The sequence below is a fragment of the Dermacentor variabilis genome, chromosome 3, assembly GCF_050947875.1.
Source record: "Dermacentor variabilis isolate Ectoservices chromosome 3, ASM5094787v1, whole genome shotgun sequence".
NCBI lineage: Eukaryota > Metazoa > Arthropoda > Arachnida > Ixodida > Ixodidae > Dermacentor > Dermacentor variabilis.
The window spans coordinates 241,269,355-241,816,202 of NC_134570.1; the positions used below are offsets into that span (position 1 = coordinate 241,269,355).

General features: G+C 47.5%; 2 protein-coding genes, 1 non-coding gene and 2 pseudogenes across 3 annotated transcripts; 3 read left to right on the forward strand and 2 right to left on the reverse strand.

Moving 5' to 3' along the window:
• The first annotated feature begins 42,646 nt into the window (after nt 1-42,646).
• Nucleotides 42,647-42,719, forward strand: TRNAF-GAA (transfer RNA phenylalanine (anticodon GAA)). Its single transcript has one exon. It is a non-coding gene; the product is annotated as a tRNA-Phe (tRNA).
• A 13,615-nt stretch (nt 42,720-56,334) lies between these two features.
• On the forward strand, nt 56,335-56,943 carry LOC142575066 (uncharacterized). Its single transcript, XM_075684028.1, has one exon. The coding sequence runs from the start codon at nt 56,335-56,337 to the stop codon at nt 56,941-56,943; it is 609 nt and encodes a 202-aa protein (XP_075540143.1).
• A 10,999-nt stretch (nt 56,944-67,942) lies between these two features.
• LOC142576750 (putative ATP-dependent DNA helicase HFM1) lies at nt 67,943-363,074 on the reverse strand. Its single transcript, XM_075687030.1, has 18 exons — nt 363,002-363,074; nt 318,962-319,009; nt 311,720-311,909; nt 281,735-281,782; nt 273,176-273,259; nt 224,028-224,119; nt 221,498-221,604; nt 213,005-213,052; nt 210,377-210,474; nt 206,672-206,809; nt 203,145-203,230; nt 191,117-191,200; nt 168,978-169,135; nt 168,454-168,551; nt 123,604-123,695; nt 123,052-123,112; nt 120,641-120,704; nt 67,943-68,231 (listed from the first exon to the last, which is right to left on the reverse strand). The coding sequence occupies exons 2-18, from the start codon at nt 318,980-318,982 to the stop codon at nt 68,105-68,107; spliced, it is 1,596 nt and encodes a 531-aa protein (XP_075543145.1). The 5' UTR covers nt 318,983-319,009; nt 363,002-363,074; the 3' UTR covers nt 67,943-68,104.
• Nucleotides 283,597-284,504, forward strand: LOC142576752 (uncharacterized; annotated as a pseudogene).
• LOC142576751 (uncharacterized) lies at nt 283,852-295,540 on the reverse strand (annotated as a pseudogene).
• Nucleotides 363,075-546,848: the final 183,774 nt, after the last annotated feature.

Sequence of the window (546,848 nt, forward strand, 5' to 3'; positions counted from 1 at the left end):
TTCACGACATCTTCACGCACACTGAGTTCTGCAGAGCATTGGATCTGCATTGTTCTACTGCTGAAGAATTAGAGCCCCATTATGAGACGAAAATATATGATTTGTCCATACAGAATAACGCTGAACCCCCCCCCCCCCCGAAAAAAAAGAAAATACACTGAACCACTGGCACATGCACCAACAGCGAACACAGCAAACACTCTGAAGTATTTTTTTCACACAAGCCAGCACACTAAGATTCTCAATGCATTTTCATTTTGCCATAAATGCATAGGCACAACAGGCTTGGCGCGACATCCACATCTCGCACTGCAACGAATTGTGCAATGACTTGCTGTTTCATAGTGCGGCCGATACATGACGCATGACCAAAATTCAGAATTATGCATACTAAATAATTTGTGCTACGTACTAAGTAATCTCATAAAAAACCCCCAAGTTCATTGTGAGATTAGCATTCACAGGGTAGTTCACACAATTTGTGATATCCATTTATCTATTTATACTTCATTAACCTCCTTCCCCAAAAAGTGAGCCATATGGAAGGCACCCTGATAGACAAGTAGAACAATCGGTAAAATGTCAGCAACCAGCGAAAAAGTCAGTATCATAGGCTGCCGCATGTGTGACGTCGGTAACACAAAATTTAAGTCGGCTACACAGAAGTGACAAATTTGGCAATATGGTGCGTCTAGACATTGCTTCAATGCTAATCACAGTAACGCTGACATTGAAGGCACCTTAATTCCTACGTACGTTCCGTCGACATACCCGACTACGTTCGTAATGTTTCCGCGAAGTAAGAAGCGTTCTTTTATAAATGCCCGCTCATCCGCAGTCTTCGGGAAAGCCAGCCACAGCTTCAGCACTGCCGCATCAATAAGCGCATCAGACATCGCTGACACAGAGGCTCACAGTAGTTTGATGACGTCCAATGTAACGCTCGGCGCCGACGCTTCCCTGAAAACTCCCAGTCCCGTAGAAACGGAGGGCGCAGAGGACTTGCTCTTCAACGGTGAGCGAATGAAGCCCGCCACGCTGTCTCCACAGACGAGGGTCTTCGCCTAGCTCGTCACACAGCCAGCACACTGATGTCTTCGACAGGCCGAAATGACGCTGACACTCCACGGCGGTAATGTACGCGAACGGGTCCAGACGGTCATACTGACGCTTGCTGCCGCTGGCTGCAATAACACAGGCTGCTGCTGCCGCCGCCATGTTCCCGAGTTGAACTCGGAGGGGGTTTCGCGATGTACGAGTTTAGCACGAGTTCGCCTGTCAATCAAAGCCAGAGGTCACGCCCCGCGCGAGGCACGTAACTCTTGTGCGCGCACCCACCACGGTTGGGCCAAGCCCAACTTATCTTTCGGCAACAGCGACGCGGTGCCGAGCTGAGAGGCAGCAACAATATTCACCACCGACACAAAACACGCACAACACACTGTCATCGGTGATGTACTGCGCACTACTATCAAAAACAAAGCGTTGACTGTCGCTGGCTCATGCATATATCTTCTCGGGCTGAGAGGGCCCCACAGCACGGTTTCATTGCCTGCATTGTGGCGACGTAGCGCACAGTAACCAATTATCGGCACGTCACTGTAGCTGCTTGCAAGGCGTCGATGTGCCGAGGGTGACGACGATGCTGAGGAGTGCGTGTCGCAGCAGACGTTTGAGATGGCTACTCTGTCATCGGTGATGTATCGGAGCCACAACGTCGTAAACACGATCAGCGTCCGAGAATCGCTCGCTCTTCTAGACCCAGTGCAATGGCATTTCTTCATCACAAGCACTGCGCACTCAACAGTTCCAACACCTTCCTCAATTCGAAGTCTCATTTCATAACCGCACACAAGAGCCCTCACCCGCCAAAATGCGATTGCTGCGGTGTCGTTACGATATCCTTCTGCGATCGCTGCTGGCTGCAGCATAAGTAATCCGCAAGCACCTTGGTGCGCACAAAACACTCAACTACTGCGTACATGCGCTCAGAGGCACTTTCACTGGGCAAGCGATGACAAGCGATGAATTGTGTCGATGGGAAGCACGCACTTCTTTGCAATGCATCGCCGAGGCCTCGCGCACAAAGATAAACTGGTACATTTTCACCAACGCCTCCTTTACTAGATGCCAGCCGCGTTGCTCGCTTTCCCATTGCGGCGGCGGTTCCCTTAGTTGAAGTTAGTTCAGCATAAATTCCGTGAGGTGGCGCTCGTTGCCTTTTCAACTTCCGGCGGATGTGGCAGCGGCGGCTGAATGCTCCGCCGGCGCTTTATATGCGCGGGCGTCTGTTAGCGAGCGTTATCGCGGGCCTCCGAGATGGAAACAGACGCCATGGTAATCTCAGAGGCCGCAGCACGTGATCTAGGTTGCAGACGTCCGCCACAAGTGGCGCTCGTTGCCTTTTCGCGGAGGAGAGAAAAGGGAGAGGGCCAGGAACAGAGTTTACGGACAACGCGGCTGGCATCTAGTAAAGGAGGCATTGTTTTCACTAAACTGCGTCACTACGGGCACTACGGACCACCATTTTGCATCGACAGCCGTTGCTCCCGCATTTATGACTAGTATGTCGTGTTTAGTTGGTAAAGTGGAGGCCTTAAGGCGCCTGCGATGAACAGCCGTACCATGGCGCTGCGTTTCTATTCCCCTAATAGAGAAAGAGCGGTGATAACTGACATTGTTGAGAATAGCACTGTAGCGCCCCTAGGCGACTTCTCACCGTATGAACAGCCTCGTGCGTGCGACCCGCTTCAATGTATCCGCTTCTAAGCTTTCGCCTCACTGTCGCCACTCGCGGCAAGAAGTGCAAACTTTAATAATTTGCTCGATCTCCGTTTGTCATCACAAATTTCTAGCATTCAAAACGAAAAACAGACACTTAAAGAAATAAAAATGTTCGTTATTTTATTTGTTGTATTTTAACGTATTCGTTTGAGCGAAAGCGTAGGTGCAAGAATGCGCCGCATGTACCCTGTTCGCATTCGATCGAGGATAGAAAGATAGTCGCCGAAAGAGGAGGCACGCCCTTGACGCGCCCGGGAAAGGCGTGGCAAGCGGCTCACGGCAAGTGTGCAGACAGGCAGCGGCACAGTCACAGTATTGCTAAGTTGCGATAATCCGCTGATAACAATACACGGCGCTGGCGCGCTTCGTCGTGCAGCCTTCTGCGCTTGAAACGTGGAAGCAGCGTGCCGCGCAGGGTGCGCTCATGTTGTCATACGCGGCTTTTTGTCTACATAATTTCTTGCCTGTAGCTATTGCGCGCTCCGCGCTATCTCCGTTCACTGACTGCGGTCAAGCAAACTCGGGTGAACGAGAAAATCGGCGCATCCTGCATAGCACCCCTGCACTCGTAACTTTATTATTATTATTATTATTACTATTATTATTATTACTATTATTATTATTACTATTATTACTATTATTACTATTATTACTATTATATTCAGTCGGTGGCGAAGCTGTCACCGAATACTCATCGCCACGTTTGTCTTGGCAGGTGGGCCATTAATTTTAAGAGCATAGTTGTTTGCCAGTGCTGCCGACTGCTGTCTAGTTATGTTGAACCTTGTGCTGATGCTATAAGTATGTTGTGCTTTATTGTGTTGAACATTGTGCTGATGTGATAGGTATTTAGCGAACAGTATATTCAGCCTTGTCAATTTTTTTTTTGTGTGTGTGTGACCATGCCTGACCGAACCAAATGTCAATCGTGCTCGGAGAAGCTGCCAGGTGATAGCAGATTCCTAACATGCTTAGATTGCAAACTGGGCTATCACCTTGGCAAAAACTGTTCGGGTGTGGCTGAAAATACGTTTGCGTCAATGGGCGTGGCAAAAAGAGAGGCCTGGAAATGTAAGCAATGCAGAACACCTGCAAGCGATAACAGCTTATTGACAGCCGCTAATTTTCCAGTAACTGCAGTGACTGATGATCCTGGCTCATTCGGAAAAGAATTAAATGCTTTCAGAGAAGAACTAAAGGGTATTAAGGACATGATGATTGTTCTTTTGCCTCTCCGAGAAAAGCTCGACGAGCTCCTAGCTCTCAAACCAAAAATAGATGAAGTGCTATCAGTGAAAGAGACTGTAGTTGAGCTGCAAAATTCTGTACAGTTTCTGTCTTCGGCCTATGACACTGTTGCGATACAGACAAAGTCTGATTCGGCCTTGAAAAGCCTTGAAACTCAAGTTCTGTCGCTGACGGAAACGGTGAATACCCAATCCACTGAGATGGTTCAGTTGCGGGCTGATATTTATGGCTGTGAGCAGTATAACAGACTATCGAACCTTGAGCTACACGGGCTTCCGTTTTCATCGGGAGAAAACTTGCGCACTGCTATCGCGGATCTCGCACAGAAGCTAGAAATATTAGATTTTGAACCCCGCGATATAGTTGCGATCTACCGTTTACCTGCCAGAAAAGATAAAACGCCTATCGTGCTCATTAGATTCTCGTCCCCATTTTTGCGGGACACTTGGCTTGCTGCTCGTGGCAAACTTCGTGTTTTGGCACAGACAAAAAATGTACCTGCTCTGTATCTCAATGAAAACCTCACCCAAGCTACTAAGGAACTTTTTTGGAAAGCTCGGTCTAAAGGCAAAGAAAACGGCTATAAGTTTGTCTGGGTAAGAAATGCAAAGATCTTTGCACGAAAGGAAGACGGAGGCACTGTCATCAGGATTGCCTCGGTCACAGATATCGATAAGATGCTATAAGCTCATGGCGATAAACTACATTTCTCTCCCGGACTTCGCTTCATTGGGATCTATTTTCGAAAATTGTGGCAAGCTCTCTTTTTCAGTCGTTCACATAAATATAAGAAGCATAAGAAAATACTGGGATCAGTTTCTTGTCGGTGTTGCTGACGTCATGCCCTTAGTGGATGCATTTGTACTCTCGGAGATAAATGTTCAAGATAATATGTTGTCGCAGTTTCATCTACCGAATTACCAAGAATACTTTTTTACGAGAACGGCCAGGAGAGGTGGTGGTATTGCAGTATTCATTAAGTCTAAATGGGTAACTACAACTACGACGTTTACTTTTACGGGGGCGGAATGCCTCGCCTTCCGCTTGGAAAATTCTAATGTGGCTTTGTTGTTAGCTGCGATTTATCGTCCCCCTCCGAACATGTGCAAACATTTTTGAATGAACTAAAGCAAAATCTCGGTTGTCTACCTCCTAATTCGAACGTTTGTCTCGTTGGAGACATTAACATAGACATTTTAAACTCGGAGAAAGCCATGGTTACCAATTACTTGAACATCCTAGCTGACTATGGCATTGAGTCGGCTGTTAACGAGGCTACACGAGAGGAGCTTCTTTTGTCTCGTGTTGTGACTTCCTGTATTGACCACGTGATGGTCCGTTCAATAGATTTTTCAAATATCAGTTCCGTCCGCGTGACGAAAAAGCTGGCAGACCACTATTTTATAGGATGCCAGCTTTCATTCCCCAGTTCCCAGCAATTCCAAAGTAAAGAATCCCAATATATTGAAATATTTGATCGCTCTAATTTCGACCGACTAGTTTCCCACTATGACTGGAACGCAATGCTAACAAATAGCTGTCCGAACAGTGTATATAATAATTTTATAACGGTGATTTCCGATTTAAAGAAGGCATGTAGAAAAACAGTCTTGGTTCGAAAACGAAGACCACACCTATACTGGCTGAGCAATCGCATAATAACAGCTACTGAAGAAAAGGAAAACTTGTGGAAGCGGTGTCGACAGCACCCTGATGACGCAACACTAAAATGTCTCTATCGAGCAGCCCGGAACAAAGTTACAGCACTGATACGCTGTTCTAAGAGGAACTACTATCGTAATAAATTTTTTTCCTCGCGTCATAAACCCGCTGAAATGTGGTCCGTGGTAAATGAGCTTAGAGGCTCTTATCCAGGTACGTATTTGCATCCGATAACAAAAAAATTTGGATCTATCAATCAAAATCTGGCGGACAGCTTCAATGATTTCTTTTCTTCGATTTGCGCTGATAATGATGGACCCAATGATCCTGTTGGTCTCAATGGGGGTCTTAGTTCATTACTAGATTCGGCATTTCTTCCACCAATAAATAAAGAAGACTTGTATCGATTTTTGCATCGATCTAGAAAAAGCCGTGCTGTGGGACTTGATGGCATAACAGCAGAAGACATATGTCGCAACATCGGAGTTCTGGCTGATCCGCTTCTTTTTATCTTTAATAGAATCCTTGATACTTGCATAATACCAGATGCACTAAAGAGAGCACGTGTGATACCGATATTCAAAGGCGGAGATGCCTCGAAGCTAGAGAACTATCGCCCCATCTCTGTTCTTCCCTTCTTAGCGCAACTGTTGGAAAGACACGTGCTTGAAGCGATTGAGGGGTTCGTTTTAAAACATACCATCTTATCACCCTCCCAGTATGGCTTCATTTCTGGTAGAAGCACGCATGCGCTTTTCGAAGAACTGTCGGATCTTCTATATCAAACATTTGAACTTAACCAGGTAGCCTGTGGCCTTTTTTAGATATATCAAAGGCTTTCGATTCGGTAAGCCACAGCATTCTATGTGCTAAACTACATAATTACGGTTTTCGGGGGCATTTTCATACATTTATACAAAAGTACCTGTTAAAGCGGTCCCAGATCGTATGTATTGGCGACCAAAAGAGTTCTTTGCGGTTTCTTAACGCAGGGGTTCCGCAGGGTTCCGTTTTGTCTCCGCTTCTTTTTAATTTGTACGTTTGTGACTTGGCACAGGTAACAACTTCATGTACTATTTTCCAGTATGCAGATGATACGTTGCTTGTATCTAAACACATGCAGTACGAAGCAGCTGTCGCTTTACTTCAAAGCGACATAAAAAATGTGATGAACTGGTTTAAAAAAAACCGTATAAAAGTCAGTGCTAAGAAAACTCGATTAGTATGTTTTAGAAATCCGTTAAAGGCTCTTGTAACAAATCAACATGTTTTCCTTCACGGTTCTGATTGCTTAGACTGTGTTTGTGCCCCAATACAATATGCGGACAGTGTCAAGTACCTTGGAGTATACTTTGAGGCTCACTTATGGAATATTCAAATGGCTCGAATATGTGCGCGATTACGTAATGTTGCGTGTGTCCTTTACCGTATAAGGAGTTATGCACCTACCAAGATTAAAAAAGTGATAGTGCATGCTTTAGGCTACTCACATATAAGGTACGGCATTCCCTGTTTTTTTAATTGCAGCGGATTTTGGAAACGTAAAATTGACAACCTATTAAAAAGCATACTAAAAAGTGTTGCGTACAACCAAACCACAGATAACTTATTTCGAGATTTAGAAATGCCCGATTTCGAGTCTCTGTTTCGTTCAACAATTGTGATGCGTTATTTCTGGTGCAATGATTTCCGAGAACCTGTCCATAAAAGTGTTGCTTTGCGTAGTCATCCCAGATATGTAGTTCCTCGGACAAGAACTCGTTATGGAAAAGGACAAAGAAGGTACTACATCCCCCACCTGTTTAATAACCTTCCCAGTGCTGTACTGAATCAGACAACTTTGTCGGGATTAAAAAAGGCCCTCAAGGCAATGATAGAATAGTTCACACTTGTATAAAGTCCCTTTTGTTGTGTGATCTTTACCAAAATGAATGTCAGACTGTTTCCGCTGTTTTCAAATTTTTTTTTTCTTTTTTCGTTCTAGATAGGTTGTGACTTTGTTTACATATTGTGCCATGTTTACTCAATTGTAATGGTTGTTGAGTGCTACGTGTTTTCATTTGAACATTAAGTGTTGTTTCCTGGGCATGTTTACCAGAAAAACCTGTGAAACGGTCTTTCTTATTTTTTTTTTTTAGTTTGACATTTAGTTTGTCTGTAATAGGGTTCATAATGCATCGCCCTGACTGCCAGGCTTCTGCCATACAAGCCCACAGAAGGCTTCGGCAGACCTAGCAAAATCATATGTACAATTTCATTATTTGTAAGAAAGATTATTATTATTATTACTATTATTACTATTACTATTATTACTATTACTATCACTATTATTACTATTACTATTACTATTATTACTATCACTATTATTACTATTACTACTATTATTACTACTATTACTATTACTAATAATAATAATGTCTTTATTTGTGTTCCGTAAAAGTACACGACACAGGAGACGTGCAGTAAAAGCTATGCCATGTTGTCTATGCCATTCCACTTTCGTGCGGAAGAACGTATGTTGGCCAAACCGGCAGGTGCACCAATGAGATATTAAAAGAGCATCAATATAACGTCACTAGGGTAATCTCGGGTCGTTTGGGTATTCATTGCCCAGATTGTTCCTGCATACCCAGGTTTGAAAGTACTTCCATTCTGTAGAGGGCTCAAAGCATGATGACAAGGGAGATAGTGGAAGCTTGCGAAATTGCAAAATTACAGGAAAGGTGCGTGAGCAAGCCTTCAGTGTCGCTATCTGAAAAGGAGATACGGTTCCTCGGTTTATGTTTGTAACCACTGAAGCATATGTTTTCACCATGCCTTGCACACGGGTATGCACACGATATGCACCACTGAATGTTTTTCCTGTCACGTTTGTTTCCGCTCGTACGGCATATTATACATCGATGGGTGCGAAAATAAAATCTATAGTTGAAAGTAAAGCGCTGTCTCTTTGTTTCTGTTTCTTGCTACGTCCTCCTTAAGTCGCGCTTACACACTCTATCATGGATTCTAACCAACTTGCCCGCCAACCTGTTTGAACCTTGTGTAAGTGATTATACGCAGCACTTTTTACTGTACTAGTAGATAGAATATGTTTGAATGCAGAGCACCTACATGGGGAGGCCACAGGGACCGGTTATCAACGTTGTCTTTGTCTTTAGTTTGGCATGCACAAGAATATCTTTAAAATTATTGTTGCATCTGTAGGCTACTCTGGGTGGGTCGGGAAAAACCTTATTAAGTTTCTGGTTGCTGGTGAGAATTGGGTAGCATTTAGTGAGGATGTTCTTCACGTTTCGGAGTGCGTTTGAGAATTTCGTTGTAAGAATTAAGAGACGTTGTTCTTGTGATCCTCCGGCGGGGCTTGAAGACCTCGGCTCGATCAAGTTTGGTTGTAGCGGTGTAGGCTTTTTGAAGGTCACCGTTTGGGTGGTCATGGTTTGATAGGGTTTCTTTAAGGTGATCGAGTCTATCAAGGTACTCTTGGTTTTCAACGCAAATGCGACGTAGTCGTGTGGCTTGACCTTTAAAGATACCTTGTTCGCAACATCTGAGATAGCGGCTCGCATATTTTAGGTACTGTTGCTTGTCGAAAGGTTTCCTATACAGCGTTGTCTTTAGTGACCCATTGTCAATGAATATTTTTGTCTCCAGAAAGGTTATGCACTCAGTTGAAAATTCTTATATGAATTTTATAGTTGGGTGAAAAGAATTTAGAAGTGAGACATATTTATGCAGACTGTCTTGACCATGTCCCCATATTATGAATATGTCGTCTATGTATCATAGGTGTGTGTGGGGCTTGTCAGTGCAGCGCTATGGGAAATCTGTTTTTAGAATGCCTTGAACTGTAGGGGTGCAGAGGCTCTGTCAGGCATTTTGTCTTTACTTCTGCCCCCTACACGGAGAGAATCCGTGAAACAAACAATAAAGAATCCCCATAAATATGTTCACGTAGGTTTGTGCAAAAGGCGTACCCATGCTTGTCCCGTGTATTTGTAGGTAGTAACTCGCCTCAAATTCGTAGTTATTTGTTAGAACTAATTCAAGAATGACAAGTAGACTTCAACAGAGTGTTGTGCATTGTGTTTAGACAGCGTTTGTTTTATCGAAAATAAGCCATCGGGGATACAAATGTTGGTGTACAGGGCCGTGACGTCTAGTGTTGCGAGAATTATGTTGTGGGGGACAGTGTGCCTTTAGCATTAATGTCCTCTATAATTCTTAGCATGTAGGACGTATCTTGTACAAATGAGGGAAGTGCTTTTGGCAAGTCACCAAGAAAGTGGTTACGGAATGTGAAGATGCTCTTTCTCGGGGTGTTGTTTGATACTATCGGGCGACGTGGGATAATAGCGGTACATAGTTCAGTGGATGAAATTTTATGAATTTTGGAAGGAGGTAGAAGCGCCCGGCAGCTTTGTTTGGTTGATGAAACTTGTATTCTGGCGGTGTTATCAATTATTCAGCCAAAAGAGATTTCAGCCTGTTGGTAATTGTCACTGTGTAGGACAATGTCGGATGGTCATCTGGCTTACGGCAATGTTGTGGGTTGTTTACTTGTCTGTAAGCCTCGTGCTTGTACTTTCCTACAGAAAGTCCTTGTGAAGCTCGAATTCATTTATTGTGTTGTTTGTGGGACAAAAGTTTAGGCTCTTGCCGAGCACGCCTATTTCTTTCTCACTTAATGTTTTTGAAATTTGTACAACATTGAACTGGTTTAATTTTGTGGAAGTTTCCGTCCCGTCTGGTATTTGTATAAATGAATTCGAGCTTCCCAATGACCTTTCATAGTTTTCCCGTCGAATGCTTATCACACACTTTTTCGCTTACAACAACACACCATACACCGGGACGACAGCCTTTAGAGGCCAATCCGCTTGGACGCCCAGACAAGAACAAGCTATACAACTTGACATATACCTTAAAACGGTCAGTAAAGAAATGATAAGCCAATCTAAGCGACCTAAAAACATCCCTGCGTCGGAGAGTCGTATGTCGTCGGAGCGTCAAATGTTAGTGGCCGGAATGGCATTGCTATTAAGGAAGCAGATAAGAGTGAAAGTATAGTTATTTGGCCAGTAGAAATATAGAAGCACAAGGCTTACCGACAACTAAACAACCCAGAACATTACCGTAAGCTAGATAACGATCCGACATTATCCAACACAGTGACAATTACCAGCAGGCTGAAATCACTTTTGGCTGATGAATAGATAACACCGCCAGAATACAAATTTCATAAACCAAACAAAACTGCCGCGCGCTTCTACGTCCTTCCAAAAATTCATAACATTTCATCCACTGAACTATGCACTGCTATCATCCCACGTCGCCCTATAGTATCAATCAACAACACCCCGACAGACAGCATCTTTACATTCCTTAACCACTTTCTTGGTGACTTGCCAAAAGCACTTCCCTCATTTGTACAAGATACGCCCTACGTGCTAAGAATTATGGAGGACATTAATACTAAAGGCACATTACCCCACAACATAATTCTCGCAATACTAGACGTTACGGCCCTGTACACCAACATTCCTATCCTCGATGGTTTATCTTCGATAAAAAACGCTGTCTAAGCAGAATGCACAACACTATTGATGTCTACTTGTCATCCTCGAATTAGTTCTAACAAATAACTACTTCGAATTTGAGCACAGTTACTACCTACAAATACGAGACAAGCATGGGTACGCCTTTTGCACCAACCTACGCGAACATATTTATGGGGCTTCTAGAAACAAATTTCCCATCGCGCTGCGCTGACAAGCGCCACACATACCTACAATACATAGACGACATATTTGTAATATAGGGACATGGTCAAGACAGTCTAGATAAATATGTAGCACTTCCAAATTCTTTTGACCCAACGATAAAATTCACATTAGAATCTTCAGTTGAGCGCATAAACTTTCCAGACACAAAAATATACATTGACAATGGGGCACAAAAGACAACGTTGTATAGGAAACCTTTCGACAAACAACAGTACGTAGAATATACGAGCCACCATCCCAGATGTTGCAAACAAGGCATCTTTAAAGGTCAAGTCATACGACTACGTCGCATTTCGAAATTTTTTTTCCAGCCTACTACTCAATTTAATATACTCTTTCATGTTTTCACGTTTATATCCCCTTTACGACTTCCCTTTTCCCAAGTACACCTGCTCCTCCCGCTTCTGCGGACGTCAACCTCCTATGTGTTATTTCGGTTCCGCTTCCTTGTTTTTTTTGTCTGTTTTTTATTATATACTTCTTTGAAACACCCTCACCAACACATCCCAATGTCTCAGACGCCAGGATGCCCTTTTCGGCGCCTTATCCACACAGGGTATCGCCGCTTCTGTATACCGCCATAATGACACCTACGTTGAGCTACTGGGGCTAACGTCTCTTGAAAGACCATGCCGCTCCTAGACTCATTGTCGCCATCTTAACTCCTTCAAAATTACTCGACGCATTGCTGCGGCGCTACAAAAGTCTTTGTTTCAACTGATGTCTTTTTAGGTCTTTTTTTTTTATTCGTGCACTGACCGCCTGACCGGCTCTTCTAAAGCCACAAAAACACGCCGCCAATGACACTCCAGAATGCTCCCTAACCTCTTGCTTCTCAAACACCCTCCCATGTCCTTTTTCTTTTCTTGTTCGTTTTTTCCCTCTTGGCGTCTTTTTTCTCTCCTTTCTTTCGTTTCTTTTCTCCCCGCCTTCCCCCTCTCCCTCTCTCGTCCACTCGTCTTAGGAACCACGCTCACAGACTTCAGGTGACAGCGCTCATTCTCTTTGAAGTCTCTGTTTACAACCAGCCGCCACCGACAACAACCGCACGTGACGTCATTGTACCAGCCCTTTAAAGCTAGCATGCCGAGGATGACGAGGCCGCCTTTTACTAAGATAGGTCCTCCTATCGAAACGTTGGCCAGCCTTTCTGAGGTACCTTATTCCTATTTATAATCTTTATAAAATAATCAGAAAGTGGTTTTGCGACGTAAAACCCCACAATTTTGTTAAAAACTGAGTTCTTCAGTGGTGCGGTTAGCCACGAAAATTAGCCAAAATATGCGAAATTTCTTGTATATTCTTCACCGTGGCAACTCGACGGCCAACTTTCATAGGGGCGAGTGCGCCGAGGCGCAGAGAAGAATAAAAAAAATATATAAAAGGGCCCGAACGGTGCTCAACCAATTCGGACACACAGGCATGCTCTCCTGACTCCTCGCATGCTCCTCGCAGTAGCGGCGGGGGCAAAATAAAAGTATGTTGCTACCTTTGGTTTTATTCGGGGGCTTAAAGGAACACCATAAGTTGACGTTATCTGTTTAAATAACATTCCAGAGGCCTCGCAACGCTTGTTTCGTGTCAAGAAAACACTTAATTTACGAGAAAATTGCATCTGAAGGGTCCAAATACCTTGTTCAAAATGCAAATTTCCCGCCACCAAACCGGACGAGCAGTGGCGTTGCATACGCCATCAGCGACATTTTGCTACCATAGAGCTTCTCACTATAACACCTAGAGGGTAATCTGGCGCCACCGTCTATGGGAGTTTCTCAAGGGGGCACCGTGCCGTCATGGGAATGACGGTATGTGTGTCTGCGAGGCTCGTGTTGGCTGATGTTGTAAGAGGCTTCGTCTAAAACGTGGATATGGCTACGCAAATAACGCGTTCTCAAAGTAAAATCTTTATAAAATGTTTCCATTCACGCATATTACATCTTTACTCACCCACGATGCATGACCAAGCGAAGAAAAGCAAGAACAGACGACCAACTGTTTCAAAGCGAGCGCGAACCTTGTCGTCTGTCCTCCAACTGCTGATACTTTTTACGTAACATGTAGTCGTACACACAATAACAAGTTCTCATAGTTAAACAAAACATGTTTTGGAGTAATAATAAAGCTAAAACATCTTTTCGCGTGCTGTTTTAGTAGAAATTGAATCATTGTGACAGACGGAACGGTATTTGCCAAGCGCGTCTTCAAGGTGTCCTGTCTTTACGAGAACGATGCCAATCCGAATCGAGAACATACCGGCATTCCCATGCATACCACAGCGCAGCAGCGCCAGATTTCCCTCTAGGTAATGTAGTGTGAAACTATGTTTGCTACCATCAGTGAGTAAAGCGGTGTCCGACAGATGGCGGCTCCGGTTCAAGGTAGAGGTGTGGATTCGCCGCTGCAGCTGCTTTTCGGTCAAGTGGCGTAGACGGTTCGGGTATCTCGCGGCATAACATGGAAGTTGAATTGTCTGCTGCTTGCAGTTTGAGCGAGTTTCGCGAGCCAGCAAAACCAGCGCAGCACGACGCGATAAAGAAACTCCTAAAACGCGAAAACGTGGGTGGCGCGGAGTATAGCGAAAACGAAACCTTTCGACCGGCCTCGTCATTTTCAAGGGTAATTTCAATTAGTTATATTTTCGAAAAATGAAATAGAACTGGTTGCATTTTATGTTGTCTTCTAACACAATACATGATGTTTTTTGCAACGAGTGGTTGAGTACTAGTGACAGAATATAACTGAGGAGTGCTTTTGTCATTGGGCAAGTGCTTGAATGTCCCGGGGGAGTCTCTAGTGTCCTGCATTTACCTCAGTTTCTCGATTATTAAGGCCCTGATCGCGATAATATTGACGCCTTGCAGATTCCCATGCACTAATTTATAACTTTAGCTTGACTTAATATTTGCCTTTAGTGTCCCTTTAAGGATTTGGGCTCCGACGAAATGGGAGCGGACCAAGCAGAGCACGCGCCGAAGGAGGGGTATAGGAGCTGGTGTTTCACCGGCGCGCGCCCCTTCGCCCCGTGGATTACGCGCTGCGCGAGCGGCAGCGCCGTCGTCGCGCAAATCCCGAGCTTCGAGAACGAGAAGCGCAAGCAAAGCGCCAGTGGAGTAAAGCCGCTACCGCCGACGATAGAGAACAGGAAGCGCAAGACAAGCGCCGGTGGAGGCGAGCCAACCCCCACTTTCAAGAGAACGCAACCCCAGCCAAGAACCAGCAGAGGCAAGCTAACCCTCCACTTCGAGAGTAGGAGGCCGGGCGGAGACATCGACGCAGAGAAATTCCTCCCACAGAGGGTGCCGATGGACGGTTCAAGAGAGGATCCCTTGACCGTTAGTGCGGCCACAGCTGCAAGGTGTGTCATAGACTGGTTTGATCGCAACCTCACGCAATGGAAGAGTGTGCGCAATACGGAACCGAAGCTAGAAACTAGCAAAACGACGACAACGAGACAAAATACTTTAACGATAATCGCGCTAAACACGAGTTCAAGCTTGAGAAAACAACCACCAGCTTCGATGTTTTGACAGCATTCACTGCATGGAGCTGGCTTTACTTTTTTTTTTTAATAGCTTGCCCACGTCAACTATGACGCCCTGTAAATATCGCTACTTTGCCATTCGTATAACTATGAAACCAACATGGACAAAACACATATCGTAGGTTGCAGCAGTCACGTCAGCTTAGCACTTATGGGTAAATCGGTCGTAAATTTAGTAGTTGCATGACACACTTTGTCCCTCCCGCCCGCACTCCTCATTTCCTTTTGAATTACGTGAGCGTTCAGCGGTCGTCACAGTGCTCTTATAGTCGGATACAACTTAAGTCTGCAGTGAAGCCCCACCCACACCCTCATAACCGCCAGCCACTGTTCCACCGCGAGGCTGCAAATAGGTCGCACTTCAAGCTTTCCCTGTTACCTAAATTAGGCGGTAATCACAAAAATAAACGTATAATCGGGTAATTTTGTAAGCTTTCGCTCGTCTATTATAGCGTAATGGTGAAAGTCTAATTCTTTATTGAACTGCCAATGGAAACTGACTCTGTCAACCTTTCATTGCCAAACTCTGTCGAGTGAGGTTAGCTTAGCAGTGCTGTTCTAGGAACTATCAGACATTGTTTGGGATATCATCAGCCTTAGTGAGATTAGAAGAACTGGTGAGGCTTATACGTTGCTGAATAACAGCCATGTCCTCTGCTATAGAGGTCTCCCTGATAACAAGCAAGTGGGAATAGGATTCTTAACCCACAATGACATAGCGGGCAACACTGATGAATTATACAGCATTAATGAGAGGGTAGCCGTAGTAGTAATCAAACTTAATAAGAAGTATACATTAAAGGTAGTACAAGCCTACGCTCCAACCGATGATGAGGAAGTAGATCAGTTTTATGAAGACGTTGAATTAGCGATGAGAAAAGTGCAAACTCGGTATACAGTAGCAATGGGTGACTGCAATGCAAAAGTGGGGGAAAAGCAGGCGGGTGAACAGGCAATTGGTAACTACGGCGTCGGTTCTAGAAACGCTAGAGGGGAGGCGCTGGTAGAATTCGCAGAAAGGAATAAGCTGAGAATAATGAACAGCTTTTTTAGGAAGCGTAGGAACAGAAAGTGGACCTGGAGAAGCCCTAATGGTGAAACAAGGAATGAAATTGATTTCATACTTTCTGCCGATCCCACCATAGTGCAGGATGTAGAAGTGATAGGTAGGGTAAAGTGCAGTGATCATAGGTTAGTGAGAGCTAGGATTCACCACAATTTGAAGAAAGAAAGAGGATAATTGGTCAAGAAGGAACAGCTTAACTTAGAGGCAGTAAGGGTAAGAGCAAACAGCTTTAGGCTGGTACTTGTAAACAAATTTGCAGCCTTAGAACAGAGAGACGATGATGATGACAAAGAGGTAATTAATGAAACCGTAACGAGGCTGGCTTCAGAGGCAGCGATTGAGGAGGCAAGGTACCAAGGCAACCAGTCTGAACATATTCAGAAGGAGCAAAATCCACAATTCGTCGCAGTTTTGTACAAAATTGCAAATACTGTAACGGTTTACAATAAAGGTTTATATCCATTTATTATTATTATCCTTTACTGTGCTATAACAGAAGCTTGACACCAAGAAAGGCTGCAGTCCAGACAATGTCAACAATGTGTTCCTTCATCGTTATGTGCCTTGGACGTGTCAATACCTCACATTAATTTTTGAGAAATCAGTATCTACTTGTACAGTTCCTTGGTCACGGAAACGCGCTAGAGTCATTCCATTGTTCAAATCTGGGAAGAAACAATCTCTTCTAAATTACAGACCCATTTCTTTAACTTCACATGCATGCAAACTCCTTGAACACACACAGTTTTTGAGAATGGTGCGAACTCTGGCAAATGAACATTAACTTAAATAAAAGAGTGGCCATGTCCTTTCAGAAGCATGCTAATTGCTCATATTTCAATTACTCCTATTAATCCACTTTTTTGCAGCGCGCATATGAATATAAGTATTTAGGCCTCCTTTTCACTCCAAGGTTATCCTGGTCAGAACATATTCTAACAACTTGCAACAAAGAACTAAAAAACCTGGTTACCTAATCCGAACCCTACGTGCTGCCCCCAGAGAAACTGAACTCATCACATACAAAACACTTGTAAGACCTATTCTTGAATATGCGGCTATCATATGGAACCCTTACAAAATTTCGGACATCAACAAAATTTAACATGTTCAGAAAAAGGCAGTTTGTTTCATATACCGCCGTTATGACAGAATGTTTTCACCGTCATCTCATCTGGATATGCTCGGTTTAACCCCTCTTTCCCACCGTCGTCATATTAATTCTTTGAAACTTCCACACTCTATTTTACTCTCCACATTATGCTTCCCCTATTACATATCTTACCCGTGCAAAGCCCCTAATCACGGGAAACAGCAATGACATAAACTTATCTATCTTTCTTGCTCGCACCAACACATTTAAATACAGTTTTTTTCTAAGACAATTGAATTCTAGAATGACCTGCCTGTTTCCATCCGTTCTTAACCACATAGAGTATTTGGGGATGCTATTGAGTGCTCCCCTTAGCCATGTTACTCACATATGCTTCTTTTGTATAGTGATTTGTTGTTTCTTCCGCATTTTGTATTCACCCACTCCTGCAATAGCCCTTCCGGGCTGCAGTATTTGTAAGTAAATAAAATAAATAAACATATTCTGATCTAATGTTGACCGCCTGCTCGAAGAGGCTTTTAAACGGGACAGCACTTTAAACATTTTAAATGTTTTTAGATACCTCGACGACTTTTTAATCCTTTTTAACAGACAAGGCTCATTGAAGCGCTGCGATGATACTTTAAACATTTTTAGGGACAATGGTAAAGGGCTTTCGTTTACGCACGAAGTGCCGCAGCTTAACACCCTGCAATTTTTGGATTTAAGATTAACCTTGCATGATGGACAAGCTTGTTTGCAATATTTCCCACGTGCCAAGAAAGGGTTGCTGCCGTATAATTAATGCCATCCCAAAATTGTGAAGCGTGAAATTGCTATGCTCTGCCTGGAGTCCGCCCTCGATAAAGCGTGTACACACACGATGCAGGCCTCGTTCAATAATCAGTTTAAGCGACTGAGAGAAGCACGGTTCCCTGACTCGTTGGTGACCTCAGTCAGCGAAAGCCTTTTACGGAAGGTTAAAGGTATCAGCGCCACAAGGGAGGAAGAAAGAGCCAGAACCGTAAGACCTGCAGTGATTCCTTATGTTCATAAGGTTTGCCATAACCTCAAGAAGGTGGTAGGCCCGTATGGTGCACCCATTGCCTTTTCTGCCCCCGTCAAACTGGGTCGACTCTGTTCGAAAACCACACGCGAGGCGACCGGTTCGTAAGGCTGTGGCAAGAACCATATTACGTCCTACGGGAGATGCGCTGCAGGCGTGGTGTACGAAATTCCCCTTGAGTGCGGCAAGTCCTAGATAGGACAGACTGGACGCTGCATAAATGAACGAGCCAGGGAACACGAACTAAATCTAATGAAAGATGGCGTGGCACATTTGCCTGCGCACTGCAAGGCCTGCATGTGCAAACCTTGGTTTTCTGAGATTAGGATTCTTGGCAGAAGTAGATTTCAAACAGCATGTGAGTTGATGGAAGCCTACTATATAAAAAAGAAAGGTACAAATTGCATTAGTGATACATCTATCGTGCTCTATAAGTCGGAAACTAGAATGTTTGACCGCTGGGTAACGTGCACCTGTGAACAGCCAGCGCATGCGTGTATATATATATATATATATATATATATATATATATATATATATTTCTTGGGTCACAGCCCAAAATAAATCAGTTGGAAGTGCCGCCCGTGTAGTCTTTCTGTGTCTTCCTTTTGTGGGTGTTCAATTGCGGCAAAAAACATGTCTTTTAGCAAGAACCAACTAGGCCAACAAGCAGTTCTGCCACTGTGAAGGTACTCGATCCACTTGCTCAAGCCACAACAGAGCTATCTAGGGACAAATATCCCACGTTGTCCCAACTTATTCCATTGCAGGAGTGCACTGGAATTGTAATTGCTCGAGACGCAGCTCAATCAGATGAGTCATCAGCAATTGCTTCGAGTACGGAACGCAGCATCAAGGCAAGGTTTCCTGGTGTCAAGACACCTGAGGATACAGCCCTAGCGATGTTGATGGACCCAAGATTTAAGGATGCCTGCTATACGGAAAGGGCAGAGAAAAAGTGGGCCTGCGCTGTTCTCACCATAGCAGCAGAGGGGACACTGCCAGTTGTATGCTGTGAAACATCAAGTGAGAGTGGTACAGGTTTAGATAGCTCCCAAGATGCTTCTGTGTGTATTTCTGTGTGTGTGTGTGTGGGGGGGGGGGGGGGGGGGCTTTGCAAGCTTTGCATCAGATGGTACTTCGAAGTCTGGTCCTTCCATCAAAGATGATGTTGAGAGCTACCCGAGACCTCCTCTCCTTCCTTGCTGTGAGGACCCGCTCGAATGGTGGATGAGCAAAGGCTGCCACCTTCACCCGTCCCTTGTAAGGGTAGCCCGCATGTACCTTTCAGTGGCAGCAACCCAAACAACAAGCGAAACGAAGCCGGTGCCATTGTAACCAGCAGACGGGAACACCTACTTCCCCAGCATGTGGAGCAACTAGTTTTTCTGCATGAGAATTGTTGAGTTTCATTTTATTAACTGTAGAAAGGAACACCTTTTACTTGCATGTAGAGCTGTGATTTTTTCAGATTTTTTTTTTCTTTGTTGTAGCCTTGTAAGAAGTAGAAGGGAGTGCGTTCTTCACTGCAGGTGGAGCTGCTAGTCTTTATACCATGATTTTTTTTACTTGAAATATGTTACCAAATGATTTTCGGTGATGTTTTATGCATGTGTTGTAGGCTGTTATCTGCGTGGACGGGAGCACCTTCTTCTATAACTAGTCTATATACAGGATTTTTTTTTACTGGTTAAGATATGTTATCACAGGATTCTCTGTGATGCCATTGAATGTTGTAACCTCAGAAATAAAGAATTTTTGCGTAGAAAAACTTTAAACTTTAGTTTTGTTCTTCGGACACCTGACATCTATCTACATTGCCTTCGAAAGTATTCGACCCCAAGGACTATTCACTTTGATTTCGCTTCGAACTAAAATATTACTATTCCCATAAGCCTACCCCGTTCGTCTCTGCAGATGCACACTGTGCCGTCAGTGGCAGCTCTGCGGCCACTCTTCAGTGCTGTGGGTGATGAAACTGGTGGAGGGCACAGTGTGCCTCTTTTCAGTGATGTGCTAAGTTCTGTATTACTTAGCGAGACTGGGCTACTGGTATCATCTCTGGAACGATCATTTCTGTTAAGTTCATTCGCGATTATAAAAAGGGAGACTTCGCCCGTATCAACTCAGAGATTGAGAATCTTTTTTTCATTTCAGGCAATCCGCATCTAATAGGTCTGTCGAAGAAAACTGGCTAGCCTTAAAAATAAACTTTCATAACTGGTCGAAACCTATGTTCCGCTGATATGCATTCGCGGCGACTCCAACATGTCCTGGTACTCTAGCTCCTTAAGGAGGCTTTCTCAAAAGAAAAAGCGTCTTTTTCGTGAAGCTAAAGGAACTGCGCTGGCTTATAAATGGAAGAAATATTTGGCGTGCTTACAGTAGTACATGCGTCTCCTAAGGTGTACAAACAGAAAGTTTTTCCAGCATGATCTGCATAGCATTCTACAAGCAAACCCAAAGAAATTCTGGTGGATGTTATCAACCAAATCAAGCAACCCTCATTGCAATACCCTTTTATATCCGGATGGTTCACAGGTGCCTCCAGAACTTCGATCTGACGTCGTGAACTCGTATTTTAGATGAGTCTTCACACATGAGCCTGCCTGGAATACACCACACCAAAAATTTTTTTAGCTTTCCTGCGATGGCGCCTATCAATTTTTTTATTTATAAATACTGCGATCTTAAACAAGATCTTAGCAGCGTGGTACACGAGTAAGTTCACGAAACAATATAAATACAAAAATGGGGAATTGCACTCAAAAATTCATCAAACAAGCGCTTCACACAAGCGCCTCACACAAGCGCAAAAAAGAGGCGCAAGAAACACAGGCGCAATAACAAGCGCTTCAACGTTACATCAGCGATCTTTCCCAATCATGCAGTAAAACAGTGGTATCACTCACAATCTCGGCAAGTGCAAAAAAAAAGTTAAAGATATGTTTCGAAAAGTGATAATGAGTCCTGTGTTACAGTTTTATCGGCCAGCTTATTCCAATCTACTATAGTTCTCGGAAAAAAGGAATACTTGAAGCAGTTGACACGTGTTGTAAATGGAGTTACAGCTAGTGAGTGTCGCTGTTTGGTAGCGTAACCTGTTGCATAGGTGATAATGCGAGACGTGTCGATGTTGTAGTGACCATTAATTATTTCGAAAAAGAATTTTAAACGACATGCACGATTTCTGTCACTTATAGAAGGCAAGCCACTCCGAGATAAAAGGTTAGTATTAGAACTACGCCCATATGTATTGTAGATGAATCGAACTGCTTTTTTCTGTAAGCTTTCTAGCTTTCCAATATCACTTTTAGTGAACGGGTCCCATATAACTATAGCATATTCTAAAACGGGGCGGACTAGTGTTTTGTATGCCAATAGACGTACTGTTGGTGTGGAGTATTTTAATACGCGTCTTAGAAAAAACAACTTGCGGCGACAATTTGCTATTACTGTGTCAAGGTGCTTTGACCGGGAAAGATCCTTTGTTATGTACAAGCCAAGGTACTTATATTGCGCTACCTCTGACAAAAAAGAGTTTTCTGTGCCATAGCGATATACCAGTGGCTTCTTTTTTAATGTTATCCGCATATATACCGTGTTTTCGAAATTAATGCTCATTTGCCATTGTCTACACCACTCAACTACCTTATTAAAGTCCCTGTTTAACCTAAGTTGGTCTTCTTCCGTTGTTATTTCATCGTACAGAACGCAGTCGTCAGCGTAAAGCCTGATTTTAACAGAGAGGTTAGTGACAATATCGTTTATATATAACAAAAAGAAAAGGGGGGCCAAGAACGGATCCCTGTGGGACACCAGAATTCACAGCAGCTATATCAGAGGTTGTTTTATTTACAGTAACAAACTGATGGCGGTTTGTAAGGTAAGCTTTAATCCATGCTAGTATTTTATCATTTTTAAGCACAGCTCCTAGCTTATGAAGCAATTTAACATGAGACACTATCGAATGCCTTGCTGAAATCCATGAATATCGCGTGTGTTTGTTTGCCTTTGTTTACAGTGTTAGCAAAGTCATGTATGATTTCAACTAGTTGAGTAGTCGTCGAAAGGCCACTTCTAAAACTATGCTGCATGTTTGTGAAAACGTTATGTTCGTCTAGAAAACCTGTTATATGTTTATGAATTATATGTTCTAAGAACTTACAAGATGTTGATGTTAATGAAATCGGTCTGTAATTATTGATGAGAGATTTATCCCCCGATTTATGTAAAGGTTTTATTCTAGCAATTTTCCAGTCTTCCGGTAGTGATCCTTCGTTAATTGACTTCGCAAATAGAATGTGCAGATATTTTGCACACCATTCAGCATAACGCTTTAGAAAACAGTTCGGAATATCATCTGGTCCTGGAGATTTTTTAATGTCAAGCTTTAACAATAAATTTAGAATACCCCGTTCCGAAATAACAATGTCGGGAAGGGAAGGCAGTTCAGCAGAAAAGCATGGTAAACAGCCATCATCACTTGTGAATGCACTCTTAAAATGCTTATTAAAAGCAGAACACACAGTTTTCTCATCCCGCACACTTTCGCAGTTTATAAAAAAGGTGTCGGAAGACGAAGAGGCGGGCGTCGCAACCCTCCAGAATTTCTCGGGAGATGATCTGATAAAGTCTGGTAGTAACGTGCTGTGATAATACTCTTTGTCTTTGACAGTCTTTTCGTGAAGTTTTTCGGACAAGTTATCAATACCGGCTTTCAGTTCTTCTCCGTCCTTCATTAGGGCGCGTTTCTTTTTTAATCGCTTAAGTTTCCGCCTCATCTGTAACGTCTCCTGCGTATTCCATGGATTGCGGCGCTCCGACTTCTTCACTATTTTAGGAACGAAGCGTTCCACACAATCAAAAATGAGGTCTTTATAAAAAAGCCAGAGGTCGTTTACACTACAATCAAGGCCTTGAAAGTGATCGTAGTTAAAAGCTAGCGCATCTATTATAGAGTCATCCTGTGCTCTTGAAAATTTTGGAAAAATATTGAACGTGATTGGTTCTATTGATTAAAGCACTTTTCAACGTGAGGACAACTGCTTTGTGATCAGAAATACCGGATGTTACTGTATATGAGATGCAGTTTTTAATGGTGCCACTTACAAAAAACGAATCAAGAATGGACCTTGAATCATTTTGAATTCTTGTGAAATCCTGCACAATTTGTAGTAGATCAAAAGTAAAAGCTATCAGTCACAACACCTTCCGCACTTTGAATTGGATGCGAAGAAAAAGTTTCCCCAATTGATATTTGGCAGGTTGAAATCACCGGTTAATATTAATTTATCTTCTCGCGTTACATATGAATGCATATAAGTTGACAAGCGCTCCAAGTTATCAACAGTGGAGTTAGGAGGTCTGTACAAACCTGCAAGGATAGATCTAAAATTATTGGCGTATAATTTACAAAATATGCTTTCTACATCCGGGACATCAGACATTGTCTGCAGCATAATGGAAGATTTATACAGTATAGCAATACCTCCCCCTCTTCTATCCCGGTCCCTACGTAACACTTTATAATTCTTTGGTACGAATTCACTGTCAAATATATCATCGCTTAACCAAGTTTCGGTTAGTACGGCCACGTCGGGTTCTAGTGAAAAAAGCATGCTCTCAAGCTGGACAGTCTTATTCACGACACTGCGGCAATTCATGTTAAGAATTGTGAAAGGCCTGCTGTTTATCTTCTCAATTCATTGCTCTTTAGTAAGTTTAAAGCGCTTATCTTTAGCTTCGTCCCAGCCAAACATTACGCCGTCCACGCTTAACTTATCAAAGAACAACTTCACCTTAGGATTATTTTCTTTTTCCTGTTTCGCACTTAGCCACAATTTTTTTCACATTTGACGCACTCTGAATGAAAAGTGTTCTGTTACGGAAAGGTTTGTACCTTTTAACTTTGAACAAGACTTGAGAATTGTTAGTTTCTCACGATAATCCAAGAATTTAATTATCACTGGGCGGCCTTTTCTGCTCTTTTTGCCGAGTCTTTGACATCTCTCCATGCCGCTAACACTTAGTCCCAGCTTATCTTTGAAAAGATCGTCTTGTATTATTGTTGTTAGGCGATCCGTTGTTTCATTGTCACGTTCCTGTATCCCGTAAATGATCAGGTTGTTCCGTCTACCTCTATTTTCTTGGTCATCTAACCTATTCTGTATATATGACACCTGTGTTTGCAAAGTAGCGACAGATGACTGCATGTTTTTAAATTCTTGTTCTAAAGATTGCAGAACAGACAATTTAGCCTCTAAACAGCGTAGTCTTTCCTTCATATCTGTTATATCTAATTTCATTCTATTTTGATTCGATAATAGACTATTCATGGTGGCCATCATGTTATTCTGCCCATCAAGTAGCTTCATCAAGACTTCCTTCTCAGTCGGACCTGGGTTCGCATCAATATCGCCACATGATAAAAGATTCAACACAAACGGAAACATATCAGACAACAGCAATGGGCATGGCAGCAGCATCAGGAAACGCTTGTCACTACGATAGCACTGCGTAGGTAAGTAAGAACTAACCTGCACCGAGAAGCAGAGCGGATGTTGAAGCAACATTCCCGAAGCGCTGCTGCCGAGCCCACAGGAGGCAACTTGCAGTGAGACCCGTTTTAAAGGCGCTGGAAGTCCCACGTGATGTGACGTCACAGATGAAGGCGCAAGTGCAGATGTCAGGAGGAAAGGCGGGATGTTCTCGCTGATCTCGCACATGTCACCATCCACTGATACTTCGATGACGCTGTCATCAAGATTGTGGCAATGAAGTCCGTCCGATGCACAAGCACGGTGCGGTGACCATACTGTGATTGGGGTAGCGAGAACCTGCACCGAGAAGCAGAGCGGATTTTGAAGCAACATTCCCGAAGCGCTGCTGCCGAGCCCACAGGAGGCAACTTGCAGTGCGACCCGTTTTAAAGGTGCTGGAAGTCCCACGTGATGTGACGTCACAGATGAAGGCGCAAGCGCAGATCTCAGGAGGAAAGGCGGGATGTTCTCGCTGATCTCGCACATGTCACCATCCACTGATACCTCGATGACGCTGTCATCAAGATTGTGGCAATGAAGTCCGTCCGATGCACAAGCACGGTGCGGTGACCATACTGTGATTAGGGTAGCGAGAACCTGCACCGAGAAGCAGAGCGGATTTTGAAGCAACATTGCCGAAGCGCTGCTGCCGAGCCCACCTCACTCCCTATCAACATCACTACTGCTGGCCCCCATTTGTGCTCTGATAGACAAACTAAACATGTAAAGTGCCGCCGGGCCAGATACCACTGCGAAGATATTAAAACCTACAAAAAATGCATCCTCTCATTTTCTAAAAGTAATCTTTGATCAATCTCTTGCGAACAGTTCTATACCTAGTGACTGGAAAATTAACAAAGTTGTTCCTGTGTTCCAGGCTGGCAGCCGGAGCGACCGTCAAATTATCGTCCTATTTCATTAACTTGCATACCGTGTAAATTTCTTGAGCATATTATATACCCGCATATTGCATCCCACCTGAATTCCAACTCCTTCTTTAAAAATCAGTATGACTTTCGTCATGGCTATTCATGCGAATCACAGTTTATTTATTTATTCATTTTACCCTCAGGGCAAAGCATCACAGAGGGGAGTGCGTAATACATAATAACACTGAAAATACAAGCAACAGCAGAGAACAATAAATTACCAAGACATAGATATGTTTGAATAAGTGATCAACACAATATATCATTCAATAGAAGCGGTCACAGCAGTCCGAAACAATACAGGGTCAGGAATTGTGGCAATTGAGGAAGGAAAGTGGTTCCAGTCATATAACGTGCGAGGAATAAAAGAATCCGAGAAAGTTTTAGTTTTGCATGTAGAAATGCCTACCTTATGTATGTGATCTGTGCGGCGTGAAATATATGAAGGCCGAAGAAGTAACTCGTAGCAAATAGACTCCTGGTGAAATATTTTGTGAAAAAGGCACAGGCGTGCAATTTTGCGTCGTGGTGCAAGTGAAGTTAGGCCCAGGGTAGTCTTCATAGTGGTTACGCTTGATGTACGCCGAAAGTCAGAGAGAATAAACCGTGCTGATTTGTGCTGTACCATCTCCAGTAGGTCGATCCAACTCTTAACACCAGGGTCCCAGATTGATGAAGCATATTCTAGTTGTGAACGTACGAGTGTGGAATAGAGTAGAAGTTTGATGCTAGTTGGGGCTGCGTGAAAGTTACATCTCAGATATCCGAGCATGCGATTAGCTTTGTTAGTGATGTGCTCAATGTGTGCATGCCAGCTAAGGTTAGACGTAATATGAATTCCGAGGTACTTATATCTTGTAACAGAATCAAGTAACACACCATTAACAGTACATACTGGCAATTCACTATTAACACGAGAGATGCGCATATGTTTAGACTTTTCAGCATTTGAAGCCATATTCCAAGTTTTGCACCATGTTGAGATAGCGTTAAGGCCAGGCCGAATCATATGTTTGTCACTATCATTTGTTATTTCCCGAAAAAGGACGCAGTCATCGGCAAAAAGATGTACAGAAGAAGAAAGGTTACTGGTTAAGTCGTTGATAAATATAAGAAAAAGCAGGGGCCTCAAGACGGTGCCTTGGGGCACACCGGAAAGAACAGGGTGAACTGTGGAATTAACATTGTTGACGGCAACAAATTGCTGACGATGGGTAAGGAACACTTCAATACATTTTAGAATGTTAGTGTCTAATCCTGCCATGCGCATCTTTAGTAACAAAAGATGATACGAAACCTTATCAAATGCATTCGCGAAATCTAGAAAGATGCATTCGGCGATCGAGCGGCAGTCTAAAATTGCGTGAAGTTTGTGCGTGAATAAGAGCAGCTGTGTTTCGCATAAATAAGACTTCCTAAAACGGTGCTGAGAAGGATGAAAAAACGGGTTTGATTCAAGGAAAGTGACAATATGGGAAAAGAGTATGTGCTATAAGATTTTGCATGGGATGCTGGTAATAGATATGGGCCGGTGGGTAAAAGGCGAGTGTTTATTATCGGATTTATGCACAGGAACCGCCTTGCCTATCTTCCGATCGGCCGGTAGTTCACCGTTTTCCAATAATTGCTGAAATGCTTTAGTTAAGGCAAGCGATGAATATATTTTAGTACTTTTCAGGAACTTTGTAGTAATGCAATCGACACCAGCACAGGAAGATATCTTAAGATTATCAATTATTTTAGCTATACCATCAGGATGGATGACTATAGGGTACATTGGGAGGAAGTTGTTATGAGCCAGTTGAGGGAAATCCGTAGATTCACCACTTGAAAAAAAGCTCGAAAAAACATTTTTCACTACATTTGCACAGGCATTATCAGATATAGGTTCGTCACTTGGAATCGTCAGTATTGTTCTAGACGTTTCAGAGGGGTTAGTGACGCTCCAAAATTTTCTTGGGTTATTAAGCAACATACCCGGTAGAGTGCTATTCTGGTAATTTGCTTTAGCGTTCATGACCGCAGAATTGTACGTGTAAGCTGCAGAGCGATAACGGGACCAATGATGTTCAGTGCGTGATTCTTTAGCTGAACGGAAGAAGCGTTTCTTACGGTTAGACAAGCGCTTAAGATGCGCGTTATACCATGACGCATGCAGGTGATAAGATAGTACGCGAGTGGGTATGAAACGGCTGGTGAGATCTAAGCTTTTGTTCTTGAATAAGAGCCAGTTTGCGTTCACCGATCGCGAGTCGAATTTGTCGAAAACGGTGGCCCGGAAAGAGCCTAGTTCATTATTTACTTTGTTGAAATCAGCGCGATGATACAAGCGTATTATTTTAGTGTAATTAGCAGATTTTTATATGGGAATGTTCACAGAAAAATTTAACAAAGAATGGTCGCTTAACTGGGGCATGTAGGTTATTTCTGAACACAGTTCTGGGCATTTTGTTAGTACGAGGTCTAATGTACTTGTTGTAACTTCAGTCATTCTTGTAGGCTGAGTAACAATTTGGATTAGATTGAACAGTGAACATAAATTAGTGAATTGCTTGCATAACGCCGAAGAGGAGGATGGTTGCACCGAGGACCAATTGATGCGCTGAAAGTTAAAATCATCGAAAAGAAAGATAGATGACGAAGGGTAACGCGTTACTATGACATTAATGGTATCATGAAGCTCTGCAACAAATGTAGGAGAGGCATTAGGCGGTCGATAGCATGCGCCTAGGATTATTCTGTGGTAGCCTAGTTGAAGAGATACACATATAATTTCGATGCTTGACGTTATGTCACGAGAATATGACCCTATTTTTTTACTGACGGCTGTTAGTGCGCCACCACCTTGCCGATCTTTCCTGTCACAATAGAAGTGGAACTGATTGGATGAATCGAATATCTCAGAATCACTTATGTATTCATGCAGCCAAGTTTCAGTTAGGACGACGATGTCAGCGGAGCACGCACTTATGGCATAGGAGAGTTCAGTACGTCTTTTGATGACACTTCGGGTATTGGGATACTGGTGTTGAACTTGCTGTCGATGACCATGCCGCAGCTCTGGAGTGAAATAGACTGTTCACAAATCTTGCGGGCGCCGCCTGATGAACGAACGGAGGCAATCGAGAGGAGGCAAACCGAGTCACTTGGTGCAAAGAAGCACTGTCACGGGCAGGGTGGCAGATGCTGTGCGCCACGAGTGGAAGCAGTTCCTGGATGGCAAACAAAGGCGCTCTGTTAGTCATTGTCGCTGCGACGCTGCTCACGTGCCCACACAGTTATTTGAGTTTACCATGGACCTTCACTTAAACCTGGATTCTTTATTTCAAACCGATGTCATCTGTCTTGATTTTTCCAAAGCATTCAACCGTGTCCCACATCAACGTCTTATGTCCAAAATTTCAGGTCTTCACCTTCACCCACTTGTTTTAGACTGGATTCACAACTTTCTCACAGTTCGCTCTCAGTTCACCGTACTAGGCGGACTTCCTTCAAGATCACCTTGCGTCACCTCCGGAGTACCACAGGGTCCTGTGTTGGGCCCGCTTCTCTTCTTAATTTTTATTAACGACCTCCCACTCAACATCTAATCCACCATCCGCCTTTTCGCATTATCTACCGGCATATAAATACTAAAGACGATCAAGCTGCCCTCCAGAACGATCTGAAGCTTATTGAAAATTGGTGCACATTGTGGATGATGGAACTAAATACTTGGAAGTGCAGTTTTACGCAAATTTCTCGGAAGCGCTCTAATTTAACTTATCCTTACTCTTTAATTTCTGAGGACCTATTGCAGGTAGAATCTTATCGTTACCTTGGCATCACAATCAACAGCAAATTAACTTGGGTTGTCACGTTGCAAAAATCACGGCCGACGCTTCACGTATACTTGGTTTTATCAGAAGATCACTTCCCACTTCCCCCGCTAACATACGAAAACTCGCAAATGAAACTTTTGTCCACAGTAGGCTTGAATACGCATCCGCGATCTGGAGTCCTCATCAGTCCTACCTAATTAACACGCTTGAATCAGTCCAGAACCGTGCAGCACGCTTCATATCGTCGACATACGACTTTCATTCCAGCGTAAGCTCCATTAAATCATCACTTGGCCTCACTTCCTTAGCTCTCAGACAAAAAGTTGCACCCCTGTGTTTATTCCATAAGTTATATTTCAAGTTCCCCGTAGCTGCGTGGTTACCTTATATCTGCTCCCATTGGTACATGACTTCATGGATCCACTAATGCTTTTAACAAGTCTTTCTTCCCGACCGCAATTGAAGAATTGAACCTGCTGCCCGATTCACTAACTAATGAGCACGACGCGACAAGTTTAAAGCGATGTTGTTAAATCATCTGGGTTGGCATGTTCTTTTGGCTCCGATTTGTGTTCATATGAAATTTTATCGTTTTCCCTGTATTGAGTTTTTTGTTCCTTCCCCTGTAACCATTGTGTACTCGCGCTGCTGCCCTAACCATTCGCCGACATGTGTACCACTTGTGGCATAAAGGCAATATTGACAAGCACCGTTTTAACTATCGCGTTCTTTGGTTCTTTTTATGTCCCTGTGTTGCATTGTCGTATTTTTATGACCTTTGTTTTTATTATCTACCTTGTATACGCTCCCCCCTTATGTAATGCCCCGACAGGGACCTTTAAGGGACAATAAATGATGATGGTGAAATGGTGATGAGAGAGCTCCTTACCGAATCACTCACTATGTTCTTGCTGAGGACGTCAACTCAATGTCATATCCAGAAAGCAGAGTCAGGCGGAACCATTGCCCGCAAAGCTGGTTCAAGGACAACGCTAAAAGAAGTCTTTTTCTCTGTTTTTCGAAAATAGATTATGCATGCCATTGTCTTGTTGAACGAGAAAAGTGCTATAGAATGTAATTGTAAGGAATTACCTTTCTTTACAAAGTGTATGGCGTAATGTAAAAATGGGCAAAAGAATATTCTTTTTCCATTGTAGTGCATAATGTGGAGGTATGGGAAAGGGTACGTTACTCCTACTCACGTTACTTGTCACTGAAATGTCCAAACAACTTTTTACTCAAAACACCATAAAGTGCTCATTAGTTACACCTTCTCATTTCACGTGCGATGCTCTACCAATTGAGCTACCGCGGCGCCGTTCCTCCATCCACTTTCTTGGGTATTTATGTCTCCTAGTAGAACCCTGTGAGTGTTAGCCAGCGCCACCACTCCCAGACCTTGGCGGCGGACATCGAATGTCCTTTGTGCCGCAGGCGTCACGAGAGCGTGATCTTCTTGAGTGAAAGCAACTGGTCAATAAACCCACACATGCTATTTGAAGGCATCAATGTTGCCGGATTCGAGACCCTCGTTGTGTAATAAACGAGAAGAAACGGGGTTAACCGAGGTGTCCAAATTTTATTAGTCATATCATAAGAAGCCAACAAACACTGACACCAAGGACAACATAGGGGAAATTACTTGTGCTTAATAAATAAAACAAAGAAACGATAAATTAATGGAAATGAAAGTAAATGAAAAAACAACATGCCGCGGGTGGGGAACGATCCCACAACCTTCGCATTTCGCGTGCTGCTGTAATGTTGCATGCTGCAATGCTACATCCGGTCTAAATAAACAGCTTACACAGGGCACTGACCTGAATCTATCTTGAATGTGCGATGAGACGTGTGTTGCTCATTAGCTTGCTCATTCTGCACTGCAATAGGGCTTGCGAGTACCTGCATAAAAAAACAAAATGATACTAAGACGCTGCATGTTATTAATGGAAATATTTCCCTCGTATGAATAAACCATTTTACTTGTGACAGTACTGCACGCAGTGCTCTGCTGTGCATTCAACATTGTGTTCAAAGGCTGCAGCACTCTGCCATCAGCCTTTTGGACATCCCTTAGTGTCGCAGCTCTCTTGCAACGTCGCTGGTGCCGGAAATAAAATGTAAAGCCTCCATGTGAAAATGTTTGCGTTGTAGTCATTAGCACTACTTGCATTGATGATTGTACCTCGGTAACTGCTTGCTATTTGCCATATTGCTGGCGCCAGTTCTCACAATTTTGTCTTCTCTTGGAAACTGAAACCAGCCTGCTCGCTGCTGATACAAGTAATTTCAATACAATGCAAACGACTTCAGAGTATCATTACTTGATGACTATGTAACTAGTACTACGTAACTGTTCAGTTGTGTTGCAGTGTTTTGTTGTATGTTAAAAGCAACCCAATTAACAAAAATATGGCTTTTAATAAATGTAATGCAAGACTATGTGCCTGTCTCTTGATGGGATTTCTATAGCCGCGGGTGCAACGTAAAACATTGATGCTGCATAAACACCGCGTCCACCAGCATTTCTTAGGTCTTAGTGCTATTTTCCTTCTGTACAATGGCATTCAGTGTTACCTCGCAGTTTCAAAATCTGAGTTTGTTATGCACTGCCAGAAAGAGCCCATATGAACATACCTTTGTTCAGATAGAATTGTTGACTTTGTGCCATACCCTAGGCGCAATCTTGGCGCCCAGGCTGGGTCCGTCAGATTCATTAACTAGGATGGCCTTCCTGCAAGTATGAAGGAGACTGCGCTTGCACAACAACCCAAATTCGTAGCATACTAGTGCACTTCCAACATGAGCCATTGGTTGCAGCAGCAAGAAGCCTCACTATTACTTGGAGACACAACTACAGAACGAGCAGCTTTTACGGAAATAAATCAGCCATTGTACTAAGGGATACGGGGCAAAATAATTTGAAACAGCAGGAGATCGGCAGTACAACAGGCTTCACACGTTTCCGAAACAATTGCAGCGGCTTCATAAACGCCAACATGCATGATGTTGTCTTGGCATTAGTTTCTTGTGGGGTTTTTGCATGCCAATTAAGACCACGTTGAAGCACGCTGCAGTGGGGGACTCTGAACTGATATTGACCACCTTAACGTGCACGGAACGCACGGCACGCGGACGTTCTTGCGTCTCATTCCCGTCTCGTCAAAATGTTGCCGCCGTGGCCGGGATATGATAGCGCGAACTCGCGCTTAGCAGTGCAACGCCCTAACCACTAAGCCACAACGGCGGGTGTCGTGGCATTAGTGCAACTCAGTTTGAGTGAAATGAGAAAAAAAAACGTGAACAGGGTAGCACTCAGCAGCTCGCCTTTTGCTGCCCATTCGCACTACACGCACTATTACCGAGTTGCGATAATGCCAACATATAATTCAGTACCAACTAGCCCAATCTGCCACCCTTAACAGGTAGGCTACACAGCACAGTAGGATACATTCACTAAGTCAGTGACTTGAGAATTAGATTTTGGTGACGAAGTCACGACACATCTAATCATGACGCACAGCGACGCAGGCGTCAGCACAAAGAGAAAGAGCAATGAGCACAGCGAAATATGTTTCCGCTGTTTGATTTTGGTCACGCGTCCTTTTTCAAAATAATGATGTTTAGAGAACTAGCTTTGAATTCGCTACCTAAAGCAAGCCTCCAAACGTTATGCTAACAACATACTCCACAGCACTACAAGCGTTGACCACATGCAAGCCCTATCCTTGAAATTCGTATTGCGTAATATGTACCAGAACGACAAACAAGCACTCACCAGAAAAGAAGTACTCGCTACAGACCTTGTAGTGAGTAGCGTTTGCATCAATGTCACCCCGCTGGAAGCGACGAAATCATTCCGCTCGACGCTTCGTTGAGATCTCGAGGGTCTGGCTGCACTGCCACCGAACAACATTCGGCCCAGAAAAAAAGCTGAGCTCCTTCGTGTTCTTACTAGAGTCAGTATTCCGCCGCGACTCGCTGTTGTATCCAGACGCAGCGTAATAAACCATGTTCTGAATGCTTGCGGAGGTCCTTGTGATTGTACTGCCCGGGCAGCGCTGTGCTGCTACACTTCACAACACCACGAACAGAAAGCATGCCCCCAAAGATATGGTGGCAGGAAGCAGAAGGCTCGCCGCGGTGGCCTGAGCCCTTCACGTCATGCCGCACGGGCTCGAAGGGTTGCTTATGCCTGAATACCTCCTATAGGGCCTTTAACTGCTTGTTTTGGCGTATTGTCATAGCGGAACGGAATTAACAGCCACAATTAATCATCGCTGAACCTGACACAGAGAAAAAAAATTCATTTATTATGAGTACACTTGCTAAACCACTCTCACTCATTTGCTTTTTGTTTACCGGTTCGAAGTGCCGCGTCGCATGTTTAGTGAAACGTCCAACAACCATTATATTGTTACAAGCCATCCCCGCATGTTAGACAAGGCGCCAGCATGGAAATGAAGAAAGCGATCAACGAAGTGACGATTTGTTGTTGTTCCGCCATCTTGGCAATATCCCACTGTGCGTATGCGCCACAACCAATCAGGTTAACGACATCATCTTGGGTGTAGGTTCAATGTGTATGTATTTTGTAAATACATTTTGCTTCGCCTGCTCTTATCCCCGCCACTCTTATCCCCATCCGCTCAAGTTCGGAACGACGCCAGTGCACGCGCCATTGTCACCCATGAAGCAAAATTCGGCTAGAAGCGTTCCAGACTCGGTTGACCCAGCGTGGCCCGGCTAGTGCTAAGTTAAGCTCGAAATTAGACGTCTTCTGTACAGCTTATAGCAAATGTCTTCGAGACTTCTGCTGTAAGATCTGGTGGAGCCGTAAAGGCTCTAGTACGTTTTTAAAGTTGATCTTCAAGTCTCACAAGCAAAATTTACGCGTATTTCCTTTACCTCCGGCTTGCAACGATTCGTTCGACAACACCATCAGTGGAATGATTTCATCGGTATGTTATCGTCATATAAAAGCGCTCCGCAAAATAATCAACCAGTGTACTGCAACGATTACGCACGAGACGATTTCGCAAAGACCGCCGTCGGTGACAGCGCACGTATCAATGTCTGCCAATTTAAACTTACGGTGTCTTCCGAAACTAAAGCCAGGCCACAATGCAACAAGAACTTTCAACAAAATGTGAAATGTTGTTATTGAATTAGTATAGGTTTTAATAACATATTTTAATTAAGTTTCGCTAGCTAATACAGCATGGCATGGCGCAACAATAGGTAGGGTAGTGTGGCTTGGCCACTTCCAACACTGGCACTCTCTTGACATGCGTGCTCCCGTGCTGCGTGCATTGCATCCGCTTGACTACCGCGCTTTTTAACGTGTTCAAACGATATGTTCCGTGCGCGCATCGCCTGCTCTGTGTCTTTCTACGTTGAAGGAGCAGCTTCATTTGGGTAAGTGATCGAACTTTTTACCTCATTTGAAAGCTCTGTTGCACGATTTTAGCACTAGGACCAACTTGGTTTATTGTTTCGAATTTCCTTGCGGCATGTCCAATGTTGCGGACACAACTTAATAAACTGGTTTAGTTGAGATTACATTTTGGCTGGCGTTGGAGCACTCGATGCCATAAGTATCGATCGAAAAGTGTTACATCACCGACCGATTCTCGCCGATTCCCCGCGTAGTTTCTTCGTTGTCTAAGATTGCCTACTTTTTAAGCTATTGCTGTACTAATATAGACGCGAGCTGTACCGTTTATTGACACGTATTACTTCATTGACAATCTGAAAACTGCATCACGATGCGAATAATAGATCTGCGTCCCTCCAACTAATTAATTTTCATCGACACGTAAGCACGTACGTTGACGGTGTCCACTCGTTCATTTTCTTTAATTGTCACTTCGACCTGCACATTACAGAAAACTTCGCAACACTTGCTTGGTGATATAGCCTGGCTGGCTAGTAACGGGACCAATTGTTCGACGTACCTATATAATTTGGCAAGTAATTACAACAGTGCGAAAAGGAAAACAAAACTAAGTATAGAGATTAGGAACCGCAGAGGGGGAACAAAAACATGGCGCACCACAACAAAGTGTGACTTCGTGCGAGCGCTGTTGTTGCCCGCTGTATAAAATACAATTTCATGAATTTTTTTAAGCACGCGTGGCCTTGGAACAGCAAAAGTTTGACACCCTGCCCAATACAAGTACTCCTCCGGATCAGGGCTGCCCGGTGCAGTGAGGCAAGCGTTACAGAGAAGAATACGAACAACAGTGAGCCAACAGTGAGCCGAACCTTGAGCCAGGTTGCACCAATGATGAGACTAGTTCCCAAGAGCTTGGGACACCGGTATCGAACCTGCACAGCTGTATAGGAGATATAGTTATGACCCGCCGTGGTTGCCTAATGGCTATAGTGTTGGGCTGCTAAGCACGAGGTCGCGGGATCGAATCCCAGCCACGGCGGCCACATTTCGGTGGGCGCGAAATGCGAAAACACCTGTGTACTTAGATTTATGTGCATGTTAAAGAACCCCAGGTGGTCCAAACTTCCGGAGTCCCCTACAACGGCGTGCCTCATAATCAGATAATGGTTTCGGCACTTAAAGCCCCGCAATTTAGGAGTATAGTTATGCATGCTGAGGATGCGGCATGTTATTTGCTACCGTCCAAGCTGTCAAAATGTTAATGACTCCTGTGTCTTTTGTTAGTGCTTTCATAGATTTGCATACTATTCAAAGACATGGGAAGATTGTAAGAAATCAAGATAAAATGCTTCTAACAGCTTCCAGTGCTCCGAACGAAACTGGCACAATGACCATGGCCGATTACAAGATGATTACTAGTAAAATGGGGCAGCATTAGAATCCAGGTTGAGCTCTGATCCTGCTTTTCGATACCACCTTGTGAGCAAAAGCTTTATGAATTTACAATACGAGCACGTATTTATAACTTGTGCTAGGTGTAACTAAAATATTACACCTGGCGCGAGTTATAAGAATGTGGTATTCACGTTAAAGGGATTTGATTATTTTTTTATTAAGAAGAAAGCGAACTGAAAGGCCGGATTTATTAATCGTAATAAGCCAACAAACAGACATCAAGGACAAAACAGGAGAAATTTCTTGTATCACCAAATGAATGAAACAAATTATAAATTAATGGAAATGAAAATGAACGAACGAACAATTGGCCACAGGCGGGGAACGATCCCATGTCTTCGCATAACGCGTGCGATGCTTTTGCCAAATGAGCTACCACGGCGCCGTCTGCCCATCTATTTCTGGGCTATTTATGTTTTACTACACTCTAAGAAAAGTTCACACCCTTTGGAGTGCCCCTTCTGTAACACAATAATCGTCATCTGCCTTGATGCGTTTCTTTTCTTTAACTCTGCGAGCCCGGTATATTCCAGTAACGAACGGCATGCGCGTTATCAGCATGACAGTATTCCCGACAGGGGCGCGATCGGAGATATTTTGTTCGATACGCGTTCTGTTCAGTTGCTGCAACGTCACAGAGTTGCAGTATGCAAAATTTGTGACACCGGGGCGGAGAGAGCAGCCAATCAGGAAGCGGTGACCTCCCCGGAAGTTTACTTGCGTCGTTTGTCGTCTGCTTGCAAACAGTGTACTACAAAACCAAATGTTTCTCGTCTTCCAAGTGAATTAAATCTTTATCTAAAGAAATGTACTTTTTTCTTCTCAAGCACAAACACGTTTTCAAATAGTAGTACGTGTGACTACTGCAATTTATAACTATTAGGTTCTTTGCGTCGTCCCTAGGTGGTGTCGCGCACAGCGAGAAGGAAAAAGAAAAAAAAACGACGGGAAGAGTGGCGCACTTTTCAAGAGGCAGCGACAACATCCCAGTGGCTCGCTGGCACCGATGAACTTGTCGATTTCTCTGTACAACCAACGAATTATTTGTTTCGAGAAACAAAAACGACGCCGGAATTCACTTTCTGCCATCTCTTCAAACGCGTTTCGCACCGCCACCCGCTCTCCTCCTTCCTCTAGAAAAGCCAGCGCAACAACCTAAGTTTCCAACGGAAGCGCCATTTTCTAGAATTAAACTATGAATTGGATTCAAACCTGCCATTTCGCAGCCGAAAAGGCCGCCTGCTGGATCCAATCCAATCCACCAGACGCGCCATGCGAAGCCGTATGATCGCTCCAAACTTCTCAACTCCCGTCGCGTTCGGACGAAATGCTCGGTGGGCGGATGATTGACAGGAGCGTGTCGTCATTTTGACGTCACCAAAAACGGGGCGGCGCCCCGCGGCTGGCGACGTCGGCGCGGAGTAGGCCAATCGCGCGCGCCGGTAACCGAACGAACGCGCCGAACAACCATCTCCGATCGCACCCCAGGAAAGTAGTGGGCGCGGCGTGTTCAAGAAAGGAAACGCATCAAGGAAGATGACGATTATTGTTGCGTGGCAGAAGGGCCACTCCAAAGGAAGTAAACTTTTCTTAGAGTGTACTAGAACTAACCCTGGGAGTGTTAGCCAGCGCCACTACTTGCAAGCCTTGTTAGAATATGTGGAACATCCTTTCTGCAGCAGGCGTCATGAGATCCTGATCTTTTTGAGTGAAGGCAATTGGTCAACAAACCCATACATGCTACCCTGAAGGCAATATTTGAGATTTCATGGCTTCATGTTTTTGAGTTGTATACATTTTTATGCTATGTACATATTGCAGTTTGTGTGCGTAAATGTTGCTACAATAATAATTTATCGGTAATGCATAATCATCTAATGTCATTTCCTGTACTGCCTTACGTTTTCTGAGGCTTTCATTCCTGCCTTGATGCAGCCATTGTAAGAGCCAGATTGTGTATGTTAGTGTTTTTAGCTTTGAATTCTTTTTGCTGACATGTCTTTTGTTTATTTTTTTCCAGACATGCTTCACTGCAGGCACCGTACCCAGTATTTTCAGAGAGCTTGGTTGGAAACCAACACTCAAGCCCAGTGGAAGAAAATAAGCCTCGGACCTGCACGTCTACAGCGTCATTCAAGGTAACTTTAGTCAAACCTAGTCAGCCGACTAGGTTTGACTAGGCCTAAGTGCAGCGATTCTTGTTCCCAAATTTCATGGTGTTCGGAATGAAAAAACATTCATGGACACATTTTAAACAGAAAATTGTCATGCGCCCAGTGTAGCTACAGTTAGGTGAATGGCAATATTTATATAAAACTCCATCCCCCTTGCACTTCCACTGAACTGAGTTTCCACAAATTTATTAACTGCAGAACTGTTCGTATCTGATAATCCTTCGGATATAAGTCGAAACTGCTGTTACTTGCATTGTTTGACTAGATGGCTTGGTATTACAGAAGCTATTCGAAGCTATTCCACATGGGAAAATGCGACGGCCCGTGCCATTTGCCAAGCAGCAGTTGCCCTCTTGATGAAATGCACTTTGCGAGCGGCTAAGAAGTTGCTCTACCTCTACGCCACAGCTTGCAGCGGTGGCGTAGAGGTAGAGCATCCGCCTCGCGTGCAAGAGGACCGTGGTTCGAATTTCGGTGCCGCGCATTTTCCCATCGGATAAAAAAAAAGAAAATCCGCGTGTTGATAAAATTTCATAAACAGGCCTGTAGTGTGGCCTGATCCCAGTGACCAGAACCGGTAACGCACTCCCTCCCCAGAGCAGGATTGCCACCCTGGTGCAGTATTGACTACAACGTCCTATAATAATACAACAATCAAACCCCGGCCCTCAGTCCTCAGCAGCTGCGAAGCAACTGACCACGGCGGTGGTCAGACCTGTGACGCAGCAGAGGGTGCCAACAATCGCTGGATCCGGACAGGCCGCCATTGGAATCTGAACCTGGCAACGTTTAACGCTAGAGCGTTATCTAGTGAGGCAAGTCTAGCAGTGCTATTGGAGGAAATAGAGGGCAGTAACTGGGATATAATAGTGCGCAGTGAAGTTAGGAGGACAAAAGAAGCATATACAATGCTAAAAAGCGGGCACTGTGTTACTGGGGCTTAGCGGAGAAACAAGAACTAGCCTTGGGAGCTATGCAAAGGCAAAAGGCAGCTGGGAAGGGTCAGGTAACAGCAGATTTATTGAACGATGGTGCGCAGATTGTTCTAGAAAAACCCACCCTATACGCAATGCCTCATGACCTCGAGCGTACCGGAATCTTCGAAGAACGCTAACATAATCCTAATCCATAAGAAAGGGGACGCCAAAGACTTGAATAATTATAGAGAGATCAGCTTACTGTCCGTTGCCTACAAAGTATTTATTAAGGTAATGGTAAATAGAATAAGGAACGCCTTAGACTTCTGTCAACCAAAGGACCAGGCGGGATTCCGTAAAGTCTACTTAACAATAGACGACATTCGCACTATGAATCAGGTGATATAAAAATGTGCGGATTATGAGAAACCCTTATATATAGCTTTCACTGATTACGAGAAAGCGTTTGATTCAGTCGAAACCTCAGCAGTCATGGAGGCATTACGGAATCAGGGTGTAGACGAGCCGTATGTAAAAATACTGAAAGATATCTATAGCGGCTCGACAGCCACCGTAGTCCAACATAAAGAAAGCAACAAAATCTCAATAAAGAAAGGCGTCAGGCAAGAAGATACGATCCTTCCAATGCTATTCACAGCGTGTTTACACGAGGTATTCAAAGACCTGGATTGGGAAGAATTGGGGATAAAAGTAATGGAGAATACCTTAGTAACTTGCGATTCGATGATGATATTGCCTTGGTTAGTAACTCAGGGGACCAATTGCAATGCACGCTCACTGATCTGGAGAGACAAAGCAGAAGGATGAGTCTAAAAATTAATCTGCAGAAAACTAAAGTAATCTTTAACAGTCTCGGAAGAGAACAGCAGTTTACGATAGGTAGCGAGACACTGGAAGTGGTAAGGGAATACATCTACTTAGGGCACGTAGTGACGGCGGATCCGTATCATGAGCCTGAAGTAATCAGAAGAATAAGAATGGGCTGGGGGTGCATTTGGCAGGCATTCTCAGATCATGAACAGCAGGTTGCCATTATCCCTCAAGAGGAAAGTGTATAACAGCTGTGTCTTACCAGTACCCACCTACGTTGCAGAAACCTGGAGGCTTACGAAAAGGGTTCTACTTAAATTGAGGACCACGCAACGAGCTATGGAAAGAAGAATGATGGGTGTAACGTTAAGGGACAAGAAAAGAGCAGATTGGGTGAGGCAACGAGCGCGTGTTAAAGACATCTTAGTTGAAATCAAGAAAAATGAATGGCCATGGGTAGGACATGTAATGAGGAGGGAAGATAACCGATGGTCATTAAGGGTTACGGACTGGATTCCAAGGGAAGGGAAGGGAAGCGAAGCAGGGGATGGCAGAAAGTAAGGTGGGTGGATGAGATTAAGAAGTTTGCAGGGACAATATGGCCACAATTAGTACAGGTCCGGGCTAGTTGGAGAAGTATGGGAGAGGCCTTTGCCCAGCGGTGGGCGCTACCAGGCTGATGATGATGATGAATAAGTTGGCATGTTATGTTATGCTTATTGGTCAGTTAGTCTTTATTCAGAAATTTAAACTACACTAATGGTATTGACTAAGTCAGCATTGTGTAGCATGTTTACATTCCAATAAAATTGACTTGCTTCTACATGATAATTTCTTGCATGGTACATGAATAATATTTCGTCTCGGGATTCTAAACGCTACTTACATCAACTGTCACAGGTGGTCTTCAAATACGAATTGGCAGTGGCCAGCTAACGTCCAAGGGCCATCTATGTTTATGCATGCTGTTGTGACATCATGTTTACTGTGGTCATACGGAAACGTGTATGTATTATGATATATTCTACTTTAGACTTAATAAAATTTGGGAACACCAAGTAGCGCAAAACATCAGTTATTGCAGTTGTAATTGGTGTTCAGGGCTGCTTGCTATCAAGATGCAAAGTAAAAGAAAAATATAATAAACTCGAAGCAGCAAAATAACATGGAGCTGCTTTGGATGGACCTCAATAGGCATATTATACTATAGAGTAAATTATACTGGTCTTCTGGCATTATGCTATGCCTTCACTTTTATATTCTTATTCCCTTAATTATGCTGCTTGTTATTATTGTATTTGTTCTTATGCCCCTGTTCAGTCTTGTGACGACAGCCACCGAGAAGCGAGGCTTAAAACAAGGCACTAACAATACCTAATAAAGAAACGACAAAGAATGAAAGTGTCCAACGTAAGGGATAAGATAGAATTCTCGTAACTGCCAAAACTGACCAACAAGGCAAAAATAAGTGATATTCGAAACTATAACGTGAGAAAGACTGAAGAAGCCGTAAAAAATGGACGCAACCTGAAATCAGTGAGAAGAAAACTTGGCATAACAAGCAAGATGTATGCACTGAAAGATAAGGAGGGTAATATCACCAGCAATTCCGAAGGTATAGTAAAAGCAGCGGAAGTATTGTATGCTGACCTGTACAGTACTCAGATGAGCCGGTAGTACTCCATTCGAAACAATAATGAATAGGATACAAAAACGCCTCATATAACCAGCGATGGGATCAGAAGGGCCTTGCAAGACATAAAACGAGGAAGTGCGGCAGGAGAAGATGGAATAACAGTCGGTTTAATCAAAGATAGAAGAGACATATTGCTTGGAAAACTGGCGGCTCTATATGCGAACTGTCTGTCGATTGCAAGGCACCTATAAAACTGGAAGAATGCAAATGTTAGACTAATTCACAAGAAGGGAGACGTTAAAGAATTGAAAAATTATAGGCCCACTAGCTTACTCCCAGTATTCTATAAAATATTCACTAATATAATCTCCAATAGAATGGAGGCAACGCTGGACTTTAGTAAACCAAGGGAACAGGCTGGCTTCAGGAAGGGATATTCTGCAATGGATCACATCCATGTCATTAATCAGGTTATTGAGAAATCCGAAGAGTACAATGAGTCTCTCCATATGGCTTTCATACATTACGGAAACGCATTTCATTCAGCAGAGACACCAGCAGTCATAGAGGCATTAAGTCATAGAGACCTTGGCGGCGGACATCCGCCGCCAAGGTCTATGAGTGGTGGCGCTGGCTAACTCTCCCAGGGTTCTACTAGGAAAACATAAATACCCAAGAATGTGGATGGGGAAACGGCGCCGCGGTAGCTCAATTGGTAGAGCATTGCACTGAAAATGCGAAGGTTGTGGGTTCGGTCCCCACCTGCGGCAAGTTGTTTTTTCATCCACTTTCATTTCCATTAATTTATCGTTTCTTTATTTCATTTATTAAGCACAAGTAATTTCCCCTATGTTGTCCTTGGTGTCAGTGTTTGTTGGCTTCTTATGATATGAATAAATAACGATATGTGGCGTAAAGCAATTAGCCTAAAACTTGATTAGTCAATATTTGCTAATTAGCCTATTATGCGTTTAAAATTCTGCAAGTAATGCCAGCTTCTTCAAGTAGCCTGGTTCACGCTACTATAGTTGTGCTATCTGCTCTAGGAAATTAAAAAAAAAGTTTGAAATTGTTCGCTGAAACACCCGATATTTTCTCGGGCAAGCAAAATAAGCCTTTATACATGAGTTCTACACATAGTCTAACGAAAAGCTTGCCAAGACTTCCCCAAGAAGAATACAGAGGGAGTATTAGCTTGGCTTCAGGAATGCTAGTGGAGATCTGGCTTGTGCTCACCTTGCACAAGCCAGATTGTACACAACCTTTTGGCTCGAACAAGCACACATATATATTTCTTCTAGATGAGTTCTTGCTACCTGGGCACTGTCGTCGCCCGGCGGCAACAATGAAAATGCCGTGTCATGGCCTGCGTTAGCCGTGTCTCCAACTCAGAGCGCAAGTTTGTGCTACCTGGGCACTGTCGAGATCAACCCGAATCTTCCTCGTCCTAGTTTGGGTAATACCATAATTTTGACCGTACTTGTGTGGCCGCCCCTTTTAGGTCATCATGGACTACCATGCACTATACTGGTTGACCCCCTGAAAGACCTGACTGGAGCGATTCACGTTGGACATTGAAGCTTCAGGAGTACAGCTTTAACGTAATTTACAAGTCTGGTCGAATGCGTCAGGATGCAGATTGCGCTTCCCGTCATCCTGTTTATCCTCCCGACTCCGCTGCGAATTATTCCTACGCCCTCACCATGTCTGAATCGTGCGATAGACGCTACGAACAGCTCAGTGATGCCATCTTGCGGTCCATTATCAGCCGTTTACACACTCACCGTCCGTCGACCTGTTCGTGATCCATGATGGCATCGTCTACCGACCCAAAAGTAACTCCGACGGCCCCAGAACTTCTGCTTGTACACCCTACAACTCTCCGCTCCACTGTTCTCCAACAGCTCCACGTTTCTCCAACTGCTGCACAGCTCGGTGTATCCCGCACATAGGACCGAGTGCGGCGTCGGTTCTTCTGGCGAGGGCTTTGCCATTCTGTGCGCCGGTACGCTGCTGCTTGCCAATCCGTGCCAGCGGTGGAAGCGTTCTTCCTGTTGCCTGCAGGCCCACTTATCGACATCCCAACTGTCCCGCCCTACCGCGTCGGCCTCGATCTCATTTGGTCACTTCCGACGTTCTTTGCGGGGAACAAATGGATTAACATAGCCACTGACTACGCAACACGATATGCCATCATGCGGACATTGCCTACACGCTGTGTCCGCTGTGTTGCGGACTTGCTGCTTCACGACCTCATTCTCTACCATGGCGCTCTACGACAGCTGCTCGCCGACCATGGTGGTCATTCATTTTTTTCAAAAGTCTTTGACGACATTCTTCGCTCGTGCACTACACAACACAAGTTTACTGCCTACCATCCGCAAACAAATGGACTAAGTTACGAGCGTCTCAACACACGCAGATTATGGTTTTATCCACGTACGTTCCAGCAGATCACCTTGACTTGGACAGCACTTTGCTTTATGTGACATTCGCACAGAACTCGACCCGCCAAGGCACTGCCGGCTACTTTCCCTTCTCCCTCTTGTTTCCCCGTCACTGACTCTGCTGTCACCAGCTACTTACACCCCTACGGAATACGCCCGCAACACTGCTGTTATGGCTCAAACATCTCGCTAGATTGCACGGAACTGTCCTTCCGCCTCGCGGCTGTCTCAAAAGGCCCACTGCGACAGCCACCACCGAAACGTTGAGTTCACACTTTGGTCCACCTCTGGACGACTTGCCGCAACCTTGGCCTGTTTTCGAAGCTTGTCTTGCTACACCGGGCCTTACAATTTTCTACGCCAGCTCACTGAGTTCACATACGAGATCGCCCCGTTGGACGGTAGCTCGTCATCTTCCGTGCCCTCTAGGGATGGGCAAGTCTCCCGCCTTAAATTCTACCTCGCCGTCAGCCTTTCCTGAGCGCTGAGACGGCCATCCCACCGGCGGGGGTCGTATGTTACAAGTCATTCCCACCTGTTGAAGGAGGCCCCAGCAAGACCATCAACGAAGCGCTCGCGTCATTGCTGTGCGGCCATCTTGGCTGCAGCTTCTGGGTAGGCAAAGGAAAATTTTGTAAATATATTTTCCTTTGCCTGCTCTTATCCCCGTCACATGTTGAAAAAAAGATGATTAATTCGAATATGTTCACACAAGCTGTCGCTGGCTGACAATCTGCGATGATCTGTCTGTCTGTCTGTCTGTCTGTCTGTCTGTCTGTCTGTCTGTCTGTCTGTCCGTCCGTCTGTCTGTCTGTCTGTCTGTCTGTCTAGTACCTCATAACGTTTCGTCACAGCATATTGACACGTGTACTAGTCTTTATCGGGTGACACGTTTCACCAACTAACAAATGTTATCGCACGGCGCAGGACGCGCCTGCATGTATCGGAAGTTTCTGGAATGTTATCGATGGTCCCATCCGCTGTCTGCGACCGAACCTTGTGAAAACTGATTGCATGCGTTGGCGACGCGAATAATGTAGAACTTTGTGGAATACATGCGGGTCTCAGCGATTAGTCTGCAGCATTCGAGGATTGATGTATCAAAGCCGACGCACACGACCCGTTGATCAGATTTTCGACGATCGCCGACTGTGTTCGCCGCTCTCGTTGTGCTTTAAGTGTAGCCTGTTTTGTGGGCACAGGTTCGCCCCAGAAAAGCTAGTTTTGTCTTTCGCAGTATTGCTACTATGTTCTTTGACGTCACGACCACGTGACATCTGGTGGAGGTGCTTTGCGTTCATGCACCATGGACGCCCCCACAAAGCCGTGGCCCAAGCCCGCACGCGGAAGACAACACCAACGTCGCCAAGAACCAGTGAGGTAGCCGCAGGCTGCAAGGACTGCCCCCGGAGCACGGACTTTTGCCTGAGACGACCAGGAAGATTGCCACCAAGTCCACCCCAATGGCAGCCCCAGAGTCCCCCGTTGTGCTGCAGCAGCCCAGGGAGCCTCAGATGTTCCGCGGTGCAACGTTCGAGGACCCGGAAAGCTGGCTTGAGACGTATGAGAGAGTCGCTACATTTAACAACTGGAACAGCGACGACAAACTGTGACATGTCTTTTTCGCATTCGAAGACACGGCGAGGAGGTGGTTCGAGAACCGAGAAGCCAGCTTGACGACCTGGGAGCTGCTCCGAAGCGGCTTCCTGCAGACATTCGCAAGCGTCGTACGCCGAGAACGAGTCCAAGCGCTATTAGAAACCCGGGTGCAGCTACCTAATGAGTCAACCGCGATCATCACGGAGGAAATGAGCCGTCTCTCGAGATGCCAAAGACACTCGAGATGCCAAACCGGCAATTCGACCGCCGCACGAACTCGACAAACTACGCCGGAGTTCAGTCACTGGCCACCGACGACCTACGCGAGACTATCCGAGCGGTCGTGCAGGAGGAGCTACAGAAGCTGTTCCCATCATCACAGCCTCAAGTGGCTTCGATTGCCGACGCCGTACAGCCGCCCTGATTTTTAATAATATAGCGCGAGCGTCGACTGAACTGCTGGTGAGCGCCTTATAACGGCGATAAGCGTGCAACAAGAGCGTGCAACAAGGCGAGTGCAACAAGGCAACAAGGCTCGTGCGCGAACTCTCGCCTTGTTGCACGCTTATCGCCGTTATAAGGCGCTCACCAGCAGTTGAGTCGACGCTCGCGCTATATTATTAAGAATCAGGGCGGCTGTACGTGAGCAGCTCCAACAACAATTCGCAGTAGCCCCTGAATCGCCGCAGCCTCAGCCGCAAGCGATGACCTACGCCGTCGTCACCCGCCGTCAAGGTCCCCCTCCACGACCGCGCCAGGGCCCCGTAACGCCGCAATTCCGTCGACCACCACCGCCGCCGCCAGCACGCCCACCCGTCGCCCAGCGCAGCTACCCGAGGAAGACAGACGTTTGGCGCGGTCCTGACGATCGCCCGCTCTGCTACCACTGCGGTGAAGCGGGTCACGTCTACCCACGATACCCATACCGAGAGATGGGACTGCGAGGTTTCGCCGTCAACACTCCGCGCTCGCAGCAAGGTGAACGCCCTCGCGATATCACCGACTACCTCGCCGCTACTCAGTGGAGCTCTCGACGACCGTCGCGTTCGCCATCACCAGGCCGCTACCTGTCGCCGCAGCGCCGACCATACACTGGCCCAGCCCGGGGCCGTTCAGCGACCCCATATCCGGACAAGTAAAAGCAGCAACCGATGGAGGTGCAGTTGCTGTTCGTCGAACTGACGAAGATCCTCCGCTGCCTACGAAGACGCCTAAGAAACTACCGCGACGACATAAAGACACGCCGCCGTCCCGACGAAGGCTGGAAGCAAAGAATACGACGACGAAAGACAACCTGACGACGCGACGTTCCAGCTTCAGTTCAACACGACGCAGCCGTGATCCGACGCCAAGACCTAACTGCAACGCCAGACAAAGAACCACCGACCTCGACGTGCTTCTCGACGGCCACGCAGTTACCGCCTTAGTGGACACAGCGGCCGATTACTCCATAATGAGTGTACACATTGCCGCTCAGTTGAAGAAAGTTTGTGGGGAGCACCCGCCTCCATTTCCTCCCGCGTACCCGCGTCGTCCCGTTCGGGTCCGCGTCCGGCGAGTGAAGCGATCGGACGCATGTCACCTCGGCTCCGTCATTTTTCGACAGGAGCCACGGACCAATTCGTCGCACCCTGCCAATTTTGCATCCATCGGACGCGGCAAGTTGCCCGGCACACAGGGACATCACTTTCATCCAGGTGGGCCAAATTTTTTGCCAATTTAGAGGGGACTTTCACTCGTGCTTGGCGGCGCCGCCGCTAAGCCTAACGGCTGCACCGGCACCCGCGTCGAAGAAGCCGCTCTCCGCACCAACATGGCGAACTCCCCACCTCAACGCGGCTACGACCCGGAGGCCATGGCCTGGTCGACGATTCCTCAAGCCAAGGAGCCCAATTCGGCAACATCGGACCAGCTCCGGAACGAAAATCTCCTGCGTCTCGTTGAGAGCCGCTCGCAGCGCCGGAACGCCAAAATGACGGCAGACACCACAACGACAACCGGCAAGTCGACCTCACCTCAGCACGGTCCCGTCTCGCGTGTCGCCAAGGACCGCCAACTTAAATCAACATGGAGGCCCAAACCTCTCCCCAAGTTCCAACCCGACGATTTCGTCGTGATCATCAAGCCCCGAGCCGCTGTGGCCATCGGGAGTGCCTTCCAATATGGTGAGCTGGGCCTGGCCTTGCGTGCCTACCTCGGCGCGCAAATGGCGGCGGAACTCAGCTTCGTCTTTTCCCGCGAGCAAAATCTATTCATTGCGAGCACTAAGAACGCCTACGTGGCGGACCGCCTGCTTGGTGATTTCGTGATCAAATCGGCTCAGGGAGACGTGCCACCGCGGGGCCATCTCAAGCAAAATGGCGAAGAAATTTGCTACGGCGTCATCACTGTGGCAAATCAAGAAACAGGGGAAACTCTGAAAGACGGTATCCAGTGGAGGCATGGCACCATCTTAGAAATTCGTAAATTTGGAACCTCCAATAAGGCTCGCCTGACTTTTGCCGGAAAAGTGAGGCCCCGGACAGTGAACTACAACTCGGAGATTGTCCAAGTGCAGCCCTACCTACGCACTATCCCTGCCTGTGGTGTGTGTGGCACCGTGGGCCATAGAGCAGACTCATGCCCATATCCAATGCAAGACAAGTGCGGCCTAAGTGGACTGCAAGCTTTTTTCGTGGAAGGGCTGCGGGCCCCTCATGAGTGCAATCCCAAATGTGCTGTTTGTGGTGGCGGCCATGCCACAAACTCCAGAGACTGTACCGCCAAGTACCGCCTCGACACCAAGATGGCCGCCCAAAAGGGCGGAAAACCTGGCGCTACGAGGAAGAAGCCACGTCAGCAGCATCGCGCTACCGGCGGTGACTCAGCTCCCCGCGGTGTCGTCACCAACTCCAAGAAGCAAGCGCCCCCAAGCAGGCGTGACGCTAAGGGCGGCAAAGCGCCACCACCGCCCCCACACGGCGGATCGGGGAAGCAAGCTCACTACCAAGGCGAGACCGATGCCTGGGCAACTGCGGTCAAAAAGGGAAAACAGGTGAGCGGCTCGGGCAGAGATGCCTCCTCCTCCCAACCACGTTCTCCTTCCCCTAGCTCGGCGACCGACGCCGAGCTTCACAACTTGGTAGCATCTCTCCGGGTCCAAAACGAGATGCTACTTGCCAAAATTGAAGCGTTAGAAGCTAAAACCGCTGCTCCCCCCCAATCTGCACTCCTAGCAGAAGCCATGGAGAGCGACGCGGCGGCGCCGGTGACGTCGGACGCCTTTGTGGCCAATGTTGAAGCCCGTCTTAACGCCAAATTCGAGACCATTATCGGGACGGCAATGGAAAGCATCATTGCCAAGGTCATGGAGGCCCTTCCTACCATGATTGCCCAACATGTCGCGAATCTCCCCCGCACGTCTCGCCGGGCCGGTCCTCTTAAAGATGTCCTCTTAAAGATACTGCAAATATGGTCGACTTAGACCTCCGCCGTGAGTTTTACAATGTAATGGTGACTCTCCTCCCATTCCGCAAACAGGACTCACCATTGCACAGTCTAAATGTCTACTGCACACCCAAATTGCCGAATGTATCATTCTCCAACCTTTTTAGCCGTGCGCTAAGAGTTGCGGGTCGGGACCCCCTCTTGATTGTTGGCAATTTCAACGCCCCCAGTCGAGTCTGGGGGTACCGGCGTGAAGAGAAACGGGGACGCAAGTTGGCGGAGCTTGCGTCAACGTTGGGCCTCGCTCTTCACACGGACCCCGTCCACACAACCCGTATAGGCAATTCCGTGACACGGGATACGTGTCCGGATTTGACCTTTGCTCGCAACATTCTGTATGCAGACAGGGTCAACACAGAGGAAACCCTCGGTAGCGACCACTGCATCCTAAACACTACAATTCGGACCAAGCCATTAGCAAAACCCACAACACAAGCCCGACTCCCAGATTGGTCCAAGTTTAGGCAAAATTACAACACAGCGACATCTATACTCGAGTAAGGCTACCAGTCATGGTACCAACAATTGGTTTCTAGCCTTCGCTCCACCGAAACCAAAATTCAGCGTTCCGAGGCGGTATCGGACGTGGATAACCACCTCCTCCACCTCTGGGAAGCGCGGCATTGCCTCGTCCGCCGGTGGCGCCGACAAAAGCATAACCGCAAACTTAAGGCTCGAATTGCCGAGCTCACCCAGCGGGCGGCCGAGTATGCGGCCCAGCTCGCAGACGCCAACTGGGTGGATCGTTGCAACACGGCGGCGCGGCACATGTCCAGCAGGAATACCTGGCGGCTCTTCTGCGCCCTTATCGACCCAACGCAGACACGCATAGAAACTCATAAACATCTACAACGTGTCATACACAGTTTTCACGGCAATACAACTCAGCTAGCGCACAAGTTACGGTACCAATACTTGTGCACTACCCAGGACCCCTGCGGATTGGCGTACTCTTATGCAGGTTCGGAGAACGCTGAGCTGGATCAGCCGTTACAGCTCCACGATTTGCGGGCAGCCCTGGCGAAAATGAAACGTGGCACAGCCCCGGGTCGGGACAAAATTACAGTCAAATTACTCGCTAACTAACCCGACCCGGCCTACCAGTCCTTATTGGATTACATCAATTCAATCTGGCTCGGGGACGCGCCTCTCCCCAACGATTGGAAAACCGCTCTGGTCACTTTCATTCCCAAACCTGGCAAGGCCATCAACACGGACAACCTTCGCCCCATCTCTCTCACCTCGTGTGTGGGCAAACTAATGGAGACGATGGTGCGTGACAGGTTGTCCGAGTTCATGGAAAATCAACACATCTTCGCAGACTCCATGTGCGGATTTCGCCCGCACAGGTCCGCACAGGATGTTCTGCTACAACTCAATCTGGACATCCTTGACCCGGTCGAATGCCCCCACAACGATAAGGTCGTACTCGCCTTAGACTTGAAGGGGGCCTTCGACAACGTTACTCACGAGGTAATACTCACCCATCTTTCACAAACCGGCTGCGGACGCAACGCGTTCAGATACATTCGGCAATTTTTGACAGATCGTGACTACTACATTAAAATCCAGGACACTGAACACGGTCCCTTCCGACTATTCAATCTGGCTATGATGCAACTGCCGGCCCAATTGGGTGCTGTCGCTGGTGTGCAGCATGCGCTGTATGCCGACGACATCACCCTGTGGGCCACGCAGGGCTCACTAGGAGACATTGAGGCTAACCTGCAACAAGCGGCGACCATAGTGGACCGTTATGCTCGCCACTGTGGCCTGCAATGCTCCCCTCAAAAGTCTGAATTTGTACACATACGCCCCTCACCAAAGTGTACAGCCAAAATTGAGCTCTTTCTGGAGACAGGACCAATTCCTGAACACACAGAAGTCCGGGTACTGGGGCTTTTCGTTCATCAACATAGACGGTCAAACACTACCCTGGCCTAGCTCCGTAAGGTGGGGGACCGCATGGTCCACCGGGTTTCCAACAAACGCGGGGGGTTGTGGTGCAAAGACGCCTTGCGGCTGGCGCATGCATTCGTGGCCAGTCGAATCTTATATTCGACTCCTTACCTCCACCTTCGGAAAAAAGACGAGGATGCACTCGAAGTCATCCTCCGCAAAATTATTAAGAGAGCACTCGATCTCCCCGTGAACACCTCCAACCAGCGACTCCTGGGTCTAGGCATGGTGAACACGTTCCGGGAGCTCTGAGAGGCTCACTTAACTAACCAATACACACGCCTCTCTAAGACACTTTCGGGTCGCCGCCTCCTTGCCCGACTACACATCCAACACACCACCCTTATGGAAGAGCGAGTGCGACTCCCTTTCGAGTGGAGATGCGCCCTCCACGTACGCCCTCTTCCTAACAACATGACACGTGAGGACCATAATGGTCGGCGCCTGGCGCGGGCGGAAGCCCTGGGCCGCCATTATGGGTCGAAACCCGGCACTCATTACGTGGACGCCTCCGGGCCCCACCATGGGGGATGGTACACGGCCGCAGTCGACCACCAGTCCAAAACAGTTAACGGGCTTACATTTCGCGCCCGCGACATAACTCATGCGGAGGAGGTCGCAATTTCACTTGCAGCTACCCACTCTGATTCCAAAACAATTATCTCCGACACGCGAGGGTCCTGTCGGAACGTCGAGCAAGGTTGGGCTCCATACTTAGCCTACCGACTACTTCAAAGTTGCACCTACACCGGGGACCCCGCTCACCGGAACATAGTATGGGCTCCTGCTCATATGGGTCTCGAGGGGAATGAGGCAGCCGATGCCGCCGCCCGCGCGCTCTCTCTCCGGGCTTCCTTTCTCGACCCCCTAGATCAGGATCTTGAATTCAGTCCCGCGTATTCTTTTAAAGACATTGTCCTGCATTATCAATCTGACCATAGCCTTTACCCTCGCCCGAGTAAAGACGGAGGAGCGGCTTTTACTCTGTCTGTATACCAACACGCTGCTGTGCCCGGCAGCACTCAAACATTTTGATCGTTCTTTCACGGGCAGCAGTCCGCACTGTGCGGGGAAGTCTTCGGACATCTACCACATGGTGTGGGCCTGCACATCTAACCCAGCTATTGCCCCTCACCCCAACCCCACTCGGGAGGACTGGGAGGTGACCCTGCTAGGCTGCTATGACCTGCAGGCCCAAAGGGCCTTGGTCGAGCGCGCCCGGGCAGCGGCCGACGCCACTGGGTTCCCGTACTAGGGATTCCACCCAGTATATTAAGGCCCGGGCCCTTAAGGACCAGCCCATGTGCGTGCCTCTATGTGCTTCTCGTCTGAGAGCAACAAAAGTTTTTCACCACCACCATCCCGTTCGCACGTGGCGGACGGGTCGGGCCGGCGTAGACAAGGGAGAGAGGCACTACGTGCCCTCCCTTTCTCCGTCGCTCTTGTGACGCGCGTACCCCTATCCCCCCACGCGGCTCACGGGAAAGGGAAACGTATCCGGCGGGCGAGGAGGACTTCCCCTCGCAAACAGGTAAAAAGGCATAAAAGCGCGCCACCGGGGCAGACGCTCTCTCTCTTGGGACGCCGACACCTGGACCGCCTGGACGAAAACACCTGCAGTATCCCGTGAGTGACCTCGTTTGTCTGACCCACCCACACAACGAGGCAGGCCTATTTACTACTATTACTGAGAGGACGTCCCTCTGCGAGTGTTCGCTATTGCTAATAGCAATAAACGTTATTACCGTTGACACCACTGGTTTCCTTATTCGTTCGAACCCCGCGTAGCCGCGATTCACGCGCTACGATTCACGCGCTACCCCCACATTTGGCGCTACCAACGTGGATCGAATTCGGCAACACGGCGAGTCTTCTGGTGTGCGTTGGCGCTAGGACTACCCACGTTTCAGGGAACAATGGAGGCTGGCTTGTCTGACCTCTCAGATGTGTTCATGTTGTCAAATGTAGCGACGCAAAGTCAGCAGCCTATTGCTAACGCGGCGGCAGCTGCTAAACAAACCAGCAGCTTTGGTTTTGAGTGTTTCACGCGGAACAGTCAGGCTGGCGCAAATGCCACGTGGGCAGAGGTTAACCCCAGTACGCGGTTAACCAGTACGAGGTTAACCCCAGTCGAGCCCCTCGCCGCATCGCGACGCGGACACAGAGGCACACATGCCACTAAATAACTCAACCCCGACGGCGGAGGCATGCCTACCTACAGTGGGTACCACGAGCGCAAGTGAGTACCTCGACCGTCTGCTGTATTACCAGAGACGCCGAACTAGTCGCGCGCGTGATCCCGGTTTCACTGACCGGCCAGGCGGCTCGATGGTTCCGACTGACCGGACACCGATGCCGCACACTAGAAGAGTTCCGCGCGAACTTCCGCGAAGAATTTCTCCCGGCCAATTACGAGTGGCGTTTGAGGAGAGAGCTGGAGCTTCGTACCCAGCATCCGGACGAGTCCCTGCAGGAATATGTTCGAGCGATGGACGAACTTTATCGTCTCGCGAACCCTCTCGCCACCGATGAAGAGAAAGTTGAGCGCGTCACATGGCAGGCGCACCCCACTTTCGCGGCCTATTTCAGAGGGCGTAGGTTTAGAGACCTAGACGAACTCGCCGCCGAGGCGAAGCGCATCCAGGGAGACATTCTCGCGGCGCGAGCATACCACCGGCCTCCACCCGCGGCGCTGTCACTCGAGCCTCGCTGCGCGTGGAACGGCGGCGCGATCACTTTCCACTCGTCTAGAGTCGACGCGTCGGCATCGTTCGCGGAGCAGCAGGTCCAGCGTAGTTGGGAGTTATCAGACCGCGCTTTGGACCCGTACGCCTACGCGCTGAGAACAGCACCGACTAATGCCGCACTCAGCGCGCCGCGACAGGAACGAGAGGCCGATGCGAGACTGGAGGAGCGGCACACGCCGAAAGCAGTTCAAGGAAGCTACGGCGGGCCGGAATGGAGCGACGGCCGCCCAGGCCACCGAGGCTTCAGCGGCCGCTGCTTCCAATGCGGCCGATCAGGGCACATCGCCCGTGACTGCGGCCGCACGCCGTGCCGAGGCCGAGCGCGTGGCTCGGGAAACGGGCGAGGCCGCCGGTGATCCACCTTGGGGCCCGCGCGGCGATGTCGAACATAGCCGGTGGTATCGAGTTACTTGCGCCTTCGGCTTGTCGCGTAGGAGGTGTTGCGGACTCGCAGGCGCCGTTCATCGAGCTAACGATAGCCCGAAAGAAATTCGCTGCATTATTGGATACCGGAGCAAGCGCTTCATTATTTGATGACGAGGTGTTGCATCATCTCCGCGAGAACAATATCCGCTTGAGAGATAATGCCACCACCTTCCGACTTGCTTCCGGCATAGCACAATCGAGCGTGCAGCTAGGTTAGTGATCCGTTGGGAGAAACGCGTCGGACGACAACGCCTCGTACATCTCCCAGGTTTATCAGTGCCTGTTATTTTGGGTCGAGACTTTCTCGTCAAATCTGGCATTGTAATAGACATCGGCAACAGAGGTTACCGAGAGAACGGAACGGGCGCTTTAAAGCTTTTCGCAAAAGCGCCCGTGGCAGCGGAGACACGCCAGTCTGCGGGCGCGGCGCGAGTGGGCCACACCCGGCCACAGCCAAGCGAGCGAACCGTAATCGGCGCAGGCGAGGAGAGAGACACGGTGGCACAACAGTGCGCCACTGTTCTGCGAGGAGTAACGCACCCGCTTTTGTCAGAGGTCAATACGCCGGAGAGAGAACGGGCACGACTGTCGTCGCTGTTGTACGAATACGACGTCGTCGCTGTTGTACGAATACGACGCGATTTTCACTGACCGTCCGGGCCGCACTACGCTAGTCAGGCACAAGATATACACGGGTGACGCTGCGCCATGGAAATGTAATCCTCGACCGATTAGCTTGACTAAGCGGAAAGCACTTGATAGCGCCTTAGATGAACTCATCGACACAGGCGTGGTGGAAAGGTCGAACAGCCCATGGGGCTTCCCGGTAGTTCTAGTCCCGAAGAAGGACGATACCTATCGCCTTTGTGTAGACTACCGCAGGCTGAATGAGGTTACGAAGAAGGATGCGTACCCTCAACCCTCCATTTCCTCTTTAGTGTCTAACCTAGGCGGGGCGAAGTACTTTACGACACTCGATGCTAGTCATGGATACTTTCAGGTCGAAATGGACGAGCGTGACAAAGAGAAAACGGCTTTCACTTGTCACCGGGGGCTCTTTCAATTTAAGAGAATGTGTTTTGGTTTAGTCGGAGCTCCCGCTACTTATCAAAGGTTGACGGACGGAGTGCTAGGAGACGCGAAGTGGCCCTCGCATATCTGGACGACATAGTGGTTTATTCGAAAACATTCGAGGAGCACTTGCGCCACTTGAGAGACGTCCTAGACAGGCTGAGGTCCGCGGGTATCACGCTGAACCCGAACAAAGCTCAGATAGCTGCGAGCAGAATTGCGCTTTTGGGATTCACGCTGGACAACGGCCGCATCCTGCCGAGTGAGGATAAGCTCGAGGCTATACTGAGGTACCCGTCGCCGAAAGATATCGGCGAACTGAGGCGCTTTCTGGGATTGGTGAACTTTTATCGCCAATTCATTCCAGACTGCGCGGCAGTGCAAGCGCCTTTGACGAAGCTCTTGAGGAAAGACGAACGGTGGACTTGTGGTCAGGAGCAGGAGGCGGCACTGCGTGGCCTCACGAAGGTGCTCGCTGACACGGCCGAATTGCAGCTGCCCGATTTGAATAGGGAGTTTGTGATTCAAACAGACGCAAGCGACCTAGGCTTAGGTGCAATTTTGCTTCAGGAGCACGGAGGCACTCACCGACCGGTTGCGTTCGCGAGTCGTTCGTTGACGCCGTGGCATTCAAGATTGAGACTGACCACATGGCTCTCACTTGGTTGAGGCGCTTGAGCGAGCCGAGTGGCCGCGTGGCGCGTTGGGCACTGCTCCTGCAGCGTTACGACCTCACCGTGCGCTACCGCAAAGGAAAAAGCAATGCCGCATCTGACGCACTTTCGCGAGCGCCAGTCCGAGGCGATAGAGAGGCCCAAGTAAGGGACGCGGAACAACCGTCGATCCTGGGCGAGAGCGTGAACCACGTAGATGTCAGTTCCGCAGGAGTCGTCTTCAGCAGAGAGGAGCTGTTCGAGGCTCAGCAGAAGGGCCCGTTTTGTCGAAAAGTGCTCGACGAGCTCCGGGAGCAGGGTGGCGCGGCCGCCGCACACATGGAGACAGCTGGTATTGCTGACGGTGCTAAGCGCTCGGGAACAGTTGGTAATGCTGTGAGCGCGCTGGATTCTTATCTGCTGAATTCCGACGGCGTCCTGCTGAGGTATATTCGCACCGAGGACGACACAAGTGAGGCGTTTAAGGTGGTGATACCGCGCGTGTTGCTAGGAGCACTGCTGCGCTACTTTCACGACTCATGTATCGCTGGGCACGCGAGCAGCCCCAAGACTTACGTTAAGTTGTGTCGACCTGGCCAGGCATGAACGGGGACGTGATGCTCTACGCCCGCTCATGTCATGTGTGCCAAAGCGTGAAGCCCCGAGGTGGACGACCACCCGGCCTCATGCAGCCTATCGACAGCCAGACTCCCTGGCAAATCTTGGCGTGTGACGTCATGGGACCGTATTCCACCACACCGAGCAGGAACAAATTCTTGCTTGTAATCACAGATCACTTCAGTAAATGGGTCGAACTTTTCCCCTTGCGGAAACTGACGGCACGAGTGATCATGGATAAGTTGACCGAGGTTTTCACTAGATTTGGCTTTCCGGAGCAGTCGATAACGGACAATGCGTCCTACTTCACCGCGAAGGTTTTCGTCGACTCGTACGCTGCACTTAGCATTAAGCACAAGAAAACGACAACTTACCATGCTGAGTCGAACCTCACTGAACGGGTCAGTCGCAACATCAAGCACATGCTTCTCGCGTTCTCTGAAAGACATAAGGACTGGGATACCTACCTTCCAGAGATCGGGTTTGCATTACGATCGACAGTGAACCGCTCGACTTGGTATGCGCCTTCTTCTCTCAACCTGGGGAGAGAGCTGCCGAATCCGATGGATAGAGTTCTCGCTGATCGCAGCGGAATATCGGTCGCGCCGGCAGCACGAGCTGAATACGCGACGCACCTACGTGACAAGATGACAGAAGCTTTACACAAAGCACGCCGTAATCTTCGCACTGCTAGCGCGCAACAGAGGGCGCAGTACGACCGCTCGCATCGGAACGTCCGCTACGAAGTGGGCGATCTGGTGCTTCGACGCCAGCACGTTCTCAGCGATTCTAGCAAACAGTTCGCTGCCTCGCTGGCGCCGAAGTGTACTGGGCCGTATCAATTGCGAGAGAAGGTTTCCTCGCCCGTTTACCGGCTCGAGAACATGAAAGGAAAGCCGATCGACGGGCCGGTACATGTATGCGATCTGAAACGCTACGTGCCGCGTGATGAGCAGTGGGATGAAAACCAGACCCTCCTTCAACGACGGTCGGTGAGAGAGAGCAGCCAGAACCGAACGACGAGCCCGCCGTCGCGCTATAACTTGCGTAGCAAGAGGAAACCCTCCGGCACTGCCGGGCCCGTTTGAGGTTTCCGGCGAAGTATAAGGCGTTACGCGCAATGCGAGTGTTAACCTTATCTGTGCCGACTTCCACCGAGCAGATGGACCACGACGCCAACTCTAAGCGCCGCCGAGACGACTCGGCGGCGGGACGCCCACCATTTCAGGTGTCCCCTCGAGGGCCCTCGACCCACCAGGGGCGTCGCCAGGCCTCACTCCGGACACCCGCAGGGCCAGCCCATCGCGGACGACGTCACCGTTTCCTCGGGGACCCATCACCTCGCCGCCTGACCTCTCCGTCCAAGGCCCAGTCAGGGCCACCAAGGGAACCCGGCGCAACGAACCCCAGGCAACCAAGCCGCGGCACCCGGGACGTGGCTACCTGGACGTCACAGGATGGCATTGACCCGCCAGCCGCATACGTATCCGACCGACCCTGGCGCCGGCAGGAGAGGGCCCGAATCGCAACGCCTCCGGAACGGCCGTTCAGGCTCTTCCAGGGCCGGACTCTACGCGATGACGGCCGGAGGCCGCCTGCCTGCCCCTACCGGCGGGTACAAGGCTGTGCGGCTGTGGCGCGGTCCGCATCCACAAGAGCCACGACCGAGGGGCCCTGCACCGGCTCCGGACGAGAGGAACCAGTACGCCACCGCTGCAGCCACGACCACCAAACGGAGCGGTCCAGGCCATGCTGGCCCTAGCGGCCCGCGAGAACGAATTCGCGGAATGGCTGCTCCACGTGGCGACCGGACACCCAGGCACCGCTGTTGGGACGGCAAATCAGCCAGCAGCGGAGCCGCCAGCGGCGGAACCACCAGCAGCGGAGCAGCCAGCCGCGAAGACGATGGCTGGCACAGCGAGCGAAGATGCTGCGGCGGTGGCCGACAGCGACAACAGGGAGGCGACGGAGGAGCCCCAGGAGATGGAGACCAGCTTCTGGGCCATTCTTGAGGAATAAAGCGGCGTCCGACTCTTTACGTCCGAGGGCCTTCTTAAGGGGAGGAGGATGTGCGGAGCACCCGCCTCCATTTCCTCCCGCGCACCCGCGTCGTCTCGTTCGCACGTGGCGGACGGGTCGGGCCGGAGTAGACAAGGGAGAGAGGCACTACTCGCCCTCCCTTTCTCCGTCGCTCTTGTGACGCGCGTACCCCTATCCCCCCACGGGGTCACGGGAAAGGGAAACGTATCTGGCGGGCGAGGAGGACTTCCCCTCGCAAAAAGGTAAAAAGACATAAAAGCGCGCCACCGGGGGAGACGCTCTCTCTTGGGACGCCGACACCTGGACCGCCTGGACGAAAGCACCTGCCGCATCCCGTGAGTGACCTCGTTTGTCTGACCCACCCAAACAACGAGGCAAGCCTATTTACCACTATTACTGAGAGGACGTCCCTCTGCGAGTGTTCGCTATTGCTAATAGCAATAAATGTTTTACCGTTGACACCGCTGGTTGCCTTATTCGTTCGAAGCCGGCGTAGCCGCGATTCCGGCGCTACGGGTTCGGAGTACCACGACGCGACTGCGTGGGGCTAGATCCGGAGCTCGCCTTCAGCCCTAGCCGCACGCAGACTGGATCCTCCATACGTTAAAACTGCGTGGGAAGGCCCTCAAATTCGCACCGCTGGAGTAAACCTTGTTACGCCGACTGGAATCTGCACAGCAAGAATAACCGTTCATGACCGGACTTACCCTGCCACCTTCGTTATCCTCCTACAGTGTTCACGAGACGTCATTCTCGGCATGGACTTCCTGAACCAACGCGGCGCAATCATAGACCTCATGTGAAAATCGATAACGCTGTCGGAAGATCAAGCGATACCGCCGGAGTGCTCTCGTAGTCACCACGCTTTGAGTGTTCTCGAAGATCAAGTGAGCATCCCGCCTCGCTTGAGCATTGTTATTTCAGTCGGCACCGAAATACAAGCTAAGCTGACGTAGAAGGCGTCATCGAAGGCGACCAAAGTCTACTGCTCGACCGTGAAATTTGCGTCGCTAGAGGAATTGCTCGACTGCACGGAGACAACATGAAAGCGTTGCTGACAAACTTCAGCCAGGAGTTCAAGCACATCAACAAGGGCACAACGATCCCGTACATCGAGGAAATTCTGGAAACCAGTAATGCGTTTGTCCTCTCGGATTCCGCCGCATCTACCCGGACGACGATGGTTCCCGAACCAGACAACGACATTAATCCAAATCTCCCCGTGATTAAGCAACAGCAGCTCAGAAGTCGGCTCCGACGATACAAAGGCTGCTTTTTGACGTCATCGAGGATTCGACAAACACCAGTCGCCAAGCATCGCATAATCACCGAGGAGTGCGCTCGACTACTCCGCCAGAGCCCTTATCGAGTTTCTACGCGAGAACGTCAGGCTATAAGGCACCAAGTCGACGAAATGCTGCGCGACGACATCATCCAGCCGTCCAAAAGCCCGTGGGAATCTGTAGTCTTGGTGAAGAAAAACGACGGAACCCTACGTTTCTGCGTCGATTATCGTCGTCTGAACAAGCTCACGAAGAAGGACTTTTACCCCTACCACGTATAGACGACGCATTGGATCGGCTCTGCAACGCTAAATACTTCTCGTCGATGGATCTCAAGCCTGGCTACTGGCAAATAGAAGTCGACGAGAGAGATCGCGAAAAGACCGCCTTCATCACGCCGGACGGCCTCTACGAGTTTGAAGGTCATGCCATTCGGACTGTGCTCGGCGCCTGCAACGTTCCAGTGCGTCATGGACACGGTGTTCGCAGTATTGAAGTGGCAGACCTGTCTTGTTTACTTAGATGACGTCATCGTTTTCGCCGGAAATTTCGACTTAGGCGGCTTGCGACAGTACTAGAGGTCATCAAGTCATCAGGGCTCACTCTGAAGCCGAAAAAATGCCGCTTCGCTTACGATGAGCCTAGGCCACGGAAAAGGCAAATCTGGTGTCCGTCCAGACCCGCGAAAGACATCTGCCATCGCACAGTTCCCGCAACCCATCGACAAGAAGGCAGTGCGTAGATTCCTTGGCATGTGTGCCTACTACAGGCGCTTTGTCAAGGACTTTTCACGCATCGCTGAGCCGTTGACACAGCTAACTAAATGTGATGTTGAGTTGAAGTGGGAAACGCCGCAAGCCGACGCATTTGAAGAACTCAAACGACGCATGCAGTCGTCGCCGGTACTTGCGCACTTCGACGAGAACGCCGATACAGAAATCCATACTGACGCCAGTAGCCTAGGCTTCTATGCCGTTCTAGTCCAGAGGAGAAACGGAGTCGGACAGGTGATAGCTTACGCTAGCCGGTCGCTAGCAAAGGCGGAAGGCAACTATTCTACGACCGAAAACGAATGCCTCGCCAGCGTTTGGGCTGCAGCTAAATTTCGCCCTTATCTTTATGGCAGGCCATTCAAAGTCGTCAGCGACCATCACGCGTTGTGTTGGCTAGCGAATATAAAGGATCCTTAAGGACGAATGGCGCGGTGGAGCCTCAGACTACAAGAATACAACATCACTGTAACTTACAAGTCCTGACGAAAACACTCCGATGCCGATTGCCTATCACGCGCCCCCATTGACCCGCCGCCGCAAGATGAAGAGAATAACGACGCCTTCCTTGGAATGATAAACGCGGAAGACTTCGCTGAACGGCAACAAGCAAACCCCGTGGCCTCGTGGAGTGGTCTTCCTCGTGGAGTATTTGAAAGGGCACACTGACGTTGTCCCTGGGGCATTTAAGCGAAGATTGTCTTCATTCTCACTTCAAAACAACCTACTAGTACCGAAGAAATTCTAACGAGTCCGCGCCAACTATCTGCTTGTTCCGTCGGCGCTGCGTCCAGAAATACTGCGCGCCCTACATGACGATCCAACCGCTGGGCACCTCGGCTTCTCCCGCACGCTATCGAGGATACAAGAAAGGTATTACTGGACGCGCCTAACCGCCGACGTTGCCCGTTACGTCAAGACACGCCGAGACTGTCAGCGACGCAAGACACCACGCACAAGGCCAGCCGGATTACTACAGCCGATCAAGCCTCCTTGACGACCTTTTCAGCAGATCGGGATGGACTTGTTGGGACCGTTTCCGACGTCAACGTCCGGAAATAAGTGGATCGTCGTGGCGACGGACTACCTCACCCGCTTCGCTGAAACTAAAGCTCTGCGGAAAGGCAGCGTAGCTGAAGTGGCAAAATTTTTCGTCGAAAGCATTTTGCTGCGACATGCGCCCCAGAAGTCCTCATCACCGACAGAGGAACGGCCTTTACAGCGGAGCTCACCCAATCCATTCTTCAGTACAGTCAGACAAGGCACAGGAGGACAACTGCCTACCACCCACAGACGAATTGTATTACAGAGCGCCTGAATAAAACCCTCGCCGACATGCTAGCAATGTACGTCGACGTCGAACGCAAGACCTGGGAAGCCGTCCTGCCGTAAGTAACCTTCGCTTATAACACGGCGTGGCAAGAAACAACACAGATAACACCGTTTAAGCTGGTTTACGACAGGAACCCGACGACGAAGCTCGACGCCATGCTGCCGCACGTCACTGAGGAGGAGAACCTTGACATCGCGACCTATCTCGAGCGCGCTGAAGAAGTCCGACAGCTCGCCCGCCAATGGATCAAGAACCAGCAGCGTACCGACTGCCGACACTACAACCTCCGACGACGCTTCGTCGATTACCAGCCTGGTGACCGTGTTTGGGTTTGGACCCCAATACGTCGACGAGGACTCAGTGAGAAAGTATTGCGACGTTGTTTCGGACCCTACAAGATCATCCGACGTGTTGGCAAACTGGACTATGGCGTCGTGCCAGACAGCATTTCGCAGTCACAGCGGCGCCGGGCACGATCTGAAGTGGTCCACGTAGTGCATCCGAAGCCCTTTTACGCACGCTGACGAACTTCCTCATTTTGTTGTTTTCTTTGCTACAAATGCTTTTCTTTAAGACTTTCGTTTGTTTGCAGCATCGGGTCGATGCTCTTTAAGAGGGGGGTATTGACACGTGTACTTGTCTTTATGAGGCGACACGTTTCACCGCCTAACAAATGTTATCGCACGGCGCAGGACGCGGCTGCATGTGTCGGAAGTTTCTGGAATGTTATCGATGGTTCCGTCCGCTGTCTGTGACCGAATCTTGTGAAAACTGATTGCATGCGTGCGCGACGCGAATAATGTAGAACTTTGTGGAAGACACGCGGGTCCCAGCGATTAGTCTGGAGCATTCGACGATTGATGTATAAAAGCCGACGCGCATGACCCGTCGATCAGATTTTCGACGATTGCCGACTGTGTTCGCCGCTCTCGTTGTGCTTTAAGCGTAGCCTGTTTTGTGGGCACAGGTTCGCCAAATAAAAGCTAGTTTTGTCTTTCGCAGTGTTGCTACTATGTTCTTTGACGTCACGACCACGTGAAAATATTCAGAACAGCATAGTTGAGGTTTCATCATCATCATCATCATCAGCATATTTCAGCACGAAGGCCTCTCCCTGCGAACTCCAATTACCCCAGTCCTACGACAACCGAATCTAACTAGCATTCGAAAATTTCGTAATTTCGACGCACCACCCAGTCTTCTACCCTCCTATACTGCGCTTCCCTTCTCTTGGTACCAATTCTGTCACCCTAATGGTCCAACGGTTATCTAACCTGTGCATTACATGACCTGCCCTGCTCCATTTTTTTTTTCTCCTAATGTCAATTAGAATATCGTGTATACTCGTCTACTCTCTGATCCAAACAACTCTCTATCTGTCTCTTCACGTTATGCCTAAAATTCTTCGTTTCATCGCTCTTTGCGCGGTCCTTAACTTGTTCTCAAGCTTCTTTGTCAGTCTCCAAGTCTCTGCCCCATTTGTCAGCACCGGTAAAATGCACTGATTGTATACCTTCCTTTTCAATGATAACGGTAAGCTCCCAGTCAGGAACTCCGGATGTCTGCCGTATGCGATCCAACCCATTTTATTCTGTGAATTTCCTTCTCATGGTTAGGGTTCCCTGTGATTAGTTGACCTAGGTAAACGTACTCCTTCACAGACTCCAGAGGCTGACTTGCGATCCTGAGCTCTTGTTTCTTTGCCCGGTTATTCATCATTATCTTTGTATTCTGCATATTAATCTTCAACCCCACTCTTACACTCTCCCTTTTAAAGTCCTCAGCCATTTTTTGTAACTCGTCTGCAGTGTTGCTGAATAGAACAATGTCATCGGCAAGCCGAAGGTTGCTGAGGCGTTCACCCTTGATCCTTAGTCGTAAACCTTCCCAGTTTAATAGCTTGAATACTTCTCCCAAGCACGCAGTGAATGGCAGTGGAGAGATTGTGTCTCCTTGTCTGACCACTTTCTTTATAGGTATCTTCCTACTTTTCTTGTGTAGAAGTAAGATGGCTGTGGAAGCTCTAATATTTTCCAGGGTATTTACGTAAGTGGTCTGTACTCCTTGATTACGGAGCGCCCTTATGACGGCTGGTATCGCTACTGAATCTAATGATTTCTCGTAATCTATGAAAGCCATATAGCGAGGGTTATTGCACTCTGTGGATTTCATGATAACCTGATTATTGACATGGATGTGATCCATTGTAGAGTATCCCTTCCTGAAGCCAGCCTGTTATCTTGGTTGACTAAAGCCCAGTGTTACCCTTATTTTTTGGTGATTATATTGGTAAATCTTCGATATAATACTGGGAGTAAGCTAATTGGCCTATACTATTTTAGTTCTTTAACGTCTCCCTTTTTGTGCATTAGTATAGTGTTTCACAAGGTTCGGTCCGGACATGCCGCCATTGGAATGTGAACCTGGCAACGTTTAACGCTAGAAGGTTATCTAGCGTAGCGAGTCTAGCAGTGCTAGTGGAGGAATTAGAGGGCAGTAAATAGGATATAATAGGGCTCAGTGAAGCTAGGACAAAAGAAGCATATACAGTGCTAAAAAGCGGGCACGTCCTGTGCTACCGGGGCTTAGTGGAGAGACGAGAACTAGGAGTCGGATTCCTGATTACTAAGAATATAGCTGGTAACATACAGGAATTCTATAGCATTAATGAGAGTGTGCCAGGTCTTGTTGTGAAACTTAAGAGGTACAAAATGAAGGTTGTACAGGTCAACGCCCCTACATCCAATCATGATGACCAGGAAGTAGAAAGCTTCCATGAAGAAGTGGAATCGGCGATGGGTAGAGATAAAACAAAATACACTATACTCATGGGCGACTTCAATGCCAAGGTAGGCAAGAAGCAGGCTGGAGACAAGGCAGTGGGGGAATATGGCATAGGCACTAGCAATAGCAGGGGAGAGTTATTAGTAGAGTTTGCGGAACAGAATAATATGCGGGTAATGAATACCTTCTTCCGCAAGCGGGATAGGCGAAAGTGGACGTGGAGGAGCCCGAATGGCGAGACTAGAAATGAGATAGACTTCATACTCTGCGCTAACCCTGGCATCATACAAGGTATGGACGTACTCAGCAAGGTGCGCTGCAGTGACTATAGGATGGTAAGAACTCGAATTACCGTAGACCCGAGGAGGGAACGGAAGAAACTGGTACATAAGAAGCCGATCAATGAGTTAGCGGTAAGAGGGAAAATAGAAAATTTCAGATCAAGCTACAGAACAGAGAACAGATATTCGGCTTTAACTCAGGAACAGGATTTTAGTGTTGAAGCAATGAACGACAAAATTGTGGGCATCATTAAGGAGTGTGCAATAGAAGTCGGTGGTAACTCCGTTTGACAGGATGCCAGTAAGCTATTGCAGCAGACGAAAGATCTGATCAAGAAACACCAATGTATGAAAGCCTCCAACCCTACAGCTAGAATAGAACTGGCAGAACTTTCGAAGTTAATCAACAAGCGTAAGGCAGCTGACATAAGGAAGTATAATATGGATTGAATTGAACATGCTCTCAGGAACGGAGGAAGCCTAAAAGCCGTGAAGAAGAAACTAGGAATAGGCAAGAATCACATGTATGCGGTGAGAGACAAAAACGGCAATATCATTACTAATGTGGATGAGATAGTTCAAGTGGCTGAGGAGCTCTATAGAGATTTATACAGTACCAGTTGAACCCACGACGATAATGGAAGAGAAAATAGTCTAGAGGAATTCGACATCCCACAAGTAACGCCGGAAGAAGTAAAGAAAGCCTTGGGAGCTATGAAAAGGAAGAAGGCAGCTGGGGAGATTCAGGTAACGGCACATTTGTTGAAGGATGGTGCGCAGATTGTTCGAGAAAAGCTGGCCACCCTGTATACAGAATGCGTAATGACCTCGAGCGTACCGGAATCTTGGAAGAACGCTAACATAATCCTAATCCATAAGAAAGGGGACGCCAAAGACTTGAAAAATTATAGACCGATCAGCTTACTGTCAGTTGCCTACAAAATATTTACTAAGATAATCGCAAATAGAATCAGGAACACCTGAGACTTCTGTCAAGCAAAGGACCAGGCAGGATTTCATAAACGCTACGCAAGAATAGACCATATTCACACTATCAATCAGGTGATAGAGAAATGTGCGGAATATAACCAACCCTTATATATAGCTTTCATTGATTACGAGAAAGCGTTTGATTCTGTCGAAACGTACGCAGTCATGGGGGCATTACGGAATCAGGGTGTAGACTAGCCTTATGTAAAAATACTGAAAGATATCTATAGCGGCTCCACAGCCACCGTAGTCCTCTATAAAGAAAGCAACAAAATCCAAATAAAGAAAGGCGTCAGGCAAGGAGATACGATCCTTCCAATGCTATTCACAGCGTGTTTACAGGAGGTATTCAAAGACCTGGATTGGGAAGAATTGGGGATAAAAGTTAATGGAGAATACCTTAGTAACTTGAGATTCGATGATGATATTGCCTTGCTTAGTAACTCAGGGGACCAATTGCAATGCACGCTCACTTATCTGGAGAGGCAAAGCAGAAGAGTGGGTGTAAAAATGAATCTGCAGAAAACTAAAGTAATGTTTAACAGTCTCGGAAGAGAACAGCCATTTACAATAGGTAGTGAGGCACTGGAAGTGGTAAGGGAATACATCTACTTAGGGCAGGTAGTGGCGGCGGTTCCGGATATGAGACGGAAATAATCAGAAGAAAAAGAATGGGCTGGGGTGCGTTTGGCAGGCATTCTCAGATCATGAACAGCAGGTTGCCATTATCCCTCAAGAGTAAAGTGTATAATAGCTGTGTCTTACCAGTACTCACCTACGGGGCAGAAACCTGGAGGCTTACGAAAACGGGTTCTACTTAAATTGAGGACGACGCAGTGAGCTATGGAAAGAAGAATGATGGGTGTAACGTTAAGAGATAAAAAAGAGAAGATTGGGTGAGGGAACAAACTCGAGTTAATGACATCTTATTTGAAATCAAGAAATAGAAATAGGCATGGGCAGGACATGTAATGAGGAGGGAAGATAACCGATGATCATGAAGGGTTACCGACTGGATTCCAAGGGAAGGGAAGCGTAGCAGGGGGCGGCAGAAAGTTAGGTGGGCGGATGAGATTAAGAAGTTTGCAGGGACGACATGACCACAATTAGAACATGACCGGGGTTGTTGGAGAAGTATGGGAGAGGCCTTTGCCCTGCAGTGGGCGTAACCAGGCTGATGATGATGATGATGTCGGCATTGAGGTTTGGTTGCAGGTTAATCGGGGTCAGGAACTGCACATGTTAGACATGTGCAGAAAAAGACTGGTTTGTGCTAGACAATGAGTACACGTGAAGTGCTCGCGTGCCATTTATTGTAACTTAAGAGAGGTTATAACGACCTTGGAACACCAACAACGAGCTCTTGCCAGATGCGCAGGTAGTGTCTACATGATTAAACTAACGCAATACTATTCAGATTACTTTTTAAACTCAGCATCAATTTAATCACGTCACAGCGTATCACTCCAGGCGGTTTTCTTCAAGTATCTTTAGGTCATTCGTCAGTTGAGTATGAGAAAAGAAATTTATTGAAGTATCAACATCAATAACTGCAGCACACGACCGCCACACTGCGGTTTATACACAGTGTGAGAAACTGCCAGCGGTGGTAACTGCGCTCGCGGTAGTGCGAGCTCCATGCCAGCCGGTGCACAACTAGGCGCTTCTTCACAAAGGTAGCAGGTGAGGGAAGTAGCGATGAGCCAGCTCGGCGACGGCGGCATCCAGATCGTCCGCCTGGCTTTTCCACTGGTCGGCAGTGTCCGCATGCTGCTCCGCGACACTCTCCGGGCACCTGCGCGCGAGCACACCGGTCGTTCAGGTCAGTTTCGACCGGAATTAGGCGCCACCACCCGTTGTATTCCTAATTGGTTGCAACGTTTCTGAAGACAATGTGTTCTTTGGCCACTTCACGCGGTTTGGCGTACGTGGGATCTGGACTAGCGGTAAAAGAAACCACCCTTTTCTGCCTCTAGAGGGTTGTAGTGAGCCACAAAATGTGGGTCTCTACGAGACAAGGTGCGAAAACTAGTCACAGACTAGCTAGATTATTTGTACGAGTCTTATTAACGCCAATATAATAGGACAAATAACGGTACGGGTGCCATTATAGTCAACATTCAACTGCATTGAGTTATAGACGGCACTCCTTCGGGGATCCGCCCACCTGACCTCTCTAGCGAATATAGAAAGGCGTGCAAACGAAAGTCGATGCGAAAGAAGACAACGTTTATCTACACGCGTGCAAAAAAAGCGAATGTAGAAACTGGACATGAATAAAACAAATAGGTGTCTGGAAAAAAAAAGAAAGATCTTACAACAGAACGAAGAAAATATAGCACACAGTGCAAACGGATAACGCAATTATGCACCACTGAATTATCTTTAATGCCCTCAATTTCAGTACATATAAATGCAAATACCATGTACGTTGACATTGTCTTCTTTCTGGTCGACCTTGGTTGACACGTGTTTTTATATTAATGCGTCACCATTCGAACTCCCATGAGAACGAAAACTCGGCTGCGTCCATCGCCTACCTCGTGGCGTGGCAGAGGAGGAAGAAATTTTGTTATGCCACTACAGTAGGATACAACTTCAAAGAACAACAGTTGCAAACCAAGGTACACGGGCCGCTCGAGGTTGTTAATCCGCCAGCCAATCACAGAAGCAGATAAAGTCATCATGTAAGCATTGAAAACTGCATCGTACTTGATACCTCCGGAAAGTCTGCTGTTTTTGAAGAGTCTTTTAATCGGCGGAAGCGATGAGGTGTGCAGTCGACATGGACAAAGCGTATGGAGTCTGATCATTTCCCTCTTCAAAAGTTCGCGGTACACTTCATTTCACTGTTGACCCCGTTTTACTCATGAAACTTCACTTCCAACTAAAATGAAACTTGGGAATAAATAGTTTGCAGCACAGCAAGCGTTTTATTTCAGTTCAATAAAGAATTAGGCTTTCACCGTATCACCACACTAGACGAGCGAAAACGTACAAAATTGCGCGCTTATAATTTTATTCTTGTAGTTACCGCCTTGTTTAGGTGACATGGACAGTTTGATGTAAGGACTATTTGCAGCCCCGCGGCGGAACAGTGGCTGGCGGTTAGCGGGGCGGGGCTTCACTGCACACTTCAGGCGTATCCGACCTTTTCATCGGGCGAGGAGCAAAGCGTGCGTGGTGACGCCTTCCTCCTCTCTGGCTTGTGCGATCCAGTGCGGCGCTGCTTGAAAGCATTGCTGTCGAGTGCTGCGGAAAGATTTCGAGATTCTTTAGATCGTACTTTGTGAAGTTTACGCAATGTCAGTTCATATAAGGTCGTCAGGGAAGCCGTTCGGTGCATGGGTAACTACAGTACGTAGTTACCGATGCGTGTCGCGTGTTTAGTACGTACATAGTTTAGTACGTAGTAGTACGTACGTACGTACGTACGTACGTAGGTTAGTACGTACGTAGTACGTAATTACCGTCGCGTGTTTGCGCCCCCCTTGGGGGCACAAACACGCGGCGCGCATTATCAGTCGCGGCGTGTCTATGTGTTCTGAACTATTTTGCGTAGATCGGTTTTAATTCAACGAATCGAACCGGCGTCTCAGTATTACCAGCATGAAATGGTAAATCTGCTCACTATCTGATCGCTTGGGCTAAAACATAAGAGCGCATGCTCGTGTATGGCCAAGCTAAAGCAACCACGAAACATCTAAGCGACAGGCGCTATAAAATATTTGTGACACACCGACATCCTGACGCATTTCAAGTCTAGTAGGCTTGAAATCACTATATTTCCTCGCTAACCTCCTGCGTGAAGCCGATGGCGCTGCTCAACACAGCGATCACTGTGGTTGGTGAACCAGCATGATACATATATATTAAGCTGTGGGCTTCGGCATTGCCTTCTTGCCCTGTAGAGCCTTAATATCCGAGAGGGACCGCATAAAAAGAATGCGATGGCTATCCTGAGGACAAAATTTCCGTAATACGTGTGAGTGCGTCGTAGAGAGCGGAACGAACACAACCGAAAGAAAAAGTTCGGTTATCATCCTCTTTCACGAAAAAGAAAGAGGAAACGGGCTAAGGCCGCAGTACGACTTCGCATAGTCGCGCCGCACAACCTTTATAGATCTACAAACGGTGATGCCGCATGCTTGAACCAAGCGCTATATAGAACAAAGACATTGACACGTGTACTTGTATATCTCTATCGAGTGACCACATTTCACCGCCTGATAAATGTTATCGCACAGCGCAGGACGCGCATGCACGTATCGGAAGTTTCTCGAAAGTTATCGATGGTTCTATCCGCTGTCTGTTTTTACCGAGCCTTGTGTTATCTGATTTCATCGCGTGACGCGAATGGGGCAGAACTTAGTGGAAGACAGGCGGGTCCCAGCGATTAGTCCGGAACATTCGACGACTGATGTATAAAAGCCGACACGCTTGACCCGCTGATCAGATTTTGACGGTCACCGACTGTATTCGCCGTTGTTGCCATTCTATAAGTGTAGCCCGTTCTCGTGGGCATAGGTTCGCTCAATAAAAGTTAGTTTCGTCTTTCACAATATTGCTACTGTGTTCTTTATACGTCACTACCACGTGACATCTGGTGGAGGTGCTTTGCGTTCATATACCGGACGCCTGCACAAAGCCGGGACCCAAGCCCGAACGCGGAAGACAACACCAATGTCGCCAAGAACCAGCAGCGTACTGGCAGCCGACACTACAACCTCCGGCGGCGCTACGTCGAGTACCATCCCGGTGACCGCGTTAGGGTTTGGACCCCTATTAGCCCCGAGAACGACCTAGAGGGGCGCTTGGAGCGCCGCTCGCGTGACGTCAGGGCACGGACTCGCGCCTGTCGTCTGCTGCAGTTCGGGCGGTGTCCGCATGTATTCTGCAGTGTTTCCGTTTGTTCGCTCTCATTCCCAATACTTGTATACTTATGACGGGCCTCTGAAATATATATTTTACGATGTCTTCGTTCGCGAAAATGTAATCAAGGAGCTTATTTCCTAGACGACAATATATTTCTCGAAGGCAAAGCTTTAGTGCCGCCTGAGGGAGCTCAGACCAGCCCATTACAGGTTTTTCATGCCCGGACCTACACTTTCCAGTGGAAGCTCACGTGAACAACAAAAGCATAGACTTAATCAAAATTTATGAACAGACAGTGCGCATATATGCATTGTAAGACAAGTTGACCCCTTCAGCGCTACATAGCTTGCGATATCCAAGCCGCAAATTTTCATGACTCACGCGGTTTCAAAGAAGAAAGTGTGGTCCCACGCATGGCAACAGAAATAATCCGAAATAATCTTCTGTAGCTACGGTTCAAGCCATCAATATTCCTAGCGCGCACCAAGAAAACGAGCGCGGGCGGCAGCCGAGCCAGCCGGAGCGAGCGGCGCCCTGGCCGTGACGTCACTCGCGAGAGGGCGCCACTCCGAATTCTCACCGCTAATATGCCGACGAGGACTCGGTGAGAAACTATTGCGACGCTATTTCGGACCCTACAAGGTCATCCGACGTACTATGAGGTGGTGCCGGAGGGCATTTCGCATTCACAGCGGCGCTGCGCACGACCTGAAGTGGTCCACGTGCTGCGTCTTAAGCCCTTTTACGCACGCTGATGAACATACTTTTTTGTTGTTTCTCTGCTAGGGGTGTTTTTGTTTATTACTTTTGTTTGTTTCCAGCCTCGGGTCGATGCTTTTTAAGAGGGGGGTATTGACACGTGTACTTGTATATCTCTTTCGGGCGACCGCGTTTCACCGCCTTATGTCCCAACCACTGGCACGCGTCGGCAAGATTCGGCGCGCGCCGACAAGCGAACGCTTCGCTTCGCGTTGGTCGGAAGAGGGCACGCAACCACTGGACAGAAGCGCGCTCCTCGGCTGCGGCGCACTGTTGCTGGACTATTCCGTCTTCATTCGTCAAAGTCCGGCCTAAAACAGCCTGCTGTAAACTAAGCTTTAAACAATAAGTTAGTGATCTGTATGCGCTCTTAGATATAAAAAACACGTTTGAATAATGAATACACGCCTGCGTAAAAGCTTGTTTTTATTTTTGAAGTAACAATAGTGCACAAAATATCGACATCAGCGCTCGCGCGTCGTCTGCGTGCTAGATCGCTTTGCAAACACCTGCACGACGATGCCATATCATATCAAAAACTTATGTACCATTTCATTTTTTGGTAGCTCATTGCGCAGCCAACTATGTAAGAATTAGGCATGCAAAGTATCACTGAAAAAATCTGTGTTATAAATATTGTCACGTAGTAGTGACGGTAAATAAATAGTGCAGACTCAATCGCAACTATAGCGGCGAGCAATGTCGGCAATCGTCGAAAATCTCATCTGCGGGTCAAGCGCGTCGGTTTGCATACATCAGTCGTCGAAAGTTACAGCCTATTCGCTGGTGCCCGCGCGCCTTCCAGAAACTACTACACAATTCGTGTAGCGTATGTAATCAGGTTAACAGGGTCCGTCGACAACAGACAGAACCATCGACAAGATTCGCGAAACTTTGATACGTTCAGGCGCATCATGCACCGAGCGATAACGTTTAACATTTTTTAGCCGTTGAAATACGGTAACCAGATAAAGATAAAGCATCCATGTCAGTATAATTATGCTTGTTGGTGTATGAGAGAAACGTGAGAAAGTGGGTTCGGAGAAAATCAGCAAGAAAAGATTCCGCAGTTGTTCCGCCTTTGGACGGCAGCGGCCGTCCAAAGGCGGAACAATTGGAGTGACGATAGTTCACTGGCGAAGTCTGTTCCCGAACAATGTGGGTCCCGATAAAACGGGACTGAAATTTCTCGCACAATCCAGGAGCGCGAACTGGGGTCCACAGTAACACTTTGTCCCTAGTATGGAAGGAAACGACACGGTGAGATGCATCAAAGCGAATTTTGCGGTCTTGTTGACCGGCGTCGGTGTTGAGGCGGGCACGTTGGCGACACCCGGCAATGCGCGAAACGAACTGTTCACACACTGATGTGGACGAAGGCACGGGGACACTGAAGAAAGAAACGTCGATGATAGTGAGCGGTTGGCGACCATACAGAAGGAAAAAGGGCGAGTACCCCGTAGTGCGTTGGACGGCCGCGTTGTATGCGAAAGTGACGAATGGTAGAATGACATCCCAATTGGTGTGGTCAGGGTTGATGTACATAGATATTATGTCGAACAGCGTGCGATGAAAGCACTCTGTGAGACCATTAGTTTGAGGGTGGTAGCTGGAAGTCGTTTCCTGGATGGTATTGGACGCACGGAGAACATCGTCGAGAAGTTTAGAGAGAAAGGTCCTGCCGCGGTCACTCAAAAGGACACGTGGGGCTCCGTACCGTAAAAAGATGGCTTCCAAGAAAAAGGCTGCAACCTCCTCCGCGGATCCCGAAGATAGTGCGGCTGTTTCAACGTACCGTGTCAAGTAGTCTACAGCTGTGATGATCAATCGTTTACTGCCAGTGGTTAAGCGTAGCGCTCCATAGAGGTCGATACCAACGACTGCGAAAGGAGCTTCAGGACACGGGACAGGTTGGAGCAGTCCAGCCGGAGGTGCGGTCAGTCGTTTGCGGTGTTGGCAGAGAGAACAGGAAGCCACGTATTTCGCTCCGCTGGTTGCAAGTCCAGGCCAAGAGAAGCGGCTGCGAATTCGCTCATAGGTTGTATGCAAACCAAAGTGGCCGGCAGTGGGATCGTCGTGAAAGGTCTCCAATATCTGCGCCCGAAGTGATCGGGGAACGACAGGAACCCAACGGTGTCCTTCAGGCTGAAACACGTACTGGTATAATATCGAATTTTCAATCTTGAAGTTCTGCAACTGCCGACGGAGCTGAGCGTAAGGTGTGCGAGATGATCCGCGAATACGTTCCATAACCGAGTGGCAGTAGGAGTCATTACGTTGGCTAGAGGCAAACGTATGAGAATGGCTGGATGGGAGCCGGTCGAGAGACGCGAGCGAAGGGAATGCAGGCGACGCGCCCTGCGGTTTGCTCACGAAAGGTGGTAAGCAAGCAGCGTTTGAAGACGGTGGTAGGGGACAACGAGAGAGAACATCGGCGTCTTGGTGTTTCTTTCTAGACTTGTAGGTGACGTCGAAGTCGTATTCTTGTAAACGAAGTATTTAACGGCCGAGACGTCCCGTTACATTCTTTAGTGTCGCCAACCAGCACAACGCGTGGTGGTCAGTAACGACCGTAAAGTGGCGGCCGTGCATATAAGGCCGAAATTTCTGGACGGACTAAACGACGGCGAGACACTCTGGCTCGGTAATCGTATAATTTTCTCTGCAGCTGTTAGCGTGCGACTTGCGTATGCAACCACACGTTCTTCAGAATTTTGCTGACGTTGCAAAAGAACAGCGCCGATACCGTGTCCGCTGGCGTCAGTATGTAGAAGAGTGGGTACGGCGTTGTCGAAATGGCAAAGCACAGGTTCGCACTTGAGGGCACGCTAGAGGGCATCAAAATCAGTTTGGCATTCGTCGGACCATACGTAGGGAGCTCTGGAAGGAAGGAGTTGAAGGAGCGGCGCCGCAATGGTGGCAAAGTTACGTATGACGCGCCGGAAATGCGAAGCTAGGCCAAGGAAGCTACGCGAGTCTTTGGCGCGTTTAGGCCTGGGGAAGCGTAGGACAGCGGTAATCTTATCGGGGTCGGGTCGAAGGCCCTCCTTGCTGACAAGGTGTCCGAGCACTTTAATGGTTTTGCTGGCGAAGTGGCACCTTTTTGTATTCAGCTGAAGGCCAGCAGCTGAGAGGCATGTCAGGACTCCGTCGAGGCGCTGCAAGTGCTGATGGAAGGTCGACGAAAATATGATGATGTCGTCAAGGTAGCATAAGTAAGTCTTCCACTTTACGCCCCGTAGTACGGTGTCAATCATCCGCTCAAATGTGGCGGGAGCATTACACAGGCCGAACGGCTATACATTAAATTCATAAAGTCCATCGGGGGTGGCAAAGGCGGTTTTCTCCTTGTCTGTTTCGTGCATGGGTATCTGCCAGTATCCGGAGCGTAGATCAAGGCTGGAGAAATTCTCCGCGCCTTGTAATGAATCTAACGCATCATCGATTCGGGGCAGTGTATATACATCTTTGCGGGTTATTTTGTTCAAGGCACGGTAGTCTAGGCAAAATCGCACTGAGCCGTTTTTGCACACGAATGCGCTGGTTATCTCTGGAAGCATTCCATGCGCAGGCCTCGCAAGGAAGCTCGATCACAGCTCGCCCCTGTGCGGGCGGCCGTGGTTTTCGCCGTCGACAGCACGACGACGCGAACGTGCTTCGAGTGCCCGTATAATTGTTACTCCAATAAAGACGCTTCCTAACACGCATCGAGCTCTCAACTGTACATTTATTTTTTTTTATTTATTTATTTGTTTATTTATACAATATTGCAGGCCATAATGGGGGCAGAAGCAGGAGGGGCAGTATACATAAGTATTTACATATGCACGTATATATATGCATACACACATGAAAAGGAAATACAAAAGCAATGCAACATATGTAAATATAAGAAAAAAACAAAAAAATTGGCAGAGGCTTAGCTTGGCAAAAGCCTAGTGGATTGCGAGAGCAATCTTCTGTTCAGGTTGTAGAGTTCCATACTGCTCATCGAACATGTAGATGCAGTCTCGTCGCCATTTAAAGCATCCATAAGGCTTGCGGTCGAACGATCAGGTGTCGCCAAAGTCGCGTCAGCACTGAGAGCATTCATGATACCTGTAGATGCACCCAGATCAAGAGATGTTGAACGCATTCGCTTGGCTGCATGTTATGCACACCGTTTAGCTAAACGTTGTTCCCGCTCTTCATCCGTTTCTTCCGCACGCCGCCGCTTCTTAGCTGCAGCACATCTTTGCAGCTTCACCTTATACACATCATCCGACATACCGTGGAGGATGGAATGAGGTCACGTACAGCGAGCGCCCCTCGCGGCAGCGGCGCGCAGCTGCAGCATGGAGGATTCGCTGGGACGATCGCGACGAGCCGAGTTGGGGCCCCGCTTTTCCACAGCTGGTATGACGTCACACATAGGTCACGCTAAAGGTCAATGGTAGATTCTCTGGGACGACGGCCAAGAGCGGAAACCTCGAGCAGTATTGCTTTCGCAATAAAATGAAAGCGACGACTAATAAGATTAAGAGAAGGTACACTGAAGGAAGACAACTTGACAAACAGAGCAGTGTCACACGCATATATGAGCACTTGCAACCACTATCGAGAGAGGGAAAGAAAAAAAAAACACGTACCAGAAGTTGAACGAGCGACCGTTGCGAAATACTGAAAATAATAGAATAAGGAAGATGTGGAAAGTATCAAACAAAATTCACGTGCCGCAGAGAGCTCTCCACTTGCCAGTTACGAGCCCCCTCATGAGGTATCCTTCCAAGCGCCTCATCGCTAAAGCCCCTAAGCATTACTCATCGCATCCCCATTAGAAGAGCGCCAGCAACGCCTCGCGCATGGCGCTACAGCGCGTGTCTCCCGTGCCCGCGCACACGCAAAGGTGGCTTTGGCACACGGCAGCGCCCGAGTCTCCCGTCCAATGAGAAGCGACGGCGTGGCTCCTGGCCTTCGGGGCGCGTGAGAAGTGCGTTCGGCATATTGACGCGGTTGACTGTGGTATAGGCTTCTGTTAACTCTTCTTTTAAATTGTGTGAACGCTTAATATTGAGTTTCCGGGCAGAAGTTCGCCTACAATAAACCAGTTTGTTTAGTGTGCTTCATTGAAGAGTGCTACATTTCTGGTGGAGGTGCGGGATATGATTGGAAGTATCCACTTCGTAAGAGAACGAGCCCTGACCCTCAGCGATTGAAATCCAGGGAACTGACTCCAGTACACCAGTGCGCAAGCCGCCGCATCCTAGGAGAGCCGCCCGAGTTCGGGCCACTTCCTGTTGCTATAGCAGTGCACGCAACAGTTACCAGCGACGGTGCAACCATGACCAGCCCCGTGGCATTGTCCCAGCTCATCCTGTACCCACCACACACGCCCGAGTCCTTCCACGGCGATACGTACGAAGATGTGATCCACTGGTTAGAGCACTTCGAGCGAGTGGCAGATTTCAACGGCTGGGACGAGGCACGGAAGCTTCGCACCGTGTAAGCGAGGACGTGGTACGTCAATCACGAAGCGACGCTATCTTCATGGCAAGAATTTCAGCGACAGCTGCTTGCCACGTATGCCAGGACCGATCGGCGAGAGAAGGCAGAGCACGCTCTACAAGCCAGAAACCAGCGCACTGACGAGAGTGTCGGCATGTATATCGAGGACATGTCCTGTCTCTTCAAACGCGCGGATCCAAACATGACCGAAGAGAAGAAATTACGCCATCTGATGCGTTGCGTTAAGCAGGAGCCGTTTGCAGGACTCGTCCGCAACCCAACACACAGTGTTGCTGAGTTTCACACCGAAGCGACGACCATAGAGAAGGAGCTGCAGCAGCGCGCCCATCCCTACAATCATCATGTCATCAGCGCACCAGCCGATCTCCTGTCAGCAGGCCCACGCAGTAACATTGAAGCACTAAGAGAACTGGTGCGATCAATCGTAAAGGAGGAGTTTCGAAAGCTGCAGCTACCGGAAGCCCGCCGACAGTTTCAACTCTCGCCGCCGTCATTCAAGATGAAGTTCGCCACGCTATTGTGCAGCCAGGACGTAATGAACCGCCTGTGCATCATGAACAACCACCACCGGTACGTCGCCTGCCGACGTACGCTTATGTGTTATGCCAACCGACCGGGCATAGTGCTCCATTCGCGACCCCCAGCAGCCGCCAGCCGACTGCGCAGTGGTCCCCTCCTAGCAGAGCTAAGGCCACGAAAAAGCGACGTGTGGCGTGAGCCTACCAGACGCCACTCTGCACTGCGGAGAAGCTGGACACCTTTACAGAATGTACCCATATCGCAGAGCAAGTATTCGCGGCTTTACGATAAATGCCCCTTGTCCCTGCAATGGCGAAACACCGATCGAAATTCAGGACTACTTGACCGGACAACAGGACCCGGCTGCTAGATACCAACACCAGTCACGATCATCAGCGTCTACACGCTACCGATCACCGAGTCCACGGCCATCCTCGATTTCACCAAGGCGTCGTTCCCTGAGCCCACGTCAGGAAAACTGAAGAGAGCGGCCTGTGGAGGCGAGGCCGCTGAAGTTCCAAAAAGCCAAGATCCTCCGTCAAGTTTACCCAGCAGCCACGACGAACAGAAGCGGATGGATAAGATAAGTGAACAGAGAATTTCTTCAGACTTGCGCATTATGACAGACGGTCAGGAATTGAGTGCATTAGTTGACACAGGTGCTGATTATTCCGTCGTAAGATATGCACTCACCAAGGAACTGAAACAATTAGGGGTACGACTCCGCGAAATAGAGGCACGACGCCGCTGAAAGGATGGGACGCTACCGTTGCTGTTTTTCCAGATTACGTTCCTGGATGTCTTATCTCCGTGGGTTCTCGAACCTTGGCCGCGCTGGGCTGATCAAGCATTTGTGTCCCGGTTTGCAAAAGTGCAAGGATGGCCAAGTTTGGTTCCTTCTTCTACTGGTGGCTGACAACATGGTTCTTTCACTGACGCCCTCGCAAACTATGAAGCGGGATATAAAGGCCAGCAAGGCACCACTTCGATTGGGCACGACGCCGCTGAAAGGATGGGACGCTTACCGCTGCTGTTTTTCCAGCTTACGTTCCTCGGTGCCTTATCTCCACGGGTTCTCGAACCTTGGCCGCGCTGGCTGATCAAGCATTTGTCTCCCGGTTTGCAAAAGTGCAAGGATGGCCAAGTTTGGTTCCTTCTTCTACTGGTGGCTGGCAACATGGTTCCTTCACTGACGCTCTCGCAAGCTATGAAGCGGGATATAAAGGCCAGCGAGGCACCACTTCGGTTGGGCACGACGCCGCTGAAAGGATGGGACGCTTACCGCTGCTGTTTTTCCAGATTACGTTCCTCGGTGCCTTATCTCCGTGGGTTCTCGAACCTTGGCCGCGCTGGGCTGATCAAGCATTTCTGTCCCGGTTTCGAAAAGTGCAAGGATAGCCAAGTTTGGAACCTTCTACTGGGGGCTGGCAACATGGTTCCTTCACTGAAGCCCTCGCAAGCTATGAAGCGGGATATAAAGGCCAGAAAGCACCACTTCGGTTGGGCACGACGCCGCTGAAAGGATGGGACGACTGTTGCTGTTTTTCCAAATTACGTTCCTCGGGTGCTTTATCTCCGTGGGTTCTCGAACCTTGGCTGCGCTGGGCTGATCAAGCATTTCTCTCCTGGTTTCCAAAAGTGCAAGGATGGCCAAGTTTGGTTCCTTCTTCTACTGGTGGCTGACAACATGGTTCCTTCACTGACGCCCTCGCAAACTATGAAGCGGGATATAAAGGCCAGCAAGGCACCACTTCGGTTGGGCACGACGCCGCTGAAAGGATGGGATGCTTACCGCTGCTGTTTTTCCAGATTACGTTCCTCGGTGCCTTATCTCCGCGGGTTCTCGAACCTTGGCTGCGCTGGGCTGCTCATGCATTTCTGTCCCGGTTTCCAAAAGTGCAAGGATGGCCAAGTTTGGTTCCTTCTTCTACTGGTGGCTGACAACATGGTTCCTTCACTGACGCCCTCGCAAACTATGAAGCGGGATATAAAGGCCAGCAAGGCACCACTTCGGTTGGGCACGACGCCGCTGAAAGGACGGGACGCTTACCGCTGCTGTTTTTCCAGATTACGTTCCTCGGTGCATTATCTCCGCGGGTTCTCGAACCTTGGCTGCGCTGGGCTGCTCATGCATTTCTGTCCCGGTTTCCAAAAGTGCAAGGATGGCCAAGTTTGGTTCCTTCTTCTACTGGTGGCTGACAACATGGTTCCTTCACTGACGCCCTCGCAAACTATGAAGCGGGATATAAAGGCCATCAAGGCACCACTTCGGTTGGGCACGACGCCGCTGAAAGGATGGGACGCTTACCGCTGCTGTTTTTCCAGATTACGTTCCTCGGTGCCTTATCTCCGTGGGTTCTCGAACCTTGGCCGCGCTGGGCTGATCAAGCATTTCTGTCCCGGTTTCCAAAAGTGCAAGGATGGCCAAGTTTGGTTCCTTCTTCTACTAGTGGCTGGCAACATGGTTCCTTCACTGACGCCCTCGCAAACTATGAAGCGGGATATAAAGGCCAGCAAGGCACCACTTCGGTTGGGCACGACGCCGCTGAAAGGATGGGACGCTTACCGCTGCTGTTTTTCCAGATTACGTTCCTCGGTGCCTTATCTCCGCGGGTTCTCGAACCTTAGCCGCGCTGGGCTGCTCATGCATTTCTGTCCCGGTTTCCAAAAGTGCAAGGATGGCCAAGTTTGGTTCCTTCTTCTACTAGTGGCTGGCAACATGGTTCCTTCACTGACGCCCTCGCAAGCTATGAAGCGGGATATAAAGGCCAGCAAGGCACCACTTCGGTTGGGCACGACGCCGCTGAAAGGATGGGACGCTTACCGTTGCTGTTTTTGCAGATTACGTTCCTCGGTGCCTTATCTCCGTGGGTTCTCGAACCTTGGCCGCGCTGGGCTGATCAAGCATTTCTGTCCCGGTTTCCAAAAGTGCAAGGATGGCCAAGTTTGGTTCCTTCTTCTACTAGTGGCTGGCAACATGGTTCCTTCACTGGCGCCCTCGCAAGCTATGAAGCGGGATATAAAGGCCAGCGAGGCACCACTTCGCTTGGGCACGACGCCGCTGAAAGGACGGGACGCTTACCGTTGCTGTTTTTCCAGATTACGTTCCTCGGTGCCTTATCTCCGTGGGTTCTCGAACCTTGGCCGCGCTGGGCTGATCAAGCATTTCTGTCCCGGTTTCCAAAAGTGCAAGGATGGCCAAGTTTGGTTCCTTCTTCTACTAGTGGCTGGCAACATGGTTCCTTCACTGACGCCCTCGCAAGCTATGAAGCGGGATATAAAGGCCAGCAAGGCACCACTTCGGTTGGGCACGACGCCGCTGAAAGGATGGCACGCTTACCGTTGCTGTTTTTGCAGATTACGTTCCTCGGTGCCTTATCTCCGTGGGTTCTTGAACCTTGGCCGCGCTGGGCTGATCAAGCATTTCTGTCCCGGTTTCCAAAAGTGCAAGGATGGCCAAGTTTGGTTCCTTCTTCTACTAGTGGCTGGCAACATGGTTCCTTCACTGGCGCCCTCGCAAGCTATGAAGCGGTTTATAAAGGCCAGCAAGGCACCACTTCGGTTGGGCACGACGCCGCTGAAAGGATGGGACGCTTACCGCTGCTGTTTTTCCAGATTACGTTCCTCGGTGCCTTATCTCCGTGGGTTCTCGAACCTTGGCCGCGCTGGGCTGATCAAGCATTTCTGTCCCGGTTTCCAAAAGTGCAAGGATGGCCAAGTTTGGTTCCTTCTTCTACTAGTGGCTGGCAACATGGTTCCTTCACTGGCGCCCTCGCAAGCTATGAAGCGGGATATAAAGGCCAGCAAGGCACCACTTCGGGTTGGCACGACGCCGCTGAAAGGACGGGACGCTTACCGTTGCTGTTTTTCCAGATTACGTTCCTCGGTGCCTTATCTCCGCGGGTTCTCGAACCTTAGCCGCGCTGGGCTGCTCATGCATTTCTGTCCCGGTTTCCAAAAGTGCAAGGATGGCCAAGTTTGGTTCCTTCTTCTACTAGTGGCTGGCAACATGGTTCCTTCACTGGCGCCCTCGCAAGCTATGAAGCGGGATATGAAGGCCAGCAAGGCACCACTTCGGTTGGGCACGACGTCGCTGAAAGGATGGGACGCTTACCGTTGCTGTTTTTCCAGGTTAGTTACTTCAAAGATGCATCCTGTATAAAATGTAGCCATTACTGCCTTGTTGCAGTGTCGTGCCCGACCGAATTGTACGATAAGACGCGGCGTTTGCTGCTGTTCTTTTCATTCTTGCGCAAGAATTCTGTCTGTCTGCTGTTGTTGCTTTCGGGTGATATTGAATCAAATGACGGCCCTACCGCCAAACAAACACTTGAAATTGTCCTTGAAACTGTGCGTAGGTTAGAAGTGGGTCAGAATACTTTAATCAGTGAAATTAAGAGGCTGCGCGAAAAGCAAGATGCTACCGATTAAAAAATTAAAAGCTTGACCGAGAGAGTGGACTCTTTGAGGCAAAGCTTGTTTCACATACCACCTCGCTGTCTAACAGCTCTGATCATGCTACTGGCAGTAATGTCAAGGTGTGACGAAGCTGAGAACAGAATGCGACGGTGAAATCTGTTGTTCTTTGGAATTCCCGACGAGGATAAAGAGTTTACGTCAGATTTACATTATGGCAAGAATTACAGCAAAATTATTGATTGCATCTTTCTCGACTATGCAAAAGCCTTTGACATAGTTGCTCACTGTCGTGTAATAGCTAAATTAACTGCTCTTAGAACTGACTCATTAGCATTATCTTGGCTTCGCAATTTCTTATCTAATCGGCACCAGTTCGTATCTGTGAATAACTTTAGCTCCTCCACGTCTGTTGTAACGTCAGGTGTACCCCAGGGTAGTGTGCTAGGCACTCTTCTTTTCCTATTTTTTATAAATGATTTACCGAGCAACATTTCCTCCTGCATACGACTTTTTGTGGATGATTGCGTCATTTACAGAACAATTAACTGTCATGATGATCACCTAACTTTGCAAAATGACCTTCAGTTTCAGTTAATCAGTGGTGCGACCGTTGGCAAATGACACTTAACACATCGAAGTGCTGCGTTCTTTCCTTCACTCGTACGAAATCATATCCCAAGTTTCCTTACAAAATCTGCTCGCCGGAAGTTCCCCGTGACTACTTACAAATATCTTGGCGTTTATTTTTGTACTAACCTAGCCTGGGAGCTTTCACATCGAGAGGATATGCCCTAAAGCTAACAGAACTTTAGGGTTTTTACGTCGTCATCTGCACCTCTCGCCATCTACCATCCGTCAACAGGCCTACCAAACTTTTATACGCCCTCATCTTGAATATGCTTCATACCTAATAGATCAATTGGAATCCATCCAAAATCGTGCTGCCGGCTTTATAACTTGTAACTACAGTCGTCAATCTAGCATTATCCTAATTAAACGCGATGTTCCCCTGCCGGACTTGGATTCCCGCCGCTGTGTTGCTCTCCTATGCCTCTTTCATAAATACTACTATAACTCAAGGTCCAGCTGCTTGTCGCCTGAAACTCCTTCTCGCACATCTACTCGACTTCATAATCACCTCAGTTTCAGGCGCATTTTTGGCCGCACACAGTCATTCAATAACTCTGCATTACCGCGCGTCATCGCACTATGGAATAGACTTCCAAATAACATCGTCTCAAAAAAAGATCCTGCCAAATTTCGTGAACATTTGGAGCATCACATGTTCGCTTGACTTTGTTGTAGGACTTTGTATTGTTTTTGGACTTTGTTTTCCATTGTATTTCCTTGAATTTGTATGTATTTTTTCCAATGTTTAATAGTGTTCACGTACGGCTGGTGGGCACCTCATTACGCCCCTGGGTAGATAGATATACAGCGAGAATCGGAATTCAGCGTGTTTCTTACGTCACTGATTTTGTCGTGCTACCAGAATGTTCTAAGGATGTGATACTCGGAATGCACTTTCTACTAACAAATGGTGCCGATTCGGCATGGCGGCACCGCAGTGAACGTGTCGAGTAACCCTTCCGTCTTCCTGATCCAGGCGCTCGGTCTCCTAGTTTCCTGTGACTCTTTTGGGAGCGGCAGCCGGACGCCCAACCGCACCGCATCAGCACTGACTGCTCCGCTGAATGCCGAGTGTTGCAAAGCACCACTGGCCGAGCTGGGTTGCGACGCCTTTCCTAGACAGCTGGACCGACTGGCCTACGCCCCCTTCAGAAGCGTATCGGCCACCCCAACGCTATCGACACCATACACCTATAAACAGCGCGACGCGCCTGACAACGGAATTGGGCATGGCGGTACCGTAGTGAACTTGTCGAGTAACCTTTTCGTCTTCCTGATCCAGGTGAGAAAACACTTTGGCAAATGTCACAAAAATAACATCTTCCTTGTGGTGCTGCCTTGCCCAGGCAAGGTGTATGAAACTGGCGTCCTTGAGGTACTTACTGATGCTTGCTGGGGATGTAGAAAGTAACCCCGGCCCTACCGATCAGGAAGTCTTGACCGAAATTTGCAGGGTGGCTGCTGGCATTACTGATTTGAAGAATGACAACAAAGCTTTAACTTAATCTCTGGAAGCCATCCATGTGAAGTTAGATACCTTGGCAGACCTCGAGGGCAGAATAGCAGGCGTTGAGGATAAAATAGCGACCCTTGAAAATACCATAAGTAGTCTTTCACTCCAGGTTTATGATATCAAAAATAGAAGCAGAAGATCAAACTTAATCTTTTATGGCATTCTGGAAGTAGAAAATGAGAAACCTGACGACCTTAAAAGAACAATCTCTGATAAGATCATCAAGGGTACCATCGGTGTCACGGTCTAGGAAATCGAGAGAATGCACCGCCTAGGTACTAAAGCAGAAAATAAAACGCGACCTGTTATCCTCAAGTTGCAATGTTTCGAGGACAAGGCGAACATAATGAAGAACTACTCCAAGATAAAGAATTCCAACATATCTTTCGGTGAAGATTTTTCTATCCGTGTGCGTAACAACCGAAAAGATCTTTGGAACAGCAGCAAGAGCAAGGAAAAGTTACACATGTGTACGACAAGATTAAAACCAATGGCCAAGTTTACGTCTGGGACGACCATAAAGGAGCCCGAGTGCCCGTGGGAAAAATACCTGCCGTCCGAAAGAAAAAAAAAACTCGCTAAACATGAAACGCCCTCCAGTTTAGTGATAGTGAACATAAGTGCCAGAAGTTTTGTGAACAAAAGCACAGAACTTGAGGCATTTATTATAGAACATAGGCCAGATATTTCAACAATAACCGAAACATGGCTTTCTCCTGATGTTTCAAGCAGCGATATCTTCCCTCCGCGTTATACTGTCATGCGCAAAGATAGGTCCTCTCGTGGTGGTGGCGTAGCAATTCTGATAAGGGAAAATATTACCATCACACCTATGCCGGAAATGGTTGATGCTGAAGCACTTTAGTGCAAAATCATGACAGATAAATCCTCCCTTTTTTTAGGCACCGTGTACCGGCCCCCTAATACTTCCCATGATATGCTACACGTGCTAGCAAATTATATGGAAAATCTTTTTACACATACTACAAAGCTAATCCTTACGGGGTATTTCAACCTTGCTAGTATTGCATGGGACTTCCTTGATAACATTGCTGATACAACTCACGCAGAGGTACTGCTTGACCTATGTTTTGATCTTGGCCTTAGACAAATCATACGAGAGCCAACACGTGTTACTGCAAAAACCAGGAATGTACTCGATTTGACGTTTGGGAGTGATGCTATCGCAGAAGACAGTGTTTCATGGGAAGTTGTCGACGGCGTATCGGACCACAAAGCTACTAAATGTTCCTTACTGTTAGGCGCACCTCCGCCTACCTAAAAAGGAAGTACATGAATTTTCGACTGGGTGAATGCCGACGACGTCAGCGTTCTTGATTATCTAGATCACTCTTACTCCACATTTAGATCGTTCTCGAATGATCATACAGTTTCAGTAGATGGATTATGATCAACATTTGAAGGAATCATTCAGCATTGCTTATGAAAATATATTCCCACAAAGATCAAACCAGTACGTAAGACAAAGCCTTGGATAACAAGAAACATAACACAATGTTTGAACGAATGAGAATGAACTTTATGAATGAAGTTCAGTTGTTAGTCCAGCCACCTTCCTGTCTCTTTGTCTATGCCTGCCTCCTGATTTTTTCTACTCTCAAGTTTGCTGGCACTCTCCTTATAACCATGTACCAATTAGCCCAACAAGACACTCATAATACAAATAAGACGAAAAATTGCCAGATTAAGGAAACTGAGAAATAAACTACCGCTACCAGGCTACACTACTAAAATACGCGAAAACTCCCTGGCACCAGAAAATGAAAGGACTCTGCGGGCACTAAAGTCAGCCGTAAAAAAAAGGAAAAGGATGAATACAAGAATGTCACCTTAAAGGGACCCTGACACGATTATGGCGATTTTCTACAAACGTACCGAGTCGTTATAGTAGGTCCTTCTGATCATTAATTGACGCATCTAAGTGCTCCGCGTAAGTGTGTAATTTATTATGAGGTTTTAAAAATGCACATCGCTGCCAATCGCAGCACACTGCGCGGCGGAATTTTATGCCGGCCCCACCCATATGACGCAAATCACCCGTATGACGTCAGTGAGGCGAGCTATCCGATTGGCTGACCAGGGCGCGTGATCGATTATTTTTCCGACTTTATGGTTAACAAGTGATGTTCGTAAGAGTTGGAATGTCGGTTAATTTGTTTCTATAAAAAGAAAGTAACAAAGGGAATGCACAAGGACAGTTTTTCAGTACACTTAAGCACTTCCGGCACACAGCAAGTGTCGTCTGCTTGTGTTACAACGTGCTCAGTCTTTGACGAGAGCTCCGCCGCAGTGTCGGTCTGTCTTGTCGCGAGCGCTATGATTCGACTTTGTTGCGTTGTGGACTGCAAACGTAGCAACTAGCAACATGTCAAGCTGCGACATCGTGTACCTCTGCAAGCCAGTGCACGAGCGGACTGGCTGCAGCGCATCGGACTGCCCTATCCGATCGGCGCCAGGATTTGCGCGATCATGGCCATCACTTTACACCGGAAGATTAGTAACGCAATAGCGTTTCGCGAGTCCGGTATTAGGGTAAACGCAAGCGCAAGGGGACAGGGACTGGCCGTGTCCCCTTGCGTGTCATTTGATGAGATGAACAAAAGCGCAAATGTGAATGGTCTGCACGGTGCAGCCACCTGGTGGCATAGAGCTCAACCAGATACAGTAGCAGTAACAAAATGTATTGTTTGCTGCTGGTGTAAATTTTTCACCGGAGTGTAATCGTTAACACGTTGTTTTTGTAAATGTTTAAAATGTTTTACACTTGGTTAGAGCAATATTAGCTCTTTCTTTGGCTGGTTAAGCTCTGCGCCAACGGGTGGCTGGACCGTGGAGACCGACCAGGAAGCTCACGTACGTCTACGCTAAAGTTCCTTCATCAGCTTGAGTTTACGCTTCCACCTTTGTGTCGAAACGTTCCGCTAGTGTGTGGTTAACGGAATACCAGACACGTTCGGCGCTGCGACAGAATGCTCGCAACGCACGCTGCTTCGACAGCTCTCGCTTGGGGTCGACAGCCAAGCGGCTAGCGGCGAGGTTTCGCGCGGGCGGGGGCGGGCTCCAACACAACCGGAAGTGGACGATGTGATGTCGCATCATGACGCAGAACCAGTGAAGTCGGAGCTTAGCCTTGATCGCTCGGCGAAAGAGTTGAGGACGAAAAGCATGGCTAGGGAGGAGGGCAACTTGTAATCGCTTGTAGCTCCATTAATACGTAACGCTTCACTTAAATTGTGGTGCGAATGCTCTACTTAAGCTGTACCCTACGCGTCTACAAAATTTGTCCGAACCGTTTCAGAGGCCCTTTAAGTAATTTTATCAAAACATGTTAGTTAGTTAGTTAATTCGGGTTTAATGGCGCAAAAGCGACTAAGGCCATGCTGCGCCAGTCACAGGACAGTGTAAGATCTAATGTTAAGGTAGTTATAGCTGTGTTACCTTAAAGTCGATGTAGATAATTGGTTTCATCTAAAAACTGGAACAGGTTGGTGAATGGCACTAGTGGATCATCGCCTAATATTAAAGCAGGGTGCAGAGGTATATGTAAGTGATACAAATTTTTGAAATGTTTCCGTCTCTGTGTTTCAGTGTGTGGGCATGATATAATGATGTGGGTTACTGTGAGTGTTTCGTGACATTTCTCGCATGTTGGTGGACTTTCGTTTCGAAGTAAAAAATTGTGTGTTAGATGCGTGTGTCCAATTCGAAGTCGACATAACATTACCTCATAGAATCGTTCTTGGTGAGTGCATGATTTCCACTCGCGAAGCAGGGGTTTAGTTATATGTAATTTGTTATTTACGCACGAGTTCCATTCTTGTTGCCATTTTGATGCTAGGGCCTTACGAACCGCTCTGATGCTGTCTTTGTATGGAAGTGTTATGTGTGTGATGCTTTTGTGCGCTGCCATGGATGCGCTTCTATCTGCAGCTTCATTCCCTGCTATCCCAACATGGCTTGGGACCCAGCAGAATCGTATGGTTCCTTCGTATTTCTTGTTAAACACTATGTTTAAGATATCCCCAAGCAGGGGTTCAGACGCGGAGTTTAAGTTAAGGGCTCTTAGGGCACTTAACGAGTCGGTATAAATAACAGCATTCTTCTGCTTGTCGGAGGTAATTTTTTTTACTGCCATCCATATCGCATAAACTTCGGCAGTAAAGACTGAAGAAAAATTATTTATGCGAATGCTATTTTCCCAGTGTTTTGTTACGATCCCGACACCTACGTATTCTTGTGTTTTAGAGCCGTCAGTGTAAAATTCTGTGTAATTTTTATATTTTTCTTGGATAGCTCGGAACTCCTGTATTATATGCTCTTGTGGAATGTCTTTTTTCTTTATATGTGTTAACGTCCAGTCACACAGCTGTGTAAAATTGCACCACGGGGGCAATCTTGGTGGCCTTTTGGCAACCTGCAGGGCTTCGGGAGGAACATCATAGGTCTGACAATATTGTTCGTGTCTTAAGATGAGTGGCCGAATTATGTTTGGTTTATTTGTGTAGTGTATTCGTGATTGGCACTGTGTTACGATGTTGTAGCATATATGTTGTGGTGATGACCGAATTCTTAGTACATAGCAAAGTGTAAGTTGTGCTCTGCGGTGCTGTAATGAAGGCTCATTAGCGTCAACGTATAAACTTTGTACAGGCGATGTCCTGTAGGCACCGCTCGCCAGTCGTAGGCCAAGATTGTGAACTGGATCAAGTCGCTTAATGTAGGACTGCCTAGCTGCACCATAAACTACACTGCCGTAGTCGAGGATGCTACGTACGAGGGATCGGTATATACGTAGTAGACATGTTCGGTCAGATCCCCAGTGCTTATGTGATAAAACCTTTAGGATATTTAGCGCTTTGTTTGCTTTAATTTTGGTTGCGTTAATGTGGGCCAAGAAGTTCAGTTTAGTGTCAAACGTTACGCCTAGAAATTTATAGTGTTCTTTGACCGGTAGCGTTGTACCATGCAATGTGAGACCTGGAGTACACTGTAACCCTCGCTTCTGGGAAAAGAGAACTGTAACAGTTTTGTGTGTTGAGAACCGGAAACCATTTTTGTTGGCCCAATATGTAAGATTATTTATTGTTATTTGTAGTTGTCGTTCACAGGTGGGTAAGCTTGAGGCGCGGCAAGCCATTTGCAAATCGTCGACATATATTGAGTGCATAACAGATGATGGGATGATCTTATTTACCGAGTTCATTTTGACTATGAAGAGCGTCGTGCTCAGAATGCAACCTTGTGGAACGCCATTTTCTTGTGTAAATGTGTGCGAGAGTGTTGTGCCGAGACGTACTTGAAATGTCCGGTTTGACATGAAATCGCATAGACAATTTAGCATTCTTCCGCGAATTCCCATGTCAGCCAGGTCTCTCAAAATTCCGTATCGCCATGTGGTATCATATGCCTTTTCAAAATCAAAGAAAACCGCGAGGCAGTATTGCTTGTGAAGAAACGTGTCACGGATTTCTTGCTCTAGTCGCACGAGATGGTCAGTGGTGGAACAGCCCTTTTTGTATCCGCACTGGTGTTTGTCTATTAGGTTTCTTGTTTCTAGGATGAATGTGAGTCTTATGTTTATAATGCTCTCATAAGATTTGGCTAGGCAACTTGTTAGTGCAATGGGTCTATAGCTGCTAGGGGATGTAGCGGGTTTACCAGGTTTTAGAAAAGGAACTACCACTGCTTTTTTCCAATCTGTGGGCATTACTCCAGACTCCCATATCTTATTGAAAAATTTAAGAAGTGCCCCTACCGATGCTTGGGATAGGTGTGCCAGCATTGTGTAGTGCACACGGTCAGGACCTGTTGCCGTTTTTTTACCAGCAGAGAGGACTCTGTTCAATTCGTGTATTGTGAGGGGTTTATTGTACATTTCAGCTGAAGCCCCAGTGTAAGGCAGCCTCTCTTTCTCAGCCGATTCTTTATATTTTAAAAATGTATTTGAATAGTTTGCTGAGCTGGATATGTTATGAAAGTGTTCACCTAATAAGTTGGCCTGGTCCTGTAGTGTTGTTTGTGTGCCTGGACATGTAAGTAGTGGTATAGTGTATGATGAGTACTCTCCTCTAAATTTCCTCACCTGGTCCCACATTCGTTTTGATGTGACTGTACTATTGATTGAAGATATGTATTTTTGCCATGATAATTTTTCTGCATTTCTTCGAATATATCGTGCTCTGGCTTTGGCTTGTTTGAAATTTAGAAGATTCTTATAAGTGGGGTACCTTCGTAGGATTCCCCAGGCCTTATTTTGTTCTTTTTTGGCTTTAGTACATTCGCTTGTCCACCAAGGATTTAGCTTTTTGCGCACAATACCGGAAGACTGCGGTGTCGCCTTTTCTGCCGCTGTGATTATGACTTCAGTGATTTTTTTATTAAGTTCATCAATACTGAGCTCTGATGAAAAGACATTTTCCAGTTTCGCGTTCTGCATAAAAACCCGCCAGTCCGCGAGCTGTAATTTCCATCGGCGTGGTCTAGTTACTAGGGTTTGTGGTGATGATGGGTGTTTGATGAGTGCGGGTAAATGGTCGCTACCATATGATGTGTCGAGAGCTTCCCATTTAAAATCAGTGAAAAGAGAGGGTGAACAAAAAGCTAAATCTAAACAACTAAAAGTGCGGGAAGTCGGTGAGAAATAAGTTGGCGCACCTGAGTTTAAAAGACAGATATCGTTTGACAGAATAAAATCTTCAACGAGTTGCCCTCTTTGGTCAGTTTTGACACTGCCCCAAAGAGTACAATGAGCATTAAAATCGCCTACTAAAACAAATGGTTCCGGTAATTGTTCTGTTAAATTTTCTAACTGTTTAGTAGTGAAGTGGGTGTGAGGTGGAATATACAGTGAACAAATGGTGATGGTTTTATAAGATAGAATGGTGACAGCTACGGCTTCTAAAGATGTATTCAATTGGACATTTCGGGTAGGAGTGCCGCCCTGCACGACTATAGCCACTCCGCCTGACAAACGGGTGGAACATTCGCGGTCCCTTCGGACAACGGTGAAACCTTTGAGAATTTGACTATTTTTCGCGCCGAGATTCGTTTCCTGAAGACATACAGCAACTGGTGAAAAGATGTTGATGATGTCTTTGATGTCACCTAAATTGTGTATGAGACCTCTACAATTCCAATGGATAATAAAGGCCATTTTGAAATTGAAAGGTAAGAATTGGCACTATGGAATGAATAAGAGGTGAGATGTTAGGTGACATGGAATTTAAAAGACTTATACAAATGAGCGATAACCTTTAGGTTATCGCTTTCTTAATCTGAGTTGTTATTGGGATTTTGTCCCGCTTACCGCGCTCAAGAGAGCGCTTGTCCTTTGGTGTCAATGACACCGGGGTTTTTGCGTCGACCTCCATCGCTCTCTCTGAGGCGCTGGAGGATCGAGAGTTAGGCGCCGAGACACGTGTCTCGGGCCTTGGGGTTCGCTTGATCTTAGGGCCCTGCGGGACTGGTGTCTGCAGGGCGTTTGAAGAGGATGGAGCAGCGTCGGCTGCTTCCACCACGGGGGCGGGAGGGGTCACTGCGGGACCACTGCGCGTGGGCTCGGAGGACTCCTGAGGCCTCTGTGACGCTGCCCCCATCTGCGTCACATCGGCGTAACTTCTTCGCGGAAGGTACGACAGCCGCTTTCTAGCTTCATAGAACGAGATTTTTTCTTTGACTGTTAAACCAATTACTTCTTTTTCTTTTTTCCAGCAAGGGCAGGACCGCGAATAAGCGGGACGATCTCCCTTGCAGTTGACACAAAGTGGAGAAGAGGTGCAATTGTCAGTTTGGTGATCGTTCGAACTGCATTTAGCACAAGTATTTCGTCCTCGACATGCATGCGAAGCATGTCCAAACCTTTGGCATTTGAAACATCGTCTGGGGTTCGGAATATATGGTCTAACATTTACCTTTACATAACCTGCATCCAGCGAGGTAGGCATTACACTCGTTCCAAAGGTGAGTATTACATGTTTTGTGGGGATTTCTTGGTCGTTCCTGCGGATGACAATTCTTTGGACTTTGGTAACATTTTGTTCCTGGAAACCTTCCAGCAGTTCTTCGTCGCTTAAGCCAATAAAATCTTCCTCTGATATTACACCCCTGCTTGTATTTAATGTTCTGTGCGGTGAAATTGTCACTGTTGCGTTACCAATACTGGTAAGTTCTGTGAGCTTTTGCGCTTGGTCTTTGTCATTGAGTTCTAGGAGGAGGTCCCCGCTAGACATTTTTGAAGCTTTGTATGTAGGTCCAATTTTTTCTTTTAGACACTTGGCCACTAGGAATGGAGAGAGCTTTCTCACTGGTACGTTGTTTTCGCTGTGCAGTACATAGAACTTAGGAAATGATGGAACATTGCTCCGAAAAGAGAACTGGAACGTTGCTTCGGTGCGGCATCTTTTCAGACGCCGATCATAAAGAATAGAGGTTTGCGCTGCCATGAGAAAATTGTGTATGTTCGGCAACAGCGCCGACCGCCCACCACGGAGCCCAACGAGGGGACGCGGCAGAGCTTGTGTACAAGCCTGCACGACGCCAGCCGTACGCTGTCACTATAACCCAATATGGTGTACCCAAGGTAGGATATCCACACAAGGTTAACCCTTGCCGCCGTGGAGAAAGGAAGTAAATGGAAGAGAGAAGAAGACAGGAAAGATAAAAAAGTGAGAGATAAAGACTAAGCTTTGGGGAGAAAGAGACAGGAAGAGGCGACTACCGATTTCCCCCGGGTGGGTCAGTCCGGGGGTGCCGTCTACGTGAAGCCGAGGCCAAAGGGGTGTGTTGCCGCCGCCAAGGGGCCGTAAAGGTCCAAACACCCGGCGTTGGCTCAACCCCCAGGATCCCCTTTTCCCCGGACACGGCTAAGCCGCGCACGGCTACACGCGGGAGGGTCCAACCCTCGTGTGCTCGGGTACGTGGTGTCGCAACACACCAAACGCCTGCTTACGCAGACGCCCCTGCGGGGTATCAAAACATCTACGTCTAAGTTTTGGCGATACCTTAAAGAGAAGCTGAAGAGTCTTCCAGAAAAAAATGAGTGAGGAGCTGTACGTAATGGTTTTCAACCCTCCGAATTCAAATATTGCATCGAAATTGAGCGAAAGAAAGCGCTAACGATTTTATTTCGACGAAAAGTGCAGCAGCAGAATCGGGCAGTTCGCGCGCCTCGTTTTCGCCTGTGATTAGTCGGGCGCCTCGTGACGTCAACATTGGTGTTCTTCCGGACCGGCCGCTGTCGCCACACATGAAGCACGGTGCAAAGTGGTTTGGCGCTGTGGTTTGGTGAGACGTTAATGGTAAATTTCGAGAGCTTCTGAGGAGTTCGGCGTTGCTCCCTACATGTATATATAGCCGGCCTCTCCAAGAAGCAAAAGATGCTGGTAGCAGTACTTTCGACGCGAACGAAAGCGAAGTGTTAGCATCTCCTCGTGTTAGATATGTTCTTTGGTGAGTATTGAAGCGGTATGAGCCTTTGAATAGAAGATGAAGAAGCGCGGGAACCGGGGGGACAGAGGAAGAGAAGAGAGAAGGGAGAAATAAATGTAGACGAGATGGACGCCAGTTCAACAGCAATGCTTTACGTCTACTGTGTCCTTTAACTAGGAACGCTACAATATTTTGGCGCAGCCGACAACTGACTCCAACATGTGGGTGACATATTTCCTCGAGGAGACCTCCGCAGGGATCATCTTTTCGAGATACCAAGCTCAAGACGAACCAGCGGTGGCGCTAACTCGAGAACTCAACTCGGCAGAACTCGTGAACCTGGTTTTAGAGAAGGCTTCTATAGACATTGCTGAACTACGTCGGAAGGGTGCGGTGAAAGTGAACTTGCGTCTGGCGATCTTCGACGAATTAGTCCTTCAACCGATGCGTCAAAAGGACTGTGGATCACGGTCTTCGACAGAAGAGGTGAGCCTTGTTTTGAAAGCTCTTCAGCTACAACAAGAACAGATGGCGGAACAAAACCAACTGGTGACGTCACTTATAAGCTCTCTAAACGCTGAGAAGCCGGCGACTAATTTTGTAGAACCCGATGCGTTCGACGGCATGTCTTCAAGCTCAGAAAGTTGGCTTGAATTCTATGAATATGCTGCTGGGAAGAACAAATGGCACTCTAATGAGGACAGATTACCAACATGCGTAGTTATTTAAGAGGTGTTGCACGGAAGTGGTACGATCTGCACATTATTGAAGATGCTGGCAACTCTTGATACCAGTGGAAGGAAAAATTCTTGACGACATTCCGAAGCAACCCAGTGCAAAGATGGGACGCCGCGCTTAATTTCAAATTCAAGCAGGGCTCCCCCGTCGAGTATTTCTTTGAAAGACGCCGCCTTTCAAAGCTGGCCGAGCCTATGCTTCCTCCTGCCATAGTAAGACTAATGGAGAGGTTTATAATAGGGGCCCCAATGGTTTGAGGCCCAAAAAAGCTTTGCGGGTGTCAGCGTTGGGGCACGTAGGAGTGAAGAGTTTTAGAATAGGGTTTTACGTTTGCGGATAGCGTCTTGCGCTGACAGCGCCACTATACGGCGTCTAAGAAAAGCTATTAGAAATAATTAAATAAAATATACCATTTTATGATAGGAATAATAATTTTGACTTGCGTGTATTAGCATTTAATTACAATTTAGAGCTTATTCTGTAAGCAGCAAACAATTAGTTCCGCTTAGTTTTGAGCAAACGAACTTTACTAGCCTTCACCAGCCAAGCTTAGCCGTGTTAGGCCTACGAGCCATAAAATCCACAATCGAATGCAAAATCAGCGGCGTCTAATGAGTCATTCTTCATAACACACTCTGGTTGAGAGAAAGCGATAACCGCAGTCACTTCTAGCTTGCGAACTTCACGCGTTACCGCGAATCGAACCCAGTTTTGTGCTAGGTTAGATCCATCGCTTCGATGGGTGCCGCCATGTTTGCCGACGCAAAGTTTTTGGGGCCGCTATTTGGGCTCTCGCTAAATCGGTGAAATAGCGTTCCCAACGCAAAACCCAAACACAATTTGCGCCTTGCGCATGCGCAGTGGCTTCGACGCTATTTCTTTGGGGTCCCAAAACGTTTGGGGCCCCTATTCTAAAACTCTAAAACGGATTGCCTGCGGAAGTCCTGAAGCTAGTGCAAGCACGATCACCTAAAACTATAGACAGGCTACTGGAGTGTCTTGACGACATACCAGCTACTTCAGAAGAAAATATAACCGCTGGCTCAAGCAGTCGCTTCAGACGGACCGGCGCGGATTGGTCAAGCCGTAATCCGCGAGAACCAAGCCGCCTTGCAGGCAGTACAGAGAACTTGGGGTGGCGTGCTCCCAGAGGTCGAGTGAATAACGTCGACAACGACCCTGTGCCCCTACTTTCAGACGCTCGAGAGTCTCCGACGACAAAAAACTAATAAACAAGGGTGATCAGTCCGACCCGATGACCACAACTGAGACTGTTTATTTAACTTGCTCTAGCCTACTTCACATTCCTGTCAAAGTGGGAAATAGACATATGATGGCTTTGGTTGACAGCGGTACTTGTGTGTCAAAGAAATGCCGAGCTGGTAGATTCAAGTCACCTGCATAGTGGAAGAGTACTACGGGTGCAAGGGTACGATGGAAAAGTGACAATGCATATTCAGTGGGCCTCAGTAGACATCGAGTTCCAAGGTCACGAAATCGAGAGTGAAGTACTGGTGATAGCGAGGGTGACGTACGACTTTCTGCTATCCAGACCAGATATAAAGAAACTAAAAATCAACGTATACTGGGACGATGCAGTTTTAGTGGAAGGACTATCAAGGGAAGAGACACAGCAAGATAGAAAAGATAACCTGCGAATTGTCAAGTGCGCGGAGGATATTGCAACGACCTACCCTAAACTGGTATGCACAGGAAGCTATCCACAAGCGATGAAGTCGCACAAGGTACATTTCGAACTGACAAGACCGTCATCCGAAAATCACCTTATAACTTGTCAAGCGAACGCAAGATATGGTTGAAGGAATTGCAGGAGATGCTAGACGCCGATATTATCCGGCCTTCAGTGTCACCCTTCGCTTCTCCCATAACCATTGCTCCGAAGGAAGATGGAACTTTCAGACTGTGCACAGATTAGAGGGTTCTCAATCGCCAGACAGAACTTATACCATTTCCCATGCCGAACATAGACACGATTATAGATGAGACAGGTGGTTGCCGGAGTTTTTCACGCATTGACTTGTGCAAAGGTTTCTGGCAGGTCCCGCTAACCGAAGAAACAAAAATGTACACTGCTTTTATCACGCCCTTCGATCTGTACGAGTATAACCGGCTCCCTTTCGGCTGGAAAAACTCAACAGCATGGTCCCAGAAGATTATGAACGAAGTCCTGAAGCCTTTCCTAGGTGTCTTTTGTAACGTGTACATAGACAATATTATCGTCTTCTCCAAAACAGAGGCGGAACATCAGGAACACCTGTCCCAGGTATTAAATTCCTTGAGCTCGGCACACCTCAAGGTTAATTTTAAGGAAATAAGTGCGTTCTTTCAAAGAAAAGTTGTGTTTCTTGGACGAGTCTTTGATGGGACTACCAAAAGCACGAAACAAGAGTCCGTCGAGAGGATATCCCAACTGGTGAAACCATATGACGTCCACTCATTGCGTGTGTTTTGGGGATTAGCAGGACATTTCAGACCTTTCATAAAAGACTTTGCTATAAAAACAATATGCCTCACGCGCCTAACGCAGAAAGAAGTTCCATTTGAGTGGGATGAGGATGTGAGAGAGTCTACCGTGATCTGGTGCACAGAATCTCTGCTGACCCTATTCTACGCATACCAGATTTCACTTTACCCTTTGAACTGAATACCGACGCCTCACATTATGGAACAGGTGCAGTCTTGTACCAGAAATGTCCAGAAGCATCCGGCCGAGAAAAGAGACATGTAGTAGGCTACTACAGCTACATTCTCAAGCCACCTGAAGTCAACTATACCACTACTGAAAAGGAAGCTCTTGCTGTCCTTAAAGCAATTCAGTACTTCCGTACGTACCTAGAAGGTGCGAAGTTTACTTTGTTCACGGATCACCAGGCACTCACTCATCTTTTGAATATGACCCAACCTAACGGACGTATCGCCAGATGGGTGAACTACTTGCAGCAGTTTGATTTCACCATCTCCCACAGACCTGGACCCCTTTTGACTGATGCAGATGCATTGTCTAGACTGATCATACAGGCCAACAAAGAACAATCGGAAGAAATCAATGAAGTAAAATTGTGGGAAGGCACTGAACAATTAATTTTTATGGCAGGTCGCTATCAAGTCCCACCAACGCTGATTCCCAGGGTGCTTTATTTGTACCACGATAGCCCACAATCTGGAGGACACGACGGATTTTGGCGCACCTACAACAAACTAGTCAAGAGATTTACGTGGCCTCACATGAAAGAAGACGTCAATCAATACGTTCGTTCATGCCACATTTGTCAAGTCAACAAAGTGAAATATAATCAGCCTACGGACGCCATGATCATACCTTGCCACTCGAACGTGTCTTTTGAAGTCATACACTTGGGTTTTGCCGAGCTAAATAAGAAACGAGAAGGAGTCCGAAAAACGCAAGCTTTTCTTCTGGCCATAGATGAGTGCACCAGGATGGTCGCGGCACGAGCAGGAAAAGAAGATACGAATATTGTCATCGCCCTCATCCAAAGGGATATGTTTAGAACAACCAGGAAGCTCGTATGTGACAACGGTCCAGCGTTCAAGAGTCAAAAACTAGCAAGATGGGCTCGAGACCACAATATATCAATCTTAGCACACATTGTTTAGCACACATTGTTTCTTTCTTTTTTTTTTTGCTGCTTGTCACAATATATGTATGTCGATCTGCTTGTTTTCTTTACTCTGTGATATTTTTTTTATAATTAGAGACAATTTAGATTATTCAATGATTATCTTATGCCTGCTTATGCCTGCTTGCTGAACTGTATCTCGGAGCAAAAGCCTCTCTCAGGCTGTATAGCATTTTCCTTTTGCTTCGATTTCTGCTGATGTACAGAAAGAAATCAATAAATAAACCTCAAACCTCAAATTCTGTGCGCCATACCATCCCGCTGCGAATGGGCTTGCAGAGCGTGCTATACGAGATGTGAAACAATACATCAGGATGTACGATAGTTTCCCTGGTGGGTGGAAATGCTCTTTAGAAGCAGCTGTAAGACATCACAATCGCTCCTACACGAGTGGCTTGGGATGCAGCCCGCAGTTCGCTTCTTCAGGAGAGACCCCTATTCTTCAGGCGGACCGTGAACTGGGGCTGTTAGAAAATCTCAAGATGGTCGAGGAGAGGAAACAAAAATCACAGGAGGAGAGGTACCGTAAACGAATGAAAAAAATTTTGACAAGAGATATTGCTCTGATATCCCAGACATTCAAGTCACCGACCTCATTCTAGTTAGGAAAGGAGTAAGAGAATCCAGTGCAAAACTTTATCGTCTTTACTCTGTGACAAAGACAGCCACTCAGAAAGGCATATTGAAGACTGTGTGGTAAATTGGTGAACGGTGCTCAGTTGAATGTGCTTCGATTGGAAACGTTTTCAAGTATTACCCCAGGAGGGGTTAGCAAAAGAAACCTCGAAGGGTGAAGCGGTATGAGCCTTCGTATAGAAGATGAAGAAGCGCGGGAACCGGGGGGACAGAGGAAGAGAAGAGGGAAGGGAGAAATAAATGTAAACGAGATGGACGCCAGTTCCACAGCAATGCTTTACGTCTACTGTGTCCTTTAACTAGGAACGCTACAAGTATGTTTTTTGCAAAGCTGTATTCAGCGATCCAGTGAGTTCGTTTCCGGGCGAACAACTGTATTGTTATGTTCCTGCATGCCTCCTCGTGGAACGTAAGGAGGTATGCGATTGTCGGCATTTGTGCGCTGCCCCGAAGCTGTCGGCGATCTACACAGACGGTTTACATGCGGGAAAAGCTTTCCTGCTCTTGAAGCAGGTGTAGTGGTCTTCATCAGCGCGCCATCCGCACACTACTCGTAACTGGAGCCATAAAGGCGGCGAATTCCGTCGGCTACGTGAGACAGCCGGTTTCTCTCTGTGCGCGAGGGGGAGCGCAGCGTCCTGGCGTGCGCGGGCTTTCAAACACATAAAAACTTTACACTCGCACTGCATTATGGTAGCTGCATGTTGGCTATTTCACAACACACGTGCGAATAGAAAATTAACGGCGGTTTGCGACGAAACATGCGTCAAGGGTGGGAGATGAACATGTACCTTCCGTTCAGCGTGCTAACATGAAGGACCTAGCAATAAATCAAAATCCAGGTTTGGACAAGTTCGTGTATTCATAAGGTCTCCCAAGACCAGTTACCATCCGTCCGCCCGCACCCGTTTCGCCTTTGTGCGTTCGTTGACCCGAACTGTTCGCGCTGCGTTTAGACAGCCTGCTAGCAGAAAGTCGTACTCTCACTCATTCACGCATTAATGATAAACTCTGGTAGTAATCGTCGTCACGGAAGTGGTTAGAGCACAGCACTGTTGTTCTTGAGCGCTTGAACTTCTTTCTATTCACAGCAACCTCCCACTTAGCTGCAAGCTTCTTGTCTTGCGGGAAGTAATGGAACATCGTCGCGGCCGCTGGTGTTCGTGCAACCGTAGGCTGCACAAAATGCCGGCATGATCGGCCCACCACTTCAATTCATGCCGCGCACGTGAACTACCACTCTACATACACACAAACAAAGGAATGCAGGCTCGAGCGAGGCAGATTATGACGGCACGCGCGGCGCTCGACGGGAGGCGGAGCGACAGCGCAATTTTAACCGCCAATTACGTCGTTCCTAAGAGAAAAATCTCGCCCTAAATTTTACGTGCTGGTTTATAAGGTTCCCGCATCCATAAATGAGCGTCTTATTGAATTCGACAGACTCTTCAGCTTCCCTTTAATTCGAAGTCACGTTACACCAGTAATGCATCACGAACTGAAGCTATGGCAAAGGCTACAGAGTTCAATGAATGCTTTATTTCAGTATTTACACAAGACAACGGTAAACAACCCAACCTTCAAACTCTTCCTAGCTACTCAGCAAAACGATACGACTTAATCTTAACGGAATCGGGGATTTTTTCCCTCTTACTTGAAATAGACCCAAAAGAATCCTGTGGTCCTGACAACATACCAAATCATTGCAATCATTGCAAATGGCCGAGGTTCCGGTGAAATGGAAAACTGCTAAGATTATCCCTATACATAAATCCGGTGACCTTACCAGCATAGCAGAGTACCGACCAATCTCGCTTACTTGTACGGCCGGCAAAATCCTTGAACGTATAACCCTAAAACCCATAGTGTCATTCATGGAAAAAAATAATTTAATTGTCCCTAATCAGCATGGCTCTAGAAAAGGATTGTCTACGACTACTCGATTGATTGAGACAATCCACAACTTAACGCTTACAACGAACAAATGCAGTCAAACCGATATGATATTCCTAGATCTATCTAAAGCATTCGATCGAGTTTCCCATCCAAAGTTACCTTCAGAAACTTTTCCACTACCTCGGTGATAACATCACCAAGTGGATAAAAAGTTATCTTGCAGGTCGACGTCAATAAGTATGCTTCAAAGACTACTCTTCGGATGTCGGCGATGTGCTATCTGGCGTCCCACAAGGAGCCGTTTTAGCTACTATCCTCTTTCTTACTTTTATCAATGATTTACACATTAATACTAACGTCGCAGTAAGAATGTTTGCAGATGACTGTGTTATCTACAAGGAAATAACCTGTCGTGATGACTAGATAACCTTGAACAGTTCACTTGAAGATATAACACAATGGTGCCAAACGTGGCCAGATGGTGATTAACTCAGAAAAAACAGTTTGTATGACAGTGTCGAATAAAAGAGCGCCCGTATTATTATAAGAGCACCCGTATTATTTACAAGGACAGATGTTAAAGTAGAAGAGTATAAATATTTAGGCGTCATAATTTCATCAGATCTTAAATGGGACAAGCAGGTAACATATATTGTTAATAAATCACTGGTAGTTCTATACTCGTTAAGACGATCGCTTAGATCCGCTTCAATAGATACTAAACGCTTAGCATACCTGTAACTAGTTCGCTCTATACTAGAATATGGAATAGTATGTTGGTTTCCCTTCCGTAAGCAGTACATAGCAAAATTGGAGAGCGTACAAGGAAAAGCGATTAGATTTATTTTTAATAGGTATCGCCATCTTGACTCCCCCACAGAACTATAAAGCAAGCTGAACTTCCCACTATACAAAATCGAGCTCGACTACTTCGTCTTAAGTTTCTTTTCCTTCTTCTTAATGGCAGTATGAAAATCAATGAGTGACTACTTGCTATAGACCGATACTCGTAGTTCTCGAGCAAAACACACCAAGCACTTAACAGAATACAGATTTCACAACGACATATTCAGGTACTCCTTTTTTCCACATGCAATCCGTGAATGGAACATGTTGCCTGATGACGTTGTCACCTGCACATCACTCGGAACTTTTATCGCCAAGTTATCAAAGAATGCTCTATAGCTACGATCTGCACGTAGGCGAGCTGCGTCGTACAATGGCATTCTGATTCATTTCTAAGTGTCTTGTATTCTGCCCTGATATAAATACCTGCTGAATCTTGTCTCTTGCGCATTGCACATCCAAAATATTTATTTTCTTTCTTTGTTCTTCTGTGTGCTAAACCTTCCAACATGGCGTTTACTACCAATTTTCCCCGCTACTGTTATAGAAATTGTATAATGATTATAGAGTGCATATGTACTGACTTGTTGGCACAAACTTATCTATGTTCGCGCCTACTTGAACTGTGTTCTCTTGAATATGTATCCTGCCCCTTTCCTGCAACAGCCTCAAATGTGAGGCTAGCAGTATGCTCAAATGAGTAAATAAATAAAGAAATAATCAACCTGCAGAATTAAAGTGTGTCATTTTCTACGAAGCAGGCTATAGACATACAAGAGTCGGAGTAGCTAGAACAAGTTGCCTCGCGGGTTACTGACGATGACATAACCGTGACACCACGATGCAGCATTCTGGTTCGAGTAAGAAACGAAGCATTCGACGACTCGGAAGGTATAGCGGACGCCAACGTCCAGCTACTGTTGAAGAAAGGTATGTGCGTAGCACGGGGAACTGTTCAACTACCCAATGGGCGTGCTGATGTATTGCTGACGAACTTCGGAAGTGAATTTCAGCACGTCGCGAAGAACACAGCCATCGCCTTCCTGCACAGCGCTAATGCAGTCACAAATGTATGCAGCTTAGCATCAAGGCCGCCTGCAGTCCAAACTACGCATGACGCCGTAACATCAGTTGCGATCAACCAAAGTCTGTCGCCAGCCCAGAAGGAAATGATGGTGGACCTTATAAATCACTTCGCAGAAGGTTTCTCTCATCAAGGGCACGGCGCACACCAATAGTTAAACACCGTATAATAACAGAAGCGACCAGACCAGTATACCAACATCCGTACCGAGTGTCACCGGTTGAATGAGAGGTCATAAAGAGTCGGCTGCAAGAGATGCTTGAGGACGATGTCATTCAGCCATCAAACAGCCCGTGGGCGTCGCCCGTAATCCTTGTGAGAAAAAAGGACAATACATTGAGATTCTGTGTTGATTACCGGAAATTGAAGAGTGACGAAGCGTGATGTATACCCCCTTCCCCGCATTGATGACACGTTGTATCGCCTACGACATGCAACATATTTCTTTTCATTAGATCTCAAGAGTATATTGGCAAATTGAAGTAGATGAAAGAGACCGTGAAAAAACTGCTTTTGTAACCCATGACGGCTTGCATGAGTTCAAAATGCTTCCATTCGGCTTTTGCTGTGCGCCGGCGACATTACAGCGCATGATGGACAGTGTCCTCTCGGGTCTCCAATGGCAGTCATGCTTAGTTTACCTAGACGACGTAGTGGTATTTTCCCGATCATTCGACTAGCATGTCCAGGGGCTACGTTTAGAGCTCCAAGCCATCCGCTCGGCAGGCCTAACCATTAAACCGGAAAAGTGCCAGTCTGGATTCCAAGAACTTCGTTTCCTAGGTCACGTAATTAGCGCGCAAAGTATTGATCCGCATTCCGACAAGACTGCTGCTGTTGCATGATTTCCAAAGCCGACAAACAAGAAGACAATACGGCGATTTTTGGGACTATGCGCTTATTACAGGCGATTTGTAGAAAACTTCTCGAAAATTGCCGAACCTCTAATGAAGCTTACTAAAGAAGACGTACCCTTCATGTGGCATACTGAACAAGAGGTTGCATTCAATGAATTAAAGGAACTATTGCAAGCCCCACCGATACTCGCCAACTTCGACGAGACAACGGACACAGAAGTTCACACAGATGCAAGCAACCTCGGTCTCGGCGCGGTTTTATTTCAGTGGCAAAATGGGGAAGAGAAAGTCATAGCGTCTGCTAGCCGCACTCTCTCGAAAGCTGAAACAAATTACTCTGCGACGGAAAAGGAGTGTTTGGCTGTCATATGGGCCATCAGCAAGTTCCGACCATACCTTTACGGCAGGCCGTTCCGTGCAGTCAGCGATCACCATTCTCTTTGCTGGCTGGCAAACCTAAGAGACCCATCTGGACGACTTGCGAGATGGAGCCTCAGGCTCCAAGAATACGACATTACTGTCGTGTACAGGTCTGGAAGAAAACATAATGCTGACTGCTTGTCCCGCTCACCAGTGGAGTCGACTCCTTCAGAAGAAGATTTCCCGTTTCTCACAGCGATGACAGCTTCGGAAATCGCCGAGCGTCAACGGGCCGACACAGAATTGCTCCCACTCATCAAACACCTCGAAGGATACGACGTCCAAGTCCCACGCATGTTTATGAGAGGTTTATCGTCATTTTGCCTCCGAGATAATGCACTCTACAAGAGAAACTTTGAACGCAACCAGGAAAAATTCTTACTCGTAGTACCGTCAGCCATGCGACCAGAAATTTTGGAAGCTTGCCATGATGAACCATCGTCGGGTCACTTAGGGGTCAGCCGGACGTTCGCCAGAATTCGTCTCAGATACTTCTGGCCTAAATTGTTAGCGTCGGTGCAGCATTACGTGAAGACATGTCGCGAATGTCAAAGGCGCAAAACACCACCCGTGAAACCGGCCGGACTTCTTCAGCCCATAGATCCACCAAAGACTCCATTTCAACAAGTTGGAATGGATCTTCTTGGCCCGTTCCCAACATCATCGTCAGGGAAGAGATGGATCGTAGTAGCGACGGACTATTTAACACGACATGCTGAAACTGGCTGCCTTGAGCGAAGAATGGCAGTTGAAGTTGCAAATTTCTTCGTTTGTAACATAGTACTGGGACATGGTGCACCAATGGTCGTGATTACCGATCGAGGAGCGGCCTTCACAGCTGATTTGATGCAATGTTTGATGAAGATGACTCACACCAGTCACAGAAAAAGCACTGCATACCATCCCCAAAGAAACGGCCTGACGGAACGTCTAAACCGAACCCTGGCCGATATGCTGTCCATGTATGTTGACCTCGAACATAAGACATGGGAGGCAATCTTGGCTTATGCAACTTTCGCCTATAATACGGCAGTACTGGAGACTACTCAGGTCTCTCCATTTCAACTGGTGTATGGCCGCACAGTAACAGCCACACTGGATGCTATGTTGCCAGTAGATGATGACAACAACCCGTACGATGTCGACGACTTCCTACAACGAGCTGATGAAGCCCGGCAGTTGGCAGGGTTCCGCATACGCCAGCAACAACGTAGGGACGCCAGCTACTGCAACCTGCGCCGCAGAGAAGTTCAGTACCACTTAGGCGCCAAAGTGTAGGTGTGGACACCAGTGCGTCCGTCGCGGTCTATATAAAAACTCCTTCGCCCATACTTTCGACCTTACGAAGTTATTCGCCGAGTAGGTGACCTGAATTACGAAGTCCTCTCTCATGAACAAGAGTGATCAAAGCGGCACAACCATGCGGAGGTCGTAGTCCGCATATAGCCTTACTACGACAGGCAATGAAAACACATCTATAGATAAATTTGTTTCATACGCATCGGGACGATGCGTTTTCGGATGGAGACTAATGCCGCAGAGAGCTCTCCACATGCCAGTTACGAGCCCCCTCGTGAGGTATCCTTCCAAATGCCTCATCGCTCAAGCCCCTAGGCATTACTCATCGCATCGACATTAGAAGAGCGCCAGCAACGCCTCGCGCATGGCGCGACAGCGCGTGTCTCCCGTGCCCGCGCACACGCAAAGGTGGCTTTGGCACACGGCAGCGCCCGAGTCTCCCGTCCAATGAGAAGCCACGGCGCGGCTCCTGGCCTTCGGGGCGCGTGAGAAGTGCGTTCGGCGTAGTGACGCAGTTGACTGTGGTATAGGCTCCTGTTAACTCTTCCTTTAAATTGTGTCAACGCTTAATCTTGAGTTTCCGGGCACAAGTTCGCCCACAATAAACCAGTTTGTTTAGTGTGCTTCATTGAAGAGTGCTACAATATCCATACTCACGTGAAAAGGAAATACAAAAGCATTGCAACATATGTAAAAATAAGAAGAAAAAAATGAAAGCGGCGACTAATAAGATTAAGAGATGGCACACTAAAGGAAGACAACTTGACAAACTTTAGAACAGTATCACACGCATATATGAGCACTTGCAACGACTATCGAGAGAGGGAAAAAAAAGAACAAGTGCCAGAAATTGAACGATTAACTATTGCAAAATACTGAAAATAGAATAAAGAAGATGTGGAAAGTATCAAACAAAATTCACGTGTAAAAAAGAAAAAGAAAACAGTAACAAGGCTTGCCGATATGGCAATACCCCTAGTATTAAAGACACATGCGTTCAATCATCAACATGATCAGCCTGGTTACACCCACTGCAGGGCAAAGGCCTCTCCCATACTTCTCCAACTACCCCAGTCATGTACTAATTGTGTCCATGTTATCCATGCAAACTTCTTAACCTTATCCCCCCCCTAACTTTCTGCCACCACCTGCTACGCTTCCCTTCCCTTGGAATCCAGTCCGTAACCCTTAATGACCAGTGGTTATCGTTACTCCTCACTACATGTCCTGCCCATGCCCCCCCCCTCCATTTCTTTTTCTTGATTTCAACTAAGATGTCACTAATTCGCGTTTGTTCCCTCACCCAATCTGCTCTTTTCTTATCTCTTAACGTTACAGCCATCATTCTTCTTTCTATAGCTCGTTGCGTCGTCCTCAATTTGAGTAGAACCCTTTTCGTAAGCCTCCAGGTTTCTGCCCCGTACGTGTGTACGGGCCAGAAACGGTGTTTAACAATCGGTGTTTATCAATCGGTGTCAGAATCGGTGTTTATCAATTGTGATAATGACAGGCTGTTCCAATCTGTTACAGTGCACGGGAAGAAGGAAAACTTAAAGAGGTTAGTTCAGGTGTTATAAGGTGTTAAAGAATTAGCGTAACGCTGCCGTGTTCGGCGCGCTGTAAGTGGTTTAACATAAGCCTGTGGGTGGAGGGACAAAGTTGTTTTTAAGCAAGAAAAGAAATTTCAGTCATTATATTTTCCTGCTTAGCTGTAGCGTTTGAATATCATGTTGATCCATTAGGCTAGTAGGAGAGTCACTCAGCCTATATTTAGAAAAAAAGAAACCTGACAGCTTTACGTTGGACCATCTCTAAAGCGTTAATGCTAATTTTCTGATAGGGATCCCACACAATGCATGCATATTCTAGTCTCGGTCGGATGAGTGAAGTGTAAGCCAGTACCAAACGGAACGTGCTTTAGTTTGTGCCTGAGACATTGTTGCAGGGACGTGAGTTCGATCACCTGTGACGGTGGAAAATGTGGCACCAGTGTTGCCACAGGTCATAGAACTGGTAGTGGTCGTTTGCGTGAAAAATTTGTAGCAATCAGTAGATTTTTTGTGCTGGCAAAAAAGTATCTTGCACCAAGTTGCGGCCGGCATGGCTAAAGTGTTTATTGTAAGTTCTACGAAGCGCCATTTGCGAGGCACGATGACCTCCGAAATTCTTGGCGCGGTGCGAGGCATGAATAATCCCACGGTGCACGGAAAATTTCAAACGTGCTAATTATTTCAAAAATCACTCTGTTCAAATCATCCAACAAGTTTTTGAAGAGCCTCATATCGTTCATATCACTCGTTGCTTGTTCGCAGAAACTTTTGATCGCGTTGTATAAGCCATTTTTAGAAAGTGAAGTATATTTAGTAGAAATTAGTAGAAAAGGTTGATGTTTTCTACCAGAAAAGGAAATTTTTTCCCGAAAAGGGGACAAAAGTGAGTAGATTTTGCAGCTTTATTGCTGAATTATCACCAACTTGAAAACAAAATCTGTAGAACTAGCGATATACCAGTGGCAACAATGAGAGGTGTCGGCGCTCACAACCTGTCTGGAAACTGAGTTGTTCAATTTCTCACAAGTCTGCCGATTTCTTTTTTTTAAGGCAACTTTCAGATAAGCAAACGTTGCATTTTTAAGTGGGAAATCGATTTCCACGATAGGACACATTTGGCTTGTCTGCTTAGACCAAATAGTGCGCACCTGATCAGCACGCGTTAAAAGCGAAGTTTAGCTTCACCTCCATCCTTGCGAGTTTGACATTCGGCTGTTGCAGTGCGACGCATAGAGCCGGACTGCGCAAGACATACGGACTCATATGTCATGCCATATGAGTCATTCGCTCTCTGTTGTCCCTGCTGTTTCGCCCGTGACAATATAAACAGTATAAACACATAATGCATCCTGAACTAGCCTCAATACGCTCAGGTGAAAATACGTTCCCTCGCGGCTGGATCTTGATTTGGCAATCAGTTCAGCTGACAAAAATATCACACGCGGGCGCCTTAGTGGGCGATCTACCATCTTTGTATTTCGTAAGAATGCGGAAAATGACCCAGTGCAAGAAAAAAAAAAAGACACCCGTCTTGCGGTACAAATTCAAGTGTCTCGTCTCGGCATGACATCGTTGGTGACAGGCCATTGGGAAGACAAGCGCTGGCTTTATTCTCAGCAAACGAACTAGCACTTTGCAAAAGAGAACGTGAGCAGTGACTCCCATTTCCACGAGCCTAAATTGTCCAGTGCAGTTCATGTCATTAGAGATCAGTCCGCGCGATATTTAGACACGCAGGGCAAAGCAAGCGCATACTACCGAGTGATCTAGCGTAAAACGAGAAGGCAAACAGAGGGACTCGGTGTTTTCTTATCATAAGCATATGAAGCCAACCGACAATGGGGCCGAGCAAAGCGTAAGAGAAATTGGCAGCGATGTTATTACAAATGTATAAATAGTAAGGAAAATGGAAATTAAGGTTAAGCATTATCTAATTATGGAGAATTGATATATATATATATATACTAGAAACAATTAGAGCGAAGAGCTCCTACACTTTCTACAGAACTCTAATACATCTTCTTGTCGCGGAGTTATGGAGTTATAGAAATTCCATGCTTTATATTCCTCATTTACCCGTTTTTGGTTCATCATGTAAAAAATTGATTCCCCGAATAAAAATTTTACTTTCGACAGTCTGTACAGATACATTTCTATCTTAAAGGGTCCCTGAAACGGTTTGATCAAATTTTGTGGACGCGTAGGGTACAGCTGCAGTAAAACGTTAACGCCAGAATTTAAGTGGAGCGTCTCATATTAAGAAATCCACGGACGATTACATGTTACCCCCCTCCCTAGCCGTGCTTTTTCTCTTCAAATCGTTCGCCGAGTGATCGGGGCTAATCTCGGCCTTGACTGTCTCTGCCTCATGATGTGATGTCGTCAACTTCCGGTTGTCTTGGAGCGAGCGCGCGAAGCGCCTGCAACCTTCCCGCTAGCCGTCAATCGCCCGCTGTGTCCAAGCAGTTTGCACTGCGACGTACTATCGCACCGCAGAGCGTGTCCGGTAACCGCAGGCTAGCTGGGCGCGTTGACTGACGGACGGAGGCCTGAAGTCCCCCCCACGCTACTACCGCTGTGAAAATGGGCTTCATCGTAAACGTGAGCGGCCTGCACATGCAGCCACCTAGTGGCGCAGGGCTTAACCAGCCAAACACAGATCCGCCATTGCTGTAACCAAGTGTAAAACACTGTAAACAAGACCACGTGTTCACAAGTGCGTTCCTTCTCAAAATTTACACCAGCAGCACATGCCGTAGAAAACACTTGGTTACTGCTATATATAGCTCTGCCTGCTTGTCTGGTTGAGCTATGTGCCACCAGGTGGCTACGTCATGCCAGCCGTTCACGTTTTCGCCACCGCTCATCCGGTAAAACGCCCAGTCAGCTTGCGCTTGTGTTTACGTGAATACCGGACACACGAAAACTTCCTATTGTGTGAGTAATCCTTCAGCGTAAATTGACGGCCGCAAGCGCGTATAGGTGCTGGTGCCCATCAGATACCGGCAGCCCAGTGCGCCGCTTGGCTCGCACGCCTGCTGCCACGAAGCTGGGACACGCACACGTCGCCGATCGCCACGTTTGCAGGCCACAACGCAGGGAGGGCCAACTATGGTGCTCGCGAGAAGAAAGCTCGAGACCAACACTGAGAGGCTAGCTCGTGCCAACACGGAGGGCGTTGTGACACAAGCAGACGACACTTGCAGTGTGCAGGAAGTGCTTGAGTGTAGTGATAAACTGTCCTTGTGTATTCCCTTTCTGTTACTTTTCTTTAAAGAAACAAGCTAACCAACATTCAGACTATTACGCACAGCATTTGTTCGCCATGAAGTTGGAAAAAATTATCGATGACGCCACCTGGGTAGCCAGTCGGGAAGCTCGTTCAACTGACGTCAATCGAGCTAACTATGTCCATTGGGATGGGCCGGCTGAAAACTCAGGGAAGCGGCACCACTGCACTTCGTAGCGATGCACATATTTAAAACCTGATATTAAATTACACGCTTTAAGGCTGTTTCACATGCTGCGACTGCAACGACGAAAATCGGTGCTGTCGCACGCGTCGCAATGCGATTTTTAGAGGGCTCATTTCACATGATTGCGATTTCAACAATGCGACTGGTGCGACGCCCAGGGTTGCTTACAGCCAGGTTTCGCGGCACACGCTGCATAATTACTTTATTGTAGTGAATAAAACGTTTACACTATAATATTATTGACTTAGCTTGATTAGAAGCAAATAATATGTACGTTTACTAATTTAAAACCGTTAGTTAAGATTTGTCTTGGAGTGCGTGACGGCGGTTTCTGTAGTTCAGTGCAACATCGCGCACGTAAACAGCTGTTCGCAGGTGGTTCAGCAATTCTTTATTCTATGGTTCAGCGCTGTGTGTTGTCTTATCTACCTTCTATGACCGTTTCGTTTTGCCTGCGCTACAACAATCTACAAGATGGCCTACCGACAAGTTCATATAGCTGCCCTCACCGTATATGCAGTATTCGGAGTTCGGCTGCACGAAGTTGTCGTGTCAGCCCAACAAGATCCTCGCGCTACCCGTGCTCGGCGTCAGCTTTTGGAGAAATGATGCGTGTACAATGCCCGTCATTGCGCATATGTGGTGCCTGCTCCTAGCCATATTCTTACGCCAAACGCATCAAGAAGCACCAACCCGAACGCCCGCGTGTGCCCCTGAACGAAGCCTCAAACGATCTGTGTGATTACGACGTGGAATGAAAATTGTGTTGTGAAATTCAACCTTAGCGCTAGCCTGGTTCGTCCATCGCCGTGCTTGCGCTGCGAATATATATATGGGAGCCCTCTATAAATATTTCTAAAGGCGCAAAAGCCGACGAATCAAATGTTTCGAGCAGTTACCGTCACTTTTGTAGAAACCTGTACGTTGTAACATAGCATTCTAAAAGACACACTTCTCGTCCACTTTGTTGTCCCGTGTCTCGCGCTGGTAGTATACTCGGAACTTCTAACAAGAAGACCATATCAATACCCGCTATCCATAATGCAGGATCGTGGGCCCACGGCAGGCGCACTTGCCGTAGAATTTTTCAGCTTTCTGCTCAGCCTCGCACGCCTCTCACGGTTAGCCTGTTCTGTGGAAATAAATATTATTATCAATGTTATTAGATATTATAGTTTCTTCACTGTAATTTATAGCAATCTTCCAGATTTCTTAAGATAGTCATGCATTTAACCTGTATTAGATCAACATTGTTACGACATGCTTATGGGAGTCATTTCAAACTAGATTGCTCAGCCAGAGAAAGTACAAATGCAAGCCTCCATGTTTATTCCAATTTGGTATTCCTAAACAGATTATATTGGCAGAATTTTGTGTCTGCTTGCATTTCCTGCAATTCGATGTTCAGAGCTGGAAAAACTGATTCCTTTTCTTGCTGTCGAAAGGCTGCTTCAATGTCGATAGCAAGCTATAATTATTCATTTCGAAAGTGTTAAGCAATGACTATATGTCTAAGCTTATCAATGCATTTTTGTTCCACGAACACAATCAAGTTTTCTCTCTCCGTCTCATTGACAGCCATGGAATGAAACCGTTCACTTTCATAAGTATCAGGATGCAAACATTCTGGAGTTTGTCCTGAGCATTTGTCTGCATCCTATAGTGTGCATGTTTGTATCAAGTTATGGTGTTACAATCTATAGTAATTAACTATAGTGCAACAGAAATACGATGGACAGGAACGAAGTGAACACACAGAGCACTTCGTTCTTGTCTGTTGTCAATCTGTTGCACTTTAGTTAATAATGATTACACACAAAGTCATCTAGTTTTCAGTTAATATGTCGGGCTTATAAGCCTGCTTGTGTCCTGGAATATCTGCACGGTGATGTATCCTGTAATTTAATTTCTGGCCATGTGCTTGCAAGTCGCGTGTCAATCTCCTGATTTTCCTGACAATCTTGCGTGATGTGCAGGCCCAAATAGTTTCTAGTGAATCCATGCAGGGTGTTGTGCAGGGTGTAATCTGCACTACAAGTGCTGCTTTGATTGCTTTCAGTTCAGCTTTTCTAGGTGTAGGATGACCTGGAATGGTACTCACTTATATAGGGTTTAGCTTTATGTAGTGTCATACTACTGTTACACTGCTATTGCCATGCCATATGTGCCTTATGTTTGCTTGCATCTTCATGATTAGCAACCTCCTCTGTGTGTTTGGCAGTTGCATATAGTCTCCTGGCTTAATTGTTTGCCCCCATATTCCACGGTATGGGCCTGTTGTGTTTCAAGTTCAGGCACTCCCGAGGTTGTGTTTCTGAAGGGAGGGGTAGTCGTCTTTGCATCTCATATGCTAGCTGGCATAGTATCTTGGGACGAGGTTCTGAGCTCTTGAGACAAAGAATTTGTGCTGCAGGCTGCAACTCTACTGTCTAGGTGCTTGTTCGTTAGCTCTTTCTCTTAGAGGTCTTCAAGCATGGTAAAGTTGGAAAGACCTGTTATTACTACCCGATGCCTGTATTCGACGAGTTGTCCTTTTTGTGTGCTGCTGGTAATTCATACCGTACCATACCTTGGACACAAGCACAGCATCTGCGATTTTCTATAGTATCCACTTGTCCACCCCCATTATTTCGAGATTATTCTTTTCACCAGGTGTGGAAGTTGCGTCCAGGCATTGCATAATTGTTTCACCCACGTGCTGGCTCTGCCGTCATGGGCTTACACTGGCTGAGGATTTGTGGATGTTGTCTTGTGGGCATACTTGTCCAGCTATGTGGATCACAATGTGCAATCTGGGGCAGTTCTTGATTCTAGTCTTTCTTTTTTTTTCGACGTTGATATGAGCTGACTTATCAGAAAGCGAGAGGCCAGACCGGCCAAGAAAGTCTGAAGTGTTGTCGAGGGCTTGTTGCATCATTCTTGATTTCTGCATAAGATAGCTTTCCCATGGACTGCAATACACCATAGGCTGTAGTGTTTCTTGTAGTATGCCCGTGTTGTTGGTATGTGTGGGCCAAATGTACCTCCAACTCTCACCTGGAATTTTCTGCCTTTCAGAAAGTTACTGTTTAAGTGCTCTACCAAAAATGTTTTTGCTCATCGTTCCTCTTATTAGAGCAGCATGAGGTACTCCTGTTAAAAGCCTCTTAACTCTCTTCATTCTTTCATAAGCGGTATTACACAATGTCCTGCAATAAAGTTCCTGCTGCTTATGGCCCACTCATATCTGCCAGAAGGGACAACTCTTGAAAAAGGTTTTCTTTGTGCTATGTGTGCGACGTATATGTAGTATGAGCATTCATGCCTTGAAAATTATACATCTGTAGAACCAGCTTCCTGACAGAGTACTTGCTATACCTGATCATGCTTATTTGTGCAGTGCTGTTGAACAATACATATTGATGCAATGAATATTTACACACTCGAATTATCACGAAACATGGTTGTTTTACAATTCTGCCCTTTGCTTTCTATTGGTGTTAGATTTTGCATAAGCATGCCCCCCTATGCAATAGTATATTGAAGTGTAAGGGTTCAATAAAAGGTGAACTAAATCTAAGTGCAAGAGCTTTTTTTTTCACCTATGACTCCCATTGAAATGCGACTTCCATGGCTGGCAAAACAACCCCTCGCCTTGTGTTAGCAGCAGAATGCTATAGCCACAGTGGCAGGTGAACAAATTGAAGAACAATATTTCTGTCTATAATTTTTTTTCTTGCCTGTATGTAAGTAAAGTTTGGAATAAGTTTGTCATTGCAAAAAAGCCCAGTTTGTGTTATTTTATTGAATAAACCACATATTGTGTATAGTTGAAATGCAGAAATTTGTTCTAAACTCCTCGGGTGATATATGTTCTTGCAAGTAGCATGGTATTTCATTATTTATAAAGATAGTAATCGCAGCGGATATCGTTATATGGTTTTACACACTAATATATGTGATCACAAACTTATTAGAAACTTACTAGAAACATGTAAGGCATGAATGTTTCTGCACACTTGATCAGCCGTGAACGTGCAAGAACTGCTTGTACTGGCTGACTTCACTGCACAGTTTTGATTTACTTTTCTTCAGCGTGTCGTTTTATACTGTTTTATCCCCACAAGAACAGGCCATTTGCCTGCTTTTCGCATTGTTGCACGAGTTCTACATAATTGTGCAGGAGGGTACGTTGTCACTGTGCCATTATAGCAAGCAATTTACTTAATCTACTAGCTGTACAGTTAAGTACCTTGCAGAGCATGTGTTCATACAGATGCAGTAAGGATACAAAGTACGCAACATAGTCAATGTTTATTGGTTTCTGTGCAAGAAAAAAAAAATATCCAGAGAAGAGGTGCAACTTAACGTGCATGTAATGTTTTATTCAAGCCACGGATTTAATGCTATCGTAGCAAATTCATTACGATAGCCTACACTTTCGCTCTGTCAAATTTAATAAGAGGCAAGATAAGCTTTCAAGATGCATCGGGAAATTCATGCTGGAAAACCGACAAGAAAATGCAACTGAACGGTACCGCGTTCAGCGCAACGTTGAAACTTCGGGTACTTTGCTGTCTTGTCATTTGCCCTTGCCAAGTTTGAAGTAATTCAAGCTGCTTTGTAAGCGCGATTTCTGCGTGCTACTCAGCAAAAGAAAATTGTGACGACCTCTTCGTCTGCTGGGGTTCGAACACCTCCTAGCACTGAGAACTCGCAAAGGCGTACGAAGCAAACGTGAAAATGCACTTCATTTGCTGTGTAGCGTGTCAACAAACGCATAGCAATCGGAGAATGCAATCTGCGGTACAAGTTTTTTTATTCTCCCTTCGCGTACGTACCGAATTCGACGATCCACCTCTCCGCGCATTGCACTTGTCGTGCGAGACGCCATTTTCCAAAACAAACCGGCGCAATAGCTCCGTTGACAGCTCTCCGCGCAATTTCGACGGAAAATCGCAGCGATCGGTGCGACGGTGCGACTGTGCGACCAACCGGTTGGTCGCAGCCGAAAATCGGGGGGTCGGCACTGCGACTGCGATTTTCATCGCGAACGACGGAAATCGCACTTCCGGTGCGACGAAAATCGCATCATGTGAAACAGGCTTTACGCGGGACGATGAGCAAAACGTCAACAAGGTGAATGCACGTTTTGCTCATCGTCTTGAATTGCCATCTCCCGCATTCCCCGTCTTTTCTCACGCTTTACGCGGGGCGCTTAAATGCGTAATTCAGTGATCAGAAAGGTCTTGAGGGTCCCTTTGCGCACAACAAATTACAAATCAGTACGGTGATTCCCTCATGAGCAATTCCGCGTTTCACATGCACTTGAAAAAAAAAAACAGCAGACTTGTTCGACCATGCACAGTCACAATGCACTTTCAGCGAAGCTTTTCCTTTCGAGCCGCCGCAACAAGAACTTCATTTGTCTGTAATTAAGCGACACACTTTAAAACGTTACTCGACTACCCTTTTGAAACGTTGCCCGGATGTAGCGCTTTCGAGCACGTGTTAAGGAATGTAAAGAAATCCAGTTAACTCATCTACAAACATTTCACTTCGCGCGAACATTGGCGATAACGCACACACACATTTTCGCCAAGTTTGATCTCGGGAGTGCGTGTTAAATTCTGGGTTGTTCGTAAAACAGACTTCATCATCATCATCATCATCATCCTGGTTACGCCCACTGCAGGGCAAAGGCCTCTCCCATACTTCTCCAACAACCCCGGTCATGTACTAATTGTGGCCATGCCGTCCCTGCAAACTTCTTAATCTCATCCGCCCACCTAACTTTCTGCCGCCCCCTACTACGCTTCCCTTCCCTTGGGATCCAGTCCGTAACCCTTAATGACCATCGGTTATCTTTCCTCCTCATTACATGTCCTGCCCATGCCCATTTCTTTTTCTTGATTTCAACTAAGATGTCATTAACTCGCGTTTGTTCCCTCACCCAATCTGCTCTTTTCTTATCCCTTAACGTTACATCTATCATTCTTCTTTCCATAGCTCGTTGTGTCGTCCTCAATTTGAGTAGAACCCTTTTAGTAAGCCTCCAGGTTTCTTCCCCGTAGGTGAGTACTGGTAAGACACAGCTATTATATACTTTTCTCTTGAGGGATAATGGCAACCTGCTGTTCATGATCTGAGAATGCCTGCCAAACGCACCCCAGCCCATTCTTATTCTTCTGATTATTTCCGTCTCATGATCCGGATCCGCCGTCACTACCTGCCCTAAGTAGATGTATTCCTTTACGACTTCCAGTGCCTCGCTGCCTATTGTAAATTGCTGTTCTATTCCGAGACTGTTAAGCATTACTTTAGTTTTCTGCAGATTAATTTTTAGACCCACTCTTCTGCTTTGCCTCTCCAGGTCAGTGAGCAAGCATTGCAATTGGTCCCCTGAGTTACTAAGCAAGGCAATATCATCAGCGAATCGCAAGTTACTAAGGTATTCTCCATTAACTTTTATCCCCAATTCTTCCCAATCCAGGTCTCTGAATACCTCCTGTAAACACGCTGTGAATAGCATTGGAGATATCGTATCTCCCTGCCTGGCGCCTTTCTTTATTGGGATTTTGTTGCTTGCTTTATGGAGGACTACGGTGGCTGTGGAGCCGCTATAGATATCTTCCAGTATTTTTACATATGACTCGTCTACACCCTGATTCCGTAATGCCTCCATGACTGCTGAGACAGACTTATAACGCTCCGGATCGCGTGCATACGTAATTTACTATAGAGACCCTAATTACTGCACACACTTATTTCCCCTGCACATTACCCCCAACATACTCCTCCTTTAAAAGAAATATGAAGAAAGGCCTTGTTAAATTTACAAAGGACACAAGGGCAACCTATTACGAACCTCGTAAAACGCATAAAAATAAAGAGTTCAGTAATTATTTGCCACGCTCCTAATTAGGTCAGAAACATGACTTTCGTCGCAGATTACATTTAACAAGACCCACATTTCGATTAAATATAAACTTGGCTTGACGTAAAGTTGATAACATATAGTTGATAACAGCCGTATGGAACTTTCAAACACTTCCTTTACTTATATATATATATATATATATTTTCTGGAAACACTCTATTTGGTCCACGCGCGTACAACTTCGCAAACTTAATTTACATTCTGCTCTCCATTTCTGTTAAGCATGATTTTGGGCCCGTTTGTAGCTATGCCAGGGCAACGTGCTAAATTTCGCCCCGCTCGTTAAACTCACAACTCTCCGGAGCACTTGCACACGTAATTCACTGCAAAAGCCTAAAATTAGAACATAATTTGTACGCACATTACCCCAAACTTTCACCTTATATTTTCGCCATCTATAGACGAGGTTCCTCGTCCAATCCACCAAGGACGACACTATGCAAACCAAGTATGAACCTTCTACACCCACGTAAAAACAAAAAAGAAAGAAAAGAAAAACGCGAAGGCTCAGTAATTTTTGCGATGCTTCTAATTAAGCCAGAACGTGCAAGTTTTCACACAATACACCTTTATTAATCGCCTTATGTTCTGCAAATTTAAGTTTTGTGCATCTTACAGTCATTTGAGGACTCGGAAAGGAAACGTTGCGGATAACTGCAGTATGACACTGTGGAACGCTTGCATAAGCAACTTTCCACTAAAGCTGTGGTTAACCTAAACAGAACAAACAATTATCGTACAAAACTCGCAGTACGCTCGCAACTTGAACGAAATATAAACACCATGCTCTGCATGGTTCACCGAGCAAACAGGGAAAGCCCACTACACGTCCCGTATAATGCATGAAAATTGGGAAGAAACTAGCGTTCAGTAATTACTAATTCGAAAGCAACGAATTGAGCGAAATAGCCGGCGTCTGTAGCAGAGAAACGGCCCCTGAATCGCCGTTCTTTTTCGACGCCACGTCACGAGTCCGCGTTGACGTCGGTGGCCTTGGCTTGCTGCACTTGAAGAATTCGAAGGACCGGTGTTCAAGTGGGGATGAATACTTCCGCGTTCACAAGTCGCTTAGGTGTCCTTGGATTTTTTTCCATAGCACATCATTAACTTGCATGCTCACACTATCGGCACCCATTTCCTCTCAGTATGAAATTGCTGCCGTATTTGGTCCTCCCCAGTGAGCGGATACATTTTGTAAGCACGCCTCTAAACAGGCCTGAAACAAGGGTCTGCTAATTTCATTTAACTCCTCCTTAACTCGCACACTTGGAAATTTTGTTCCCATATCACATCTACAATTTCTCACATTTCGCAAAGATATAAACTTCGCGAGTAATCTAGTTTCTTTTTTATTCATATAACCGCGAAAACAGGCAGATTTAAATTTTTTTAGAGGCCATCTAGTCGTACTAACAGCTTTGCCGTAAAAGACGTCGACTACAGATCGGCGGCAGTCGCTATGCTCGGTCCCACCCGCGAGCGACAGGACGTGGCCCGCATTTAAAAGGAAGCTCTAGTTCGCGCGCTCCCATCCGAATGCATGTAAAAGGAGAAGTCGTTTTCCTCGGCAACCACAGCGCCAAATTTGACGAGCTTTGTCAAATTTAAAAGAAAAACTTAAGATAGGGAGATTGTTCGTTTCGCATTTTTGATGTAAGTCGTCAATTTTTTATTAAACATGGGCAAAATCTCAAATTTTCAATAAACGAAACTATCAAGTTCAAGACTGCGTAACTCAGCAATAAAAAATCCTATCACAGTTATGTGAATGGCATGTGATAGTACAAGTAAAGCGGACAAAATTCCTGTGTTACATATGAATCTAAAAGAATTCGATGATATGGAAGTACAGCTTTTGCAAAGCCCTTGTACACAACGTAACAAATTCACGTAAGGTATAAAATGACACATGGAACTTGTCCGCTTTCAATGATCTAGTGTATGCCGTTTACAGATCCGCGATATCTGTCCTAGATGCAGAGCTATTGATTTCTAGACTTGGTGCTTATATTTCTTTCAATCTTTCGAATGTCTGAAAATATTTTTGTACAAAATTCAGGCCCTAAATCGAAATTCCGCTTCCAACAGTCACTAGAATTTACCTTTCTCTTTCAAATGCTAGAAATTTCATTAAAATCGGTCCAGGGGTTACCTCAGCTAAACGTTTTTGCGTTTTACACGTATTTGAGTCGGCCGCGTCGGAGTTGGGCCCGAGATTCCTCGGAAACAGCCCGAGCGCGTCGGTTCGTGCCCCCCCCCCCCCCCCACCGCACACGCGTCGCTCCCCTCCTCGCCGGAGGGCGGGGCGTCGTCGCACTGCAGCTCGTCCGCCGCGTGGCTCGGCCGCAAGACGTGCTGCGTGCACTGTGCCGCCTCTGCATACGGCCATCTTGTGCTCGTTGGCTTCAACGAATGGTGGCCACAAGCGCCGACGCAGCTGTCGCACTTCAAGCGACGGCTTCGGTTGCTCGACCTATAACACCTTTAGAAACGAGTTACACACATTCATTGCTCGTCGACCTAACGGTGCCTAATGTTATACACATCGCCTGAAGAACTAGAGAATTACGCCGCTGACTCATTCGCAGGGTTGTCTAGCGGGGCTCATTCCATAGCAGGTTAGAACAGACGTAGAACACGACCGGGTTCAAATTTCACTTGTCGCGGCGCTGTTGGACAGCTGCCCACCTGGTAAGCGTGCACGAAGCGCTATGAGACTCATTTGTCGCGGCGCAAAGAAGAGCGACATTAGTATGACGTACGAAGATTTAAATGCGCTACGGGCCATCCATTCGATCGCATTGCCGATCATTGGCTTTACCAGGTTTCCGGGGGTCTCCAAATAAAGGCTTTTCTCGATTCGGTTGCTGCCATCGCGACTGCCTGCTGTGCTCGCAGCCAAGTGGCGATACGAAGTGCGCGAGAGAAATGCGCCTGCACGCGCATCACCCTCGCAGCCACACGGGCCGAGGTACACGTGCACGCGATGCGACGTAATCCAAGTGACGTCAGCGACGGGCTTGCGACCGAGAGAAATGAGCGTTCACAAATGGTTGCTCATAAAAATGCCAAGTAACCCCTGGCAGCCACTGCACTATACGTGCCTGGACTTGGCACGTATAGTGGCGATCCACTGGCACAGAGAGGACCGACTCACTCGTTTCCAGCTGTCGGTGGCCCGTCGCTGGAAGGCAGCACGACGCTCGCATTCCTCGCCTTGCCTGAAAAGAAACGTGAGCGGGTGCAGACGTCTGCCAGCTCGGGAAGCGGCGGCGCTGCCTTCTTCGCTTCGGCGATTCCAGAGCCCCGCAGCGCCGCCGCAACGGTTCGCGGTGGCAGTGGCATCGCAGCGACCGGACGCCGGGCCTAAAATTTCGTTTAGACACTGCGCGAGATCTCTTTATATGTAAGTGCATTTCAATGAAAACGTTTTCGTCCTTGTAACATACAAATTCCAATTGTATTTAAAAATTCTGGTTTATGCGCATATTTTACAAGACTTCGCCAGATTCGTATAACTCAGATTCCACTGCACATTGTTACATAATAAGAGAAATGGTTGTCATCAAACGAATGAGCTACATTTGTAGTTGTGAGAAGCAAATAAACTCTCCGGCAATTCGCAAAATGAAAAAAAAAATCAGAAAGAAAAAAATAATGACAGGCAATAGCTTGTCATCACCTAATAGGAGCACGAAACTTTCATTTGTAGCTTCGGCTGATTTCAGGTGAAAGCAGCGATTATTTGTAGGGATTTCATCGACTGAGTGACCGAATGATATCACCAGTGGAATTTCTCTTCTTATAATCTTTTCTTCCCCTTGTCCGTTTCCCCAGTGTAGGGTAGCCAACCGCGCTCAATCCTGGTTAACCTCCCTGCCTTTAATTTGTCTCTAAAAAGTATATCTGCACACACACACAGACACACACATTATTTATATATATATATATATATATATATATATATATATATATATATACTCTTTATAACAAATACGCCTTGTATACGGATTCACCGTAAACGTACGTCTGAACACACATTCATGGTGCCGCAGCTAATTTCAGGCAAACGCTGTGGAAGGATGCGACTAAAAAGTATGGTGTCGGCCAATCTATGGAGAGGAGCCATAACTTCTGCATTCTCATTGTTTGACTAATTATTGGAGAAAAATTAAACAGCAGCACAATTCGGTAATTCAGAGAAGAAAAAAATCCCACAAGGAAATTGTTCAGCGTTCAAGGACAGGTTTCAATGAGTAGCATTTCAATGCGCACCCAATACGCTCTCCTCGCAAAGGAATCCTGGGAGAACATTTCCGCGCGATCTGTGCGCCGCGATGGCAGTGAATGAACCGCGTTGTCAAGCAAGTGTGCTGTCCTGGAGAAGGTGACAGGGCGGCGACGAGCTGGGATTCTTTGCTTGCGCGAACCTGCTCCCGTCGACAGCGCATGAAAGCCAACGTCCACGTGACCTTCCTTTCGTGATTTGAGAGCACGCGTTTGCGGCGGGCAAGTGCGTAGTCGCGGTTGCAATACCTCGCGGGCTTCGTGAGTCGAAAAAAAGTAATCACACACAATAGGCACAAATTGGAGTACTGCTGGATGGGACTACAGCACTCTGCAATTTTCTGATTAGAAGTTGGTCTCAAAAATTCGTCTTCACTAATTGCGCAACTTGACGGAATGCATAAATATAGCGTCATTTTTCCATAATGTGGCCAATAACGTGCTTTTAATCGCGTCCTTCTATAGCGCCCTCGCACATAACGTTCGTTATAACGCTGGCCGGCCCGCATAAATCAAACGATAGCAAGAAGCACTTGACAAGAAAGAGAACAATGCGCGTTTATACACGCAGAAAGGTGCAAGTAAAATACCTACAACTTATATATACTACGCACACGTATGTTAAATTATATCAAGTTACGTGTGACCTAAGTGGAGAGTTTCGGGTATTAATCAGGGACACAACATCGTTCGCCATGCCACGCGGATAGTGCGGCCACGAGAATGGGTGTCTGGCTAAGCCGGACGCGCTTCAAGAATGAGCCAGCATCGCATTTCGACAGCTGTTAGCAGTCATCCCCAAGTATGCGGTCTTTTGGCGAAAAGAGCTCTAGTATGCGTGTTCGAAACGACGCTTGTTTCGCACGACCCCAATCCCTCCGAATGGGTGTTACTTCCAAAACGCCGCGATCAGTACATGCAATCTCAACTGCGGAAGAGAACAAAGCGCGATATTCACTCGCGCTACATCAACCGCATTCTTCCGCCTCAAGTGCAGACGAACGACGTGCGCATTCGTGCTCAGTGTACGATTGAGGTTTTCACGGGTGTCCCCGCAATCATCTTGCGCGGTCCTGAGACGATGTTGTCGGGCAATGCAAGGAAAGTATCTAAGTACTTTCTGTGCTTGATTCATTAGCGATTACACTATTCCTCGGTCTGTGCTTTGAGTGGGTGGCAAATTCAAGTGTCGTCTATGCTGCAGGGTGGACGGCAACGTTTTGCAAGTTCGTTAAAGGTAACCAACAGCAGGTGAGACATGCGACGCCCGAAGGGACTCACCAGTGCTGGCGACGCGAGACGGACGGCTGACGGTCGGCTTTGGCGGGGCGTTGCCGGCCACCTGCGGTCGAAAGTGCGCCCAGCATCACGTGCCTCGACGAACAAAGAAGACGTGCTCAACAACGACACTGGCCGCCATTAACCCGCGCACTGCAATTCGTACGATCCACGCAAAGGTAGAAAGGGCGTTGACCGAGGGGCCCGATTCTTATAGATTCTATTACTTATTCATCAATGAGTAACTACCAGTAATTTCCCCTGTCTTCCCCTTTGTGTCTTTGCTCGCTTCTCACGACACGCAAAGGTGTACCGGTTTAGAGACCTGCGGTGCCCATTGGACGAAAAGTTATCTTGGACGCGCTCAAATAGCGCGTTGGCCGCTGTGTGCACATAGGCAGACCCATCAGATTTTCGACTCGCTCTCGCTTGCACGCCACTTCCAACAACGCTCACCGGGCGCATCTCTATGCGCATGCGCCAGCGTAAGGGGACAGGTCGGAAGGATCGAATGCGGCGTCCTGAACAAAAGTGACGAAAAATGGTGCCACTCACAGTGTCTTCGACCTTCCCAATCCAGGAAGAGCGCAGCGTGATCTTGTCACTGGCGTAGCAAGGGGTGAAGTTGCGCCTCACATCCACGCCCACTGCACAGAAGACCGCGCACTGTAACGTACACCTGCGTCAGCCGCAGTGGCAGCAGTGCTGCAGGTATCGTGCTGGTTTTCATCTAATCTCCAGGGCCAGCATACTGAAAAGCTTATTTCGATAACATTATTCGTAAGCGAAAATTTCAGCAAATCCTGACGATTAGCGAAGGCGGCCGCAAAGAATCTTTACGAACAAAAAACGCACGCAGCACAGTCAGAACTGGACTCCATCGCAGCTCGTGCAGCACGCACATGAGCGCATTCGCGGCGAAGTCGTTCTCGCGAACTCGCGCTGCGTTCGGCTGAGCCCGGTTGCAGCCGCGCGCGCGTCGCTTCTCGAGCAGCCGTGGATGCGAGACTGCGCGGTGCGCGTATCAAACCCCTTGGCAAATGGCACAACAAGGTAAATGTATACCTGGTAGCGAAGCTTCCATAGGAGCCCATACGTTCAAAACATGACGGTCCATCGGCGGTCCATGGGGCTTAGCGCCATCTGTATGTGGTGGGAACACTTCCGGCGGAAGAAACAATAATGTGACCCCATGCCCGTTAAACGCAGAAGTGACGTCATTTTGTTTTCGAAGGCGCGAAATTTGTTTCGTTGTTCTTCCTTTGGAGCTATATATTCAAATGCCCCGCCATTCGACTTGACGGGCGTTTCGAGCTTTCAGCGTGGAAAGCGATGCAGGAAAAGGCCAGCCGTACGGTTGTCGAAATCGCATCCCTGCACAGAACATACTTTCTTTGGAGGCCGACGAAAGCTTTAGGTGTAGAGTGCTGATCCTATTGTTGGATGCCAAGCCCGTCGGCCAGCACGGTCGCACGAAGACAACTACACAATTATCTGGCGGTCTTAACTTACTACATTTGACTGAACAGATTAAAAAGCAATGAAGCTACCCGCGTCACCAAATTCAGACAAACTTTGACAAGCAAGAAAGCACAAGCTGTGAGGGGGGGCGTATTTCAACAGGTGTACGAGTGCGCCTTTCTGCCCATTTCAAGACGTGCATTGCATTGCGAGTGATAGTGGCGTCAACGCCCCCTGTAGCGATGGGCGCTTAAAAGAAATGCATTTATTAATAATAATAAAATTAAACTTGTATTTTCTTAACTCGTCAAGAATGTATAAAACTGTCTAGGAATTTTATTTTCGTTGAATGAATCTAACTGTGTCTCGTTTGAATTAAAAAACGCGTCTTTCTTTCCCAATGTTTGTTCCCTCCAAACATAGTCGCGCTTCAATCGCAGCTCCCATAACCCCCCATGCTGATGTCGGTGACAATCTGTACTGAACCGCTTTTCGCCCGAAGCTTCGCGACCTATTTGGATCGACCTTGGGCACGATGCAACGTGCCGTGACATCTGGCGGCCACCACAACGCCACTGCAGTACATATCGACGCTGTACGCGGCGCGCATCGCGTCCACTGATCGCGTGACAAGTGGCACGATGCGATGCTGATGATCGTGGTTTATTCGCATCACATCTGAAACGGGGCTGCGACGAACGGTCGTCCAGCCTGCTTGACAGAATCAGATATGCCACACGTGTCTTTTTCTTCATTCTAGCATTTTATAACATCTCCTTAGTCTTCTTCTTTTCTTGCTCAAAACTTGTGTTTCTCCCTTGCACAGGCTTCAGTGATTCCGTATGTGCACGGCCTTTCACACAGACTTAAAAAGCTGGCTGGTAGTTATGCAGTAAAAGTGGTATTTTCGGCAAAAAACAAAATAGGCAGTGTGTGTTCTAAGGTTGAAAAGAAGTTCGAAAGTAAGGATGATGTAAAGAAAGAATGTAGTGTTAAACATCCGCGCAAGAACCAATTTGTTGATTGCGCGAAGAACGTTGTTTACCAGATTCCTATGACGTGTGGTCATGCGTACGTAGGGCAGACTGCAAGATGCATTAAGACGAGGTTAAGGGAGCACTTGTCTAGTCTGAAAGGTCGCCCTAGTATGCATTTGGCAATGCATTGCCAAGAACATGATTGCTCACCTTGTCTTAGTAGCACAGACATTTTGTATAGGCATAGGAATCAAACCGCTAGGGAAATTGTGGAAGCACACTGGATTGAAAAACAAAAAGAAATATGCATCAGCCATCCTTCTGTTTCATTGTTAGATAAAGAAAATTCGCTTCTATCATCAAATCTTCAACGCATTTTATTGTAAGCGGTTGTTTTATGCACCTTGCTGTTTTTAGGTTGACCGGGTGGCTTTTGTCCACGTCTTTTTTTTATCACAAGTGTTACATGACTTGATCGCGCAGATCTGGGGGTACTTAAGCAGGTAGTTCTTCAAAAATACAACCAGTTGTTAGAAAGCGCTCGTCCTTGTGTTGCCCCTATTCTTCGTCCCTGTTTGTTTGCGCACAATAAGTTTTAAGATAGAAAATGAAAGCAGTTTTTTTGTACTCGTTCGCGAAGCCGGAGCGCGGTAACAGCGCTTCGTTCGGGCTAAAACAAGTGCATCGTTTTTTTCAGTCAGTCACTCACCACCAATAACATTTCACCGTGCTCGTCCGTTCACGAAGTGACGTACTATCGAGCTGCGCTAAGGTGCATGCATTCAGGACAGTTGCGCGCTCGCTCCGAAATAAGATTTGCGAGACTTCAGTCAGTGCCGCCTGGAGGAGGCGCTGCTTCAATGGAGGGATGACCGCGCAAAGAATTGCCGCGCTATGACGCGGCGGAAATTGCGGCAAGTGAAATGATGCAGTCGCTCATATTGAGGCACGTTTGCCTCAGAGCGGCGCCTCCTGTATTTTTTTTCTGTGCCTGCTGCATCGCGCCCATTTCCACTGGTGTCCCATCGTCGCTCTGTTGCTCCGATTGACCGCACGGCGGCACCGCGCTATTACCCCGCGGTGGCGGATGTGGCGCAATGCAGCCGTTGCCAACCCGCGCGTTGTTTTTATTTATTTTTATGGTTATTGTTATTATTGAATCTTATTTTTTTATAGCCTTCCGTGTTTACGAGGCCTCGATATTACCGCATGAGAGCATTGTGCGGAAAGAAGCGTTCCAGAAATCTGTCGCATTCTTTCGGAGCAACTCAAGTGCTCTGCTGATGGCGAGAGCCCGAGTTAAGAATAAATCGAATTCACAGGAATAAGTAGAAAGCAAATGAACAAGTTAATAATATTGTGGCAAGAGACTTGTGTGAAACAAACATGTATGAACCACTAAAACTCAACAAACATGGACATGGATCAGTCCATGTGTCGAAGATAGCGCACAAGCGACAAGTGCGTTGTCGTTTAGCCATCAAAGCTTTAGGTACTTGCGAGACAGTGGCTTGTTTTCATAAAGCCTGGCTACTGCTTTCTTGTCAGTGAAGTCAACGGCATAGTTTGTGAAAAGCGGCTTCGTGATTTTCTTACATACAAGTTCTGTTCGTTTGTGCCTTTCTGTTTTGTGACAACGGTCACAAAAGAATACTGGCAAGGCAACAATAACGTCAACGCTGTGCATTAAACACGTTTCCGAGCGCTTCTGCAGGAATGTGCGCTCCACAAACCTCTTCGGGGCGTGCAGAACTCGCACCAGTTCCGGACCTCCTGGTGCGCGCAACGTCAAACCGCTTTTGTGCTCGCGACCCGCAGGACTCACGCTCGCTTTTCTCGCGCACAGCGCGGGATCTCGTGACGAGGGAAGCCGCTGCCGTGTGTGGCGTCGGAAGAAAAGCTTTCGATGCGCAGGGTCTGCTGCACTAGTTTCACAGCTGTGGGCGCGTTTCTTGCTGACGTGCTGGCTATCTCGCTGCTGCTAATAATGTTGCGCGAGGAAAAGAATGAGCTTACTGGTACGCGAAGCGTCTTTCGCGTCTTCAGCATCTTCCCAAGTGACGTCCAGCATTTCATTGCACCCAGCACTGCGCCGAAGGGTCCCGCTTCTATGGGGCCGCCCGGAAATTTACGCGTCAGATCAAACTTGAATCCTCTCTCCAATGAAAACATATAGTGCACTGAACGTGAGACACAGTTGTGAATACCAGGGCGTGGTACGTCAGGAAGGTCTGCGGTTCGCTTGCCAATTTCACGTCTTCAACGTATTCTAAGAAAACAAGCCAGAGCCAGCCAAGTCTCGAGTCCTGCGAATCAGAGAACTGCTTGGGGTCAGAGTGATTCTGGTGAATATGTTGCTGGCAATTGCTGATATCCATAAGGACAAACTATTTGCACATGTTCTTCATCAACTCCACAGTTGGTCCGACGCTGGCAAACTTTGCATCGAAAGTGTGCCCTGCACGATCCTTCATGAAGGACAAAGCCGCTGTCACGGCAGGTGAAAACAACTGGACGGCAGGCTTCACTCCCATTTTTTTCTATATTTGATGGAAGGAAGTTCTTTCTCGTCAGAAAACGGACTGGCTTTAGAATCGAGCCCGGTTGCATTTTGCAGAGGTCCTTTATGTAAGTTGAAGAAACTTCACCATTTTTTCCTAACTCTTTTGCCAGAAACTGTGATCGCATGTTTTTTATTGTGGATCTGATCGAATGCCAGGAACAAACTTCGGCTTGGATCGGCGAGATGAGATACTCGGGTTTGCAGTTGCCCACGCGATAATACTTCCATGCTGCGACGTTTATTTTGTCATTTATGTCTTTTTTGTTATGTTTTTCTGTCAGTCACAACCCGAACGATTTCAAATCCTAGTTCTTCGGTCTTTCTGATGACGTGCTCCGTGGTTTCCGCAAGTAGATCACCAGTGCAGGCCCTCGTGAAGAAGTATCCTGCCAGGATCCTGAACCTCGCAGCACGCCACAGAGCTAAAATCACAAGAGCGAGTTCGCCCTTTTCTTCTTTTTAGACGCCGACAAAAGGCTGTTCAGAGCTTCCATGTCAACATCTCCCAGGAAAACATCTCTTCGTTTGTTGTACTCGAGCCTACGCTTGATCCGCAGTTCATCTATGACGAGGCTGCACATTCTGGCTTGTTCCATCCCGAGGCATTCCATCTCGGTGTTCAGCCTTTTTTTCACGAGATCACTTGAAACTTACTTCACCTGCAGTACTTCCTAGGTGCTTTTGAAGTGTCGTTCTGCATGGGAGTGCGAAGAACTCTGTACTCAGGTATTCATATGACTTTGTGGAAAGGTTGCGCAAAATTATGTACCGCCGTACAGTGGTTTCGAACCACATTGTTTTATTTTCGTTTCTTTGCCTTGTAGTTCAGCACTTGATAGATAATTAATCTGGCTTTCGTGCAGCCCTGATTTGAGTCGGCGACTTGAAGAAATTGGTTGACATTGCGCTCTTCCTGTAGGCGTTGTAGCTCCTTTTTGTAAGCGTAGGCGGTTGCCTGCATCCTCTGATTCCGTGCCTTCCGTGACCTTTCTTTTTCGCGCCACCTATTTCGTTCTAGGAAGGCTGAAGCGGAGCTTCTTCATTCCGCTTGAGCGCCAACTGATCTCAAGGCATGGGTGCCTGCCCCGTCTACTGATTGCGCGTGGGTTGGGAAAATGAGGTTCGTGCATTTCCCGCTTGTTGATGCCAAAGGAGCAGTATCAGGCATTGTCATCGCTGTAGACTGCAGACACACTTTCTGATGTGACCTGATAACTGGGCCATCTGTGCTCGGGCGCTTGAGAGGGCACGTTCACACAAACTTCGAGTGTATCTGACGACGATGCAGCGCACGAATGCACTTCCTCAGCAGATGTATAGGCAGGCTAGCTGGCGTGGCCTCTACGGCCACACCGGCTTTCTTTTCTGTGTAACGCTAGAACTCCTCACTTTCGGCTGCTCCTTATTTGTGTAGGACGGATAGTGAGTAAAAACACTGGGCACTGCTCCTTGCTTGAGCATACGCCTCTTCGTGCCCTGGCGAAAGTCGCTTTCCAAAAAATGAAGGCTGCATACAGCCGGATAATTTGAATTCGGACTCGGCTCCCAGTTCTTTCTTGCGGTAACTTGCAGCCATCGTTCCCGTAGCTCTTTGTCCGCTGGTATGTCGTGAAAGGAACTCCAGCGTCTTTCTTTCGCTGGCTCGACACACAAAACTGTGTGCAACAGCAACGCATACTGACATGAAAAAGATCACAGGAACATCACCGTTGCAGCAAACAGACGTCTACCAGAAACCTACGGGTTAAGTGTCGTCCGCAAGTTGACGGAGGCGAGTATTGTGGCCCCGGTAAGACCCATAATAATAATTTTTTTCGACCTCATCTTTTATTGCGTGCAGAGATCCCTTCTTTAATTGTCCTTGTGAAAACACTTAATAACGTTTGTAGTTATTACTTGCAGACGACATAAGCGCGCCGCGAAATGTCCGCAAACTGCCGGCGCGCGGGCGGGGGAACAACGTCGTCTGCAATACGGTGGAGCCGCCAAGCGGCACCTCGGGACAAAATCGAGAGAGGGGGCATGGCGGCAGGCACAGCAAAAAAAGAAACGCAAGACACTTTGTCGAGAATAAAGTGTGAAACGGCGGAAGCCTGACACCATTTCCCATGGCGGTTTGTTGCGTCGTAAACATCAAGGAGGCACACAAATCGTACACTGTTATGTGAATGTTTGTTTGTTTATTAAATGTCTGCAACGTCGTTCTGGACGAAGTGTCTATTAAAGTACTTCGTGGCCGCCTGGAACTGTTGCAGTGCCGTTTGCGCATCAGAAGGAGACGCGTCTTCCATGGCGGTGTCGGGGTGTAGTTGACCATCTTCATCATCCACATGGCTCGATTGACTTGTACTTGCTCGGCTTGCCCCGGCAAGATGGCGGTCACGACGCTTCCGAGCTTCATTTGCCTTGGTACCCGGAGATGCAGCGAGTCGCTTCAAACGCATTGCCTCTCTTGCGTTGGCCCGTTGCGTCCATAGACTGTGGTGTCGGACGCGTCTCGCCGCCATGATGCATGCGACGTATGCACTAAGCCTCTCTTGAGCGCCCCTTGCGTTCAGCGGCTGCCGCACGTCGCGTGTTGGGAGACACTGGTTTGGCGAGACGAGGCATCCTTCCCACACGATACCGTAAAGTAAACTGCCGCCACCGCCGCCGCCACACCACACGCATGCAGACGGTCGCCACGCGCGCCTCGCGACAGTGACGTCAGGCCACACAGCGCCCAATCGGGAGGTCACCTCAAGCGCCTGACGACAGTGGCGTCAGGGCGCACCGTCGAACACACGGCCATCACGCGTCCCCATGTGATGAGTCATCAAGCGCGGCGCCGAACCACCCCGACACCCGCACTTGACGACAGTGACGTCACGCACGCGAGCCAATCAGGAGGCGCACACCTGTGCCTAGTGACAGTGACGTCACAACACAGAGGAAACCAATCAGGAGGCCGGAAAGCTGGGACAGTTTCTGCTAACGGCAGATGACTTTGACAATGAGCCATTAAAGGCTTCCGCCTTAATAGAAAGGAGACACTGCTCAGAGACATATGGTCGGACGAACTCATAAGCGAACGACTAAACGGGACAACGACTGCCAATAAACATGCGGGCGATGCACGTTTTCTTTGCGAGTACTACATCACTGCATCTTAACCTACACACACTTAAAAGCTTACACGAATAAACACGTGCGTCCCAAAGACTTATGATGATGTCGTTCGGCGATGAACGCGGTTTCGGGAGCGCATGCACACTTTTCGTTTGTATCGCAAATCCACCTGGCGACCGCCAAAGACGAACACGAACAAAAAAGGCAAACAAAGCTATTCGCTCTAAAGAAGGCTATAGTTCGTAACTACTAAATGCAGAGAGTTGCTTTCCTAAGATGAGCTTTCACGATCGAACCTCAAATTTCGTCAATATGAATGCGCTGAATCCTAAAGGCTTCGTAATCACGTTTTCGCACGCAACCTCGCGTGCCCGTGAATTCAAGCCTGATGGCGTAGAATACGATTAAGCGCACCACATACGACCACGTATTACTTATATAAACAAAGTACACAACGCGTAAAAACCATGTGGAAGAGTGCAGACAAATGGCAACATCCTCAGTGAACTGCGAAATATCTACTACGCTATGACCCGCAACAAATTACGCGAACCTGACACATACTATACTATGAGAGACTCGCAACTACCTCGCATGTGGAGAATGTTGGTCTGAAGTTCTCCCTCCCTATTCGACGAATCCGTGTCTTTCTTCTCAACCCGTAGCGCTTACCGGATGCATCTAGAAGAGCTTGTTGTCTTTGCTGAAACTATTTTGGCATACGAACGCGCAGCAGGTTATGGTGATAGAAAATACCGTGAAGCGAAGTCGCACTTGCCACAAAACTTTGTTCAAGGTGTTCGCAAATCAAAACAAAAGAGAAGAGCAACGGCGCCAACATGCACTCCTCGCCACTCCATAGACGCTTCTCAAGCGAAAATGGCGCTGCAGCGCGACTGTAAACAAACGAAGCCGGCGCGAGGGCCCACGTGATGCCATTAGGCCAACGGCGACGCGGCGTCGGCCAGAGCGAGCGAGGAGGAGGCGGCATTCTTCAAAGCGTGGTGCTTCTACACTAAGTTCAAGGGGGTTTGATCGGTCGACGCTCACGCGCGCGGCCACGCGTGACGTCATGGAAATGTACGGCGCTCCCTCGTGCTTAGTGGGCTGTACGTCGTGCGTGGTTCTCGAAAGCAGCACAGAGGCAACGCTACGGTTCCGACGCAGAGGCATATTTCCGCGGGTCTCGGCTTCTAAACGTGCTAATCTCGTCGGAGACACCAAAGACACTTACTATACTAGTTTCACTACGGACCACCAAACGGTATTTGTACAAGTCTGCAGTGCTTCTCCTGTGTCCAACCCTATGTGCATTATACGCCCAGTGTGCATGGCTATGCGTATCGTATGTGCAACAAAAAAAAACTCTTCAAGGAACCCCTCACCAGTTCTGGCCATTTTGAGCTGACAAGCGCAGAGCATACATTGCGCGATAGCAATCGCGTCTGCAAAGTATTACATGGCTACGCGAACGAACGCCGTTTCGCTCTTCACTCACAGACGCCGCGCTCCAAGCCGGACGGTGACGTAATCGTGCCCCTGCGCCTACGTAATCATATCCGCATGTGACGTCGCTCGTGGTGACACGTGACTTCGAAAATCATTCAAGACATCTCTTATCTGTGTGATCTGTTGCTTGAATTGCCGAATTGAAGTTTAGAGAAATGATAAAACACACAAACGGAATGTCTGCGTGTGTTTTTTTACTTCGGACTAAAGCAAGAGATGTACTTCCGCTTCGTCTGCTTGTTCCCACGGTCGTGCTGTCACGTGCGCAGGTACCGAAACTATGCCATTTTCAACCGTGCCAGCGAGTGATCACGCTGTGCGATCTGCTTGTTCTGCCTCAGTATTCGTCTAGGCCTCAATTATACCGCTAGTCATGTTTTCTTGTACACAGCGCGCAAAATCGTGCGCTGCGCGAACCAGACAACAGCTTGGGCGCGACGCTGTTGGCGAAAGCGCGTAGCGCCGAAAAAAAAATGAGGTGTAAAAAAAACATGAAGGCGGGGCCTGTGACGTATGCGTCACGCGATCCTCGAGGTACGGTATGAAAGAACGCAGGGAAGGAATTTCGCTTGCGTAGGCTAGACGGGGCGAGTGGAGAGAGCGTCTTGTTTGGCACTGGAGCCCGCCTGCTGAAATCATGTGTTCGCGGAACTCAAATTTCCATCTCGGCTATTAATGAGCCGATTTGAAAACTTCTTGAGGCAGAACGCTCCCTGAGGAGACGTAACAACTTGCAGCGTATAACCAAAGTTTGCTAAGGGGCCTGGTGAGGGGCCCTTTAGCAACGACATCGCGACTGCAAATAATTTAATTAGCGAACGCTCAAACAACGGCCTAGCAATGCCTAAACTTGGCGTAGGAGAAGGAGGAAAGAGAGAAGGCAGGGACGTTAACCGGAAATGCGTCCGGTTGCCCGCCCTACTCTGGGGGACGGGAAAGAGGGAGTAGAAAGATGAGATAGAGAGAGGGGGAGAGGGAAAGCCGCGTTTAGCTCGCGCACGCACCCGGAGGGCCTGAGCGAGTCAGAGGAGCTCACTTAGACCAGTCGCCCTCAAGAAAGATAAGAGAGACTTCACACGAGAGAATGACTAATTTGGTCAAAGAAAATGTGCTTTCGCACGATATTAAGGCGAAAGCCTTAAGTGGCTCGTTGCAGTGGCTTATACTCGAAAAAAGTGGCGTCTAGTCCAGTGACACAAAAATATCATCATCAAGAATGTCTCAGACCCCCGTAATCTATGAATATGAATCTATGAATATGAATGATGAAACGAAAGAAATAAAGAAAGAACGAAAGAACTTTTAGGTAGTGCATTAGGTGCTGGCATGGTCTACCTACAGCGTGATACGTTTATTTCACACTGTGGTTCGTTATGTATTGCAAGAAGGCTGACCTCTCCGATCGTGTAACTTAATGCATTACCACGTGTGCAGCCGGCTTTCACTTTCACGTGTTACCGGAGCGTAGCATGCTGCCGAACTTGTTCCGCTGCGCCCGTCTGTCGCTCTCCTTCTTGGCGACGGACACCGGCGGCGGATAGCGTCGCCAACAGTGGTTGGAATGAACCCGTGGCATCGTGTGCTGTAAAATCTTTGTGTATTGTATTTGGCCCGAGATTCGCACTTAGCGTAGTTGAATAGAAAGCTTGAATAATAAAATGAGTTAATATTTTCCCTCATCCCACGCCACGCCACTCACCATGGCGAGGACATTGCAGGCTTTGGTAAAACAGCCATATTCGTAGTTTCTCTTGACGCGTACCTCCCATTAACCGCCGCGGTAGCTTAGCGGATATGGTGCTGCGGTGCTAAGCACGAGGTCACGGGATCGAATCCCGGCAGCGGCGGCCTCATTTCCATGGGGGCGAAATGCAGACGCCCGTGTCCGTTGTAATGGGGGCACGTTAAAGAACCCCAACTTGTCAAAGTTACTCCGGAGTCCGTCACGACGGCGTGCCTAATAATCATATCATGGTTTGATATGACGTGTGCACGTGTGACGTCTTCTTTCCTTACCTGCCTAGACTCTGCCATCAGACTCATCATCATCTGCTGTCGGACTCATCCTCCCCCGCCCAAATTACCATCACGGTAAATAAAAGTCGAATGGGAGGTACTGTTGGGTACTGCAGCACATCCTTTCTGTGAGAAGGACAGCGACGGAACTATTTGAGAGTTGGAAGGTGGCGTGGTGGTGACGAGGGGCAAGGGGGAGTAAGGTCCTCATCCCCCATTACATGTTTCAGGCGTTTCCCCCTTTCCCCTCCTCTCCAGACAGCACTGAACAGACGGACTGACAGGAATCCACGAAAACTTTTCCAAGCAGACGCACCTCGCTTCGTAAGAAAGAGGGCCCCGCCGAGGTGGCGGGGGATTCGTTTTTGCAGCTCGACAAGCTCTCCCCAAATGATCGGGCTGAACGCATGCTGCTACATTAGGCGGGGGGTGCCGTCAGCTCGTTTTCTCACTTCATACATGTCGCTCGAAGTTCCGTTGCCCATGGTTCCATATAGGTTAGAATTAATGGGCCCCCTTCTCCTACTGTCCGAGGCGAGGCCCTGGGCTGCAGCCCCCACAGCCCTCCCCCCATCCTTAATCTAGCGCTGTCAGAAACAGACGGCAGATTTCGCGGAAGAGACAAACAGAATCTATTGAAGAGCTAATGGCAAGCTCTCCAGAGGTACTACAAACCTCGCCATAAACAGACTCGTCAATAAGCAGGTAACTATAAGGCGGACAGCAAGAGAGGTCGCAAACGGCCTCGCACACATGTACGTGCCACTTAAAGATGAATATCAGAACGAAGAAATAAGTGAACCTTACTCCGGCATATCGCAACCGTACTTGGACAGTGCCTTCCCTGCAGCTGAGATAAGGCACGTACTCTTTAATTTAAATGGCAGATCTGCCCCGGGTCCAGATGGCATCACAAGTAAGATTTTGCGAAACCTGGAAGGTGATGCCATATACATAATCACGGTTAAAATTAAGTCACTGGAGATCCGGCACGGTCCCACCGGAATGGAGGGAGGCCAAGGTGACGTTTATACTGAAACCCGGCAAATAACTAACAAAGGGGAAACTCGGGACCATATCACTTAAATCCTGTATTGGCAAGGTACCTGAATATGCTATTAATAACAGGATAGTAGCACACAGAAAACCAGGAGCTTTTCAGGCACAATCTCATAGGTTTTCGGAAGGCATTATCCACACAGGACGACATGCTCATGATCAAACGTGCTATTATTGATGGCCTAGCAGGGACGTAAAGGGCCTCCTGGGTCTGGAAATTATCAAAACATTTGATACGTGGCGCATAAACATATCCTACATGAAATATCAACCTTGAACCTTGGAAGCAATTTTTACAAATATGTGAGGTCCTTTGTAGATAATCGGACAGCTCGGGTCAAACTCGGAATAGTCACAGGCGGTCCATACAATTTAGGCAACAGCGGCGCACCACAAAGCTTGGTATTGTTCCCACTCCTCTTCAACATTGCCATGCACAGGCTCTCGGAAGATTTGTCTAAAATCCCCAGCTTGGGGCACCTCATATACTCTGATGATATCACAGCGTGGGTCCCCAGGGGGTCACTGGCAGCACTAGAGCAGACACTACAGGCCGCCGTAGACGCCACAGAATCCTTCCTTAAGAACATCGGAATCAGGCTATCACCTAGTAAATCTGAGCTGCGGCTCTTTAGACACGGGAGACAGGGTGTTAGGAACCTTGCGCCTTTAGAAACTCTACCAATTAAAATCGCAGACAACACAGGACGGGTCGTACCCAGAGTAGACAGAATTACAATTCTGGGTCTTGTCATTGACACAAGGAGCTGTAATGCTAAGGCCATAAACCGTCTCAGAGGGCAGGGCAACAGGACTTTAAGGCTCCTGGGCAGGGTCTCAAATGGAAATGCAGGCCTCAAGGCGGACAATCTCATCAGAGCATATCAGGCATGTCACGTGCATTGCATCATATCTGATCTGGGGGAAAGGAGAGCAGGCTAAGCTAAAAACACTTATACGCGCCGGCTTCAAAAGGGCTCTCGGTCTCCCGCACGGAACGAGTACCGAACTCCTCAACAAGTTAGGACTTCATAACACTGTAGATGAGCTCATTGAGGCGCATTCGATGTCACAAATTGCAAGACTCTCCAAGACTAAGCCAGGGTAGAAAATTCTAGATGAAGATGGAATACTGCCTCGAGGAGGAGACGTCTCTAAGTTCAAAATATCCAAGGAAGTGGAGACACAATTACATGTGGACCCCGTTACTTGGAAATATTCATCCTGTCCACAACAAGGGCAGAAGAGACGCCAGGGCCAAATGCATTCTGGGTAAACTGCACCAACAACAAAGCTCAGCTATTTTTGTCGATGCAACTAGTTATGGATCGGGCGACCATTACGCTATTGCCGTGGTTGATGAGAACGGTAAATTAATAAGCGTGGCGTTACTGAGAACGAGCTCAATTCATGCAGCCACAGCAAGCATAGCACTTGCAATTGCAATGAGCAGATGCTCCACGATTTTCTCCGATTCCCGTACAGCTATTAGGAACTACTCAGCCGGCTTCGCCTCAATGGAAGCAAAGAAGTTACTTATACACATTCTTAATACTCATAATTACGAGCAACTGGATAGCTCACACCAAGTCTGATTTCTGGCTCATCAGGGTCACTCGGTTAGCCCCAATGACTGCAATCCTAACGAGCAAGCTCACTCTGCTGTGCGAGACCACACATGCCGCGCATCAGATTAGGAACTGCTCCAGGATGACTGCGGCTCCTACAAAGACCCACTTAGTATTTTTCACGAGATCACCTCACACTACAGGGACGGCAGGAGGTTTTTTCCTCCCCCCCCCCCCATCAGAAGCTCAACCGAGCTCAGGCAGTCACATTAAGGATGATTCAAACTAAATCTTATCCCACACCTTCCGCGCTTAACAAAATTGACCAGGATTTTCCCGCGGAATGTAAAAGTTGTGGACACACTCCGTGTCTATTTGATATGTTCTGGCTGTGCCCCAACCAAAGGGCTTCGGATATCATGATCTTGGTTTGTAGCGCGAATTGAACACGGACACAGAAAGGAGCAGACAGGACTAGCGCTCGTCCTGTCTGCTCCTTTCCGTGTCCGTATTCAATTCGCGCTACAAGCCAAGGTCATGTTACCGTACCAACTCCCCCAACTGTCCATCCTTTTTCTTCGGATATTAACAGTGAGGAGAACTGGAGCCGGCGCATATCCAGGGAAATCCTCCAGGATCAACTCCTGGCCGTCCGGAGAGCTCACGACATCGGAACGACATCGATGGCTCCGCCCACGTAGGTGGGCGGAGCCATCGACTTAGCCTGAGGGCTTTTGCCCTCGTGCCCTAGTTTCTCTGTGCCAAAATAAAGCTCTTGCCATGCCATGCCTTCTCTCGCCAATAATGTATACGTTATGTACACGATGTTTATATACATGCCGGAGCTTTGTTTGAGTGTTATGTCGTCCACTGCATGCCACTGTACTCGTAGGCAAGAACGCTGTCGCGGCTTGCACAGATGAAACCGCTTCCCGAGTTATTTTTTTCTATTGCATTGATCAGATTCTTTATTTGGCTCTCTAAAGACAATTGCCCTGCGTGAAAGGGCTGCGACGAACGTTTCGCCGGTACATGCCAACGGCGATGCGCTCGCGTGTGTGCAGCACCATATGTAGCTGCCGACTCAACAACTCGGATGCGTTCGCACTGCTCAGAGTGCATGTGCCCAATCGACTGCCGTGTGTCCGGCTTGTACAGCTGCGCAATTTCATCGTCTTAGTACCCTGATGACCTAACGCAAGGTGCGTGACATATTCGCCTGAATAACGCGAGCGTCGTGTAGAAACATGCACGGTCAACGCGGAGCATCTCAGCTATTCTCGCCGTTTCGTCATGACACTGGCATTTATTTATGCAGGGAAACTTGTCCTACGCTTTTATGAGAAACTGGTGCAGTTGGCTCTGAAGCGCAAACATCACAGTGGAACCTGTACTTCATTTGTGAACAAAGCGTATGCAAGGACGAAATGTACACATAGAAATGGTTTCCATCAATGAGCACTTTTCCCCATTACGCAGTTCCAAGTCAATATGAGCTGTGAAGAAGAAGACGCGCCTCGCGGCACAGCCGCATCGCCAACGCGCGGCTCGGCTCCGCTCGCGCTGTTGATTACTGTCGCCTTTTTGGACAGTGCTTCGGGCTGTCTCGCCGTTCCCGGTCACTGCGCTTTTGCATTAGGAGCCGCCAATAAACCCCTTCTCAATTGGTGGAGGTGCTGGGACTCAAACCCCGTCGCTTGAAACCCTGAAGCTGCGATCAAGAACGCTATCACCCGCCATGACCGACAGCTCATCCCAAACGGCGCCGTCGCCACAGTCTGTCACTTGCACCGGCGTTCCACGACAACGGGACCCCAAGATCTTAAGCGGTGCAGACGACGAAGACTGGTTGGCGTCGTATGAATGAGTGAGCGCGCACAAGTGGGATGATCCACCGAATTTAACCCACGTCATCTTTTATCTGGCTGGTGTTGCCCAACACTGGTTTCACAACCACGAAAGTGACCTACCCACATGGTCAATCTTCAAGACAACCTTTACGGAAGTGTTCGGCCGACCCGCTGTTCGCAAGCTGCGCGCTGAACAACGCTTGCGCGCCTGAGCACAGCAGACGGCAAAAACGTTCACGAGCGACATTGAAGACGTCGTGGACCTGTGTAAACGAGTCAACGCCGCAATGCCCGAAGCTGAGCGAATTCACCATATACTGAAGGGCATCAATGACGGCGCTTTCCAGATGCTCCTAGCCAGGAATCCGCGCACTGTGTCCGAAGTCGTCAGCCTATGCCAAAGTTATGATGAGGAAGCAACACGCTTCGACTCGGCGTGCTCTGGGCAGCGACGACTTGGTGGCAAGCCTTGACAGCATGTACGACCCATGCTCATTATTTCAACGGGTCAAGGAGTTCGTGCGTGAGGAAGTTGCCCGCCAACTTTCTTTAGTCCCCTTCACTCAGGAGCCCACCTCCCGTCTTCCAAACACGCTCCGCACTCTCATTTCCGAAGAGGTCGCTCAAGTTGTCCCTTCCGCACACCATCAGCCGCCTGCAGCCGCGAATCTCAACTCTGCGCTGGCAGTGCAGCCTGTCGCCACGCCTCTCACCTATGCGCAGCCAGTCCTGCCTGTGGACGCGCCTCTTACGTACGTGCAGGCTGTACGCAGGCCTCCGCCGGCGCCTTTCGCGACCCATTTCCAACCGGTGCCACCGGAAGCCCATGCTGCATCTTGGACCGCACCGAGAGCTAATCCTTGGAGGACGCCTGACAATCGTCCCATCTGTTATTCTTGCTGTACTCCCGGACACGTCGCCCGATATTGCCGCTGTCGGCCTCAAGCGTTCGACGACGCCTCTCGGCCCGTACAGTACGGCAGCCAGCCCTTTCGCCAATACGCCACTCCTTCCCCCAACCGTATGCTCATGCTGACCTTCCAGAATTTCCTTCGCGTCGCTCGCCATTCCCTCGCCGACGCTCGCTCTCCCCAATGCGTCGGACACCCGCACCACCTGACCAGGAAAACTGAACGTCGCAGTTCACGAGGCAAGAACTGCGCCCCATTCGAACGGCCTAAGTCCTCGCGCCTGTCCTGCTAACTGGTCGAAATTTGTGTCGAAGGTGTTCCTGCATTCGCTCTTGTGGATACCGGTGCAGCCGTTTCTGTGATAGCCGCCAAACTGTGCCGTTCACTGCGCAAGGTGACCACGCCGTTTTCTGGACTGTCGCTTCGTACGGCAAGCGCGCAGCAGGTCACTCCGCAAGCAGCCTGTACTGTACGTGTGCTGATTCACGGCACTGTTTACATAGTCGAGTGTATTATTCTTCCCACCTGCTCGCATGACGTCATCCTCGGATGGGACTTCCTATCCCGTCATAAAGCCGTGATCGACTGCGCACGCGCCGAAGTTGAATTATCCCTTTGTGACGCACCCTCGCAGGAAGATTGTGACCGCCCTTCTAAACTTACCGTGCGCGAGGACACAGATAATCCACCTGGATCCTTTGCTCTCGTACCCGTCTCTTGCGATGCGATCACTAATGCAACGGTCCTCTTCACACCGTCCGACGTCTTCATGAGCCGTAAATCCCTCACACTACCCTTCGCAACACTTGACATGGCCGGCGGCTGCAGCAATATATACTTTTGCAATCCCCTCTGTGCGCCTATTACATTGCTCGTTGGTGAATTTTCAACCCGCCGTGGTTGCTCAGTGGCTATGGTGTTAGACTGCTGAGCACGAGGTCGCGGGATCGAATCCCGGCCACGGCGGCCGCATTTCGATGGGGGCGAAAGGCGAGAACACCCGTGTACTTAGATTTAGGTGCACGTTAAAGAACCCCAGGTGGTCAAAATTTCCGGAGTCCTCCACTACGGCGTGCCTCATAATCAGAAAGTGGTTTTGGCACGTAAAACCCCAAATATTATTATTATTATTCGTTGGTGAATTCCTTAGCTTCGTGGAACTGCTCGACTCTTCGTCTTTGGTTGACGTCCCCGGAGACTCTTTTGATGTCGACTACGGCCAGTCATCTTTGATTACCGCGCTTGAGGAGACGTCCAGGGATGCATTCTCGAGTGCCATCGCCGATACCCTCACACCTGCCGAACGCGCCGACCTTCTTGATCTCCTGCGCCACTTTAAAAGTTCATTCGACGTTTCACAACCTCACTTGTGCCGCACGTCGGAAGTGCAGCACTACATTGACACCAGTTCGCATCAGCTGTTACGTCAACGACCGTACCGCGTCTCTGCCGAAGAGCGTCGTGTCATTACCACCCAAGTCGAGGATATGCTGCGCCGTGACGTTATTCAACCTTCGCACAGTCCCTGGTCATCGCCTGTCGTTCTCGTTCGCAAGAAGGACGGGTCTATTCGCTTTTGCGTCGACTACCGTCGGCTAAATAAGGTAACGCGCAAAGACGTCTATCCTTTCCCGCGCATCGACGACGCCCTCGAAAGTCTTCAGGGCGCAGAATTCTCGTCCCTTGACTTGCGTTCAGGGTACTGACAGGTACCGATGGCTGCAGCCGATCGCCAGAAAACCGCATTCATTACGCCTGACGGCTTATATGAATTTAACGTAATGCCGTTCGGGCTTTGTAACGCACCTGCCACCTTTGAACGACTCATGGACAACACGCTGCGTGGCCTCAAGTGGTCCATATGTCTGTGTTACCTCGACGATGTCGTGGTTTTCTCGCCTGATTTTCCGACTCACCTGCTCCGCCTCAGCCTTGTTTTGACCTGTCTAACGAACGCTGGCCTCCAACTCAACCTCAAGAAGTGCCGCTTCGCCGCGCGAGAGCTCACCATTTTAGGCCACGTTGTGTCCAAGCACGGCGTTCTACCTGATCCTGCAAAACTTCGAGCAGTCGCTGAGTTTCCGAAGCCTCAGACCATCAAAGAACTTCGAAGCTTTGTGGGCCTATGCTCATATTTCCAGCGCTTTGCTCGGAATTTAGCATCGATCATGGCGCCATTGACTCAGCTTCTGCGCGGTGACACCACCCTCTCCTCCTGGTCCCCTGCATGTGACTCCGCCTTTGCTACGCTGCGTCGTCTTCTCACCTCCCCACCTATTCTTCGCCATTTCGACCCGTCAGCTGCAACTGAGGTACACACAGATGCCAGCGGGGTCGGTCTCGGCGCCGTCCTCACCCAACGAAAGCCCGGCTACCCCGAATACGTAGTCTCCTATGCGAGTCGCACGCTGACGAAGCCTGAGGCCAATTACAACGTGACCGAAAAAAGAGTGCCTGGCCTTAGTATGGGCACTTGGCAAGTTCCGACCATACCTGTACGGGTGCCCATTCGACTTGGTCACAGATCACCACGCGCTTTGTTGTCTTGCCAACTTGAAAGATACCACTGGCCGCCTAGCCCGTTGGGCATTACGCATCCAGGAATACGATATTCGCGTCGTATACCGCAGTGGACAAACACACTCCGACGCAGACGCCCTGTCTCGTTCACCTTTACCTTCAGACTGGGCCTGCGGAACAACTTCCTCACACTCCATGTCATCTCTCGACACGGACTCCTTTGCCACCGCACAACGTCGTGACTCATGGATCGCTTCTCTTTTCGACTATCTATCTGGATCATCGACCATCCCTGTATCCCGAACCCTCCGGCGCCAAGCAGTTCATTTTGCCATTCGTGACCAGCTGCTCCACCGACGCAATTACTCTCCTGAAGGCCGTCGGTGGCTTCTGGTGATTCCCCGCAGCTTAAGGTCACAAATATGTGCCGCTTTCCACAACGATCCACAGTGTGGCCACGCCGGAGTCTTTAAGACGTACGAACGAATTTGCCACCGCTACTGCTGGCGCGGCATGTACAATTTTGCACAAAAGTTTGTTCGGTGCTGTCTTGACTGTCAACGTCGCAAATCGCCGCCTTTATATATACTCCCGTCTGGTGCCTTGCAGCCGCTCCCGTGCCCTGCCACACCCTTCGATCGCGTCGGCATCGTCCTATACGGCCCGCTTCCTATGACGCCAAACGGCAATCGGTGGATCGTAGTTGCTGTTGACCACTTGACACGCTACGCCGAAACTGCTGCTTTACCGAGTGCTACAGCGCGGGATGTAGCCTTTTTCGTCCTACATCGCTTCGTGCTTCGACACGGCGCACCTCGAGAACTCAGCGATCGAGGTCGCGCCTTCCTCTCCCAAGTCGTCGAAAGTTTGCTCTCAAAATGCCGTATTATTCATCGGACAAGTACGGCATACCGTCCCCAGACTAACGGGCTCACAGAGCGATTTAACCGCACACTTGGTAACATGCTGTCGATGTACGTGGCATCCGATCATGGTAACTGGGACCGCATCCTTCCATTCATCACGTTCGCGTACAAAACCGCGATCCAGGCCACCACGGGATTTTCGCCTTTCTTCCTCCTGTATGGCCGCGAGCCTACGCATACCAACGACACGCTCCTTCCACACCGTTGTGACGCCTCCGAGTGTCTACCTGTGTCCGACGTCGCCCGACAAGCCGAAGAATGCACAAAAAACATTTTAACACCCTTAAGGGTGTAAATCAGTTTGTCGCCAGGCGAATACCCTAAGGGTGCTGATTGTCTACACCCTACAGTTGCGGTGCAATTATGCACCCTAGAGGAAGGGTGTCCAGCAATATAAATTTAGGGTGTAAGGGTGCAAGTCCACATTAACATCCTTCTATGTGGGTGTTGGAAGGGTGTACACCCTTTTATTTCTAGTGTGTATGGAAGGCAGGTTCGGCAGTACACGCCTTCAATTACTACTATGTACAGCGATCCACGTGTAAATCTCGCGTGTGCCAGAAGGTTCAAGTTCGGCTACCAAACGCACCGTCGAACAGCCGGCCTTGAAGTTTCGATGGGCATACACACCTATACATGTGGATCACATTACATATTAGTAATTCATGGTGTATATTGCAAAACCTGTCTTCATTGCACAAATACAACCTAGCAAATGACGCTTTTGAGCATGTATATCAACACCAACAGTTATCACGATTTCCACATCCATATAACATGCAAAACAGACTGGTAGGATATATGCTGCATTTTCAAGAAAAATGTAAATATATTTATTGCATGCTGCAATACAGAGTACAAGATATACATAAATCACATGAAATATAAACATGCACAATCACCAAACACATCGGTAAGTGCAAGAACATGCACATTTCCCACAAAGGTATATAAAATATATGTATTGATCAAATCTGTTCTTATTAGAGAAGAAACTATGTATAGCGGCACCGAAAGAGCCTGAGTTGACCTCGCAGTGTTTTGAGCCACATACAGAAATAAATGTTCAGTATTAAGCTCCAATGAACGAAAATTCAAGTTCTTGCCTTGAAAAAAAGAAGGGATATTGCAAAGGTGAATTAGGGAAGTAAATGAAATGCAGAGCAAACGCACAAGATACCTGTTATTTTGTACACTAATGTAGTCGCGAAACATTCTGAAAAGTTTGGAAAGTCGATGTAAAGCATAACTGGCCAACATTTTTCAGACTGAAATACTTCCCAAGCATAGACGTGCTTTAAGTAAGGTTTAAGCTAGGAGCATTATTGCTGATTTTCTCTTTCCAAGATTACTTGAGCACGAAAAATATGTAGAATTTTTTAGTACCTACATAGTTTTTCCTCTTTTGTGAAACGAGAGTTCTCTGGGCTAAAGGTGCTGTGTAGCAGATTTCCTAACTACAATCCCACTTTCTATTAATTTTTGTTTTGTAACCCGAAGGCACTGGTGTGTTATACAATATGTACTTTGAAAATGGGTTCTTTTCTTACTATAATTCAAGACTGAATATTCCACTGTTACTACTGTTTGGCTGCAATATACAGTAGGAGGCCTGACAAAAGAAAACCACTGTTGATTAAACGATTTTGCTGAGCACAAAAGGTGGACAGTGTTTTAAGATACATAGTAAATTTCAAAATTATTTGCACTTAGATGCGTAATACAAGATTAGGGCTGCTGCAGCATGAGTATGCAAATTATCAAATATTGTTTATTAAATCAGCCATACTCTGGTTACTAAAACAACACAGCATAGGCAGCCATGCATAAGTTCAAGCTAAATATGACACTTAACATTTGTCAGCAAGAAATGGTCGTATCAAACATTATAAATATACTGAACAAGGGTGGTTTCTTGGGGTAGTTGGCAATTGATGATAAAAAATGACGTACAGCGCGAAGGACTGCGAGAGACGACATACACTGCTCTGACTTCCAACAATAGTTTATTCCGTTGCCACATTGTGTGCATATATGTATATACAAGAGCGGGCATGCGCAGAAAATGGAACGGAGTCACAAGGGGTGTCTAACAGCAATTCATTGTACTAAGAACATCGTCACATGAAAAAAAAAGACATTACGATTTCTATCTGTTGAGACAGAGGACTTGACTAGGGGTTAGCGCAATAGAGGGGGCACTAACGCCCACACTATTAAGTTTTCTAGTGAAATCAGCTTTTATAATTTCCCGGATGTGCTGCGTCTCGCTAAAGCTTCCGTTTCTTCGAAGAGGGGCACGCAGCCACAGTCCCGGCAATGAACACCCAAGTTGCCTTGAACAGTGTTATGGACATTGTTGTAGTCCTCTCTTAAACGATCGTTTAAGCACCTGTCTCTCCAACAAATTTACTGCTGCAAAACCGGGGAATTTGGTAAACCACATTCGTTGCGCATGTCACAAAACGTTGTCTGTGCCCGACAGAGCAACAACTCTGACGCGATTTAGGCGTGATTACACGCTTGCAGAGCCTTGCCTGCTTTTCTGTCACTGAGAAAACGACTGTGATTCCTGCATGTTGCCCAATCTTTTTTGGTCTATGGGAGACATCATGCACATAAGGTAGAACTGCAAGCCTTTGTCTTTCAACCGGCTGGTTAATCGACTGAGCGGGCTCATCACGTTTTGTGCACCTCAGAAGCTGTTCCGCTATCGCTAAAATTAAGGCCGAAGGGTAGCCAGCCCAAGAAAGGCGGTCAACCTGTGCAGTAAGACTACGTTGCATCTCGTGTGAGCAAGATTTATTGAAGATGTTAACGAGGCAACACATTTAATACCTCATTTAACGAGCTTTGGGTGTGAGGAGTTAAAGGGCAAGAGTGACATCTTACTTCTCGGTTCGGAGCACCAGCACAGATGTTTGTTTGCAAGGCACAGCCTGATATCTAGAAAGCGCAAGGAATCGTCAATAGGGACCTCATTCGTTAGTTCTAGAGGCTGCAGCTCTTTCTTAAAGATCGCCAAGACTCCCAAAGCAGCAGGCTCGAAAGCGTGATAAGTGCAATCAATAAATACCAGGTAGTCGTCCACAAACCTGCACACTTTGACAACAGGAGACACATCTAGGTGACCTTGAATATTGCGATCATGATGAGCTAGATATATATCACTTAGTGGCGGCTCCAGGCATCATCCTATACAAACACCACTCCTTTGTATGTTGTATAGGATCATGCCTGGCGCCGCCACTAAGTATTATTTATCTAGCTCATCATGATTGCAATATTCAAGGTCACCTAGAGGCATCTCCCGTTGTCAGTGTGCAGGTTTGTGGACGACTATCTGGCATTTATTGATTGCACTGATTACGCTTTTAGCCTGCTCATTCGGGGTCTTGGAGATACTTAAGAAAGATGCAGCGTCTAGAACTAACACATGAGGTCCCCATTGATGATTCCTTGTGCTTTCTAGATCTCAGGCTGTGCCTTGCAAACAAACATGTGAGCTGGTGCTCCAAACCAAGAAGTCACTCTTGCCCTTTAACTCTGCACATTCAAAGGTCGTTAAACGAGGTACTGTAAAGTTTTGCCTCGTTAACAGCCTCAATAAATCTTGCTCACGCGAGATGCAACATAATCTTGCTGCAGTTTGATCACTTTTCTTGGGTTGGCTACCCTTTGGCCTTAATTTCAGCCATAGCGGAACAGCTTTTGAAGCGCACAAAATGTCATGAGCCTACTCAGTCGAGGAACCAGATGGTTGAAAGACAGGTTTGCAGTACTACCGTACATGCGTGATATCTCTCATACGCTAAAAAAGATTGGGCAACGTGCAGGAATCAGTCCTTTGCTCAGCCCCGAAAAAGCTGGCAAGGCTCTGTAAGTGTGTAAACGCGCCTAAATCACGCCAGGGTTGTTGCTCTGTCGGGCACAGAAAACGTTTTGTGGTATGCGCAATGCGGTTTGCCAAATTCCCGTTTTGAGGCAGTAAATATGTTGGACAGACAGGCAGGTGCCTAAATAACGTTTTAAGAAAGCACTATAACAATGTCCATAACACTGTTCAAGGCCACTCGGGCATCCATTGCCGGGACTGTGGCTGCATGCCCCTCTTTGAAGATACGGAAGTTTTAGCAAGACAGCTCACCCAGTAAATTATTGAAGCTGAATTCACCAGAAAACTGGGTAGCGTGTGCATTAGTGCCGACTCTATCACGCTGACCCCTAATGAAGTCTTGTATCTCATAAGATAGAAATTGTGATATTTTTCTTCAAGTGACCATGTTCTTAGTGCAAATTTCTGTTAGAACACCCCTTATGACAGCCTTTCATTTTCTGCGCATGGCCCTTCTTGCATATATACACACGATGTGGCAACGGAGTATTGTTGGAAGTCAGCGCAGTCAGTTATGTCGTCTCTCGCAGTCCTTCTCCTTCGTGCTGTACGTCATTTTTTTATCATACTGAACAGTGTATGCTGTTGTGCCATTACCACCAGCCCGGATTCCGAATCTACAAGATGCAGAATTTATCCTGCGAACGCCCTTTGGACAAACCCGGGGCTGCGCCGAAAGGCACAGCGCCCAGACTCTCCCTTGACAAGTAAAGATGCTGAGCCGTCAGGCAGCGGCGTCCTGAGGAGAAGCATCGGTAAGCGACATGTCCAAACGTGCAAAAAAGTGCTAGACAGCCCGGCGCCGTTTTTCTTTTCCTGGAGGTCACCGCGCGCGGCAACATTGAACCGGGTGGCCAGCGCGGTCGCTGGTTGGACCTCTCGGACGACCATCGAGTGCTGGCTTTGTATTGGGCCGTTTGAGTGACAATCGTTTCTCGGGGCTTTATAAGCCCCGACGCCGCCGCCGGGAGAACCGGATCCACCGACCCACCGGGAGCCGAGTGCCGCTCTCCAGTGGAGTGAGGTGTGTCACGCGTGGGAGTCTCAACGGACGTCGCCGAGCGGGAACAGTCGCGTTTGCTGTTAGCTCTCGGCCCCCGTGCCGATCCGATCTTGTCCTGTATAATGACCTGTATATAGTGTATAAAGTCCCTTTCGTTATTCTCATCGACGCCTGACTCGGAGTCTTCGCTACCAACGCTCTGTCACGAAACGGGTGACGGGCGCTACGCGACCACCTCAAAGTCGTAACAATACTAATTGATTCAAAATTAGAAAAAATAAAGTACATATTTGAGCTGCGAAAATGTAATCTATGAACCAAATGGCTTTTAGCATTCAAAAAGAAAAAGAATGCTGTTCGCGGTTAACCATGAGATGCAAGGACTCCATTCTCTGAGCATCTTGATCAATAAGTGCAGCGCATGGCATCGCTGGAATCTTGCATCCTGCATTAGCAAAATAAGAGAATCATGAGAGTTCAGTCTGTGCAATTACGCATGCACATTGCGGAAAATTTAAAAGGCAACAAGCTCCTGAAAGTAGCAAACTTAATTAATGTGACGGCACAATACACAGCTCAGGCAACTGGGCAAGACAAGTGAAAGGCAGGAGAAATTTCTATTTTGCAAATTTAGGGATTGCGTGTTACTGTGAACGCTAAACCACTACGTCATTGTGAATACAACATGGCACATACAGCAGCAAAAGCAAATTAATGTACAGTAGCCTTTTCACCATAGGAAATAAGAGTGAAAGAAATTTAAAGAACTACCAATGACATCTCTCAACAACATACATTTGTCCAAGAGTGTGTATGTGACGTTAATATAAAATTGACATTACAAAATCTGCAATATATCTGTGCATTACACTTTATAAGTACTGCAGCTGGCAACCTTACAGGATATAGCACATTTCGACTGAGATGCACAAGACATGAAACATAACTGTTTTTACACATTACACTAGGAGACAAAGCGTACTGTTTTACAGAGTGCACACAAAATGAAAATGAGGAAACCTCCACTGGCATTCTCATTTGCCCCGCAATACATGCATCCAACCCAACGATCGCCAACTCTCTAATGCAGTGTATTAGACCCTTTCTGTATCTTAAAATTTATTGTGTATTTCTTATTTATTAATTTAGTAAGAATTGGCATGTCGGCATACCTTTCTGGAAAATTTAGCACGTGTTGTCAACTATTTTCCTTAGAGCACGCCCCCTCCTTTCAGTGGGTTAGCTTGGCAATACGCTCACAAGTAGTATTCCCTTATTTAAACTTATGATCCTTCCTCATGCTCCCAATTTCTACTTCATGCTCTAAACTGTGATGCCCCTGCTATGCAGTTTATGTTAATCTTTGACTATTTACATGGTCCTTCTTTCTGTAGCCTGAAATTTGTTGTCTCCTAAAACAATCATCTTTACCGCCCGAAACATATTGCACGGTTACCCCTCACAGGGGGGGGGGAGGGGGATTGTATACAAGTGTTCACATATTCAATGAACCTCAGAGCCACAACCATTTTTCATCCTGTGTCGCCACTACCCACGTGAGTTGCAATGGTTGTAAATTGGCTACTAGCTACCCGCCCTCTCGCTTAAAAGTACATTTTTCCCGATGGAAAATGACCACAAGCATTGCATTTGCTTAAATGAGTGCTCCTGTGCATGTTTTTTTTCTTCTCTTTCGTAATGGCTAGGTTCAACATGGTCAAGTTGTCTGAAAACTGTCAAGCCCCAACCAATACATAGTTTCAAAATTATGAAACATTCATTTTTCAAGACTTTTCCCAAATTAAGCATTCGACAAATTTTCATGATGCAAAGGAGGAAAGGTTGTACTTAAAGACAATGATAGGCCTGCTATATCCATGCAAAACTGTGTGAAATGAAAGATGCTTGCAATTTTAATTAAAAAATTAAATTATGGGGTTTTACGTGCCGAAACCGGAAATTTCGACCACCTGGGGTTCTTTAACGTGCGCCTAAATTTAAGTACATGGGTGTTTTCGCATTTCACCCCCATCGAAATGCGGCCGCCATGGCCGGGATTCGATCCCGCGACCTCGTGCTCAGCAGTCTAACACCATAGCCACTGAGCAACCACGGCGGGTGCTTGCAATTTTCATGAGCAGCTAGCTCAGTACAAGAAATAGGTGCATTGCATGCGGAAATATTTTTTAACGCCCACGAGAGGTCCTGGTTTTTTGTAATTTTTTCAAATCCTTTGCAGTCTAGATTGCAATCCGGCACATTTTGGTTTTGATATTATGAATTCAAAATAAAAACAGCTCAACTTTTATGGTTTTGAGAATTATATGGGAATGAATTAAAGGTAGAAGATTGTACCGCAATGAGCAAATAAGCTCATTGCAGAGAGTAAACAAATATTCTTTTCCTGCAAATAAAGTGGTAGCAGGAAGGTCATACGAAATTAGCACTGAATGCACAATAAAGAATATGATGCTGCAATGCCCCATTCTGTGAATATTGTTGCACAAAGAAAATCCTCATTATTACAGGCCATCAAGAAAATGCAAGTGTATATTTTGGATCAGCAGTCATACCTGCAGTATGCAATGTACCATCGGCAATATTTAAAACCCACACAACTGCACATGATATCAAGCTTAGGCCGCCAAGGAGCCTCAGAATTTTAAATTATAACTTGACCTATTATATTACACTATACACCTATATCTACTTACAATGTTGTCTTCCAAACTGCTTCCAAGAAGACATCAACCGTCTGTCTGAAGGCGAATGCAAGTGGCTTGCTCCTGATGGAGGGCACCAATGCTGGGCATTGTGAAACTTCTGCTATCACAGGCATGACCTGCGAGAAACGAAGCTCTAAGTTCAAGATAAGCAAATGCTATTAGAACAAAAGACAAGATCACTGGCAATGAGGCTCGTTTTGGTTTGCATGAGAAAAGCCAAAAATATGGACTTTGTGCTGCTTACTGAAAAAGAAGCAAACGTCCTTCCATATGTTGCAGTCATGCATTAAGATTGTCAAACAGCTGCATGCCTGTATGCTCATATGCTGCTGTTGCTACTGTGCCAGCATGCTTTGCATAGATTATTATTTCAAGTTATATTGATTATTGTGTTTTCTTGTCAATTTTTGGCAAACAGCGCCAACAAAGTAGCTCATTTACACACATACTCCCTTGTGAGGAGCGAATTCACACACACGCACGCATGCACGCACGCACACACACACAAGCGCGCACACACACAAGCCTCTACCACATGGGCAGCTTCCCACGCTTGACACTGCACTTTTTATCCTTTGACACTCCTACTGCTAAGGCATTAAAGAGCCTTTGTGTGACCAACCCCAAACTCCTCAACCTACACTTCCAGCTTAAACACTTTCTCGACAGCCAGGACAAGCCTTCTAGCTTCCCCAGTGCTCCAAACTGTAGTTGCGAATTTCAATAGGGCTATAGGCGACGGCTGTCGAAGCTGGCAAACTACCTGGAGAGACCTGAAGTTTTAATATAATACCTCTAAAGCACAACAACACTTCAAATTTTCAAAACACATTAAAGCTCCAGAAGACAATTGCTATATACGTAGAACGTCTCGAATAACCTGCCATTAACAATTTCAGCGGTTGTCTGCATCAACGGAAATGTGGGCTAATGGGAAATCCACGTCTTTAAGATCAGAATTAGTGTGATGGCGAAACACACTACCAGATTTCTTAATCATTTATTTATGCTCTGGAGGAGGAGGAATAAACTTTTATTGTAGAACCAGCACTTTATGATGGCCGGGCCTAAGCCTCCCACGAAGGGACGTCGAGGGCTTGCCTCGCCGCCGCCTCGCGGGCGTGCTGGGTCGCCCAGGTTTGGTCGTCGAGGGCGGAGCTCCGCAGAGCCTCATGCAACCTCGACGAGAGAGTCGTGGTGTTAGTCTGGGTGTACTGTGCTGGGCACTCCCATAGCATATGCGGAAGCGTAGCCGGGTGAATTCCACAGCACCGGCAGTTGGGGGTAGTGTAGACGTCCGGAAATATAAGGTGGAGGCGGGCGGGTGAAGGGTACGTGTTTGTTTGTAGTAGACGCAGGGTGGTAGCCTGCGCCCGGCTGAACTTTGGGTGAGGCGGGGGTAAGATTCGGCGACTGAGGTGAAATGCCTTAACGAGATCGTTATAAGTTGTCAGACTGTCCCTGGTGTCCAACTCATCTCCAGTGACTCCGGCGCGGTTGACTAGACCTCGCGCAATGGAGTGGGTGACCTCGTTGAGATTGGGGAGGTGTGGGTGGACAGGGCCCGCATGGGCCGGGATCCATGTTAGGGAGATTACGCTGTCTTTAGAGTGTGGTGCCTGGCAGAGGATGCGAAGAGCTTGGGGAGAAATACGGCCTTTGCTGAAGTTAGTAACGGCTGAGCGAGAGTCACACACTATGGTGTGACAGGTGGGATCCAAAGTGGCCAGGGCGATGGCCACTTCTTCAGCCGTCTCGGAAGTGGGGGTAGTGACGCTGCAGGCGTGGTGTAGGGCTCCATCGCGTGTGGCGACGGCCACAAATCGTGTGCCATGGGAGTATTGGGCTGCATCAACAAATGTGACGCCAGGTACGTGGGCAAGGGCGTTTATGATAGCTCCGGCCCGAGCTTGGCGCCGGGCCCTGTTATATTCAGGGTGCATATTTCTAGGGATAGGGTCTATGTAGATCCAGCTACGGATGTCGGTCGGGATCGGTTGTTTGGGGCCCTGTTGCTGATGGTAGGTGAAGCCAAGCGTGGACAGAATAAAGCGCCCCGTTTCAGTAAGGGTGAGCCGTTCAAGCTGAGAGCGTTGTTGGGCTTCAATGAGTTCGGAGAGGTTGTTGTGAACTCCCAGTTGGTTGAAGAGTTCAGTGCTGGTGCAATGCGGGAGCCCAAGTGCTTGCTTGTAGACCCCTCGTATGAGGGTGTCGAGCTTGTTTTGCTCAGCCCGGTACCAGTTGAGGTACGCAGCAACGTACGTAATGTGGCATATGACAAAGGATTGGACGTGTCGGAGAAGGCTTTCTTCTTTGAGTCCTCCTCGTCGGTTAGATATACGTTTAAGAAGTCGTAGGGTGTTTTGCGATTGGGCACAGATCTTGTTGAGAGCCAAGGCGTTAGAGCCGTTGGTAGAGATGGTGAGACCGAGAACCCGGATACTAGGGACGTGTGGGATAGGACTGCCATCTTGAAGGCGTAGGGTGATGGCGTCACAGGGTCGGTGATCAGATTGGTGTTTGGGAGGGCGACCCCGCTGAACGGGCTTGTATAACAGAAGCTCCGATTTAGCCGGCGAACAGCGCAGTCCGGTCCCTTGGAGATAGGCTTCAACCGTGTCAATCGCCGTTTGGAGGGCTGATTCCACTTGACCATCACTGCCTCGGTACGACCAGATGGTGATGTCGTCGGCATAGATGGTATGGCTGATATTGTCGACTTGCTGTAGGTGCTTGGCAAGGCCAATCATGACTAAGTTAAATAGCATGGGAGAGATAACTGAACCTTGCGGGGTGCCTTTGCTGCCAAGGGGAAGCTGGTCTGATCGTAAATCCCCGGCCGAGAGGGTAGCCGTGCGATTGGAGAGAAAGTCACGGATGTAATTGTATGCTCGCTCTCCCAGGTGGAGGTTGGAGACCTGGTCAAGGATAGCTGCATGGGAAATGTTATCAAAGGCTTGAGTGAGGTCGAGTCCGAGGATGGCTTTCATGTTACGGGAACGATCGTTTAGCACTTGATGCTTGAGCTGCAACATAGCGTCTTGATAGAAAGGTGAGGGCGAAATCCAATGATGGTGTGGGGATAGAGAGAGTTGTCCTCGAGGTGACTGTTGATGCGTGCTAAGAAGGCGTGTTCCATCACCTTGCCTACGCATGAAGTGAGGGAGATGGGCCTTAAGTTATTGAGGCTAGATGGTTTGCCAGGCTTTGGGATTAGGATAACGTTGGCAGTCTTCCAGGCGGCTGGAAGGGCACCACTGCGCCAGCAATCGTTGGTGTAGGCAGTCAGATGGGACACGGACTCGTCATCGAGATTGCGAAGGCTTTTGTTAGTGACCCCGTCTGGCCCTGGAGCAGAACGACCGTTAAGCTTGCGTAGAGCGGCATGTATTTCAGATACGCTGAAATCGGCGTCTAGTGTAGGGTTGGGGCTACCAATGTAATTGCTGTGTGGACTGACTTGTCCCCTGGAGATATATCTGGTGCAGAGGTAGTCAAGCACCTGTTGTGGACCTTGCTTAAGGGTCTCCGTATAAAGGAGCTTCTGCAGCCGATCCTGTTGGGTGGTGCGGGTGGTGGTATTATCAAGCAGATGTTTGAGGAGTTTCCACGAGGAAGGGCGATGAAGTTGTCCATCCACCGTGTTACACAGCTCAGTCCATTGTTGCCGGCTGAGGGTTTGACAATGCTCCGCGATGGCTGTGTTCAGTTTGGAGATCTTAGTTCGAAGGCGACGGTTTAGGCGCTGCCCCTTCCATCGAGCTAGGATAGAGGCTTTAGCCTCCAGAAGATGGGCGAGGCGGCTATCCATGCGTTCAACTGAGGCATCTGTAGTTACCACCCGAGTGGCCGTTTGAACATCAGTGCGTATGCTCTGGATGTAACGTTCTTTTTACAATAACAATCAAGGATATCGATTCATCAGGGCGTGGGAGGGAAAAAGGACGAAGCGTGTACCTGACGCCTTCCCATTGGTCCTCCCGAGAAACGGCGCCTCATACAGCAGTTGTCCAGGGTGGCTTGAAACCAAACCCGGCTTTCAGGCGGGAACACTCGCTGCACCAAATTGGAAGAGGTTATTGCGAGTAAAACTCTACCGGCCTCATGCAATACACACGCACGCACACAAAACGCACTCGCACGCACACACAAATATACGCACTCTCAAAGCGCAGACACAAAAGCGCGCACGCACACACAGCGACTCACAGAAACACACTCACAATACGTACGCACTAGTCACACGCAAACACGCCGGCCCATACAAACAGGCATGCACGCGCGCGCGCGCACACACACACGGCGAGCCGAGCGCACGGACGCGCGCGCACACACACACAAAGCGAGCTTAGCCGAGCGCACGCACGCACGCACACGCACACACACAAATCGATCCGAGCGCGAGCACGCACACACGCAGACAAAGCGAGCCGGAAACATGCTGAAGTCGTCCGGCAAGCAGCAATAGCAAGACGCGACCGCATCAGGGAGAACCAATACCGCGCCGGTTCTTTCGAAAGGTGGCAAAGCCAGTCGTCCGTTTTCTACGGGACGCAAAAGTGGTTGACCACATTTAACTGAAGTGCGAACGACGGTATTACAAGAAGCCGCGTTCAACGCAGAAGAGAATCACATCTATGAACGTTCAAGCGCAGAGAAACAAAGCGTAACTATGCAGGCGCACCACACCCGATGTAGGTTTGACAAACATTAGTCACACGGGGCGCGATCAAGGTAGTTAACTTGCTCTACTAGGAATGCAGCTGCTCTTGCTCTTACATTAGTGAATTATGCTACGAGATTACAGTGAGATATTTCTAGAGCGAACAAATCAAATACCAAATAAACGGCCACTTGCCTGAAATTTCCATTATGCCAGTACTACCGACCGGGCACGTTGCAACTTCTCGTTTCAGCCTTCGTGGATCCGTCTTCCATTGCGTACGAGCGCCTTCCTTTGAAGTGGGACACGAGTAATACACAAAGCACGCGCCACGTCATTTTCTACACCGCGCACAAAACTAATCACACGTTTAAAATTATTTCGCGCAGGGAGAGACGCGAACACAGGCAGCAACACAATGCGATGGCGCAGCTTCCGGCTTCCCGTCCTGCCGCGCGCCGAAGTGACGGTACACTCTACCTTCCACAGTGCTACGGAAATAAGCATAGCGGTGGCGTCGTGAACTAAAGGATGCGACCACAGGTGGCGCTGTACAACAGGAAACGGAAACGGGGTTTTGCAAAGAATGGCCGCTTTACCAGGTGTTCTGTGGCTTTACTGGGTTTCTGGCTGCTGCGCCTCGATCATGCTTCTGCCAGTTTAATTGCTGTGTGGCAAACGTAGCGCCTACATATATATGTAGGCGCTACGTTTGCCACAAAGCAACCAAACTGGCGGGAGCACGATCGAGGCGCAGCAGAATACATGTAGCTCTGAGTCATATCGAGTTGAGGCACACTCTGAACTGACTTTTAAGGGCATCCCGAGCGGGTTTTCGTTTATTACGCCGCCGTTACCCCGAGTTGTGCCGCCGCGCTCCAGCTGTTGCATTTCGTGTAGGGCTACTGACAGAATGCGGTTTCCAGGTGGCACGATGGCCTCGGCTGGAATAAACGCGCACGACACCAAAGATTTAGTAAGCCTGAAAATATTTTATTTGCATTTTACAAGTACAACAAAAAGCACACGTCTACGCATCCACACAAACGCGGTTACATAGTCAAGAACATAGTCAAGAAATGGCTCATTAATAAGGGTAGCACAAACGCACAAGAAAGAAGACCTAAGCTACAAAACGGACGGTCGGCTGCTAAGTATAATAATTTCCCTGTCACCGCGTGTCACTTTTATACAGCATTTTTACAGCACTACCAGGCCGGGTAGTTTGACGGAAAAAACGCAACAGCTTACGGCCGTCAGCTGCCTCTTCCTTACGGGCGTCATAATTATCCTAATCTCCGCATCGACGTCGTGCAAGTCTGCATACAGGTATCTGTATCTGAACCATATGTGCCAGCTTAATACATGTGTAGTGAAATTATGATAACCACTGCGTCTTATCAAACGTATTGGTCTTGCAAATGCGCATTACAGCTGACGGAACGACATACTCTAAGTGAAGCACAAGAGAACAAGAACAAAGGGAGAATACAACACTTGAAGAAGAAATGAAGAATTAGTAGGCGTACAGCAAACAAGCGATGACTGAGAACAGACAATGATGCATCGGGTGTTCTGTGACATCGGTTTGCGTACTTACGGTGTTATGGAGATCAACAGCATAAAAACTCACCTTCAAGCGTACTCCCTCAACCTCCGCCGCATTCATTATGATAATCAACGCCTAAACAAAATGAGGCACTATTTTTTGCCAAGAGTACACCTCTTTACAGCAAGTCTATGTAATGGCTCACAGACGAAACCAGCATGCTTTCGAAAATGTTTTACCGCCGTAGAATTCGAACGCCAGCGGCCAGGAAACACATCGATACCAATACGCTGTCGGCTGTCGGTGGTTAACCAAGTACAAAAACCTTGACGCTATGACTAAAAAGCAGCTTCAACAATCAAATTAAAAAAAATCAACTGCCTATTTGCCTGAGGTAAAAAAAAAACATCCTTAGACACCTCGATCGTTTATGTCAATGGTTTGTGTAAAGTAAAAAATTCAGCATGTTTAGCGCCCCTAGCAGAAAAAGCACAAACTAAAGTATGCGGCCAAATTACAGTAGCTCCACTTACGCGCTTACGCTCAAACACGCCCCGATTGATTTTTCGCCCTCTGTGGCCATTTGTTGAACTTGAGAGTGTGCGGGGCCTGGTACAGCGTCGTCCCGTCACTTCCGGTCGCTTTTCATTGGGGAGGGGGCAGCGCGCAAATTGAACGTTTATTCTGACAGGTTTGCTTGCTCGCATGGCCGCCTGTTTGCTGCTGCTTCGTTGTGGTCTCTAACTAGAGCGGTGAGGCGGGTAGTTGCTACTAGGTTTCGTGCCGAGCATTTCTTTTTTTTTTTCTGGGGGGGGGGGGCGCAGTCTGTGCTGCATCACTGAGGGTACAGTACACAAATCGGGACCGTAAGCGAGACAATCGGCGCTCTTCTGCTGGTGCGATTAGATTATTCGCTACGTCCGAACGAAGCAACCTTGCGAGGTCACGGCGTAGTTTCAGCGACATCCTGGCTCGCTAAAGACGCTCACATCTTGGCCGTAAACATTCATGAGGAGTAAACGCGTAAACATTCATGAGGAGACTGAAGACTGCGTTTGCAAGAGCTTATGCTGTGGATAAGAAATTACAGCTTTGACGACACCAGCCCTTAATATATAGGCTGAGCCTTACAAACTGGGTCTGAGGATGCGCTTAGAAAGCAGATCAGTAGCTTAGTAAACCTCTGAATAAATTAGGCAAGGTACGTGGAAATTTGGGTTTGAGAACTTACAACGTGATCACGCCTATATGAATGTCTTCATGCAAATTGTACGTTGATGCCATTGTACAGCAGAGCCTCGTCTAACAGCACGTCCCTGTTTGTTCAGCAATGTGTCCAAACAGCTTCTTCCCTTTCGCCACTTTTTGTTGGGCTATTAAGGGCACCGAAATCGTGCAGAATTGTGCAAGTTGCTCGCGTGTTTTCCCGGTCGCTGCGCTTTTGCATTAGGAGCCGCCAATAAACCTCTTCTCAGAGCCAACAAACTCGTGCACCACTTCATCCTGCCTAGACGGCGAAGTGAAGAAAGCCTACTCACAAGAGTCAAAATCATTTGCACTGGTAGTAAACAATCTGTCCTCGCAAACTATATTTCCAGCGTCTAAGAAAGGCATGGACCGACAAAGCTACGCACTCTCAGTACTACAGCAATAACACGTGTTACGCATCTAGCACGATATATGACAGAACATAGCCTACGCACTTCATAGATTCATACACCTGTTGACGATAGCGCGATCAGGAAAACAAATCTGAACGAGCACCGGGAATAGCACCGGTGCATAAGCTTACCCATGCCTGAGCTCCGTAACCCGTCAACAAGGCGAAAAAGCTCCGTTCGTACACGCTTGCACCTATAGTACTCTTAAAGTCAATCCTTAAGAAAAACCAAAAACTGGGTTCTTCAGTGACGCCGGTTAGCCACGAAATTTAGCCAAATTTAACCACCACGAAATTGCGAGAGCCTCGCCGCGGAAAGTCGACGACCAACTGTCATGGCGGCGAGTGTGCTGAGACCCGGGAAAGAAGGAAAAAAATTGAAAGGGCGCTAAGAATGCCACGTGACGGCACTCAACCAATTGGAAGACGCAGGCCTCCTCTCCTGTCTCCTTTCATGCTCCTGCCATCTAGGCGGCGGTAAGATAAAAGCATGTCGCCGCCATTAAGTTTTGCTTAGGGAACTTCAACGCAGCGCTCGTGGCATCGACGCGATCGTCTATAGGAAACGTGACGAGGTCGGGCGATGCCACGAGCGACCCGGGAGCTCAGTTGGGGGCTGGATTAATAAAAAAATCATCCGTTGAGATTACGCTACGCCGCTGGAACAACGTCTCGTTGTCTCTCTCTCTCATGTGATCTAGGTATTTATACATACTGCGGCCTAACCCTTTGCCCAAGCTAGAGGACCGAAGAAAGCACTAAAGAAATGGCAACATAAAAATGATGTGGTACACTACAACACTTAACGTTGAAGAACTAATGCTGCGATTATTAGTGCTTAGCCTTTACTTCTTAGTTAGCCTCTTCTTTTTTAGTTTCTATGTGTCGAATTTACTTCAAACTTCCTTTTAAACCAGCATCGTATATATATATATATATATATATTAATCATATCATAAGAAGCGAACAAACACTGACACCAAGGACAACATAGGGGAAATTACTTGTGCTTAATAAGTGAAATAAAGAAACGATAAATTAAGGGAAATTACAGTGGATGAAAAAACAATTTGCCGCAGGTGGGTACCGAACCCACAACCTTCGCATTTAGCGTGCGATGCTCTATCAATTGAGCTACCACGGCGCCGTTTTCCCATCCACTTTCTTGGGTATTTATGTGTCTTAGTATAACCCTGGGAGTGTTAGCCAGCGCCACCACTCACAGACCTTGGCGGCGGACGCGGAACGTCTTTTTCGCCCCAGGCGTCACGAGAACGTAACGCCTGCGGTGAAAAGTTCACGTTCTAACCTAAATCTAAGTACCACGGGTGTTTTCGCATTTCGCCCCCATCGAAATGCGGCCGCCGTGGCCGGGATTTTCCGATTAATTATTTAAAGCTTTAATAGTGACTATTCTTTTATCGTGGTTAATCGGGCAGTTCGTTGGGCAATGGGGCAAACCCTTCCTCGCACAACGGCAAGGAAGGGTTTCCCACTGTACCGCCACGGTTGCTGTGGCGTTGCCTTCTAGGCCCGACGTCGCGGGTTAAATCTCTGGCCGTGGAAGCTTCGATGATGGCCGTTAAGTAACCCCAGGTGGTGGAAATTAATCCCGAGTGTAATCGGATCGCGGTTTTCACATGGACTGAGGCACGTCGTAGTGGAGGCTTTCGGGATCAATAGCGCATACTCGTAAACAAGTAAGACGCCAGAAGTTAATTTAATTGTTAAGTTGTGACTGTGCCCACACATTGCCGCTGCACTTGCGACGTCTGTCTCCTAGTTTTCCTATTCCTCTTTGTAATAAATTATAAGAAAGGGGGGTTAACCGATGAGCCCTATTTTTATTAGTCATATCGTAAGAAGCCAACAAACACTGACACCAATGACAACATAGGGGAAGTTACTTGTGCTTAATAAATGAAATAAATAAGCGATGAATTAAGGGAAATGAAAGTGGATGGAAGAAGAACTTGCCGCAGGTGGGGAATGATCCCACAACCTTCGCATTACGCGTGCGATGCTGTACCAATTGACCTACCGCGGCGCGGTCTCCCAATCCACTTTCTTGGGTATTTATGTTTCCTAGAACCCTGGGAGTGTTAGCCAGCGCCACCAGTCACAGACCTTGGCGGCGAAACATCATTTCTGCCGCAGGCGTCCCGAGAACGTGGTCTGTAGCGCACGTGTGTGAAACATTGTTTTTTTTTTTTTCTTAGCGACGAAAAAGGGGAAGACAGCCAGACGCACGTTGCTTTCCTTCGGCGCTTGAACAAGGGAGGAGGCGTTCAAGTAATAATAAAGGCAATTGCCGATACGAATAGCGCAATTTTCTTTTTCTGTGCCAAAGTGCATGTTGTATTGTGACAATTTTAGAGGTTGGATTGTGCAACGTTTTGACGAGACACACAGAAGATAAACCCACACCACAGAGCGCTCTGTGGTGTGCGTTTCTCTTATGTGTGTCTGGTGAAAATCCAACCTCTAATATGCTATACCAACACGCCCAGTCGTCAACTATGGTGACAAATCACCGGCTATGATTTTTTTTTCTCACTTACGCACGTAAGTGCAAAAACCGGATTAATCGATTAATAAATCAAACAAACGGTACCAATTGAATCAGACTTTCTAACCGACGCCCAGTTGTGGTCGAAAGCGCGTGGTAAGGATGACAGCGCACGCGTACGTGAAGTGGGTGGCGCACGAGTCCGTCGCCCGCGGGCGCTGCCGTCTCGCTCCAGTCGCGGGCTGAGTTGCCGGGGCCCGAAAGCCATGACGCTGTGGCCACGTTAGGCAAGCGGCCACTCGACGAACACCTACGGCCTTGCAGAGCTTAACGAGGGATCAAGTACTTTTCGGGCTATTAACGCCACCGTAGTGTAATATACGAGACGACCCAAAATGCCCGATCAGCAGCCTACGGTGAGCAGCAAGAATATACTGGCACATGTTTTTTTTTTTTGTTGTTTACTGCGACGTTGCTCTTGGTGTCTCAACGTTTCGATAATTAACACTTTCACCCTATTGCTTAGCGTGGCTGAATAAAGCTGGTGAAACCCACAACTAGAGGGAAGTGCCCCGACAGAGCACGACCATAGAATAAGAAATCAGTTGCATAACTTGGAGGTTGGCTCGTATTAGCCCTTGCTATTTACTTTTGAGGGTACTATCGTGAGCAATATGAGCAGGAACACGCGAGCGCGTGGGAAATAGCCTCGAAACCGACGTGGGGCGATGCGTTGCGGCCGCTGTAGGAAACAAAGTGGAAAGGGCGCCGCAGTTCCGCCAACTGTCGGCACTCCCGCCTCGCTAGCGTTGCTGCGTAACGGCACCGGATTGCATGTCACCGGGCGCTAGCTATGATAAGGCGGTTAGGGCATGCAGAGCGTGGACCGCGCTGTCTGTAGTTCAGCGCAAAATACCGCTGTTAACCTTTTTTGTTCCTTTTTTCTTTGTCTGAGTGTGCGTATGTGGAGCGGTCAGACCCGACTCTTAGATATTTGCAAGCATGCGACAGGGAATATTTTCTGGCCGACTTCTTAAAAGGTCTATCGTAAGGCCAGTCGCACCTTTCATGGAAACGTTCGAATCTTTGATGAACAAGAAAAGAAGTAAAAACGCTACGTCACGGCCGACGCGCATCTTTAATTTCTTTTTCGTGGCAAATGCTTATAAGGGAGACCACGACTGCCCGCGGTTAGAAATGCGTTTCAGCGTCCTGCGATGTCTCGAGTGCCGTTGAATAAGCGGGAAGAAGTCGTTGAGTTGTGGAAGAAAGCTTACTCGCAGCGAAACATTGCTGCCTTGACGGGCTGCCGGTTGAACACAGTCAACAGGATAGTGCAGGCGTACCGAGGTGAAGGACGCATTAAGGATGCGCCGCACGAGAGGCGACCTCGCGCCACGTCGGCGGATCAATACCTACAAATTGTTGCTGCAGTCAACGAGAAGCCATTTCTAAATGCGAAGGAGGTGCGCAGTACTCTTGCCCTGGAACATGTAAGCGACAGCACGGTGCGGCGAAGGCTAAGGGAAGCCGCCCTCCGTAGTCGTATCGCTGCTCAGAAGCCCCTTCTCACAGTTGCCAACAAGACTGCTCGCCTAAAGTTCGCTGTCGATCAGCGCAGCTGGAAGGTCGAGGATTGGAAATATGTCATCTTCTCTGATGAATCTACGTTCTCAAGCCGCTGGGACCAGCAGAGAAGAGTGTGGCGCATGGAGAATACGCGCTTCTCTCCGCAGAACGTCAAGCAGGTGGCCGCAAGTGGACGCACGTCAGTAAACGTGTGGGCGGCGATGTCGCGGGATGGCCTAAGTCCCATTGTAAGAATCCCTGGGAGATTTACGAGTTCTGCATATTGCACATTGCTGGAGCACGAGATGATCCCCTATGCACTGAATGGCCCACACCCGGATGGGTATTATCTATTCCAACAGGAGTTGTCTCCCGTTCACACAGCAAAGGTCGTGGCACGTCTTTTAGGCGAACTAGGGGTAAGGAGCTTGGAGTGGTGTGCGAAGGGTGCAGACATGAACATCATAGAACATGTTTGGGCACGTATGAAGGCTAACCTTTCAAGACTCTCCTTGGACTCGACGACCAGTGATGAACTGTGGGAAGCCATAAAGCGCGAGTGGAAACATCTTCAAGATGACAAAGCCTTCATCGAGGCTCTCTACGTGTCTCTGCCAAAAAGAATGGAGGCCGTCATTCAAGCAGGCGGAGCCATGACCCGTTATTAACGCATGAAGCCTGCAAGGAAAGGTCAAGCTGTAACACTGATGTATTGGGATACTTTTTGTGTGGATGAAAATTTTGTTACCATTAAGCAATCGTCTAATAAAACCTTTAAATTCACTGCTGCGTACAACTTTTCTTTGTTCACAATAACCGAGACATAGAAAAACACGCATAACAAAACAACCCTGCTTTTTCCTGCGTGCGAGCGCTATTACAGGCGCCACAGTATCACGCCGGTATCATTGCGATACGTTCCGCAAGTATGATAAAAAGAGAGCTAGAGATATTTTGCGCTCAACTACAGACAGCACGGTCCACGCTCTGCATGACATAACCGCCTTATCATCGCTAGCGCCCGGTGACACGCAATCAGCTGCCATTACGCAGCAACGCTAGTGAGGCGGGAGTGCCGACAGTTGGCGGAACCGCGGCGCCCTTTCCACTTTGTTTCCTACAGCGGCCGCAACGCATCGCCCCACGTCGGTTTCGAGGCTATTTCCCACGCGCTCGCGTGTTCCTGCTCATATTGCTCACGATAGTACATACAGTGCCTGCGGTGACATTGTCGATTACACGGACATGCTGCATGTAAAGCGAGACCTAGGGGAGGGCCGAATATTCAAAACGTTCGAATTTTGACCGGAACAGTGGCCATTCGCAAGCACGAACATTTTTCGAATGATACTGGAGAAGGACAAGCGTGCGCAGCAAGCGTAAAACTGCAACAAAAGCACGATCCCCACCGGCACACAGTGCAGGCGTGAAAACGCGAGCAAGCTACGTTGCTCGGACAGCCAGGCTTTACCGGCGATCATTAATACTCTGCAAAGAGTCCTGTGGATGGGAACAAACTCCTTATTACTTGCTAATGTGTAATTTGTGCGCTTAATAAATAAGGCTCCAAGTCGTGCAATGTAATGGCAGGAACGTTGAACGTCATAAATGTACTAGGCTGTCGAGATCGTTTCATATTAATTACGAAAACGGCGCCTCAATATAAGAAAGCTATTCCATATTGGATTCGCTTCAGGCCCTATTCTATTCGTGTTGCTCTCGGATAAGTTGGGGAGTTGCCGCGATCGTGTAGCACAAGCAGGCGCGTTTCTCCTTCTGCCGCTCGCCGTCGCTTTCCTCTCGGCCGTCGTCGACGTCCGCGCTTTGATGCGCGCCGAGGGAGGCGCTCTCGCTCGTTCAGCGCGCGGAGCAGCACCGAGGGGCTTTATTATTTTTTTTTCGTCATGGCGCACTTTCGCTCTTGGCGGTCAAGGGTGCCGCCAACACAAGAAACCCTAATGGCCCGACCACTGGCACGCGTCGGAAAGCTTCGGCACGCGCCGAAGCGTCAAATGCGTCAAAAGCGTCGGTCGGGAACACGGCGAAGCGTGACGACGAGCAGTGATTATGTCTACTGCCGATGCTAGAAGTTTGCCGACGCGAGGCGAAGCTGCGCAGGCGTGCACCAATGAGAGGCTGCGACGCGTCGCAGCCTTCAACCAATCGGAGGCTGCGAAGCCTCCGGTTTTTATGCCTATGATGGCCGCCCATGCGAAGGCGCCGGTACCAACGATCGTCCGAGTTCTTTGGACGCACGATGCGCGCGACAGTGTTCCTGAGAGACAGTGTTGTAATAGTAGGCCGACAACGACACGACCGACCGACCGACGATCGTGGGTTGTGGCAGTGCGACGTGGATCCGAAGCAACTTCGAATGACGCCGACTAATCCAACCTGTCGACTGGGTTCCGCCGGGCTCAGTACGATCGTCCGCTAAAACAGCCAACCGAATCACGATTGCCGCAACGTCTGTGCTTGTTGTATGTGTATTTTATTGTGGTCAAAACGAATGGAAACTTGTTTACGAACTACGAAATCTCGATAATCAGCACTCCCCTATCGCCGATGTTGTTTACGTTACGCGTAGGCCTAGCGCGTTCATCGAGTTTCGTAACTGGCGAGTGAACGAACCCAGCTGAGAAACTCTGTCGAAGGAAATTAATTTTCAGGTCCGTTTGGAGCTGCAGTGATTTAAAATATGGCACTCCTGACTTCGTGTGATGTGTGATGTGGTGAATGAACCGTGTGGAAGTTGAGTTGGTCAACCGCGCCGTGTTTCGTGTGGTGTCGGGAGACTCAAGTTTAAGGGGCAAGTTCTGCGCTGTTTCCAGTGGCAAAGATAACTTTCGAAAGCGAAAGACACTAGTAGCCGAACTGTGGGAAGTACTTACATTATCAGCCGTGCCGCCTGTTTCAGCTGACACTGCGCTCTTCTATTCGGCATGTGAATCCAGTTCAGTACAAGTTCACTGTACTTCTTCACTCACTTCTTTCAAGTGCATCAGTCTTTTGGGCTAGTTGGGGATAAATCGCTCGTGTAGCAATCAAGAACACTGACGCATTGAAGCATACGTGACAACGCAGTCATGTTTGAGTCAGTGTGTCCTTATACTTGAGCACTGCAAAAAGAAATGATCTGTTTGCAACGTGTGCCCCGTGTGCAGTGCATAGCAAGACCTGCATCATGCAAGATGCATGTAGCAGCGTATAACATGATTGCTTCGATGCCTGCTTCAGAAGCAGCAAGTACTGAGTCAATGAAACGGTAATTTATTTTTTTATCTCACTTTTTGCTTATGGAAAGTGTTGATGGTGTGAGCGCATTGTGGGGAAGGTGAAAAGATGTCATCAGTGCTTTGTGCAATGTGTATGCTTAAACGGCTCGAATCCCTTGAGCTTCTACTAAAATCTTTCTTGCTGCGATACTATAAATTGTAGTCAAGGCAAAGGTCTACTCAAAACCAAGTTAATGATGCATCTGCACAGAATGTGTTTGATTAACAAGTTAGCACTTCCACAACAACAATATGCTGATGCACAGCATATGTGCTTATAATAAATACATTCCGTAAAGGTGAACAACTGGGCCTACATTATCAAACTTTGTAGTAGCACCGTAAAAAGTGCTGCCATGCGTATCGGCCACAACGAAACTGCTGCACGTCCAACCTTCTTCCTTGGAGGCACCTCTATAAAGACTGTTTGGGCCCTTCCCATTCTGGGTGTAACATTTAGCTCTTCTCTCAACTTTCCCGCATATGTCACCAGCACTGTACGTAAGCACCGGCCAATTCTTGGGTTTGTGTCCCGTGTCTCCCTTCCCTGATGACCTAAGGTTTTCCGAGCGCTCTACACTTCTATAATTCTGTCACGAGTTGTGTACTGCTCATCAGTATAATTCCCGTACCAAACTCGCGACGCTAACAAACTTAAGCTTGTTCAGCGCCGGACACCACGCACCTTTTACTCCCGTCTTTTCGGTTGTCGCAAGCTCATGCCAGCCTACGAGGATTGCCTCAAACCCGTCAAGTAGGACACCCTGCAATACCAGCGCAACATTGCACTAGTCTATACTGCAGGGTGCTTGACGGCTCTCTGAACAGCATTAATCTTTCTTCAGTTCGACTGAACAAGTGGTCAGCACAGCCTGAGCCCTCATCGCACCTCTATGGCCCGACATCACAACTCCATGATTATATCTGGCATACAGAGCTTTCTCTCAACCTACCCCCCCCTGGCCATTTGGATTCTCCTTCGTTGGAACCAGGCTGATTTGGCACTCCTGTGCGTTGTGCATCCGTCGAATATGTGCGTGTGTGCCGTGCTGTGTTATTGAGCAAGTGTGTGTGTGTACGTGGAGGGTAAGGAGGTGTCTTCTGCATCCTGCAAATTCCTGCTCTAGATGGCTGGTTATCAGACGCTCTAACATATAGGCATCAGCCTTTATTTATTCTATTATTATCATCATCATCGTCATTATTATTATTATTATTATTATTATTATTATTATTATTATTATCATTATTATTATTATTATTATTATTATTATTATTATTATTATTATTATTATTATTATTATTATTATTATTATTATTAGAATCATCACTACGACCACATTGATTGTGTTGAAGCCAGCATGCCACATAATTCAAAATATTTCTGGAGCTTGTGTTATATGTGTTGAACGAAAAAACCAGTCAAAAACACAAAGGACAAGAGGAGAGGTTCACACCGCAACGACAGTCGTTGTGGTGTGAACCTCTCCTCTTGTCCTTTGTGTTTTTGACTGGTTTTTTCGTTCAAGTATGTACCAACTGGCCCACATTTCAACCCTTATATGTGTTATTCTGCCTACTCTGGTATCTCCATTTTACTATTTCAACGCTTTATTTTGCAATAACTACGCGCCTATTGTCTCAATTTCGAATACCTGATACTCTTACGCGGAACGATGCATTGTTATTTATTTATTTATCTGTGTTTCCTGGTTTTTTCTTTTGTATTCTTGTATGTATTTACTTGCTTAGCCCTGCTGTGTTTCAACTAAATCAAATTTATTCGGCATCATCTGACACAGTGTCAACTATATATAAGGGTCCCGGCAAAAAACCGCAAGAGAGCGGCTTGACCGGAGATATGCGCTCACATGGCATCAACAGCCTTCGGCCTATTTACCCACATCGAAGCACACTTAAATAAATATCAAACAGTCCAAAATTCAGCGCATCTTTCTATAACAGGAACTGCAATATAAAAAAAGAACAATTACGAAGGACGAGTTCTTTTATCGGCCTTTCCAGCTCCTTGCGTTGCCAGTAATTTGAATTGCCAGTGATGCTTGGTACTGCAAGCGTCTAGCTCACCATGCTTGCTGCTGACCAGGCAGATGGCGAGGCTGTCCCCGGAGCCGGCCCGACGCAGAGCTATGCGCCGAGCCCAACCGGCCGCCATGTGGGACGGCCTGGACAGAAAGACACCTCAGGCAGGGCATGCTCGAGGAAGCGTTTCTGAGTCTACAGTGCTTAGCGCAAATGTGTGCTATTTCAAGTACATTGCTACAGTTACATTCAGCTGCTGAGGTCGTGAGTTCGTGTTCCACAGGTGACACGTTGTCTCTTATTCCACTATTTTCACTCTGTCCAACACAGACACGAACCAAAAAAGTTGACGCCACTCACCCTCGGGCGTACATAAATAGACAAGCTACCGTGCCTCCCTTCTTTTCTCCAATAAACGTTAGCGAACAAGTGCCTCCATTTCGCCTTGTTGTCCTACTAAACCGAATCCTCCTTTCGGCACGATTTTGAACCCCAAGCCCGCCAGCTCACGCAGACAGAGACGCTCTGTGTGAGGCATGCCCGCGGACTTATCGATGGGTGTTGCTCACAGTATCCGCTGGTAGAACAGCAGTCGGTCGTCGGCGTCACCGATGACCAGGTGCGCGGCAGCAAGGTCCAGCGAAGGGCTCTCGCGTGCGCGGCCTTCCACGAGAGGGCGCAGTTGCACCAGCAGAGACAGCGTCACTTGGTCCCCTCGGCACGATTCCTGCGATGTGCGGCGCCAGGACGCTGTGACGCCCTCGTAGCACACGTATGCGCTAGCCGGCAGTAAATAAGGACAGACCCAAGAGCGCTCAACCTCGATAGCTCAACGCCGCAGGCAATACTAGGTGTCGCAGAAAATCCGGCCTCGGTCTTCGGTGTCCACCGGAAAAAAAAACATCCCGAACCACAACTACGCAGGCCGTCCGCGTGACAGAAAGGTGTTACTGAATCAATTGAATTTCTCAAAGTAAAATGTGTCAGAAAATTTGCAACGTGTGACTTACACACAACTTACAGGCGTGACAGCGTCAGATTGTAATTTGAATACACGAGAAAACATAATTCTGTTACGCGGAAACTCAAGGCCAAACTCCTTTATCCTTGCTTACGGGGGTATGAGCCTTTAATGAGAGAGAAAATAAACATGTGTATTACATATTTTCACGACTAAAAGCTAGCAACAGAAGAAAACGAATTGAAGGACACGAGCCGTGACCACGCTCCTTTTGAAAGAACACCAAGTCGGCGCGTCGGCTTTGCCGGTCTTAAAATACTAGAGCTGGTTTTTGTTTCTATCATCCTAATCCTGCGTCCTGTTTCTTCTTTTTTTTTTTGACGTCATGACACTGGTGGAGGTGCTGGACTTCAACACCTGATGATCAGGACTCCTCTGCGGAACGGCACTTCCAGTCCGAACCCACAACCAGCTCCGGCTGCGGATACTCCTGTGCACCGCTACAGTCGCCGACGGCGACGCTTCTTGGAACTCCCCCAGCCAAGCAATCCTCCGTCTCAAGAAATGGCAATGGCAGGCGCTTCACTTGGTGACTGTTGAGCACCCTCGTATTCCCGAGACCTTCCATGGTGATGCTTTTGAGGACGTCGAGGATTGGCTCGAACAGTATGAGAGAGTCGCCAAGGCGAATCGATTGACCTCGCAACAGAAACTCTCGCACGTGTACTTCGCGCTGGCGGACAGCGTTCGTACATGGCCCGGGAACCGGGAAGGCACACTGCCTTCCTGGGATGAATTTCGGCAGCAACCTTCGGATACCTTCGTTAACAATGATCGCCGCGATTCGGCGCACCAGCTAATCGAATCGCGTATACAAAAACAGAAGGAGAGCGTCGCCATGTTTGCGGAGGACCTGACCCGCCTCTTTCGACGGGCTGACTCCGCGATGCCTGTGAAAAAAATCGACATTTGATGCGACGCTTGAAGGAGCAACTGTTCGCAGGTCTTCTTCGCAACCCGCCGGCAACTGTTGCGGAGTTCATCAGGGAAGCTACTACGATCGAGCGAGCACTTGAACGACGGCGGCGCCGACCGAGCAACGCCTCGGTCGGCGCTTCTGCGCTGACCGCCGGCAGCGAGTATTCCCTGCGCATCCGCGAGGTCGTTCGGGAGGAGCTTCGCAACCTTGTGGTGACTCCACAAGAACCTGTGGTGGCTTCTGTCGCAGAGGTTGTACGGTAGAAAACCAGGCAAGCGTTTTCTTTGCCCGAATCGCTCCCAGACCAGCGGTCTATAAACTACGCATCGGCCGCCCGTCATCCAACCTCAGCGCGGCACAGCTCGCTGTCCCTGCCTCGTCCTTAAACGAATCGTTAACCCCTCCGTACCAACCGTCGCCGCAGCCTACTGCGCCCGTGGAAACGCCGTCCTACTGCCGTGCGCCGACTACTCCAACGTTGTCGCAAAGGCCGCCGGTCAGTCGACCACTCGTTCGCAAGACGACTTGTGGCGCTCCGTCGACCGGCGTCCACTTTGCTTCCATTGCGGGGAAGCCGGCCATATTTACCGTTTTCACCCGTATCGTGACCCTGGATAACAGACCTTCGCAAACACCTTCCCTCGCGCTCATTGGGACAACCGACGCGACACCAGCACGCCAGTACAGCCCTTCGGCCCACCCTCGACCCCGATCTCCGTCACCTGCACTGAGCACTCCACCGTCCCGTCGCAGTTACGCCGATGTAGTCCGGGGCAGGTCCCCTAGTCCTCGTCGGGGAAACTAAAAGCAGCGACCTCTGGGGGCAAGGTTCCCGCCCATCGAGATGCTACAACACCCCCAACGCGATCAGTACGGCCGGACGATACGACGTCGCCGACTCCAGTAGAACATGTTAGCGCCGTTCTCGCTGTTTACATAGACGGACGCCCAGTGGCAGCGAGTAGATACTGGCGCGGATTTCTGTATTATAAGTAAATAACTCGCCGATTTCCTTAAGAAAGTCAAGACTTCGTGTTCGGGTACCCGCATAAGAACTGCAGGAGGCCAGTTGATGACGCCTACAGGCAAAGCTACCGCTATAATTAATATCGGTGCCTCGGCCTTCGTTGCTACTTTTGTCGTTTTGCCGGAGGGCTGCAGACCTGATCTTGGGAATGGATTCTCTGCGTGAATATACAGTGCCGTTATAAACATTTCGGACAGGTCGATCACGTTTAGCGTGGGCCCAGGTTCAGTTGTACTCTGTACAGAGCAGCGACGTCGACCTCTACGCGTCGCCGATGACGACGTGACCATCCATCCCATCGCGCTCATGCTCCATTCTGTCGGTGACATGCGACATACCGAGCGACTACGACGCTGTCGCCGAACTAATTCCGGCGCTGCTATTCAGCCATGGCATATATTGCAAGAGGCGTCGTCAGCATTAACCGTCGACGCACAGAAGTTCTCGTAACAAACTTCAGCCATGAGCGCCGGCATCTTACAAGAGGTATGACATTCGCGTACGTCGAAGAGTTCAGTCAGGTCACAGACTGCTTGACTGTAGAGCAAGGTAGTTCCAGCCTGCCTCCCGTGCCTTCCGATCTATCTATCGATGTTGGCCCAAGCTTACTGCCTGCGCAGAAACAAAACCTCCTGGAGCTTGTACATCAGTTATCAGGCAGTGCACGCTGTCTACAGACGAGCAGCCGCGTCGAAAACCAGCCATTACCTCTGGATAGGCGTTGTAAAATTCCAAGTACCATTCTAACCGTGTAATGACTATTCTCTCCATTACCCTGCCCACACAGCTGGCCAGTGTTATTGGACGGTAAGATGACAATTCCAACGGGGATTTGCCAGCCTTGAGGAGTGGAACAAGCCGACTTGATTTCCAGGTTGTAGGGACCAGGCCGTCACGCCATGATCCGTTGTATAGGCCAAGAAGGGCATCTCTGGCCTCTTGACCAAGGTTTACAAGCGCAGAGTATTTGATGCCATCGTGTCCTGGTGACGAAGATCGCCTGTACCCAGCAAGTGCGGCCTCGAGTTCTTCGATGGAGAAAGGAGCGACCATACGAGGGTCTCTGGAGCAAGGGGGGACAATGGGAATTGGTGCGCAAGGTGGATACGTGAACGCCGGACCCGCGATCCTTGAGCAGTAATCTTCGGCTACCTCGACTTCTCGGCGTCCTTGATGTAGAGGTGGAGACCTAAATGGACGACGCTGTCCACGGATTGAACTCCACGGATTGTTCTCCAGACAACCGACAGAGGTTTACGCGGGTCGAGATGCCCAAAAAACGATTTCTAGCGTTGATATTGCAGTACAGCAAGGCGACGCTGAATTTTATTTTGAATGCGTCTGGCCTCTCTAATACATAGACGCTCCATCTCGATGCAATATAAAATGGTTCCATCAGCTCTGTGGCACTGTAATTCTCGATTCTCCTCAGAATCCCGATCCTCCAAAGCCGCAGAGCGTAGATGCAAAATACACAATGCGCAGGCAAATGCGCAATACCGTTGTTTCTTATGGAAAGTTCATGTTCCCATGCATGATCAATAAAGCAGCGGCTAGTTTGCCTGTTATGCGACTTGCCCTGCTTTCTACGTGGTCCACTGGCGTTTTTCTTTAGGAGGCACATTTCGGTGAAGGCGAAGTGCAAAAATGGCCGTGTATCATGCATGGAGTTGACATGGGTGAACCACAGGTGGTTCCACAGGTGGTCGCAGCTTGCAAACATATTTCTGGTTCCTGCGCACTGTGTCTGTGATCAGTTCGTTAGTTTTCAAAAGATGTTGTTCAATCTCAACAAGTCGTAGAGCACTAAAAACCGACAAGGCAAAAATTCCTTTATTTCGGGCCAAAGAAAGCCAACTAGTAACCCATATTGGAAAATTCGTACGAAAGCCGGTCCAGTAATTCCCGCCTTGTTGAACGGCAGTGCCATTATTGTTTACTGACTGTGTAATGTGGGCCAACGTTGGATCTCCATCAGAATGGCACAGCCAATATAGTTTACTGACTGTAATGTGAGCCAACGTTGGGTCTCTATCAGAATGGCACAGCCAATATTCGCGCCACGCTGTTAATCTTAGGCCATCATTGGGCCAGGAGTGAGAATGGCACTGCCAATATTGGAAATGCGCTGTTAATCTTCGGCCGTCATTAGGCCAGGAAATGCCAGTACGTTTACAACGTTGGCCCGACTTGACGTGCCGCCTGGGGTATGTCTGTGGCCTGTGCAGAGGTGAGGTCAGGTGCAATCATTTTCGCGAAGTCATTAGTTAAAGGGAATCTGTAACACTTTTCGAAAAAAATGAGTTCTCTGCGGCAATCTACAGTTTTGAGTCCCCTGAACACGAATATCTGGTTCAAAAATGGCGGAAGCAAACGCAAGCGGCTGTTTTTTTCAAGAAAACGCGCACCAGCGCCTCAGGGCATCGCGCGAACGCCGCTGTTGCCCGTGATTGGTCGGGGCCGCTGTGACACCATTCGCGGCAGTCACCGGTCGGCGCCGCCGTTTCAGAGCTTAGCACGCTGTTGTGTTCTGGCTTCATAGCTGAGTTGTAAGCATTATGGAATGTTCTCGCTGTCTCGGACAGCTTTTATTTTCGCCGTACATGTTCGAACCGACAGCCGATACGGAAAACGATGGCGGCAACGGCGGCAACGACGATGTTGAGTGTGCCAACAGCGACAGCGATGTGTGCACCTTCTCGCGCGTTGGAAATCTTAGCTGGTACGTATGTTGTTTTTTCCATGTAGCTACACGTTCCAATGACGGGAGAAAAAATGCGCTAAAGTGTCACTGGGAACTTGCTGCTGGAAGAATGCCGAAGCACTAACTTCTTATTAGATTGTAAACACGGGTGCAATTCCGCGATGTCAAGGACCTTGCCGCTGCTTGTCTAAAGTCCCGTGGTTTTTTTAGTGTTGGTACACGATCGCGAACATAAGTGCCGCGTTTCAAAGCGCGCACATGCAGTGCTGCGAGGTACAGTCATCGAAGTTGCTTATCATACACATCCATAGATGGCCAGAGGTATTATATGTGCAATATTCATACTATGATTCGACGACTTTGCGATTGTGGCTCGATCAAGAATCTGTATGAGTGCTCCATGCTAGTGTTGACATAAAGATATTATGCAGTTTTAGCATCACCTTGTGGTAAACACGATAACTGCAACCGTACGTCGAACGTCACTAGGCAAGCCTATACTCCATTTCATACCTCAGCTGCAACGCTGTGGAAGCTACGCACGAAGTCCTGTAACCAAAATTTATTACTGCGCGTTTCCGTCTATGCTTCGCAGCGTGCCAGCGGCGTTTGCTCGCGCGAGCATGCACGTGAAGCTGCGGCGACGGGCTGCAATTAAAGAATGCCGAAAAGAAAATTGATTTAAAAGAACGTGTTAGCAGCCGTATAAGTACACGGATTGTTTTTATGGGCAAATTCTTTTTTTTTCATTCAGAACTGAGCTTATATATTGGAAAATTTTCTCAAAAATCGGGTCAAGAAACACCGAACTTTTTCTAAGTGCGAACGCAGCCACTGCAAGAAGTATCTCAAGCCTCCACAGCGTTGCACCTGATGTATGAAACGGAGTATAGTAACGCTAGCAACAACGCGTTTCCGCATTTGTCATAAGGCTATCCAGCTATCACGGAAATGGTCCGAGCACAGCACAGTTGATTTCGTGGGCGCGAACTTATCTCTCCTCACCGCACGGACCCACTGCGCTGCAAGCTTCTTGTCCTTCGGGAACCTGTGAAACACCACATCGTCTCGCCCGCCTGTGTTCGCGCAGCCGAATGCTGCACAGAACGAGGGCATGTTGGGCCCCCTTGGCTGTACGCACTCACGCAGCACAGAAGGAAAGAACAGTTTACGAAAATCGCAAAAGAAAACAAACGTGAGCGGCGGCGGCGGCGGCGGCAGATCTCGTAGCGTCGTTCAGTAAAGCGCAGGACGGAAAGAGGCATGCCAGCACATGCCAGCACGCCGGTCCGGCAGCTCGGTCCCCGCGAATGACGTCACTCTCGCCGGTTCTCTCCTCTGGCAACCACCTCACCCGGCGCTCCGGGAAGTGATGGGGGCGTGTCCGCGGGGGTGATTTAGAAAGCGATTTCCGGCCCTTATATCAACAAAACGAACAAAAAAATTTCGGAACCGTAAGTTATTAGGTTTGTTCTTCCCAATCCCAGCAATTCATGGAAATTGAAAACCGTTTCAGATTCCCTTTAAAGAACCAGAGCTGTGAGCTGCAACTGGCACTAACAAACCACTCTCCACATTCAGACTCTCAATGTCAAATTACGAACCACTAGAAACGCTGGCCAAGAACGTGCCGGCCGGAATCACTTGAGGGCACATGCTGAAATTCAGCAGTGGTAGAACAACGTCGTTATTAGTAACCCTGACTAGCGTATGCGGAACCGCAACGTTCCCATTTAAAAGCACGTCGATGATGGGGCGAAGCACATATTCACCGTCAGGAACCTATGGCTGGGCGGTCAAAGTGATGTAACTGCCTCGGGTGACAGACGCATATCGTGAAGCAATCACAAGTGTGGTGGGTGGTCCTCGGAGCATCGGCGAGTCGAGGCAGTTCTAACTGAAACATTCTAACATTCTGCTCTCGCGCAGTCGCTGAGAGCAGAATGAGTGGATAAAAGATCCAATCCAAGGATACCGTCGTGAGGGTAGTTGTCGATCATAGCAAAGAGAACAGAACTAGGGCGGCCGGCTATACTTATACGCGCAGTATACATTCCAAGTACAACCAGCTCGCCGCTGTCGGCCACACGAAGAACTCGGACAGCTGCTGGGGGGAGGACCTGCTTTAAACGTCTACGTCGGCTAGCACTCATCACAGATACGTGGGCTCCAGTGTCGACGAGTGGTTGGACAGGTACGCCGTCTATTTTGACGTCAATTACATTTCTCCTTGTGGGCACAGACAGAGGATTTGCTGCAGTAGCAGGCATGCAGCACCACCTCCGAGGGCTACATTTCTTAGTTTTCCGAAAGAGTGCGGTCAAAAGCCACAGGGGACGAAAGGCGACGTGGCTGCGGCGAACGGGAAGATGGACTACGCGTTTGCGGTGAACGAGACTGGTGTCCGCGCGACGATGGTGAGCGACTGTACCACGTGTTCCAAGCAGAGTTGCCGGCGTCGTTAGACTCGACGGTGGCCGAAACATTGCGGGCATTTCCATCAAAACGGCTCAAGTTGGTAGACGTGCGAGGTGTTGAGGGCCGCGAGTTGCGACAGTATCGCGCGACATGACCAATGCGGCGGCAGCTGAAACATATGGGCTGGTCGTCCGCAGTTCTCCACTAAGTCGGGTTGCGGTAACGCGGAGACAACCGTCGGGGTTGGGAGAAAATACTAGAAGGGCGTTCGTTAGCTCTGGTATTGGGGACAGCACACACAGACTGTAAACCAATGTTTTCAAGTTCCTGGAGAACGATGGCTTGTACGAGGGGAAGTGAAAACGTGGTAGCATCGGGGCTACACCAACAGAAAGCTGCGGGTGTCATCGCATCAGTTCACGTAGAACGATTCGCATCACGTCCTCTGAGGGCGACGCATGCGGCTATGCGGGCTGATCTTCACAAATAGACGTTGTGGCAGTAATAATAATAATAATATATGGGGTTTTACGTGCCAAAACCACTTTCTGATTATGAGGCACGCCGTAGTGGAGGACTCCGGAAATTTAGACCACCTGGGGTTTTTTAACGTGCACCTAAATCTAAGTACACGGGTGTTTTCGCATTTCGCCCCCATCGAAATGCGGCCGCCGTGGCCGGGATTCGATCCCGCGACCTCGTGCTCAGCAGCCTAACACCATAGCCACTGAGCAACCACGGCGGGTGCGTTGTGGCAGCATTGGGAAGTCTGGCGAATGGGTGCAGGACGCGTGGGCTTTTGGCCTGCTCGAATTGTCGGCACTCTTTAATGATAGCATCAACTGTAGAGCAGCTTTTGCACATGATCAGATTAAAGGCGTCGTCAGCAATGCCCTTAAGCACGTGCCCGACCTTCTCAGCTTCTGTCATGTCCTGATCAGCTTTACGCCAAAGTTCTAGCACGACCTAGGCGTACGAGACATAGGACTCCGTGGAGGATTGGGCACGGGAGGCCAGTTCCTGCTTTGCGGCAATTTTACGGCTGGCTGGTTTGCCAAACAACTCTGTCAACTTCTCTTTGCGTCGGTCCCAGCTGGTTAGCTCCTCTTCGCGGTTTTCATACCACACCTTCGCCGTGCCTCTTAGGTAGAACAACAGGTTAGCTGACATAAGCGTAAGCATCTGTTGATTCCACTCACACGTTCGCACATAGCCACCTATTTTTCAACGTCGGCGCCATCGGTCCCAGAGAGAGTTCCAGGATCCTTGCGTTGCACAACCACAACCGAAGGGGACAGCGACATAGCGGGTGATGGTGAAGTTGGAGGCGGCAACGACGTTGATCCTGCGTGCTCGCCGTTATTCATGGCGCGGGTGGTGATGCGAATGTCCATTGCGGAGCTCTGTTTCTAGCCGTGGTACCCCGCACCTCCGCCAATATGTCACGAGGATATTGAGAGTATAGAAAGACTGTATTTACAATATATACATACAAGATGAGTCAGAGTAGTTAAGATGCCTGACCACCACCGACGTGCAACAGCCATCGTCTCGCGAGCTTTTTCTTCCTCCCTCTTCTTTCATCCTTCTATTAGAATATCTCAAATTGTGTTACTCACGAATATACAGGTTGCCGAGGTTTTTTAGCGCACGAAAATGGACGAGAGACAGTGGCAAGACGCGGACACAGCGCTAACTTCCAACAATTGTTTTATTCCACGAAGCCGTACACATATAGTGGGCACGGCGCGGGCATCGTGAACATGCGTCTGAAACACCCGCTTCTGTTTCTTGTGCAGGCCGTTCTTTTCGTCAAAGGCGCCTCGACGTCAACTGAACCACGTGTCAATGATTCCGTGGTGGGAGTGATGGAGCAGCAGATGCATTGGCTCAACGTTTCCTTGACAAGATCAACTCCGGAAATGGTCATGCGCGACGGTGCTACTGACGTCGACAGATTTTCAGCGCCACCATCGGCAACGTTGCCTTGCGACAACGCTATAAAAGAAGAAGCATCACGGATGTTCGCCAGTGGGCACGGCGCGGGCATCGTGAACATGCGTCTGAAACACCCGCTTCTGTTTCTTGTGCAGGTGAGAAACGATCGCCCCGTTCATTGTTATAGAAGTAACAATGTATGTCTGCTCCTTGTGCCGTGCCCACGGCGAGTGTTTTCGCTGTTTGCCGCCCCATACCACCACTGTATCGGGGTGCTTCCATGCCTAGAAGCCTTGTTAATGCCTTTGTGTGAACTACTGCTGTTGATATGCGGCGATGTCGAACGGAATCCGGGTCCCATGAATGATCAACTTACGGAGATGCACAAATTAATGAAGGACATGCATGAACGTTCAATTCGCATTGAAGCTGCACAGATGACGATGTCAAGCGACATCTTAGAGCTTAAGAGTCAGCAACAATCACTTACTAAAGATATTTCTACCATAGTTACGCGCCTAGAATCTGTCGAAAAGCGGACATCTATTTTAGATGATGTACAGTGCGAATTAGCAACAACGCGTAACCTAACTGAGCAGCTGGAAAGCGAGGCACTTACGCTACGCGTGCGTCTTGATGAAGCAGAAGATCGCTCTCGGAGGGACAGTTTAGTATTTTTTGGTATCGTTGATAACGCTTCTGAAACGGCGCAGCAGACAGAAGATAATGTTTTAAGTTTTAATCTCTCGAAATAACCTTATCTCCCGATAACATTGCGCACGCGCACAGGATCGGGCGATTTTCTACCAACAAAGTTCGACCTAATATAGTAGTTTTCCACCTACAAAACAAAATAAACGATTTTTTCGAAGCGTCACATGCTCAAAGGAAGCAGCGTGGTCATGCGCGAAGATTTTTCAGCCAACACTCGTCGTATTAGAGAGAAACTAACTAATTATGCCAAAGAACTGAACTGCCCTTTCAAACTGCGCTATAACAAATTAATTGCTAATGACACATGCTACGGCGATGATTGCAGTACTGACGCAGTATATCAAATAGGACCATCCAGACGCGCAACCAATGTCGTCAACTGCTCCCCGCGGCACCTTCGTTCTGGTCGCGCACTGGCTTCCTCGGGAAGCGAGGAGAAAGCCAGGGGAGTCGGCGCTTCCGCTAACAATAGCCGCCTGATTGTGCTCTCTACTAACGTTCGCAGCTTTTTTTCGAAGAAAGATGAAATGTTTGCATTGACCAACGATTCTAACGCTGATATTGTCGCGTTAACCGAAACTTGGCTTTCTGATAAAATACCAAACGAAGAGCTGTTTTGCTGTGAAAGAAAATACAAAATATTTCGATGTGATAGGTCTAATCGATGTGGCGGTGGCGTTCTTCTTGCTGTAAACATGGAAGTTGAAAGCTACGCTGTTGATATAAAGACTAGTTTGGAGGCAACATGGTGTTGCCTCAACCTGGCTTTTAAAAAAATTGTCATTGGTGTATGCTACCGCCCTCCTTCTGGGTGTACCAATTTTCATGACGACCTTCATGATTGCCTGAATCACGTTAGCATTTTGTTTCCCGGAGCGCCAGTCATTCTGCTAGGTGATTTCAATTTTCCTAACATTATGTGGTCAAATTCGTACTCATATTCATCGCCTAAATCAGCTGAAGCAGATCATTTCCTTCACATCTGCTCTGATTTCGGTTTGACACAGCTGGTTCAATTTCCTACACGCGTTACAAATAATACATCTTCAATTCTTGACCTTGTTTTGACATCAAAGCCGGAAATTGTATCTTGTGTGTCTAACACGCCTGGTATTAGCGATCATGTAATTATACAGGCAAATATTTCACTGCCTTTCTCACGCGCCCGAAAGAATCTCAAAACAATACGCGACTACAAAAAAAGCGGATTTCGATGCAATTAACAATGAATTATGCTCCTTTTCAAATGATTTTTTGTCCGATTACCTTGAACGATCTGTGCAAAGCAACTGGGACTTATTTAAAACGAAAATTTCAGAACTAACCTTTACATACATTCCTACCAAGAAAGTTTTTTCGAATACGAGAGCGCCGTGGTACAACAGATATATAAACCGTCTTTCTAACCGTAAGAAAAGGCTCTATCGCGCTGCTATCAAATCTCGGTCGGATAAACGTTGGTCAGCCTATAAATCTGCCACCACAACTTACTTATCTGAAATGAAACGATCTAAATTCTTGTTTTTTAATCGCACCCTTCCAGAGATGCTAAAGAATAACTCTAGACAATTTTGGAGTGTCATACGGGGCAATGAGCGCAGTGCAATAGCTTTACTAACAACGGAAGGACATCCAGTGCTTGACGTAGAATGCGCGTCCGTATTAAATGATACATTTGTAAAGGCTTTTTCTCACCCAGTAGTTACCAATGCACAACATACCTTGCCATTACGTCATTACTTGCCCATGGACGCCATCTTTATTACTTCTGAGGGTATTCGTACAATCATTAAGAAACTGAAAAACTCATCATCATGTGGCGTCGACAGCATCAGTACAAAATTCTTGAAAAATACTATTGAATACTCCTCTATCATATTGGCATGCATTTTTTCACAGTCCCTGCAGCTATCTAGCGTTCCGGAAGACTGGCTGATAGGTAAGGTTGTGCCAGTTCAGAAGTCTGGGGTAACACACAATCCGTCAAATTTCCGTCCAATTTCACTCACATCTGTTCCATGTAAAGTTTTTGAACACATTATCTTCACTCACCTTGTCAATTTTCTTGAGTCATACCAGTTTTTTACACCCTCACATGGCTTCCGCAAAAATTTTTCTTGTGAAACACAGCTTCTAGTCTTTACTAAAGACCTGCATCATTTACTTGATTCTGGATTCACAATAGACTGTATTTTTTTAGATTACTCCAAAGCATTTGACAAGGTTAGTCATCATTTACTACTCTTTAAGCTCGGTCAGTTAAATCTAGATCCCAATGTTCTAAACTGGATTCGAGCTTTCCTTTTTAACCGTACTCAGTTTGTTTCCGCAAATAATGTTGATTCCCCAGTCCAGCCAGTGCTATCGGGAGTTCCCCAGGGGTCTGTATTGGGACCATTACTTTTTTTAATTTTCATGAATGACTTACCCGATAACATTTCATCAAAGATTTGCCTATTTGCGGATGACTGTGTAATTTATCGGAAAATAACTAACCAAGACGATGTTGCCTTACTTCAGACCGACTTAAATACTATACATTCCTGGTGTCAAACGTGGAACATGGAATTGAACATTTCGAAATGCAAATCAATGCGCGTATCCCGCACCTTATTAGCATCACCACACTATCATCTTGATAATACGCCTCTTGAGTCTGTTTCATCTTACAAATATCTCGGTGTTAACGTTTGTAGTAACCTATCATAGAACCATCATGTGAGGCACGTCGTCACCAAAGCTAACTGATCACTTGGATACTTTCGAAGAAACTTCTATATGGCACCCCCATCACTTAAAAAGCTTCTCTACACAACTCACATTCGTCCGTCACTTGAATACGCATAATCTATCTGGGATCCCGCTGGTACTACACTGATAAAGGAACTTGAAAGAGTGCAGAATCGTTCCGTTCGCTTCATCTTATCCAATTATGACCGCACAGCCAGTGTTACCATGATGAAGTCACTACTTAACCTTCCAGAACTTGCAATTCGGCGTAAAATAGCCCGGATCGCTCTTTTTTCATAAAATTTACTATCACAACAATCATCTCCGCAATCAGTTCATTAAATCCCCTCCTTTCATTTCATCTCGAATTGACCACCTCCAAAAAGTTGATGTTCCTCGTTGTAGAACTGTAACCTATTCACATGCATTTTTACCTAGAACCACCTCCGAATGGAATCAGCTGCCACGAGTAGCTACAGCTATCATGGATACAACAAGCTTTAAGGATTTCTTGAATAACATGCTTAATATTGCTTAATTATTTGTATTGAATTTGTCCTTCTGTTTTTTGCTTATTGTTGTTTTAGTTTTAGATGTTCAAATTACTCTGCTTTATCTTGAATGCGACTGTTTCAGTTCATTTTTGTATTAAGCTGGTGATTGTTCATGCTTCTTATTGTGATTGTATCAACTGTTTTTCCAATTTTCGTCTGTAATATGCCCCTCCCCTCTGTAATGTGCAAACCCTGAGGGTAAAATAAATAATTTAATAATTAATTAATTAATTGTAATTAATTAATTAATTAATTAAATAAATAAATAAATAAATAATTAAATAAATAATTAATTAAATAAATAATTAATTAATTAAATAAATAAATAATTAAATAAATAATTAGATAATTAAATAAATAATTAAATAAATAAATACACACCACCGTACGCATGCTCATATGTACTGATTTCTAATCAAATGAGACAGCAACGAGACATGTGTAATGGAAAGTTCAGATAATATCAAATATGAAAAAACGACAATGCATAGCCAAAAACATTTTTTTCTAATTCCAAGATTAGTCTCATATCCATCAGGCCACCCTCTGTGTCACGTTTAAAAAATCTAATTGTTTTTTTGAAAGATGGATTGAAGGCGTGCTAACACAAGCGCTCCCCAAACTAGCGATCTTCGCCGCTTCAATAATCTCACATGCTGTTTGCGTTGGGCTTCTTCCTATCACCGTGCGCTGTTTATAAAGGGGACTGCACCCATACTTTCTGCAGTGAAAAGCCAGATGCCCCACTCCTCCAGTTCGCGCATTATTTGCGTGTTCACGCAACTTATCATTTACGCACCTTCCCGTTTGGCCGATGTATTTTTTGCCGCACGACAGGGGCAGTTCATACACGATATTGTTCTCACGAAGAACGTACCGTTTCTTGTGATTTGTCCGGCAACTGGGCTTCTCAGAACCACAGTAGCTGGCCTTGCACAAGTTGGACAGCTTGATTGGCGCTGCAAAGATGACGCTTACATTTGCATTATTGCCAATCTTCTTGAGTCTGTGCGAGATATCGTGGATGTACGGTATTGCGCGTTTCTGCTTCACTCGTGCATTTTCCGGTGAAGTAAACTGCTCATCCTGTCGCCCGCGTTTTGCGGTCTTAAGGACACCTTCGGCCACAGCTGTGATGATATGCTGCGGAAAACCGGCCTGTTTCAGGCGATCCACTTGCGCCATAATACTGGACAAACACTTGTGAGGACATGAGCGACGAAGCGCATTCATTAGGGTTGACTTTGCGATGCCCCTCCTAACCAACTTAGAGTGGCTTGATGAAAATCGCAGTAGCGGCTTCTTCGCCCTTGGTTCATATGGCCAGCACACCTGGTGTCCCTCAAAAAACATTCTTATATCGAGGAATCGCAAAGTACCATTCTGTGGCGTTTCAAGCGTAACATTTAGCGGTTATAAACACTAGTTGAAAATATCTAGCACTTCGTGACATCCAGACAAACCTCCCCGCTAGGACTTGGATCGAAAAGCGCAAGGTAGTGTCCGCGTCATGCCACTGTCTCTCGTCCATTTTCGTGCGCTAAAAAACCTCAGTTATGGAATACCAGCACGCCCTAACCTACGCTCTTTCAAGTTACATTTCTAGTACATCGGGCTCTGTTTTGTGTTCTACGTTGCATGCTTCCGTACTCATCACCGTCATCTCATCTTGCAGGGCACGCATGCTCTCGCACTGTGTACGGCTCGACCAGATGCCGCCGGACGTGCAACGCTTCTGCGGGGACCCTGAACCCTCGAGAGGACATGGACGAAGAATTTGCAAGATTCTGAGGTCAGAATGCCTCAGGCAAGCTCGGCTTTACAGGGACTTGCTACATGCAAGAGTGTTCCTTCAGGCAAATCAACCTGCAACAAAAAGGAAGAAGTGGCGAGAGTACTCAACAAGAATTGACGACAAAGTGGAAGCCCTCTGGAGACCTCTGCTCAGGCTGCTACGAGCAAAACAGAATCAACAGAAAAAGAATCAAGGGAACCGGAACAATGTAGTCCACATCGAGGGAGGCATACAATTACCTGGGTATGTGAGAGACACACTGAAGCTGGGACCAAAATTTGCTGTTGAACCTAAACTGTCTGCTCCTGAACTCTTAACCTTGGATAGAGACGTTTCAAAATGCGCTGAGGGAAATGAAGTAGGAATGTGTATCTCAGCAGGGGTGGATGTTGTGTCGCGAGCCAAGCCATCCAAGCCAGACGTGCCCTTAAAACGTGTGAAACATTTCCTTCGCGAAAATAGCTTGGCACTGCTTCCTGCAGATTAAGAAGGTGGTTTTGTGGTCATCCCACATAACTCGTTGAAAAAGAAGGCAGATGAGGCTTTGGATTCCGTTTTTCATAGCAGGAAACATGTCTCACTTGCGAAAGTGAAATCAGAAGCTCAGAAGCTTTGTCAGAAATTAAACCTGAGTAAACTGGTCCGCGAAATCGAAAGCAAAAAAATCTTGGTGCCTGGAAATGTTTTTCTCGATCAAAACTTATAAACCAGAATAGGAAGGAACAGCGCCAACTAAGACGATCACAAGTGGGGAGAACGACACAGGACAACCGCCACCTTCATCTGTCTTTATTCACCGAAAAATCAGCAAATATAAGGAAAATCACAGACATGCGCACAATGACCATAATGCATCATCTGGCAAACCGTTCTAGATAGGACATTTCGCTTTTGAAGAGGGTCACGGAAGTATCACTAACACAGTTTTTTTTCTCTTTCCTTAATATGGAATGCTTCCAAAACCTCATGTGCCTTTGTGTCCCTGCTTCTGCCAAGAATCTTTATCTCTCCGAACCGTGGTTCACACTTCTTGCTGTTCCTTCCTATTCAAGTATGCACCATCTAGCCCAAATGAATGTTGTCCTGAACTTATAAACCAGAATGGCCACTGCGTATTATAGTGTCTGAAGATGGAACTTATTGGCAAAAGTGCGTAGGCCTTTTTCTTCAACGCAAGTTGAAATTGCTAGCAGTGAAGGGGGGGGGATCCTTTTTCTGACCAAGAACTCAGAAGAAGTAATAGGTTTCCTGAAGATGCATGTAGGCAGTAATTTGAAAGCTTTCTCTATAGATGTAAAAGATCTAAATTATTCACTGTCACTTGATGAGTTATTAGTATGTGTTCAAGAGGCTATTGATGCTTACGATGAACTTAAGTTTGTAAACACCATTTGCATATCTACACAGGGTTTTCTTGAACTATTGTCCATGTATCTGCGCTCGACGTTCTCCAAGTGGGATGAAAGTGTTTATCTTCAAAAACAAGGAATTTGCATTGGTTCCTGTATTGCGCCAATATTAAGTAACCTCTATCTTACTCGTGTAAACAGGATACTGGATGCCAAATTAGAAAACTCAAATGTAAAAAAAGGTGTATAGGTACGTTGACGACTACCTTGTGCTTCTCGATCCAAGTCCTAGAGGGGAGGTTTGTCTTGATGTCACGCAAGTGCTAGATCTTTTTAACAAGTGTTTACAACCGCTAAATGTTACGCATGAAACGCCAAAGAATGGTACTTTGCGATTCCTCGACATAAGAATGTTTTTTGAGGGACACCAGGTGTGCTGGCCACATGAACCAACGGCGAACAAGCCGCTACTGCCATTTTCATCGAGCCACTCTAAGTTCGTTAGAAGGGGCATCGCAAAGTCAGCCCTAATGAATGCGCTTCGCCGCTCATGTCCTCACAAGTGTTTGTCCAGTATTATGGCGCAAGTGGATCGCCTGAAACAGGCCGGTTTTCCGCAGCATATCGTCACAGCTGTGGCCGAAGGTCTCCTTAAGACCGCAAAACGCGGGCGACAGGATGAGCCGGAAAATGCGCGAGTGAAGCAGAAATGCGCAATCATACCGTACATTCACGATATCTCGCACAGACTCAAGAAGATTGGCAATAACGCAAATGTAAGCGTCATCTTTTCAGAGCCAATCAAGCTGTCCAACTTGTGCAAGGCCAGCTACTGTGGTTCTGAGAAGTCCAGTTGCCGGACAAATCACAAGGAACGCTACGTTCTTTGTGAGAACAATATCGTGTATGAACTGCCCCTGTCGTGCGGCAAAGATACATCGGCCAAACGGGAAGGTGCGTAAATGATAGGCTGCGTGAACATGCAAATAATGCGCGAACTGGAGAAGCGGGGCATGTGCCTTTTCACTGCAGAAAGTATGGGTGCAGTCCCATTTATAAACAGTGCGGGGTGATAGGAAGAAGCCCAACACAAACAGCACGTGAGATTATTGAAGCGGCGAAGATCGCTAGTTTGGGAAGCGCTTGTGTTAGCGCGCCTTCAGTCGATCTTTCAAAAAAACAATTCGATTTTTTAAACGTGACACAGAGGGTGGCCTTATGGAGATCACTTTTAATCCTGCAATTACAAAAAATGTTTTTGGCTATGCATGGTCGTTTTTTCACCTTCGATATCATTTAAATTTCCATTACACAAGTCTCGTTGCTGTCTCATTTGATTAGAAATCAGTACATATGCGCATGCGTACGGTGGTGTGTATTACGTATATATATGTCTACCGCTTCGTGGAATAAAACAATTGTTGGAAGTTAGCCCTATGTGCGCGTCTTGCCACTGTCTCTCGTCCATTTTCGTGCGCTAAAAACCTTCATTATGGAATATCAACACGCTCTAACCTACGCTCTTTCAAGTTACAGGTTGCTCATAACTGAGTTTTGAATAGCGACGCGTGGACAACTGCTACGGTGTCTTAGTGTGAGAAATAAGATTCTAGAATTCTTTGACTCGCAGCATGCACTTTGCTTTCGATAGGTAGGCTCCTGTCTCACTTCTCGTCAACATAGAAATTACAGCACTGCCATTTGTTGGAGGAGTTGGTAAACTGACTAGGAAAGCACATTTAGCGCCAGCAAACAAGGGCAGAAGGGAAACGCACTGTGGTGCAGTGTGGTGTCGTCTCCCTTCCGTGCTAGTTTGCTGGCGCTAAATATACTTTCCAAGTAGAGATTACCTGTCCGATTATGGGATTTTCACCAGTCTTAGTAATGCCGATTGTCTACCGAACAGGACACTCGAGCATGCACATTTCGCTCGTGCTCACTAGGCAGTGCTTTTTTAATGGTGTAGTGGTGGCGTAGAGGTAGTGTATCCGGCTCGCGTGCAAGAGGACCGTGGTTCGAATCCCGGTGCCGTGCAATTTTCCAACGTAAAAAGAAATCCGCGTGTAGATCAAATTGCACAAACAGGCCTGAAGTGCGGCTTGATCCCGGTGACCAGAACCGGTAACGCACTCTCTTACCAGAGCAGGATTGGCCACCCTGGTGCAGTACTTTGCCACAACCTCCTATATGAATACAACATTCAACCCCCGGCCCTCAGTCCCCAGCAGCTGCGAAGCAACTGACCGCGGCGGCGGTCAGACCTGTAACGCAGCAGAGGGTGCTCAGAATCCCTGGATCCGTACAGGCCGCCATTGGAATCTGAAGCTGGCAACGTTTAACGCTAGAACGTTATCTAGTGAGGGGAGACAAGCAGTTCTATTGGAGGAAGTAGAGGGCAGTAAATGGGATATAATAGGGCTCAGTGAAGTTAGGACAAATTAAGCATATACAGTGCTAAAAAGCGGGCACGTCCTGGCCTACTGGGGCTTAGCGGAAAGGCGAGAACTAGGAGTCGTATTCCTGATTAATAAGAATATAGCTGGTAACATACAGGAATTCTATAGCATTACCGAGAGGGTGGCAAGTGTTGTCGTGAAACTTAATAAGAGGTGCAAACTGAAGGTCGTACAGGTCTACGCCTCTACATCCAGTCATGATGACCAGGAAGTCGAAAGCTTCTATGAAGACGTGGAATCGACGAGGAGTAAAGTCAAAACAAAATAGACTATTCTGATCGACGACTTCAATGCCAACGTAGGCAAGAAGCAGGCTAGAGGCAAGTCAGTAGGGGAATGTGGCCTAGGCACTAGGAATAGCAGGGGAGAGTTATTAGTCGGCTTTGCCGAACACAATAATATGCAGATAATGACAAGGAAATTCAAGGATTCCGACGCGTAGCCTTCCTCGCAATCTTTGGAACAAACTGTTGCATACAGTTAAATATAGTGCTTTTAAATGAAAGCCACAGATCATTCATGCTGGCAGTGTTATCTTTAAGTTGGTCTAGATGAAATGCCAGTGTGTCAATTACAGACGCGCCATCTGCACGAGAAAATTTCGGGTAATACTGAATCTGATCATTTTTACTGCGAGGGGAACATTGCAACGACAATACTACTGCTTGATGATCTGAAATGCCGTCCGTGACCATACATGAGAGATCATGTTGTATGTTTCCACGTACAAAAAATAGATCGAGAACTGCATTTGAGTCATTGTGGGTTCTAGTGAAATCCTTAACTACCTCTAATAAGTCGAAATTAAAAGCAATATCAATAATTACACTATCAATATTTATGGTGTTGCGAGACGTGAATGTGCTCCAGTCGTCATTTGACAGGATAAAATCACCGGTTAAGATTAGTTTATCTGCTTGTTTTACATGGGTTTACATGTATTCTCTTAAGCATTCCAAGTTCGCCACAGGCGAGTTAGGGGGCCTGTCTACGGCACCAAGAATGTATTTGACGTTGTTAATACAAAAGTTGCAGAAGACGCTTTCTACTGCCGAGGTGTCCGGCATTCTTAAAATTTGAAGGGCATGTTTAGAAAGAATGGCTACGCCCCCTCCTCTTCTGTCGCGGTCTTTGAGCATTATTCAGTAGTTTATCGGTACAAATTCGCTATCACATATATCTTCATTTAACCAAGTTTCCGTCGATACGGCAATATCGGGGTCAAGCGCGCGAAGGATGCCTTCAAGCTGTTCTACTTTGTTTACAACGCTGCGGCAGTTGAGGTTTAAGATGGTGAATGGCGATTGGCAACGGTTATCGTGTCATTTGCTCCTTCTTTTTAGCTTACAGCGCTTGTCCTTTTCCACATCCTACACAAACACTTCACCATCTATGCTGCATTTATCAAAAACTAGTTTAACTTTGGAGCCCTGATCACGTTCTTCTTTTGAGCTTTGCCACAATTTTTTTTCTTATCTCCCGAACTTTCAAAGAACAGTCCTCTGTTATAGAAAGTCCTCTTGTCCCTTTAAGCTTATTGCACTCTTTCAGCACTGAACCTTTATCGCGATAGTCCAAGAACTCTGAAATCACAAGGCGGGTTCTTTCTTTTTTCTTTTCTAGCCTGTGACACCTTTCTACGTTATTACTAATAAGTCCAAGCCTTTCCTTGAAACCATCTTTTTTGATACCATTCAAGAGACTGTCGTTTGTCTCCCCGTCTTGTTCACTGAGGCCATACCCGATCAAATTGTTTCTTCTACCTCTGTTTTCTAGTTCATCGACTTTACATAGCAAACTGGAGAAGTTATATTCCAAATCAGTTACTGTTTTCTTGACACTAATAACATCAGTTTGTAATAAACGTAAAGTACTCAGTTGAGCTTCCAGGCTGAGCATGCGCTCTTTTAAGTTAGCGATATCTGTTTCAATTCTACTCTGTTTAGTCAGCACATCATTGATGGAGGCAGTCATGCTACTTATATAAAAGTAGCATGAAAAGTAGCAAAAGTAGATAAAAGTTGCGACAATTCCTTTTCCAGTGGGCCAGGGTTTGACTCAACATCACCACATGCCAAAAGACTCATTTTGAACGGTAACAAAGCTGTCAAAGCACTTTTTAAAGTCGTCAGTCTAATACGTGGTTTGCTGCGTGCGCTCGTTGTTTCATCCTCTGGTAGAGTAGCGGCTTGTAACAGCAGCGACGCGATTCCGTCAAGGCGGCGTGCTACGTTGTAGGAACAGCTGTGTCGCTATCTCCCTGAAACCAAAGCGGGTCCCTCGGAAGGAAGTAGCTGCGCCACTTTCTGAGATAGCGCGCCTGCAACAACGACACGGGAAAAGTATGCTGCAACAAAACGGAGGTTCACAGCTGTATAGTTGGGTTTAGGTTTCAGTACATGTTTAATCACAACTACGAGCGTGACACACTTCCGAAGCACAAAAGGCGCATTCCTTGTACATTTTCTTTTCGCAGGCCAAATACTGCTGCCTGTCAAGTGCACGAGTGAATTGCTGTGCCCGCCTCGCGTGATAGCCTCGCTCAGTGCAATCACAGGCAAGGCTTGGTGTGTCGTCTTCTCTCACGTCCGTGTCGTTTTTTAGTTTCGCGCAATATCATTTAAGCAAGGAAATACGTCGGCCGATGACGGACTGCGCTGATTTATGTCCGGTTTGGTCATGCGTAGGCAGCACGTGATTATTTAAAAAAGAAATCTTTAAAACAGTGACGCGAATCAAATAATGCACGAACTAACTAGTTAAGTTATGCGAAAGGTCCATTGCTCGCATTACAGTGACACGCTTGTGCCATTTCTTAAAGTTTTTTTGCGGAAAACCAAGCGATGCTACAGAACCAGATACGGGAAAATTTATTTGCATAACATTGGCTTCCACAGTTTGGGGACATACAATATTTCTTTTTTCGACCTCTTGCCGTGAATTGCGCTCTTCTCATTATTATGCTAAATAATATTCGACTGGTTGGACCTGCTTTTTAATCCAAGCCGATGCGGCCAGCAGCTAGGAAGCGTGGCTCACCTGCAGATTTACTGCCGGCACAACCACCTACGAGCAATGCTGACCTGCTCGACGTGCAGCTCGTAGGCCGGTATGCGCCGGGCTGCGAGCACCACGCGCGACCCGAACGGCGGCCGGCGGTTCGCCACCTGCGGCGCGTGGACACGTGGTGCGATGCCATCCGTTCAGGAGCCCGGCCGGTTTTATTGCGACGATTGGAAAGATTGCAGTGTGTTAACATACAGAATTAGGCGTCCAAGTCACAAAAGTTGAACATGATAAAGCACACATTACAGCAGTTGCAACAGATCGTGAACAAGCAACAATTACAGGTCTTCACCAAAAATAGCATAATTAGAGAGTTGAATGCGCATCAATGAGAAGCATATAAAAACAATGTAGTGTGATCTCGCCAAACAGCAATAAATTAACAGTACCAATGACATGACGTATACAGCATAATTGGCGAACTCGAATACATGTGCATGACAAGGACATCATAATAGTAATATAATAATAATAATGTACCTTTAATCATGAAAACAAGTGGTACAAACTGCCAAGGCATTAGGAAAAAAGTTGCTACATAAGCAACTTGACTGGCCCTAATAACCAGGAGGTCCAAAAGGCAGCAGACAGCAAGGAGCGAGAAAAAAAAAATGAAAGGAAAGAGGAACAACGAAAATGGAGAAAGGAATAAGTAATGGCATGTAGTACATAGATCCCACTTAAACAATTTGCTTCACACATGAAACAGCTCGGGAAAAACAAACAATAGAGATACATATATACACAAAACTCTTAAAAAGAAAAACATTAGGTACATGGTTAAACCCAATTCTTGGGGCAATGAAATTATACAAGTCTCTGCCAGAACAATTAAACAAGAACCTGATGGAAAGACAATAAAAACTAAATGAAGGCGCACTGAAAGAATGCTTTCGTTATATGAACTAAGTACCAGTATTCAACAGAAGATACAATTCATGTAACCCTTTTAATTGTTACATGAATTCGTGAACTTTAAGCGTTTTTATATTGAATGACATTGTGTCCAGGAGGGCCTAGGGGGAGGGGCGCCCCCTCCTCCCTAGATTAATCGGCACATCCCCCTTCCCCGCTCACGCCACCACTCCTCACAAAAATTCCTAAAGCGCTGCCAAATCAATTTTGAGACTTGACAGCCATTCGGCGGTCAACATTTTTCTGCCTTTTTCACTCCCTTTGGATGGCGGCAGTTATCGGCGTCTGCTGGGATGTGAAGGCCAGTTTTCCCATCGATTCGGAGCCCGCGCGTTAATTCGGGATGCGTTCTGTTATCACGATGTATACAACGGTCACGCGCATCGCTGTTGCTTCTTTAGTTCAACCTTCTTTTTTTCGACTGATCTGGGGACCAGGAAAGAAATTCGGTTCGTAGTCAGCTGGTCTGCATTCTCGTGAAACGAGCTGCGGCCGGAGAAAATGCCAGTTGCGTGTAACTTTTAATTTTACTTCATTATTTCCTCGAGTGGCGGCTCGCCGCGACGCTGGCCGATCCTCGTAACCACATACCCGCGATATGGGTTAGATAAGGTGGAAAATGAAATAACGCGAAACAGGGTCCATCATCAACAAGGGGAGTACGGTAGTGCGATTGAAAGACGGGACAAAAGAAAACACATAGGGACACACGCAGCGCTGTGTGTGTGTCCCTATGTGTCTTCTTTTGTCCCGTCTTTCAATCGCGCAACCGCACTCCCCTTGAAGATGCATTACCAACAAGCCCACATTGCAACCCTCGTGTCCATCATCAAACCCCGCAATAATCGGTAAACACATAAGCAACATGATTGTAATCCGTTACCTTGTCTCGTTTTTTCCTAATTGTACAGAACTTTTCGTGCAACATTGGCAGCTGGAAACGAGAGTGGGAAGGAATTGAGAAATTAGGCGATCTACTAAGGTAAAGAGCAGATCGAGGCAACAGCCAAACAGTTATGAAAGGCGAGAATGAACAAATTTAACCGTTGTTTGTGAAAATATTTATGGATCAACATCTGCCTATTTAAAAAGGAAGTAGAGAAAACGGCGCTGGAAGTGGAGAGCAATTCTGCGTATATTAAATGACGCTTATGCAGTTATCAATCTAGCCGCCTGACGTAGCCACTTCTGTGCTGTGCTTATGTAGGTGTTTTTGTAAACTTCCGCGGTGGGCGCAGTGCGTTTAGAACCGCAGCGTCCTGCGCTCTACGCGGGTATACGGGACTGCAGCGGCCACGCATCGTTACGCAACTGCCCAAATAACAATGCGAGTCGGTTTTGGCACTTTAGAGTAGGCTTTCGTTCGGGCCAACCTTCGACTCGGCTTATTCAAATACATGTAAAACGCAAAAACATTTTCTTTAGATAACCCGTGAACCGACCTTAATGAAATTTGTTGCATTTGAGACAGAAAGCTAAATTCTAGTGACTGTTGAAAGCGGAATTTCGATTTATGTCCTGAATTTTCTTAAAAGGATTACCAAAAAATTCGAAAGTTCGAAAAATATAAAACACGAAGTTTACACATTCATAGCTTTGCCTCAAGAACAGATATCGCGGTTATGTAAAAGGCATCCGTTAGACCAATGAAAGCGGACAAATGTGATATGTCATTCTATATCTTACGTGCATTTATTACGTTGTTTTCAAGGGTTCTGCAAAAGCTGCAGTTCCATATTACTAATTTTTTTTCTAGAATCATGTGTGACATATCAATTTTGTCCGCTTTAGATGTACTATTAGACGCAATCCACAGAATTGTATTATCATTTTGAGTTACTGAGTTACAGAGCTGTACACTTCATAGTGTCATTTCCTCAGAAGTTTCGATTTTGGTTAGCTTTTAATAAAAATTGACGACTTAATTCGAAAATTTGAAACAAACAGTCACTAGGTTTTAAGTTTTTCTTTTAAATGCAACAAACCTGGTGAAATTTGCTGCAGTGGATGCAGAGAAAAACGAATTCTTCTTTTACATGTATTTAGATAGGAGCACCCGAGCTAAAGCTTCCTCTTAACTTGGTAGAGCACTAAACAAGGGATAAAAAAAATTGATTATGGAGTTTTACGTGCCAAAACGACTTTCTGATTATGAGGCACGTCGTAGTGGGGGACTCTGGAAATTTCGACCACCTGGGGTTCTTTAACAGGCACCTAAATGTAAGTGCACGGGTGTTTTTGCATTTCGCCCCCATCAAAATGCGGCCGCCGTGGGCGGGATTCGATCCCGTGACCTCGTGCTTAGCAGCCCAATACCATAGCGACTAAGAAACCACGGCGGGTGGGTCCAAAAGAACTGTCATTGTTCCGCAAATATATATTCCTCTACAATTCTTCTCGAGTTAATTCAAAAAATGCTACTAGAAATCTTTATTGTACGCTTTCGCTTGTTTACTTGTTCTTGGCAGTGTTCTTCTTGCGCTTCTTTCCTGCGCGAGTCCATTTGATGTGGTTCCTTGTTTGTCAAGTAAAGGATAGGTGTATCTCACGGGCGTACCTCACTTATTTCATTTTTATTTTGCGGATTTACACGTCTTTATAGCTAATGGTAGGCATTATTAACATTTCTACTAGTAAAGGTGCCCCCCTCCCCTCCTTTGCATAAAATAGTTGCCTTGTGCTGCCCCCCCCCAAAAAAAAAATCCTGAGTACGTGCCTGATTGTGTCCCAGAATGTCTCCAGATTTCATAGCCGCAGCACCCCATCCAATCTCTGGTCGCTTTTGACAGGGTTTTATTTCTTTTTCAATTGCAAGTAGGACCTAGGCCTTACTTTTGTATTTCATCTGATGACGATCGAAAAAAAAAAGACAGGTAAACGCCTTGCTTCAGATTTATTTACGTTCAAGACGTTTTAGCTTTTAGCATGAGTAAGAAATTCAGCACTGCTTCGCTTGCCCTGCTTCCTTTGTGCTTCTGGAACCTGTTCGTTTCTGTCCAGGGGCATCGTCGCTTGTGCTTGTTACCACTTCTTTTTTTCTCGCGCTACACTGAGGAAATGGACAGACAGAGAGACAAAAAGGGAAGGAAAGACAGGGAGGTTGGCCAGTGTGAACGCCGGCTGGTTACCCTGTGCTGGGGAAAGTGGTAAAGGGAATAAAAGGAGAAAGAATAGAGAAAGATCGAGAAAAATTCACGCAGTAACGCGATGCTACGGGCAACAACAGCCAAAGGCGGCTGCATAATTCACAGGCCCTTAAAAACATCAGCGAAGCCCTTAATGGCTTGAGTGCCGAAGCCCGCCTGGACCAGTGTCGCAGAACTTTCTATTCTGTGAAGGGGCGATTGTGCAGCTTTTCGAGCGCGGTCACGAGCACAAGAAAAGTGCTCGTGGCAAATTGTAACGTGGACAGTCACAGAGGAGGTGCGCAATCGTCTCCTCGTAGCCGCAGGTGTCGCAAACAGGGCTGTCGGACATTCCAATGCGGAAGGAACAGGAGTTCGCGAATGCCACGCTAAGCCATAGGCAGCACAGAAGTGTTGTTTCCGCTCGTGGTAACGCTGGTGGAAGACGGAGTTGCAGACGTGTATACAATCTGCGGAGATGTGCGTTTGTGAATTCACTGGTGTTCCAAAGAGTTTGCATAAGCTCGCGTGCGAGGGAGCAAAGACTTGTGGCGGCATCTGTTCTTGACGTTGGTACGGGTATAATATGGGCACCATCGTGGACCGACTGGGCAGCGTCATCCACACTGTGACTTCCCAAAATTGGGCAATCACTCGGTATCCATTGGTAGATGTTGTGCCCCTTGTCGATTGCTTGATGGTGGAGTAGTCGGATGTCTGCGACTAATTGCACATTAGGTCCGTGGTTGAAAGGGGACAGCAGACACCGGAGAGCTGCCTCCTAATCACAAAAGATTGACCATGAATGTGGTGATTTGGGACCAATAAACTCCAGAGCAGCACAGATAACTGCGAATTCTGCAGCTGTCGATGATGTAACGTGAGACGTCCTGAATTTGATGGTGACAGATTGAGCGGGAATTACCACTACACCAGCTGAACATTTAGAGGACACAGAACCGTCCATATAAACGTGGGTGTGTTCGTTGTGCTTGCCATGTAGGAATGAAAGCACGGTTTGTTTGAGGGCGAAAGATGACATCTCCGTTTTCTTTTTGATGCGGCAATGACATGAAGGGCCTGGAGTGGATGTAGGCATCACAGCGCGGTAGAGATGGTCGTGCTGCAGGTGTGAAGTATGACGGTAAAGTTCCATGGTTGGCTTCAATTATTCTACTAAACGCTGAACGAGGTCGAGCGGCAGGAAGGGAGGCGAGATGATGCGATGGAAGTCGGCCGAAGTGCTTGATGTGCATTCGTAAAAAGTCGGCATGAATATAATGTATTGATGGGGTAGTCATGCGCGATGACTATTGTTGCTACTGTGGACGCACACCTGGTAAGCTTGCAATGACTGGAAGCTCGGAGTTTGGTCTTACCGGTCCCACCCAGTACAGGTAAACTGTAGCGTAGGAGACCAAGAAACAGTGCGTTATAGAGTTGGAGCATCGCGCTCACAGACGCACCCCATGACTTTCCTGCAAGAAACCTGAGCACGTGCGTTATCATGACTAGTTTCCTTTTTAGGAAGGAGACATGAGGACTCGAGGAGAAGTCTTGAGCTATTATCACTCCTAGAAAGCGGTGCGTCTTCTCGTAGGCACTAGTCTGTTCATTATTTCTAACAGCCTACGGTTTCATTGGTTTGCGAGTGAAAGCGACCGTAGAGCACTTCTCGGAGGACACCTCCAGACCTCCAGATAACTTGATGTTAGTGTGGCCGCTTTTTGGAGTCTGGCGCGCACCTGTGGACGCGTCGCTCCTGATGACCAAATGCATATATCATCTGCATATATCAACACATGGACGGATTGTGGAAAGGTATGAACCAGGTCGATGAGCACGAGGATAAATAGAGTGGGGCTTAAGACTCCGGCTTGTGGTACGCCACACTAGGTGTTGTGTTGCGACCACGCACCATCCTCTGTTTGCACAAAGAATGACCTGTCCTTCAAGTAGCTGAATATCCATCGAAACACAAGGCCACCTAGGCCGGCATCGCCCAAGGCGTCCAGAATGGCTCGATGGGTTATGTTGTCATAAGCGCCTTTAACGTCCAGGAACATCGTCGCTCACAGTCTCCTTAGGATTTTTTCGTGCTGAACAGACGAGACAAGATCTATGATGGGGTCTACAGAAGAGCGTCTGTGTCGGAAGCCTGCCATAGCGTCAGGGTATATCTTGTAGTGTTCTAGCTACCACTATAGACGCGTCAGCACCATCCTCTCCATCACCTTTCCTAGACAAATGGCCAGAGCAATGGGACGATAAGACGCCACGTCTAGGGGTGATTCACCAAGTTTGAGCAGAGACTTCCATGCAGCAGGAACCACTGCTTCACGCCATAAATTGTTGTTCACCTCTAGAAGAGCATGCCGGGCTGTTCGATCGAGGTTGCCAAGAGGTGCGTATGTCAACCGGTCAGGCCCAGGCGATGAGGAACGTCTGCAACGCCGCTTGGAACTCCTCGATGGAAAACAGATTGTCCATACGAGAATCCAGCGAGATTGGAACGTCCAAGGGGGTCATGTATGGGAACGAGGACGGTAGACAAGCAACCTTCAAACAGAAATCCTCCGCTACGTCGATCTCTCGACGACCGTGACAGAGAGCCAGAGATTTGAAGGGGTAGCGTTGTTACCCCATATCCATATATATACCATATCTCCTAGTATATAAGCGCGTTCTTTAACAATATTAAACAGTTGGTAGTTTGCGCTGCGTCCGTCCACGTCCTGTCCTTCCTTAATATCGTGTTTGTAAAACTGAGCGCAATATAACCATGGATGTTCGAAGACCGCGCACCGTTCTCCACGTATGTGATAAGGGTTTATGTGGATCAACGGAATCACAAAATGACTTCCATCTTAGCGACTGCAGGGAGTTGATCCGACGCTGGATCTTCTTCTGTATGCGTCTCGCCTCCCTTAGGTCGTAGATGGACTTGGTGCGCCTGTACCTTGCTTTCGCGCGACGGCGAATTGCTCGAAGCCGCTCCAATTCTGCTTCGAATTCAGAAAATTTAGGAATAGGCCTAGAAACTCTTGTGGCCTCTCGAGCAGTATCGTTAATGAGCTCCTCAATGTTGCCAGGTGGACAGTGCTGGATCTTCTGGCAATTCTTCTCCTTGAGCAACGTATATTTAGGCCAGTCTATGCTTTGAAGAACTGTGGTAGAGTTTGAATTGCGTATGCCGTCGATTTTACCATATGTTGGGACGTGGCCACTACCATGCGCTTCATTGTCCGGAAACCATTTCACACTGGCACTGAGTCATGTTGAAACAAAAATTAAGTCCAGCCAGCTGCTCCATGGCAATCCCCGCAGAAAGGTGGGACTGCCATCATTTAGGCAGCAGAGTTCATCGTCCGACGCGAAGGATAGTACACGTCTTCCTCGACAATCCATCTTCAAGCTTCCCCATAGCGGGTGATGCGCATTGAAATCACCAGTAAGAATCCAAGTCCAATTGTCGCTTTTTAAACTGCGCTTGTCTTGTGCTGTCAAATCGACTCAAAGGTGAAATGTAGGCACCTACGGGCGTGAATGAAACGTTCTTGCATTTTATAGTCAAACATACGTAGTGACGGCGTCATCAGGTGCCACTGGGTGTAAAACATATAGATAAGTGAAACTGCACCCGATGTAAACGATGACTTTGCTGCGGTCGCTACCGGTGGCAGACATGAAAGCTTCATATCCTGATAGGCGGATGGCGCTCTTAATGTTTGGCTCACAAATGGCAATGATTGGAAATTTGTGCTTAACAACAAACGGACGAAAGTCCAAAATGCGGGATTTAAGGCCTCTGGTATTCCACTGGAAGATGAACGTTTCCTTGACTTCTTTAAGGAAGGAGTGCTGAGGAGCAGCCATGTTGCTTCTCAAGACTGGACAGTGCCGAATTCAGGGCATTCAGTATTTGAAGACAACTCGAGCCGCCGGAGTGCCTGTGGCAGTCAGTACCACTCATAGCGTGTTCGTAAGGGCCTGTGTCATGGTGACGACTTGTTTGCCGTCGTCTGGGCTGCTGTCAGAAAGTGGAGCATAATTTGGTGAGCGTGCTACATCTTGCCGCTCCACGGGTTGGTCTAGCCGTGGCAACGGCGGCCACTCCTCGTATGATGCAACAATACTGGAGACTTTCTGCTGAGAAATCTCCTTCCTAGTATTGCTAGTTGTCTACGGAAGTTTGTGGACTGTCAGTGGACACGGTGCGTCCTTAGCAATAGCAGTGCGTTTCCTAGACCTCCGGCGATGTGAACGCCGACGTCGCACCTTAGCGGCAGCCTCCCTCTGCGACGAACCATCCCTGACCATTTGCCTCAAGACTTTAAGCTCATTTTTCACATGTGGGCAATTCTTTGAACATGCATCGTGAGAGCCTTGACAATTGGCGCACTTCTGGTTTTCTGCACGACAGGCGTCGGAGCTGTGCGACCCAGAGCGTCGTGAGCACAAGGCAGCATTTGTGCAAACCACACTAACGTGCTCCATCTTTTGACACTTCCGACACTGAAGCGGCTTTGGCAGAAAAGGCCGTACTACGTGTCGGAAGTGCCCGACCTTGACGTGTGACGGTAGGCTATCTCCTTTCAAAGTTAGCATCACACAGTGCGAATTCCCCAGGCGACGGGCTTGCAATATGTCAACTCCCTCTGTCACTCGCTTAATGAGTATGTGCAGGTCAGCATCGCTTATGGAATTATCTACGTCATACATCACACCAGCCGTAGAGCCATGATCGTCTTGTTTATAGCAGCGTACGTTGACGCTATCCAGGACCTTAAGGTTACTTGCTGTGGTTGCTGTACTTGCTGACCTTGCTGCGGTTTGTAACATCTATAGCAAGAATGTTCTTTCGGGTGTTGATTCTTACGTACTTGATCTGATCCGGAACAAGGGCCTCAAGCGACACCGATGTGGCTTGGCGGTTGAGCCGGTTTAGATTGTCGCTAGCAGCCACAGACACAAATAAAATTCTGCGGTCCGGTGACTTTCGCGTTGGGTCCACAGTTGTCTTACTTGTGGAAGGAGACGTCCTGACGAGTGTTCCCTTTGCTTTGTGCATTGGTACGGGCACGAAGTCGTGCACTGTCATTCTAGGTTTCATCACTGGCCGCTGAATAGATCACAGTATCCTCGCTCTCGGTGTCGTTCGGGCGACGAGACCGCTTTCTCGGAGCGGCCGCTGTTTACGTGGAAGAACCCGGCACCCTTCCGACTGAAAACACGTCCATCTCCGCAGTTAAGGGAGCGGCGTCTCCCCCAAAGTAGCTTGAAATTCGCAGAGACAAAAAATCTCTCATCTCTACAATCAAAGTTGCAGCTGCATACGCCTGAACGCAACCACACGATCACGATCTTATGTAGCATTGCTGTACATGCCCGTATGCAACTCAAATCCACCGCCCGTGCAATGTTCTTTTCTCTGTAGAACAGCAGCAGTGCGAGATCGCACGGGCATTGTGAAACAACGTATAACGCTGTGTCCACCTCCCCGGTACCTGTCCGGCTAGCAAGCATTGTGAGGGAGCAGTTTGTTCGCGGTAAGTGCAATCTCTTTTTTTCCTTCTTTCTTTTTAACGTGGCACACAAGGAGATGTTGGCACCAACATATAGTGCCGGCTGCACCTTTTCACATCATCATCATCATCATCATCATCAGCCTGGTTACGCCCACTGCAAGGCAAAGGCCTCTCCCATATTTCTCCAACAACCCCGGTCATGTACTAATTGTGGCCATGCCGTCCCTGCAAACTTCTTAATCTCATCCGCCCACCTAACTTTCTGCCGCCCCCTGCTACGCTTCCCTTCCCTTGGGATCCAGTCCGTAACCCTTAATGACCATCGGTTATCTTCCCTCCTCATTACATGTCCTGCTCATGCCCATTTCTTTTTCTTGATTTCAACTAAGATGTCATTAACTCGCGTTTGTTCCCTCACCCAATCTGCTCTTTTCTTATCGCTTAACGTTACACCTATCATTCTTCTTTCCATAGCTCGTTGTGTCGTCCTCAATGTGAGCAGAACCCTTTTCGTAAGCCTCCAGGTTTCTGCCCCGTAGGTAAGTACTGGTAAGACACAGCTATTATATACTTTTTCTCTTGAGGGATAACGGCAACCTGCTGTTCATGATTTGGGAATGCCTGCCAAACGCACTCCAGCCCATTCTTATTCTTCTGATTATTTCCGTCTCATGATCCGGATCCGCCGTCACTACCTGCCCTAAGTAGATGTATTCCCTTACGACTTCCAGTGCCTCGCTGCCTATTGTAAATTGCTGTTCTCTCCCGAGACTGTTAAGCATTACTTTAGTTTTCTGCATATTAATTTTTAGACTCACCCTTCTGCTTTGCCTCTCCAGGTCAGTGAGCATGCATTGCAATTGGTCCCCTGAGTTACTAAGCAAATATCATCAGCGAATAGCAAGTTACTAAGGTATTCTCCATTAACTTTTATCCCCAATTCTTCCCAATCCAGGTCTCTGAATACCTCCTGTAAACACGCTGTGAATAGCATTGGAGATATCGTATCTCCCTGCCTGACGCCTTTCTTTATAGGGATTTTGTTGCTTGCTTTATGGAGGACTACGGTGGCTGTGGAGCCGCTATAGATATCTTCCAGTATTTTTACATATGGCTCATCTACACCCTGATTCCGTAATGCCTCCATGACTGCTGAGGTTTCGACTGAATCAAACGCTTTCTCGTAATCAATGAATGCTATATATAACACATTTCTCTATCACTTGATTGATAGTGTGAATATGGTCTATTGTTGAGTAGCCTTTACGGAATCCTGCCTGGTCCTTTGGTTGACAGAAGTCTAAGGTGTTCCTGATTCTATTTGCAATTACCTTAGTAAATACTTTGTAGGCAACAGACAGTAAGCTGATCGGTCTATAATTTTTCAAGTCTTTGGCGTTACCTTTCTTATGGATTAGGATTACGTAACCTTTTCACATAGGTTACATAAAAATTAATTATCACATGTTATAACAACTACAACGCACAATTAACATAACATCAGAAAGGTAAATAAAATACATTATAAGATGACGCATTATAATTTGACTCGTTATAAGTCTACAGATTTTGTGTAAAGATACACAAAACATTAGTGCGTGGTAAAATGGCACATTAGAAATGTTCCGACAAACAGGGGCAACGATGATATAGAAAACGTCACATAAGAGATCGTGAGGCTTATGGCGCGTGAAAAAGACAAGGACGAAAGGGAGACGTGACACACAAAGGCGCTGTGTGTGCCACGTCTCCCTTTCGTCCTTGTCTTTTTCAAGCGCTATAAGCCTCACGATGTCGTACCAACAAGCCCAAATCACTACTTTACACATAAGAGAAAAATTAACACAGTATGTGTATATACGCTGCGCACAGTTTTATTTTCACCAGGCGAAAATTCCGTTTATGCTTTATCGTAGTATTTTGCCGAGATATGAGCGGCCTCCAAAAACTCTTTAACAGTAGTTAGTACGCGCTTACGGTGAGTACCTGGTGGCCACGGTCCCAGCATCTTGTTTAGGCTCGTTATTCTTTGATCGAGTCTCATAGAATTTGTCTCCGGTAGGTTTGTTGGCTCAAAGTATTTCGTTGGGCCACGGTCGGCTACAATGTGGGCTCGTTGGTGCATGCATGTGGAAAAGTCCATTGTAGCACAATGGTGCAAGGAGACGAGGAGGCACGATGCGCATCGCTGCCAGGTGTGCTGCTATGCCAAGTGTGTACGCAATATATCGTGTCTGTATGTTTGCATGCGTATTATTATGTGCTATAAGAACTGCATTGAGTTCATAATCGAGTCCATATTCTGCGTCGTATGTCGGTGCTTTGTGAACCGTCAGGCTTTGTTCGGCTTCAGTTGTGAATATTGTATTGATTCCGTTCGTAAAAAAAAAATAAACTAAAATTGGATATTGATATCGATCACAACACGCGTGCAGTCATACTTCCGACGACAGCCGCTATAGTTCGCTCTTACATACCAGCTCCAGTTCTCGGGGATTCGCATTGGCCAGCTTGTCCAGGCTAGTGACACCAGCGCGGACCAGGCTGCTGGACAGCGCCGGACCTGCCAAATGCGGGAGACAATGTATGAAGCTAATTGACAGTCGTGAAAATCATGTTAAACCAAACAGCACCACATACTATTGCCTAGAAGGATGTCAATCATTTTTCTATAGTAAAGTTCAGGCGAAAGAAAATAGAAAATAATAGAGAGTTTTAGAAAAGGGGCCCGAAATGTTTTGGGGCCCCAAAGAAATAGCGTCGAAGCCACTACGCATGCGCGAGACGCAAACTACGTTTGGGTTTTGCGTTGGGAACGCTATTTCACCTATTTAGCGGAAGGCCAAATAGCGGCCCCAAAAACTTTGCGTCAGCAAACATGGCGGCACCCATCGAAGCGACGGCTCTAACTTAGCACCAAACTGGGTTCGATTCGTGGTAACGCGCGAATTCCGCAAGCTAGGAGAAGTGACGGCAGTTATCGCTTTCTCTCAACTAGCGTGTGTTATGAAGATTGATTCATTAGACGGTGCTGATACCGAATTCGATTGTGGATTTTATGGCTCGCAGGCCTAACACGGCTAAGCTTGACTGGTGAAGGTACGTAAAGTTGGTTTGCTCAAAGCTAAGCGCAACTAATTGTTTGCTGCTTACAGAATAACCTCTAAATTGTAATAAAACGCGAATACACGCAAGTCAAGATTACTATTCCTATCATAAAATGGTATAGTTTATTTAATTATTTGTAATAGTTTTTCTTTGACGCCGTAGTGTCAGCGCAAGACGCTATCCGCAAACGCAAAACCCTATTCTAAAGCTCTTAACTCCTGCGTGCCCCAACGATAACACCCGCAAAGCTCTTTGGGGCCCCAAACTAGGGCCCCTATTCTAAAGCTCTCTAATATGCCATATGGGGGTTACCATGTCCGTAGCAAGCAAAGGCAAACTCGGCTTGTTTTGAACGTCGTGGAATATTCGGGATGATTTCTGCTGTTGTTTATAAATTGCTTCGCATTTCGGCTACATTGTGATGTGTTACGCTTTAGTCGATTCTGCTGGATCCCTTAATGGCTGCCACAATGTCCCGGGCGTTTTCGTCATCATCAGCCTATTTACACCTACTGCAGGACGACGACCATTGAACTCCAATTACATGCACGCGGTATGCAAGCGATGACTCTGCGACACTTCCATCTCGACTTCATGAAATAATAGACCAGGTCGTTAATGGAAAATTCGGCAATAACGGTCAACTGGTGAGCTAATCCAGCTAACCTTTTCAAACGAGTCGTTGCCAACAGGAACAGCCGAAAGATGGAATGACCCTTTATTGGTAACTATTGATTAGGATTAACGAGACGAGGCGACACAGGCGATATCACAGGCGCAGTAGTGCAGAAATTGGAATGAATATTGGTGGCCAACAGGCATTTTTTAACGCGGACACGAAGCACGGTTTACGCGAGCGTCTTTCAGTCACTCCAGTATCGGAACATGGCCGCCTTGGGCGGGAACTTAATCCGAATCCTCGCCGTGCCCACGCCATAATCAGCGACCCACTGCAGTGGAGTAATTGTCATTAGTTCAGGCTAAGTCGGCCCGCACACTTTCCGGGCACATCATAATACGCCTAGCCACTGTTGTCGAAAATGCTGGAGACATCGCAATCCCAGATTAACCGACAGCTATCTGCCGGTAAGAAATCTTGCGGGCCTACAATTAGCGCTCTTGCGAGATTTTCGCTGCTTGCAGCCTGTAGCTCAGTGGCCCTCGCTTCTCCTGCCGTGAGGAGCTTGTTTTCGATACGCCATGCGCATAATTCGAATCCTGTATACTTACGCTGCAGCACGCTAGCACGAGCACCTACCCCACGGCGCTGTTTCATTACACTCACCTGAACGCCACGTTCGCTCTAATACTTCGGGGGGAGCTGTTCCAACGATACGAAAACGCCAGGTTTTCGGATGCGGAAATTCGTTTAATAAGAGATAACTGAAGTGTTTGGGAAGCTATGCACCATTGATGTGTACCCAAAGGTCTGGCGCTTCACTGTCCTCTTTTTTCTGTCCCTTCTCGCGAAGTGTATTTTGCGCCACATTCAAGTATACCTAGGAAATCTTGACCCCAATCTGCCCAAGCAGAAGAGCTTCTGAAACTTTGCTAAATTCAGCCAATTTGTTCTCAACTTGGCAGCCTCATTAATTGTGGGCAATATTTTGTGCTCACAAAGGTTCGAGCAAGCGGATTGCCCCGTCACGAGAACGTTCTGCGAGGGTTGCTTTCTCCCGTGGATGTATCAGTCAACACCCTGGGCCTCCGGATAGCGCGTTTTCAGCTATATGAAACACCGGAAAACGCTATAGAACGGTGACTGGCTACGGGTGACTATGTATTTCCAGTCCCGAAAAATGGACTTGATCGTTGGTCTCACTGCAACGTATCGTGCATGCATTCCGTATTCCAGCAGTTTAAATCACACGCAGCCGTCCTCGATAATATGCCAACGCGACGATGGCGTTCGTGAGCTATTTTAATAACTGGAGTAAATGCAAACCTTGAACTTTGCAATGTGCGCAGTACTTATTTTTTTCTTTCTTTCTCTGATTTTGTACTCAGACGCGATACGGTACAATAATGTTTCTGCATGTTGCAACGCTAGTTGGACAAAACGGGCGGAAATAGAAGAACGATATGACAAGAAAATGGAGACTGCGTAATGCGAGTAAGAGAGATTAGACAACTTGCAATTTATTCTCATTTAGCGACATGCGTTACAAGTCGACAGTTAGACAACATATTGCCTGGTCGGCAAGTGAATTCATATTTTAGAAAGCCATAATAGATAACGTTACTCAATACGATGACGTCAAAGGATGAAGAAATACGTTTCGGTTTTCACACGGAACCGTTGTTCAGTCTGAAAGATTCCGCGCGAAATTAGGAAACCCTACTTTTCAATCCTCGAGCTCTACAGTTGGCGCTAAGTTTTAGATACTTCACTGGCGTGAGGTCTCTTCAATTTGTCCACCCGGACTGTCCGACGTGTTGCTTTGAGCCAATGAGCGTTGGTGTACGCCGCGCGTCGGGCAGTCCGGAACGACAAATGTAAGACGCCTACGGCGCGTGCTACGATTTGGGCTCACTTGGCGTGGGGCGGCGTGCGCATCTGTGCAAGCATCAAAGGGACCAGGAGGAAGCGTGACGTCCGACAGGTAGCCTCCGGAGCCCATGCCTAGACGCCTTTACACGTGGCAAACAGGCCCTGCACGTTCACCGGACCTTTCGGGACATTGTTGGGTTCGTGGTAGTTACGCCCTCGTCACGATAGACTCTCGCCACGTTGTCACTGTCGGCTCCCACAGCCTCCTAGAAATTTCCGCTTGGCAATCACGTTGCCTTTTTAGCACAATTCTTCTACGACCACGGTTCAGAAGAGTCAGGCGACGCTCCCCGCCATTTTCCTTCCTCCCTGCTCCACGGAGGAAGTGTTGCGCGCGCCGCTCACCGATGTGCTCGACCTGGCGGGCCACGTGCGGCGAGTCCTCCCACAGGCGGGCCTGCAGGCACTTGTGCAGGGTGATCGCGTGCAGCAGCGCCGAGAAGCCACACGCGGGACTGCGGAGCACCAGCAACGACACCAGCGCTGCCAAACAACACGAATTAGTGGTGCCGAACAGTCTGTCTCGAGCAGCGTTATTGAAAAACAACGCGCCCTTGCTGCTTAGATGGCTGCGCAGCTTTTGCTCGGTTCAAATCCTCTTCTGGAAGCAGAGCAGAATGCACTGTTTTCACATGAGGCGATGCATGCTTCAGTGTTGCAGCGATTATGTCGCACCAAAATAAACGAACACTTGGTTACGAGCGTATAGGAAAACGAGCATTTCGTGCTAAACAACTGCGCAGCCATTATGTCTGAACAGGTAGCGGACGTCCTTTTTCCGACAGTTTTCGAGCCGTCGCAGCGAGCTATGGCCGTACAGTGGAGGCGCCTCGAGGAAACCTGCGGGTGCGGTGGCCTTCTTCAGAAAGGTTCCCCGCGTTTGCTTACGGCACGAAAATATGAGGCACGGCTGCTCCTCCGGTAATGAAATCTTACGCATGCGGGTTGAACAGTATTCTCACAGTTAGCCGTAGGCTCGACGCGATCGAGCGAGGGCTGAACTAGAGATGTCGCTGGCGCCAATGCTTCGACAAGTGCCTTCGTCGGGCCGAAGACTACTCAGTTTGCCGAAACATCGTGCGGCATCTCTTATCCGAGTAAGACTGCCGAGCCATTTAAGCATCATTGGTACGACGTCGTCAAACTCTTACAAACACCGCGCGCTGTGAAACGGCGTCGCAAAGCGATCGTTAAAGACTTGTCAGGAGCTGAGACGGCCGTCCATACGGAAAGGAACAGCACCGGCAAGACGGTATCTGGAAAGAAAATTATAGAAAGACCCGTAATAAATGTATAGCATGCGTTCTTTCAAACACTGCATTAACGCTACTTCAAGAGCCATTGAAGGGAATTTGTTAGCAATATTGATAGAGTCTACTTAAAGGGACAGACAACCAATTTTAAGGACCTTGTTTTTTTATGGTGGGCGCCAAGCTTAAGCTCGGTAGTGTTTACACCTGCAGCGGCTACTTCCAAAAGCGCATCGATATTTTGTAAGCAGAATTTTTCAATCTGAACAGCCTCTAAAGAAAGTAAAAAAAAAGTCCCTCCTCCCGCAACGCTGAGAAGTGAGAGCGATCTCGATGCCTCGCAAATTGTGAAAGCCGGCCGTCATTCCGTTTTCCCAGGAGTGACTGCAGCTGCGGTGAACCACCCACCATTTCGACCTTTTCAACTACTTTTCAAGATGGAAAGTTGGTGCAATAACTTTGCGTTGTTGTACACACATTTCTTATATTTGCGCCGCGTTTTTCCTCAAGTACACGGCTTTGTCATGGCTGGCTGGCCCCCGTTGTCGTTGTTCTGTCGATAGACGAGCCAGGCCAACACATCGAAAACGAAGGCGAAGGCAGCGCCACTTTTATTTAAATTATGGGGTTTTACGTTCCCAAACCACTTTCTGATTATGAGGCACGCCGTAGGGGAGGACTCCGGAAATTTCGACCACCTGGGGTTCTTTAACGTGCACCTAAAGCTAAGTACACGGTGTTTTCGCATTTCGCCCCCATCGAAATGCGGCCGCCGTGGCCGGGATTCGATGCCGTGACCTCGTGCTCAGCAGCCCAACACCATAGCCACTGAGCAAGCACGGCGGGTGAGCGCTTTTCTGCTCCCCACAAACGAAGGCTTATCAGTACATTGTAAGTCAGGAAAAACTTATAATAATAAAAAAAGTATACTGCATTTCAATACTGATAAAAAGACCAGGAACCGCGTACGCCAGTGGAAGGTCACGTGGTGGACCTCTTATGCAGCTTCGTGTTTTTGCCGCGTGGGGCGCCAAAGGTCATTTTTCGCGACATTTAGTGATGAATTAAAGATATAAATCCACGTTTAATGAGAAAACATGGTTGGTTTTAGCCACTACGATAGAGAATCGTTCTATCAGCGGGGTTATCTCGATTCACGTTCTAACGAGCAGCATAAGTATACCGCTCTCACAGTGCGGGAATACTTTCACTGAATCCATATTTTGGTTCAGCTTTGCTTGGTTTAGGGTGCATTGCAATGCGTACGAGAGAGCCCCGAAACACAGGATGTCATACTGATGTCACGGCTGCGGGGACTCGGTCGCTGAGAGAGAGATAACCTTAGCTTTCATATTCAAAGAGAAGCTTCCTTTCCGAGCTCTCCCGGCCATTGTTGAGTGTGGCTGCTGCTGGTGTCTGGCGTGATAGGTCAAACTGATAAAAATTTGCACATCCAAAGCGAAATCTATGTGAAGCCGCGGTTAATTAGATGCTATGTAAGCCTGCCAATGCTCTGCACCGCGCTTTGCACCCTAGCGATCACGTGCTCGCATGCCAGGCAAGACGTGGAGGCTCCCGCCACGCGACCCATGCGAACGTGGACTGCAGTCTCCAGCCCACTTTAGCCCGTGTGCGCGCCAGTTCCCACTAGGACAGAGATGCGGCTGAAGCGAGTGAACCTTTCTTTCGCTGCCGCACTTCTCTCTCCCCCGCACCTCCTCTCACCATTCCTCCCTTGACATTCCCGCGTCCTCGTGACATTTCGCTGCTCCGGCGTCTCACAGTGTGCTTGCAGGCTCACCGTGATGGCTTAATTAGCGGCTATGCGGGAGGCCGCATTTCGATGGCGGGGAAATGCAGGGACGCCCGTGCACCACGTGCACGCTGCCCCAGGTGTTCAAAACTAGTGCCTCCCACTACGGTGCGCCTCGTAATCAAATCACGGTTTCTGCACGTAAGGCCTATAGCTTAACCAGTTTGTTAACTGCTGCTAAAATTTCGGCGTAGCTGGAGATTGGTGCACAGTGCGTCAGCAGTGCATGGGATTACGACCTACACAAGATGACGACTTGTAGGTATTGCATTTAATTTACCCTTTCAGGAACGCTTCGCTTGACACAAATTGCAACATGCCCGTTGAATCTGCACGACGTTTTTTTCTTAATAATCAGAACATTTATATACAAACGCCAATAACATTTGAAAGAGTATTCTACTAATGCAAAGTTGTATATTGTCGCTCTTTAATACCGTGTTTAAGAATAGTCTACTTTAGTCACTGTTTCTACCATGAACGAAGGTCCCAGACTCTTGCCAAGGTTCCAGTTTGATTTAGGACAATGGTCACCGAAATGGACAGCAACTTCTATTTTTACGCTACTGAAAATGCTGGCTGACTACATTTGTCTTTATGCGATTTACACAAGATAAAAAATTGGAGACTTGGCATTATCGTGCTCGAGAGCTGCAGATTCAGCCGGGGGCCGCTGACTTTACACAGTATGACTTTTTTTTTCCCGGTACTCCCACTACAGGCGTCACCGCTCCTCAATTAATCCGCGCCCCTGACTTGGCGTCGCCTAAAGAGACAGGCCGGCGTCTGTGTGTTTCATAACTTTCTAGTCGCACTCTCGACAGCAGACACACGCGCTGTCACGTGGCAGCGGCGGGCAGAGGCACACCACCGCATGGACCAGACCAGGAAAGACGAGAGCCGATGCTGGAGGCGGAAAGCGAGGCTCGCCAAGGCCGTCCATGGCACCTGGGTGCCACCCCGTCGCATGCTTAGCGCAGCACTCACCTCTGGCGAGCCTCAGCGCCACGACCACGATGCGCGGGATGTCCTGAGCCAGCGACGAGTCCACCACGGCCATGCAGCCCAGCATGGCCTGCAGGAGGCTGGAGGGCGATGTGAGATGACGCATGTAGGATTTTGAGAAAGCCAGGACGCCGTTAATCTCCAAAGGCGGGCCACGAAAGCTTAAAGAGGTACACCCCCGATGGCACGATGCTGCTTCTATACGCTCGACGCGTCCCTAATTAGAGGGCGAACAAAGCTGCCCCGAGAATGGCTTAGAATTTGGCAGTACTACCGATGCTTAGGCTATAGTTGGTACATGGCTTGATTTAAAAGAATTTTGCTTTAAAATGAAAAATGTATCCACAATTGCTCAACGCTGATGTCTACTGCATATTCTCGACCAGGCAACTCGGCGGCCCCCTCTTGGCGCTCACAGTCACTGAGCGCCTGAGTGCCACCAATGAAGAGAAGCAGGAGGACGGCGGGAAGAGGAGCAAAGTCCACGAGAAGCCATGCCCCACTTGATGACGGCACATTGTCATTTATTCTTATAAGTTATTGCAACCCACTAACGTAAATATTCCACCGCAGTTCGGATAGCACGCATGCGGCCGCTGAGATCCGGCGACTTTCTATGGCCCGAGATCTGCTTTAAGATCGCTATCATGACTAAATCAGGTATGCACATCGCCCAACTGCATTCTAAGTAAGCCTCGATGAGCAAGCATGCGTTGCACTTGCAGTAAACAACGGGTGTAACGAATTACAGTAACCGTATGGTGCGTCAAATGCATTTAGCATAATATTGTCAGTTGCTCCACCGTGCGAACTTCCGCTGAATTAGCACATACATCGTCAGTGTATTGGGCTACAGCCCTGTATTTATCTGTCCGGTAACTTTTCGTGCTGCCGCAGATGTGGTTACAACGGCGCTGCATCCTGTCCTCCATCTTTCGAGCGAGTAGCGCCTACATATAGATGGCTCCTAAGTGAAGGTCCAGTAGCTTGTCGATGTCATCCAGGGACGCCAACGTTTGCGCCGTGGACCAATGGGACGGCGAAAAGACGACGCGCGCCGCCCTTACCATGTCAGCGCCCTTTCTTATGGAGTGAGTGGCACACGGCTCCCTGCAGCTTTCGAGGCCCCTCTGTTGAAGTGAATGAACATCGTAAAAGCCTACAGACATCACCTACTGGGCCATTGTACACGACTAAACTCAATAATGCCACAAGCACTAAGGTTAAGACAAACTCATGTATATTACTACCCGTCATTGCCGTGATTACGAACAATCTCAGCAAAGCAGTTCTCTGGAAGTTAGAAAAAAACTTTGTTGTGTAGTCTGTTTATTTATGCGTTCACCATATTTTTCTTCGGTGCTTCTTTAATGCGCACAGGAGGCTGCAAATGTATTTTTACCACAGGGTGTGGTCCAGAAGTCTCACCATTGGGTCGACGTGCCCATCTGTGGTTTGTGATACTACTCGATCGCAAGCTGTGACCATCAAGATGTTGCTTTAACCGACAAAGCCATGCTCGAATCGGTGCGGGTTTCGAAGTGATCGCGTTACAGATCATACGTTCTTCTTGCGCTATTTCTTTCGTGTGCGTATGTGTTTTGAATATGTTTAAAAAATAAATTCTACAAATACACGGTCATGGTCAAGGTTAAAACCATAACCTTTTGCAACTTTTCTTGGTGCATTCTTAGTGCAAGTAACTGCAGTAAGTCGCGTGCTTCAGCGCATTCTGGGACTTAAAGAAGAGGTGCTGTTGTGACCAGCTGGGGTCAGACGTGCGCCCTTTCCATTTCGACTCCACGGAAATGCGGCCGCCACGGTCGGCACTCGCCGCTAGAAGTGGCGATGCTCCGACGCTGACAGGCAGCATCGACAGCCGCTGGGCGAGAATCCCAGCAGCCAACTCGATTTTTCGGCAAAATACGAGCGCACCAGAACGGTACAGTCGAGAGAGCCGAGCGAATACGAAACAACCGCGGTGTGCCGATCACGCGGGCATCGAGGCACCTTTCAACTGTCCTGGGACCCGACCGAAGAATTCGGAAGTTTTCATGTAATGGTTTCAGCTGCCATGTGAGTGGTCATTCGTTCATTTCGCGAACGTCTGATTACCTTGCATTTCCACCGACAGCCGCCAATGCTCTTCCGCCAAGTGGAGCACAGCGTCTCAACTCGACTAAAGAGGGCTCAGTGATTTCTACGTTGACGAATCGCTCGAGCAACAAACGCCCAGAAGTGCCTGCCTGCAAAACTCGGGAATCGAGTAGTCACGACGCCGAGACGCGGCGCTGCCGGTCATCCACTTTCTCGAGTCGATGCGCAGTACATCGATTGAAGGAAATGTCTAGACACAAGTCAGAAAGGCGAATGCGCGGCTCGGAATCCTCAGTGAAGCACAGGTGAGCGGACTATAGGCGGCTGACCTTCGTAAGAGAGAACTCATGGTCGCGTCGTTATCGCCAAGAGAGGAATACGGCGTTACGCTTAGTGGTGCTGTTGTTGTCCCCAACAAAAGTGAGAATAATTTTGCATATTGAATGACAGCAATTATAACGCGACATATCCACTCGAAGCCGGAAATCCTTACGCTACTTTCCGCATACCCACCAGTTGACCTTCATCTCGGTAGTCTTGATCCTGCCAGTCATCGGGAACCTGGAGGGATAATCAGGAGTCAGCTCAGGTCAGTTTCATGGGCACGATAATTTTGATAGGTCTCATCTAGAGAGAGAAATGACTCTTGAACATAGTGGACAAAGAGCGCGCCAATAACGGAAGCCTGGAGTCGGCGTTTCTCCCTGACCAAAACAAGTCCTCTTCTAAGGGTCAGATTTGGCCAAATAACTATATCAGCAATATCATCGTCACGCTCATAATCAGCATTTCCACCTTTGGTTCTTTCTTCAGACAGCCACTTCAATTTCACACACACACTGGCGAATAAAGGAACATAAAGGAATACGTTTTTTGAAAGAAAACAGAAACCTCATTGTCCGGCCGTAGTTATGATTTTTCTTTAATTCGTCGATGATTACAATACTCCCAATTGCAAAATATGAGCGCTAGTTCACACGTCTTTTCATTTCGCGATATATTGAGGCAAATAACTTGAGGGGGACATGTAGCAGAGCCGGCAATCATCGAAAATCAGATCTGCGGGTCAAGCGCGTCGTATTTTATAGATGACTCGTCGAACGTTCCAGTGTAGTCACTGGTGCCGCGTGGCTTACAGAAAGCACTACACAATTCGCGTCGCTCATACAATCAGATTACAAAACAATCGCAAACGATAACAATCGAAACAAACAAGCGCAAATAATACCAAACCAACAAAACCAAACAAGTGAGAGAGAGAGAGAGCTGACGCGAGCAGACAATAGTACGGAGCGAGCGGTCCGGCTGAGACCAGTTTCGAGTACGCATTAAGCGGTTGGGCTAAAACCCCTTAAACTTCGTAAAGTAGTGCCACGCTTTGAAGAACGCAGACTCCTCCTCCAGCACTCTGGCCGAAGCCGACGCCGCGTCGCTATTGGCCTAATGGCATCACGTGGCCCCTTGCGCCGGCTTCGTTTGTTTACAGTCGCGCTTCAGTGCCATCTTTGCTCGAGAAGCGGCGCTTGTTGGTGGCATTCCTTCCGTTCCTATTCTGTGTTGTTTTGATCTTGTGAACGCCTCGAAGGATGTTTTGTGGCAAGTGCGACGTCGCTTCACGTCATTTTCTGTTACCACGACCTGCTGCGCGTTTGGATGCCAATATAGTTTTAGCAAAGGTAAGAATATGTTCGCGATACCTTCCGTAAGCGCAACGCGTTAAGAAGGAAGACATGGCTTCACCGAATCGGGAGGGAGAACTTCCGACCAACTTCCTCCGCGCGACTATGTGATGTAAGTTGTGGCTCTCTCAGAGTATTGTATGTACCAGGCTTGCGTATTGTGCTGCGGGCAATAACGTAGTAGATATTGCACAGTTCACTGTGCATGTTGTCATTTGTACACACGCTTTAACATGATTTTTACGCAACGTCTGCTTTGCTTATATGCGCACTACGTGGTCGTGTTAGTCATATTTGGTGCGCTTAATCGTTTCGAACGCCAACCGGCTTGAGTTCGCGGGAACGCGAGGTTGCGTGCGATAACGTGATTACGAAATTATTAAGATTCAGCGCAGTCCTTTTGATAAAATTTCAGTCTCGATCATGAAAGCGCCTCAGGAGAGCAACTCTCTGCCTTTTGTGGTTACTTACTAGCCGTCTTTAGGTAGACTAGCTTTGTCTGCCAGATTTGTTCGTGTTCCTCGTTGGCGGTCGCCCGGTGGATTTGCGATACAGAGGCACCGATGAAAAGCGTGCGTGCTCTCCCGAAACCGTGTTACGCGGTGCGTTCGTCGTCGAGCGACCGCATCATAGGTAATTGAGACGTATGTGCTAATTCGCGTGAGCTTTAAAGTGTGCGAAGCTTAAGAACGTGCGGTCGCCCGCCCGTTCCCTGGCTGGTTTAGTCGTCGTTCGTGCTTAGTCGTTAGCTCGTTCGTTCGCACGCTCGTTTAGTCGTTTGCTCGCTCGTTTAGTTCGCGCGCTCATATAGTCGTTCGCTTGCTCGTCTATGCCACTATTAGTTTCAACAGTCATTATGCCTAATTGAGACGCGCTTGCTGTAGGACTCTTAGGCTGGTGCGTTTATTTACGCAATGAGATAATAAATGGTGCACACGGACTTGTGACTGCAAAGGCAAATCTGTAATGCATCTATGTGAAAATAAACTGTTAACTTGCAACTCGAATGCCGTTTCATATCATTTTAACCTATGGATAAAACATCATTTCACTTGCCGCAATTTCGGCCGCGCCATGGCGGGGAGATTCTTTGCGCGATCATGACTTCACTAATGAAGTCGTGTCTCGCAAATGTTACTTCGAAGGGAGTGCAACGGTCCTGAATGCATGCACCTCAGTGCAACTCGGTTCGCGACAAGTACGTCACTTAGTGAACGGACGAACCAACGCACGATGAAGTGTTATTCGTGACAAGTCATTAACCTGAAAAAAATTACTGAAGGCCACAGTGGTCTTGTTTGAGATTGAGTCAAGCATTGTTATCGCGCTCCCGCTTCGCGCACGAATGCTAAAAACTCATTTTATTTTCTTGTGTACGCACAGTCCCGACTCGATGATCGGCCGCGGTATTTCTGTCGGCGTTGAGACACGAGAAACACAATAGCACCAGCGCCCACCTCTGAGGCTTTGCGCGCGCTTAGATTGGCAAGCACGCACGTTGGCGGCACTGTAGCTTGTAATACACTTTCGAACCTCCAGAGCAGTGATCTCCGTCAGCCGTTGTAGGTCATAGCTCATACGCGCCGCGAATTCGCATGGTAAGGGCGGCGCGGATTCTTTAGGCTGAGGGCTTGCTGGAAGCGAAGAGGTTGTCATTAGATGGTAAACGTGTTATATACAACCATTCGCAACAATATCTTGCGACACGCCCTTGACAAATGTTGCGTACCTAATTGTAGGGCACGCGATACATTTGCAGTCGTCAACGCACAGCGTTAACACTCCTTCAGATACTTTTTTAAGAAATAGTTATCAAAAATTGAAACAAAAGCTGCCGTTACCGAATTTGTACAAGCATCCGACTAGAAATTCTATGCTGTACACGAAGTTACGCGGAGCTGGAAAGCCAACGTGAACGCCTAAAGAGCACTGCCTTGCTATGCGTGCATTCACTCTGCGAAAGGTCGTTTGCTGCGCTCGAGCATCGTAGGCGGCGCCATGGTCGAGGAGGGAGCGTCAAAGAGAGGAGAAACAAGGAGGAGTGAAGGCGGAGGATGAGAGTGGCACTACTTTACGAAGTTTCAGGGGCTTCAGGTTGGGCGGGTCCGCATGACATCAGTTTCCCACGTTCACGTTTTTGAAGGAGCCGCTCTCATTGGTCTCGGCCGCGGCACGGGTCTTTCATATCCCGCTCTAACTTCGCTCTTTCATCTTTCGCTGTGCTCGTTCGCTCGGTCACGCCGCCAACGCTCACCGCAGGAAGGGGCGCCTAATGCCACACGTACGCTTGCGGCGCAAGCTCGCGTCTATACGCGCCTGCCGCGCCTCGCGAGGAATGGTGGTTTGAATCCACAAAGACGCGCCCCCATGCGCGCGACAGCACGCGTTCACTGGGCTCACTCATAGATGCCTTGGAAGACGCCACTTCGCACTTTGTTATTGACAATGTTTCAAGATGCTTCGATATCTATAAAATAATTGATATATTTTTAGAGCCGTTAAATCAGCGCAAAAAGCAAAGATTAAGCACTTTCTGGCATCATATAAATCTGCTTCACTGAGAGTTGAATGCACGCGAGCTTGCGCACGTCCGCAATCGTACGTGTGGTGTATGAGCTGCGCTATAAAATAAAACGCGCGCTTTCATGACTGATCAGTTCGACGACGACGAAATGATGCCAGCAGCATAGGGTTCATGGCTGGGCGTACGATAGACGAACGCAAGAGTTCAGTCGACTTCAGTCAGCACTTTGCGCGCCTTCCTTTCCGTGCCACGAGCCGAATGACCACACTTTTGAGACAAACGTTGAAAGTGACCGCTGCGCTAAGAGCCACCCTTTCAGGCGACCGAGTTTCATTCGACCAAACGCGCCCGATTCCGTGCCTTATGTAACAATTGCGGCTACGCTAATTATTCAACTATCTTGCAATTTTCGCAAACCTTCGGTTCACTGGCTTTCGCCAACCTTTATTTCGATACACTCCTAACCTGAGAACGATTTAAAGCATGTAGTTGCTCAGTGGCTATGGTGTTGGGCTGATGAGCACGAGGTCGCAGGATCGAATCCCGGCCACGGCGGCCGCATTTCGATGGGGGCGGAAACACCCGTGTACTTAGATTTAGCTGCACGTTAAAAAACCAGGTGGTCGAAATTTTTGGATCCCCCACTACAGCCTGCCTCATAATCAAAAGGTAGTTTTGGCACATAAAACCCCATAATTTAATTTTAATGCATCGCGCTTGACATTTTCAATCTCTGTTCCCTTGTGTGTTATTGCCATAGGAGTACAATGTCAGGCAAGAAGGCGCAGTCATACATAATATGAGTGGTGCGATAATACAAATGTAAGGAATGCTTTGTAGATCCCACGAACTGTGGGAATCGATGTTATGCGAAGTGATTTGCAGGTAGCTAGCTGTCTAGCATGGTTGGGTGTTGGAAAACGTTAGCAGATGAAACAACGTGTTTGTATAAAGTCGAGCAATTGTGTGTTAGACAACAGTGGCAAGAAGACGGCGCCGTCATCATTTTTTTTCACTTGGGTGAATAAATTGTACAACTTCCAACTGATATGTTTTCAGAATAATACTGACCATATTGCTACTCGTACATATAATATATTCCTACTATATCACATAGAGAAGCCATATTCTTGTTCTTCGTGACATGCACTGTCGCTTCACACGCGTCGGCTTGGATTGATTGTTATAATGAAATTGGTGTTCTGTCATGTCTAACGATAGCATTCAGCGATTATTTCATTCCCTGAACATTATTTGACTGGAACCAGGTTCCCGGATCTGTAGTAATCCTCACCGATCATGAGCAGTTTGGTTCCGCACCAGCTAGCATTGTTATTGGAGCGATCCAACTTACAGGTTCTCCTTATATATACGCGTCTATTCATTTTTACAGTATTGTAGTTAGCTAACATTGTATGTGCTATTAAAATGATGTAAACAATTGCCTCTAATGCCTCTTGCCCGGAGGGTATTACTAGAATGACATCAATAAAATATACAGCTCTGCTGCACATGCGCAAGGGGCCCAATCAAAAGCGATCTCCCAGAAAGGTTTGTTAATCATGGTGGATTGCAACAGATTGTTCACATACACGTCAATCGCCTTTCATATTTCTTTTTAAATAGGCATCAGCCAACTGACGCGCTACTGTATGAGGACTTGGTTCTATAATTTGAATGCCTGATTCATTTTTAAACAAACTTTTTGAGCGCAAAACAAACAGGCTCAAGGAAAAGGAGCAACACAAAGACGAGCGCTGTCTAACAACCGGTTTTATTTTCGGAGAACCGCCCGCTTAAATACTCGCAGATCTACGCGATCCAGTAAACAGAACACGCTAATAGCGCAATAACAACACTTGTGATAATATTCCTCGGATCAGCGCTACCCTGTCGACATAAAAACAGCAAAGCGCATAAAACGAGCACTTAAGATGAAAATGCGTTAAAGATATGATGGCAGGAGCAAATTCTCTTTATGTAGCAATGAAACAGAAGGATGACTGATGCATTTTTCCTTCAGTTTCGGAATCCAGTCAGCTTCTATAATTTGTCTCGTGGTTTGATTTCTATGCCAAAACAATATTTCTGTGTTTGTAAGACAAGGTGAGCAACCATGTTCTTGACAATGCATTACCAAATGCGTACTAGGGCGACCTTTCAGACTAGCCAAGTGTTCCCTTAACCTCGTGTTAATTCATCTCACAGTTTGCCCTAAGTACACATGACCACACGTCATAGCAATCTGATAAATGACCTTCTTCGCGCAATCAACAAATTGGTTCTTGCGCGGATGTTTAATACTGTATTGTTTCTCGGCAGCATCCTTACTTTCGAACTTACTTTTTACCCTAGAACACACACTACCTATCTGTGGGTATTTGAGGAGGTGGTTCTTCGAAAATAAAACCAGTTCTTAGAAAGCGCTCGCCCTTGTGTTGCTCCTTTTCTTTGTCCCTGTTTGTTTTGCGCTCAAGAACTTTCTTCAAAAATGAGTCTGTTCCAACTAGGCCGACTCGCAGTTATGCTTCGAGCACCTGATAGTGAGAGTTGACAGGTGGAAGTTCCGTTCCTCAAGGAGAGTGCGGTAGTACCGCTGCACCACTTGGGCCCATCCAGAAGGGGGCACGCAAAGCACCCACGTAGCTCTTATGCGAAGAAAGGCTTTGAAATCTGAGCCGATCCCAAAAGCGGTGTGTTCGAGCACAGCTTCTCGAGATGACACGATGGCAGTGACGCCCTCGCTTTTTATGCATACAAGCAACGACAACTGCTACGCGGGCAACTTGTTGGCGCGCATACGTGCACTCCTCCCACGTTCTGTGCGACGTGCCGGACGCCTCCGTCGTCTCGAGTACACGTAGTCGACGTTGGCGCGACAAACGCATGTGTGGCTCAATGGTTAGAGATTAGGGTGCCTGAGTGCTTACCCGGTGGTTGTTTCGGCGCGAACGTCAAAATCAAGGTGCCATCTCGCCAGCAGACTAGTGTTGTTCTCATATAGAAGGCTTACTCACACGTTAATCCGCTTTCCAAATTGATCAAACAGCCATCAGGCAACTCACGCGCGAGTGCGTGAGGTATTATTATATTTATTATTTGTGGATTATTAGTAAGTAAAGCTATTAAATTAAAGTCATTAAAATTTTTGGGTTTTACACGCCAAAACCACCGCCTGATCATGAGGTAGGTGGTAGTGAGGGACCCCGAAATAGTTTTGCCAACATTGGGCTGCATCTAAATGTGAGTACACCACCGTTCCTACATTATACACTCCCATCGAAATGCGGCGGCCGCGAATCGAACCCGCGACCTCGATATCATCAGCGCAACGCCCTCGCTTGGTTTCGGGTGGCTCGAAACGAGGCGGCACAGGAACCTACTTGCACCACAGTGCCGGGGGTGTCTTTAGCGCACGTGCCACAACGGTCCGGTCACGAGAGACGACGCCACGACACGCGCACGACGGTCCACCGCGAGCAGTGCGTGACCGGCGCAATCTGAGCGTGCTCGGCTGAAGGACGTCATTCGTGGACGCCAGGCCGCAGCGTCTCTCTGGTTTTTCTTCTGGCGACTGCGGTCATCGCCCCGGGTGCCTCAGCCGCAAGGAGCCGCGCTGTCCTGCTTCCCGATCAAGTACTGCCGCCACTAACCCGCGATACCGAGGTCTCGTTCTCAAGCTCCCAGACCTCTGGTCGTCGGACTCGGAACTTTGGTTCATTGCCATCAAATCGTTGTTCCGTCGCCACCGCGTCAGTTCGCAGTTCGACAACGTCCTTGGAGCGCTTCCACCTGATTACTGCGATTGTTCGCGATGTTCTACGCTCCCCACCCGTCGACCACCGCTGAAACGGAGCAGCGTCGATTACAGCAACTTCTTACATTGGAGGAGCTCGGTGACCCCAAGCCTACCGACTTACTGCGTCGTACAGTCGCGATCAATTTGAAGTAGATCGCGCGAGCATCGACCGGCGGGCCTTCCAAGCAGCATAGCGGCCGATTTCGGAACTGCGAAATAAAAATTGCGCTGCCTTTTTCCTCTATTATGCTCTTCCAGGCTGCAGCCATCACCCCAAGACCAACTCGCCACATTTTTGCGTTTGTTTCCCTTTCATGCCAATTATTTATGTGCGTCTCTTCCTCATGCATATCTTGGCTAACAATGACGCCTCCGTGCAAAGGCTCATAACGCAATCGAAATGAATTCGCAGGTTATGCCGTGAACGGTGACGGGAGAGACAGCTTTTCAGGGAACGTCAAAAGAGAGAGAGGGGAGCTATCTGATGTTTCCCTCTCGACCGACGGTGATGACGTAACGTGGCGCTACTCCTAGTTTTGGTCGCCGCTCGAGCGATCACCTTCAAATTGATCGCGACTGTACGCAAGCCGTGGCCGGACACCTGGCTCCTTCGACTGACTGCCACCGCAGGTGCGCATGATCCTGACCGCGTCTTCGTTCTCGACGTCGGAATCTCTGGCCCAGTTTCCCGACAAGATTGTGGCCGCAGTTCATCGCGCTCCGTCCCACGGCGCAGCTGCTGGCTCGAAGCGAGCTCGCACTGAGGTCGCTGCCATCCGCCGGCCGCGTTCACGGCCCGGTCACTGCGGAGGACCCGCCACGCAAACCAGTGCCCTACGCGGGAAACGGTTCGGACGAACACTGACCGCAAGTCGGAGGGCGAAATCGGTGCTCGAGCAAACCACGCCTGCGAATGCGTGCGGACGTCGGTGTACTCAGTGCGAGCGACGTTCGCGCCAAAGGAACCGCCGGGGACTGTGAGCGTGGCTGTGCTGGGCACTCACCGTATTCCAGGCTTTCGGCGGCTCCCGTTGAGTGCGTTCAGTGCCGCCTTCTCGTGGTTGCGCAGCTGGACGTCGGCGAACTCCGAGCAGCAGCTCAGCGACCACAGCTGCGAGGCCGCCGGTTACGACCGCTTTAGGTGTGACGAGCGAGCGCTCCGATCACAATCAACTTCCGTTCGCGTTTGAAAGTGATAGGACAGAGGTGACCGTAAAACGCTGATGCCTGCGTATGTACAGCCGCCCTGATTTTTAATAATATAGCGCGAGCGTCGACTGAACTGCTGGTGAGCGCCTTATAACGGCGATAAGCGTGCAACAAGGCGAGAGTTCGCGCACGAGCCTTGTTGCCTTGCTTGTTGCACGCTCTTGTTGCACGCTTATCGCCGTTATAAGGCGCTCACCAGCAGTTCAGTCGACGCTCGCGCTATATTATTAAAAATCAGGGCGGCTGTACATGCCGTATATATACAGGGTGCCCCAACTATAATGCACCAAGGTTTAAGAGCGCGCAAATGCCGCGTAGCTGGTCAGAACCAAGCTAATGTTGTTTGCCGTCGTTTGGAGATACTCAAACTGTCTTTCCCTTCCGCCTAATGAGATAATTAGTCTTACTGAATTAATTATTTTTCAAAATAATATTAGAAGAAATCCGTCAATGATAAAATAGTAGAACAACACCAAGAACTCCCGATACATCTTTCTGTTGCTCAATACGTGGTACAAAAAAGTTCTTTTTTTTTTTTCGAGCGTAAAGCAGCCCGCAAATGCACACAAAATTGTCGCGCGTCTGGCCGCTCTAGGCACTTTGCGTGCATTTTCGGACTTCTGTCGCGCTCGGAAAAACACTTTTATGTAGCACGTATTGAGCAACAGAAAGCTGTATCGGGGGTTCTTCATGTTGCTCTACAATATTATCATTGACGCTTTTAAAATAATCATAATGTTTCATAAGCTGGTTAATTCATGAAGATTAATCATCTAATTAGGCGAAACGCAAAAGATAAACTGGGTATCTCCGAGCAACGGAGAACAACGTGACCTTGGTTCTGTCCACCTACGTGGCATTAGCATATGTTTAGACTCTCGCTAAAGCTAGCCGGGACACCCTGTATGCTGCGCGGCGGCAACTGTTACCGACGTGCATGCAGCTCATGCCGCGTGGTGGCGAGGCCCATTGCATCAGAACGCGCTGTTTCGCTGAATACGGGCACCAATTTACTGCTGAGTTTTAAAACTGCGCTTGCTCGAGACAGCGGGGACGCATGGTCTGCGGGATTAAAAGTGCTGAGGAGACAAAATGTAAATGATTGTGGTGGTTTTGAGACTTATCAGTGCTGCGCCTTACTATCTTCAATGCATTTAAGCACAAAACACCTCAAATGCAGTTGTCCGTCGCCCCTGTGATTTACTAAATGTCTTACTACTTTAGGTTATCATTTAGAAAGAACGTAGGTACAGGTTAAGCTATCGATTGGCACTTGGCCCCCGTTGCAAGTGCATTCGATGAACTGCCGCTGAACTGGTCGAAGCATGCTCGTGCCTGAAGCGTGGTTCGTATTCCGCGCCGTGCGCAGGTGCAGAACGCCGCGGTCGTTCGGAACCGCCGCGTTCAGCTCCGACAGCGGCGCACTTGGAGTGAGCGGCGCCGGTGGCGAGAAATGTGGACGTGAGCTGCTTCCATTTTGCCCCCGTTCCGTCCTCCCAGAATAGCGCGTCTCGCCACCGAGAACGGAAAAAGCCCGCAGATCCCCGGGGGAACCGATGTTATGCGAGGCAACGTGCGGGGAGTTCACCACGAAAGCACCAAGACGTGTGTAGTCGGTTGTTTCATGGCCTGCATGTCACGCATGTGATGACATTCATGCCATGGCTTATGATTTATGTTCTTCATGCACTCTCGTCATACGATGTCACCAAGACGTATATAGGCGGTTGTTTCATGGCCTACACGACACGCGTGTCGCGATATTCAGGTCATGATAGTTCGTTTATGTTCGTCATAGAGTTTCGTCATGTGATGCCAATTTTGGTACATACTAACTAAACGACCACGAGAGCTCCAAGACGAAGACGGCTAGATAGATACTGTCAAAGTGGCAAATCTTCGCCAAGATATGCTTCGCATTAAACAAAAAGAAACAGAAACATCGTGGCTTAGAATGCACCTCTTATCATCGTGCTTCTTTCTTTGAGCATTGTACACGATGCATCGCGTGGTCCCAGTCTCGAATTACGGTTCTCGTGGGCCACAACGAGACCACCCGTGGCGAACCTGCCAATGGTACGAGGTGTGCATGTCTTGTTGCCGCAGCCAAATATCGCCGAGGCACTGAACTGGAAAGGACGTCGATTACACGGATGATGCCGCACTGTCGTGCCGTCGGCAGATGTGTCCCGCTAGTGAGCGCGTGGCCACGATGAAAATTGAAGAAGCGTTCGTCTCTCTGCACGTCTCGCACTATTCGCAATGGTTTTGGCTGGTCGGCACCGATGGGGCTCGTTTCTTCCACGCACCGTGCGGGCCACTCACCAGGTCGGCGATCGACAGCTTCCCGCCGAGCTCCGAGAAGCGCCGCATGGTGGCCAGCGAGATGCACTGCCGCACCATCAGGCAGCCGGCGCCTGCGGGAAAAGAACGCGCCGGGGGCAATTCTGTGCCATCTGGTGTGGCGCTTACTCTCTCGGGCTTCCCTACTAAAGGGAAGGCAAATATTAAGTCAAGCTAGAGTGATAGATTAGTGCTCGAGAATCTCTGAGAATTATCGCGAACAGAGCCTTAATAATCGAGAAATTAAGATAAATGCAGGACATGATTAGAGACTCTCCCGGGACATTCAAGTACTTGCCCCATGACGAAAGCGCTCCTCAGTTAAAATCTGTCAGTGGTACTCAGCCATTCCTTGCAAAAAAAAAAAAATACTTTCACTGTATTATAAGAGGGAATAAAATTCTACTTGTCCAGTTCTCTTTCATTTTCAGAAAAATTACCGACGATTACGTTACTTCCTAATGCGAAATGTGAGCGCAGCAAATAAGCTGTTTCACCTTTTGGATAGATTGAGGCAAAGAAATCGAGCAACACATGTATGCGCTATCACATAATTTTTTTTTTATTTTTCACACGTATTCCTTTAACAAAGACTCCACTAACAGTTCTTGACAGTCATGAAGGAAGCTTTGTGGTCGGAGAAATAGACTGATATATGTTCGACTTGGTACACCAATGCTTGATTCTCAAAGACGAGATCTATACAAGTGCCTCGCGAGGTTGTCACAGCCGTGGGGGAAGCAGAGGCTAAGCGCCGCCGCCGAGAAGACCCTGCCGTTCGCGCCGCCGAAGCGGAGGCTCATCGCCGCCGTCGAGAGCAACCAGCAGTAAGCGAGGCTGAAGCAGAAGCTCATCGCCGCCGCCGAGAAGACCCTGCAGTTCGCGCCGCCGAAGCGGAGGCTCATCGCCGCCGTCGAGAGCAACCAGCAGTAAGCGGAAGCGGAGGGGGGCGGCGTGTACACCCAGCGGCAAACGATGGGGGCAGAAGCGCGCGCAGCAAGCGGACAACACGATAAAGGGAGGAGGGAAGAGATAGCAGCGACTGACTGATGCCGCTGACGGCGATAGTGAGTCAACCCCAGCTATCCGCCACACAAGAACAGGGGGGGGGGGACCCTTTCCTCCTCTTTCTGCATGGCGGCGACGGTGTTCTATGCAGTCACGTTATCTTGACTCTCTAGCGGCGTCAGCGGCATCCAGCGGTATCAGTCGGTCGCTGCTAGCGCTGGGGGGATGAAAGGGGGGCGGAGCTGGTTACGAGGCCGACGACGACGTCGACGACGACGACGACGCCGACGACGACGCGAAACCCAGGAACGGACGCCAAAGAGCTGCGCTCTAAAAAGAACTAATTGAAATTGCGAAAGGTTTCGCTTTCGCCCGTTTCAGCGCCGCCCACACTTTCGCATTTCAGCAGTTTCGTTATCGTGTAGCGCTGCGCTGGTTTTGCTGGCTCGGGAAACGCGCACAAACTTCACGTAGCGGAGAATTCCATGTGATGTCGCGGGATGCCCGAACGCTCCACTGCACTCGCTCCACCCCACGCCCTCTGTCGGGTGCCGTTTTACTCACCGACGGCAGCAAAGGGTGGTGATGGCGCATGCAACGTCACGATTCCCCCTGTTGGGTGGCGGGAGATTTCACTTTCGAAAAAGGTATTTGGACCCTTGAGATGCAATTTCTCCTAAACTAAGTCTTTCCTTGGCACAAAAGAAGCATTGCGATGTCTCTGAAATGGTATTTAAACAGTTCACGTCGACTTATGCCTTTAATGTCCCCATTAAACACCCCTCAATGATTAACAGCAGCGCCATCTCCGCGCTAGTTCGCACGCTCTCGCCTCATGATGGTGGGCCCCCTTGTCCGTTGCAGCATAGCAGACGACGCCACGCGTTCATGCGAGCGGGGCGATAGTTTGGCGATTTTGTTTTAGCTCCTATTTATTTCCTGTCTCACTGAAGTTACATCCGAGAGCTTTATTTCAACCCTGAGATGAAAAGGCGGTACGAACGAAATTTTAGGGGAGCAAAATGTAAAAAAAAAAAGTATTTGCTCAGGAGTCACGACGAGAATAGCGTGGCCGTACACGTTCCCGTCTCTACGTACGCGTCTTCGCTCAATGCGGTTTGCGAATCGTCGCAAGTAGCCGTGAAGCATGGCTGCCCCAAAGTATTATTCAGAAATAGACGGTACAAACATGTTTTCAGACACAGCCGACTGCTCACTTATACAGCTACATCTTTAAAGCGAACGGAAGCGGTGATTGAAGCAGTCATTCGGGCATGATGGCTTCGCCTAGGGCGTTGCAACAAACATTAAATTTTATTACGTTGGAAATGACTGTGCGATAACGTTGAAGCATTCGGCAGCGTTCGCGCACGTTTTCGCTCAGTTGCTACATTATTTATTTATTTATTTCGTTTAGCCTCAGAATTAGAAGTCCTTCCTATTTTGGTTAGCCAGACCACGAACGGGGCTCATATACGTGAGGGCCGGCAGCGTGATTTACACTAACATTGTCTGAACACCTTTGTACACTTGTACCGTCCGATTATTTCTTCAGAAGGCAACTGTTCTTTTGCAGACCTTAGCACTGAGCTCGCGCATGGTGAAGTTATATCCAACGAAAGCACACCATCAGCGCACTAATGCGGTCCGCCAAGGACTGTCCCCTGCAATCAAACGCTTAAAGTGGTCCTCTGAAAAATGATCTTAAACATTCAACAAAAGACCAAAAATGTCCTACATACATTAATTTTAGGTTTAACGCTAAAAGACGGGAAGAGAGCTGTATGGGTCAGAAAGAAAACAGGGATTGCCGATATTCGAACTGGCATCAAGAGAAGAAAACGGAACTGGGCGAGCCGTGTAATAGATAACCGGTGGACCATAAGAGTTACAGAATGGATGCCAAGGGAAGGGTAGCACAGTCGAGGACGGCAGATAACTACGTGGGGCGATGAAATTAGGAAATTTGCAGGCGCAAGTTGGTATCGGTTGGCGCAGGACAAGAGTAATTGGAAATCGCAGGGAGAGGCCTTCGTCCTGTAGTGCACATCAAAATAGGCTGGTGATGACCATCATATATTAATCATGACATTCCCCGAAAACTATTTATTGGGACAACCAATAATGAAAAATCTCAGTAAGGAGATGGTCAATTGTTATCGAATGAGCATTCTTTTCCCACAGAATTGCCGAAGCTAAAACATTTTTTTTTCCGAAGTACCATCGCGTGCCAGTATAATTTGTTTCTTGGTTATTCCAACAGTTTAATTAACGCTGCACACTGTATACATTTCCATGGCAAAACGCACGAGCTTAAAAACGGAAATTTAGTCTTTAAGTATCACCCCGTTTTTTCTTATAAATAAAAATGTGCGCAATATTGCACGAGGAAGATAAACTGCGTCGACATGGTGCGCAACAAAGGAGCGCACGACATCAGCGGTAGCATAGCGCGGTGTGAAAGCTTGGGAATAAATACCTCGGGTGTTATTTATAGAAGCCCCCCACTTGCCTCGCAAAGGCCCGTTGAAGTGAGCGCAACCAATCCGGTGAATCCGTAGGTTTCTTCGCTACACATCGCGCTTGCCCGACGGCAGCGTAAAAAAACAAAAGAAACTTTTTATTTCGCCTTCGCTGAAGCGGCAACCGAAGGCGCAGCAACTCGTGACGAAGAGTCGCAACAGCGCCGAGGAGGCGCCCTGCTCTTAACGCGCGCTGACGACGGAGGCTACCGTCACCACGCGGGTTATTTGCAAAGAAAATGGCACCGGAGAGACTTTCGAAAGAACAACAAAATGGAAAAGCGCGCGCTTTCGCGTGACGTCATGAATCCAATCGGAAAGGGGCGGCGAAGGGCGCGGGAGAAAAGCCCGTACATGGTCAATGCGCCCGTCCGTCCCGCCCTTGTCCGCCCGCGTGCGGACACCCGTGTCGTGCGTGACACGGCGGGTGGTGTCCGGTGCACGCTCAATCCGAGCGAGCGGATCGCACGCGCACTCCTATTGGGCGACGCGGCCTGTTGACAGCTGGCAACCGTTCGGCGGAGCAAAGGTGCTCAAGGTTGCCAACTACATTTGACAGCGTACTGCAGCAGACAACGCTGGCACATTTTTGCATATGTGATTTCAAGCTTTCACGTGAGTGTGAAAATTCGACTCTAGGCTGCCACATTTTGTTCTGCAGCCGCATGTGTTGCACTGGCACCGCCATCCTTCTTCGAAACACTGCACAGACATCTTATCTGAGCCACCCTTTAAATATGTATTGCAATCTCATCATATCGGCAACATGCGGCATATTCTCGGACGATTACATTGAGTGCGCGCTGCCTTCGCTGGTTGAGCAAAATCTCTCGAGTTACCCAACGTGCTGCGTTCTACGCCACACGAAAGTGGCAGTGTCGCCGGAAGCGATTCGTCCGAAATGCCCGTGTTCGGCGCGATGGCGCAGTTTCTGTACAGCTAGTTACAACTTGCAAGAATACGAAACACACGCACATCTGTCGCGGAATACAGCTGCACAGGTCGCCAAGACACCCCTCTTTACCATTGAGCACGCGTTTGGGCCTCCGAGTACAGCTAGCTGACATGCTTACATTTGCTTGCTCATGCCTTTGTTTTTCACTCTGCCAATTTTAAGAGAGTGCTAAAAGCACTTGGATGCATGAAATGCCCTTTGCTTTTTTTTACATACATAATGCCACCAAAGATGAGGCATCAAACATGCAGATTAAAAATGTAATACTTGCTGCTTATAAACTTTCCAAACAAAATATAACCTTAAATGATGTGCTCAGCGATGAATGAAGTTCTCACTGTGTGCAATAAAGCTGTGCATAAGTGGTTAACTTTATGCAACAAGGAAATGAAGGTTAAGCAGTGAGTGTACAATTCATTATGACTGGCATAAAATCAATATGTATGTATAGCGGTGACCTTATGCAGATATATACTCACGACATGTTTCCAAAGAGAGTATTTATTTGAAAGCAAATAATTTATATTGCTGACAAGAGAACTTATTTTGAGTGAAATCAAACATTTGTATTTTTTCTTGCCAGCCTGGGTGGCCAATCTGTTGCCACATTACTACTTAGACATACGTAATTTAACATTTCTACAATGTACAAAACATTACCAAAGTGCACAAAATTAAGCAGCATCATGACAGGCGTGCTCCCTCTCTCAACCATGGCAGCAAACAAGGATGTTCGACTTGGGACTGTTTGATACTGTCAGCATCATACAAGCATGTTCTATTTTGATTGCTCTACATGTAAAAAATAAGCACACACAGGATGCACATCATACATGAACTATTGTAAGCTCTAGTCACGTTATTTGAGTTAGTTGGGCATGAGCTGCATGTTGTTTATGTATTTATGCAGTAACAACCTAGCTAGCTGATGCACAGCCGTATTTTAGGAAAATGAAAATATGCATATATAACATAAGCAGCTGGCCACTACCTGCATTTATTTGAAAGCAAACCGAGATTATCAAGTGACTTAGCTTAGCAGTAAGTCCAGTGACCTCTCGTGGTGTGAAAAGGTTGATGTAGTTAGTAGTTTTGTGTTTGTTTTTCTTAATTAGTCGCTGCTTTAACATGCACATGACAATGAAATGAAGGCTCATATGGCGGAAGACAGGGCCACACAAGAAGTTAGGAAACATTCATTGCCATTTTTTTTATTGCATAACAAACCAGCGAATAGTTCCTGAGGTTCAGTTTCGTGAATAAAGCACGAGGTGTTCTGCATAAAACTGGAAGATTGTTGTGCTCCGTTATCTATTCCACTATTCGGGTAGCCAAATGAATGACACCCCCATTAACACTGTGATAGCACAGAAATTTGCAGTCAAGAGGCCGAATGGCTCAGCCTCTGTGCCAAATGTAAAATTGTTCCTGAAGAAAACACATACTGGTGAATTGGGTATGCATTCACATCTACTATTCAAATCCACACATCACAAGTAATCTTTCATTCCTTGGCGCATTGATCACCATTGTACAGACTGTTTCAGCACTGTGTGTGTGCAGTAATATAACTTGGCAAATCAAAGCTGTGGTTATTCAGTACACTGAAATCAGCTTTTCATGTGGGTTAGATAATATAATGCTCCTACATATGGGTCAGCTTCGTATTATCAGCCGCTTTGTTTACTAGTTGTTCACTGTTACGCGTGGACTATACGTTGCCACTGGATAATGCTGTATTCCTGCATGCACGCTAGAACAGCTTGGCTATGCACAAACAACGCTTTACATCGCGCTTAAATTAAGGTGGCGTAGATTTGCTGTCAGAATGTGCTTATAAGCATAACTGCTGAGCATTAAAACATCGTTTCAAATGTAAGGATGGATGCGCAGCTTTGCAGGTGTGATATCTTACATTTATAGTGCAAGGACACATTGATGGACAGGAAGGATAGCACACAAATCCTCGTGTTGTGACTTCGCAGCCACAATGCAAGTAGTTTTCTGTGGTTTCTAGCTATAAACATGTGAAGGCATCTGTAAATTCAAAACTCTATTAACTAAACGGAGACACCATGAAAAGCAACATAACACTAAGGTGTACACATTTTTTTGTCCCATCAGCTCTTTGTGGTGCAGGTCGAATATGTATACGCACTATTAGTAGCTGAAAAGAGCATGCATTTCACATTTAGAGCTCAGAATTGTGAATGTTAAAGATTTTGAATGTGTGAGGCATACATATGATACCTTGTCCAATGCTTTGCACACAGATAGCTATGTTTGGCACAACTTATGTAGAACATTCATAGTGGACTACTGCATACAAAATCCGTTTTGCACCTCTCCTTTGATATTCTACCCTCCAACACAGTAGTAGAGCGTGGAATTTTTCTTTGTCAATATTCAAAAGGGAAACAGGTTTTCGGCATCACACATCTCAATCTTCCACACATGGCATTTATTGCATGTTCTGAATGTGCACTCATTGCCTGTAGTACATCTTCGAATGTGAAAATAGTTTGTTTGACATAGTTTTGCCTGTATATTTTTAACTTACCCATAAGTTCTCTGCTTTACTTGTATATACCTCCTTCAGTACTGGTACCTGTGCTGTGCTTTCATTAGCGTAGTAAATGTTTTGAAAGCTGTTAATTCAAAAAATAGGAAGGCTATCCAATATAAACAAGAATCTTGTAGGCAGCAGTAAGCTTACAGATAGATGAAAGTGCACCAGAAAAACATTCAATGGGCGTATCTTGCAGGCCCAAGTCAGTTTAATGCACATTATTTGCTAATGACTGTTGGCAGAATGAACACGAATTTAGAGAATAAAGAACTTATCAGGCACATAATGCTTGCACTTGTGCTATTGTTCGCTTTAAACTGAAGGCTCGTGCCAAAACAGGTGACACGAACCTGAAAATCAAATAGGCCGGATATACAAAGTAACGGCAAAATTTCGTTTACCAAATTCTGCCTGCATTAGTAACACGACCATAGCTAGCCAGTGAGGAAGAACTCTAGGCAAAATTTCTTTCACGCAGTTCTGCTGGCTGCCAGCAGACTATCATATATCACCATACCTGTGACACTCAGTTGTTATTACTTGTCTTATGGGTTCATTTTTGCATTCGTATTTCTGAGGAGGAAGAGAAAGAAGTGCCCAGAGCTCACTGGTGCTCTGGCCCTCTGGCTGTCATGCAATTTTTTACGTTCTTGCCATTTTCGTGAGCGTCATTTTATCAAGGATGAGCAATAATAATAATAATATTTGGGGTTTTACGTGCCAAAACCACTTTGTGATTATGAGGCACGCCGTAGTGGAGGACTCCGGAAATTTTGACCGCCTGGGGTTCTTTAACGTGCACCTAAATCTAAGCACACGGGTGTTTTCTCATTTCGCCCCCATCGAAATGCGGCCGCCGTGGCCGGGATTCGATCCCGCGACCTCGTGCTCAGCAGCCCAACACCATAGCCACTGAGCAACCACGGCGGGTAAGGATGAGCAAGATGATGTTTCCACGACCAGCTGAACAAGGTCAGTCGTCTACTCTATCGCTAATTTTCGGACAACGTGCCTTTGGAAGCTCGGACCAGCTCGATTCCTGGGAGAGCTCAACGCCAGAAGCCATGGACTCTGACAGTGAGTACAGCGTAGTCATGGGCCGTCATATGAAGAAGATGCGCCGTATGTCGACTGAGGTGCCTTCATCGAATCAGAGTGAGCAAGAATCCTTCATGGCCTCTTACGTGCCGCTCTCACCGTCACACAGCATGAACTCCTGGCAATTTCTAATAGAATGTTTTGAAAATGTGGCCCCTAGGCAAATAAAAGAAATCAGGATCAACGCTCGCAAGAACATCCTGACAATAGATGTGAATATTTCCGCAATACTTGAGAAGTTAAAGACCATTCCACAGTTAGGCGCAATCCCCGTCCGCTTCTTTATTACTTACGGGAAGGAGACAACAACTGGAGTGATTTCCGACGTGGAGCTTGAAATCAAGCATGCGGGCCTCAAGAGTCTTTTGAGGTCATCGGTGCGCATTCTTGAGATTCACCGCTTGGGGCACTCCCGATGCATCAAGTTAATATTTGCTTCTTCGACATTAGCAGCGTCTGTCAAAGTGGGCTACGTGATACACCGAGTACGACCATTCATTCCGAGGCTTATTCAGTGCCGGAAATGTCACAAGATAGGACACGTGAGCACCATTTGTAGAAGCAAGGCCAGCTACTCGCGTTGCGGTGGAGAGCATGATACCACCTACTGTGAGGCGTTCTCATTTAAATGTCCCAACTGTATTGGCTCTCCCGAAGCGACTTCGAAGGAGTGCCCGAAGATGAAACAAGAAGTTCGTATTCTTCGAAAAATGGCAAGAGACCAATCTTCACGTAAAGAGGCTGCTCAATCTGTTAGCCACAGTGACAACGCTCGCGACAGAAGCATCACAAAACCATTTCAGAAGAACTACATAGCGTGGCACAGGCACTACGACCACCTCTGCTTGTGCTTGCATCGAGGATGGTAACGGCGCCTACTGATAATTCAAGGTCGACGACAGCACGCGGCAAACATTCACCTCCACCGGCTGATACAGACACGGAATGGTCGTTGCTGCCCTCTAGACCTACGGCCATGCCAGCAGACCCTAGTGGTCCTCTGCGCCATGAAGCCAAGAATTATAGGGCCTATGAAACCGGCGACACTACGGGCAAGGAAGGAGATGAACACAATGAGAAGGAGAGTGTACAGAAACTGTTAAAGCACCTGGTAGAATCAATGCGCGTGATTCTCGGTGGTCTCGAAAATCCGGCCGCTAAATGTGCCCTGCAAGTGCTTGCCGTGCTGGAGCCGCTTATCGCAGCTCTTTATATTGTCACGTGGTAGTGACTGAGAAGAAAGCAGCCAAACTGAAAAACACGAAACTAGCGTTTTATTGGGCAAACTTGCGCCCTCAAAAACAGGCTACACTCAAAGAACGGCGACAGCGGCGAACACAGTCGGCGATCGTCGAAAATCTGATCAGCGGGCAAAGCGCGTCGGCTTTATAGATCAGCCGTCGAACGTTCCAGAGTAACCGCTGGGACCCGCGTGTCTTCCGAAAAGTTCTACATTTTTCGCGCCGCGCACACATGCGATCAGATTACACAAGGTTCGGCCACAGACAGCGGATGGAAGCATCGATAACTTTCCAGAAACTTCCAATACATGCAGGCGTGTCCTGCGCTGTGCGATAACATTTGTTAAGCGGTGAAACGTGTCGCTCGATAAAGACAAACAAGTACACGTGTCAATACCCCCCCCCCTCTTACAGAGCATCTTACCCGATGCTACAAACGAAAGTAATAAATGAAAACACCCGTAGCGAAGAAAACAACAAAATAGGGAAGGTCGTCAGCGTCCGTAAAATGGTTTAAGTGGACCACCACGTGGACCACTTCAGATCGTGCGCGGCGCCGCTGTGAATGCGAAATGCCGTCTGGCACGACCTCATAGTCCAGTGCGCCAATACGTCGAATGACCTTGTAGGGTCCCAAACAGCGTCACAATAGTTTCTCACTCAGCCCTCGTCGGCGTATCGGGTCCAAACACAAACACGGTCGCCGGTGTTGCAAATGGGTCGCAAGCCCCAAGGGTAGCGTTGGCCTGGCGGCCTGGGGCACAGCTGGAAGCTTCCGAAGGTCCTGGCAAAGGATGAGTCGACTGCTAACAGAACAACTTGTTTATTCTAGCATCGCAAAAGAGCGGCCGGTCAGGTCGACCGAAGTGGAGAAACGGGAGACCACGTTACTCGACTGAATAAATCGAAGCTTCTCTCTTGGCGTCCGGGGGCAGCTGCTTTTATACTCTCGGAGTCGAGGGCAAGAAGGAACGGCTCGGAAGAGGCGCACGTGACGGCGGCGCACGGACACGTTGTGACAAGTGACAAGTATCCGCCGGGCCGGCGCCGCTCAGACCTCCTCGCTTCACAGTTGGGGAGCTCCTCTCCCCGGCTGCCGCGCTTTGACAAGCGTGGGTACCAACATGCACACACACACGAAGACACGCGGCATTGAAACATGCCTGTACGCGCTTAGCAGGAGGTGTTGGGGCAGCGCTGAACTGGCCAAAATGTCCGCCGCTGTGAACGAAGCCCCGGCGTCCGTTGCATCCGCGCCGGCTATATCGCACGTCGGAGGCGAAACGTAACAGACCGCCCCGCCGGGAGAAGGGGATCCCGATGGTCAGGGGACTGCCTCCGCTGTCCGTAGGGATGTCACTCGATGATGCTCATAACCGAAGTCGGTCGTCCCTCGGCGTTTCTTGGGCGCAGCGCACCGAGAAGGCCTCGTTCTCACGTTCAGGTTCACACAGGACACTGCAAAGTGACTTCGGGAGAGTTGCCTTTTTTTTCTCGTTCCCAGCAAGCGTTAGAACTACGCCGAAACTCAACCGCTCAGTCAGCAAGCACGACACAACCCTCACTAAGCCATGCCAGGCTCTTGTCCTTGTCTCCTCCCAGACGACTGTTTGGGGCTCTGTTTTTCTTAGAGCATCCGTCAGGGGAGCCGCGATATCAGAGTACCTGGGGATGTACCTCTGATAGTAGCCGGCGACACCTAAGAACGACCGAATATCGGTCTTCGTGCGCGGTTGCGGGAAGTCTCGCACAGCGGCCACCTTTATTTCAGAGGGGCGGCGACGACCCCGTCCAATCACGTGACCGAGGTAGACAACCTCGGCCTGTGCTAACTGGCACTTGGGAGCCTTGACTGTCAAGCCCGCTTCGCGCAGGCGGGTTAGCACTGCCCTCAAGTGTGCAGTATGCTCAGACCAGGATGCGGAGAATATCGCTACGTCGTCTAAATACGGTAACGCGAATTCTTCCTGTCCCCGCAACACTTTGTCCATGAGGCTTGAAAATCAGTATGGCACGTTCTTCAAACCAAAACTCAAAACTTTAGGACCGGATGTTTCCATTGGTGAAATGAACGCCGCATACCTACTAGCCTCTTCTGTGAGTGGAACCTGCCAATAATTCCTGACAAGATCTAGGGTGGAAATAAACTAAGCGCTACTAACTTTCTCAAGGCGCTCCTCGATGTTAGGGAACGGATAAATTTGATCCTTAGTGATGGAATTAAGCCTGCGGTAGTCGACGCAAGGACGAGGTTCCTTGCCCGGTACCTCAACTAAAATCAAAGGGGAGGTATAATCACTCTCACCCGCCTCAATAACACCGAGCTGTAGCATTTTCTTCACCTCAGCCTCCATAATATCGCGCTGGCGGGGTGGCACCAGGCACGCCTTGGATGGTACTAGCTCTGGGGAGGTAAGTTCTATTTCATGAGCAAGGACAGAAGTCCTACCAGGCCTCTCAGAGAACTGACCTTGAAACTCGATTTTCTGCTCTGGCGACAGCGCTGCTTTACTGATTAAGTCACTAATGACTTGATCGGTGTCTTCCCTGTTCGTCACTGAGCCTAGTCCCGGAAGCTCGACCGGAAGCTCTTCGGGAACGTTTACCATCATACACACCACTGCTTCCCGTTGTCTATAGGGTTTGAGCAGATTACAGTGGTAAACTTGCTGTGCTTTCCGCTTTTCTGGCAGACTCACCACGTAGTTAACGTCCGACAGTTTTTGAACAACCCGTGCGGGGCCTTCCCACTGCACGTCGAGTTTGTTTTTTAGCGATGTGCGCAATATTGTTACGTAAGAAGACGCAGATGAAAAGCTATATACAAGTATACTTACAACGTGATACGCCGCGCTTGGCCAAGAGGCAACATCCCGCGCTAGCCTCTAATCGTCGTCGTCGTCTTCTTACTGCTCGCCTCTTCGTCATTGGTAATACTATTCCGTAGCACTACCCCCGGCGGCAAAAGCGCCGTCCCGGAGCGACTAAAGGCTGGATTCGGAAGCAGTGTAGTAGGCCTTGAGCCTACTGACGTCCACATCACTAGATGCCAGAGTAGATGACGAGGTTGAGCTCACAGGAGCAATTTCGTACGTCACAGGCGTCACCTGGCGCAGCACGCGGTAGGGCCCTGTGTATCGCGAAAGGAGCTTTTCTGAAAGTCCGACGTGACGAGAGGGCGACCACACGAGCACGAGCGCACCAGGCGAAAACTGTACGTCACGGTGGCGGGCGTTGTAGTGACGCTGCTGAGTGGTTTGCGAGTCCGTCAGTCGAGCACGGGCAAGCTGGCGTGCATGGTCGGCGAGGGCGATGGCGTCGCGCGCATACTCGCTTGTTGAGATAGAACCAGGAGGAAGTGCCGTGTCAAGGGGCAAGGTCGGTTCGCGACCGTAGAGTAGATAAAAGGGAGAAAATCCGGCGGTGCCGTGCCGGGAAGAATTATAAGCAAATGTGACGTAAGGAAGGGCAATGTCCCAGTCGTGGTGGTCCTTGGAAACGTGCTTGGACAGCATATCGGTAAGAGTACGGTTTAACCGCTCTGTGAGGCCATTGGTTTGAGGACGGTATGAGGTAATGATTGTGTGTGGTGTTTTGTGGCGCAAGGGCCAGGTTTAACCAAAGAGTGCCATGACAAGTGGTAATGTTAATGTATTATGGAAGATGTGACTTGGCTGTAAAGTGGCCTAAAGATAGTCGCAGTAAAGTGCGTAAAATCTACGTGCTATAATATTATGGCGATGGCTAATAACGAATACTATGAACACTAGAATGCATTGGGAAAATGATGCAATGTACAAAATATGTGAGATGCTAAAATTTTCTAAGAGCACTACTGCCTCGCCAGAGCCCTTGAACCCAAGGGACGAGAGGCATGCGCTATGCGAAACAACTATCACAGCGCTATCCTCTATAGAGAGGAGGCGCTACGAACGTATGGACTAATTACATGTAATACAACATCTTTCAGGAAACCTAGGACTGCGCTGGTATCAAAGAGCGTTTCTGCACCGAGTAACATAACAGGATGAAGGGGGATGTGCTGCCGGTATGCTAAGGGAAAATGTTTCTTTCTGTCATATTCGGCTTCCCGACACTCCAGGAGGACGTGGAGGACGGTCAGCCTCTCCCTGCATCTACCACAGGTTGGAGGCTCATTTCCAGTGAGTAAAAAGTTATGCGTGCCAAAAGTGTGTCCTATTCTTAGACGACAGAATAGGACATCTGTACGGCGTGATTTTGTTACAGGAGGCCAGAAACCTAATTGTGGCTTTATTACATGCAGCTTATTATTTGTTTCCAGGTCCCACAAGCGTTGCCAGTAGTTTCGAAGTTTCCTTCTTAAGAAAGGTTTCAGGTCTGTGACAGGGACTGCAGCGGTAGAATTAACAGTGTGTGATGCAATTGATGTAGCCATCTGGTCTGCTAGAACGTTACCCTGGATGCCCCTATGGCTAGGCACCCAGCATATAATCACATGCTGGTTAGATACATATGCTTTACATAAGACGGAATAGAGTTCAATTATTACAGGATTTTTGTGCTTACAGAACGACATCAAAGACTTCACAACACTAAGGGAGTCCGTATATATAACTGATTTTTTTGAGTTTTGATTTCCTTATATGCTTCACGGTCGACAATATTGCGTAGGCCTCAGCCGTGAAGATACTAGTTTCCGGATGCAGTAAATCGGATTCCGAGAAGGATGGACCGACGGCTGCATATGACACCCCCTCGCGTGACTTCGATTCGTCTGTGTAAAACTCTGTGCAGGAGTGTTTGTATTGCAGTTCCCGGAAATGCATCTGGATTTCAATCTCTGGGGCGTGTTTTGTAACCTGCATGAAAGATATATCGCATTGTATCATCTGCCACTCATCTGCCACGAGAAAACTGCGTCCGCGTCTACCAAAAGATGCATGCGCATGCTTAAAACGCGTTTTGGCACAAATCCATGTGCGGGTGCTAAAAAGAGCAGCATCGGCATGCTTTTCACGTCGTTTGGTAGAAATCCACGCGCGCGTTCTGCCAAAAGCACCATTTGCATGCATATCGTGTGGTTTTGCAGAAAACTGCGTCCGCGTCTACCAAAAGATGCATGCGCATGCTTAAAACGCGTTTTGGCACAAATCCATGTGCGGGTGCTAAAAAGAGCAGCATCGGCATGCTTTTCACGTCGTTTGGTAGAAATCCACGCGCGCGTTCTGCCAAAAGCACCATTTGCATGCATATCGTGTGGTTTTGCAGAAAACTGCGTCCGCGTCTACCAAAAGATGCATGCGCATGCTTAAAACGCGTTTTGGCACAAATCCATGTGCGGGTGCTAAAAAGAGCAGCATCGGCATGCTTTTCACGTCGTTTGGTAGAAATCCACGCTCGAGATGGATGGATGGTAGATGGATGGATGGTAGATGGAGCTCGAGGAGTGGGACATGCATTTCATCACTAAGCTCCCTCACACGCAGCGAGAAAGGCTGTCCTACGGAGGGACGATTGCGAAAAAGTATAGCATATGTCATGTCATTAACGGTAATAAAACACGGATGTTGAGGATTTGAGTGGACTTTCAGAAAATATGCTTGGCTGATGTATGTTCTCTGCAGATGAAGTGACCACTCATTTGATTCTACATATAAGCTTTGTATGGGACTCGTTCTGAAAGCGTCAGTGGCCAGTCGGATTCCTAGATGGTGCACTGGGTCTAGCATCTTTAGTGCGCTCGGGGCGGCAGAGTGATAAATCACGGCACCATAGTCTAATCGCGATCGAATGAGGCTTTTATAGAGATTCATTAAACACTTCCTGTCACTAGCCCATGTAGTCTGGGATAGAAGTTTCATTATGTTCATTGTTTTCAGACTTTTTTCTTTAAGATGTTTAACGTGGGGGACGAAAGTGAGTCTGTAGTCAAGTATAACACCTAGAAACTTGTGCTCTTTGTTTACAGGTATTTGTTGTCCACCCAGTTCTAAGCAAGGATCTGGGATCATTCCTCTCTTTCTTTTAAAAAGGACACTGGAGCTTTTGTTAGGATTGATCTTAAATCCATTCCTGTCTGCCAACATTGACACTTTGTTCAGGCCATGCTGTACCTGTCTCTCGCATATAGCGAGGTTACAGGATTTGAAAGCTGTTTTTATGTCGTCCACGTAAACAGAATAAAATATTGCCGGTGGTAATGAAGCGCGAAGCGTGCTCATCTTCACGATGAAGAGTGTGCAGCTGAGCACGCCTCCTTGGCGTACACCCGTTTCTTGCGTAAAAGGACGCGAAAGTACATTGCCGACTTTTACCCGGAAGGTACGACTGGACAGATAGATTTCTATGAGGTTTAGCATATTCCCATGGATGCCCATTTCTGACAGGTCCCTTAAGATTCCGTAACGCCACGTTGTATCGTACGCCTTCTCCATATCGAGGAATATGGATAAGAAAAACTGCTTGTGTACAAATGCGTCTCGGATATTTGCTTCTACACGTACAAGATGGCCAGTTGTGGAACGCCCTTCTCGGAAGCCACACTGATAAGGATCAAGCATTTTGGTCTGTTCAAGGAAATGAATGAGTCGCCGATTAATCATTTTTTCAAATACCTTACAAAGGCAACTTGTCAGGGCTATTGGGCGGTAACTTGCCACTGAGGAAGGATCTTTGCCTTGTTTCAAAACCGGGATCACAATGGCTTCTTTCCCTGCAACCGGGAGGTATCCTGCAGCCCAAATTGTATTGAAAATTGTGACTAGTGTAACTTGGGTGTCTTTATGTAAGTTTTGGATCATTTCATACATGATTCTGTGAGATCCCGGTGCAGAGCTCTTGCATGCGCTCAAGGCAGCTCTCAACTCGGCAATACTAAAAGGACAGTTGTATGGTTCATTCTGTTGACATTTTCTAATGAGTGGCTTACATTCTTCTAATTGTTTATATTTCAGAAAGGAGTGCGAGTAATAGTTGGCACTTGACACGCTCTCAAAGTGCTCCCCAAGTGAGTCCGCCTGATCTTGTAGGGTATCGCCTTCTGTGTTTACCAAAGGGAGTGCATATGTTTGTCGCCCTCTTATCCTATTGACCCTGTTCCAGGCTTTTGCCTCATCTCTGAACGAGTTAATACTCGCTAGAAACTTCTGCCAACTTTCTCGTCTGGCCTGTCGGCGAGTTCGCCTGCCTTGGGATTTTACTTTTTTAATGTTGCTAAGATTCTCCGCAGTGGAAGAAGCGCGTAGCAACCCCCACGCCCTGCTCTGTTTTTCACAAGCGATCCTACAATCGTCGTTCCACCACGGGACACGCCGTTTGCAGGCCAAGCCTTTTGCTTCTGATATGCATTTAGATGCGACATCTATTATGAATGCTGTAAAGAACTCGACTGCAGCATCAATTCCTAACGAAGACAGGTCAGCCCATGAGATACTCGTAAGAGATCGAAATTTCTCCCAATCAGCTGTCTCTATCTTCCACCTTGGAGCGTGTGGTGGATATTCGTTTTCTTTAGGTGACCTTAGCAGTATAGGGAAGTGGTCACTGCCGTAAGGGTTGTCGGTAACTTCCCATTCAAGTTCAGGCGGTACAGACGGGGAGACTATGCTAAGATCTATTGAAGAATAGGTTCTGTTTGCAAGAGAGTAGTATGTGTGTTCCTTCTTATTCAACAGGCACGCACCAGAAGAAAAAAGGAACTGTTCAACAAGACGTCCTCGCGCATATATACGAGGGTCGCCCCACAGGAAGTTATGTGCATTGAAATCGCCAAGAACAACATGTGGTTCTGGCAATTCATCTATAAAGGACTGAAATTCATGTTTGCTTAGTTTGTAGTGTGGGGGTATATAAAGCGACCAAATAGTGATAAGTTTGTTTAGCAGAACAACTCGAACCGCCACTGCCTCTAGAGCAGTTCGTAGTTGCAAACGTTGACAGGCTATGCTTTTTTGAATTACAATTGCAACACCGCCCGATGATGCGACAGCATCATCGCGATCTTTGCGAAAAGTAACATACTGTCGAAGAAAGTTTCTGTATTTTGATTTTAAGTGTGTTTCCTGTAAACACAGCACTTTTGGATTGTGTTTATGGATAAGTTCTTGCACATCATCGAGATTCCTAAGAAGACCTCTGACATTCCATTGAATGATTTGTGCATCCATATTTAAAGAAAAATTGGTGCTGTGTTTACGGAAACGGAGGTGATGCCTTTGGTTACAGAGCTCTTTCGAGGCCCTGTAACGGGGGTTCTACCCTTTCTGGAGCGTTCGAGGGAGCCTCGCCGCTCCTTAGGCGCTTGGTGCGCCTTGAGAATAGGTGTAGTGTCCATTGCCTCTTGTGAGGCGCCGGACACCTGCTCTTGCGAGCGAGATGTTTCCCGAGAGAGTGCCGCCTTGGAGGGCAAGACCCCTGCGCCCACCAGCCCGGAGGTCGATGGGGCTCCCTGAGGGATCTGGCTGCGCCGGCTGTTGCCAGCGCTGGAAGGGGCCGGGGATGTTGGGGCAGCCTCAGCAGCGCCGACCTTCGGGGTCGATGGTCCGCTCTGCTGTGTTGACGGAGCAGCGCTAGCTGCAGCCGCCGCGGGGGCAGATGGCGTAACTGCCGACTCACTGCCTGTGGGTCGGACAGCCGCCGGAGGCCGTTGTGAGGCTTCCCCCTTCCGCGCCACATCGGCAAAGCTGCTCTTAGACAGGTATGACACCCGCCTACGTGCCTCTATGAAAGATATGTTTTCTTTGACTTTGATTGTCACAATCTCTTTTTCTCTTTTCCAGGACGGGCAGGACCGCGAGTATGCGGCATGCTCGCCCTCACAGTTGACACAATGTGGAGTGTTCTGGCACGTTTCGGAAGAATGTTCTTTGTCACTGCACTTGGCACATGTCAGCCGGCCTCGACAGTTCTGTGAACTGTGGCCGAACCTTTGGCACTTAAACCATCTAAGAGGATTGGGCACGTATGTCCGGACACGAAGTTTGATATAACCGGCCTCGATGGACTCGGGGAGGACACTTGAACCTAAAGTGAGTATCAGGTGTTTAGTCTTGATCTCTTTACCATCTCGCCTCATCTTAATTCGCTTAACATATATGACATTCTGTTCACTGAAGCCCTCCAAGAGTTCAGCTTCAGTGAGCTCTAGCATGTAATCGTCCGAGACAACGCCGCGGGTGGTGTTCATGGTACGGCGCGTGGTTACTGTTATTTGAGTCTCCCCAAATGAGACAAGTTTCGGCAGTTTCTCGTACTGCTTCTTATCGTGGAGCTCCAAGAGAAGATCACCACTTGTCATTCTCGACGCCTTATATCCTGTTCCAAAAACTTCAGTTAAAGACTTCGAAACAAGGAACGGTGAAATGTTACGCACTAGTTTGTCTGGGTTTTCTGAGTGAATCACATGATATCTAGGAAAGTTCTGCACTTGTCGTCCGAAAAACTGAAAGAGATCTTCGGTGCGCCCTCGTTTGTGAGGGCGATCAGGGAGTTTAGGAAAAGCGTTTTCCATAAGTACAGTAGGGTTTTCGGCCGCGATGCCGACCACCCACCATGGAGCCCAACAGGGGGACGTGACAGGAGTTCCTGCAAGAGAAACCCTGCCAACGCCAGCCGTACATCGCTGCTATAACCAAATACAGCATAACCAAGGCTGGCTAGCTACACAAGGTTAACCCTTGCCGCCGGGAAACTAGGAAGTGAGGAGAAGTGATGAGAGGACAGGAAAGATGAAAAAGGCGAGAGAGAAAGACAAAGATTGGAGAGGAGGACAGGAAAAGGCGACTGCCGATGTCCCCCGGGTGGTTCAGTCCGAGGGTGCCGTCTACGTGAAGCAGAGGCCAAAGAGGTGTGTTGCCTCCGCCGGGGGGCCTTAAAGGTCTGAACACCCGGCATCGGCTCAACCTCCAGGATCCCCCTTTCCCCGGACACGGCTAAGCCGCGCACGGCTTCACGCGGGAGGGTGCAATCCTCGTGTGCTCGGGTACGTGGTGTCGTAACACACCAAACGCCTGCAGACGCAGACGCCCCTGCGGGGATGGTATGAGGTAGTCAGCTTGTGTTGATTGGATCAGGAACGTACAATGTCGGCGATAACTTTCGAGAGGAAGTTACGACCACGGTCAGTGAGCAGCTGTTGCGGGGCGCCATGAAGTAAGATAATGTCACGCAAGAGAAAGTCCGCGACGTCAGTGGCGCAACTGGTAGGGAGAGCCCGCGTGATAGCGTACCGGGTGGCGTAGTCAGTTGCGACGGCTACCCATTTGTTCCCAGAGGACGACGTCGGAAAGGGACCGAGGAGGTCTAATCCAACACGAAAGAACGGTTCCACAGGGACGGTGATGGGCTGGAGATGAACGGAAGGTAGCACCTGAGGTGTTTTCTGACGCTGGCAGGGATCACAGGCAGCAACATAGCGTCGGACGGAGCGAGCGAGACCAGGCCAATAGAAGCGGCGGCGGACGCGGTCGTACGTGGGGGTTACGCCAAGATGCCCTGCAGTAGGTGCGTCATGCATCTCACTGTCGTAGATGTTTTGGCACGACAAGAAGAAGATCAGATCCGTCAGGGAGGAAGTTCCTTCGGTACAGAATGCCGCCCTGGAGGACATATCGGCGAACGGACGCGTCGGTAGGTGTAGAGTGCAGACGCTCGATGAGTGCTCGCAGCGGTAGGTCTCGGTACTGCTCATCGGCGATGTATGGAGAAGGCAGACACAGAGAAAATGCCGTTGGCGGTACTACTGTCGGCGTCGTCAGGCTCGTCTACCGGGTAACGAGACAGGCAGTCAGCGTCCTTGTGTAGTCGGCCAGATTTGTAGGTGACAGTATATGAATATTCTTGGAGGCGTAAGGCCCAGCGACCAAGTCTTCCTTTAGGATCTTTCAGTGAGCATAACCAGCAAAGCGCGTGATGGTCTGTGATAACAGAAAAGGGTCGGCCATATAAGTATGGGCGGAACTTCGCAACCGCCCAAACTAGGGTCAGACACTCACGCTCAGTGATGGAATAGTTGCGCTCGGAGGGTGAGAGGAGCCTGCTGGCGTAAGCGATAACACGGTCGTTGCCGCGCTGGCGTTGTGTCAGTACTGCGCCAGGTGACGCCTGTGACGTACGAAATTGCTCCTGTGAGCTCAACCTCGTCATCTACTCTGGCATCTAGTGATTTCGTGCACGTCAGTAGGCTCAAAGCCTACTACACTGCTTCCGAGTCCGGCCTTTAGTCGCTCCGGGACGGCGCTTTTGCCGCCGGGGGTAGTGCTACAGAATAGTATTACCAATGACGAAGAGGTGAGCAGTAAGAAGACGACGACGACGATTAGAGGCTAGCGCGGGCTGTTGCCTCTTGGCCAAGTGCAATATTATTACCTCATCGCCCACCTCAAAACGACGGGCCCTGGCTGTCCCATCATAATAAACCTTGGCCCTCTGCTGGGCCTTTGCCATTGCTTCACCTGACAACTCCTGTGCCCTTCTTAAGCGTTCGAGGAGCCTAAGCACGTACCCCACCACGACTGGGTCGTCGCCCCTGCCTTCCCGCGAGTCTCGAAGCATGCGAAGCGGAGACCGCAGCGAGCGACCGTACACTAGCTCAGCTGGCGAAAACCCCGTAGCCGCATGCGGCGCGGTCCTTAATGCAAACATCACCCCAGGCAGACACAGCTCCCAGTCAGTTTGTTGTTCAAAACACAATTCTCTCAACACGCGCTTCATGACGGAGTAGAGCTTCTCAGCGGAATTCGACTGTGGGTGGTACACTGAGCTGTGTAACAGTTTTACCCCACACTTTTCGAGAAAGGCTGTCGTCAAAGCGCTAGTAAACACTGTGCCCTGATCTGACTTGATTTCCGCAGGAAAACCAACTCGCGCAAATATGGACAGAAGTGCATTGACTATCTCAACTGAGCTGAGTTATTTAAGTGGCACTACTTCAGGGAACTTTGTCGCTGGGCAGATCACAGTCAAAATGTGTCTGTACCCCGTGGTTGTTACCGGCAGAGGTCCCACTGTATCAATAACGAGCCGTCTAAAAGGCTCCGTAGTGATAGGTACTGTGATAGGAGTTTGGACTGTTTTAATGTCGCGGCTGAATGCGCATGGTTGCTGTGCGGCGCCAACGGACGAAGAGGAAGAGAAGGACCGGTGTCTGGGCGGAGACGGCAGCCATGCGAATTGCCTGAGCTGCCTGGGCTGGCCTTCCGAACGAGCCGAGCAGTTCGTATACTCAAGGCCGGTGTTCCTGGGTGTGCTGGCAGAACAGGCCGGGCTGTCCTCGGGCTTCAACCGGCCTGCTCCACTGCTGGGCGAGCATCCGACGCCGACATGTTCCGGTGCAGCTAAGCCTTCCGAACGGTCTACCCTGTGGCGGGCAGACGTCCCGACCCAGCTGTCGCGCGAGTGGCTCGTCGTGTGCCGGGCATCCGCCCCGGCCTCCAGCCTGCGCCACTCGCCCCTCCGGATTCATCTTTACGCCTGTTCGTGCCGTGAGTGTGTGATACCGACGCACTATCGGACGCCTTCCTATATTGACGCTGAGCTTGACTATACATGACAGACACTCATGTAGGGAACTGTGTGTGTGTGTGTTATCGTGTATGTTATCCTAGTCCCGTCCCCGTGTTATTAAAGCCTCTCTGTGTTCATTGTGCCATCCCTGTGTGTTTGAAGCCTGGGCCCACATTTTCCTTATCACAAATTTTGGCGAGCCTGCCAGGATTTTCAAACGCACAGGAGGAGCGATGGAGATCGAGAGATTTTACGTCATAGGGAAAGAGCTAGGAATGACAGGAGCGGAGTTAAAGCGTTGGATTGATACAGAAATCGTGAGGGAACGCGACCAGCACGCCCAACATCGGGAAGACGCGAAAGCGCATGCAGAACAAGAGCGTCTACGATTAGAAGCGGAATAACGAGTGCTAAAGCTCAAGATAGAGCTCCAGGAAAAGACTGCTGGCGCACAAAGCGCACAGAGTGACAGCACTACGGAACGGTCGGTTACTAGGACGGCTCCTGAGCTATTCAGTCCTCGTAAGTTGATCCCGCCGTTTAACGAAGCCCGGGATGATTTAGACGCCTACTTGCAACGTTTCGAGCGAGTGACAACAAGTCAGGAATGGCCCCGCGCAACATGGGCACTCTCCCTTAGCCTATGCCTGACAGGAGAAGCGTTGACGGTCATAGGACGGCTTGATTCTAATGCAGCCCTAGACTACGACCAGCTGAAAGCTACTCTCCTTCAACGCTTTCGGTGCGTTGCTGAGGGATACCGAGAAATGTTTCGAAACGCGAGGCCCGAAGACAATGAGGCTGGCCTACAATATGCAGGTAGAATATCGGGCTACTTTGACCACTGGCTTGAAATGTCCCATATTGAGAGGACCTCCGACTCCCTCAGGGACACCATGATTGCTGAACAATTTTTGAAAAGATGTTCTGCGTCTCTGCGAGCGTTCTTGAAAGAAAGGAATTTTAAGACCCTCGGTAGGTTGTCAAAGAATGCTGATTGTTTTATAGAGGAACAAAACCTGACCAATCTAGGTAGAGAAATGTTATCCAAGGAGGTCGTGTTAGACTGCTCGCAAGACTGAACCTCCAACAGCGATGCCGCGTGCAACTAATCGGTGCTTCCTTTGTGATGAAACAGGACATCGAGCTTCGGTGTGCTGGTCCCGGACTAAAGAGAACTCTACAGGTCGCGGATGGTCCGGCAGAAAGAGACAAGGAGGTGAAGCCAGTCAAGAAGGGAAAATCAAGGACAAGCTTCGTGTACTCTGGCTCCGTCGCAAGCCGAAAAGCCGAGAGAAGAGAGTGGCGGATACGTAGTGCTTCAAGGTGGCGAAACGGTCCCAATAGTCAACATGACGTTAATGCGACAAGGTCCCAGATGTGACAGTGGAAATCTGCCAGTGGGAAGAGGCTTTCTCGAATCACAACCGGTGTCTGTCTTACGAGTCACTGGCTGCAATACCATGGTCGTGCGACTCTTTGGTACCTGAGGACAAAATGGCAGGAACAAAAAGCGCAGTGTTCTTGCTGGACCGCACAATTCACTACTTACCGGAAGCGATAGCACACTTAGACAATCCATTCTTTACAGGCGTCGCGCGAGTTAAATGTATGCGAGACCCCCTGTATGATGTGGTATTGGGAAACATTGAAGGTGCCCGTCCCGGCCAATGACCCGGCCAATTCATGGTCTCCGCTGAAACATAACAGCGACAAGACGAGTTACCCTGCCAACAGGATGTCATCCACCGCTCATGGAGAGCTACCAGACGTAGAGGGCCAAACGTTGTCCACAGCTAAAGACGCAGCCGCCTCCTCGAGACATACAGAAGACTGCGGATCTGGTACCGAGCTCGTTGCTGTGACAAAAGAAACGAAGATACGGCCCCTGCCTACACAGACTGTCCCGCAACCCGCAGTCACTGGAATAGAGCAAGGCAAATTAAAAGCTTTACAGAGGGACGATGGGTCTCTGAGAAGATGCTTCAAAAAGGTCGGCAAGATGATGGTCGCGGATGGCCGCGCAAGCGAATATTACTTACAGGATGACCTTTTCTACAGGAAGCACACAGTGTCAGGTGGGAAAATACTAGATAAGCTAGTGGTGCCAAAAGATCTCAGGGGGGTGGTGATGAAGTTGGCTCATGAAGGGATCCTCGCCGGTCACCAGGGTGTGACGAGAACGGTGGATCGAATTGTTGCTGAATTTTACTGGCCAGGGGTCCAGTCGGAGACGAAACGGTTTGTTAAATCGTGCGACGTTTGTCAACGAACGGTGCCACGCCATTCAGTCGGACGCGCCCCGCTGGGTACGATGCCTGTAATTGACACTCCCTTTGCTCGCGTAGGCATCGATATTATCGGTCCTTTATCCCCAACTTCAGATAAAGGCAACCGTTACATCCTCACTATGGTTGACTTCGCCACCAGATACCCTGACGCTGTCGCCCTGCCATCTACCGAGTCGAGAACTGTTGCGGAAGGACTCGTCGAAATGTTTTCCCGAGTGGGCTTACCGCGGGAGATTGTCAGCGACCGCGGGTCCTATTTCATGTCAGCTGTGATGAAGGAGTTCAGTCATCTTCTGTCAATTAAGCAATTGCCCACCACGCCGTACCACCCCATGGCAAATGGACTAGTGGAAGGATTTAACGGCACGCGCGCTCTAGGACGGATGTGCCAAGAGCGACCTAAATGTTGGGACCGCAACCTCGGCCCGCTACTCTTCGCGTACCGAGAAGTGCCACAGAGCAGCATCGGTTGCGCGCCATTTGAACTGTTGTATGGGCGGTATGTCCGTGGTCCGATGGCTGTGCTAAAGTAATTGCGGACAAATCCCCGTTTAGATAACGACACGAAATCTTATGAATACATCATCGAACTGCGTCAACGGCTAGAGCGTACGTGCGCCATCGCCACGCAAGAGCTCACGAAAGCGAAACAGCAGCAGAAAACGCATAATGACAGAAAAGCCAGGATGCGAGAGCTTAATCCTGGAGACAAAGTACTTGTTCTACTGCCTGGTGAAAGGAATAAGCTGATATTTATGTGGAAGGGACCTTTCATCGTTGTAGAAAGGGAAAGTCCGTTGGACTATGTTGTTGACCTTGGGCGCAGAACAACGGTATTTCACATGAATATGTTGAAAAAATATGAAGAGCGACCCAACAGCGAATTGCATCAGGTAACAGTGACAACGGCAGGTCTAGAGCTTGAAGAGACAACGCCGCCTTACTCATCACTCGTCCTAACGCAGACATCAAAAGACGTCGCCATTTCGAACCAACTGACTATGGATCAGGGACTCAAAGTTGAAGTCGAGAAGTCTCGTAGCAGTTCTTTTGCAAGAACACGACGGGCGTTTGCATCCCGTTTTCTACGCTAGCCGGAAGCTTCTGCCACGTGAAGCTGCCTACTCCACAATTGAGAGGGAGTGCCTCGCCATAGTGTGGACAGTACAGAAATTTCATGTGTACCTTTACGGTAAACCGTTGATCCTGCAGTCCGACCACCAACCACTGCGATACCTAAATTCGGCGACGCACGTCAACAGTCGCGTACTACGTTGGAATTTACTCCTTATGGATTATGACTTTCATATGTGGAGTATATTGGTGGATGTGATAACGTTGGTGCAGACTGTCTAAGTAGAATAGCTACGGACCCGGACTAATGTGCCATGAGAGTAGTAGTTTGAACTGTGTGACTTGTGATACTCCGTAGTGCTACCCTCCTCGACTTCTTGAACTTGGGGGAAATGTGATAGGAGTTTGGACTGTTTGAATGTCGCGGCCGAATGCGCTTGATTGCTGTGCGGCGGCGACGGACGAAGTGGAAGAGAAGGACCGGTGTCTGTGCGGAGACGGCAGCCATGCGAATTGCCTGAGCTGCCTGGGCTGGCCTTCCGAACGAGCCGAGCAATTCGTCTACCCAAGGCCGGTGTTCCTGTGTGTGCTGGCAGAACAGTCCGGGCTGTCCTCGGGCTTCAACCGGCCTGCTCCACTGCCGGGCGAGCATCCGACGCCGACAAGTTCCTGTGCAGCTAAGCCTTCCGAACGGTCTACCCTGTGGCGGGCAGACGTCCCGACCCAGCTGTCGCGCGAGTGGCTCGTCGTGTGCCGGGCATCCGCCCCGGCCTCCAGCCTGCGCCACAAGCCGCGCCGGATTCATCTTTGCGCCTCTTCGTGCCGTGAGTGTGTGATACCGACGCACTATCGGACGCCTTCCTATATTGACGCTGAGCTTGACTATACATGACAGACACTCATGTAGGGAACTGTGTGTGTGTGTGTTATCGTGTATGTTATCCTAGTCCCGTCCCCGTGTTATTAAAGCCTCTCTGTGTTCATTGTGCCATCCCTGTGTGTTTGAAGCCTGGGCCCACATTTTCCTTATCACAGTACCAACTTCAACGGCGCCCTCGATTTGTCCCCTGGTTTGCCTACCCGCTGACAGGTGCCACATGTCCTCACAAAGTGCTCTGCGTCACGAAAACACCCTGGCCAATAGTACTCTTGCAAGAGACGCTCCTTAGTCTTCTTAACTCCTAGGTGTCCGGACCACGAACCTCCATGCGACAAGCGCAACAGATCATGACGGTAACACTGAGGCACGGTCAGCTGATCGAACTCCACTCCCCTATGGTCTAGATACTTCCGGTACAGGACCGCACTTCTTTTCACAAAACGAGCATTTTTCTTCGCGATACCTTCCTTGACATTGCAGCGCATGTTTTCTAGGCTGCCATCCTTTTTTTGCTCGGCTATCAAAGCCGACCGGCTGGCTGACTTTTAGCAACCTATAAAGTCCATCTGACGTAGGCGCGATGAGCAAATCTGCAGATAGCTCTTCTAACTTTCCCCTGTCAGGCATTTCCTCTCCAGTATCTGGTGCCTTCAACGCTACAGGCTCAATTTTATTCAGTTTGCTCAGCTTGCTGCGCTTCCGACCACTTTTCATGGTTCGACAACGTCGGGCCCGCAACTACCACCTTTGCAGCAAGCTCTCGAACTCTCGATCTGGCTAAGGCCTGAATGCTAGCCTCACCAAACAAAAGCCCCTTCTCGCGCAGGAGGTGATCGGACCTGTTCACAAATAGGTACGGGTACTGGGGGGGGGGGGCAGCATAGATGACACTGCGGCCTCCGTCTCAAGTGCTCCGAAAGGTCCTTCAATAAGCACTTTTGCTACGGGCAGACACAGGCTATGAGCCTTCACGGCTTGCTTCATCCATGCGCACCCGCCCGTGAACATATCGGGTTCTACGTAAGAGGGGTGAACTACATCCATTGTAGCTGCGGAATCAAGAAGCACTCGGCACGCTTTCCCGTTCACGAGGAGGTCTCTATGAAAGGCTCGAGAAGCTTCATGTTCTCGTTAGTGCTGCATAATGACAAAAACACGACTTTTGTTTTTGTTTCTGGACACTGCGCCGAAAAGTGACCCGGCTTCTGGCACGTATAACACACGCGCGCTTGCCTCGTCTCGAACCGCTTTCTACGTTCGGCTTCGGCAGCCGCCGTCTCCTTACCTTCAGTCGGACTGCTTTCACTCGCATCCGCACTACGTGTGTCCCCCCTTGCTCTCATGGGTGTGAACTTCGGCCTCTCAAACTTGGAGCCAAATTCACCCTTTTGACCGTCCTTAGCTCCGCGAGCCCGACGCGTCACAAACTCCTCGGCTAGCTCGGCGGCTTTAGCCACCGTACTAACGTCTGGCCTATCCAAGACCCAGTACCGCACATTCTCAGGTAACCGACTATAAAACTGTTCCAGCCCGAAACACTACAGAACTTTCTCGTGGTCACCAAACGCTTTCTCTTCTTTGAGCCACTCCTGCATGTTTGACATAAGCCTGTAGGCAAACTCTCTATATGACTCACTTCTGCCTTTCTCATTTTCCCGAAACTTCCGACGGAATGCCTCCGCTGACAGCCTGTACTTTTTTAGCAGACTTGATTTCACTTGGTCGAAATCCTCTGCCTCCTCTCTTTTCAAGCGAGCGATTACGTCGGCCGCCTCGCCGGGTAACAAAGTGAGCAAGCGCTGTGGCCACGTTTCCCGAGAGAACCCCTGCTTCTCGCAGGTTCGCTCAAATTTAACAAGGAACAAACCAATGTCCTCTCAAAGCTTAAACGGCCGCACCAGGTCAGTCATTTTGAACGGAACTCGTTCTCCTGCACCGTGTGCCTGACTTCCAATTAGCGCGTTCCATCTCTACCTCGAGACGCTTCATTTCCAAAGCGTGTTGACGGTCGCGCTCCTCTTTCTCTTTTTGCTCTTTACGTTCGCGCTCCTGTCTTTTTGCCGACTCGCTCTCCTCAATGGCCTCAAGTCATTCCGACAGCTCGTCATCCTCAGCTTCTAACTCAAGAATAGCCCTTAGCAGTTCTGGTTTTCTGAGTTTCTCTGAGACATCCAGACCTAACTCTCTTGCAAGCTCCAGCAATTTCGGTTTGCGCAACGATTTCAAATCCATGGCTGCTCTGAATGCTGCTTTCTCTACTGCCTACAATTGTCTTGCCGCAAACTAACTCGGCAGCAACGACAACCACAATTACCAGCTCTGTTTCTGACACTAACAAAAGCCTGGCAAAGCTCAGAAGAAGAAAGTCCCGCACTCACCAAACCTCGCAGCCAAGAATTCAGCGCAGTCGTTCCGCTGCAGGCAACCAGTCATCGCACAGGGCTCATTGCACTGCTCCCGGATGGTCATTGTGCTGCTCACCATACAGTCGACCGCATATCTTCGCTGCTGGCCTCCGTTGTCCCGATCTCACCGCTGGCAACCAGTTGTTGCAAATGGGTCGTAAGCCCCAACGGTAGCGTTGGCCTGGCGCCCTGGGGCACAGCTGGAAGCTTCCGAAGGTCCTGGCAAAGGATGAGTCGACTGCTAACAGAACAACTTGTTTATTCTAGCATTGCAAAAGAGCGGCCGGTCAGGTCGACCGAAGTGGAGAAACGGGAGACCACGTTACTCGACTGAATAAATCGAAGCTTCTCTCTTGGCGTCCGGGGGCAGCTGCTTTTATACTCTCGGAGTCGAGGGCAAGAAGGAACGGCTCGGAAGAGGCGCACGTGACGGCGGCGCACGGACACGTTGTGACAAGTGACAAGTATCCGCCGGGCCGGCGCCGCTCAGACCTCCTCGCTTCACAGTTGGGGAGCTCCTCTCCCCGGCTGCCGCGCTTTGACAAGCGTGGGCACCAACATGCACACACACACACGAGCACACGTGGCATTGAAACATGCCTGTACGCGCTTAGCAGGAGGTGTTGGGGCAGCGCTGAACTGGCCAAAATGTCCGCCGGTGTGAACGAAGCCCCGGCGTCCGTTGCATCCGCGCCGGCTATGCCGCACGTCGGAGGCGAAACGTAACACCGGGCTGGTACTCGACGAAGCGTCGTCGGAGGTTGTAGTGTCGGCTGTCAGTACGTTGCTGGTTCTTGATCCGTAGACGGGCGAGCTGTCGGGCTTCTTCGGCGCGCTGTAGATAAGTAGCGACGTCAAGATTATCTTCGTCAGTGACGTGCGGCAGCATGGCGTCGAGCGTCGTCGTCGGGTTCCTGCCGTAAACCAGCTTAAACGGCGTGATCTGTGTTGTTTCCTGCACCACCATGTTGTAAGCGAATGTTAAATATGGCAGGACGGCATCTCAGGCCTTGTGTTCGACGTCCACGTGCATTGCTAGCATGTCGGCGAGCGTTTTGTTCAGGCGCTCCGTTAGACCATTCGTCTGTGGGTGGTAGGCAGTTGTCCTCCTGTGGCTTGTCTGACTGTACTGCAGAATGGCTTGGGTGAGCTCCGCTGTAAAAGCCGTTCCTCGGTCGGTGATGAGGACTTCTGGGGCGCCATGTCGCAGGAGGATGTTCTCAACAAAGAATTTCGCCACTTCGGCTGCGCTACCTTTCGGCAGTGCTTTCGTTTCAGCAAACCGGGTGAGGTAGTCCATCGCCACGACGATCCACTTATTTCCGGTTGTTGACGTCGGAAAGGGTCCCAACAAGTACATCCCGATCTGCTGAAACGGTCGGCAAGGAGGCTCGATTAGTAATCTCGCTGTAGTAAGCCCGCTGGCCTTGTCGGTGGTGTCTTGCGTCACTGACAGTCTCGGCATGCTCTTACATAACGGGCGACGTCGGCGGTCAGGCGCGGCCAATGATACCTTTCCTGTATCCTCAAGAGAATCCTTCAGGAGAATCCGAGGTGTCCAGCGGTCGGATTGTCATGCAGGGCGTGCAATACATCTGGACGCAGCCCTGAGGGTACAACAAGAAGGTAGTTGGCGCGGACTGGTGAGAACTTCTTTACGAGTAGGTTGTTTTGAAGCGAGAACGAAGACAATTCTCGCCTAAATGCCCTAGGGACAACGTCGGTGTGCCCTTCCAAATACTCGACAAGGTTTTTCAGCTCCGGGTCTACTCGTTGCTGTTCAGCGAAGTCTTCTGCGCTTAATATGCCAAGGAAGGCGTCGTCATCCTCGTCATCTTGCGGCGGCGAGTCAATGGGGGCCCGTGATAGGCAATCGGCATCACAGTGTTTTCGTCAGGACTTGTAGGTTACAGTGATATCGTATTCTTGCAGTCTTAGGCTGCACCGCGCCAGCCGTCCTGAAGGGTACTTTAAGTTCGCTGACCAACACAAGGCATGATGGTCGCTTACCACTTAGAACGGCCTGCCATATAGGTAAGGCCGAAATTTCGCTGTAGCCCAAATGAGGGCGAATCATTCCTTTTCGGTTGTAGAATAATTGCCTTCCGCTTTTGACAACGACCGGCTAGCGTAAGCTAGCGCGCGTTCAAGTCCGTCTTTTCTCTGGACTAGGACGGCACCGAGGCCTAGGCTACTGGCGTCAGTGTGGATTTCGGTGCGTTTTATTGGGTGAACTTGTGCCCTCAAAAACAGGCTACACTCAAAGAATGGCGACAGCGGCGAACACAGTCGGCGATCGTCGAACATCTGATCAGCGGGTCAAGCGCGTCGGCTTTTATAGATCAGTCGTCGAATGTTCCAGAGTAACCGCTGGGACCCGCATGCCTTCCACAAAGTTCTACATTATTCGCATCGCACACACATGCGATCAGAATACATAAGGTTCCGTCACAGAAGCGGATGGAAGCATCGATAACATTCCAGAAACTTCCAATACATGCAGGCGTGTCCTGCGCTGTGCGATAACATTTGCTAGGCGGTGAAACGTGTTGCCCGATAAAGACAAACAAGTACACGTGTCAATATGCTATAAAGCTTTCGTTTGGCGCTTGTGCTCATCACGCAGAGGAGGCCCATACACCAGCTTCGTCCTAGCGCCTTTATTTTTATGTTCACGAATTGGTGACTACAGACTTGATACGGAACCTGATAGTAGCTTCATGGATGAGATTTGTGAATGTTTATCATCAGAGTGTTAAACTTGCTTTCATCGTTGCGCATCCATCTTTCTATGTCATCATCATCCCTCATGACACCTTTATGTCCCCATTTCCCCTCCCCCTGTGTAGAGTAGCAGGCTAGAGCGCCTTAGCTCAGGCCGACCTTGCTGCCTTCTTTGAATTAAATTATCTCTCTCTCTCTTTCACATTTCTTTTTGTCAGCAAACATAAAATTTGTACTTAATGAGAAGGAAGTATCCAGTTCTTACCTATAACATATTAATCTACCATGCCACTGCTGTCTTCACAGACTCTGTGCTTAGTCACCAGCCAGAAACAAGCAATTAGGATTTTTGGGTGCGTAAGGCGCTCGCATCACAAAATATAAAGCAATTTACTTTATGAAATCTAGAAATCTTGCTATTCACACCAATGTCCACATGATAAAAAGCAAGGCTGCCCGAAATTTTCATTCATGACATTAGTGCTATCAGGCGTGTCTACATTTCAGGACAGCGCTGTATGTCTTGACGCACGTAACTATTACGATGTTCCCTAAACTCCATTACAATAGAACCACCTTCAAAAGTGCAGTAACTTCTGAAACAAACGATACATGCACGAAGCAGAAAAGGCCGGTGTGACAGGGCTTATCTATAAGCCCTATCTTTACATAACATATGAAAACGCGATCGGCAACACTTCTGAGCACACGCACATCGCGTAGAACGAGCACTTCTACACCCACCAACGCTGCGACACATCGCACATATATATCACGATTTGTAGCTTGCGAACACACCAGAACACACTTCATAACAGCAAGAACGCAGCTCGAACGTCGCGGTCACCACGGCGCATCGCAGCCGGCGAAACGGCTCACACGCTGCATAGCACACGCGGAATGGCAGCGATAACGAAGCAATAAAAACTTATCGCTTCGGATCGTATCATTACTTCTCATAGTCGCGAAGGGGCTGGAGTTGACCACTCGGCGGCAGTGAACCGCATGCATAGAACAGATACTAATCGCGTACGCTGGGTGCGACGATCGGACACTACTTATTTCGCCCCACACTGAACATGCGTCCTGCTCAGAATGCACGTATATGTGATGGACTTCTCATTTGCGATGCGCACGCGATGCATGAAACAAAAAGTCACGAAGTCAACGGCTTCAAATATTGCTTCCGACGCTCTCGTAAACACAACACACTTCCTGCGCTCCGTCAGTTTCTGTCGGCGATCGCACGCACTGACAACACCTCGAAGGGTGAACCGGCTTGCTGCCTTCGGTGGCTATCTTTGTGGGTGCCAAATAACTCTAGTAAAAATCATAAGAAGGAGAAAAATAGACTGTTTATGACGCGGCTGTAGTTTAGGCCTTGCGTCCCCGCTTCGCTTCGAGCAAGCGCCATGTTTGCTGTGACGACACCCCACACCGTCCGCCTTGGGCCAACCAATGAGGGACGAGCAGGCGTGCGGACGGGAAAGTAGCGACCGCTCGTCGCTCTCCACTAGAGAGCCATCAGCACGCGGGCGGACGAGGGCGGAACGGACGGGCGGATGGACCATGTTTGGGCCCTAAAAAGGATCGTGCTACTTTTCAACATTGAGGGGCTTTATACCCCACTATATGCTCCACCCGGGAAGGTCCGGCGTTACGTTCCAGCTATGCAGCGAAGCCACTCTTCGGGCGCGCAGGAGGCAAATGCCGCGCCATTCGCTTTTTTGTCTGCTGGTCGCGAGCTACATGCAGCAATTGTTCGCACGTGCTGAGCAAGATCCCAACTTTTTATACAGGCTATACACCATTGGCGTAGCCAGAGGGGGTAGGGTTCCAGCCCCCAGAAATATTTAGTTTGTGCGTAAATATATATATATATATATATATATATATTTATATATATATATATATATATATAGTTCCATCCTAGTTCCATCCCCCAAAATAACATTCTGACTACACCCGTGGCTCGAACAGCTCAAAAGTTCGCGTGCAAACAACTTGCAACAAACAGCAGTGCAACGTTTTTAAGCATGCATATGAGAAAGAAAACATTTATTTGGACCATCGAGGTCGTTGCTCTTGAGGTCGAGTGGGTGATGTCCTCATTCCAGGACTACACTGGTCATGGCTGCTCGACGTACTTGCTGGACGAGAGCTTCTTGTCCCGCCAGGGTATCGCCGGTCAGCTGCACCTCCCACCGCTGAAATGACATGCTAGTCGTCTTTAAGTGTTCCAGTTTGCCCCCGCACCCCCACGAGATGTGAAAGATGGCGTGTGTCGCCGCACCAGGGGCAGATGCCGCGATATGTATGTGGGTACATTTTGCTGTGTCTGTGTAGGTTTGGCAATGTGTTGGTCTGAATAAGTCTGAGCACTACTGCCTCTCAGTACTGATCTTACTGTGAGGGCGAGGATAAATCCTGCGGTTGAGTGGCTGGATCCCGAGTCGGTCGCAGTAATTGGATGGCAGGGGTACGAAGGTAAAGGTTGGGATTGATGAGACGATTGGTTTTGCCCCGCTCAGTTGATTAGCGCTTGAGCTAAGGCACTAAGAAGTAAAGAAAGCCTTAGGAGATATGCAAAGGGGGAAGGCAGCTGGGGAGGATCAGGTAACAGCAGATTTGTTGAAGGATGGTGGACAGATTGTTCTAGAGAAACTGGCCACCCTGTATACGCAATGCCTCATGACCTCAAGCGTACCGGAATCTTGGAAGAACACTAACATAATCCTAATCCATAAGAAAGGGGACGCCAAAGACTTGAAAAATTATAGACCGATCAGCTTACTGTCCGTTGCCTACAAAGTATTTACTAAGGTAATTGCAAATAGAATCAGGAACACCTTAGACTTCTGTCAACCAAAGGACCAGGCAGGATTCCGTAAAGGCTACTCAACAATAGACCATATTCACACTATCAATCAAGTGATAGAGAAATGCGCAGAATATAACCAACCCTTATATATAGCTTTCATTGATTACGAGAAAGCGTTTGATTCAGTCGAAACCTCAGCAGTCATGGAGGCATTACGGAATCAGGGTGTAGATGAGCCATATGTAAAAATACTGGAAGATATCTATAGCGGCTCCACAGCCACCGTAGTCCTCCATAAAGCAAGCAACAAAATTCCAATAAAGAAAGGCGTCAGGCAGGGAGATACGATATCTCCAATGCTATTCACAGCGTGTTTACAAGAGGTATTCAGAGACCTGGATTGGGAAGAATTGGGGATAAAAGTTAATGGAGAATACCTTAGTAACTTGCGATTCGCTGATGATATTGCCTTGCTTAGTAACTCAGGGGACCAATTGCAATGCATGCTCACTGACCTGGAGAGGCAAAGCAGAAGAGTGGGTCTAAAAATTAATCTGCAGAAAACTAAAGTAATGCTTAACAGTCTCGGGAGAGAACAGCAATTTACAATAGGCAGCGAGGCACTGGAAGTCGTAAGGGAATACATCTACTTAGGGCAGGTAGTGACGGCGGATCCGGATCATGAGACGGAAATAATCAGAAGAATAAGAATGGGCTGGGGTGCGTTTGGCAGGCATTCTCAAATCATGAACAGCAGGTTGCCATTATCCCTCAAGAGAAAAGTATATAGTAGCTGTGTCTTACCAGTACTCACCTACGGGGCAGAAACCTGGAGGCTTACGAAAAGGGTTCTACTCAAATTGAGGACGACACAACGAGCTATGGAAAGAAGAATGATAGGTGTAACGTTAAGGGATAAGAAAAGAGCAGATTGGGTGAGGGAACAAACGCGAGTTAATGACATCTTAGTTGAAATCAAGAAAAAGAAATGGGCATGGGCAGGACACGTAATGAGGAGGGAAGATAACCGATGGTCACGAAGGGTTACGGACTGGATCCCAAGGGAAGGGAAGCGTAGCAGGGGGCGGCAGAAAGTTAGGTGGGCGGATGAGATTAAGAAGTTTGCAGGGACGGCATGGCCACAATTAGTACATGACCGGGGTTGTTGGAGAAGCATGGGAGAGGCCTTTGCCCTGCAGTGGGCGCAACCAGGCTGCTGATGATGATGATGAGCTAAGGCGTGCACCCTTTCGTTCCCCTCCAGTCCCGCATGGCCCGGCGTCCTCGTGATTTCATGGGATTCTTGCAGCCTCGGGTCTAGAATCTGAGCCGCCAGCAGCGGTGTTCGTCGGTTGGTAAAGTTACGGCAGGCCTGTTGGGAGTCGGTAACGACATGAACTTCCCTGCCTACCCTGTCTTGTTGCTTTATTACTAGCGCTGCGGCTATGGTCTCAACCGCAGCTGGGGTCTCTGCACTGACAGAGGCAGCGAGGTCAAGGATTTGTCTCTGCCGTTCACGGCGGCTACCGCGAAGAGGCCCCCTAAAGGGTACGCCGCCACGTCCACGTACGTTACGTACGGGTCACCCTTGAATTTTCGGCGCTGTCTGTCGACGCGAACCTTGCGTCGTCCTTCATGGAGTTCATGACTCATGTGCTTCAGTATGGGGTTCGCCTTGATCTTGCCTCTGACCTCAGGCGGCAGTGATCGTTGCCCATCGAGGGAAAGGAGCTCCGTTGCCGTTCCTGTCCGGTGGAGGATGGCTCTGCCCGCCGCCGTGTTCTGTAGTCTGGCTTTTTGCGAAGCCATAACCGTGTACGACAGCTCAGCGAATGTGTTGTGGATCCCGTGGGCTGCTAATTGCTCATTTGAGGTGGTGACAGCGAGACCCAGGGCCGCTTTGTACGCGCCTCCGATGATGCCATCGACTTGTTCTTGGTCGCGTTTCTTTAGCGAGTGGTAGTGATATACGGCATGCTATACGTTACTCTGCTGATCACTAGAGCTTGGACAAGGTTTTCTCGCAGAGGCGGTAACGCAAGAAATGTTTTATTTGATGTGTAAAGAAAGCTTCAAACACGTAAAATTGACAATTACGTGAGCGCATTCTGGCTACCGAAACCAGGCGATTAATGATCGTTGCCAAGAGAACTATTGTGCCTGCAGTTATGTCAGGGACCGTTAACAGAGCGTCATTTATCACTAACCATCGTTCAAAGCAGCTGCACTTTTCGATATATTCGATGCAGACACGTAGATTTAAACGCATTTCAAATGTTCACATGTGCACATATTATGCAATGCTTATTTTTATGATTCATTCATACCGCAGAGATAAAACGGCTGCTTCGTAGGAGCAAATCTGAAAGTGGAAAAACATTCAACATGCAGGAGCTTCTAAATGCAATTTATTTCGCACAGAGGAATGGATAACCAATGGCTGCTGGCAGCGGGGCAAGAATGCTGGCTTTTGGAGCCTTGGGGGACAGAATTGAAAGCAACTGGAAACGCAACAAGCTATTAAGAGTGACAACAGGTTATTTTTATTGCACTGATCACATCAAGATGGCAAACTTGTAAATTATTCACACATTGCAGACTGTAATATGAGAAAACATTTTTTCCTTCATCTTCTCATACTACTCGGGTCGATTTACTATAACATAGCGCTTATTAAAGACACAAGCAGAGTTTTACATTCCTCATGTAGACTAAAGCCGATCTAACAAGCAAGATATTGCGGGCGGTAAATGTTGAAGCTATCACAACTGTCTCATAAGCGGGAGCACGCGAGGTTTTCGCTTGCTACAAAAGAATGAACACTAGCACATCAACCAACGTTACATGAAAATTAGAACGCCGAGAAAAAGTATAATAAAGAACAAAGGAGAGAAAAACCAGGGTGCCATGGGGAAAATTGTATCTGCTAGCATTTACTCTGTTTTGAACAGAGTAAATGCTAAAGACCCGCATAGTCAGAACAATCACACAAGCAACACAGCGAATTGGGTCAGTTAACATTCTTGGCGTATACATGCAGCGCGACACACATATGTCATTTATTCTTTGTCCCGCGTCTGTGTCGCGCTTTCCATATACGCCAAAAATCGTACAAGTGAACAACCTTTCATGCCACCCGTACGCATCTCAGCGTTAACAGGGGTGTTACTCGATGTTGCTTTAGTGAAAACAAGGCGAACGCACCTCGCGTATGTCCTGGTCCCTTTCGGAGCCGGCCGGTCTCGGCCGACACACAGCAGCCATACCAGTCGCCGGTGCACATCTGTCCGTCCGCACGGCTCCGCGTAAAAATCTTTGCCACCTTCCGTGTGGTTTGTGTAGTTTCGTGCGCCGCACCCCGTCATACTTGAATACAAGCGTCAATGTGATGTGGTTCGTATTATTTCAGCAAGGTCCTTCACTTAATATCGTCGAATATCGTACTTGCAACCCGGAGCCCTCGAATGCAACGCACGCTCGACGGTCCACTGATTGCAATGTCGGTGGCACTGAGGGAAACGACGAGTCGGCGTGGTGCCCGTAAAGTTGGCTTCGCAGCGGCGCAGTTGAACATTTGACGTCAGTCTGCGCCGCGTGATAACACTCGGCGAATAGCGGTGCGAGCGGCGCCGGTAAAGTCAACTCTGCTCCCTGCGGGAGCATATTATTACCATATCATCGAGCGATGCCGAAGGGACGAGCCGCTGCGAGAACGAGGACGAAGTGGGTCTGTGCCTTTGGCGCAAGCGAGTGTGGGACTGGCGATCTGGCTCCAGTGTAAATAACCTGTCCTGTATATAGCCTCTTTAATCTGTGTCTTTCCACACGTAACATTCTGGTGGAGGTCGGCGATCTCCGTCCTCACCACGGAACTCCGGAGTGGTCGGTACATCGAGCTTGTCACCATGCCTCCCGTTGACGAGACCGCCTCTGCAACGGCTTCGGCTTGTCCGACTGCTCCAATTATCACGGTTCCCCAACATCGCGCGACCCTGGTGTGTTCTCTGGCCGATTGCGCTTATTCAGGCCGTCGTCAGAAAGGAATTTGAGAGCATGGGTCTCGACTCCGTGTGTTCATCGTCTACACCCACGGTTCCCCAGTTCTCTAGCAGCCCTCCTCGTCCCCGGCAGTCCTTCTCTCTCACACCTCGCCGCAACCCGTCCGAATGGCGTACCCCCGATGACAGGCCGATCTGCTTTCACTGCTGTCGCATTGGCCACGTCGCTCGTCACTGCGGCAACCGATGGCCACCACCTCCTCGGACATACCCCGCCGCTCATTCCCGCCCCTTTGGATCTTCTGTTCCCTATGCCACCCGCCATGAACCCATTGCCGCTGATGCTCCTGCCCCGAACCTTCGCTACAGCCGCTCGCCCTCACCTCGACGCCATCAGTCTCGTTCGCCCCAACCCCGTCGCTTCTCTCCGTCGCCTATCGCCTCCCGGATCCAGCCGGAAAACTAGGCACTGCAGCTTCTGGAGGTGAAGCTGCGTTGTCCACTCTGCCCTCAAATCCTCTGCTGACGTTACACACGAACCAAAACCTTCTTGACGTTGACGTTGATGGCTATCCTGTCCCGGCACTCATCGATACAGGTGCACATCTTTCTATTATGAGTGCTCCCTTCCGACGACGACTGAACAAGCTCCTCACCCCAGCGTCGGCACGCGTCGTCCGCGTTGCGGACTTCCTCCTGCATGATATCATTTTGATTCATGGTGCCCCGCGTCAATTGCTAACAGACCGTGGCCGTACGTTCTTAGCCAAAGTCATTGACGACATCATGCGTGCCTGCTCAATACAGCATAAATTTACCCCCTCCTACCACCCTCAAACGAACGGCCTCACTGAGCGTTTGAACCGCACCCTTACAGACATGCTATCCAAATACGTTTCAGACGACCACCGTGACTGGGACCAGGCTCTCCCTTACATTACATTTGCGTATAAGTCTTGCCGTCTCGAAACTGCTGGTTTTTCGCCTTTTTACCTATTGTATGGCCGTGAACCGACGCTACCACTAGACACTGTGCTTCCGTCCACCACAGCTTCAACTGGCGCTTATGCCCGTGATGCTATCGCGCATGCTGACCATGCTCGCCAACTTGCGCGCACTCGTCTACAAGTCTCTCAAGGCAAACAAAAGCAACGCTACGACCTCCGTCACCGTGATGTCCATTTTGTGCCCGGCACCCTCGTGTTGCTTTGGTCACCATCACGTAAAGTTGGGCTTTGTGAAAAATACTGTCCTGCTACACAGGCCCATATCGCGTGCTTCGCCAAGTAACCGATGTCACCCTACGAAATCGCTCTAGCCACGCCCACTACGTCCTTCACTGTGGCAACCAGTGACACTGCCCACGTCGCCCGACTCAAACCCTACAACTCTCCTCACGCCTTGGATATTTAACAGCACCGTGACGGCGCTTTTGCCGCCGGGGGTAGTATTACGAAATCATCGAGCGATGCCGAAGGGACGAGCCGCTGCGAGAACGACGACGAAGTGGGTCTGTGCCTTTGGCGCAAGCGAGTGTGGGACTGGTGATCTGGCTCCAGTGTAAATAACCTGTCCTGTATATAGCCTCTTTAATCTGTGTCTTTCCACACGTAACAATATGTAGGAACACTTTTCCCTACGAACACACGGCGACACCTAGGGGCGCCTCCGTGAACCCTGCGCGTAGCCTCCGAGAAGCACGACGCGCTGCATGCGCTGGCATCATGCGGCAGCCGGGTTCCTCTCACGCTGCAGCAGCTACCAAGGCTGCCGAGAACATGTCTTCCTGCGCGCCGTTGCGTGCGAATGCTGCGAGTTGTTCCCTCTCCGGGCGCACAACCAAACGCACATGGTGACCCAAGTTGTCGAGAGGCTCATTGAAGAGCGTGACATACCCAGTGCATCCATGGTGCAGCTCAACAAAGCGTTGGAGTGAAAGACGTTCATTGAAAAGGGGCGCCCGCATTTGTGGCGCAGCTCCCTGAAGCGTCGGGCTGCTGTCCTTGGGAAAAACGTGTCAAGTGAATTCGATTCCTCCCAGCCCGGGATAAATTCCAAAGGTTCTCTAATGGAGCATTCGGCTTGTCAAAATCGCCATCGCGAAATCAGTTGGTCGAAATGCAGCCGAGCTGCTGTCGCACTGCGCCACCCCGTGGGTCATTTGAAAGTAGCGACGCCCCCGGCGCTTTCCTCCTCCTCACGATGCGCACCGCCCGCTTCTTGCCCTTGGCTCCCGCGGACGGGCCGCAGTACTAGGCGTAGAATTTTGGGCCAGTTGCGTGCGCCACTTGTGTAGAAAATTTTCAAATATGGGGATAATAGCATCGGCAATGCTGAACGTATCGTTTATGAGGACGTTGGTTACTTCTTAAAGCCGTATGAAAGAACACACCAATGTAAAAGAAGCTTTGGGGCGAGTTCTATACTCCAGACATTTGTTTCTGCCACGTGACAATAAGATGGTTTACTTTGTGTATCTGATCTAATGTTGCTTGTGGCACATCCCTCTGCGTTTGGATTTTTCTTGCCTTTGCGCATGCATGTGCTTCGCAGGTATTTTATTCAGCGTGCCGTCATATAATTAATTAGTCGCGAGTCCGACGCCCATGCATGTGTTTGTCTTGTCAATGTGAAAGTAGCTTTCACACTTTGGTCTCAAAATTGCATAGAATGGTTGCGCAATTTCAGTGCGCGCAAGCCAGCGGGGTCATGAGAGTACCCCCTGCACGTTGCCTGTATCTGTGAGAAAACCAAATAATCGTCACTAACTCATGCGCGCGTGGCAGCCCAATTCAAAGCGAATTGAAGAACTGAAAGATATCTATAGCGGCTCCACAGCCACCGTAGTCCTCCATAAAGCAAGCAACAAAATCCCAATAAAGAAAGGCGTCAGGCAGGGAGATACGATATCTCTAATGCTATTCACAGCGTGTTTACAGGAGGTATTCAGAGACCTGGATTGGGAAGAATTGGGGATAAAAGTTAATGGAGAATACCTTAGTAACTTGCGATTCGCTGATGATATTGCCTTGCTTAGTAACTCAGGGGACCAATTCCAATGCATGCTCACTGACCTGGAGAGGCAAAGCAGAAGAGTGGGTCTAAAAATTAATCTGCAGGAAACTAAAGTAATGCTTAACAGTCTCGGAAGAGAACAGCAATTTACAATAGGCAGCGAGGCACTGGAAGTCGTAAGGGAATACATCTACTTAGGGCAGGTAGTGACGGCGGATCCGTATCATGAGCCTGAAGTAATCAGAAGAATAAGAATGGGCTCGGGGTGCATTTGGCAGGCATTCTCAGATCATGAACAGCAGGTTGCCATTATCCCTCAAGAGAAAAGTATATAATAGCTGTGTCTTAGCAGTACTCACCTACGGGGCAGAAACCTGGAGACTTACGAAAAGGGTTCTACTTAAATTGAGGACGACGCAACGAGCTATGGAAAGAAGAATGATAGGTGTAACGTTAAGGGATAAGAAAAGAGCAGATTGGGTGAGGGAACAAACGCGAGTTAATGACATCTTAGTTGAAATCAAGAAAAAGAAATGGGCATGGGCAGGACATGTAATGAGGAGGGAAGATAACCGATGGTCATTAAGGGTTACGGACTGGATCCCAAGGGAAGGGAAGCGTAGCAGGGGGCGGCAGGAAGTTAGGTGGGCGGATGAGATTAAGAAGATTGCAGGCATGGCATGGCCACAATTAGTACATGACCGGGGTTGTTGGAGAAGTATGGGAGAGGCCTTTGCCCTGCAGTGGGCGTAACCAGGCTGATGATGATGATGGTGATGGTGAAGAACTGAAAAACAATGCAAAAACGAGACTGAAGTTGTCTAAATATGCGTAAGCACACCGCAAATCTCAAGTTGGCCCACGTCCAAATTTCAAATTGCCTCCCCCCCCCCCGAAATTTGAAGTTGGCCCACTCCTAGGTTTCAACTTAGCATATCCCCAAGTTTAACTTGGCCAACCCCCAAATTTCAGTTGACTCAACCCCGAATTTTTGTTCACCCACCCATAATATAAGCTTGCCCATGCATTTTCTGAGGAGCCTTATGTATCTCAATATGTATTCTCTTTTCATTAATTGTTGTGGTGGTAAATTGTCCTTATCGCTTGTAGTTAACGCTACCAATAACCAAATTGACACTATTAAAATGATTAAATGTCTTAAGCTTGCAAATTATGCGTTTTTGTACACATACAGGGCATTACACTTGTGGCAGAACGGGGCTGGGGTACTGGGGTACGCAATGCTACGGATATACATACCGTTATTCTTTTTCAGGGCTGCATTCATTGTATATAAGTGAATGATGCACATGTCGAAGTAAGCTGGAAAGAACGCTACTGCACAAGCCGCTATTCCGATTTTCAGTTAAACAAGCAATGGATACTGTTACGGGGATGTTGGGAGTATAAGACTGTGTGTAAAATGTATATACAAGCAGAGCGAATGGTGTTAAAATGGCTGACTAGTAACAACACGCATAAGTCAGCGTCTCGCGATCTTCTTGTTCCTCTCTCTCTTCCTTCAGCCTTCCATAACAATACTAATAATCAAGAAAAGTGCGATCGAGAAGCTGTATCTTGCATAATTGTTCATAACGGAAAGTAGAACATATAGTGCTGCATTTCCGACTGAAGAGCAGTTGACGACATGCGAGGTGATGGAGTCCTAGCAGAATGCTCCGCATACTGAGGACACCGCCATATTTATGCAACGTACAAATTGTCGGAGCAAAAACGCTGATGAGCTGGCCGGAAGAATTTGAAAGATGAAGCATTAGGGGATGCTTTGATACGAGCAATAAGAACCGCGCCTTATAGCACAAACACTGTTCTTTGTCGGAACAAAGCTCTGTCAGCGAATGTGTTGCAGCCCTGCATCTAGCGCAAGCCGTTACGCTTTTCTTGCGGTATCATAAAAACTGTATAACCACCGTCAGGCTTCTTGCTGCAGTAATATGCGCTACAGCAAGACCTAGCGCTGGCACAACACCGCAGGAAAGACAGCGCGCAACGTCTGCTGCGCCGAGTCAGCCGAGCTAAGGAGAAAAGTGGCGCCAACAAAAAAGAAAAACACAAGCAAAACGCAAGGTCCGCGCGTTTCCAAGGGCAACGGCAGAGAGACCAATCGTCGTGCAGAAAAATGAGCGCAAGATGATGGATTCCCGCACAGGGGACTCGCAAGGGGCGAGGAGGAGGTGAAAAGGTCGCGCGGCAGCGTTCAAACAGTGGCGGTACTTTCAAATTATCAAGGGACTATTACTGATATTGCACACGGTACGCCATCTATCCGCAACGCGGTAAAGTCTGCTCTCACCTCGTGTTTGATCCCGGAGCACCGGTAAAATTAGAATGGTCTTTTTCGTCCTTGTAGGACATCTCTCGCACAGTCCCAGTAGCAATTACCTTGTTACCGAAATTGGCGTCGACGACATTCATTGAAGAGCGGCACGCGTCTGCTGGCACGTACCCACTGGCCCGAGTTAGTATTCATGAGGATCATGGAACAGCAGCACATACACAGTGCTTCAAGTCAGCGTGAAAGAGATTCATTAGAGTGGTACATCATCATCATCAGCCTATTTTTATGTGCACTACAGGACGAAGACTTCTCCCTGCGATCTCCAATTACACCTGTCTTGCGCTAGCTCATTTCCAACTTGCGCCTGCAAATTTCCTACTTTCATAACCCGACCATGTTTATGCCGTCCTCGTCTGCGTTTCCCTTCCCCTGGCACCCATTCCGAAACTTTAATGGTCCATCGTTTATATACACTACGCATTACATGACCTGTCCAGCTCCATTTTCCAAATGCGTAAGCATTTCTATGCCTACTAAACAAGAAAACCCGTTCGTCCGTAACGTGAAGATCACCTTAAAGATAGAGCCCCCAGTAGAGAGCGAATTTACCTTAGTGCTACATCTCGCTTCAACGCGGTCTAGGAAGCGAGACGCCGACGAAGCTATCATCATTCATTTTTTTTTTCATTTATTATACCCCTCAGGGCCAAGGGCATTACAGAGGGGGAGTGGTAAATACAAAAATACAAAGACAGTTGGTTACATGAATGTTTAAATGGTACCTGTGTATGCAATATTAGCTAAGGCTTCACGGAACTGTTCATAATTAATAAGGCCTACAACTTCGGCGGGAAGATGGTTCCAGTCACGCGAGGTTAGCGGCAGGAATGATTGTGAAAAACTTTTGGTGTTGCATGACAAAATACCAACTTTGTACTGATGATCAATGCGACGGGATACATAAATTGGATGGGGGATGAGGTGATCTCGTAGAGTATGGTGATGGTACAACTTGTGGAAGAAGGCAATACGAGACACTTTTTTGCGAGATGCCAGCGATGGGAGGCAAAGATTAGATTTCATGTTATTTATACTCGCTGTGGGGTTGTAGTTAGCAAGAATAAAACGTACAGAGTTATTTTGAACCATCTCGAGGTCAGTGATTAGGTTTTCATGAGCAGGGTCCCATACCGGAGTCGCGTATTCGAGTTTGGGTCGTATTAATATTTTATATAACAAAAGTTTCAAATTAGTAGGTACGTTGAAAAAGTTGCGACGTAGGTAGCCAAGCATGCGATTAGCGTTTTTCATTATGTTTTCAGTATGAAGAGACCAGTGTAGGTTAGAAGTGATGTAAACACCAAGATATTTATATGAAGAAACTGATTCCAACGACATGTTGTTAATGTAGTACGACGGTATTGTAGATGTTTTCCTAGAAACACGCATGACTTTGCATTTGTTAGTATTGAGCTCCATTAACCAATCAGCGAATAGATGGATATGGGAGTTGATAAGCGAGGGAAGATCATTAATGTAAATTAGGAACAGTAGGGGTCCAAGGACGGAACCCTGTGGGACACCTGAACGGGCCTCTGTAAAACCGGAGTTAATGCCGTTAGCACAAACAAATTGCAAGCGGTTGAGAAGAAAACATTCAATCCATTTCAAAAGGTTACCGTCTATGTTAAGTTGCTTTAGTTTATGAAGTAATAGTTTGTGACACACCTTGTCGAATGCTTTTGAAAAATCTAAGAATATACAATCAGCTAGTGATGATTTGTCAAGAATATGGTGTAGTGCATGTGTAAATGATATTAATTGGGTTTCACAGGAGTAAGATTTCCGAAAACCGTGCTGTGCTGACGTAAAAAATGAGTTCAATTCAAGGAAATTAACCAGGTTAGTAAAAATAATATGTTCGAGCATTTTACAGCATGTACTGGTGAGAGAGATGGGACGATAATTATTAGGGGATGCTTTGCTGCCGGATTTATACACTGGAATCACTTTGCCTATTTTCCACTCATTAGGTAGCGCACAATGGTCAAGGGATTGCTGGAAAAGTTTGGATAGTATAATGGAAGAATAATATGAAGTGTTTTTTAAGAATTTCGAGTTAATACAGTCGTATCCGGGAGCAGAATGAATGCTTAGTCCATCAATAAGCTTCACGACACCGGATGGAGCAACAATTATGGAGGGCATGTTAACATAGTTACGGTGCTGTGTACTTGGCATATGTGTGCTGGATGTGGCTGTGAAATTTTCTGAAAATGTATGGTTTAGTATGGTGGCAGAAAGGTCAGAAGGAATTGGAACACCGGAAGAGTCTGTTAAGGCAAGGCTGTTGTCAGTCGAAGGAATAATTGCTCGCCAAAATTTTTTAACATTAGTGGTAAGCATTGAAGGGAGGACCTGTGATTCGAAGTGCTTTTTGGCGTCTTTGAGCGCTTGCACATATGTGTTTGACGCCGCAGTATATGCCCAGCGTTCAATTGTGGGTGAAAGCTTTGCAGTGCGGTAGAGACGCTTCTCTTTATTTGATAAACGCTTAATGTAATTATTGTACCAGGGAGAGTTTGTGTGAGTTGTAATGGTGCGTTGAGGAATGTACTGTTCAGTTAGATGGTTGACGATAGCTGTGAACATGTTCCAATTAGTTTGTACACTACGGTGTTCAAAGCCATTAAGGAAAATGCCAATAAACGAAGATAGTGCATTATTTATGGCCTGATAATTTGCTCTGTTGTAGTCTCGTATTATCTTTTTCTTCTTTTTAGTTTTCGGACGGTCTAGTTTAATATCGAACTGTAGAAGTAAGTGGTCGCTAATTCCTGGCAGGTACGTTACAGGCGATACTATATCGGGTTGATTAGTGAAGACTAAGTCTAGTGTATTCGCCGTGGTAGCTGTTATTCTAGTTGCCTGAACGCAGATCTGCACGAGTGAGAATACTGAACACACATCCAAAAAATCACGAGCGTGAGGTGAGGGTGGGGATATTAAAGGGGGGTCGGTATTAAATGTGATGTTTGGTAAATTTAAATCGCGAAGTAGGAACAGCGGTGATGAAGGAAAGCGTGTTGCAACGGTGTTAACAGCGTCATAAAGTTCGTTACTAAAGCTTGTTGATGACGAAGGTGGACGGTAGCATACCCCTATTACAACTTTTTGATGATTAAGTGTTATTGCTTACCATACTAATTCTAGTTCAGTCTGCACGTGTATGCATGATGATGGTATATCATTGGAAATTGCGAGAAGCACACCGCCGCCTCTCTGCGTGCTACGATCACAGCGATAGAATGAGAAGCGGCGAGCATTGACGAAGATATCAGCGTCGCAGAGATGCGCAGTGAGCCATGTTTCGGTTAGCGCGATTATTTTAGCAGAGCATGTACTATGTCCACATCGCAGATAGGGCCTGCACGACCGCCCCATACGCAGCCGCAATACGGTTGGTCGCGGTTGCTAATGGTTCAACGCGGAGGGACGCTCAAGGGCGATAACGGCTCATAATAATGTAAAGCTCATAAACGCACCTGGTGCACCGCCGCCCGCAGTAGTTTGCTTGCGTCATCAATTCACCTTGCGCCACCGTCTGCACCAGTTCGTGCCGCCGTTGCGCGTTCAGTTATACTGGTCGGATCAAATTGCATAATATTGATAATAACACCGGTCTGCGTGGAGATGAGCAAGTGGCACAATGCTTACGCATATATAGGTAACTCTCAGAGGAGTTTTTGCGTTAATTTTTTTTCTAAAATAAATGAAGTAGAATATCGGTTATCGGTTTGCCATCCGGTCCACAACGCTCTATTCCTGTCTCTTAGCTTTATGCCTAACATCTCTTGTTCCATTGCTCTTTGCGCGGTCCTTAACTTGTTCTTGAGCTTTGTTAACTTCCAAGTTCGTGCTCCATACGTTAGCACCGGTAGAAATGAATGATTCTGCACTTTTCAACAACAGTGTTAAGCTCACAGACAGCATTTGGTAATGCCTGCAGTATGCACTTCAACCCATTTTTATTCTGTAAATTTCCTTCTCCTGATGAAGGTCCCCTGTGAGTAATTGACCTAGATAAACGTACTCCTATACGAACTCAATATGTTAATAATAATATTTGGGGTTTTACGTGCCAAAACCACTTTCTGATTATGAGGCACGCCGTAGTGGAGGACTCCGGAAATTTTGACCACCTGGGGTTCTTTAACGTGCACCTAAATCTAAGCACACGGGTGTTTTCGCATTTCGCCCCCATCGAAATGCGGCCGCCGTGGCCGGGATTCGATCCCGCGACCTCGTGCTCAGCAGCCCAACACCATAGCCACTGAGCAACCACGGCGGGTAACTCAATATGTTGACTGGTGCTTCCGGATTCTTGTTCCCTTGCAGGCTATTGAACATTATCTTTGTCTTCTGTATATTAATCCTCAGCCCCACTCTTACACTTTCTCAGTTAAGGTCCTGAATCATTTGTCGTAATTCGTTCCCAGTGTTGCTGCACAAGACAATGTCATATGAAAACCGAATGGTGCTGAGATTTTCGCCGTGGATCCTAACTCTTAAGTATTTCCAGTCTTATAGCCTGAATACTTTTTCTAAGCATGCAATGAATAGCATTGGAGACATTGTGTCTCCTTGACTGACCCCGTTCTTGATAGGCAACTTTTCTTGTGGAGAACCAAGGTAGCTGTGGAATCTTTGTAAATATTTCCCAAGCTATTCACGTATACCTGCTGTACTCCTTGATTACTCAATGCCTCTTGGAGTGCTCGTATCTCCACTCAATCAAACGCATTTTCAGAATCTATGAAAGCCACATAGAGAGATTGATTGCACTCCGATGATTTCTCGATTATCTGATCGATGACATGAATGTGACCCATTGTAGAATATCCCTTCCTGAAGCCAGCCTGTTCTTTCGGTTGATTGAAGTTAAGTGTTGCTCTGATTGTATGCCCCTGCCACATAACCAGTCACGCATCCCGAGTGAGCCATGTTTTTTTTTTTTTTACGACCATAGACGAAGTTTATTGAATACTTATTGCAGATACAAAAATATTGATATTTAGTACAGAAAAAGGTCCCATAGTGTAAACACTGTAGGGGGACCTTTTATAATGTTAAAAAAACACTAATACTACTTGTCATCAAAGAGGTTCGTGGAAAAGCTGCACATTGATAAACATTGCCACATATCTAAAATCTAGGTTTGTTCAACGGTTGGTTTCTAACCCTGTTCTTTGAAGACTGCGATCCGAGGCGCTGCCCATTCGAGCACGAACTACCCAAGCGCGACTGCCTCGCTAATCGGCAGATCGAGAGAAGCAGCGCGTAGAAGGGCGATTCACACCAGCCGCCGCTGACAGACCTTCGCTGCCATCGGTGAACAGATGACCACGCTGACGGCACGCTACTCTGGCGCCAAAACGTAGCGGTTGACGCAGCAGAGCCCCTCTTGCGCGGCACTATACTTTTCTTCTCACGCTTTCGCCATACTCTCCTCCTCCGTTTTCCTCCTCGCGCTCTCTTTGCTATCGCCGTCTTTCATCCTCCGCTGCGCTCCACGTTCGCTCCTCCATCCTTCGCTGCCTCGTTCGCACGGTTATGCCTAGGGAGGACGCGGAAGCACGACGCCGACGCGAAACGCAGTAACGGGTGCCTAAAAGCTGCGCTTTAAAAGAAGCACTTGGTACATGTCGAGTATATGAAGAGACGGAGACACAGGAAAGGGCACTCACCGTTGGGTCGCAGACAGCCGGTGTCGCGATCGACGTTGACCAGGCCTGCTGCCGAGAGCGCCTCGATAGCTTGCCGGCACAGTCCTGCGCATGCGCAGAGAGCGGCCGTCACATGCAAGCTCCTTTCGTTAATCAGAGTGCCACGGTGGTGGTCATCTTGTGACTTATATGCTGCGAGGCCTCAATATGCAAGACCAAACATGCCTTCACCACATCAGATTCAACGTGGGCTACACGAACTACTTCAACTGCAAGATTCAACTGACAGGCTTGTCAATGTGCTCTGTGTGTAACACCACTGAAAGCCTGAAGAAAGGGAGTTAACCGAGGTACCCGATTTTTATTAGTCATATCATAAGGAGCCAACATTCTTTATTTACTTCTTTATTCCTTATTCTTCTTATCTTATTTCTATTCTTCAACTTCTTTACATCATTTATTGAGTACAAGTAATTTCCCGTATGTTGTCTTTGGTGTCACTGTTTGTTGGCTTCGTATGATACCACTGAAAACCTGCAACATGTGCTGTGCAACTGCTACCGCTACTCGTCAGAGAGATTCCTTGAAGGCGGCACTACACCTGGAACGTGACTCGAGCTTGGAACTGCGGCACATTGTCGGCCCGTGGCACAGCACCATCTGCGCTTTACGTGCCATGAAAGCACTAGTGTTCTTAATGGAAAGAGCGCTACGAAGACGCGGACTAAAAGAGCAATATGTACGACGGACAAGGCGCTACTTCCAACTAAATGTTTTTTTTTTTTGAAGAAACAGGACTTTAAATAGATGCAACCAAGAATGGCCCATCGTGACATCAAGACCTCCCTATCTCATTAGAAAAGATGTCTCTTTTTCGGTAAGCGTCACTGAAGGGCAACTAATGCACGTGCCCTCGGCCTTTGCAATGTAAAAAGCTTCTAATATCTCCCGCTCTAGTCTATCTCTAGACCGTGCCAGAAACCTGGTGTCGCGAACATATGGACGGCAATTGTGACATGCTCTAAGAAACATGCAGCGCAGTACACTGCTTGCAAAAGTAATATCGTATATGAGATACCCCTAAGTTGCCAACAGGTTTATATCGGCCAAACCGGACGGTGTTCTAATAAAAGGGCGCGTGAGCACAATTGGGCCGTAAATAAGAATGCGGGGGGCCATCTCGCCATCTCGCAGAACACTGTAAACGTCACAATTGCCGTCCGTATCTTCGCGACACCAGGTTTCTGGCACGGTCTAGAGATAGACTAGAGCGGGAGATATTAGAAGCTTTTTACATTGCAAAGGCCGAGGGCACGTGCATTAGTTGCCCTTCAGCGACGCTTACCGAAAAAGAGACAACTTTTCTAATGAGATAGGGAGGTCGTGATGTCACGATGGGCCATTCTTGGTTGCATCTATTTAAAGTCCTGTTTCTTCAAAGAAAAAACATTTAGTTGGAAGTAGCGCTCTGTCCGTCGTACATGTTGTTCTTTTAGTCCGCGTCTTCGTAGCGCTCTTTTCATTAAGTATGCAAAACCAACTCGCCCACATCAAGCTTCTGCTGCACTAATGTTGTTCTTCCGGGTTAAAATATAGGGGGCGTTAAAGAGTCCCAGGTGGTCAAAGCTGATTCGGTGTCCCGCCCCACTACGCCGTGCAACAGAATCAGATTGCGGTTTTGGCTCGAAATCCTCAGAATTTAATCAATTGCACTTTCTTCTTATTCAATCTTTTACGCAACAAAGTAAATGATTCCCGCGTATTTCTCTGTAGAGTGTCCTTGTATTTATGTTCCAAGTTGCCGTGTTCTCGCGCCAGGGCTCGTATTCAAGAAATGCGCTTACGTTCGTAAGAGAAAAATTTCAGTCAATCCTGATGTTCGACGCATTAGCAAAGGCGGCTGGCCCGTGGAAAGAACACTAAAGAACAAGAAGCTACGCTCGTAATATCCGTGAGAAAGGTGGTTGCCTTGGCGATGACAAGAACCCTGGTCGTAACATTGACTCCAGCTCGAGACATTCATTGCTCCACCAGGTGCTTGCCCGCCGCAAGAAACTTTGCCGGCACAGTGTGCGTTGTTAAGAACGGCCCGCTGAGGTGCAAGTTTTGCCAGCCAGGTGTGAGAGTGGCGTCAACGTTTCCTGGAAAGCCACCGCAACCCTTTAGCCACGGCGTCACTAAGTCGACTGTGTGCGGAGAACCATACGCGCGTCCTCGACTCTCCGTCGCAGGAGCCGAGATGAGTTCGACGAACCAGGCTTTGTGACGGAACACACCACCGCCGATCCGGTCTGCTGTGATCAAGGGAGTCTCCCATGGAACGTAGTTGGAGGCCTCTTCCCACGCACCGTTCCTAACGTCAGCCCCGAGTTCCGCGAAGACCGTCTGACCTCGGTTGGGGACCGTGAACCTGTGCGGAAGTGTGTTTGTGAGTAAGCCCTCGCGCAAAGAGGGCTTACTACGACGACTGGTCGAATGGTTCTCTCACCTAGGGATCGAGGGAGGACCGAATGTTTATAAATCGCTGTTGTGCGGCTGCTCAGTGTACTTTCTCTCGCAGTCATGCTAGACTGATGAACTGCAACGTCCCTATGTAGATACTGTAAATATGTAGATATGTAGATACTGTAAATAAACCCATATTCCTCGTTCTCGATGAGAAGCAGTCCTTCCCTTCAACAACGTCTTCAGCGTGGATAAGTTGGACGACGGCATGGGCCAGCTACCATCTAATTCATGCCCGACTCCAATCTTGACAACTGGCTACGAACGGTGGGATTGACCTCCCAATCCTCACAGCGTACACCACGCGCACGTGGACACGTCTACAGCCGTATTGCGCACGAGTTCCCGTAGTGGCCGCCGAACACGTGCGTCTGTAGCGACCGTCCGTCACTACCTTGACCCCGCCTCGCCGTGGGGGCCCTGCTTTTTCTTGGAATCGAGTTGTTCCAATATATGCCCCCGCAGGGAGGAGAGTTGCGCATGACTTTTCCGGCGCCGCTCGCACCGCTATTCGCCGAACGCTATCACGTGGTGCAAAATGACGTCAAATGTTCGACTGCACCGCTGCGAAGCCAACTTTACGAGCGGCACGACGACTTGTCGTTTCCTTCAGTGCCATCGACATTGAAATCAGTGGACAGTCAAGCGTACGTTTCATTCGTCGGCTCAAGCTGTAGCTGCGGTACTCGACGATGGTAAATCAAGGACCTTGGTGATGTGATACGAAACAAACCATATTGACACTTGTACTGGTGACTTGGCAGCTGAGCTCGCGGCAACGCAACAGTCGGTTGATCGTTTTCCGTCACCTATGCAGGTTCCTACAGATGCGGCGCAGTATTTCCGCGAACCAGCGTCACCAGTGCATCGACAATCATTAATCAAAGCGCAGGTGCCTTACATGAAGATACGACAGGACTGGCCGTGTCAGCAGAACGTCACGTGCCACCTGTGACGAACGTCACCTGTCCATCTCCCCAGGAACCATCGGCATCTGGAAGCTACATAAACTGGAATCACCGCAAAATTCATCACTTGGCAACTGAGCTCGCGGCAGCGCAACATTCTGTCGATCGTTTTCCGTCACCTACGCAGGTTGGTTGCATTTGGGTCACTGCATAGGAATTTCTTCTCACATTTTTCTTGCCGCACCCACTGCTGCCAAATCATATGCCAACGCGTGCTGAGCTATCTAGAGACATGGATTCATTACAAAAAGAAGTTGAGCAATTGCGTAACAGCATCGCCCTCTTTAACAAAATCTTTGAAACAATGAAGACTAAGCAGCAAGGTCTGGTGAAAGAAAATAAGGAGCTCTTGCGAACGAATGAGCAGCTAGCAAAACAGGTTGCTGAATTGCAGCAATACTCCCGCATGAACAATGTGGAAAGTGCCGGAAACAAAGGACGAAAGCTGTGAAGCAATTCTGCAACATATCGCAGAAAAAATTGGTTGTCCTGTGAATGCTGCAGAGATTGATGTTGTGCACAGGGTCCCTGCTAAAGGGGGCCCGAACATTATTGCGCGTTTTTGTTCTCGTCAAAAGAAGACTGAATTCGCTACAAAAGCTATGAAGGCGCGTCTGTCAACCAGGTCCATTCGCATAACGAATCAGGATAAGCCCATAATGGTCAACGATGGTCTAATTTCGGAGAACAAGCAGCTGTTTGCTCAAGCATTGGCTCTTAAAGCAGTGGCAGTTCCTTTGCGTCGACAACTGCCGCATCAAAACAAGAAAGTCTACAGACAGTCGGGTGTACCGCATCCCTGGAGTCGATGACCTAACCATTTTTGCTTGAAAAGCACTATTCGAGTGCCTTGATGACTGTGAACCACCATGGCGTCACACTCTGTTCATGAGCTGAAGCAACTTCTTAGTTCTTCGTCCACTTCTCATATTTCTATCATACATTTTAATATCCGAAGCTTACCCAAAAACTTTGATATGGTTAACTTTCTTACTTTAACCTATCATCGCTTTTCGCTCATATGTCTATAGGAAACATGGCCATCTGCAGCTGACGACATATTATTTTTCATACCGGGCTATCATTCAGAATTTTTTCATCGTCTGGCTGATTGCCACAGTGGATCGGGAATATTTATATCCAACACATTATCCTATAAACCGCTTGCAGATATTGCATTTCCCATGGCCCAATGCGAATCAGCTTGGCTTGAACTTGACAATGACTTTCTGCCAACCAGCAAAAGAACTATCATTCATTTAATTTACCGTTCGCCATCATCACCTTACAATGATTTTCATGGTGAACTTGATACTTCATTAAACTCGTTCATTACCAAAAATTATAATGTAATCGTTGTAGGCGACATTAACAATAACATTAAAAATAATAATGCTAGTTCTTGTGTCCAATACTCGAAGTGCTTCACTGGACCATGGTTTGAAACCTTCACTATATTCTCCAACACGATGTGCTCCTTCCGGCCGAAATACGTTTATCGACCATATACTCAGTAATGTCATGACTAATCAAAAAGCTGGTGTGGTAAATTTTAACCTGATAGACAATTATCCAATTTTTCTCTTACTAAATACTCAAACTACATATAAAAATAAAATGGTTATTAAGAGTTCTTTCGATTCATCAAAATTTGTGGACATGGTATCCGGCTCTGACTGGGGCCTATTATCCGAGCAATCTTGTGTTAACAAAGCATTCAACACTTTGAGTGAGAAACTAGCAGATATTATAAATACTTGTACGTCCGCATCCTCCACATCGCGTTGGTACTCCAACTCCAGGCACCCGTGAATCACTAGAGGATTACTGCGCTCTATAAATAAAAAAGGTAACCTCTACTAAAAATTAAAACACCAGCCATTTAACCTCGCCCTTAGGAATCGTTTCAAATTGTATTCACAAACTCTCAGCGCCTTACATAAACAGGCTAAATGAACCTACTATCAAAATAATATGCTCGAAAATTGGAATGACTGTAGAAAGAATTGGAAAGTAATTAAATAATTTTTTAAATCTTTATCAACAGGATGCGCTTGTGACAGAGTTTATGAACGGCACCATCACTCTAACTAATCCTATAGCTGTTGCCAATTCATTTAATGAATCATTCTTCAAGAGTTCTGCAGCCGGTGTCACTAACTTACCTAAGTTGTCCCGCTTGCCTCACTTCTTTTTCTTAAAACCCGCTTCGCCAAATGAAGTTCATCACACTATAATAGGTCTAAAAACCACAGGCTGTGGCCTAGATTCAATTCATTCATCTAAAATCAAAGTTGTTGCTCGTGAGCTATCTTTTCTCCTCTCTGACATTATTAATGCTGCAATTTGTACCGGCGTTGTTCCAACGAGTCTCAAATAAGGAAAAGTAACTCCACTATTTAAAAACGGTGATCGAAAAATCTTTTTTAATTATCGCCCTATACCGATACTCTCATTTTTTAGTAAAGGGATAGAGAAGCTCCTTGTTAATCGCCTAACGGACCACCTAACAAGATTTAACCTTTTGACACCTAAGCAGTTTGGTTTTCGTGCTAACTTATCAACCGAATTAGCACTGGTAAAACTAACTGACAACATAAAGCAGTTTATCGGCAATGGGCTATGGGCGGGGGCGGTATTTGTTGATTAAACTAAAGCTTTTGACACTATTAACCACTCCATTTTGTATGCTAAACGTGAATCATTTGAAATTTGTGGACCTGCTTTAGCTCTTTTGCAACGCTACCTCACTAACAGAACCCAGGTTGTTAGACATGGAAGCGTTTTATCCTCTCTAATAATGACCAACCAGGGCGCTCCACAAGGAACAATTTTGGGTCCTCTGTTATTCATCATTTAAATTAAAGACTTACCATCATCGCTTAACTGTTCTGAGTGCTGATGATACCACGGTTCAACTTGTGAGGCACCATCACCTGGAAAGACATCTCATGCAAGCGGCACCCACTTATGCCGCCGGCATGCTGTTAGATACGGGGCCTTTTCCTGGCATCCTTCGAGTTCCTCCGACCACATCGAATCGCCATCGCGCCTAATTAGGCTGCGCACGTATGCCGCGTTCCCCGAGGCGCAGCACGCCCAGACAAGTCCCTCCTCGTGACGCGGAGCTATTGTCCCACTGCTTGACTCGCTCCGAAAATCAGCCTGCCACGATTCGAACCTGGGTCCCGAGCGAAGCTGTTTTGTGGCTCTGAAAAGTCGCTCGAGAACAACCCGCCTCCCCCCGCTGAGCGCTTGCAAAGCCGGAGGGAACGACGGCTGCGATTCACCATGAAGCCCTGGGAGCAACCCCCCATCCGTCTATCGTGACGGGAGTTGCCGATCAGGAAGGCAATACCGGAGGCATCCCTCGGACAGTGATGTCCATGGAGCGACCCCCTGAGCCGAATGCACTCGCACCTACTATTGGCCGCAGATGACGACACCTGAGCGGGTTCGACGACTGGCCGAACAGGACGTGACCTCGAGACACCGAAGGGGTTAAAAGCCAGAGACCGGGAGCACAGAAAAGCGAGCAGGCATTCCTTCATTCATCTTTTTCGGGCTTCTTGCCACGGGCCGCAGCGTCCGACTTGCTGCCGGCCACCAATGACTTTATTACTGTTAATTTCTTTGCATCCTTAATATAAATAATGTAAATATGCCTCAAATTTTCATCCCAAAGTCCTCCACAGTGACGGCCAACTCCCGCACTCAACGGCAAGATCCAATATCCGGGAGACAGCGGTGGGATCGTCCTCCAGATGCAACAACGCTCACATTTGTCGACTAGGACGAGCACAGCGAACGGCTGCGTGTAGGCTATAATTGGTTTTCGATCGTGCACGTGAATTTGCGCTGCACAGTTCTCACAGCACCCACACGAAGAACGCGTGCGATCACACACACGCAAGATGACGGGCAAAACTAAAAAACAGTTTTTTAAACAGCTTCAAGGGGAGTACGGTAGCGCGATTCAAAGACGGGACAAAAGAAGGCACAAAGGGACACACAGCGCTGTGTGTGTCCCTATGTGTCTTCTTTTGTCCCGTCTTTCAATCGCGCTACCATTCTCCCCTTGAAGATGCATTACCAACAAGCCCACATTGCAACCCTCGTGAAATTTACGCAGCGGTTAATTTCCGTAGAACTGTTCTTATAGTTCGCGCATCATCTTGTGTGTGATCGTGTTTTAGTAGTACGACCTGCTCACACATACGTGTGCAGCACATTGTCATTTATCATGCTTTACATCTTTTTTTCTCAGTTATTTGAACGTCTGTAAGATATCTAGATCGTGTATTACACCGTAAAACAGATGACTGAGTCGTTTCCTCGTTATAAGTAGATAATCGGATTGCAAGCTGTATGTGTCGTCCAGTGTTTTCTTTCATGGCGCTATTTACTTATTCTATAAGTCGAGAATGCTGTATTTACCCCTTTCGCGCATCTACTGTTGAAATTAGGTTGCTTAAGGTGTATCTGTTCTATTCATTTTCTTGTTTTCATCTGCACGCCGTACTGGTAATTTTCTTAGGCGGTGCAACGTGCTGCACATATATATATATATATATATATATATATATATATATATATATATATATATATATATATATATATATATATATATGTTCAGCATTTACATTATGAACGTCGTATTCGTCATCTGTACTTAACCATCACCATCGCTCCCAACAGCTTCGTTGTCGGCCGGCTAGCTCATGCTTTTGGATGAAAAGCGTCGCATAAAACCGTGGCTTCTCAATGTATATGAACAAGAACTGCTGCCGGCGTGCTTGGTCTGTGAATAGACTGTACACTGTGTTCTAAAAAGCATGAATCAAAATGAATAAGACTTCGGATACACAGACACAACATTGGATGTAACCATTTTCGAGAACTAGTGCAGCGAGTCAGCTAACTCCACACGAGTGGAGTTGTCCTTTCGTATATCTCAGCATTATGTGGGCCGACCGAGCTTCCCAACGGGCATCACTAGACAAACGCTTGGGCCAGAATTGTCACGGTTGTCATGTTAACTGTCATGGTCAGAACTGCACGGTTAGACGTGAAAGGCGCCATCGGGAGAGCATATTGACTGGCTCACCATGCAGCGCCTCCTCCCCGCCCGATCTGGAAAGTCCTGGAGGGAAACCTGCACAAACGAATCGTCGCCGTACCTTCACAAACGCCAGCAACCCCGACATTTGCTGTGCACTATAAGAACGCCGAAATGCAATCGGTACATTGAAATTCGCGGGAGGCCACGCGTTGGTACAATTATTCGATCACTCAGTCAGTCAATGAACGGCTCCACAGGACTTGACCGACAACTAATCAGTCTAATGGCTATATGGCCAATGACATTTAGTGTACGCGACATGTTTTAGCGCAGAATCGTTTTTCTTTCTCGCCGTCTCCCGCAGACTTGAGTTTCACGGAAACTATACGTCATTTCCCGACACGGCTCGACACAGGACAGCACACACAGTGTCTTCGTATCTGCATCACTGCTACACATGCGCCGGTCATCGGCTCTGTTCTGGATGGATGTTATGACCTTTGGAACGGGGCGGTGGGTTGCGCCACCAAGCTCTTGCTATTATACTACCTAATGTACTACCTAGGTTAAACAATAAAAAAAGAAAAAAACACGATGAACTCCCACAACCAAATTTTCCGATCCCCTATACACTCCGTGCGCGACATATAGGGGGCGCCTTGAAAGCCGCACGCAGCGCCACTTGCGGCGCTACTCGCGTGCAATATTGAGAATCGTAGCAGACAGTAGTGGCTCCTTGCGTAAGAAGCTATGGCGGTGCAAGTGCCCGTGGCGGGCGCATTAGTCCTTCGAGCTGGCTTTAAAGATATTATAATGGGATCGTTCTTCCGCGATGCCACTACGAAGAAAGGCGAGAAACTGCATCAAAGCGGGCATGTTTTCGACGTGCACGAACGGTTTGCTACGGTGATGTCGTGCTTGAAGGCCAAGTGCGTGCGCGAGGCGTGCGTCTCGCAAGAGGCTTACTCCATAACGATCGAGGTAAGTTATCATTCTTTCACGCTTAGAAAATGTTTGATGCGTACCCACGAACCGTGTACTTGCAAAATATTGACACTATTCAGAATTATCGATGGCTTAGATAAAATCACGGCCACTGGCTAGACGGCATTCCTTTGTTGCGACCGCGGCTTCGGGTCATGACTATTCGCAGCCATGTCGCCGCGTCTTGCGCAGTGTTTCGCTTAAATTTGCCGCTCGGTGTAACGACCCGTTTTTTTTTTTTGGTTATGTTGCCTTCCAAAAAAAGAAAAATTTTGTAAAGCGCTAACAAGGGACACGGCAGAGAAGGCCAAACACAGGACAGGTACTACTTTCAACTGTTTATTCCACAATGTCGTCGTAAAGTATATACGAGAAATGCACAGAAGCGTGTATGTTTATGCACTTCTGTCATCACAAGGCCCGCACAGCTTACTTACGCGGGCCTGAAAGCCGCACTTTGTTTTTCCTGCAGACCCTAGTTTTGGTATCCTAGCTACTCTTCGTCCTAGCTTGATTCTACAGAGTAGTCGTAGTGGTGCCGTGCCACTAGGTGTGTTTACATTAATATGCTAGGCAACTCGGTTCACTGCTTCATGTTTCTAACAAATAAATAATTCGTGCACAGCTCTAGCTGTCCTCGCATTACATTCCCAAATTTTGTGAAAGGTAGATGGGGAGCTAATAAGGTTTATTAAATTGTTCCCTCAATTTTCTGCAGTATTAAAATTCATTGCATACGTTTCTTTTCTCATCAGCTGGATGCCAGAAGGAACATCACACAAGCTCACTGCACCTGTAGAGGTGGTGTCTCAGGGCAGCGCAAGCATTCACCAGCAGTAATTACATATGCCAATCAAGAGGACACATCAACGAAGACGTCCATAGCAAATGTGTGGAAACGGCCATCGGCGAAGCAGCTTGAGATGTATAACAAGGGAGTATTGTTTTTGGAAATGTACCCACCTAAGCATCCAGATGGCATGCTGGTGAAGCAACCTGTGCCCAGAGCCATCATCAACTCAAACTGCCTCTTGAGCATAATGCTCCGCCACAAGGAGCAAGTAAAGAAAAATCTAGCAAGCTTGGACAGACTGCTCGGGCGCCTGGGTCAGCCCAAGGAAATATTCGGAGCAGAGAGCACTCCAATTGAAGAAGTGAGTGACGACTTCCTTCTTGAGGTGGTGACAGAGTACGAACGCAACAACATTGCAAGACAAACGATTCTACAAAGTGGACGCCCACAGTGGCATTCTGAGAGGGCACTGAAAATTTCAGTGAGTTCCAAGGCTCAAAGGATAAGGACACGTCAAGCAGACTTTGAAAGCTTGGGGAAACAACTAGCAACGCCACACTCCTTTAAAAGCGCTGCATGTATATACGGTGTGGCAACAGAGCCAGTCGCACGGCACGAGTACATATCCAAAGAGGGGCGCAAGGTGATTCAAGTGGGACTTGTCATCAGCATTGCGCAGCCATGGTTGCCCGGATGGTTCGGTGGACGGAAAGCAAAGAATCTGCTTGCTGGAGATCAAGGCCTCTTCCAGATGCGAGACACCGCCCGTTGTTAATGAGAGCATAAATGTGGACTATCTCCACTGTGAAGAACAAAAGGTGCAACTACGGGAAAGTCACGTGTACTACACACAAGTTCAAATAAGCATGTATGTTGTAGGTGCGAGCATATGTGACTTTTACGTGTACTCGCCAAACGGGTCGAAATGTGTAGAAATAAGAAGGAACGACTCCTTTCTGAGAAAAAGTTGTGGTAAAATTGGAGTTGTTTCTTAGGCATCACTTCCCAGCTGTGCTGAGGCGCCGAAATCTGTATTAAACTTTAGCAGTGTTTACTCTTGAAGCATGTTGTTCTTTTATTGAACGAAATGTGAGCACGGTTGCACAATACAGCAAAAATAAAAAGAGCTGTCGAAACATTTGCTTCTGTTCAAAGCACTCGCACAGTCTTGATGAAAGGACCTTGTAGGTTAGCCAGCACGCTGCACACATGCACTACCTTTTCGACGTGATACCTGAGTTCTGGGGTTAGCCTTTCGTTCAAGATCGCAAAACTCTTGATGCGTTGAATGCACCGCTCCACATGAATGCGGTGAGATGCAACCTTATCTTCCATCTCCGCCTTGGTAAACTGCTCGCTGGCCTTTGAAAATGGTGGCATGACAAGTGTGACGTCCTTACTTTCCAAGTCGCACTTTGCATGGGGAAAACCTTTGTCCGCCATCACCATATCCCCCAGTTCCAGCAGGTAAATCAATCCACAGTTGGCGATGATGTACGTGTCGCTCGACCTGCCACCAAACACATTCGAAATGAAGGTTATGTAACCGGATGGCGTGATCCCAAATAGAAATTTCAGTGTAAAGTCGCTCTTGAAGTTGCTTCAGCAGTTTACCCTATCTGCAACTTTGCCTGGCTTCTCATTTCTGATTTCCGAACAGTCTACAATAACCCTACAATTGGGATGGTTCAGGCGGAAAGAGGAAGGCATCGATGCCTGTACCACATCCCTCGAAAACCACTTGATCCACCCTCCGGCGCTGATGGACAGGACATCCACAGCGGCATAGAAAATGCGCGACGCGCTAGTTCGATGTACGCCGAACAAAATGCCTAATGCAGAGAATGTGAGGCCATGCTTCATCTTCATGAGAACAAGCAAAAGCTTGCTGTCCACCGCCAGGTCCAAGTATCTCTCGCCCCGCACCTGTAACATGAGAGGCATTCTGTGAGCACATTTACAGTAGTGATAAAACCAACTTTCAAAGCTTTTTTTTGTTCTTACTAATTCAGAAACTTCCACAATTTCGCAAAGAATGTCCAGCTGATTTAGTGCTTTAGGTGCATGAATGGTTTCTTCAAAGCGTCCAATGCCTGAACACAAGCAGGCGGTATTTTGGTGCCGGTAGATATCCCTCCCAAGTTCAAGCTCCTCTGGCCTCTGCATCTGGCACATTGATGCAAACACTCCTGTGTAGTGCTGTTTTGTGTCTCACACCAACTCTTATCTGAATGTCGCAGTTGACGATGTTCAGGTTCGTCCCCCTGGTGCCTAGTGCAACCGCATTGTCAAATGCAAGCTTGAAATCACCAGAGTATCAATTTAGACATATGTTTCTCATTCGTTCTCAAACCGCATAGTGCAACATTGGCAATCCTGATGCAGTTGTTGGTCTTGCCCACTGTCAAAATCTTGTTAGACTTGAGAATACCAGGTGGACTTGCTCTCCTGGTTTATTGGATCCCAAACCATTTGACACGCCTGAGATTCAGTCGCTTTGCAAAGCTTTTCTGAGATCCGTATTTGGAACTCAAAATCTGTCTTCATACATAAATTATCACACTGATGTTCGAGGGCCATGCTACGGGTAAAAACGAGCTAGTTGCCCATTGAAGTACATTGCGAAAGGATTAAAAGATGCACCTGATCTCACTGCACCACCATCTCCTTCATCAAAAGAACAGGAAGTCACTTGTTTGTTTTAGTTGTGATCGATATGTCACTCAGCTTGCACTGAGGTAGCTGAAATCTCGTTAGCAGATACACTGTCTGCTAGCGCACACGAAAACAAGGAGAAATACCACCATGCTGCAGTACTATATGCTGCGACAAATTCCACGGCACGTTAAAATGGAAAGAAAGGCCTAGTACATCAGATATCTTGTACGCATCTGTGCGGTTCATTATCCATAACGAGAAAAAACTGTGTGAGGTGGTTGTCCAATTCCCAAGGGACAACATGAAATATAAAAAAGACTGCACCTTTAGAAGAACGTGCATGACATCAGCATATCTATTTTTCAGTTCAATTTAAATTGGGCAACTTGTGAATATGCTCTCGTTGGTGTCATTTGGAAGCTGATCTAACATTTACCTGTGGCAAGAGGCTCAACAGGGCGAGAAACACCGTAACTGTCACCCCAGTCAGGTCTCTGAGGGAATCGTCGTTTTCCTTGTCCACCAAGGCCTGGTAGCCCTTTGGTTGGTGATCCTCCAAACACAATGCAGTAACACTTGCGTCGGCCGTTGCAGGCTCTTCAGGCGCAAAGAATTCAACCTGGGGGGATGCCTCGCATTGCACCGGCGAACAGGGTGCAGGCAATCATCAGGACTCATTTGCTGTGGCGGTGTCTCTAGCGTCTGAGCTGAGACCTGCATAAAATTGATGGCATGCTAAAATTTTCAGACAACAAGGTGTTTCCTAGCTTTATCTTACTCTAGAATACCGATTGTATGCCACGTCGAGAAGCGCTAACCACGCACACCAAGACACAAAAGCCCATGCAAGGCTCACCACAGTGCCCCTGGGAAACTAGGTTAAAATGAATTCCCTTCTTGAAACTGGTTCGCTTCTTGTTCATTGTGATGAACAAGAAGGGAACTACCATCGCAGGTTTTTAATAGGGATAAGAACTGCAAGGATTGGATCCTACAGGATTGTTCGTTGCTCGGGGAACTCGAACTATGAAGTGGCGGCTGACAAAACCCAGCTTTTTTCATGCAGCCATTTGCGACCCGAGGGGGTTCACATTATTCTTCTCAAGCCATTCTACACTCGATAAGACTGTGCACGTTTCGTGTTCCAGGTTCCTCTTCAGTGTACCGTTATTTTGTTTTGTGTTGCATCAGGGTGATGTGCTTTTAACGGAGGGAGTAAAGGCTGCCTTTCGTTTGTTTCTGGTACAAGTTCACCACAATAAATGTTCAGTTGTTTCTTATTCACTGCTGCATTGTTTGTCATTTATGGCAATATGTCTGTTCTGACTTTTAGCTTTCAAACACAAGAAGCACCCAGCCTGGATTCCTTTTTTTATAACCTGCAAATTTTGAGTGCGCACTTACTCGGTACCTTATGGTAGTACAGCAGAACCTACCTCAACTCCTTGCAGTTGTTGGGTTCGTTATTCCCATCAAAGCATTCAGGTTCCTCCAGTGGTAGTGTGACTGCTGGTGCTGGAGAAGCTGGCACATCCATGGTGGCAGTAGGTGGTCCATCTTGCAGCACCTTTGGCAAAGATGCTAAGGAGTGGGCGAGATCTGCAGCAGTGGCTACGGCTGTTCTCCGCTTCTTAATTCTAAGAAATATGCACACAGTAACTTATCTAGATAATTGCAATGCAGGCTGGCATTGAACGAGAAAATGTCTGTCTAATTAAGGCGGGGTCACTGCTACTGTAAGTTTTGAACAGTTGCAATCAGCAATGTTTGGCTCACACTGATATAGCACACACGGACTGAGGTGCTGCAGTAGAACTGCTTTAGATTGGAGCAATCTCATTTACAGCCAACAGGTCCATATCATGAATCTGCTCCCCCTTCTCTCCCTGTCAGGCAATGGTGAAAGACCAAAACAAACAAACTAAAACCAACGACTGCCAGATCTCTTAATACTAGAATATACAGACTCGATTTTTGTTCCGCATGCAAATTTGTCCCCATGCATGCTGCACGCTTTGCGCGTTTGATCACCCCCGGAATGACTGCATGCACTGCTGTGTACTCCTAAGTATGACGTAGTACTTCTGCGGAAACCCGCATAGTGAAGAGAAGTGATGAATAAAGGAAAAATCGGACATCCACCCGTTCGTAGCAATTGCTACAAAGGAAACCCATACGGGTGCTACAAAGGAAACCCATACCCGTATGGGTTTCCTTTGTAGCAATTGCTACGAACGGGTGGATGTCTGATTTTCCCTTTATTCACTCCTAAGTATGCACCACTCTAAGTGCGTGCGCACTTGGCCATCTCGTCTGTGTGAAGTCACTGCGCTTTTCTTTTTTGCGGGAATTATGGTGTAAGCCAAGCTATGCTCTAGCGACCTCTCAAAGTTTCCGAGTGTCATGTGGCTACCGCACCGTACAATTTCTGCTTTAATTAAGGGAGCTCTTCGAGGAGCCGCGACCACATCGTCCCGCGACCTCTAGGAGAGGGGAGTTTCGACCCCAAGTTTGCGCACCTCTGCTTTAGCGGCTGCGCCTTTGCCAGCACTAGAGTGAAATCGGTCACAGGAACCATCGAGCACACCTACTGACGAAATCTCGGCTCGGGTGTCACGTAGACATTATAGCATCTAAAAATGTCTACACATGACAGCTCGCTTAAAAAGAAAGTGCCTATTTCGCGGAGTTCTCACCTTTCATAGCATCCCGCCTTATCTTCCGGAAGCACGGACCGCTTGCGGTACTCGTCACGAAATATCGTTGGCACGTGCGACTGGGATGACACATCTTTGGACGGCGCACCGCCAACGAAATGGACGCTGCATGTGTTCGTGCGCCGAGAGCTAGGGCTCCTAGTTTGCTCTGTCGGCACTGAAATGTGCAGATATAAGTGGCACAAGAAAAACAAAAACGCAGAACGCGAGACGGCCGAGAGAGAAGACACGGTCACGGGAACCAAACTTACTTTTTTCGTCGCACAGCCGTGATCCGCTGTTGCCGCTGCCCGACAAAGCGCGGACGAGTTGAGAAACCGTGAAACGTCGTCCCCGCTGGGCACGACGTGTACCTGTTGGTACAGCCGACTACGCAGCGATTCATTATTCGAAAAAAAAAATACGCGTTAACGACGCGGTCATGGCGTACGCGTATCCACGGCGGTATGGATTCGTATTCCGGCGGCAGCACGGAGACCACGCGGAGACGTTTCCTTCAACTCGGGTTCTCAACGAGTGTCTTCTCTGACAGCCGCACTGTGGTGTCCTTCCAGGCAGGCAGGAACCAGGCAGTTGCAGGGAAAGTACGCAAAAGGAATTTCTTTATTCCATGGACAAGGTGACTGGCGAGCGCCAGCACAGCTGGGCCGCCGTCTGTGATAAGCTGGGAAGAAGAGCGCGGGCTACGCACGGTGCCGCGGTATATAAGCCCTTATAAAAGGGGCGTGTCGCAGTAGCGCACGTGTCGGTTATCGGCAGACGTGCAGCTGCTACACGCACGGTGGCGCTCCAGTCGCAGCGCACGCAGTGCATTGCGAACTGTGCTTTTCTACGTCTCTTTTTTTGCGTTTCCCTACTTTTCTTCCCCCAATCCTCCAAACGCCTCTTACTAATCCCTATTGCGGACATGGTTAATTTTCCACTGCTCTCGCTGAACCCAAGGGCTTCAAGGAGGTCAATGGTGCCTAAATCGACCGCTGGGTTGACGTCTTCACACTATAATGAAACATGCTACATCGTTTCCCTAACTTTACCGCAGCAACCACATGCTTATACCTCGCTTTTAGGTGCGTGTTCTAATGCATCCCGATCTCGCTTCGAGAAGTAATGAGCTTCCCTTTGAGTTATGAATAGCTTGCTTCCTGATTTCGTTTCTTTTTCCTCTTAAGTAGTTACTCATGGCAGGTTTCTTTTCCATTGCCGCCACCAATGAGATTATTCCGGCCTCTCTGATTTTCCGCTTGACGTTCTTTGTTGCTTTGTTTCCCACCCGACAGCTTGTCCTCAGCGAAACATCAAGAGCCACCTCGCCCTCAAGAGAATCAATACGCCGAGTTGATTTATCCCACTGTTCCTACCGTTTCAAAGTTTTCCTCGGCCTCTTACTTTCCCACTCCTCCGTTAATGGTGCAACCGATTGGCGGGGCGCGCTCGTCGTCGAGCTCTTTGATGATGATGATGATGATGATGATGATGATGATGACGAAAAACGTTTATTTGCTATATTTTGCGGTGATTTTTGCGGCTTCAGATGGAGTCTTCCATCTTCTCTTAAGGGTCGGTTCCCCTAGTCCAGGGCTCCGCTGAGGGTAGCTGCCCTGCGTGCACGCCTTACTAGTCCTTGTTGGACTTTCAGGATGTCGCTGGATAGCATCCTCTCCCACTGTTCCGCACTCGGGTTTTTTATTATGGCTCGCCCATCTGTTTTCTGGCAAGCCCATGTGGTATGGTATAGGGTTGGTTTGTCTCCACACCATGGGCACTTGCTCTCGTACTGCGTGGGGTAGATCTTGCTTAGCATGTTTAGGCACGGGAATGTTCCCATTTGTAGCTGTCGCCATGCTATGGCGTCTTCTCTATTTAGTTGTTTGTGAGGGGGCGGGTATTTTTGTCTGCCTCTGTAGTAGTTTAGTATCTCTGAATAGCTTTGGGCTACCGGCTCGGGTTCCTCAGCGGGGTCGGGATTGTTGGATGCTCGGTTTGTTGCGTGCCCTCGAGCTATCCTATCCGCCTCCTGATTTCCCGTAATGTCGGTATGTCCCGGCACCCAAACTATCGTGTGTTTGGCCTGGTTGGTGACTGTTTTGCCACTTGAGCGGAGGATGCGGAGCGCGCTGTGGCTGATTCAGCCGTTTAGATAGTTGCGGCATGCTGCTTGTGAGCCTGTGAGTATGGTTAAGGACCTGTTGGATCGGTAGCTCTCCGCTGCCGCTAGAGCCACGGCTGCCTCTTCGGCCTCAACTACCGTACAGTTCCGAATTGATGCGCTGGTGATTTCTTTTAGGTCCTAGTTGATCACCGTTGCGACTTTGCTTTTCTTGTGGTTTCTGTCCTCAGTGTAGGTAGCAGCGTCTTCTACGTACACTGTGTCGCGTCCAGTTGCCAGTGTTCTTTGTACATACTATGCTCTCGTGCCATGTGTAGGTTCGGGTCCATATTGCTGGGTATCGGTGCTACTTTGATGGTGTTTATGTATTCGTCCGGTATCGTCTCCGTGCTTTGTGTCTCCCTTATGGTAGCTTCACCGCCGTATCTGCTCAGGAGTCTTCTGCCCGTTGCCGATAGCTTTAGTCTTTGCATTTGCGCGACTATCTGCGCTTCTTGGAGCTCCTCGAGAATGTTGTGCAGCCCCAGGGCCAGGAATTTGTCGGTCGATGTTGACTGCGGTAGGTGGAGCGCCGTCTTGAGGGCTTTCCTCAGGATTGCGTCCGCTTGTTGCATTTCGTGCTTCGTACAGTGGTTGTACGGAAGGCTGTACGTCACTCTACTGAACAACAGGCTTCTGACCAGTTTGAGTGTGTCTGCTTCCTTCATGCCGTGTCTTTTCCGCGAGACCCGCGTTATCATGCGGGCCACTTGGTTGGCTGCTGTTTTAAGTAGTGTTAGGGTGTGGGTACATCGTTGGTTCGATTGTATCCACATTCCTAATATCCTGATGAGCGTCTTCTCAGGGATTGGCTGTCCCTCGAGGTGGATGTTCAACTTCATGTTTACTTGCTCTGGGACGGTTCGGTTCTTCTTGCCTCGCCATACTCTTAGGAGCTCGGACTTCTCCGTTGAGCAGGCTAGACCTCTTGCCTTGACATATTCCTCTACGCATGCCGCAGCTTCTTGTAATCTTTCTTCCTTTTCCTTGAGTGAGCCTTTGGTGACCCATACAGTGATATCGTCGGCGTACATGGCGTGGCGTACGCCGTCGATTTGGTCTAGTTGTTGGGCCAGTCCAATCATGGCAACATTGAACAGGATGGGTGAGATGACCGATCCTTGCGGTGTGCCTTTGTTTGGAGTGTTGAACTTTTCGGATCTCAGCTCGCCAGGCCGATTGTTGCTGTTCTGTTGGACAAAAATGCCTTGACGTAGCTGTGTATTTTCATGCCGCAATTTAGGTTGTCAAGTCCTGTCAGGATGGCTTCGTGGCTTACGTTGTCAAAGGCGCCTTTGACGTCCATTGCCGTGATGATGTACTCTCCGTTGAGCGGGATATTGCTCAGTACCTCTTCTCTGATTTGCAGGAGTACATCTTGGGTCGAGAGCCTGGCTCTGAAACCAAACATGCTGGGGGGGTACAGCTCGTTTTCTTCCATATGATTTTGTAGCCTCCTCGTAACCACTCTCTCATAGATCTTGCCTAGGCTTGATGTAAGGGAGATTGGTCAGAGGTTTTCCACTTGAAGTTTCTTGCCGGGTTTCGGGATCATGATGACTTCCGCGTGTTTCCATTCTTCTGGTACTGTTCCCGCTTGCCAGTGTCCATTGAGGTATTCGGTTAGCTTTTCAACTAGCTCGTCTCCGAGGTTGCGGATGAGCGCGTTTTTGATCTTGTCCGCACCTGCGGCTGTGTTCTTTGTTGCACTTCTTATCGCCGCGTACGCCTCTTCCCGGGTGATGGGTCTATCCAGCCTTCCATTTTCTTCTCCTTTGTAGCGCTTTGTGTAGGCTGCTGGGTCGCCGTCACCGTAGCACTTTTTGCGTATTTTGACTAATAGTTCCGAGTCTGCTCCCTCGTACTGGTGCACCAGTCGGTATATGACTTTGTTGTTTTCGGTCTTTGATTTTGCCGGATCTAGGAGTGCCTTGAGTATGCGCCATGTCTTTGCAGTGCTCAAAGTTGCGTTTAGAGAGTCACTAAATTGTTGCCAATTTTGCTTCGCTAGCTGCGCCGCGTACTTATCTGCCTTTTTCGTGATTTCCGCGATCTTAAGCTTGAGCTTTTTGTTCTATTTCTGTCTTTTCCACCTTTTTGTGAGCCCCCTTCTGGCTTCCCATAGTCTGAGAAGTCTAGAGTCCACGTCCGGCGTCTGCGGCGTACGCTCAATTTTTTTGGTGAATTTGCGTTGTGTTTCTTTGAGCATGTTCCCCCAGTTTTTTATAGATTCGATGCTTTTTATTGTATCGCCACATGCTTCTCTGAACGCTTTCCGGTCCGTTATGTTTGCTTTCCCTATCTGCCGTCTAATTTTGCCTGCTATTCTGATTTGCGTCTTTAGCATATAGTGGTCGCTACCTAGGCTTTCCATTAGGTTGTCCCACTCCGCTTGCCTTGTTCTTTTGACGAACGTGAGATCGGGGCAGGTGTCCTTGTTCACGCTGTTCCCGATTCTCGTAGGGGTATCGGCTTCCGTGATGAGTTCACACTCGATATTGTCAGCTGCCTCGGTTACTGCTCTTCCCTTTTGATCCGTTCTCGTGTATCCCCAGCTCTCCTCTCTGGCGTTGAAATCTCCCAGTACGACTAGTGCATTTCATTTAGCCAGCTTGTCTGCTCCCTTGAACAGCGCGTCGAATTTCGCCCTACTTTGTCTCGGGGGGCTGTATATATATTTACGATGAATATGCTTCCTCCCTTCCTTTTCTTTACCCACCGTGGTTGCTCAGTGGCTATGGTGTTAGGCTACTGAGCACGAGGTCGCGGGATCGAATCCCGGACACGGCGGCCGCATTTCGATGGGGGCGAAATGCGAAAACACCCGTGTACCTAGATTTAGGTGCACGTTAAAGAACCCCAGGTGGTCGAAATTTCTGGAGTCCTCCACTACGGCGTGCCTCATAATCAGAAAGTGGTTTTGGCACGTAAAACCCCATAATTTAATTTTCTTTTTTGGTATGATCTCGACTATTACGTGCTCTACGTCTGTGTCGGCTATCCTGTCATGGCTTATGGCGATGAGGGTTTTGTTGACTAGGATTGCCGTTCTTCTCCCTTCCTCCGGATTCTCGTAGCACGTGTAGCCCTGTAGTGTTGGGGTAATCCCTGTTTCTTGTAGAGCTATTACGTCGGTTGGAGTAAGTTGTGCGTTGATGTACTGTTGTAGTAGTGCTTGTTTTCTTCTATATCCTCTGCAGTTCCACTGCCATATTTCTAGTTTTTCTTCTTTTTAGTTCTTTTGGATGTACTGTTCATGCGTAAATTTCGGGGTCGTCGTCACTCGTACTGTAGTTTTCTAACGCCGGGCGTCTCTGGTTGAACGCGTCTTTGACGCGTTCGGTAATTATCTGTTTTCGTAGGGCGCGGATTTCTGTTCCCTGCATGGTTATCTGCTGTTCCATTATTTGCATAGCTTGCTGTATTTCTGCTATAAACTTGGTGAGGTTGGCCTGAGTCATTTCGGTAGATTGACTTTGCGGGGGTGTTGATGGCGGCCTCGGAGTGCTACCTGACCTGAGGTCCTGTGCTTCCTGCATTAGTCCATTGATTTTTGCGTCCTGCTCTTCTCGCGCTCTACGGCTAATTTCTAGCTCTCGCCTGAGTGCCCTGTTTTCTTTCTCTAGCTGTTTCTCTCTATTGTTCTGGAGTACCCGAGTGCGGAAACAAATTTTTTGGGGGGAGGCCTGCTTCCCAGCTCACCTTCGTGCCACCCTTGGGCTTCTTTTTCTGCTGCTGCTGGCCCTCGATGGCCGGGGGCGGCAGGGGTGGGATGGACCGGGACCGGCTCCGTGAACGGCTCCGTGACTGGCTCCGTGACCCGTTCTGTGACCGGCTCCGGAATCGGCTCCGCTCGCCCTCCGAGCTGAACCGTCTCGGATGGCGTTGCCTCCGTTCTTTCTCCCTGCTGCTGCGCTGTTGCTGCTGCGACTGGTGCTGTCGACCTAGCAGTTTCTTTAGGCGATCCTTGCAGCCCCTGGATCCGGTGGCGTGGTCGCTTCCACACATCAGGCACTTGGTTTGGCATTGGTGATTTTCCGGCGGATTCTGCACTCCTCATTGCCTGCACGTCTTGGCGTTTGGCGTCGGGCAGACGTCGGAGCGGTGGCCCTGTTGGCAGCAAATGTAGCACACCTGCCTCGTCGGCCGGTATGGGTAGCATCTAAACTCTGCGCCTGCAAATATCACGTATTTGGGTATGATGGAGGCGTCAAAGGTGATGACCGCCGTTTCCGATTTTCCTAGCATTCTTGCGGTGAGCACCACAACCCCTTGGGTGCGGACTCGTAGCTTTGCCTTGAGCATTTCCGTCGGCGTTCCCGCGGGGACTCCGTGTATTACGGCTCGCTTCACGGCCTCCGGCAATGCCACGTATCTGTTGACCTCGCAGGCTTGGCCTCTGACTCGTAGGTTGGTTATTCCGAGCATCATCTTCGCTGCTTCCTCGTTCGAAGTACTTGCTATGATGATGTTCGATCCTGTCCTTAGCCTGACTATAAAGTCTTCATCCTTGAATTTGTTGTTGCATGCCTCCATGATGGCTTGCACGATTTCTATCGCCTTCAGTGCTTTGATTGGTAGGCCATTCTTTGGTCTGATAATAATTTTGGCATCGCCCTTTGGGAGCGGTGGCAGCCTTTGTCTCGGCTGTCATTGTTCTTCGTGAGCAGCTGGTGCGCCAGCTGTCCTTCCGCTCACGCCACCTGATGCCGAGGCGGCCGGCGCCATCTTGCTATTGTTCTCTCCGCTCCGGGTCTCGTACGAGTTCAAAATGGCAGCGTTCCGCGATCCGCTCCTCTGCTGTTTTTTCTGGCGTTTTGAAGTATAAATCTGCCATTGCTCGGCGGTATCGTACGTGCTTGACGCACCTGGTTGGCCATGCTGCACGGCGGCACCCTCGAGCTCTCCGGTGGCTTCGGTGTCGGAGTAGCCGCGGTAGCGGTCGTCGTCCATGTCTTGCGTTTCGGGCGGATCGTTGGTGGGTCCGCTCATGAGGGTCTTGAAGTTCGGTGGGTTCGAGCAGCGGAGGTTCATCTCAGGCCGCGTCGAAGTCGTCGACGCTGCCCGTCGCCCTCGAGCGCCGTGCTCGTGCTAGGCCTCGTGTGCTTACAGGGAAGGTGGTTCGCAGCGATGAGCGGGCACCGGCTTGACACCTTCTTCCTCTTCGTCGTCTCAGGACACACCTCGAGCTCTTTGAGAGACGCGCACGGCATCCGAAGGCCCCGCTTCGTGGTGGTGGCGACGCCTACGAGTGACGGCTGCTACACGCTCTGGCGGCGTTGCTTGAATGCGTGCCACCATGGGGGAAAGACGTGCCCCGAAACTGAGACGCGCGGAGGTCAGCGACCCCAACAATTTTCTTAGAACAGCGGCCCAGCGATAAGATGGGACGCGTTAGGAGGTGTGAGCGCGCACGTAGGAGTTTTGCGGTGATGTTTGCGACGGACGGACGTGTTTCTTCCTTTTTTTGCAGGGAAAAACAAATTCTTTGTGCATGCTTTGAGCTTCCTTCTGTTTCTTTTTTTTAATTGCTGATTTTTTTTTGCCTTTAGACAGTAATTGGCTAGTTTTCTTTTGTTTGTGTGTGTGTGCGCCGGTGTGTTTTGTGTATATTTGGTTTTGCAGGGTGGTCAGAGCGTCCTTTCGCGAAACGTGTTTCTGCAGGTGCAACCGTGCGGAACGTCGTCTTTATAGCGTTTAAATAGTAGTTTGGAAGTCGCAAAACTATTAGCGATTAGTGGTTCCAGTGTGTGTGCTTTGGTATCGGGAATATTGCTTTGATAGGAAAGTGAGAGCGCGGCCGTGGGGTTCAACACGCGCGAACTCGTGTCATACCTTAAGTCAGTGCGACATTTATTGCTTCTAAATCATTGGTGATAATTGGTTTGCAGCATTTTAAGGACTTAAATTCTGTGCGTACGTATCACAGTTTACTAGAGGCACGTGCTCTGAAAGCTTCGGCGTTTGTATTACAAAATACCGAGCGCAACACGTGGCAAGAAAGACGGTCGTCCCGTGCACGGGGGGTCCCTCAAGGCACACGAGGCTACGGTTGAGAATGGAGAGGCAATCGGGTCAATCAACAGACACTGCGATATCGATGCTAGGCTGAGGAAAATGGAGGGTTTCCAGGATGAGCTTGTAAAACAGGTCCAAGAGCTCAAAAATGAGCTAAATATGGAGCGTGGCGCACGGAAGGTGGTGGAAAAAAAGGCTTCAAGAAGCTGAGGAAAAGCTGAACAGGGCCGCCATCGTGAACGAGAATGGTCGTGACAATGGAACGCAGTCGCCCGATGTCACAGGAGAAGGAGTGTCAGCAAAGCGCGTGGACTGCGCGCAACGTGGGGACGGGGTAACGGGAAAGCGCTGCACCTACCTTGAGGCCACCACAAAAGAAAAGCAGGGGTCAATGCTCCTTGCCAAGTGACAGTGATTTACCGTTTCTTTATTTCATTTAGTAAGCACAAGTAATTTCCCCTATGTTGTCACTGGTGTCGGTGTTTGTTGGCTTCTTATGACATGACTAATAAAAAATCGGGCTCCTCGGTTAACCCTTTTTCTTCTCGTTTGTCAAGTGCAAATCGCACAGAAAAGGATAACAAAGGGAAGCCTCAGCAGCAGCAGAGAGTGAAAGGGTGATTAGCGCCGGCGACTCAAACCTGGCTATGTGCTCAGAGACAATAGTGGAGAGGGTTAAAGGTGACAAAAGAGTGGCGGCGGGTGACAGCCATTAGGCGCTGTCATGGAGTGAGAAAGAGCAAAGCTCGCGGAAAAGGCCTATGGATGCAACCTTGTCGTACTATCAGGTGGGCTAAGTAACGTCCTAAACAAAAAGGAGACAGGACTAGCCCAGCGCTCGCCGAAGGCGGAAGACGACTTGCGCGAGCTGTCCCGTCAGGTGCAGATCGTGGTGTGCACGGTGCCCAGGTGCCTGTACGTGGCAGTAACGTACAAAAAGCCGTAGTGGCTGCTAATGCGGCTATATTAACATTGAGCCAAGAGGAAGGACTCGACGTTATGGAAGTAAACAGGGAAGGGAGAAGGTGTGGTGGGTTCTAACGAGACAGGATCCACTTCAATCACAAGCTTGGACGAGAAGTGAGCAGGCGACTTGCTGGTCGCGCGTTTGCTTTTTTAGGGGGGCCACGTACGCTCAGGAACCCAGAGTAGGTAGTAATGAAGAAGGTCCCCTAGGGGAACCTCGGAATAGCATTGCCGTCAATAAGAGAAAAATGAGGAAAACAAGAGAGCTCGCCAAGCAATAGGCTGCATAAACATGCAGGGGGGCAGAAGGAAGGAAAAGTAGGTACAGAATAAAGAGCAGTTAAATAGAGAACAAATACGGGTGTGTGCGGTTAGAAAAACACACCTTAGAGACTGCCACCAGGGATTGAAAACTATATTTGGGAAGGGTGCAACAGAACTAAATCGGAAAGAAAGGGAGGGGGGGTCGGAATGCTCGTCTATCTGGGAGCCAAATAGAAAAGAGTAAATTCAAAATGTCAAGAGCATCTTTGGTTATCATATACAATGAGTGGAAAGAAAACTTGGCAGGGCGTAACGTATTTGTGGACCGGAAATAATTACAGAGAGGAGAATCAACAGCTAGTGGAATGTCTAAGTGTCGATATTAAGGGTTTCGGGAATGGTGCCGAAATTATCCTATTAGGTGACATGAATGCCCACATACAGGATCTAGATGGCTAGACCGACAAAAACGGGAAGTCAATGCTAGATCTTTGTGAGCAACATGACCTCGTTATCCTGACAGGGCCCAAGTGTGACAGGCAGACCACAAGTGGGAAATCGGCAATCGATTTTTTGTTACTGCCTGATGACAGAAGGAATTCATGATAAGTTAAGAGAAATCGTATTTGATGAGGAAGGGTATAGCAGCATTTAAAATGGGATATGTAATTGTGAAAGGCAGCAAGGAGCACTAAACGGCCAGTCCAAATTTGTAGGCTCAACAAATAACAAATATAGTCACAAGAGTCGAGGAAGAACTTTGCAAATGGCGAAGCAGAGGTGAGCTTCTAAATGTAATAACGACAAAAATACGGAAAGAGAAGCAACGTGTTCGTTCGAAATGAAAAAAAAGAACCGAAAAGCTGCAGGAACAGGGAGATATTAGAAGCGATCGCCGAACGACAGAAGGCATCCTGAGGGCACATGCAGGCAAAAAGAAAGCGCAGTTGCCGCAGGATGATGTAGCCAGAAAATGGGAAATGTGCCGGGAGGAAAAAATCTATGGTTCAAATACTGGTGCAAGCAAAGATAAAAGGTGAAAGTGAACGTTGGTTGTCCGAAATACGTGATAAAAGGAAGGCCACGCCAAGGATATTTTTGAACCACATAAAATTATTAGGCAGAAAGTTAACAACAATACAACAACAAATCCTAGGCGAAGATGTATACAAAGTGGAAGGGGAAGTGGCATTAAATTACATCCGCAAAATATCAGCCGATGTTTCCAAAGCAATGACGAGCTTGTACTTGAGGAAAAAAAATGGCTGACGATTACGTTGCTTGGTAATGCGATCTTTGAGCGCAGCTGCTGCCTTATTTCAACAACAAGCAACCGTTTACAGAACATGCATTGCCGAAAGGAGGCGGTTCTGCGGATTGTGCAGTACACACCACGATCCGCCGCTATCGAGCCAGCGCTAAAGACAAGACGTTCATTTGAGGGATCGCTAGCCGTTTCTGCTCAGGTGCGAGTAAGAGCGAGAGAGAAAATTTAGCGCCTTTTGCTCCTTGAATATGCCTAGGCACTACGGAGGAGGTTTCTTAGCGCGTGTTGCGTGCGTTTGTCCCCTAGACATGCCGGCATTGCAGAGTGCGGTCGAGTTTACGCTCCGCCGCTGGCTGCCCGCGCGATGAGGCAGTGGGCATGGACGCCCCATTTGGTGATCGCTGTGCCTGTAGGGGCAAGTTTCTGACTAGTGTTGTATAAGTCGCGGGTTTCTTTTTCGTCGCAATGATAGGTCGTATTTTGTACAAGCACTGCTCCAGGAGGGCACGTGTAAACGCAGGCCTCAGGAGAGCACCTGAGGTTATAGCAAAGCAAGCAGCGCAGGATCTCCAGGGCACCCATGCAAGGGCTAGCGGGTGCACCAAAGCTGGAAGCAGGGCGGCACGTGGGTTAGGGTCGCGGAATCCGAAGGGTGCTCGCAAAAGAAATTACCTGTCCGCGAGAGCGGACAGCCGATCTTATACACGCCTGGCATGCGCAGGCCTCGCCGAGCCCCAACCCACGGACCAGTCCGGGTTCTAGCTTTGGTGTCCCCGTTGCCGCTTTGGTTTCCTGGAGGCGCCGCCAATAATGCGAAAAAAATGACACGTTGTTGCAATTAGTGAAAAACACGATTGAATAAATATAATTACGTCCAGCTGCCGAATTGTGACGCTAAGTTTAGCACTACCACGCCCCGCGACTTCTGCAACACCAGTCAGAACTTTGTCTGTGAAAGTACGTCGGACAGACTTTCCTGGCGCTAGTACTAGGTCAGTCATCGTCACCGGTGGCCTTTCAGCCACTTACGTTCAAGCGCGGTTGCGAAGGCCGCTCTGCCGTCTAGATATTCAATATATGTGGCCCGGGCTCCACTGCGGTCGTTACTGCTCCCACAGAAACATCTGTGATGTTATTTACAAGGTACGTCACCGTAAGGCGCGAGAAAGCTACGATCCGCCACGACTTAGCTCGTTGCTTCACCTACTTTACCGCGCCGGCAGCCAGCGTCAGAGCGTAGGCCGTAGCTGGTCAGAACCACCTAGACTAGTCTAGGTGGTTCTGGACTGGTGCCACCCAGACGAACTCGACTCCACTCCGCAATGGCGGCACGCCTAGGGACACACGCTAAGAAACCGCCTCCGTAGTACCTAGGCAGGGTCATATATTCAAAGAGCAAAAGCCCCCATATTTTCTCTCTCGCGCCCGCTCTTACATGCGCCTGCGCACGAACGGCTGGCGATCCCTCAAATGAACGTATCGTGCGCTAAAACCCCTTGAACTTCCTGCGCTCCTGCCACGCGTCGTCGTGTAGTGGGTCACCGCCACGGAGAGGGGGGGGGGGGGGGGAAGATTAGCAATGTTTCTTCCGAGGCGGGATGAGGAAACGGGTGTATTGAGTAGAGGTCACACACTCATTCCCTCACAGACAGCCCTCAATGTGGCCGCAGAGGGAAGTAGAAGTAAGGGGGCGAAACGCTATAACTGTCTTTCGAGTCACAGCAACGGCACTGCGCCAGGTAAAGGCAGGTGTAGGGCCAGAGTAGAGGCGGTAGAAGGACAGCCAGAAGGAAGCACTGCCAGAGGCGACAAGTGTTACTGAGGAACGCGCCCCCCAAACGGGGAAGCGAGAGACACGGCTGAGAGCCGTACAGCCACGCGACGCGGAGATGGAGGAGCGGAGATCCGTGGAACACGCGCGAGGCGGCAATGCATAGAATAAAGAACGAACTTTAGAGAAGGGAAACTGTACCTTCTGCAGCGGTACGAAAATTAACAGGGCGGACGCCAGATGGCGTTGCTCAACCAGGAAGCGGAAGTGCAGTTTTTGTTTTAGATAAAAATCCAATATGGACATTTTCCGGTGGCATGCGCTGGTACGCGCCGTGCTCGCCCTGCTGCCTACGCGGCATGCCTCATTGCCTAGGCTGCCGCGTAGCTGGCGCGTCCTAATTGTCAGGAGACCAAAGAGCCTCTACTGATGCCCATACAAACAAGCCACAAGTGAGTGAACAGGACGTGTGACTTTATTGGCAGAAGAAAAGCAGTGCACCTTCTCGTACAAGAGCAGAAATAAAATTTGCATCTCGAGATGTGCTGAGAAGCTCACTACGTCGTCGCACATGCTGGTCTGGTAACGAGCGACAATCAGCAGTGCAAATTGGACAGTGCCCCACCTGTTTGCATCGACAGTCGCCGTAACTTGCATTGCGCAGCAATCCGGTGACGCAGGCATCTGCTGCCGCAGCCACAACAGCGCGACATGGGATACCTGGCATCTAAGCGTTACCTCCTTTCCAACCTGCAAGTTTCTTTTTGTTCTTTGGCGTGCCGCTAATGTGTAACTCACACTTGGTGCCCCACATTCTCAATCTGGGCATGGTCGGTGTTGTGGGCATCACTATTTTGCAGCCACTTTTGCAGGCCTTTCCGCCCTTGTGGCTATCAACTTCATGCTCTTCCGATCGTGTAATCACGTATGCTGGTCTCTATTCACGCCACATCACAGCCGATGAATTCCCACAAGCATAATTTGCCCACTGCTGCAGCATGAAAGGTCCAACGGGGAGCACCAATTATGGTGTTTGTAAATTGGGAGTCATTGTGCTGTGCGGACTGCAGGAGCAGATGAGGTACCCCGTGATACTGTTGCCCAATGCAGCTTACTAGGTCGTCAAGAAACATAACACGGCGACCATTATCAAATGAGACTCGGCATTGAATCACTACATAAGATTGAGACAATACACTGTACATTGGCTAAGATCCACAAGAAGATCCACATGATTACAGTGGGCATTCGCGCACTACAGATCACTTACAGCACATTTAGCTATCTGACTTCAGGCACAGTGCTTGCCTACGTCACACATGGCGGTCTAGTAACAAGTGAAAACCAGCAGCGCAAGCAGATTGGACAGTGCCCCACCTGTCTGCATTGACAGTCGCCGTAACTTGCACTGCGAATCAATCGGGTGATGCACGCGTTTGCTGCCATAGCCTATACAGCGATATGAACTGCCCGGCATTTTAGCGTTGCCTCCTTTCCAACCTGCACGTTTCTTTTTGTTCTTTCGATGGCCTCTAATGTGTCACTCACACTTGGTGCCCCACCTTCTCTCAATATGGACATGATCCCTTTTGTGGGAATCATCATTTTGCAGGCACTTTTGCAGGCCTTTCCACCCATGTGGACATCAACCTCATACACTTCGGACCATACAATCGAGTATGATAGTCTCCGTTGACGCCAAATCATGGCCGAGTAAGGCCACAAGCAAAATTTGCACATTGGTGCAGCAGGACGGGACGGAATGGGGAGCACCAATCACGATGCGTGTAAACAGAGAGTGTATGTCGCTGTGCGGACTGCAGGAGCAGGCGCTTACCTTGAGAGGCTGTTGCCCAATGCAACTGACCAGGCCGCCACATACGAGAAATGTAACACGGCAACCATGACCAAGTGGTACAGCACTGAAATGTGACTATGCAATCAAATCACTTCAGCGTACCTCTAACATAGCGCATTGGCACTATAAACTATACATTGGCTACGATCCACATGACAACAGTGAGCATACACGCACACGGGTCACTTACAGCCCATTCAACCGTCCGACTGCAGGCATACTGCTTGTCTTCGTCCCACATGGTGGTCTGGTAACAAGCGACAACCAGTAGCACAAGCAGATTGAACAGTATGTCCTACCTGTTTGCACTGACAGTCGCCATTGAAGATGAGCAACTTGCATTGCAAGGCAATCGGGTCACGCAAGCATCTGCTGCCGCAGCCAACATAGCGACATGGAGTAGCCGGCATTTCAGCATTACCTCCTTTCCAACCTGCACATTTCTTTTTGTTCCTTTGCGTGCCGCTGATGTGCAACTCACACTTGGTGCTCCACATTCTCTAAATATAGGCATGGTCGGTTTTGTGGGCATCACCATTTTGCAGCCAGTTTTGCAGGCCTTTCCACCCAGGTGGATATCAACTTCATGCACTTCGGACCATGTAATCCCGTATGATAGTCTCCGGTGACGCAAATTCATGGCCGAGGAAGGCCACAAGTGAACTTTGCACATGGCAGCAGCAGGAGAGGACGGACGGGGTGCATCAATCACGGTGCGTGTAAATTCGCAGTCTACGCGGCTGTGCGGACTGCAGGAGCAGGTGCTTGCCTCGAGAGACTGTTTCCCACTGCAACTAACCAGGCTCCCACATTCGAGAAACATAGCACAGTGACGAGTACGAAGTCGGACAGCAGCGAAACCAGATTCTGCAGTCAATCACTTCAATGTAGCTTGCGCGAAAACAGGCTGTCGAGCAAGAATAACAATCCTGAACGAGACTAGGAATTAAATATGGGAATAAGAAAGCTTGCATTCAAGAAAGAAGCCAGTATACCTTGCAAGCACCGAAAGCTAAAGCCAAAAACATTAAGAAAAGTTTAGTGCTACATAGCACACGGTGCAAAGGCCAATGCAAGACACACGCCAATGCCGCATCAGCTATTTCAGGAGAGGAATTGCACATGGCAACGTACACTAGAAAATACTGCTACAGACATGTTATGCTACTACACAGTGACTGGTATTAAGTATGAGCAAAAAATCGGTTGACCATTTTTCTTTGGATGAGGAAGAGGAATGATCTCTAACAAAAATATGTAATGAAAAAGCTTCGCAAGGAATGCTAAGGCAAGGAAGAGAGAAGCTGTAACTCTGCGCAATAAGGCAGCTGTTTCCTTGTAAATAGCTGCATGAATGTTTTATATCCCGTTTCTATACTTACTTGATTTGTTGTAAATTATTGGACTGCGATAATTAGTGCGTCGAAAGCGAAATTCTAAATTATTGGACTGCGATAATTAGTGCGTCGAAAGCGAAATTATTCGTTTAAGCATAATTTAGATTGGAATAAGTACATGTGTCCCCAATAAAACTGTTCGTACGCAATTGTGAAGTTAATAGAGTGTGTTACATTCATCATTGCCGTGGCATAAAAACCATACGTACAAAAATACGGAAAGAAAAGGTTTTATGGATTGTATTTATTTGAAGTAGTAGGTATGAAGTATGGGGTTAATAAATAATAATAACAATTATAATGCACAAGAAGCGTACGTTGCAAAGATGACAAAGCGCGACGCTATAAAAAGCTGCTGGCATCAATACCTGCACAAGCTCCACAAAGCTGTTTTGTACCTGTGCCTCTAAATGAATGCTTTGTAAGGTGTCAGCTGCTCAACCCGCAGTTTCGACTGAAGAAAAAGTGTGGAGTGGTCAATAAAAGCATACCGCTGCTAGGAGAACCGAGCCGCGATCCCTTCATTCAACCCGTATCCCCGAACGTGCCGCCGGCCTCTTCTCCGTGACGTCATTCGCCGAGCACTCAGGCCTTCTTGTCTAGGAGGTGCTGGCGCTGCGCGCAGGAGGGTGCAAGAGGATAGGCGAGAACACGTGATCCGGCTTTGGACGACAAGGGGAGAGCAAGACTCGCGCCACGCGCGAAAGATGGCAGCAGGAGCGCACACAGCTAGAGCAGCGTGCGGATGATTACCTTGGTTACGGTGAGGTCGACGATGATGGTCAAAGAGCTGCGCTTTAAAGAAGAGCATGAAAGATACCCAGATGGAAAAGGAGCTGGTGCTGACATGTTTCAACTAAACGAAAGCCAAAGAGAAAATTCCGAAACGCATAGCCACAGGGCTAGACGAGGTTCCCGTTAGGCTTATTGATGAACTAAGACCAAAAAGTAAAGGAGCCCTGTTGAAAGCAGTAGAAAAAAGTTTAAAAGATAGGCGAATACCAGACAGTTGGCGACAATGTGAAACGAAGAGAGAGAGACAGAAGAAAGGGGAAACGCAGGGAGGTTAACCAGATGGGAAAATCCGGTTTGCTACCCTTCGCTGGGGAGAGAGGGCAGTGGGAGGTAAAGTGATAGCACAGTAGAGATAAAGAAAGAAAGCAACATAGACATACAAGCACAGTCGGTCACTGTCGCGGCAAACCGTCAACGCACAGCACAGTAGCACTTGCAGCACTATAAACATCTGTTCAGGCTACAGCCGCTTATGCAATTCTGTTGCCCTTTAAAACTGCAACAGTGCCCGCGCCGCCCTCCGCTGCGATGGCTCGTGATGTCGCCATTCTAAAATAAGTTCCTCTGTTAGAGGTCTTTGGTAAAAGCGCGCTATCGCGATTGCGATCGAGCGATCGTCTCTGTAAATTGTAGCGAGGACAGCCACAGAGAAGGTGTTGAAGAATCTCTTCGCTACCACAGTCATCACACGAGGCATTAATAATAATATTTGGGGTTTTACGTGCCAAAACCACTTTCTGATTATGAGGCACGCCGTAGTGGAGGACTCCGGAAATTTTGACCACCTGGGGTTCTTTAACGTGCACCTAAATCTAGGTACACGGGTGTTTTCGCATTTCGCCCCCATCGAAATGCGGCCGCCATGGCCGGGATTCGATCCCGCGACCTCGTGCTCAGCAGCCCAACACCATAGCCACTGAGCAACCACGGCGGGTACATGAGGCATTGTCGGCCCTTCCGATTCGGTATGCAAAAAACTTAGTGAAGGCCAGCCCGAGCCATATTCGACAAAGCAGGATAGTTTCGCGACGGTGGAGTCCCGCTGGAATGCAGAGGCGTAGATGGGAGTCTAGAACTGAGGTCAAACAGCGCGAAAAAGACAAGGACACAAGGAAATAAATACCACAGGCAAGCGCTTGTTTGTGGTATTTGTTTTCTTGTGTCCTTGTCTTTTTCGTGCTGTTTAACTTCAGTTCTAAGTATTAACCAACTAGCCCTCATCAAGACCTTACTAATGAGAGTCTAGCTTGTGCAGCCGGTTGTTTTGAAAACTTCCTTTGTTCCACAAGGAGAACATGACATCACGGGTGAGCATTCGAATTTTTCTGGCGGCATCTGTCCTTGATAACGGTATCGGCTCCTCTTTATCGCCTTGAAGAGCCAACCGAGCAGCGTTATCGGTGTGTTCGTTCCCTATGACGCCGCACTGACTTGAAAGCCACTGAAATGTCACGTGGTGTCCTTTCTAAGTCAATGTATGGATTAGTTCCCTAATCTCAAATACCAGTTATTCGTGTGGTCCAAGCCGCAGGGCTGATAGCAAAGACTCCAGTGCTGCCTTCGAGTCACTGAATACTGACCATCTTCGAGGTTGTTCTTGGCTGACGAGACGAAGTGCAGCGCGAAGAGCTGCAAGTTCCGCAGCCATCGGTGTCGTTGGGTGACACGTCTTGAAACTGATGGTGGTGGCTTTCGTTGGGAAAGCCACGGCTCCAGAGGAACACTGGAGAGTTGCCGATCCATCAGTATAAATATGTACGTGGTCGGCGTGCCTCTCGTGCAAAAGGAGCAGAGTTGGTTGTTTAAGAGCAGGTGATGACAGGTCAGATGTTTTCCTGATACGGGGAGGTGCACTGCAGGTCGAACCAAACACCATGGAGGAATCGGTGGCTTAGTTGCGGGAGGGAAGCCTGATGGAAGGTTCAGTAAAGTGTAAAGTAAAGCAGCGAGTGTAGTCATTTCTCTTCACCCTGTCCGTGACAGTGCGCTGCTTCACCAGCAAGGTCTGCTAATGGAAGGCGGGTGTAATAATCCTAAATCGTAGTACAAGATGATGCCTGTGGCCTTTCTGACGGTAGTGTTGCCAGATGATGGGAACGGGCACGGGCAAAGTGCCTAATGTGCACTCTCAACACTTCCACCGCAATGTGTGTTTGTATGGGTTGGTCCGGGGCGATTGCAATAGCCGCCACTGTCGATGTGCATTTTGGCAAACCAAGACAAATTTTGAGAGCCCGAGCTTGAATAGAATGAATAGAAGTGGAATAAATTTAATTTATAAAGGAAAGGGAGAGAAAGATATAATTCACTCATACAAACCATTGATCATTACATCCGTAACATACAGGTTAGCAATGCAGGCAAATACAAATGCAAGCATGGGCAGACAATAATGGCATTTTGGGAGAACTTCAGGGTAGCTTTAGAATAGGTACGCGTCTGGATAATAACTTATTGGTCCTTACTCATTCTATTGAAATATCCAGTGTAGAAAGGAGACCGTTACATGTGGCCTTTTTAGACACTACAGGAGCGTATGACAACGTAGACAGCAACATTTTGTGGGATATTCTGGAAGGGAAAGGTTTGGGCGATGCTTGTATACAGCTTTTTAGAGAGATTTATCTAGAAAATGCCGTTTGCGTTGACTGGGAAAGGATTAGGAGCGGGAAGATAGTAGATATCAACAAGGAACTGAGGCAGGGGTGCCCTAATTACCCCCACTGCCGCTCATTAAGTGCATGGTGAGGATGTAAAGGGCGCTACAGGAAAGTAGCACCGCATTTAATCTCTCATACAAACAGGCGGGTACAGTAGTGGAGCAGCAGCTTCCAGGTTGGCTTGTTGCTTGCTAACAAGCGAAGTGATATGCAATGTCTGGTTAACATCTGTGGAGAGGAAAGCGATAATTTAGGTCTGAAGTTTAGCGTCAAGACATAATGTGTTATGGTATTCGATGAAAACAGTTGGCAAACAGTGTCTATCCATGGCCAGGAAATACCTCGGGTGAAAGAATATTAATACCTTGGCATATGGATAAACGAAGTCGATAGATAGCTGCAAACGCAAGAAAAACAATAACAGCAAAGAGAAAGAGAAATGCGGCCATAATGAAACACAGAGCACTATTAGGATACAATTGGTACGCGGTGCTCCAGGGTAAATGTAAAGGTGTAATGGTTCCAGGACTTACTTTTGGAAATGCGGTTGTTTGCTTTCAGGGGTACAATCGGGACTCGATGGGAACCAAAGGTCAGTGGGACGCCTCTCATTGGGCGCTCACGGGAAGACTGCAAATGAAGCTGTGTAGGGTGATTTGGGCTGAACTAGTTTTGGAGTGAACGAAGCTCGCAGTAAAATTGATTATGAAGAAGGACTGAGGAATATGGAAGAAAGTAAATGGGCTGGGAGAGTTTTCAGGTATTTATACAGGAAAAACATTGAGTCACAGTGGAGGAAAAGAACTAGGAAGCTTACCAGCAAGTATGCGACCTCATGGGTGGCGACAATGGAAAAGAAATCTGCCATGAGTGACTACTTAAGAGGAAAAAAAACAAAATTGGGAAATAAACAACTTATGATAATTCAAACGCAAGCTCATAGCTTTTCGAAGCGAGATCGGGATGCCTTAGAATTCGCACCTATAAAGCGAGATATAAAAAGGAAGAAGAAGCATGTGCTTGCTGCGGTAAAGCTAGGGAAACGATGGAGCATGTTTTACTAGAATGTGAAGATATATGCCCAGCGGTCTATTTAAGAACCACTGGCCTCCTTGAAGCCCTTGGGTTCAGTGAGAGCAGGGGGAAAATAAACATGTCCGCAGTAGGGATTAGTGGATGAAAAGTAGGGAAACTACAAGCAACGGAGGCGTGCAAAAAAAATTTAATTAAAGGGGTTCAGAAAGTTTGATTAAGAGAGTTCACCGTGGGAATTTCTTTCTTTTCTTTTTTTCTTCTTTTCAGCATAGGTAGGACATTAGGCAATATAATAACAAGAGCTTGATGGGAATGTGCTTCAAGCTGTCCCATCTAGAATGGACCTTAAAGGTCGGGCTCTGTGTGTAAGCGCCACGTGAGAGATACATTCAGGCCCTCCGAGAACTAAACAAATAAGTAAACGGGCCAACGACGTATCGTCCGCTTCTGAATAAACGGGAGACCAGCGCACGCGACGCGCACGCAAGGCAAGACGTGGACGGGACGAGCGTTTGACTCTTCGTGGAAACAGAAAGAGAACTACGCATGCGCAACACCGCTTGGGGCAGAAAAGAGCGAAAACGGCATCATGTTGGAGGGATGTCAATGTAATTACATTATTCTGTTAAAATCAACGATGAGGTTCGCGCTCACACATCTTCCAATGTGATGTGCTTCTACAGTCTCCTGCCTAGGCATGCACCATTTCCGGAAATATTAAGCGGCAGAAAAAAAACTTGTTTGCTCACATATTTATTCTATGATAGTTAAAGAATTTCGAGGAAAATTGAAACTCCTGGAAATATAGCTGAGATTTCTTATTCCAGCCATGAAATAAAATAATAATCTTTAGATACACGGCATAATTACGCAGAGAACGCGAACGCCTTGTTCTACGAAAGACTGCTAATCCGGTGAGTGGCATAAACGTCCCTCAGTGCCTACAAGTCACTCTCTCTCTCTGGGCGCGCTTGCAATTGAAAGCGGTCGCGGCTGCTTCCACGTTCAAGTTGTTCAATGTGTGAACCCTCACGTTCAATGTTCAGTGCGAACCCTCAGCCATTTTTCGCGTCGGGATCATTCTTGCAAAGTCAAATGCATAATGTGTCATTCCCTCGCAATTGGTCAGTCATTTATACCTCGCACCGCGAAAGAGTGGAATAATCTGCCATCGCACGTTGTCACCGAAACAAATGCCTTGCTCTACGCAGTACCGTGCATACCTAATATATCACGTTTCGCTCTCTGATTTGTAAACAAATTTTTTTAATGTGCCGATAATCAAAGCCTCCACGACAGTGTCATAGTTTGTACGAATCATTTAGAGTTGCTGTACAGATAACTATCACTTTTTATTTTATTTCTTTTGTGTTTGTACGTTGATGCACTGTAATTAATTTTGTCCCGGTTTCGTTTTTTCCATTGTATTTACATTTACGCACTGTTTACCTCACCGATGCAATTAGCCTATGTAATACCCTCCCTAGAGGGCCTTTAGGGTTATTGTCAAATAAGTGAATAAATAAATAAATTAGATTGTGCGCAGACGAGTTTCCGAACACGTGTGAGTCTGTTCGGAAGCTGGTTGACGAGCATCTCCAAACAAAGACCAGTTTCGCTCGCGAGTGGCAAATGGCGACGGTCGTCTGCCGCAGCCTAGAAGCTGCAGAATGTCAGCGGCTGATTAGTGCAAAGGCCTCGCCACCGGGTTGGCGGTTCCACGTGACTCGCCGATCCCCAGGCGCCAGTGCTGGACGTTCCTACATTCCGCCATACGTATGGAAGCTACGCTGCGTTTTCCAAACAGTAGTTGAAGAGAAACTGGCTGAGGTGGTGGTAATTCATGTTTTGGAAAGCGCTAAACGGACAGAGACTTCTGCGAAGAAGAACGCGACACGGGCGCTGAGTCGCAATAGAAGTCTATTTCGAGGAATATAGCATTTAAAACGACTTCGGTTGTGAGTCGATGCCCGTGTCGTGTTCTTGGTTGCCTACGTCCTTGTCCGTTTAGCGCTGTTACATTGCAAAGCATGAAGTTTTCAAAACAAAACTGAAAGCATATAATGAAAGCACTTGAAAGGTGTATCTGCCGCCTTCATATCGTCGTCATCGCTTATACAATTGTAAACAGAAAGTAGCAATTATAACTGCGTTGGAAATTTTGATGGTTTCGTACCACTTTCTCTGTGTTGGAAAAAACTGTGAAAATAGTTTTCTTTTCCAAACCCTTTCGTTAATTTGTTCCCGGCCCTTACAGTTCGTGCTGCGTTGTTCCTTCTCCGGCGGAGCTAATTGAGATTAAGGAACGTGGGAAAGCAAGCGCACTCTCTACGTTGCAGCGCCCAATGTCCCACTGTGCCCGCCGGGGTCAGTTTCATATGCTCGCGCAAGCTGTCATTAATACAACGACCCGTCTGAACTTTTATATGCAGAAAAATCATGTCACTGAAATTGCCTCACCTTGACAACGGTTTCAGTCTGTCCCAAGCGGCGTTGCGCGCGCTGTATTATTATTTTTTTTTCTGTGGAAGTTTCTTAAAGCATAGACTTAGTCGTGAGTCCCGTCCCTTGCTGTAGGCGTAAGTTATTCAGAAGTCTGCACCAACTCGCCTGGCGAGAAACTACCTCCAACCCCGAGCTCGTTTTCCGCGGTTTCACAATCGGTCCACCGACGGGGCGAGACCGGGCAGCCGATACGTACCGTAGTGCTCGGGGTTCTCGAGCAGGCGCACGTGGAGGAACGTCTCCCTGGCCCAGGCGAGGCAACCGCTCAGGTCCGGGCGCGGCAGCGAGCCCAGCACGAGCTCGGCGTTCAGGTGCTCGGCCAGGCCAGCACGCAGCAGGCTGCTCTCGAGCACGGCGCCCCCCTGGCACTGCGCCTCGTACCCGGCCTGCGAGGGCGCCGCTGCTGCGTGCACAGGCGCCGCCGCTCGATGCCGCGTGCATCGCAGGCGCGGTTGATCTTTGCGATTCGTACTGCTCGCTGCTGCGCTAGTCGGTTCGACGTATGTGGAAAATAATGACGTGGACAGCTTTCTCTGGCGTAGAAGGGCACATGTCGCACTGCTGCGCCGCCCGGGAGGGTTCGACAGCGCTTTTCCTCTTCGGAACAGTTACTGAACCGGCGTAACTTCCACGTGCGACACTCTCGCATTGGCCCAAACGCGGAAGGAAAATGAGAAAAATAGGTCGAATTTAGCACTCGGCGGTGTACGTTTAATATTTTGGTGTTGTAAATGCTTGTGTTTTGCCTTCCCCATATTAAACTAAGGCGTGCGAGAAAGTGAAAATTTTATTCGGGAGCGCTCTGCCATGTGCGTGCTTTGCCACCTCTTCCCCTTCGATACCGCAGAAATTTGTCCGCGAGTACGCTGCAGTTGCGCCGCATTGACCATTGTTTCAGTGTTGGAATTACCAACTGCCGTATTATGATTCCAATTTATATCCTGTGCCATTTATCCCCAACTACAACCGCGTTCGCGCCTCCGCCACTCTGAGCCCAGACGTTGTCACCTTTTACAATACCATTATACTGTTACTACATAATTATAATAATTATAATTACAATGTGCATGAACCTTCAGTAAAGTGTAAGTCCAGTTAGTTGAGATCATCATCAAAGACCTACTTTTCACGTCCCGTGCAGTACGAGAGCCTCTCCCAGCGATCTCCAATTATCCCTGTCTTGCGTTAGCTGATTTCAACCTGCAAATTTTCTTATTTCAATCCCCACCAAATATTATGCCATCCTCGCCTGCGCTTCCCTTCCCTTGGCGCCCATGCTGTAAATGTAATGATCCACCGGTTGTCTGTCCTAAGCATCACATCCCAGCGCCATTCTTTTTTTAAATCTTCAGCTATCGGCTATCCCCGCTTGCTCTCTGATTCGCATGCCGCTCTCTTCCCATCTCTTTGCGTTAAGCCTAATATTTCTCACTCTAACACTCTATGCGCGGTCCTTAGCTTTATTGTTCGCCTCCAAGTTTCTACCCCGTATGTTGGCAAAGGTAGACAAACCCTGATTGTACAGCGAGAGTGGTATGGCATTGCATGATGACTGCAAGTAAATAGTTACCGCTGCGTCCCAGCAGCAATCGCAGTATTTGCGCCGTGTAGGCACCTAATTGTAAGTAGCAAAATGTAGTATTGTTATGTATAATGTTGTGATCTATGTGATGTAATATGTATCTTGTAAGTTGTAGTATGTAGTATCGTGATGCATTCTTCGGCTATGCATTGCTGCTTTATGTTTCACATGACGGTTGTTAGGTCAGATTTTGTATTATATTTATGTAGAATCGCACGCTGGGGGGGGGGGGGTGACTTGTAAATCTATGTATTAGCTATACAGTGCTGCTTTATGTCAGCAATGATGGGTTTTGTGCCATATTTGTACCCCGCCCCTGTAATGGCCCAACCGGCCAACAGCACCTGCAAATAAATGAAATAAAAAAAAAAATAAAGATTGCTCTGCCAGGGCAGTCTTCATCTTAAACATGCACCGAAGCGCATCACTAGCTATCCTTTCATTGCAAAGACAGGGCCGGAGGGCATTCGAAAGGCTAAAGGGAAGAAAAAAAAAGCATCAGACTCGTATGGTACAGATACTTCCATGACTTTATAGAGCGAAGTTAACGCGTTAACACATAGTCATAGCTGTCTGGTACTTCGGGCTCAAATCATTGTTCCGTAGTTAGTCATATCATAAGAAGCCAACAAACACTGACATCAAGGACAATATAAGGGAAATTACTTGTGCTTAATAAATATAAATAAAGAAACAATAAATTAATGCAAATGAAACTGCATGAAAGAACAACTTGCCACAAGTGGGGAACGATGCCACAATCTTCGAATTTCGCCTGCGATGCTCTGCCAATTCAGCTACCGCGTTTCCCCGCCCACTACTGCCTTGGGTATTGTTATTTCCTAGTAAAACCTTGGGAGTGCTAGCCAGCGCCACGACTGGCCGACCTTCGCAGCGCATCCTCTCTGCCGCAGGCATCACGAGGACGGGACCAGTTGAGCTTCCGCGGTTCATTATTCATGCGGTCCCTTATTCAATTGAGCTACCAAGTGCTCCCATATTCATGCAGCTGTTTCTGGCCTGCCTTTGGCTCCGATCGCCGTCAACTGTTCGCTACGTTAACTTCGGACACGTGAGCTTCGGCTGCGTAGAGCATCGCACGCGAAATGCGAAGGCTGTGGGATCGTTCCCCGCCTGCGGCAAGTTGTTTTTTCATCCACTTCCATTAATTTATCGTTCCTTCATTTAATTTATTAAGCACAAGTAATTTCCCCTATGTTGTCCTTGGTGTCAGTGTTTGTCGGCTTCTTATGATATGACTAACAAAAATCGAGCCCCTCGGTTAACTCCCTTTCTATTGTGTAACGTGGGTCTCGAATCCGGCATCATTGATGCCTTCAGGCACCATGTGTGGCCTTAATGACTGGTAGCCTTCACTCAAAAAGATCGCGTTCTCGTGAGGTCTGTGGCAGAAAGGATGTTCCACGTCCACCGCCAAGGTCTGTGAGTGGTAGCACTGGCTAACAGTCCCAGGGTTCTACAAGGAAACATGAATACCCCAGAAAGTGGATGGGGAAAGGGCGCCGCAGTAGCATCGCACGCGGAATGCGAAGATTGTGGGATCGTTCCCCACCTGCGGCAAGTTGTTCTTTTTTTCCATCCACTTTCATGTCCATTAATTTAGCGTTTCCTTATTTATTTATTTATTTATTATTTATTTCATAATACTGTGAGCCTGTCTCAGGCTCTGACAGGAGTGGAATGTACAATAGGTGGTACAACAGGTTTGGTGTTGCGGAACACGAATGAAAAGATACATAACGTATATAAAGAATAGAATCAAAAAGTGTGCAGAGTTGTAGAAACATACAATTCATGACTCCTAATCAAGAAGGCTATGGCTACAACACATTTACGAAAGCATTTTCAAAGAAAGATTCAACATTCGCAACAAAAACATCAACTGACACATCATTCACAATATGGCGGGGCAGGCTATTCCATAGTTCTATGGATCGAGGAAAAAAAGAAAATTTGAATAAATTACATCTAGCAGCAAATGGCCGTATGCACAAGTCGTGATGGGTTCTTTTGGAGTGGTGGTGAGGTTGCTTTAGGTAGACGTCTTTAGTTATGTTGATGCAATCATGATATAACAGAAAAAGAAATTTCATGCATGCAGTTAGTCGTCGGCATTCTAACGTCGAGATGCTAGCCCTTTTACGGAGAAGTGTCACGCTATCGTAGCGGGAGTAACGGGAATAAATAAAACGGAGTGCTAGGCTTTGAATTCTTTCAAGTTTCGTTTTCAGGTAAGACTGATGGGGGTTCCAAACTATAGCGCTGTACTCCAGGATGGGTCTTACTAGAGTCATATAGGCGTTTAGTTTTACATGCGCTGGTGCAGCTGACAATTTTCGTCGGATAAATGCAAGTTGTCGGTATGCTTTTGTACATATGTTATCTACATGGGATTCCCAACTCAATTTTTCAGTAAACGTTACCCCCAAGTACTTTACTTCATTATTACGCGTCACAGCAGATCCTGATAAATGGTAAGTAAAATAGATGGGAGTTTTTTTCCTTGTTATGGTGACAGATGACGTTTTGCTTACATTTATTTTCATATCCCAAGTTTTACACCAAGAATCAATGTTAGTTAGTGTTAAGTGCAGATTATTTTGGTCATCTTGTGAACGAACGGTAGTGTACACAACGCAGTCGTCTGCAAATAATCTCAGTACAACATCTGGAGTGACACAGGAAAAAATGTCATTTATATAGATTAAAAAAAGTGTAGGTCCCAATACTGATCCCTGTGGAACACCAGAGCAAACGTCTAGGCTAATTGATTTGGCATTTTTTATTTCGACGTATTGAGTACGGCCCGAGAGGTAAGCTTCAATCCAGGAAACTATGTTTGAATTAATACCAATCATTTTAAGCTTCTCTATTAATTTACAATGTGGGACAGAATCAAAAGCCTTTGCAAAGTCTACGAACACTGCATCCACTTGCAAACCAGAGTTAATAGCAGCCGCGAAGTCATGTGTAATTTCAAGTAATTGCGTGACTGTTGATAGCCCCTTCCTAAAGCCGTGCTGGTTTACATATAAAAGCTTGTTGCTTTCCAGGTAAGTTATGACTGCTTTGTTAATTACATGCTCCATTAATTTGCAGCAAGAGCTAGTTAGTGATATAGGCCTGTACGTGCTTACCAAGAGCCTATTCCCATTTTTTTTTAACACTGGGACCACTTTCGCACAAAGCCAGTCGGTGGGCACGGTTGCTGTTGCCATGGATGCGGAAAAAATTTTTTGAAGAAGGGGAGACAGCTGTTGCGCGTATCGTTTTAGAAAAGCATTGGGCAATCCGTCGGGCCCAGGCGATTTCTTTTCATCAAGCTGTAGCAGTAAGTCGAGAATGCCGCATTCTGTTATGACAAGGTCAGGCATGCGGGAGTGGTATTCCGCTTGATTGAGCTCTGATGTAGAAGCACGGGTGACTGGAAATAGTGATTCAAGGCGTTCGCAATGCAGTTTGCGTTATCCGTAATGGCTCCGTCCATTTCCATTTGGTCGATAGACGCCCCCGGTTTTGCCAGGTAACGCCAGAACTTTCTTGGCTCGTGTGTCATAAAATTGGTCAGCGTATTTGTGAAGAAATTGCTTCTTGCTGAAGAAATTTCTGCTCTGAGCATTTGCGAAAGAGCATTTATAGCATCGACGTTGGTTTTCTTTTTACGCATTCTTTGTAACTTTCTTTTGAGGTGCATAATACTGCGTGTAATCCAAGGTGTCTTCCTGTTTACTCGTTTTTTTATTGATGGGATAAATTTTTCTTCACAGTACGCTACTATTCGTTTCAGCTTTAACCATAAGTCATTCGCGTTTTCAAATCCAGACTGTAAAAGATTATCTAGCATTATTTCAATGTAATCAATAATACTGACATCGTCTGCCCTGCTGTAATCCTTGACAGATATACGAGATATACTGGTGATTTGGTTGGGACTGAAACTTAGGTTATCAAAAGTAAGGAAAAGCATTTTGTGGTCTGAGATTCCATTTTCGATACTGATATCAGGGTTTAGCGTCTTGGAAACGAAAGCAAGATCAAGAATGGAGCTTGCTTGCCCTTGTATACGCGTTGGCTCCCTAACAAGCTGAGTTAAAGAAAAACTAAACATAATATTCAGAAGCATTTAACTTATTAATTTAAGCACAAGTAATTTCCCCTACGTTGTCCTTGGTGTCAGTGTTTTTGGCTTCTTATGATATGACTGATAAAAATTGGGTCACTCCCTTTCTTCTCGTTTCTTCCGTAATTAGCGTCCTTTGCCGGTGTTCCGAGTTACAAGATGTTATTTGTATAAGCAAAGAAAAACGCGTTTTTTGCGCCACTTTAGGCGGTTATCTGCTTCCTTCCTCTAGCGTCCGCACAGTCTATATTCCGTCAGCGGTGGTGAAATTTTCAGTGAGGAAAACATGAAGCCCTTTTTCCAGAAGGGGGCGTTGAGAGGCAGATGTCGTCTTCCTGCGCAGAATGCATCTAGCACAGACCGGGGGCCTCTCTCGGCCTCTCCCTCTACTTCAGTCACAAACCTTGTGGCTATGTCACCAAGTGCTCCCTTATTCTTGACCTGCCTTTGGTTCCTGCCGCCGCCAACCGTTCGCTGCGTTAGCTTCGCACATGTCACCTGAGCAGCGTTCATTGCGTGCGCACGATCCTTGTGCATCTACGGCGCAGAGGCTGCGCCACGTGAGTCAACACTACGGCGCGCTTGGCTTGGGCGCCTGAATGTCATCGCGTCGTTGTGGTACCGTCCGTGTTACAGCTACGAAGGCCTCCCTGCTTACGTTCGGAATCTGCGGACGCGGCAACACCGTCGCGACTATGTCACCGATTGCTCCCTTAAGCCTGCAAGCCAGCGACAAGTAACACGGTTTTCAGAGCGACAACGCTTTTATGGTCGTGCTGCTGTGTCCACACGTACACTTATATTTTTTAGGCTCTGTCAGTGATTGTTTTGCTGTGGATAGTCGTTTACTTGTTCTTTCAATGGACGTGGTAACAAATGCAGGTCCTAGCACTAAACAATTAATCGGTGAAATAATTCCTTGCAACAATAAGTTATCTTGTTGAAAGTGAAGAAAGATCAATTGCGGATTTATTTATTTATTTATTTATTTATTTATTTATTTATTTATTTATTTATTTATTTATTGTTGCGTAGTTGTGACGATGCCCAAGCAAGTTAGCAGGCAGAGAGGCATTCGATTAGTAAAGTGCACGTCGAAGACTCAATAATAGAATGAGCTCTCTAACAAAAAATGTAACTCAGCAGTGGCGATAGCAACAAGTAGAGTCGAGGATTGTCTCATCAGAATGACAACGCTTGCGCCTGGCCCCTTTGAATACAAGCGCCATTGCATCATCCGCACGTGCGCTCGGGGGGACCAGATTATGTGCCCCAAATACAGGTGCGCGTGTCAAAAGTGGCGTGTGTGCGACCACTTTCTTTTTCTTTAGAAAAGTCTGTTGTTTTTGAAATGTGCGATCGACAGAATATTGGCAGCGCAGCTTGCACGACAGCGGAACTCCGATAGCAGCGACTGCACGAAAAGAAAAGCGCGACATAATGCGGCATAAAGTCAGAGTTAATAGCAGGTGAGCCATCAGTTTCCCTCACATCTGCTTCAGCTGACTCGATCAGCCAATCCACGTGCTCCGAGTAATACCCTTCGGAGTGACCAATGGTCAAGCTGTGAAGGAAAACGGCCCTGCCGTGCCACTCGATCCCCTCACTCTGCCGAGGCGCCAGCATAGCGGCCACGAAGAATGGCCGTCCGAGCGAGTTGCCCGGGATTACGATTCAAAGCATGCGCTCTCACTCACGAGTGAAACGACGCTTACCTTGAGCGACGACTTGGTCATGATGACGGCCGTGCCACAGGTGTCGTACTGCGCGCGGTGCAGAAACGGAAGCGAGTAAGTGACAGCTGACTGCTCTGAACGCAAGGCGCGCGTGCCTAAAATGCAGGCGGCACAGCCTCGTGGCCGTCTCGCTGCGTCCCTAACTGTGCAGCCCGAGGCACGAAGACTGCGTTCTCGGCAAGCACCGTTCGCCATTCGGGGCACCGCCGCTGGAATAACCTGGTCACCAGCGCATGCTGCCCGACGAGCGATCGGGCAATAATCGGGATAAGGTGACTTTCTTTTTTGTAAGAATATAAAGGCGCAGTTTCTCCCGGAAGGCGTAACATTTGTTGCGATAGCAATGCAATAGACCATTCCACGAGGCAATGTTTGTGGCTTTATCGGTCGTGTAAACTGCTGTAAGCACTCGCTTACTAATTAAATAATTAGCGAGCATGGTGTCACGCGCGCACATACAAACAAGAGCAGACCTCACTCAATGTCCGCAAACACTCGCTGTCACAACGCTTGACGGGCGCCTAGTGGACGCTTCTGCCGCCTTCGGTGCGTCTCCGAAAGTTGACACTGCGCGAAGACAGCCTACACTCTCTCGGCTCGCCCGACTTCGCAGCCGCCAGAGGATGGCATTTCGTGCCCATGGGAACGTCGCGGGCGGGGACTGCTCGGTAGCCGAACGATGCCATCGCGGCAAGTGCACCGTTAAACGATGGCTCTCGCTGGAATTACACGCCATTGGTTTTCAACGCGTCTGACGATCGCCGAACATTGTTCGGAAGTGCGCAACACTAGTCACTTCAAGGCAGCAATCAGGTTGCCAGGAGACCAATTCCAAGTCACATCCCGACTGCCACACAAACATGCGAATAAATTTTGCATATTTCGTACTTCGGCTTATTGTCCTGTGTTCGCTGATCTTGCGGTGACCTTTTAGCTCCGTCTGTCTCACAGTGTCGATAGTTTAAACTCCGAGTGAACACTGTAATACTTCAAGTTCACAAACAAATGCACGTGGTACATTTATAGGAAGAGGCTTGGTTTCTTTTTGTCCCGAGATAATGTTTTTGTTATCGTGCGTGTTTTCTTTGTTTGTGCTGTTATCCCACACGCGTGGGATTTAATATATAAGGCCAATGACTGTAAAAAAAAATTCAGTACGTCGTAAATGACCGTATTTTTACTATTTACTCCCCTATTTACTTTCCAAGTTATTATTTCTTTTTTTTACGTGCTAGCACATACCGCTTACGCAAGAGTGGGTTATACGAGACAATGATAAACATAGTATATATTGAATGAGCCGTTTGAGTTATTCTGAAATAAATAATTGAGTCACCAGATAAACACTACCCAACAAAAAGATGGCCTGTCTTTGACTTATCAGGCTCAACATGCGATGTGTTCAAACCTTGCAGACAGCAAAAACAAAGTGTACACGTTTTCTTTTGTTGTTTTCTTTCTCTCTTCGCTCTCCTTTTTTTTTTTATCTGCAAAAGGTCCTTCAATTGAGCCCGAAAGATGTGTCCTCCCTCACCGCCAGTTGAAGAGCTTAACAGAGCGCACAACGATTCTTTGTTCCGCAACCACCAGTATACTGCAATGATCAGACATTATTGCAGAAATCTGGGCTAGTTGAAACGCAGACATTCACGGGAAGAAACACCGTAAACGAAGAGAAAAAGGAGCTTCACTGCCTCATAAATCCCACCCTGAAGAGCATGCGGCGACGTGGCGTTGCCCCGGTGACCGGCCGCATTGCGATGGGAGCGAAATGCGCGCGCATTGGGGGCACGGCAGCGAACCCTGCAGGTGGCTGAAATTATTCCCCAGTGTTGTTCCCCACTACGGCGTGCCTCATAATCATACCGTGTCTTTGCCGCGTGAAATACAACCCTAGCATTTGTTTTTAGTCCCCGAAGACCTTCTTGTCCTGCTGTGTTTTTTCTTTTCGTTCACAATATTTCTTATTTCATCTTGGAAATTACTTTGGCCCGTGTGAAAGCGCGGCTTTCACGATGTCTCGCGCATGCTTCACTTTCGAATATTCTGAATGCTCCTATATTTTCGTTGGCATAAAATGTGTAACCGCGCAAACACATGCGACCACAAAGTAACAAGGACGAGACGAGATACTTTATGTTTGCACGTGTTTGCGCTGTTACATGTCAAGTATGCACCAACTCGCCCAGAAAGAAGTTTCAGTGAAATTTTCACTGCGCTGAGAACGCCGTCCTGTAATTTGGCGTCTGATAGTAACATAATCTTACTCAGTTGGTCGATATCATATTAGAACCCTGCAGGCCACCGCAGTGTGGTAATTCTTGAAACCCACTTGTGCAGCTTGGTTTCTCTGCAAGTAATGTTGAATTCGGACAATCAAATGACCATATATTGCTGCACTGCCAAGTTTAGCTGTGATAACTGAAATTTGGAAGAATCCGTGCTTGGAGCGGAAGCGCAGAAAACGAGGACGGAAGGACAAAAACCAGACAGGACGGGCGCAATGAGCTGTCTTACTTTATTTCTAAAATAAAAAGGGGAAGAGCACATTTTGCAATGTCGGTTACATTTTGGCAATTTGCAGGAGTCAAGGAAGTGCTTTTCTAGTAAAGACAGAGAACCCTCTGTCTGGTACTTACAGAGAACGCAGAGAACGATCTCAGAACGCACTGAGATCGTATCATTCAGGCCTCCATTTTGCAAGCGTATTTCCGCCTATCATCGTGCAATTTTAATTTTCTACAGCCATCGTCACACCCTTTCGCGGCTCTAAAGCAAGCAAGTAGAATGTTTCAAAAACTTATTTTATCTTTCTTTTTTGAAGTAGACGCTTACCTCCGTTTGCACGAATAAAGACCATTTCACGTATTTCAAAAGACAGGTGTATTACACGTAGGCGCTTGCGCTATGAGGCATCCCGATTGTACCAGCGCCATCGATTAGATTCACGGGGCACTTATTTTTCCCTACGTGGATGAATGCGGAAGCATCGCGACTACCGCGTGATGCCACAACATTATGCCACAACGCAAGGTCCTGGGTTCGTCTCCCACCGGCGGTCGAGCGCTCGACGCCCAACAAAGGTCGTGGGTTCGAGGGCCCTAATAAACTGTACCTTAAATGACACCAAAGGTCGTAGGTTCGATTACCTTTTCCACCATCCGTGGTCACGCCAACACCGACAACTATGGCGGGTTTTCCGCCTCGTACGTGAGCCGCATTCGCATTATACTTCGCAAAATCGACAGTGTTATTGTATATATGGGTCATGCCACGAAAAGTGTCCCAACCTTGGCGCTCGACCACCAGCGATTTCTTTGAAAACAATTTGGGACTATCTATTTAAAGCAAGTTTTTCTGTAAAACATTTTTGCGAAAAAGAAATTTTCAGCACCGCTAGGAACCCGTGAAGTTTTTTTAGTAAGTTCGAAAGTATGAGTCATAAAACGCATTGTCAAAAAATTTTCTGTTCTTAAATTAGGCGAGCACGCGATTCTCCCTTGAGAATGAAAATAGGGTTTTGACTTGAAAAAGGTTTTATCGATCTTTACGTTTACGTGAGTTTTTATACGGCACTAAATATCCAATAAACTGCACAAGAGTAAGCATTTGGGCAGGATGGTTCATGATTACGAGCAACAAAAAACAGCGCTAAACAACTGAACGAGTGAAGAGGCACAGACAACAGCGCTGACTAACAACCAAAGTTTCTCTATTCTTTCAGTCAACATATATATACTCCGCCGCTATCTCAAGCCGCAGAATCAACAGAATTGGGCATACGCAGGGGGATTGCAATTGACGCGATAGGAAGGCAATCTCCTTTGGACGGAGAGAAATAGAGGGAAGGCTTACACATGCTTCGCAGCTAACATGAATGTGGAAAGCTTCGGAAATAAGGCATTCGCGGTCATCGCGGTATTTTGATAGGTAGGTCACATCTTTGAAAGACGGCTTCCAGCCGCATTCATTGCAATGCAGTGATAACTGACTATCTTTAGCTCGTTTTTGAACTTTGTTTGAGTGCTCGCGCATGCGGTCATTGATGCACCGCCCCGTTTGGTCGATATAAAAACGCTTGCATGAAAGGGGAATCTTATACACCACACAGTCACAACAGTCACCAACAAACCTCTGCCTGTGCTGCTTTTTACAACTTTTTTTGGTTGTTCTTGGTTACCCGATTGAGGGCGACATAAAGAGAACGTGCCGAAGTTTGCGCTCGAAAGCATTTCGACAGGTACGTTTCTACACCGACTGCTTGCAGGTTGTGAACCAGAACGAGCTGCATTTCCACAGTGCTCAGAAGAAGTTTCTTCAAGATTTGCGATTGGCGTCTCAGGCAGCCGACTTCCTGTGGGGCAACTTGGTGGTTCGACTGCCTAAGAGAGGACGTAGGACGAAGGCCAAAAGGTAACGACATTCGGGGATGCCTCAATTCCGAACAATGTTGCCGATCTACTCCAGCTTGGTCCTAAATTTTGTGAGCATCCTACTCTGGACAAGACGGATCTGCTCAGCCTCGTCAGGACAGCTGCTGATAGAGCAAGAACAGATGAAGCTGACAGAGGCATCAGAGAAGGTGTTGACTGCCTGCCCCAGCAGGTTTAAAACGGCAGCACAGTTCGGCTCCGCATTGCAGTGACCGTTCTTCGGAATACGGGGCTCCAGCTCCTCCTATCAAAGAAGGTGGTTTTGTCGTGATGCCTGGTGGCTTGTACAAGAGCAAAGCAGATTCGGCCATTCTAGGCCATTCAAGGAAGTGCATGGGGTGGCTCCTGCGAAAGGTGGAAACAAGGGCTGTTCAACATTGCGAAAAAGCCGCACTCTCCAAGCTGACCTCCTCCATAAAGGCCTGCAATGGAACCAGTCTTTCTGTGTTTTTCAGCGCCAAGACGCACAAGGAACTGTGCCCGTTTCGGGCCATTGTTTCTGAGCGCGGAACCTCGCGACGACAAGTGGGAGTGTTCCTGTAAAGGTTTTTGTGCCTCCTCGACATCGATGACCCCTTCCTCATAAAGACGCCAGGTCCTCTCTCCACATTTCTCCGTGAGGAGTGTCCAAAGGCTGCCCGAGCCTTTTCCGTGAACATCAAGGACTTATATTACTATTTGCCTCAAGAAGATGTATGCATTGAAGTCGGCCATTGCATTGAAAAATATGGTGTTCTTAGGTTTCAGAATGCATGTGGTATCAATGTCGACAAGTTTTTAGAGCTTTTAAGGTTTTACATGCTTTCCACTTTCGTTTCCATGGAGGATAACTTTTTATACAGAAGAAAGGTGTGTGCATCGGTTCATGTAGAACCCCTGTTCTTAGTGACATTTTATTAGCCAGCTATGACCGCAATCTTGGAACTAAGCTCAGCCAGACAAGCACTGTAAAGGTGATGCGATACGTCGATGAGTTTTTAATTTTTATAATACTAACAGTACTGACGTGCAGCCTGCTGCTGCTATAATATTTGACCTGTTCCGCATAGTTTTAGATTCCTTTGAATTGACCACGGAGCATCCGTCAGACAACAAGCTCCGTTTCGTAGACTTGGAGCTATCGTTCTCAAGCAATCATGTATGTTGGGGTTATGCTGCTCGGTATAAGAGCCTTCTACCCCTTTCGTCCGCACACTCAAAGATAGCCAAGCGCGGTATTGCAAGATCTTGCGTGAAGACAATCCTCATCAGGGTCTTGTGACCACAAAGTGGATGTAAGCTTCGAAAAGCAAGTAGCCAGGCTGAAGCTCCCAGGTTTCCCGGTACCGCTTTTGACCAGCATCGCTGAAAGCCTCCCAACAAGCCTTAAAGGAAAGCAGTCGGCAACTGCTCAATTTGAGAATCGATCACGGCAAATGGTTGCGGTTATACCATATGTGCACCAGGTTGCGCATAATCTCGGAAAGGTTGTCAGCAGGACAGGCGTCAGGTTGCTATTCACTGCCAAAAATAAGTTAGGTAGCCTGTGCCATCAAGTCAATCGGGTAACCAATAACAACCAAAAAAAGTTGTAAAAAGCAGCACAGGCAGAGGTTTGTTGGTGACTGTTGTGACTGTGTGGTGTATAAGATTCCCCTTTCATGCAAGCGTTCTTATATCGGCCAAACGGGGCGGTGCATCAATGACCGCATGCGCGAGCACTCAAACAAAGTTCAGAAACGAGCTAAAGACAGTCAGCTATCACTGCATTGCAATGAATGCGGCTGCAAGCCGTCTTTCAAAGATGTGACCTACCTATCAAAATAGCGCGATGACCGCGAACGCCTTATTTACCAAGCTTTCCACATGCGTGTTAGCGGCGAAGCATGTGTAAGCCTTCCCTCTATTTCTCTCCTTCCGAAGGAGGTTGCTTTTCTATTGCGTTAATTGCAATCCCCCCTGCGCATGCCCAATTCTGTTGATTGTGCGGTTTGAGATAGCGGTGGAGTATATATATGTTGACTGAAAGAACAGAGACACTTTGGTTGTTAGTAGTGCTGTTGTCTGTGTCCATTCACTCGTCCTGTTGTTTAGCGCTCTTTTTTATCGCTCGTAAATATCCGTATATGGTGCATATTGGAAACTGTTTTGCAGAAAGATAACTGTTTCCGAAAGGTTATATTTCATAGTAACCAATTGCCAGCAAAATGGGCATCGGCAGGAAGGGCATGTAATGAGATGTGAAGATAAGCGATGGACATTAAGGTTTGCGGACTGGATTCCAAGAGAAAGGAAGCGTAGCAGGGGGCGGCAGGAAGTTACGTGGGCGGATAAAATGAAGAAGTTTGCAGGGACGACAGGGCCACAATTAGTACATGACCGGGGTAGTTGGAGAAGTATGGGGGAGGCCTTTGCCGTGTAGTGGGCGTAACCAGGATGATGATTATGATGATGATGATGGTGCATTACGAGAAGGATGTACTGTAGTTGAAAAATAATTTGGGACGAATATAACATGAAATAGCCTGTACAGCTGGCGACAAAGTAGCAAAAAAATTAGTTTTAGCCTATGTTTAGTCGTAAATTTCGCATTGAGGTGGTCGGGGGAAAATACGCAAAATATTGTAATCATTAAAACATCCATTGTATAGAAACTGAGAAACTTTTATCAAATTTTTGTTTTAAGCAAGAAAAAAAAATTTTTTTTGAATTTGTGTTATAGCGGTCTCTGTGCTGGCACGTGTTACCCCTTCGTAGGAAAGCGTCTTAGCGGCAACTTGCCTGGACGCAAGATTTCCCGAGTCGATGGAGGAACAATATAATCAGCTCCTCAAGTTTTCGCTTGAGTGCTGTATTAGAAATTATTAACCTAGCCAATAAAAAACGCGAGCACCAATAGAGCACATTTAACCGGATGTCGCCGTACACCGACGGCCTGCATACCGTCGTCACGCAGCATCGGAAAGTTACGCCGGTGGGTAGAGTGCGGTTACGTACACTAAGATTTAGAAATGAGCGAAAACTTTGTGATTTAGAAAATAATCTGTTGCTTTATTACGGCAAATATGTAGCAAATGTCAGCCAACACAATCGTGTTTACGCGACCATGTTGGCAATGATGTTAGAGGAATGATGTCGACTCGTCATTAAATGTCTTGGCATGCTTAAGTTCAAATTACTGCATTTAAAAAGATGATGGAAATAAAGAAATACGTTTAGCTGCTCGCCATCTGTCTTTCTTGTTGTTAAATTTTAAATTCAGACCGAATGAGGCAGTCCGCTGACCTTTGTGAAGCGCAGGATTTAACATCCAGTATGCGATGATGAAGAAAAGAAATGGGAAGGCTGGTTCCAGCTATCGACTGTAAAAAGGTTGCGGCTATACTCCTAAAACATGCCCTGATGCTCCTCAGATGAATTATATTTTTTCACACAAAACCTAGTATGTTTAAATGCGTGCGCTTCCTCTGGTAGTCTTCTTGCAGCATTGTTCTGAATAAGGTAAGAATGACGTCTCTCAGGCATTAACAGGCCAGAATAATTGCGTTAAATAAAAGAAGGGAGACTTCAAGTGCAAATATTTCCGGTACCTCCAGCTACAATGTAGTGGCTCTAGCAAGAAATCAGAAATTTTATTGCTGATATCTGCCAGAGAAGTGAGACGATATATGCTGAAGCCTGGAAAGACTCATCCAAATCCGCCTAGAGGATTACAGTTTTGACTGTGCCACTTTTGTGTTTTAGAATAAGAAGGGCATCAGATACCTTCTTTGCGGTTGTGCTTAATATAGTCTTTTTGTATATGCGTGTTTAGATGTTTAGAGTAGTCGCACCCATTCTTTCAGCGTTTGGTTTCTGCGTCGTAATCTGAAATCTGCATCGCCCGCTATGAAAAAACTTGCATATCAGACATACGTTCGGCCTAAACTGGAGTACGCATCATCTATCTGGCACCCCTCACAAGCACATGTCACCTACGAATTTGAAGCCATTCAGAAACGCTTTATCAAGTCAAACTACACAAGTAAAACCAGCATAACTGAACTAAAACGCACACTCGATCTTCCCAGTCTCCAATCACGTCGTATCATCTCGTGTCTCTGCATGCTTCACTCTTTCTGCTATCACCCAATGGCCGGACACCCCCGACGCGCACATTCGGTGCCACACGTCTTCGATGAAGGATTGTTTTTTGTTTTTCGAAATGCAATAGCGCTGTGGAACACTCTTCCCGACTGTGTTGTTTCTTCCGCAACCACACGACTTTCTGTGGGAAACTAACAATCCACCTCACCAAGGATGTTTTGTTAAAAATGCGTTTGCTATTTGACCGTTATGTAATTACTTGTTAGTGATTCATTCTTATGCATAGTGTGTATTTAGTAGTATTTATGTAGTTTGTATTTTGTTGTATTTAGTAGTTTTATTTTGCTTTTTTACACAGTGATTTTGATGATAGTTCCGCTTGCTCGGTTCCCTCCTGAGCATTGTTGTTGTTGTTGTCCTGAGTGGCCGTGGCACATACCCACAGTGGGGGATTGGCCAAGAATCGGGCGGTTTAATTAGGTGCCTAAAAATAATAATGATAACAAGGGAGTTAACAATTTGGGCGTGTGAGATTAAAAATAAACGTTTTGTGTGTGGAGAAAAAAAGGAAATAATCAGATGAAAACCGGGTATAAGATAATAATAATAATATTAATAACAATAATAATTAATAATAGATAAGAAATAAAAGAAAGCTATGGTTGGGAGGGAGAACGATCAATCTAACATGGAAATCGATTGGTTTCAATTAGGTAATTTTGGATCGCCAAGCAAACATTTCTGTGGCTGAACCCAACAATGGAGGCTCCAAAAGATAGGATCACAGGCACTGATAAAGTTAGACCAATAGAGCGAAGCGGGATTTCGAGTATTCGTTTTCTTATAATAGAAAAACGTCTGCAAGACAACAAGAAATGGTCGATTGTCTCCGCTTCGCCACAGAATGAGCATAATGGTGAGGGGACCAGACCAGACCTGTGGAGGTAGAAGTTCAATGCAGGTATACGGCAGCGCAGCTTTGTGATGGACACTTCAATTTTCCGTGTTCGGCAAAAATCTCTGTTCCAAGGGTGCAGTAGATGGCCGTAATCCACAGAGTTAGTAATTGCGGAGCCTGATACTGACTGTATAATGATACTCCTGCGAAATCTAGCTGCAGTAACATAAGCAGTCAAAGGGCAGCAAGGAAGAATCGGGCCACTTATTGATGCCTTGGCTAGAGAGTCTGCAATTTCATTAATGATTAGTCCTTTATGGCCAGGCACCCAAATCAAACGCACGCTTCTCAAGTAACCAGGTACCAATGATTGAAATGTCCTCATTACGCGAGAATCACTAGAAGCAGTAAGGGATGAGCACAATGATAAAGAATCAGTGACTATCACGGCTGACGTAATTGATGGTCCTAATTTGCGTAATGCCAGCACCACGGCCATGAATTCGGCTAAAAAAATCGGTATGAAATCTGGCAGCCGAAGAGAAAATGTCCAATCGAGAATCGGGGAAAATATTCCTACACTTGACTTTTCTTCACATTGTGAAGCATCTGTAGCAATTACAACGTTTGTTTGAAGGTTTTTCAGGTGATCTTGTAATATACCGTCTAGAATACGGTGTGGAAGTAATTTTGCATTATTAGGAAAGATGTCATCAAATTGAATATCCGTGGCAACAGCTCTGTCGGTAATAGGAAGAACATCGCATATGCGCACGCCCAAACAGTCAAGTAATTTTTGCACGAATATAATTTGCGGATTATGTAGTCGCGGCCAGATGACACCGAAAAACAACGCAGGTTGTGAAATAAAGCTTATTTGGGGATGACGCAGTGGTGATTCGTAAATCCTTAAGAACGTCTGCACCGTCAAAAGCCGGAACCTGCACGAAAGTGGCGGCACACGGGATTCTAGATAAAGAATAGAATTTGCCACAAATTTAGGAAGAGCTAAACACAGACGTAATGCTTCTCTTTCTAAGAGGACTAGAGGACGGGACATGTAGGCTGGAGCTCCAGAGAAGAGCACGCAACCAAATTCTAATACAGGGCGAACGTACATACGATATATCATTAGGAGTGTATCTCTTCTCAATCCCATGCGACGACTGCTCAGCCTACGCAATATGCCAATTGCACGGGTACCTTTCCCAGTCAAATGATCTATGTGAGAGCGCCAGTTGGGAGAGGCGTTATAAATAATTCCGAGGTATTTAACAGATTCCACCTGTGGTATGTCTTGAAGGTGGTAAGACAATGAAATGTGCACTATGTCACGTATCGGAAAAACGAGAACAGCACATTTGCTGGCATTGAGTGTGAAGTGACTAGCATCTAACCACCTCTCCAGATCATAAAGGTAAGTTTGCAGTCGTTGGTATAGCGTGTGGATGTCGTTTGCAGATGCAAAAAACGCAATATCGTCTGCATAAACATAAGTAGTTATTTCTTGATGACAAGGTAGTGTGCTCATGAGAATATTAAAAAGTACCGGCGAAAGAACTGAGCCTTGTCGTACGCCTCCCGTTTGTTTGCGTTTAGAAGAAGAAACGCCGCTTCCGTAGCAATAGAATTCTCTTTCACCTAAGAATGACTGAATCCACGCTACTATATACCCAGGAACACCACAGGAAGTTAACCGATTGATCAATGAAGTGTGCTCCACAGTGTCGTATGCTTTAGCGATATCGAGCGTCACTAAGGCAGCGTATTGCTTATGACGTCGAGCGAGTTGTATTCGGCTTTCTAAGTCGACGTGGGCATGCCAGATAGAGCAGCCGGCCCTGAAACCAATCTGACAGGGACTAAGAATGGAATTATCATTAATAAATTTCATGATGCGACGGTGAAGAAGCCTCTCAATGAATTTTACTACGTTTGATGTAAGCGCAGTGGGCCTAATGTTCTCCAATACATACCTTCCTTCTTGTTTCTTAAGCGTTAATATTACCTTGGCAAGCTTCCATTGCAGCGGAATCCAAGCATATTTAATTGAATAATTCACCAGGTCTAAAAGAACGTTAGGCGATTCCTGTAACAATATCTTTAACATTGCATTTGTGACGCCATCAGGGCCAGGGGCTGAATTCGGTAAGTCTCACTTAGTTCAGCTAAGGAAATTGGAGTAAAGCCATCCCAAGGATCTAATGTAGAATGAATAGCCGGAAGTCTGGCCGTAAATCGATTTTCTAAGCCTTTGGCAATCTCTTCTAGGGAGGCGCTCAGTTCCTGCGGGGTCAAAACAATTGAATCTAATGTTAAGGCTGTTGGTAGCACCTTCCTAGCACGAAGGAATGCAAATAAAGCACGCTTATTTTTTTGAATTGGATAGATAATTGTAATGTCTAATATCGTATTCCTCTTTGGCTCGATTAACAGTACGCTTAAATACACCAGCATGAAACTGATAATTTTTCCAATTTGTCGGGCACTGATTATGCAGAAGAATTTTCCAGGGGCCTTTCTTTCTCTATAGTCCCGCGTACACTCATTATTCCACCAACGACAAGCGGTGCCTTTAGCCGAAGGGATGACAAATTCAACTTGCTTCCGGGAATCCTCTAGAATTGAGCAAATGGTTGAAGCGATTTCCTTATCATTGGCATTGGCAAGTTTCGAAACGGCAGAACGCAAGAAAGTCTTAAATTTCGTATGGTCCATAAATGTGCATGCCTGGTATTTTAAAGATGTTATTTCACAATTGATTTCAAATGACACAGGAAGATGATCGCTGTTGGTTGCTGAGTCAACCGCTACCCACGACAAAGCCTTGATGCCAGCGCTACAAAATGTCAAATCTATCACTGAACGGAAGGGTCCTCTAACAAACGTTACTTGTCCTGTGTTCTGACATGAAATGTGACTATCAATAGTCCACTCCCAAAGTCACTTACCACACAAATCTGTTTTTTGCCCCCACGACACGTGATGCGAGTTAAAATCCCCTACAAACAAAATTTCTTTTCTACAGGCAGCCACAGCCCTATCAAGTTGACGTGTACTTTGCACACCGCTGGGGAAATAAGCATTTATAATTGAAAATGGATGGCATCCTGGGAGACATAAATCTATGGCCAAAATTTCATAGTCGCAGTCCATGATTTGAAAAGAAATTTTTGCCTTGTGAAAAATTTTACTGGAAACAAGTATCATTAATCCTCCACCTCGCGAGTCTCTATCTAATCGGAAGGACCGAAAACCTTTTAAATGAAAATTTTTCTCTGGTGAAAGCCACGTTTCTTGAAGAAGTAAGATATCTGGATTGAATTGAATAGATAGGCAAGATAAATCTGTTGAAGCTGAAAATATAGAACGACAGTTCCACTGCAGCACTTTCAGCTGTCCAATGGTGTTGAACGCACCATTATTTCCTTTTGAACGCGTTGTTTCCTTTTCTGTTCTCCGTCTATCTTTTCTTTTCCCTCCCTTCCGTGATGAAGAGTTCCTCACACTTTGTTTGCCCCCGCCTTGTGTAATGCCTCTGGGCCTTTAAGGCTTCAATAAATGAAACGAAAAATATAACCGGGAGTCAGCCTAGTTGGAACAGATTCATTTTTTTTAAACTTCTTGTGCGCAAACAAACAGGGACAAAGAAGAAGAGCAACACAAGGACAAGCGCTTTCTGACAACTGGCTTTATTTTCGAAGAACTTCCTGCTTAAGTACCCGCAGATCTGCGCGGTCTGGTCCGGTATTTAAGCAGAAAGTTCTTCGAAAATAAAACCAGTTGTTAGAAAGCGTTCGTCCTTGTGTTGATCCTCTTCTTTGTCCCTGTTTGTTTGCGCACAAAAAGTTTTTTTAATTGAATGCAAAATATGTCGGAATGCAGGAATAAAAAACGCATGCTATTGATTTCGCACACGTTTATTGCATCCGACATGGAGGAAGGAAAACCAGGAGAGGCCCTAACCAGCACTAACGTATTGAGGAGAGAGTGGCGGAAGTCACGTGCTGTTTTTCGCAAAGGAGCACTAGGACGGGTCCCCCAAAATGTCAACATTGCCATAGCAACCGCGCTCCCGAAGCTTTCGCTGCTGCTCTCGGTCTCTGAAAAGTGAGATAAGATTTTTCCGCCGGTGTATTTTTCGCAGAACATTTTGTTCGCGAAAAAAAAAACTGACTTTGGAGTGTGGTGTGTAAGCTTGAAAGTTGTGTTTGGGTCTGTGAGGGTGAGTGTCAGCTCGCTACATATACACTCAAGCAATCACGGCGCGGGTCTTCGTCGTCTTCTTCAACGTGCCATTGAAAAAACAGGAGCGCGTCTGCTTCCCTTAAACTGCTACGCAAGTTTCGTAGGCTTTGTTTTTTACGCGCGTCGGCAGCAGACACTTACGGCGGTTCGCAACAATGCAAGTTCAAACTTCGCGCCCATCTGCTCCGGCGAGCTGCAGAACCGCTGATTGGAGGCGCAAAAGAAGATAGCACACCAACATGGCTGTTTTTCCGGCTTCAAAAACGTGACGTCAGGGCAACTCCTGTTTTGTTTCTTTCCTCCATGGCATCCGAGGTCTTGCAATAACAAATGCACCTCCCAGGGTGGACAACTTCTCTCATGTAGAAAAGAGAGCACAGAAAGAAAACAAACTGGCCTGCCGCATGCAGCGCATTTAAGAGCAATAAGTGCGACAACGTACTCAGGTGATTGTGCACTGCTTTTGTTTATGGCGAAATGCTGGTTTTGCAAACACGCTGAAACCACCGTGTGTGGATTACGAACAATTCAAGCAGTTGGATTGTGCCTGGAGATAATGATTTCCTTCCGTTTTGGGCATGAATCCAGACCAACTTGAAGAGCATGCTTTGAGGAGGGCTTGAAGTGGTGGTACTTGCGAGTATTCTTGGCAGAAATCACATGCTTGTACCTTCCGGCGAGGAGCAGCTCTGTTGTAACGATAGAGTTTTTTGGTACCCATATTGCCTTGATGCTGAAAATATTATTTTGTGTCCACGTGAAGAGCTGGCGTGGTTTCAAGATGTGATCTTCATACGGTCCTTGTAGGCTTGCTTTCGCTGCTAAACGTTTCACTGTTCCTCCTGCGCCGTCACAAGCACTCTTCCCGTGTGACGTTGCGAAAAAGTTCCACTCGGCTGAAATTTCAAAATCTGCTTTGTGGTGGCAAAGCTTGATGAATTTCTTTCTGCTATTGCATCGAGAAGCAGCCTCATCGGAAAAATACTGAATGTGTGTGATTGTAAGAAAATCGTGTCTATCTTTAGTATTGCTTCTTGCAACGCAAAGACGGCAATGGTGTCGTACGTGATCGAGACAGTCAGAAATCACAACAAAGGACATGACGGAAACTGGATCACAACTGCATTCAGTGGCTCGATAATAAATAACTACTGGATGCAATGATGCCTGCATATTGACCCAGTGAAACTGCTGTGGCGCATCCTGTACTACAAAATGATAATTTTTGGCAAAGTTCATTAACACAACTGCTTCACTGTTGCTTAGGTTTGCTTTCACCTCTCTGAAATAGTGTGCTTGTTACTTGTTAACAAAATGGCGACCTTTGAGTTTCTTCGGCGTCCACCTTTCAAAGAACTCGTCGAGTGAAGGCAGGAGTGGCCCGAGACGGCAGCACGTGCCGCCCGCTGCCCGACCGCTTTCGTTCTCTTCGGCGTCGAGCTGCTCCTCGACAGCTGCTCGCAGTAGTCGGAGATGTCCGGTTGGCACGGCGCGGTTCCCAGTAGCTCCTCTGGTCTCTCTCAATCCAGAAGCGTGGATCGCAAGCTTAAAATTTTGATGCTGCATACAGACGCATACGGTGTGTGTGTGCGACATCCTCCTGCTAGCGCGCAATGTGCAGGTCGAAGGCTGACAAACGTATAAAAACCACAAGTCAATGTTCAAGTTTCTTTCCAATTCTTGAACATTTCTTTTAAATTCATCGACAGCAAACACTTTTGACAATCATGCAACGCATCCTTTTTTTCCCGGAAGGCAGTGGGACTCTGAGTCATCCTCATAAAATTGTTGGATCGAACAAGTAAATTCTTTGCTTAGAGGCAGACCTTTCGTCGGTGTCGACACGCTCAGGACTCCGAAATCGGACTTGAGTTTCAATTCTTCACGTACCTGTCGCTCAGCCGCGCCAAAGAAGCTCATAATTTTATTTCGCGACCAGGACTGCGGAGCCTGTGTTAGAATCTGGATTTTATTTTGGTGGGGGCCATCTTGCATGAATTTGTTTTGTAGTTCATTCATTAATGACACGTAGTCATCGAGAAGGCTGTGTTGTTCCGTTTCCTTCACTGCTGTGGATGTCTTGCTCAGGCCAAGATAGGTGCGCATTGTTTCCTTCAAGTTTATCTGTAGTGTTTCTTTTTTTTTTTTTTTGCTTTGTTCTGCACCTAAAATTCTCTGCGCCTCCGTGCCCGCTTTCTTCTAAGAGGGCTCGCACCTACGGCTACGAGAGCCTCGTTGACGGCATCTGGAATTTTCGCCTGTAGGTCATCCGCTGAAGACTCTGCTGCCTGATCTTGCATATCAAGCCCCAGCGATTGTTGCTCTGGGGTTTCCCTTGGTCTCGAGTGGTAACAACGATGGAGACAGCGCTGACAGAGCCTCTCTCCTGGAATTATTCCCAAGGACGGTTGCATGTTTACAAAAGACATTGTGATCACTGAAATTAAGCCCCCGAAAATTCATTGTATGCTCCAGAAATGGATTTGAGCACCATTTCGATGCTATAATCGACGTGTACTTCTTTAAGTACACCATGAAATGATGACCACAAACTGTGTCGATGCCTTGCTTCTACTTTGCTTGAAGAGTAAGTAAGCGGCGCTGAGGCTCGGTGAGGTCCTGAGCATTGACTAAGCACTTCTGCTTAGTCTAAGTTATTTTATGGCATCCATTAGGTCTGAGGGAACACGGTGGAAGCGAAACACCTGTGAAAAGGAACAGTGACGTGTATAATTTTTATGATATATTTATCTACTCACTCTTGTTATTCAGCGAATACGAGAGAAAGTTATAATTGCCTTTGACTTCAGTAGCACGCGAAGTCTTGTGACAGGACCTAAGGAGTCATCTTTGTTCATTCTGCTGAAAACTTGCTAAAAGGCATCGCTACATGCAGAAACAACGACTTGATTGTGGGGCGTGTGGTAGGGGCACTGCTGAATAATTTTGACCAACTGCACGAGTGCTCTATGCGTATTAATTGCCTTCATTGAAATGCGGCCTCTACAACAGCGGGTCGTAACCAAGACCTTCATTGAGCTCAACTGGGCAATGTCATAAACACTAGGCTGCGTCCCTCCGCTACGGATACAAGTGCAATATAACTACTCAGTTCAAGTCATTCACATATACATTGAATGCTATAATGTTTAACACCTTGTTTCAGAAAGGTACTCTTAGACGAGTGCACGTCTTCATTCGCAGGCATTCGGTCAGTCGCCACTCGAGATAGCAGTTTAAACGATAGCGAGTACACCGTTACGGTGATGCTACTAATTACAGATTCTAGCAATACATCTAATTGGGCTAGTTGTGCATCCGTTCATACTAAGAGGTGGGCCACGCAAAAAGACGGTATGCAAATGCGTGTAGTGTACTCCTTCTACTCTGCGTTTTCCGTTCATGCAATGCACTGCTTCTCGTAATATGAACTAATCACGAATGGCTGCGTGAGTACTTACATGTGCAACTACAGGTAATTATGTGTATAGACTAGTGTACAGAATGAAACAAAAGTTCCATCTGTTTTCGTAACAAAATAGGCGCGTGTGGATGCAGAACTTTCTGAAAAAATAAACTATACAATAAATGCCATAGTGGCCATAGTGCAGAAAATTTAGATGAAGATGCCAATAAGCCTGGTTCCTAAAAGAAACCATGATTATTTGAAGATTAACTTTTGACTATATGTTTTCAGGCTTCCACTTTTTCTCATTGGTCCACTACTATGCCAGTCATAGTTACTATTATTTAGCGTAACTAGGTGATCAATACACAACATACTTCACTAATTACAGTTGAATGACTTCATTTCATGTCACTCCATTAACATGATGCTTTCATTTATTTAAAATGTCATTAGTGGACTCATGAAAACAAGAACAAGCTATCCATATAAAGTACGTATTCAGTGTCTCGTCGCTTTAGGCCTTTAGGTCATTCTGGGTTTTATATGCTGGTTTCACAATGTAATACATACACGAATGCTAAAAAAAATGAAACCTCGACGCTCGACATAGACCACTTCAAACAATTAGCAATTGTTTAGGTGCTATTAAACGAAAGTCATCGCAACGCTATGAAGTCCCCTCGAAAACCAGAGATTAAGCATAAATTCATGTGCTCAATAGTGTAGGTTTCAACGAAAGAAAAAACATGCCTTCATGGGCGCCCTCGTGGCATGGCAGAGCAGGCAGGCGACGGGCACGAACCCTCCGAATGGCACAACTGCTCGCCGACCGCCTTTCCTTTGTGTGCAAACCACACATGTTTACGAAACTTCACAGACTTGCTTTGGAATGATCCAAGCACGTCTGCTAGGACGTCTGCCTGCTAGGGCATCCTTGACTTTCGTCTGCTACTTGTTTTTCGCAGAGGAAACATGGTCGCCTAAACACGATTGTATTGGCTGATATTTGCTACATATTAGCCGTAATAAAGCAACAGATTCTTTTCTTAATCACCAAGTTTCCCCCATTTCGAAATCTTAGTGTATATGACCGCACTCTGTACCCACCGGTGTAACTTTCCGATGCCGCGCGACGACGGTATGAAGACCGTCGGTGTACGGCGACGTCCGGTTAAATGCGCTCTATTGGGGCTCGCGTTTCTTATTGGCTTGGCTAATAATATACCGCCCGTGTTGTGTTTGTGTGTTCTCTTCTGGTGTCCCCTTCTTTATTTGCGGCCAATATGACATGTAGGCTAATAATTTCTAGTACAGCACTCAACTAAAATCTTGAGGAGCTGATTATCTTGTCTAGGTGTTCCTCCATCGACTCAGGAAATTTTGCGTCCGGGGAAGTTCTATTTGCCGCTAGGACGCTTTCCTACGAAGGACAAACACGTGCAAGCAAGAGACCGGTATAACACAAACTCAAAAATTTTAGAGCGCAGCTCTTTGGCGTCCGTTCCTGGGTTTCGCGTCGTCGTCGTCGTCGGCGTCGTCGTCGGCGTCGTCGTCGGCCTCGTAACCAGCTCCGCCCCCCTTTCATCCCCCCAGCGCTAGCAGCGACCGACTGATACCGCTGGATGCCGCTGACGCCGCTAGAGAGTCAAGATAACGTGACTGCATAGAACACCGTCGCCGCCATGCAGAAAGAGGAGGAAAGGGTCCCCCCCCCCTGTTCTTGTGTGGCGGATAGCTGGGGTTGACTCACTATCGCCGTCAGCGGCATCAGTCAGTCGCTGCTATCTCTTCCCTCCTCCCTTTATCGTGTTGTCCGCTTGCTGCGCGCGCTTCTGCCCCCATCGTTTGCCGCTGGGTGTACACGCCGCCCCCCTCCGCTTCCGCTTACTGCTGGTTGCTCTCGACGGCGGCGATGAGCCTCCGCTTCGGCGGCGCGAACTGCAGGGTCTTCTCGGCGGCGGCGATGAGCTTCTGCTTCAGCCTCGCTTACTGCTGGTTGCTCTCGACGGCGGCGATGAGCCTCCGCTTCGGCGGCGCGAACGGCAGGGTCTTCTCGGCGGCGGCGCTTAGCCTCTGCTTCCCCCACGGCTGTGACAACCTCGCGAGGCACTTGTATAGATCTCGTCTTTGAGAATCAAGCATTGGTGTACCAAGTCGAACATATATCAGTCTATTTCTCCGACCACAAAGCTTCCTTCATGACTGTCAAGAACTGTTAGTGGAGTCTTTGTTAAAGGAATACGTGTGAAAAATAAAAAAAATTATGTGATAGCGCATACATGTGTTGCTCGATTTCTTTGCCTCAATCTATCCAAAAGGTGAAACAGCTTATTTGCTGCGCTCAAATTTCGCATTAGGAAGTAACGTAATCGTCGGTAATTTTTTTTTCTTGCTTAAAACAAAAAGTAATTTGATAAATATTTCTCAGTTTGTATACAATTAATGGTTGTAATAAATACAATATTTAGCGTATTTTTAACTCGATCACCTCAATGCGAAATTTACGACTAAACATAGGCTAAAACGAACTTCCTTGCAACTTTGTCGCCAGCTGCACAGGCTATTTCACGTTATATTCGTACCAAATTATTTTTCAATTACAGTACAACTTGCTGGCAATTATTTACTATGAAATATAACCTTTCCGTAAAAGTTATCTGTCTGCAAAGACATTCCCAATATGCACCAAATGTTGCCTATTTAGTGCCGTATAAGAAACTCACGGAAACGTAAAGATCGATAAAACCTTTTTCAATTGAAAACCATATCGTCATTCTCAAGGGAAAATCGTGCGCTCGCCTAAATTAAGAAGAAAAAAATTTTTGACAATGCGTTTTACGACTTATACATTCGAGCTTTCTAAAAAACTTGACACGTTCTGAGCGGTGCTGAAAATTTTTTTTCGCAAAAATGTGTTACAGAAAGACTTCTTCATTTATATAGTCCTAATATTTTTTTTCAAGGAAATCGCTGATGGTCGAGCGCCAAGGTTGCGACAGTTGTCGAATGACCCCATTTATATATATATATATATATATATATATATATATACAGTCACATCATAAGAAGCCAACAAACACTGATACGAAGGACAACATAGGGGAACTTACTTGTGCTTAATAAATGAAATAAAGAAAGGATAAATTAATGGAAATTTATGCGGATGAAAAAACAACTTGCGGCAGGTGGGAACCGAACCCACAACCTTCGCATTTCGCATGCGATGCTCTACCAATTGAGCTACCGCGGCGCTGTTGTCCCATCCACTTTCTTGGGTATTTATGTGTCCTAGTAGAACCCTGGGAGTGTTAGCCAGCGCCACCACTCACAGACCTTGGCGGCGGACGTGGAACGTCCTTCTTGCCGCAGGCGTCACGAGAACACTCCCAGGGTTCTACTAGGACACATAAATACCCAAGAAAGTGGATGGGAAAACAGCGCCGCGTTAACTCAATTGGTAGAGCATCGCACGCGAAATGCGAAGGTTGTGGGTTCGGTTCCCACCTGCCGCTAGTTGTTTTTTCATCCACAGTATATTTCCATTAATTTATCCTTTCTTTACTTCATTTATTAAGCACAAGTAATTTCCCCTATGTTGTCCTTGATGTCAGTGTTTGTTGGCTTCTTATGATATGACTAATAAACATCGGGCCCCTCGGTTAACCCCCTTTCTTTTCCTATATATATATATATATATATATATATATATTGTGACGTTATATATATTCGGCGCTGCGCGTGGCCTTTACACAACCAATAGCGGCACAGAAGTATACAGCTTGTGGCACACACAGCGATGCATTATTTTTCGTGCGAGCTCATTTGTTCATTGCCGAGCAACATTACAGGTCTGTCACTGATACGAGCTTTCACATTCCGTGCGATACAGAGAGCTTCCAGGGTTGCCAGATTGGGCTACAATAGCCTTTTTTTTTTCAAAATTGGCGTCAGAATTTTTCTTTTGGCTATGTGGCTATTTTTGGGCTACATCTCTTTCTTGCGTAAAAACAAAGTAAAGATAGTTGAGCACAAATGAAAAGCACGCTGGAATCAAAATGCAGATGACAGCAGGTTAAAGAAATTGAGCGCGTCTGTTGCAAAATCAAAATTTCCAAGTTCTACGTGAGAGAACATGTACGCATGTCCAAAGGTCAAGGATCGCGTCCTCTTGATAATTTTAATTAAAGCTGGCCTCAGGAAACACGTCTCCAGCCGCGAACTAACGCTACCCACTCGCGCGCGCCAGCGAACATAAACTGTTGCTAGCTGTCTCCACATGTGAGCTTTCGCAGTCCTGTGTTTTAAGCATGAGATTCTTTTAGCGCCCGTTGGCGGTGCGCTGCGCCTGACCTCGGTGCGAGAACGGAGGGTGAACACCGAGCTGAACCGAAATTTGCAGAATTTTCTGCCTGCCGAATGGCGCCTACGTGGCAATTCACTCGGACTCTTCCTGACCAAATTGCCCCTGCTCCAGCGCCAACGTAGAACATATTGTTACGGTGAAGGGAGCGAAGAAGTTGAATTAGACTAGACGAAGACGAAGTCTGGCAGTTCCCTGAACACCATATACGCCAGTTGTAAATATACGTTATTTTACACTCGTGGGCCTGCTTTCTCCCTGCAACATTTTGGTGGAGGTGCAGGGTACAATCACGGAACTTCGCAGTGGACGTCATCTACCTGCCGCCACAATGGCGAGTCAACCGACGCAAGCGACAACGCCTCAGCAGCCCGTGCCAACGGTCGTCCTCACTCATGCGCGGGACCCAGGGACATTTTGTGGCACAGACAACGCCGACGTCGAGGACTGGCTTACGATGTACGAACGAGTGTGCGACAACAACAGGTGGGATCCAACAATGATGCTAGCAAACGTGATATTTTACCTAAGAGGACTGCGAGGCAATGGTACGACACACACACGAAGCTGACCTAACGAGCTGGGATGTCTGCAAAGAAAAAATGTGAGGCCTGTTGGGCAGACCTGTCGGTCGTCAGTTGGCGGCAAAAAAAAGAACGTGCGTGTCGCGCTCAAACGTCTACAGAATCATATGTCGTCTACATACAAGATGTGCTGGCCCTCTGTCCCAAGGCTGATAACAACATGACCGAGGCAGACAAGATTGGTCACATATTGAAAGGTATTGCAGACGATGCCTTCAATCTCCTGATGTGCAAGGATTGTGCCACTGTGAATGCAATTATAAAGGAGTGCCGGCGCTTCGAACAAGCGAAGTACCGCCGCGTCGCTCAAACTTTCGACCGGCTGCCCAATACCACCGCGACATGTTCTTGCGAAGACCCGCCGCGCTTCGTTCAGCCCACAGGACCGGAAGAAATCACAAGCATCGTTCGCCGTGAGCTTGAGGCCATGGCTCCCGCTCCAGTTCGTTCTGACTGTCGGGAAAACGTGCCCGCTATCTCCCTTATACAAGCGGTCGTTCGGGAGGAAATAGCAAGTTTGGGCATTCCATCTCTCTGCTCGGTCCGCCATACAAACACCTACCAGATTTCTCCGGCCACTCGCTCCCAGACGCAAAGCTTTCCGCCTCCTCGTTGCAACCCAGCTGACTGGCGCACAGCGGATGATAAACCTATCTGTTTTAATTGTTCCGGTATTGGACACATCGCCCGTCATTGCCGCAACCATTGGTCGTCGCCTCGTCGGTGATCGTCTCCGAGTCACTACCGCCAAGTACCAGACAATCGTACTTTCTCGCCCTATACGCCGACTAGGAAAAACAACGCCGACAGTGCTCCACCAAGATCCAGCCGCTCCCCGTCCCCGCAAGGTCGTGGGTCCCGTTCGCCCCTCGTCCACCGCTCTTCGTCCCCTTCTGCAACCGGTCGCTTCGCTTCGGGAAACCGGGCGGTGCAGCTCCCGGAGGTGAAGCTGCAACTCCGACCCGGCCCGCAAATCCTCTGTTGACCCTGCCTACATGTGGAGACCTACTGGACATTGAAGTTGATGGCGTTCCTGTTAGATCTCTCGTTGACACAGGAGCGCAGCTTTCAGTTATGAGCGCTGCTCTCCGCCGAAGGCTCAAAAAGGTTCTGACGCCCGCCGCACCGCGCACTGTGGGAGTCGCCGATGGGAGAACGCCACCGGTCCTTGGAATGTGCACAGCACGTGTGACCATTGGGGGCCATTACACCGTTGTTCTATTTATCGTCCTTGAACACTGTCCACACGACCTAATTCTCGGCCTCGACTTCCTTTCCAAACACTCTGCCCAAATTGACTGCTCCGCAGGTGTTGTACAGTTGGATCTGCCGCTTCCTACCGACGCAACAACTTGCGCTTCACACCGCTTATGTTCTGCTGAGTTTGCAAGGCTGACTCCACAGGCGGCTACAAATGTCCTCCTGACGCCCTGTCCTCCCGTACCTGATGGCGAGTACGTCGTGTCGCCGCTTACCGACGTGGTTTTCTCGCGCAATATTGCCCTACCGAGCACCTTAATCAGGATCCGCGAAAACTGCACTCGCGTGCCCATCCTCAATTTTGGATTTTCGTCGCATGTGCTGCCACACGGTATCGCCATAGCGCATATCAGTCCGTTGGAAGAGTTTGAGATTTCTTCTTTGACCTATGAATCCTTCGTCAGTACCAACGCACCTTTGTCACCCACTCCTCCGTACTCGACGCCTGCGGACGATGTTTCTATGATGATCGCCCCTGACCTTCCTTCCGAGCAAACAACAACTCTTCGTCACCTCCTGTCATCTTTTCGGGACATCTTTGATTTGGACAACCGTCCACTTGGCCAGACATCTGTTGTCACGCATCGCATCAACACCGGTGACGCCAGCCCCATTCATAGGCGGCCCATATCGTGTCTCCGCAACAGAAAGGGCCATCATACAGAAAGAAGTAGACAGGATGACGGACAAGGACATCATTGAACCTTCCAGTAGCCCGTGGGCATCACCGGTTGTCTTAGTAAAGAAAAAAGACAACTCGTGGCGCTTCTGCGTTGACTACCGTCACCTCAACAGGATAACAAAGAAGGCTGTCTATCCCCTGCCGCGCATTGATGATGCTATTGACTGCCTTCACGGATCCCAATACTTTTCATCAATTGACCTCCGCTCCGGCTATTGGCAGATAGTGTCGATGAGATGGACCGCGAGAAAACCGCCTTCGTCACACCGGACGGTCTGTACCAATTTAAAGTCATGCCGTTTGGATTATGCAATGCGCCAGCTACATTCGTGCGCATGATGGACTCTCTCTTGCGCGGCTTGAAGTGGTCTACATGCCTCTGTTACCTCGACGATGTGATTGTGTTTTCGCCGAACTTTGAGAGCCACCTGCGGCGCCTCACAGCCATACTCTCCGTGTTTCGCAGGGCTGGCCTTCAGATAAACTCCTCCAAGTGCCATTTCGGTCGCCGTGAAATTAACATGCTCGGCCATCTCGTAAACGCCGCCGGAATCCAATCTGATCCACAGAAAGTTCACGCCATGCGAAATTTTCCTGTACCCTGTTCAACAAACGATGTCCGTAGTTTTCTGGGCATATGCTCTTACTTCCGGCGATTAGTGAAAATTTTTGCCGACATCGCTCACCCTCTCACTGACCTTCTTAAGAAAGACGTCTCTTTCTCTTCGGGACCACTGCAGGAGAAAGCCTTCTCTACCCTGATTGAGCGGCTTACAACTTCCCCAATTCTGTTACACTTCGACCCTTGTGCGCCCACTGAAGTACGAACTGACGCGAGTGGTCATGGCATTGGCACTGTCCTCGCTCAGCGTCAGCAGGGCCAAGACCGTGTCATCGCTTACGCTAGCCGCCTTCTTTCCGCGGCCGAGCGAAATTACTCCATTACTGCGAGAGAATGTCTCGCGCTCGTATGGGCGGTCGCGAAATTCCGGCCGTAGCTTTTCGGTCGGGGCTTCTGCGTCGTAACCGATCATCATGCCCTCTGCTGGCTCTCCTCTTTCAAGGACCCAACTGGACGACTTGCACGTTGGGCATTGCGTCTACAGGAACATACATTTTCTATTTATTTATTTATTTATTTCAAGTACCTGCAGCGCCCGAAGGCATTATTGCAGGGGGGAATGTACAGTGTACATAAGCTAGACAAAATACAGAACTGGTCAACCAAAAAATAACACAACAATATAAAAATTCACGCCACTAAATGCTCAGCAGAAATGCTCTGAACGATGCTTCAGTGTGACAATCAGAAATTTCCTGCGGTAGCTGATTCCACTGTGATATTGTGTGTGGAAAAAATGAATGCTTGAAGACGTTTGTTCTACAAATGAGTTCTCTTATTTTTAAATAGTGGTCACTTCTGTGAGATAAGAAATGAGGAGGTAAAAGGTAAGTTTCTCTATCTATTTTAACCAGGCCGAAATAAATTTTAAGATGCATTTCCAACCTCATGTTTTTTCTGCGTGTGCTTGATAATTCCCAGCCCAAGCTATCCTTAAGTGCTGTAATACTAGAAGTAAAGTCATAGTTATTGCAGACAAAACGGGCTGCGCGGTTTTGTACATGCTCGAGCATATTAGACAGAGTTTTGGTTTGCGGGTCCCAGGCCATACAGGCATACTCTAATATGGGTCTTACGTTCGAAAAATAAAGTAGTTCTTTAATTTTGGGAGGAGCTAGCCGGAAGTTGCGTTTAACAAAATTTAGCATTTTACATGCTTTCGCTGTAACATATTCAGCGTGCTTAGTCGAAGTTAAATTCGATGAGAAATAAACGCCAAGATACTTATACTGAGTTACTCGCAATAGCTGGACATTGTCTACTGTATAATGAAATAGATGTGGATTTTGTTTACGTGTAAAGGACACGTACTGACACTTACAGGGGTTTAAAGACATTTGCCACCTAACACACCAGCGTGTTATACAGTCCAAATCGCGTTGCAAACACTCGTGGTCAGTGGCAGACCTAATGCAGTGATAAATCACACAATCATCCGCATACAGACGCACTTTGTATGACACAACCTGAGCAATGTCATTGATGTAGGCCAAAAACAACAATGGCCCTAAAACAGATCCCTGGGGAACTCCCGATGTAACATCAACATAATCAGATTGTGAGCCATTAACTACAACACGTTGCATGCGTTCTTGTAGACAACATTTCATCCAATCAAGCAATGAAGGAGAGATACCGAGGGATGATAGCTTATACAACAGTAAAACATGGGGAACAGAATCAAATGCCTTTTTAAAATCTAGAAATATACAGTCAGTCTGTATACCGAGATCGAATGAATGAAAAAGATCGTGGCTGAATTCTAGGAGCTGGGTCGAACAAGAACGACCAGACCTAAAACCGTGCTGATATTTGCTAAAAAAATTATTGTTTTCTAGATGTTTTATTAGGGAACTGTATACGATGTGCTCCAGTGTTTTACTACACACACTAGTTAGAGAAATTGGCCTGTAGTTGGAGACAATATTTTTTGGGCCACTTTTATGGATTGGTACCACGTTTGCAACTTTCCACTCCTTAGGTAAACAAGAAGTACTTAACGATTTCTCAAAAATAATAACCAGATAGTGGGCGATTGTCTCAGAACAAGTCTTTAACACATAAGAAGGTATACCATCAGGACCACTTGCAGAAGAGACATTTATATTGCCAAGTAACTTAAGTATACCACCATGTGTCACGACCAGTTCCGGCATAGGTTCAAACACATTGTCGGGAATAGGCGGTAATTCATTCTGGCAGGGAGTTGTGAACGATGATTGGAAATAAAGATTGAAGCAAGAAGCTTTATCGACATCATTAGTAAGAAGTACACTACCGTTTTTTAAGTTCGGGATGCCAACTGATTATTTGCTAATCGTTTTTAAACACTTCCACATTTCTTTCGGGTTATTTTGTAACTTTGGGCCCAATGCTAAAAAGTATTCTTCCTTAGCAACCTTGTTTTTTTACTTTTATATCTTTTCCAAGGGTTTTTAGCAATACAAATACAGAAGGGTTACGCTGCTTTCTATAAGCATTCAGGAGGCGATGTCTCTTTTTAATCAATTGCTTGACTTTGTGTCTATTGCTCTATTGCTGGCTATTGCTCTATTTGTGGCTTGCTCTATTGTGTATTAGTCAGGGCGCCTGCATAAAGACGCTGACTGCCTGTCCCGCAATCTCGTGGATCAACCGGACGATACCAATGCAGACTCGGACGTCAGTGTTCTATCCATCTCCGGCTTCCTCCATATTGGCGACGAGCAGCGCAAAGATCCTGTTATTCGAACACTTATGGAACGCCTAAGCTCCTCGCCCAATGACCCGTCCCTCCGTATGTTCACCTTGCGCGATGGAACTTTATACCGTCGTATCGTTCGTCCTGACGGCCCGGAGCTCCTCCTAGTCGTTCCCAAGCACCTTCGCCTATCCGTGCTCCAGCAACTTCACGACGCTCCTACTGATGGACATCTGGGCATCACTCGTACATACGACCGCCTGCGGCGCCGCTTCTTCTGGCCCGGCATTTATCGCTCTGTGCGCCGTTATGTCGCTTCATGCGACCTGTGTCAGCGCCGGAAGACGCCTGCTACGCCTCCTGCTGGTCTGCTTCAACCAATTGATATCCCCACAGAGCCTTTCTTTCATGTGGACCTAGACCTCCTTGGCACCTTTCCAATTTCTATCAAAGGCAACAAATGGATTGCTGTAGCAACCGATTATGCCACGAGATATGCCATCGCACGAGCGCTACCAACCAGCTGCGCTACAGATGTCGCCGACTTCTTACTATACGACGTCATCCTGCACCACGGCGCCCCTCGCCAGTTGCTGGCGGATCGCGCTACTTTTTATCGAAGGTCGTCGATGACCTGCTCCGCTCCTGCGCAACAGAACACCAGATTGCTACCGCGTACCACCCTCAAACGAACGGCCTCACCGAGCGACTCAACCGCACGCTGACTGAAATGCTGGCCATGTACGTTTTCGACGATCACCGTGACTGGGTCGTCGCTTTACCGCACATCACTTTCGCATACAACTCGTCCCGTCACGACAATGCCGGATTTTCACCATATTACCTTTTGTATGGCCGCGACTCCACCTTGCCCATTGACACGTTGCTACCTTCCGCAGTACAACCACCCAGCACTGGTTACGCTCGCGATACTATTGACTTAGCCGCCCAGGCCCGAGATGTCGCCCGTCATCGCCTCACAGTCTAATAATAATAATAATAATATTTGGGGTTTTACGTGCCAAAACCACTTTCTGATTATGAGGCACGCCGTAGTGGAGGACTCCGGAAATTTTGACCACCTGGGGTTCTTTAACGTGCACCTAAATCTAAGCACACGGGTGTTTCCCATTTCGCCCCCATCGAAATGCGGCCGCCGTGGCCGGGATTCGATCCCGCGACCTCGTGCTCAACAGTCCAACACCATAGCCACTGAGCAACCACGGCGGGTTGCCTCACAGTCTAGCAAGCTTCTCAAAAGCGACGCTATGACCTTCGGCACCGAGACTCCCATTTTTCACCTGGTTCCCTTGTCCTTCTCTGGACGCCTTCACGTCGCGTCGGCTTGTCGGAAAAACTACTTTCCCGGTATTCTGGTCCGTACCATATCTTACGCCAACTGTCCGACGTGACATACGAGATCGCCCCAGTCGGTCAGCCTTCAGTGCATCGCAACGTCACCAGCGATGTTGTTCAGGTCGCCAGGCTTAAGCCCTATGTCCCCCCATTAAGTGAGGCTCTATAACTTGCACCGGGAAGGAGCTACTCCACCGGGAGGGTGATGTTACGGAGAAGGAAACGAAGAAGTTGAATTGGACTAGACGAAGACCAAGTCTGGCAGTTGCCTGAACGCCATATACGGCAGTTGTAAATATACGTTATTTTACACTCATAGGCCTGCTTTCTTCCTGCAACAATATGGACTTGGAAGCACCGAACGAGTACGGATGCTGATCAAATTTTTTCTGATCGCACAGATCGTGCTGGTCGAGGACCGGATTCGTCAACGCAGGGTCTGAGCATGCGCTGCATCAGGCCTATCTGCTGCTACCTCAGGCTGTCTGCCGGAGGTAGGAAGTGTTTCCACCTTCTTATCGGCTCATACGGAAAGACAGAGAATCATGGGGGGAGGGGGGGAGAGGGGAGGCGTAGCTGTTGCCATTAAATCTAACATAAAATTCGCAGTTTTAAACAGCATACCTGACCATGAAAGCGTATGGTGTAAACGTATATTTAATGGAAAAAGCATATTTCTGGGTGGTGTATAACGTCCTCCGAATGCGCCCCTTGAATATCTAGACGTTATGTACGATTACATTGCACCGCACACTAACTCACGTGTCAATATAATCATCACAGGTGATTTCAATTTACCAGGAATCAATCGGACTAATCTTTCGCACAACAGCTCTGGCGCGAAATGTGCTGAATCACTATTGTTTATGTCATTTACTTTCTCTCTAGACCAGCTAGTTTCCGAACCGACTAGAATAGCTGGCCCGTCGTGTTCTGATCCGATGTTCGTAAGCAGCCTATTTCAAAATAACATATTAAACGTTGAAAATGGCATTTCGGACCATAAAATGATTGTATTCTCCTGCCCCATTTTAGAAAACCGTGTACGCGTTAGGCCACCGATTGCTGTTATCAGGGATTACTCAAGAGCGGACGACAATGCTATCTCAGAATACTTGAACGCCTGCTTTCTGCAGTTTTCATTACTTCATGACGTAAATGAATTATGGTTACGTTGTAGGAATATTGTACATTTTTGCGAAGAAAACTATATTCCCTCCAGAAAGGAAGGAGTGAACAGAGAACATCCTTGGGTATCGCGCGAAGTAATACATTGAAAATGAAAAATTAAAAGGAAGCGCAGGAAGAAAACCACACGTGACCTTTAAGATCTCGTACGTTTGCTACAAAATAAGATCCAAACGGCCAAGGTACGTATTTTCGCTGTTACTCTGCCTTCTTACATGACGAATAAACCCCAAAAATTCCGGCCCAACCTATCGAGGGAGCGGCACACCGTATCGCAGATTACTGCCTCAAACGAGACTGTTGTTCAGCCTGACGTCATAGCAAGCAAATTTAATGAATTTTTTCAATCTTTATTTAACAGGACTACCTTTAACGGCCCCTCTCCACGGTATCAGTTCGACAATCCAATGCCTGAAGTAGATATCGACCAAGAAGGAATTTTTCAACTCTTGCAAAAACTGGATGTAAAGAAACCCTGTGGCCCTGGTCTTACATCAAACGCATTTTTGCAAGAACATGCAGTTTGGACGTCAAAATACTCATACGTAATTTGCAGGCGATCTTTGTAAACTTCAGTGATACCTGACGACTGGCGAATGGCCTAAGTAATACCTGTGCACAAATCTGGCTCTAAACTCGACGTACGTAGTAACTATAGACCTGTTTCATTATATTGTGCATCCAGTAAATTGCTCGAACATATTATTTATAAGGTCATAATATTGCACTTAGAAAATAATAGCCTACTATACAGCCGGCAACATGGATTCCGTTCAGGTCTAAGTACTATTACTCATTTAGCTGAGATAACCCATAATATAGCTACCGCAATAAATAACAGAAGCCAAATAGATGTCATTTTCTGAGATTTTTCAAAGGCCTTTGATTTTATTCCTCATCTAGATTTTATTGCTAAACTAATCGCCATTGGTATATACGAGAAAACAGTATCATGGATCGAGAACTAGCTCGAAAACCGAATGCAATACGTAGCTATGAATGATATTATGTCTGATTACATCAACGTTTTTTCTGGTGTACCACAACGCTAGGTTCTTGCGCCCCTCCTATTTCTGATCTACATGAATGATATTCGTTCATGCGTTCAGCCGCCTGTTCAAATGCGCCTATACGCCGATGATGGCGTAGTGTACACAGCAGTGAATACCACAGAGGATCAGGTAAACGATTCGTTAGCTGCAATACAAAATTGGGCCAAGAAATGGGGGATGAAACTGAATGCGACAAAAACTACCAGTATCTCTTTCACACACAAGAAAAATGCGCTTCAGTTTACATACACAATAAACAATATACCACTACGAAAATTCGATGAGGTCACATATCTCGGAGTCACTCTTACAACGAGATTAAATTGGGAAGCTCCTATATATAACATATATGACAAGGCGCTAGGAAAACTAATAATTTCTTGAGAAGAAAACTTAGAAACGCACCTCCTAGTGTTAAATTAAATGCATACAGAACCCTCATTAGACCCGCTTTAGAGTATTCTGACATTATTTGGGCCCCGCACCAGAAGTATTTAGCCGACAAACTAGAACGCATACAGAACTTAGCATTGAGATTTATTATTCACAATATTCCCGTCAAACGAGCATTACGAACCTGCGCATCAAGTGTAACGTTCAACCACTGGCTCGACGTAGAATGATTTCTAGATTAAAATGTCTATACTTGCTTTATCACGGCTCCTATCGAACACCACAAGCAACATACATTCAACCGCCATTCAGACTTTCTGTCCGAACGAATCATAATAAATCGATACGGCACCATCCCAGCCATAATAACACTCACAAGTACTCTTTATTTCCGCACGCAATTTCCCATTGGAACATGCTGCCCTCTAGAGCCGTAAACTGCCCATCTGCCAACGCATTTATCGACAGCATTGAGAATCTGGAATTTGAATGATGATGAGTAACTGCAGTTACCTGTATTTCATATGCAGCCTCTCGTCGATGCATGCTTATGGTAAACGTTGTTTTTTCCTGCTTCACGAATCGCTCATTTAAGCAGAGTGTATGTATTCATTGAGTATGTTCATTTTTGTGCGTGCTAAGCTTTTTGTATTGGATACAGTAGTTTCACTTTTTTCTCTTTTATTTTGTACTGTATTCCACGTTGGGGGGGGGGGGGGTTAACCACTCCTGCATGGACCCGACGAGGGCCTGCATTATTGTGAAATCGCATTATTGTGTATTCGCATCTAAAGAGCTACAAACACTCGAAACAAATGTAAACCATTATCTGTCAGTTCTTTCATGCTGGCTGAGGGTCAATCGAATGTAATTAAATACAAAAAAAGACGACATACATCATATTTCATGCAGTTCATACAATTATAAACAAAGAGTGGAAAATTACATTTGACGGAGTCTATTAATAAGAGTCCAAACACAAAAATGTCTTGGTATAATATTTGAAGAACACCTATCCTGGAATGTTCATATCAATAGTCTAGCAGTAGAGCTTGTGAAGTGTGTGGGGTGTTTTTACAAAGCGGCCGCTTTCGTTCCTTGGTGGCTAATGAAATCTATGTATTACGCACTGTTTTACTCCAAACTATGTTATGGAAATTTAGTATGGGCAACGACAACACGTGGTAACTACGATAAATTACTGGTATTACAAAAACGAGTACCACGCTGCTACGGACGTTATAAAAGGAACCCACGGGACCTCAGAACACCACCTTTATTTTTTAAACATGATATGTTAAGAGCTGACCAAATATTGTACTACAATTTGTGCATCATGAAAAATTATACATAAATAGCGACATTGACAAATCATCTTACTACTTTAGAGAACAACAGCGACGCATCCCAATAACACGGACTTACTATGGAAAACAATCCATGATATATCAAATAACATCGCTTCTTAATACACTGGAAAGAGATCTGGACTTGGAAGTTAGTCGAAACGTCTTTAAGAAACAGCTAAAGAAAGTAATAATAATCAATGCATCCACTGTTACTTTATCCAATTAAACAAAAAATTTCCTTGTATATTAGGTATTTTTGTTTATATTGTCTGCAACACATATTGCTAAGTTGATTATAACACTGTGCATACGAAGCTCTCGTAGTTATATTGTTAGGAAGCGTACATATTTTCAAGAGGGAATTGTGAACATAAAATATTTTTGTTGTTGCTGTAAAAATGAAAATTGACACATGCTGCGAACTTTTTTTGCTATGTATGTATTATGTTTATGTGTAACCGGTACAGAGGCCTCTGTCAGGTATTGCCATACCTTTAGCTTCTGTTCCTTTCTTGAAGAAACAAATTGAAATAATTGAAGTATCTGAATCTGAAATAAATAAATACATAAATAAATAAATAGATAAATAAATATCGTCTTCCACTGCCCCACAGCCACCACAGCCATCCGTTCCCTACACAACTCCAAACCCTCCTCCCGTGTTTGCTATCCGTATCAAATGCCGCCGTCGAACGAGTGTTCAGCCAGGTCTCGCGCATTAAAACAGAACTTCGAGGCAGAATGTCGAACGAGACATTGGTAGCGCTCTTCCACGTGATGTTTGGCCTGGCCAGGAACGGAGGCTGCTGCAAGGATTTTAAGCCGGGCCTGGAATTTTTGTCCCGTTTCAGCTCTGACATTTTGCACGGACCCAGCAGTTCCACTTGGCAAAAAGCTCGTGATGCTCAATCACAGTACACTTTTTTACGTCTATATAGCGTACTCTATTTTGTACCAACCGCCACCTATTGTGCTATACTTTGTCTTGCATATTTTTTTGTAGTTTTTCTTTTAGTGTGTTGTGTGGTGTTAAGCGAAATTATCGCGAACTGCAAGTAATATTACCGAACGCCTGAATGCATACCATTGCTTAGCATGTTTAGTGCGCGGTGCTATTTGTGTGTCGTTCTCTTGGTAATTTTTTAGTATTTGGGAAAACGTAAAACAATGCCTTTGCAATGAAGACCGCATTTGCCTTGTCATGAATTTGCCTGCGTGCCTGCACTTCTCGCGCTCGTGCAGCATGCGTTTTCCGTGACGATGCACGCGGAGGTCATGCGTGGAAAAACTGGCGTGTAGGTATTCTTGCCGAAAATTAATTCGGTATACTTGAGAAGTTACTTTACGAAAAGGCTTCTCAGCTGCTTCTGGGCTACCCAGAGGCATCGCTCTTGGACACCCAGTGTGCCTACCCGTGGTTGGAGCGATCTTGCAGCCCCTCGCCCGACACGCACCTGCGGCCGGCCGGCCCTGCCGACCATCTGCTCGAGCACCAGGTCCGGGTACGGCTGGCCCCCGTGCGTGGTGGTGCCGCGCACCACGACCAGCCGCGCGGGCAGGTTGACCCCCGCGGCCAGCGTGCTCGTGCTCACCAGCGCGCGCAGGGCGCCGGCGCGGAACAGCGACTCGAGCGCCGCCCGGTCGGAGGCCTCGAGGCCCGCGTGGTGCCAGCCCACGGCCGAACGCTGGACCAGCGCTGCGCGGGGGGGGGGGGGGGGGGGGAAGCTTTGACTCCGGCCGCTTCGTCGCGCTGAACGATACGTGTGATCTAGTCGCTTCGTTACCACCTAAAATTCCGGCATATTTTGGTTGACAAATGCAACGTCCGTCGATATAATTCAATCGTCAATGTCATGTGTGTCTGTTAGACTTTTTTGTGCTTTACTGTCAAGTTTTCTTTGGTGTGCACTGTACAAATAAGTGCACTTGCTTTCAAAGTCACTTAATTCTTCTGTATCCCTGTTGTTTACTGTAATTCTTGTATGGCCACGCTGACGACGATGATGACTTGTTGACACCCCCTTTGAGATGGGGCGGCGACAAAGGGGTCACCGAGCCTGCCTGAGTCACTTGGGTGTGCTACTCACGCTTTTCATTCTAGCATAAGTACATTTAACCTTTCTTATCTTCCTCAAAACTTGTGTATCTAATTTTTACCGCTGCGTACCCCTGTAACGCATCTGGGCGTATCAATCTCTTCCTGCCTTCTTTTTTTTTTCACCAATACTTCCTTATCTCGACTGCTGACTGGTTGATGCTTTCGCCCACTTTAAATCCAAGCACATCTGTAAGGCCTCGCTGGGTGAACCCCTTCGCATGCCATTAGGATGTGCTCGGTGGTCTCCGCATTTTCGCTGCAGCATCCGCATGCCTCATCTAACTGCGGTGTGTTCTTGTATTTAGGCAACCAGCTCGCACCTCAAATAGAACGGCACATTCCACGGTGTTATTGCACAAATTTCCCTTCTCGTTTCTTCTCATTTTGTGAATCTCCATGTATTTCTTTTCTATCCATTCTTTGCGTCCAATTCACTGTCTCTGTTTATCTCACTTTCTTCTTGATGACTACTGGATGTTAATTTGCACTCTTAATTACCCTGCACTTGGTTGCCAACTTTAATGACTTCTTCCTTTGTTCTGTGTCCGCGTTTTTCATGCACAGAGACTTGTGCACTTTAGCCGCCCATTTATGTTGATCCATGTTCCTGGGTCTTTCTTCAAAAATAAGAATAAAAAAAAATTCCCCCAGCGGTTCTATGACTTCAAACGAGCCATGCCACCCTACACTGCCTCGTTGGTGCTTTTATCGTGAGCTCCCGAAGCCAGCCGGCCCACCGATCTTCGGGTAACTTCAAACGCCGACAACAAATCTCATTTTCAGCACAGAATGGCATCTTCAAATGTTAGTGCTCGCACCACTGCTCCTTTCCAGATTCCAGGTACCACCTCATACTTATTGTGACCCTAAAGTGCTCTATGTTCCGTTATTGCTCCATTCCGCTTCCCCTATATTTTCAGATTATCTTTATGGGCGCTCGATAAGTCTTTCCTTCGTTAAGTATACGCCGAGGTATCTACATCGCTGGACTATGGGTATGACTTGCTGTATCAGCACCACGTAGCTACTCGTTTCTTCAATAAAGATAACAATTCCCGATTTCTCTGTGCTAAATTTAAGGCCTATATTTGCCGTTCCATTACCACACATATTGGCTAGTGCCCGTAAATACCGTGCATCACTTGTCCACTAGTAGTACTATGTTATCCGCATATACCAGTCCAGGGACCTTCTGCTGCACCAGTTGTTCATTCCGCGTATATGATAAATCAAACCCTGATTTACTGCTTTGCACCCGTCGTTTTATGCCCTTAGAACAAAGCGTGAACAACAATGGGGTTAGAGGATATGCTTGCTTCATTCATTGGTGAACTTCCACCCCTTCATTAGATTTTGGGCCTTCCCATAAATAATTTCTCTCGTCGTATTCGAGTGCTGATTACCGTGTTATAGTTTCTTAACGAAGCTTTCCCTCAAGTCTAAATATTTTAAGGCAGTTTGTCGTGTGCGTATCATGGCCACGCACGCTTATATCGCCTTCCGTTTCTCTACCACGGTTGCGCTTTAAAACCACGGCGCTGCAATTTTGCTTCAGATACTTTCCTTTCCTTCCTTCTTCTCCGCCTTTAAACTGCCTCTCTTAACTACTACACGCAGAGACAAAGCAACAGCGCGCGCAGTAAATCCCATAGATGAGAAGAATATTTACAATTATTATTACGGTTATAATTATATTTGAGTGCTGATTGCTGTGCTATCGTCTGTTAACGAAGCTTTCCCTCAAGTCTAAGTATTTTAAGGCAGTTTGTCGTGTGCGCATCATGGCCAAGCACGCTTATATCGCCTTCCGTTTCTCTACCACGGTTGCGCTTTAAAACCACGGCGCTGCAATTTTGCTTCAGATACTTTCCTTTCCTTCCTTCTTCTCCGCCTTTAAACTGCCTCTCTTAACTACTACACGCAGAGACAAAGCAACAGCGCGCGCAGTAAATCCCATAGATGAGAAGAATATTTACAATTATTATTACGGTTATAATTATATTTGAGTGCTGATTGCTGTGCTATCGTTTGTTAACGAAGCTTTCCCTCAAGTCTAAATATTTCAAGGCAGTTTGTCGTGTGCGTATCATGGCCAAGCACGCTTATATCGCCTTCCGTTTCTCTACCACGGGTGCGTTTTAAAACCACGGCGCTGCAATTTTGCTTTTCTTTCCTTCCTTCTTCTCCGCCCTTAAACTGGCTCTGTTAACTACTACACGCAGAGACAAAGCAACAACGCGCGCATTAGATCCCATAGATGAGATGAATTTACAATTATTATTAGGCTTATAATTAGATTCGAGTGCTGATTGCCGTGCTATCGTTTGTTAACGAAGCTTTCCCTCAAGTCTAAATATTTTAAGGCAGTTTTCCTAGTCTCTAATGCCGCTCGAGTTCGCTCTTCTCCTCGGGCGGCCATTTTTCCAAGAAAGTATGCCTTCCAACCACTTCCAACCAATCGACTATCGCGGACAACATCAGTCCCTTTCCACGTAAGTATGAGGCTCGGAGCAGGAGCTATGGCGCTTGAAAGTAACCTGGGGCCTGACGAACCAACCGACTGAGCTATCTTTCCGGCCAACATCCAAGGGTCACGAGTTCAAATGACCTGTTATGTTCCTTTCCCCCTCCCCCTTTTTTTCTTTCTTTTTTTCTTTCCTTTTAATGTCTTTTCCTTTATTTTATCGCTGTACGGGAACCCTCCTAAAAAAATTATATATATCCTCAATTATGTATGGCCACACATGTGCAGGTCATAAATACCTGGTTCTCTAGCCGAGTGCCATCCGTGCGGTATAACCGAGCTCAGAATGGTCCACCTTGACTGATCAAATAGGGCACCACTGTAGGTTAAATGAGGCGTACAACTCCTGCGGGACCCGCCGTGGTTGCTCAGTGGCTATGGTGTTAGTCTGCTGAGCACGAGGTCGCGGGATCGGATCCCGGCCACGGCGGCTGCATTTCGATGGGGGCGAAATGCGAAAACACCCGTGTACTTAGAATTAGGTGCAAGTTAAAGAACCCCAGGTGGTCGAAATTTCCGGAGTCCTCCACTACGGCGTGCCTCATAATCAGAAAGTGGTTTTGTCACGTAAAACCCCAGAATTTAATTTTTTAATTTAACTCCTGCGGGGACGGTAGAGTATCCGGCTCCCGTGCAAGAGGACCGTGGTTAAAATCCCGGTGCCGCGCAATTCTCCATTGCAAAATACAAAAAAAAACCGTGTGTTGAGAAAATTGCACAAACAGGCCTGGAGTGCGGCCTGATCCCGGTGAACAGAACCGGTAACGCACTCTCTCACCAGAGCAGGATTGGCCACCCTGGTGCAGCACTTGGCCACAACCTCCTATATGACCACGGCAGCGGTCAGATCTGTGACGCAGCAGAGGGTGCTGAGAATACCTGGCTCCAGACAGGCCGCCATTGGAATCTGAACCTGGCAACGTTTAACGTTAGAACGTTATCTAGTGAGGCGAGTCTAGCAGTGTTATTGGAGGAATTAGAGGGTAGTAAATGGGATATAATAGGGCTCAGTGAGGTTAGGAGGACAAAAGAAGCATATACAGTGCTAAAAAGCGGGCACGTACTGTGCTACCGGGGCTTAGCGGAGAAACGAGAACTAGGAGACGGATTCCTGATTAATAAAGAAATAGCTCGCAACATACAGGAATTCTATAGCATTAACGAGAGGGTGGCAGGTCTTGTTGTGAAACTTAATAAGAGGTACAAATTGAAGGTGGTACAAGTCTATGCCCCCACATGCAGTCATGATGACCAGGAAGTCGAAAGCTTTTATGAAGACGTGGAATCGGCGATGGGTAAAGTTAAAACAAAATACACTATACTGATGGGCGACTTCAATGCCAGGGTAGGGCTGGAGACAAGTCAGTGGGGGAATATGGCATAGGCTCTAGGAATAGCAGAGGAGAGTTATTAGTAGAGTTTGCAAAACAGAATAATATGCGGATAATGAATACCTTTTTCCGCAAGCGGGTTAGCCGAAAGTGGACGTGGAGGAGCCCGAATGGTGAAACTAGAAATGAAATCGACTTCATACTCTACGCGAACCCTGGCATCATACAAGATGTAGACGTGCTCGGCAAGGTACGCTGTAGTTACCATAGGATGGTAAGAACTCGAATTAGCCTAGACTTGAGGAGGGAGCGGAAGAAACTGGTACACAAGAAGCCAATCAATGAGTTAACGGTAAGAGGGAAACTAGAGGAATTCCGGGACAAGCTACAGAACAGGTATTCGGCTTTAACTCAGGAAGAGGACCTTAGTGTTGAAGCAATGAACGACAATCTCATGGGCATCATTAATGAGTGCGCAATAGAAGTCGGTGGTAACGCCGTTAGACAGGAAACCAGTAAGCTATTGCAGGAGACGAAAGATCTGAACAAGAAACGCCAATGTATGAAAGCCTCTAACCCTACAGCTAGAATAGAACTGGCAGAACTTTCTAAGTTAATCAACAAGCGTAAGACAGCGGACATCAGGAACTATAATATGGATAGAATTGAACAGGCTCTCAGGAACGGGGGAAGCCTAAAAACAGTGAAGAAACTAGGAATAGGCAAGAATCAGATGTGTGAATTAAGAGACAAAGCCGGCAATATCGTTAGTAATATGGATGAGATAGTTTAAGTGGCTGAGGAGTTCTATAGAGATTTATACAGTACCAGTGGCACCCACGACGATAGTGGAAGAGAGAATAGCCTAGAGGAATTCGAAATCCCACAGGTAACGCCAGAAGAAGTAAAGAAAGCCTTAGGAGCTATGCAAAGGGGGAACGCAGCTGGGGAGGATCAGGTAACAGCAGATTTGTTGAAGGATGGTGGTCAGATTGTTCTAGAGAAACTGGCCACCCTGTATACGCAATGCCTCATAACCTCGAGCGTACCGGAATCTTGGAAGAACGCTAACAAGGTAATGGCAAATAGAATCAGGAACACCTTAGACTTCTGTCAACCAAAGGACCAGGCAGGATTCCGTAAAGGCTACTCAACAATAGACCATATTCACACTATCAATCAAGTGATAGAGAAATGTGCAGAATATAACCAACCCTTATATATAGCTTTCATTGATTACGAGAAAGCGTTTGATTCAGTCGAAACCTCAGCAGTCATGGAGGCATTACGGAATCAGGGTGTAGATGAGCCATATGTGAAAATACTGGAAGATATCTATAGCGGCTCCACAGCCACCGTAGTCCTCCACAAAGAAAGCAACAAAATCCTAATAAAGAAAGGTGTCAGACAGGGAGATACGATCTCTCCAACGCTATTCACAGCATGTCTACAGGAGGTGTTCAGAGACCTGGAGTGGGAAAAAATGGGGATAAAAGCTGATGGAGAATACCTTAGCAACTTGCGATTCGCTGATGATATTGCCTTGCTTAGTAACTCAGGGGACCAATTGCAATGCATGCTCACTGACCTGGAGAGGCAAAGCAGAAAGGTGGGTCTGAAAATTAATCTGCAGAAAACTAAAGTAATGTTTAACAGTCTCGGAAGAGAACAGCAGTTTACGATAGGTAGCGAGGCACTGGAAGTGGTAAGGGAATACATCTATTTAGGGCAGGTAGTGACCACGGATCCGGATCATGAGACTGAAATAACCAGAAGAATAAGAATGGGCTGGGGTGCGCTTGGCAGGCATTCTCAAATCATGAACGGCAGGTTGCCATTATCCCTCAAAAGAAAAGTGTATAACAGCTGTTTGTTACCAGTACTCACATATGGGCCAGAAACCTGGAGGCTTACGAAAAGGGTTCTGCTGAAATTGAGGACGACGCAACGAGCTATGGAAAGAAGAATGATGGGTGTAACGTTAAGGGATAAGAAAAGAGCAGATTGGGTGAGGCAACAAACGCGGGTAAAGACATCTTAGTTGAAATCAAGAAAAAGAAATGGGCATGGGCCGGACATGTAATGCGGAGGGAAGATAACCGATGGTCATTAAGGGTTACGGACTGGATTCCAAGGGAAGGGAAGCGTAGCAGGGGGCGGCAGAAAGTTAGGTGGGCGGATGACATTAAGACGTTTGCAGGGACAACATGGCCACAATTAGTACATGATCGGGGTAGTTGGAGAAGTATGGGACAGGCCTTTGCCCTGCAGTGGGCGTAACTAGGCTGATGGTGATGATGATGGTGATGATGATGGTGATGATGATGATGATGATGATACAATTGGTGCTCGGTAGTCTCTATATATCTACTTCAGCAGCTCTACAAAATCGTCATCTGAGCCTTCGTGCTTAAGAGTATCCCATAACGATTCCCTATCTACGTTGCCGTAGGCCCCCCTGATAGCTAGAAATGCTATCGATAAAGGTCTATTCTGAGCTATTGAAATCCTTATGTACTGAGTCAGTGCAAGCATATTATACTCTAAGCGTCTGCCTGGTCTGAACCCATTTTGTAGTTCCCTCAGTACATCTCCGTCCACTTGGACAGTTCTAATGTTATGGCTTGCATTGCCTCTCGATATATCGCCGACGTTAATGTAACTGTTTCGCACGAGCTCGTCCTAACCTTATCACATTTCCCTTTGCAGATGAGCTTCGTCTTATTGCTTTCGCACCATCCAACCGGAATTTCCTTCCTTCTAATAACCTTCTCTACGGCACTAGCCTGTAGTGCCTTGCTCTTTGGACCCATGTATTTAATTTACTCTACTGAAATTTCATCGAATCCTACGGCCGTGTTATTAACATTTTCTTCAGTCCTTTTTCCAGTAAAGTTTTATATGCCAAATTCTGATTTCGCGGGCTTCTCTGTTGTTGCTGGATCTGTCCGAGTCTGAGCTACGCTTTCTTCCGTGCCGGAGTTTTCCATAATGACGTCTCAGGTGCCGCAGCGCATCGTGTCATTCGAAGATGTTACCTTTACAGCTTCAGAAGAACTTCACTTTGGCCTAGTTGGCCTGATTGGCCTAGTTGGTGTTAGCCTAGTTGGCCTAGTTGGTGTTGGCCTAGTTGGTCAATATGATATCCCTTACAGCTGTTTGCGAACTTGCAGCTCCGAGTGCTCTTACGTGGTTGCAGAATATTTTCGGTGCCCTTCTGCCTCTTTTGCGAATGTTATACACCGAGCGTTCACTTGCGCATTTAATTTTCTCTTGCTCACTCGCCACCCTTTTCTCGGTATTTGTCTCATCTGTGGGGCACCTCGTGTAATCCCGACATTTCGGCTCCCTAGACGCGTGCTTACGCCCTTCTGTAGCTTGCTCTTTTCCTTGTCCCGCCACTTACGTGGTTTCCTCTTTCCAATCCAATAGTCCTTTTTTTTCAACAATTTTTTTCACTTGTATCTGTTACCTCCTTCTGCATAAAGTCTACCAATTCCGTATATTCCCAGGCTGTTGTAGGAAACACCTCCAGTTTCTTCTCTGTGTTTTTTAGATCTCTGTTATTTGCTTTTCATTCGTTTTTAGAAATTCTGATGCTATTGGTTCAGGTTTCGCGTGAGCTTCTTTTGCAGATCTTACGGTTAGATCTGAGGTTAAACAGCGCGAAAAAAGACGAGGATACAAGGAAACAAATACCAGAGACAAGCGCTGACTGCCAACTGCAAGTTTATTTGAAATTCACCGGACATTTATACCTTTTTCAGCATAGGCATGCGTACAGCAGTCGCAAAAACATCTGCAAATCAGCAACATTATAATCTTTCTTCCAAAAATGTTGTTTCTTTTCCCGACAACGCAAGCGAGGGAGTGCTTACACATTTATCTCCTTCCTTTCTAATGTGAGCATGAGTGCGATCAAAGTTCTTAAAATCAGATAGCGCGATTACAGAACGCAGGCTTTCCCAGTTCTATGATCACTTCAGTATGCGAAGCCATTGTGCTGAAAGAGAAAAGAAGTTGAGAAACTTCCCTGAAAGAAAAGAAAGACAAAAGACAAGCGCACGTGGTGCCATACTTACACAAGTTGTCACACAATCTAAAGAAAGCCTCCAATAGCCATAATATTAATTTGGTTATCAGTGCCCCGTGTAAGCTGTCCTCGATATATAATCGCATGAACAAGCGCGAAAGGCACCTGTGCCCCACAAATCATAAAACTCGTGTCACTGAGTGGAGGCGCAACGTTATCTGTCAGATACCCCTCAGCTGTGGGAAATACTATATAGGTAAAACGGGACAGTGCTTCAAGAAAAGAGCTCGTCAGCACAGCAGTAACCTAAGGAATGGCTATGGGAGTCATTTAGCCGGACACAGAAGTTTCACTGCACCCCCATATTTGAAAAGACAAAATTCATAGGGAAAGGAAAAGGTAAGAGGGAAAGGGAAATAGTAGAGGCTTTTCACATTAGAAAGGAAGGAGGTAAATGTGTAAGCACTCCCTCTCGTGCGTTGTCGGGAAAAGAAATAACATTTTTGGAAGAAAGATTATAATGTTGCTGATTTGCAGGTGTTTTTGCGAGTGGTGTCCGCATGCCTATGCTGAAAAAGATATAAATGTCCGGTGAATTTCAAATAATCTTCCAGTTGGCAGCCAGCGCTTGTCTGTGGTATTTGTTTCCTTGTGCCCTCGTCTTTTTCGCACTGTTTAACCTCAGTTACAAGTATGAACCAACTAGCCCTCTTCAAGATCTTATTAACGTTAGATATTTGTGATCGCTACCCAGGCTATCTTTTCCATGGTCATTTGTCAACATTTGGTCTAGTCGTTCGCAGACACTTTCTGAGACGAAGGCGCAATCGAGACATGACTGCCTATTTCCGAATCGTCGCGTTACCTGTTCGTGACAGTTCTTCTTCCTCCTAATTATGCTAAATGGTTCTGTTCATCGCACAGATCCAGCCTTAGAGAACCATTGTAATCAGTATATCCGTATAAATACTCTATGTACTCATTCATATCTCCTACTAAAACGGCCTGAACCAATTCCTTGAACTCATTAACATCGCTTGTAATGCAATCGGTCATTTCTTTGTATTTACCACTGCCTCCATAGGCAAGCTACCCCAAGCCACGGCGGTTTGCCTTCCCGTGTGCCGCTGTTCCATGAATGCTCCCTAGGCGTCTCTTTTACCCTTTTCCACTTCATACGTGGCCTAACTAGCATGCCTGCGCATCCGCCTTTTCTTGTCATTACGTTGCACCCGTTCCATCAGTTATCCCAAGCACACCATATATACTCAAGAACTCGGATAACTGCGTTAGGTGTTCGTCAATTGCACTGTCCGCTGAGGACATGTCAGAATGATTAGCGTTGCTGTCTACCTCGTCTATTTGCGCATGCCTGATTTGAGGGAGGACTGTTTGGCGCCTAGGCAGAAACAATGGCCGCCTGCTTCTTCTCCATAGCGCACACATCCTCTCACCGCGCAGTTTGGCGTCCCTGATGGCGAGCAGCTCCTCCTCCGCGGAACTCCTGCGAACCGGGCCCAGGGCAGAGGCCAGCACGGTGGCCGCCTGCACCGCCCCCTTGCGAGTGGAGCAGAACTGCAAGGCGAGGCGGCTACGTGAAGATGTGGACGTTCTCTGCCTGCTTAAGATGCGTCACGTGAAACGCACAGAGCTTCCCCGCGGCCTCGAACGGTGACAGTAGCTTCATACTGAGAATGCATCATCAAAGGAGACGCGTATCGCAAGTACCTCTAGCTTAATCACGCGCTTTCTACGTAGTCACTGAATACTATTTCTATTTTAACGCCTTATACGAGGCGCATACGCAGTTCATTTTCCCGGTCTTCTCGGCTGACTAAACAGGGCTGGTTGCTTCTATTTCGTTTAAATGGGAAGCGCATTATGAGTGATGTACGAAACAAAGCCCCAACTGGAAATTACTAACACCGACGTTGCGGAGATTTACAAGTACATTTTACGAACCACGTAGGAATTTCGCTTGCTGACGTTTAGAGGGAATGCATCTCACGGGTGATGTGTGGGCAAAGTTTCTCAGAAGCGTCAGTTAACTGTGGTCACTGCAAAGTATGCTTTCAGCAACGGCTCGAAAGCGTTATATGACCGTTATCTGCAATGCTTTCCAAAGGCTTAGGAGACCTCTACGTCATAGCGAGGACATAAGGGCACGTAAGTGATGTGTGGCAAAAGCCAAGTGCAGCAGGGCTCGTGTACCGTGCTTTGGGTAAACTTTAAGAATATCCGAATTGTCAAAATTAATCCGTAGCCCACGGTGCAGATAAATCACATAAAGTTATTTGAAAATTCTTAGCTTTCGTCGAAATTTCGAAAAATTCGTTAGTTTTCTTTTTTTGAAAAAGATTAATCGTCACCTCTTTCTTCCTTCTAATCGGCTTCTGTTAATCCTAACAAATTTTGCGTAGCACCAGGGTATAACCTACAGTAATGCTAACATTCGACGAACGTTCGGCTCTCCGCTGGCGATCGAGTATTCGATCACAAAATTCGTCCAACGGCAGATTGGCTTGCGCTTAAATAGGACCTCTATCACGTAAATGGTGGTCGCGCTAGCAAATGCTATATTTGGCTGATAAATGCAAACTAATGACCTTCTCCAACAAGAGGTCCCTTTCAATTTTTTAAATACTCGCTTCAAGGCCAAATGTAGCGAAACTTCACATTGGCTAAATTAGTCACGATGAGAATTTTATTGGCTAACCGCAAAGCTGGCGATTGCGTTGTATTGCCAGCCTTTAAACAGCCCCTAAGCAGACACCGCGGGCATGTGGCGGTTAGCGTATGTGACGCAAGCTTCAGCACGTCTCCTCCGAGATTTTTCGGCGCGCCGAATGTCAGAGGCCATGCTGACTAATCACGTGTTCTCGGTCATGCATCACTTCTGGTGAGCAGTAATGGGCGCGTTTTTTTTTTTCTTTTTCCGATTTCACCATCAATAATGTCCTTTTTTTGAGAGTTTTTCATGACGCATCTACTCGTACTTCAAACGTAAAATTTCGTACTTGGGCTGCTCTATGTGTATCTACATTAACTTAAGCTAGGCTATTTAGGAAGTTGGAAATTTCGTGGCTTGGTGCTGCGGAGCTCGAGGTTGCGGGTTCGATCACAGGCATGCATGGCAGGGACGCCGTGACGACGCACTTACGGCTATCCTTTTTTTCGACTTTAGTAATATAAACTCACAATTTGCGCTCACGCATGTCCAAGGTACGCACGGTAGCGAAGCTGCCACATACGCCTACCATGAAAGATCGATCCAAATAGGTCGCGAAGCTTCGGGCGAAAAGCGGTTCTCAACAAATCGTCACCGATATCAGCAAGGGTGGTTATGGGAGCAGCGATTGAAGCGCGAATATACGTGAGGAGGGAAGAAACGTGGGAAGTTAAAACAAAGCCTTTTTTTTATATAAACGACACAGTTTGATTCATTCAACGAAAATAAAATTCCTAATCAACTTTATGTACGAGTGGTGAAGAAAGAAAAGTCAACTCTACTTTACTTTATCACTATCAATAAATTCCTTTTTTTAGCGCCAACTATAAGACGTATTGACGCCGCTATCACTTGCAATGCCATGTAGCTCCCGAAGTGCGCAGAAAGGCGCACTCGTAAAGTTCACCTGTTGTGCTGTTGAGTTGTAAAGTTCAAAGTTGTGCTCTTTGCTTGTCGACGTTTGCCTGAATTTGATGGTGCGGTTAGTTTAATCGCTCCTTAAGCTGTTCAGTTAACACTAGTGACTGCCAAATAATTGTTTACTTTAGATGTTTTCGTGCGGCTGCGCTGGCCGACGGGCTTGGCATCCGACGGTGGGACCAACACCCTACCCAAAACTTTCGTCTGCCTCCAAAGAAAGTATGTTCTGCGCAGGGGTGCGATTTCGACACCCGTACGGCTGGCGCTTTGCTGCATATGAACTGGCATTTCCGCGAGCGAGAAACGTGAAGGCGGAACCGCATGGCGCGATTTTAGGCGCGATTGACGCGCGGACGGTGGGACGCGCGCGTCGTTTTCACGCGTGCCCCGCGCGACCGTCCGTCGCGAAAGCCCGCCGCCGCGTGCTGCTGCTCGGAGTAGAAAAAAAAAACGCGTCGCGCGGCGCGTCCGCCAATCAGAGTTCAGGTAATTCACGTGGCATTTTGGTTTTTGGTTTTGCCACCAGATGGTCCCGCTCTCTGCGCATCTCTAAAGCCCCTGAAACTTCGTAAAGTAGTGCCACTCTCATCCTCCGCCTTCACTCCTCCTTGTTTCTCCTCTCTTTGACGCTCCCTCCTCGACCATGGCGCCGCCTACGATGCTCGAGCGCAGCAGACGACCTTTCGCAGAGTGAATGCACGCATAGCAAGGCAGTGCTCTTTAGGCGTTCACGTTGGCTTTCCAGCTCCGCGTAACTTCGTGTACAGCATAGAATTTCTAGTCGGATGCTTGTACAAATTCGGTAACGGCAGCTTTTGTTTCAATTTTTGATAACTACTTAAAAAATTATCTCAAGGAGCGTTAACGCTGTGCGTTGACGACTGCGAATGTATCGCGTGCCCTACAATTTGGTACGCAACATTTGTCAAGGGCGTGTCGCAAGACCTTGTTGCGAATGGTTGTAAATAACATGTTTACCATCGAATGACAACCTCTTGGCTTCCAGCAAGCCCTCAGCCTAAAGAATCCGCGCCGCCCTTACCATGTGAATTCGCGGCGCGTATGAGCTATGGCCTACAACGGCTGACGAAGATCACTGCTCTGGAGGTTCGAAAGTGTATTACAAGCTACAGTGCCGCCAACGTGCGTGCTTGCCAATCTAAGCGCGCGCAAAGCCTCAGAGGTGGGCGCTGGTGCTATTGTGTTTCTCGTGTCTCAACGCCGACAGAAATACCGCGGCCGATCATCGAGTCGGGACTGTGCGTACACAAGAAAATAAAATGAGTTTTTAGCATTCGTGCGCGAAGCGGGAGCGCGATAACAATGCTTGACTCAATCTCAAACAAGACCACTGTGGCCTTCAGTAATTTTTTCAGGTTAATGACTTATGACGAATAACACTTCATCGTGCGTTGGTTCGTCCGTTCACTAAGTGACGTGCTTGTCGCGAACAGAGTTGCACTGAGGTGCATGCATTCAGGACGGTTTCACTCCCTTCGAAGTAACATTTGCGAGACATGACTTTATTAGTGAAGTCATGATCGCGCAAAGAATCCCCCCGCCATGACGCGGCCGAAATCGCGGCAAGTGAAATGATGTTTTATCCATAGGTTAAAATGATATGAAACAAAATTCGAGTTGCAAGTTAACAGTTTATTTTCACATAGATGCATTACAGATTTGCCTTTGCAGTCACAAGTCCGTGTGCACCATTTATTATCTCATTGCGTAAATAAACGCACCAGCCTAAGAGTCCTACAGCAAGCGCGTCTCAATTAGGCATAATGACTGTTGAAACTAATAGTGGCATAGACGAGCAAGCGAACGACTATATGAGCGCGCGAACTAAACGAGCGAGCAAACGACTAAACGAGCGTGCGAACGAAGGAGCTAACTAAGCACGAACGACGACTAAACCAGCCAGGGAACGGGCGGGCGACCGCACGTTTTCTTTGCGAGGGCTCCACCGCCGCATCTTAAGCTTCGCACACTTTAAAGCTCACGCGAATTAGCACATACGTCTCAATTACCTATGATCCGGTCGCTCGACGACGAACGCACCGCGTAACATAGTTTCGGGAGAGCACGCACGCTTTTCATCGGTGCCTCTGTATCGCAAATCCACCGGGCGACCGCCAACGAGGAACACGAACAAATCTGACAGACAAAGCTAGTCTACCTAAAGACGGCTAGTAAGTAACCACAAAAGGCAGATAGTTGCTCTCCTGAGGCGCTTTCATGATCGAGACTGAAATTTTATCAAAAGGACTGCGCTGAATCTTAATAATTTCGTAATCACGTTATCGCACGCAACCTCGCGTTCCCGCGAACTCAAGCCGGTTGGCGTTCAAAACGATTAAGCGCACCAAATATGACTAACACGACCACGTAGTGCGCATATAAGCAAAGCAGACGTTGCGTAAAAATCATGTTAAAGCGTGCGTACAAATGACAACATGCACAGTGAACTGTGCAATATCTACTACGTTATTGCCCGCAGCACAATAAGCCTGGCACAAACAATACTCTGAGAGAGCCACAACTTACATCACATAGTCGCGCGGAGGAAGTTGGTCGGAAGTTCTCCCTCCCGATTCGGTGAAGCCATGTCTTCCTTCTTAACGCGTTGCGCTTACGGAAGGTATCGCGAACATATTCTTGCCTTTGCTAAAACTATATTGGTATCCAAACGCGCAGCAGGTCATGGTAACAGAAAATGACGTGAAGCGACGTCGCACTTGCCACAAAACATCCTTCGAGGCGTTCACAAGATCAAAACAACACAGAATAGGAACGGAAGGAATGCCGCCAACAAGCGCCGCTTCTCGAGCAAAGATGGCACTGAAGCGCGACTGTAAACAAACGAAGGCGGCGCAAGGGGCCACGTGATGCCATTAGGCCAAGAGCGACGCGGCGTCGGCGAGAGCGCTGGAGGAGGCGGCGGCGTTCTTCAGAGCGTGGCACTACTTTACGAAGTTTAAGGGGCTTTACGCATCTCGACGGAACCTCTCTACCGCATTTTTTTTTTCTCGGCAGAACTGGCGCGTGCGTCAAAGAAAACACGTGCTGCCGTGATTTCGTTCGCGCATCGTGTTCACCTAAAATGGAGGCTAAGCACCAAGAGCGCGATTTTGTGCTCTACAGCGACGAGCGACGGATCGGGCCGTCGCTTGCACAGATCACTCGGTCTTGACGCGCGATCGCTTGGTTTTGCAAATCTAGAATTCATCGCTCTTCGCCCGGAAGTGCTATGAACGACTAGCCAATAGTAGGCAGCCGAAACAGGATGTACATTAGTGACATACTACCGGTTTGCTCACGTGCGCGCTTCTCAGTATACAAACGGAACGAGCAAACTACGAAATTTTGATATGTAAACAAAATAAACCTATTGCAAGACCTTCAGAAGTCTTTATGTTGCTTTGTACAGCCAAACAAATTAACTTAAACAATTATAGCAAGTGCCACGCCAGGTTTGGCGCTAACTCGATCCCCTAATACCGGCAACACTGGGTAGCTGTCGCGCGAAGCGGACGCTACGCTCCGCACACTCTCAAGTTCAACAAATGGCCACAGAGGGCGAAAAAACCGACCGCGGTTGCTGCTAAGAAAACCAGCATAGTAGAATCACTTCGGGATGCTTACGTTAGTCTGAACATTTTCCGCCAGAGGCACCAAAATAAGCGCAATTTTATCTTACAAACTGTCTCTTACAATTACCGAAGCATTTTTATTACATAAAAAGGGCGAAATTATCATTGCTAATTAGATATTGTACTTTTTGTAAGAATGTTTATTGTTTCTTTGTCACTACAAACGCAAATAGCGTTCAGCATCATCGATCTTTCACGTGACCTCTGGCCTGGATTTAAAATTTTTATCGGTATTTTCGAGTGCATGCCGGCACGGATTCATTCGTTCGTGCACTCAGACTGGTTGCTTCTTTTTTGCTAAAACTAGTTTATGGCGCTTTGGTGTCTCGCGTTATTTAACCTAGGTTGAAGTGACGTGTTTACAACCGGACATGTAAGCCCGAAAGTTGGGTATCTGTCGTGAGCCATTCGGAACACGCCTGCATCAAAACGGGAGCTGGATTCTGGTGCGGCTGACAACGGCAATAACGTTAACACCGCTTCTTGAATCGTTATATAATGTTCGTTTCATTAACTTACAGGCGGAGAAAAGTTAACGAACTAGATCCTGCACAACATATGGCAGTCGGGATCCTCCGTTGCTGTTTCCTAAATAAACCGTTACTTGCGAGGCTGTCGTTATACACACAACCAGGAAAGAAAGAGCGATATCGGAACGCGCGTCTCATTTTTCATCTTATTGTAGCCGTGGCCATAGGTGACTGGGTAGCCTTAACAACATACATATAAAACTTTTTTTCGAGTCCACCGGCAACTTCTTTCATCCGCAAAACCGAATAATCCTTTGGTAAAATGATGTGAAAGTACAAAATTTAATGTACTACACAGTTGCAAGCGTGATAATTCACTCATATTTCGTATTTGTTAGTTCCAAATGTTCTTGCTGCTCAGTTTGGTTTACCGTAGGGCATTTATTTTTGCAGTAGTGAAGCAGTGCATCACGTTCGTGCAGAAAAATAATGCATCAGTTCTAATAGCTTCATGGCTTTCGTGCATTTGCTTGTGGAACCAGCAGTTTGATCTCTTCGAGCGTATAAATGAACGCACAAATGTTCTCGTTTGTGATCTTAATAATACTTAATCTGTTTACATGTATTCTATAGTTAGGCAGACATAAATTTATGGACAATAGCAATATTTATTTAACGTGCTGCTTAAGCACCCTGGAACAGACAGGGTACATTTGCATGTGTTCTGTAGTCGCAAACCATCACAATATATATATATATATATATATATATATATATATATATATATACATATATACATCGCGCCTTTTTGCATTTCATATTGCAAAATTGTGCTTTTTCCATTTCTGATTCAGTCAAAATTTCTGTTCCAGACATGCAGTAATGAGGATGGCACCAGTATAAAGCAACACACTCCACACACTAAACAGAAGCTGCTGCCTGCTACAACAAGGTCATTGTGTGGACATTGGCTGCTACTACAAGGTAGAAAACATGTGGTTCAGAAATAAATATGCCTGACATATGCTGTATTGGCTTGCTAGTCTTGAGTTCAGGATTGCCAGTCAGCCCCTAGAGTCTGTGAAGGGGTACGTTTACCTAGGCCAATTACTCGCAGGGGACCCTGATCATAAGGAGAAAATATACAGAAGAACAAAAAGAGTTTGGATCGCATACGCCAGACATTGTCAGCTCCTGACTGGAAGCTTACCAGTAACATTGAAAAGGAAGGTAGGTGTACAATCAGTGCATTTTACCGGAGCTGACATATGGAGTACAGCAGCTTGCTGGGCGAGTCGGTACATCTTCATAACTATTACACACAGCGCGCACTAAAAAACACGGACGAAGAACAGACAAATACGAGCGCTGACTGTTTTTTTTAGTGCGCGCTGTGTGTTGAAGGCCCCTAGCCTTCGCTCAGGGGGTCCGCGAGCCGCGACCAGCACGACAAAGGACCAAAGGCGCAAGGAACAAAAACCGCTTTAATTTACGATAGAATGTAACGCTCAAAATTACCTCAGCCTCGCGGCCAATAGCAGAAAAGAACAAGGCAAAGAAGCAAGTAGCAAAGAAGCAAAGCAGCAAAAAGCAGCAAAAGCAAAGAAGCAAGCAGCAAAACAGCGGGGCAACAAAATATACAGGCCAAAGGGAGCGACGAAAGAACGGCCGCTACAAACCATCAACCAACACAATCTTTCGGGCGATAACAGAATGCATAAAGCGCAGAAAGCAAGCAAGCACTGAACCAGGCGCGCAGATAGTGCCAAAAGCGAACAACAAGAGCACTCTTTCATGCAGACACAATACAAAGACGCTTTTCCCCTGCCCTGCAGCACGCTCGGAAAGAAGCCTAGACGGGCCACGCCCCACCAGCGCCTCCCCAGGCCCGCGCCCCGCAAAAAGCCCCGAGTGCCGTCTTCGCTGCCTTCTTATCGGGCAGCTCCCTTCCCGGCACTCCCCGCGCGAGTTCTTACGATAACGCTATCGGTGCGCATGCTCCATGCGACGAGTGCCGTTGTGGCGCGCGTTTCAAAGGCTTCCCCCGTGCGCGCTACAGAGAGGGCCTAAGGGCCCGACAGTGTAATATCTGACATATGGGGCATAGACTTCGAGATCGACAAAGAAGCTTGACAACAAGTTAAGGACCGCAGAAAGAGCGATGGAACGAAGAATGCTAGGCATAACATTAAGAGACGGGGAAAAAAGCGGTTTGAATCAGAGAGCACATAGGTATATCACATATTCTTATTCGCATTAAGAGAAAAGGATGGAGCTAGGGAGGTCATCTAATGCGCAGGTTAGATAACCGTTGGACCATTAGTGTTTCAGAATGGGTACCAATGGGAATGGGAATAGTTGCGTTTTCTAAAGATACTGATCTAAGTAAACCTCTGTTTCAATTGCTTCGTGTTCTGCCGTTCAGTGAGGCGTATAAAGTAAATGTTGCTCTGGCAGCTAATGCAGTTAATACGTTATAATAATCCGCTACCTATTACAATATCTAACTGCATTAAACTTACCACCATGTCACAATGCATATAGACAGAGACTCGTGCAGTTCAACGGCGCTCAAATATGGAACGCACTCCTACTCAGTGTTAAGACCAGCCAAAACTTTGTGCAATGCTTAAAAAAACTTCTTTCATGAATGCTTACATGGTCTTTCTATTTGTAGGCCCTGCTGGCATAACACAGTCTTTTGCTTATTGTATACTTTCCATGTAAAAATGCTTCAGTAACGCGTGTTTAAGTTGTCTCGTACAATAAGTACGCTGTTTTTCACATGTCTATATTGTTATTGGACCCCAAACTAGCCGACAAGGCTATGGGTCCAAACAGTATTGTGCATTGTGTGTATGCAATGGATTATATAAATAAACAAGTAAAAGAAAGGAAGCGCGATCGAGGACGCCAGAAGACTAGGTGGGGCGATGAAATTAGGGGTTGCCCTAGTTGGAATCGGTTGGCGCAGGATAGGGGTCATTGAAGATGAGAGGCCTTCGTCTTGCAGGGGACATAAAATGGCCGGATGAGCACGCGCCGCCACGGGCAAACATCAGGGGAAGCCAGCGATCGTTTCGCATTCGCAATTATTGTCGCATGGAAGAAGTGATTTCCCGTTTTCCTATTCTAATGACGTTGTACTTTTTCAAATGTTTCAATTGCTGACATATTGGATGCGTAATTTTCATAAATTCGTGTTTCGTGCCGCGAGTTGTAGTCGTGCTGCAATCACACGGCCATAATTGATGCCGCAGCCCGTTGGTTCGGGACCGCATTTCAGCCTCGCCTTGGCGACCGCGCGAACGGCCAGCGCGCGCGGGCCTCGCACAGAGGTCCCACGCGTTCTCCCGCCGGGCTGCCGCTCATCGCTCCATCGTCGACGTAACGTGCAGGCCGCGCAAGGGGCCATTCAATGTTTTACGCGACGGGCAGATATAATTTTGAAGCAATTTAATTTTGACGAATCGCAAGCGGCAATGTCGCGCGAACCGCGCCACCGACCTATCTCGAGAACACAAGCGACAATGGCGAACTGCGGGCATGCCGTCACTGACGTCGTTCTCTCCGTCACATCCGAACGTGTGTGCAACCTCATTAAGAAACACAAAGACGCCAATCGTCAAACCAATCCAACCAGTCGTCAAAAGGATTGCAGCGCCCGCATCTCCAGTGGTGGGCGCCCAATGTACGGGTATTTGGATTGGGGGTTCTGCACATTCGATCCCAGCTGCAACTGTGCGAAGACCACCATTAGTGCGCCGAGGAAGAAGCTGCCTACCGCGAGCGCCGGCGAGGCTTGGCTCGTGAATGGACTCGTCGTCGTCTCACGCGCAAGAGAAAAACACTGGGAAAAGAACCGCGAAATAGCACTTCCAAGGCGTGCTCACAACGCACGCAAAAGCGAAAATGAGGTGAAAGAATGATGAAACAAACGATTTACAATATGGACTGCTTGCGAAGTCTGACTTGCATGGTGTAACACTCGCTGTAACTAACACAGCTTCGCTGTTCAACCATCTTCACGCCCTGGAAGGGGCGTTGATATTTTGGTATTTTTGGCCGGCTGCCGACCCTCACGGCAGCGTGCGCGACACCAGTGCGGACCTCGAAGTGATCGGTCTGGAGAATTTAAAGATAAAACGTCGGGCGCACCCATAACGCGTACCCCTACATCAACAGCTTGAAGACCGGTATCTTCAAAAAAGGCTTTGCCAATTGGATTTTCACGAAATGAGAACCAGACTTCCTGAAGCGCGTGCTGTGGACGGACGAAGCAAATTTCTCCAGAAGCGCACGAGTTAATATTCACAACGCGCACTACTGAAATGCTAAGGCACAGACACGACGCCAATACGAATGCTAATTTAATGTTGACGACTACATCGTCGGACGCATCTCTTTTTGAAGTCATGCTAACGACGCAACTCTACGGGAAAGACACCCTCGAACGGCGCACCTTCGGCGCATGTGGTTGCAACACGTTGGTGCTCCCGCGCATAGTGGGGACAGTGGCGCAGCAAAGGGCCCCGGGTGCAAGGGGCCAGTGGTAGGGGGTGTCATATACGTCTGAAGACACCCCTCTTTCCGCCGGCTTGACTGGGCGCAAATGGCAAAGAATGCTCCGGTATCCGGTAGCCCGAGCTCATGTACCCGATGCGCAGCAGAATTGTCGGCTGCAGCTCTATCAGCACCCCACGAAATAATTGTACGAATGTGCGGGCTAAAAAAATTTCGCAAGATGGTCGCTGAACAACTCGCCTTAGCGGAACGTTTCACGTGGGGTGCGCTCCTGCCGTGCATGCTGGGAGCAGGCGTCGCTAAACCTACAGTCAGGCGTTGTAAGGCGTCCTGGGTCCCTCGCCCGTTCAGAACGCGCAGCGAAGACGAACAAAGACAGCAGCAAGAGGGCGTTCAACGAGAAGCGCGCCCGGCGCTGGCGTTTACGGCGCAGCGTTCGTTGAGAGCGACGTTGCGCGGCCGTCAAAAGTCGCGAATGGGATTCTCTGGATTGTCTTCAGACTCGGTGCGGCCGAAGAGTTTGGTGGCGTATGACTCGACAGGAGTCGCGGGCGCCGCGATGTTCGGCTCGCTTTTACTTCCCCTCTCCCGCTCGCTCCGAGAAGCCGCTGCGAAACCTGCCGTTATGTTTCACGCTTTCCTTCCTACCCTCGAAAGTTGCTACCCTCGAATTGATAATTAAAACTTTATGAAGATATTTTTTGTTACTTGTGACGTGAGCCATATTTTCCACGATGCCGCATTTGTATTGGCTGCCAAGCCTTACTGTCTGACAGAAGATGTGCACACGCGCTTATCACAGCACCATGTGTTATTTGGCGCAGGAAAAGCAGCGTGTATGCATTCGCGATAAGAACGCGAAGGAGAGGGGGACCCGCGGGACGCGCGCGGTGCTGAAGCCCGGAAATGGTCGATGCCCTCGCCTTCCTCGACCGGGGCGTGGGGCGTGACAGAAGATCTATGGGACCCGGGTGCCAGACGGCGTAGCTACGCCACTGAGTGGGGGTCAGACTGGAGCGTGTCGCGACAAGAGTCTTTCCCGGACAGTGGATTGGCCAGCGCGGACCCGTGCACGGGGCTGCGAGGTCGCCCGGCACTGGTCTTCTTCTTGTGGGGTGACGTATAGAACCGCGTGTGCAGCAACGAGACAGCCACAGCGGACGAGTCTGCCGCCAGTTCCCAACGTCAGCGATCAAGGCTGCAATAGCTCAAATGTTGCAAAGAAGCCAGTGCTATACCTCTTCAGACGCTGATCTGTTTGAGCTATAAGTGGCATGCAGTGGAAAATTCACCGTTCACAATTTGTGTAAAATGTGGCTGTCTAGCGCACTTTAATGATGTCACCCTATCCTCAGATCAACAAGCTTGCGACGAAGATAGAAGTAGGGAAAGAAAACGGCTTCGTTTTGCGTATTGTCCGGAATTCACGAGAAAGAAAGGGGAAATGCCGAGCCCAGTTGCACCTGTGGATGTTTCGTCGATAGCAGCTAAGGCTAAAGTCCCTTGATAATTTGAAAGTAACGACACTCTTTGGAACTCTGCCGCCGCCGCGCGACTTCCTCGCCTCCTCCTCGCCCCTTGCGTGTACCCCCCACCCCCGCGGTAACCAGTTTTGCCCCAGTTTTTCTGCACGCCGATTGGTCTCCCTGCCGTTGCCCTTGGAAACGTGCGGATCTTGAGTTTTGCTTGTGTTTTTCCTTTTCGTTCGCGCCATTTTCCTCCTGAGCACGGCTGGCTCGGCGCTTTGGCTCGGCGTAGCGAACGTTGTACGCCGTGTTTCCTGCTCTCTGTGCTAGCGCTACGCCGGGCTGTTGCGCATATAACTGCAGCAAGAAGCCTCAAGATGGTTATGCCGTTTTTATGATACCACAAGGAAAGCGTGACGGCTTGCGCAGGAAGCAGTGGCTGCGTGACATATACCGAAACAACTTTGTTCCGACAAAGAACAGCGTTGTTTGCGAGCTGAGTCGTCTTTCTTATAGCTGTAGCAAAGCATCCGGTAACGCTGCATTCTTTTTTTCATTCTTCCGGCCTGCTCACTTTTCATTCTTCCGGCCTGCTCACCAGCGCTTTTGTTGCGGTTGTCCTCAGTATGCTTAATATTCCCCTCGCACGTCGCTAACTGTTGTTATTCAGTCGGAAGTGCAGCATTATAGATTCTGCTTTGCGCCCTGAAAAAATTAGCGGCAAATATACCCGTATATTGCAGGTGATAAGCGTTAGCTTATCATTGAGTTTTTTTAGTTTTTTTTAGTTTTTAGCCGAAAGCCTTTAGATCTCTATGTTTCAAGGTCGCGTTGTAAACTGGAAGTATCACGTGACCCAAGGAAGGCCAGAGGTGACCCAAATCATGTCCACCCCTGTATAAGAGAATGATTACCCAAGTTAATTAATGAATTATTAGTGATTGACATAAGGTTGATTAGGGAGGATTAATGTTGATTGGAGTGTATTAAAGAAGATTAAGGTGGATTAGAGTGCGTTAAGAAGGATTAAGATGCATGAATAAAGGTTAAGGTGGGTGGAGGAGGATTAAGGCGGATTATGGTGGATGATGGTGAAGGGTTGATGAAAGGGGATTAGGACCGATTAGGGTGGAATAGGGTGCATGAACTAGGATTAGCGGGATCAAGGTGGATAAAGTAAGATTAAGGTCCATTAATGTGAATCAAGTTGAATTAGGGTTGATAAAGGAGGATTAAGACCGATTAGGATGGATTAGTGTAGATTAAGGTGGATTAGGGACCATGGTGCTGGATTAAGCTTGATAGAGGTGGATTAGGGTGTATTAAGGTAGATTGGGACTATTAGGCAAGATGACGTTGGATTAAGGTGTATGAATAAGGATTAAGGTGGATGGAGGATTAAGGCGGATTATGATGGATGCGGATTGATAAAGGAGAATTAAGACCGTATATGGTAGGCTAAGGTGCATTAGGGGCGATGTACGTTGATTAGGTTGTATTAAGGTGGATTGGGAGTACTAAGCTGGATTAAGGTGGATGAAGGAGCATTAAGGCGGATTAGGGTGGACTAAGGTGAATTAGGGTTCATTGAGTATTAAGACCGATTAGACTACCATAATCCTCCTAATGCACATTAATCCACCGAATCCACATTCATCGACCTTAATCCTCCTTCATTCACTTTAAGTCACCATAATCCACGACAGTCCTCCTTAATGCACCCTAATCCACCTTCATCGACCTTAATCTACTCTAACCCTCTTTATTCCACTTTAATCCTTTTTAATCAACCCTACTGCTTCCTCATTCACCTTAATCCACCCTAATCCACTATAATCGCCCTTAATTCACCTTAATCCACAATCATCTACCTTAGTCCACCCTAATCCTCCTTCATTCACTGTAATTCACTTTAGCCCACCATAATCTTCCTTAATGCACCTTAATCCTTCTTAATCCACCCTCATCCTCCTTCATGCACTTTAATACACCCTAATCCACTATAATCGTCCTTAATGCACCTCAACGCACCTCCATCCACCCTAATCCACCTTCATCGACCTTAGTCCAACCTTGTCCTCCTTTATGCACCTTAATCCACTTTCATCGGCCTTAATCCAACCTTGTCCTCCTTTATGCACGTTGATCCACTTTCATCAACTTTAATCCACCTTAACGCTCCTTAATACACCCGAATTCATCTTAATCAAATCACTAATCAATAATTACTTTGCTAATCATTAATCATCTCCTATGCGCTGCTGCACATGCTTTGGTTCGCTTCCCGCCTTCCTTCGGTCACGTGACATTTTCTGTAGCTCACAACGGGACCTGGAAACCGAGGTCTAAGGCTTTCGCTTAATAAACCACGCACAAAGGGATGTGTACTAAGCAATACTAGATCAGACGCACGAAGTAAAGCATCTGATCATGTGGCAGAAAAATTGTCTGGAGTATAGAACTCGCCCCAAAGCTCCCTTTACATCGGTATACCCCGTTCATACGGCTTCAAGAAAAAACCAAGCTCCTCATAAACGTTGCATTCAGCATTATCGATGCTGATATCAGCATTTCTCAAAATTTTGAACCCCAGTGGGGCGCGCAACTGGCCCAAAAGAATACGCCCGTCTGCGGGAGCCCAGGAGGAAAAGCGTGCCGTGCGCAGCCGGCGGCTGAGGAGAATCGAGGAGGAAAGCGCCGTGAGGAGGAGAGTGTCGCCACTTTCAAATTATCAAGGGGTTTTAGCTAAGGCGCCTCTCCCGCTTTTCTTGTTGTTGTTGTTGTTGCTGTTGTTTACTTTCTTGCGGAAATAAACTCCTGTGTAGCCCTTTTCCGTTTTTCAGAGAGCTGCCTTTTGTCTTTTGCGCACCGTTTCTTTTTGCCCAAATTTATTTTGCATTTTCTTTTCACGATGTTCGGAGCGTAAAGCTATGCTGAGTGTCGCACGAGCACAGCATTGCTGCGTCACCGCCAGTTAGGTCGCGAAACCCTCCCTACGCGGCGATAAATGTGGGCAGCCCGTCTGAGTTCGCTCGGGAGCGCTTGAGTATAGCGGTGGGCTAGCGCAAAAACAGCCAGGCAAATATTAGCATGAACAAATGCTTTAATCCGAGGTTATTTGAAACGCTCTAGAACTTCATATTTCACATGTTACTTGGCATTCATATTGATACGCGCATATTGCGTGTTTCTGGTGGACGATGCACACGGGCGCCCCGACGAAGATGGCGAACGCTCTCTGGCTCTCGAGCTGTCGGCTGGACTGGCCAGCGCTGCAGTTATCTTTTGTAAATATACCTTGTAAATAGTCTCCTGTTGTTAATCTTTCGTTCGCGTAACATTTTGGTGGAGGGTGCCGTTCCCCGTCCTCGCCACGAAGCTGCGCGCAGCGGCCGCACCGTCCTGCTTTCCGCCATGGCTCCCCGTGACACCTCGTCTGCTTCTACTCCTGCGGCCCCGACTACAACGTAAGTTACTGTTACCAATCCCTGTGATCCTGGCATATTCTCCGGCCAAGGTAATGTCGACATTGAGGGCTGGCTCCGCCTGTATGAGCGTGTTAGACCAAACAACCACTGGGAACCGACCATTATGCTAGCCAATGTCCTATGCTACTTGGGCGGAACTCCTCATGTCTGCTTCCGGACACACGAGGACGAGATCTCTAGCTGGGATACTTTCCAGGAGAAGCTCAGTGACCTCTTTGGAAATCCCACCAGTCAGCAGCTGGCTGCTAGAAAGCTTGCCACCCGAGTTCAGTCTTCTACTGAGTCTCGTACATACAAGACGTGCTCGCTCTTTGCCGGAAAATCGACGAAAAAATAGCCGCGGTTGACAAAGTCGGCCACGTACTCAAAGGGATCGCGGACGACGCGTTCAACTTGTTGGTCTTCAACAATCTGTCCACCATCGGCGTCAATGTCAAGGAACGCCGCCGCTTCGAGCTCGCCAAAAGCCGCCGCCTCGGCTTCTCCCGGCTCCCTAACACCGCTGCGACGTCGTCTTGCGTAAATCTTACCGCTTCACCACCCTCAAATGAGCATGTCACACGTATTGTTCGCCGCGAGCTCGAGATTACAAGTCCTGCACCGTTCCATCCACGCCCATTGACTCCACCATTGACCAACCAGCCCCAGCGATCTCTCTCATTCAGGCAGTTGTGCGGAAAGAATTTGCAAACTTACGTTTTCCTGCTGCCTGCTCCGTCTCCCGACCTGACGCCCGACCGGAGCCCACTTCTACGCCTCACACCGATCTGTATTCCCCTCCCAGATACCGCGACCCTACGGAGGGGAGAATTGCGCACGACAAGCCCATTTGCTTCCGTTGCCTCCGCATTGGCCACGTCGCTCGCCAGCCCCCTGAACGTCGCCGTATTCGAGCTCCCTGTCTCCTCGCCCATATGCCGACACGGGCCGTTACTCGCCTCGCCGTAGGCCTCCCACCCCTGACGCGTCCCGCGATGACAGTCGCTCGCCCCCACCTCAGACCGTCGGTCCCCGTCGCCCCAGCCACGCCGGTATTCGTTGCTGACCAATTATGGACCCTTCAGGCCGGAAAACTGGACCATGCAGCTCCTGGAGGTAGTGCTGCATTGTCTTCCTCATGTCGAAATCTTTCATTGACGCTCCCAACGAACCAGAACTTACTTGATGTTCACGTCGACGGTGTCCCTTTGACGGCGTTAATAGATACTAGAGCCCAGGTCTCCATGACTTCTAACCTCCGTCGTCGACTGAGGAAGGTCCTCACGCCTGCTACAACACGAGCTGTACGCGTGACCGACGGCAGTATTGTTGACGGCGCTGGAATGTGTACTTCCTGTATAAGTATCGCCGACCGCCACGTTCCTGTTCTTTACAGCGCTGACCAATTGTCCCCATGACGTAATCTTCGGACTCGACTTTCTTACGGCGCATTCAGCTTTCATCGACTGTTCTGCCGGTACCCTTAACCCCCTCGAACTTCCTCTACTTTATTCTACTCTACTATATTTAGTGATAAAAAATTACTGGTTGTAGCCACACACGACTACTTCTAATATGTATTTGGTAAGTTTTGCTTCTTTTTTTTTTTACAGCGAAAGCTGTATATGACTAACCTTCCGTGGCTTTTTTTTATTTTTGGCATCCGGCAACAGAAACGGACTGAGCGATTTCTAAGAAAGCCATACGGGTGCATTGCGGCGGCGCAGATGTCAAAATTAGGACCAGATTTAGAACGCTCGCCGTGAACAATAGCGTGGCGTCAACGTTATCGCAGTATATAATCAGGGGGGGAATAGGCGCTAAAAGGAGCATTATTGATGGGGCGGAGACTATAGTTCGTACACCCGAAGAAAAACATGCGTACGAGGAGCACCGGAGGGAACAGCAACAAAAACGTAAACCGCGCCGGCGCGAAACCACCCCCGACGATGATGTTCCCGCGATGCTGAACGAAAACTACAATCGCGAGCCCGGGTACCGCCGAACGAGCAACGACGCCAGACTCGCAACGTCAGCGAAAGTTGACGACAGTCAAAGCTCTCACACGAAAAGCAAAGTGCTTTCACTGCCACTCCATCTTCAGAGTGGAATGGTTGTAACATTTTTTTTTTATCTTCGTCCAAGTTAGCTGAGACACCCGGCAGATAAAGATCCGCAGGAGGTCAAAATTAGTCCGGAGTGCCCTACCACGGCCTCCATCAAAGGTCGTGGTGCGTAAACACCATAGCTTTTTTAGTGGCACGGACATCGAGAGACACTCTTGTTTCTCGCGAAACACTTCCGGTTCACCTCCTGGGACGAGCGGGGACGAATTTCAAAATAAATCATAAAAAAAATGCTGCAGTACCAAATTCATGGGTTTCATTATAGACATGATATTAGAGCATAAGTTTAGTTACAAGTTGAGTTACTGAAGTGCCTGGAATAATAAGAATTAAAAACATAGTTTCGTCAGCCTCAAAAAGACTATTGTTACTTCGGCAACGTCTGAAGCACTGTACGAGCAAGAGAAAACTAGTTGGTTATACTTCCCTGGTGCGTCCTCTACTTGAATATGGTGATGTCGTTTGGGACCCGCACACTACGACTGATACAGATAAGCTGGAAAAAGTACAAGAAAGAGCACCCAGGTTTAGTTTTAATGCCTAGGAAGACAAGTGTCACTATCTGATCTCCGTTCAAGGTCTGGTCTTCCAACACTGGAGAAACACCATAAGCTACACCGTCTGAAGATGCCTTACACGATAGTCAACGGCCGAACTACAAAGAATTTTGACAAATACTTACAGTTTAACACGTATAGAAGTACCCGCGGAAAGCACGAACTTACGCTTATTGTACCCCAGGCTAGAACTATCGCTTATCAATTTTCAGTTTTTCCTAGAACGACAAGAGAATGGAACAGGCCTCCACAAGAGGGAACGAACAAGCGTACTGTCAAGTCTTTCTTATCGGCTATTTCTCAATTGTGAGCGAAGCACGCAATTCCTTTCGTACCAAATTTTTATTAACTCGTGTCTTTAGTTTTAGAGATATTGTTCTGCGCAGTAGCGTACAAGTATGGTCTGTGTTGCACTGTGTATGAGCTTGCTGTGTTCGAATTTTATTTCGACATTTTTTTTTTTTGCTTGTACAGTATCCCTCTTTATTTTCTATCTACCACTCCTGCTTTGGCTGCCAAAAAGCAGCTGACAGTATTTTTAAATAAAAATAAATAAAAATAATTAGAAATCACTGATTACCGCACGCCAAAACGCAGAATCGTAAACTTTACAGACCAGCCACGTGAGCGCGACTTTGGCAAAATTCCTGGAAACCCGGAAGTAGAAAGCTGAAGTATTTACGTCACTAATAACGTCACACACAAAACGTGACATGATATTTAACAGGCTAATTAATGGAAACAGTTGCCTGGCATAGACTGAACATCTGCACAGCAGCACGGCTCTGACGTCAATCCCACCTCTTTCGCTTCTCCTCTTCCGCTCGCTCGCTTGCTCGTCACAGCTGCGCACGCACGCTCGTTACAGGCTCTGACGTCAGCACCGGCGTGCGCCGCTCGCTAGGGGTCTACGCCCCACCAGATGGCGCGCTTCCTTCTAGCCCTTCCTCGCTCCTCGCCCGCATATCGGGCCAAGGGAAAGCTCGCTTAACCGAAAGAACACCAACGCCGACGTGCGAGTGCCACTAAGAAGTCAAAGATTAGGATCGCGTACCTTATCTCTATTTTTTTCGTTGCTGTTGGCCTCTAATAACGTCCACAGAACTCGCATGTCGTCTTACATATACCTTGGCGCGCATCTATCCCCCCTATTTTGATTCAGGAATAATAAAAATACCATTGCAGCTCGTGCATTCCCCACAATCGACTACCTTAAAAGGCAACCTTCATGATCCCCCTGCTCTCCTTCGACCCGACTACTCACTTATCTAACATTTCTTTATCGTAAACTTGAATATGCGTCACCCATTAGTTCAACAGCCAGTATTATCTGATAACGGCCCTGAATCTTCTCAGAATACTGCCACTTGCTTTATTGCCAGTGATTACAGCCCTCAGCTAAGGTCCCTCTATAATAAGGTAGCGACATCTGCCGCGCGCGCCATTTAGGAAGTTCCTGTAGCAGACGGTGCCCAAGCTAAACTGCGGCGCCGCGGCATTCGTGAGGTGAAAAAATATCTGCACATGCGGGAAAATAAAACGCTGCTATTGCCTGAATGTGGTGAAAAACAAAAGAACGACCCCAACTGCTAGATCTAGTCCTTTAATTTCAAATTAGCGCTGAAAGAAAAACGCTCAAGATAGCGAGCGGAATGAGTGCTTGATCGCCACGATTCCGCATGTTTCCCTTTCGTTCATTTGCGCTCAATCACCGTGCGAGCCTTGGTGATTGCTTGCGCTTAATCGCGTTTGCTCTGTGAATTTTTTTGCTTGTAAGTGTGCTGGGTACACATAGCGGTTACTTTGAACAAATAATTCTTGTATAAAAGGCTGACAGTCGCTTGGACCGAAAAACTTTCGACATAACGTCGCTGAAACGTGCGACCCTCGCGGCGACTAAACAACATCCTGTGTGTGGCTGGAAACGAGTGCGCCAACAGCCTTCTTTCCGCTGAGTGTGTCTGTCGTGTAGCGATTACACGACGACTGTTGTGTTTTGTGGCTCAGCGACGAGCCAGGGCATCTGTCCTGACATTCTGAAGCGGCGGTATGGATCGTGTCAGCGAGTCTCCTCGATCGTGTTCGGGCTGCCAGCGCGATCTAATCTCGCGGCACACCAACATCGAGCGTAGTGTGTGCGCGTGTGTGAATGCGGTTGACTGTTCTCGTGAACCGTGCGACGTTTCCACGTAAACTTGAATCATTAGGCGCATCCTTGTGTTTATGGCTTTTCGCCTCCGTGCACCGCTAAAGCCCCGTAAGAATTAGGGCGCCGTTGTACGAAACGCACGCGGATTGGCCCAGCTATTACTGCACTGTGTTTTGCTGGCAATCCGTGTATCGCTTGTGGCGTTTTTCTTATGTTAATTTGCAGTCGTGTGTTTTTCATCAGTAAAATGGCATCGCTGATTACTGAAACACCTTCGAGTGTAAGGGAAACTTGGAAGGAACGAGCTCGCAACTGTATGTAATGTACTTTGACATATAGTATTATATTTTATTATTGGATGGCTCGTAGCAGTGGTTATGCAGTATTTGTTTTTAAAACCAGAGTAATGCAGGCACTTAGGAATATATTTATTTACATATGCAATGCACATAATACGATTAGGATATGCAGAGTTGGAAATGACTTTTCGACATCTTGTAAAGCGCAGTTAACAACGCGCGCACAAACACAGCAAAGTGTAAAAGTAGAATTCGCTGCTGAAATTTGTGATTTTTTATCGCACGTAACACAATGCGGATGATTGTCAGCGAGTTAATGCGCTTCTACCTCACTATTTACTTGCATGCCAGGTCATATATAGTGCACTTGCTAAGTCAACGGGCTTATAATGCACTAAAATCAATAATCTCCACATGCTTCGGCCGTCAACATTCATGTGCGCGAATGAAATACTATCGCAGCTCTGCACACAATCTCCACAAACTTCGGCCGTCAACATTCATGCGCGCGAATGAAATACTATCGCAGCTTTGCACACACACATGTGTATACTTTCTCTCGCACCTTCGTATCGCTCTACGTTACTTTCCTCGCATAGTCGTGCAGTTACCGACGGTTCAAGTTCCTTCCGTCCCCCCCCCACCCCCCCCCAATTCTGTGCAACCATACTTTTCTTCTGGTTAGGTTCTGGTTGCCGCGCGAGATGCAAAATAACTTCTTGCCATCCTTCGTCCCGTTTCGGCACCCAACCGTAGAGCAACAAGGCATTTCAGCCCTCCCGGAACGAAATTATCGCAGCAATGTGAATAGCACAACAGGCGAAACGCGCGCACTTCGCCCGGCGCGCAGGAACTTTCATGGCGGCAAAGGGGCGGAGCAAGGTCACATGTCACCGATCAGCCTATCGCTGGCGTCGTCGGCTGGACGAAAGCCTTTCTCGACTTTGAAAATATTGAGGGACTTTACCCTCAGCGACTGTGATAACGTATTAAACACTAAATCATCACATTACAACCATCAATGGATTCCCTCAAGAAGATTGCTATTCTCTGCCTACTTTACAAGATATCACCCAGTCATCATTGCTATCTTCCAACACCGCTATCTCTTTGCCAACCACTGCGAACAAGGAAGAAAGAACAGTCTAGAGGAATTTGAAATCCCACAAGTAACGCCGGAAGAAGTAAAGAAAGCTTTGGGGGCTATGCAAAGGGGGAAGGCAGCTGGGGAGGATCAGGTAACAGAAGATTTGTTGAAGGATGGCGGGCAGATTGTTCTAGAAAAACTGCCACCCTGTATACGCAATGCCTCATGACCTCGAGCTTACCGGAATCTTGGAAGAACGCTAACATAATCCTAATTCATAAGACAGGGGACGCCAAAAACTTGAAAAATTATAGACCAATCAGCTTACTGTCCGTTGCCTACAAAGTATTTACTAAAGTAATCGCAAATAGAATCAGGAACACCTTAGACTTTGTCAACCAAAGGACCAGGCAGGATTCCGTAAAGGCTACTCAGCAATGCACCATATTCACACTATCAATCAGGTGATAGAGAAATGTGCGGAATATAACTATCCCTTATATATAGCATTCATTGATTACAAGAAAGCGTTTGATTCAGTAGAAATCTCAGCAGTGATAGAGGCATTACGGAATCAGGGTGTAGACGAGCCGTATGTAAAAATACTGAAAGATATCTATAGCGGCTCCACATCCGCCGTAGTCCTCCATAAAGAAAGCAACAAAATCCAAATAAAGAAAGGTGTCAGGCAGGGAGATACGATCTCTCCAATGCTATTCACAGCGTGTTTACAGGAGGTATTCAGAGACCTGGATTGGGAAGAATTGGGGATAAGAGTTAATGGAGGATACCTTAGTAACTTGCGATTGGCTGATGATGCCTTCATGATGGCGTCGTCTGTCGACAAGTTTCTAAAGACCAGACGATTGAATGCATCGTCCGTGATGCCTTTGATAATGTGTCCAAGCTTGTCCGCCTCTGGCATGGACGTGTCGATTTTATGAGAGGGCTATAGGCCGTCCTGAATGTAGGAGACTTACGTCTCGGTAGCATTTCGGGCGCGTGTGGCGAGTTGTTTCTTGGCGACTAGTTGTCGACCGGCCGGATTGCCAAAAACGTCGGACAGCTTTTCTTTGGACAAGTCCCAGCTGGTTAGCTCTTCCTCGTGTGTGTAAAACCATGTTAGCGGTGTTCCGTCGAGGTAGAACACGACATTGGTAAGCATTATGGTCGGATCCCTCCTACTCCCCTTGCTGACCCGCTCACACACCTTCAACCATTCTTCTACGTCAACACCATCCAGGCCAGTGAACTTGCCAGTGTCTTGTGGGTGAGGCAAAGCAACGCACTGGTTACGCGTAGTCGGCATTGCAGCTACAGAGGCGGTGCCTTCCACTGGAAGCATGGTCCCAGGATGGGTGAGACGTCCGCTGCGGAGTTCCGTGGCGAGGATGCATACCCCGCACGTCCACCAAAATGTCACGGGTATAAAACTATTTACAAGATGTATTTACAAGGCGCATATAAACAGCAGCCGAGAACCCCGAGAGGCTGTTGCCACTTCGTCGCCTTCACCATCGACGACCTTGTCCTCTTTTTCCCAACGTAACAATATTGCCTTGCTCAGTAACTCAGGGGACCAGTTGCAATGCATGCTCACTGATCTGGAGAGGCAAAGCAGAAGAGTGAGTCTAAAGATTAATCTGCAGAAAAGTAAAGTAATGTTTAACAGTCTCGGAAGAGAACAGCAGTTTACGATAGGTAGCGAGGCATTGGAAGTGGGAAGGGAATACATATACTTAGGGCAGGTAGTGACCGCGGATCCGGATCGTGAGACTGAAATAATCAGAAGAATAAGAACGGGCTAGGGTGCGCTTGGCAGGCATTCTCAGATCATGAACAGGAGGTTGCCATTGTCCCTCTTGAGAAAAGTGTATAATAGCTGTGTCTTACCAGTACTCACCTACGGGGCAGAAACCTTACGAAACGGGTTCTACTTAAATTGAGGACGACGCAACGAGATATGGAAAGAAGAATTATAGGTGTAACGTTAAAGGATAAGAAAACAGCAGATTGGGTGAGGGAACAAACGCGAGTTAATGACATCTTTAATGACATCTTAGTTGAAATCAAGAAAAAGAAATGGGCATGGGCAGGGCATGTAATGTGGAGTGAAGATAATGGATGGACATTAAGGGTTGCGGACTGGATTCCAAGAGAAAGGAAGCGTAGCAGGGGGCGGCAGAAAATTAGGTGGGCGGATAAGATTAAGAAGTTTGCAGGGACGACATGGCCACAATTAGTACATGACCGGGGTAGTTGGAGAAGTATGGGAGAGGCTTTTGCCCTGCAGTGGGCATAACCAGGCTGATAATGATGATGACGAACGCCTGACCGTCTCCCCATAAATCGTAGTTTCCGGTACACTTTAGAAGCACCAACGCTTTCCAACTATAAGGCCTTCCTCGCGCCTTTGAACCGATGATTGGTCTTCTTGACAATGTGGCTAAAATCCGAGCCTTTGCAAGTTGTCTACGTGAGTAAAGTGCCTTTTCTATAGGCATTTGTCTTCATTGTTGTTTTCTACGTACTAACTTATACCTAAGCAACTCCTGTATAACTTGGGCGTGTTTCAGCACTTGCATGTACCTTTTGTTTGCCAGTGTGCGCGTGTGTGTGCGTTCTTTTACAATTGTTTTTCACTCGTTAACTAAAGCATATAACTTTGCCTAATTCCAAAATGCATTTCATACCGTTTTGCTTATGCAGGTTTCGTTGCACTGTGTCTGCACCACGCTTCCACTGTTATGTCGTTTACCCGTCCTCTCCTCCCGATTTCCTCCTTCACGTCCAGCATGCATGCGAAGCTCGGGAGTAAATCGCGACGAACCGTAACGTTCGTCATTTTGCCATTGGCGCACAAAGGCCGCACCATTTCGATCAGTCTTGTGTCGGTAGCATGAGATGTTTGTTCAGATACGGTGCCTGTTCTTCAATGGTCGTTGTTCCTACAGGTGACTATTTACATGAGACGGCGCATAAGCCGGTCGTATATTGTAACGGTTGAGGCTAATTGGCACGCAGGAAGTGTGAAAACAGTGTATGTCCCACTATGTGCAAAAAACGTGACGGCTGACGAACAACACGCGCACAAGTTGGACCAGCGGTCGTGTTCCTCCCGCGCGCCTTCTTGGTCACCGTGCCGCATTGCTTCGTATAACAGGACACCCGGTTGCACCGTCGCGACAGCTGCAGTCCGTGGCGACGGTTCGACGACGCCTTTGCAAAGCCACCCTCTGTCGGATCTGCCGTTGGACATGCAACAACGGCACTGATCGGCCGCCCTCACCACGAGCGCTGGCTTTCCGGCCGAGTGCGCGCTGACGACCGCCGCCAGCTTGTAGGAGAGCGCCATGTCGAAGCGGAAGTCGCCGCCGCCGCCGCACGGGTAGCCCAGCACCACGCGCCGCAGGGGCACCGGGCGGGCGCTGGCCGGGAACCTGCTGGGAGGGGTGGCGGCTCGGTCGGTTCGCCTCCCGTCTTGGAGGTCAACGACAGATAGGGACGGGGAACGTGTACGTAAAACGACGCTTCGATGAAGGTGACCGGGAAGTGGGGCCTATAGCCCTTATGCGCTATGCCCGGCGCTGTGCTGCATAACAACTTCCTGCAGAAATTCTCTGCATAAAATGTATACGCTCATCTCTAAGGAACAGTGGTGCTTTAATAGGATGATGAATACCGCAGATTCTTTCATGTACGTTACGTTACGGTGCGTGGCGCTGGCGGTTCTTGGCCACCGTGTGCGGCACAAGCGGTACAACGTTGCGTGTCTTGCTTTCCTGCGCGCACACGTGTCACCACTCGACAAGCATCGTCAGTCGACTTCGTCCTCGTGACACGCACTGCGATATAGCCGCCTCTCACTGTGTATCCGCCTGATTTGGTGCTTGCATTTCGGCATAGCTTCTGAGCAATGTTGTGCACCGACGCACAAATTGCGTCAAGTTGGGGCGTTTGAGCTGGGTAAACATAAACATTTCATGAAATTACACGTGACCTATGGCATGGAACAAAATTGTACGCATTGCGGTTACTTGCAAAACATTTTATTAACCGCTTCAATAAGCTTCGCTTCAAATAGATTGCGACGCGCCCGTTGGATCTGCGCGTATTTGTTTGTCTTTCTTCAAAAGCAGTCTTGCTCTGCGCTCCTCTGCCTTCTAAACAGGCCATGTCACCCGGCATTACCTCATTTGCAGTTTTACCGTGCGCCTCCAGCACCTATCGAACCACCAACTTTACCGCCCCAACAAGACCTCTGATTTTAAACACATAATGGTATCTGCAAACGTTAGCGCTGGCACCATTACACTTTCCCAGATTCGTCGTATTTAGGCCCAATAGCGAATACATAGATGCATGGATACTAGAAGCGTCCCCTCTGAAACGGGGCGGTGGGCAGCGCAGCTTAAGCTCTTGTTATTATTTTGTCTAATGACCTACATATATTTTTTTCCAAAAATACAGCTTCCCAGCATCAAATTTGCTGAACCACTATTAGAAACGCTGTTTTTGCACGCTTTTGTTTTTTGTCGTTCCCCTACTTTTCTTCCACCAATCTTCCAATCGCCTCTTACTAACCTCTATTGCGGACATGTTTAATTTTCCCCCTGCTCTCGCTGAACACAACGGCTTCAAAAAGGCAGGTGGTGCCTAAATCGACCGCTGGGCAGACGTCTTCACATTCTAATAAAACTTCCTCCACAGATTCCCTAGCTTTACCGCAGCAAGCATATGCTTCTTCTTCCTTCTTATATCTCGATTTTAGGTGCGTGTTCTAAGGCATGCTGATCTCCCTTCGAAAAGTAGTGAGCTTCCCTTTGAGTTATCATAAATGGTTTCTTTCCTGAAGTCGTTTTTTCCTCTTAAGTAGTTACTCATGGCAGGTTTCCTTTGCATTGCCGCCACCCATGAGATTATTTCAGTCTCTCTGACTTTCCGCTTGACGTTCTTTGTTGCTGTGTTGCTCACCCTACAGGCCGCATACTTGCTAGTAAGCTTCTTAGTGCTTTTCCTCCACCGTGTATCAATGTTTTTCCTGTACAGATACCTCAACACTCTCACTGACCACTTACTTTCCTCCACATTCCTCAGCCGTTCTTCGGGATCAATCTCACTGCGAGCTTCTCCTACACTTCTAAAGCTTGTCCAGCCCACCCTGCGCAGCTTAGTTCGCAGTCTTTCCGTGAGCGCCCAAAGCGATGTGTCCCACTGACCTTTGGTTGCCATCGAGTCCTGACTGTACGCCTGGCTTGAAGCAAACAATAAACGTAACTCTTGGAACACCTTTGGAGAATATCCGCAACCAGCGCCCCTCGCGGCCATGAGCTGCAAACGTGCGTGTTTTCCCGAAGCGTCTTTCGTGAATCGCGCAGGCGCTGACGAGGCGCACGTCGCGGAATTGGTGTCACTCTCCTGTCGTCGCCTTCCTCTTTTTTGGGAAACTTCGGGCGGGCGAGCACGTTGTCTCTGTTCCGCCAGCTCTAGTCAAAGATCGCAACGCGCGCAAGACGAGCCGTAACGAACTCACGAGTAGTGCTTGGCGTCCGGTCCCAACCAGGCGGCAAGCTGCGAGTACATGAAAACAAAATGTGTGAAGCGACGTTTGCATGCGTTTCACAACGCGCGTCCCTCTTCGTGGCAGCCATTTAATTATGCTGAGGCACGAACGCAAAGAATGCAGCCACTCAAGTGCACTTAACGCAGCTTCAAGATGGAGGCCGACAGATGGAAATACACTGTGGAATAAAATTTACATCAACAGGGGTGCCTCAGATTTTAGTCGAATAGGCGGCCTTTTCATCCTCGCCGGGTATCATCTGACGGGTTAGTTCGGTGACCTCACAGAGTGTCGGTCACGGCTATCTGCAGATGGAATAATAGTAGAATTATTAACTTACATGGCGCCACTGTCGGTGACAGCAAATAGCAGCCTAACAGTAACGTTATTATTGTGACGCCACCTGGTGTCGCTGTCGGCGGCAGCTATTTGCATATATGAGCGACGGCGACACCACGTGACGTGACTACGGACTCATTAAAATTAACCCGCCGAGGAGTCCGCCTTTGATAAAGATAGGTCCGCCTATCGAAGCCAGCCAGTATGAGGCACTTTATGCCCGTTATACAACATTTAACACAGCTTGAATTCGCACGCCCCTCGTTCACGGCTTGCTCACCGACAAACGAAGCGACGGGATCCCATCAGGCAGCACAGCGTCGCTCATCCCTCCGCCATGGTGACCCAATCATAGGCGCCCACAACGGCGGGGGCTCCGCCCGCGTGGGGCTGAGCCCCCCCCCCCCTCCACACGCACTTAACGTGTAATTTCCAGAGTTTTGTCACCCACATAATTTGAGGTTTCTTTTGACTTGCCTCGACCTTTTCACTTAATATTTTATTTTGGCTAATAGCTTACTGCATCAGTGTCGGCGTGGACGTACACGGATTTTAATTATTACTTTGCTTTATCTCTGCAAATCCTCACAATAGAAGAACAAGCGCATTAGAAGCACCAGCGGCGTTTGCCTCATTCGTATTTGCTTACTTGAACATTGTTTTAAATTTCCACTGTAAAGACCATGCACATGCGCAGTATATTTAAATACTTACACAGGACAAAGTTTATTATATTTTTCAAGAGAAGGAGGTAGCTGATTAACAATTATGTTTAAAGGTATGGATAGCTTATGCCTAGAGAATGAATATGTTGCTGTGTACTCACCTCCCTTCAAAATACATTGCGTGCTTTTTTGAGCCTGAAAATCACCTGTAGACTTTAATGACCTCTTCGGCAGGTGTAATCAACGGCGTGTGAAATGCACATGAATGATATGTCTCAAGATCGATTCTCTTTCCAGTAAGCAAAGCTAAAGAGTCATTAAAAACAAAACACTTCTAATAATTTACAACATTTATTAGGGATAGAAACATCGTCACTTGCATGCAGAGGTCATAATTATACGCAGGGCGTCCCAATTAACTATCATGCACCAATATATTAAAAAAGGAATGCGTTACTCGAAGATCTAGTGCATATTGTTTGCAGTACAGTGGAGTAGCTGCCAGTAATTTTTATTCCTGAGCTTTAATTAGGCAATTGTAATTAATTATGAAACTTGAGACGTAGTATTATAGTTATCATAGTGTCAACGAGGCATTTGAATGCACAGCCAAGGGACATCTAACTGCGGTATTTTCAGCGACGTACTAATAGCGTACATATTTTTTTCGACTGATAAATAAACTCTGCGAATTATGGCAAATACCACGTGACTGCGCTCCCACCCGCATCATAAAGCAGCGCCCTCGAACAGGCTCCTTCTGAGATGGCCAGAACAAAATGAAGGGAATAAAGAAAAAAATCGCCTCCCAAGCACCCCGTACAGATGGCTAACCAGTGAAGCTGAAACGTGCAGCCCCGGTGTTTATCACTGGATTAATCCCGACGGTTCATTAAACGACGGCTTGGTAGGCTGCCGGATCTTCGGTACGCAGTTGCTACTTGCGCTCGGCTGCACGAGCTTGTTCTTGTGCCCGGGCTGCAGCATCGGGACGGCGTAGACGAGCTCGTTCCCGGTTCTGCTCGCGGCCTTGCTGATCGAAAGCTGCCTGCTCCTCAAGAGTGCATATGACGCGTGGCCTACACCTGTCGGAACCTGAGAGAAACTGCTGCGCACCCGCTCGGCTGCAACGGAGAGCAACGACGTCGCTGCTGGTGCAGCCAATCACGTGCTTCTCTTTCACTTTTTCTTCGTGCACTCGCGTGGGGTTGCGCCGGAGGTGTTCTCGGCGTACAGGCAACAGACGGACGGACGAATCGGCAACCCATGTACAGCTTCGCTGTAAAGCATCGCTATCCAGTTAGTGCCTCATCTGCCGCGCCTCGGCCGAAGCAACACGTCGCGTTTGGTTTTAGTTGGAAACAAGCACAGATAGCTGTTTTCTTAGCGTCGATAAAGTTCACGGATGCTTCTTTCTTTTGCCGCAACACCTATCACCACAAAAGTCAATTGACAACGTCAGTGCAAATGTTTAAAGGTGCGTTTTGTTTCGTCCCAGTCGCCATGCCATTCTATAATTAGCAGAAGGTAAAAATGATCCTTGCCTTGGGAGCTGCAAGGATCAAGGATCAAGGGATGTGTAGCTGCAGAAGGAAACCTATCCGAACACATCCTCTGGGCAGCAGCTTAGGCAGCAGTGTTTAACGGCGCTTACGAATTCATAGATTCTTGTTGTCATCAACAAGAAGAACGCCCCAAATATACATCAGTCATGGAAGTGTGGCGGTAGACCAAACGTATCGACTATCATCAGAAATGACGAAAAGCGGAGACAAAACAGCAGCTTCAAGAAATAGCGGCGTAGGACTCCATCTTTGAGTCCTAGCACGGATGTTCTAGCATTTATTGGCCCACAATCTCATGCCAGCGTGCGGGACGTGGCCGCCCAGGTAGCAATTTCCAGGTCAACAATTTGGTGGGTTCTAAATGACGGCCTTTCACCCGTACCACCTTAACCAGCACCATTTCTTGGAAGATAGGGTCATGTATATCGTCCAAAAAAAAAAAAAGAAAGCCGATGAATCACCGGGCTCTTTGAACAACAGCATGTGCGCAGATGAAGTCAATTTTCACAGAAACGCCCAGGTAAATTTGCGTAATGCATACTGTTGGAGTGACTACAATGCACAATGGATAAATTGCAATCGGCACCAGTACCAGTGGTCGTTCAGTGTGTGGTGCGGAATTTACACCGGCGCTATATTCAGTGCCACCTTCTTCGATCACACACTGATTGGACAGCGTCACGCGGACGAAATCCTTGAAGGAGTGGTGGATGAGTTTTTCAGCGAAGTCCCGCTTTCATTTCTTACACTTCGATGGTATCAGCAAGATGGAGCACCATGCACACAGCTGCAGCCGAGCACGAAACTGGCTAGATGCGACTTTTCATGTGCAACAAATTTGAATGCATGGGCCTGTAAATTGGCCTGCGAGGCCACCTGACATCTCTCCACTCAGTTTCTTTCTTTGGGGTTTTGTAAAAGAACCTGCTTACACGATCGAGACGGACGTCAGATTAGCTCAAGACAAGGATAACAATTGTCTGCCGTAGAATTCGAGTGTCAGTCATCAAGAAATCCACTGAAGATGTGATAAAGCGGACTCAGTACTGTGTAGCTGCAGAAGGAAACCTATCCGAACACATCCTCTGGGCAGCAGCTTAGGCAGCAGTGTTTAACGGCGCTTACGAATTCATAGATAATAAGGGCACACTGAAATTTGATGTATATTTTCTTGTTTTTTGTGTAGGCGTCCCTATTGCCGACTCGGCTCATTTAAAAGTGGTCATTTTCTTTCTTGGACGCATCGCTTTAGCCTTTTCTCATCACGTGCATAGGTCGTTACCCGGTCTGCTTATTTCGCTTTTATTTTATGCCATGAACCTATATTTGCAGCGCGTATAAACTGTCATGAAAACTAAAACCGTCACTTCAATTTGGGTTTGGTCCGAAGCAAGTTTCTGGCGCGAAATATAGCTTCGCGCACACTATGTCGATGCAGTGCGAGCAAAGCCGGCATTTTGAGTCATCACGTTGCTTTTCGCGTTTCGTGCGTGGTCAGAGCGACGCTTCGTTTGCGTTATCAAGGGTTTTTGTTATCAATGTGATCAGTCGTCCTTGATAGACGGCTAATATGTGTAGAGAGGAAGGAATAGCTGCAAAGCCGCGAAACCTGCTGTTGGTGCTCTTTCCATGCCATTGTCAAGCGTTGTCTCTTCGGGTTTGCGAAAGGCCATTGCAGTGGCGTTCAGTCAGCTTATTTAAGGGCGCTGCTTAATGATGCGGATGGGAACGCACTCACGCGGTATTTTTCATATTTCGTGGAGCTTGTTTGCCAGTCGGAAAAAAATTGCGCGCAATTAGTACGTCGCCGAAAACACAGCAGGTAGATGTCACTTGGAGGTACCGGGGGGTGCCTACAAATGCCTCATCAGCACTTCGATAACTAGGGCAATACTCCTCAACTTATATAATTAATTGCAATTGTCGAATTAACCATCATGAAGTAATGAATTACTGGCGGCTACTCCACTTTAAGGGAAACAATATCCTCTAGGTTTTCTTCGAATAACGCAACTGCTTCTTTTTGAGTCTTGGTGCGTGATAGCCGGGCTACCCTGTATAATTCACTCAGTAACCGAAATGAGGCCAAGCCGGATTCACTCAAAATCAGAATCAACAGCACTCATGCGCAGGAGCGCTTATACTCGAACTCACAGAAAAACAAAAACAAAAGACAGAGAGAGGCTGCAGTTTCGTTCGCCGGAAAGGCGAAGCAGTATCAGTGATAGCCATGTATGCGACAATTACGCGAAGGAAGGTAACACCACTGAGAGTTCGAGGGACTCGGGCTGTGAAATTGAACTGTCTCCTACTATGAGGTGTTGTAAATTGTCACATAAGGCCGTCACCTCAGTGAACAATTGTTCGAAGTCACACGAACATTCTTCAAGTACGAGGAAATAAATTATATATATATATATATATATATATATATATATATATATATATATATATATATATATATATATATATATATATATATATATATATATATATATATACTAGACTAACTCTATACTAGACTTTGACAAAGGCTGGCCCACCAGCCGAAATATGAGGGAAATATACTGTGCTAATTGAACGTACGTCGTACTGGTTCTGGTTTTCTGCATATATATATACATATATATATGCATATATATATATATATATGGGGTGTTCGGAAAGCTGTTCGGGTCCCAGCCCCCCTCCGCCCCCAGAAAACTTCCCGCCTATAAACCTAATTGCACGCAATGCCGAGCCACATTTGAGGACCGACGAAAAATAAAGCAAAAGTTAAAAATATTCTTGCTTGATCACTTTGCGACATACTACCAATGTTTTCAATTGTTTTCGTATTACGAGATCCGATGTTTTTTGTAAGGTTGCCCTCGTTACTTTTTCGTTTACACTTGGGTTTTGTATGAAAGAACGTATCATAATATAGATGCGCTCCGCGTTTGTGTTGCATTGCTGTGTTAAAGCAAACGCTTCCTAATTAAATGAAGAAAAATGGGAACGTAGGACTGTTTAGTGCTGGCTACACCAACATGCCAAGTATTAAAATAATAAAACGATATAGGGAGCAGGAAACATACGCTACGCCAACACAAGTAACAAAAACATAAGTAGTGTCGCTACGGGTATCAACTACGGAGGCACGGTCTTGGAGTATGTCACATTGAGAGTGACGCACAACTCTCGTCAAATAACGTCGAAACTTACAAGCAGGCCTAATAAGCGAACCGTACAAAACACCGACTGGAACTGCCGCGTTCCAGTGGAGCGCTGCCGCGTTCCACTGGAACGCGGCAGCGCTCCGTTCGTGCGGCTGCAGCGACCGCGTTGGCGCGTGGCCTCGGACGCCTTCGTTCGTCGCGTCGCCGGCCGAGGGGAGCTCAGACCTTTCTACCGCGCGACGCGCTCTGTCCGAGCTGCACAAGTGGCTCACGTCTGCCGCGTTGCCGACGCATCCGCAGACGCCGACGATGCGCAGCCGCCGCAGCTTGGCGCGGGTCAGCACCGCCTCGATCACAGCGCCCCGGTCAGCCTCCGACACGGTCTGCATCTGCGTGCAACGAGCGCTGGAAGCTAGTTTTCCCATAGCAGGCAAGCAATCAAGTTTGTTTTCGCGGGAAGATATACTGAGCAACGAACACAGGTGGCTTAGAGGACGAAAACTGGCAGCTTGACAATGCTCCAGCCACCTGTGCAACAGCAGAGACAGGTCGCACAACGACTGTCTACTAAACAGGTCGCTCAACATCATTTACGTCTAGTAAACGGTATCAGCTACCGTATTGAACATTTCGTAACGAAAGAGGAAGATATACCAAACCTGATAAACGCAGGAGTAAGTGCATATAGAAAAAAGATAGCAAACAACTGCAGCTGCCATCCACCCGAATTGTAGAACAAAGCTAAAAAGGAAACTCCTACGGGCTTCTCGCATAGCGTCTCGAAGAGCACTGACTATGTTCACGTCGCTTATAGATGACTTCAAGAAAGCGTTAGATAATGTACCCCAGTCTCGCTTACTCATGAAACTTAGCCGGCCAAGCATACATGCTAAAATTTTTAATTGGATCTCAATTTTTTTAACCAATCGCTACCAGTTTGCTTCTGTAAATGATCAGTTTTCCACTTTAGCACATGTTAAATCTGGCTATTCCCGGGGCTCCGGACTTGGAGCAATCTTATGCTTAATTTACATTAATGACATCAGTAACAACCTGACTTCAACAGTTCGGTTGTTTGCAGATGACTCCGTGCTTTACAGACAATTTAACACCTCTGAAGATACTAATATTTTACAGGCCGACCTAAACAAAATTTCACTTTGGTGCGAGCAATGGCAAGTGGAAATAAATGTTTCCAAAACAAAAACAATGACATTTACCAGAGCCAGTAACGTTCACTTAAGTTCATATTTTATGAAGAACACGTGCATAGAGAATATGTCTACGTTAAAATATTTGGGCGTCCATTTCACTTCAAACCTTACATGGAATGATCACATTGATGAAATAATTTCGAAAGCAAATAAAACACTTGGATTCATTTGGCGAAATTTGTATTTAGCAAATCAGTCAACTAAACTATTAGCTTACACAGCTCCAGTCCGTTCAAAGATGGAATACGCTTCCATAATGTGGAATCCAAATCAGGCATACCTAATAAACAAGCTTGAATCTTTACAATATAACGCAGCACGCTTCATCACTAAAACCTACTCTAGAACATCCAGCATCACGGCTACCAAAGAGTCCCTCCAATTGCCCTCTCTAGAAAAGCCACGACTGTTAGCACTGCTTTCCCATTTCCACCGATTGTACCGTCATCCTCTACAGCATCCCATATCAAACCCCCGCAAAGAATATTCCCCCGCCTCGACCATCCCTTCAATGTGCGTCCCATGTTTGCGCGTATCAATCTCCAGGGCCGGATTAAGAAACATGGGGGCCCTGGGCGCATGCAGGCCCCCTGTCCCTATACTGTCGCCTGCTACGCTACTGGAAATAGGCCATGTTTCATTTTAATTCCACCAAATAAAAAGAACGAAGTACAATCAACGGGATTATTATTACTGTTATTTTAAGGAAAACAACAAAACTTGCTTGAAACGCGTGCTGTTGGAAACACCAACACATATGTTCACTTTGTGATTATTCTGCATTCTGTTTCCAGCAAAAGCTAGGCTTTAAGGAAAAGTTTAGTGCACTCAAGACGAACAAGAACGTAGAAAAGACAACACAGCTCAGATGTCGATCCTTCTGAAGCTAGGCTTTGTTTGCATCACTAAGTTTAATCCAGTGAGGAGACGCATGGTTGTATCCAAAACATGCTTTATTAAAATTCAAGCATCGGACTGCAGTAATCGTTATACACGTTACTCTATAGATATGCAATAGATATATACAATACTTAAGGCAATACAAACACCATAAAAATGCACTAGAATACGGATGAAAATTACCAACTGTAATTACAAAATATTATTTGAAAAATATTTTCGTTAAAGGTAAGACAAGCGAGGACGACGCCAAATAAACGTGGCACTATCCAAAACAACAAAAATACAGTTCTTTATAAGCACGCTAAATACCACAAGAAGAACAAACAAGGAACGAACAACGAAAATTTTGCATATCTTGAATTACACTGCTCACAGTTTCATTGGCAACGCGGAGGCTGGGAGGTGACGCGACGAACTTATTGGAACTGTTCATGTATAGCGCAAACAGTCCTCTTCTAAAATGGCATCTTTCGCGCCTTCGCTTTGGCGGAATCAGATATAGTCTGTTCGAAAGATACATCGCGGAGGCGGTCACTTTCAACGGACATGATATCAAGCGAGTTCATCTTGTCGTCAAGGAGTTATCAGTGACAACTTGGAAAACGATCGTTCTGTCTCACAGTTTGTCACGGGTATGCTTAAGTACATTCGCAAAGCAACAGAAAGGTTTGGAAACACATTAATGAGCTTTCTTTCGTGCAGCAACTTCATTATTCCCGGGGAACTCGTGTCCTGGCACACAGAGTTGGGCAGAAAGTTCGCAAACTGAACGATTTCAGCGGAAAATGCTGGCTCCAAATCATCTTTGTAGGTTTTCACCAACTTCTCAGCCTGCTGTGCCAGAGAGGCCTCGCTCCCAACTTCTGTCAGCAATTTTAATAATCCGAACCTTTCGCAGAGTTCAGTGTAGGCAGCCTTTCGCACTCGCAAAGCAGAGCCTAGACTGTCAAGTACAACATTGTAGGTCTCTACGATAAACTTTTTTCTACCTTGTAGCGCACTACCGCTTTTTCCGTCCGGGTGCTTACTCAAAACGATGCGTTTGCCCTCATCCTAATAACATTGATTGGTACTTAGCGTGAGTGCTCTCTCTTCGAAGGTATCAAAGAGAGGTCGCAAACAATTAACAAAGCCTTCTAGAGAGCTCAGCAGGTCGACAGCAGTTGAAATGTCTAGGCCTGGTTCCTGAAGTGCTATGCTCGTTTTGTCAAAGCGCTCCAAGATTTCACTCCGGAGAATCGCCATGAATGCAGTCTCTAGTTTTGTCAATTTCTTGAAGAGAGAGTGCGCTTCGTTCCTAGTGCCACCGTTTTCTTCGTCGTTCTTCGATAAAACTGCAAGGCAACACAAGACTACATTGACATTTTTCAGAGTGGCCTTACATGATTCAGCGTGTCTTGACCACCTGGTCTCAGAGAGACTTTTCGAAACAAGCTGCCGGCCCGTTCCGCCCATGCTGTCCAAAAGATACCTCCATCGCTTAGGTGAGGCAGCAAAGAACACATACAGTTTCTGAATTAGAGTGATTAAGTTGAGTGCATCAAGGCAGTCAACTTAATCAACTGTCAACGCTACTTAATCAACTGTCAACGCTACACTCGCCAACTAAGTTCAGTGAATGACCAGCACACGGGACGTAGACTGCCAATTCGTTCAGGTGTTTGATTCGAGCTTGCAGTCCTTTGTATTTTTCTGACATATTACTCGCATTATCATAAGCTTGGCCCCTACAATCATCAACTGAGATGTCATCGGTCGTCAAGAGGGACATCACGGTATCGAAAAGATACAAGCCGGTATGCGATTCAATTAGAACAAATCCAAGAAAGCGTTCGTACACTTTCCCATTTAAATAGTATCGTAAAACAACTGACAGCTGATCAACGTGAGTAAGGTCTGGAGTCGAATCAACAATTAAAGAGAAGTATTTTGCGCGTTTCACTTCGTCAACGAGACGTTCCTTGGCAGCCTTTGCCATATGCTCGATAAGTCCATCACAAATGGTTTTTCACAGATACGATGGGTGACCTTTTCCTTTGTTCCCGTAGCATTTGATGTGCTCCTCTAGAAAGGAATCAAACTTGGCAATGGCATCCTATGGCACTCCCATATAATTGCCATTTCTCGGTGAACCAAAATCCCCTCACTGCCCCTAAACGCTAGGTTGCGCTCAGCTAGAAGCTTAACTACAACGACTACGCGCTTCAACACCACTGTCCAGTAAGCGGTCGCAGTGACAAGATGCTTAACCAGCTCCTTGTCAATTGTGCTGCTCGAGTTAGAGCGGGCGAGCCATACTGCCACGTAGTTCCGGGGCTCGACGCTATTTTCATGTGCGCAAACCTTTTCTTCTGCTCTGTTGGTGTTTCCCCCTTGTCCCTCCTCTCCAGACAGCACTGGACAGACGGACTGACAGGAAAGCACGAAAACTCTTCCAAGCAGACGCACCTCGCTTCGTAAGAAAGAGGGCCCCGCCTGTGTGGCGGGGCATTCCTGTTTTTGCAGCTCGACAAGCTCTCCCCAGATGAGCGGGCTGAACGCATGCTGTTACATTAGGCGGCGGGCCCCATCTGCTCGCTCTGGTTTTCTCGCTTGATACATGTCGCTCGAAGATCCGTTGCTTATGGTTTCATATACTAAGCAGGTATATGACCTTCGCCTGCTATATCACCTTCCCCTATTGTCCGAGGTGAGGCCCTGGGCTGCAGCCCCCTTAGCCCCCCCCCCTTAATCCAGCGCTGCAATCTCCTTCGACAATCACCGCTACTTCTTGCTATTTATCACTGGAACAAACTACCAAAATAAATTGCTTCTATACGTGATCATGACTCATCTGTAAGTGATTTGAAGCGCAGTTTAAATACGCATGTCGAGTAAAAACAGAATGTTGTGCCTTTGACGTATTGTAAGTGTGTTTACATGCTTTGTAGCGAGTTTTTTTTTCATCATGTATACATTTCTTTCTTTCTATTTCTTTTTTATTTTCTTGTTGTATTTCTTGTTGAACACCGTAGCTGTGCTGCGGTGTTCTGTAGCGCCTTTCCCCCCAAATTGTGTTTCAAATATCTTGTTGTTAACACCCCCCCCCCCCCGCCCTATAATGCCAGTAAGGGCCTTTAGGGTATCTGAATAAAAAGCGTGTCGGGGAGATTTCACCGGCAACGCCGACGACACCATCGCAGAAGCAATCAAAGCGGCCAAGTGTCTATTATCAATGTCGTCAAACCGTACGGATTTCGACATTGAACTTCAGAGACTTCGTGCGATTCGACGGCGTGCAGAGCGACGATACAGACGCACTAAATCAATTTGTGTGGCTCGGTGGCACCGCAAGGCGCAAGTGGGCTCGGTGGCACCGCAAGGCGCACGATGCTAACTTTCGTGCTCTACTGTGTACAGGTATTCCTGGGACCCGGTTTGCTCGGTGATGCCTCCTTTCCGGCTCCCTTCGGACACACTGCGTCTGTGACATCGACAGCATCGTATCAAGTTGGCCTGGCCCCTGTTGCAACCATATCGCTCTTGCGGTTTGACTCGGCAACGCCCAACGTGATCCATCTTGATAAATTTTTGGGCAATTCAGTGACTCCAGCGACCTCCGAGGAACTGCATAAATTGGGACAACGCCTGCTACCACCCTTTAGTGGGCTCGGTGGCACCGCAAGGCGCACGATGCTAACTTTCGTGCTCTACTGTGTACAGGTTGGTGAAAAATATCGTCTTACGAGGTGTTTTAGAACCAGCTGTGCATGCCTGGTGGTGTTGCCGAGCCCTTCCTGTTTGTGGTCATGTTGTATGAATGTGTCTCGCATGGTTCACTTATTCCTAATTATGTGTGGCGACATAGAGGAAAACCCAGGTCCTGATTCTGATGCAAAGGATAATCTTGATCCTGATTCTGATGTTCTGCAACAGATTTTACATACCGTCACAGAAATTAAGGCTTCCCAAACTGAACTTCAAATCGGTATGCGGGGCGTCCAAACACGGCTGTCTCTCATTGAGAACACGCTTGCAACACTCAAAGACTGCAAAGAAAAAGTTGAAAAGTGTGAAACAACTGTTAGTGCAGTTCAAAAGCAAGTCGCACATTTATACAGTAAAATGGACGACTTCGAGAATAGAAGCCGCCGGAACAATATTGTGATATATGGCATTCGAGAAAGTAGCGATGAAGGCCCCGCATCTTTGAAGAAATACGTCGAGAACGAAATCTTCAGCAATTTGCTGAAAGTGAAAGACTGTGGAGCGCGTCCATCGCGTTGGCAAAAGATCGGCTAATCCACGTCGACCCGTCGTGTTGCGGTTTTTTGATTTTGCCGAAAAAATGACAGTTCTGCGTAACTGTTCAAAGCTCAAAGGCACAGACTTATCGGTGTCGGAGGATTTTTCGTTTGCAGTTCGTGAAACGCGCAGAAAGTTATGGGAGTCCTCAAAACCAAACCGAGCATGCCGTGATAAAGTTGTGCTTCTTTTCGATAAGCTGAAAATAAATGACACGCTGTACGCATGGGATAAGCACGTGGAAAAAAGGATACCTCTTAAACAAGCGCGTTGTGAGATAGTGAGATGACTGGTCGTGAGGGTAATAGTTCAAATGCATGATGCCAAGAAAGAACACCGTCGTTTTCTTTATTGTGTTTCAACGCTCGAAGCATAGTGAACAAAACAGATAAACTAGAGGAGATTTTATTGGCTTACGAACCTGATGCTTTATTGATTACCGAGACATGGCTTCATCCCTCTATCTACGACTCAGAAATAATTCCAGAAGACTATAGCCTAATTCGCAGAGATCGTGATAGCCGTGGAGGCGGAGTGGCCATCGCTATAAAGAATGGTCTAAAGTTCCAAGAGGAACAAGGTATACCTAACCACGAGAGTCTCTGGTGCACTGTAACATTTCAAACCACACCTCTACTAATAGGTGGAGTATACAGACAGCCTGGGGCACCTGAAACTTACCTCACGGAATTGCACAACTACCTCCTCGAGAAAATGCATGATCGGATGGAGCTAGTACTTGTTGGCGACTTCAACTTGGCAGAAATTGACCGGGATAACCTGACCGCCAGCAATAGGGAAGTAAACAGCTGCGAACGACTTTTTGATACCATGTTAAGTTTTTCTTTATCCCAACGCGTAACGCAACCGACACGCGTCCAAGGGCTTGTTTCTAATATTTTAGACCTTGCTTTGATTTCCTGCACAGTAGACACTGAAGTTAAGGTGGAAGATGGAATATCTGACCATAAATTGATTCTAATTCATTTTCCTAATCTTAGCCTGGCAAAAAGTAACACTGAAAATTCACATATAGTTATTAAAGATTATTGCAGAGCAAACGATGAAAGCATTATTGATTACCTGGAAGTTAACTTAGACGATTTTTACACTGAACCTTCCGATGATGTCGAGAACTTATGGCTAAAATTTAAAGCGGCAATTTTTCACTGTGAGAAAACTTATATACCTTCGAAACGTAAGAGGACAAGGCGAAGAAATCCTTGGCTAACGCGAGAAATTATTCATATGAAACGGAGGCTGAAAAGGATCCGGAAGCTTAAATGCGATCCAACAGTAATAACTAAATATTGCCACGAATTTAAAAGCTTGTTACGGCAAGCAAGAAATAACTTTTTTTCACACACTTTAACAGATTTCATGACAAAGCAACCAAAAAAATTTTGGCGTTACCTTGCTAAGCCGCACAGCCCAATCCGTAAGATGGAAATCAACAGCATCATTACTGAAAATACGCACACAATAGTTAACTCATTCAATTATTTTTTCCAGTCCATATTCACCCAAGCATGCCCAGTCCAAGTACCGCTAGTTCAATGTGACTCGGCTATGCCGGAAATCGAGATAACCGAACGAGGTATCTTGAACCTGCTTCTACAACTAGATGTTAAAAAATCCCCGGGCCCAGATAAAATCTCAAATGCGTTTCTTAAGCGTTATGCAGAACAACTTACCCCCTTTTTGCATAAAATATTTACGCTTTCACTGAAAAATGGTGCAGTTCCGACAGACTGGCTTCGCGCTAGAATAACCCCAATCCATAAAAGTGGTAACAAACTCTCTGTGGAAACGTATCGACCCATATCACTAACTACTTGTTGTTGCAAATTGATGGAGCATATTCTCAACAAAGCCATCATGGACTACCTAGAGTCTAAGAATAAACTGTACCCTAAACAGCACGGCTTCCGTAGAGGGCTGTCCACGGTAACGCAACTCGCGGAAATAACTCATGACTTCGCTGGCACAATTGATTCTAAACTTGAAACTGACGCAATACTCATAGACTTTGCGAAAGCATTCGATCGCGTACCTCATTCTAAATTAATAGCCAAGCTTGAATCGATTGGCATTAATAGCAAAGTAATAGGATGGATTTCGGCTTACCTTACAAATCGTACCCAGTATGTAAGTTTAAACAATGTAGATTCTGACTGCCTAAGCGTTTTGTCCGGTGTACCCCAAGGGTCTGTTTTAGGGCCAACATTGTTTCTTATATACGTTAATGACATCTCTTCTTGCGCAGAACCAGGTGTAACATTGCGACTTTCCGCAGATGATTGTGTCATTTATACTGCAATTCGTAGTACTGACGACCAACTAAAGCTTAATTCTTCTTTAGAAAACATTGCCCAATGGTGCAATACGTGGGGGATGGAAATAAATATCTCTAAAACAGCGTTCATCAGCCTAACCAAGAAAAAACGACCTTTATCATTTACGTACAATCTTAAAGGCTTGAATATTACACAAGTTGACAAAGTAAAATACTTGGGTGTCACATTCTCGCAAGACTTAAAATGGGATAAGCACATCACCGATACATGCGCCAAGGCATTCAAGCAATTAGGATTTCTACGCAGAAGACTGAGTAAAGCACCTCAGGCCGTAAAATTAACCGCCTATAAAACTCTGGTCCGACCTATTTTGGAATACGGAAGCATAGTGTGGGACCCTCATCAAAAGTACCTTCGCGATAAACTTGAAAGATTACAGAATAGGGCTCTTAGCTTTATCTATTCAAAGTATTCTTGGCACGACAGTGTAATGGACATGCGCAATCAAGCGCATTTGGCAACTCTTTCCTGCCGGCGTCATGTTGCATCTATGAAGCTTTTTTATCTCCTCTTTAGCGGACACATCAAAATCGGAAATGGCGACTATATTCATCCGCCTGGCCGTCGGTCTAGTGGGACAAACCACGATAAGTGCGTCCGGCCATTTAATACGCATTGCAATACGTTTCAGTTTTCCTACTTCCCTCGCGCTGTGAACGCTTGGAATGCGCTACCAAGCGAAGCTGTAAATAATCCAAATTTAGATCAGTTTTGTTCTCTAGTGGAGCAGCTAATGAACCCTGTATAACTACTTTTCCTGTTGTAAAACGCCAGAAAGTATCTTGTAGTGCAGTATTATTTTCGTGTGTACATTTTTCTCGTGTATAGCATGCGATTCATAATGCTAGATTTTCTGTTTTCGTGTTCGCGAAGCGTAACCATGTAGGTAATATAATATCGATGCACTTGTTGTTGAAAAGTGTTCTCAGCTACCTCATGTTTACCTCTTGTCTTTTTGAGAACTTGTTGTATCTTATTACATGCCTATGACGATGTAAGCCCGCTCCCTGTATGGGTCTGCAGAAGACCTACAGTATAGATAAATAAATAAATAAATAAATAAATACATTTACGATCTCAGAGACCCATTCAGAAGAAAATCAAGCGCCGCACAGGCAAACTATAGAGTCAGCGAGGGAAGAGATTCTGTGAATCTCGGAAGCTGCTTTCACATATCTGGAGGACAGTCCGCGGTCTTCGTTCATCGCCGCAACAGCGACAGCCATTCGCAGCTTTGGCCCTTCATCTTGGCCAAACTGAGCTTGGCGAGGCGGATGAATTCTGTGCGAGAGTCACTGGCGAGCCTGTCAACACCGACATTGATGTGATTGACCTCCCTGCGGTTTGGGTACCAAAAATGGACGTGTCCTTAACCATGGAAGAACTCGAAGCTGCCCTGACTATTTAGAAACGATCATACTCTCCAGGCCCTGACGACGTCACCTATGCTGCCCTGGGACACCTTGGACAAGAGCGCTTCTGAGCAGTTTCAACAATTCGTGGCATAGAGGTACAGTTCCCGGGCAATAGAAGTTAAGTCGACTAGTACCTTTGCTAAAGCCGGAAAATCTCCGTTGGATTTGGCGGCATGTAGCCAGCTGCATCGGAAAGGTGATGGAAAGGATTATCCTTGCACGTCTAGAATGGTACCTGGAGCGTTACAATAGCTACCCAGCTTCCATGGCAGGCTTTCGTCGGGGTCGTTCCTCAATTGATAGCGTCATTGACCTGACAACGTTTTTGCAACAGGAGAAAAGCCGTAAGAGCATATCAGTTGCGCTCTTTCTCGACGTGAAAGGCGCATATGACAACGTTGCACATGACGCGGTCATCAACTCCCTGGAGACTATTGGAATTGGCGGCCGCATGCTTCGTTGGTTATCCGACTATATAACTTTTCGTACAAACAGAAGATGACCCCACAGCTGAATATTAGACTTACTGCGGCGAGCCTCAAGGAGGAGTATTCAGCCCCACGTTGTTCAATGTGACTAGCCCAAGTTTTACCTAAAACATCTTACCTCTCTATGCACGCCTTTAGACGTCTGCGGTCACTCGCCTTCGGATTCGCGCGCGATTGCAGCGGGCAGCAACTTTAACATCAGCAAACACAAGGCTTGACTGCATTGACCGAGAAATGTGCACTGATTGCATTCACACCTATGAGACCATACCCAATCTCCATTAATGGATACACAATGGAAGGAACCATCGATTCTTGGGTCTAATAATCGATTGAAATCTTGCCTGGAGCCCCCATTGCACATACCTGAAGAAAAAACTGTTGTCGATTGCTCAGGTACTGAGATTAATGTGCGAAGTGTCTTCTTGTCAGAACGCTTGTTTCTGTGCTCTGAATTTTTGGTGAAATCTTCGCCTTTCGAGGTGTCTCACCTCCCCGTCTTGCGGCCATGGACGCGGAGCGTGCCAGAGGCCCACCTGGCCAGAAGTCATCACGGCTGTCAACCGCAAGGAAGTGAGTTGGCTCCACCAGCGACACCGAGGACACCGAGCTGTACTCTATGTTGGAAGATGACTCATCCGACGACGGCTTCATACCCGTCCGGAGTTAGAGGGCGAAGAGAAAGATCGCCAACACAGCGCCGTCAACTCCTGCGAGCACTACGACTATGAAGTCAAGGCCTGCGCGCTGGCCACACGTCATCATCTTTATGCCGGAAGAACCGTCAAGCAACCTACGGTTGCTGAACAGGCAAGCCCTATCCATTTTTCTGGAACGTGCGGTGCCGGATCAAATTAAAGACATCAGAATAAACCCACGCAAGAATATACTCGCCATAGACGTGTACAATGCGAGTGCGCTTGGAACACTTCAAGAAATCACGGAGCTAGGCGGAATCAAAATGCGCCCCTTCATCACGATCGACGACAAATCGATAGCTCGTGTAATTTACGACATTGACATTGCCATTCCCAATGATGATTTACCTAGCCTCATCAAGCCGGCAAACGAGGGCACGATCATCACGCAAGTGCGCCGTCTTGGGAATATGCGCTGCGTAAAAGTAATTTTCAAGGGGGATTGCATACCATCCCACGTTAAAGTCGGACGTTTTCGACATCCGGTTCGACCATTCATCCGGAAGCCGCTTCAATGCCATCAGTGTTTCAGGCTAGGGCACGTCAAGGGCGTGTGTCCCAACTCGCTACTGTGTCCCCGTTGCGCTGAACCTCATGCAGAAGAGACCTGTGGTGCCACAGTTCTGAAGTGCGCCAACTGTAGCGGCCCTCACGTAGCCTCGCCGAAAGACTGTCTCCGTATCAAGAGGGAGCGCGCGGTTCTGAAGCAAATGGCCAGAGACAATTCGGCCCACAGGGAGGCAGCCGAAGTAGTCCGGCGTCGGCGTCGACGTCGACACCGTCGTACGTCTTCAAAGAAGGCGCATGCGCGAAGCGATAGTACCCGCTCCACTACGGTACCACTTACTCGCGCCGCGAAAGGGCCCACCACTTCCACGAGGAAATCAGATAAGACTCCTTCTTTAGAGGAATGGCCTACGCTACCGAGCCGCTCCCTTGCTAAGGAACCTCAGCAGGTCACGGTCCCACCGGAGCCTTCTCCGGCCATTGATGATTCGCCTAAACCAGATGGTCAAGTCATCTCGGTGCTACGTTCCCTCATGGAGGCCATCCGAACAATTTTAGTTGAGATGGGGACACCGTCTGCTCGAAGCGCACTTAAAGTGCTGGACGCCTTAAGCCCCGTGCTTGAATCCCTCAACTATAAAGATGGCTACCCATACCCCATCCTTCCGAAAAGAAGTCAAGGCGGCGTCCGTCATGCAGTGGAACGCCAGAGGGCTAAAATCACGAATTTCAGATTTCCGTCAGTATGTGTACACCAATGTGTTTCCACTCATCATCATTTGTGAGCCCAACTTGTCGAAACCAATCAGACTGTCAGGGTACGAATGTTTCATGTCATCAACAAATAGTGCATGCAGCAAAATCATCGTTTTTGTTCGTCGTGAACTCCCCTATGTTTTGCAACCAATTGCGCCCCACGACGACAATCAGCATATTTGCATCACAGTTAAAAAGAACAAACTCTTGTTTACTCTCATAGGCGTGTATATATCGCCTTCCAGCAATTTCGACACTAAAAGATTAGCGGATATTTTGAGTGTTTGCCCGGCCCCATGGGTCATCATAGGAGATTTCAATGCACACCATCCAGCATGGGGAAGTACAAAGACAAATGGAAGAAGACGAAGATTATCAAGCATCGCCTACAAGTATGGCCTTACTCTCTTGAACGATGGTAGCCCCACCTTTCTTCGAGGCGTGACATACGGCAGCTGCCTCGACCTTGCTTTCGTCTCCAACTCTCTCGCCAGATGTGTGAAGTGGTTTCCAGATATTGAGACACATGGGAGTGATCACATTCCCACCTATCTGAACATCAAAGGCTTGTCGTCTAGATCTGGCCCACGGAATACCATTCGGACGATTCAATGGGCCAACTTCAAATCTGATATGCAAGATGCCTGCAGCGAGGGCCTACCCTCTGGGTTAGAACAAACAATTAAAGATACGATGCGAAACGCCACTCGCATGCTGACGATCTCTTACACGCGAAACGACTTCGACATAGAATTAGAGCGACTTCGCGCACTTCGTCGCCGGGCGGAACGTCGATATCGGCGTACAGAATCAATCCATGACCTTAGGACAGCCAGGAGGATACAAAAGAAGATTCAGCGTCGAATGGATAGATTAGCGTCTGAACGTTGGGCAACGTTTTGCCAGACACTCGACCCCCGCAAGCCGCTGTCTCACATTTGGAAAACGGTGCAAGGTCTGCGTTGCCTTCCGGAACAGCGTTTTCCATTCAAGGCGCTCACGCTTTTCCAAGGGCGGCAAGACATCGATGTCGCAGAAGACTTTTGTGCGCGGATGGCAGACCAAGCGACACGTCCAGACCCTCCAGCCCGAGATGACGTCCCCCATTCCCGTGATTGCCGCATGGACCTTCCTTTTTTAATGGAGGATCTCGAGGCGGCACTAGCTCTCTGCAGGCGCTCATCATCTCCGGGCCCAGATGGTATATCATACCGAGCCTTGTGCTATCTCGGAGAATCCGCACGGATAGCACTATTGAGTCTCTACAACACCTCATGGCAGGAGGGAAATGTTCCTGACGAATGGAAAGTGAGCCGCCTGGTGCCAATCTTGAAGCAGGGCAAATCCCCGCTAGAGCTCACCTCTTACCGCCCAATAGCGTTTGCCAGCTGTGTAGGAAAGATAATGGAACGGATGATCGTTGGCCGCCTGGAATGGTACCTTGAATACTACAAGATTTATCCGAATTCCATGGCTGGTTTCCGACGTGACCGCTCTTCCATCGACAATGTAGTTGATCTCGTTTCATATGTCCAGCACGAAAGGTCCCGTAAACGTTTATCTGCAGCTTTATTCTTGGATGTGAAAGGAGCATACGATAACGTATTACATGAGGCGATTCTCGACGCTCTTGTGACGGTTGGCCTAGGTGGTCGAGTATTTTTGTGGATTGCAGGTTACCTTTCTGCAAGATCATTCTATGTGTTAACTGACGATGGCCCAACTACGCGACGCTATACCAGCAGGGGCGTTCCTCAAGACGGTGTTCTCAGCCCGACGCTATTCAACCTCGCTCTTATTGGGCTTGCTGAACACTTGCCAACTACCACCAAAATTTCAATATACGCAGATGACATCTGTGTCTGGACTTCGGCAGTCACACGTCCTCAGATACGTGCACGGCTTCAAAGAGCGGCTACTTTGACAGCGAGCTACTTGTGTGAACAAGGTGTGAGCATATCACCAGAAAAATGCGCCCTAGTGGCATTTACTCGCAAACCAATGACGCCTTATGTCATCTCAATCAATGGGCGGACCATTTCCTATGTCAGAACCCACAAATTTCTAGGCGTAATTATCGACCGAGACCTCAGTTGGAGCCCGCACGTGGCCTACGTGAAACGGCGCCTGACAGCAACCTCCCAGTTGTTTAAATACTTGACAGGAAAGACGTGGGGGATGTCAGTAGACGCAATGCTGAGACTCTACAGAGCTCTCTTTCTCGGTTTTTTAAGATACAGTCTACCTGTACTGAACAACACCTGCAAGACAAATATTCGTGTTCTGCAGGCAGCACAAGCTCAAGCACTCCGAGTTTGTCTTGGTTTGCCCAGATGCACGTCAACTGAGGCAACTATTGCGATTGCTCGGGACCATCCAATGCAAACTCACATCACGGTGGAAGCCCTCAGAACGCATATCAGACATTTTGCACGTGCCCCCTATCACCACCTTGCAACACTACCTTCCGACAGGCACCAAGCATTGTCAAGTACAACGACAAACTTCCCTCGGGCTTCACCGCTGCATCTAAACCATCGATACCCCCTTGGTGCCTTGTCAGCCCCACAGTCCATCTCAGCGTACCAGGAATCGGGAAAAAGTCTGATTTGCCGTCGCCTGTGCTGAAACAACTGTCTCTGCTTCTTCTGCACGAGAGGTACGCGGACAGTGCACATATTTATACAGACGGTTCCACAAACATCCAGTGTTCGTCCGGTGCTGTGGTCGTCCCGGCAAGAGGCATTACCATCAGCTTTAGGACTGACCACCCAACGACATCTACATCTGCGGGACTAGCTGCTCTTCGCGCTGCACTTTGTTTCGTCAATCGGGAACCACCTCGACAATGGTCAATTTTCAGTTACTCAAAGGTAGCCCTACAATCTGTGCTATCAGCTCTGCATCGTGGGCCATTCGAACAGCTCGTGCTCGATATTAGATGCCTACTTCATACATCACATGAGAAAGGACATCACGTGACGTTTCAGTGGCTGCCAAGTCAATGCGGCGTCATAGGAAATGAAGACGCCGATAAAGCCGCTCGGACAGCTCTTGAAGACACAATGGAAGAGGCCATACCACTTTGACGGTCCGACGCAGCCAGAAGCCTTCAAGTGCTTGCACGGGAGATCACGCTCTCTCTATGGTGCACACCAAGCAGCCAGACCAACCGCAGCAATCATCAACAAGACCTGCCCTCATTGATACATCTGTGTATGCCAACTGGACTCCGCCGAAGTGAGGCCACCCTGCTTTATCGCTTATGGCTAGGGGTGGCCTTCACGAAATCGTACTCGTTTCGCATTGGAATGGCCGACAACGCTCTCTGCAATGCCTGTCTTTGCGAGGAGACGCTGGAACACATTCTGTGCGACTGTCCTGAATATAATGTTCCGAGACAGTCCATGGCGTCCGTTCTAGCGCACCTGGACAATAGACCATTGTCAGTTGCAACCATTTTCACATATCGCCGACAGAAGACATCGCAGCTGAAGGCGACGAAAGGACTACTAAGGTTTATGAAGGATACGGGCTTGGACAAGCGGCTGTGACAGTGATGTCGCGTACCGCGCAAGAGTGACGGACTGTAACTGACGATGTGTTTGCTTTGTTATGTGCTCTCTCTCTCTCCTTCCATCTTTCATCCCGCCCATCCCGCTCCCATGTGTAGGGTAGCAAACCGATTAGGCTACACTGTTTAACCTCCATGCCTTCTTTCTCCACTTTTTCCTTTTCCTTGTACGCTCCATGTTTCAGTTGTACAGCGCTCTATTCCTAGGCTATTTACACTACACTCTTCCAGTGTTATCTAGCACGTGCAATTCAAATATTCGCTCACTGGAGAGCTTACAGGGCCCAGCATTGCGCGCGTGTTTAGGGCTTCCTCGCTGTGCGTCAACAGCTGCAACAATCGTGCTCGCCAAAGATCATTCCATCCAAACATACGTTGCTGTGGATTGTCTCAGGACGCATATCCGTCACCTTTTCCGCGTCCTCGATCATCACTTGGCGTTTTTGCCATCGCAGAGACCGCGCGCAACGTTTTCTGAAGTTATAATCACCCATACAGATTGTCTTCCATTAGGATACATACCAACGGCAAGGCATTCGTTGCCCTTGTGGCGTCGCCAACAGCCTCAAGTGCGCCTAAGTATTCCGGGTGTAACGCCCAACAATAGCGCTGAAACAGATGATGCTGCTGTTAATCAAGGAAACCTACGGGGACCGAATACACGTCTATACTGACGGTTCGGTCTCACCTACCAGCTCTTCAGGTGCCGTTGTCATTCCGGCTACGAAAACCACGATCCAAAAACCACGACATTTCCAAATTCAAATTTTCCCACATGACAACGTCAACGGTGGCAGAGCTTGTTGCCCTGCGTGCTGCTGTCAAATATCTCCTGCAAGAGGTGCCTCAGAAATGGGTCATTTTTTGCGACTCTAAGGCCATAGTATGCATTTTGCCATATATCATAGGACTGATGAGCAGCTGACATTGAAATAAGAGAAGTTCACCATCAAGTTATCGCTAAAGGGCATGAAATTATATTCCAGTGACTACCTGGACAAACCCGTATTGCTGGTAATGACCTCGCCGACGAAGCCGCCCGGTCTGCCCATCTGCATGCCCGACCAGTTCCAATCCCCTTTAAAGAACTGACGCTGCAAGACAGCTTCATATTGTGGCTAAACCTATGACCCACAAATACTAGCCTTCTCCCAATGCCCCGAAGTGTCATCTGCATAGGCTTGATCCATCCTTAAAGCTACAAGTGCCATCAAAGATTTCCCACTCTGAGGTGACAGTATTGTGCCGCCGGTGGCTCGGGGTGGCATTTACGAAGGCCTACTCGTTCCGCATTGGAATGGGAAATACGCCCATGTGAGACTATTACGGAACCACAGAAACGATTGACCACATTCTATGTATCTGTTCCCAATACGACGTCGAGCGCGAAGTTCTCTGAACAGCACTGAACCAGCTGGACTCCAGAGCATTTTCCATAGGGAAGATCCTTGAACCCTGGCCGCTCGAGTCGATGGGACAGAAGGTCACGAAAGCGCTCTTGAAGTACCTCAAGTCGACAAGTTTTGGGAACCGTGTGTAGACTCGGTGCAAACCTTCCACTGTGCGCGAAACTGTGCTCTCTCTCTCTCCTCTCTCTCTCTTCATCCCCATGCCCCCTTTCCCCAGTGCAGGGTAGCAAACACGACCGGCGTCTGAATAACCTCCCTTCCTTTCCTGTCTTCTATTTCTCTCTCTCTCATACGGATTTCTCAGAAAGAAAGCCTCGCAATTAAACAAAATTTCGCCATGGACAGGGATCCCCGACAAATTTTCTTTAAACTGCGAGGCTTTCTCTGAGAAACCAGCATGAGTTCCCTTTGTAGCTTCGTGCTACAATGCGGGTGGATGGCAGTTTTTCCCTTTCATATGCTTTTCTTGGCCCATAGAGCCTTGCTAACTTTCATGCAGAAAACTGATTTGGCCTCCCGTTTATACACATTTCTTTCGTGTTCCTAGTTTTTTTTTGTCCGTTTATCTGTCATTTTTTTATTTCCTATTTCTTTGTTTCCCTATCTTCTACTCTTCTTCTCTTTCGATTCCCTCCTACCGAAAGAGTAGGCAGGCGTTATGCCCCTCTCGGTGGCAGTTGTCAGCTTGCTCCCTCCTTGTTTCCTTTGTGTGCTTGTATGTTTCCATAAATAATAATAATAATAATAATAATAATAATAATAATAATAATAATAATAATAATAATAATAATAATAATAATAATAATAATAATAATAATAATAATAATAATAATAATAACACTTTCCTCCACCTTCCTCGTTTCCGCAGGTGGAAAAAATATACGAAACACCCTGGATGACCCATCAGGGAGGGATAATATCCTGCTGGTCTTCACACTTACACTAACAGCCAGCCAGCCTCTGCATTGCCATCATCCAGGTCATTTTTGTGGATAGTATCTGTGTCATCATCATCATCATCATCAGGCTGGCTATGCCCACTGCAGGGCAAAGACCTCTCCCATAGTTCTCAAACTACCCCGTTCATATGCTAATTGTGGCCATGTTGTCCCTGCAAACTTCTAAATCGCATCCGCCCACCTAACTTTCTGCCGCCCCCTGCTACGCTTCCTTTCGCTTGGAATCCAGTCCGTAACCCTTAATGTCCATCGGTTATCTTCACTCCTCATTACATGCCCTGCCCATGCCCATTTCTTTTTCTTGATTTCAACTAAGATGTCATTAACTCGCGTTTGTTCCCTCACCCAATCTGCTCTTTTCTTATCCCTTAACGTTACACCTATCATTCTTCTTTCCATAGCTCGTTGCGTCGTCCTCAATTTAAGTAGAACCCTTTTCGTAAGCCTCCAGGTTTCTGCCCCGTACGTAAGACCCAGCTGTTATACACTTTTCTCAAGAGGAATAATGGCAACCTCCTGTTCACGATCTGAGAACGCCTGCCAAGCGCACCCTAGCCCATTCATATTCTTCTGATTATTTCAGTCTCACGATCCGGGTCCGCGGTCACTACCTGCCCTAAGTATATGTATTCCCTTCCCACTTCCAATGCCTCGCTACCTATCGTAAACTGCTGTTCTCTTCCGAGACTGTTAAACATTACTTTACTTTTCTGCAGATTAATCTTTAGACTCACTCTTCTGCTTTGCCTCTCCAGATCAGTGAGCATGCATTGCAACTGGTCCCCTGAGTTACTGAGCAAGGCAATATTATTACGGTGAGAAAAGAGGACAAGGTCGTCGATGGTGAAGACGACGAAGTGGCAACTGCGGGACTTTCCAAAAAATAGGATCACTAAAAGTGCTTCAGTGGAACTGCCGCTCTTTGCATTCTGCATCAGTAGATTTAACTTGTTTAACTTCTCAACTTAATCCTGATTTAATTATGTTACAAGAAACGTGGCTAAAACATGAGAAATCTTTTCAACTGAAATTCTACAGGTCATTTCGATTAGACCGCCCTACAAGAGGTGGCGGGTTACTTACACTTATCTCATCTAAAATTTGCCATAAGGCTAAAATTTCATTTCAAGTTTCTACTCCAGAGTGTGAAATCCTAGCTATAAAATTGGCTCTCCCGGGATGTTGTCCTTTCACCGTAGTTAATGCATATTTTCCATCTGGCGTACAGGACACTAGCACACTGGATATTGTTATTAACTCTTGTGGACGTGACATTGTAATCTCAGGTGATTTCAATTCTCACCATATCTCATGGGGTTTAAGAACAGATTTATGCGGCACCCGATTGTGCAACTGGTCGTTGGACAATCGCCTCACGTGTGTAAACTCCGGATCTCTTACGTTTGTTAGAGGCCGATCTTACTCTTCACTAGATCTTACATTCTCTGGCCCGAGTCTCTCCGTAACTTCTTGGTCGACTATTGATTGTTCGACAAGCAGTGATCGCCTTCCAATAGTATTTGACGTTGCACGTCCGGTAACCTTTATAAGTGTTCAGGTTCGAACCGACATAAATTACAACATTTTTAAAAAATGCTTACGAAATGTTCTTTCATCTCTGTCTGATGCACCTACAGAACAAAAAACCACGATTATCTGTTCCGCTTTGAAAAGTTCTCAAAAAAAGGCTCAATTTGAGATTGGATTGAATAAAAGAAATTCTTACAGTCCTTGGTGGAATGAAGAATGCACCCGAGACTACAGAAAGAGAAAAGCTGCTTGGAAAAAATTATTGCATAACCAGAGTCCCCAAAATTGGAGTGACTATAAATTTTTTCGAGCTGTCTTTAAACATACAGTTTCTAAAGCCAAAGATGAATTCGACTGTAAGCATTTTGATTTCTTATCTAAAAATAAAAATAAGCGTGCATTGCTCCGTTTTCTCCGCGGTAGAAAAATTCTTCCGCGTCAAATTAATATTGAATCCATAATCTTAAGTAGCGATGAAATGAAACAATCACTAGAAGAAATCGCGAAGGGATTAGAAATAAGATTTTCTTCTGTCTTGCCAAGTGGTTCTCGCTTACGAAGGGCATCAGATGATTTTACAGAAATCTCCATGTTAGAATTGGCTGAAATCGTGGGGCGACTTCCAGATTCAGCTCCCGGTGTAGATGGGGTAACATCTACTATGATCAGAATTTTATTTAGGGAAGCTCCTGATGACCTTTTAGCTATTGTAAATTACTCAATTCGCTTCTCATGGATTCCATCTGCGTGGAAAATTGCTAAAATCATCCCTATTCTTAAAAATCATGGGGAAGGATATACAATAGATAACATTAGGCCAATTGCGCTAACTTCAAATTTGGTTAAATTAATTGAAAGAATTCTATATGCCCGCATGATTAAATTTATACAGAACAAGGACTTGCTTAGCCCCTGCCAAATTGGATTCCGACCATCATGTTCAATTTGGCATGCTCACGTGGACCTAGAAAGTAGAATAAAATTAGCACGGCGACAGAGGCAAATAGGTGCTCTTGTGACATTAGACATTTCCAAAGCCTACGACAGTGTAGAACACTTAATTTTATTAGATATATTGCGACATTTAGAGATTACAAATTATTTTTCAAACTGGATTGGTGAATTTTTAAATGGAAGAACATTTTACTGCAGTCTGAGAGGCGTTTCCTCGAGTATATATAATCAATCACGAGGTGTTCCTCAAGGAGCTGTCACTTCACCATTACTATTTAATATTCTGATGTGTTCCATTCCTCTTCATCAAGATGTACAAACATACGTATACGCGGATGACATTGCTTTCTTCGCATCAGACAGTGATATTCACTCTCTATATTATCGACTACAAAACTACCTCAACGCCATAGACACCTGGTTAAACAAAATTCGCCTTTCACTTAACGTTAGAAAATCCTCGATATTGGTTTTCCCTCTTAACAATCCCGTTAATATATCGATATCCTATCGCCTCGAGACTATACCTCAAGTGGAGTCGGTGAAATACTTAGGTGTAGTATATGACGGTTCCCTCAACTGGCTCGGCCATATTGACCATATAGTTAAAAAAGGAGTACGAGCAGTTGGTATGCTACGTAAGCTGTGCAATAGTCGGTCCGGAATGCGGAGAGATCCACTTTTAATGATATACAAAATGTATGTGCGGCCCATTTTAGAATTTGGATGTGTTTTATTTTCTGGTGCCCCAGCTTATAAATTACGTCCCCTTGTTCTACTTGAGTGGGAAGCCCCACGACTGTGTTGCGGATTACCGAAATGTGTTGCCAATAACATATTACACCAAGAACTCAGGTTGCCCTCAATATTGTGTAGTTTTCGGTTACTGACGGTGCAAACAGTCTTGAAATTGTATGAATCCCCTATTACAAGACTGAAATACATATTCATTTCCCAGCCTGCACTATTCTTTGGAGTACACTGGCATCGTTTTCATACACCACAGGTGGTCTTCGTACAAACATTGATAAATCCCTTAAATGTACGTCTCTGGGAGGTACCGCCTTTTTGTGATGTGCGAGAGAACCTACAAATTATATATGATGACATCTACCCAAATAATGCAAAACATCTCTCTTATATTAAACGGCCTATTACAGGACCATTTATTGAGTTTATCTATAAGTGCGGTCATTGCGACAGACGCCTCACAGTGTGAAGAAAAATCTGGAATTGGCATTTTCTCTCCCGCTCTAAACTGGTCATTTGCAATCAGGATTCCGGACTTTTATTGCGTATTTTTGGCTGAATTTCTAGCTGTGGTCCTAGCCTTGCGCAAACTAAATTTGTCAACATCGGCGGTAGTAATTATAACAGATTCTTTATCCTTATGTTCCTCGCTCACAGCAAATGATGTCACTAACCTTTTACGTACATTTCATTTTCTAGTGCCTGCCCACATAAATTTAATTAGATTGCTTTGGGTGCCTGGGCATAAAGGCTTAGTCATGAACGAAATGGCTGACAGTCTCGCAAGAGCGGCCCTCAGTGGCCCTCTATTACCATTACTTCCTACAATAGCTTACCTGACGACTACTAGATTCAGGAGATATACAATTATTCAAGACTTTTTGAACCCAGCTGTAGCAAATTTTTCAGAATATCGACACCTCCTATTCCCTTGAAATAAAAATTCTTTTCACACCAGAACAACTGAAGTCATCTTTACCCGATTACGTTGTCGAATACCAAACTTAAACTTCTATCGTCACAGGGCTGGTCTGGTGCCCTCCCCTCTGTGCCCAGTCTGTGGAGAAGATGAAACAATAGATCATTTTTTCTTATTCTGCCGCCGTTTCAATTCTTTAAGAAAAAATCTAGAATCAAGATTTAGACAGCTTGGTTGGAGCTTTTCAATTATAAATATCCTTTCTCTAGGAGCCTCCTCTCTTGGACAGTGCCACAGGGATATTTGCTCAACCGCGGAGGATTTTATAATTGCTACAAAGAGATTGTCTTGAATTCTTAAACATTTTATTTTTGTTCATTTCCTCCAGTTTGCTTTACCATTTTCAGTTTTTAATAAAGATAGCCTAATTTCATCCAAATCTTGGCCAATCCCCCACAGTGGGTGTGCGCCATCGCATAAGGAATACCATACCTCTCGGGGTTCTCGGCTGCTGTTTATATGCGCCTTGTAAATACATCTTGTAAATAGTTTTATACCCGTGACATTTTGGTGGACGTGCGGGGTATGCATCCTCGCCACGGAACTCCGCAGCGGACGTCTCACCCATCCTGGGACCATGCTTCCAGTGGAAGGCACCGCCTCTGTAGCTGCAATGCCGACTACGCGTAACCAGTGCGTTGCTTTGCCTCACCCACAAGACACTGGCAAGTTCACTGGCCTGGATGGTGTTGACGTAGAAGAATGGTTGAAGGTGTGTGAGCGGGTCAGCAAGGGGAGTAGGAGGGATCCGACCATAATGCTTACCAATGTCGTGTTCTACCTCGACGGAACACCGCTAACATGGTTTTACACACACGAGGAAGAGCTAACCAGCTGGGACTTGTCCAAAGAAAAGCTGTCCGACGTTTTTGGCAATCCGGCCGGTCGACAACTAGTCGCCAAGAAACAACTCGCCACACGCGCCCGAAATGCTACCGAGACGTAAGTCTCCTACATTCAGGACGGCCTATAGCCCTCTCATAAAATCGACACGTCCATGCCAGAGGCGGACAAGCTTGGACACATTATCAAAGGCATCACGGACGATGCATTCAATCGTCTGGTCTTTAGAAACTTGTCGACAGACGACGCCATCATGAAGGAATGCCACCGTTTCGAGCAGCCGAAGAGTCGCCGTATATACACTCAGTTTACACGGCTTTTGAATACTGCAACGACCTCTTCCTGTACCGGCCCCACCGGCCATTCTAACTCGCCACGACCAAGCGAAAATGTATTTCGCTAGAATAGCAGCTTGGGCTTGTTGGTTTTCCATCCTGTTAGTAACAGCGCAAAATATAGACAAGGGACGAGAGAAGAAGACACCACAAGCGCTGACTTTCAACAACGTTTATTCTGAAAGAAACACGGCTTCTTATAAACATTTCCCTCACGTGTCGCAGTCACGTGATCTCACATCATGTGAAACAAGCACTTTTTTTTTCCTTCTTTTCTTTTATACACTCAAGATAGCGGTTGCACGTGCAAAAGCTCAAGTTCTTTTTTTGTCAGTAACAAGGACGGCGTGCTAACGCATTGGTCACGAAGTCTGGTAATCTCGGCCGCCTCAATTATCTCCCGGACCAGCTGGTCATTGTGCTTCTTCAGCACTTTACAGCGTCTAAATTCTGCGGCGCAATCTTTTGAGGGGCAATCACTGATATGTATGCCTAGATTCCTATTAGCCTGCTCGACGCTAAGTTTGTGTTCCTTCAGTCTCTCATTTGTGCATCTAGAAGTTTGCCCTACATACCTTTTTCCACATTTCAGAGGTATTGAATACACAACGGCTTCCGTGCACTCCACAAAACGATTCTGGTGATTAGTCGTGCACCCTTCCTGGTTTTTCGGCTCTTCAGCATTGACGCGTCGGCAGAGGCTTTTTAGTTTTTTCGGGGCAGTAAGCACTACATTGACACCAGCTTTGCGCCCAATCTTTTTCAGGCGGTGAGATACGTTGTGCACGTATGGCAGGGCCACGGTCCGTCGTTTTTCTTTTGGCTTCTCGCTACCTGGCTCGCCATGGGCACGCTTGAGTTTTAGGTTCTTGCTCATTTTTTCCGCAACGGACACAAGAAGGTGCGACGGGTAACCAGCCCTAGTAAGCCGGTCAACCTGCCGTCGAAAACTTTGTTCCATTGCGTGGATGCACGATTTTTTGAGCGCATTTGCTAGACAAAGGTTTGCAATTGCTCTCTTCACTATTTTTGAATGCGCTGATTCGAATGGCAGTGGCGCCTTGTCGCCTCTGGGTTCATAGGCCCAGCAGACCTTCCCTTTGGAGAGGCAAACTTCTAGATGCACAAATGAGAGACTGAAGGAACACAAACTTAGCGTCGAGCAGGCTAATAGGAATCTAGGCATACATATAAGGGATTGCCCCTCAAAAGATTGCGCCGCAGAATTTAGACGCTGTAAAGTGCTGAAGAAGCACAATGACCAGCTGGTCCGGGAGATAATTGAGGCGGCCGAGATTACCAGACTTCGTGACCAATGCGTTAGCACGCCGTCCTTGTTACTGACAAAAAAAGAACTTGAGCTTTTGCACGTGCAACCGCTATCTTGAGTGTATAAAAGAAAAGAAGGAAAAAAAAAGTGCTTGTTTCACATGATGTGAGATCACGTGACTGCGACACGTGAGGGCAATGTTTATAAGAAGCCGTGTTTCTTTCAGAATAAACGTTGTTGAAAGTCAGTGCTTGTGGTGTCTTCTTCTCTCGTCCCTTGTCTATATTTTGCGCTGTTACTAGCAGCAAGCGAAAATGTGACCCGAATTGTACGCCGCGAACTCGAAGCAGCGTTTCCTGCCTCGCCTCAACCGACGTCGTGGAACGACACTGCTGAGACGATATCGCTCATTCAGTCCGTGGTTCGCCAGGAAATCGCTAATATGGGTAATCCCAGCGCCTGCTTCTTGAGTCGCCCTGAAACCCGCCCTACTCCGATGCCTCGGTCCTATCGCAGTTCACCTCACAGTGTCCGTTATCCCTACACTACCAGGGATCCATCGGACTGGCGTACACCTGACGACAGGCCGATCTGTTTCTGCTGCGACCGAATCGGTCACGTTTCCCATCACTGGCGGAGCCGTTGGCCGCCCCTCCTTGAAACACCTTCCGAAATTCAAGTTCGCCCCGATGTTCCTCACCCCATCGCTTCTACGACGCTTCCGACGCCACTACCTTGACTCGCCGCTATGCTCGCCCGCCCTCGCCTCAACCTCGCCAGCCACGTCCACCTCGGTCAAAAGCGTGGCAGTTTGGGCGAATTGGGATGTCATAACTGTTTAAGGCTAGTAGCGCCGCTCAGGACGAGCAAAAAAGGACAGAGGAAGGGGTAATCAAAGGGAGCGGAAAACAGTTTACACGGCTTTTGAATACTGCAACGACCTCTTAATGCTCTGAAAAAGTCGTGCCACCATAGTGTTTCGTCTAGCTTTGCCTCTCAGTGCGAACGGCTTTCGCAGGCTGGTTATCCCGTGTCCCTACAAGTGTCAATAGCAGAACGAATTCTTAGACAGTGTAGAAAAGACAACCAGCACGCAGATAATCCTGTAACTACTCGGGGTAGAACTAGCGTCATCCCTTATATTCACACCGTCTCACATAATCTTAAGAAAATCGCCCAGCGAGTGAACGTTCGTGTAGTATTTTCTGCCCCCAATAAGCTCATGAGGATTTGCAAACTCACTAATTCGAATAAGGTAGCTCCTCTTTCCTGCGACAAGAACCACAAAAATAAGTTTGTTAATTGCGCACATTGTGTTGTTTATTCTTTTCCACTCAAATGCGGAAAACGTTACGTTGGACAAACGGGCCGATGCTTGAATGACAGGCTGCGCGAGCATGGTTACAATGCCAAGAATTGTATTACAGTTGGGAGGTTTCTCGCGCAGCACTGCAAAACGTGTGGTTGCGAACCTATCTTAGAGGAATGCGTCATTCTTGGTCGCAGTCGTAATCAGCTCACAAGAGAAATCATCGAAGCAAAGGCTATCATTGGTCTGGGCCATGCATGTGTTAGCTCACCCTCATTATCATTATCAAGAAGTGAATTGGCGTATCTCCGTCTTCAGCCACAGGCTGTATGAATGTGTTGCCACCTGGTTGCTATCGGTTTTCTTGCTTGGTTTTCTTTGTTGATGTCACATGGTTTGCGAATGTATAAGTAGTCTTGTGTCACGAAATAAACATCAGTTGGAAGTTAGCGCTCACCCTGTTTTCCGCTCCCTTTGATTACCCCTACCTCTGTCCTTTTTTGCTCGTCCACCTCGGCTTCACCGCTCGGCGTCGCCGACCTACCGCGGACTGCATCAGCAGGAAAACTAGGCAATGCGGCACCTCGAGGTAGTGCTCTAATGTCGATTCGCCGCAAAATCCTCCTTTGACGCTGTTTACGAGACATAACCTTCTTGACGTCCAAGTTGATGGAACACCCGTCGCAGCCCTCACAGATACCGGAACACACATAGATTATGACCAGCCGCCTACGCCGCCATTTAAAGAAAATTGTTACGCCTGCCGTTACTCGGTTTGTACAAACCGCCGACAGTAGCACGGTGACCGTGGTCGTAATGGGTAGTGCAAGTGTGAGAATTTCCGGCCGCCATACTGTCGTCCTTTTCGCTGTGCTTGACCAATGGCCCCATAACCTCATGCTAGGCCTAGACTTCCTCTTCGCCCTTTCAGCGCTCATCGATTGTTCCCCAAGTACTGTGCATCTTGACCTGCCTCTACTGGACGTTCCTCCAACACCACATGGTATTCGCCTAAGACCAATTGATTTTGTTCCCGTTCCACCAGAGGTTTTGCCTTGCATCGAAATGTAGCCTTCTGTGCCAGTTCCTGGTGGTGATTACATTTCCGCTCCCATAACTGCCATCGTTCTCACCCACAGCATTACTGTCCGCATACAATACTGAGGGCCCCAGACAATCGCACGTACCTCCCTGTGGTGAATTTCGGGCTCGCTAAGCACATTCTGCCTAAAGATCGCTATCATCCTGGCTACAATCCCTGCTTTAGAAGTTAGGTGCGTTGAGACTTTTGCCGTCGACGCCTCCTGTGAGCCTTTCGAGTCTGCCATATGTACTGACAACGACATTAGGAAAATGATCGCCCCAAATCTCCCTCCTGCCGAAACTGAACAGCTGTACAGCCTATTGCTTTCCTGCAAGGATATATTCGACATGAACAACCGACCCTTAGGCGAAACGTCACTTGTCAAACACCGTATACATACAGGCGATAATCCACCCATCCATCGGCGACCCTACCGAGTTTCAGTTTCGAAGCGTCCCGTCATCAAAACTGAAGCCGACAAGATGCTAGCGAAAGACATCATAGAGCCATCGTCAAGTACCTGGGCGTCTCCTGTCGTGCTGGTCAAAAAGAAGGACGGCTCATGGAGATTCTGCTTCGATAACCGCCACCTCAACCGCATCACGAAGGACGTCTGCCCACTACCTCGTATTGATGACGCCTCGATTGCCTATACGGGGCAAAGTATTTTTCGTCCATCGAACTACGGTACGGATATTGGCAAATCGCTGTCAATGATCTAGATCGTGAAAAGACCGCCTTTAATTATAACGCCAGATGGTCTTTACCACTTCAAAGTTATGCCTTTTGGGCTATGCAACGCTCCGGCTACCTTTGAGCGTATGATGGACTCATTACTCCAAGGATTCAAGGGGTCAACTTGACTCTGCTACCTAGATGACGTTATTGTGTTCTCACCCTCACTCAGCCCACACATTGAGCGCCTTTCAGCTGTACTTCCCGTTTTTCCCAAGGCCGGTCTACAGCTCAACTCCAAGAAATGAAACTTCGGCCACAGTGAGATTACTGTTCTTGGACATGCCGTCAATGCGACTGGCATCCAACCGGACCCAGAGAAAATCCGCGCCGTGAAAGAGTTCATCTCAAAACTTTTTTTCCGCAAACAAACAGGGACGAAGAATAGGGGCAACACAAGGACGAGCGCTTTCTAACAACTGGTTTTATTTTTGAAGAACCACCTGCTTAAATACCCGCAGATCTGCGCGATCTAGTCAACAGAGCACGCCTATAGCGCATATGATACCCGCAGATCTGCGCGATCAAGACAAGAGAGCACGTTAAAAGAAAGAGTTCCCTGTTCCCAGGTCCGCAAAAGATGTCCGAAGTTTCGCAGGCCTTTGCTCTTACTTCCGCGGCTTTGTTAAAAATTTTGCCGCCATAGCACGCCCTCTCACATATCTCCCGAAGAAAAGTGTGCCGTTTTCATGGGGATCCTCTCAGGCCACCGCCTTGCTCGCCTTACCGCCATGCTCACCACCTCATCGATTCTAGGACACTTCGCTACTTCAGCCCCTACAGAGCTGCTCACCAATGCCAGTGGCCACGGAATCGGTGCCGTCTTGGCACCAGTTCAAAACGGCCATGAACGTGTCATCGCGTACTCTAGCCGTCTTTTGTCGCCTGCGGAGCGGAAGTACTCTATTCCCGAGTGCGAATGTTTGGCCGTTGCGTGGTCAGTGGCGAAATTCCCCCCCTATTTATACGGCATGCCCTTTTCCATGGATGGATGGATGCTATGAGCGTCCCCTTTGGAACGGGGCGGTGGGTTGCGCCACCAAACTCTTGCTTTTATACTGTCTAATGTCCTACCTAGGTTAAACACAAACAATAAAAAAACACTATGAACTCCCACAAATAAATTGTCTGATCTCCCATTATAACGGGCCACCACGCCCTCTGTTCGCTTTCGTCCTTCAAAGATCTCATGGGACGATGGGCCTTGCGGCTAGAAGAGTATTCCTATTCGGTGGTGTATAGGTCTGGTCGCCTACACAAGGACATCGACTGTTTGTCCCGTTACCCTGTACACACGCCCGCCAATGCCGACATGGATGCTTCCGCAAGTCTTTCCATTTCCCAGCTTTTGGACATGGCCAATGGGCAACGCCATGACGCTATCTCTGAGGACCCTCACTGACCGAATGGAATCTGCTCCTACTGATCCATCGTTACGGTGGTTCGCTCTCAAAGACGGGATATTGTACCGACGCAGTTTTCATCCTAACGGTCCTGCCCTTCTCCTTGTCGTTCCTCAACACCTCCACTCAACCGTACTTCAGGAGCTGCATGACGCCCCAACTGGCGGGAACCTTGGCTTTGCTCGCACTTACGACATCGTGCGCCGCCGCTTCTACTGGCCCGGCCTCGCACGCTCCGTACGGCGCTATGTAGCTGCTTGCAAGCCCTGTCAACATAGCAAAAAGCCAGCAACGCTTCCTGCCGGGTACTTACAGCCGATCGAAATTCCGCCTGAGCCGTTCTTTCACGTGGGTTTTGGATCTCCTTGGTCCTTTACCCCGTCCAGCTCCGGCAAGAGGTGGATCGCTGTCGCTACTGATTACGCAACGCGCTATACCATTACTCGGGCACTTCCCACGAGCGGCGCAACCAACGTCGCAGATTTCCTACTCCGGGGTATTATTTTAGTACATGGCGCCCCGCGACAGCTCCTTACTGACCGAGGCCGCACTTTCTTCTCCCAAGTCATCGCCGATATCCTGCCCTCATTTTCTACGATGCACAAACTGGCTACCTCCTATCATCCCAAGACCAACGGCCTTACTGAGCGACTTATCGGACCCTTACCGACATGCTATCTAAATACGTTTCACCCGACCACCAGGACTGGGATGTGGCTCTCCCTTATGTCACGTTTGTGTATACTTCATCCCGCCACGATATTTCTGGGTATTCCCCATTTTACTTACTCTTCGGTCGTGACCATGTATTACCATTGGACGCTTCATTCCCCTCGATACAGGATTCGAGGACCGAGTATGCCCGCGACGCCATCGCCCGCGCTGACCATGCGCGCCAGCTTGCCCATACTCGTCTGTTGGCGTCGCAGGAATCTCAACGGCACGCCTAATATCGCCGCCATCGTGACATATATTTTTCACCAGACTCTCTCGTGCTACTTTGGTCCCCTTGCCGCCGAGTGGGCCTCTCCGAGAAACTCCTTCCGTGCTACGAAGGCCCTAACCGCGTTCTACGTTAAGTGACCAATGTCACTTATGAGGTAATCCCCGAGACCTGCGTCATGCCACCCGGTTTCCCAACACCTCACGTCGTACACGTCTCTCGCCTTAAGCCTTACTATGCCCTTACCGACGACCCCGTCTGAAGCACCGGGACGGTGCCTTTTCTGTCGGGGTCGTGTTACGGTGGCAAAAGAGGACAAGGTCGTCGATGGTGAAGACGACGAAGTGGCAACAGCCTCTCGGTATTCTCGGCTGCTGTTTATGTACGCCTTGTAAATACATCTTGTAAATAGTTTTATACCCGTGACAATATCATCAGCGAATCGCAAGTCGCTAAGGTATTCTCCATTAACTCTAATCTCCAATTTTTCCCGGTCCAGGTCTGAATACCTCCAGTAAACAAGCTGTGAATAGCATTGTAGAGATGTTGAACTATCTCATCCATATTAGTAATGATATTGCCGGCTTTGTCTCTTACCGCATACATCTGATTCTTGCCTATTCCTAGTTTCTTCTTCTTGGCTTTTAGGCTTCCTCCGTTCCTGAGAGCAGGCTCAATTCTATCCATATTATACTTCCTTATGTCAGCTTACCTTACGCTTGTTGATAAGCTTGGAAAGTTCTACCAGTTCTATTATAGCTGTAGGGGTAGAGGCTTTCATACATTGGCGTTTCTTAATCAGATCTTTCGTCTCCTGCTATAGTTTACCGGTATCCTGTCTAACGAAGTTACCACTGACTTCTATTGCACACCCCTTAATGATGTCCATAAGATTGTCATTCATTGCTTGTACATGGTTAGCCCAGGGAGTGCCAGCCTAGGCCAGAGCGACACTCCCAAAGTACACAAATATTACTCAGAAAAGTGGACGAGGGCATGGCGCCGCGGGGGCTCAATTGCTAAGGCACCGCATGCGTAATGTGGAACACGTGGGCTCGGCTTCCACTTGCGGCAAGTTACCTTTTTTGTCCACTGTCATTTTACTTTATACCTTGTTTCCACATATCATTTAAACGTAGAATTTCATCTTCGCAGTTGGTTCCTTCGCACGACTGTGACTTTGCATGATGGAGAAATAACTCAACGTTTTATTCTTGCTAATGACAACCACACAGCGAGTCTAACTAACATGAAATCTAACCTTTGCCTCCCATTGCTGCCATCTCGCAGAAAAGTGTTTCGTTTTTCCCTCTTCCACAAGTTGTACCATCATCATACTCTACGATATCACCGCATCCCCCATCCAATTTATGTATCCCGTCACATTGATCATCAGTACAAAGGGGGAATTTTGTCACGCAACACTAAAAGTTTCTCAGAATCATTCCTGCCGCGAACCTCACGTGACTGAAACCATCTTCCCGCTGAAGTCGCAGGCCTTGCTAATTATGACCAGTTCCGCGTAGCCTTGGCTAATATTGTATATACAGGTGCCTTTTAAACCTTCACGTAATCAAGTGTATTTATCTTTTGTATTTAGCACTCCCACTCTGCAATGCCCTTGGCCCTGAGGGGTATAATAAATGATATAAAAATTCGGTGCCGTCTCTGGCATACGCGTGGTTCGGATCGCGGATTCTGACATCATCACAATGTACTCATACTGAATAGTCTTGTGCGCTGACTAACTACATCGGGGAGCTACACTAGGGAGACCAACAACGGAGTATTTAGTGACGATGACATATGCGCCGTATACGGAGTTGACTTTGTCACGTGGTAGTCGCGTCACACGATGGAACCACTTGTATCCGCAAAAGGAGGGTACTTTGAGGCGTCCAACGTAAGGGTGCTTCAGACACGCATTACGATCGTTGTCGCCTGCTCAAGCAGTGCTTTTACGAAACATGGTTTGTCACTGCGCCACCCGGCACAGTGACTCTGGTATCGAAGCGCCCTATACATACGCCCGTCGGTGCTGTCAGCGCCGAACTGGTCGGAAGAGGGCAAGCCCATAAGGCCTAAAGAGGCGTACGTTTCGGGTCCCTCGTTCGTGAGGAGCGGGGCCGTTACTTAGGCGTTAGGCGGCGAAGAGTGCGCGTATCTCGGGAGGATTACGCCGGTTAATATCGTGTTTTGTCGACTGAGTGTATATATAGATACTCTAAGAGCGACAGTGAATTCACACGCTTCTCTGCCGTGATCGCAGAATCCCAATCAATGATGTGAGATAAATGAGATGCGAACGGCGGTTTACTGGATGTCCCGTTGGCTACCCTGCGCTGGAAACGGGGTAAAACAAAAAGCCGAGAGAGGTTAAACAAAGTGGCCGGCAGCCCGGTTGCCGCCCACCTCGTCGACGAGCACCAGGTCCGGCCGGATGGCTTCGGGCCAGCGCCGGGTGCAGCCGTCCCATTTCTCCTGCACCACGTGAGAGAGCAACGGGTAGCACGACTGCGCTCGTATTTTGAGGACACTTGGTATATTTTTTTTTTCTTGAGGTGGATGCAAAATTTTGAGAGCAAGCTTTAGCTCTGGGGCACCTATCTAAATACATTTGAACGATGACATCGTTTTTCTCGGCAACCACGGCATAGAATTTTACGAGGTTTGCTACATTTAAAATAAAAGGTTAAAATCTAGTTACTGCTGAAGCGAAATGTTGATTTAGGCCGGCAGTATTTTAACAGAAATTGTTGAACATTGGAAATTTTCAGGAAATGAAACCATCAAGTTGAGATCTCTGTACATCACCCTACGAAAAACGATATAACAATATTGAAAACTGCATTCCATACGACATCTAAAGTGGGAGAAAAGTGGCGTATTACAAATGGCTCTCAAAAAAGTATGAGGTTTTACGTGCCAAAAGCACTTTCTGATTATGAGGCACGCCGTAGTGGGGGACTCTGGAAATTTCGACCACCTGGGGTTCTTAAACGTGCACCTAAATCTAAGTACCACGGGTGTTTTCGCATTTCGCCCCTATCGAAATACGGCCGCCGTAGTCGGGGTTCCATTCCGCGACCTCGTGCTTTGCAGCCCAACAGCATAGCGACAAAGCAAGCACAGCGGGTTGCTCTATAATACAACACTAATATTTGAGTAGGGCTTCTGCAAGACCCTGGAAGGCATTGTAATAAATTCATTTTTGTAAAAGAATTCGGAACCTAAAAAAATTTCTGCTCGCTATCATTACTAGAATTTAACTTTCTCTTTTCAATTAATATTTTTTTCTCTTGAATTCAATATTTCATTTGCGTTTTCACATGATATAACTAATGTCCGGCAATAAATTACTTGGTTTTCCATAGTAACTAATTACAAATATGTCCAGCAGAACGAATTAAGTTCGTTCTGCGAGGCACCCCTCTCTCTGCGTGACAAATGCTATGCACATAATTCCCGTGCATGCCTTCCGCAAACTTTCTTTAAAACGCTCGCGCGCTGTGCGTGCACCTACTAAAACGTACCTCTCACTCGTATACGTACATTCCGAAGACAAGCGTGCGTGCAATAAAGGCATCGAGAGGAGTTGCATCCTCGCTTTTATGATGTATAGAATTCTATGTTCGCCAAGAGCACATCCTTTTTTCTTAATTGTGCATTGTCAAATATTCCAGACAAATACGGATCCCAACAGTTCGCAATATTTTCCTCTTTCCTGCAGATCAAAGAATGAGTTTCTCAGGGTTCAAACATTCTTCTTTGAGCCATCCATTGTTTAACAATCGGCGCTTTGGTGTGCTGTATGTGGACAAAGTTTCGAAGCCTACGGAGATGGTAACACCTTCCACATGCCCGAGTACGTCTAAGTCTTGGCGCAGACACTTATACTCCCTGTACCACTGTATATCACTGTATTGCGGTACAAAATTAAAAATATATATATATTCTGAGGTTTTACGTGCCAAAAGCACGAACTGATTATGAGGCACGCCGTAGTGGGTGACTCCGGATCAATTTCGACCACCTGGGGTTCCTTAACGTGCACCTAAATCTAAGTACAAGGGTGTTCTCACATTTCGCCCCCATCGAATTGCAGCCGCTGTGGCCGGAATTCCATCCCGCGACCCCGTGCTTAGCAGCCCAACAGCACAGCGACTAAGCAACTACGGCGCATTGTATTGTGGTGCATACAAAACATCGGCACACACATTTATTGCTGTTCCCTTCGTCTAAATATTTAATAAAGAAAGCTCTTGGACAAAAGCCGGTATGATAACACGGCCTTTCTCCACACCCGAGGAAGGAAGGAAGGAAGGAAGGAAAAGAAGAGGTGGAAGGCAGCGAGGGGAACCATATCAAGTGTCCGGTTGGCTACTCTGCACAGAGGGATTGTTACCTGGCATATATACGTGCAAATTGTAGCAGCAAAAAAGTCATGCAAGAGTTCTGCCCAAGCGTACTTGGCAAACGGCCCGTTTTTGTTTCGTTTGTTTTCTTGTCTTTGAGAAAGAAAATGTGATTGATCTACTGGCGTTAGCCCAGCTGAGCCCACCGTTGCGTACTCCAAGGCGCAAGTTAAAGTGACTAACTTGGAAAGCATACTTAGCGCCAGCGAACAAGGACAGAAGGGAGACGACACCACAATGCGCCATTCGATGTACTAGAAATAAATTTCAGCATTGCCATTCGTTAGGCGTGTTGATAAACTGACTTGAAAAGCATCGTCTCCGTTCTGTCCTTGTCCGCTGGCGCTGAACATGCGTTCCAAGTCCAATACGCCCAACAAATGGCAATGCTTAAAGTGACTAAGTTAGTCTTCACACGACGAACACAAAACCCAATGGATCTTTCTTATGTTAAGCTTAGAGCACCGCAGCAGCTGGAGGACGTACGCAGCTTACCAAAGAAACAAGCCGCACACAGTGCCTAGCTATCGCAAACGTGGACCGACTTCACTCGTCCCACCCGTATGCTGTACCGCACAGTTGTCGAATTTCAGTTCGGCCGTATGGGTGCTCACTGTGCTTATAATGCGCCAGCAGAGATCTCGACCATATGGCACGAGCTTTGACAAAGTTCGTGTTAGTTTAGTGGACAAATTTCCATTAAGCCTCGTTCCCTTCATTTATGTAGTACGTGGAGCCTGTTGAAAGTGCCCTTGTTTGGAACACCTTTAAGCTAGAACGCAATAGTGTCGCTGAGGGAAAATGCTTGCATAGCATGATGGAAGCTTGAACCACGTTGATAAAAAAATTGCTTGATTTGTTTGACATGCCAAGCATTTTTTTAAATATATTTGTACGCACAAGTATGATATATGACCAGTCCAGCTCACATGGCCATGAAAATGAATTCCCAAGGACTTCGAAACTACACTGGAAATTCTTTTGTGACTTGAGTGGTATCTTTAACATTACGAAATCTACCCAGACGCCATGGCTGGTTTTCGACGTCACCGATGTTCTATCGACAACGTTATCGATCTGGTAACCTATGTTCAACACCAAAAGACGTGTAAGAGGTTATCTGTCGCAATGTTCTTAGATATAAAGGGAGCCTACGACAACGTTCTTCATGATGCCATACTTGAAGCATTAGAATCGCTGGGCCTAGGCGGTCCATTATATCGTTGGACTCGCAGTTATTTACATCGGCGGTTTCTATTTCTTAACACCGAAGCTGGCCCAACCTCGCAATATTATACGCACCATGGAGTTTCACAAGGCGATGTCTTAAGTCCCACGCTTTTCAACCTTGTACTCATTGATCTCGTGGAACGACTTCCGAACACAGTTAAAATATCAATGTATGCCGATGATATCTGCGTCTGGGCATCTGGTGTGGCACGGCCGCAAGTACGCGCCAGGCTTCAAAAAGCTGCCACGTCAACATCGGCGTACTTAAATGAACAAGGCCTCAAGATCTCGCCAGAAAAATGCGCATTGGTCGCGTTTAGCCGAAAGCCAATGAGATCGTACGATGTCTCTATCGACGGTCAAAACATACCGATTCTTAGGCGTAATCATTGATCGCGACCTCTGCTGGAGTCCTCATGTGGCCTACCTAAAGAAGCGTCTGACGGATATCTCTAATGTGTTTAAGTTTCTTGGAGGAAATGTCTGGGGTACTACAGTACATGCAATGATGCAACTGTACAGGAGGCTCTTTCTTGGTTATTTGCGATACAGCTTGCCTGTGCTGACCAACACCTGCAGAAGTAATATCCGTACACTCGAAAGCATCCAGGCCCAGGCACTTAGAGTATGTCTTGGATTGCCGAGGTGTTCGTCAACGGCTGAAACCATTGCCATTGCACACGATTTCCCAGCCAAGACCCATATAGTCATGGAAGCGCTCAGAGCACACGTAAGACACCTTGCTCGAGCCCCTGCCCATCATCTAGCCTCACTGCCAGAGGATCGACCACGTGCTTCCTTTTGGGAAACAGTCCTGCCCTATCGGGCATACCTTCCATCAGGTTATACAGCTCCAGCGAAAGTTCCGTTTCCACCATGGTGCTTGGCTCAAGCAAAGATTCGACTTATAGTACCAGGAATACGAACAAAAGCCCAACTCTCGTCTCCACAACTCAAGCAGCTTTCACTGCTCTTGCTGTACGATACGTACAACGAGCATCATCATCTGTATACTGACGCTTCAACCACGGTGGAGGTCTGCAGGATCGGTGATCTTTCCTGCAAAACCTTCCACCATAAAGATTCGACTCTCTCACCAGACTACATCGACTGCCGCGGAGCTTGCTGCTATTCGTTGTGCACTTCGTGTAATTTCTGAAGAACTACCTAAGAAATGGAGCGTGTTCACTGACTCCAAGGCTGCTCTTCATTGTTTGGTTTCTGCATTATGCCGAGGACCCCACGAACAACTAGTTCTAGAAATCAGACTGCTGCTTCACCACCTCGTCGAGCAAGGACACGACATCACGTTGCAGTGGATTCCAAGCCACTGTGGCATAATGGGTAATGAACATGCCGACGCAGCAGCACGATCTGCACATGAGGAAGGCTTGCAAGACTCCATTCCATTCTCATGAACAGACGCTGCAACGAAAATTCGTGGGCTTGCAAATGAAGTCATCAAAACTTTATGGAACACACCAAGCTTAAAGCATACGCGTCTACACCGACTGGATCCATCCCTTCGACTTCGACCCCCATCTGGACTCTCTCGACTCGAAACAGCAGTATTTTGCCGACTGTGGCTTGGTGTCGCCTACACAAGATCCTTCGCCTTCCGAGTCGGTATGGACGACAGCGCGGCTTGCAGACACTGCGGCGGCGAGGAGACCATCGAACACGTGCTTTGCTACTGTCCTCAATACAGCGCGCACCGGCTGTCACTAGCGACCGCGTTGGCACGCCTTGACGACAGGCCACTTTCAGAACAGTCAGTCTTCGAATGCCGACGTGAACTGTCGTCGCAGCAAAAGTCGGTCAAGGCTTTGTTGACTTTTCAACGTGACAGTGGCCTATTAGAAAGACTATAATGTCCCCTTTTCATCCCTTTTCATATTTTTTCTCATGCTTCTATTTTTGTCACGCTCTTCTTTCCGTCTTTACTTCCCCTTTCCCTTCCCCTAGTGCAGGGTAGCAAACCGGAGGTTTTAGGTCTGGTTAACCTCCCTGCCTTTCTCTCATTTGTATCTCTCTCTCTCTCTTTTGTCGGGAGAAGCCAATTAATAATTAGATATCAGTGTTAGTTTATTTCTCTCAAATACCATATTCATTACGTGCTAGGAACTACTGAATGCTGCCTTATGATCTGCAAAGCCACCATAATTCTCGATACTGCTCTCAAATCGAGCGATCGGTTTCGCACTGACGTGAAGCCACACGTTTGATATGGTTTTATTAATTGAGCGGCATTGGTTATGGACAACTCGTACGGAAGACTGAACAGCGGAGCCAGTGACTTTTCATATCAGCAGTATTGTGCTTCAGATGCGTATGATCAGAATTAGTTTTGATCTGACCCGTTCTTCTTTTTTAATGTTGATCTTCGCCTCCTTTTATTACCTTTGGTGCGGCTGAATGGCTTGTGCGCGCCTGATCGCTTGTAAGGGAGGAGGAGGAGGAATAAACTTTTATTGTAGAACCAGCACTTTATGATGGCCGGTGTTTGAATCCCACCGATAGCAACGGTTGTTGTGGTCGCACCGATGGTACGACCTGTTGGGAACTCGGCGCTGACGCCCGATGTTGTACCTGGGTCGCAAGCCCCAAGGGTAGCGTTGGCCTGGCGGCCTGGGGTACAACTGGAAGCATCCGAAGGTCCCGGCAAAGCATGAGTCGACTGGTAACAACAAAACAACTTGTTTATTTTAACATCGCAAAGAGTTGGCGGTCAGGTTGACCGAAATAGAGAGACGGGAGAGCACTTTACTCAACAGAAGAAATCGGAGCCCTCGTTTTGGCGTCCGGGGGCAGCTGTTTTTATACTCTCGCAGTTGAGGACAAGAAGGAACCCCTCAATAGACGAGCACGTGATTGTACAATGGGATAAGGTGACGCATACTGTCGTAGCGCCGCCGGTCGGGCACAAAGACTGGGTGGAGAAGGTAACTCCTACTGTCGTATCGCCTCCGGACGGGCACAATGGCTGGGAGGAGAAGGTGACTTCTACTGTCGTAGCGCCTCTGGTCGGGCACAATGGCTGGGAGGAGAAGGTGACTTCTACTCTCGTAGCGCCTCCGGTCGGGCACAATGGCTGGGAGGAGAAGGTGACTTCTACTCTCGTAGCGCCTCCGGTCGGGCACAATGGCACATACACTCACACACGCACATGAAGGCACGTGGCATCGGAACATGCCTGGACGCGCTTGGCGGGGAGCGTAGCGGCGACGCCGAACGGGCCAAAATGTCTGCCGCTTTGTTGCAGTCGCGCCGGCTAAACCGCGCGTCGTAGGCGAAACGTAACAGACCGCCCCGCCGGGGGAAGGAGATCCCGATGGACAGGGGACTGCATCCGCTGTCCGGAGGGATGTCGCTCGATGATGCTCATAACCGAAGTCGGGCGTCCCTCGACGTTTCTTGAGCGCAGCGCACAGAGAAGGCCTCGTTCTCTCGTTCAGGTTCGCACGGGACACTGCAAACTGACTTCGGGAGAGTTCACATTTTTGTTCTCGTTCCCGGCAAGCGTTAGAACTACGCTGAAACTCAACCGCTCAGTCAGCAAGCACGGCACAATCCTCACCAAGCCCTGCCAGGCTCTTTCCCCTTTTATACCACTGCCTAGTTCCTTACAGTAGTCTAGCATCACTCAGAACGCGTCCACAAATTGGAAAATTGCACTAGAAAGCATGTCATCACTTTGAAACACTAAACAAAAGCAATATGTTAAAAAAATCCTGCCTCAGGAAGAAAAACATCAGTAACAAACAATTTTGAGGCTGATTCCTACGTTAGGGGCTTCGACTTAAGCCATCGGCGTTACCGTTGAGACTCCCCTTTTTGTAACGCACCTCAAAGGAATATTGTTGCAAAGCGAGGCTCCAGCGCAGGAGGCGGCCATTTTTGGGAGAGATGGTCTGCAGCCATTGGAGAGGGCAGTGATCCGTCTCAATGATAAACCTCGAGCCGGCTAGATAGCATGACAATTTCTGAACGGCCCACACGAGACATGCACACTCTTTCTCGGTGGCGCTATACGCCTGCTCACGACTGGTCAGCTTACGACTAGCATACAGGACGGGGTGTTCTACTTCTCCATTTTCCCGTTGGCACAGTACAACGCCCATGCCTCGCTCACTAGCATCGCACTGAACAACGAACCCTTTTGTATAGTCTGGCGATCGTAGCACAGGCTGGCTTGTTAGGGCACTCTTTAGGGCGCTAAAAGCTCTTTCCTTTGTCTCGTCCCAGACGACTGTTTGAGGCTCTGTCTTTCGTAGAGCATCCGTCAGGGGAGCCGCGATATCAGAGTACCTGGGGATGTACCTCTGATAGTAGCCGGCGACACCTAAGAACGACCGAATATCGGTCTTCGTGCGCGGTTGCGGGAAGTCTCGCACAGCGGCCACCTTTATTTCAGAGGGGCGGCGACGACCCTGACCAATCACGTGACCGAGGTAGACAACCTCGGCCTGTGCTAACTGGCACTTAGGAGCCTTGACTGTCAAGCCCGCTTCGCGCAGGCGGGTTAGCACTGCCCGCAAGTGTGCCATATGCTCAGACCAGGATGCGGAGAATATCGCTACGTCGTCTAGATACGGTAAAGCGAATTCTTGCTGTCCCCGCAACGCTTTATCCATGAGGCTTGAAAAGCAGTATGGCGCGTTCTTCAAACCAAAACTCAACACTTTAGGACGGAATGTTCCCATTGGGGAAATGAACGCCGCATACCTACTAGCCTCTTCTGTAAGTGGAACCTGCCAATAACCCCTGACAAGATCTAGGGTGGAAATAAACTGAGCGCTACTAACTTTCTCAAGGCGCTCCTCGATGTTAGGGATCGGATAAATTTGATCCTTAGTGATGGAATTAAGCCTGCGGTAGTCGACGCAAGGACGAGGTTCCTTGCCCGGTACCTCAACTAAAATCAAAGGGGAGGTATAATCACTCTCACCTGCCTCAATAACACCGAGCTGTAGCATTTTCTTTACCTCAGCCTCCATAATATCGCTCTGGCGGGGTGACACCCGATACGCCTTGGATCGTACTGGCTCTGGGGAGGTAAGTTCTATATCATGAGTAAGTACAGAAGTCCTACCAGGCCTCTCAGAGAACAGACCTTGAAACTCTTGTAAGAGCTGGTGTAGTTCGGTTTTCTGCTCACGCGACAGCGATGCTCCACTGACTAAGTCACTAATGACTTGACCGGTGTCTTCCCTGTTCGTCGCTGAGCCTAGTCCCGGAAGCTCGACCGGAAGCTCTTCAGGAACGTTTACCATCATGCACACCACTGCTTCCCGTTGTTTATAGGGTTTGAGCAGATTACAGTGGTAAACTTGCTGTGCTTTCCGCTTTCCTGGCAGACTCACCACGTAGTTAACGTCCGACAGTTTCTGAACAATTCGTGCTGGGCCCTCCCACTGCACGTCTAGTTTGTTGTTTAGCGATGTGCGCAATATCATGACCTCATCGCCCACCTCAAAACGACGGGCCCTGGCGGTCCGATCATAATAAACCTTGGCCCTCTGCTGGGCCTTTGCCATTGCTTCACCTGACAACTCCTGTGCCCTTCTTAAGCGTTCGAGGAGCTTAAGCACGTACTCCACCACGACTGGGTCGTCGCCCCTGCCTTCCCACGATTCTCGAAGCATGCGAAGCGGAGACCGAAGCGAGCGACCGTACACCAGCTCAGCTGGCGAAAACCCCGTAGCTGCATGCGGCGCGGTCCTTAATGCAAACATCACCCCAGGCAGACACAGCTCCCAGTCAGTTCGATATTCAAAACACAATGCTCTCAACACGCGCTTCATGACGGAGTGGAGCTTCTCAACGGAATTCGACTGTGGGTGGTACACTGAGCTGTGTAGCAGCTTTACCTCACACCTTTCGAGAAAAGTTGTCGTCAAAGCGCTAGTAAACACTGTGCCCTGATCTGATTGGATTTCCGCAGGAAAACCAACTCGCGCAAATATGGACAGTAGTGCATTGACTATCTCCACTGAGCTGAGTTCTTTAAGCGGCACTGCTTCAGGGAACTTTGTCGCTGGGCAGATCACAGTCAAAATGTGTCTGTACCCCGTGGCTGTTACCGGCAGAGGTCCCACTGTATCAATAACGAGCCGTCTAAAAGGCTCCGTAATGATAGGTACCAATCTCAACGGCGCCCTCGATTTGTCCCCTGGTTTGCCCACCCGCTGACAGGTGTCACATGACCTTACGAAATGGTCTGCGTCCCGAAAACACCCTGGCCAATAGTACTCTTGCAAGAGACGGTCCTTAGTTTTCTTAACTCCTAGGTGTCCGGACCACGAACCCCCATGCGTCAAGCGCAACAGATCCTGACGATAGCATTGTGGAACGATCAGCTGATCGAACTCCACTCCTCTGCGGTCTAGATACTTCCGGTACAGGACTCCACCTCTTTCCACAAAACGCGCATTTTTCCTGGCGATACCTTCCTTGACATTGCAGCGTATGTTTTCTAGGCTACCATCCTTCTTTTGCTCGGCTATCAAAGCCGACCGGCTGACTTTTAGCAACCTATTAAGTCCGTCTGACGTAGGCGCGATGAGCAAATCTGCAGATAGCTCTTCTAACTTTCCCGCATCGGCAATTTCCTCTCCGGTATCTGGTGCCTTTAACGTTACAGACTCAATTTTATTCAGTTCAGGCGTGCTCTGAATATCGGCTTGCTGCGCCTCTGACCCTTTCTCATTGTTTGATAACGTCGGCCCCGCAACTACCGCCTTCGCAGCGAGCTCCCGAACCTTCGACCTGGTTAAGGCCTGAACGCTAGCCTCACCAAACAAAAGCCCCTTCTCGCGCAGGAGGTGATAGGACCTGTTTGAAAATAGGTACGGGTACTGGGGGGGCAGCATAGATGACACTGCCACCTCCGTCTCAAGCGCTCCGAAAGGTCCTTCAATAAGCACTTTTGCTACCGGCAGACACACGCTATGAGCTTCCACGGCTTGCTTGATCCATGCGCACTCGCCCGTGAACATATCGGGTTCTACGTAGGACGGGTGAACTACATCCATCGTAGCTGCGGAATCGCGAAGCACTCGGCACTCTTTCCCGTTCACGAGGAGGTCTCGCATGTAAGGCTCGAGAAGCTTCATGTTCTCGTCAGCGCTGCTTAATGAAAAAAACACAACTTTTGGTGTTGTTTCCGGACACTGCGCCGAAAAGTGACCCGGCTTCTGGCACGTATAACACACGCGCGCTCGCCTCATCTCGAACCGCTTTCTGCGTTTGGCTGCCGCCGTCTCTTTACGTTTGGTCGGACTGCTTTCACTCGCATCCTCACTACGCGTGTTCCCCTTTGCTCTCATGGGTGTGAACTTCGGCCTCTCAAACTTGGAGCCAAATTCACCCTTTTGACCGTCCTTAGCTCCGCGAGTTCTTTACGTTCTCGCTCCTGTTTTTTTGCAGTCTCCCTCTCCTCAATGGTCTCAAGGCATTCCGACAGCTCGTCATCCTCAGCTTCTACTCAAGAATAGCCTTTAGCAGTTCTGGTTTTCTGAGTTTGTCCGAGACATCCAGACCCAACTCTCTTGCAAGCTCCAGCAATTTCGGTTTGCGCAACGACTTCAAATCCATGGCTGCTCTGAATGCTGCTTTCTCTACTGCTTACTATTGTCTTGCCGCAAACTAACCCGGCAGCAACGACAACCACAATTACCAGCTCTGTTTCTAACACTAACAAAAGCCTGGCAAAGCTCAGAAGAAGAAAGTCCCGCACTCACCAAACCTCGCAGCCAAGAGTTCAGCGCAGTCGTTCCGCTGCAGGCAACCAGTCATCACACAAGGCTCGTTGCACTGCTCCCGGATCGTCGTTGAGCTGTTCAGCATACAGTCAACTGCATCTCTTCGCTGCTGGCCTCCGTTGTCGCGATCTCACCGCTGGCAGACAGTTGTTTGAATCCCACCGATGGCAACGGTTGTTGTGGTCGCACCGATGGTACGACCTGTTGGGAACTCGGCGCTGACGCCCGTTGTTGCACCTGGGTCGCAAGCCCCAAGGGTAGCGTTGGCCTGGCGGCCTGGGGTACAACTGGAAGCATCCGAAGGTCCCGGCAAAGCATGAGTCGACTGGTAACAACAAAACAACTTGTTTATTTTAACATCGCAAAGAGTTGGCGGTCAGGTTGACCGAAATAGAGAGACGGGAGAGCACTTTACTCAACAGAAGAAATCGGAGCCCTCGTTTTGGCGTCCGGGGGCAGCTGTTTTTATACTCTCGCAGTTGAGGGCAAGAAGGAACCCCTCAATAGACGAGCACGTGATTGTACAATGGGATAAGGTGACGCATACTGTCGTAGCGCCGCCGGTCGGGCACAAAGACTGGGTGGAGAAGGTAACTCCTACTGTCGTATCGCCTCCGGACGGGCACAATGGCTGGGAGGAGAAGGTGACTTCTACTGTCGTAGCGCCTCTGGTCGGGCACAATGGCTGGGAGGAGAAGGTGACTTCTACTCTCGTAGCGTCTCCGGTCGGGCACAATGGCTGGGAGGAAAAGGTGACTTCTACTCTCGTAGCGCCTCCGGTCGGGCACAATGGCACATACACTCACACACGCACATGAAGGCACGTGGCATCGGAACATGCCTGGACGCGCTTGGCGGGGAGCGTAGCGGCGACGCCGAACGGGCCAAAATGTCTGCCGCTTTGTTGCAGTCGCGCCGGCTAAACCGCGCGTCGTAGGCGAAACGTAACACCGGGCCTAAGCCTCCCACGAAGGGACGTCGAGGGCTTGCCTCGCCGCCGCCTCGCGGGCGTGCTGGGTCGCCCAGGTTTGGTCGTCGAGGGCGGAGCTCCGCAGAGCCCCATGCATCCTCGACGAGAGAGTCGTGGTGTTAGTCTGTGTGTACTGTGCTGGGCACTCCCATAGCATATGCGGAAGCGTAGCCGGGTGAATTCCACAGCACCGGCAGTCGGGGGTAGTGTAGACGTCCGGAAATATAAGGTGGAGGCGGGCGGGTGGAGGGTACGTGTTTGTTTGTAGTAGCCGCAGGGTGGTAGCCTGCGCCCGGCTGAACTTTAGGTGAGGCGGGGGGAAGATTCGGCGACTGAGGTAAAAGGCCTTAACGAGATCGTTATAAGTTGTCAGACTGTCCCTGGTGTCCAACTCATCTCCAGTGACTCCGGCGCGGTTGACTAGGCCTCGCGCAATGGAGTGGGTGACCTCGTTGAGATTGGGGAGGTGTGGGTGGACAGGGCCCGCATGGGCCGGGATCCATGCTAGGGAGATTATGCTGTCTTAAGAGTGTGGTGCCTGGCAGATGATCCGAAGAGCTTGGGGAGAAATACGGCCTTTGCTGAAGTTAGTAACGGCTGAGCGAGAGTCATACACTATGGTGTGACAGGTGGGATCTAAAGTGGCCAGGGCGATGGCCACTTCTTCAGTCGTCTCGGCAGCGGGGCAGTGACGCTGCAGGCGTGGTGTAGGACTCCATCGCGTGTGGCGACGGCCAAAAATCGTGTGCCATGGGAGTATTGGGCTGCATCAACAAATGTGACGCCAGGTACGTGGGCAAGGGCTTTTATGATAGCTCCGGCCCGAGCTTGGCGCCGGGCCCTGTTATATTCAGGGTGCATATTTCTAGGGATAGGGTCTATGTAGATCCAGCTACGGATGTCGGTCGGGATCGGTTGTTTGGGGCCGTGTTGCTGATGGTAGGTGAAGCCAAGCATGGACAGAATAAAGCGCCCCGTTTCAGTAAAGGTGAGCCGTTCAAGCTGAGAGCGTTGTTGGGCTTCAATGAGTTCGGAAAGGTTGTTGGGAACTCCCAGTTGGTTGAAGAGTTCAGTGCTGGTGCAATGCGGGAGCCCAAGTGCTTGCTTGTAGACCCCTCGTATGAGGGTGTCGAGCTTCTTTTGCTCTGCCCGGTACCAGCTGAAGTACGCAGCAACGTAGGTAATGTGGCATATGACAAAGGATTGGACGAGTCGGAGAAGGCTTTCTTCTTTGAGTCCTCCTCGTCGGTTAGATATACGTTTAAGAAGTCGTAGGGTGTTTTGAGATTGGGCATATATCTTGTTGAGAGCCAAGGCGTTGGAGCTGTTGGTAGAGATGGTGAGACCGAGAACCCGGATACTAGGGACGTGTGGGATAGGACAGCCATCTTGAAGGCGTAGGGTGATGGCGTCACAGGGTCCGTGATCCGATTGGTGTTTGGGAGGGCGACCCCACTGAATGGGCTTGTATAACAGAAGCTCCGATTTAGCCGGTGAACAGCGCAGTCCGGTCCCTTGGAGATAGGTTTCAACCGTGTCAATCGCCGTTTGGAGGGCTGATTCCACTTGACCATCACTACCTCGGTATGACCTGATGGTGATGTCGTCGGCGTAGATGGTATGGTTGATATTGCCGACTTGCTGTAGTTGATTGGCAAGGCCAATCATGACTAAGTTAAAGAGCATGGGAAAGATAACTGAACCTTGCGGGGTGCCTTTGCTGCCAAGGGGAAGCTGGTCTGATCGTAAATCCCCGGCCGAGAGGGTAGCCGTGCGATTGGAGAGAAAGTCACGGATGTAATTGTATGCTCGCTCTCCCAGGTGGAGGTTGAAGACCTGGTCAAGGATAGCTGCATGGGAAATGTTATCAAAGGCTTGAGTGAGGTCGAGTCCGAGGATGGCTTTCATGTTACGGGAACAATCGTTTAGCACTTGATGTTTGAGCTGCAACATAGCGTCTTGAGTAGAAAGGTGAGGGCGAAATCCAATGATAGTGTGGGGATAGAGAGAGTTGTCCTCGAGGTGACTGTTGATGCGTGCTAAGAAGGCGTGTTCCATCACCTTGCCTACGCATGAAGTGAGGGAGATGGGCCTTAAGTTATTGAGGCTAGATGGTTTGCCAGGCTTTGGGATTAGGATAACGTTGGCAGTCTTCCAGGCGGCTGGAAGGGCACCACTGCGCCAGCAATCGTTGATGTAGTCAGTCAGATGGGACACGGACTCGTCATCGAGATTTCGAAGGCCTTTGTTAGTGACCCCGTCTGGACCTGGAGCAGAACGACCGTTAAGCTTGCGTAGAGCGGCATGTATTTCAGATACGCTGAAATCGGCGTCTAGTGTAGGGTTGGGGCTACCGATGTAATTGCTGTGTGGACTGACTTGTCCCCTAGATATATATCTGGTGCAGAGGTAATCAAGCACCTGTTGTGGACCTTGCTTAAGGGTCTCCGTATAAAAGAGCTTCTGCAGCCGATCCTGTTGGGTGGTGCGGGTGGTGGTATTATCAAGCAGATGTTTGAGGAATTTCCACGAGGAAGGGCGATGAAGTTGTCCATCCACCGCGTTACACAGCTCAGTCCATTGTTGCCAGCTGAGGGTTTGACAATGCTCCTCGATGGCTGTGTTCAGTTTGGAGATCTTACTTCTGAGGCAATGGTTTAGGCGCTGCCCCTTCCATCGAGCTAGGATGGAGGCTTTAGCCTCCAGAAGATGGGCGAGGCGGCTATCCATGCGTTCAACTGAGGCATCTGTAGTTACCACCCGAGTGGCCGTTTGAACATCAGTGCGTAGCGCTTGCATCCAGGTGTTAATGTCGGTAATGCCTTCTGCTGAGGTAGAACCTATGCGTATTTTTCGAAAAACATCCCAGTCGGTAATGGTTAATTCTTTAGTAGGGGCAGGGGCGGCAGCGAGTTGGGGTAAAGAGAGAGCAAGGATATAATGGTCGCTGCCGAGGTCTTGCTGGTTATTGGTCCAGTGTGCATTGTTGATATGTTTGATGAAGGTGAGGTCGGGGGTAGAGTCCCGGGTAGTGGAAGTACCGAGGCGTGTAGGAAAGGAGGGATCCGCGATGAGCGTAAGGCCCAAGTCGTGGTAATCTTGCCAGAGGTTGCGAGCTGCAGCTTCCGTGCGAACGTAGCCCCAGCCTGTATGGGCGAGGTTGAAATCACCGCCGATGAGTAGTGGGTGCGTTCCAGCTACGTGAAGAGCCTTCATAAAGAGGGTGAGGAAGCGACACCTTGCTTTATCCTTGGGGCTATTGTAAATGTTCAGAAGGAAGATGCATTCTTTCCGTTTACGATTGGGAATTATTTCGAGGAATAGATGTTCGATGTGAGGACTATTGAGATCATGTTCAATAACAGGAATACGACGCCGTACTAGGGTGGGGACCCAGCGTAGAGGGTGGGTGGTATGGAAGGTTTGATAACCGGGGAGCGTGGTCGGGGCGTTGGTTTCTTGAAGTAGGATAGCATCCGGGCGGCGGATATGTTGGCGTAGGTATTGATTGAATACCGGTTGTTTATGGTGAAAGCCTCGGCAGTTCCACTGCCAAATAAGGGCGTCTTGATTAGTGTGAGCCATGATGGGAGAGGGTGGATGTCGCCATCGGCGTCCCGGAAGGGTCGCAGACGGGGGCGCCATGGCTAGGAGGCGTGAGAATATGAGTTTCCAGGTTGGTCACGCGTTGGACAATACCAATGAAGGCTTGCTGGATGGAGTCCAGTGCATGTTGGAGAGTGCTAATAGTTGTTTGAAGTGAGATGAGCATGTCTTTAACTTCAGAGCGGACCTGGCCCGTGGCTCCATCTTGCAGGGCTCTCTTCTTTGGGGCGGGAGTCGAGGGGGCCTCCTGACGAGGGGCAGGGACGTTCTGTGCGATAGGTGTAGGGGCTGGTGTTTGGGACTGTTTGAGGCCTCTAACCTCCTGCGAGAGTTTAGTTAGGAGATCGCATAGGATGGCGTTCTCGCGCTTAAGCTGAGCTATTTCTGTGTTTTCTGGTGAAAGAGGAGGGTAGGTGACTTGTGTGTTGGCGATCTTACGACCCTCTCGCGAGGTGCCCATGAGAGCGTCTGCGAAGCTCACCTTGCTGTTGTTGGTAGATGTGATGCGTGAAGCCGATGCAGACCGGGATCTTGAGCGTTGTTGCCTGGATCGAGATGGAGTTCTGGAGCGGGAACGGCTCCCCCTTGACGGTGTGCGGGAGCGTGGCCTGGTACTGGTGCTGAGGGTGGAGGGGCCGGCTTGTTTATAGGTGGCTTGGCTGGTTGTTCGTCGTTATTTCTTCACAGCGTGCGTCACTTCAGGAGACCAGACAGGTGTAGCCATACCTGTCTGGTCTCGACCAATGTTCATATTTACTGGCAGCGCAAACCACGAGGACAGAGAGAAGAAAGAATTCAAGCAGGACTTTGTCTGAACTTGCATTAAATTTTGCTCATGGAACAATCTTGTTTAAATGCGAACAGAAAACACAACAGCCCTGCTGTCACACGTCATGGAGACAGCAGAGATTAGAAAGAAGCGCTATTGCGAGGATAAAAAACAAAATTGTGGCAGAACCCTTCTCACGGTGAATGTCGACGCTAATGCGCTGCAATGTAATGGCACACAGTATTGCCAAATTCGTCACTTCTGTATAGCCGACTTGTTCAATCCTCTGTTACCAGCATTTCTTCCACCTCCCTGTAGCTCAGCGCTCCTCGCTCAGTGAACGCTCTGGTCTTTTTCTGTTCACTTTATTATTCTCCGTACTCAGCCGCTGTTGATGCCGACTTTTATTCTGTTAGCATTCCTTGTGCACTTGACGCACTTTCTGGGGGCTGACTGTCCACGTTATACGTACAACCGCTCTTCCGCCTAGCTTGGCCACTGGGTAGTCCGTGGTCGAATCGGGCACCTGTGCTGAAGGGCTCGAAACCAACCGTCGGACCAACTTGGGTATGTGTGCATTGCATAAGTGCCGCTCTTGGACAAACCTCTCTCGCGCCGGCATGGGTAGGTGTGGGACTTGGTTCGAAAGAACTCCTTGGCGCCGACTTGGGGCACGTGCGGTCTTCGGTGAACTACTTGAGTCAGTTCCAGTAGGTGTGTGCCGCTCCTCGTGATTACCTTTGACGCTAACTTTGGTAGCTAAGTGTGTGCCACTGGTTGTGTCTACAATAAGAAAAAAAGATCCATTAATTTTATCCGATGCTGAGCGGAATCGAACACCTCAAGGATGGCAAGCCTCTTCAAGGGGTGTACGGTAGCGCGAATAAAAGACGGGAGAAAAGAAGACACACAGGTCCACACACAGCGCTACGCATACCATACACACAAAAACACGCGCACATACCCTTGAAGATGCATTACCAACAAGCCCACATTACAACTCTCGTGACCGTTTATGCCGCATGTGCCGCTCTTGAATTAATCTGTCGCCAACTCGGGTAACTGAATATGTGCCACTCAGTGTGCGAGAGAACAATGCTCAGTGTTCGGACCATGGAGGGTTCGCACGCAGTGGCGCGCCGTGTTTCTCTGAGGCCACGCGCCTCGGCAGCGCCGCCGCCAGGGGGAGTAGGGTGCCTCGATGCGCGCGCTTCCCTCCGCTAGGCTAGCCAACCTACCTCCGCCGCCGCGCGAGAGGGCGCGCGCATCGAGGCACCCTTAAAGCCCCCGTAAAGTAGCGACGGTCTCCTCCTTCATTCCTCCTCGTTTCTCCTCTCTTTCACGCTCCCTCCTCGACCGTGGCGCCGCCTACACTACTCGAGCGTAGCAACCGCGCCAACATGCGCTCCTCGCCACTCCGTAGACGCTTCTCGAGCAAAAATGGCGCTGATGCACGGCGCGAGGGCCCACGTGATGCTATTGGGGCAATAGCGACGCGGCCTCGGCCAAAGCGCGCGAGGAGGAGGCGGCATTCTTCAAAGCGTGGCACTACTTTAGAAGTTTAAGAGGCTTTAGGCACCCTAGCTTCGGAGGCCAAGCCTCGCCGCTAGGTGGCCCCACCGAGGTGAGCGCGAAGAACTACCAGCAAGTATGCGGCCTGTAGGGTGGGCCGCACAGCAACGATCAAGCGGAGAGTCAGAGGGGCCGAAATAATCTCATGGGTGGCGGCAATGGAAAAGGAACCTACCATGAGTAACTACTTGAGAGGAAAGAACGAATTCAGGAAAGAAACAGTCTATGATAATTCAAAGGGAAGCTCGTTACTTTTCGAAGCGAGATCGGGATGGCCTTAGAACACGCACCTATAAAGCGAGATATAAGAAGGAAGAAGAAGCATGTGCTTGCTGCGGTAAACCTAGGGAGACTATGGAGCATGTTTTATTACAATGTGAAGATACATGCCCAACGGTCAATTTAGACACCACTGGCCTCCTTGAAGCCCTTGGGTTCAGCGGGAGCAGTGGTAAAGCAAACATGTCCATAATAGGCATTAGTAAGAGGCGATTGGGGCATTGGTGGAAGAAAAGTATGGAAACGACAAAAGACGGAGACGTACAAAAGCACAGTTCGAAATATGGGATCAGAAAATTTGGGTGTGGTAGTTGGTACTGTTGTTGTTTTTTTATTGTTTAACCTAGGTAGTACATCAGGCAGTATAATAGCAAGAGCTTGGTGGCGCAACCCACCACCCCGTTCCAAAGGGGACGCTCATACCATCCATCCAGAGGAATATCGCTGCAGCACGCGCATCATACACGACTCGTTTCGACGGTGGTAATACGTGAGAGCGCTGTATTAATTCAATGCTAAACACATTAGCACTCATCGTCAGACAGGTTCTGCCAAATCCTAATGCGAAGCATGGTTTGCAAACTTGAGGTGCTTTGAGTGTATCGATCTGTCTGTCTGTCTAGCCTGCTACAACCCACCGTTGTGGCTTAGCGGATATGCTGTGGCGCTGCTAAGTACGAGGTCGCGGGAGCAAATCCCGGCTGCGGCGGCCGCATTTCGATGGGGGCGACATGCAAAAGACACCCGTTTCCCGTGCATTCGGCGCACTTTAAAGATCCCCTGGCGGTCAGAATTAATTCGGAGTCCCCCACTACGGTGTGCCTCATGATCAACTGGTAGTTTTCGCACATAAAACCCCAGAATTCAGTCATTCTAGCCTGCTACGCCTCGGTGGTGGCGTGGCCTGCCAACGCCGTCGCTGCATGGTCGTCATTCGTCGTGCGACGCTCGCGCGCTGCCAACGCTCGAGCCAGGCGGCACGCGTAGCCTAGGCCGCGGTCTACTCCTTGCGAACCGCGATTGAAAAGGAAGCTTCCCGCGAGCGTTGATCTCAGGCCTTCTTGTCTCCTCTGCACGCTTGCACTGCGGCGCTTCTCGCGTTTACCAGGCCGGTTAATCGGCCATCGAGGCCTGCTCGTTCGTGCTGCACATGCAGTACAACACCGCAGTGCCCGACTCCAAGATGGCAGCGTAATGAGAGCAACCCGGATCGACGACCCTCGGTTTCTGACGCTAACAAAGAAGCTCTTAGAGGGCCGCAGCTTCGTCAAAAAGTGCGTCAAATGAGGCTTTGCTTTCCTTAGTTGAGCAGCTCGAGGACGGCCTGCTACTATGGTACTACAAAGAAAGATTTCGCAATGATTGTGCACACAGGCAAGCCCACGCTCTTTTTCACCCTCAGCATGTCCCAAGTTTACAATGAACGCCTGCTCGAACTCGTCGAGAAAGTCAAAGAGTCGGTCGAGGCTAAAGCCCCTCCATCCCCGTGCCACCGCCGCTTTCTAATCTGGTCGGCGGAAACGGGTATGGAGGGGCTTTATTCGAGGCAAACCACCGCAGGGTTGACGCCATAGTCAGCTGCCTGCGAAATGCTTCGCATAACTTCAATTCGCCCGTTAATCCCGCATATTCTTTTTCCTCTTTGGATGACTCGTTCAATTTTCTGTCGCCGACTTGACGTCTTGCCTCTTGTTCTGCTTGCCTGTCTAGGCAAGTAGCATGTACCCATTCTGGCGGAATGGGGTAGAATGCTCACCTGCCTATACCCAATAGCTTATGCTCGGGCACCATATTCATTCACACATACCTAATGACATAAGTTGTCTACCCAGGCATCCACCCAGTGACCCAAGTTGGGGTGAAAGAGGTTAGATACTGAAAATTTCATAATAACAGTCGCGTTCAGTTAGGCGAATCATGGGAAGAAAGGTTCCATCAAGCGTAAAGTGTAGCCACTACATACGTTTCGGGGTGTGTGCCTGGTAAAAAGCCCGCCTCTTGCAAGGGCTCTCACAAGAATGAGATTGCGAGGGAGGTCGTGGATAAGCCGGCCACAGTCGGCCCACCTTCGCCAAGCACTGTTGCGCGTGACCAGGAGGCGCGGTGCGAGGCGGCGCGAACGTGCGCTCGCTCGGAGAGAGCCCGCTCACCGGCGTGGTGAGCAGCAGCTGCGCCCCGACCAGGGCGTCGTCGTCCGTGTCGCCCGTGTACTCGGCGCAGCGGACGCCCACGCTGGACAGCTTGGCGCGCCACTCGCACAGCCGCTCGCGGCACAGCGCCTTCAGCGGGGACACTGCGCGGAGCGAGTGTTTTTTCACTCTCTCGACCCGAAGCACTCGAACAACAAGTTGCGCCGTTTCAAGCCTCGCGTGCATTTGCTTTCCTTAACCCTGGCGCTGCCGGCGCTTTCAGGGACGGAATTCGCGTATCACGGTGACGTGGCGCGTTATTGACGAGAACGGGAGCGCGCAGCGTTAGAGACAGCGCAAGCATTGTAGACGACAATTACTGCTTTAGGGCAAGTCCGAAACGGTGTAAAAAATATTTACATTGTACTGTAAAGAATGCGTACACCCTTAAGAGTATTTCGGTTTGTCCTATCTGTCTAACGGACTTAGTCTTAGGTGTCGTAAGATCTATTTCAAAATGTTTACGCTCTTGAGGTAAAAGTGTAGATTGTGTAACTGCGTATAATATAGCTTAATATATTATCGTATATATTTAAAGGGAATAGTCTGCATAAATTCTGTACTCAAATCTATTATTTTATGGGATGATGTTGAGTTGGTCAATCGTTTCTGAGCATTTCACATCCCGAAGTAACGATACATAAAGAAAAGCAGCTGACAGGACAATAACACGAGGGAAGAAGCTCTCTCAGAAATGACGAGTTGGCGTCAGTGACTTGTATACTGTTGCAGCAGATCATGTGCTTCGAGTGCGCGATGTACTGGTTTTAAATTCCTAGGCCAACGAAAATTAAGCCCACTGGTTGGCATAAATGTGCCCGATGTGTGGTCGTGTGCGTGGTTGATTGTGGTATTTGACATCCCGGAAGGGATCCAATCACCGACCACAGATGTCCGCCGAAACTGTTTATGGCGTACCAGAGCTGCGCCATCGGGAAAAAAACTACCTGTCAAATGAAGCACAAACCCGCTTCTGGCATTGAGGTTAATAACTTGAACCATGGGCGATATCGCTACGTGCCATATCCGTCGGGATCCCACGTGATAAATTGCGGCGATTGAAGGGGCCGCAAACGCCGGTGCGGTTACAGACCCGTGGAAGAAGAAATATGTGGGCAGCTTGGAAGCTTCGAAAGGATCGGCAACACGCAACACTACAAAGAGAGAACACCTCTCGTGCTCTGTAGGGGCCGGCGATGGACGTAAAGGCGCTCGGGCGAGGCCCAATCAACCAATGGGTCGGGGACGACGGGCAAAACTCTGCGACTGTGCAGTACACGTGGCGGCCATGCTGCCAGGCTTAGGGTGCCTCACACGCGTAAAGCGGCAAAGAAAGAAACTAACTTCATTAGACTCAGCGAACCCCGATCCTAAATTTGCGGTGTCTGCCATAGCGCGCCGCTATACGTGCTCCGACACAATATGGCGGCGCTGCCGGGCGTGTCACCACCCGGCAGCGCAGATCGAGGCACCCAAACTTTCTGTACAGCGCCCCCTATGCGATGCGCAGCAGGCGCCCTTCCGGTGCACGCCATAACTGCACGCAGCTGTGTACACACTGTGAAATAGGAATGTTAAAAACAAGAAACGGGCCATTTCTATTTTACCTACAAAAAACTATTCTCATTCTCTTTTTTTTTTTTTGAACGATTACTTGATTTTAAAAATTACATTTCCTTTCTTCAGTTTAACTCAGAGTTTTTCTTGACTTTGACAAAAATGGTAACCACACGCTAAAATAATTTTTTTTCATCGATACTGCGAGCGAGATTGTATTTCTTCGTCCCTTTTATACAATCCTCAACAACACTTGCGTGCTGCTTCACCAGCCACGTAACCAAAGGCAGACTCATATTTTGAACGATCCCTACATTGTACTCCAGGTTGCTAACTGGTGCAAAAATAATTATATAGCTGTAAGCCCTTCTAAAACTAAATTCAGGATTATCAGATCCTATCAAAAGCCAATATTTACTTCGGTAGTTCTGGCGCTAGGTCTTAATATTATCTCTGCATGTGACTCGGCCTCATTTCTTGGAGTGAGTTTAGACGTGACTATTAGTTTTTGGTTTGCATATGATCGACGTCAAGAAAAAAAAATTGCTTTTGGTATTCGTGTGATAATTAAAGCCAGACCATATTTTTTTGCTAATGCCCGATTGTCTCTCTATTCTCCCTTCATCCACAGTCATTTAAGCTACGGTAGAGCTACACGTGGGGGAACACACATCGATCCCATATTTCGTCGGCGCAACACATCCAAAACCAAGCAAACCGTTTTTATTTATTTATTTAACCTACAGCGCCCGTTCAAGGCATTTTTGTAGGGGGGATACAGTTGCAAAACATACATCGTCATGCAGATGACACTGTGCAAATAACAAAAAACGAACAATAAAAATACAACGCATTCCAATACTCTATGAGCAAACTGATAACAAAAGAGTCGTGAAAGCAAGAAAGACGTAAATATTGTCATATGAACAAGCGTATACAAAAAATTCGAAAGCGCACAGCTACACAAAAAGAAAAAAATCAATTCAACAAAAGTTAATTCAACAAAAGGCGTGAAAGAGCATTTTCAAAAGAAGATTGCGAGGCTAAGACAACTTCTTCTGGCAATTTATTCCAGCCATGCACGGGTTTGGGAAAAAGTGAGTTTTTAAAGACATTTATACAGCGCTTGTATTCTTGAACCTTTAAAGAATGATCTAAATCATTCTTTAAAGCTTCAAGAATACCAGTGCCGTATAAATGTCTTACCGTACAATGTGTTACCGTATCGTTACTTTCATTCCTTGCCTTTCTAATGCTCTTACACTACTTAGGCAATGCAACGTTTTATGTCTTAGGAAGTTATTTCAATTTAATAGCATGTGCTTCTTTTCTTTTAAATAATTAATCGTCAATTACGTTTCCACCTCATCAACGACAACTTATTATAAAACACTTGCTGTACACATTTTTCAGGTTTACAGATTTACAGATTTTTCGCCCCGGAAGTCTGCCCGAACCAAACAGAAATGACTACCACGCACTAGGGATAGCACACGCAACAACAAATCTCGCCCTTTCCTCCAATCCCGCAAACTTGTCGCCAAACAAACAAATTACAGATTTCACTTGAAAACTTACGCTAGCTGCATTAAACAGAGGAAAATCCCAAAAGGTCTCAGAATTAAGGTTAGATGCGCCCTCGGTTCTTTACCCTCCAGGCTATTATTAACGTAGAATGCTGCCCTAGAAAGTGCATCGCTCTCCCTTATTGACATTCTCGAAGAACACTGCAAAGAACAACTTATGAAAATCTCTGATCAACTCGACAGCATAAAGTTATCTGGACCGGAAGCAAGAGAACTTAAACAATTCGTCCAAACTAAGGAGGAAAAATTACTAGATAAATACCAACGCAAACATATTAGAGCTGCAGATCCACCGAAAGAAACAAATGTAACCCCTGCAGCACGTAGCTCCACCGACAGTCCTACAGGCGAGCATCCAGAGCACTGCAGCAATGTAGTAGACATATCCCATAGTCTAAGCCCCGAAGAAGTTGATCTCTTGAAACGTGGTGTAACGTTTTGTCCGACGAACAACGCAGTAAACGAATACGAACTCCACAAAGACATAACAGTTTTCACGACGCATGCGCATCAAGGAGTTCTTTTTTGGTAGACGAGACGTAGGAAAAGAAGATAGAGACTCTCTTAGACCACCTAGCACGTGGACACCGGAAACCGAACAGTGCCCAGACCTCGATTTATACTTAAAACTGATATCAAAGGAAATTCTAGAGTCAACGTGGCATTGCCGGAAACGCAAAAATTTGACCCCCGCTCAACACCAAATCCTTAAAGAACTTGCGAAAAGGAATAATATTGTAATAAAACCAGCAGACAAAGGCGGCAGTATCGTAATCTGGCCTATAGAAAAGTATAAGAATGAGGCCTCTAAACAACTGAGCAACCACACCCATTACAGAAAACTCGACTCTAACCCAACTTCAGATTACAGCAATATTGTGATAAGCGCAATAGCGGAGCTCCTGTTCAGGGAACTAATCGCGCAATCTGAATATCGCTTCATGATGCCCAAGAACAAAACAGCAGGCCGCTTTTATCTTCTTCCTAAAATACATAAAGTTCCGGTCGAAGAAATATTCACAGCAGAAATCCCAGGTCGGCCTATTGTGTCTAATAACAACACAACTACCGAGTCACTATCTAAATTCTTAAATCACCACCTGTAAAACATACCCACCACCCTCCCATCTTTCGTTCAAGACACGCCGCACTTCCTTCGAATTATCGACGGCATCAACGCCAACCAAATCCTTTCCGACCGCGCTATTCTAGTCACTTTGGATGTTTCTGCCCTTTACACCAACATTCGCATGAGGGAAGGAATTGAAGCCGTTTCTAGATCCCTCGCAATCAATCCCCAAGCGCACGCTCCTGAAGTTTACTTATCGCTCCTTAGGTTAGTTCTCACGCTCAACTATTTTGAATTCGATTCTGTACACTGTATACCTGCAAATTTTCGGCACTAGCATGGGTACGCCATTCGCTCCCACATATGCGAACATTTTCATGGGACAGCTTGAAGCAGACCTGCTGAAATCCTACCCTTTAAAACCGCACACCTATCTTCGTTACATTGACGACATATTCATAATATGGGAACACGGCACAAGCGCCTTAACCGACTTAATTAGCCATTTCAATCGCTTTCACCCGAGTATTAAATTTACTGCTCACCACTCTCCTAGTCACATCAACTTCCTGGACACGACGGCCTACATAGAAAACGGAAAACTGAGAACGACACTTTACCGGAAGCCTACAGATAGCCAGCAATATTTAGACTACAACAGTCATCACCCGCGACATTGCAAGCAAGGAATCTTTGTAGGACAAGCGAAACGTATAAGAAGAATCTGTAGCGAAGACCACGATCATATCCACCACCTAAATGACCTTAAATCAACGCTAGCAGAAAGGAACTATCCCCAAGTTGCTCTCGATAGAGCTTATGATGCCGCGTCAAGATTGGAGAGACAGTCGGAATTGGCGAAGGGACAGCCCGCATTAGAATCTGACAGACCACCGGCCTCTATAACAATATATTCTAATGCACTCCCAAACATAAACAACATCCTAAGAAAATACCACCCAATATTATCAAGTAACGAGCGTCTGCGAAAAACGTTCCCGTACGTACCTAGGGTTACCTATCGACGAAGCAGGAACTTTAAAGACATGTTAATGCACGCAAAAGTTAGCCAGCAGCATTCCCCCGTAATAAAAGCATGTTGTCGCCCTAGGTGCAAAACCTGCAGGTACCTTCAAAGTGACATTAAAATTAAAAGCACCGCAAATAGTTATACACGTGAAGTCAAATCTAGCTAAAAAAATGCTTGAATGTTCCTTCTGTAAGAAACAATATATCGTTGAAACAGGACAATTAATGAACGTCAGATTAAACGGTCATCGCGCGGACACAGCTAAAAAGCTTCCCAAAGCCGTCGCCGAGCATTTCAACCAACCAGGTCATAACTTTGATGAACTTAAACTCTATATCTTACAGTCAAATTTCCGTTCTGAACGAGAAAGAAAATACAGAGAATCATACCTTATCCATAAGTTCAAGACATTGCAACCAATAGGCATAAACGTTTCAGAGGGAGCTTTAGAATCTATTCGCTATGCTAAATTTCAAGCAATAGGCAACAACACTCAGTTTGATTGCTTGGCGTATCCCCCCGCCCTTTTTTCTTTTTTTTCCCTTTCCTTTCCCCCTTTTCCTTTATTTTTCAGCCGGCGTGTCAGACGCCCTTGACACGCCGGCTAACACGCGTGCATTGACAGACTGGGGGGAGGGGGGGGTGAGGCGGAGGGGCCTGGCCTTGGCCTTGTGCGCAGCCTTCCTTTACTCTCAATCCGACACGCTAACACACCTTCCTTCGTTGCCGCACCCTCCCGCCTTACACCCTCTTCCCTTTAGAAGAACCCACTGAGGCGAGGAAAGCATACGTTGCCTTGAAGAAGACAAGTCCACTTGTCGAAACGTTGGCTCCCGCTTTCACCTTGTTCACGTCTTGCTCATCGTCTTACTGTACACATCTCGCATCTGAATTAAGTTTATTATTACCGCCAGTTCGCACTAATTACCGATTAAAATCCTTGTCATTTGCTGCCATCTCATTCTGGAACTCTTTACCGCACAACCTAAAGTCGTCTATTTTATACATTTAAAGAAAGCTCTGATTTTTTTTTCTGTCATCTTAATATTTCTGTTGTGTCCAGCTCTTGTTAACTTGTATTATTATGTAGATTTATTTTGTTTGATGAACTCTTCGCTATGTTTCTCTTCGCTACTGCTTCATAAGTGTAACTTTTATCTTGTCACTTACCTATGTAATTTTACTCCTTGTATTTTCCGTCATGCGTCCCCCTACACTCATCGGACCCTAGGCTGCAAAATAAGTTTTTCATTATCTGTACCTTTACTCCTACGCTAACAATAAATAAATTCTGAAGTTCTGAATTCCAAACATGCGCAAGCCAGCTGCTCTTAATTTATCAAAAAGCTACAGCTGCTCTGCGGTCGAGTCGTGCCACTAATAAACTTGTGGAGCGGTCACTCGGATGTGCCGCACAGTGGCGGGTACCTTGTCACATCACATATGTTCTATGCAGTGTACTTACTGTACTTGTACGATCTGTTGCAACATCATCCCAGCATTTTATTATTTCGCACAACATGAAAACAGCACTCAAAAAGGGAGTAAAAGTTGCCCTCGTAAGGAATTAAAGTATGTGATACTTTTTTTCTGTAAAGTGACGGGGGAAAAGCCACCAACAGAAGATATTACTGAAACTATGGAAAAAGGCACTAACAGAAAAGGTATGTTACTGCAATTGTAATACTCTTTCTCTTCTTTTTGCGCAATATTTTTTTACACTGTACCCGTGCAGCGCAGCATAAGTGGGCACGTAATGACGTTATAATAATAGTATGGATATTGTTCAGCGAACGAAAATATAAAAGAGTAAGATGCGGAAAAATATGTCGACTTAAAGGGACGCTACAGTCAACGACTAAATCACTTTCAACTGATATCTTTCTGTTGAAACTCTATTTTTGTTAATTTCGCGGTAGCAGATTCAATGTCTCAAGAGAAAATGAAGGCCAAATTTTCTCCTTTTTGTATTTCGCTCCAAAACCAGAGGGATGGCGCGTCGGTGCTGCCTAGCGGATTTCAAAGCGTTTCCTCTCATTCGTTTTGGTGCACCGAGAATTCCCGAAGCTCGCACAGTTGGGCTGCTCTCTGGCACGTCTTTGGGAGAGTGAGAACGGAGAGCCCAAGCGAGGCGCGGTTGAAATCCAGCGTCGTGACCCGTGTTTCATTTTCTTTTTTGCTGTTTCTGGGGTCGCCATCTTGCCGCCGAGCAGTGCGGACGTGTTTCGCGTGGGCTGTCAAGTTTCGACCGATTTTCGGCAACATTACGGACTGCGACGACCCGGGAACATCACACCGAAGTCAGTGAGGGTGCTGTGCACCTAACCGCTACGTTTTTGGAGACAAGACCTGCTCATAACCAGATTTCGGGCACTTCTCCCCCGAGCCGCACGTAGTCGAGCCGGGCCTACTTTAGGCCTAACTCGACTAGGGCCTCTCTCTGCCGACGCCGGCGAAGACCGCCGCCGCCGAGCCCGAATGGAGTGTACCGTGGATGGGGAGGATATCTCCCCGGAAGAGTACAACAACGAAAAGATCTGGACCTCTGCCATCAAGGCTCACGACCTCGTCCACCCTAATAAGACTGCGACGCCGCTTGCGTAGATCCATCACGACCGACGACGGCAACGGCAAGGCGGCTGAGAAAGAGAAATCGGCCGCTGGCCGACCAACAATCAGAAGGAGACTGCTTCCTCGCCTCCCGGCCACGGATTATAAAGTGGTTTTCAGACCGAAAGGAGGCCTCGATCTCCGTTCCCACACCGCCACCACCCTCCTGCAAACGGAATGCCAGGGGTCCGACACGGACATCGCTACAGCTCGAAAGCAAGACCAGGTGCGTGTCAACCCAGCCAATAATTCTTTCACCGTGAGCTCTTCATCGGCGAAGAGAGTCAAGAAATACGTCAGTGTACAAAACCTCATGCAGAATCATCGACCAGATATACCCGGTCAATGCATACATTGCGGCCCCGGACGAAGCTATCAAGGGAATAGCCTACAACGTGCTCGAAGACCAAACCCACGAGGAAATCCTCGAAGACATCCAGGACCTCAACAAAGGGGGCCAAATGGCAGAAGCAAGAAGGCTAGGCAAGACCTCACCGTTACTAATAATCTTTACTGGAACCCAAAAGGTACCCAGTCAAATCCGTTTGTTCGGAGGACTATACTCGTGCTACCCCTTCCGTGCCAAACAGACGCCTGCTTTAACTGCCGACGGGCCGGACACAGAGCCGACGTCTGCCCGAGGGAAAAGACCAACGTATGCAACCGCTGCGAGACGCAACATCCGGCCAAGGAGAAACCGGACTGCACCCCAAAATGCGTACTGTGCAACGGAGATCATTTCACGGGCACCAGAAGCTGCAAGGCCCGCTTCGAAAGACCCAACTACGGGGGAAGAAAACCCACCGAAAGCCAATGGCAACGCGGACAACAACAAGACAGCGGAGGACACCATTCCAGGAGCCGGGAAAGGTCCAGCTCCAGCCAAAGACGCTGGAGAAGCCGGAGCCGCTCCATCTCCTTCCCTCCCCTCCCGAAAGCCTACAGTCAAGGACGCCAAAAACAGGTGAAACCGCAGACTTCCCGAGAGAGAGATGGCAACGCAGAGGTCAGGGCTATGATTGAAAGACAAAATGAAACAATCAAAGAGCTTAAGGAAATCAGTGTAAACCTGCAGGGTAGAAACTCCCCCCAGAAGGAAACACAAAGCTCAAAACAACGCACCCCTTCTACGAGACCCAACAGCTCAGTATATACCCCCCTCCGCGGCATCCTCGCGTGCCTCGTCACCACAGCGAAGCCCCCCGGGTAAAAAGAGAACGATCGAAACGGTCAAAGAAGCGGAAAGCCCCACCCTAAACGATGTAATTCACCTAATCCAAGGCATGAACACCCGACTTGATCGCATGGACCGAAGACAGAATCAGGGCAGACATGAAGGAACAAATGGGCGCGTTAGCTACGCAGCTAAACGGACGCATGGACGCCCTAGGGACCAGACTAAGCCACACAGAGGCAGCCGCGATACAAACTCAACTCGCAGATCATGCTGAGCAACTTGCAGCGATCTCACTATCCAAATCCGGTCTCATCAGCGCTCAGGTACAAAGAGCAAACCAATATGGAGGGTAACCTTAAGGAAATCAAAATATGGCAGTGGAACAGCACGGGCTTCCGCCCAAAGCGGGAGAACCTACACCTCCACATCAAAAACTTAGACAAGCCGGAAATTCCGGACATCATAGCACTGCAAGAAACGCTAACTAAAGCCACTCAGAAACTATAAAACATACGAAAAAACTGGAGTGCAGAACCCGCGTGCGGTCGTCTTGGTCTCCAGAAACCTGACCGCCGTCGAACACGAAATAGACACGAAGGACGCGGATTGCCTCCTCGTGGAAATAATTCCAAATGAAAGAGGACAAGCAAGCCTATTAATTCTCAATGTATCTAGCACCCCCAGATCGAACCACCCCCCGATAATAGAGGCAGTTAACAAAACACTCAGGCTCTGTGGACACAAGCCGCTATTAATAGTAGGCGACTTTAACGCCAGGAACACGGCCTGGGGCTACAAAATAAACAACAAGAAGAGCACCGCCATATGGAAATACATACAAGACGAAGGCCTAACATTACTGAACGATCCGCTACAACCCACGCGAATAGGAAACAGTGTGCAGACGAACACCAGCCTCGACCTCACGCTCAGTAAGAACGTGGGAGAAGGGAAATGGAGGAACACCGCCTGTAGCCTAGGCAGCGATCATTATATAATCGAAACCACCATCCCGGCCACATCCCTAAAAAGAAAGGGAGGAAAGAGATCACGATCACCGACTGGGACAAATTTAGACGCATCAGAGCACGAGACGAACCCACCACCATAGATGACCTCGACAAATGGGTTGAACAGCTAGGTAAGGACGTCAAGACCGCCACCAAAAGCATACCAGTCACAGCGGAAACACACTCAATAGACAACAGACTACTACACATGTGGCAAGCACACGAAAGCGCCTTCAAAAGAGATGGCTCAAACAAAAACACAACAGAAGACTGAAGCTCAAAATTACTCGCCTATTTAAAGAAATCGACCGCCACGCACAAGAGCTGGTTAAACAATAATGGTGTCAAACATGCGACCAGATGAATGGAAAACTGGGCCTAAAAGACACGTGGCACCTACTCAGGTACCTCCTAGACCCTGAAAATTGCAAGATGGCACACAACAAGAACAACGGCCACATTATACACAACCATCCCCTTCAAGACGACGAACTCCTCGACGAGCTCAGAAGCAGATATGTAGATACCTCCGACAAGGAAACGCGACGAGAAAATAACGACGGCAGAGGTGAGGGCGGCGCTACACAAACTCCGCACATCCTCTGCCCCGGGAGCGCACGGAATCACAAACCGAACTTTGATAAACCTCGATGAGGAATCAATCAACGCTATCACAAAACTCTTTCAACCAATGCTGGGAAAAGGGCAAGCTGCCGGCAGCGTGGAAACACGCAAAGATAACCTTCATACCGAAACCAGGGAAGAGCCTAGAAATACAAAATTTGAGACCTATCTCCCTCACGTAATGCCTGGGCAAATCACTAGAACATGTGATTCTAGATCGCCTGCAAGAGCACATGGACAAGCGCGAACTCTTCCCCCAGCACAACGTTGGGCTTTAGACAACACCTCTCCACACAAGACCTCATGCTCAGACTATCGGAGGAGGTCATCAACCCTATTCACAGCAAACGAACCAAAGCAATCCTAGCTCTGGATTTAACCAAGGCATTCGACAAAGTCAATCATGAGGCTATCATGGAAGCCCTTTCAAATCTAGGAGTAGGCGAGCGAACCTACACCTACGTCAAAGCCTTCCTATCCGCTAGGACGGCGGAGATACGCTTCGGGTAACTCACATCCGACCCTTTCACACTGGGAAGCAGAGGAACGCCGCAAGGATCGGTACTCTCACCCCTCCTTTTCAATGTCGCGCTCATATCCTTGGCACAGCTGCTCGAAGGAACACCAAACCTATCGCATTCCCTATACGCAGACGACATTACACTCTGGGTAACCAAAGGGAACGACGGAAAGATCGAGCACCTACTGCAAACTGGAGCAGACGTAGTCTCGGAACACGCCAGAAAGATAGGATCGTCGTGCTCGCCGCAAAAATCTGAACTTCTCGTCATGAGATACAACCCGCGAGGCATACAAAAACCTCAGTCCCTATAGAAATATACGTGGACGACACCCTAGTTCCCGAGGTCCAAACGATCCGGATACTAGGTATGCACCTACAAAACAACGGCAAAAACACAGTGACTATCAACAAACTTACGGCATGCAGGAACCAAACCAACCGTTTGATCCGACGCATCGTCAATAAGCACTTCGGGATGAAGGAAGTGGATCGTCTAATCCAGGCTTTCGTGCTCAGCCGTTTCGTGTACTCCATCCCATATCTCAACCTGTATAAAGCGGAGAAGGAAAAGGTGAACTGACTCATAAGACAAACCTACAAGGCGGCGCTCCACCTGCCGAGATACACATCCACCGAGAGACTCCTGAAAATGGGCGTCCACAACACGCTCGACGAACTAGTTGAAGCACACAGAACGGCCCAATACGAAAGATTAACCAAGATACTTGCGGGAAGACACATCCTAAAGAAATTAAACATCCCGTACGAGAGCACTCAAACAAACGTCGGGCCCATACCCAGAGACATCTTCGGTCGCCTCAGGGTCGACCCAATCCCAAAGAACATGCACCCTTAGTATCACACCAAACGGAGACAGGCCCGGGTCAAAGCACTCCAGAAACACTGCGCAAACCACGAGGAGGCGGTCTACGTAGACGTAGCCGAACTCGGAGAACGCGACGCTTTCTCCGCAGGGGTAGTAGGAAACGACCTCAAACCAATCACCGCGGTCACCATTTTTCGGAGGCACGCGGAAGAAGCGGAAGAAGCCGCGATAGCAATAGCTATCACAAATACCGCAGCCAAAATAATTTTCTGCCATTCCAAGACGGCAGTGCGTAATTTTGCCAAAGGCAGAACCCACGAACCGGCGCTACAAATTCTGAAGAAAGTACATTTCACGCCCCGCCAGATGAAAATCATCTGGATCCCTGCGCACTCGTCCCCTCCCGGGAACGAAGCGGCTCACAATTTCGCCCGAGGACTCGTCAACCGGCCAGTGAGCGAACCGATCCTGCGAGGAGCAAAAGCGCGCATGATAACCTACCACGAAATTACGCGATACTATGTAAACGAGGGACTCGAATACCCACCCCCTGACAATTCCTTAACCAAGAATCAGCAGGCGACGTGGAGGCAACTCCAAACACACACTTTTCCCAACCCGTACAACCTATCCATAGTCTACCCAGGGATACACTCCCCGAATGTACGCTATGCGAGGCCGACAAAGCCGACTTAGCACACATCTTGCACGGAAGCCCCGAGCTCAAACCTAGAGCCGAGTGGCAGCTGTCCAACCGAGAGCAGTGGGAGGCTGCGGTGACCAGCTCGGAGCCCGCGGTTCAACTGCGGGCCGCGACCTGGGCCTTCACAAGTCGCCGTGAGACACGGCCTGACGGCCACCTCACGAAGCCATCACGACTTCTATCATAGGTCATTTTCTGTTGACGAATTAAAGTTTTTACCACCACCACAACTCGCCGTTTCTGGCTTACGATGCGAGCATTTTCTCGCGGTAAGAGCTGCGTTCATAAGAGTAGTTCCGAAAAACAGCGGTCTCACTATTTTTCGTTTCGCTCCTGCGTGCGCGCGCCCGTGTTCTTGTTTCTTGAAATGGCGCTACGCTTGCTGGCGAATTTGCGCTTGACGCCCTTTCGTTTTAGTATTGTATGGTAGCGAAGTATGATGGCGATGTTATCACCTTCAATTTGGGCGCATTCCTCGGCTTGGCCCTGTGTGCGCAGCATCCTTCGTTGGCGTCACTTCATTGCCTCGTAGCTTTACGTGCTTCACGCAACACCCACTGCAGCCTTCAAACGAAGGCTGCCACCGTAACAAAGCGAACAGAAAGAGCGTACCGTACACCGCACTCGCAGCCCGCTCGCCGCCGGTCCGGCTCAGCAGGCGCACCAGTGCCAGCTCCAGGACGGCCGTCTTGCCCGAGCCCGTCGGGGCGCTCACCACCACCGGCGCGTCGCTGTGCAGCACCTGCGTCGGGGTGGCGAGCCAAGGGCGACACTTTGCGGCCGCGAACACTTGCGTCTCTCGCATCCCATTTCGCGAGGCACAGCCGGGCCGCAGTGGCCGCAGATCGAACCCGTGCTCTCGAGAGCTAAACACGCACGAGGCACCACGCTTCCTGCGTCTTGTGCGCTGCAGTGTTTCCACTAAATCCTGCGTTGCCCAGCGCCTCGAAAAGTTACTTACCTTAAGAGGAAGCTTTAGCTCGGGCCCAACTCCGACGCGGCCTATTCAAATACATGTAAAACGCAAAAACGTTTTTATGAGGTAACCCCTGGACCGATTTTGATGAAATTTGTTGCATTTGAAAAAGAAAGTTAAATTCTAGTGACTGTTGGAAGCGGAATTTCGATTTAGGGCTTCAATGTTCTTAAAACGTTTTTCAAATATTTGACCGTTTGAGAAAAATAGAAGCACGAAGCTTACAAATTCATAGCTCTGCATCAAGAACTGATATCGCGGTTCTGTAAACGGCATCCATTAGATCATTCAAAGCGGACAAATTCAATATGTCATTTTACATCTTACGTGAATGTGTTACGTTGGTTACAATGGTTTTGAAAAAGTTGTATTTCCCTATGATTAAATTTTTTCTATATTTATGCGTAACATATCAATTTTGTCCGCTTTAGATGTACTATTAGATGCAATTCACAGAATTGTATTATCATTTTTAGTGGTTGAGTTACGGAGTTGCAAACTTGATAGTTTCGTTTTTTGAAACTTTTCGATTTTTGCCAATTTTTAATAAAAAATTGACAATCTAACTCAAAAATTCGAAACCAACAGTCACTAGATTTTGAGTTTGTCTTTTAAATGCAACAAACCTCGTCAAATTTGGTGCAGTGGTTGCCGAGAAAAACGAATTCTCCTTTTACATGTATTTAGATAGGAGCACTCGAGCTAAAGCTTCCTCTTAAGGTGGTAAGTCCAGATTAGTGAATTATATCAGCAGACCAGGCACGTACCCAGGATTTTTTTTCGGGGTGGCCCAACGCAAGGCAACTTCTATGCTAATGAGGAGGGGGGGGGGGGGTACTTTACTAGTACAAATGGGAATAACGTCCACCATTCGCTATAAAAACGCGTAAACCCACAAAAAAGAAATGAAATAAGGTGTATTTTACAGGTACGCCTCTGCGATACACCCAAGGAGGTTAAAGAAAAACTGCTGGAGTGGAAACTATGTCCCGAAGGTGAAGCCGCATAGGAGGGGCACGATAGAAATACAAATAAAAATTATGAAGCGCTCTTCGCACACTTCCCATGAGTTAATCAACCTCCTCGATTTATCATCGCCTGTTTCACCCGTCATACTTATCTACGTGTACCTCTGTATTACTGGTTTCAGAGTGAAATCTGAATACTTTGGCATATTGTATTGGGGAGAACGTCATCAATATTCAGAAGAAATTACTATTTTCGTTGGGAACAATCAGCTTTTATTTTCTAGTTAGCCTAGCATAACAATAACAGAGCCAAATCACTTCATCTGCCAGCAAACATCACTTAATAAGGCTCTATTTCAGGTGAAGGAGGGGCAAGCATCGGCTTCACCTTTCCCGTTACGAAGCTACAGGAGCTTCCACTCCAGCAGTTTTCCTTTAACCTCCTTGGATACACCTCACGTTTACTTGGCAAACAAGGAACTACGTCAAGTGGAGTTGCGCAGGGAAGAAGCGCAGGAAGAACACTGCCAAGAACAAGTAAAGAGGCCATATTGTAAAATAAAGGTTAATTTACTAGAATACACCTTTAAAAAACACCAGTTGGCAACCAAGGCAAACAAACCGCGCGGAGTTGTGTTACTTCGCCAGCCAATCACAGAAGCAAACAATATCGTTGTCATGCGGCCTTTTCAAAATGGCGTCGTACTTGATAGCTTCGGAGCTTCTGCTATTCTTGAAGAGTCTTTTCATCGGCGGAAACAATGAGGCGTGCAACAGACATGGACAAAATGTATGAATTCTGAGCATTTCACTCTTCAAAAGTCTGCAGTGCCGTTCATTTCACTGATGAACCCGTTTTACTCATGAAACTTCACTGCCAACTGAACTCAAACTTGACAGTGAATAGTTGTAGCAAAGCAAGCATGTTATTTCAGTTCAATAAAGAATTAGGCTTTGGCCATTCCACTATAATAGGCGAGGCAAAAGGTATAAATTACGCGCTAGTAAAATTATTTTTACGGTTACCACCTTATTTGGGTAAAAGGAAAAGTTTGAAGTATAGAATTATTTGCAGCCTCGCGGAGGAACAGTGGCTGGCTGTTATGAGGGCATGAGCGGGGCTTCACTGGAGACTTAATTTGCATCCAACTATAGTAGCGTTTTTTTGAATTAGCTCTGGAAGAATTACAGAGAAATACATATTTTGCGAACAATCACATCTCTTTTGGATCCCTCACTTACGCTCTACGAAGTGAAGTGCCACAACCGACTCGTATTGTAATTTGGGAAGTTACGTAACGATGCGTGGCCACCAGTCACATACAACCGCGTATAGTGCAGGAAGCTGTGATTCTACGCGTACTGCACCCACCGCGGAAGGTTAGAAAAACACCTACATAAGCACAGCAGAGAAGTGGCTACGTTAGGCCGCTCGAATGATAACTGTAGAAGCGTCATTCAGAACACGCGGAACTGTTATCCAGTTCCTTCTTCTGTTCTACTTCCTTTTTAAATAAAAAGATGTAGATCCATAAATATATTTACAAAAAAAACGGTTAAATTTGTTAATTTTCGCTTTCCCTTCCTGTTTGGCTGTTGCCTTGGCTGTCTGCCTTAGCAGACAGCCTCATTTCTCAACTCCTTGAGACTCTTGTTTCCAGTTGGCAATTCTTTACGAAAATGAGCCTACAATTAGGAAAAGAACTAGACAAGATAACAGGTGACAGTCATATTGCCTGTGAGTTTAAGGGTTATTGCAGGGTTTGATGATGGACGCTGTCTCGTATAATTTTATTTTATACCTTATCTAATCCATATCGCGCGTATATGGTTCCGAGAATCTGTCATCGTCACGGCGAGCCGTTACTCGAGGAAATAATGAAGCAAAAGGAAAAGTTAAACGCAATTGGCGTTTCCCTGGACGCAACTCGTTCCACGTGCATACAGACGAGGTGACCCTGCACGAACCGAATCCCATTCCTGGTCCCTGCATTAGTCTAAACAAAGGAAAGTTAAACTAACGAAGCAAAAGCGGTGCGCGTGACCGTCGAATAGACGGTGACAACTGAATGCATCTCGAGTTAATCGCGCGGGCACTGAATCGATGAGGAAACTGACCTTCACACCCCAGGAGGAGGAGGAGGAGAAACTTTATTATTGCAGAAACCGTTGCGCGGTTTATTCCTGGGTGGTTCCCTCTGACAGGGCTCCACTGGCGATCGCGGCTCGCCGGGCCTGGTCGAGGGTCGCCAGTTGGCTTCCCAGGTCCAGTTCGGAGAGTCTCGCCTCCCAGGAGATGCTGATAACTACCGCCATCCAAAAGGAGGGAAAAAGGCAGCAAAATGTTGACCACCCGCCGTGGTTGCTCAGTGGCTATGGTGTTGGGCTGCTGAGCACGAGGTCGCGGGATCGAATCCCGGCCACGGCGGCCGCATTTCAATGGGGGCGAAATGCGAAAACACCCGTGTGCTTAGATTTAGGTGCACGTTAAAGAACCCCAGGTGGTCAAAATTTCCGGAGTCCTCCACTACGGCGTGCCTCATAATCAGAAAGTGGTTTTGGCACGTAAAACCCCAAATATTATTATTATTATTAAAATGTTGACCGCCGAATAGCTGTCAAGTTTCAACATTTATTTGGCTACGCTTTAGGAATGTGGGAGAGAAGTGGTGGCGTGGGCGGGGACTGGGGGGGGGGGGGGGTGTATGTGTCTTAAATTCAGGGGAGGGGGTCCGGAACCCCCGAGCCCCCCCTTGGGTACGTGCCTGATGGAAGGGTTTCCATTCCAAAGAATTGCTTCTTCTTTGTTTGTTTGTGGTGTGCCCAAAGGGAAGTTAGCCTTCATTTAGACTTGTCTCACGGGATTTGGTACTAGTATGTGTAGCTGAGCTTTTACTAGAATAACAAACTGACGCTCCGCCTAATCCGAGGCGCAGCCATAGCGCAAGACCTCGCCCAACCGTCAATCTGTAGCTATACGGATGACCGAAATTTCGCCTCTTCATGTGCAGGAATTTTGGACATTGCCCCTACCACTGCTATCTGAAATAAACGTGTTTCACGATGTTTCGCTGCGTCACTTTAGGTGCGCAATGTTTTCTTTATTTTTTCAAGATTTCTGAAATTGCAAGGAAGCAGTTACCGAATTCACAAAATTGTTCGCTCGTAAGTGCTGTTACTGTATTGGACGGCAGCTTTCGCGAACAATCCGTTCGTCATCGCGATGGATGGAACCTGCCGGCAGGAAGGATTCCCTGGTGGGTATTTTCTCGTGAATGCGGGCCCAGTGTACCACGGTGCCAAGTAAGAAGATGCGCGCGACGAGACGATCAGCGGTGCCAGCGCGCGCCGTCTCGAGCGTTATTGTTTGCGATGGTGGTTTTCGAATGAGTGACGCTTTGGGGTCACATTTTTTGAAGTTATTTTAGCTAAATTGTATATTCCTCTTCAGAGGCGTTGACCGGGATTTGAACCCTTTATGAACAATTTATCGCAAATAGCTCGCCAAAACTGAAATAGCCAGGTCGAAACACTGAATGCAGCGCAACTTTCAAGACAATCACCAAACTGGTCGCAGGAGTCTTCTCTCTTGAGATACTAGATGCGCACGACCATTTCCTTAACGTTTTTCCCTATTCATGCGCTCAGTTATCCTCAGCTATTCGAAAACCAACGGGAAATTGCGCAGGCTCATCTTCAACGGCATTCCATGACTTTTGAACGTGAGGCACAAAATGAACACGCGGTTATCTTCTGCCGTTTGCCACCGTACCAAAAGGCACAGAAAGGCGCCCACCACCGCTGCGCGACTTCGGATAAAACCCGCGCGGCGGCGCTAGCGAAAGGGCGACGGCCGCGAACAGACGGCGGCTGCGCAAAGCGGCCGGGATTCCCGCGCGGGGGCGCGCGCATCACTCTAGGAATTCCGCATGGATGCGCATCGAGGTGGCTCAGAACACGCACCCATCAAGCAAGATATAAGAAGGAGCATGCGCTTGCTGCGATAAAGTTAGGGAAACGACGGAGCATGTAAAATGAAAATTAACGAATCTAAATCAATCATGCTCAGAGTTACAGACAAGTAACGCATGCTAATGAGTGTAATTACGACATGAATTCAACAATTCTAACTGAAGCTGAAACGAAAAATACCTAGGTTTAGCAATTTCGAAAGACTTAAGTTGGAAATCACACGTAGACAGGATTTGTGGAGCTGCAGAAAAAAAGTTCCTCCGCCAAAAATTAAAGCTAGCAACCATCAGGCTACTTACATATTTAACTTACATTAGACCGACGTTAGAGCATGTCAGTACCATTTGTGATCCGTTTCAATGAGGATTAATAAGCCACACTGGGAAAATCCACTAGGTTCATTGTTTCCCAGTATTATCGTAGTGACTGTTTCTGAAATGCTTCGGTTACTTGATTTGCCTCCACTGGCTCAACGGCGGAAGTTGGCTAGACTTAAATTTCTTTTTTTGTTATCAAAAGGCCACTTCAATAATGATACCACTCCCTGTCTTGCTCCCAGGCAGGCTAGAAACGTCAGGTCGCGAAAACACTGCATGTTCTCAATTCCCAAAACATATCTGGACATGTACGCTTATTCATTTTTTCCGCGAACGATTAAGAAAGGGAAAAGTTTGCTGGCGTCCGTTTTGCAGTCGAGTAGCATTAAAGGCTTTGAGGAACGCGCTAAAGACCTTTCACGAAAGTGAATCTCAGTGGTGTCGTGCAAACGTTGTCACACTGTTCTAGAATAGTCTTTCCTTTATGCTGCTTCCGATATCACTGTCACAACGTTACAAACACGTATTTCTTAGCCAAAATATTGTGCATTTGGTTATTTTTTTGTTGGTTAATGCATTGTATTTCCAACATTCATTGCTTCATGTCCTCCTTACGTTTGTAAGGTGTTTACATTTTTTACGCTATGTGCAAACTTGCTGTATCCACCCTGTTACGACCAAGGCGGCCAACAGTACTTGAAAATAAATAAATAAATAAAAATTAGAATGTGTAGACGTCGGCCCAGTGCTCGATTTAGGCACCACTGGCCTCCTTGAAGCTCTTGGGTTCAGCGAGAGAGCAGGGGGAACGTGTCTCCAATAGTGAGAGAAGGCGACGGGAACATCGGTGGCAGTGGGGAAACGACGAAAGACGGAGACGTACAAAAACAAAGTTCGCAATAGGGGGTCAGAAAATTTCGTTGTGGCAGTTCATCGTGGGTTTTTGTTTTTCTTCTTTAACCTAGGTAGGACATTAGGCAGTATAATAGCAAGAGCTTGGTGGCGCAACCCACCGCCCCGTTCCAAAGGTCACAACATCCATCCGTCCATCTATTGCGGCGGGCAGCGCACGGCGCCGACCGCTGTAGAGTGCAACAGTTCGTGACGACATTAGCTGGCGCTATCGTGACATCTTAGATATAGCGGCATAGGGAGTGACCATAAACGCATCACTTTGAAAATGGAAAGAAAGCAAGGAGTACAAAATAGCCAATCCAAATTTTAACGCTGAACAAATAACAAATATAGTCACAAGAGTTGAGGATGAACTTTGCAAATGCCCAAGAATGGGAATATAGTGAGCTTCTAAGTGTAATAACGACAGAAATACGGAAAGAGAAACAACATGTTCGTTGGAAAGGAAAAAAGAAACCGAAAAGCTGGTGAAACAGGGAGATACGAGAAGCGATCGCCGAACGAGAGAAAGCATGCAGGCAAAGAAGGCGCAGTTGCCGCAGGATAAGTGGCAAGTAAATGGAGGAGAAAAAGTATATTGTTCAAATAGACTTTTTCAAGCAAAGCAAAGATAAACGGTAAAAGTCACCGTTGGTTCTCAGAAATGCGTGAGAAAAAGAAGGCCGCAACTAGGATATTTTGGAACCACATAAAATTATTAGGCAGGAAGTCAGCAACAATACCACAACATATCCTATACATGATGGAAACAGACTGGAAGGAGAAGCGGCAATAAATTACATCCGAAAAATAACAGCCGAATCTTTCCCAGGCAATGACGAGGTTGTATTTGAAGAAAAGAAGAACATGAAAGAAACCCAGGTGGAAAGGGAGCTGGTGCTGACAAATTTCAGCTGCAAGAAAGCGGAAGAGAAAATTCCTAAGCGCACAGCCACAGGGCTAGACGAGGTTCCCGTTAAGCTGAATAATGAACTAGGACCAATAAGTTGGGAAGCTATGTTGAAAGCAGTGGAATAAACTTTAAAATACAGAAGTATACCAGACAGTTGGCGACAAAGTAGAATGAATTTATTTATAACGGTAAAGGGGAGAAAGACAGAATTCAGTCGTATAGACTGTTGAGCATTACATCGGTAATACACGGGTAAGCAATGCAGGCAATAAAATTGAAGCTGCAAGCATGGTCCGAGAATAATGGCATGTTGGGAAAACTTCCCAATGGCTTCAGAATAGGTAGGGTTTTGGATGATAACTTGTTTGTTCTTACTCACTGTATAGAAATATCAAAACCAGAAAGCAGACCGTTGTATGTGGCCTTTTTAACATTACAGGAACCTACGACAACGTAGACCGCAACATTTATTGGGATATTCTGGAAGGGGAAGGCTTAGGTAACGATTTTATACAGCTTTTGAGAGAGACTTACCTAGAAAATACTGTTTGCGTAGAATGGGAAGGGATGAGGAGCGAGGAGAAAGTTCATATCAACAAGGGACTGAGGCAGGGGTGCCCTTTATCCCCGCTGCTGTTTATGGTGTACATGGTGAGGATGGAGAGGGCGCTAGAAGGAAGTAATATCGGGTTTAATCTCTCATACAAACAGGCGGGTACAGTAGTACAGTAGCAACTCCCAGGTTTATTTTATGCGGACGACATTGTGTTGCTAGCTAATAAGCAAAGTGATTTGCAACGTCTAGCTAATATCTGTGGACAGGAAGGCCAAAATTTAGGTTTGAAATTTAGGGTTAGAAAATCAGGTGTTATGGTATTCTATGAAAACAGTGAACAGACAGTGGAGATACAGGGCCAAGAAATACCTCGGGTAACAGAATAAAAATACCTTGGTATATGGATAAACGAAGACAATATATATATATATATGGAAACACAGGAAAAAACCATAACAGTCAAGGGGAAGAGAAATGCAGCCATAATGAAGCGCAGAGCGCTATGGGGATACAATAGGTACGAGGTCCTCCGAGGTATGTGGAAAGGTGTAATGGTTCCAGGACTTACTTTCGGAAATGCGGTTGTTTGTTTTAAATCAGGGGTACAATCAGGACTCGACGGGAACCAAAGGTCAGTGGGTCGCCTCGCATTGGGCGCTCACGGGAAGACTACAAATGAAGCTGTGCAGGGTGATATGGGCTGGACTAGTTTTGAAGTGAGGGAAGCTCGCAGTAAAATGGAGTATGAAGAACGGCTGAGGAATATGGAAGAAAGTAAATGGGCTGGGTTCATGTATCTGTACAGGAAAAACATTGATTCACAGTGGAGGAAAAGAACTATAGGAAGCTTACCAGTAAGTATGCGGCCTGTATGGTGGGCAACGCAGCAACAAAGAAGGTCAAGCGGGAAGTCAGAGAGGCTGAAGTAATCTCATGGGTGGCGGCACTGGAAAAGAAACCCGCCACGAGTTAAGAGGAACAAACGAAATCAGGAAAGAAGCAAACTATGATAACTCAAAGGGAAGCTTTCGAAGGGAGATCAGGATGCCTTAGGACACGCACCTAAAAGCAAGGTATTAGAAGGAAGAAGAAGCGTGTGTTTTCTGCGGTAAAGCTAGGGAAACAATGGAGCCTGTTTTATTAGAATATGAAGATATATGCCCAGCGGTCGATTTAGTCACCACTGGCCTCCTTGAAGCCGTTGGGTTCAGCGAGAGCAGGGGAAAGTAAACATGCCCATGATAGAGTTTAGTAAGAGGCAATTGGAAGATTGGTGGAAGAAAAGTAGGGAAACGACAAAAAACGGAAACGTACAAGAACAAAGTTCACAATAGCGGGTCAGAAAATTTCGTTATGGGAATTCATCGTGGGTTTTCTTTTTCTTTTTCTTGTTCTTCTTTAACCTAGGTGGGACCGTAGGCAGTACAATAGCAAGAGCTTCGGGGCGCAACCCACCGCCCCGTTCCAAAGGGGACGCTCGTAACATCCATCCATCCAGATAAATGAAGGAAACAGCAATAGCATCTACCAAGATAATCAAAAAATGAGAAGGAAGCGGAATACACTAATAATGAAGCATAGAGAACTTTGTGGCTACAATAAATGCGAGGTTAATAAAGGGAAATTCAGACATCCACCCGTTCGTAGCAATTGCTACAAAGGAAACACCATACGGGTTCCTCGAAAGAAAAGCCTCGCAGTTGAAGAAAAATTCGTCCTGGTCCATTTGTAGCAATTGCTACCAATTGGCGGATGTCTGATTTTCCCTTTATTAATTACTTCTCTCGACCTTGCGGGTTTCCGCAGAACTATTACGCCAAATAAATACGAGGTTGTGCTAGGGACTTGGAAAAGTGCAATGTAATGGTGCCAGCGCTAGCGTTCGCAATTGCAATTCTGCGCTACAAGTGAGCAATATTGTCTGTGTTGATGATTCACCAGACGGGCCGATTGGCTTTGCGGGCGCAGGGTGGAAACCGCGAGCGAGGCGGTGCACGGTGCGGGGCTTTCCTTGCAGTCAGACAAACGCAGAGCAAGGCGGGTTTTGAAGAAAGACAAAGGAATTGAAAGAAGTGGCCCGCTATAGTGCACAAATACGCGTACCTCCAAAACATGGAAAGGAGGAAGAGGTCAAGAAAGTTCGCAACCAAGTATAGAGAAATCGAAAGTGTAAAGAGGCAACCAGGAGTCAGCAGAAAGAAAGGGAGATACACAGAGACGGTTAATAGAATGCAAAGGTTGGTAGAAAAGAAGGCCATGGAGATTCACAAAAACGGCAAGAAATAAGTTCTCAGGCAAAATCGTTATGATAACGCAAAAGGAACTGCCTTGCTATTTGAGGCTCGAGCTGGTTGCCTGAGGACAAAAACATACCAGAGAAAATATGCGCCACAGGATGAGGCATGTGTGTGCGGCAAAAAAAAGAGAAAGTCCCTAAGCGACTCGGCACATCATAGTGGAATGCTAAAATATTGACCCAACTAGGCCTGTAAGAAGTCTTATGTCATATAAACTGGTCTTACTTATCTAAACTTGTCGGCAGCTTAGATAAGAGATGACTAGAGTATTTGTTGAAAAGTAGTAACGAGATTGATGGAACCGGAGCCATTGCAAGTGTAGATAATGGTACAGTATATTGATGGACGTTTTAAATGAGAAAGATAAGGTCTTATCAAAAAAAGATAGGAAGGATAAGCTAGGGGAAAGGCAAGATAGCGATAGGTGTAGCAAACCTGATTAAATCGAGCAGACTAGGGGAACATGAGTTCCCGTTCAGTTTCAAATGGGATGCCAACAAGCATCGTTACCATCATCATCAAGATGCCTATTTTCCGTTGGCACCACAGTATAGCTTGTGTGTTTGCGACGCGGGATCTTGTGCTTCCTTGGCACATTCTGTGGTGTTAGTTGGCATAAAACAACTTAGATGCGCCCTAAAGGCAGAAGCGATAGCGGATAAACCTTCAAAATGCCCAACACATTACCTTGCACCTGGCTTGTGCAAGCCGTTGTTCGGGTCCTTTAGGGTGCTCAGAAATAGCACATTGGACTTGATTTCTGCGTTGACAAGTAATTTACTCACTCCAGTTAGTTGCACAGATCAATCGAAAGAAATCACTAACAGCCTCATCAAGTCCTCTGTAATGACAAGGCTGCATTTTCTTATAAAAACAGAGAACAACCCAAGAGAAGCCAATGGCAGCAAATGCGCTATGTGAAGCTTCGTCGCGTTACGTAAATGTTCCTGCGCATATGATTTCTTGCGATTGTGATATTGAACTGCTTGACGTTCATTATATTGACACGTGTACTTCTTTGTCTTTATCGGGCGACATATTTCACCGCCTAAGAAATGTTATCGTACAGCGCAGGACGCGCCTGCATGTATCGGAAGCTTCTGGAATGTTATCGATGCTTCCATCCACTGTCTGTGACCGGACCTTGTGTAATCTGATCGCATGTGTGGGCGACGCGAATAATGTAGAACTTCGTGGAAGGCATGCGGGTCCAAGCAATTACTCTGGAACATTCGACGATTGATGTATAAAAGCGGACGCGCTTGACCCGCTGATCAGATTTTCGACGATCGCCGACTGTGTTCGCCGCTATCGTTGTGCTTTAAGTGTAGCCTGTCTTTGTGGGCACAGGTTCGCCCAATAAAAGCTACTGTTGCCTTTCACAGTATTCTTGCTGTGTTCTTTAACGTCACTACCACGTGACATCTGGTGGAGGTGCTTTTCGTTCATGTACCGGGCGCCCCCGACAAGCCGTGACCCAAGCCCGGACCGCAAAGAGAGCACCAACGTAGTCCCGGACCATCGAGCAAGCCGTCGTCTACAACAGCTGCCCCCGGAGCGCGGGCTTCTACCTGAGAAGACCAAGAAGATTGTGGCCAAGACAACCACAATGGCAGCCCCAGTGCCACCCGTCGTACTTCAACAACCCAGAGAGCCCCCTACCTTCCGTGGAGCTACGTCGGAGGATCCGGAAACCTGGCTCAAAGCCTTCGAAAGGCTCTCGACCTTTAACAACTGGAAATCTGAGGATAAGCTACGACATGTGTACTTCTCCTTGGAAGATGCCGCGAGCACTTGGTTCAAGAACCGGGAGTCCACCCTTGCAACATGGGACCTGTTCCGCAGTAACTTCCTGAGGACGTTCACGAGCGTTGTCCGAAAATAAAGGGCCGCAGTTCTGCTGGAAACCCGAGGCCGACTACCCAACGAGACCATCGCCATCTTCACAGAAGAGATGACCCGTCTTTTCCAGCACGCCGACCCGGAAATTTGAGGCTTTTCTTTCGAGCAACCCGTATGGGTTTCCTTTGTAGCAATTGCTACGAACGGTTGGATGTCTGATTTTTCCCTGCATTAATTACTTCTCTCCACCTTGCGGGTTTCCGCAGAACTACTACGTCAAACTCTTGCCTTTGCTTCGTGTGTTGTCGACAAATTCGACTTCGCTCTACCATCTGCTAGCCGCCTGCTTATAGCTCAGATTGTAGGGCGGCTGCCCCGGAAAGGCGGTGGTCCGGAGTTCGAGTACCGGACCAGGACGAATTTTTCTTCAACACTGAGGCTTTTCTTTCGAGGAACCCGTATGGGTTTCCTTTGTAGCAATTGCTACGAACGGGTGGATGTCTGATTTTTCCCTGTATTAATTACTTCTCTCCACCTTTCGGGTTTCCGCAGAACTACTACGTCAAGCCATACCAGCCATAGGAGGACAACTGCCTACCACCCGCAGACGAATGGTCTCACGGAGCGCCTGAACAAGACCCTCGCCGACATGCTAGCAATGTACGTCGACGTCGAGCACAAGACGTGGGACGCGGTCCTGCCGTACGTAACCTTTGCTTACAACACGGCGGTGCAAGAAACAACACAGATCACGCCGTTTAAGCTGGTTTACGGCAGGAACCCGACGACGACGCTCGACGCCATGCTGCCGCACGTCACCGACGAAGAGAATCTTGACGTCACGACCTATCTCCAGCGCGCCGAAGAAGCCCGACAGCTCGTACGCCTACGGATCAAGAACCAGCAGCGTACCGACACTACAACCTCCGACGACGCTCCGTCGAGTACCAGCGCGGTGACCGTGTTTGGGTTTGGACCCCTATACGCCGACGAGGAGTGAGCGAGAAGCTTTTGCGTCGCTATTTCGGACCGTACAAAAGCATCCGACGTATTAGTGCACTGGACTATGAAGTCGTGCCAGACGGCATTTCGCTATCACAGCGGCGCCGCTCACGACTTGAAATAGTCCACGTTGTGCGACTCAAGCCGTACTACCAGCGTTAATGAAATTAGGGACTTCGCGCAACTGACCTTTGGATTTCGTTTATTTTCGTTGTTTTGTCACTTTTGTTTAATAAGTGTCCTTTTGTGTTTCGCTCTCTTATATTTGTAGCATCGGGACGATGCTTTTTAAGAGGGGGGTAATGACACGTATACTTTATCGGGCGACGTGTTTCACCGCCTAAGAAATGTTATCGTACAGGGCAGGACGCGCCTGCATGTATCGGAAGCTTCTGGAATGTTATCGATGCTTCCATCCGCTGCCTGTGACCGAACCTTGTGTAATCTGATCGCATGTGTGCGCGACGCGAATAATGTAGAACTTTGTGGAAGGCATGCGGGTCCAAGCAATTACTCTGGAACATTCGACGATTGATGTATAAAAGGGGACGCGCATGACCCGCTGATCAGATTTTCGTTGTGCTTTAAGTGTAGCCTGTCTTTGTGGGCACAGGTTCGCCCAATAAAAGCTAGTTTTGCCTTTCACAGTATTCCTACTGTGTTCTTTAACGTCACTACCACGTGACAATATACCAAAATAAACATGCAGTTTTTCAACTCACTGGGCAATTTGTTTGTATGTGTGTGCCCCGAGCTAATGACCTTGCATTCGCCAACTACCTAACTTTCATATGATGGACCGAAACAGAACAGCCGCGTAGTGGAAAAGGAAAGATAAAAGAGAAGTTATTTTTGAAGGCTGTATATGCTTTAAAACGTCTGATAAAGATGCCCTGGCCTTTTGTAAAAGTGATCGTTTACTCGCTTCTGCGCCTATGTTTCAAACAGTATAAATTGTTTCATAGCACGGTCTGAGCGCGAACCTGCTCGTTGGTGCGACCTCCTGCGTTTGCATGGCTCTAGAGATAGATCATCGTTCTTGTATCCATAAATTCGTTTGTTCCATCTCCGTATAGAGCACCCCACAGCTAGTGCCAATATTTTATTGCAGAGCTTTATTGTCAACCTTTAGGCCAACTTTATTGCAGAGCTCAATTGATGCATCTGGTCGTCAAGGACCTAATGATACGGGCAAACGTCTAACCCCGTAAGTGGAACGGTAAGGTCGAATGTGCACGCGATATGGGCCCTGCAGTATATCTACGAAGCAGCGGCCTTCGCAACGCGCTCGCCCAGCTTGTCGAGCGAGTAGAGTAGGGTCGTACGTATTTCTGTATTTTTTCCTGCGGTTTATTGTCGAAGCAGTTGATTTTAAACCCTGAGCAAGCACTCCCTTACGTAATGCATTTCGGGCCCCTAAGGTGAAATAAATGAAATGTCCGGATGTGATGATGCTGATTTATTGGCATTCCCGTTGAACCGGAGCGTCGAGAAACAGTTACTCTTTTGAGTTAATCAGGTATGCTATGCATGCTTTTCGTTCTAGGTGCGAGTCGTGACAGCAGCGCTGCCGCTGCTTGCTGCTGCCCGGCGGCAATTCCCGCCCTCTTCTAGCCACCATGACATAATGCCAAAAAACACGGGGCCAGGAAAAGGGACACGCAATAGCACACATCCTGCGACTGCAGTGTCCCCAGGAACTCATTTGGAGACGCATGGTCCTCGTGTTCTTTCCCGGGCGCGGCTCGGACGCCCCGAGATCGGCCACACGACGCGTGGCGTCCGACTGCAGCGTCGGCGACCGAGAATGGATCGCGAAGAACGACGCGGCCCCCGGTATTTTGGCGCCCAGTGCGGTCGGCGTTCACAGGCCTTTGTTGCGGCAGCAGCCACTCGAGGCGCCCTCGGCGGTCGTCGCGCTGTCGCCGGCACACGTGCGGCGCGTGCATTGCTACGCGGCTGCAGACACGAGTGGCTGCGCCGCGGTCTCCGCTCAAGCACAGCAGTTGCTTCTCCGACGCTCTCATCTCGTGCACGGAGGCCTGGTGCAGGCCTCGCGTGCAACGTCGCTCCAAAGTGTCGCGTATAGTTACGAGCCTCATGCGAGAAGCTTGAGCGCAACGCTATAGGGCTTGCTATCCCTATCTATGCTTCGCCTTTTCGGGAAGAAAAATGAAGAACTGCTCTTTCTTTTTCTGTTCTTCATGCTGACATTCGTTCGTTAATTCATGTTATCTTTCTCCTTTCTTTCTTTGTTCGATAAGACACATTGCAGCAACTGACAGCTCGGTGCGCTCATCGGACAACCTGGTGGTATGCGGTGGCGCGAGAATAATTTGGCCGCCACGCGTGACATGCACAGATGCTGCGCTCCGAGGAGGTGCGCGCCGTGGGCGTGAGCCCGAACAGCAGGATGCGGCAGGCGTCGTACGAAGGCAGGCACCCACATCGTCCATGACACGTGACTGGATCCTGTTGAAGAAGGGGTAGGCGCTGAACAGGCACCGGTACGGAGCCGCTGCGACCACGGTCAAGGTCAACAGGCACGCACACCGAGCGGGTGTCGCCTTGTCCCTGTCGTCAGACACACACAAATGCGCTACTGCTTTTGCAGGGGTTTGAAACAGAACAGCGTGGTTTTCACGGGGACAAGCAGGGAGAAACGACACGCACGAGCGCACCAACTCGCCCAAACGTCTGCTTTAACGAGTTTCGCAGTGGGCCTTCCAGCCGCATGGATCCGATGACATGCAAGCAAGTTGGGCGGTTCTAGCCTGTGGCAATAATCGGCACTTTCACGATCGGTGCACCCAGTATATGGTCTCCACAATAATGTTGAAATGAAACCCATCGGAACTGTCCTAATACGAATTGGACCCCCAACAATGTCCAATAGGAACCACTTGGAAGTGTTCAAATACTAACTGGACCAGCCGTGATGTCTGATAACGCCTTATTTAGGCTTTTATTGTCATTTACTTTTTGTTACTCTGTCTTGCTGCCCTGACGCGCTGCCATATGTTGCTAGGGGGTTGAGGGTCCTCAAGCCGTCTCTTTGCAGCTTTATGCTCGCCCTCCTCCATTGTACAATGGGAAGTAAAGCTTCATTGATTACAATCAAGTGGACGCAATGTATTGGGAACAAGTGGGTCCAATTTGGTGTCATTGAAAAGCACACATGGATTCAATGCTTTCTTTTTCGGGGTCGGCGGGAGAGGGAGGTTTATGTAGACAGGACGTATAGTGCGTGTTCGTGCGTGCACTGCGTATTAAAATACCCATGACGCGCTGTCTGGCAAATAGAAGGCACATCTGGGAGAGGAGCAGACCTCACGGGGGGAACAATGGCTCAGGAAAGAAGCACACTGACGGCTCACACCTGACGGAAGCTGCGGTGCGGGCCTCCTCGCGCACACAGCATTGTGAATCGCAGTATAGCTAAACGCACGCCGCTAAGCACGTCAACAAATAGCTCTGTTCAGTAGGTATGTATAAACTAACGTAACGCTGGCACCCCGTGCGCTTTTGTCTACTGCATGCAACTGTTCGAACGTCACAACACATGCTCCGGCGTACGCACAACTTAGAAAGCTAAACAGGGGTGTGTAGACACAACAGAGGAGAATCTTTTTTTTTTTTAACTCAGTACCTTTCCGCTCTGTGAAGAACGATGACCAGCGAAGCTGTGTATGCGCGCCCCTCAATGGCGAACTGCGTCTCCGCCGTGGGTCAGCCCGGTATTATACCATCTTCGGGTTCGGCCGACGTTTAGGGAGTGTTTAACGCCTGCTTCACCTCAGCCGCGGGTCAGACCGGTATTGTACCGTCCTCGGTATCGGTCCATGTATGGGGAGCAGTGGCGTAGCCAGAAATTTCGTTCGGGAGGGGGCTCATGTTGGAGCTCGGCCTGCTCCTTACAGAATTTGTCGAGGGATCAAATACATTAATAATAACTGCATTTCCATTGTCAAAGCTGCTGCAAACGAATTCTTGGACGCTACGTACTGTCAAGACAAGTAAAATATGTATTTTTTCATAGAACAATATATTCGTATGACCCAAAAATTGCGCCATTAACTGATATCAGTGCTTCCACATTTTCTATCTATTGAATAAGTAAAGAAAATATTGCCGGAACTATAGAATTATATCAGTTCGAAACTAGCCAAGCATTGCATGCCGCTTATATGATAAATGTAAAGGCCGTGAAATGAACGAGTTGAAGACAAATATCATAATGAAACTTTGAAGAAAGGGGGTTAACCGAGGGGCTCTCGTTTATTACATAACGAGGGTCTCGAATCCGGCTACATTGATGCCTTCAGGTAGCATATGTGGGTTTATTGACCAGTTGCATTCGCCCATAAAGATCACGTTCTCGCGACGCCTGCGGCGAGAAGGACGTTCCACGTCCGCCGCCAAGGTCTGTGAGTGGTGGCGCTGGCTAACACTCCCAAAGCTCTACTAGGACACATAAATACCCAAGAAAGTGGATGGGGAAACAGCGCCGCGGTAGCTCAATTGGTAGAGCGTCGCACGCGAAATGCGAAGCTCGTGGGTTCGGTTCCCACCTGCGGCAAGTTGTTTTTTCATCCACTTTCAGTTGCATTAATTTATCGTTCCATTATTCCATTTATTAAGCACAAGTAATTTCCCCTATGTTGTCCTTGGTGTCAGTGTTTGTTGGCTTCTTATGATATTAATGAAACTTTGTCATTCAAGAGCCTTGCTTACATTTTTGTACATAAGCAACGGCCAGGGAAAAATCTCAATGACGCTGTCCTTCCTTCCGATGTATTGCGCAGGAGCAGCTGTCACCGGTCGTGTATTCTAATAGCACCGAAATTGTAGTCGCAACAGAGATCAAATATAAAAAGCAGGAGTTCTGCAAAATAGAGATTAGAAGTACGAAGACACAATGGAATACACAAATGCGAAGATAAAGCTTCATAAAGGGCAAAAAAGTGTCACTGGAAGCAAAGTTCACTGCATGTATCCACAAAACGTCCCGACAAGATATTTAAATATAACTATAAGTAAGTCTCCAATAAATCTACGTGTCTAAGCAGAATTCACTGTATACAGGGTGTTTCAGCTAACTTTAGCCGGAGTATAAAAATATGCTGATGCACTCTAAGACGACGCGACCAAATGCATATTGCAAATTTTTGTATGTAGTGTGTCACGCTATTTTTTTATTTTGCTTAATTAATTTTTAGTCAAGAATAATTAACCAACTTCTGAAGTAACGAAGCTAGGGAAGAAAATTCAAATTAGAAACATGCACACCAGTTTGCAATAAACCCGAATAAACAGTTTCTGTCTTTCTGTCTTAACTGTTAGTGTATTTCAGCTTACTGATGATGCCCACGAAATACAAAACGCCACATGACATGCCTTCTTGCACGTCGTGATTGCACTGCTCCCAAACGTTCCGCACCCAAACAGCCATAGGCGTGCTGCCGCTTCAAAGGCGACAGGGCAGCGACGTAGGCGTCGGCTGTGCCATTTACGCCAACGATATCGTCACGTGGCAGTGACTGTGAAGAAAGCAGCCAAACTGAGAAAGACGAAACTAGCGTTTTATTGGGCGAACTTGTGCCCTCAAGAACGGGCTACTCTCAAAGAACGGCGACAGCGGTGAACACAGTCGGCGATCGTCGAAAATCTGATCAGCGGGTCAAGCGCGTCGGCTTTTATACAACAGTCGTCGAATGTTCCAGAGTTATCGCTGGGACCCGCGTGCGTTCCACAAAGTTCTACATTATTTGCGTCCCGCACACACGCGATCTGATTACACAAGGTTCGATAACAGACAGCGCATGGAAGCATCGATAACATTCCAGAAAGTTCCGATACATGCAGGCGCGCCCTGCGCTGTGTGATAACATTTGTTAGGCAGTGAAACGTGTTGCCCGATAAAGACAAACGAGTACACGTGTCAATATGCTCCCCTCGTGACAGTTCGTTATAGCGATAAGCAGACGCAGCGGATAGTGAAGCAACAAATCCGTCATTTCGCGATAGCTGTAAGCTAATTAAACATCCCTAAATAAAAAAACTAAGTTTTCAGAAGGCTAAAGATGGTAGAATAAGAGTATCCTAAGCGCCCAGCCGCCGTCTTTCACTTAATTTACGCTTATTTTTCATGCGCTTTTCCAGCGCTTTACCAGCTTTCCCGAAGAGGTCACCTTCTGCAGCGATACAACACTAGAATTTTCTGATAAGGCTTGCTGTCGCTGCCTTGAGCACTGTCAGTGAAATGCTGTGACAGGCTTCAATTATCTTCTCCTGTAAGGCTTCTGGAGTCGTCGTTTGCGTCGTGTATACGTGGTCCTTAATATAGCCCCACAAGAAAAAGTCAGGAGAGCTGAGGTCGGGTGACCTTGCCGGCCACAGGGCAGGCCCGTTTCTCCATATCCATTGCCCTGGGAAGGTAAGATCAAGCCATGCTCGTGCTTGATTGCTGCTGTGTGCTGGGGCCCCGTCATGCCGATACCACATTGCGTAAAGCCGGGCTAGTGGCATGTTGCAGCAGAAGTCTTCAACCGGCCCTTTGAGGAACTCACATACCTATTTCCCGTCAGAGTGTTGTTAAAAAACACTAGGTCAATGACTGTGCTGTCATATATACCGCACCAAACGTTAAAAGACTAGTGATCTTGGTGGCGGAATCTTCCTAGCCAGTGGGCATTCTGCTCATTCCAATAGTGTGCGTTGTGGACATTCACTTGGCAATTTCGGGAAAAGTTCGCCTCGTCAGTCCATGGTACCTTGGTGAGAAAGTCAGAATCCTGCTCCTCCTGAATCAAAATCCAATTCGCAAAGTCCAATCTCTTTTGGAGATTCCCTGACTCCATGCATTGATGTAACTGCAGGTGATAAGGGTGCAGTCCAGCTGTTTTCAAAATCCTCCAGGTAGTTGAGTTCGACACTCCGAGAAGTGCGCCACGCTGCACGTGTTAGCGTCTGGATTCGCCGCCATGAAAGACAAAACTTTGGAGCGAACCCCATCGTTTATGACTGAAGCTCTCTGCCTCTTTCTTGTGAAGCTGCCGGTTTTCTTCAGTGACTCGTAGGTGTTCAATATTGTCATCGAGCTCGGTCTCGTACCCGGGTGCCAGCTTCAAAATATTCTTGCAACCTGCCGTCTATGTCCGCTTGCAGATCCTAGGACAAGGATCATGTCTACTTTTTCCTGGTTGGAAAAAGGGCATCACAAAAGTGCTCGCGCTTTAACAGCGATGCACGATATAATCTGTTTATCACTGTCTAAATCTACCACCTACCACGACCACCACGCCCGTCAGTCGCTTTACGCAGCGCAAGCGATAATGGTTGCTAGCTTAAATCGAACAGCCAACGCTCGCGTCGCTGCCCTGTCACTTTTTAAGCGGCAGTAACCTATGACTGTTTGTGCGCAGGACGCTTGGGAGCAGTGCAATCACGATGCGCAAGCGGGCATGTCACTTGTATTTTTTTTTGTATTTCGAAGGCATCCGCAGTAAGCTGGAAAACACTAATAGCTAATAGATAGAAAGAGAGAAACGGTTTATTCGAACGATTTGCAAACCGCTCTGCAACTTTCTAATTGAATTTTTTTCATAGCTTTGTTTCTTCGGAATTTGGTTAATTCACCTTGACTAATTAGCTAATTAACCAAAACACAGAAGATAGCGTGACACACTGCATACAAAAGTGAGCAACATCCATTTGGTCACTTCGTGTTAAAGTGCATCGGCATATGCTTAAACTCTGGCTAAAGTTCGCTGAAACACTCTGTATAGTGCGTCAAACACGGCAAATAAACATGTTGCGCAATCACAGATTCACAGATCACAGAATCCTAAGGCCTGCACCCCCCCTCCCCTCCGTCCCTCCACTCGCTACGGAAGGCGGCGCGTTTCCTCACCGCTTTCCCCCGTTGCGCACACAAAACTGACCCACCGTCGTCGGCTCATTCTCAGTTCAAGGGGCTTTAGCTCCCCCCCCCCCCGCCTTCTGGTTTCACGGGCACATAAGGCATGCGGCGCGCGGTGAGGATGTTATCGCCCTTGGGCTTCATACGGACCATGACGGCGACGACAGGAATGCGCCTTGAGTGTGCATATAATTGATACCGCAATAATATAGTAAGAGTATCAGGCAACTGAAGAGTTCAAGTGAAGAGCCCATTACTTTCCGCAAAAAAAGAAGCAGCAAAATCCAACTTTCACCATGCGACAATTCGCTGCGCCAGAACAACGTCTTTATTTTTTTCCTTTTGTGGGGCGGGGATACCGAAATGAAAAAAAAAGCGAAGGAAAGCATGTTGGCCACAATCGAATGGCTACTTTGGGCACCTAATGTGGCTGCCGAAGGAATATCGAAGAAAACGTGAGACACTTGGTCCACAGAGAACCATATGCATGCTGCTCGTTATTGTACACTGGTGAGACAAAAGACTTTCCGGAGAGGTTGCGATAACATCGAAATGAAAATGATGCCCTCAAGCGAACGTGTTGTAATCCGTTGAGTCACCGCAATGGTGGCGGCGAGCAACCATTGCTTCTTTTTCTTGTCTCCTTGCCACAAAGCATCTAAAACTCTGTGAGGCCGAAATCCACTCGGCCAGAGAAAAACGAACGCGCACTGAAGTGCGCTGCGCGGTTGTCAGGACAACACGTGAAAAACGCATGCGCTCTGGCTGGCTGTGGCAGCCCGCGGTTAGTGAGAAGAAGAAAAGTGAAGAGGCTCAATGTGTCCTCGCAAATAAAAGTCAAAGTAGAAAAAGTAAGTAAGAACGTAGTTACTTTTGCTTGCTTTAGCGTCTTGACATGGATGCATTGCGCAGGTGAAAAATTGTTGATACTCTTTTCTGTGACATGACGGCACAAATGAACCATCACAACGCTTCGTCTCATCGAACCTCGCTGCGTACTTTGTCAACTTTGATAGTGTGATGATTTGGATTGCCTCGTTGTATGGTTCGATGTACGACTTTCGAAAATCAATGCACCTTTGGCGTCCAATGTTTATAAGAACATTAAACCATCAAAGATCCGGAATTGAGAAGCTAAAGCACGACTTTAGAAATGTCAATGTACCTTTCGCATCAAAAGTTTACGCGATCTTTATACCCATGAAGATTCGGAATTGAAATGCATGAGCTCCGTAGATTCCGCAGCATCCGCGAAATGCCGCAATGAACCCGCTCGCCATCTAAACGCCCGAGAAACTGTGTTCACGGACGTGATTACAGAAAGCAGTAACAGCAAAAAAAGAGTAGTGGCTATTCCGTATATTCATTCAGTGTCGCACAGGTTTTAAAAAGTTGCTAGTAGATATGATGTTAATGTTGTTTTCACTGCTCCCAATAAGCTAGGTAAGATATGCGCTGCCGTACAGAATAGGAAGGAGCGGGTAAAAGGAAAAAACGAACAGATGTTTGTCCAGTTAAGCACAATAATAACAACAGTTTTACTGACTGTCGTATGGGTGTGGTTTATAAAATTTCCCTTAGCTGTGGCCAGTTCTACGTAGGGCAAACGGGACGGTGTATCAATCAGAGGCTAATGGAACATAAAAGTTCGTTAACCGGTGGTTCGCCTTCTAATCTTTCGCTACATTGCCGAGATTGTAACTGCACGCCAGAGTTAGATGAATGCGCGATATTGTACAGGCATAAGAATGAAGATACGCGTCTTATGGTAGAGGCATGGCATATCTATAATGGTGGAAGTGCGTGCGTGAGTCAGCCTTCGATTACTTTACACAAGGAAGAGATTAAGTGCCTTAACAGCTATCTCTCACGTAGACCGGCACGTGTAACCGACTGACACGTGGTGTTACCATTCCTGAGCATGCACAGATGAGTTTTGTGTCTTCTTTATTTTTTTCGCCTCAGTGCCCCCTTCAGTTGACAGTCGGCGTTCGTGTTGTCCACTTCTCTACTCTTGTGCCCTGTCTGCACGCCTCACTTCTATTTTTGCATAATGAATCCTTACCAACTAGCTCAGCTTTCTGTCGTTCCTAACGCTTCCTTCACCTCCGCCGCGGGTCAGCCCGGTATCGTACCCTCTTCGGGATTAGCCCACGTATGGGGAGTGTTTAACACCTGCTTCACCTCCGCCGCGGGTCAGCCCGGTATTGCACCGTCTTCGGGATCGGCCCACGTATGGGGAGTGCTTAACGCCTGCGTCACCTCAGCCACGGGTCGGCCCGACATTGTACTATCTACAGAACTTTCTTTGTATACACGCGGACACGATAGGGGGAAAGTAGCCTTTAACAGCTTCACTGTAAAAAAAGTGGGCAGAAGCTAGGCCATCGACGATTTATTTATTTATTTATTTATTTATTTATTTATTTATTTATTTATTTATTTATTTATTTATTTATCAATACTGCAATCCCCATTGGGGATTTCACCAGGGTGGGAAACAATACATATATAAAGAACACTATAGCATAGGCATCGAAAACAATACAAATCAGGATAACAGAGCTTGAACATAGCAGTGGCACAGCAAAATAAGAAATTGTTACTCAATACTTCAAACAAACGCCGAAAGTGATCATTTTGAAACTTGCTCATTAGTTACATGATTCCATTCAACCACTGTTCGGGGAAAGAAGGAATACTTAAAACAATTATTACTTGTACTAAGTGGGGTACACGTTATAATGGGTTCGGCTCTGTCGCTGCCTAGTAGCATAACCAGATGAAAAAGTAACAATTCCCGTGAGATCCGTCTTATAATGACCGTTAATAAGTTGAAAAAGGAATTTTAGTCGTGATACACGATTTCTTTGCATTAATGGTGGCAGGTTTGCTTTTGTTAAGAGGTCTGTCACTGAAGTGCGTCCGAAGCTGTTATAAATGAAACGAGCTGCTTTTCTATGCACCATTTCTATCTTGTTAGTGCCAGTTTTAGTAAAAGGGTCCCAAATTACACATGCATAGTCTAGCATCGGCAGAATTACAGCTTTATATGCGAGTAGGCGTACAGTGGGAGTAGAAAGTTTCAAAGCTCTCCTTAAAAAATAAAGCTTGCGGTTAGCATTAGCTACTACATATCCAAGGGGCTTAGCCCAAGTGAGGTGATTTGTGATCCAGAGTCCGAGATACTTATGATGTGTTAGTTCGGAAATAATTATGTTATGAATACCGTACGGAAAGTTAGTTTATGCTTCGTGTGTGAAATGAACATAAAAACTGTTTTCTTGAAATTAATTTATATTTGCCAGGCATCGCACCAGTCGACAATTTGTCGAAAAGCATCGTTCAACAACTCCTGGTCACTAATATTGTCTATCTCTGAGTACAATATACAGTCATCAGCATAAAGCCTAACCATAACTGGAATACCGTGAAGCACATCATTAATGAATAAAAGGAACAAGAGAGGTCCAAGGACCGAGCCCTGGAGAACACCAGAGTCTACCGGAAGTCGTTCAGAAGAATGATTATTAAAAACAAATTGTTCCCTGCCGTCAATGTATGCTGTTAGCCAATTAATTGGTCTGGAGTTTTTCAGTATCTTGCTCAATTTGTAAAGTAGTTTATTGTGAGAGACGCTGTCGAAAGCCTTTGAAAAGTCCATGAAAATAGTATCTGTTTGTTTCCCATTGTTAATTGCTTTCGCAAGGTCGTGCACTGTTAAAGCTAATTGGATAATTGTAGAGTAGCCTTTTCTGAATCCGTGTTGATGCTTTGTTAATATATTATTGTTTTCCAAGAATTCTGAGACAGTTAAATTCAAATTGTCGCACACGACTACATCTACATCGGCAGAACTTGCAGCTCTCCATGCCACTATGATGTACATCACCGAAGAGCCAACAGAGAAATGGGTCGTATTTTGTGACTCTAAGGCAGCCCTTCACAGCATCAAGTCCGCATTACGTCACAGAACTTACGAGCAAATGGCATCTGAAATCAGGGAACTGCACCACCATGTTCTGGAAAGAGGACACCACATTATATTTCAGTGGATTCCTGCTCACTGTGGCATCGTCGGCAACAACCTAGCTGACAAGGCTGCCCGGTGTGCCCACGAAGATACCAAGACGCGTCCAACACCTTTGGCGAGGTCGGACGCTGCCAGAGAACTTCGCCTACTTGCGCGCAAGAATTCCCAAGATCTCTGGATTTCAAGTGGCTTCAATTGCAGATTACGTAAACTGGACCCCACGCTACGGCTACAACTGCCATCTAGCCTTTCCCGCGCCGAAGCAACCTTGTTGTGTCGCTTGTGGCTGGGAGTGGGGTTCACGAACGCATACTCCTACCGTATTGGAATGACCGAGAGCCCGATGTGCGACTCCTGTGGGTGCGAGGAGACCATCGAGCACCTATTGTGTACCTGCCCTCGCTACGATGTCCAACGCCTCTCTCTGCGGGCAACTTTACGCAGACTGGACTCGAAACCGTTCACCGAGTCAAAGATACTCGGACCGCGGCCACACTCGTCACTGGCTCGAAAAGCGATTCGTGCACTAGTGAGGTACTTAAAGTCCACGGGCTTAACACACCGTTTATAGTGTCATTGTGTATGGTGTCCCTCCCACACGTACTCAGTACTTACTCTCTGCCTTTCTTCCTCTTTCTATTCCCCTTTCCCCCACCCCCAGTGTAGGGTAGCAAACCGGATGCTGTTATGGTTGACCTCCCTGCCTTTCCTACCCTTGTTTTCTCTCTCTCTCTCTGAGATATGATTATGTGTTCGAAAAGTTTGCACACTGTAGATGTTAAAGAAATTGGACGGTAGTTTTGAATGCACTGTTTTTTTCCTGTTCTATGTAGTGGCTTCACTCTGGCTGTCCTCCAGTCACTCGGTACTTGTTCCTCACACAGTGACCTTGTGAACAGAACGTGCAAGTACTTTGATGTACATACTGCATACCGTTTTAAAAATGTGTTTGGAATGTTGTCCGGGCCAGAATATTTTTTACTATTCAGTTGTAAAAGCATGTTTAGTATACCTGGTTCGCTTCTTTGAACATCGGGCATAGGCGGCACAGACATTTCGAAAGGTGGCATTACATCATTATCATTTGTATAGACGGCCGTAAAGTGTTTGTTAAGCGCACTTGCTATTTCCTTGCTTTCGTGAACTGCCTTACCATCAATGTGAAATAAATCACATTCCCTGGAGGTCGGAGAACGCCACAGTCTCTCTGGGGTCATGAAACTTGGTGGCGATTCACCACAGTAGCGTTGTTTATCGGCTCGCACTTGGCTTTTGAGCTGAGAGGAAATGTCGTCCATCTTTTGTTTTACCGACAGCACGTTTTCGATTTTAAATTTTTTCTTTACACGCTTCAGTTTCCTTTGGAGCTGCAATGTCTCGCGGGAGATCCAGGGATTATAGTGTTTTTTTTTCTTTTTAGTCGACAACGGAACAAAGCGATCAATGCACTCTTTAACTAATTTTTTAAACCTGCACCACAGCGACACTACGTCTTCCGTGCTATTTGAAAAGTCGTCGAAATTAAGCGAAAGTATATTAATAATTGATACATCATCGGCTCGAGAGAAGTTTCGGTAAGATGAACATTCAGATTTCTTATCTAACACGGTGTCCTTGACGGTGAGTAGTAAAGCCTCGTGATCCGATATGCCAGGTACTATCTCGCAATTCGTTTTGGCACTAATTGATTCGCGGACAAAAAAAAGGTCAAGCATTGACTGAGAACTGCGTTGAATTCGTGTGTTTTGTTCCACAATTTGCAATAAGTCAAAGGCAAAAGCAATGTCCAGCATAGCTTCCCCTAGAGGGTCATGTTTTTTCGGTGAGAATGTTCGGCAGTCGACATTAGGCAAATTAAAATCTCCTGATAATATAGTACGATTACCGGGTTTTACATTCGCATACAAAAATTGCCTGAGCTCGTCAAATACGGCAATGGTAGAATTAGGGGGCGGTATAGTGCTGCAACAACATTTGCATAGTAAGCTGTACAGAAAATACACTCTACATTGGGTATTTCAGGCATTAAAAAAATTCGCAAGGATGATTTAAAAAGTATGCTAACACCCCCACCTCTACCGTCATGGTCTTTTCGATACGAACTGTAGCCAGTGGGAACGGACTCACGGTCAAAGACGGGGTCAAAGACTCAGTCAAGACCGCTATATCTGGGTTGTGCACGAGCAGAAGAGCCTCCAACTGAGTGGTCTTGTTGAGTATACTCCTACAATTTACATTTAATACTTTCAGGGTTCGAGATGTCTTAGTCAAAAGTCAGTTTGAAATTTTCTTTTAAGCCTGCAGCGAGAACCCTTTGATTCGTCCCAACCAAATAAGACGTTATCAATGCTTAGTTTGTCGAAAATTAGTTATACCTTGGCTCCGTCTGCTCTCTCTTTCTCGCAACTTTTCCACAGTTGTTTACGTATCTTCCGAACTCGCTTTGAATAGTCCTCGGCTATCGATATTCCGCAGCCTTTAAGCTTATGACATGATCGTAATATTTACATTTTTTTCACGAAAGTCGACAAGTTTCAGAATGACTGGTCGCACCCTGCCTGAGTGCTTTTTCGCCAGTCTATGGCATCGTTCGACGCCACTCACCGTTAAAGCAATTTTTTTTTCTGAAAAACATCATGGGTTAATTTCATTTCCAGTTCCTGACCAGACTCCACGCTATCTTCCTCTATAAATTATCAGGTTATTTCTTCTGCCTATGTTTTCCAAGTCGTCCATCTGGTTCCTAACTGAAGTAAGCTGCCCCTGAAGTTCTGATATTGCGGCTTCCATATCTTGTGCCTTCGTGGCTAAGACTTTCAGGTTGGATAACTGCCTCTCAATACCTTCAATCCGTTCAGTTAAAGAGGAAAGTTTGTCCTGTATCTTGTGCTGGGATACCTGCAGGCATTCCATTGTTGAATTCATCTTGGTCTGGCCAGATGGTATTTCCACTAGCATCTCTTTTTCTGTCGGGCCAGGATTTGATTGAATATCGCCGCAAGACAACAGATCTTTCAATAATGAAACAACAGAAGACAGAAAGCTCTGAACACCCAGTGGGCAGGGCAGCAGCACTAAAAAACAGTCGTCACTTCGGTAACAATGTTCACATCTAAAATCACTAACCTGCAGCGCCAAGCAAAAGGGATTGCTCAGCATGTTGCCGTGTCTGCTGCTGCCATGCCCACGATGGTTGTCCATGTAAGCTAATATTCGAACGAATAAGCGATCGGGCGACAGTCCCCTTCGACTCGGTTGCGCGAGAGCCCGCGCTCTTTTATTACCGACCGCAAAGAAAGGCAAAAAAAGCTGCTCGCTTTAGAAGGATACGGACTTCTTGCACGGACCGCAGGCCCTCTTCCGTGACGACTGGCTGCGCAGGCATTGCAGCACCTGCGAAGATGAACGCGTTCAGAAAACAGAGAACCCCCACTCTGCAGGCGTCGTTGCGACTGCTGAGGAAAGAGTTGTGGCGCCTGACACCGTCCAGCTGGCACTGCTGCTACGCCAGCAGCTGTGGTGTTCATTATTTCAGGCGATCTTCCAAGCTTGTGAGATTGCTGTCAGCCCTTGCCCAGCCCGGGTGGCGCTAACATCGCATTCATTTCCCGCGCTGTAGGAGCGCATTGGGAAGATTCACCACTGCAGCCGCTTGCTGCGGCGTCTTCAAGAATTTATTCCAACTATGCCAACCTTCACTTTGCGTGTCATTACCCCGTGCTCCTTTGCAACAGCACTGTCCTCGTCTCAGCAACCATCTTACCACAGTAGTGCGTTGAAATCGCCCATTGTTTGCTCTACAGGAGGTTCAACCGCTAGGAGCAGCCACCCAGCCAGCTTGGAGGGACAATGAATATCCAATATTTTTTACTACTAGATTACTTAACTCCCTTCACGAAAGAAGGTTTTGCGGCGTCTGACGTCACAGGCACTGGTCGTACACCTGCATCAGCGGCGCAATATCTCGATCATATATTGGAATTTCGCGCTTGGGGACCCACATCAGATTGGCCTACAAAAAGCTCGTAAATCCAACCAAAACCGCGCTATTAGGTCAGTTTTCCAAGAATGTTTCTACTATTCGAGCGTTACTGAAATAAAACATAGAGGTAATCTTCCCAGTTTTGAGTCACGCAGAAATATAGCGCTTGTCCCTCTACCATAACTTTTACTACTAGTCTCTTGCTCGCTCGATTATGGTACCTGCTCATCGCCTTTCGCTCCGCATCAGTCGTTCTGACCACCTGCGACTCGTTTTTTCATTCGAACAGCGAGCGACTGGAACGCGCCAACGCTGCGCGCATTCTCATTCATCGAGGACGTGGCACGCGCGTGCAACGTCCGCCCCTCGTGTAAAACCTCGCACGAGGGGCGTTTGAGGAATAAACAAATAAATAAATAAGTAAATAAATTAGCACAACGAACGGCCTTCAAACTAATAGCGTGAACAAGACAACGGCAGAGACGACACGCATGAGCGCTATATAGTGTGTGTGTGTGTGTGTGTGTGTGTGTGTGCGTGCGTGCGTGCGTGCGTGCGTGCGTGTGCGTGTGCGTGTGCGTGCGTGTGCGTGTGCGTGCGTGCGTGTGCGTGCGTGTGTGTGTGTGTGTGTGTGTGTGTGTGTGTGTGTGTGTGTGTGTGTGTGTGTGTGTGTGTGTGTGTGTGTGTGTGTGTGTGTGTGTGTGTGTGTGTGTGTGTGTGTGTGTGTGTGTGTGTGTGTGTGTGTGTGTGTGTGTGTGTGTGTGTGTGTGTGTGTGTTATTTAGAGGCTCATCATTCAAAATTGCTATGCCCTTGTTACCTTCCTGTTCAAAGGCGTTATATGAAACGGGGTTGTACGAGCCAAGGGAATCGCAATTTTAAATCGAAGCTTTCTTCGCGCACTCTCCTGGACTTGTCTGATCGCGGCTGCGGGCTAGGTGCGTGCTGATGGGCTGCCTAACAGCTCGCACGCAGGACAGCACTACCGTCTTTGCTACCCATGTAAGTGTCCAGGCTACTGGCCTCGTTTTTTACGGTATCTCTCAGGGATAAAACGAGCGGCACGTAAATATCCTTGCCCCAACATCGAGGGTGTCATTCCTTTCATAAGGCAAACCTGTCTAACGCCCAAATCGCGCGCGTACGTCCATCGTGCCAACGCCATCTATAGAGATGACCGCAAATTTCATTACCCATTTCACAAAAGCTTCACTTAGATTCCAAAATCTGCATTGGATCGGCGTGTGGTGACATCGGGAGCCTGCCATCGCCTATCCCGGTTTAACGACGGTCGCCTGGCCTCTGGGCGGTGTGGTCAAGTATGGGGCCGCGGTACTGTACTGTTCGTTTCGCATTTTCGCTGTTCTTTTGACTTGCATATCAATTTTTTCACCTTTCCTTTCCAATGCAGTAAACAAACCTCATGTCTCTTTCTTGTCCTGCTCAAGGGTATTCCCCTTGCCTAGCTTTCATCCCTGCCCGAGAATGGCCGAGCGATACATTTTTACGCAGTGGCGTCAATAATGTCACTGTGGCCCTAGTGCTTGCAAATAGAGAAGTCTTACAGATGAAGAAACCGAAAACTATTCAGATGGAGCTTCGGAAAGCCACTTCCTCATTCCAGAAGGTCACCGAGGTCCATAAATTTGGCCGCGGTGATAGTCTGTGTTGCTCCTCTGACCAGGAGTGCGTTCAAGAATTCAACTGTTCCGAGTTTGCACCGAATCCGGTGAGCTCGTTTATTCCAGAATACCTTGCTCTTTCGAAAGGCTTAGTTCGCGGGGTAGACAAGAGCCTGGACTCCTCAGAAGTATTAAACTTGTTTTCAGTCGCGGGTGCTGTTTCTGCATACCGATGTAGCCGAATTTTTTAGGGCAACAAGTCACCTACGGAATCGGTGATTGTTACATTCGCGGGAACAGTCCGTCCATCTGAAATCAAGGCATGGCCCCTGATATATAGAGTAGAGCCACTTTCTCTACGACCACTACGCTGCTTGAAATGTTGGCGTTACGGGCACAGCATCAAAGGCTGCAGATCAGTTGCTCGATGCCGACTTTGCGGAAGAAAATCATGACAGCACAGTCTGTAAATCTCAGGAAGAGAAATGTCTGTGTAGTGAAGCCCACGCTGCAGACTTGGAGTTGTTCTGCGAAAGAACGAGGATTAAAAATACTCGAAGTGGTGGAACGCAGGCGATGCTCACGTAGGGAAGCAGTGACGGAGGTTCAAGGAAGAGCGCATGGCTATGCAGGCGTGACAGCTCGTCACATGGCTAGCGTAGATGTTTCTGTATCCAAAGCCATGGCAGATGCAGTAGAGAAAGCTACGGCTATGGAACGTCTTGGGACAACTATTTTTGAGTCCTTGGCACAAATGCTGTCTATTCAGCTAGCACAGTTCATTAGTGCTGCCTCTAACCGGGGTCACGCATCCCAAGTTCTAAATGTAGGTCAAAAGCAAACATCGTCGCCCAATCCGTTAGCTAATTCTCCTTGTGCAGGGCCTTCTACTCATGTAGAGCAGACGGAACCACTAACTGACGATAATGAATAGTTCGAGGATGTAGAAATTGAACTTAAGAGTCTAAAACACTCCAGATCTCCTCCCCTGAAAATTTCCCCTAAGTCCGAAGCTGAAGAATATGTAAAGGAGAATCTCTTCAGGAAGGACTCCTTAAAAGAGAGTATTTTGGATCAGGATGCTTCCGCGGCCGTTCTGCCTTCAATTGACGTAGGCTCTTTAAAGGCATTGCAGTGGAATTGCCGCTGGATTGTTTCTGCTACTACAGATTTAGCACATATTGCTTGACAATTTTTCCCCGCCATAATTGTCTTACAAGAAACCTGGCTTTCTAGTGGTCAAGCATTTTTTCTAAAGAATTACCGATTATTTTGTTTTGCATCGACCTGCCAGAGGTGGTGGCCTTGCTTGCTTGATTTCAACTAAATTTAGTCACAAGGCCACGATTTCGTATCAGTGTATGTCTGCTGAATGCGAAATTTTAGCATTAGACATAACACTCCCAGACTGCTCCCCTTTTACCTCAGTTAACTTATATTTCCCAGCACGAGTATAGAATACCCGATCTCTAGACAGCGCACTAGTTTCCTACAGAAAACGCATAGTACTCGCTGACAACTTTATTTCTCACCATGTGTCTCAGGGTTTTAAAATTGATGTAGGTGGAAAGCACCTGTGGGACAGGACTCTTTATAATAATCTATTCTGTTTAAAGTCAAAAGTTGCTACGTTTGTTCGCGGCAGGTCTCAGTCGGCCACAGATCTCACTTTCTGCAGCTCGTCTCTAACTGTATCCTCGTAAAATACTGCAGACTGAGTTACAAAGAGTGATCACCTTCCTATTATTCTTGAAATTTATTTCTCTGTGATTTCATTCAGAAGAAAAAATGCCACACTTGTAACCTACTTCAAATTTCAAAAGGACTTGAAGTCTACGAAGCTTTCCCGAACGGATTTGCAAGAAAAGGTTAGGGCTACGAGCCTCTGTGCAGTTTGAAAACATTCCTCTAAAAATGCAGCTTTTAATTTAAACTCCGGCACAGGTAAATCTTTCAGTCCGGGGTGGAATTCAGGATGCACGCGCACTCAGCGAAAGCGAAGCTCTGCCTGGAGGAGACTTCTTTGCAACCAGTCTCCAAACAATTGGGATGATTACCAATTTATTGCTGAATCCTTCAAGCGTACGATAGCTAAATCCAAAGGTGAGTATGGTATCAATAAATTCACTTATCTGTCTAAATCTAACAACAAAAAGCCCGCTTTAAATTTTTACGCTCTCAAAAGATGATTCTTATTTCAGAAAATATTAACTCTTTTGTCTGTTCGCCACGTGAATTGTCCGAATTGTTGGGAAATATTGGAAAGGGACTAGAAAACAGATTCACTTCAATAGTTCCGCAGAACCTATTGAAACCATTAGTGCTAGAGCAATTTAAGGAAGTCACATTACAAGAACTTGCGGATGTTGTTCGCTCTCTGCTTTCTTCAGCGCCAGGTCCAGATGGAGTTACCACAGCCGTGATCAAAATTCTGCATAAATTATCCCCACAAGAAATTTTGCCTATGGTAAATTACTCTAAAAATGTCTGTATACCTTCAGAATGGAAAATCGCTAAAGTAATTGCGATACTTAAAAAACGGGGAGGTGAGCATAATTTAGATAATATGAGGCCAATTTCTCTCACCTCCAATTTGGTTAGACTAATAGACAAAATTTTCAACGGTTGAATTAGAACCGACATTTCCGAAAACTCAATACTTAGCCCCAGTCAAATCAGCTTTCGATCTGGGTGCTCCATATGGTGTGCGCACGTAGACTTACAACTAGCTCGTCGCCGAAGAGGACATTCAGCACTAGTGACTCTAGATTTAGCTAAAGCTTATGTTTGTGTGGAGCATGTCGTATTGATAAAGCAATTAGAGAATTACAGGTTTCCGAAATGCATCATGGCATGGGTTTCAGAATTTTTAAGGAAAAGAGAATTCTGCTGTTTTCAATGCGGATGTTTATTGTCTAGGTATAAGCAGAAACGCGGAGTACTGCAATGGTCGGTGTTATCTCCAGTTTTATTTATTACATTTTTAAGCTCCATTCCTGTGCTCTAGGACATTCAGGTATACGTATACGTAGGTAGACATCGCTTTTTTGCATCGAATGATGATCTACAATTGCTTTATAAATCGTTACAAAATTACTTATGCAATCTTGAAACTTGGATAGGGAACACACATATTTTATTTATTTTATTTATTTATTAAATACTGCAAACACGTGGTCCAAGCAGGGAGGGCGACATATAGTACATACAATGAAAATGAGATTGAAGAAACAAACAGAACCATAGAATTACAAGATTAGGAAGTGGATTCAATTATAAAATTGCATTCGGTTACAGTTCGAGTAAAAAGAAAAAAGAGAAAACTTATGTGTTTGTTCTGGCAAGGTAAGGGGTTAATGCATCATTATGTAGTTCTATGTAGTGTAGGTGGCATGTAGTTCTGGTCGATAACTGCGATAAATGTTCAGATGCGTCAAGGGATAAATTGTTGGTGTGAAGTAGTTTAATGAATTCAAGTCTCTGTTTGCTTCTTCTAAGTTCGAGTGGTTCAAGGTTGTTAATTTCCATAAGTTCGGTGGGCGAATCCCCCCCCCCCCCCATCTGGAAAATTTGTTAAATACAAATCTGACCGCTTTTCTCTCAATGCTCTCAAGACTATTGATATTAGTTTTCGTGTACGGACCCCAAACTATGCAAGCGTATTCCAGCTTAGGTCTAATTAGGGAGATGTAGCCTAGCATTTTAACGTTAGATGGGGCTTTCTTAAGTTCTCTCAAGAGGCATAGTTTGCTGAAGGCTGAAGAGCAATTGTTAGTTATGTGATCATTCCATGATAGTGCATTGTAAAGGGTCACTCCTATGTATTTATAGCTAGTGACTTCATGAAGACGTGCTGGACCTAACTTATATGTATAAATCAGGGGTGACTTCTCATGTGTCATTCGCAGTAGTACGCTTTTATCTGTATTTAGTGTCATTCCGCAGCACCTGCACCGTGCAAGAATATTATTTAAACTACAACATAAACTAATTTGATCACGGAGAGAAAGAATATCTTTAAAGAACACACGATCATCGGCAAATAACCGAATCTGTGCACCACCTTCAACCATGTTAACAATATCATTAATATATAGAACAAAAAGAAGAGGATTGGGCACACTGCCCTGGGAACACTCGATGTTACCGGAAGGCAGCCCAATTTCTCGCCATTTATCTCAACGAATTGTTTCCGGTTAGACAAATAAGCAGAAACCGAAGAGATAAATATCTACGGGATTCCTGCAATTTCAAATCTAAGAATTAATTTATAATGTATGACCGTATCGAACGCCTTACGGAAGTCAAGGAAAATTATGTCTATTTGTCCATTCTTGTCAAGGGTTGATGCAAAGGAATGAACTACAGTGACCAGCTATGTGACAGTCGAATACCCTCTTTTGAACCCATGCTGAAAGACAGTTAAAATTGAATGCTTTTCTACATATGTGGTTATGCTTTTTGCTATGATATGTTCGATGAGTTTGCAGCGCGATGACGTTAAAGAAATAGGACGGTAATTTTTTACAAGTAGACTGCCTCCCTTTTTATGAATTGCTGCTATTCGGGCTGTACTCCAATCACATGGCAATTCAGACGACAATAGTGAAGCATGGAATATTATAACAAGAAACTTTGATAAGGTTACAGCATATCTATGGAGAAACAAATTAGGGATATTATCAGACCCACTTCAACATTTTGGTTTCGGGTTCTGTGCCACAGAGAGTACACCAGCATACGATATAAAATTCACATCAAACGGTTGGTACACTGGGCAGTCACTTGAAGAATCACTGTGATTCGAGAAGACACTGTGAAAAAAACATATTAAAGTGATATGAGCTAGTTCAACCTTCTCCGTAACCATCTGTCCATTTATTGTCATTTGGAATATTGCTTCCTTCTTCTCGGCAATGTAGTTCCAAAGTTTACTTGGATGGTCTGTAATAAAATTCGGCAGAGATGAGTTAAAATAATAATCATTTGATCTACGCACGGCAAGTCCAAGCTTGTCTTGTACTTCAGATAATGAGTTTGGCGGCGTAGGGGCCTTTTTTAATCTCTTAATTTTGCGTTTCATATGAATGATGTTGCGATTGAACCATGGTGTTTGCTTGTGAACTTGTTTTTTTTTTATTTTGTACCAATTTATCGAAGCAAGAATAACACATGTCCTTAAAGCGAGTCCAAAGTAAGTTAACATTTTTTTCGTCAAAATCAGTTAGAGAATTTTCCAAGTAACCAATAACGCATGCGTCGCTCGCGCGAGAATAATCTTTGACAAAATGGACAGATTATTTTTTTTTTAGTTTTATCGCAGGAAACAGGCTGTAAGCAAACACAAACGAGATAGTGGTCAGATAGCCCCTGCTCGATCACCATCGTGAATTCAGCGAATTTCCGAGCTAAGAAAACAAGATCCAGAACTGAAGCTGAAGAACGCTGCACACGTGTCGGCTCAGTAACAACTTGTCTGAGATCATGTGTTAACATGTCATCAAAGAGTACATTAATATCTTGACTGTGATGTGGCCCAGGCTGAAGGCGCGTCCAGTCTACACCCGGCGAATTAAAATCACCTAGTAGGATAATCTTACTGTGTAAATATTTATTCATACAAGACCGTAATTCACGCAAAAATTTAGGTGGGGAGTCAGGAGGTCTGTAGATTGCGAATATAACGAGGGTATAACCCCAAAGAGATATTTTGTGCACAAACATTCCATCGTAGGTATTATGTCCAGAACGACAGCCTCTATCGGATCTTTAATTAAGACCGCCACACCTCCTCCCCTAGAACACATATCCACTCAATAAACACTATAGGAGGGGGAAAAGATGTCTTGGCCATTAATATCCTCGGGAAGCCATGTTTCGGTAATAACAGTAATGTGAGGGCCATGTTGAAGCAACAGGATTTCTAAGAAATCTGCTTTGTTTACAATACTTCTAGCATTAATACTTAATAATAGTAGTTGCTTATTTCTTCAAGGTTCATTGTTTCGCGACTGTGTTTGCCAAGAGCGACTACCTGCAACGTGTTTGTTTTGCGATTCGTCCCAGAAGGAAACGTGCCTGCCCGCTTGTCGCGTATAAGCGACGCCGTCCTTTCTTGAAGTTCATCGCTTCTTCCCAGAGAATCTTGCGCTCCTTTAAGGTAGATTGCGAGTAGTCGTTCTGGATAAAAATACTGGTTCCCTTCAGTTTTCTTTTGAGCATTTTGCAGTATTTCTTTCTTTTCATTAAAACTGTGAAGATACAGAATTACCGGTCGCTTATCACCTTGCTATCCTAATCTGTGAATCCGACCGACAGAATCACACGGTACATTCAATTTTCCATTAAATACATCATTAATAACTTTATCTTTGAGTGCGTTTTGTGTCTCATTTGGAATTTCAGGTATCTGGAATTTCATGTTCTGAACGTCACTAAAATTGCACTTCTTCTCTTTCCTTTAGAAGTTCCCGTTCACATTTCCCTCGTGTATCGCCAAGAGTTAATTCCCCAGGTGGATACTCTTAAATAACTGGGAATCATGTATGATGGGACACCAAACTGGGAAACCCACGCTGAAAAAGTCGCGTCTAAGGCAACTCGTGCCGTGGGATGGTTGCGTAAGATCAGGAACCGACGATATGGGTTGCGAGGACATAAATTAATTATGATATATAAAATGTATGTCCGACCCATCATGGAATTTGTATGTGTCTTGTTTTCCGGCAGCCCAGCTTATAAATGCAGCCTCTGGTCTTATTAGAAAGGGAAGCTCTGCGATTGTGCCTTGGACTCCCTAAGTTTGTTGCAAACACCGTTTTTATATGGCAGCGTGAATACCATGTTTAAAAAGTAGATTCAGGATCCTCATAGTCCAAACGTGCCTAAAAATATACTGTTCTCCTCAAGGAAAATCGATGTATGTTTTCATCAAGGCCCCTAGTTCATCTTTTAATAATCTTTGGCCGTGACTACGCTCACCTCGGAATGTATCTGTACAGGCACAGCTAAAACCATTGAATGTACAAATACAACGTATTATACCAACTGGTCAAACCAAGATAAGTCTCCAGATAGAACTTGACGACAGTGTCCCCTCAAATGCTAAACTAAAGCCATACCGATATTTAAATGACCAATTGCTACATTGCCTTTCTAACCTGGAAACAAGCAAGACAATAGCCGCTGATACTTCACTCTCTGAAGAGAAGGCTGGCGTCGGCATTTTCACTCCTTCTCTCTGTTGGTCCTTTTCTATACACCTTCCAGATTACACGCCTATTTTCATAGCAGAATTATTGGCTATTGTTCTAGCGTCGCGCAAACTTCCTTCTAATCAATCGTCAGCTGTCGTAGTTAGAGGCTCTCTAACGATATGTGCGTCGCTTTCCACGGCAACGAATACACCTATCTTAAGTATGTTTGAAAATTTAGTCCCTACAACTTTACAAAACTTAATCTGCTGTGGGTTCCTGGGCACCACGGTTTATACTTAAATGTAATGGGAGATGTATTAGCCAGAACGTCTCTAAATTGACCTTTGATTCCTGTTTTACGCGATGCAGCTTACATCACTGCATCGAGGTACAAAAAATTTTGTTTGCAAAATGGTGTAAGTAAATTATCGCCGATACCATCTCAAGACTTTCAGCATCTCGGTTTTCGCTGGAATAAACGGTGGTGTCTTTCTCGGCATTTGGAAGTTACATACACCAGACTATGCTGTCGCATCCCGCAATTGAAGTTTTGTTAACATAGAGCTGGTCTGACGATGTCCCATCTATGCCACAATTGTAAGGAAATTGAATCAATAGACCACTACTTTTTATCATGTAGATGATACTCACACCAGAGAAAAATATTACGCGAAGCTCCACTCTGCAGAATTGGATTAGGGTTAAGCATGCCAGTATCATCATCATTTGGGGCCTCGACACTGGTGCTGTTGTCACGGAAACGCTCACCCTCTTCTCCGCCCCTTTTCATTACCCCTTCCACCTTCCTTTTTGCTCGTTCTGAGCTGCGCTACAACCCTAAAAAAGTGATGACATAGCAACTCGCCCAAGAAGAAGCTATACGCTTTTGTTGCACAGTATTTGATTATTCAACTGAAACAAAACGATTTCCCTGCTAATGATTGTATATTCTAAATATCACATCTGCATTCATTTCACCTAAATTGGTTTCTCTAAATTCTTTATTAGCATTAATTTCCCCTTGATTCTACCCTATTTTAACATCCACCTTTGAGTTATTCAGACTGCTCGATCGCATACTAGTCTAGTTATTGCATCATCTCCTTTTTTGTATTTCTTTTACTTTGCGTTTATCGTCTTGAGAGAGAGAGAATGAAACCTTTATTTGGAGTAGTGACTTGTCAGTCGAGGTGGGAGGGTCCCTTATTCCAGGAACCCTCTGGCTTGGATCGCCCTCCGGGCCCAGGCGACGAGTTCGCGCTGGTCGACCAGGTCCGGCTTGGAGGTCGCGTTTCAGCGAGGAGGTTTGGGTCTGCGTCTGCTGCTACTGGTTGTGTCGCGGTCATGCTTGCTCGGCTTTTCTTGCATCGCAGTAGGAGGTGCGCCAGGGTGTCTGGCACCTTGCAGTGTGGACAGGTGTAGCTGTATAGCGTGGGGTGGAGATGATGCAGTAAACTTCCGTGGGTAAAGGTAGCCTGTAGTCGGTGCCTTCGTTTCTCGTTAGTTTTGGATGTGGTCCAAGCCGATAGTGCTGCAGTAATGCTTGATAATTTAGCGGTATAGTTTCCGTTTCCTCCGCTGATTTGGGTGGGTGGGACATGTTTAGAATCTCGTGCGGGGAGGTCCAGTTGCGAGGGCCGTGGTGTGCGCCGCTTCATTCCCCTCGAGTCCCTCGTGTACCCCGGAACCTACGTCTTCAAATGGGAATTTCCTTCATCTACCCCCTGCCGCCCAATTCTTTGCCTGTCCCCCTTGGTGGGTGCGAGCCATGGCAGAGTGTCATCATCATCATCATCATCATCTGCATGTGTTTTACATTTGCCAAGAATGAGGCCCGTGTTATGAATGACGAGCACTAAACTTTTCAAGTGTGCAGGATGTGAATATAGGGTTTTTGCGCAAGATTGCTTATACAGGTATTTCAGAGCTACAAGCGTATTTTACGAACCGCGCAGGAAGTGTACCTATATCCTTAATGAGTGCCACACAGTTGAAATATGCACCTCAATGCTTATTTTAAATCTGGGGTTTTACGTGCCAAAACTACAATAACAGTGTGTCTACTAAATTTCAAGACTGTCAACACTGTAAGATAACCGGTGGAGCCACCAAGCGGGTATTGTGTGTAGCTTTCAGTGCTGAGTGCGTTGCGCATTGTGTGATTAACTCACAAATTTATCTTCTGAATTTTGCGAGTTACGGTGATTTCAGTGAACTGTGTTTTGTTCGTTCGTCATGGATAGTAAAATGGAGCAGAGCGTCTCCATGAAGTTTCGCGTAAAACTTGGAAAAACTGCCACGGACATGATTCAAACAGCCTGCAGCAATGATGCTCTTCCTCGAGCGAACATTTTTGTACGGCATCGTCGATTCCGTGAGGGTCGGGAGGTGGTCACCGACCACCTGACCGTCCGGTAACCTTTCGAACAGACGAGAAAGGGGGGGGGGGGGTAAAGCTGGCTGAAAATTGTTGTCAGTCCCTCAGGATGATTGCGGAAGACGAACATTGCAGAGGATACTGTTCGGAAGATCGTGGAACAAGATCCACAGAAGAGTAAGATTTGCTCCAGATTTGTGCCCCATAGTCTGACAGCAGAGAAAAAAGAAGACCAGGTCTCTTCGTGTCGGGAGTGGATCCAACTGACTGAAGATGATCCAAAATGGTTTAAGAAAATCATAACTGGCGATGAAACTCTCTTATACGCGTACGATCCTGCCACAAATAGACAATCAGCAGCATGGATGGGGAAAAATTCCCCACGACCAAAAAAACTCCGCATCCAGAAGTCGCGTCTGAAGACAATGCTAGTGGTGGTTTTCGACTGGCAAGGCGTTGTGCACAAAGAATTCATGCTACAATGTACGGAGACATTTTAGCACGCTTAGTGCAGAGAATGCAACCGGTTCGTCTGGAAATGGTTCATTCAGGTGACTGGGTCTTGTTGCACGATAATGCATCGTGCCACAGAGCCATTGAAGTACAGACGTTATTGGCAAAAAAAACCAGGTGACTTGTTTCAAACATCCGCTATGCTCACCTGACCTGGCCCCAGCATACCAATACCAAGTGCCTGGTATTCCGGTAAGCGCAGGCGAGCAGGGCGTTTCGACGGAACGGTGGAGGCATAAACTCAAGCTGATGAAGGAACTTTAGCTGAGACGTACGTGAGCGGCCTGATCGGTCTGCACGGTCCAGCCACCTGCTGGCGCTTAGCTTAACCACCCAAACAAAGCGCTAATATTGTTTTAACCAAGTGTAAAACATTTTAAACATTTAGAAAAACAACGAGTTAACGAATACACTCCTGCGAAAAATTTACACCAGCAGCAAAGAGGAATACATTTCGTTACAGCTACTGTGTGTGGTTGAGCTCTGTGCCACCATGTGGCTGCACCATGCAGACCATTCACATTTGCGTTTCTGCTCATCCAGTGAAACGGCACGGGCAAATGGCTAGGCCATAGAATAAAGAACCAACTTTAGAAAAGGGAAACTGCACCTTCCGCAGTGGTACGAAAATAAGCAGCGGCAGCGCATGGAACTTACCTAAGTGGACGCCAGATGGCGCTGCTTAACCCGAAAGCGGAAGTCTGTTTCTTTAGAGGAAAATTCAATATGGCTGATTTTTGCCGGTAGCCATGGAGGAAGGAAACTAAGGAGAGGCCCTACCCCCTCCGCGCGCTACGAGAAAAGTGTGGAGGAAATGACGTAGTAGGTTCTCCTCTTTTTTGCTAAATTTTTATTTCTTTGCCGTGGTGGCCACGCCTTTCGGGCCACAATCGCGGCTTTGTTATGGTTCTGTGCGCTCACACGTGTTGCTCTGTAGGTTTCGTACCGTGGCAAAGGCGCCGTGCGGGTAGGTTCACGTTGGTCTCCGTGTTTTGTTGCGCTGCGTTAGCTGGACCGTGCTCTCCCGGATTTTGCTGTGGCCAGGCGGGACACGAGGGACTAAAGTTCGTGAAATGAACGCGCATGCAACGCTGTACGCAATATACCGCACCACGGCAATGGCAACGGACGAAGGAATATCCGCAGGAAATATTGCCCTCTTTGGTGGAATCATGCTAACGAGCTAATGATTGTTTAGTATTGCTGCGGAGCGCGCGGGTCCGAGCACCACGGTTGCGCGCAGCGCGGCGTGGTTTCGCGAGAAATGTAAACAAGAGAGGAGAGCTGGCCCGATAGGCGGAGCAACGCCATGAGCAACGCCAACTTCCGGCTTCACTTTAGCTTCACAAAAAGTGACGTCAGGGCCTCTCCTTAGTTTCCTTCCTCCGTGCCGGTAGCTTGCGCTGGTAGCGTCAACATTACTAGATTCGTAGCGTAGCGTACGAGGTCGCGGGATCGAATCCCGGCCACGGCGGCCCCATTTCAATCGGAGCGAAATGCGAAAACAACCGTGTACTTAGATTTAGGTGCACGTTAAAGAACCCCAGGTGGTCGAAATTTCCGGAGTCCTCCACTACGGCGTGCCTCATAATCAGAAAGTGGTTTCGGCACGTGAAACCCCATAATTTTTTTTTTAATTGAGATAGGTAACGCAGTTCCTTATGATGAAGAGTGATAGACGGTGCGCCGATACATGCCTTGTGCCTAATCTTTATATTGTACACCTCGGAGATTTCGCTTGTCAGTTGGCTCGCGTGTTTAAACATTACAGTTTTTTTTAATTGTGGGCGACAACCGCACGACTTGCAATGCTCCGGGACATGAAGTGGCGCGACCACTTGAAGAAAAAGCTCATGCTCCCTAAGCCAAAGGTTCACACATCGCTTCGTTTATCCCACGTACTCTCTGCGACAAGATGATAGAATGACATGCACCACCTGCTTAGCACCAGTGATGTACCTGTTCACATGTTTGGCAGTGCATTGTCCCTTCAATTGCCTATCCTTAAGCAAATTATCAACTAACGGGCATATGCGGCCTATCTTATGTTTCGTAGAAAAGTGAACATCAATGCTGTACCTTGAACCAACATTCTTAAGCCCATGCGCCAGCTTGTGTAAATACGGTACTACTGCGTTTTTTTTCTTCATTCTTCTGATTTCGTTTTTATACCTTGGTAATTTATGCTCTTGATGCCGTGAGCCATAGTTTCACTCACAGATGAAATAAGCACTTCGGATTAGCCAGCGTCCAGTAAACGATTTAGCTGATCACAAAAAGCAGCCTTCGACATATGAAAACACGACTTCTTTAATGCAGCATTTAGGATAGTTTGCGCTATAGCCCACTACACTACCTTAGAATGACCGGATTTATAGGTCAAAATGGGCTTGACCGACCTGAGATTATATTTCCGGCACACATGATTTTTACCAAAGGTTAATCTCAGGTCTAGAAACTGCAGTTGATGGCCCTTAGGTACTTCGAAAGTAAAATCAAGGCCCATGTCGTGCTGCCTGAATAACGTTAAAATTTCGTCAACACCGTAGGCGTGAATGTCACTGGTAAAAAATATAACAAAATCACCAACATAGCGAAAAGCTCTATTGCGAAGCTCAGCAAGGTGGCCCTCTGGTTGCCTATCAGTACAACCTAGAAAAATGTCACTAATGACAGGAGCTACGCACGAGCCAATGCACACCCCCGATTTTTGTATATACAAAGCCCCTTTCCATGAAACAAAGGTAGATCTCAAGTGAAAGGAAATAAGTTCAAGAAAGGCTTCTACTGAGATAACGCAACCATTGATGAAGGCTTCTTCATCATTGTCACGCACTGTGCAGTCTTTAACACATTTCATAACCTGGGCATGTGGAAAGGAGGAATATAAGTTTTCGCCATCTACGCTGAAGGCACACCGAATGTTCAACGAACTGTCTTCCGGGTACACCTGCACACATTCCGAATCGGCTCTCCCGAAAGGATCGACTATTGTTAAGCGCACAACATTCATCTGTAGAAATATCGACAGGCTTAACTGCCAGCTGTCCTTTTCCGAGACTATGGCCCGGAACGGCATGTCATCCTTGTGCGATTTCACAGTAAAGAAAACCTGTAGTTCCAGAATTTTTGTTTTCTTTACGCTGGCCGTTAAACGTTGCAAATTCATTCCTTCCAACAAAGTTAGTGCTTGCTGCTTGACTTTCGCACCCTTAACCTTTACAGCTTTGAAAATTTTCCTTTCTGAATCCTCAGACTTTTGTGAATACACATCAGAATTCATGACAGCAAAGTGCCCTTCTTTGTCTGCTACTACCACACGCAAATTCTTTTCACACAGAAAGTGAACCAAGGGCCTAAGCACGTCCTTGCCATCCCTCCCTCTTCCTGTCCTAGCAATGGCATCTACACACTCTGAAACACACCTGGAACGTTCGTCCTCTTTGGCACACCTTGAAACCGACCTTGCGGTGGCCACCTTCTCAAAGGGGTTCAGATGAGGTTCAAAGCAGTACTTCGGGCCGAGACCCAATACATCGTTATCAGGTTAAGCACATGGCCCTGAACATGTTGTCCTTTTTCTTCATCGGGAGCGTAGGTCGAACCGTGCGCCAAAGGAATTCACTGGTGGAATCAGCTGTGTTTCACCACTGCCCATATTGGCGTGAAGGTAGGGGACATTCCAGAGGATTTGCACACGTGATTCGAAGTAAGTCCTTAAGAGTTCTAACCTGTCGCCACCACTCGGACTCGAGAATTTTGCGCAACCTTCGTGAATGTCCAACGAAAGGCTGGAGCCACCCGCACAACAACTGGACGTCATCTGGGCAGATTTCTTGTTTGACGTGCCAAGACACAACTGTGGCCCTACATACGCACACGGCTATCATGGCTGCCAAACAGGCTAGGTCCTGAAGGTTTGAGTTGACAAGGAAAAGAGCCCTGAGTACTAGAAATATACTGCATCAAGACGGCAAGTTGGGCCAGTTGGTAGGGATTCATATTAGGGTTCGTTACGGCGCAACACAAGACAAGGACAAAATAAAGTATAAAACGAAGACACGGCACTGACACTCAACTGATATTTTATTGAAGATATGTATAACATATATATGGGTGCCAGTTGATAACCATGACATACACGAGACACAGAGATGCATGGAAGCAACTTTGACAAACTGGCGCATAATCAAAATTGAGATAGGTAACGCAGTTCCTTGTCATGAAGAGTGATAGACGGTTCGCTGATACATGCCTTATGCCTAATCTTTATATTGTAAGCCACGGAGATATCCCTTGTCAGTTGGCTCGCATGTTTAAAAATTACACTAGCTTTTTTTTAATTCCGGGCGGCAACCGCACGACTTGCAATGCTCCGGGAGATGAAGTGGTACGACCCCTTGAAGAGATAGTTCATGCTCCCTAACCCGAGCGTTCACAAATCGCTTCGTTTGTCCCACGTATTTTCTACCACAATATAATGGAATGGTATGTGATCAGGTAAATCGTTTACTGGACGCTGGTTACCGCGAAGTGATTATTTCATCTGTGAGTAAAAGTATGTTTCGCCGCATCAAGAGCATAAATGACCAAGGTATAAAAACGAAATCAGAAGAAAAAAGAAAGAACGCAGTAGTACCGTATGCACACAAGCTGGCGCATGGGCTTAAGAACGTTGGTTCAAGGTGGAGCATTGATGTTCGCTTTCCTGCGAAACATAAGATAGGCAGCATATGCCGGTTAGTGGAAAATTTGCTGAAGGATAAGCAAGTGAAGGGAAAATGCACTGTCAAACATGTGCAACGGTACGTCACTTGTGCTAAGCAGGTGGTGTATGCCATTCCATTATCTTGTGGTAGAGAGTACGTAAGACAAACGAAGCGATGTGCGAACGCTCGGCTTAGGGAGCATGAGCTATCTCTTCAAGGGGTCGCGCCATTTCATCTCCCGGAGCATTGCAAGTCATGTGGTTGTCACCCAGAATTTTTAAAAAGTAGTGTAATTTTTAAACACGCGAGCCAACTGACAAGAAATATGTCCGAGGCTTACAATATAAAGATTAGGCACAAGGCAAGTATCAGCGAACCGTCTATCAATCTTCATGACAAGGAACTGCGTTATTTATCTCAATATTGATTATGCGTCAGTGTGTCAAAGTTGATTCGGTGCATCTCCGTATCTCGTGTATGCCATGGTTATCAGCTGGCACCTATATATATGTTAGACATATCTTCCATAAAATATCAGTTGAGAGTCAGCGCCGTGTCGTCGTTTTATACCTTCTTTTGTCCTTGTGTTGCGCTGTAACGAACCTTAATATGAATCCCTACCAACTGGCCCAAGTTGCCGTCTTGCCGCGGTCTCCAGTTGAGCGTCACGTTCCTGGTGTGTTGCAGCCGGGGGAACCTGCCTGGGTAAAGAACTTCGGGCGAGGCGAGCCATGGATCCCAGCACGAATAACGTCATCGGATGGCATTCGCATGGTGAACGCCGACGGTCCAGAGGGGGAGAACATTCGTCGACCTGACCAAGCCACGAGTGGGGGAGCATGACCTGGACGACGGAGTCTGTGACCCTGAGCGCCAAGAAGGAACCGCCAGCCCACAAGTAGTTGGGACGCTGCCTGGACAGGGGCCAGGAATACGCGAGGCTGTCCCGAGCACCCCGACGGCAGCGTTCCGCCGGTCGGGCCGGACACGAAGACCCCCAGACCGCTATGTAACGTAGGGTGAACGAGATGCTATATCGTGATGACATCACGCCAGCTTACGGCAACAGTTATTACCGCTGTTCCTCCTCCTCTCACTCCCTCTCTAACCGTATCGCACAACGCCTATATTAACACGTCTCAAAACAATAAACGTTGTCTTGGCCCCGCCACCGCTGTGTATGGTGCGGATTCTTCAGTTTCCACCAGAGGACCTCATCTTGAGAAAGTGGTTAAAAAGATTTGGGTAGAAAAATACACACATATATAAACATTTTTAAAACCAGGAGCGCTAGTTGTATCACTAAAAGTTTAAGCTGGCAATATGTGCTTTTTAAATTGGAATAATGTGGTTCCGCAATTACCAAACCAATTTTCGGACAAAGTGCGATAGCTAGCTCGATATGCTTATCATAATGAAAAATGACGCTGCCTGACACGATAAAACAATTAGAAAGCACGCAAAAGCAACATAAGGTGTTCTGTTTGTTACATCGAAACTGTAGGAAGATAAGGAACAACTCTAGGCAGAAATCTTCCACAGCATTGTTGGAAACGGGCATGTCAATGCGCACAACAATCGGCCCGATGACACTGTACATCCACCGTTGGGATAAAAAAAATAAAGAAACCTTTATACTGTAATACAGAAGCACAAATAACTGGAATAATTACTTGGTAGAATTGGCGCAGAGACTGCACATCGATGCACGCTGACAGATCCGCGAAGGACAGGAGAAAAACAGCGGCCTTCCGTTGTTCTGAAGTCTCGCAGAATCCACAGATGGAACTATCCATATATACTATTGCACGAATAAGATTGCGCAGGCGCCAACACCACGGGTCCCTTACAAACACATCGTTCTTTCAGTAACAAACGCGCACGCCTCGCCATGGCGGCTCTCGATGCACGTGTTGTGCGCCACTGCGTTCTTCCCGCCCCCCGTGTTCCTTTCTCTGCGGCAGTGCCGTTTGAGGTCGATAAGTATTACGGCCTTATATATGCGGTATCAAGTCGGCAATTTAGGTTCCAAGTTGGACAATACTTCATACGCACCTCCGATGGAGGACAAGGGTCTAAACGAAACTTGAGTGGCAAACGAATGTGGTTGCTGCGATTGCACCACCGTTCGCACACTCACCGGGCTCCGCGACTGTGCCTTGCACATCACAAGTGTTTGTTGTTGTTGTTGTTGTTGTTGTTGTTGTTGTTGTTGTTGTTGTTGTTGTTGTTGTTGTTGTTGTTGTTGTTGTTGTTGTTGTTGTTGTTGTTGTTGTTGTTGTTGTTGTTGTTGTTGTTGTTGTTGTTGTTGTTGTTGTTGTTGTTGTTGTTGTTGTTGTGAACCATTCGCTGTGCTGTAAACACTAGCTGTTTCCTCAGCAACTCATCACGACGAGACTGAGCAGAGGCCTAATTATCATCAGTGCTTGAAGCGAAATTGGCAAGACATTGTGTAGGCGCGTGTCGCTTTCGTGTACATGTGGGCCAGTTTCACTAGTTTAGCGCGTTCGAACTAATCCAAACGTACTAATGCAGTGTGCTGCACATTTGTACAGCAGAATGCTGTACAAGCAAGCGGTCGCCTATATAGTCTCATTTTTCATAAACTTTCACCTTCGCATTAAACAAGAGTAGCAGGATCCCGCAATGCATGTTGTATAACTGACCAGCAATAATCTCTATAGGACCAATTGTATCTATTAGTCTAATATAGAAGCTATCAGACGTGCAACATTTTTTGTATAAGACTAATATCAAAGTCTAATACACAGGGTCTGTTGGTCTTCTGGGTAAATCAGTAGATCTAATAGAAATTTCTATCGCTCTAATACACAACTTGTACGACTGATACAAAACTGTATTAGACTAATACAAACTTGTAGGGAAATTTTTTCTACGGAAATAATCTTTTAAGATAGACCTCAGCATGCGGTAAGATAGTGTCTGTATTTTAGGGAAAATATCGTCGAACTGAACTTTCATGGAATTGGTGATGCAACAAACCAGAGTCACCTTGCGAATTTGGACGTTTAACTCATCTAGGAGAGTTTGCATAAAAATAATTTGAGGTGTGCGGAATTGCAGCCAGTACAAGAAAAAAATTCGGCTGGGAGATAGAAACTTTTTGTAAAGGCCTCATAGCGGATTCATACAGCCTTAAATGTGATTGCACAGCTAATAATCGGAACCGCGTTACAAGAGAAGGGATCCCATAGCTTCCAAATATAAAACTTGATTCGCTACAAATCTGCGTAGTCTTGAACATTGTCGCAAGGCCTGCCTCTCCAGAAGAATAAGGGGGCGAAGTTTATATGCAGATGCTTCAGAGTACAATCCCAAATTCTGATTCCGGGCGAATATACATGTGACATATTCATAACAGCGTCCTTCTTCACATTCCTGATATACTATTGCTCAGCCTGCGTAGCAAACTAACTGTACGAACACCGTTTGCTGATATATAGTCAGTGGGCGCCTTTCGAGACAGAGAACAGTCATATGTCACGCCAAGGTACTTGACAGTCTCTACTTGTGGCATGACATCGAGATGATAAGACAGAGAAATGTATGTGTGGTCCTTTGATGGAAATTCGAGCACCGAGCATTTGTTAATGCTCAGACAAAGATGCATCGCATCAAGCCATCTTTATATAACAGACAAGCATGTCTATAATATGTTATAAAGATTTTGAACGTTGTTTGCCGACGAGAAAAACACTATGTCATCAGCATACACGTAAGTATGTACATCAGTATGACGTGGGATAGAGCACATTAGAATATTTAGAATATTAAATAAGCCTGGAGAAAGTACTGCCCCTTTTGGAACGCCTCTTGTCTGCGCGTACCCATAGCCGAAGAAATGCCGCTTTGGAGAAATAAAATTCTCTATTCCTTAAAAATTCCTCAATCCATGCTTGAAGGTAATTTGGAAAGTTAATGTTCCGAAGCCGATTGGCCAATATCACATGCTCAATACTGCCATATGGTTTTGAGATGTCTAGAGTGACTGATGCCGCATGCTGCCTTTGGCGCCGTGCCAAGTTAATATGGCTTTCAAGGTCAATATGAGCCTGCGATATTGAGCACTGTGATCGGAAACCAATTGAATTGATCGCTCACTAAGCAAATTTATCATATGAATATTCATAACTCTCAATCAATTTTACGAAATCTGAAGTTAAAGCGATGGGCCTACTATTGCCTAACACATAACCGTCACCCGGATATTTAAGCAAGGGCATGACCTTGGCACTTCTTCACTCCGATGGAAGCAATGCCCTTCTGACGGAATAATTGATAATGTCTAATAAATAATATTGCAATTTAGCATATAAAACTTTTGCCATCGACGAAGTGATTCCACACGGGCCCGGAACCACTGATGCAAAGCTTAGTAAAACTTCTGGTAATTTAGACTTGGAGATTTCCGTGAAATCTTCCTCAGTTGGTGATATCAGTGGAGCTTATGGAAGTCGGGAAGAAAATCGACGTTCTAAACTTCTAGCGATTCCATGCAACGAATCATTCATTTCTTCGTGAGTCAAAACTGCGCTTTCTGCATATCGGTCGTGAAATGATCACCTTGGCGCGCAGAAAGTTATTCAGTGGGCGTCTATTATTTGATTCAGAAAGAAATTCAAAATGTTAAGGCGCCATACTCATCATTTGCCTTCAACACAGTGCGTCTGAAAGTACCAGCATAGAATTTATAATCCGTCCAGTTTTGAGGGCTTTAATCATGCAACAATTAATTCAAAGTTTCTTCTTCGCCTGTAGTCACGGGAACAATCATCATTCCACCAAGGAGAAGAATGATTTAGCTGGTTGTACCACGAATTCAGGCCTGTAGTGCGGCCTGACCCCGTTGACCAGAACCGGTAAGGCACTCGCTCCCCAGAGCAGAATTGCCCACCCTGGTGCAGTACTTGGCCTCAACCTCCTATGTGAATACAACAATCAAACCCCGGCCCTCAGTCCCCAGCAGCTGCGAAGCAACTGACCATGGCGGTGGTCAGACCTGTGACGCAGCAGAGGGTGCTAAGAATCTCTGGATCCGGACAGGCCGCCATTGGAATCTGAACCTGGCAGCGTTTAAAGCTAGAACGTTATCTAGTGAGGCGAGTGTAGCAGTGCTATCGGAGGAATTTGCGGGCAATAAATGGGATATAATAGGGCTCAGTGAGGCTAGGAGGACAAATGAAGCATATACAGTGCTAAAAAGCCGACACGTCCTGTGCTACCGGGGCTTAGCGGAGAGACCAGAACTAGGAGTCTGATTCTTGATTAATAAGGATATAGCTGGTAACATACAGGAATTCTATATCATTAAAGAGAGTGGCAGGTCTTGTGGAACCTAATAAGAGGTACAAATTGAAGATCGTACAGGTCTACGCGACTAAATCCAGTCATGATGACCAGCGAGTCGAAAGCTTCTATGAAGAGACAGAGAAAAGTTTATTTTTACGCTAGCGTCCGGCGCTCACCTCTGGTCGATCAGCTACCAGTCCTCAGCCAACACGTCTCTGACGTGCTGGATAAGCACTGGCGGAAGAATGTTTGTTGCACGGAGTGGTGGAGTGAGCCAGTCCGTCCATGACCATGGCTGGATGTTAATGGCAATAGTGGAGAGGGCTGACTGCAGTTTGGGTTGAGTGTGAGGGCAATGCCATAGCCAATGCTCTAGGGACGGATATTCCATGCATTCGGGCATTTTGGTGGCCCAGGTATGCCTTGAATATAGTGACGGAAAAGAGGAGTCACTATTGAGTTTGTTTGAAGCCTTCGGAGAATAGCGCTATCTTCTCGCGAGAGGTTAGCAGGAGGAGTAATAAAGGCGACGGCTTTGGCGCGAAGTTTCTTTAGAAGTGATGTGCTCTCCTTGTGCAAAGTCTTTCTGTGTTCCCTTGGGTTAAATTCAGATGGCCATAGGCACGGAGGACCCGGAAAACTAACTACGCGGGTGAGCTCATTAGCTCTGGAGTCCCCCCCCCCCATGCATTGGTGCCCAGGTATCCACTGCAAGGTAACCCAGAGCGAAGGGTGTTAATCCAAGTGACATTAAAGTGTACCGTGTATGCTCAGGTAGCAAGTTGTCGCGAAACATGAGGCCTGCATCTTGGCTATTCGGTGCGAATAAAGATGCGTTGGGTAGGATGATGATGCCGGGTGACTGCTTCGAGAATAGCAAGAGCCTCCACGTCGGATGCGTCGGGGACTCCTATGTGTGCGTTTACGTACTCGTAGCCAGGCCCGACTACTGCAGTCAGGCATCTACCCTCCGAGTGACTAGCGTCCGTATAATAATACGTAGTGTCTGGTAGTATGTTTTCCCCATTTCCTCATTTGATTAACTGGGAGCGGCGAGCTTCGTGTTTGTGCGGCTGCATATGTTGTGATATGGGTAGGACCGTGAATCTGGGTAGTGAGTCGCATGGCGGTGAATACAGCGGTGGAAAAGGGGATAGGGCACCTGTCTGGTATCCTTGATGTTCGAGAAGTTTGCGCCCTTGTGGGGATGTTTGAAGCCTTTGAATTTGCGCTTGTCTGCAAATTGTAATGCGTTCATCAAGTGTGTTGAAAAGCCCAGTGGCGGCCACAAGGTCGTTTGCGGCAAATCGAGGTATTCCTAATGCTAATCTGGTATAATTGTCCAGCGCTGTTTCTAATTTGGAGTGCTGGGTCCTGGTGAGAGATTTATATGGAAGTTGGTAGAGCACGCGGGAGTAGACAAGCGCCTCAATAATCCTTCCAAGTTCTTGCTCCTTTAGTCCTCTGTGTTTACGTGTTACTCTAGATAGCATGTGGCATATCTGGTTTGGTAGTCAGATTGTTTTTTCCAACCACACTTCGGCTCTACCATCATCCTGAAGGACGAAGCCCATTATTTTGATCTTAGATCAGCGCGGTATTTGGGCGTGTTCGATACGGAGACTGATGCGCTGCTCTTCCGCGTGGCGGTCTATTTGATTAGTTACTACAATGCAATGTACTCAGATTTTGTTGGAGAACACTTAAGCCCAATACCGTTAAAATATTCGTGAATGGTATCTAAGCCTGACTGGGTGGTGTGCTCCTGTTCACCTAGGGACCCCTTGCAACACCATAAAGTAATATCATCTGCATAAATATTGTGTTCGAGTAGTGCGATGGAAGAGAGCCGAGCAAGCAGATCGAGCAAAGCGATATCGAAGAGAGTGGGTGATAGGATTGAGCTTTGATGGACTCCTATGCTAAGAGGGTATGACGCTGAAAGCTCTCCATTGATTTGAATTTGTATAGAACGACCGGTAAGAAAATCTTTTATATAATTGTAGAGGCGGGCGCCGGTTCGTAAGGTCAAGAGGTTCTTGAGGATAGCGGAGTGTTTCACGTAGTCGAACGCGTTTTGTATATCCACACCTGCGATTATTCTGGTTTCCACGAGACTGTGATTTTGATACACATCGTCTGAGATACGAAGCATGGTATCCTGAGTGCTAACATGTGATCTAAAGCCTGTCATTGTGTAAGGAAAAGCACTGCTGTTTTCTAAGTGCCAAGAAATGCCATCTTTGCCAGGAGTTGTGTATCGTTTCAGCGAAGAGAGCGCCGTATGTAGCTCAGCTAAAGTAATCAGGCTGTTTATGCCTGTTGTACTCCCTTCGAGGGACTCATTTGGGTAATCCGGAAGTTGTCCTACATTTTGGTCCAAGGCGTAGAACATCTGGCGAATTTCATCAGCTATTTCTTCGCGTGTCTGGCCAGAGTTCATCATTATCTTGTCCATGGTGTGTAGTGGTTTCCCTTGGGCCAAAAGTAATCTTAAGATATCCCACACTCTCGCAGTATGTAGAAGGCCGTTGAGCTTGCCACATGTTTGTAATCAGTTTGCGGTGCAAAGTTTTTGTCCGTATTCTTGTGATTCTAATGTTATTTAATGTTAATGTTAATGTTTAATGTTAATGTTAATGAGTGGGAGCGGCGGCACCACAACGACAATGTCGTTTAGACATGTTTGGATTGCCTTACAGGTTCGTTACTACTCCTATGTTTCGCAATTACGATCGAACTGTTGTGCCTTGTTGTGCTGCTGCTCCCAGTGAAGTGCCGTGATGTTTTGCATGCATTATGGTCGCACCCAGAACTCCTTTTGGCCGGGGACATAGAAAGCAACCCGGGTCCTCCTATTGAAGAAATGCGTGAAAAAATATTGGAAAAACAAACGCTACTAGAAGCACGGCTGACGCATATTGAAGGGGAGCTTGATTTATTTGCCGAGCAAGGTGTGAAGTTGGCAAATATCGAGGATACTGTTAAAAATCTCGAAAGCACTGTTCAGCGTCAACAACAAAAAATACGAGATATTGAAGACAGAGCCCGGCGTAACAATCTGATTGTGTTTGGCCTAAAGGAAAGTGTTAACGAGACGCGAGAAGACTTAGAAGATAAGGCCATCAGGAACATATTTTTCACACTGCTTGCTGTGAAGCCGACGTCTGTCGAAAGAACTCACACACTTGGTAAAAGAAGGGATGACCGTGATCGACCCGTTATTACGACTACAATGAAAAAATAGCTATCTTCAAAAACTGCAAGAAACTGAAAGGCACGAAGATAAGTATCGCTGACGTCTACTCGTACGAAACGCTTCAAAAAAGAAAGTTGCTCTGGCAATCGGCTAAAACTGATAAAAATGAAGGATCTAAGGTAAGGCTTGTTCATGACAAGCTTTTCATTAACGACATCCCCTACACATGGCACGCCCAGTGTAGGGTGAGGATGCGCAGTAACGCCGAAGCCTGCCCCCGTGGCCAAGAGTGAGAAGGAAAGGAGCATGAGCTCAGGCTGATAAACGTAAATGCTCGCAGCATTGTGAATAAGGTTGACGAACTTGAATGCGTGTCGCTATTACATGATCCACATATATTATCAATAACTGAAACGTGGCTGCATGAGGGTATCGCAGACGATGAAGTTTTTCCCGGCGCATATAACGTGCTGCGTACAGATATGGCGTCGAGATGCGGAGGCGTTGTAATGTTAGTTAAAAATCATTCAGATATGAAGTTCTGCCATCAATTTATGTGCATGAAAGCGTATGGTGCAAGTTCTTTTTTTCACCATTTTGCGTTGGTGATTGGTGTAATTTATAGACCTCCGGGAAGCCTTATTGAGTTCTTTCAGAAGATTGATCAGCATTTAACAACAATAAATACAGATAGAAGTGCCGTTATTTTGGTGGTTGATTTCAACTTGCCGGGAGTAAACTGGTATGCAAGAATCTCTGGGACACTTGAGAGGCCACATGTGGAACTTATGCTGGAAATCATGATGAAACATGGCTTGGTTCAAGTGGTCGAGAAACCTACGCGAATTCAAGGAAATTCCAGCGCCCTTTTAGACCTCTTGTTCTTATCAGATAGTACCTTTGAATATAATATTGAAGTGGGGGAAGGAGCCTCGGACCATAAAATGGTCGAAGCCACTCTAAAAAATATAAAATGTCTAAATAAGACCGGATAGCTCATGTCTATAATTTTAACCGAGCCGATGATACGGCCGTCTTAGATTATTTAGAATTGGCTTTGGACCGTATGCCGGAAGAAAATGATGTAGATGAATTATGGAGGTATTTTACAGAGGTGGTGACCAGTTCATTATCTGTTTGTTCCAAAAAGAGCTAAGCGTTTACATAAAAGCAATCCGTGGGTTTCTCGTGAGTTAACACATTTAAAACGTCAGCTACATCGTGCGCGGCAACGAAAACGAAAAATCCCGAGAGAATATCGGCCGTTAGCACTCAAGTTCGCCAGAAATTAAAAGCGTCTAAAATGTCTTTTTTCGCTACAACACTAACTCATTACCTTAAAACATCACCTCAAAAATTTTGGCGATACGTTGCCCGATCAAAGCGTTCAATCAATGGAATAGTTGTAAATGATACCGTGTGCAACAATCCCCAAATTATTGCCCAAGAATTCAACACTTTTTTTGGTTCTGTATTCAGCCGAAGAGATGAGAGTGCTGCAATAGATTTAGAATGCGAGGACAATAGTAATGATAGAAGTTTTATCTCTAAAGAAGGTGTAGTCGACATGTTGCTAAAATTGGACGTGAAAAGGTATCCTGGTCCTGACAAAATACCGAATGAGTATTTAAATCGATACTGTGAATGGATTGCATGCTTCTTGGTTAAAATATTTTCTCTGTCATTAATAAATGGGGCATTACCAAGTCAATGGTCACTAGCGAGGATTGTGCCTCCCTAATAAGGCTGGAGACAGGCTAGACATTGGGAACTACCGTCCGATTTCCATAACTTGTACGGCTTGCAAAATCTTAGAGCATATAATTAGTAAACAGTTAGTAGGGTATATTTAAAACAATAACATTTTTTACAACAAAGAACATGGTTTTCGAAGGCGTCTGTCAACTTTCACGCAATTATTTGAAACAATACGCAGTTTTGCAGAGGCCCTTAATTGTCTCGAACAAGTTGATGTCATCGCTCCAGATTTATCAAAGGCATTTAATAGGGTTCGCCATAGCAAGCTAGTTGAAAAGCTTTATGGGTATAATGTAAATTCAAAAATTATTAAGTGGACTCAGGCTTACTTACACAGCAGAGAACAGTTTGTTGAAATAGATGGCGAGTGCTCCTCTTTTCTTCCTGGATCATCAGGTGTACCTCAGGGTCGGTTTTGGGTCGAATTTTGTTCCTACTGTATATTAATGATATCGCAATGATGTACATCCGATGATTGAAGTGCGGTTGTTTGCCGATGACTGCCTCTTGTTTTGCCGCGTTAAGAGTGCTTCTGATCAAGAACGACTAAATGATGCTTTATGTCGAATTTATAACTGGTGTGAAAAATGGCATATGCAAATCAATTCTGATAAATCTGTTTTCATGACCGTTACGAATAAGAAAACTCCATTGATGTTTTCGTACTCTGTAAATAATAATGCAATTAAGCGTTCCACAAAGCTGAAATATCTTGGCGTAACAATCACTAGTAACCTCAACTGGAATGAACACGTCGAAAACATATGTGGATCAGCCCAGCGCAAGCTTGGTTTGTTACGGCGTAAATTGAGAGATGCTGCACCAGATATTAAACTTAAGGCAGGCACTACCATTGTTAGACCAAATATATAATTTGGAACCCTCATCAACAATACATAACAGATAAATTACAGCGCATTCAGCGAATGGTGGTTAGGTTTCTTTTTCTGATTACGGGACAAACGCACTCGGTAACCTCCATGCTCGTCAGGGCTGGTCTCACTACGTTGGCTGTGCGCAGGAAAATCGCACGCCTTAAGTTTTTATATCAACTCTATAACAATAAGCTGAACCTGAATTCCAGTTTGTATTTGAAGCCTCCCGGAAGGGTTTCACCGCGAACTAATCACAATTACGCTATAATGCCTTATGTGCCAAGAGTTGATGTCTTTAAGCACTCTTTCATTGTCAAGACAATTGTTGAATGGAATAACTTGAATTCTTGTGTGTTTCCGAGCAATAACATGGTTGACTCTCTTAAAGAAAACTTGACTGCGTTCTTTGCGTGAACTTTGTGCTCTGTATTCCTACCCTGTAACAGCCCGGCAGGGCTCACAGTATTGGAAATAAATAAAATCAATAATTTGCTCGATAAGTTTGCGAAGGCTATGATTCTGTTTATGTTTCTTCTAATTATCCACTATCCTGTGTCTTTTATCCCATAAGTTAAGCAGATGAGACTCTATGTGTGGGTGTTCAGGAGTACGCGTAATCTTTTCGGTGTACTTTTTCGTCGTCTAGCTAATATTCTTCTCCCATGAATGTAGGTCCGGCTGTTCGTCGGCCTTCTCTAGATATAATCGGAATCGGTGATCCATTCAGTAAGTTGTGTATTGGAAGCTGCGTTGGCGAGGCGAGCCATAGAGCGAGGAATGCTTAGAGCAACTTCAGTGATGTAATGGTCACTTCCAAGATTTTTGTGAAGATTCGCCCAGGTTACATTCCAAATCCCGCGGTACCTGCTTAAGTCGGGGTCAGAGTCACGTTCGACACTGTTTCCTTGGCGCGTGGGCTCGGTTGTGTCATTAAGGAACGTGTACTTATTATCTTGCATTTTTCTTTCGAGGCGCTGCCCGGCTTTCATTGTGCGCTGGCAGGCTCCATGATGTGTTATGTGTATCGAAATCCCCAGCCGTAATGGTGCCTTTGTCCTAATGTAGCCTTGTGTACGTGTCCAACCATTTCATAGGATGACAGTCGAGCTTTGGGACCCAGTATACATTGATAATTACAACTAAAGCCCCCCCATCCACGCCTGGTCGGCGGAAACGTGTATGTAGGGGCTTTAATTAGAACGGCTGTCGAAGCGGCATTGGACAGTAACTGAGTCGAGTTGTTTATGGATTCAGTATCGATTTGTATAGCTGGAATATGTTTGACCACGTAAGTTACAGTGATAATGGGAATGGTCACACCCTGTGGAGCTCTTTTGTCTCGTTTAGTAACACTTCCTTGGGTAAAGTGTTCATAACCCGGTAATTATGAAAGTCCGCAAGTTTCTTGAATTAAAAACATATCTGTTTTTTGCGTTTCTCGGTAGATGAATTGTTGTAAGAGCACCTTCTTCCTTCGAAGGCTCCTGCAATTCTATTGCCATATTACTAGAGGTCGATTAGGACTTGCCATATTACAGATTTGCAGAGCCGGAGGGCTCATCGACCTTGGACTGCGTGGATGTCTGTGCACGTGCGAATATTTGCGCGTTGGTTACTAGCTGTTGAACGACATCAGTGCGTGCAATTTCTTCTTTTAAATATTGCATTTCCGCCTGTATCGTGCGAATTACTGCAACCTCATTCGCGAGGCTGTCTACTTTAGCCGTTGAAACCTGGACCGCTCGTTCAAAGCGCTGCATGCTTGTTTGGTCCGGCATGTGCGATGGTGTTGTAGATGGTGTCATAGGGCGCTGAAGAGCTTGAGAGTGCAAGTAATGAAGAACTGGAGTCCGAAAAATAGAATGAATTGACTGTGAAGTGTTAGGTGAGGGTTCCGAGGAATTAGTAGGTAGGTTTGGACGGACTGGATCACCGATATCAGAGGCTAGCTGGCTCTTGTCATTTCTGGGACGTTTCGGCTCCGGAGTGGTAGATCACTTGGCGGCCTTAGACCCTTCCATTTGGAGTTCTTTTCTGATGGTTTGATTGGCACTGCGACTTCAGCTGCGGTTGCGGCTGTGACTGAGACTGCGACTCCGGCTGCGACTCGTCTCGCGAAGCACGGCAAATCGGTTGGAAGTAGCGATGGAGGTGTCTGGGGTCTTGATTTTTATGGTGACTCTTGTGTCCTGTTGACGGGGACGGTGTGTCCCCTGTGGCAATTCAGAGAAATCTGGCGTATACTGGAAGGGCCTCGTGTTGCGTATCCGTCGGCTACGGTGCTTGGGTGCCCGCGACCGCGCCGCGCGGTCCGCTTCTTTTCTTGCTGGGCAGTCTTTCGAAGTCGGCGAATGTTTACCGCCACAATTATGGCAGTAGGGGAAGCACGCATGCAGGGGGGGGAGGGGTATGCTTTGTGCACTGGGAAATGTTCTAGTGCATTGGTGGTACATGCAATACATCGAACGATTTGGGCATACGACGGTGGCGTGACCTAGCGTGAAGCAGTGCGAGCACAGCGAACTTCTGTGTCGAAATGCGTAGAGGCGCTGGACAACACGATTAATAAGGACAAATCTGGGTAAACGTGTGCCTTCCACCGTCACCATCACGGTGTTGTACAAGCCTATTCGGCGAATTGTCGGGAGTTTCGCTTGTTCTACTTCCACAATACTCTGCAGCTCTCCGTCAGAGACCGAGGCACGTATTGCATGTATGACGCCGCGTGCGTTCATAGCATCAACGGCCTCGTAGGTGTTTGTCTCGTAAGCTGCATCGTTGATAGTGATGATCTTTAGTTCCGCGAGCTTGTCGGCAGCAGATCGACGATAGGTGTCAACGGCCACCAGGTTTTGTGTGGTGCGGATATTGAAGTATGTCTCGCTGCGTTCCATTGTGTTGAGTCCTGCCGCCGAGCGCATAGCGTTGGCGATGGTAGCGACGTCGATTCCGGCAAGGTTCAGGCATCCCGTGAATTTAACGATCACAGTGGTGGCTTTTTGCAGGCACGGCGTTGTCCCTACAGTGCGCCAGTGGCCGAGTGCCGTAGCGGACGCCACTGCTTGCTCGATTTCCAGGTTTCAGAAGCCCGGGAACGCGCGTGGCGTCGGTGGTGTCGAGGTGGCGTCAAGCCAAGGGCTAGGCTTAGTGGCCGGCAGCCAACAAAGCCGGTCAAGTTCCTTCATCAATTGCGCAGAAACGATGAAAAGTTCGTCTCACCGGAAGGTGGGTACCTTGAGACGTCTTCCCAGCACAAGTTTGAAGTCCTATCGAGGTAGGTTCCGTTGATAGGATGAAAACTTCGACGAGCAGATGTGGATCCGCACTGACTAAACGAGCGCGTCTCTTCGCTCTTCTATGAAGAAGTGGAATCGGCCAAGGGTAAAGTCAAAACAAAATACACTATACTGATGGGCGACTTCAATGCCAGGGTAGGCAAGAAGCAGGCTGGAGACAAGTCAGTGGGGGAATATGGCATAGGCTCTAGGCAGAGGAGAGTTATTAGTAGAGTTTGCAGAACGGAATAATTTGCGGATAATCAATACCTTCTTCCGCAAGCGGGATAACCGAAAGTGGACGTGGAGGAGCCCGAATGGCGAGTCTAGAAATGAAATAGACTTCATACTCTGCGCTAACCCTGGCATCATACAAGATCTGGACTTGCTCAGCAAGGTGCGCTGCGGTGACCATAGGATGGTAAGATCTCGAATTAGCCTAGACCTGAGGAGGGAACGGAAGAAACTGGTACATAAGAAGCCGATCAATGAGTTCGCGGTAACAGGGAAAATAGAGGAATTCCAGATGAAGCTACAGAACAGGTATTCGGCTTTAACTCAGGAAGAGGACCTTAGTGTTGAAGCAATGAACGACAATCTTGTGGGCATCATTAAGGAGTGTGCAATAGAAGTCGGTGGTAACTTCGTTAGACACGATACCGGCAAGCTATCGCAGGAGACGAAAGATCTGATTAAGCAACACCAATGTATGAAAGCCTCTAACCCTACAGCTAGAATAGAACTGGCAGAACTTTCGAAGTTAATCAACAAGCGTAAGAGAGCTGACATAAGGAAGTATAATATGGATAGAATGGAACATGCTCTCAGGAACGGAGGAAGTCTAAAAGCAGTGAACAAGAAACTAGGAATTGGCAAGAATCAGATGTATGCGTTAAGAGACAAAGCCGGCAATATCATTACTAATATGGATGAGATAGTTCAAGTGGCTAAGGAGTTCTATAGATATTTATACAGTACCAGTGGCACCCACGACGATAATGGAAGAGAGAATAGTCTAGAGGAATTCGAAATCCCACATGTAACGCCGGAAGAAGTAAAGAAAGCCTTGGGAGCTATGCAAAGGAGGAAGGCAGCTGGGGAGGATCAGGTAACAGCAGATTTGTTGAAGGATGGTGGGCAGATTGTTCTAGAGAAACTGGCCACCCTGTATACGCAATGCCTCATGACTTCGAGCGTACCGGAATCTTGGAAAAACGCTAACATAATCCTATTCCATAAGAAAGGGGACGCCAAAGACTCGGAAGAGAACAGCAGTTTGCAATAGTTAGTGAGGCACCGGAAGTGGTAAGGGAATACATCTTCTTAGGACAGGTAGTGACTGCGGATCCGGATCATGAGGCTGAAATAATCAGAAGAATAAGAATGGGCTGGGGTGCGTTTGGCAGAAAGTTAGGTGGGCGGATGAGATTAAGAAGTTTGCAGGGACAACATGGCCACAATTAGTACATGACCGGGGTAGTTGGGGAAGTATGGGAGAGGCTTTTGCCCTGCAGTGGGCATAACCAGGCTGACGATGATGATGATGTGTGTCATGTAACAAAAGGAGCTTAGGTATGGCAGGGACGGTAGGTAATAACAGCTGCAGCGGCGCGCCCTTCACCTGAAAGCCGCGGCAGTTCCATTGGATTAGTGATAGGTGTGTAGAATTATCCTGGCCCGCCATATTTGACCGTGGGTGGGGTGAGGATGGGTTCTCGTGGTGCTAGTGGAAGTGGGATAGGAGGAGTAGGTAGGTCTAGGATTGACGTAGGGGACTCTTCATGTGAAAAGCCCGTATTTGTCTCTAGCCTCTGAAGGCGCGTCTCAAATTGTGCAAAAGTACGTTCGATAGTTAGGCTTAAGCGTGTGAAAAGTGCCTCCATCTGTTGCTCAAGGCGAGAAGATAGCTGCTCGGCGAGTGTTGTGAATTTGGTTTCGAGGCGCGCCTCCAGAGCTACCACTTTAGCGTCAAATTCGGATTCCAAGTCTTTGAGATCAGCCTGATAATCGTCATGCGAGTCCGATGTGCGTTTCGTTTTATGTGGAGGGGAGGGGGGGTTGGAGGCGAGTATGGCAGGTGTGTTGGGTGACTCCACAGTGGGTGGGAGGATTCGTTCTGAGGAGAAATGTTGGGGTGGGGAGGAGGGCAACAGGGTTGTAGGTTAAAACTGTTGTGAGGCGGCTTACCTCCACACGCAGAGCCCGAAGCTCCGTGGTCACGGGGGTCGGGGGTAACCGGGGTGTTGCTTGCCAGTTTTGCGGTCACGTTGGGCGTCTTCAGCTTGTCGCCCCATGTCGGTCGGTCCAAGCACTTGGGGCGCCGACAAATGGTTCTGGGCGTTCGGATCCTGCACTGCGCGGTAAACGGTGGCCTGCTCGTTGCCGGGATCGTGCTTCACGTTCAGAGCTGGGCTTGGTTGTCCTATGGAGGTGGCGGTGCTTGCATTCCCGGTCCCGGACAAGTGCGGGCCTTGGAAAATGGTGCAGACTGGAGTGCATGTTGGAATTGGCTCCTTCGGGTGTAACTCGCCGCATCTGGGCACTTGTGTGTCCTAGGTTGGATACAGACATCAGTGCGGTGGCCCATGGTCCAGCAGTTACTGCAGGTCTCGGCCATTGGTGTATAGAGCGTGCACAGATGCAGTCCTCCGCGATAAACAATTTTTCGGGGTACGATGGCTTGACTGAAGGTGATGAGTATCGAGCGTGTGAGTCCCATTCGTCGAGCATAGTAGCGTGGGGGTTGCGGGCGATCAAGCCTGCTGGAAGTTCTTGTGGCGATTCTTTCCAGTAGGCATTTGTAATAACTCCCCTAACTAAGCCATCAGGGGGTGCAATATACGAGGGGCGTTCAATAAAGATTTCCCCTGACTCACTTCTATTTATTGCAGGATGCTCAAACTGCGCATGTGTAATAACATAAGCCACTATAGGTCACGTGCCAATGTGCAACTCTAAACTAATAACGGTCTTTCTTTTACAGGTGCTGAAGTAGTGGGAGGTGTGATAACAGATGCAGTGGAATACGGAGCAGTCATCAAGTTCCTGTACTTGAAAGGCCGCACTCCAAGGGAGACGTTCGATGTGATAAAAGAGGCTTATGGTGAGGATTCCCCATCATATGATGTAGTGAAGAACTGGCATCGTCAATTCAAATGTGGTCGGATTTCGGTGGAAACAGCTCCGATTGCAGGGTGACCCCACTCCGCTATCGATGAACACACCATCCAGCAAGTGGAGGTGTGAAATGTCAAGATTAGTATGGGGTCCATAGAAAAAATCATTCAGGACCATCTTCATATGCGTAAGGTATCCGCTCGCTGGGTTCTCCGGCTGCTCACACCTTTCCAAAAGCAGGAACGAGTCGAATGTTCCCAGGCTCTTTTGACAATGTCCCATGGAAACCAGGAGGACTTTTTCAACAGACTGATTACACAGGATGAAAGTTGGGTCCATTACTATGATCCGGAGACTAAAGTCCAGTCGATGCAATGGAAGCACTTGGACTCGCCGCTTCAAAGAAGGTGCCCAGCCCTCGGCGGGCAAGGTCATGCTCACAGTCTTTTGGGACCAGCACGGAGTAGCCTTGATGGATTTCCTAGCAAATGGTGCCATGATTACTGGGGCATACTATGCTTCACTGCTGCGGAAATTGCGGGAGGCCATCAAAAGCAAGAGACGTAGCATGCTCACCAAAGGTGTCTGCCTTCTGCAAGACAATGCCCCAGTACACAACTCACATGTTGCCCAGATGGAAGCACTCTGCTGCGGGTTTGAAATTCTACCACATCCCCCTTATTCACCCAACCTCGCACCATCGGACTTCCCCCTTTTTCCAACAATGAAGTCATATTTCATTTCATTTCAATTATTTTCACCTTAAAGGCCCGGAGGCATTACATAAGGGAGGGCTTTAATCCTTGTAACAATGTTAGAACAAATGTACAGAACAGTAAAGAAACAACAATAAACAAATACAAGCCAGGAACAATTGTGCAAAAAAAAAGGGAACATCGTGTTAGCGTAAGGGTACGTGGGATCGGTAATTAAGCAGTGTGGTTATTTAGCATTTCGCGGAACGTTTTACGGTCCGTGCATGACACGATATCTTCTGGGAGATGGTTCCAATGGGTTATAGCGTCGGGGAAGAATGAAGTGTTCATGGCAGATGATCGGGTGTTAATGTTTGCTATGGGACGACTGTGGCTTAAGTGAGAGGATGTACGTAAGGGTGGATTTAACAGGAAATGCTTGGAGTGTGGATGGTAATAAAAGGTGTGAAGCAAGCAGAGACGAGAGTTGATCCGGCGGGAAGCAAGTGATGGTAGGTCAAGTGTACGTTTTAGTGCGGTTATGCCGGTATCACGAGAGTAATTGGAAGTTAAAAACCGAGCAGCGCGATTTTGTATTGCTTCTATGTCATAGGTTAGATATGATTGGGAAGGGTGCCAGATAGATGACGCATATTCTAACTGCGGACGTACGAATGTTAGATATGCTAGCTTTTTTATTTCTGGTGATGCGGCTTTAAGGTTGCGTTTTAAATATCCAAGAGTGCGTGAATCAGCAGAACAGATGGTGTCAATATGAGTTGCCCATGATAGTGTCGATGTCATGTGAACGCAAAGATATTTGTAGGACGGGGCATTATTGATACAAGCTGAATTTATGGTGTAGGTGTGACTGGTTAAACTGTGGTTGCGGGTGAATGACAGAGCTTTGCATTTAGTAAGGTTAAGCGGCATGTACCATTCCTCGCACCATACTGCGATGGAATCGAGATCCTGTTGTAGTGCGGTGATGTCATTCGAGCCTTTGATTGGGGAATATAGGACACAGTCATCCGCGAAAAGACGTAATTAATTCTTAATGTTAGCAGGTAAGTCATTGATGTAGATGAGGAAAAGTAGAGGCGATAAACCAGCGCCCTGTGGCACACCCGATGTTACGCTGCTAAGAGATGAATTGTGGTTATTTGCAGAGGTAAACTGGTGTGCGCCCTTTTAAGAAGTGCTCAAGCCAGGCAAGCAAGCAATTTTGATTCCGATAGATGCGAGTTTCTGAAGTAGGCGATTGTGGGAAACGCGGTCGAATGCTTTCGAGTAATCCAAGAAAATGGCATCAATCTGCAAATGAAGGTCCATGAAATGCATATTGTCATGGGTGAACTCGGCGAGTTGGGTCTCGCATGAAAATAGTTTTCTGAAGCCGTGCTGGTGAGGGTAAAATAAGTTGATAGATTCCAGGTGAGACATTAGGTTCGATGAGATTATATGTTCTAGAAGTTTAGAAGGAATACTGGTCAGAGAAATTGGGCGATAATTTATAGCATGGGAGCGTTCGCCAGTCTTGAAGGTTGGTACGACATGGGCCTTTTTCCAGTCGTCGGGCAAGCTTTCCGCCTTTAAGGATTGCGTAAATATTAGGTGTAGTACCTGGCTAGAAATGTTACTGGTGTTAACTAGTATTTTGGCGTTAATTCCATCACACCCGGCTGAGGTGGTTAGTTTTAGTGAATTAATGAGGCTACATATGCCATCAGGACGGATCTTGATGTCTGGCATTAATTTTACTGGGAGTGGTGGTATAGGTTCAACGGGAGTGTCATTAGTGTTGGAGAAAACTGAGGTAAAGTAGTCGTTAAGAGCTGACGCGCATTTCTCAGAATTAATGAGATTACCGTCCGGATCTGTTAGTTCAATCTGTCTAGTATGTGTCTTTACTGAAAGTAAGCGCCAGAATCTATTGGGGTTTGATCGTAGAATCGTCAGAAGGTCATGATTAATGAAGTTATCTTTGGCTATCGTCAGCTCCTGAATATATTGGTTAGCGCACAGTTCGTATTTTCCCCATGTTTCGGAGTTATTTGTAAGTTTGGCTTTTCTGGATTCTTTTTAGTAAGGAGAGCTTTGTGCCGTTTGTTAAACCATTCATTGTTAGAGTCGGATTTCACGAGAACTGTTGGTATGTATCTAGCTTTAATGTTGAGCAATACATTCTTATAAAGTTCCCAGTTGCTATCGACAGTTCTTGATAAGTAAGACTGCTGAACATCATTTAAAATACTTTGGAGTTCGTTATTTATGGCCTCAAAGTCCGCTCTTTAAGCTATCAGGGCAAGATGTGAGCATAAGGTCAAAGGTGTTGTCCCCTCTTGTAGGACATGATACCACCTTATGCAGGTTGAAGTCTACAATAAGATCAATAAATTGTTTCTCTTCGGATAACGGTGACCTGCTGGTTACAGAAAGAATAGGACAGTTAATGCTAGGGTAATTGAAATCGCCAAAGAGGTGAATAGGTGCGTCAGGGAATTCGTCAGTGATGTCGGCTAGTGCTTCGCGGAGTGAATCGACGGATGGCTGTCCGGCGGCCTATAGCACACGCCAAAGATTGTCTCTCCAGCCCCGTTGTGAGCGCAAGTCCACAATAGCTCGAGAATATCATCCCGACTGATCAGAGATCATGAGAAGGTGTTTCTTATAGATAATAAAAACACCCCCTCCTTTCCGGTTGCTCTGATCATGGCGATACAGAGCATAGCCGGAATTTGGAGCGAAGATTTCGCTATCTCTTACGTCTTCGTTTAGCCACGTTTCAGTTAATACTATGATGTCGGCATCGACGTCGTGAGTGAAGCGGCGAAGTCGTTCTCGTTTGGGTAGCAAACTGCGCATTTTATGCAGAAGGGTTGAAATCTGGGCCAGTTGGTACATACTTGAACGAAAAAACCAGTCAAAAACACAAAGTACAAGAGGAGAGGTTCGCACCACAACGACTGGACAATCAACTGAGGTTTATTGGAATCGGTGTAGTCCCAGCAAGGCCAGCAGAGCATGCGCAACTGCATCATCGCTAATCACATAGCATGAAAAGACAAGAAACGCTTCTATCGTGACCGACCTAGAAATTCCAATTCTTTTTCAAGTAAGCGCACCGAGGTTGCACTAACGCAGTCATCCTCTAAAAACCTGATGTAGTACACTTCCTAGATTTCTCGCTCTTCTTTGCCCTTGCCCCTACCAAGAATCGTCACATTGCTGAACACTGAACGTCACATTGCTGAGTACTCAACCAGGTTGCCAACCACTTCATCGAAAATGATCTGATCCTCCTCCAAGCGGACAAGGATGGTGGCTTCGTGGTCCTTCCGACAAGGTCTTTTGGAGAGAAGGCAATGGCTGCTGTAGCGAAGAACTTCGAGTCTACAAATCGGAAGCCCTCAAGGTTGAAGACGGCAGCGGTGAAGCTCCTGAAAGAAAACAACTTGGAAAAACTTCGCGAAGTGTCATGAATTGCAAGGGGAACCACCTGCAAGTGTTCTTTTCAGCAAAAACACACAAGGTGGGTTGCCCTCTGAGAGCCATCATCACGGAGACAGGTTCATGGTAGAAGTTAGTGAGTCAGTTTCTTCAGCGACAGTTGACGGCCCTCCCAGTGCAGGATCCATTCAGCGTGGCTAGCTCGGCAGCGGTGGTAGGGGTCCTTAATAGTGGGATCCCTGGTGCCAACATGGCCTTTTCAGTTGACATTGAAGACCTCTTCTACAGCATTCCCCATGATGAACGCTTTGTAGCTGTGCGTGAACTTATTGATCACTGCAGTGCTGTAAACTTCCAGAATGCATGTGGTATGTTGGTGGATGCATTTCTAGAGCTCCTATCCTTTTATCTGTCATCCACTGTTGTTGAATTCAAAGGTTCCTTGTTCCTTCAGAAAAAGGGAATATGTATTGGCTCTAGCGTTGCCCCAGTGCTTTCCCAGATATTTTTAGCAAAATATGACAGGAAACTTCAAGGCTTCCTTCTAAACAAGCGTGTATGCAAAGTTTTTAGGTATGTGGACGTTTTTTTAGTACTTTTAGAGCTTTTACCAAATGACACTCTGCCCGCAGCAGTAGACGATGTATTGACTGATTTTAAAGCTTCTTCACGCACTCTTAATTTCACTCATGAACTTCCTAGCAATCATTCCATCAGGTTCCTAGAACTGCAACTAACATTCTTTGATGACGGGCATTTGTGCTGGATGTTTTCACCTAGGGGCAAGAAAGCTCTTTTACCATTTGGATCTGCACATTCAAAGATTGTAAAAAGAGGGATTGCAATGAATTGTTTCCGCAATGCACTTGAAAGAAGCTGTCACCACGCTATTAAAAGTAGATTTGACGCACAAGTCCAACGTTTAGAAGCAGCAGGGTTCCCTCCGCCTCTTTTGAAAGCGGTGGCTGAATCGCTGCTTCAGAGGCTAAAGAAGAAACGTACGAAGCTGCTTGATGGCGGGGCAACTGAACGTAGGAAACTTGAATTTATGCCGTATGTGCATGAAGTGAGCCACAACATCAAGAAGGTTGCCGCCAAGCAGGGAGTAAGTGTTGTGTTATCTGCCCCTTGTAAGCTTTCGGGTCTGTGCTCGCGCATTTCCCGAGGCAGTGCAAGGAACCACGTTTACACAACGCAGCATGAAAACCGTTTTACGGCATGTGCTGCAGGGGTTGTCTATAAGTTCCCTCTCACATGCGAAAGATTTTACATAGGCCAAACCGGTCGATGTATTAATGACCGCCTGCGTGAGCACCACGCCTCCCTGGGGTCAGATAACGGTGCAAACCTGCCTCGCCATTGCAATGAGTGTGGTTGTTACCCTTTGTTCAGCAATGTGACGATTCTTGGTAGGGGCAAGGGAAAAGAAGAGCGAGGAATCTTGGAAGCGTACTACATCAGTTTATTAGGTGATGACTGCGTTAGTACAACCTCGGTGCGCTTACTTGAAAAAGAATTTGAATTTCTAGGTCGGTCACGATAGAAGCGTTTCTTGTCTTTTCATGCTATGTGATTAGCGATGATGCAGTTGCGCATGCTCTGCTGGCCTTGCTGGGACTACACCGATTCTAATAAACTTCAGTTGATAGTCCAGTCGTTGTGGTGTGAACCTCTCCTCTTGTCCTTTGTGTTTTTGACTGGTTTTTTCGTTCAAGTATGCGCATGTTAGTGAAAGCTATGTTAAGGAGAGGTAAAGATGAGGGACGATTGCAGGATGAGGTTGAAGTGATAAGCTTCGTTGTCCGTCATTGCACGTTATCGTGTCTTGTTATTTGGGATGCGCTGTTTCCATGCGCCTTTATGAATGGCCTCGTAGCCTCAATCACATTGTCAGAAGTAGGGTCGTAGTGATAGCGCTTATTGTTGACAAGCAACTTGTCTACGTGTAGTTTGAACGCACATTTTTGTGGTCGTATGAAATTTAACAATTTGGAACGTGCGATGCGAAGTAGCAGGAGCAAAATCTTCACGTATAGCAAAGTTTGTTGCCTTTAGTTTCCGCCCACAGGCCAGAATGTTTTCCTTTGACTTGAAATGAGCCAACTTGATAATTATCGGGCGTTTTCTTTCAGGACGGTATTGTGTGTGTGAAGTGATTTTAGGAAAGGAAACGGAAGAGATGAGTGCAGCGCCGCAACTGTCTCTCACAGGAGGACACCTCAACAGCACTGCACGGGGAAGGGGGCATGGGAAGAAAAAGATGAAGGAGAGAAAGACAGGTCGAACGTGGCAAGGGGAAAAAAATGTGAGTGCGGGGCTCAGAGCCGCGCTCTCAAGTGCGTCGCATTGCAGTAGTGTAGCAGTGTCGAAAGAGCGTGCTTCACGATGGACGAGTGGGCTGCAGGGAATAGCAGCGCGGTCGCCGTATCGTAAGTCAGTCCCAGTCGCCGATAGACTGTACACAAGTCCGTGCGCTCCACATCGAAGGCAGGGCAGCGAAGTAGCAAGTGGTCGAGCGTCTCCAAATCGGCGCAGTTGCTGCACGCGGGGTCGCCAATTCCCTGCAGCCTGTGCGTTCTAGCAGCCGTCCTGTAGCAGCCGACGCGCAGGCGAAGCAGGAAAGAGCGGTCCGCCCGGGATAAGCCCACGCGGGGGAGGAGTCGAAGTGACGCACCCGCGGCGACGCGCTGGTCCGGATGCTGCGCACGGAACGTTCGCAGAATGATTGCTTTGGCCACGTCGAAGCCGCTGACCGAGGTAGCGAGGGGGAAGCGCAGGGAGTGAGCCTGCCTTGCGAGAGCGTCCGCGGCTTCGTTCCCTAGCAGGCCGATGCGCGCTGTAACCCATTGCAACGCCAAATCGCAGCCCTGGCTGACGAGATGGCGGAGCTTTCAGCCGACGCGCTGCACCAACGGAGGTCCAAGGTAATCCTTCGCCAGCATACACAGTGCCGCGCGCGAGTCCGAAAGGATCGCGGCAGAAACAACACTGCGCTGTTGAAGCAGGAGATCAGCGGCTAGGTCGATCGCCGCAAGCTCGGCCACCGTCGACGACCACACAACACGAAGGCGGCACTGCCGTGTAGCGCAAATATCCGGCGCCGTGCACGCTGCAGCACCAGAACCATCACTCGCCACGGAGCCGTCGGTGTAAACGAGCAGCCGGCCCCCTAGGCGCTCGTGTAGCAGTGCGGCCGTTTCCTGCTGCATAGCACAAACAGCTGTTCGACGCTTGGACTTGACGCCTGGCACCGTGGTGTTTACATCGAGTAGCGCGGAGGCGTGCGGCGATACCGGCAGAGGTAGGAATTGCGGCGTCGACGCGACGAGTGCGCTGAACTCGGTGGCACGCTGGCCCATGCCCGAGCCCTCGAGGGTGTGGAGGCGACAAACGAGGCGTTGTCCCTGTGGCGAACGTTGAAGGCGCTCGATGTGGTTCATCGCTTGCTTCCGTGCGCGAAGTGAGGGCGGCCAGTCTCCTGCTTCGGCGAGAGTTGCTCCTACTTGCGAGTTGCGAGGAAGCCCATAAAGTTGACGAATTACGGTGCGGTGCTCCATGTCGATGGCGTTCCAGTTGGTGGCTCTGGCATTCGTGAGGGGAAGCGCATAGAGTGCTCGCGTTGTTGCGACGGAGTTGTAAACTCGAAGCGCAAGTTGCGGTGTACAACCACGACCACGGGCGAGCAGGGAGCGTGCGGCGCTAGCCACCTTCTTAGAATTCTTGCAGAGCTGGGAGACGGCGGCGTTAAAGTTGACCCGGCAGTCGATGTCAAGCCCGAGATAGCGCACTTTTCTCTGCCACGGGAGGGGGCTTCCGTGCAGCGTGAGACAAGGCAGTTCGAAGCGCGCACGGGCACGGGGGTGTACTAACAACGCCTCAGTTTTTGACGCCGAGAGCTGGAGCCCTATGCTGGCGAGATATTCATCGACGGCGTTGATCGCCGACTGCAGGGATTCTCGCACTTGGAAGCCGAGGGCCGTGGGCCCGCACGCGAACAGTGCAATGTCATCGGCGCAGATCGCCACGCGGACTTCGTGGGCTGTCATCTTGGGGATGTAGTCAGGTAGTCTTGCCAGAGCCAAGTTAAAAAGAAATGGGCTGATCACGCTACCCTGGGGAACCCCGGAGGTCACGCTGCGAGGGGCACTGAGCGTGTCGCCAACTCGCACTCTGAGCGTGCGGTCACTGAGAAAGGCCGCGATGTAGTCAAAGAGGCGGCCGGTGACACGTAGCTCACGGAGGGCTTGAATGATGGTGGTGTGAGGGAGACCATCAAATGCGCGTTGCACATCGAGCAGCACGAGATATCCGGCTTCTTGGCGACTTGCTGCGTGCTCTAGCGTAGCCACGACGTCCGCGAGCGAGTCAGCTGCTGAGCGCAGTCGCCGGAAACCCCTCTGTTCAGGGGCGAAAGCGTCGAGGGCGGAGGCAATCCACTCAAGGCGGCGCAAAGCCATGGCCTCCAGAGTTTTGCCGGCTACCGAAGTAAGCGACACTGGGCGATAGGCGCTAACGCTCGTGGCAGCTTTGCCGCGCTTGAGAATAGGGACGACGATCGCCTCTTTCCAGTCAGCAGGAATAATGCCACTGCGCCAGACGCCATTGAAGGCCTCGAGTAGGGCAGGAAGCTGCGCTGCGTCGACGTTCCTGAGGACCTGATGAGTTAGTCCGTCGGCACCAGGCGCTGAGCGTCGTTTAGGCGTGTTCAAAACAATGCGCAACTCAATGTGGGTAAACTCGGCCGAGCAAAGCACCTCAACGTGCTCCAAGATTGCCCTAGTAGGAAAGTAGCGCAGGGGAGCGAGGAGTTCAGCCTTGTTGTGCGGCGGTAGTTCGCACGGTGCACTGACGGGGCGCACAGACGGTGGCGGTGGAGCGAAGGCATCGGCGAAGAGTTCGGCCAGTTGCTCTGTGCTCAAGCCCGTAGCCACCGCGATGGAGAGTGCAGGATGGCGAGGGACCTTGGGACGGAGGAGGGAAGCGAGAATGCGCCAAGGGCGCATTCCACGTGCCCAAAAAGAAAGCTGCGGAACTGCTTTTGTGTCGTTATGAAGGAGTTCGTGTCTAGAACGGCAGAACGAACAGCGACGTACCGTCGGCCTCATTTGACAACCTATCCTGCCCAGCGCCCTCTTGTCATGCCAGCCATGAATCTCGTCAAACTGCGATAAAAGCTTTGTAGCTATGTGCCTACTTTCTTGTCTACTTGTATCACATTTGTGTACTTGTGTCAGTTCACATTTGCTTCATTGAGGGAACGAATGCAGAAATATTTTTTTAGAAATTTCGAAGCTTTCGAACCCGTTTTGTCATTTGCGTGGTCTGCGCAGGTTTTCAGTATTTCTGAAATTTGCAACCATTTTTAAAGTGTACACCAACGCAGAATAAGCGAGGATGCAAATACGTAAAATTTAATGTGGCTAAAGTGATTAGGAGACACTCCCTCACCAGAACAGGAATTGGCCTCCGTGGTGCAGCACTCGGCCACTCCCTCCCAAATGACAAATGGCTCACTCAATTACCAAATGGCCCTCAGTCCCCAGCAGCTGCGGAGCACCTGACCAAGACGGCGGTCAGACCTATAACGCAGCAGAGGGTGCTAAGAATTTCTGGGTCCGGACACGCCGCCAATGGAAACTGATCCTGTCAACCTTTAATTGCCGTACTCTGTCGAGTGAGGCTAGCTTAGCAGGCCTCTTTGCGGAACTATCAGACATTGTTTGGGATATCATCGGCCTTAGTGAGATTATAAGAATTGGTGAGGCTTATACATTGCTGAATAACGGACATATCCTCTGCTATAGAGGTCTCCCAGATAAGCAATGCGCGGTAGGATTCGAAATATAAGGACATAGCGGGCAACATTGACGAATTCTACAGCATTAATGAGAGGGTAGCCGTAGTCGTAATCAAATTTAATAAGAAGTATAGATTAAAGGTAGTACAAGCCTAACCTCCAACATCCAGTCACAATGATGAGGAAGTAGATTAGTTTTATGAAGATGTTAAATTAGCGATGAGAACAGTGCAAACTCAGCATACTGTAGTAATGAGCGACGTTAATGCAAAAGTGGGGGAAAGGCAGGCTGGTGAACAAGCAATTGGCAACCACGGCGTCGATTGTAGGAATGCTAGACGAGAGATGCTGGTAAATTCGCAGAAAGGACTAAGCTCCGAATAATGAACACCTTTTTCAGGAAGCGTAGCAACAGAAAGTGGACCTGAAAAACCCCTAATGGTGGAACAAGAAACGAAATTAACTTCATACTTTCTGCTGACCCCAACATAGTGCAGGATGTAGAAGTGATAGGTAGGGTAAAGTGCAGTGATCATAGGTTAATGAGGCCTAGGATTCACCTCAATTTGAAAAAAGAAAGAGCAAAATTGGTCAAGAAAGAACAGGTCAACCTATAGGCAGTAAGGGTAAAAAGCAGGCAAATTGAGGCTGGTAATTGCAAACAAATATGCAGCCTTAGAACAGAGAGATGATGATGATGACATAGAGCTAATGAATGAAACCGTAACTAGGCTGGCTTCAGAGGCAGCAATTGAAGTGGAAGGCTAGGCCCCAAGGCAACCAGTAGGCAAGGTTTCCCAAGTAACAAAGGACCTAATAAAGAAACGACCAAGAATGAAAGTGTCCAACTCAAGAGATAAGATAGAATTCGCGGAACTGTCAAAACTGACCAATAAGGCGAAAATAAGTGATATTTGAAACTAACGTGGAAAAGACTGAAGAAGGCGTAAAAAATGGACGCAGTCTGAAATCACTGAGAAAGAAACTTGGCATATGACAAGCCAAGATATATGCACTGAAAGATAAGCAGGGTAATATCACCAGCAATCTCGAAGATATAGTAAAAGAAGCGTAGTAATCATATACTGACCTGTACAGTACCCAGAGGAGTCAGGATACCTCCATTAGAAACAGTAATGAACAGGATACAGAAACTTCTCCTATAACTAGCGATGAGGTCAGAAGGACCTCGCAGGACATGAAACGAGGAAGAGCTGCAGGAGAAGATGACATAACAGTCGATTTAATGAAAAATGGAAGAGGCATACTGCTTCGAAAGCTCGCGCTCATTATACGAAATGTCTACCGACTGCAAGGGTTCCAGAAAACTGGAACAATGCAAACATACTAATCCACAAAAAGGGAGACGTTAAAGAACTGAAAAATTATAGGCTCATTAGCTTACTTCCAGTATTATATAAAATATTTACCAAAATTATCCCCAATAAAATAGGGGCAACACTGGAGTTTAGTCAACCAAGGGAACAGGCTGGCTTCAGGAAAGGATACTCTACAATGGCTCACATCCACGTCATTATTCAGGTTATCGAGAAATCCGCAGAGTACAATAAGCCTCTCTATATTGCTTTGACGGATTATGAAAAGGCATTTGATTTAGTAGAGATACCAGCAGTCATAGACGCAATACGTAATCAAGGAGTACAGAACGCTTACGTAAATACCTTCGAAAATATCTACAGAGGTTCTACAGCTACCTTAATTCTACACAAGAAAAGCAGGAAGATACCTATAAAGATAGGGGTCAGAAAGGGAGGCCCAATCTCTCCAATGCTATTCACTGCGTGCTTGGAAGAAGTATTCAAGCTATTTAACTAGGAAGTCTTAGGACTAAAGATCGACGGCGAATATCTCGGCAACCTTCGGCTTGCCGAAGACATTGTTCTATTCAGCAACAATGCAGACGAGTTACAGCAAATGATTGAGGACCTTAACAAAGAAAGTGTGAGAGTCAGTTTGAGATTAGGGACTTGACCTTGCTTTTATTTTGTGGCCCAGTTTAGGCGACTACGGCAAAGCGCAGGACGAGCTCACACCTGTTGTATCGGCCAATAACCGGAAACAAGGCACGCATGTGGGTTCCGCGAAGAGGGGACGCGGGAAACACTCACGCGTGAAGAGAAAACGGATTAGCGGCTGTGCCGTAGACAAGGCACCACACCTGCGCCCTCGCTCGGAACAAAAGGGCAGACGGCCCGACCTGAAGGGGAGCGTTCGGGGAGACGGGGTGCTTGAGGTCGCCGCCACCGCCCCATGCGCTTCCCAAATGTCCCGTCGACCGTGTCGGTCACGGAAATTGGGCGACGCGACGCTGCCCAGCAGGTTTGATATTTGGCATCCGCCTTCTAAGAATGCCCGTGAAAACGGCGGTAGCTTAGCCGGCTACGGCCGATGGATGCTTTTGTGTGCGATCGCCACCGGGTCCCAATTATGGAACCGGCACACAGCTGCACGGAAGACAGCTTTCTCAGTACTGGCAGGGTCGTCCGCTGTCCGGTGGATAGGCAGTCAATAATCCTCGATTTCACGGAAACATTCTCGGCATGGCGGCCGCTTGCAGGTGAAAAGAGGAAGACATCAGGGGCCGATACTCGCAGCATAACGTAGGGGAGAGGGAGGTGCCACGTGTCTTTGAGAAATCCTATCCCCTGGCGTGTTGTAAAGAGCGCCACTGTTTCTGCCAATGCCGTGTGCGGCACGAAGGTGGTTGTGCTATTGGTTACAATGATGTGAACTCGCATGTGTGATTGGCTGGTTTGCGACTCCTTTGTACAACTGAGGCCTTAAAAAGTCATGTTTGGTTGTGTGGAAAGAGCGGAGCTTCGGGCTTGGACTCGGACAGACGCCTCGGCGTTTGAATAAAGCGTCACTTTATCGGACAGCGGCTCTTCCTTCGCGCTGCCATCGTGCACTCGAATCATCGAGGGGCGTCGACTTCGGACCTTCAACACCTTCCCTGGTTGACTAGTTTTGAAGCTACCAGAGGACAAAGGGAAAGGAAATTAACTGTGAGAGTGGGGTTGAAGATTAACATGCATAAGACGAAGACAATGATGAAGAGCCGGGCAAAGGAACAAGAGTTCAGGATCGCGAGTCAGCCTCTAGAGTCTGTGAACGAGTACGTTTACCTAGTCAATAAATCACAGGAAACCTTGATCATGAGAAGGAAATTCATAGAAGAATAAAAATGGGTTGGATCGCATACGGCCGACATTGTCAGCTCCTCACTAGAAGCTTACTATTACCATTGAAAAGGAAGGTGTACAATCAGTGCACTTTACCAGTGCTCACATATGAGGCAGAGACTTGGAGACACAAAGAAGCTTGAGGACAAGTTAAGGACCGCGCAATGAGCGATGGAACGAAGAATACTAGGCATAGCTTTAAGAGACAGAAAGAGAGCGGTTTGGATCAGAGAGCAAACGGGTAAAGACGATATTCTAATTGACATCAAGAAGAAAAAAAATGGAGAACGCTTAAGAGGAAGCTTTAGCTCGGGCCCAACTCCGACGCGACCTATTCAAATACATGTAAAACGCAAAAACGTTTTTCTGAGATAACCCCTGGACCGATTTTAATGAAATTTGTTGCAATTGAGAGAGAAAGTTAAATTCTAGTGACTGATGGAAGCGGAATTTCGATTTAGGTCCTGAATTTTCTTAAAATAATTTTCAAAAACTTGAAAGTTCGAAGAAATAGAAGAACAATGTTTACAAATTCATAACTCTGCATCAAAATCAGATATCGCCGTTCTGTAAACGGCTTCCATTAGGCCATTGAAAGCGGACAAATCCGATTTGTCAGTTTGTATCTTACGTGAATTTTTTACGTTGTTGACAAGGGTTCTGCAAAAGCTGTATTTCCGTATTACTAATTTTTTTTTTATTCCTGTATAGCATATCAATTTTGGCCGCTTTAGATGTACTATTAGATGAAATTCACAGAATTGTATTATGATTTTTCGTTTCTGAGTTACAGAGTTGTAAACTTGACAGTTTCGTCTTTCGAAAGTTTTCGATTTTACTGAATTTATTGATGCAGAAGAAATCATTTTTCACTTTGGTGTCCCTTTAAGCTTCGCCTTCAAGAGTGGAATGCGATAGCGTTATCGCACCTCGTTCGTACCACCCACTCATGCGCTCGGCATGCATATACGTCTGAAGACACCCGGAAATTGACGATATCCTCGCCTTCCTCGACTACACTGGGGGGGGGGGGGGGGAGTGTATGACAGAAGACCTATGGGCCCCGGGTGCCAGACGACCTAGCTACGCCACTGTGCGCCGGTTAGATAACCGTTGGACTGTTAGGGTTACAGAATGGGTACCAAGAGAATGGAAACGCCGTCGAGGACGGCAGAAGACAAGGTGGAGCGATGAAATTAGGAAATTCGCGGGCGCTAGTTGGAATCGGTTGGCGCAGGACAAGGGTAATTGGATATCGCAGGGAAGAGGCCTTCCGCCTGCAGTGGACGTAAAACAGGCTGATGATGATGATTAGAACATTAATTGATGTCATTAAAGTTATTCCAATTATTAAAATACCATGTAATATAACTAATTAAGAATTGACAAATATTGAGAGAGAGAGAGAGAGAAATGAACTTTATTGTTAGACCAGGCTTCTTGAGCCCAAAGGTGCGTGGCCTCCTCAGTCCAGGTAGCCATGGCTCGCTGCAGCCACCCGAGCCCTGTTCACCAACCATAGCTGGTTGTCAGGGTCTTGCATCACCAGCAGAGCCTCCCACTGGTCTTGGGATTCTTGCTCTGAACCCGCTTCTTCCTGCATGTTATCGCCTGGTGGTGATGATGACGGTGGTACTTCGCAGGTTATTCCTGCATTCCAGCATCATATGGCGCAAGGTGTTGGGCGTGTCCGGCGGGCAGAACCTGCAGTCTCGCCCGTAGGTACCCGGGTACATGACCTGCAGCAGTGTTCCATGCGAGTAGGTTCCAGCCTGGAGTCTTCTCCAGGTTACCGCTTGCTCCCTACTCATCGTCTTATGCGCGGGCGGGTAGCGACACCTCTGCTTCCTGCAGTGCGCCAGGATATCCGAGTACTTCTTGGATATCCGTTCATCATCCTCGTCCCAGTCGTTGGTCCGTGTTCTCTGCGTGTCGGAGATGGCTCGGCGTGCATGATCTCGAGCCGCGGCGTGCGCCGCCTGGTTCCCCGCGAGAGACTCGTGTCCCGGCGTCCAGAGGATTTGTGCTGCTTCTATTTCGGTGTTGGTCAAGACCTCAAGTGCTGCCTTTCCGATCCTTCCGGTCACATACCTTCTGCATGCTTCTTGCGAGTCCGTCACCAGGGTAACCAGGATCTTCTTGCACGTTGCGTTGGCCAGGGTCTTCCGCTGTGCTCGCGTCCTTGGCACGTATGGGGTCGACGAGAAGGCGGAACGACTTAAAAATATTGAGAAAAAAATAACAAACAACATAGAATAACGACGATACTTGCCCCCCACTCCCAAAAACGCTCCGGATGCCCTGTAGACCAGCGGCACTTGTATTTAGATTGTAACGGACAACGACTGCCTGAACAAGCAGCCGGCGACGAGCCTCAAACAGACCCAAGGAGAGCCGCCATTCGGCCACACGACAAGGAAGCCGGTGACTTTGAGGACGCTCAGCTGGAATTTTGGTCACGGTTGCAGTTGCATTTGGTGGCACTGAGTGAAGGGGCCGTGCCGCGTATAGCAGGGACGTTTTGAGGCCCTTTGTAGGAGGTGCCCGCAGCAATGTTTTTTTAAACCACGACATAGTTCTTCGAAGCTGAAGGCAAATACAAGGGCACAGTCACGTGGACGACTTGCGCAGAGTCGGCCGCTCAGGCCCTCTGTCCAACGCTCATCTCGAACCTGACAGCACAACTCCGGGCCGTCCAGCGAGCCGAGAACAGTCGCTTCAAGACAAGGTCTCGGAACCGCGTCCGCGGCGGGTGCCCAGACCCACTGAAAGGACGCCGGACTTAAATCTTATTGATTTGAAAATAAAGTTTGCGCTCCCTCAACAATTCTTGCCCCTCGCCATGTCTCCCGCCTCAGAGTTGGAAAACAGCAAAGTATGCGACCTACGCTTTCCCGCTGTTGTGCTGCGCTTACACCTTGCGCAACGCATCTATTCATGCGCGGCGGGTTGCGCGATGTTCCTACAATGTACACTCGCACGGCTCTGGAAATTGCCAGTGCATCACAAAACGCTGCGTGTGCACAGGGTGTCCACACTATCGTGCACCAAGATTTAAAAATATGCAAATATACCATGTAGCTGGACAGAACCAAGGTAATGTTGTGTGCCGTCACTTGGAGATACTCAGAATATTTCTTGCACTCCGCATAATAAGATAATCGGTCTCAATTAATCAACTTCTCAAATATTATGATGAAAAGCGTCAATGGTAAAACTGTAGAGCCACATGAAAGACTGCCGATACAGCCTTCCGCTGGTCACTGCGCGCTACATAAAAGTGTTTTTTCCGATAGTGAAAGAAACCCGCAAATACGTGTAAAATTGCCGCTCGAGGCACTTTGCGTGTACGCACTGCGCTGAGTTATTTGAGTTCGCGCGACGATGCGTATAAAATAGGGGCTCGGTTGGGGCACGGTCATTGTGTTTTCTCAGTGACATATTCCCCATCTCATCGTGGTCTTTAGTGAATTTCATGGGCTAAATATTCTTAAAATTATTATTTTTGTATCGTTTACGTGCGAACGTGTCACACTAAAAGTACGACGACTCTGACATTGCTCAAGTAGCTGGGTCACTAGCGCCCTGCATGTACGACGCTGCCGTCGTGCTGTCAAAGTGAGCGGGCGCTGTGATGTGTGTGTGTTCAACGAGAGTTCCTTCATTGCCAACACGACCACACTCGTCCAATCACCGTCAAGTTTACTTCATCTAAGATTAAAGACGCCATATTATCGAATGGCAATAAGTTTAAGGAAACTAACTTCAGCGTCGGCGAGGACTTTTCCCTCAATATACGAAATGCGCGAAAGCACCTAGTCGCGTTCGCTAAAGAAACGACAACAAAGTTTGCTCTGTATTTTAAGGCATTACATATTGGTCCCAAGCGCTACATGTTCGATGAAACCACGCAAACAGTCAAGGAAATAGCAACTCGGCCCTCACAATCCGATTAGCAATCACCTCATCGTGAACCGTCTGGGAACCATGCCAAGAACGCTTCCTTATCTAGCATCTCGCTCTCCGTTAAACACACTAACATTCGTAGTTTTATTCCTAAGCGTGAAATTATTTCTAGCCTTGTTTCGTCATCAAGCAGCAACCTACTTATACTAACTGAAACTTGGCTGAGCAGTGACATAACAGACAACGAAATGCTGACTGATCTACCAAACTTTCAAGTTTTTCGGAAAGACCGTAAAGATTCACGAGGAGGGGGCGTACTCATTGCCGTCAGCCGAGATTTATCATGTTCCCTAATACAAGATTCATCGGACCTCGAAATGTTGTGGCTAATCTTTCACGCAGCACCTAACACAGTTTTACTAGGCGTTTGTTACAGGCCACCACATAGTAGCCAGGATTTTTCCCGTCAGCTTAATAACGTACTAAGTCAACTGTCCACGAAGCATCCTAATTCACATATCTTTCTCTTCGGCGATTTCAATTTTCTGAATATTGACTGGCATAAGCAGCCCGCACCTATAGCTAACAATGGAGAAACAGGGGAATCCCTAGATTTTTCCAACAACCTCAACCTTACTCAGGTAATACTTGAACCTACCCGCGTAACACAGAACTGTGCAAATATTTTAGATCTCTTATTAACCAATCACCCGGACAACGTTCAGCCCATTACATACCTACCTGAAATAAGTGACCACAAAGTAATTCACGCTAACCTTCTCCTTACGCCAAACCGGCGCCGTAAATACCATAAAACCACCCGTCTTTATGACAAAGGAAATTATAACGCCATAAATAATGAACTTAACGCGTTTTTTCAAGTATTCTCGTCACGTTTTCATTCCCGCAGTGTTCAAGAAAATTGGTTACTGTTCAAAGACAAACTAGAAAGTCTAACTAATAGATTCATCCCCCAAATTAGTTTTCCCTCTAATTCACAAAAGTCATGGTTTACTAAAACAATGAAACGTTTGGAGAACAAAAAGAAGCATCTTTACCGTTCAGCCAAGTCTCAGGAGACGCATAGCACATGGGTAAAATATCAAGAAGCTGAAAGATCATATCTCGCCGCTATTTCTAATGCCAAGCGTACCTTTTTTCACTCGGACTTGCCGAATAGGCTAACTAGTAACCCCAGAAAGCTCTGGCAAGTTATCAATCCGCATCACGCACCAGAAATGACCCTGGCAGATGAGCCAGGCACAGTTTTCACTGATGCTGAGTGCGCTACTATGTTTAACTCTGCCTTCTCATCCGTATTTACGAAAGAAACTGAAATACCGCCATCATTTTCAGCACCACCCTCAGTGATAAATTATGCTATGCCACCGGTTGTCTTCACGTCATCTGGCATTTCGTCCCTAATTGAAAACATGAAAATTTCATCTTCATCCGGTATTGGCAACATTAACTCAAAGCTTTTGAAAAATAACAAGGATATTTGTGCGCAATTTTTATGCTTACTTTATTCACAGTCACTGTTATCAGGTCAACTACCACGCGATTGTAAAAGCGGTAAGGTCGTTCCAGTCTTCAAATCGGGTAAAAAAAATTCACCCCTTAACTACCGTCCCATTTCCCTTACCAGCGTACCCTGCAAACTCATGGAACACGTCATCTACTCCAATGTCATGAGCTTCCTCGATTGTCACAACTTTTTTTTTCATTCTGCGCAACACGGTTTTTGGAAAGGCTTCTCATGCGAAACACAGCTGGCTATTTTTAACCATGATTTGCATGCTAATCTTCACTCTAACCTACAGACCGATGCTATTTTTCTGGACTATGCAAAAGCGTTCGACAAGGTTCCTCACAAACGCTTACTACTAAAACTCTCATATTTGAACGTCCCCTCTAATATCTTTAAATGGATAGAAGAATTCTTGACTAACCGCTCACAGTACGTCACCTTTAACAACCACAACTCCAATCCTATTCCAGTAACGTCAGGTGTCCCGCAAGGGTCTGTCCTCGGTCCGCTTCTGTTTATAATCTAATTAACGATTTACCAACGCATGTATCTAGTAATATTCGCATGTTCGCTGATGATTGTGTAATTTATCGCAAGGTTAATAACGCTTCTGACCAAACATATCTCTTCATGACGACCTTAACCGCATTCAGGAATGGTCTGCCAATTGGTTAATAGAACTTAACCCTCAAAAAGGTAAAATCTTGTCCTTCACGCGCTGCCGCAACTCACTTCATTTCCCATACGTCATAGCTAACGTCCCTGTACAATCGGTTCTATCATACAAGTACTTGGGCATTACCTTTTGCGGCGACTTGTCTTGGAGCACACGCGTTACGAACATCATTTGATCCGCTAATAAAACACTTGGATTTTTAAGACGTCATCTGCTCCAAGCCCCTAAACATGTGAAGTTATTAGCGTACAAATCCCTTGTCAGACCAAAATTAGATTATGCCTCACCCATTTGGAAGCCACACCAAGCTTACCTTATAAATGCAGTCGAATCAGTCCAAAACAGAGCAGCCAGATTCATCCATTCATCATATTCTTACGACATCAGTGCGTCACCTTTGAAAGCTGAATCCGACCTATTGCCCTTATCACTTCGTCGCCGCATTGCCAGCCTTTGCTTGTTTCATACATTTTTCCACAGTTCACTAGGCCGCGCACCCTGCATCGTCCCTCCAGCCCGCATATCTCATCGCACTCGTCATCCGCTTCAAGTTTCCCGACCTCGTGCCCGAACTACCGCCTTTGCCGCACCATTTTTCCCGCACTGCCGCAGACTGGAACGACCTACCAAATGACATTTGCCAATAATGTTAGCAGTCATGTTTCGTTGTGTTAATACTTGCTCACCAAAATGTATGTCTTATCCAATACCCCTCGTGGGTCTTTAAGGTAATAAAATGAAATGAAACATGTTAATCCTACTTGAAGCACTTTGCAAGGTGGTCAAATGATTGTAGTCGAATTTTGGTTTACCTATTTCTTAGAGATGGAATTTATTTATTTATTTATTTATTTATTTATTTGTTTGTTTGTTTATTTATTTGTTTATTTATTTCAATACCTTCAAGACCCGTAGGGCGTTACAGAAGGGAGTGGTTGTCTACGAACATATACAGGACAAAAAAAATCTGGCAAAACGCATGGAAAATTGACAATTACGATGACAGCAAAAGCACAAAATCAGTTATAGAAACTAAAACACGTCCCAAAAGATGTCACAATAATATACAAAATTGAAAAAATACGGTTAATCAGATACACAGAAATGTTCGGTTTTGAAAGCAGCGCTATCGGCAAGATTTGCAATGGAGCATGGCAGGTTATTCCATTCTTTGGACATCTTCACAAGAAACGAATAGTAGAATGAATTGGCACGGACGACATTCACTGTGTGCGCGCGATCAGTGCGTGAGGATAGGTGCCGAAAAGAGCTCGCGTTTAATATTCGTGTTGTAATGGTAAATTTTGGGGACCAAACCGAGGCGAAACAATTTCCTGCGAGAAGAGAGCCAAGTGAAGCGATAGTTTCACGGGCGGTGGTAGTATGAAGCGTGCATACATTACATTACATTATGGGGTTTTACGTGCCAAAAACACTTTCTGATTATGAGGCACGCCGCATTGGAGGACTCCGGAA

Bases quoted from the DNA above. Each gene is read 5' to 3' on its own strand.
- LOC142576750 (XM_075687030.1), bottom strand. From the start codon at position 318,982: ATGACCAAGTCGTCGCTCAAG. The intron at 273,260-281,734 runs GTGAGCCAGTCA...GCGCATGCGCAG, and splicing joins CGGGGAGGAGGCGCTGCATG to GACTGTGCCGGCAAGCTATC. The intron at 168,552-168,977 runs GTGAGCAACACC...CTTTCTGTCCAG, and splicing joins CTGTTCTACCAGCGGATACT to GCCGTCCCACATGGCGGCCG.
- LOC142575066 (XM_075684028.1), top strand. From the start codon at position 56,335: ATGGCTCTCACTTGGTTGAGGCGCTTGAGCGAGCCGAGTGGCCGCGTG.